This window comes from Ambystoma mexicanum, chromosome 8, assembly GCF_040938575.1.
Source record: "Ambystoma mexicanum isolate Mex_15411 chromosome 8, UKY_AmexF1_1, whole genome shotgun sequence".
NCBI lineage: Eukaryota > Metazoa > Chordata > Amphibia > Caudata > Ambystomatidae > Ambystoma > Ambystoma mexicanum.
The window spans coordinates 1,134,148,958-1,134,725,673 of NC_090929.1; the positions used below are offsets into that span (position 1 = coordinate 1,134,148,958).

The 576,716-nt window shown below is 44.5% G+C and overlaps 1 protein-coding gene across 1 annotated transcript; it reads left to right on the forward strand.

The window, feature by feature from the left end:
- Positions 1-32,353: 32,353 nt before the first annotated feature.
- On the forward strand, positions 32,354-391,885 carry ANTXRL (ANTXR like). The gene is made up of 18 exons (XM_069611191.1): positions 32,354-32,805; positions 174,378-174,449; positions 178,533-178,604; positions 184,060-184,141; positions 184,263-184,296; positions 186,141-186,220; positions 186,303-186,371; positions 189,873-189,953; positions 223,591-223,651; positions 300,306-300,404; positions 301,414-301,483; positions 304,114-304,192; positions 310,517-310,612; positions 326,494-326,532; positions 329,218-329,316; positions 339,799-339,966; positions 343,752-343,832; positions 390,726-391,885. Exons 1-18 carry the CDS (start codon positions 32,471-32,473, stop codon positions 390,951-390,953), a joined length of 1,845 nt encoding a protein of 614 aa, XP_069467292.1. The 5' UTR covers positions 32,354-32,470; the 3' UTR covers positions 390,954-391,885.
- Positions 391,886-576,716: the final 184,831 nt, after the last annotated feature.

Here is a 576,716-nt window from a genome sequence, read left to right on the forward strand (position 1 = left end):
TGATTATTTATGGTTAACGCACACACAATCATTCTAAACTCATCCGACAAATTTTCCATACCTTGGACTTCAGTCCCCCGAGGGCATTCACCTACAGCGCTTTGAGGCCATACCAATGGGAAAAGGCGTAATACAAATGACAACTTACTGTGAGGAGCCAGGAATGAGACTTGGACACAAGGGAGTCATGGTTTGGTGAAAGACTTTTATTAAAATAAAAGGGGGTGGGCAAATGCCTCTGTGTCCCTGCTCTAAGAGGTGTTTCCCTACCTAAAACCAAATCTAAAGTGTCTGTTAATGTCAGAATGTCCAAAGCAAAAACGGTGATGTCCAAAATACTATTGTGGTCCCCACATTATAACAAAATTAACTCTAAGGTAAAAAGGGTTATGTATTTGGCCTTGAGTGGTTTATACATTTTTAAAAAGAGAAATACGTGACTCCAACACAAAAGTTCCAGAAGGATAGAGTTCCTTGTTCCAGGGGGTGGTTCCCTTCCCCTGGATTTCTCTTCACTATGTTGTATATTCAAACATACCAGTCACGTGAGTTTCCCTTGATCAACAACACAACTGGTACACAAAACAATTTGGCTCTTTGCCTTCATCGTGTCAGGATACCTGGTGTACTCTTCTGACAGGCTTTCACTCCTCTTCATTAGTACAGCTGTTTGCTTGGTCTGATATATCCTTCTCAGGGCCTCTTTAGGTGATGTATTTCCTATGAACTTTTCAGCATGGCCTTGCCAAGTGTGTTTCCTTACTAGAGCTTTCTTATATGAACACACTTGCAACTGCCTGGTATACTCTCCTGGCAGGGCTTCCTTACACACACACACTTGCAACAGCCTGGTATCCTCTCCTTCCAGGCCTCTCTTATATACACACACTTGCAACTACCTGGTCTACTCACCTGCCCCTTGAGGTGGGACGAAGCCAGAGTTGCATATGGTCTTTCCGCTTCGGTAATGGCTTGGCAGGTGAAGAACAAAGGTCTGGAGGGCTGTCCAGAGCAATGCCAGTGGTTACGATTCATTCAAAACCTCCCAGCCATCACCTCTTTGTTTTTGCTGGTCTCCTGCCAGAACTTTCTTATATGCACATACTTGAAATTGCCTTTGTATACTCCCCTGCCAGGGCTTTCTTTTATGTGTATTTTACTTCCAGCTTTAATTTGCCTGGTATACTCTCCTGCCAGGGCTTGTCTGACATGGGCTCTGCACACACTTCTAAGCCTGATCAACTCTTCTGTTTGCTTAATCTGATATTTTATCTGCCTGGTATACTATCCTGCCAGGGCTTTTCTTATATGTGTATTGCATAAACTCACAAACTTCAAAATCTCTTCCTTTTGTTCTATTCTCCCTTGTAAAGAAATGCTCAGTTGCTCTTTCTCTTTCATGTGCCTGATTCACAATTATTCAGGTTTGGCATGGCTGCCGATATGCCCTGGTGTCCCTGCTTCCCTTGGGTAGACTCACCAGCTCTTGCTGGCATTTTCTGCTTCCCCTGTGGCAAGCCGGTAGCAGTCGTTCAGCATTTCCTTCCTTCTTTGTGCCTCTGTTCCTTGACTTATCTGCCTCTAGCGGTTCCTTCTGGACTCCTCTGCTTTGTTTCGGGCATCCCAACAGCTGCAAATGCCCAGGAGCGCTCCGTCAGCTTCTGGCATTCCTGCAGCGTGTTCTCTCTTGCAGTAAGCTTCACTTTTCCTTGTCCTCGAGCCAGTCAGATTCACGGAACTCTCTCCAGTCCCATGGTCTCTCGGTCCGTACAGAGAGGAGCAGCTTTCTCCCACCAGCAGCGTGCTTCAGTCAGCTGGTTTGACTGTTTAAATTTCCAAACTGCAGGTATGCAATCACAACAACTAGACCACAACCTGCTTTAAGGGGTCAGCAATGCGAGGTGGACAACTGTTGGATGATTATTCAAAATCTGTCATTTATTAAAGTATAAATTAAATGCCTCGCTATCCCTACTTTGCTGAGTATTTCCCTGCCTAAAGGAAACACTCTAACACAGGATGTTTGGCCCTCACACTAAACATAAAATACTCAAAAGAAAATATATATGGCAATTCAATTCCCATACACAATAAAATTCACAGTCTTTTAATAACCTTCTCAGTGATCTGGGTGAACTCCCTTCCCCAGAATTTAAGGTAATTCAACTCCAGTATTCATCAAAAGCAAAATAAGGAAATCCACATAGATAGCTGTTACGCTCACCTGGTATCCACAGGGACGCCACTCAGCCGGGTTGGTTGCTGGTATCTTCTTCCCAGTGTTTTCCAGATGTGGTCTGCGGCGAAGGTTCTGCCTGAAAATACAGGAGGGCTGTGTTCAAGACTATCCGACTGAGGTAAATATCGTCCCACCACCCCGTGTGACTTATGCCCCTTTGGGCCCTCTCTTCACCTTGTTGTGGAATTAGGCGTGCTCTCCATCCTGCCTTCTTAGCAGGGGCGCGTTGTCTTTGGTGGGCGTGTGCGGCCAAGTTACTTCACCTGCACGGGCCCATTTGGTGTCTCTCGGGTAGGTCTTATTGCAGTTTTTTCATATTGTGTTGTTATTCTTACATGCCTTTCTTTGTTTAATAATGTCTCTTTTCTCCCTTAGGTGTGCGGAGCTTCAGCATGGCGAACTGGCTGAGTTGGGCCTCGCTGGTAAATGATGGCACGTGATGTGCGCTACGATGCGGTAAGTAAGCGCTATGGGCAGCGCTGCATTGTCTTGCCTTTGCTAACCTGTTTTCTTCTTTCCTTGCAGGTCGTGTGTGGAATTCCGGAGCGATGCCGGCCGGGAGGCGACAAGCCAGGTAAACGTTTTGAGCAGTTTGTGGTTTTGCAATGTCTAAAATACCTTCTTTAATGTTGTCTTTTCCCTTCCTCTTTCAGGTCTTCCAGTCCGGGATGCATGCGGATCCAGAGGAAGCTGTTCACTGGAGCTGCGCGTGGATAAAAGATGGAGATTGCAAGTAAGATGCTGCTAACGATGTTCCTTTTTTCTCCTTGCAGGTTTGCTTCTCCGAGGCTCGTGGGTATCGCTGGATACAGTGAGCGTCACGTTACAGACTGCAAGTAACGTGAAGCGTGCTTTCTTGTTCGGGTATGGTTTAAATAGCCTCAACAAAGTAGTCCAGGTAATGTAGTCCCTAGGCCACCACACCCAAAACACTATACCGCATAGCTTGGATCCTAGGAGCCAAGCTATGTGGGTGCATCCATGTTGGCTGAAGGCCCCAAATGAAAAAAGTAGTCCCCTGTACACATGTTCTTCAAGGTGTATGAGCCTGGTGCCATAGGTGCCAGGATGGCCCCAAGAGAGCCTTGAAAGTGGATGCCAGGCCTTCAAGGCCTTAATAGAGACCCGAGCCCTGATCCCACCTGGCAAATGGGCTTGCCAGTGGTGGTCTGGGGTGAGGGTTGTGACAATAGCAAAGTCTTAATTCAGTTCTTGAAGGTCCAATGTTAAGATAAAATTGTGTTAACCAAAGTTCCAACAGCAACAAAGTTCTTCTTTGTGACAAGGTGTTCTACTTCCTCATAATAGCATCAATGTTATTCCTGACATCATGCTGTTTCACCACTCTTAGTTAGCCAAGAAGACTTGACACAGTTCAAAAAGAAATACAACTTCTAGTATATTAGTGAAACTTCAATCTTGGTTAACAGTAATTAAATTTCTGTTCAGATTATGGTCCACAATAGGTACATTTGTCTGGATGACTTCACAATGCTGCTTGTTCTACTTCAACAACTTTATTCTTATAGAAGGTTATCATGAGGGCATTCTCCTTTGCCTCCTGGCATTCTACTTCACTTGTAAGCGAAGAAATGGACAGTTGGAAGTAGTTAGATAGGTTTCTGGGTCCTGAAAGAGATATGATAAGTAAGTAAAAAAATAAGAAGGGAATTTGAGGTGCAGAGGAGAGAGAAGCAACCTTGACATCTAGGTTGCACAAAATGGATAAACAAAAAAGTTCCCAATTTGGGAACTCACATCCTCTGCATACTATTCTACTTCACTTGTACCACTGCAGTATTTCATCCACTGACAATCAGATTTACCACCACAGCTTCAGTATTTGTACCCCTACCACAGCTTCAGTATTTTGTGACTCAAGACATTGTATGACAAGATTCACTTTAATGTACTTCAACCTCTTCAAATAGGCAAGGCACTCTTCCTCTGTCTATCTGTCTTCAAAAGGGGCAGTCTATTTGTCTCTCTTGTCTGTCTGCCACAATAACAACCTAGGTTTGCCGTTATGACCCAGTTATCTGTTTCTCTCACATTATTTGGTAATATAGGTTCTGTCAACTCCAAATAATCTTTGTAGGCCGCAAGTTTCCCTTCCTCAAATTTGTCTTCACCTCTCTACCAACTGTTAGCCAAGGTAATTATCCAGAAGCCTTTGTGCTACTGTCCTGGATTCAGGTAATGCTTGCACACTGGTATCTTAAGCAAGATTGTACTTCTATTGGGCTCACAGCATTGGCTGTCTTGTTTTCTGGCTTTAAGAAAGGCTGCTACGACTCTAAATAGGGGAGGACTCTTGGCTTGGGAAATGCCCACTCTCTCTTAACTTCTTTTGGGTTGAAGAATTGTTCATGTGAATAAAGAGGTATAACTCAGTCTCTCTTGGAAAAGTAAAATTAGACACAAGCGATCACTTCTTAATTAAATTTGAAAGGTTAAATGTTCAACAATGGCCTTTGTAACGTTAAATGTTCAACAGTGCCCTTTGCAACATTTACTCTGTGAAATGAGACACGTGACCACTTCTTCATAGGTTTTCAGGCTTTAAGGGTTTAACAATGGATTTTCACAGCATTTGCTCTTCAAGCGAGTAAATGAGAATTACCCAATATACGTGAGTGCTACTAATCCATTGTCCCCTTCTTAAAGACCCCACAAACAACTTCAGCTCACTTTTGACTATACACGAGTGAATAGTAAGCTGGATACTGTTGTCGGCATTACTTGCACAAGGAATCAGAGTGTCAGGTTTGACTCACCGGCTTTGGTAATCCTTGTTCTGTGGGTTGCACAACTTTCACAACTTCTGCAATAACTTCTACTACTTCTGGCTTCACAGGGACCCACACCCTTCCTTGCTGAAGGTGTCTCCAGTCTGGCCACTCATTTAAGCAGCCTCTCTTGCTCCTGAGACCCACGGCTTGACAATAGCTCCTTGCCTCGGTCTCTGACATGCATCTTTCAAAGCAACCACAGCAGTCAGGCTCACATGCGGAAAGACAGCCTTCCTGTGTGCCTTCCGCTGTGCAGCCTCTGCACTTCAAGTTTGGGGCAACAGGACCCTTTCAGAACAATCAGGTGAAATCAGCTGTATCCACGTTCTGGCAACCCTCTGGTTCTCCCACTTCTGCTTGGTTTGCCAGCAATGTGCCTTCTTCTCTCTGCCTCTACTGCTACTGCATTCACTCCAGTCACAGCACAGTTCCAGCTCCTTCACATTGCCTGCACCAGAAGGGGCCTTTTATGCCTCCCAGGTTCCTTCAGGTGTGGGCTGTTAGGATTAATTGCCTGACTACTGCTACAGCATACCTCTTCAGTCCTCTTCCTCATCCAAGTATCTGTGGGGTTTTGGGACTTGTCGTCTTCAACAACAAAGTTAGTTCTTGTAAATAACTTCAGATTTTTAAGGGTAGATATATTCACCTTAATCTTATTTAAGGACAGATTATTAGAATGTATTGTTACAAAGGAAGACAAACTAGTTAAGGCAATATTTTCCTGTCTGTTATATCTTTGGGGGTAAGTAGGTTGTTTATCCTGAAATACCTTGAAGGGTATTTCTGTGGTTAAGTCTTGCTCAGTTTTTATGGCACTTGTGCCCAAAGCCACAGATCTAATATGTGTTTCAGGGACATTATAATGAAAGTAAGTCATTACCTGTTTTTGTAACCTTGAAAGACTTTCCCTTTCAAAGGACAAATACTGCATCTCATCCCACGGGATCTCCTCACCACCATGGGCCTTGTCTCCTCCCAGGTGATCCTCCTGCATTACACCACCTACAAGGTCAAGATCAGGAAGCATCTGCCTTTCCCTGGCTGCCTGGGAGGAGGCTTTTGGCAGGGTTTCATTGAAGGATCCATAGGATTCTTCACAATGTGCTCTAGGTCTTCTTTGATCTGCATTACTCGGCTCATCTTCCATGTCACAGTATTCTTGTATTCATGGGAATGGAAGTTCATTCTTGACGATTTGCATGTAAAGTGTGGGTAAGTGTTCTCAATGATATTTAAGGGCAAGTCAGCAGTTTGGGCTGGACTGCCCCTTTTGGGGTGGGACAAAACATGATTTGCATATGGTCTTTCCCCTTTTGTAGGGGTTTGGCAGGCGTAGAACAATGGTCTGAAGGGTTACCCAGAGCAATGCCCGAGTTTAAGATTAATTGTACACCTTCCAGTCATCACCTCTTTTGTTTTGCTTTGTTCAGCCATTGCCATTCAAGCCCTTCAATGGTCTTTGTTCTATCATCTCTACTCAAGCCCTTTGATGGGCTTTGCTCCATCATTCTCAGTCACCCCCCTTGATTGGCTTTGTTGTGCCATCTCCGCTTGAGCAATTTGATGGCATTTGTTCTGCCATCTCGACTCAAGCCCTTTGATGGCCTTTCTTTCGCCCTCCGTATTCAACCCCTTTGGCTGTCTTTGTTCAAACATCCCCAAGCAACCTATTTAATGACCTTTGTTCTGCCATATTCACCCGAGCCCTTTGATGGCCTTTGATCTGCTACCTCCACTCAAACCTTTTGATGACCTTTGTTACACCATCTTCACTCAGCTCTTTGATGGCTGTTGTTACGCCATCTTCATGCATGCCCTTTGATGGCTGTTGTTTCACATTTCGACTCACCTCCATTGACGCCTATTGTTATACAGTCTCACTTAATCCTTTGGATGGCCTTTTCTCTGCCATCTCCTATCAATCCTTTTATGATATGATATGATATGATATGGCATTTGTAACGCGCCTATACACAAGTGTTTCAAGGCGCGACGAGGCAGGGGGGGGGGGAAACAAGGGGAAGACAGACAACGATCCTACTAGGCCAGGTGACATTCAGACCGCGCAAGTGCAGGGGAAGGGGGAAGGGGAAAAGTGCAAGGGGAAGGGGGAAGTGCAGTACAAGTAAGTAGAATAAGTAAATAAATAGGGCCAGCTGGTGGCAAGTGCAAGGTAAGTGCAGACAAGTGCTGGGAAAAGGGGGGCTGTAGGGATACAGAGAACAGTCCCTCAGTGCAGGGGTTGCCAGGGAGGCAGTGCAAGAGGAGAGTGGCTGGGACCAGGACCGAGGTCGGTGAGAGTGGCCCAGTTGCAGATTCGGTGCAGATTCATGTCGAGACTTTAGCAGGGGAGAGGGAGAGAGAAAGCAGAAGCAAAGAGGAAGGTTTTGAGGTGCTTCCGGAACCGGAGATGGTTCTCCTCAAGTTTCAGGGAGGCAGGAAGGCTGTTCCAGAGGGAGGACCCTGCCACGGCAAGAGATCGACCCCCGACTCCTTGCTTCGAGAAGCGGCTGACCCTGAGGGAGTTGGAGATGGATGAGAGAAGGGCTCGGGAAGGAAGATATTTAGGAAGAGCGAGTTGAAGGTATTTAGGCCCCAGGCCCCAGAAGGCCTTGTGGACAATGCAGAGGGTTTTGAACTTAATCCTCGCAACCACTGGGAGCCAGTGTAGAGATTTCAGTCCTGGAGAGATACGGTCCCTGGGCTTGAGGCCAAGGACAAGTCTCGCAGTTCTGTTCTGGATGAGTTGCAGGGGGCGGAGAGTGGAGGCAGGCAGATTAAGATAGAGGCTGTTACAGTAGTCCAGCTTCGAGAGAACCAGGGCTCGGGAGACAGTGAGCTTCTGGGGGAAGGAGAGGAAGGGAAGAATACCTCTGAGGAGGTGCAGCTGGTAGTGTGACTTCTTAGAGACGTCAAATATATGAGGGGAGAAGGAGAGTGTGGAGTCGAAGATGACCCCGAGGTTTTTTGCCTTGCAGGTAGGAGCAGGAGGAGGGCCAAGCGAGGATGGCCAGAGAGCTACAGGGAAGGAGGGAGTGGGTGTGCCGATGAGTAGAATCTCAGTCTTACTAGCATTAAGGCAGAGGTCATTGGCGGCACACCATTCCTGGATGGCAGATAGACAGTCAGAGATGAGGGAAGGAAAGGAGGAGGCCGAGGGTAGCCTGAAAATGAGCTGGGTGTCGTCCGCATAGCACTGAAAGTAGGGGCAGAGAGCGGCGATGCGGTGGGCAAGGTGTGCCAGATACTGGTTGAACAGCCAGGGAGAGAGATTAGATCCCTGGGGAACACCACAGGTGGAGAAAAAGATGTCAGAGAGGAAGGACCCAAGTTGGACCTGGGAGGGTCAATTTGAAAGGAAAGAGGTCAGCCACGCCAGAGCCTGACCAGTGATACCCAGGTCATCACGGAGACGGTTGAGCAGGATGGCATGGTTGACAGTGTCAAAGGCAGAAGAGAGATCGAGCAGAATGAGAACACACGGAGTGTTGGAGTCAAGGTTCAAGAGCAGGTCCTCACGGATGTTCAGGAGAGCAGTTTCCGTGCTTCTGGCCGCTCTGAATCCAGATTGATGGTCATGGAGACTACCAACAGTTTCGGCATGGAGGTTAAGCTGGGAGATGGCCAGTTTCTCCAGGAGCTTGCCCAGGAAGGGACTGATGGAGATTGGGCGATAGTTAGCCGGGCAGGAGGGGTCGGAGGAGGGTTTCTTAAGAAGAGGGTGCACAAGGGAGTGCTTGAGGGGGGAAGGGAAGATTCCAGAGGCGAAGGAGTGGTTGCAAAAGTCAGCCAGGGCAGGAGCCAGGGAGTCGATGTGGTCCTTGATAGTTGTGGAGGAACAGGGGTGAACCTGTTTAGACGAGACTTTCATAGATCGGACTTGTCTGGAAACCTCGTCAGCAGAAAAAAGTGGAAAGGCAGAGAAGGAGGGAGGAGGGGTGGCTGCAGAAGGGCCAGAGGAAGAGGCGGGAAGAGAGGGAGGGAGGTGATAGGAGGAGAGTGAGGACAGGATGTCCTGAGTTTTTGAGATGAAGTGCGAGGCCAGTGCAGTGCAGAGGCCCTGGGAGGGGACAGGAGAGGTAGAGACTGCAGCAGGGTTGGCAAGCTCCTTGCAGATTTTAAAGAGTTCAGCCGAGTTGTTGGATGCCGCAGAGATGCGGGCTTGGATAAGGGCTCTCTTTTTGGTGAGAACGGAGAGACGGTATTGCCTTTGGAGCAGGCGGCAGGCCAGTTTATCAGAGGATGAACATGAAGCACGCCATTTCCTCTCAGCCACCCTGCACTTGCGTTTTAGGGTGACGAGATCCGAGTCATACCAGGAGTTACATTTGGCTTTGGGCTTCAGGCGGATTCTCATGACAGGGGCAAGGATATCAAGAGTATCAGATATAGCAGAGTGGAGCATGGAGAGGGCTGTGTCAGGGTGGGAGTCAGCCGAAGGGGGAGGGGGGGCGAGAAGGTGGCAGCGAAAGCCTCAACTGACACGCGCTTCATGGGTCGGATGACCGAGAAGGTGAGTGGCAATGATGAGGGTGGCTTTGCCTGTGGGGTAGGGAGGGTGAGGTGGGAGGATAGGAGAAAGTGATCACTCCAGGAGAGAGGAGTGGAGAGAGGGACAGAGAGGGGAAGGTCAGAAGAAATCAGAGCATCAAGAGTGTGCCCTGCAGAATGAGTAGGCCCAGACGGGAGAATAGAGAGTGAGAGAGAGTCGCAGAGGTCACGAAAGAGTCCAGTGGGGGGACAAGAGGCATCAAGGTGGATGTTGAAGTCTCCAAGAAAGAGGAGTTGAGTGGTTGAGGACAAGAGTGAGGAGGAGAGGTCAGCCCACTCAGAGAGGAAGGAGGAAATTTGACCAGGTGGCCGATAGATAGTAGCCACAGTAAGAGAATGGCTAGGAGAGAGAGAGAGTCGGCAGACAAGACATTCAAAAGAGGAGTAGGTCTGCGTAGGAGTGACAGTGGCAGGAATCCACTCAGGGAAGATAAGGGCAACACCCCCACCTGCACGGTTGGGCCTGGGCACGGAGAAGATCTTGTAACCGTCAGGAAGGAGTGTGTCAAAGCTGGTGACAGAGCTGGCTGTGAACCATGTCTCAGTGAGACCGAGGACGTCAAGGTCCAGTTCCTCAAGAAGGTGACAGATATCAGAGGAATGCTTGATGGCAGAGCGAGAGTTAAGAGTGGCAATGTGGAGAAGGTTGCCAGCCTTGAAGGACTTCCGGGAGGGGGTACAGATCAGAGGTACGCCCTGCGGAGGTGTAGAAGAAGGAGGTGAAGAAGGAGCACTAGAGGGGGCAGGGAGGGAGGGTAGAGGCAAGGTAGCCAAGGATAGAGGAGGGGGGACAGCGGGAGAGGAAAGGAAGTTGATGAGGCGAGGGAAGCGTCTATCAAAGAGGTGAAGGTTGGCCTGAGGACCTTGGACCAAGACGGTCCCATTTGCATAGACATTAATGATGGCCTTAGAGGAGCAGAAGGGGGCCAGGAGGACATCCCAACGGGTGCCACCATTAATGGGAGAAGAGGAGAAAGGAGAGAGCACAGAGACCATATGAAGGGTCCATAGGTCAGGCGAAGGCACAAAAAAGAGGATGTCAGTAAGAGTTTCCTTGGAGCAGGCACTGGTATAGGTGTCAGCGATAGGGAGGCCTGGGTTGGAGACCAGGATGTCCTTTTTAAACTTTTTCCTACCAGATTTAGTGAGGAGAGCAGGATAGTCGATGGAGAAGCAGTTAGAGAAGATAGGCGAGATAGAGAGCACCATGGAGTAGGAGGGAGTGGAGGGGGGGAAGACAGACGATGCGAGAGCCCGCAGACAGGAATAGAGCAACAGGCACAGGTTTACCACAGTTCAGAACAACAACAGTAATGTGTATTAGGTACACAGTGGAGAGCCCACCTAAGTTTGAGAATCCTGCGAGGGCCTTTGTCCTGCCATCTGTACTCCAGCCTTTTGATGGGCTTAGTTCTGCCATCTTTGCTCATCCATTTGAAGGGCTTTGTTGTCCCATCTCTTCCCAATCCCTCAGATGTCCTTTGTTTCACCATGTCCACTCGTATTCTTTGATGGCTATTGTTTTGAAATCTTATTTAAGCCTTGTGATGGTCCTTTTTCTGCCATCTCATTCGAGCCATTTGAAAGCCTTTGTTCTGCCAACTTCCTTAAGCCCTTTGATGACCTTTGTTCCACCATCTCCACTCAAGCCTTTGATCGCCTTTGCTTTGAAATGCCCAATAAACCACTTTGATGGCCAAGCTATGCCCTCTCTTCCCAAGATTTTTCATGGCCTTTGTTCTGCAATCCCACCTCAAGCCCTTTGATGATCTTTCTTCCTCCAGCTTCGCAAGCCCTTTATTTGCCTAAGTTCTGCTATTTCCCCTTAAGCCCTTGTTTGTCTTTTATTCCACCACCACTCAATACTTTTAATGGCCTTCGTTCTGCCATCTCCACTGAAGTCATTTGATGGCCTTTGTACTGCCATCTCCACTAAATCCATTCCATGGTATTTGTTCCACATGTCCACTCAAGAATTTTGATAGCCTTTTTGTTCTGCCATCTCCCATCATGCGCTTTAACCGTCTATGTCCTGCCATCTCCACTCAAGCCCTTTGGTGGCCTCTGTTCTACCATATTCACTCAAGCCTTTCAATGGTCTTTGTTCTGCCATCTTCACTTAAGCCCTCCAGCCACCTTTGTTCCACCATCTCTACTGGATCTCTTGGATGTCCTTTGTTCTGCCAATTCCACTAAAGACCTTTGATGGCCTTTGCTCCTCCACCACCCCCACTCAAGCAGTTTGATGGTCTTTGTTCCATCATCTCCAGTAAAGCAGTTCACCCTTCTTTTATCTGCCATCGCCATTCAAGCCGTTTGATGACCTTTGTTCTACCATCTCCAATCAAATCCTTATATGCCTTTATTCTGCCTTCTCCACTCAAGTATTTTGATGGTCTCTGATCTTCCATATTTAGTCAATCGATTTAATGGCCTTTATTCTACTATCTTTTTTCAAGACCATTGGTGGCCTTTGTTCCACTGTCCCCAATCAAGCCCTTGGATGGCCTTTGTTTCACCATCCCCACTCAAGCCTTTTTCTCTTGCCATCTCCACCTTGGCACCTTGGGGCTGTGTGTCCTGCCTTCCATACTCCATTCCTTTTATGGCCTTTTTTAAAACATCTCCACTGCATCACTTGGATTGCCTTTGTTCTGCGGTCTCCACTCAAGACCTTTGATGTCATTTGTTCTGCTAAATCCATTGAAGCACTTTGATGGCATTTGTTCTGCCGTCACCACTCAAGCCATTTTATGGCCATTGTTCTGCCATCTTCACTCAAGCCTTATGATGGTATTGGTTCCCCCATCCCTACTCAAGTCTTTTGATGGTCTTTGTTCTAACTTCTCCAATCATATCTATTCATGGCTTTTATTCTGCCACCTCCACTCAAGCCCTTCGAAGGCCTTGTTCTGCCATCTCCACTAAAGCCCTCTGATTGATTTTGTTCTGCCATTACTTTCTATGGCCTTTGTTCCATCATCTCCAGACAAGCCCTTTGAAAGCCTTATGTTCCATCATCCCATGCAAACAATGTTATGTCTTTGTTCCGCCATCACACAGGAGGGTGGGCCTTGCTGCAGAAAATAGAAATGAAATGAGTGCCTTTTCCAACTTGAAGGAACTAGGGCTACCAATGTACCACTCTTAGATCCTTTCAGAGGGAGAGTATTTATGTATTCAATGTTGCACTTAGATCTTACGTGAGACTTTGCACTGCTCTTTGTACATAGATGGAACCCAGGGTGTAGACATTGTTGTTTGTACAGCTAACCCATTTTTCCTCTCGCAGTCCACACCTTCGTAATTTACCAGAAGGCACAGGATCATTTCCACACACCCCAGACTCACATATAACACAAACACTGTTGCACAACACATCTGCCATAAGAATAAAGTTACCTTTCACTACAAAAATTGAAACTATAGCTACACACATCATTTTATATCCACTTAAACACAATGCACCCCTGTTTAGCTCATAGTATACCTCCTTTCTGCCCATCCACATGCCATTCATTCATGGCCACTAGCACTCTCCTGGTCACCCCCTCATAACATTAATGTCTGAAATGCACACACGCATAATAGCAGCTCCCATTTCTCCCATATGTTGGACTCAGGCCCCTCCGAGGGCATTCAACTAACAGTGCATTGGGACCATAATTATGGTGAAAGGTGCTTTACAAATGAAAATTGAAAAAATGAATCTCAACTCAAGCACTTTTGATAGCCTTTGTTCTGCAATCTTCACTGAAACCCTTCCATGGCCTTTGCGTCCCCATCTCTACTCCAGTCCTTCAATGGCCTTTGTTCTGCCATCTTCACTCAATCCATTTGATGGCCTTTGTTCTGCCATCTCTTGTGAAGTCTTTTGATGGCCTTCTGTGTTCCATCTCCACTCAACCCCTATGATGGCCTTTGTTCTACCATCTCCACTCTGGCACGTTGATGACGTTTATTCTGCTATCTCAACTCAAGCCTTTTAATTGCCTTTTTACTGGCATCTCTATGCAGGACTTCTGCTGGCCTTTGCTCCTCCATCTCCTGTCAAGGCTTCTGATGGCCTTCATTTCACCATCTTCACTCAAGGCCTTTGATGGTCTTTGTGCTGCAATCTCCTCTCAAATCCTTTGTTGGACTTTGTTTCACCATTTCCACTCAAGCTTCTCAACTGCCTTTGTATTGTTTATTCCACATAAGGCTTTCAATTGCCTTTGTTCCTCTATCTCCACTCAATCCCTTTGACAGACTTTGTTCCACTGTCTCCACTCAAGCTTTTTAATGGTCTTTGTTCTGCCATCTCCATGCAAGTCTTTTGATAGCATTTATTCTGCATCTCTATTAATGATTTTTGATGGCCTTTGCTCTGCCATTAGTAGTCAAGCCCTATGATGGCCTTTGTGCTGCCATCAACCCTCAAACCCTGATGTACTTTATTCCACAAACTCCACACATGTCTACTCACTGCCTTTGGTCCCCCACATCCTCTAAAGCCTTTTGATGGCCTTTGTTCTACCATCTCCACTCAAGACTTTCAACAGATTTTCTTTGCTAGCACCACTCACGCCCTTTGATGGCCTTGGTTTGCCATCTCCAATCAAGCCCTTGGATAGCCTTTTTTCACAATCCCCGCTTTAGCCCTTTGTTCTAAAATCTGCACTCAGTGCTCTTGATTGCCTTTGTTGTTGCATCGCCACTCTAGCTCCTTAAGCCCTTTGACACCCTTTGTTCTATTATCTTTGCTCAAATCCTTTGATGGCATTTGTTCTGCCAAGTTCTGTCAAGCCCTTTGATGCCCTTTGTTCCACCATCTCCACTAAAGCCCATTTATGTCCTTTGTTTTGCTATATCTACTTATGCCCTTTGACTGCATTTGTTCTCCCCTCTCCACTCAAGGCTTTTGATTGCCTTTGTTCTGGTATCACCACTCAAATCCCTTTAATGTCCCTTTTCTGCCATCTCTACTTATGCCCTTTGACACCCGTTGTTCAGTTATCTTCACTCAAGTCCTTTGATGGCATTTGTTCTGCCAAGTTCTCTCAAGCCTTTTGGTGGCCTTTGTTCTGCCATCTCCACTCAAGCCCTCCAATTGATTTTGTTCTGCCATTACCATTCAAGTCCTTCGATGGCCTTTGTTCCACCATCTCCAGTCAAGCCCTTTGAAAGCCTTATGGTACGCCATCCCATGCAAACAATTTGATGTCTTTGTTCCGCCATCTCCACTCAAGCCCTTTGATGGCCTTTGTTCCACAATCTTCATTGAAACACGTCCATGGCCTTTGCTTCACCATCTCCACTCCAGTCATTCAATGGCCTTTGTTCTGCTATCTCCACTCAAGACATTTGATGGTCTTCGCTCTGCCATCTCTTCTAAAGCCCTTGATGGCCTTTTGTTTTCCATTCCCACTCAACGCCTATGATGGACTTTGTTCCACCAACTCCACTCTATCCCTTTAATGACCTTTATTCTGCTATCTCAACTCGTCTTTTAATTACCTTTTCTCTGCCTTCTCTCTGCGAGCCCTGTGTTGGCCTTTGTTCCACCATCTCCTTTTAAAGCCTCTGACTGCCTTCATTCGACAATCTTCGCTCAAATCCTTTGTTGGACTTCTTTCCATCATCTCCACTGAAGCTTTTCAACTGTCTTTGTTTTGTCATCTCCATTTAAGCCCTTCAAAAGCCTTTGTTCTGCTATTTACACTTATAAATCTTCACTCAAGCCATTTGTCAGCCTTTTTCCCACTGTCTACACTCAAACCTTTTAACAGTGTTTTTCCTGCCATCTCCATGCAAGGTTTTTGATGACATTTATTCTGCCATCTCCATTCATGATTTTTGATGGCCTTTGCTCTGCCATCAGTAGTCAAGCTCTATGATGTTCTTTGTTCTGCCTTCTCCTCTCAAGCCCTTTAAAGGCCTTTGTGCTGCGATCTTCACCCAAGCCCTCTGATGGCCTTTGCTCTACCTTCACCACTCAAGCCCTTTGATGGCCTTTATTCCACAAACTCCATGCGTCATCTCACTGCCTTTGTCCCACCACATCCTCTCAAGCCTTTTGATGTCCTTTGTTTTGGCATCTCCACTCAAGACTTTCAATGTATGTTGCTTGCTAGCAACACTCAAGCCCTTTGATGGCCTTTATTCCACAAACTCCATGCGTCATCTCACTGCCTTTGACCCACCACATCCTCTCAAGCCTTTTGATGTCCTCTGTTTTGGCATCTCCACTCAAGACTTTCAATGTATGTTGCTTGCTAGCAACACTCAAGCCCTTTTGACTGCCTTGTTTTGCCATTTCTAATGAAGCCTTTCGACAGCTTTTGTTCCGCCATCTCCGCTTTATCCCTTTGTTCTGGCATCACTACTCAAACCCTTTGGTGGCCATTGCTCTACCATGTCTTTTGAATCCATGTGAGGGATCAAGAAGTTTCGGATAGATCTGCACGCATGCGCGGTTGCAATGCAGTCCCTGTTCATCCCATTTCTTCGCATCCTCTGTGGTAAAATAACGTGCTCAGGCTGGGCCTCCTCTCCTACGGCTCTGATAGGAACGGTAATGTTCTAATTCATCTCTCAACACCCCAGATGAGGTCATGTGCTCAGGCATTTCTCCACAGACCCTAGGAGATTGTGTTCAGCCGTTTCCGTACAGACCCTGTGAAGGGTCCAGGTCTGCTTATTAGACCCACTGAGCTGAGGTAACATGCTAAAGTAGCTCTCCCAAAACACTCTGGCGATGTGCCCATTCCATGGAGCTGACATCAGCCCTCTCCTGTTACTCCCTCTTAACTCTGGCTCAGCCATTGCTCCTAGAATTCCTCGAACTGTCGTGTTGAGCCACCTTTGCTCCCATTCCGTCTGCAACAGTTTGTCCAGTCCCAAATATGTGCACCCACTCACCCAGCGGCTGCCAACAGGCCTTTCTTATTAGCTTGTCTGAGGGGTGCATAGTAGCCAACTCCAAACCCACATATGCGAGGATCTGTTCAGCTACCCCCCCTGCACTATTTAAAAGGTGGGATCAGCCATTTCTCCCCACGCCCTCCAAACTTGAGGCACTCGGCCAACTCTTATAGTGGCTGTGATGAGCTAGCTATCAGGGGGCTTCCTCCTGTGTGAGAGGGGAGTCTGCTGTACCGCCAGAGCTCAAGAAGACTTCGGATCTGCATAACGTGCCCAAATCCTGAAGTGTTGTGAGACATGACAATACTCCATTGCAAATATGCCCACTGCCTGTCCCCCTGGCATGGACAAACATCTTTGTGATGTAACACATAGGTTTTGAAAGAGCCATTATCATCTCCAATTCCTCTATTTGCAATATGTCAGGCTTCTACTATACTATATTAAGGATTGCAAATATACATTGTAACAATACTTGCATACGAGATGTTAAAGTGATACTTTTTTTTTTTTTTTTACCAGATATAATGCCCTGAAAGAATGGGCACTGTAAAAGTTGACATGCGGAACAGCCACACTTCCCAATATGAACTTTCTCAAAAATAATGAGTTATTTATATATCGCTTCCACCAAAGCGCTGCACAGAGAACATATGTTACATACATTTATCCTCCCAACTGAAGTTGATACTCATTTATCGACCGCGGAGGATGAAAGGCTGAGTTGTCTTTGCCAGGATTCGAACCTGCAACCTGCAGATCACACATAGATTATAGCAGCGAGTGCTCAACCCGCTGAGCTATCTTAACGGCTGAGTAAGCTTTTGTTGGCAGCGTTATTTGTATTTGTATTTATTAAGTTTAAATAGCGCTTTACTCTAAAGTGCTGCGCATTTTATCTACTGTTATCTACTCCTCACACATTTTCATCTGTATTGTAATGTTTATTAAAATATGTGATTATAAATGTAGAAAATGTTGGGAAGGGGGCAGCCCCATCCCACCCCCCTGAGTGCTTTAGAGTGAGGCGAGATGAATTTAAAGCACTTTGATGGGCCACGGAGGAAGGGGGATGCTGAAAGGACCACCACCCCAATACAAAGGACGGCATTTCAATATAATCAAATATAATCAACCCACATAGTGTAGCACAGGGCACAAGCAACATTGCTATTTTGTGTAGATATTAGTAATCATAGATAGAAGGTAAGGCCTGTGGGACGAATACAGCATTGAATGCACTAGGCCCAAATTGCGAGACAAGGGAAATCTCCAGCCATGCCCGAGCTCCCATGAGGACAGCCCACAACCACAACTGCCACAACTCCTATTCATTGTTCTAACAGTGTTCCAAAGATGTGTTTTTTACTCAAGAATGTGCCCTACAAGGCTTTGATCACAGACCGGCACCTGGTGTGCATGTTATCTCACACTGGCCAAAGCATGACCCAGGCCATTCCCAGGCGACCACGAGTTATAGCCCATTTAACTAACTAAACCTTAAGAACCCTGAATTCCATGGCACCAGGTGCCCTTTGACCACCAACTCCAAGTAACAAGTCCTGAAATGTTCAAAGTGGAGGGACAGGGCACATCGTTGAGCGACAATCGTATGATTTGTATTGCGTGGTGCTGGGAGGGACACATAGTTCAAAACGGGGGTGGAGATCTTGGAGCCGGATGGCATGGAAGGGAGTTAGTGAAATGTGTGTGTAAAGTTTAGAGTGCCCCAGAACCTCCTTTTTGCCAGTTTAAAAGGCCTGCCAGGTGCACAGTACAGTGATAAAGTAGCATTATGTTAGGAGTGTAGTTAATTTGTTCTTTAACGTTCAACCTTCGATGTGAGAATAAAATGATCACTGCAGCACCCACGTGATGGAAGACAGGCGGACTGGGCTGGAAGCAATGACCTGGCATCTCTTATGGTGCAGGTGGATCATGTATAGGCACACACCAACCAGCTGTGCAGGTTTTTACTCTATGTATTGCATCCTCTATGACAATGTTTTCCATTATAATATTCTGCTTGCACTACTTTTCGGCAAAACATTCTTAGCAGCAGAGTTCTTTGTTGTTGCTCTCATCTGCGTGTGAGATTAAAACTTGTTATCCTTTCAAGATCAACTTGGGCCTTTTTTCCCTAGTGGGTTGTGTTCTCACTGGTGTGAGCGTTAAGGGACTTGCGTTCAATTGGTTACCCCAATGTGATCCCAGCACCCCACCTTCTTGCAGAGGCTTCCAGGCTGCTCCTCCAGAAGGAGCTGCTCCCACCTACAGAGACTGGTCCCGAAGAAACGCGTGTTCAGAGTGGTTTAGTAGGAGCCATTTTAAGAGAAGTGCTCTCTGCGCTTTGAAGGTGGGCAAGGCTCAGAGGAGAGTGAGAGCCGGTGTCGGAACCCTGTGACGGAAGAGTTTGGGTGAGCATGCACATGTGAGTAGACTCTTGTAAGCAATAACAAGTAGGGGACAGATGCATGGGGAAGTGTGAGAGGTGTGAACACGTGGAGAGTGAGATTGTTGATGTGACGTGGGTGTGGTTTGTGCTATTTCATATTGGTGTTTGTGCTGGTAAGATGTTATAAGGTAAGGCAATGGTAAGACAAAGGTAAGGCAGCAAGCCCCTCCTCGCAAGGGGAGGGAAGGTGGTACCATGATAAAATATATTATTTAAAGGAGGAATGCGGAAATAAAAATAATGGTCTCATACAAGGAGATAGGAGGAGGGGGAAGGCCCTGCCCATGGCCAGAGCAGGGCTTGCACAATAAGAGTGTCTTGGAACACATGTCCACATTTTTAGTAGTTAAGCATAAAGCAGCTACAGAAGAGGAAAGAAATCCTAGACCTCTGCCACATGTTTGAAGATACAGAAGACCAGGGGGCGGAGCAGGGGTACAGATACAGAAAGATATAAGGTGCCGGTGGGGAGAAGGAGAGAGTGGGCACCAGTGGAACGCAGGGGATTATATCCCTTGCAGCTTGTCCTGCGGACAGGTACACAAATCCAATCTATGTACCCACTGCGGTAGGGTCCCCTTCAGCACCAGTAACACCACAGGATTCTGCTCCCCCACCTCCATATAAACACCCGCCCGAAGTATCGGCATCTGCGGGTTTCCGGTAAAGGGAGTTCGAAGATAGATTGGCAGGATTACTAACAGAATTGAACAGGATACAGGCATCCTCAAGAGCAGTGAGGGGTGCCGGGAAAATGGAGGTCAGGGGAGGTACTGCTTAGGATGGATAATGAAGGAATACGACATGTATGTGTTGAGAAGGAGGGAAACAGGGGTGAGTAGACAGTTCTTGGACAGGAGAATATAGCACTGGGAAATAATGTGAGGGAGGAGGACAATGATACGTTTGGTGATGGTCAGGGTGATGGAGAAGAAAAGGTGGAAGAAGCAGTTGAGAGTACCCCCCAAGTAGAAGGTTCAAGGGGGGCAGGTTGAGGAATAAGGCGGGCCGGATGGCGTTAGTAAAGAGGACAGGAGTAATGAAGAAGGGTGTTGGAGGTAGGGCAAAGATGCAGATGCCCCTCATACATAAGGGTGCAGGAGGACACAGTATGTGCCCTTGCCCCAGACAGATACAACATTTTAATTAAGGCTCTCCCACAGCTCACAGCAGGGATGAGCAAGTGGATATATGAGTTTGAAAAGCAAACAGCAGAGGTCCCCCTGGCAATAGGGGACATCAAGAGTTTGATGGTTGCTATAATTGGGGACCATGCTGGGGACGTGTGGGTTAGATCTGGATATCCAGGAATAACCCTGGGGATGATCCACATGATGGAGCATAATTTAACGGAATTAGAGCACAGGTATTGGACGCACTACGAATGGCTTTCCCAGATACCGCTGATTTACAGTCCCTGATGCAGTGTACTATGGGCGACGATGAGGACCCAGCTAAATGTATTCTTAAATTGCAAGAGATGTGGAGAGCCGAAATGTGAAGATCGTGGGATCATTCAATACAATTTTTCTATTTTATTGTTAATCGGGGCTTGTCAAAGGAAGTGCAGAAGGCGCTAGATAAGATTGTGGGTATTGAAGCAAAGGAGTGGTCAGGGATGCAGAATATAATAGTGCACACTTGTAAAAGGATCAAGGAGCAGGAGAGGGAAACAGCCCAAAGGCATCAGGCGGAGGAAGAGAAATTGGTAGAAAAGAAATTGGCAAAGACTGTTTGTCAGGTGCCTGTGTCAATGCCAGTACAGGTGGAGGGGACAGAGAGCACCCAACAGGTAGTGAGCACCACTATTGCTGCACTCTGGCTGAAGGAGGACAAGGATAGTGGGGCGGGGCGCACAGTATTCCGGCCCATAGTGGCAACAGGGAGCACTGTAGTGAGAAAGAGGGGGGTTCCAAGGAGCAAGAGGGGGGATTTGGGCCCTGGGGTGGTGGGTTGGACTGTCACAATGTTGAAATTGTTTATGGTGGGGGCATTTTGCAAAGGAATGCAGGAGCAGGTCTGCAATGGGGTATAATTACGGGTCACAGCAGCAGGGCCATGTGCCCCAAGGGCCCCATGGACTAAGGGGTACTGCGGTGATGTGCCAGTGAGCAGGGTACTGAGTTGGGCTACTGCTCTAATTTGGAGGAGCAGCAGTGATGGGGCAACCCCTTCTCGTTCCCTGGAACGAACACATATTCTGATTAGAACAGCCCACAGAGAACACTTGCATGTCTGGTCTTGTCAACGACCATCCACCCTGAAGAGTAACCTTAGGTGGGTTGAGAGAGGAAACAAAGAGCTCATATTTTTGGTGGACTCAGGTGCAACTAAAATCATGTATCATGGAGGGGCATTTTCCCATATCAGGAAAAGATCTTGATACGCAGGGATTCTCTGGGGCTATCTCCAAGGTTACATGCACTGAGGACCTTGATGTAAAGGTGGGAGGGATGGTAGTATGGGCGCCCTTACTATATTACAAAAGTTCCCCTGTTAATTTACTGGGCATGGACCTGCTCAGTAAATTAAACATGACAATATAATTTACAGATCGTGGTATAGCTTGCTCCATTCCTGGAATGTGTGCTATAAGAGCAATGTTGATAATACACACAATGACAAGGGAGGTGGTGGTCCGCAGGACTCCTGTGGACCCTGACATGTTCATTCATGGTATGTGAGAAATCTGAAGGTGTCTCTCCTGCTAGTCCCCAGAGATCTGTCATCCAGGTGGCCAAGACACAGCCATCACTATTGGATCCAGTTCCTGGGGGTGGAACAGTGGGGGAGGATCACCTGGGCGAGGGGTCTTTGGGGAGAGGCAGTGGGACACCGAAGGTTGAGATGCAATACCCCCTTCCTTGTAACACCTTTTCCCCATCCTACCCTGTAGGATATTTAGGCACTCCACCCCCCGCACCCCTTTTCCTACACAAACAATTAATTACACCCTAACAGACAACGGACTAACACCAGAGCCGTTTACTTGACATGTCCCAACCCACGGGTCAAGGCAGAGTCAGGCAATTGACAACAACAATGCACACCTGATGTCCCTTTACCTTCCCCACTGGGATAAAAGGCGGAGCACGAAAGCACAGAACGAGCAAGGCTGAACACACGAAGAAACAGCTACACCGAACCAGCAGTTCAAACGGAGGAGAAAGGCAGCGAGACCTGGAAGGATGACGAAGGGGGAACTGCCCTTTCCCTTTACAACTCAGTCCCACAAAGCCCTCCGAAAGGGAAATCATAAGAGCGGGAGTTACAGATGGTGTGGGGAGGAACAGATGTCAATGGTGCACAGGGGACTCACGCATTGACAGCACAAGTGGGCGGCATGCTGGCTACTGTGGTACCATCCTTGTCTCCAGAGCCAAGACAAACCAATGGGTTCAACACAGTCTGTGAGTTGGAGGAAGCTTATAGGAAACGTAACCGTGTTGAGCCCAAGGTTGCAAGTGGAAACATTATTTGAACGCAAGGAATTTGAGAAGAAATAACTTGTGTGTGTGTGTGTTTGAACTTTGAGAAAGCCCATTCAAGGGCCAGCTGCAAAGTGGTCATGCGCCGCAGGAGTTCTCATTCGAAGGACTCTCGCTTGCCCCTTTGGTTTTGTATTGAAAACTGCAAGTACCAGAAGGCCCTAGGAAAGGGCAGCATGAGATGTCAGAGTGGTCCAACAAAGATAAGGTCAAATCCTTTGTACAATCGAAACTCTCTGACCCATTGCCAGGAGAAAGCTAGGGGAAGAGAACCCCGCTTTCTGATAAGATTGTGTACTGTGAAGTAAGGCAAGTGTGAACCCGATAGAAGGATGCCGAAAGAAAGCTAGGAGAAGGGAACCAACTCTTTCTAATGAAACTGAGCAAATCAGAAACAGTGTTAGAAATTCATGAACTGTGTTAAAGGAGGCCCGACAGGGGGAGGCCCACTTTGCAAGGGGGATCCGAGCCTGGTAGAGGGAGATCCTAGGGGCGAAGAGCAATCGCCCAAGGTGCAAGTCCACTGAAGGAACTTTTGTTTGTTGTTTTAATCCAGCAGGCCTCCTAAGGCAAGAGACTTTGAGGAAAGAGACTTGGCCCTTGAAGGTTCTGGTATTGTTAAATAGACTTATGAGCCTCGTGCTGGAGGGGCCCAAGAGTGTGCTGTGCTCAGAAGTTCCGCCTTGTCCCGTACTTGAAACGTAGGGAAGGGAGGCCCAGCCATACCATCCTGACTTATCATTTTAAGAACACATCTTTCTTTTTTGGTGAACATTATCCCACACTCTTTTTTGTAACTCAGTGGTAAGGATTGGCAATATGTTTTTTAGCATAGGCCCTTTTTATTTGACAAGACGCTACTAGGACTGCCTTATTATTATTTGATGGTCATAGCTTGTTCCCATCTTAGCTTTAGGTTTAGATTAGGCATTTTTCTCATACCTGCATGCAGTTTAATAAACATACTTGAACTGTAATCACTTGTGTCTGTTGTTACTGTTGCCACCATGTGTTCCTTACAGGTATTACCGTGCTTGTGGAGGCCGTGCCTCAGATTGCTAAACAGTGTTGGCGAGTGCCCACTGATTTCAACTTTCGTCCAGCTGTGTCACCTGAGGTGGTGGCGTGATTAATATTGTCACTGAATTTACAGGGATTATTGGTCCCTGACAAGAGGGTTGTCGTGTTAGGAATTGACACGGATGGGTGTGAGTGGGGATCGTTGTGCCATCAATGTCTTTGTGTAACATGGTGATATACCCTGTCAAGAAATCAACAGGGGGCAATTGGAGAATGATCCATTACTTACACCCCCTCAATGATGTGATACAGAAAGAATTTCCAGTCCTCCTTAATCCTGCAACAATTTTATGCAACATCCCCAATGAAGCCACATACTTCACTGTAGTGGATTTGAAAAATACTTTCTTCTCGATTCCACTCCATCCTGACTCAAGATACCTCATAGCATTTACACAGGGCCAGATGCAATTCAAACATACTAGGCTACCTCAGGGGTACTGCGAGAGCTGGATCATATTTAGCAGAATACTGCACACTGATTTAGGGAATATTCAGGTGCCCAGCATGAGTATTCAGTATGTAGATGATCTGTTAGTGTGCAGTGACAGTAAACAGCACTGCCGAAGGGATTCTATTGCACTCTTACAATTGCTGCCCTATAAGGGGTACAAGTTTGACAAGGATAGGTTGAAATACTGCCAACAGGACAGTTCATATCAGCAAATGGTAAAAGGATACTCCCAGATAGGGCACCACCCCCACCTACCATATACCAGGGCTCCTTCCAGATATGTGCCACTCCCAGACCCACCTCAGTTAAATAAATGCAAATGTTTCTGGGTCTGTGCAACTACTGTAGGGCATGGATCTTAGATTACCCGCCATACACAAGACCACTTCTGCAGGCCCCTGGGGAAGCATAAAAAACAAAGGCTCATATGTTACAGTGGACTGCGGATACTATCAAACAGTTTGGCAAACTAAAGGAAGTCATTAGTTCTGTGCCTGTACTAGCCACCCCAGACTATACACAGGAATTTGACTTGTTTTCACATTTAGATGGCCAGCTGATGACCACAGTGTTGGCACAGAAAAGCACTATGGGCCATGAGCCATTGGCCTATTACAGTGGCACACTGGATTCAGTGATTCAGGGGCAGTTCTCGTGCGAACAAGTTTTAGTGGCTACTTCATTTGCAAAAGGAACATGTTCTACCGTTGGGATGGGGTGCTCAGTCATGTTGTATGTGGAACATTCTCTATTTGCCATGCTAAAAAGGTCAAAGTCTACCCTGACTACACAGTAATCTTCAGTGTACGAGATTATTATTTGAAAGCAACATATTCATGTGGTTAGATGTAAAACAGTGAATCAGGCTACCTTTTAAACAGTTATGCCCACTGCCGAAGATCTGACAATGCACGAGTGCGCCACATACGAGGGGGAGGTGGATGATATCCCCAAAGCAAAGGATTATGCATTGGCGGAGGGTGAGGTACTTTTCGTTGACGGGTCATCCACAATTGACCAGGAGGATGGGCAAAGACATAAAGGGGCAGTGGTTGTACGACTTAAGGAAGGGGAGTACGAGACAGTGGTCTTGCAAAGATTGCCCATGCACTATTCTGCACAGGAGGCAGAACTCATAGCGCTTATCGAAGCATTGAGAGCATCTAAAGTATGCCATGTCACAATATATTCAGACTCAGCATACATCACAACAACTGTGCATGCAGGTCCATCCCGCTGGAAGAGGAGGGCGTTTGGGAGGGCGGATGGATCTCCAGTGCAGAAATACTAATAGAAGCATTAACCCAGCCATCGTTGTGGCAGTCGTCAAGTGTGCCGCCCACACCAACGGGCCAGACGGAATATTGATGGAGAATGGAGCCGCTGATGCTGCAGCCAAAATGGCGGCGTATCTGCCAAACAAAATGCCTACTGAGTGAATGCCACACCAGCAAGCGAACATCCAACTCCTTACACAGCATTGCCCATTTCCCAGATTATAGAGTTACAAGGAGGGGCACCTGAAAGGGAGAAAGAGTTGTGGTTATGGAGAGTTTGCAAGCAATTCCCGACAGATCTGTAATGGAGACATGAGAGCTCTGGGAAGACAGTAAAGCAACAGTTACATTACCCATCCCACAGTTCGAAGCACTACATGGCAACATTTCAGTACAGGGATGACACTACGGATGTTACGGGGCAAATTACCCCGCCCAGCTGGCCCATTCCGTGAACTACACATAGATTATGTTGACATGGATGAGCGGTGCAATAGCTCTAGATATCTCATTGTAGTGGTTTGCCCTTTCTCAAGGTGAGTGGAGGCATGGCCATGCACACATCCGGATGGCAAATGTGCTGCTAGATTTTCGGTATGTCACCTCATGAAGTGGTCACTGTCTGAATTATGCACACCCTCACACCCCTTGCAAGAAGTGCTTCAGGTGCACATAAGGCAGCAGCTGTGTTAGGCGATGAGTTCAAAGATTATCTGACCACACTAACTAGAGCAATTAAATGTGTCTCCCGACTGATTGCACCTCCCAGGATTGAGACAACAGAGACACCAGGCATAGCAAACACAACAGCGACAGATCCCGAGCACATGACCATGCAACCACTGCTGCCTGGTGATTTCGTATACGTTTGTAATTTCGTGCACAGGTGGAACAACCCTCGGTTCCACAGGCCCTACGAGGTGATGTTTTGCACTCCCCTCGCTTTGAAACTAAAGGGCTTGTGCTCTTGGGTCCACCTCTCCAACATCCGCAGGGCACCTCCAGATAGTAAGTTGGCACATCAATTATCTTAAAAGTAGGGGTAGCAATACCTGTACCCCATCTACATCACTGGCCTGTCCAGGAGCGATTCATGTGCAGTGGTACACGCCATTGGTGGGCCTAAGCTCAGCTGCTAGCTCCATATCTTTCTTTTTCAGGAGCTGTTTCTTTCTTTCCTTCTCTCTCTCTTTTCCTCTCATTCTCTTTCTCTCTCTTGTTTCCTTTTCCTCTCTTTCTCTCTCCCTCTTTCTCTTTTCTTTTCCTTTGCCTCTCTTCCTCTGTGTGTGTAAAACATATGTCTTGTATGTATCTCCTTTTCGTTGTCTTGTGCGTCTGTGCTTTCCTTTTAGGAGAGAAGATGGATGTGACTAATGTAAATAATTTGTTAAGTACGGACCCGAGGTGTAGCTGCACAAATGAGAAAATATCGACCTCTGTTTATCATTGTGGGTTGATCATTATCTCGGGTCTCTCTCTGTGACATTGATGGTACTATTGGCACTGTATTGGGGTGATGCTGTTATAGGGGGAGATCCTATAAAGGGGGGGAATGGGATTGTATATTATCCAAATAGGACAGTACATATAAATGTTAATAATATTAGCAGAGTTACATATATTAGTAATAGTGTGAATGCTAACAATAATAATGGAAATGAATATAGGAATAGCAATAGTGCTGATACAAGTGTTAGTGATGATTATAACAGGTACAACACGACAATGGGGGAAAACAGTGAAAAGGTTATCAGCAAGTAGGAGATTGTCTAACAATTCAAAACAATATGATGTTATTTTCGATAGCATTGTTAAAGCTGGCATCCCTGAGGGTGTGTATAGAATAATGAAAAGAGAAATACGAAGAAAGTATGATACGTATCAAAGGATGAGTTTGGAGTCAAAGACTCTTCCACACTGCTTGCTGAAATACCAGAAGAATAAAGGCTCTTCAGCTTAGCAGAATCCTTTTTCACATTGTTTACTTTTGCCGGGAGTGCAGGCTGCAGCAAATGCTGAATGGTTGCAGATCGTGAGATGGGAGCTAGTCCAGTTCGCAAACGATACAGAGAATGGGTTCAATGTAATCAAGGTTGAGTTGTGTGCATTGAAACTTATGACTATGCAAAACCGATATGTTTTGGACATGTTAACAGCAGTGAAAGGAGGGGTCTTCAAAAATATATGGTGATTCCAGCTGCACAGGTGTGCCTCTAGAGGATGCGGAGAATTAATCATTATCCCACATCATTGCAGCTGTCCATGGCCTAGGTGTTCGAATGAAGAAGAAGGGGGGGAGTACAGGAGAGTGACTGGTTTACTTTGGTATTCAGTTGGGCCCTGTTGTGGCTCGGAGCGATCATGAAAATGTTGATGCCAATCATTGTGGTCATCCTTGTTATTTTCTGTACCTGTCAATTGGGCCTTCGATGTTGTGCCAATGTGGCACCCAATAGCGCAAGAATGATGGTATCAATTGGTGTTTCAAAAGCACCTTGCGAGACAAAAGATATTGATGTACAGACTGATATCCAAAGTGGCCCTAATTATGAAATACTCCCCAGCCCGCATGGAGATGAAGTTGACCATCTATACCATACTATCATTTCTCCACCTCCTGATATAGAGAATTACACAGAGGTTTGGATGAACCTGACAGGGGACGGGGCATGCATCTATATGACTTACTCACCTGAGCAATATGCACGTAGAGGGGAGAGTTTTCTGTCAGTGTGCAGGGCGTAGGTACTGATAAAGGGAACACAGCTGTATGTGGAAGCAGAAAGAAGACATCGGGAGCAGAGGGGTATTAAAGAGTTTGTTACTGTAGAAGTAACAAAAGAGGGGAATGTTGGGAAGGGGGCAGCCCCGTCCAACCCCTAAAGTGCTTTAAAGTGAGGCAAGATGCATTTGAAGCAGTATGATGGGGTAAGGGGCGGGGCGGTGAAAGAACCACTTCCCAATACAAAGGACCCCCCTTCAATATAATCAAATATATTCAACCCACATAGTGTAGCGCAGGGCGCAAGCAACGTTGCTATTTTTTGTAGATATTAGTAATCATAGGTAGAAGGTAAGGCCTATGCGGCGAATGCGGCATTACATGCACTTGGCCGAAATTGCAAGACAAAGGAAATCTCCAGCCATGCCCGAGCTCCCATGTGGACAGTCCACACCCCCAACTGCCACGCCTATTCATTGTTTTAACAGTGTTGCAAAAGTGTGTTTTTTACTCAAGAGGAATGTGCCCTACAAGGCCGTGACCACAGACCAGCGCCTGGTGTGCTTGTTATCTCACATTGGCCAAAGCATGGCTTGGCCCATCCCCAGGCGACCATGAGTTATAGACCATATAAGTTACTAAACCTTAACATCCCTGAATTCCATGGCACCAGGTGCCCTTTGACCACCAACCTCAAGTAACAAGTCCTGAAATGTTCATAGAGGATGGACCAGGCACATCATTGAGCGACAATCGTACGATTTGTATTGCGAGGTGCTGGAAGGGATAAATTATAGTTCAAAACAAGGTTGGAGAACTTGGAGCCGAATGGTGTGAAAGGGAGGAAGTGAAATGTGTGAGTGATGGTTAGAGTACCCCAGAACCTCCTTTGTGCCCATCTTAAGGCCTGCCGGGTGCACTGTATAGTGATAAAGTAGCATTATGTTAGGAGTGTAGTTAATTTGTTCTTTGACCTTCGACGTGAGAAGAAGATGATCACTGCAGCACCCACATGGTGGAAGACGGACGGACTGGGCTGCAACCAATGACCTGGCATCACTTATGGAGCAGGCGGATCACGTATAGGCGCATACCAACAAGCTGCGTGGGTTTTTACTGTATGTATTGCGTCATCTATGACAATATTTTTCTTTATAAGATCCTGCTTGTACTACTTTTTCGGCAGAACATTCTTAGCAGCAGAGTTCTTTGCTGTTGTTCTCATCTGCATGTCAGATTAAAACGTATTTTCCTGATAAGATTGACTTGGGCCTTTATTTCCTAGCGGGTTGTATTCTCTCTAGTGTGAGCCTTTAGGGACTTGCCTTCACTGTTATCAAACTTTTTTGAAAAGCAAAACTTGTTAAATGTAGAATGTTAGGGGCTACGATTGAGGATGTGCATCAGGTATTCTGGAGGGATTTACACTTCATGACCAACACATGTTCCCATTAAACCCCAAAGTTGCCACTTTGGTTACCCAGGAATTGAGACAACCGATTATTGCTGTCATCAGTCAACTTCCGCAAGAATGGCTAATGCCTGCCCACTTTAGAAAAAAAAAACTCGTGAACGCAGGCCTTAGTGTCACTCACTATTGTTCAGTGTAAGAGAATTGAACCGACACTGTTGGAGTGCTCAGTTCCTCTATACATGCATATCACTCTGTGTCCTAAGGTTGTGGCCAGCCATCACCTGCTCTTGCATTCTGCAAAACAGTGATACGACCCACCAACTCATGCAGTCTGTGATGCAGAACACGGAACATCCATCTCCTCTCAATCCATGCTACAAAACATAGCTGCCACTGGCCTTTCCCCCTCATAGACTACCTCGCACAGGACAGGGATTAGCTATGCACTCTGTGATCCAGGACTTATGTTAGCCACCTCCTCCTCCTCAAACACTTTGGCAGCCAGCGATCTCCTCCTCATACACTTACTGATGCAGGCAGGGGTGAGGTTATTACTTCCTTGTTCACTCATTGACCAAAGATTGGGACGAGCCACTTCCTCCTCATACACTTTGTGAGCCAGGAGGTCTGGGATCAGATATTCACTCTATACAGTAGGAACTCTGGATTAAAGCAAGTATCACATCCGGGTACATTCTCTGAACCATGCTCGGAACAAGATATCACATCCTGGTACATTCTATGAACCATGGGCAAGGCCAGACATCACATCCTCAAACATTCCACAAACCAACACTGCGACTAGGCATCCCCTCCTCACACACTTAGTGCAAAAGGCTGAGATGATCCATCTCCTTGGGGCCCCTCACACAGTATGTGATCCAAGGATGAGACCAAGCATCCCATTCTCTAGCTATTCTATGAACCAGGACTTAAACTGGGCATCACCTCCTTGGACATTCAGTTGACAAGGCTGAAACAAGCCAATTTCTTCTAGCTCCTCGAAGATTATGTAAAGTAGGGCGGAAACCAGGCATCCCCTCCTCATTCACTCTGTCAGTAATGTCTGAGCTGAGTCCAGGTCTATCCTCCTCACACACTCAATATAAAAGGGCTGAGATAATACATCTCCTTCAGGCTACTTACATAGTATTTGTACGGGGTCTGAGACGAGGCATCCCTTCCTCATCGACTCTATCAGTAATGTCTGAGCCCAGTCCAGTCCTCGCCTCCTCACACACTCAGTATGAAAGGGTTGAGATAAGACATCTCCTTCAGGCTCCTCACACAGTATGTGTACCAGGGCTGAGGCCAGTTATTGCATGTTCACAGATTCAATGAACCATGAGAGACCAAGTCTCACAGGGTCGCACACTCTACCAGACAGGGGTAAGTCCAAGCACCTCCTCCTCATAGACTGAGTATGAAAGACTGAGGCAAGCCCTCCCAGCCAGGATCCTCATACAGTCTGGGTATACTACACCCAACAATGAACTCTTTACAACCATGTGGTACAAAGTTCCAGTTCAAGGCCAGTTCTGAAATTCTCTTTCTCGCGTACACTGGGGACTATGGCAGAGATGCTGCTCACATTCCGAGCTCTCATTCCCTTTCAATTGATAAATGTTGAGTTTCTTCTCTTGACTGCTGGCGTCAGGACTGAGACCCCCAGCTCATCATTATGGCCTGAGAGCAAGGGGTGGGTGTTTCCCACACCTCAAGGGTCGGGAGCTGTGATTCTCCTCACACCCATGAAATCGGGAGGGGGCTTCAGGCTAAGACTTTACTCCAGGGGTATGCACCCTTTGGTTCTCCAGATGTTTAGAACTGCAACTCCCATTAAACCTAGCCAGCATACTTAATGGTGAGCGATATTAGTATTTGTAATCATTGCTGTCATTGGGCAGGGTTTTCCCAGATCCAGGATACGCAAAAAATGTCTCACATTATCTCAGGTAGAACAATTTGTCCCCATTAATGTAACCAATCTCCTGAGACCGGGATTCAAACTCAGAGCATCAGGACCAAACTGGAGTGACTTACCCACTAGACTACAGGAACTTCTGGGTACAACCGTTGAACCTAATTCTAAAGTTGTGCACCATTTCTAATTTGCTTCCAATACTTGAGGAAAACCCCCCTTTCTTTAATAATGAATCTCCTGAAATGTAAACTGGTAGGATAGCTCCGCGGGTTCAGCGATCGCTGCTGCGGTCTGTGCGTGATCTGCAAGTCGCAAGTTTGAACCCCGACATGGTATCGTTGGGTGATATAATATGTACATGTGTGCTCTGTAAAGCGCTTTGGATAAAGGTGATATATAAATAACACATCATTATCTTTAAATGTGTTTATTTATGGGGGTGGGAGTGATTCTGAGAAAAGTCTCTTGAGCTCCTCCTCCCCATATCGTACAACCTCTGAGTGCTTCTTACAACCCCCCTCCTCCTGCTGTCCGAGGCTGGTGGGATCCCATAGTTAATCATTTCCATTTCCAGCACTGGTTTGTTGCCCAAAACATCTGGAGAACCACATTTTGCAGACCGTTCCTCTACTAGTCCTTATGACCTGGGGGTGGGAGTAGTGGGCTGAGGCTAGACTCATAGAGTACTAGGGTGGTGATTTGCATCCCATGCACTGGGGGACAGTAGTGCCAGGTCTAGCTTTCTCTATTGATGTCCTCTCAGAGAACCAGTTTGGGATTGCCCCACGCCAGACTACCAGGGACCCTTGGTCCAGAGTTGGGATGCTCCTCTGAATGACCGGAGCAGAACCCCGCACTTCCTTCCCACGCCGACGCTCGGGGATACAGCCTGGCCGGCCAGAGCCACTCTGCCTTATTAGAAGACTGTTAGTTTCGTGCATTTCTCGGGAACGGTCGATACGAGGGCCCCTCCTCCTCCCGACCCCCTTCCTCCCAGTGAAAGCTCTCTCTGCATCTGGGAGCGGTCGGGGATGGTCGGCGCGGTCCTACCCAACAAACCTCCTCTTTCTGTGAAGGGAGGGGTCAACAGGGGAAAGCAGTCGGGACACCCCCAGGGGGGCTGACATCACTACATGTGGACCCTCCCCACACCCCTCCTTTTAGCATGCTTGCACTCCTCCTTTCTCCCCCTGCGTCCTGCCTCGCCTCCTTCTCCCCCGCCTCCTCCTATCCCCCTCATCCCTTTCCGCTGTGCGGGATCCGGTGCTTCTGCTCCGGGTCTGAGTGCCTGTCCCGGCGGAGGATGGCGGGTGCGGGCGGTCGGAGGTTGGCGAGTCTTGGCGCCGCCGCGGGCGCCCTGTGCCTCCTGCTGCTCGTCGCTTCCGTGCCTCTGAGTCGCGGGCAGAGTGCGGAGGACCCCGGGGGCAGACCCGAGGAGGAGGGCGGGGAGCCCGAAACATCCTGCACCGGGGCCTTCGACCTTTACTTTGTCCTGGACAAGTGAGTCTCAATCGGGAGGCTGCGGGATGTGAGAGAAGTGTGAAGACAACGCGATGGAGGAGTGGGGATGGGTGCCAGCAAGCATGAGCACAGATGGGCATGAGGAGGAGGTGGCGGGGGGGGCAGCGAAAAAGGGCCGAAACAGAGAAAGATTCAGTCTAAGGAGGGGGGCTGGGGCAGTTTAAAAGGGAATACAGGAAGGCACAACAAGGGGCAGAGAGAGAGAAGGGTAATTAGCTAAAGGCAAAGCAAAGGGATTGAAAGGGGTACTCCAGTGGCAGAGCAATGGGAGAACTAAAGAAGGTTGAGCTACGAGGCCGAAGAGAGGGGGAACGTTAAAGAGGAATGGCATATTGGAGAGCAAAGAGGAGACCGCAAAGCTACGGAAGCGTAGCAAACGGAGAGACGGGGGAACGAAAAGTGGGGTCAGCTAAACAGAGGTTAAGCTGGCAAAGAGGGGCTACCTAGGGGAGGCGTGGGGTGGGGGTGGGGTTGGTATAGCTAAAGCTCAGGGGGCATACCACATGGAGAGCTGCGGAAGGTGGAGCGGGCTGAGATCAGGTTAGTCAAAGAGGGGAAACACACAGACTAGAGTCTGGGGGCGATAAGGGAGCACAGCAAATGGAACGCTGGGAACATGAGGACTGGGCTAGCCAAACACTGCTTAGAAATGAGGATGAACGTTATGTAAGAGGCACGACTTCGTTTAAGATGTGATACGTTTTAAAATTGCTGGGAAGCGGGATTAGATAAAGAGGGCTGTGCTGTGCAGTTAGCACATGAGGACTAACATGTGGGGTTAACTAAAAAGAGCATTGATATAACACTAGTGAAAGGGATGGGGGTAAAAGGAGCTATCGAAAGAAGGCGGGACATAGGTGAATGCTCCATTATAAAGGGTTATTAGTTTGGGGTAATAGTTGGCGCTTGCTCCACTTATAAGCCAAAACCTTTACATTAGAATACAGATAGGGAAACATTGTATATGTTATGTTATTTGACGTTTGTGTAGCGCCGACTGCCATTGTTATGGCTTCAAAGTGCTGCGTTGCGTATGAGGAGGGACACAAAGCTTGGAGGTGCTGTTTGGTTATTTGCCCACCCATTGACTGCCCATGGCTATGCCAATCCCTATGGCCATTCCCACCCAGGTTCTGTCTCTCCCCGCCCAAAACACTGTCTCATGGGAACTCTTTGAGTTCAGTTTAATCAAGCCTTACCATCAAACTTTGCACGCAAAGTATCTACCAATGTTTTTCCAAAGCAGTCTTCTTAGAGTTAGACTTAATCGGAGTTGTAAACACGGTACTGGTGTAATACAAATTTCTTACCAGGGTCTGCCTTCAGCCGCTCAATTTATAAGCACTATGTGTGTCTTCACTGAAGTCCTGTTCAAAACAAGCAATAGCAAAGGCAACGGTTTTGGCTGGATTATAAGTATTCAGCATTTGCGAGGCAGGCTATTAGATGCCCAGGTACTTGTACCATTTTCTCACCTGCTGCCACCAATGGCCAGTCAATACCACCACGCCAGGGCCCGACAAGTGCTTTTCCCAAACAGTTGGCATTATTTTAGATATGGGGCTGGCTAAAAGCAGATGGTGTTGGGTTTGATGAATGGGTGGCATATGGGATTAGCAATGCTAAACACTGATGCACGCAGTTATGTCACATGATTTGACATTGTGTTAGCGTAGGAAGTTTGACATATACACTTTCGTTTAAAGCAGGTGAGATTTGGGATTAGCTATTGGGACCTCAGACATTGAGCAGGGGCCGGCATGTGGCCAGCTATGAAGGATTCTCTTTGATTTGGTCAATGGGGGAGTTTTTTTGTATGAGGTAATATACGGCTAAAATAAGAAATTACAGATCGGAGGTATGTGCTGTTTAAGTAGCCTGAAATATTTTTTTATTTATAAAGTGCTTAGCCCTAAGTGCTGTACTAGCATTACAAGCAGCGAACACTAATTAATGCATCTGCATGAAAAAATGATCTTATACATGTGAGGAAGCGAGAAACTGGGTTTTAAGAGACGAACAAAAGACGCCCAGAGTGAGGACAGAACGAAAAGCGAAAGGCAGAGCGTTCCAAAGTTTCAGAGCAAGGTATTTTGGGTGTCTCGAGAGGCATGTGGGTTGGGGAGTAGGTGGGTCGAGTCTTATAGCCACTTGCTGAACTTCCAGAACAACCCATTAAACAATTCGCAAACCAACGCCATGTGCAATGTCCCTAGGAAAGCCTACCTCCCTGGATGAGTCCAGGATCTCTGTCGGGTGCAATCGTCACATAATCACAACACAGTACAGTGAAAAATAAAATGATGTGTAAACGGAGGATTTTTAACACAACAGTGTGAATATCTGCCTTGTTACAATTGAAACGTTATGGGTTAAAAATGTGAACAATCGGAATACAGATAAGATTATCTTGTTTTTATCTATATAATGAAATTCAAAAAGGCATCAGAACGATCTAGATGGCCCACACTCCTGTTGCAATAAAACCAGTCAAATTCTAAATGAGCCTGTGCAATGCCAAGAGATGTGGCTTTTATGTAGTCAAGGCATCCACATTTTCCAGCCACTGCCATAATGGAACGACGTGGCCAAGAGACGGCAACAGCTGGTGCCTAGTATCTCAGCTTAATACCACAATGCCTGGCAAATGCCTATACAAGAGACGCGACTATTGTCTTTGCCATTGCCTGTTTTCATTAGGAATTAAATGCAAGGATGTATGCTGAACACATCAAGGGGCTGAAGGTCACTTAGTTAAGACAGTTTTATTACATCAAAAGTTGGTTTATAGGGCTGTTCAGAAAGCAGAGCCAACACAGAGATCCCAGGGGGATGTGCTTGGAGCCAGTAGTGAGTGGGGATGGCCATGGGTGGGCAATAAGTGGGAAAATAACCAAGTCACACCTACAGGCTGTGTGTGCTGCCTCACAGCTCCCTCCTACCTGTTTTTCCCATGTCAATAGCTATGACTTACAGTCAAGGCTTACTGCACCACCCACTAGCCAAATCTAAACACGTCAATTTCATGTGTGATATGTCAAAATGTACACATGGGGGCAACAACAAGCCGCACCCACGGGGAAGAAGGGTGGGAAAGACGCGTGTCGGTAGCAGGTGGACTCTTAATATTCGGGCGATTCGCAACCCCTTGGAACTTTCTTCAGGTATTTTGGGCTGACGAGAGAGCGCTTGGAAACACCATCCAGGCGCTCACGTGGCAGTGGTCGGTTCATTGTGCCCCCCCCCCCCTGTGATTTGTGTGCAGTGCTTTAGTTCTATCTATAAGCTACACAGATATCCAGGAATGTCATTTTGTTCCTGAAGGCGCTCGGGGGGCTGACCTTGCAGCAATGGAAGCCACTATGGTGGGCTAAAGGGGGGGGGGGGGTGGCTTAGAGGAAGGCATGTGGTCTTCAAATACTTTTTGCAGGTATTAGCCGTTGAATTGTTTTCCAAAGTTGTGGAACTACTGTGAGCGGTTGGATTGCTATCTTAACCAACAGGTTATTTCGACTCCAGCGACCTCTCGCCCTGTTCGGTAGAGTGGGCACCAGTAACTCTCAACAGCGTGGCCACATCGCTCTTTGCATCGCAAATCCCGGTTTCCTGTCTCACCAAAAGTGGAACTAAGGGAACCCTCCCTGCAGCGGCCACCCCTCGCCACTCACCACGGCAGCACTGGCCTGGCGACAAGGTCAAATGGTATCTAAAGAGGGGAGTCTTGTGTCTTGTTGGTGGGTGTTACTAGACTTGACCCCCTACCGTTGTTTCCTGCCCTATATTCACGGTGACCTTTTCCTTATTTATTTATTTTTCATTTTTAAAGCAATCACAAAGCCCGCGGGCATGGAGGCGCTGTTACAGAAATAGTTTTTTTTTTTAATTTAGTTGAGTAATTGTTTTTTTTTTGTTGTTGTCTTAGTTGCGTATTCATAACGTGCTTAAATATCCAGAGGTTTCTAAGCGCGGACCCGGGGATCGAACCTGTGTTGCTTCCAAGGCGAGCACATTGCTGCTGAGCTATTTCCTGTCCTGAAAGGGCACGTGGCCATTCTCCTGTGCGTGACAAAATGGAAACCCAGCCCCGATGAGCAACAGGACCTCGGCACTTTCCAGACAGCACACATGCACATTCCACACAGTGGGATGTAATACAGTGGTGCATTTATAATTGGTTAATAGCGTGATTTTTAAATAATGTTTAAAAATAAAAATGCAATCATTATTTTCATTCAAGCCTCAGGTTTGGTACCAATCTGGATTGCTGTCACCATGCTTTAGTTGTCAAGTTTTATGACATTGCATGTGCGTGGAGAGACTTAAGGGTAGGCACAACTCTGCTTCTGTCCTGCTTTTATGTATTGCCTACTGCTATCCTGTGTACTGCACAGCCCCTACCCCCCACACGTTCCCCTTCCCCCCCCCTCACCTGCACTTGCGCAATCTGAATGTCGCCTGGTCTAGTAGGATCGTTGTCTGTCTTCCCTCTTTTTCCCCTCCCTTGCCTCTTCGCGCCTTGAAACACTTGTGTATAGGCGCGTTATGAATGCCATATCATATCATATACTGCAGGCTCAGAGCTTCATTCATCCTTGCATATAAAACATGCTGTTTATCTCTCTCATTATATTGCTGTGCGGTGATGCAGTGCGTCATGGCATTAGAAGTTCCAGTCTGCCTTCTGATATTCCTATACTGCATAGGTCTCAAACCCGTGGCTCTACAGATGTTTTGGACTACAGCCCCCCACCAGCCCAAGACAGCCTAGTCAATGGTGAAGGATTGTGGGAGTCACTGTCCGACATATCTCAGAGCCACAGCTTGCAGACCCCTTTTTTACATCAATCCACTTTAATCATTATTTTAATGCACTCCAGCAGGGAGGGGAGCAGCCATGTCAACAATTAATTATATAAAAGCCTGCTGTACCCATCATTCCATTGGGTGGGAACATCCAGTTTGCTTTTGAAACAAAGAGGCCTATTTTTTAACATATCGTTGTAATTAATGAAACAAGCATTGGCAATGCCATCCGTTTTGGCTTTTGTGTAGGCATGGGGAAATGCATTTACCAAGCACTGAAACCGGCCACAAGTGGTTGCAGCTGCAAAACGGTGCAAGTACCTGGGAATATAATACAAGTGCTTGGCAAATTCTTAATACCTATACACAGGACAAAACCGATGGCTTTTCTAATGCTTGTTTTTAAATGAATTCAGTGAAGGACATGCATAGTGCTAATGCATCGAGTGGCTGAAGGCGCAGCTGGTTAAGACATTTTTATTACACCAGTAGCGTGTATACAACTCCATTTACGTCATTACCTCTCAGAAGACTGTTTTGAAGAAAAAAACAGTTAACTCAACGAGATCCCAGGAAAATGTGTTTTTGGTGGGGACGGGCAGGAATTGGATAGGAATGGCCATAGGATTAGCATGGCCATGGGCAGTCAATAGTTGGGTAAATACCCAAACCACACAGACAAGCTTTGTGTCCATCCCTAAATACATTTCTCCCTAGATGTACTCCAATGCAATAATTTCAGGTTATAGGGAATGATAAAGTTCTGCCTATATCTGGGCCAGGAGGATAGCTTGGGAGCAACGCGTTTATCTTGGATGCAAGACAGCTCAGAGCAACACAGGTTTGAATCCTGGTCCCACACTTAGAGACTGGTCTCTGGTATTAAGGAAGTTATAAAAGATGAATTAATTAATATCCAAAAATAACAATGGGGCCGAAAATGGAATCAGAGGCCCAAACACTTCAGTGCTGGAACCCTTGTGTTGCAAAACGCGGCGCTGCTCTTGGGCTATGTTTGTGCTATAAAAAAATAAATGGCAAAACAAAAATAAATAGGGTGTATCGGCAGAATGCAAAGATGACGACTCCTGATTCATTGGCTAGGGAGATGGGGCATGCCTTGGCTTGGGCTGACTCAAGTGCTCCATGATTTGGCTAAATGTTGGCTGAGGTATGAGACGGATCAACAGCAATGAAATGCAGTATTGAGTGAAGTCAGAAGTATGAAGCTAATTCATTGTGGTTAGGCTGAGAGATTATGTGATGGAATGCTTGGACACTGTTATCCCACTCATTTATTCCCATTCGAACTGTTTTTCTACCTGCTTGCACAACCCACCTGTAACTCAATTGCAAAGATGTGCTGTGTATCTTTCTTAATGTCAAGTCTGCTTATAATGCAATGCTTTTACCCTGTAACCAAACAAGTATGTACTCTGTAACTTATGCCGTGACACCTCCGGGTTTGGGCGTATAACAAATTCTATAAATAAATAAATACATTCTGAAAATCCATTTCTCAGATGAGCAAGTTACATATTCTAGAACATGTTTGGTATTGAGGGCAGGCTTTGTATCCACTTTTCATGATCAGCACTTTGATTGATACATTGTTCCCGATTACACATACCCCTGTCACAATCGGACACTCTCCCTGTCAACTTCCTTTTACCTTTACAATTGTTTATGTGTTTATGTCTACGCCACTCACGCTTTCGCTATCCTCTCGCATCATTTCTCTCTTCAATTCCCCCAAAGACCATGGTCCGGTTTCCCCTGTCGGGACACAATACGACACTCTCCAGACAAGTCTTGTCGATGTATGGCCACTACAGTGATCACGGGGCAGTAAATAACATATATTGGAATTAACAACAGCAGTGAGATATGGTGTTGGGTAAAACATGATGACATCTTGGGTTGTCCACAACGGCAGAGGATGGACTGTTAATGGGGGAAAGCGGGGGCACAGGGTTGGAGAGGATATGATCTAGTGTGAGCCAATGTATAGGGTGTTATTTGACATTAGCTGAGATAGAGGGGCACATTAAGGAGTCCAAGATATGCAATCAGGTCGAAGGGTTTGGATATGTGGTGAGCTAAGGATGTTAACACATTGTTTAGCAAAGAGAAGCTTCTAACAATGAGAAATCATGTTAGCTGGGGCAAAAACAATGTGAGTTTGGAAAAGTGGGATAGCATATTGGCTCAGCTAAGAGTGTTTCAGATACAGGGGTAGCTATATTTGTTTAGCATATTGAGGGAGCCTAATTGAAGTTCAAGTTGGATTTAGACAAATGAGGTAATTGCTCAATCTTCACTTCTGACCATCCCACACATACACTGGATGCAGGGGTAAGGTGTGCTTTGAAGGATGTACTATAGCCACGTTCTGCTTGAATAGTTAGTGGGGGTCACTTGATGAGATGGGAGCTGGGTTTAGTTCTTAGGTTGTAGAGCAAGGTCTAGTGGAGTTGTTACGTAGGGGTTTGCTGGTTGTACTCCTTTTCAGAAGGGGCTTGCTTTTTTTTTCATCATTCATACCCGATGTTATTTTGAATCGAAATGGCACACCCTAAGAGGCAATATAGATGAAGGAGGCTGTCCCTGGGTAGGGTGCCCCTTCTATAGGCGGCGGATGTTGGGAGGAGAGGAAACCCGTTTTTGAGGAGCCAGCACAATGAGATATAAACTGAGAACAGAGACTGGGGTACAGACATAGCAAACATGAATACTATGGGCCTGGTACCTTGAACATGGTAAACATGCATATGTTATATTTGGAACATATGCCTGTGAGCTAACTCGGAGGGTTGAGTTGTGTTCAGTGGGTGGTGGGGGAGGAGGGGGGATTGGGAGATTCCCCTTCACTGGCTAATAAGTGGAGCTTAAGTCTAGTCCTCAACAGGTCTTCTAATGGGCTGGTTTGGTGTCTACGGAAGGTCAGTCCAGCGAAGGGGAGAAACTTTGAGGGAAGAAGTGGAAGTGGGTGCATGGGACCTGGGGCCGATATGATGAGGAGAGAGGAGGGCCACAGAGATCAAGGTGAGCATACGGAGAGATGCAGTCCACAAGCTAGAGGTAGCCCCGACAAAGGATATGTTTGTCGAGGAGGAGTTGGAATTCAGGCAGTCATTTTGCAAGGAGATCTGTCCAGCATGATGATGGTGGGAAGAGGTGCGGGAGGATCTAGGTGGTTTGCCGAAGGTACATGTTGCAAAGATGAGAACTTCAGGGGAGAGAAAGAGTAGAGGGGAAAAGAGAAGCAGGTGCGATCAAGAATCAAGGGGCCTGTGAGGTGGTTGAAGATTTTACTCATCTTGAGATGATTAATCCTGGTGGCAATGCAGTGAACACATGAACTGCTGGATATTGGCTCACTGTCAGTGGATGCTGAGGTTTCAAGTTTTGGGTGATGGAGTACAAGGTTGGGAGAGTGGGCTTAGCTTTTGAGTAAAGGAGGAAGAGGACCTCAGAGGAGTTTAGCATGGGGTAGAGCCGTCCCGTGACGGAGGACCGTGAGGCAGATGGTAATGGTTCAGAGGTTCCTGGTGTCGAAGAGTAAGAGGTAAACGTCTTGTGTTCCAATGGCAAAACAATGGCAGTGAAAGAGAAGGGGCGGGCCGAGTGTTCCCATTGTGGTGCTCGATTGCCCTTCTGTGTGGGACCAGACTGATGGGGTTTGAAAAGAGGGAAAATGATGAGTTCACTAAGGCAGACAAGGTTTCCTATTGGCTATATTGTTGGTGGGAAGGAGTTTCCTCATCAAGGTGTGAGATATTGCGTTAGATGCGGTTTGCCATCGTGTAAGCCGAGTTTGCCTAACGTTTTGACGAGTACAAGGAACCGGAAATGGGAGAATCTGCTAGGGTGATGTGGCATGTTCAGTCAGCTATGGGGGAACTATGGTCAGGGGTGGGCATGTGTTAGTGTTTCTGTGTTTTCTGTGTTTTGTTCTTAGATGAGATATGGCAGCATGCATTTGAGATCTCTGGTACATAGTGCTTTAGGGGAGCTAAAGTGTTAGCTTAGTGAACCGAAAGTGTTGCATGGCGGGTACGGAAATAGGATTGACCTCTGAAATGGCTAAAGTAGGGTTAAGACAAGTCGCTTGGAAAGGGGATGACATCTGGTTCAGGCAGTAAGATAAGAGGCTGGGTAATGGATGCTTCCTTATGCAAATGTATTTTTTTTTTTTGCATCTCCAAAGAAAAACTGTAGATGGATTAGGAAAGAATTGTGCATGCGATTAGTGTCTGGCAGTTGAAAACATGAATCACTATGGAGATATGAAGGAGTTAAGAACCCACGTTGATGAAAGGGAGACACGCATGATGGCCTAGTGGCTTGATACCCCGGTATTACTCAAATGGACCTTTTACAATTGACCTAATTATAGTGGTCCTAATTGACCTTCTGCACAATTGAACTTTATATTATTTTAATTATTTTATATATGTATTTGGTTAGTTTTGCATTCTGAATAATATAAGGGGATTGGGTGGGGGTTGCAGGGGTTTTTGGGGGGTTTCCCCCACATATATGTCCTAATTGACCTTTTTAAATTAGGTCAATTCTCTCAAGGTCAATTGTGAAAAGGTCAATTACTATACATCCCGATACCCAGTATGGAGAGGAAAAGGAACAGGGGGTGGGGAAAAAGGTCAACCACTTGCGAGGTGTCTTGCAGTTGTTGACAGATTTTGAGAGGGAGTGAAGGCAGTGGTCAAAGTCTAGGAAAAGAGGTAGTGGAACTCTGTTCCCTGCTGGCCTGCCCTGCCCCCTCCCACAAACCAATGTGCCTGCTGTTTAAGGGAATGGTTAGTGCAGTGCATTGAAGTAGACATTTGAACTGCTTCCTACACCTTTGTTTGAAAATTAAACCCTTCCAGAACGGTTTATTTTTCAAATAAAAGTATACTTACATTAAACAAAAAGTAGAGGAGGGAATGCGGTTGCTGCCCGTGCTAGGATGCCACTCATCTGATGGCCTCCGAGATCTAGAAGGGTTTGCAAGAGTTGTGGATTAAATGGCACAACAGAGACTAGTACAGGGATTGGATTGATCGAGAGGTAAACTAAGCAAAGGTTGAAATGTAGGCAACCAGCATCGGCTTGCATATGGTGTTCACCAACTAGCTCAAAATACATGATTAAGAGTGGTTTAGCGTGAGATATCAGGTAGGTCAGAGGTGAAAATGTGAGCTCTCTAGCGGAGAACTAATACTATCAGTTTTCTGTGTAGCGCTTTGAGTCAGAGGCCCCCACGCTTCTCAGAGATGAGATGGTAGCCTTTAATATTACCTGATTCATTGATGCTGAGTTCCACAACCTTGGAAGATAGGTGGGGCCGAGAAGCTAATTTACAAAGGGCTGGTTTGCCCATGCCAGACAAGCGTTTAACTCATGCGCCATCCACCCGTACAGATTAAGATATGGGTTTAGCGATCATGTGGTTGACTTCCCAGGGTTTGTTCCAATGTCTTACGGAGCAAGGCCAACTAAATTGCCAGAGCTATGTTAGGTAAGGATATATGAGATATGGATGGGTTGACATGGCCATATGTTTAGAGCTAGAAGGCTAAAGCATGAGACATGTAGCTGGGCTGAAATATGGAGGTGGGTAGCTTGGGTGAGATTTAGATTAAGACTGATTAATTGCGTTTGTGGTTTTGATAAAATAAATATTGAATTTGCTTTTAATGTGTTTTTGTAGTGTGTCATACACATTACCTCGTACCACACTCTCATACATTCTTTCTAAAAATAATGACATAAGAAAATGAAAAAATGGAAAAAAGTATTGCGGGGTGAGTACATGGGGCCAGTCAAGCAGGCAAGGTATTAGATATTCCAAGATGGTTGAGATATAGCTAAATTAGCAGGGCAGGTCTGAGAGCGGGATAATTAAAGCGGAGGGTGGGATGTGCGGGCCTGGAATAGTGGTTTGCTGCTTGCGGATTGAAATATAAGGGTGGGATTTGATATACAGGCAAGTTTAGGATTTAAGGTTGCAGGCTGATAAAGGTGAGGTAATGGTGGGACTTACAATACTGGTGAGCTAAGGGTGGGCGCTGAGATGTAAACTACTCTGATGTAGCACCCTGCCTGATGACATTTTTTTAGGCCTGGCTAAGGGCAGTTCTGTAAGAAAAGAGCAGTGAGGTTTGTTACTGAGGCAGCGGTAGAAGCCATTACAAAAACCTGTGATGTTGATGTCAGCAGGTCAGAAGTACCGGGTCTTGCGTGCCAATATCTTTGCATGAGTTTGGCAGAAACTCTTGGGGTTATGCTATCTGATGAGGAGAGGACAAGTTATTATTATTTAAGAAAGATACATTTTATTAGCACTGGGGCGGTGGGTGCAGCCAATGGGGATACACAACCTATGATCTCAGCCCGCGTTCCACGGAACCCGCCATCTGCTCCCATGCCCGCTGCACCATCTTCCTTCCCCCTCCTTCACTCTTTTTTCACCCCTATTTTCCAACCCCTCTCCCTGCCCACTTCCCCGAGTGTTGCAGTGGGAGCACACCCACCGCCGCCTCGCTGCCTCAACGCCTCTCGCTCTTCCTAGCCACCATGGTAATGGAAGAGGGTCTCCATCTTAGCAAAGGATTGTCATTCATTGAACGGGACGTGCAACGACCCATTCATGGAATGAAAATCCTTTTTTTTTCTTTTAACACCCCAGGTAACCAAAGCGGCTAACGTAGAGTGTTAATGGCATTGTCACCCCATTCCAAGGGCCGGAACATCCCAGTGCCCTCCTTATGCTTCCTCTGGACTATAACTTTGGATGCCAGGCCGTTACCCCCATTTCCAGCCCTTGGAATGGGGTGATGATGCTGTAGTATATTGATATTGCCCATAGGACATACTGTTAAGAGATGTGAGCAAGGAAGCACATTGATTCATGTTTGAAGAATTGGGGGCTGAGATGAAGGTGAGTTAAGGAGATGGACTATAGGTGATTGAACTCTAAGGGAGCTTAGGTAAATGACTATGGATAAAATCTTAGAAATTGGTGAGGAAGAGTGAAGGCAGAAATAGAAGGGAGTTTGAGGTAGAGGGGATCAGGAGTCTAGAACTGGGTGGGCGACACTAAGTGTTGAAGTAAACGATATAGGTAAGTTACCGGAGGTGGACACATGGATGTGAGGATGATCAAGACTGTGATATAGGTGATCAAAGGGTCAGGTAAGAGTGAGGGAAAGGGAAAGAGAGACAGACAGCCTACAGATGAGGCATTCGAACGAAGAGAAGGATTAAATGAGAATGATGATGGACGGAACCCACTCGGGAAAGATCAGGGCCACTGTGCCCCCAGGCCGGGATGCTCTGGGATTGGAAAGGATCTTGTAACCCTCAGGGAGAAAGGTGTCAAAAGTAGTGACAGAGCTGGCCTTGAACCACGTCTCGGTAAGAGCAAGGACATCAAGTTCTTCAAGGAAGAGACAGATGTTAGAGGAGTGTTTGACTGCAGAGTGAGAATTCAGGGTAGCTAAGGGAAGCTGGTTGCCCCCTTTTAATGTTTTTCGAGGGGGGGGTAAAAGGGAAGGGGACCACCACTGGATGGGTAGAAGAAGGGGGAGATGGAAGACAGTGGGGAGGACGAATCTATGGTCCCTGCTTGTTTGTTAATCTATTCTAGTCTTTTTGCTTTCAATAAATAATGTTATGTTGATTAAAGTTAATGATTTGATAAGGCATTTATAACGCACCTGTACACAAGTGTTTCAAGGTGCGACGAGGCAAGGGAGGGGAACACACGAGGATGGACAACGATCCAACTCGACCAGGTGGCATTCAGATCGCTCATGTGCGTGGGAACGGAGGAAAGGAAAGTGCAGTAGATGGGAATAGATAATAACAATAAGTAAAATAATGGCCAGCATGTGGCAAGTGCATGGGTAAGTGCGGACATCAGTTATCGAAGCCTGGTGGGGGGAGTGTAGGGATACACAACAGTCCCCAAGTGCAGGGGTTGCCAGGTGGCAGTGCAGGTGTGTGACGCTGGCGGGGGAGGAGGGACCTGTTTCCGGAATCAGAGGGTGTCCAGGTAGCCAGTGCAGTACCGTTTTTAGCTAGGAGGTCAGCAGAGGAGAGGAGGAGAGAAAGCAGAAGCAAAGAGAAAGGTTTTGAGGTGTTTCCGGAACCAGAGATGGTTCTCCTCAAGTTTAAGGGAGGCAGCGAGGCTGTCCCAGAGGGAGGCACCTGCCGAGAAAAGAGATCTACCACCAACTCGTTGTTTGGAGAAGCGACCTACCCTGAGGGAGTTGGAGGCAGATGAGCGAAGAGCTCGAGAAGGAAGATATTTAGGAAGACCGAGTTGAAGGTATTGAGGCCCCAGACCTCAAAAGGCCTTGTGGACGATATGAGAAACTAAACACAAGAACATATTTAAAACAGTGTTATTTAAAAGTCTGTTTTTCAATTTCCGAACATGTTTAATTCAACTAACTATTCGACTTTGGCTGAACACTAAACATGCTATTCGGTGCACTTCTAGTAAACTTCGAAGGACCCACAACTTGGCACACAGGATGTCACATGTGTTACTCTTAGCAATTGTCGTCAAATGCAACATATTCGACATTTTTACAATGAGGATCTGTTTCTTTTGACAGTACAGATTTATTTTATTAGTGTGTATAGTTTCGTAAGACTGTGTAGCCAGATGTTGCTGGTGTGTGTGTTGGTAGTCTCATTAGAGATGGCAAAAACATAATGACCATGGAAGCTCAACCCCGCTTACTCTTCGGTATCAGTTCGGGTAATACAAAATACAAGGGGAGTATGGGGAGAGGGCTCTGGCGGGATATCCCTACCGCCCCCCGCATATAACTGCAAGGACATGTGTGTGGAGGGAAATCAGTATTTTCGTATTCAGCATTTTTTTTTCAAAATGATCACACCGATCCTACTCTTCTAAGCACTCAAGAAGTATAAGAAGCAACAAGCACTTCACAGCAGAGCTGCTGGAAAAACAGAATACATCTCAACGGAGTTGTTTTTATTTTAAAGGGGCAGCACAAGAACGTTTCAGCAGTGCCTCTTTATAGCAGTAGAGTACTGAAGTCTCAATGAGAAACAGACGACTGGTTCGTCATGTACTCTGCACACTTATTGGCTGGGAAGAGCACTCTTATCGTGTCATATAGCACTCTTACTTCTACCATGATTAACGCTACCTCTGCCCTATGCACCTTTCCAACGTATTCCGTAAGGGGGTGGCCATTTTGGATGCCGACTACTCTTACCCTGAATAAAATGCATTCAGTCATTCATAAGAAACGGTCCCAGACCACTGAGCAAATAGATGTAAGGAAATGCAACACGTTAACATTCCCCGACGGAAGACACACACACTATGTGAGTAGGATTGCAGACAGATAGGAGAGTGCACGCCGAGAGGCCCACTAAAGCAGCACGAGATGACTGGAGGCAGTGCCAGCTTTCCTCGCAAGCAAACGAAGCCCAGTGAAGGCAGCAGCATAGCCCGCGCACAAAATGTAGAAATAAACATGTACCTCCTTTGTTACCCGTCCATAAGAAATGCGTCCAGATGCCTGAGGGCCAGGTGCGCAATACAAATAAAATACAAACAAATGGCAGTAATGGTGCGCAACGTACGCGTACGCGCACACGCGCGTGCAACGCAAGTAACCCCTGAAAATGCAGTGCACACTTGCCTCACAAACCGTGAAAGCTACAACACCGGGCGAAGCACGGGCGAAGCATTGCACACTCTCCTCACATATAGCACAGAGAGGATAGTCTGAAACGGTGCAAGTTTGACACTCAGAGTGGTGGGGCACGGTGCAACCTGCCCAGGCACACCTTGGTGCTGCAGAGCCTGTTGTTCACAGGGCAGCTGTAGTTTTGCTGATTGGCCTCTTCTCTGCTCATGGCTCATTTATAATGGGTACTGTGGCACTCTCCCACCTGCTATTATGAACCAGCGAGCACCCCTTCTGTAAGCTTTCCACAGAGGTACATCACACACAACAACGTGTCCAGGCCAGGCCTCCATCAGGTGGCGTATAATTAGGGTGTAGGCAGCCCTGGTACACGCTTATTTTAAACCACAGTTCTACGCAAGCCAGATTCCACAGGCTACACTCCTGTTGGGGGTGGGTCGGGACCCCTCAGCGCCTTCCGTAAGTCCCCAAACCCCGAAGGACTCAGACAGAGACGTCCTCTCGGTTCGGGCTTCCCGGTCGCTCTGACGCAGTCGGGAACGCCCAGTTTATTTATGTTGCACGCGGTAGCGTGCAACGCCACGCCGCCGCGTGCGCGCCCAGTCATCCGGCAGCGCCACAACGCCTGCACAATTCACTTGCATACAAAACGGGCACAGCACCATCAGAAGCAGCTCAAGCTCCACTCAAACACAAGGTGAAGCACAAGCTGCAGCAGAGTAAGATGTCTCTGCTATGCCGCTCACGTGTTATTAGCAATGCCAAGAAGTTTAGCTACCGTCCTGAAGAGAGCTAACAGTACGCTCTCAATATGAGGTTCCCACCCACCACCTGTAACACTGTTCCCGCTGAATCTTAATGACACACCCTCCCCCTTCCCATATCGCCTGCTCTTACATGGGTCTTATCCTCTCCTCTACTGTACTTACTACCTCTGTTTGTGCTTATTCTTTATACTCCTCTGATCATGTCCTTCTCTCATTCTTCTTCTCACCCTTTCCCCTTCGATTTATATTACAATGTTTGTATTGGCATTTATAAAATAAACATCCAGCAATAATCCACAGTGTAAAAAGTGCAGTGTCATTCCCTGCGCTTCTATTACCTAACAGCAAATAAACAACTTGAAGATGATCAAGCAGCCTCCTCTACTCATGTTACCTTTGTCCTTCTTTCTCACCAGCTCTCCCCCTTTTTTTGCCTTCCTGCAATCCGCTGCAGTCTTTGGCTTTCCTCCTTTCGTCTTTCTCTCAGGGCTTCTCTTCCAAAGGCTGAATGCTGTTGAAAGAAAAGCCACGGCTCCTCTGATCTTGCACATCGTTCTGCCCTTCATTAATTGGACAATTCCTCACTCCTCATTGCTAAAAAGAGCTTTTTTCTCTTTTCACCACTGCCGCATGTTCCAACTCATCAATAGAGTGCTTTTGCCCTGTCCTCTTTAGCCTTCCAATTAGTCCCAGCTTTCCTAAGTGGACTTTGCTCCTCTACTTCACCTCTATGTTCTCTTCTTTCAGTCTTCAATTACTCACTCTACTCATACTCCCATCCCGCGCCCACCTCTATCTTCCTCTCAGTCAACTTCATTGTCACTTTCTTCCTTCGTCCTGACTCTTATACTGCATCCTTTCCATATTGTGTACATCCCATGGCTTCTCCTCTAGATCCCATTCCTTCATCTCTAATTCCATCAACGTATCCTAACAATATTCCTTATCTCGCATCCCTTCTTAATATCATCATGGCTACTTCTTCTTTTCCTTCAACTTAAACATGCTACTATTATTCGTATCCTGGAAAATACTTTTGCTCCCCCTCTCAACCCCTTTCAAATTCTGTCCCATTACCGTCCCCCTTTTTGTTCTAAACTCCTCAAGCGAGTAGTGTACTCTCAAGTTTCAACTTTTCCCAAGTCTCACTCATTAATGAGTCTTGCTTTCTTCCCTTTCATTCGACGGAAACTGCCTAGGTCCATGTCTCTAACTCTTCTATCTGCTTCTCGCGACACGCTTTCCTCTACTCTTAGTCCTCTGGATTTTTCCGCAGCATTTGGCACAGTTGTCCACCCCGCTGCACTTTCCTGCCTGACCTCACTGGGTTTCTCCAGCATTGCACTTATTGGTTCCAATCATATCTCTTGAGTAGGCCCTTCCCCAGTGTTCTGCATTACATCCCTTACTCCTTTCCAGCTATACTACTCCACTCTATACACTCATTTATCCATTCAATCTTTCATCTCACTTCATTGCTGACAATTCAGATTTGTCTTACCTTTTCCTCTCTGGACTCTTTATTCTACTGTTATCACTGTCTATATTGCATCCAACCATTGATGTATTTTTGCTTTCTGCACCATAACCACTCAAAAAAGAAAATGATATTTCCCTCTGCCTCTTTTCACTCCCTTACTCCTCCACTGTAAGGTTTCTTCTTTCCTCTTGCCTTCACTCTTTTCCATCCAGGTCATGTAACTTTGGGATCACCTTTAACCCTTCTCTATCGTTTTCTCACCATATTTCTACAACTGCTCCTTTCTGCTCCTTCCATCTTTCCACAATTCGGTATATTCATCTCTTTGTGTTATTCTAAGCCACCAAACTCCTCGGTTTATTTTTTCCCTCATGTGAGCTATTGTCCTGCCCTTCTATTTGGTCTTTCTTCATCCCAACAACTGACCAACCTTGACTCTGTTTTTAATTCTGCTATTTGCACCCTATTATCTCCTCTGCTCTTCAGTCTCCCATGCTCTTATGTGATTGGCATTCTTCCTTGATCGCGGGTGGATGGCTCAGGGGCAACCTGCTCGCCTTGGAAGCAAGACGACATGGAGCAACACATGTTCGATCCACGGGTCCGCACATAGAAACCTCTGAGTATTCAGCACATTTTAAATTACCAATTACAATTATAATTTAGGTTCCCACCTTTTTTTCCAATGCTATGTTTTAAAGCATCCACGGTTGTGTCCCTCCTTATCTTTCTGCTTAGGTTTCTATCTATATCCCATCACATCCATCCCTTCTCAACATATTGCCCTGCTCTCTGCGCTCCTTCTCGTTTTTAATCCTTTTTCCTTCTAGCATAGAAACACTGGAATTCTTTACCTTACACATTCGTTCCTTCCCATCACGCCGTATTTTCTGCACTTGATTTATAGCCTTCCTTCTATGATCCCACTATGGCTATAATAAGATATGATAAGGCATTTATAACGCGCCCATACACAAGTGTTTAAGGGCGCGCTGAGGCAAAGAGGGGGAACAGGAGGAAGAAAGACAGCGATCCTACTCGGCCAGGTGCTATTCAGCTCGCGCACGTGCATGGGAAGGGAGAAAGTGAGAGGGGATGGGTGAGGGGACAGTGCAGTGCATGGGATAATAGAATAAATAACCAATAAGTGAAGTAGGGCCAGTAGGTGGCAAGTGCAAGTGTAAGTGCAGACATCCAGTGTCAAGTTCTAGTAGTGGTACTGCAGGGATACAGACACAGTCCCCAAGTGCTAGGGTAGACAGGAAGGCAGTGCAGGTGTGTGTGACTGGCGGGGGAGGGACATGGGCCCGAGAACAGAGGGTGGACAGGTAACCAGTGCAGATTCAGTTTCAGCCAGGAAGTCAGCAGGGGAGAGGAGGAGAAAAAGCAGAAGAAAAGAGAAGTGTTTTGAGGTGCTTCCGGAACCAGAGATGGTTCTCCTCAAGTTTCCTGGAGGGAGGGAGGCTGTTCCAGAGCCAACAAAAGAGATCTACCACCAACTCGTTGCTTGGAGAAGCGACTGACCCTGAGGGAGTTTGAGGTGGATGAGCGAAGAGCTCGAGAAGGAAGATATTTAGGAAGAGAGAGTTGAACATATTGATTGGTTGTACATACAAAAGAGCAATTAAAAGAAAATACACAGAAAAAAATAGATGCAAATTGCTACAATGAAGAATGTGGCCCACACTGGTAATTGTACTGCTGATTTGCCAGTGTTTTTCATATTGGTTAAGCAGACTCATGCCACTCGCCCCACTTTTAAGTTGATTGTGAAACCCTAGTTGTCCATGGCTTTATTATGAACAGACCAGTGACAATCAGGGGTTTGTCCATGATTTTGTAACTATTTAAAATTAACCACCACAGATGGTTTCCAGCTTGAGGGGGCACATCACAGACACCATTGTCTGTTGGTGTACATGTTATGATGGACATATATGGCTATCAATGAGCCTTCAGATATTGGATAATAGAGCACATGCAATGACTAACCATGATCCTATGAAGTCTATGGTACCACAGACCTACACGGTGGTCCCCCGTCCTGAAGAATTTGAATAGCCTTGAAAATGTATGTGTGAATGGTCTGGCATGTGTGATTACCCCCTATTAATGTTACCTGTGGAATTTCAATAATTTGTGGCTTACATTTTAAACCATGTATAGCCATGGATGACCATGGTTAGAACTCGTCACCCCCAGAACACCACAGTTCCAAGAAGTATACCTGGTAGAAACAACCACCGCTTGCCTTCTCCCTAATACCAGAGTTTTCCATCCAGACAAACTTCCGCTGGGAAAGCAAACGTCATGAAAAAACATGAACAAGAGATGCAGGTGCACACCTTTTGAAGGACCTTACCAATATATGGATGACTTTATGAATCGCATAATGACATGATTAATAAAGATGTATATGTCCACTCTAAACTATTTTAGACATGTATTTATTTATGTTAGAATGAAACCAACTCTATAATTGCGCAAAGCATTGTGGGTATGCACATAGGCTCAGCTCTAGAGTACAGAACATGCAGTTACCTTCTAGTCGATGTTCTTGACCTGCCCATTGCATAAGCGGTAAAGCACCTTTTTAAACACCATTTTGTAATTATTCAGGGGATTTTAACTGTTGGTGATTTTGGGGCATGGAACAAGATATATTTTCTTACCCTGCATCCATGCTCCACTTTCAAAAATGTCAGATTTTACATTTTCATGTTGGCGTAAAACCAATTGTTTTCTATATTTAGCACCTGCTTAAAGCAGGTTCATTTCATAAGAATCCATTGTAAATGCCTCCCACATTCGTCATTTCTGGGAGGATGTTACACTTGTTTCCAAAAAGAAATGTAAACAAAGTGTAGAGGCGATTATTGCTTCATTAACACCGTGTTTTCCACGACATCTTTGAAACAATAAAACAATGCACATAGGGGAGTCATTTGCATAGAATCACAAACATAGACTATCCCTTCTGTGCAATTTGCACTTTCAATAAAATGAGGTCCTAATCCTGCATGTGTGCGGATTGGAAAAATCAGTTTTCAGAGCACTGCACTGGCACTTATGTATGTGCATTCATAATGTAGTATATATTGACATCTAGCAAGTATGTGAAAATGCAGGCTTTTGGGATTTTTATTAAATTAATACAACAATGCGTTTAATTCCATCTCTGATAGGGAAATCTGCTAATGTGATTCCCCTTTCATAAGCTCAGTGCCAAAAGCATAGTGTGTGCATGTGCCTAGCTGCATCAGTATCCTGATTTGCAGCACCTGCTCTTCCAGGGGCACAGAGCAGGTTCACTGCCCGCTACAGACCTCTCAATTTTCACGTTATCACTTTGTCCCTTTTAAGCCCCTCTTCCCTGCTCTCACCCTCCAAATATGTTCTGCACCATGTAAAGCAATGATCGTGCAACAGCAAGTTTCCACTCATCGCCTTGCACAAAATGCTCTTGATTTGAAGTGGTCGTTTTTGGGTCAGAGTAAGCACTTTGCAGGATATGAACACCACAGGCACTCTTCATCGTTATGATTATTATGGTTGGCAAGCAAAGACCCATTTCAAACCTCACTCGTAAGTTGCTTAGGCGCTGTGTACAATGGCTATGAATAAGAATCGGAGGGCCGGGGGGGGGGGGGGGGAGGGATTGCACTAGTACTGGATGTCTTAAGGCTTTTATGTGCATGCTGCTTGACGCAACATTCAGGCACGCCTTCTCATTATTTCATGGTATTGAAGGTCTGGAAAACGGTCAACTAAATGGCTAGTCCTCCCATCCATTGGTTTTGTTTAGATACCTATCTCTAAAGTCGGAGTGTGGCTGGAGTGTGTTGCCGTGACTGCCAGAATCCTATTGCAGTTTTATTTCTGCTTCCATTGTGTGAGGAAGAGCGAGGACGCCCTTCATAACTAGCTTGCTACACGGAGCGTAGCACGCTGTGCTCCCTTGCACCCTTGCGCTCGGGAGTAGAACGTTCTGCCCCCATCACAGTGCACCCTAGTCAGACCATGGAATTGGAGTCAGTGCTGAACGCCCCTTCTACTGGACTGCAATGTAGTCATAGCCAAGCTCGCTTATTTCCTAGCTCAATCGCGCTGGAGCCAATGTTACAACCAATGGAAGAACTGATGACCCTGGCCCCAGACAAAGACCCATCTACTTCCCAAGGTACGTGAACGCCAAAAGGCATTAGCTCCTCTACACTCAACCCATTGCCCACATCAAGTGCTGCGATTGTCTAACCCAATGAACCACTAGCCAACACAGGTAAATCGCAGTTAAAACCCAAGAGTCAAAACCCTGTGGCATATCAAATTGATTTGCCTGAAAGTAAGGTCTATAGTGAATGTTTAGATACACTTAATGCACCTTCCCCGAAAAACACCTAGCGGGTCATCAGCTCCACCCTTCTGCTGCCCTATGGAAGGCAGAATGTGTTTTGCAACAAGCTCTAAATCATTCAAGTCCCCACGGATGTCTCAAGCAAACACTTGCTATAAACCAAAACAACCAGTCGGCATCCCAAACGGAGGGTGAGATGTCGAATCTAGAGCTTCTGACTGCTGCTACTGGTGTCTCTGAACGCAGCTCTACAGTGGAATTCATTCACAATACATTTTCAATTTAGACTCGGGAAAGCTCCTGCATAATAGCCTGTGAGCAACTACGACCTAACCTTGAACCAACCATCCCTGTAGTGTAAACAAACTCACTGAACAAAGACAAAGTAGTTGGATCAATCTTAGAAACAACAATAACACTTTCAGACAAAGTTCCAGTTGGCAAAGAGCATTAGACATGCTCAACCCTGCCCGAGAAAGATGCCATTACGGAAACTCTAAATGCCATCGTAATTCGACCGCAACATTCACTGCAATCCCTGAGATTAAACCGGCAAAGAGAAGGAGGATGAATGACTTAAGTGTAAATCACACACCATCAAAAAATCAAGTGGAAAAAAACTCTCAATCATCAGACTTAAAACAAGAAAAAGACAATCTGTAATCAGCTTCAATACGAGCCTCTACGACTGATTATTCCATGTCTAACTCCTCCTCTGCTTGCAGTGATGCTAACATTATAAAGCGATGGCAAAAAACAAATAAAACCTTTAGAAGCCAGAGAAGAGTACCAAGCTCTACTCAATCTTTGCTAATTTAAAGTCAACAAGACATCTCTAAATCTCAAGCATTTTTGATGTCCTCGCTTACCATTTTGCATGCCCCATTTTTAAAACTTAATGAGCCATTAATGACAATCTCAAAGATAAGGCAACTCTAATGGCCATGATAAATTCCAAAGTCATCTACATTGAGTCATTGATTCATTTATAAACAACCCTAAGAAGTGTGGACATCAGATAAAGACGCTGAACTCTATATCAGAAATGATCTAATGTCCCTATTGAAAGAGAATAAACTCTTGCTTGGCCTATCTAAAGATTTATTACGAGCTAGCATACAACTACCTGTAGGCAATGCCATAAAGTCAGTAGCGGAAACCCACATTGAGAAAATCACCACTCAAGTTAATGGGAGTGACGATCCAACAAAAATACAAGTATCATGTGATCTAACTCTGGGTGCGCCTTGTACAAGATCTAACCCTTTCGTCGCACCACTTAATCAAGATCTAGAATTAAATGAGTTGGTGCCTTACACCTCTGCCTCTGTAAACTTGCTGTCTACTCAGCAACACGATCTACAATGAAACAGCACCCCACTGGCAACATCGAAGAGAAACGAAGCATTGAAACACCCCACAGTGGAGGAGATAATAGAGGTAGAAGATGAGTCACATCCCTCTAACGTGAGCATGGACGAACAAACACTAGAATTGCAAGACAAAGGGCAGCACTGTTCGATTTTTACATTCAAATCGAAGCAAAAACATAATGGAAAAATAGTTGATGGCCAACTAAAACAAAAAAACCCCACAGTACCTGTGAAAAAAAATTAAATCGAAATGAACCAAGGAATTTAATGAGAAACATCAGATTCGAAACAGCTTCGACTTCGCAATCCTCACTAAATTCAAAGCCTAAACGTGCCAGTCTAGATCGAACTCCTCAGAAGGAAACCGCACAAGCAGGTTCAGAACCAGCTCCATCTAGTGACATTGACCAGGACTTACTAGACCTGTCAGTTTATGATGACAATGACATCCCAACAAACTCTGAAGGTAGCAACAACACTTCAATCTCCTCGAATGCCAACTCTATTGATTAATCACCCCAGTCAGTAAGGAGAGTATTCTGCAGATTGGACCAAGATCGAGATCAAAGCAACTTAACATTCTTAACATTGGCCGGAAAAAAAGACTTACTTGACAGAGCCTGTTTAAAAACCAAAAACAATGCTCATGGACAAAAATCAACAGAAGTAGGACCTTCAAAGGAAAGCCAAAATCACAACTCGCATCTAGGGTCCAATAATCGGCCACAGAAAGAGGAAACAAACATTTTTTAAAATAAATAGTTTGCACTCTCAATCAGAACTACGAGGTGCAATCAAACATCTATGGCAAAAGGACAATACAAAAGTGCAACCAAATTCAAACTGGCTAATACTTGAACGCATATTGAACACTCAAGATGGCTTAACGCTAAATCGAAGAACATTCTTCAATTATTCTGTCATGTTCTTGGACTCACTGCTATTGCAACCCTGGATTTCACAGTCATAGAGTCCTGTGATGAGGAAAGACTTGACTGCGTGTGTCTCCATGTGCCTTCTGATTTAGTTTATAACCATCTATAGGAGGCCTATACAACCTAACCATTGGTTTTGATATCACTCAGAATAAAATGTACACAATGCAACACAAAGGGAAAAAAGATATACCTCAAAAGAATGCAAGATCAAATGCCCGAACAACATCATTAAAAAACATCTTATTAAGATGAATCCAAGGTTTTCTGGAAATATGTCAAGAACAGAAGCCCAATATCAGAACAAAATGATCAGTGACTTACACCCTTTAATAATAGAGCGGAACAAGATAGCCCACACGACAAACTGCAACATTATCAATTAATTTGAACACTGATGAATCTTGGGGATGGCTTGAGAAAGCCCCCTCCACTGATCAAGGAAATTAACAACAAATCAAAGCCGAACTTACTATCCTCTCCTGGAACACAAGGCAATTTAACCACTTGTTCAATAACACCGCGAACAGGTAGGAACCAACTGTGAAATTATATACATGCAAGAATCCTGGACATGAACTGCACCAATATTTGATGGTTGTTCAGTGCATCTAAACTCAGCAAGTAAGGGAGCGAAAGGTTGCACAATGTCAGGGTTGTTGACTATCATAAAAGAAGGAACAGGGTTACCTGTAAAACAAGCGCTCAATCCAAAACTATATATTCAATCTCTACTAATAAATCAAACAACTTCACAGAAAGGTGCTGGTTATCCTTGATCAACACATACTGGAACCCTGTTGACAGCAGGACTTTAGGCTTCGTTGAACAAGTCACAAATATAATCAATAATTTGATTGAAAAATACAAATCTTATGGTCATTATTTGTGGGGATATAAACACAAATTGCCTCACATACAAAGACAAAATTCAAACCGCTGGGCCAAATGACGCAAAAAAAAACCAAGAAAGACAGGCAATCTCCTGGCTAAAAACAATGCATGACATAAATATACATATGCTAAATGGTAACATCCCAAGTGACATTCCGGGAGCAACCACTTGGCAGCGAGGCTTACTGAGGGAAACCTTGGATTACTTCTTCGTGTCTACTAATATCCTCCATGAAATCAAATCCTTCAAATTGGTCAAGACAAAAGCTAGCTTAATTGAAGCAGGACCAGGAAGAAACAGAACACAGATTGCACCAATAGAATTCACAACACTTAGAGGTAAACTGAGAACACTGATTAAATCTGATAAATCTGCAATAGATTATCGACCAATTCTTGTTTACTATACGGAAAAGCAAAGGATGGGAGAAAGGTCCGTCTTTAAGCAAAAACTCATTTATGATCAAGAGATTGATGAAAAGAATGATGTGGAAAGATGTAAAGCAGTAGTGAGACTTACCAAAGACAATAAGAGCAGATAGGTGCAAGAGACGAAGACAACAGTACAGGAACTGGATAATATCCCATAAGTTCATAATGGCCCAAAACGATGGTGAGTTAATGTTCAAGACTTTTCTGGGGAATAACCCTAGAATGGTTTGGGAAGTTATACATAACATAGACGCAACACAAGATGAATTTTTGATAAACCCGATTCCTGAAGAAATCTGGACTCAATATTACTGTGACTTATATGTTGCTCCGCCCACAAAGGGCCCTAAAGTAATGAAGACCAAAGGAACACCATGGGCAATACCATTTCAGAAGTCTGAAATACTGACCTTGATTAACCAGGCAAGCAACTCAAGCGATCCAAACTCTGACAGGCTATCAAACTCCATCTTGAAAATGGACCCGGAAAATTGGCCAGATGTTTGTTACATTCTCTTCTTCCAAATAATGAGAAATGCCCTTCGTAGAAATTTTCAGTATTGGTTCCTATATTCAAGAAAGGGGAATGCACAAATCCGAAAAATTATCGAACAATCGATCTTTTGGACGAGCTAGGAAAAATCTTCACCAACACGATCCTAAAACGACTGAACAAATGGGCACCAGACACCGGAATTTCTAATCCATGACAAACCGGTTTTGTTAAAGGCATAGGGTGCAATGGGAACCTTTTTCTTCTGAAGATACTAAAACAAAGATGTATAAGAACCAAAAGACCTCTGTACCTTGCCTTTTATAGATTGCAACAAGCTTTTGACAGTGTTGACCGAGAAATCAACTTTGGACTAAAATCGCCAAATGGCACCGTCCTTCTGATTTACTGGCTGTAATTATGGCCTTGCACGAACGAACATCTATTCAAATAAGATTAAACACTGCAGGTTTATTGATGAACGAGATCAGAACAGCTAGAGGCCTAAAACAGGGCTGCCGTTAGCATCGGCACTCTTTAGCCTCAACCTCTGATTTGAAAACCACCTTGAATCTGCCATCAGCATGCGCCTCTAAACTTAATGACTCACTCATTGGCTGGATGGCCTACACTGATGACTTAGTATTTCTAGAACAAACCCCAATAGGGTTACAGCAAAATCTTACGTCTGCCAGAATATGTCACTGAAAATGGTCTAACAACAAACATAGAAAAATCAGAAATCCTAATATTAAGAAATCTATGTGTCAGAAACTCCAGAAAGCAGATCTTTAAGTGGAATATGGGGAACGAGCCTGTCGGAGTAATCAGCACAACTAACTACCTTGGATTGTGTGTCAATGCGAGCATGGACGATGCCCCACGAATCAATGAACTCAAGTGGAAAACAAACAACTTAAGAGCTCAAGCTCAATTTCTCCACAAGAAATATGGGAAATTCTCAGTGATACCTGTCATCAAATTGTACAAGCAAAAAGTAACTCCCATTCTGACATATGGTGCAGAGACTACCTTGTAAACACTGTGGCAAACATGGGACTTGTTAGAGGGATCCTTTTGGAAAAGGAACTTGTGTCTTCACAATTTCCTACCAATAGCTCTGATAAGACAGGAAGTAGGCCTACTATCCTTGTACACATGCGTAGTATGGAATTCGTTAGTGTTGTTCAGGAAGACGATCATGAACGAGAGTCCAATACAGTTCAACATTCTAAAGGGGGAACAAGGGACAATCCACAGACCACACCTTGAACTTGTGGACTTTAAGATACACAAATGAACACTCTCTTGTGCACAAACCCGAATGGGACAAAAACGGTCAGGCTGCTGAACACTGTAACGAAATACTTAACAAAGTTCCCAAGTACACACCACAGAAACTTGTTTAGAATCAGAATGAACATTATTTCAACAAGAGAAGTTCTTTTCCGAAGACATGTTGTCAAACAAATGACGCCTGGTGTAGATTCTGTAGAAATCATGAAGAAACCTTACAACATCTGGTGCTATCTTGCCATAAGATCGCAAAGAAATATATGGATGAATTACTAATGGAAAACTACCATTTATCGATAGATGACTGGTGGGAACGTTGTCAGGGAGGATATGATTTTGAAACACATTTTTGTGCAAGCAAACCTTTTAACAGAAATATTGCAAACGTATTAACTTTTAAAGAAACTGTTAGATGTGGTTTTGACCACACGTTGAGCTCTATGAATTGTAAATAATTCATTGAAGAATTAATTAATTCTGTACTTTCTTAGGTAACAGTTTGTAATAAACAGAATACTTTTTTAATTAAAAAAAAAGATACCTATCTCTGCAAGGATGTTATCATGAGTAAATAAAACAAGCTTCAAGGTGTGTGTGAATTTGTATTGTAAGCATTTGATATACCTGATGAAATTAACAAATTGGTCTTAACAAAACGTCATGACCTATTTAATACAACTTAAATTGTTTGATGCTGATTGTTGAATTCACAAGGATCTAACCACATGATGCAGCTTCACTTAAGATTATTTAATACATATTCTATTCAACATTCTGGAGTTTGACCTGAAGTACACCCTATAGAGATGCCTGGGCCACCAAACGTCCAAGACGGCCTGAGCAGGAGCCAGTGTTGTATTGTGTACCAACTCGCAATTCTCCAAATCTGCTTTGGAAACTGTTGCAACAAAACCTAGGCCATATCCTATCCACCTCCTCTCTTTTGTAGAATTATCATCCACTTATTCGATTACAAAACATTCTCCCCCCTGCTGCACTCACCCTCTTCCCCCTTTCGAATCCTCTTCCCCGTGATTACTTTTTTTTCCCTCCAGCAGACTATGGTTTAGATACCCCTGGTGTCGGTGCATTATACCACTGTAGGGCCAATCGTAGGTGCTTTAATACCACTACAGTGGTGATTTGGTGCAGATAAAAGGATATCAAGATAACTTAGCATTTAGAAGTGACACTTATTAAAAAGTATGAAGGATATGAAGGATGACGCATGTTTTGTACTGGGCGAGCTTTATCAAGGCTAATTTTTTTATTTGTATTTCTTGACAACATTCGTTTTTCAAATTAGGGGTTTGCCAGTTAAGCCCATGGCAGAGAGCATACCAGACCTAGCATACAACCGGAACCTCTTGGCTTCAGCTTAATACATTTTGAAATGTTCACTCAATATGTAACCATTGCACAATGACTGTATGACGTGTTTACACTGCAAACCTAATCCCAAAAATGGCGAGTAAATGTGGTAACTAAGGTCATGAAGCATATTCCAGGCTAGGGCAGAGTGGTCCACTAAGCTGATAAAGCTAAACATGCGCTGGCTGGTGTTAAATTTATCAAAATAAAATTATGTAACCAAGTAAGCCTTCTGTAACAGCGCCACAATGCCTCAGGGTTGTTCGGCACTTTATAAATGCAAATAAATAAATACATAAATAATAAATACATAGTTCAGGAGGCACTAATAACATACTTTGCTTGATTATATGGACAGTTTCCCTGATAAATCCTTCAAAAGACCTATAAGGACTTGGATGTCAAATAATAAATGCAGCACCAGGTGGCAGAATTGCTGTGCGAAACCAGCGAGCAAAATCACAGTAGCACACCAGTTAGCGTGCAATACCAAGGGGCACAATTGCAGTGCGACACCAATGAACAAAATTAAAATAAAGCACACATTACAGTGGTACAAATGGGAGCAGAACTGCTCCGGGAAGCTAGGGTGGCAATATTGCAGGATAACTTACAGTGGTTCTTTAGGGTGCAGAGCTCCTGTGGGACAAAAGCGAGTACAATTGCAGTATGGAATAAATCAAGGTGGGACACCATGGAGAGAACACCTGGTATAGAACAAATTATAGTGGGAGACTGCGGGGCAGAATTACTATGGGAAACCAGAGAGTTTACTTACGCTCTATTGCAAACATGAAGGTGGGATGCCAGCAGGCAGAATTGATGTAAGGTGTCTCATTCCTGGTCTTGAAGAAGTCTGGATATGGGTTGGGGAGTGTGGCAGGGGATGGCAGGGGTGACAAAGGGTCACCCTTTGGCCTTGCCCCGCTGCGTGAGCTGCGTGAGCAAGTCTGCCCTGGATGAACTCTTTACATGAGGCTCTGACCAGGTCACATGGCTCTAACAACTAGAACACAGGTATACCCCTGATTAATTCGGCCTAGCTGTTCACATACGAATACGACCCCATGAACACCTCATCAACCTAATGAAATGTAGCTAGCCGGGAACATTCCGGCCTAGTTGCTCACATATGCATCCTTCAGGCCTAACGCAGCCAGAGCCCAGTCTGTGTGTTCACCCACCAGACTGTACACATCCAATTGATATCATCAACACCAAACCCAACGCTAGGATGCAGCTATCATCCAGCAATTTCACCAGCTGCTTCATAACTGGTGCACCCACGCAGCCTACAACACTATCTCTCTCTCTACTGACCTGAACTACGGTTCCCGAGGGCGTTCAACCTACCTGTGCTTTGAGGTCAGACCAATGATATATGGAGCGCTATATAAATGCCAAATAACATAACATAACATAACATAATGGCTAACCGGCCTAAAGACCATTGCGTGATGCTGAGGGAAGTCTGGAAAGGCCTCATGTGGGTAGGAGTTGGAATTGCAAATGTGGACAAAGAGAAGGTTTGGACAATAGTGCAGCCTAGGAACAGGTCACTTCTCACCTCCACGGCTGGCAGCCGAAACACAGATGGCGCTCATATATTAAGGTGCTCTTAATGCCGTTTGAATCATGTGACGGAATTAATCTGTAGTGGAGATAGTGGTATTCATTTAGGCAATTTTGATTTGAATTTCTCATCTTTGGGACGTATACAATCCACGTTTGATTCCAATGCATGCACCTCAAAAGTGCATTAATGGGCATGGAGAGAGCAGCGGCCAGAAATGTCTTGATAACCGAGGCCCTCATTTTAATGACAGTACACAATAAAGGGCAGATAACCTAACAAGAGTGGGTGAAACCTTACCCAGTAGCAAGCCAGGCCGTCCCCTAGAGGGAGCGGGACTTATCATATTCAATGTCTGGACTTCAACAGGATTGTTCAGTGGAAGATTATTCACAAATGTGTCATCCGATCACCAGAAGGAATGTTATCTTATTATGAAAGGTCTAGAAATCAATATTCCGCCAAAACATACAGGATATTATTTTGCACTCATTAAGGATCCTAGCAGTGCAGAGAATTTAATCCATAAAGCGACGTGTTGTTTTGGATTTTCTTGTCCCGACACCTCATTAGCATAACATCAACATTACCAGCCGTTTACATTTTGAACTAGTATCCAAACCTCTCCCAACTCATGTGCATAAGGTTTCCTCCCATGACATGTTTGTGTGCGGCCTTGAGATATCGCTGCACCCAGCGTCCCTCGAATGAAGGCTCATTTGCTGATTCAAAGAGAGACTCGGCCAGAATGAATCCACTCTGGCCGAGTGCTACACAGTCACGTTTCTAGTGCCTACAACGGATGCAAGCTGTGCTCGGAAGGTGATACAAAGTCATACATATGGGTGTGATGTTGCTGTTGTCAATGTTTTTTTGTTGTTGTGTGATTAAGAATGCTGGAATTTTCTGGAGCGTAGAATGTCCCCTCCAGTCAGAAACAACATTTATCCTGGAAAAATGCATAGAATTATATGCATATTGGAGATTGCTTTGTTTTTGAAAGACTGTGTTTACCCGTTAGCACGCTATTCAATGAAGCAATTCATGTGTAAAATGTTCTTCTCGTCCTAGACTCTCGGGCACATGTATTTCTCCGCTCTAGTGCCCATCCACATATACATATCTTATTTATATGTGCCTTTTATTTACGATCATTAAGTATATTTAGTTTCAAAACTGCCCGTGTTCAGGGTCCCAAAATTAATGAGAGCCGTTTCACTGTTGAATGAGTTGTGTGTCTGTTTTTTATTGATCCTACCATCTCAGGCATGCATTCACATCCTGTGTGTGGTTTTTGTTTAATGGTTGAAACGTTGATCTTTCCCACAACAACTTAAAATATACAGAAGTTGCACAACACATTACCCCAGAGAGAATATTCCTCCGCATATGGTTAATTAGGATAACTCTGCCTTCAAGCAACCATTTAAGAACACCGTTTTTGTCTCTAGAATGGGAATGAAGGTTAAGTCTATATATTCGGTATGCATTCTGGGGAGATTATTTGTTTGATGCAGTGATTAGATCTTAAACGAGGGAGTCTTTCAACTAGGAATATGAAAGTAGATTAAGCCATTTCAGCTGAGTCGAGTCAGGCACAGTGCCACCCAGTAGCTAACCCTGGAAGTTCACCTCGAGTTCAGAGTTAGATGGCCAATGCATTGTGGGTATGCAAATGATCTCAAATGAGTAGCCTTTGCTATGGGACAATGCCTTTATTTATTGGGCTGTCCTATTTTAAACATGTCATTTTTTTAACCCGAGACACAGTTCTCAAGGCTGCAGACAATACCTGCTTCCCCCTTCCTACAGTCAGAAATCCCTGTGGTTGGAGCATTGGGTTTTGTGTAGCAAACACTAAAACATATGGTTCATCCAGTGATTAATTTGTGTGGTTGTCTGCTAGAGCTGAGCCCTGAGACTTATTCATGAGCATCAGCATTTATTTGAACGCTGAGACCTTCGGGTTAGTGGCGCTATGTACAAAATATATAGATACATGGATAGTCTCAGAGTAATTTTGAATATATTGTGGTATTATGGCAACTTTATTATTTCCACTGTCAGTCATAGTCACACAATAAGCAAGAACAGGGGCACAGGTTGGCTGAGTGTTTCTCATGAATCTGATGAGCCACAACATCACTGCTGGGCTAATTGTATTTTTCCATGAAAAACAATGAGCTGGAACTTGACACTGCAGGGTGCTAATGCTGGTCATGTCCGCCCGCTCACTGTACTGGTGCCACTTCACTATTGTAACAACTAACAGCAATTCTGCAGAAACCAGGCAGCTATGGTACAGCGGATAGCCAACTTGTCCAGTGGACCTGCTCATGCATACGTGCCATTGTAAGAGGTACACAGCTCTCCCCATTCGATGTGGGATTATATCATAGAGTCCTGATTGTTTATTTTTCTTTTTTTTCTTTGCATTTTGAAACTTTTCCCAATTTTAATTCAGGCCTACAAGTCCCAGAATTCAAAGAAATAAAACTGGACTGGAAAACTTACTGGCACATGGAATGAGGAAACGTAAGAGGTCTCGCGTCATGGTTGGCAGGAGAGGAACCTCAGCAGCAACATTGATGGAAACTTGAACCAATGATGCATGTTATTCTTAAATTATGTTTCAACAGCTCTTTATTTTAATTAACATAATGGCAATAGTTAGTGTTAGATAAACACCTAACAGGTACTAGGGGAAGCTCCACAATGAAAGACTACATTCTAAATAAAACTGTGTCTGGGTGGGTTAAAGTTAGTGCTCCCAGTCTTCCCGTGGTGAACATATGTTGCCAAACCTACTCTAGCAAGTCATCACCCCGCCAGAGACACCCTAATCTACCAAGCAATGGCCAAATCATGTGGTCAGCACAAAAGTCCCAATCTTAAGTGTAATGTGCCTTTAGCCGCATGGCTACCATGTGCGGATAATACAAAAATTCCAAGGACTTGGCTAAAACAAACGTGCATAAGACTCCACTTCAAAGTCCATCCCTATTCTAATGCAAAAACGAACAGGTTCCTTAGGACTTTCCAGATTGACAACAGGCCCCCTCAGGGCGGACGATTACAGAATACATGGCAGGTTCCTCCTGAACCTCCCATCCTCTGTCTCCCCTTCTATCAGGGTTCTTTCTTCCTCCATCACCTTTTGTATCCGGTCCACAGGCTTCCCAATAAGCCTCTTTCGTAGGGATCGGGTTACAGCATTCACAACACACCTCCCTCTTAATAATACAAAGGAGTGTTGGAGCCCCTCTGAGAACGAACCTGGGTCAAATTCCCTGTTCTATGGAATGTCTTCCACTGAGGAGGGTCTACAACCACGTTTAGCTCACTGCACCCTTCACAGACAAGAAATATCAATGTGCATATCAATCCTTGTCCCACCCACAATGCCTCCTTCTTCAGCCTCATGCTACATCACTCACATTAGTCCTCTCTTACAGCCCTTGGATTCAGCATTCACAGCAGGCATCTCTCAAAGGTTTTGACCCCTCTTGCCAGGGCCTGGAACCATTTACTATCTTCCCCAGGGTGGTGAGTGGAAAGCCCTGGCTTTGGCTTTCCCGTTCCCCCAAAAGAATGGAGAGGGGCTGTAGCATCCATGGCATAACCTCCTCTCCTGGAAAAGTAGACAACACACTGAGCACACCCTGTTTTGGATAATCTTATTGCGTATTAGTCATATATTGGAGGTGCGGGGGAGAGGTGCTCAGCCTTGGTACCTAGACTGGAGATAAAGGACAAAAAGAGAATGTTTTCCTAATAGGAAAGCTTCGTCCCCTGCACACTATCTGGAAGGCCAGAGCCTAATGGTGATTAGAAAGTTAGGTGGTATGTAAGGCAGGTTACCACCCTTATTTAGCAGAGATGAGAAGCCTTTTTAGGCATCTTAGATATATTTATATTCGGAAATTTCACCAATGAACTAAATTTGACAACTTAGAAGATAAATTCAAAAACAATACAATTTATTATTCATACAGAATAGTTGGCCCAATGCGTTTCGAGTTGCAAAGACTCTTCATCAGGGGCATGTTTTCTTTATCAATAACATTTCTATAAAGAAAAGAGACATTTTTAATTTAAACAATATATTACATTTTTCTAATCAACAAGCAACTTCAAAAAACAACTCAAATTTGAAGACATCTCAAAATTACATGATGACACCCAGTGCCTAGACTTAAAGTGTGCAATACGTAGTTCTTATGTACATCATAATTTAGAATTTCTCATAAACATGTATAACCTACCATTTGAGTGTATGTGTTTCTATAGATGGTGCTGATTTTGGCGTCCTAATCTATATCAATCCGAAAAAAATCTCAATATCCTAATTATTTAACTCTCTGGTGCTTTTTAACTATTTGCACCACTCAAGGCTGAAGAATTTGGACAACTTAAGCCTTATTAATTTAAAACAAAGAGATAAAGTTCCATTGTCACCTAGGGATCGTCTTATATATATAATAAGCTGTTATAAAATCTTACCCCATTAAAAATAGCCAAATAAGATGGGATGTCTTGTATGGCCATAGATGGTATTTGTCTTGTGGTAATTTCTCAAAGCTTTTCACTTATTCTTGACCAGGGGAGAGTCCTGGTCTGGATCGCTATAGTTAGAAAAAAGAGAGAATCGCTATCTAAATACAATATTTGTTGCTAGTTGTCAAGCCTTAGTGCAAGTGAAAGACACTTACAAGTCATCGGTCTTTTATAGTAGTCCAGTAGTTGGAGTAACCAGTCAGATGTCACTGAATATCCTATCTGGTGTAGAGCCCGTTTGAGAAAACTATTCGTAAACAACAGCATAATATTTTACTTCTATTTTTTTCTTTTGTATAGAAGTGAAATATTATACTCGCCTATTCTCTCCTGGCTACATAGCCTAATTTGCTTTATGGCCAAAAACTTTGCTAGAAAATGTGTAACTACTGAATACATACCTCCTCCACCTTGGCTCCACAGGGTATCCTCCTTGGAAACAGACTGTTTACGAAAAGTTTTCAACTAGGCTTGACAACTAGCAAAAAATTATCTTTGTATTTAGATAGCGATTCTCTCTTTTTTCTAACTATAGCGATCTATTGGCTATTTTTAATGGGGTAAAATTTTATAACAGCTTATTATATATATAAGAAGATCCCTAGGTGACAATGGAACTTTATCTCTTTGTTTTAAATTAATAAGGCTTAAGTCATCCAAATTCTTCAGCCTTGAGTGGTGCAAATAGTTAAAAAGCACCAGAGAGTTAAATAATTAGGATATTGAGATTTTTTTCTGATTGATATAGATTAGGAAGCCAAAATCTGCACTATCTATAGAAACAAATACACTCAAATGGTAGGTTATACCTGTTTATGAGAAATTCTAAATTATGATGTTCATGAGAACTACGTATTGCACACTTTAAGTCTAGGCACTGGGTGTCATCATGTAATTTTGAGATGTCTTCAAATTTGAGTTGTTTTTTTAAGTTGCTTCTTGATTAGAAAAATTTAATATATTGTTTAAATTAAAAATGTCTCTTTTCTTTATAGAAATGTTATTGATAAAGAAAACATGCCCCTGATGAAGAGTCTTTGCAACTCGAAACGCGTTGGGCCAACTATTCTGTATGAATAATAAATTGTATTGTTTTTGAATTCATCTTCTAAGTTGTCAAATTTAATTCATTGGTGAAATTCCGAATATAAATATATCTAAGATGCCTAAAAAGGCTTCTCATCTCTGCTAAATAAAGGTGGTAACCTGCCTTACATACCACCTAACTTTCTAATCACCATTAGGCTCTGGCCTTCCAGATAGTGTGCAGGGGACGAAGCTTTCCTATTAGGAAAACATTCTCTTTATAAGCTCCTCTCCTTCCATCCTCTCCAAGCTAGCACTGGCTTGGTCTGTGCATCAGTCGCCAAGGAGTCCTCTCTAATTTAGCCTCACCCTTTATCCATCAACTGCAACATCTGCTTCTTCCAGGTCTAAGACACAGACCGACGTTTCCCAGCCCCCTTTGTACCCATGGGGCTCTGATGCAATTGACACTGGTTACTTCCTAGGCTTCTTTGTCTCCCTCACTACACCCCCCAATTACCTTGCACTGGTTGTTCTTGGTAATGATCTTACCTCATCTTTGTCTTTAAGGATTGGTCCTTGGTGTTGCAGAATAGTTGTATTGATTTCATCCTCTCTGGCCTACCACTGAGTTGTTTCTAAGGTCTAATGTAGGAATTGGAGTCCCCGGATGTGAGAGTGCACAGGGTTTTTCCTGCAGACCAGCTATTGTGTCTCTCTGGGACTCTGAGTGTGCCTGTGTGTGCATGTGTGAGTGTGTTTGTTTCAGAGAACCTGAGCCCTACATGCAAGATAATCACACCTGCTCTCCCCTGCTAGGGTTATGCTGGGCAATGTAGTCTGCCGCATTGACAGATGCAGAATGCTGTGACGTTAAATTAATCGAGTACCCTTTCTCCAAGTGGGCACAAGGCTCAAGGGAGAGCCTCTCCAATCGCCCTCTGACGCCACTTTCACCCATAAAGCCGTTCTGCCTCCAGAGGTGTTTATGGTTAATCTGGTGAATTTACCAGAACATTTACCTCGTTAATTTTGTCCCTGCCACTTTCACATTTAGTCTGCATCCAGCAATGTCTGCGTTGATACGTAGGCATGTGCAAGGCTGACGACTGGGTCTTAAACATGCTTGTACGTGACTGCAGCCAGTGCCGGACATTTGTCAGTGCCTTTGTGTGGGATGGGGGACCCAGCACAGAAGGAATGGGACAGAAGCCCATCAGCCGACAGCAACACTGTTTACTATAGAATGAAAGCACTTGTGCTGTATTGTTTCTGGGGACATGGCCAAACTGTTCGAATTGCCACCTACGAGCAGTAGAAAAGGATAACGACGATGATGAGCTTAAGAACATTTTGTGTCTCATATGAAGACCCAACTGGCATGTTATGTGTGTTCTATTAATTGTCCTTTGTAAATCAAACATCTGTAACTGGTAGTGCACCAATCACCCTCAGTGAGCCAGTGGGAGTTGCAGCAGCAACTCCAAACATGTTGCCACGGGGGTGGGGGAGTAACAATGGGTGATGGAAGCAGTGTGTCAGGGAGCTGCTGCCCTGCTGTGGGAGAGGGGTGATAGAAATTATTTGGGCCCTTGTACCAATGTTTTTGTTTTTACAAATGAAGCACTTCGGAGCCATATTCTAACCTCGCAGCATCTTCTGATGTTTCATCTTCCAAGGCATGACTAGAGGGAGAGAGTGAAGGTGGAATCATCAACTATTTCTGCTGCAGCCGAACACGCCATCGAGACTCCATTCCAGGCAAGGGGCTGCCCTCCCCCTGCCTGGTATTCCGATCGCTCACGGCAACCTTAATACAGGAATAAATAAGGCGCAGACAGCCGGGGAAACAGTTACACCTGTATTCCTCTCAGGCTGACTCCATACTAAGTCAACTCAACTCCTGCCATGACCCCTTCTCTTTCCCCCCACCCTGCTCCCCGTGCCTTCCAGCTCCCTCCCTGACCATGTGACTTCTCTCAACGTTGCAACCTCCCCCCTTTTTAAACAAAACCTTCACATTCAGTCCATCGCCTCAATTGGACTATATGGTCTGTTGCAGGCTCTCTGAGGCCGGCCAGGGCCTCACCCCTGGCCTCGGTCTGGGCTTACTCTGAACACGGGATCGGCCAGATCATCACTCAACGCCTCACCATCTCCGTTGTACGCGCCATCCCAAGGCTCAGGATCTGTTTCCTCTCCTCCGACTTCTCTTCTTGAAATGTGATGAGTTGCAGGTCACCTTCCTTGTTTTACTCTCTGCGGTGATAAGGGATCCCACCACAGTGCTGCTAAATTCTGACGTGTGCTTGTGGGTCCGGGCTTGTTGAACTATCATGGTATCTCCAGGCAGTAGGTTTATCTTGCAGGCCTGCCTGGCTGCATCGGCCTGCTGCTTCACGTTCTCCTTTGCCAGTGCACCGTGCACCCACAAAGCTCCATCAGCCAGATAGGTCTCCTCCTTGATGGTGACGTTTGGTAGTCGTGTATTGATGTTGCGGCTCAACATGACCTCTGACTGAGCTTTTCCTGTTCTGCTGTGGGGGGTATTTCGGTAGTCACTAAGTAGTTGGTATAACATCTTTTCTATGGGTTCCCCGGTTAAGTGGGCAATTTGGATGTTTCGTTTTATGTTGCTCATGAAGCGTTCCACCGTCCCATTGGCTTGTAGCCTTCTGTCCAATTTGTCCACTCTAGGTACCCCATCGGTGGTGAACATTCTGTCAAGCGCTGGGATTGTGTGGTAGGCGGCTGTCGAACTCACCAATTGGACTTCCTAAAAGTGGGAATAGTCATCCATTGATACTAATATGTACCCCCCGTCCCGCACCGATGGGCCCAAAGAAGTCAATGGCAATCTCATGCCACACTTCTCTCTGGCAGTACAGTCATGCACAAGGGTTCCGGCCTGGTGTGAGGGTTGATTACGGCACAGGTGGCGCAGCTCTTGAGGAGGGCTTCTACCTGTGCATCCAATTGGTGAACCCACACCTTTTGTCTCAATAGTCTCTTGGTAGATACTATCCCCTGTGACCTTTGTGGGCCACGGCTAGTATCCTTCCTTGCAGTGTTCGTGGAATGACGATCCTGTTTCCTTTTAGCAACAGGTCTTCCTCTGATCGGGTTAATTCCTCTTTAACTAGGGTCATGCTTTCGATATCTCTATACACTTCTGGACTGGCACCCTCTCATGCTTGTTTAGCCTGTTTCCAGTGGCCCGATGCAAGGCACCTGAGGATGACCTTAATTGTCTAGTTGGTTTCCATTTCCTGTACATTATTCGGGAGGTCAACCCCCATCAGGGCCGCTGCTTGCTCTATGTAGTGTATTTACTGTTCAGCGATCAATGGATTAGACTCAGCTGAGGCGATCGAATGGTGGGACAGGAAGTCTGATGGGTTTTCCTCCTTCCCCGGCTGGTAGACGATCCAAAAACTATAGTCTTGAAGCTGCAGGCTTCATCTTGTGATCCAGATGCATTTTCACGTGCGGATTCCCATAGATGAATAACAATGCTTGGTGGTCTGTGACCACTGTGAAAGGCTTGCCATATAGAATCAAGTGAACATATTTGCAGGCCCATTCTACAGCCAACCCCTCTTTCCCATCCTATGAGTATGTCTGGTTATTTTTTTGAGAGTCTACTGCTGGCATACGCCACTTTGTGGTGTTTTCCTGCGTTGTCTGGGTCCACTTGTGTCAGAATTGCACCCAGCCCTACAAGAATGCCGTCCACAATGTTCCTCGTCTCCCTCCCGGTGTTGAAGTATGCCATGTTCTCTGTGGATGAGCTGAGCTGGCAGGTGGTCTTGAATGCTTGCTGGCACGCCTCCGACCACACAAACGGAGCTTGTTTCTTTGTGAGGACCCTCAGTGGCTCACTCACTGAAGTAAAGTCTTGAATGTACCGTGTGTAGAAGCTGGCAAGCCCAAAAAAGGATCACAGGCCTGACAGATTGGATGGAGGTTTTGTACCCTGGGGCTCTTCCACTTTTTTCGGGTCGGGTCTCATGCCCTTGCTCGAGAACACATGTCCAAAGAAACAGAGTGCCTTTCCTGAATTTGCATTTCTCCCTGTTGTATGAGGTGGGCAGCATCCAATGCCATGCACAGTCTCATCAGCATGTTGTCCTGTTGATCCTCGTCCTTCCCTAATACCAGGATGTTGTCACTGTAGTTGCAACAGTGGGAGATGTGCTTAATGACATTATGTATTTCTGCCTGAAAGATTTTAGCCACCGAGGACACCCCGAAGTTGAGGCGGGTCCAGTACAGGTCCAGGTGCCTGACAAACGTTGTTATTTACCTGGACTCTTCACTGAGTTCCAGCTGGTAGTAGCCTTTTGTTTAAGTCCAGCTTGGAAAACACAGTGGATCCATTAATCAGGTGGATCATGTCTGTGATCCTCGACAGGGGTGTTGCTGGGTCTGGAAAAGATCTGGGGCTACACTAATGTGGGACTGTCAGAACGCTGGGCTAGCTAGCCTTTTGGTTGTAGCCTCTGAGCTTCTTTCCGGGATTACCAACAAAAAATAGTTCCTCCAGCCCCCCCCCCCAGCAATGCCTCTGATCCTGGGGACTTAATGTCGCTCTCTCATTATGCATTGTTTGTGTGGCACATCCCTACACATTGGGCCTCATTACATGGTAGGCGTGGACCATGGTGCTAATAGCACCTTGGTCCATGCCGGTCAAATACCGGCACCGCCTTGGTGGAAAGGGGAATTACCGCCTTATTCCAAGGTTGGCGGGGCAGTAATTCCCCCTTCCACCATTGCCCTTCCCCATTACCATTTCTGCCCCATAGGGCATAATGGGAATGGGGAAGGTGCTAATTACGGTACCGCAAATATGCGGTGCCGTAATTAGCACCAAGGTCCCTTAGCGGGTTGGTTTTTAACGCCTGCTAAAAGCAGGCGTTAAAGTACCAACCCGCTAAGGGACCTCGTAGTACGGCAGTAAGGGTTAACGGTCACCGGTACCATTACCGGCGACCGTTAACCCTTACCGCCTACCGTGTAATGAGGCCTATTGTCTGATGGTGTCTGAGACCTTCTTGCTGCAGGCTCGATTATGTCCTGCTCAAACAGTTTTTCCAGCTCATCTCCTACCTGCCTCAGGATGTTCACAGGGATTCCTGGATAGTGTTACGCCACGGGGTGCCCCTCTGGGATTATGTGTAGAGTGATCTGTCTGTCCTTTAACTTTCCTAGGTCTTTGAACAGTGTGGAGAATAACTGTTACATTTTTGCAGGTGAGTCAATCTACTTGTGGGCCATGAGTCGGAATAGTACATATATCAGCCCCATGCCAAGTGCTGCTCTAAAACTCAGGATGCATCCACTGTCTGTGGCAGCTTTTAGTATGTGGATGAGTATTGTTTTCGATTGGGTCTTGTATTTGCAGTCCGCCATGAAATACCCTTTGCACGGTAGTGGGGTCTTTGATCCGAGAGTGTAAATGGTCCCCTCTGCTAGTCTGAGTTTTAGGTCCTGTGGAATCTCGCCGTAGACCTCCTCATTGATGACATGACAGTTGCTACCGTGTCAACTAGGAATTTGGCCGATAGACGTATCTCTTGGGACTTGTCTTGATTTGCGACGCCGACGAACGGTGTGACCGTCATTCCGGCATTGCTTTATCCAGTATTATACCTTCTTCCTTCCGCTCCTTGTGTCTCTGTAGAGGTGGCTCGTAGGGTTGGCCAGTCCCTGATTGGGACCCCATGGACTTCTCTCTGGTGCGCATTGCCATTGTGCCATTTCCTTCCCCTTGTGCCTGGCTGCGAGTCATTCGGAAGATGGCTTTGAAGTGGTTGTCTCCCCCACACGCTGAGCACTGTTGTCCCAGAGCATGGCATGTGCCCTCGTGTGGGAATTCATATCCTCACTGATAGCAAAAAGGCTCCCCATTGCCCCTGTGTGACTGAGGTCTTTTCCCTATTGTTGACTACTTCCGACTGCCCCCCACTTACTTTGACATTGCTCATGGCTTCCACCTGTTGTGCCAATGCCACATCCGACCATGGAAATCAAATCATAAAGTTTTGTCCAGCGTGCAAGGCTTCTATAGTAGTCTCTTCCTAAAGTCAGTGTACTCACATCCTGCAATAATTTGGGACCTCAGTGCCACCTCGTTGGAGTAGTTGTTAATATCAGTGTTTCATCCGAATGTGGAGTCACATCATGAAGGCATCCATCAACTCACCCTTTAGTTGTTTTGTCGTGTGGAACACCTGGCACTCATAGTCCATGTTGGTGTGGGGTGTGAAGAACTCAGTGAAGGCAGCTCTTAAACTGGAAAAGGAGTCTGTGGAGCCTTCCGCGAATTCATCTATGATGTCTTGCACATTAGGGCCTATGGCCAGTGTTAGTGGGTGTTTCGTTTTGTCATCCAATGGACCTATGGTCCTGATGTACACACCAAAGTCTCTTGCCCATGGGGTCCATCTGGGCCCCAGGTTGCTGGTCTCCGAGAGGTCAAAATGGTTGGGAAGTTGCATTGTCAGAGAGTTGCTGCAATGTGGAGGGCAGAACCCACAGAGGCATGACGGGTACAGTAAGTTTTTCAGCATCAGACATTACTTAGTGATGACCTGCGTGCTTTGGTCTTTGCCTGATGTAACCCACTTCTGATGATGTAAAGCCATCTCCTGAGGCTGCGTTTCCATCTGTGCACGTGTCCCATGATGGCAGGCTAAAATTGGTGTGGACACGTGCCCTTGCCTGCCTGTGTGTGCAGGCCTCTTCACCAGGTTTGCTGCCTCTTTGTGGTACGTTCCTTATAACGGGACCGGAGATTGTCTGGCGCCCTGCCTGTAGGCGCACTGCAGCCGGGTGCTTTCCAGCTGGTCCTCTCACCTTCAATGTAGTCTTAGTTATGAGCACGGCTCCCCCACACACTCTGGTGCATGATGCGCTGTTCCTCCCCAAAGCTGTGCTTCCCAGTGCGGGCCACACACTTCTGGGAGCGGCTTCCTCTGCGGCTCTCTAGACAGCTGCCTTGTTGCAATGAACGGTTCAGCTCTTGCCTGCCTGTGCTACACCAGACTCCTATGCACCGTGCGGACAGACCTTCTTGCAGCCTCCCCTCGGCCGGGCGACGGCACGAGTGGGTCAACTGCCTCATCGCCAGAGTCAATTCCAGGCAGGCGACTGCCTTGCCTGATATTCTGATCCCTCATGGCAACCTTAATACAGGATTAAATAAGGCGCAGACAGCCAGGGAAACACTTACAACTTTATTCCTCTTAGGTTAACTCCATACTAAATCTGCTTCTCCTCTTCCCTCCCACCCTCTGGCTGTGCCTTCTGGCTCCCTCCCTGGCCATGTGACTTCTCTTCTAGCTTCACAACTTCACATAAAACAGAGTACAATAACTGAATTTGGGCAATGTAGATGCGGGAATGGGGTGCAGGTGGGAGGGGGATGGAGGTTGACCGTGTCGTGTGGCCATTGCACAAGCAAACATACCTTGCACGGAATAACTTTATGCATAGATTTGTTACTTTCTTTATTTTATGAGTTGGCAGTGTTCCTGTTGATCGGTAAGCCTAACCCCCTACTGCCACACAGTCTTTTATAGGTACATCCGGTCTTTGCTGTTGTGCAAGAGTAATCAGTCAATCAATGTTCTAGAAACCCAGGATTAGAATGTCTAGTCCCTTTCGGGGGTACAGGAACAATGCTTTAATATTCTTCAATGCCGTTTGACCTTGATACCCAACCTCATACATTGATGACCACGTGGAACCTACAGCAAAACACCACATTTTAATATAATGCTTATAGCTGGCAGTTAGGCTATTTCACAATGATCAGTCTGTTGGCGCGTACGCCAATTGAGACCATGGGAATTTCCCATAAATTCCCAGAGTGTGTATCCAGTTTCAAATGCCTGCAGACATTCTGGATTAGAGCTCTGGTTTCCTGGTGGCTCAGATATTGCAACAATCACTTTACATAATGTGCATAATTAATTAGGGTTATGTTTCAAGCCTGGTACCAATGAATTTCAAACCATCTTAATTAGTAGGTCTTCACAGCCGTTAATTACACTTATGATTGAGACATTTTCCTTATAATCAAACCTTATTTTCTTAGGCAAACATTGCAGGCCTCAGAGAATGTGATAATGGATATGGCGTTATTGCAATTGAGTTTGACTGTGTACAGGGATTTTCTTGATTTCATTTTTAGGTCTGGCTAGAAAGACATTTAGACTCCTTAATGTGAACTGGTGTGGCAATATAATACTGTAGGAAGAGTGCTTGCACTGTATCCACTGCATCTCAGTCCGTTTTCAGAAGTTGCTGCTTGTAAGAGGTCTACACCACACCACACCTAGAAACACAGTGAATTGTTTACATTGTACTCTTTGGAAGATTAAGTAATATCTAAAAGAGGTAATTCCTCCACCCCACAACTCTGTTTTACAACAGCACTATCAAGACGGGAGAATACACAATGAGAGAAATTGCATTTAAATGACCACCATTAGTTTCAGCCATTGTCCCCCACAGCATGCAGCTGTATGCATCCCCCCTTTCCAATCACCCACAATTCGCGGCTCTTAAGGGACATGCCCAGGAATATAGCCACCCCTCCCCCCCACCCGCCATTACCTCTACCGACAGCTGGGCCTGAAGCAATTAATGCTTAGTTGCAGAAGACAAACACAGATCCTTGCTCCAGTACACGAGGTAGCTCAGTAAGACGCAGTGTTACCAGGAGAGCCCAGGTTCGAATCTCCAATAAGGGACGAAGTTAAAAAAAAGAACATAGGTCCCATTACCAGATGTCCTTGAACAGTGCTCTGGGTGTAAGGAAATGATGGCAGGATTCCCAGGAAATTAGGGGAACATCGTGCCCTTTAATTCCTGCCCACTTAGAGCTCTGTTAGGAAGAGTAGACAATAGCAATTGTATGTATTCTTATTTATAAATCTATACAGGACTGATAGCATACAAGGAGCCATGTAGTATCTGCTGAAAAAACAACAGACTTGCATAGTCGTTGCTCTTTTCTCTTCCCCTTTAAGTGCTTTGGGCCTCATTATAACCCTGGCGTTGGACCATGGTGCTATTAACCTAAATCCGCCATCCACCATGGTCCATGCCGGATTCCGCCATGGTGGATGGCGGATTTAGGTTGGCGGGGCGGTAAATCCCCATTCACCATGGCCCCTTCCCCATTCCCATTTTTGGCCCATAGGGCTCAATGGGAATGGGGAAGGCGCTAATTACGGCACCGTAAATTACGGTGCCGTAATTAGCACCAAGGTCCCTTAGCGGGATGGACTTTAACGCCTGCAAAAAGCAGGCGTTAAAGTGGGAATCTGGCGTTAAGGGTTTAACGGCGCTGCAGCCTTTTACGGCGCGTTAACCCCTTAACGCCAGGGTTGTAATGAGGCCCTTTGACTATCTTTTAAAATCATTGTCATCATTACAATTTAAAATTATTACATACAAAGGCACACCGTCATGTTTTATCCCTGTCTACCAGATGCTCGGTGCTGCAAACACAAAAACACTCCTAGAATTCCTTCTTTTTTGGTGATTAAATAAAGCTGAAACAGAAGCCACCATGGAGGACATTTGACAACCCATTTGCAAGGAGTCATGCAGTTTGCTGCAGTGTTAAAAAGCAATACGCTCTTGTAAATATGTGATTCCCATTGTGGTTTGTGCAAGCTAATCCCAGCAGCACAACTTGTAATTGGTATACACATCAGAATGTTGGCTGTCTCAGCCAATCAGGAACCTCAGAGTGTGGGTCCTAACTGCAGGTAGTTACCTACAATTATCAGGGTCTAGTTGGCTAAGATTCAACCAACATCTATCTCTGCTCCACACTTCCTGGTCCCTTGCAGGGGTGGACTAGGATTCAAAAGTGGCCCTGGAGATGTTTTTCACTGTGGTCCCATTTTACAATATACAAGCAAGCCCAACTTCTCCAAGTGGGATTTGTTTTTCAGGGGTTCTCCAAAGTGAAATATGGAAACAACAGGTCTAAATTGTGAATTAGAAAGTACATTTGTCCCAATGTGTGGATTCAAAGTAGGTAAATGAGGAATAACATACTGGAAGCTGTACAACCAGACTTTTACTTCAAAGGGATGTGAGAGAGGATGAGAAATAGAAGGGGCAGGGTAACTTGGAAAGAGGAAAGGAGGAGCAGAAAACAAGGGTGCCCACTGAAAAGAGGACTACGATGTAGAGGCCCACTGGGAAATCCTCCTCTCCCCCTTATCCCCCTGTAAGCCTGTGCACCTCTGTGTACTTACTGCTCTCATGTGCGATCATGAAAGCTTCTTTTTCAAACTTCTATGCCTGCACTGCGGTCGGTGTTAGTATGATTGGACAAGAGCATTAATCGGGTCTAATTGACCCAGAGCCATCTTACTGGCACACTCTTTCCTTGCAGCAGTTTACTAATAGTGATTTGTAATAAACAGGGCTCAAAGCCTACACATTAATAGTGGCGAGACTGATGTACCCAATAGGAAGTAATGTTATAGGAAGTCAACATACCCTAAAGTGATTTGTGCACATTTTAATGCATTTATAAGCATTTTCCAAAGCAACATATTTTCATATAATATTGCTGGCTAATTATAAAAGCGCACGCTGTTTAAGTTTACGAATCTGTAACAAAACATGTGCTCTATAGCAGAATCTCCAGGCATAACAGCTGGTACGATTCTGATCTAGCCGCTCTGAAGCACAAGTGCAGAGTTGCTGAACGGAAGTGGCAGACCTCGAGTTCATCCTCTGACAAACTGGCGTGTCGCCTACTCTAAAGGCAATACTGTGTCTCTATCCGCTCCAAGAAGAAGGCCCACATTCAGCCAGGCCTGTATCTCTGGAGCCTCTAACAACATAACAACATGGCTGATCTCTTCAAAATCTGTAACTAGCCAATTCATCTGCAGTTTCCTCCTCACCTCTTCCCTCTCAGGCCCTCTGTATTGCACTGGCCACCCATTTCACCTGCAAAACCAGGACATTCTGACCTCTCTCTTCTTCCCCATCCCCACATTCCCCCCCTACCCCCTGCTTCCCTTGGCCTCTCTTCCACCCCCACTCACTCTCTCCTCCTCACCTATCACAACGGATGAGATCTCTAGAGTAGTCCGCTCTATGAAGGTTTCATCCAAACAGGTTTCTCGCTGTCCTTCCAGCACCATTAAGGACATCTCCTCCCTAGCTCAGGCTCTTGCTGACCTTATGCAACCACTCCTTAGCATCTGGCTCTTTCTCTTCTTCTCTTAAGTACTCCCTCCTAAAAAGCCTTCAGCCAACCCCTCGTGTCTGGCCAACTATTGCTCTATCTCTACTAGACCCTTCCTTGGGAAACTCCTGGAGAAGTTGGTCTTCCCCCAACTGACCCAACACACTGAGCTTGTTGGTTGTTTACATGACCATCAATATGGATTCTGTGCACCAAGAGGCGCGGAAACCGCTCTCCTGAACACCTGTGAAGAACTGCTTGCAAATCTTGATTCTAACTCTCCTGCTGTTCTCATTCTCCTTCACCTCTCTTCTGCCTTTGACATGGTCAACCATTCTATCCTCATAAAGCGGCTCCATGATACTCTTGGTATCTCAAACTAGGCACTGGACTGGTTGACCTCCTTCCTCAGTGACCACCCTTCCCATTTGCTCCTAGGCTCCTTCTCCTCCTCCACCACTCTCTCTACATGTGGTGTTCCCCAGGGCTCTATCCTCTCACCTTGGCTCTTCAACATCTACCTTGCACCTCTTGCTCACATGATATCTGCCTTCTCTCCTCATTTCCAGTGTTATGCAGATGACACAACTCTTCTTCAAGCTCCCCCTTCCTCCTCTTCTGCCTCCTCTGTCAAATGAATTGAGAGGCGTTTGCGTAATTATCGCAAGATAAGCTGAACGACCCCAAAAAGGAAGGAAGAGAAGAAAGGCATATTGAATAAGATTGGAGAGAGCAAATATTATTGGAACTACAAATAGGCATCCTCTGGAGGTTGAGACAAATGGTTTGAAATGGCTCCATTTGGAGCATCCACTAAAGAAGGACATGAATCACTACAGTGCTAATTCTTGACTGCTGGAATGTGAAAGATGTGATCTGAGAAATGGAATGATCCACTCGGTCAAAGGAAGCGTGTATATACAACTGTAGAAGGGCCTCTACATTTTTAGTGATTTATGCTAGGTTTCAGATTACCCAAAATGGATTGAAAGACAGATTCTGTGTCGTAACACTTGCCTGGGCAGGATCATGCAACTGGTTCTCTTTGGTGAATTGCTAAACTATGCTGCTTTATGGCGTTAATCCCCCCGTTTCCAATGGCTGGAATGGGGGATAACGGCCCGGCAGTGCAAGATCGGCCCGAGCGAAGCGAGGGCGGATAACGAGGGCTCCGGGAAATGTGACTACATTGCAACTACAGTACTTATCTGCATTTCTTGATAAGTTATTTGTTGATGTCTGTTGGGTGAACCTAATGATGATTGTGTGTATTTGTGTTGTGGAGGGTTGTGTTATGGTAGTGCCTGCTGGTTTAATTTGTTGATGTTGAGGCCTGGGGTAAATAACTGTTTTTATACTGTATTTTTATAACTCACTGTCTAGATTGAATTATTGTGTGCTGGTCTGTGTGGACTCGTTGGGGGTCCCTGGTCCCACTCATGCTCTCCCGGGACTGAGCCTCGACTGCTCATCCACGTACCTTGATTGGGCTTTGGCTAGCCTCTCGGAGCTCCCTGTCCATCTCCCTGTTCATCATAGGCACCAGAGAACTCATTACACCTGCCCTCCGTGTCCTTCACTGGCTTCTGATCCCGATGATCCACATTCAAGGCAATATGCATCACCCACTGTGCCCTGCACAACACAGACCCAGAATATCGGCAACACAAGCTCACACCCTACAGGTCCACCAGAAACCCGAGATCAGGCACTGATCTCCCCCTTGTCACCCTAGTCAGTAAATTGACCAGAATAGGGGGAACTTATTTCTCCGTCCAAGCACCCACCATCTGGAACTCGATCCTGTTTAGCATCCACTGCGTAGAGGATCATCTTGCCTTCCGGAAGGCACTCAAGACCTGGCTCTTCCCTTCTGCATCTTGACTGACCTAATCCACCTCCTGGGTGAACTATCGCCCCCTGACAGGCAGGTGGGGGCACCGATGAGGCCCATGAGGAGACAACACAATGGTTCCTAGCACACACACAAAGGATTGCAGTTGATCTATACGATACGATCTGCATACTCTCCTCACAACTGGATATCAGCCATGACTCTCTGGTACGTATAGCACTCCATCTCAATGGAACATAGCTGTAACCCTTCCTGGGCACAGCCACCCACCTGCATCCATCTGCAATAATTCACTATTTAATGTCATTACGCACATCATCTCTGCTACTAGAATGCAGCTGAGTCCTATTAAAACAATGTGGTCCAACTGGACATGTAATAAGTCTCCTTGACTCACATCCTCTCCCAACAGCCTATCAGAGCATCCATCCACTAGCCAGCTATCCATGAGTCACTAACAGGGACTTAGCCTCCCCTACCTACCTCATACTGGCTAAAATGAACACATTCTAAAATCTTCTCACTTCTCATACCTCTGACTTCTGCCCTTCAAGGGTGTCCAACCACAGTGTTTTGAAGCCATACCAATGGCATTAGGCACTATACGAATTCGATAGAACATAATCTAACAGTTATTGGACTTATCCTATCCCACCTCCCAAATGCCCTTTCTTTCACGATCAGCATTCTTCCCTTCACCCTCTACAGCCACCACCCATCCCCTACCCTAACCTAAGCCAAGGGATGGTTCACCGAGCTTTGGGGCATTTCAAAGAATGCAAATACACCCTTTATCTTTCATGCCCCACACTTCATCATGAAGAATCCCCTGTGGCAATGCAGCATCATTCTGAAACTAAAGTTAAGTAGCATCCTCTGAAATAGGTGAGTAGTCGCTAGTGGGAGTGGGGGGAATGGAATGAGATTTTGGCCTCTGACTGTGTAGACTGTGCAAGGCTTGTGGGAGACACCGAGATAGATCTCTTCGAGAAATGCCCATGGATTCTGGCCTCTCCCCACTTTATGCTCTGATGGGCAAAAGTCCTAGCTCACAACTGAGCACAGCACCTGAGCAAGTTAGGGTGAGGTTTGAGGCAGCCTTCAAGGAAGGTAGGGATGGTGCCTGGGTCCTCATATTTCAAATAGTCCTTTATCTTATCTGAACCAAAGGTTATCACCTCCCATAATCCTTAGCGTATACCTTATGGTAATGTGTAGAGTATTGGTCCTTATCGCTTACCTAATTTTCAAAGTCAGATCTGTGTTGTACATGAGATATAATGTATCAATGAGGGTGAGGTGGAAAGGGAGAGAAAGATTGAAAATGGCAATATGAGAAACTGAAATGGGACCGGTCTTCAAAAAGCAAGTACTAGAAATTCAGGGAGAATACCAGGTTTTCTTGCCTTGTAAGGCCTCTTGCCCCTGCCCCAAGTAGCTAAATCCCCTCTCAGATCTCTTACAACCTTACACTACACACCCAATTCTGCCACTGGTGGCCAGCACAGGCCTAGCCATTTGCACATCAACAGTAATCGCGCTTTGTGTAATCTTGCCTCTGTAGTCTTGTCCCCCTGTCACTCCTAACTCCCCACGAGTGGGTTATCAGATCCAAAGCGATGTAGTCTTAACAGATCTTGGGCTCCAACCTTCAGATAATATACTCCCAATTGCTTCTGCCAAACCCACAGAAAACATATTGGCACTCAGGACCAAAGTGCTTCTGACCTGCAGCTGTCAACACCAAAGATTTTGCACCTGCCTCTCCCACTTTCCCACTAACGACCCCCACCTCCTATTTATTTATTTATGTGTGCATGTATAGTATGCCTTAAACTCGTAGGCATATGGGTGCATAAAACACACACAGAGGGAAAGACATAAAAACAGATAAAAGAATGAATAGTAAGCGATAACAGGCTAAAAAGACACAACAATAAAAACAAGCTAAAAGTCAAAAGATATAACCAGCAAGATAAAAATAGGTAAACCAACAAAATCATATAAAAAAGCCAGCATGCCAAAACACACTAAATCATATAAAAAGCCAGCTAGCCAAAACACACTAAATCATATAAAAAGCCAGCTAGCCAAAACACACTAAATCATATAAAAAATCCAGCTAACCAAAACACACTGAACACCAGGTCAAGTAAAAAAGAACATTTTTAATGCTTTTTTAAAAGACCGAAGAGAGGTATCCATTCTTAAAAATAGAGGCAGTCCATTCCAGAGTTGAGAGGCAATATAGTCAATGGAACGCTTGCCAGTCCTCTACTGCTTTGTCCGAGGTACTGTTAGCAGATTGCTATGATTTGACCAAAGGGCACAACCGCATTGCTTTATTAGCAGCCTCTTTTTGAGATATACAGGAACTTTCCCAAACTGGCATTTGTGAGCAATCGTCCGGATCCTGGAAGGTAAGCGTTTTTTAACTGGGAGCCAGCGTAGCGTCCTACGAGCTATTGTGTCATGCTCTCCCCATTTAAGATGTGCAACTATCCTTGCGGCTTGATTCTGTACCACTTGTAATTTGGATTTGGACATGTTCTTCTGTGCTGTGCCCACAAGCAGGCTTCCCCCAGAGTCAATTTTAGAGCCAATAATTGCCCTGGTGAGAGTTGCACAATTGGCATCTAAGACATGCAGCCTGATTCGTCTTAAAAGCTTAAGATGATATGCATAGGAGGAGGCAATTGCATTCACATGGGCCTCCATTGATATGTGGAATTCAGGTAAATGCCTAACATTCGGCAAGACAACAATATTACAGCCTGCAATTATAAAATTCTTATTTAAGATTGGCAACTTGGCTAGCCTTTGAATGGTCCCCACCAACAAGACTTCAATTTTGGTTTTGTTAACGGCTAGCCCATTATGCCCCATTCCACATTGAATGCTTTCAAAAATATCATTATTTTGAATGTGTTAGTAGCATAATCAACTGTGAGCTGTGTATTTGGGTGTTGTCTGCATAGTTTGTGTATAGTACATTCTTGCCATCCACAAGTGTGGGAGACGAGCAGGAGCCCTGCGGTACACCACACATAAGCTCAACAGAAGAAGCTTTAAAGGACTTGCTAAAACCCTGACCTTTCCTTTGGTTAAAAAAGATAAAATCCAGTCAGCTGCTGGATTTGAAAAGCATGCTTAGGACTGCACTCTACCATTAAGGATAATAAAATCAACCAATTCGAACTCTGCTGATAGGTCCAACAGGTCCATTAAAAGCAACAGTGCAAGCTTACCATTGTTCATAATGCAAGAATGCAAGACATATTGGCTTTGAGGTCCAAGAGTGCTGTCTCTGTGCCACGGGTAACTCTAAAACCTCACTGTGTATGTCCTAAAAGTTTGTATTCTTCAAGATATGCCTGAATCTGCAAATAAACAACCCGGTCTAGGATTTTTTGGAGAGAGAAAAGGGACATTAGTTATTGGATGTTAATTATTTGCGATGTTGGGGTGCAAAGATGCTTTCTTTAACAAGGGCATAATCCATGCCTGCTTAATAGATTCCAGGACTGACGTAGTCGTAAATGTGGGCATTTGTAAAGGATGGAACGGCAGGGACAAGTAAGGGTGCACATGCTTTCTTACAGAGATACTCTGTGAGGCCAACAAAAAAGGCATCAGTTCTCAATGTAAGACCATTTTACACTACACATTCACGCCCATGGACATACCCTGATCCAGACTCAATCCTTCCTGATTCTTAGGTTGGGCTGGGGGAACAAGTAGTTAAAGATACTGCAGATTTGAGGTTAGATTTTTAGTCCGGCCGTTCTGTGGCTAATCCAATTAAATATTGCGGTCTTCAAGGACACAGAATTCGGGATGAGAGGAAAGCACATTGGCTTTGAACTCCCACGCCTAATTTTTCAACTAATATTGCACTTAATAGGTATGGCTCACACAAAGGACTACACTATCTGGGTATGAACCTATTGTTAAAACTTAATGTTGTACTATTGCTATTCCCCCTGCTTGTTCTCTTCTGTTCTTTAGAATGGCCTTTCATATGCAGTGGATATAGATTCATGTGTATAGTCCTACTTAAGCCATGTTTCTGTCTACAGTCACAGATAAGTCATATTCCAGAATTAAATTGCACAAATCAAATATGTGTTGTGCTTGGGCAGGCTATCCATTGGTGTTAGTAGTATTGCCTACAAAGTAAGTGTCAGGGAGCCCCAAGAGGAAGTGGGTGATCAGACAAAAAGAAATAAAAGCAACAAAATTCAGTAAAAGAAATACAATTTTGAATTTGAAAATGTTTACCCTTCAGCTACTGATGATTTATGCTTGCCTAAAATATACCTTGCCACATAATAACATCAGTTGTTTTTGAAACAGCCATATTAATGCCTTCTCGCTTTATCCATCATGCTGATTTGAATGCTTTGTAAAGGTTGGATTCTAAAGCCACTAAAACTGTGATTATATAGTAATAAGCCAAAAAACAAATAAACGTCACATAGAATTTCGTTTGGGACTCTGAACTCTTACCCTACCCTTCTTTACAATCCAAAACCTTGCATTGGAACCTGACCAACCTGTTCAAATATTAACACAAGATTCTGTGTGAACATACAGAGTCTCCTTAATCAGAACAAAGGGAACTAGGTTCCAAAAAAGCTTGTAAGTCTGGACAAATCACTTTGCCTTCTTGTGCGTAAATAGTAAATATGTATAATGTGATCGCATAATGGTCCAGTTCATGCGTTTCTTGACTATAAAAAGCTCAATTGGATACCAATTGTTCTGTTAACTGTAAGCTGTTTGCTAACATATTTTTGTTTATTATTCCTGTGTATCTTGTTACTTCGCAAGATATATCATATGTGTAATTTCCATACATGTCTCTACTTCCCTTGAACATTTAATGAACTGTCAGTTGTTACTGATTTAAAGTAATGAGTGCATCCATGTGTACTGAGTTACAACAGTTATATGAAAAGCAATAACTGCATAGTTGCCGTGATTTAAATGCCCGATTTCAAAAGATGCCAGTACATTCCTTTCTATCCAGGTACATATTTCTGCATAGTTGCTCTAATTTGAACACCAAAGGCTGGGCCAAGAGTTTTGCCCGTAGGACTTTGTCAAGGCAGAACTGTTATGAATGCGGATGCTGTTCCTGAAAAAATACATAACTAGAAAAACAAAGAGGGAGTGAAGATGAAGACACAGAAAAGGGAGATACATAGTGAGACAATATTATTTCCAGAACAACCATCGATGAGTGTCAGTGAGTCATGTCACAACAGCCAAAGAAATGGCCTCTAACCTTATACAGTGTCTACCTAGTGTTCCATATGCGGTTCTTGTCATATTCAAATCCCTTGATGCATGTTGATTAACGCAGTCCTAATATATAATGACCTAACAACGGGAAATAGCAATGATCAATCGAAGCTCATGTCATCATATAAATCATCATTTCTTTGTTCGTATAATCGTCTCAATTCATTTCTGAGTAATTGAACAGTTGAGTGAATCAATTAACATGGATTCAATTGTGTGGATCTATTTCTTGACATAAACCATATAGTAGCCATTCAGAAATAATCCATGTGTTCCATTCCTAGATATTACAAAATAACAATCATGTAGCAGTGTCTGTTGTTATCAGGACTTCTTGTTTCAGAACTGCCCATAGTTACAAGTATTCGTTCCTAGATGTATCTAAATAGCAATCATATAGCAGTGCCTGCTGTTATCGGTACTTCTTGCTTTGAAACTACCCATAACTACAAGTGTCCCATGGCATCCCAATGGTGCCCCCAAATTATGAGTAATTCAGTGCCGTGATCAGCTTCCCGTACAGTTTCCGGTGTACTGCGTCTGTAACGCGGTGCCATATTACATTATTGCTTAAGGCAGCAAAAAATGTCATCACGTATTGACGTGTGATGTTGTATGTAAATATATATGATGTCATGCACGTATAGCGGTCTGTATTAATGCCGGTGCCCTCCTGTACATTAATTATTGAGGCAGTTAAAGCTTCCATTCACGTTGGGTATATATGGAAAATTAAATGACATGTTTTTGTATTCCGTGTGTGGATTAAGATGTATTGTGTTGTAATCACATTGTTAGTCGATAATTATCCAACCAGTCTGATGTATTATTTTTTATTTTTGTAATAACCATCAGTGTGATGATGGTATAAGGAACAGTGCATATATTTAACGCAATGCATCAACAGTTGATTACATGGTGATTACTCTGCTGTGTGCGAGTACACAGAGACTTGTTGAAGTCTCATGCTTTGCTGACATTCACCTATTGTGTTTTAACAGTGCCTAACACTGGAGTACATGAGAAGTATCGTATATCGATGTAGAGCATGACAAAGATAATTGACATTCCGTTGTATTTAACAAAACACTTGTCATATAAAGTATTCATTGTCAAATAAAGTATTCAAAGTAAATGTTTCAATGTACTGGAAGTTGGTTACGGTATTGTATTCAGACATTCACTGACACCTGGCAAGATATCATAATTTTTTCTCTATCTTTGACAATCCCCTATTGCCCTTCATCCCGTCATTAATTTAAAGACCATTCCATTTGTCATATACATTGTTTGAAATTGGACCTTTTTATAAAAATACATCCAACTCATTGGGCCTCATTACGAGTCTGGCGGTCACCGAGCCGGAAAAACCGGCAGGTTACCGCCAGACTCGTATTACCATTCTGCCTCTGTGATTCCCGGAATTACCGGGGCATCACGACCGCGGTTACCCGGGAATTCCGGAGGCAGAATTGTGTAAGTCTCCATTCCCATGGAGTCCCAGAGGACTCCATGGGGATGGGGACAATGGAAACACTGGCTCCGTCTATGACGGAGCCAGTGTTTCCATTTCCACCTGCAGGCGGGTGGTGTTAAACCCGCAAAGTCAGACCTGGTGGGAGTGACACCTCCCACCTGCAGGACTCTTAATCAGACAGTCCGGAAAGAATGGTTGCGGTTTTACCACCACCATTCTTTCCGGACCGGCAGGATCGTAATGAGGGCCATTGTCTGTGTTCAGTCCTGAAATTGTGGTCCTCAGTTTGCATATATACCTGGCTTCCAACTTCCTTGGTTCTAGTTCCTTCTTTCCACCTCTCAGTGATTGCTGCACATGGTTGATGGCAACAAATGTAATATCTTTCTTATTGTCCATTTGGTGAGACCTGCTCTATCGCTGGGCCAATGGTAGCTTTGCATCCGGGTTGCCAATTGTATCAGCAGTTCCTGTACTACCTACATAGAGTTTACCACAAATGCATACAATGATATATACAACATATTTACTATGACAATTCATGAAAAAGTGATCTCAATCTGTTGTTGGTTGGTAGCGGTAAAGGTATGAGTATTATGTAATGCAAGCCAAGCATAGTCTACAGAAAACACATTTATATAATCCTTTAAATTGTCTTGCTGTCTCCAGCCAGTTGCTATCTACCGCCTGTGCTGCCATATAGCTATTGCACAATCTATTCCGTATTGTTGGAACTCTGCAATCTACAATATTCGGTTTGGTACCAATGTAATCAATGAGCATTTTATCCATGGTTATTAGGTGGCAATCTTTGTTAAGAATTCTGAAAAGTGAATTGCTTTCCCTATTGTACTGAGTAATAAACCTAACTTGGTGCTGATGTATTACTCTTTGCTGATTGCTTGGCTTTGGTTGTAGCAAGTTCCTCCCTAGTACTGATTCCAATTTTTACAGCCACTGTTTTTAGGGTCGTATCTGCATAACCTCTGTCTCTAAATCATTTCTGTACTAGGTTACACTCCTCCTCAGATGGAGCTTTCTCACTAAATTTGCGTCTTGATCTGAGTAGTTGACCAATCGGTATATAGCAAAGTAGAATTAACCTCAGTTGGTTTATGGTATGTACATGTCTCAACTTTGTTGTCCTTTATGTAAACAGTAAGGTCTAAGAATGAAATTGATGTTTAATTGATGTATCCCACTAATTCTAAACCAAATGTATTTGTGTTCAGATATGTAGTATATTGTAAAGATTCTTCTGGTGTCCCATCCCAGATAATAGGATATCCTCATTGTATCGATTCCAACTGTAAATATGCTTGTTCATATCATTAGGTGTTAGGGCATGTGTGTGCTCATAATGAACCATGAAATGTTTTGCTAAAGCGGGTGCGTAACATCCTCCCATCACCACACCCTTGATTTGTTGGTAATATTCCTCATTAAATATGAAGATATTATTCTTCCTTGTAAAAGTTAGTAGCTCCCTCAGCATATCAAAGTGTAAAACGTATGTAGCCGGCATTTCCATAAAGTGATAAGTGAAAGATTTGATGGCTAGCTCATGGTCTATAGAGGTATACCATGCTTTCACACCAAATCTAGCTAAATAATATTCCTGTTTCCATTGCTGTAGTTTAAATGTTTGTATTGTGTGAGTTGAGTCCTGTGTGTAGGAGTCCAAACTCACTACTAATGGCTGCAAGCATTGATCTATATATTTAAAAGCGTTTTCTGTAATCTACACAATTCCACTTAGTATGGGGCTTACTCCAGGTAAAGTTTTGAATTGGTTATGGATTTTGAGCAAATAATGCATGGTATGTAAAGTAGGTTCATCATTTAAAGAAATTACCTGCCGTTAGCATGTCACTTGAGGATGATCACCTTAGACTCCTGAGTAATTTCTTTGATAGGGTTACTAGCAGTGGTCAAAGTGTACAAAGAAAAGTAGTGGAACTATGTTCCTTACTGGCCTGCACCGCTTCCCACAAACCCCATCGCCACGCACACTTCCATGCACCATACAAACCCCAAAACACATGCTCCTCCTGTTTAGGGGTACACTCAGTGCAGTGCACTGAAAGTGCAAGTTTTAACTTCCTCCTACACATTTATTTTAAAACAAAACCATTCTGGTACGGTTTCTTTTTAAAATAAAAGTATAGGAACAGTAAAACTTAATTAAAAGAAGTAGATGAGCATGGCTCCCGACCGCATCTGCCCACTTTGACCACTGGTTACTAGTCAATTTATTGTAGCAATCTGGGGTCTTTTTGAGACATAGAGATATAGTCTTGTCAGTCTAGTGGGACTATGTTCCCTCCTTTGTCCGTTTCCTTGATGATTATCATTTGGTCTTCGGTTAAGTTGTCTAGTGCCTTGAATTCTTCTCTCGTCAAGTTCCTGTGTATACACAATGCTCTGGGGTATTTAACCTTGTCCATGTGTATATGAATCTCGAAAATTACAGCTTTGTGAAAGGTTTCTATGTTGCTGTCCTGTGATATCATGGGAATGCCTTTGAACTTAACCTTAAGCTCAGAGTCCATGAAGGTGACTGTTTCTAGCTGTAGGTCCTGTAAAACTTTGGGATCAGATCTGCTGGTTTCCTCATCCAACGACAATAGTAAAGTTGTATCGTCTATGTCACCTATGGTAAATGAGCAAGGTATTATTTTAATGCTAGTTGCTATTGGTTTGACAGGATTGTTGTGAAAGAATTTCTTAAGTTTAAATTTCTTGACAAGTTTGAACAGATCCATCTGTGCCTCTGCATGGTACAGTGACTTGGTAGGTGAAATTGAAAGTCCAGTGCTGAAGAAACTGGTCTCTGCTGCATCAAGTTGATGCCTTGAGAAAATAGTGATAACATTCTCGGATTCCTTTTTGGTCTCATCATTTGTTGGTTTCTCTGGTCCGCTCTGGTTCCTATTCTTATGTGCTCTGTTAGTTCTCCCTCCACTATTACTTCCTTCTCTACATCCTCTGTATTTGGATTTGGTGTTGAGATATCTTAGATGATTGGCTCTGTAAATTGCATATGTTTTGTGGTGGCTTGCCTGTTGCCCCTTTTGAAATGTTTGATTTGACTAAAAAAATTACATTTATTTGTGGGTGGGACTTGTTGTGTTGGTGATACCCTATTGTCTATATCAACTGCAGTGGTAGAGTTCTGTCGCTAATCCTCCCTTGTCTGTATCAGAATTAGCAGATGATGTGTAGGGTGCCCTGTCTTGAGTGTGGCACTGTCTTGAACCGCATATGGAACACTACGTAGACACTGTATAAGGTTGGAGACCATTTCTTTGGCTGTTGTGACATGACTCACTGACACCCATCGATGGCTATTCGTGAAATATTGGCTCACTATTTATCTGCCTTTTCTGTGTCTTTGTCTTCTTGCCCTCTTTGTGTTCTTGTTATCAATTATTTCAGGAATGACATTCACAGTCATAAAGGTTCTGCCTTGACAAGGCCCAATGAGGAGAACTCCTGACCATTGTTAGGGGTCCTAAATGTGAGGCGTACAACTTTGTGAAGGGTTTTCAACAAATGCCATTTCATTAAATTTGAAGGTTTGAAAAATGCCTCACAATCCCTAGCCTGACAAGGTTTTCCATGCCTATGTTAGGTCCCAGACCGGTCGCCACCGTGGCCCGGGGATACCTATCTGGCGATTGTACCCACAGTGGTGGCTCGGCACAAGGAGGGGTCTCCGGCATTAGGCGCCAGGGCCAGGAATCCGGCCTGGCAACCGGCATTTCCCTGGCATTCTAGCACAGTCTGGTTACTTGAGATCTTCTTGCTTTTGCCTTCTCAGTCTTCCTGTGAGCCTGTCTTCTCTCCTTTTCTACTACTCTCTCCTCCCTTCTGCTGGTGTTCTGCCTGTTCCTCCTGGTTCCTGCTGTCCTTGCCTGACACCTCCTGTTCTGCCTGTTCCTGATATCATCTTCTGGAATCGTGTTGGTCCTAGTGCTGTTGCATCTGTCTCCATCAACTCAGTGCTCAGTGGCTTCCCCGGCCAGCATCTCAGCGCTATTCCTGGACCACATAAATCCGGGGAAGCTGTCCCGTGGTGCAGGGAGTTGTTCTCCTTTCTCACCTCTCGAGTATTTGAGAGTTGAGTGAGAGACAGCTTCTCATGCCACACATTATTCCGGCAACATTCTGGACAAGCCACCAAGGGCCGAGGCCGGGGAGACATCATCACAACCTCTTCAGCGACGTGACCAGATACTTGACAGCCTAAAATATACTAAACAAAAGTTTCGAACAAAGGATATCTGTCCCTCACACTTATACAAACAATAAATAAATGAGGAAATACATGGAAGTTCAAAGACAACAAAATAACCTGAGTAAATTCTCCTTTGCCAGATTTAAGCAAGATTCTGTTTCACAGTTCCAAAAGGAAAGTAAGAAAACCCTGATTTACAAAAAAAGTTCTTTCTAACTTCAACTTGTCAACAGAAAGTTCCAACACTTTGAAGGTTCTTTATCTTCTTTGTACAAGTGTAAGATGTATCTTCTTCAGATAAAGGACATTTTCTCAGTTCATCAATAGCAACAATAATTGTCTTGGTCAGAATGATTTGCCACAACTGAGGAGCTCTAAAGAAACCATAAATCCTTTACAGCAGTTTTACAAAGTAATTTCTTCAGTAACACGAGCAACATAAATTGTCTCTGTAAAGATATTTTGCCACAGCTGAGGAATTTTGAAGCTTTATATTTCCTTTAAACAGCTTCACGAAGTTATTTTCTCCAGCATCACAAGCAACATAAATTGTCTTTATCATGACCACTTTATAGCACTTCGTCAACTTCTACCTGTTTTACTTCCATGCCAGGTCTACTCCTTCAAAGGTTTGCCATCCGGGTGTACTCCTTTGCCCGTACAAAGTTTCACAACAAGTGTTTAAAATCAACTGACAAGAAGTTCATCACAGCTTCATAGTATTCATCATTGTGCAGCTTCCAACTTTTAACAACTCTTAAGAGAAAACAAGATTCACATTGAAGCTCTTTAATACTCCTCTGTAAATAATGATCCACTCCTTCTGAATAACCTTTTCCAGTAGGGAAGCTCTTCTGCCACTGCACCAGTAACCAAATACTGACATGTATAGGGTTTTATTCTGCCTCTCCCCTGGCTTTGGCACTGTGAGTTTATACCAGCTTTTGCTTATGCTGTGAAACGTATGGGCAACAAGGTTCACAATTTATGGATATTTTATTAGCCCACTATAGCATTTGACGATATCTGTTGGATTTGAATTGCCTTGATTTTAGTCTCTCTTGGCTTGGGCAATGCGTGTAGGTATTGGCTCCTAATAATATCACCTCATCGGGTTGCTGCATATTCCACAAACTCACCCGCTTAATGTTGGCCATTTGATTGTGTCGTATAAATCTTTAATTGCTTCCTACTTGATGAATGCCTGCCTTGGACATGCAAGCGGATGCACAGTGCTCCGGGGTCACTACCAGCTTGTGAACTCACCAGTTAAGGAGTACTCGTTTGATCCCCTCACAGCTTGCAGGACTTCTGCGGCTCCTCACAAGCCGGAAAACTGCTTCTCCTGGTCTGCCATCGCACATGCCAACTGCAACAGGAGCTCCTATTGCTCCCGAGTCCCGCTGGTGCATGCCAGCCAGCGCAGACAGCCTCTTGAGAAGGAGAACTTCACTCGCTTTTGCTTCCCAGTGTGCAGCCTCTGCAGTGTACAGAGGAGCGGGGTTTCACTGACGGGCCCATAGATCATTGCGCGTCCTCTTGTACCTGTAAGACAAGATAGCTGCACCATGTGAGGATTGGGGGTGCAGGATTCACTTACTCCAACACGACTCAATAATGAGGACTCAGTAATTTGGCAAAGGGAAGTCTGTTTAATCAAACAGAGAAACAAATTGAAATCAGCAGCATTGCGATCACCTGTCTCGCTCCAACCTCCTCGAACTTCAATCAAACAGTCATTGTTATAGGCAAAGCTCATCATCACTGACATCTAATTCTATACAAAATCACCTTGCAATATATTTAGTTAGGAAAGGTAACAAGTATAGGTGTTATATCTGTATATGGTAATAGAGCATGTGGATTGGTTAACTCTTATCGGGTGGGCGTCTATGCCCCTCTCTCTGCATCACACGTGATTGACGTCACTAAAAGTACAACGTCCTATTGGTTCTATTATCTATAGGACCCAGTTAACTTGGTCCCTTGTGATTGGGCGGGTTACACCCCTAGACATAAATCCCCATTTTAATTATCAGCATGCAGAATGGACACCCAGGTGCCTGTTGTCCCAAGTTTCACCCCGCCTCCTTTCCATCAATCAGTATCTTAGGGCTATGTGTCAATTAGTTGGCTGGGTATGGCCTCGGAACTGTAGTCTCTTATCGGGAAAACTTATGGCATTCTTGGTTCTGGATGACATCAGGCGATGGTACCACTTCGTGCCTGGCTGGTCACGTGTCTATTCACCATGAATCTGCTTCAGTTTCCAGCTTTTATTGTATTTAATTCTGCTTCGGCCCTGCTACCTGCCTGGGCCTTCATGGGCAGGCTGGTATGCTCTGAAGTTTGATTCTTGCAAGTTGACGCTCTCCTCCCTTTCTCTGGTTGAACTCGATTTCCCAGGCATGAGCCGCTCTTTGTTAAGTTTCGATTCCGCTCTTCCCATTGACTCTGGCTGGGTGTGAAACTGGCCCTATTAGGCCTCTGGCAGCCTGGGCACATTTCTGCTTTACAATGGCTATGATTCTTTTACGTTTTCTGCATCGTTTCACTTTCCTGTCTCTTGTATCCATTTTAATGACTGCTTGCACTGGCGTGTTACCTTTTCCATGTGCAAGTCTATCTGGGCCCTCGTCTCATTACCATTGGCCTTCCATCAGGGTTTGTTGTCTCTTCATGTACAGTCTGTAAATACTCATCATTTCGTATCAGTGGCTGGTATGGTTGTCTGATGGGGTAACTTGTTGCCCAGGGCTGTCTGGTTATGGGCGCTTCAACAGGTACAGCTCTTCTAATGTACACTGGGCACAGTCCCAGGGCAGCTCTTTGTTGGTTCATTTGCTCTTCATACGTCACGTACCTTGGCGAGTACCTTCATGGTACCTCAAAAGGAAGGGCAGGGGTGCAGGTCATGTCTGGGACCTCCTCTACAGCAGTACAGGTCCACAGAGGGCAAACCAACCTCTTGCATGCTTCACGCTGTGCAACCTCTACACTTCTTGCTTCTGGATGCACAGACCCTCTCAGGAACGGCAGCTGATTTCTGCCGAACAGTGGTCCTAGCATCTTCTCCCTCATCCAGCTTCTGCCTTCGCTGCCTGCATGAATCACATTGCTTCCGCCTCTTGCTATGCCTTTTGCTCTTATTAATGGCCTGCACCTGAGGGGGCCTTTTAAGCTTTTCAGTCTCCTTCAGGTTTTGGTCATTTGATTTAACAATCTGACCACTCCTGCAGCATTGTGCCTTTTTAGTCCTCTTGTTCATCCTAGTACTCCGGGAATTATGGGACTTGGAGTCCTTAATGGCAAAGTTAGTTTTTATTACTGCTTCTGTATTACAATAATCCATTTGAACGGTGGGGCTCTGAGGAAAGTTGAACAGGGGGTGTCAAAATCATCACCAGGGTCATGATCCGAAAGTATCTGCCTTTCCTTGGCTACACGAGAAGGGTCCCACGACAGGTTTTCTGGGGGAATCATTGCTGATTCATCACACCATACAGTCGGCCTTTGGTTTTCAAATGAAAGCAACTATGCAGTAACTGGCTTTTAAGCAATTGTGATGTAACTTGGTAGAAAGGAATGTACTGCTATCATTTTGAATGCAGATTTTGATTTTCCAGTCACTGCAACTATGCAGTTGATGTTTTTCATGTAACTGTATTGAAACCCAGTACAAACGTATGTACTCGTATTACTTTAAATCATTAACAATTGTTAGTTCATTAAATGCTCAAGGGAAGTAGAGACACTTATGGAAATTACGCATAAATATGGCATATCGTTTGAAGTAACACGATACACAGGAATAATAAACAAAAACCTGTGAGCGAACAGGGTACAGGTAACAGACCCATTGGTATCCAATTGAGTCTTTTATAGTCAAGAAGCACATGCACTGGACCATTATGCTATTACCGCTATTAACATAGGGTTGTATGGTAGTACTTCCAGAGCATAGCTGCATCTTACAGTAGCATTTCCCAAGAGCAGTAGGGAGGCGCGGGACACAAATGTCCTATAAGCCACAACTTGCTTATGTATAAAACATACCTATTCCTGACGGGCAAAGATCTAAACTGTACAAGGCTGTAAGTACAGACTCATGTTTGATATATTCTTTCTACTGTGGAATGCCCTCTGTATCAAGCTCTCCTTTTCCTCGCAGCTAAATCTGTGCACGATCATCTATAATGATCGTTAGTTGGCACATTCATTTCCAGGATTTTACCTTGGCACTTCGTAGAAATGTATAACTGCATTAGACATTTCTGAAAATGGGACTATTGTGAGACTTTGGTTAGTATTTATAGGCAATACTGCATGTGACATGCACAGCAGCCTTGTGTCCTCTTCTCACTTTAGCCTCTCCCATCTTTCTTTCCAATCCACTCTTTTCTGGTGTACCCCAGTAGGCTCACAGATGAGCTGTGTTACTGATTGCCTTTCTCCCCCCTACATCTCAGCGCTCTTATTTGAAAAATAAAATAAAAATGTACCTGTATTTAATCGTTGCAATGTCATATATTAGATTGTACTCTAGTAATATATATGCTTAATGCTGACGGGGTTCATTCATGTAACTATTGTTCTCTTTTTTGCATATCAAACCTATTAAGAAATGAACTGTGACATGTATTAGTGATGTTATTTATTTATTCATGTTGTCATTTATAAAGCGCACATTACCCACAGGCATCTCATCAATATGAGCTGCATAAAGGACTCCATTGAACTCGGATCAGTCGTGCACTTAAATGAAGTCTTGGCTTCAACACACACACATATTTTAAACATGTTGCAGTCCCACTATCAAATTAATTGCAATGTCTGAAATCAAGGTAGAGGTAGTGAAGCCAGAAGGTTGAGGCACAGCAAAGCCAGTGCTTCGCAAAGCACTTGGGCCCCAAGTGCTGAAACAGGAGTCGAGCGATTGAAAGCGTCACAGTTTAAAAAATGCAGCTATGAAAGCAACAACAAAAAAAGATAAAAACTATCCATAACCAAACTGTACTTTTGATATACAAAGAGTGTTTTTTTTCTAAGATTTAGTTATCTTATTTGACCTTCGTCAATTGGATCACATTTCGAACTGAAATCTCTATCTTGGCTAAGATGCTCTTACATAACAAAGATCCGATAAAAGCTGAGCCAGGCATTGTGCAAGAGTCTGGTTAGAGCCCTCATCAGTATAGCCAAATCCAGGATTCCATTCCAGTGTTTTCTGAGTCCCAGACCAACCATCACAGGAAATGGATGCTTGCTCTTCAGAGCAAACCACATTCACTTGACAATTGTGGGTAATTTCTGGACTGTTCCCCTGAGCTTCAAAGAGCTTACATTGTTTTCAGAAATTCTACTACCCCATTAAAGAGGTCTCATTTTGCAAGCAATGTGGTCCTTTTTTCCAAATGTACGATGGCTAGAGCCGAATAGATGCTAACGTCAGAGCTTGATACCGCTAAGGTTTTAGTTCCACTCAAAATCTTTTAGGTCTTGGTTGGATCTCTCTGTGTACCGCAACCTAAGGATCCTGGAGTTTTGGTCCAATAACCTCGTCGAAATTTGCACCGAAATTGAGCAAGATTCGCTGGTTTAAGGGGGCAGTGTTGTATTTACGATAAGTGTATGTCTGCAGGACATTCTTTCTACTATATAGCTGATGGTTCTTGCTCTTCGATCACCCTGCAGTAGTTCTTGGAAATGCCTGCTTTTTAAAATACCCACGAAGCACAGGATGGTACTTGGGACAAAATAGCTCCTATCATCACATGTGTAGCAAAGGTATGTGAGCCTCTAGCGGACTATGCAAGAAGAGCTAATGCGGCATGTTGATAAAAGCATGCGTCCCCCTGAGCATCACTTAAACCGCTGTCTGGCCTTCATGACGAGTCTGTGACTCGGGATGAAACCTGAAGTGCTAGGACTTGTAATTAACATAGCCTGTGTTTCAGCGGGGCTTGTATGTTGCACTAGTTTGTGATTGGTGCAACCGCATGATATTGTGTATTTGTTATGTAAAAACAAAAACCTTCTGTTTGTAAGACTCTCTCTGGTCAGGTCATGTGGGCAATTAGTTGGAAGTGTTTGTGCCGTTGTTGTTGTTTGTCTAAGCACTACTGCGTTCTCCAAAGCGAACTGTTCAAGTTCTTGACTCAAACATTTACTTGCATTGTGCTCTGAAAACCAATGTACCTGATATATAATTCTGTGTAAACGCTAAATTGGGCATGTTTGTGAAATAGATGTCTTTTTTTTCTCATAGGCAATTTTAGACATGCGATTTTTGGGGAAGGCTGGGTGAAACTGCTTGCACATGAACCAGAATGGCCAAATGTTGCACATGTTTGATGAAACGAGTTTTTCAGAACATAATTGGTCCCACAATCATCACCTAGCAGATTCATGTTTGTGTAGGTAGATTGTTAGTTTCCCTCAACATACCAAATATGCTATACACCTATGCTTCATCCTTTTCAGGTTTGCGTTAGGAGGCAAACAGACCAACGTGCACCTGTGCCCCTGCATCAAGATCGCAGTTTTTGCTTATGGGCAGCACAGCGCCTTTTGTCTCCTTTCCCAACATTTTCTTTAAATTAATAATGAACACACACAAAGGTTTTCCCTAGCAAAATAAAATGGCTTCCAAAAAGAAACTGGTGCCTCAAATCAAGTGGCTCCAGAAAACAAAATGGCTTCACAAACTAAACCAACCTTGCGACTCATTGTTACAGGAAAACTCAAACCACAAAGGAAGCAGGAAGTTGCATGTACATGTATGAGTGTCCACGCTCACTTTCTGCCTAAGAACTCATCCTAATCCTTGTGTAAATTCCTGAAATGCGTGTGAAATTCACAATCACCCCCAAATCTTTGTGCGAGTACCCAGGTCTAGTAGCTAATAACAAATATTGCAATTCTTTTGAACCAAATGGCATTCAATGTTATAACCTAGTGTGCTTTTAGTGACCATACCAAATAATATTTGTGACAAAAAATCGTATTCCTTTTGGAGATATGAGGAGATTATACTATGGTGCTGAGTGACTGCGCCACTTTTGAGTTGTCAGACACAATATTTGCAGTTTGTGTAGTTGCAAAGAAGAGCTTAGAATTAATTTGATTTGAGGCAAGAGAGTGTATTTAGTGTCCGTAGCCGAGTCCACAACACTCCATCATCTTGTGGTTTTGTACAAGTGAATATTTTAAATCTCAACATGCCCAGAGCATCAAACAAAGTGCCATGAGGCGAGAGAGGCATCCTATGGAGTTGTCTGCCTACTTGCCACGGGCAGAGAGGCATGCTATCGAGTTTCCTGCCTACTGTCTCCAATGTGTTGCCATATCTTCACACTGCTGGACAAAGAGTGAGTGCATCTCACCACATGCACTCGGTGTGGTACAACTGTCTATGCCTCGGAAAGTCTGGGACCAAGTTGTGCGCCACATCCTTGCAGTTCCACATGATGCAGCATCATGCACTTTATCAGGATGAACCTAGAAGACATGCATGAAGTCCGTCACACCCCCCGTAAGTGTCTTTGCCACCACCAGCCCACACTGCCACCTCAACAAATCTTGCAGCTGTTATGCCAAAGCTATTGTGATTGCTTATAGTGGTGCTGACTGACATTAGCATTTTGTTCTTAAGTCCCTTTCCTGCTATTTTACAACCACAGTGTAATGCACAGATATCTACCTTGCTACAAGGCATACAGTACCACCACTTGGACCTTTCCCGGTTTTCCTTGTGAAACGGTGGCTTCAAAAAATAGCCTTTTGTGGCTACTCTTGCGCTTTTATGAATATCTGGGACATCAACCAGAAACCTGTGACGCATTCCAACTACTACATGTTGATTGGATACAGTGTCATCTTCTATAAAAGGTAATCAATCCTTTTATTGTGCTTTGCCAACTTTGAAAACATCTAAACAGTACCTTAAGGAAAAGCATCATGTGCCACAGGTCATCAATGATAACAAGATGGAAAATATGCAGATCTAACAATGATGACGTTCAAGTAGCCTTACTAGCCAATCTAGCTTGTTTGTTGAGTAACATCACCTCACATATGCTTCAGAGCCGTATATTTACAACTTCTGCTTCATACAGCCCAGGAGAAATTGGCAGAAGATAAAATAACCAGAGAATGTCAGGACAATGAAAAGCTTAGAGGGGGTGAATGGACTCAGAAGCCTAAAAACGTGTATGAATGAAGGCAGATCATATGTTAGTTATACCTGCAGTTAGGAACCGATAATTTTTGGGGGAATGCATTTAGAGGTTTTTCTCAAACCACTGGCATTGTGCAATTTCTGAATGATTTTTTTTCCCAATGTAAGGATGGTAGTAAAACCAGCAAAAACCTTCAACTTCAGGAAAAACTGCTTTGCTACAAGATGGAGTTTGTAACAAGCTAGCTCGACAATTAGAAATATGCCTTGCAAGGGTGGCCTGCCTATAAAGGTTGATAGGCCATTAATATGCAACCCATTATGTGGGTGGGGGGCAGACTACAGGCTCGTTGAAGCCTGAGCACTTCTCCACTACAGAAGCATCCTGCAGAGCACTGTGGACTGGCCCACTGTGGTAAGTAATAGAGGACACCGACGATGAAAGATGATGATTAAAGACGCTGATTTATTTATTTATTTATTTATTTATTTTATTGCATTTATTACTCGCCCAAACCCTTGGGTACCACGGCGATGTTACAGACAGCTTGGTTAAAAACATTTCTTAGAAATTGCCAATCGGGCGCAGTGCATGTGAATACAAAATAATCGTACACGAAGACATTTAATGCAGGGCTACAGTACAGTGATATTTCCTGAAACATAGAAGGGGATTTTAGTCTTGGTTAAATAGCCACGTTTTCAGGGATTTCTTGAAGCCTGAGAACGTTTGCTCATTTTTGATGGGGAGGGGAAGAGTGTTCCAATATGTGGGTGCGAGGTATTGGAAACTACTGCCTCCTGCCTTAGTGGTCTTGTAGCGGGGGATGGCTAGGAGTAGTTGACTGTTAGATCTGAGGGGCCTCTTTGATACTTTTTTGGTGATGGCGTGGTTGAGGTAGATGGGGACACAAGAGTGGATGCATTTGAATGTGACGCACAGGGCTTTGAATGTGACCCTGGCTTTGATGGGGAGCCAGTGATGGTTTCTTCTAATATTTGAGATGTGATCTGACTTCCTTAATCCAAGGGCCGCCCGAAGGGCTTTATTTTGGATAAGCTGTAGTTTGTTTAGATTGGCTTTTGAGGTACCCAGGTAGAGTACGTTGCAGTAGTCGAGCCTGGATAAGATTAAAGCTCTTGCCAGCGTGATACAGTTGGTGGGTGTCAAGAATTGGCGACTGAGAGCAATAAGTTTAGCGGTGTAGGAGGTAGAGGAGGAGAGGGCGTTAATGTGCTTGGTCATGGTGAGGTTGGCATCTAGGTAGACACCTAGTGTTTTTACTTGTTTGAGTACTGATATGTTTGTGCCATCGATGTTGATGGATGAGTAATCAGCATGTAATGCTTCTATTTTGGATTGGGAGCCCACAATGAGAACCTCAGTCTTCTCATCATTGAGACAGAGGCTATTTAGTGCCATCCAATTTTGGATTATGGCATGTATTTTGTTGATAGTGTCGGTGTCTTGAGTGTAGTCTCCCGATAAAGGGATGAGGATCTGGGTGTCATCTGCAAAGTTGGTGTAGATGACACCCATGTCGTCTAGCGCTGAGAAGAGGAGTTTAGTGTATGCATTGTATAATGTTGGTGCGAGACAGGAACCTTGGGGGACACCAATGGGTACTATGATGGGGTTGGCGGCTTCTTTACCTATGGCGACCCTGGAGGTGCGGTCAGCAAGAAAAGATTTGATCCAGGTAGTAGCTTCGGTGGAGAAGTTGAAGTCTTTCGCTAGTGTGGCGCACAGTTTATTATGGTCTACTAAATCAAACGCTGCGGAGAGATCGAGTAGGAGGAGGATGCAGAGTTTTCCTGAGTCTCTGATGGTATCCATCTGGATTTTTAAGTCAAGGAGTGCCGTTTCTGTGCTATGGTTGGGGCGGAAGCCTGATTGCCTTGTGCCAAGGAGGTGGTTTTGTTCAAGGTGAGTTTGGACTTGGTTGTATGCTAATTTATCCAATATTTTGAGGAGAAATGGGACAGTTGTTATTGGCCTGTAATTAGTGGGCACAGTAGGGTCTAGGGTAGGTTTTTTCAGGAGAGGGGTGACCCAGGCTTCTTTGATACTAGCTGGTACTAGGTTAGTATTGAAGGATGCGTTCACGAAGTTGGTGATAATGGGGGTGAGGGTGTGGGCGCAGGATTTGACTACTGATGCGGGGACAGAATCTCCTTTGCAGTTGGAGGCTTTAAGTTTGGCGATGGTGTCAAACACTACATTTTGGGATACTGGTGTGAAATGGAATGGGGAGCTGGTGAATTCCTGATGTGGTCGATTTAGATTAAGGAGGGCAGGTTTGTTGGCTAGTGATTGTTTTTTGGATGTGATTTTTATTTGGAGTAGTTCAATTTTGGCTGTTAGTGCGTCTTGAATAGTGGTGCACCATTCCTTGCTGGGGGTGGTTGGGTTTATGGCTGGGGTAGGGTTTTCCAATTCTTTTAGAATGGCAAATAGTTCCTTGGTATCTGAGGTCGCATTGCTGATCCTATTATTATACGCATTAGATTTGTAGGTAATAGTAGCTGTTTTGTAGGTTTTGTTTATTTCTTGGTAGGCTTTTTCTGCCTCTGCAGTAGGATGCTTTCTGTAGGCATGTTCACATGCGCGTTTGGTTCTTCTGAGGGCGATAAGATCATCATTAAACCAGAAGCTAGATCGCTTGTCTGAGCGTTTTGCCTTGGTGGTGAGCGGTGCTATAGCATTAATGGTTGCAGTGAGGCAGTTGTGATATATGTCTGCTAGGAGACAGGGGTTGTCACTAGTGATCGAGGTAGAATCTAGGATTTTTGAAAGAGGAGGCGTAAGGTTTTCTGGCGTGAGTTTGCGGGCGTTTCTAGTTTCATAGGTAATCATGGTTTTAGGTTTCTTTTGTGTGGGTTCGGAGGGATTGATTGTAAATACAATGTTATGGTGATCGGTCCAAGTAAGAGGGGAGATGGCCTCAATGGTTATGGGGGTATTAAGGGAGAGGATCCAGTCAAGAGTCCTACCTTTGATATGTGTGGGTGCATTAACTAGTTGGCTGAAGCCCATGTCCTTCAGGGCGGATTGAAGAGATTCTGCTTTGGCATCTTGGCTGTCATTGAAACTTAGGTTAAGGTCACCCAGGATGATGTATTTTGAGCTAGGTTTTATTAGTGGAGCTAATAGCAACGGAATTTCAGTCTCTGGGTGGTTGTTGGGGCTAGGTGCTCTATAAATTACTATTAAATTAATCGTAGTTTTAGCATTTATGGGAAATTTTACGAGTAATGTTTCATACCCTTCAATACTTTCGATGGGACAAGATCTAAGCTGTAATTTAGTCTTGACTATTATAGCAACACCGCCTCCTTGTGAGTGGGTCCTAACTGTTCTAAATATGGTGTAGTCAGATGGGATTGCCAGAGTTAGTAGTGGGCCTGATGCTTGATGGAGCCAGGACTCTGTGACTACTAGTATGTCGAGCTGTGATTCCATAATGAGGTCGTGAACTTCTATAGCATGCGGCCCTAAGGAGCGGGCATTGATAAGCGCTCCTTTAAAGGTGGATAGTAATTTATTGGGGGTGTCCGTGGCTGGTTTGGAAGTGGTGTTGGGTTTCTGGCTAGGAGTATGGTTTTGAAGAGGGGGAAGTGCTCTGGGCCTAATTTGTTTGGGAGGTGTGTGTTCATATTTGACTGGGTTGGGGTGGTTGAGAGTACGAGACCTTAATCGGAAGTGTCTTGCTGCGCCTGTCACAGGGTTAGAGAATTTTTCAGTATGGCTGTGGTGAGGTGACTCTGCAGTGGGCAAAACGTGTGAGGTTGGATCAGGGCTGATAGCATGATGCTTGATGGTATTCAGATAGGTCCTAGGGGTAAGACTTGCGCTGTTTGGGAATGGGGGAGTAGAGGGAAGGAACGGTGTAGGACATGGGATAGGATGATGCCGGGGGCATGCCGGCTTGCTGAGACCGTTGTTAAGGGGCCAGTAGTAGTGGCCCAAGCAAGGTGTGTGGTTGGGGAGAATGCAGAACGGGAACATGATGAGGGGCAAACAGGTTTGCATATTGGATTAGTGTCAGGGCGAGCTGCGACCATAAGGCACAGCGCTGGCTCCTCAAAGTGGTCTGTAGGCGACCAAAGGGCACAATACAGCAGTCTAATGTGGTCTGTAGGCGACCAAAGGGCACAATACAGCAGTCTAATGTGGTCTGTAGGCGACCAAAGGGCACAATACAGCAGTCTAATGTGGTCTGTAGGCGACCAAAGGGCACAATACAGCAGTCTAATGTGGTCTGTAGGCGACCAAAGGGCACAATACAGCAGTCTAATGTGGTCTGTAGGCGACCAGTATTTGAGACCGGGAGCACATTTCAGTAAAGCGGTTAAGATTACAAACATACAGTAGTGTCTCCAGTGGTGGCATGTACTTACAGTACGTTTTCATTGTCCGAGTGGTAGTCTATCGGTTGGAGAGTAGTGAAATTGTGCAGGGGGGGTGGCCACGCCGCGCTTCCATGCGCGTAACAGGCGCAGGAACAGGCCTTTGTATGGCCTTCGTGTGCGCCGCCGTCGGATCCGCCTGCCGGCGGGAAAGCAGATTCAAATGCGAGGCTCAGCCTCGTTCTCGCGCCGCGAAGCGCCCGGCATGTGGGGGTCAGGCAGGGAAGCGAGACAAGGTCAGGCAGGCCTTGTTGCGTGCATCGGGTGATGCCGCACAGCTTAACAGCTGTTTTCCTGGTTGCTGCAGTGGGGAGGGGGCTCCTGCCCTCTTCCCTTGGCAAAGGGGACGGAGTGAGGGGTCCAGGGCGCAGGAACAGGCCTTTGTATGGCCTTCGTGTGCGCCGCCGTCAGATCCGCCTACCGGCGGGAAAGCAGATTCAAATGCGAGGCTCAGCCTCGTTCTCGCGCCGCGAAGCGCCCGGCATGTGGGGGTCAGGCAGGGAAGCGAGACAAGGTCAGACAGGCCTTGTTGCGTGCATCGGGTGATGCCGCACAGCTTAACAGCTGTTTTCCTGGTTGCTGCAGTGGGGAGGGGGCTCCTGCCCTCTTCCCTTGGCAAAGGGGACGGAGTGAGGGGTCCAGGGCGCAGGAACAGGCCTTTGTATGGCCTTCGTGTGCGCCGCCGTCGGATCCGCCTGCCGGCGGGAAAGCAGATTCAAATGCGAGGCTCAGCCTCGTTCTCGTGCCGCGAAGCGCCCGGCATGTGGGGGTCAGGCAGGGAAGCGAGACAAGGTCAGGCAGGCCTTGTTGCGTGCATCGGGTGATGCCGCACAGCTTAACAGCTGTTTTCCTGGTTGCTGCAGTGGGGAGGGGGCTCCTGCCCTCTTCCCTTGGCAAAGGGGACGGAGTGAGGGGTCCAGGGCGCAGGAACAGGCCTTTGTATGGCCTTTGTGTGCGCCGCCGTCGGATCCGCCTGCCGGCAGGAAAGCAGATTCAAATGCGAGTCTAGGAAAAGTAAATAGGACCCCAGCACTAGTCTGATTTGAGAACTGTGTAAGAGCTGTCATTTTACAATAGCTTCCTGTGATGACATTCCATAATGGAACACTGGGATGTCATTGCGTGACCCATACGAGAATACACCATATGTCATTCCTAATACCAAACACATAGAAATGTACCCACAACTATTGAAATTAAATTATAGCAAACCAAAATACCATCTGACGAATAGGACATTCAAGTTTGTGCACACTGATTGAAGAATAGGAAAGAAATCAAAGCATAAAACTAGACTAGTATATCTATACATGGAACTTAAGCAAAAGATACAGAATAGCAAGATTTGCTTAACAGAAAGAGTTTAGTGCAGAGATAAGAGCGTTGGAAAAATTGATCAATGGATCTACGCTATGTGTCCAGCGTTTATTGTAGGTTGTATGATTAGATTTGCTCAAAATGCATTGAGCATCATTGGTTTCATTGAATACATCATGATTTGTATTGAATGTTTTGGAAATGATTTAATATGATTGAGAACTAAACATTGTTATAATCCAATATGAGTGTAGGTTTACATTTATTTCAAAGACCCTACCCAGGTCCCTTCCCAAGTACCAGAGTAACTGACAACATTATTGGAGCCTTCCTTTTGTGTAGCAGTAATAGCATAAAGAGTACCCAAGGTGCTATTATGACTGCATACCATCATGTGCACTGGCCTATGATGGGGAGCTCAAATCGTTCACAGAGAACTACTCCTACACGACATAATCATCAAATCACGCAGCCCCCCTCCTCCCGCAATCTGCAGTTTCATCTCTACACACCGTTCCACCACCACCACCACACCCAACTACAACAATGCCAGCACACACACTGTTACTTCTTCACACGCCTCTACCTCAGTGCCCTGCACCCCACAAGCATCGTTGTATACAGAAGCCCATCATCTGCACCCCTGGCATCGCTCATCCCACTATCTGCCATCAGCATACACAACATTTTAAACATTGCTGCACCAATCCGACACTCTGACTCCAATACTTTACTAAACATAAAATAATGGAGAATACAGACACCTTTTAGTATCAAATCAATTAAATGCTGAACAAGTGATAATAAAACAGATAAAAAGTTCCTGCAAAGCCAAGCACGATAAATACATTTAGTAGCAAATTACACATCGTTTAAAATGTCATTTGATCGGCATAAAACAACTGCTTCAAGGGTGGTTCTTACATGGTTTTTGCTAAATATTGGGACCAAATACATTCTCCTCAGGTCCTTGTGACATTCGCAAAAAAGAAAAAAGTGTGCAAGAGACTCAGCAGCCTTAACACCTCCTTTACAAACCTCAAAGCTACCATACCTCCATCTTCAAGTAAAGGTTGCAACCGGGAAAGGTACCAACCCTGAATTTGATGTATAGGGCTTGCTCATAAGGGGGGGGGGTAATCGGGGCTAAATATCCTTCCCCACCTTGGGTGGGCTTCGAGGAAAGATAATCCAGCCCTGACTTCAGTTTCGAGCACAAGATCATGAGGCAGAACTGGTTCTCCCATTTTTCAAGCCGCTTAAGTCCACGTATTGCTTTGCACAGCATGCGTTGTGGGTTCTCCCAGAAATCCCCCAGGCCCAACAAGCCCAATTGATGATGTTTTACATGGCTAGGCCATTGCAAACAATGGCCTCCTGGATGGTTCAGTAGGTCAGCGAGAGCCTCCTGGTACTTCCACAAGGCCAAGGAACCCCATAGTCGCACCCAATAAAACACTGTTTTCCAAGAAAGATAATGGTTGATGAGTTCAAGACCACACTTCAACAGGATTGGTACAGATGGAGAACTACATGGCAGCCTAAGGAGTTTACCATTACGTTGGCCCCATATCTCATCACCATGCAATACAGCTCACGATACCGGAGTCGGGTAAAAACTAATGGCAGGTGAGAGAGCTTGCTCACCATGGGAGGAGAAAAACTTCCTGAAACCACCATTATTTTTCTCAAAAATGTGCTTCGATCTACTGGACTGGCATGCCCATGATCCAGTATCATTAAACCTTATCCCAAAGTAATCACAGTACTGGACTTGTTCCAATGTCATCCTCTCAACTCCAAGTCAAAGGGACGAGGCCACAGCCCTTAATGGCCTAAACAACATGACCTTGGTCTCACTACTATTAACCTTCAATCCCAACTGGGAGCACTTACAAGTAAAAAACTCCAAACCTTGTTTGATCCCCATAGGTGAGGTGGATATCAAAACTGAATCATTTGCAAAAATACAGGGCCGGGTAACCATCACTACCGAGTTTTGTACCACTCATCACCTCCACCATCGGCCACAACTCTGTTAGACTCAACTGAGGCACTTTTTCATACTTCAGGGTGCTTCACAATAGCTGCTTGGTCCATACTCCAACGCATATCATCATTAGTCACCACATGTCTCTTTCCCGCTTTCACTACTACAATAGGTGCAAAATACCACAAACGTCTCTTTGGTACGCTTAAAGGTTTCTTCGCCCTTACAGCATCACCCACCTTACCAGATTGATCAACAAACTCACCATCTGTAACTTCCTTGTTTTCAACTTCACACATCGAACATGGGTATAAATCGGAGATCATTCTCCTTTCCCTCATTCTCTCAAACGGCGATACTCCAGTCATAACATGAGGGGTATCTCTGTATGACCTCATCATTTCATGCATGCAACCCTTCCACTACAAGCCATTGACACAAGCTAAACGGATCATCTCCTTTATTATACCATTTGTATGTTCCATAATCCCATTCACCTTGGGTTTAAACAGAGCTGTTGTATGATTCTCAATACCATGGGATTTTAGATATTTCTGAATTTCCTGTGAAACAAGTTGTACTCTGTTGTCCGAGATGATCATCTTCAGGTAACCATCCCTCAAAAATAACTTTTCCAGATATTCAATCACACACCTTGTTGTGATGTTCTCCACAAACTAATCTCAAACCATCAAGAGGCAAAATCTACCACAACAATGTCAAACTTGCTTTACTGCCTCAATACACCCATAGGGCCCATAAAATCAATTGCCACCTTTTCCCATTCCTTGTCAGGAATGTCCACCCTACCCATCTACATGTTCTGCGTCTTTAACCTCTTGTCACTGATACTACAAGAAATGGACAACCCAACTTCCTAATGTACCATTGCATTCATTCACGGCCACCAGAATCTAGCCCTTAATCTCTGCTTTGTAAGGCTTTTTTCCAAATGCCCACTATGACCCTGTCTCATTAGCTCTCCCCGCAGTGGAATCGGAGGAATCAACCTCTCTCTCCCCTCCTGCCATTCCCCACACTGAGCTGGTCAACTCATCTTTCATCTCATAATATGGTGAACTCATCACTTCTCCTATCCTCCACCCATGTTCCATATTATCCATTGCCATTTTCATTTCCTGATCTTTTTTGACACTCTCCAACCAAACCTTTTTCGGAAAAACATTACTCACTGTTTCCTTAACCTGCGCTATCCATTTTTCACTAACATCACACTCCAGCAATTTAGCCGTCATTGGAGCCCTAGGTAAACAATCTGCCACCACATTACACCGTTGTGGTACATATTATACCTCAAAATTAAAATCCTGTAATGCAGCGCACCATCTAGCAATTCTTTGTGTTGCCAAACCCGACCCTCTCATCAAAAACAAATGTGCAAGTGACATGTGATCACTTCTAATTTTTTAGGATATACCCCAAATGTAAGTTTTAACATACCAAGAAGTCCACTAACACACCAAACTCTCATGTCCTAATGTGGAGTTCCTCACTTCAGTTTCAGTCAAAGCCCAAGCTGCAAGGGCAACAGGAAAATCCATTTCCTTCTTTACTTGACTGAGCACTCCCTCCAATCCCTGCATACACGCATTAACAGTTATGATCGTCTCTGCTGCTGGTTTAAACCTGTACAATGTAGACGCTTTAACCACCTCTTCGTTCATGCTTCTAAATGCATTCTCTTCCACACTCCCCCACACAAAATCCTTTCTCCCATTAAACAAGTCACGTAACACTCCACTTATCTCAGCAAAACTTACAAACTTAGCATAGTATTCGATTGGACAACATGACACCTGATGTACCTTAAACTGACACTTGTACTTTCTAACAGTCAACCAAGCCCTGAACACTCTGGCATCATGCTCTGGCTCACTTTTCGCTCCCACCAAGATATCATCTTGGAAATATTTCACTCCTGGCATAATAACCAACAAATCTTCCATTACTTTCTGAAATACGGCTGACTCCAGACCAAATGGCCTACTCTTAAATTGATATGCACAGATGGGGTGATGAAAGCGGTTAACACCTGTGACATAGGATGTAAGTCTACTTGACGATAAGCGACGAGAGATCAAGAGTGTTGTACCATTCCGACCTCCTCCATGGTTGTTAAAAATTTCATTAACTTTGGGAAAAGTGTGCCTTTCACTGAAATGTTCCAATTCAGGTCCCTTAAGTCAAACCATAACCTGATTCTACCATCAGGTCCCTGTGTCACCACAATGGGGGATAACCACTCACTGCTCTTGACTGGCTCTATGATTCCTTGCACATATAACCCATGTATCTCCACTCTCACCTTCTCTCATACACTCAATGGTAGATTACTAACCATATGCACAAACGGCACAGTATTATCAGATAGCTGGGTCTTATGGCAGTATCCCTGTAGCTTCCTTATTCTCTTCTGAAACACACTTCTAAACCATGAGCAAACCTCTTGAGTGAATTTCTCTGATCTGTTCACTCCTACAATCCTTACCTACACTTCTTTCCAAGGATGTAACTCCAAATCCAGTTTGCCTTGATGTTTCCACCCAAGTAGACAATCACCCTTGGAGGCTACATATACCTTCACCCAGGGAATTGCTAGGAGTTGCTGGGGGTATACAGCCCCTAGTATTTTGGTTGTAGCCGCGGATAGAAGCTCAGGGGCTACAACCAGACGGCTAGCCCCCAGCACAGATGAGCAGTTTGAAGGCACACATGCTGTAAGCATGATTGCTTACATGAAAATGTAATTAAAGAGTGCAGAGGTGTTGGAAGTGTTCTGTGGCAGTTTTCCTCACACTCCCGCAGGCAGCGTTTATTTTCCTGGTGACACTCCTTAATTATTGCTATCTCGACCCAGGATCCCTGCGCTGTTACCTGCTTTCTCACTAGAATACATTTTCTCAAGTCTAGGATGCAAGCTGCCCAGGTCCAAGTGCATCTATTGTGACCATTCCCCTTTTTGTTTGTTCATTAATGCTATCCCTCCACCTTGCCTTCAGAATAAGTTGAAAGCACATTTCTTTCGAACTCTTTTGTTGTCATTTCATCTGGCTGTTGGCTAAAAGTGATTCAGATCACTGAGTCGCTTTCAAAGAGTTTAATCTTATCCTCTCTTTTCCTCACTATCTCCCCCCTAGGTCCCTCCCTCATTCTATCACTCACTGCCACACTAACTCACTCGCTCGCTCACCCATTTGCTGTCTCACTAACTGGCTCACTCACTCTTGTGCATGGATTTTCCTGCAACCCTCCCAAACCAACATTAAAATCCAACAGACAGGGACACAGTGGGTTGAAAAATGCACAAGTATCATTCCCTCATAATTTCCAGGAGAGTGAATGGATCGTTTGGAGCAGACACAGAAGAAAAATACATACAAAATTGGCAATTGGGGCCATCCAGTCCTATGAGGAAAAATCACGAGGCATGTGGTATCCTTCAACCTCATTCGGGATCCCACCTTTCTGGACGTGCTTGTCTCCAAGTTTAGAAAATCCAGGTGGCTAAGGAAGACCTTGCTCCTCATTCAAGTTTTTTCCTGATAGTCATGGGGCCTTCCCTTTACACTCAGTGCTCGAGTTTAGTCACTATGACTTGCATTTAGAGACCTGGTAGAATTTACCTAACTGATCATTTAGTACATGGAAAAAGGGCCGAGGGCAAGAATCTGCCTGGCAGATGAGCTTGCACCATCCACATTCACTATGGCACCACCTGGGGCACAAGTTTGTTTACCACTTATTCCCACTTATGTCATCTTTACTTACATCTGATTGTCCCCTTACCTGCTCTCCCTCACTGATCTAGTGGCCTGTATGCGCCTGGTAATGGCCCACCACCCTCGGTAATCCCTAGCCTGTCATCTTTAAGCGTGAGATCGTTACCAGCCAGTGAGGCCCGCTGTGGGAGCCATTATCGCTTACATGTGATACATGCTTTAGTGGTCAGCATTGCTTGGCCCACAGTGTATTTAACTCGATGTGAGCCTCCCTTTTCTCACCAAAACTCAATATTTACTTTAGCCACAGTGCCAAACAGTCTTCCTGATGGGAACACATTAAAAAGAGACACACAAACCATAACTAGCAACTTATGTAGTCAGCCAACATATAACTCCTGCAGCACCTCTGTTCTGGGATACCACAGCAAGTATCAGCAAATCCAACAGATCTGTCTTTGCAAATGTAGCAGTAAACACTCCTCTACCATTTCAAAGACAGCCGTATTGTCTTTGCCAATGCTTGTTCGCTATTGGTCTCAAGGACAGGTACAGGCTAACTAATAACATGTGCTGGTGACTGACCCACAGACCGCAATGCTTAAGGATGACAGCCCTACATTTTCTATAATGGACTGTGCTAAGCACTAAATTCTGCAAGTAGAGTCACTTCTGCTCTGCCCATGAAAGCATCAGCTGTTTACAGAGCCTCTGTGCCAGCTCTGCTGGTGAAACCTTTACTGAGTTGCATCAAAGTTATGTAGTTGGTACTACATGTGATGGCATCTCCTGAGCATCCATGAAATGTGCTGGGTAAGCCACTACACTTTTCATTACTGCAGGCAGTGCTAAACCAAGGCATCAACATTATAATGGTGCTATGCACCGAAGAACAGCATTGACTTCTGACCTTTTTGACGTATCGTATGTGAGGTTTAAAAAGTGGGAATGACTGCACTGTCAAGGGAATTTGGTTGCAGGGGAATGAACTGAATGGAAAGGTACTTGGCCCTAGAGGATAAGAGGACCGTTTTGTCCTTTTGTCTTTTATACAGAATAAAGTGCTGATAACATGTAGAAACTAAACTTGTAAAATATCACCTCAGGATAGAAAGCCTTGCATGAGATGGGAACTCTTGCTGCTCTAATTTGATTTTTTTTTAAATTATTATTATTATAAGGGTTTATATTCAGCTCAGACCTAGCTTCTGGAAGCAACGGAGCACTTTAGGTCATGATCATTTTGCTGGCATGCACTCACAAAGGCAAGCACTTACTTTTACTAGATAAAATGGTAAATGAAGTTATTTGCGATTGTAATATTACACTATTTTGTTAAAATATATTTGACATGGTTTGTTTTAATTGGTTTCTATAGGAACCCAATCCAGTATTTGTGTACATACACAGTTGTTGCAAAGAATCATATTCGTTTTGTATTATGTATCTTTGAATTTAAATGTATTAACAACAATTGGCTAATCTATGTAGGAATTGGGAATGCGTCTTTTATTTTTACAGCAGTATTTTTGTATTTTGTATTTGTTTTATTTGTAACGCGCACCATCCGGCCCGGAGGCATCAGGGCTCAATTTAGACATGGTTACATAAGCATACAATTAAATATATTCAAAGCATTAAACAGTACATAGTATACAAGGCATACAGCAATATACATATTTACAGAAGGTAGATTAGAGCAGGAGTTTCCCAGGGCTGGTCTGGACATCATGGCTGGTTGGAGAGCCAGGATTTGGTTTTAGCTTTGAAGGCACTAAAGTGTTCTTCGGATCGGATGGTGAGAGGGAGGGCATTCCATAGCATAGAGGCTAGGACGGGGAAGCTAGATCCACCCGTCTTTTGTAGTTTGAACCTAGAGATGGTTAGGCAGTGGGTCTGAGCCGTTCTTTGCGGACGGGTGGGCGCGTGTCGGGATAGCCGGCTACAGAGGTATGGTGGGGCTTGGTTAGCTAGGCATTTGTGGGTGAGGCCTAAGGCTTTCAGTGAAATTCTCTGTTTGACCGGTAGCCAGTGTAAGTTAGATATAGATTCCGAGATGTGGTGGTTTCGTGGGATGTTTAGGGCTGCTCTGATAGCGTTATTCTGGGTAATTTGCAGTTTGTTCATATTCTCTTGGCTCGTTCCAGGGTAGAGGGCGCTCGCATAGTCAATTTTGGCCATGATAAGAGTTCTGGCCAGAGTGACTGCGTTGGGGGTGGTCAGGAATGGCCTGCAAGCTGCAATGAGTTTGCAGGTGTATGCTGAAGAGGATCTGACTGCATTTGTTTGTCTGGAAAGGGATAGGGTGGCGTCAAGATAGACACCTACGGTTTTGGTGTCTTTCGAGACTTGGATGGTGTTGCCATCAATGACAAATGATTGGTAGGATGGCTCAAGTTTACTAAAGCGTTGCGTAGTGCCCAAGATGAGGAGCTCAGTATTGTCATCATTGAGGCATAACTGGTGTTGTGCCATCCAAGCTTGGATAACCAAGTAGACCTCGTTCAGGGCCTTGGTGTCAGCCAGGTAGTCACCAGTGATGGGAATGAGTATCTGGGTGTAGTCAGCGTAGTACGTATAGGAGACACCCAGATAGTCAAGTACATCAAAAAGTGGTTTTGTAAAGACGTTATAGAGCGTTGGCGACACACAAGAGCCCTGGGGGACGCCGCAATGAATCGGGGAAGGATCTGCAGCTGCAGATTGAGAGAAGACCCGCATAGATCTATTACTCAAGAATGACTTGATCCAGGCCGTGGCTGATGGTGAGAAATGGGCGGCCGAGTGAAGATGCTTGCATAGGATTTGGTGACTGACCAAGTCAAAGGCCGCAGAGAGGTCGAGTAGGAGTAATAAGGCAAGTTTGCCGTTGTCCTTTAATATTTCGATTTGGGTTTTTAAGTCAAGTAGAGCTGTCTCTGTTCCGTGTTTGGGTCGGAAACCAGATTGTCTAAGGCCTAAAAGATTGTTGGCTTCCAAGTGCTCTTGGATTTGCAGGTATGCTGCACGGTCTAGGATTTTTAGCAGGAACGGGACAGTGGTGATGGGTCGGTAGTTGGTGGGTATGCTAGGGTCGAGGGAAGGTTTTTTGAGCAGGGGGGATCACCCAAGCATCCTTAAGGTTGTCGGGGACAGTTCCTGTTTTGAAGGATGCGTTGATGAAGGATGTGATGAATGGGGCCAGGTCGTGGGCGGATTCCTTAATAATTGGGGAAGGGCAGGGGTCGCCCTGGCAGTTGGACGGTTTGATCGTCGGGATAATGTTTTCTACCTCCGCAATGGTGAGCGGTGAGAAGGCAAATCGTTTGCAGTTGGGGACGTCAGGAGGGAGGGCCCCTGCTGGGATGGGAGGGCGATTGTCCAGTTTCAGGCTAGCATGTTTGGCTGTGATTTTAGATCGAAGCATGATGATTTTATTCAGTAACGCTGCCTGAATGTTGGCACACCATTTGCTGTCTTTAATGCAGGTGTCAGGGGGAGTAACAGGGGTTTCAAGCTCTTTTAAAATCTTAAATAGTTCCTTGGAGTTGGAATCAGCATGCATAATGCGATTATTGAGGGATTCTTTTTTTGCCTCTATAATGGCTGCTTTGTAAGTGAGCGAGGCCAGGAGGAAGCCGTCTTTATGCACGTCAGAAGGGTGGCTTTTCCATCGGTTTTCGGCGCAGCGTTTGGATTTACAGAGTATTCTTAGCTGTGGGGTGAACCAAGAGTTCAGGTGAGCACGTGGTTTGGCCTTCCTCAGTTTGATGGAGGCCAAAGAATCTATAGCTGTCAGCATGCGGCAGTTATAGATGTCAGCTAAGGAAGTCGGGTCGTTACAGGAATCAGTAGCTGCTTTAAGTGAGGGGAGTAGTAGAGGGAGGAGTTTCTTTTTGGTTATGTCCTTTTTGTTTCTGGTCGGGAGAGCCGGCGCTATCGCGGTTGGGATGCGGCGGGCGGCTTCAATATTAAAGGTGATAATGTGGTGGTCTGACCAGAGGCAGGGGGTAATGGCCAGGACATTGATCTTACAATTAGAGCTGGCTAGCCAGTCAAGGGTCCTGCCTTTAGAATGTGTAGACTCTTGGATGTGCAAGGTGAAGCCGGAGTTGGAGAGGGAGTTTTCCAGATCAAGTGCAATAGGATGTTTAGGGTCACCTAGTCCCAAGTTGAGGTCGCCCAGGATGATGATTTGTGAATTGGTTTTAGCGTTGTCAAGGAGGAGGGTGGCTATGTCGCCGACAAAGGAGGGTGCAGGGCCTGGGGGCCGGTAAATTAGGTGGAGGGTGGCTGTTTGGTTGGGTGTTAACGTGAGTTTGACTGACAATAGCTCAGCTGATTCAAGTTTGGTATTGGTCGTTACTCTTAGGTCCAAAGTGATTTTATGGATGATGGCAAGGCCCCCACCTCTAGAGTGGGAGGCAGAGGTATGGTCACATCTCAATATGCTAAAGCCAGGTGGTATAGCAAGGGACAGTGAAGGACCGGAGGCAGCATGTAGCCAGGTTTCAGCTATGGCAATGAAATCAAGATCTGACGATGTTATAAGGTCTTCTATGTCTAAAGCGTGAGCTGGGAGGGATCTAGCGTTGATAAGGGCGCCTTGGATGACAGGCAGTTTCACTTCTGTAGAGGGGGGTTTGCTGTTGTTGAGGGCCGAGGGTGGGCCCGGGAGTGTGTGGCGTGTTTGTTTGGAGAGGTTGCAGCGGGTAGGGCGTATGCGGAATCTGGTGCCTAATCTTTTATTTCTAAGAGATGAAGGGCACGGTTGGTTCGGCGTAGGTTTTCTAGCAAAGTGTTCCAACCAAAGGGCTGGGTCATTGAGGTAGGGATTGAGGTCGGTAGTGAGGGATTGGAGGCCTGAGGTGGGTGTCATAGCGGAGGTCGCCATACGCAGGGTCTGTGGGCCAAGACTGAGGCGAGACATAGTGTCAGGTGGCTGAGGGTGAATCGGCTGTGTCAGGTACGTGCGTGGCTGAGTGAGGATTGTTGTTTCAGATGGCGGAGAGTGGAACAGTAAAAGGAGGAGCGCCCTAAGGAGCATGGTAGATGAACACCAAGGGGGTAAGCTTCTTAGCTATGGGCAAGTGCAATTGCCACTAGGGCGATGCAAAATCAACAATAGGCAGGTTCGATTATAGCTAGGGCAATGCAAAATCAACATTAGGCAGGATTGAATTTAGCTATGGCAATGCAAAATCAACATTAGGCAGGATTGATATTAGCTAAGGCAATGCAAAATCAACAATAGGCAGGATCGATATTAGCTAAGGCAATGCAAAATCAACAATAGGCAGGATCGATATTAGCTAAGGCAATGCAAAATCAACAATAGGCAGGAATGAATTTAGCTACGGCAATGCAAAATCAACAATAGGCAGGATCGATATTAGCTAGGGCAATGCAAAATCAACATTACTAAATTTGACAGTCCCAGCAGCAACTAAAAGTGTGCATAGCAAGAGCACCTAGATTTGACAATCCCAGCAGCGACTAAGATGCATACAGCAGAGTGCACCTAAATTTGACAGTTCCCGCACTCTAAGTGCAGTAGTAAAAAGAGTTGAGCAGAATCAAGAATACTATGAGTGTGGATCACTGCTATGACCAAAATCAAGACAGTTTCAAATCATCTAGATATAGTTACTAGGAAGGCATTCTATGGGCAATTTTAAATGGCACGATGGCGAGCGACCAAAAGGGTCTCAGATAGGTCACAGGGTGCAGTAGCTAGCGACCAAAGGGTCTAAATAGGTCAGGGCAGAGAGCAATGGCACGTTTAAGGCAGGGGTACCAGACAGTAGTGAGGCAATCAATAGGTTATGCTAGTACACTACGTATACATCAGGCGAGGGCAAGTAGGGAGCAGTCTAGAGAACCATTCCAAAGTATGGGACATCAAAGAGGCATGGTGCGTCGAAGTATTATCTGGCAGAAGAGCAGTGTGACAAAACATGTGGAGCAGATCATAATATGTGAGCAACAAGTTTGGACAATGCAGGATATAGGCAGATTAATTCAGGAGGCACACATGTTAGTCAGAGGCAAGTGCAATCAGGGAGCATATGGCACGTGTTAGGAAGGGGTGCTGCAGATGAGCACATTGTTTGCAGGCTGAGGCGGTCACTTCAGATGATAGGCAGAAGGCTGTATCTCAAAGACACTGAAGTACATCAAAGGTAGTGCAAGTAGCGTAGATTACCTTACATTGTAGGTGGTCGGGTTAGCAGGAAGGGTGCTAGAGGCCAGATGAGATATACACATTTTTGGGCATAGGGACAGCGCCTTAGGCCTGGCTGCGCTCGGTCAGGCTCAGTCAGGGGGTAACCTTTGTCTGTTGCCTTCGTCGGGGGCCGGCTTCGCCTGCCAGTGCACCCCGATTGGTTAAGATGTGGCGGACAACCAATCACAGGGCAGCAGGCTACTGGGGCTTCACAACAAGGCAGAGTAGGTGAGAGGAAAAGGCGGTGGCCATTTTTAAAAGGCAAAAACCTAGTGTTTTTGCAATAGCAAATCTAGGTGTTATGAGCTTCGTTTTTGGTATCCATGCTGCATTTCTACTAAATGTAATGGAATAACTTCACAAAGTTCACTGTTTAAAAAGCTATGTTGGAATTGGAAATGATTTTCATTTGTAAGTTATGTTATATTGAGGTGATATTAATTGAGGCAGCGTGGTGCCTGCTGCCCAAGTTAAGGTACGCGTGAAAAGAGGGTCCCTTAATGAAGGCGGCGTGTGCCATTACCAACAGGGTCGGCCTGCTGCCGAGGTTAATATCACCATTTAGACCCATGTAGTTTCGCTGCATGGGTGCTAATGCTTAGTCCATTTTCAATGTTCATAACTATGAAATCATCAACATAGACAATGGACTTTCCAAAGAGCAGCTATGTGCAGTACTGAGTCATTTGTTACATTTCTTTTTTTTTTCTTTTTTTTTTAAATGACGCCCATGTAGGAAACTAAATGGTGAAGGGGGAGTGGGGAAGGAAAGCACTCAACAACAATTAAAATGCATGGAACGCAGGCTTTCCTTAGTGAATACAGCCTGTGTTCCATGCATTCTTATTGGTTTCTAATGGGTATTTGTAGCCCGCCTGCTGGCCACAGCTTATTACCAGTACAGTATGCGGTAGCCCTTTAGATCACTAGGAAACATATGTACGTTTCTGGTTGTTTTGGAAAAATTGTGCTGAAATGCGTGGGATTTTGACAGGGTCCTTTCCTAAGATGTTCGCACACGGACGAATCCCCCCAACCCCACCCATATCTCCTTGGTCAAGTTCAGGCTCGTTCACCCATTACATTGTATAATTAAATTAATTATGTCCCAACAATTTTTAAGCCCGCTAGCTACCCCCTGTCAGTTTGTCAGCCCATCAATCAGATAAAAGTGACTGTATGGCTAATGTGGCAAACAGGTAGCTCGCCAACTGCTGCTTAAATATAATTTCTCAATCCACAGAAAATATATGGCTGCCCTGTCTAAAGGCTTTTCTTTGTCTTATTTAACGTCATCAAGTTTTACATAGCACTATTGGATGAATGTTCACAATTAGGAGTGGCAGTAGCTGCAGGTTAGCAAAGTATTTCCAAATAAGTATGAGCAGTATAGTATGCAATATTAATGCTCACAAACGCGATGCAAAGCGTGCATTCAAATGATATAGTTATGCAACATTTAAACTTAACATGGGCTATAGCACCAATCTTTTTGCAAACCTAACAACGCTCCTGCCTTTGCCTGGATGTGTTCAGTACCATATGCATTTGCAACTCTGCTCCACACAAAACCAAGAATGTCAATCCTACCACCTCCATACACTGTCATCGGTAAATCATGCAGTGTGTGCCTTTTGCCTCCCCTAATATCCTTATTCCTCTCCTCTATAGTATAGGGTGAACCAGAATCTGCAAGTGCCCTCACAGGACACCCTGCCACCATAACCTCTACCTCAGCATGAACATCTTCACTGCCCTCATCGTCCCCTACTTCACCAACAATATGGACAACTTTGTTCGACCATTGCACCATCTCCTCCCCTACATATTTAATGCCCTTGTCACTCTCCAATACTTATCTTTTTTTTGCACACCTGGTAAAATGCCCCATCTTGCCGCACTTTACATTTTACTCTCATTGCAGGACACTCATTAGCATTCAAGGCATGCTTCTCAAAAACAAACCCTGTGCATTGCCATTTGTGAGATTCTTGTGGGGACGCTTGAGCAGCACCCAACACCACCCCAGACCTGTTGTATTTCCTTATTGCACATAGGTTCACCTATTCATAATTGAATTCCTCATTTGACACATTGGTCTTACTGAATACCTCCTGACCCCTGGTTTTCCCTTTTTCATATCTGGTTTCTCTGGCCTTGGCCATGTTTGTTGTCTTTGTTAGCCCCCTTAAGCCTCCGGATCAGTGGCTGTGCTATATAAATTATTATTATTATTATTATTATTATTCACCCCTGACTCTTTATACCTCTGTTTCTTTTACAACCTGCACATTTTCCTTGCCAATTTTTTAATTCACCTCCTTCAAGTACCTGCTTGTTAATTCCATACCTTTAGCAATGGACAGTGCTTCCTGCAATGGGGGATTCTTTGCTTGCCACAAACATTCCTGAATTTTAGGATTGGAAGTATGCATCATCAGCTGATCTTGTCCTCCCTCCCTGTAAATTCACACGATACCAGTAGACCCCTCAATTCAGCCACAAATGAATCCACTGATTCACCCACCACCTGTTTCCTTGAAAAGAATGTGGATCTCTGCAACACCAAAGTAACATGTTTACCATACTATGCCTCCAGTTGTTCCATCGCTTTGCCAAACAGGCCAGCCCCCTCGCCTCTCCGGCCATCCTCTACCTTATCATTCTGCACATCTAGGAATTTGTTTTATTACACTAACGTCTCTGCCCCCAAACAGCACATAAGAGTACAACATGTGCAATCATCATAAAAGCTCTCGCCACCAGATGCTACAAAATAAAATTTGAATAAGTCTTTACAGTCCACTGTGAAAAAACCCAGAGGGTGTTTCACTGCCTAGATCCCGGGGATCCCTTACTCAGTTGGCCAGGGCACGGCCATCGCCTTTGGATCCAACCCCTGGGGGTGGACACTTGTAGGGGGTGACCTGGGTGAGGGGTCCTCAGGGAGTGGGAGAGGAATGCCTGATTGTGAGACATGGTATCCCCCCTTTCCAAATACCCCTGCCCCATCCTATTTTATAGGATATTCCAACTTCTCAGACCCCCCACCCCTTTCCTACACAAACACTGAGCCGAGAAAGGGGAGGTCTGAGACTGAAACCACCCATGCAATACATTGGACATGTCCCACTAATAAGATCAGGCAGGGTCAGGCACTTGATCTTAATTACATACACCTGGTGCCTATTAGCTCTCCCCACATTGTTAAAAGGTGGAACACTGAGACATACTCGAAGCAAGGCGATGCACGAGAAGGAGCAGTTATTCCAGGGTTGACGGTGAAGCAGGCAGAGCAGAGCGACAGGCCGAGGGACAGAACCAAGGTAGGTAGAAACCGCGGGCACCCCGACGAGAGATCGTTACCTGTGAAGGGCCTTGAAGGTTGTGCAAGGAAGCCCCACCAGAGAGAAGAGACAAACCTCTTTTGTGTTTCAAGGATACCAGTCACCCTCATGGGAGAACGGCAGAGTTGGGGAGGTACAGCAGCAGTTGTGGTATCAGCCTTGACTTCAGGATCAAAGCCACGAAAGACGAAGAAGAAATAACAGAGCCAGTGAGTTGATGAAAGCAATGAAAGTCCGGTTTGTGTTAAATTAAACTTGATGGCAACAGTATTCGACGAATGAAGGTTGCACGGGCACCGATAAGATGCAAGAGAAAGCAAAGCATTGTAAAGAACTGTAAATTAAACATACAAAGTTATAGAGTGTTCTGGCGAAAGATGAATGCCCAATCAAAAGTCTCTGGGAAAATGCCTGATGCCGTAGAAGCGGCGGGAAGAGAAAGAAATTGAGATGCAAGATTTGAACTGCTTTTAGGTTAGATACTGACAGAGGGAAACCTGGATGTGAGAGATATCTTTGAACTTTGAAATAAGTACTCTGCCCGGAACTACATTTACCAAGAGGCCTTGCTGTAGGTGAGAAAAAGTGATGTTTGAGGAAAGAAGGTCAAAGTGGTCATGCCGAGGTAAGAGCAAAAGCCTCACAGTTCGGAAAGTCTTCAACAGCAGAAGAAAAGTGAAAGGAGGATTGAGCCTAATGGAGGGAAGCCTATGAAGGTGTGATGGAAGCTTGGGGAAGGGAACCCTACAAATTGTGATTGAAAGGTTTGAGCCCAGCGGAGGGAAACCTGCACTGAATTGTGGTAACCAGAAGGAAACCAACTTTTGTTGAACTGTATTACAAGCTAAAAGGTGAACTGGGCTGGAGTGAGAGAAAACCGAGAGGTCCAGCAGATAAACTAGTGACATTTTGTAGAAGACCATGTGGTCCCTGGTCCAAGGAAACAAACTGCATCCTTGTGTCTTAAGCCAGAGTGTGTCGTAAGGTAAACGTGTGCCACCTTACCCCGTGCTACAAAACATGGAAAAGGGAGTTTACTCAGACATACTTACATTTCTTTTGAAAACTGATTTTCATTTTTGCATTAACCATTCCTTTACATATTTATTGTATTAGAAAGAGGGCAGGCATTACGTTTATTAGTACAGGTGATTCTATTTTGACTATGGACTGACTAGGACTGTATTTTCATTTTTTGTATAGTCGAGAATACGCCCATTTTAGTTATAGGGCAAGATAAGAGTTTTCCAACCCCTTTTAAACCAAAAGAAAATGTTTTGAAACTTGCAGCTCTTGTATCAGTGCCTGCTTGTGATACCATTCCTCCCCCACACATCCCACTGAACTGCTGGCTCTCCAGGGGTAGCCAAAAACATAGGGGGCCAGATCTAAATTTTACATTGCAAAACACTAGATATGTACTTATGCAAGCGATCTAGCTTGACTCCAAATTAATGCATCCAGAACAGTAAATGGAGCTGCAGCCTCAATTTCTTCCTGGGTAGGGGTAATCACCCACTGCCACCTTCAATCCCGCAACCAATGTGCTTCTCTGGAGTGCAGCCACAATTTTTTCCCAGACAGGAGTAATCTTCCACTGCCATGTTTTCTGGCATGCTTCTCTCAACAACAACTTCCTGACAACCCAATTGCACTTCTTAATATCTGTCTGCCACAGTTCCTTCCTCAACACCTGACCTCAAAATGGTTGTGATTATCCAATGGCGCACCTTGATATATATCTGCCACTTATTACCACATAATGCCTGACCTTGAGATTGTTCCCAATGCATATACAGACTCTGTCCGCCAAGTCGATGTATGAACTCAAAATAGCACACAACGTACAGGTATGCGTGCGTACGCCTTAACTCCTTAATAGGTTCTCTTTATCAGCTTCTCTCGGCCCACCTACTCCTGTGTGTGTGCCTAGATAGGGTGCCAACACCTCCCAGTACGATTTGTGCTGCTCACCTCCTTGCACTCAGCAGCGCCAACCACCTGGTTAAAGACTACCTTCACATAGGGGGTGTGCTTAGTGCCACACACTAAAGTTTGCAGTGCTCGCCTCCTTGCACACAGCGCTGCCAATGTTCTAGTCAGGACAACCTTCAGAACTTCACTTGCCAATGCGTCACAATAGACTCTGCACCTTGCAATGGCCAGCAGTGAAGGGGAATGGGCTGGGCAGCCTGTGTGCACCACACACACAAAGTCTGCACCGCCAACCTCTGGACACGCAGCTTTCTCCTCCAGGCAGCAGACCAACTGCCAGAAGTCACTTGTGAATCTGCTGTTGGTGTCCACCTGGTCACCTCATCACCAACAAATGTGGTAAGTAATAGGGGACACTGATGATGAAAGATGCTGATTTATTTAATATAGGAATAGTAAATAGGACCCCTAAATGGGTCTAACTTGAGGACAGAGTAAGAGAGGCCCAATTATCACTTACAATTGCTGTGCATGATGACATTCCATAATGGAACACTGGGATGTCATTGCGTACCCCATACAAGAATGCAACACCCACGTGTTGTGATGGGAAACCTGGCTACCCTTTTTTCAAGCACTGCATGCCCATTGGGCCATAAAAAGGTCAGCAGTATTTTGCTACTAAAGCCTTGTGTGGCCCTTGAACATGATAGCTATTGCAATGTAGGTTATTAAAAAAAGAAGTGGGTGTTCCTGCACAAACACAATGCAATAGCTTGAAAGGGTGTGGTCTCCCCAGCGCTCCGGGAGACAGGTGATTAACACCTCTGAGTGCTTCTTCAATACTGAATGCTGAGTGTGTGCCATCTAGAAGAACAGAAACTGTGAAAGAGCCCATACTGAAGCATCTGTAGTAGTGAAGGTACAAAGAAAGACTGAAAAAGAGTATGTATGCATGTTGTGTGTATCGGTTTTTAGTTTGGTATAAAAGTGCTACCTTTTAATCTGAAACTATTGTCATTAAAATAAGAGCTTTAATATAAACGCCCGATGCCTGCGCGCTCTGGCACAATATAAGTGAATAATAAATAATAATAATATGAGCTTCAAATATGGGCTTTGAATGAGGGTCTGTAATGCTTTTCCAATGGAGATGGCATTTGAGATGGATGCACAGTTGTTTGGTTATTGAATCCCTCCCTTTCCCTGCCCCTAGCCATGCTAATCCGTATGGCTAATCCCACACATTCCTGCCCAACTCGGAACTCTTTGAGCTCTTTGAACTCTTCCATGGAGGCAGCAATCTTGAATGACCGTCTCTAAGGAAGCTGTCTGGAAACAAGCCCAATCTAGCAGCCATCTTCGACTGGGAAAGATACCATGCATTTTATGTGTATAATCTTTTTTTTTATAATAGCTAAAGTAAATACTAATTGATATTATTCCCTTGTATATGTTATTCTGTGTGCTTTTTATTTTACCTTGAATTAATTGTGTGATTTTCTTTTTATTATTAAAATAATCACGTTCACCAATACAAAATCCAGATCTATTGGGTTTGCCCTTGCTTGTTTCATAATGCATTCAGATCAGACATGTTTTCCAATTGTCAATAGTTTCATCTATTTGCCTTGACGGATTACATTAATTGGTTTAGAAAAATGCATTTGGTCTCCCGTGCAAATCCTGTTGGGGGAATACGCCCCTCCCTTTTGGCAGACTGTTGCATTAGCTAAAGTGCTCTGATCGCCAGTCCCGATTGTACAAAAACCTCAGCAAAGCAATCGCTACAAAACTCCAGACGTACTATCGATGGCACTGAACGTGAAAACAGACTAAAAGAGTTTGCAAAAAATGAGCCGAATAGAGAAGCGGTGGTGGCAGAAACAACAGTTGAATGGATGGAGCTCTGTTTACTGAAACCGCAGCTATAAGAGGCACTGGTATGCTGATAACCAAATCATGGATTCTTCCTGATAGTTTAGAAGAAATGTAGTGAATCTGAAAAGTGGGGTGATCTGCGCAGCCATCACGCGTTCCTGTCCGCTCTGTGAAATCCTTCAGACACAAAAAAGAAATGGACAAACTAATGTTCAGTCACTTGTGCAAATATGCAAGTTGCCCCCTTACTTTCACTTGCTACAGTCTGCATGCTATAAAATCAGTGAGAATAAACTAAAACCGCCTGGCTTGCAATGGAGCTAATGTTGATCTGCCATTAGTCATGGAATAGCAACATACTACCATGATTTTGACCCACGGAGAGGAAACAAATAATTGTGAAAGGCACCAGAAATTAAGCATTAGTCATCATGATTATGCTACCCAATCTTTTTTATTTTCTTTCTTCCATACTACGTTTCTAAATTTCATTTGCTGAAGGTAATTTCATGCTGTTCTTCATAGTTTTTTAAAATGTACCGAAAACTGTGCAGTCCTCATTTGACATACTAATCTCACTAATAATGACATATTTGTGGTGTTTGTGTCTTTAGTGACGTAACTCTGCCGCATGTGGATAACAAACGGGGCATATCAAGTGGGTGCGATAGCGCTCCTGGAGCCAGGACGCCTAACAGCATGTTGTGTGTGTGCTCTGTTGGCTGGGGGGGGGGACTCACGGCGAAGCACATGGCCTGAGGCATGCTCAGGCCAAGATAGATTGGCAACGAGGAGGTCGCATCCTGTCATACGGACCCACAGGATCACTGCAGCGGTAAGTTCAGAGCAAGATGTTGGTGTTGAAGCCTTCCTCACGTCACGGGGTCAGCCCCTATGATGCGATCAGCCACTATTTTGTGCAATGTGGAGAGGTAGGTTGCAGCTCCTACCTAAAGTGCTTGTGCACCTCCTACGCACACATTTTTGGAATCCCCACTGTGGCGGGGAAGGAGTTAAGAAGTACCAGAACAGATCCTCACAGAAGCAAGAGGTGAGGAGACAATGGACAGTAGATGAAAGGAGATGAGAGATTGGGATTACCATAACATCCAGGAGAAAGGGAAACAGCTGCCAGCTGGATACTGGTGTCCCTGTGTTAAGTAGCAGATGTTGTGGGTTGCTTGAGGACGTGCTCACATGCCTGTTTGGCATGCTCATTTTTTCTGGTGAGTTGCAGTCTTTGACACAAGAAAAGGTGCTTGTGCACTCACCATCATGTCGGATGACCAGCAGGCAGGAGGGGCACCTGTGGCAGCAGTGCCTATTGCACCGGGAGGGGATCCAGCCCCATGCCAGCAGTATCAGGACCCCCGTTGAGTTTGGGCCTGACGTGGAAGGCATGGATCAACTGCATGGACATATACTTCAAGGACACAGCAGAGACAGATGAGGAGAGCAAGGTAGGCACGCTGCTGTACTCTGCTGGACCAGCGGTCCATCAAATATACCAATCTACTCAACTGGCCGATGGGTCCTACGCAGAAGCAAAAGGGCACTGTGAGAACACTTCATGCCCCTTGCAAATGTAGACTATCAACAGATTATAATGTGCAGCACGAAACAGACAGACGACAAGTCTTTGGACACATTTCATGGTCATCTTTGATGCATGGCAATATCCTGTGCCTGGGACAATGAACAGGCCATGATACGAAACCAGCTCATCCAGGGATGCACATCTGGAAAACTCCGGCATCAAGTGTTGAGGGAGCCAGGTCTGACGCTGCCATGAATCCTGGAGCTGGGGCTGTCACACGAAGTGGCAGAGACGAGGGCATCCAAGATGGACGCTGCCCTTCAGAACAAGAAAGGCTGAGGAAGTATGTGCTGTTGGGCGTGGTCAGAGCAATAGAGAGACATGTCGGCCGACACGCCTGCCAAGGGTAGAGGTAACAGAGCACCTGATTCATGACTGAAATGTCGCTATGGCCTGCCATACCCCGCTGAGTGCCCCGCTGCCGGTGGTGGTACAGAGAGGACCCATTCAGCAGGTTTCTTTAGACAACAGCGACCATCCAAAGTGGCCCTCGTGGACCAAGAAGAGGAAAGAATCACTCATGAACTTGAATAGGAGGAGGATGATGAGAACATTTTCTTCATTTCAAGTGTAAATGTATTTATGTCAAAAGCCTAAGACAGCCGAGTGCACGTGGATGGTTCACCTATGCCAGTATTAGTGGACACTGGTGCCTCTCTCAATGTGATGGCTAAGGTACCCTACGAGGCAATGACCGTGCCCCCAAGCTTGCATCAACCGAGAGCACGTGTTTTCACATCCGGGGGTAAACAACCTATTCTGCTGGTGGAAGCTTTGTAGCAAATGTAGATCATGGTAACAGTTCCATCAAAGCCCGTTTCTAGGATGTAGATGTCAACCATAACACCCTGCTGAGCTGCGCAGCAGCAGAAGCCTTAGTGATTGTCAGCTTCACCTATGGAATTTATGTCGAGGATGTACAGAATGTTCTCCAGAGATTTGAGCAGGTGTTTGAGGGGATCGACCCGATGGTCAGTGAGCCAATAAGACTGCACATCGATGACTCAATTCAACCAGTGGCCCTGAAACACTGAAGGGTTCCATTGCATCTAAGGGACTTGGTAGACAAGGAACTCGAGAACCTAGTAAGGAAGCCATCATTGAGAAAGTGGATGGCCTGACACCCTGGATATCTCCATAGTGGTTGCCCGCAAACTCAAGCAGCCTGACTTGGTCAAGATCTGCTTAGTCATGAGCCTACCTAACACAGCTATTAAAAGGGAAAGGCCCCCCTTACCGACGACAGACAATATCATCATTGAGCTGCAAGGTGCAAAGTTCTTTTCCAAACTTGACCTAAGAGCAGGATAACACCAGGTCATTTTACACCCAGATTCCAGATATATTACAACGTTCACCACACACAGCTGGCTGTATTGATACAAGAGCCTAGGTTTTGAGGTGTCATCGGCAGCGGAAGTGTTTCAAAATCTAATACGTGGAGCCCTGGCAGCCCTAGACGGATTTCTGAACATTAGTGACGATATCCTGGTGTTCGCCAAGTCAGAAATGGAACACATGTCACACCTGGTGAAGACTCTCAAACACATCCAAGCATTGGGCCTGACGCTGCACAAGGAGAAGTGTGAATTCCTGCGTAAGAACATTGAATTCTTTGGATTCGTATTAAAGGAGGGTGGTGTGCCGCCAGACCCCAGGAAGGTCAAAGACATCTGGGAGGCAAAGCCCCCGGGGAACATGATGGAGTTCCGTAATTTTCTGGGCATGGTGACATACTGTGGCCGGTTCATTAGGAACCTGGCCACGTGTTTGGAACCCCTGAGGAGCCTCACCCAGAAGAATTTCACCTGGCAGTGGGGCCCTCTGGAAAATGCAGCATTTGATGATGTGAAGCGAGCGCTCACTACCGATGACACCATTGCGTTCTTTGACCCCTCTCTTCCATCGGAAATGGTGGTGATGCCAGTTCGGACTCGGAGCTGTCCTGATGCAAAAATATCACCCAGGAGAAGGCCGGGCCATTGCGTATGCCAGTCGGGCACTATTTAAAACCGAGCAACGGTACTCCCAAATAGAGCGGGTGGCTCTAGCAGCACTGTGGAGGTACCGGAATGTTCGCCTATATGTGCTTGGCAGGCCAGTGAGGGTAGTGACGGACAACAAACCGTTGCTGCCGATCATGGCAGTATCATCGTCCAAGCCACCAGCTTGGATTGAAAGGTGTATGCTGGCCCTACTGGAGTATGGAGTGTTACTAGTTTACCGGCCAGTAACTAACAACATGGCTGACTACTTGTCCTGACACCCACGAGCGGGGGTGGACAAACGTGAAGAGACAAGTATCGAGGAGGCTGATGAATATGTCCAACTCCTAGTGGAAGCTGCCAACCCAAACTCCATGAACTGGAAAGGGCGTCCGAGGGAGACAAATGTTTTCAGATCCTCAGAGATGTGCTTCGATGAGGAGAGTGGAAGTCAGTGCTGCAAGAAGCTCGAATTACCTTTTCTGGATCATTTCTGGAGAGTGTGGGAGGAACTGACATTCATAGAGTCCAGTCCACTGCTACATGGAGACTGAACGGTCATGCCAGCCGGCAAAATATACAGGTGATCAGGCTAGCGCTCCAAGGACACCAAGGAATGGTCTAGACCAAAGCCAGGCTCTGTCTGAACATGTGGTTCCCTGACCTGGAGTGGCTAGTGGAGGAGTTTGTGGCTTTGTTTGTGTGTGTGGTGTCAGGCGGCCTCCCCAGTGAAAAAAGATCCTCAAATCGAGCGTATGCCTCGCAGCACCCGGCCATGGGAAATGGTGCATGCAGATTTCAGATCAACCGAAAAGGGTGTCCACTTCCTAGTAGTGGTGGATCAATGGTAGAGATACCCTGAAATAGAGGTTCTAGACTCTGTAGCATTTGATGATGTGGCAGTGGCCCTAGAGAAAATAATTGCAATGCATGGAGTATCCCAGAACCTGTGTTCAGACAAGAGGCATGCTCAGGCCAAGATACAACAATATTGAGTGCAAATCCTCAGCAGGACTGGACACAATTTTCAGTGCACAAACTTATTTGATATTGGTCAAATAATGACTACTAACAAACTGGAAGCAACACAGGAAACCATGTTCATTCATGATGAGATCATTGCAACCCTCCAAGTCAGCATCCAAATAAACCTGCAGTGAGTCCACTCGCACAAGCTATACAAACTCAGGGGGATACATTTGTTAGAACGAATTTGACAGCAGGACAAACCTTTTAATATTAACTGGTTCAAAAGGAAGAAAGGCTCGGGGGGTGGAGGAAGGGGCCACATCCCAATCTCAACTGGAAAACACCCAAACAAATGAATATTTTTATAGAACGAAAGAAGAAAACATAAACCATGTCCAATGCCACGGTTTATGGGCAGGCAGTGGGGGAAGAAAAGAATGAAGCTCCGAGGGCAGACGCAAGTGCTGGCTGCAGACTAAAGCAAGGCGCCAACACAGACCCTGTGACACTGCACATGCAGTGCTGAGAGCAGAACGTGCTTTAGACAGCACTGCAGAGTAACGCTGCAGCTCTGACCTTGCTCAGCTTCTGACGGCCGCTCTGTTGGCACCGGAACCCCTCTCCTCACAGTGCAGACCTGTGAAAGCAGCAGGTATGCTACAGCCGGTCATATGCAGCAGCAGAGTTTGGTGTAACATAGCTGAGCACGCACACAGTTTCACCAGACAAGGCAGAAGTCTATTTTCAGCGTCTTTCTTTTAATTGTTTATAGGTGTGTTTTGGTTATTTGCCCACCCACTGACTGCCCACGGCCATCCTAATCCCTTTGGCCATCCCCATCCACTTCCTGCCATTCCCCTCCCAAAACACCTCCTCATGGGACCTCTTTGAGCTGCATTATTCAAGTCTCAAGTGCCTTTCAGTGTTTTTTCAAAGCAGCCTTCTCAGAGTTAATGGCTAAATTGGAGCTGTAAACCTGATACTGGTATACAAAGATGTCTTTAACCAGGTCTGCCTTCAGCCACTCGATTTATAAGCACTATGTGCGTCCTTTACTGTTAAAAACAAGCATTGGAAAAGCCATCAGTTTTGGCTTATGTGTAAGTAGTAGACATTTGCCAGGCACTGCTATTAGATGCCCATGTACTAGCACTATTTTGTAACTGCTACCATCAATGGCAGTTAATACCACTATGGAAGGGCCTGGCAAGTGCCTTTCCCACGCCTACACAAAAGCCCAAAACATTGTCATTGCCAATGCTGGTTGTGTTTGTGTGTAGCTAGGTGTGTGTGTCTGTGGGTTCAATGTGGGTGAGTCATGGAGGTGGGCCAGTGATGGTCGCTGGGACGTTGTTGAGAGAATTGTCCTTTAGGTGTGGCTCAGCAAAGAGATGTCTTTGTTACCAACATTGGAGGTGGCATTATTTGCGTTTCAGCATCGGTACAATTGTTGATTTTCTGAAGCACTTTATGCACGTGTAATCCTCTTCTTTATATTTAAATGTTCACTTTTCTCTTTACTTTGTCATTAGTTTCTGTAGGATCCCTACATCCTCTTCAGCCAGTATTTCAGGACGTGGTGTTATGTCTCTTGTGACATCACTAGCTTCTTTCCTTGCTCTTTTTCATATTCTTCCAGGGAGTTCCTCCCTTACCCTGTCATCACTTCGGGGATGCATTTGATAGTGTTGTATGAACGGGTATCTTCTTTTGAACACACGCTGCGGTATTGGTACAACGGCAGGTGGCAAACATTGCACGGTCTCATTCTTCCAACAAATGGGAGGAAAGAGGCGGGGTCTCCTGCAGAGGTATATAGCTGCTCCTCTACAGTACCTCAAACCTAGGTGATTTACCTTTACCCAAATGTATGCCCATCACATGCCTAATATTGTGGCCACCAACGTGGATTTTCCACCTTTCAGCCCAAATTAAAAAGAGTCCTATGGTAGTTTGCAAACGTTTGTTTGGGTGAAAGAGTAAATGGGTCAAATTGGATTCCTTCTTTGGTATCTGTAATGCTTAGAGGTATTTATGCAGCGCCCTCTAAATTCTTGATAGATTACTTAACTAGAGGCAAGAAATGATCCCAAGGACTGCAGAAAGGCATAGGTCTTTGTTATTTATATTAGTTGGAGAAGAAAGATGCTAAGGGAGAGTAAATCCAATATCAAATGCCTGTGGGCTCTGACGCTCTATAATTAAATAAATACAAAATACATAAATCATCAATAGTGATCTGAATGGAAAGAATTGATACATACCTTAAGCACAATAAGTTATGGGATCCAATGCCAGATCGATTCACAATTGGAAAATCGTGCCAGACGCATGTAGAGGTCTCCTGTTAATGGGTGAGCTGGGTAGAAGCCCGTAGGGATGTGCGGATGTGATAGACCCGAATACAGATGTTTTGGAAACCGATTGGACAGCCTTAAGATTGGAGCCAAACTCTAAACTGAGATATGAACTGGTGCAGTGACAGTATTTGTTATTAAAGCTCTTGCTGAGAGAGACCCACAATGATCGGCCTCCATTTGGAAATCATACATGCATTTGAAATGTTCATCATATGGAGCTGAAAGATGAGATGCACCCATTTGCAGTGCTACAAAAGATCCATGCTACATGCAACATGGGTGGTTAAAAACATGATTTGATGAACTCAAACTTGATGGGTTGTTTCTTGAGTAGCAAAATAGGTGTAATGTAGTCCTTGTTAAGATGTAAGGTGGGGCTTGCTTAATTAGTACAAATAGCAGCAGTGGAGCCATAAAGGTAATCCAGGATGCATTATAATACATAAGTACATTTGTAAAGTTCTGGTTACTTGCATGTATATTACAAGGTAAGTAAACCTGTAGACATCAATGGACAGACCCACCGGCCACCCTCTCACCTCCAGCTCAGGCCCCCAACTGACATTCATGCAACACTCACTCAACATTCTCCAGAGCTGTCTATTATCCATTCACCAACATTCTATCAGCATGCATTCCTGGCCAGTGAGACAGAACAAGACTAACTTACATTACAACAGTCGTGTGCAATGCACCTAGAAGCTGGTGATTCTACAAAGCAGCAGGAAAGGTCGGATTTTAGGCAACACACGTCATAAATGAAGTCAAAGAAACATGATTGTAAAACAGTGGACTCTCTCATAGGGGTCAACGAACATGAAAGGACCATGCAAAGACAACGAGGAATGGCGAAGTGAGTAGGTAGTGGGCCATATTACAATCTGTGTAACCATACCATTATATGGGGGATGCAATGGCCGTAGTGGTGAGGCTGCGTTAGCTGCTCCTTTGTCAGAAAAATAGACCACAGAGCATGCCACAATGTCCACAATTCCACCCGCCAAAATGGAGAATAATGCCCTATCCTATTGCTTTTACTATCTGTGTTTTCGTGATCTGATTGGTAGCTTCTACAAAAGCTGTCACAGACATCTCCAATCGCCATTTGACTCGGCTAGTCTGTCATCTACCCTGGTCTGCCTTTTCCCTTGTTTCCTTACCACTGCCCCCTTTACTTCTCCCACTGCAGTCTTTGGTCTGGAGATCCCTGGCCGGGGCACCACCCTCCCCTCTCCAGACCAGTCTAGGCACTCCGAGACAAAAACATCTCAAAATAACATAGCATAACATATATCATAATATAGTGATGGAGAAGTTGCACTTCACAAATTCCTCTCCAAAAACAGGCCATGCAATGCAGGTAGCCCAAAACCTGCTTGACTGGTTCTTTGACAACACATATTAGAAGAGATTTAAATATGAGCATGGTGTCGGGTATTAGCTGGCTTTCACATAATGACTTACTAGCTATAACCATTCAAAATATACCATTGGAAATTGCAATCCATCCTCCAATCGAAAGTTGCTGCTTGGCCTCTCCTGTGGTCAATACTATATGGAAATGTTGATTTCATGTAAGTTTTGTTGATTGCCAGGAAGACACTCTCCGAGAATGAACAATCGATCCCTCTCGATAGAGGACCTTGAAGTAATAAAAAAAAAAGATGTAATGGACCTAAGTCCCAGCTTGTTGCCCAATATGTGCATCCGGCAGGCGCCCCCGGGGTGCCACTTCCACACAGCACCAAACAGGCCCAGCGCCTGTGGGAGTTTGGGGCCTGCCATGTCCATCCGGCAGGACCCGTGGCGCTATGGGACACCAGCGCCATCGGGGTAGGGGCACAGCCTGCCAGGGTCCTGACCATGCGGACCTCGGCCGCCATCCTGGCACGAGGGTCCCATGGCACCAGGGCCTGCAGGCCTGCACCTCCTACAGCATTAATGAGACACGGACTCAGACCAACCTTCCACGGAGTCTGCAGCCGTTCTGTTTCACGTGCCTGCAGGGGCTCCCTTTATTAACTTGGGCCATGACACCGTCATGGCCCATCTTAAAGGGGCAATACACGGGGGAGGGAGACATCCCCTTAAAGGGGCAACACACATGGGAGGGTGGCCCTCCCCCTGGTCCGGCTTTCGGAGGGCCCTGTGTTTCTTGGTTTCAGTGCCGTCAGGGCAGGGAGCATGCACATTTCCAATTGATCACCGCCTGGCCTGGGATCTCAGTGACACTCGACCGGTGTGGCACTACCGGGGAGAGGTGCTGCTGTTTGGGCACTGACAGGAACCCGATCTGAAACCGGGGCAGCTTGACTCACTCTCCACCGGGCCCCATGGTCACTGAAGGGCACGGGCAGCGGCATACACCCTCCCCTGTGTCGCTGTCCGCAAAGGGGGGCAGAGGGGCCAGTGCGTCCGTTGTTCCGGCAGCCCCAGATCCTGATACAGGCTGTTGGCATTGTTGGAGCCTTTTGGTGTCCCCCCCCATAGCTCGGCCAGGGATCTTAATGGGGCTCTGGTGGATGGTGGTATAGCACCGAGTAGGATGATGCTGTCACCTGCAAGGTCATTCTTCCCCCGCAATGATGTTGCGTCAGCGAGCACATTCGCCTCAGGCGCTCCGTTTCTTCTTTCTTCTTTTTTTTTTTTTTTTTTTTTTTTTTTTTTTTTTTTTGCACGGCAGGCCCATGCTCTTTAGGGGCACTGCCGCATGCTTTCCTTCTGTTGGGGGGGGGGGGCAGACAGCCCACCTCACGGTGCGGCAACGCCGCAGGTTCACCCCACACGGGGCGGGCATCTCCTTTGCGGGCCCAGTTGAAACTGGGCCCGCTGCACAATGATGCAGCGATGTTCGCCGCTCCTCCCCCGCGCGGCTCACAGGCGGGGAAGGGGCAGCGCCTCCACTGTTCCATTTTTTTTTTCTCTCCCACGGGCCCAGCTGATGATGGGCCAGCGTCAGCTGTTGGGCGGCCCCTGCCCCAACTCCGAGCCGTGGCCGATGCCGCTCCTCTGTCGGGCCGCCTCAGCTGTTCGGCGGCCCCTCCTTTCAACCTTCCTCTGCGGCGGACTCCGCCAGCATGCGTCGCAGCCAGGTCGCGGTGGAGAGGCAGCCCACCTCACCACCGTGGCGGATGCCACTCAACTCTTCCTGGAAGGGGGGGTTTGCGGGGGAGCCACCTGGAGTCTCACTGCGGCCCCGGCCACCAGCGTTTCCTTGTGGGGGCCCCATACCCCTCGCGGGGAGGACCCTCCTCCTCTCCGGGCGGCAGAGGCAGTATCCTCCTCCTTGCCGCTGCGGGCCCCATTGGATGTGGGCCCGCATCTTCGTTGTCTTCTTGCGGGCCCGGTTGGATTCAGGCCCGCCACCCTCTGTCCTTTTTATTCTTTTGTTTGCGGCGATGTTTGCCGCTCCTCCCCACCGCGGCTCGCAGGTGGGGGAGGGGTGCAGCCACCCACGCGGCCGACGCCGCAGACCTCTTCCGTCCCCCTCAGGGGATGGGCAGGCAGCTGCCCACCATGTTTCCATCCTCCTGCGGGCCCAGTTGGTGTTGGGCCCGGCACACAAGTTCCTCAACGCGGGCCCAGATGTAGATGGGCCCGCCACACTACGACGTCTTCAGGGCACGCGAGGCCCGTTCCTCGTCGCCATTGTTGGGGGTCGCCTGCCGTGTCCATCCGGCAGGCGCCCCCGGGGTGCCACTTCCACACAGCACCAAACAGGCCCAGCGCCTGTGGGAGTTTGGGGCCTGCCATGTCCATCCGGCAGGACCCGTGGCGCTATGGGACACCAGCGCCATCGGGGTAGGGGCACAGCCTGCCAGGGTCCTGACCATGCGGACCTCGGCCGCCATCCTGGCACGAGGGTCCCATGGCACCAGGGCCTGCAGGCCTGCACCTCCTACAGCATTAATGAGACACGGACTCAGACCAACCTTCCACGGAGTCTGCAGCCGTTCTGTTTCACGTGCCTGCAGGGGCTCCCTTTATTAACTTGGGCCATGACACCGTCATGGCCCATCTTAAAGGGGCAATAGGGGGAGGGAGACATCCCCTTAAAGGGGCAACACACATGGGAGGGTCCCACCTAACAAAGCATGTCTCACAATTTAATGGCAAGGGGGCAGTAAACTATGTCTGATAAACAGCACAGTCTGCTGTTTTATTTGTTATTGTTTTTTTTTATAATGGGCTGGAGTTCGGTGTCTAACCGCGGATCCGGGATTCGAACGTCTGATATTCTGCTTGGTCTTTCACGTTGCCCCTGTGCTATCCTCCGTTTAGCACTCATTTAGCACTAATCACCATTATTCTGAATCACATGCAGGTGCAACACTAATGATTACAAATTTGAGGAATAAAAAGGTGCACTTAATACATTGCCTTCATAAATAACCTAACAAAAACGAATTCACCAATTTTAACCTTGTTCACAGTCGAGGTTCTGACTGTGTTTTTCAAAATGTCTAAAAGGCCATTATACTCTCATTATAAGCAGCATACTAAATTCGATTTCTAGTCTTATTTATACACTCCCCGAACCTACCCAGAAATGTCCATAATGTTGATTTGATTTATTGATTGCAAAGGGCTGCGCATTCACCTACAAAGAAAGAATCCTAGCACCGGGCAGGTGGATAGACAAGGCTCATCCGATTAAAACTGCAAGACGAGAACCAACATCTAGGAGCAGATGGCTAAGAGCTGAAAAGGAATCCAGTGTGATCCTTGAAAGGACATGAATCACTCACAGGGTGGGAGTCTTAAGCATTGAAAGACACAGTCAAAGGCGAGGGATCTGAAGTAGAAATTCCCAAAGAACTGGAAGGTCGGGATGGAGTTTGTCGCTAAGGCCGATGCGGAAAATGATGGGAAGGATGCTTGGGATGGATAAAAGCCCACTATCACACCAGAACCTATGTCTCAAGACACCAGTGACTGGCAAGCTCCTCTCGCCTTGGTCATCATAGTCTTTAGCAGCACAGCCCAGCCTAGCCCAGATCAGTGCTCCCACAAATGCAGCCCTGCAGCTCCAGTCTCCCTCCATCCCAAGTTGTGCTCTCGCTGGAATCTGCCCAGACCTGTTCCTTCCATCCTTGCGGTTGCCAATGTCACTAGCATTTTCTAGCACGGGCTTGGTGCTGCCTGGTTCTGCAAACATTCTCAGCCGGCAGGGTCCCTGGCTAGCACCGTTCCACCTCGCCACAACCCGCAGACATCACTGGAATTGAGCTGGCACTGCCATCATCAAACTCCACTCTTCCACTTCGTTGCTTACGTCTCCACAAGGGCAATGTCCATGACAATGTCAGCATTCCTTTATTATGTTCGCAATACTCCTGTCAACTCCTATTTTGTCATCAATAACCCCATCTTCAGTAATATAGTGTCAAGGCTACATTCGCAGGCCATTGGCCTTACTGCAGGACTCCTGTATACAGTTTTTGGGATGTTCTATTGCTTTAACTTGTAATAATTATCCCATACTGCATGTTTGCCCTTGATTGTGGCATCACTGTGAATCAGTTGCTCAAGTGACAAGCGGCACTATATAAATGTTATTTGTATTTGTATAGCGCCTTTTATCATTGTTATGATTCCAAAGCCCTGTGGGTTGAATGGTTCCATGTAATTTCATCGTGAGATGTTTTTTTGCATATTTTTTACTGCAAATGTTTTATCGAAAAAACCCATCGAATTTTTTGGGGAGTTATTTTTGGGGGGTTCCCCTGACCTTTCAGTTTATATCTATTACAAAAAACCCACATCCCATATATATCATTTTTAAACCCCCCCCAAAAAATTGGATGGGTTTGTTTCGATAAAAAATTTGCGGTAAAAAACCCTGCAAAAAATTGTCCCACGATGAAAGGCTGTTGTACCGGTTGAACGCACTCTGGGACCATAGTCCAGGTCAGTGGAGAGAGTAGTGTAGTAAATAATGCTTGGGTGCACTCGGTATGTGTAAATCCAGGTCGGCTTAAGTGGTGTTTAGCTGCATTCCAGTTGTAGGTGTGGTGCAGTGGTTGTGTAAGAACAGAATGTGTGCAGCATGGCCAAATGGACTTCAGTAGCTGCATTCTCGCTGCAGTGGAGTTTTTTAATGGGACAATGTGTGCAGCCAGGCCGATTTTTGTGGGATATAGCTGTGTTATAAATACTGTTGAGGTGATCATGGAAGTATATGTGCAGCTAGGCCAAATTAATTGATGGGTGTAGCTGCATTCTTCTGTTTGTTGGAGCCGAGGAGAGAGTTAGCATAATGGTGTGTTTGAGTATCTGTGTGGATTCGAGGGGGACTATGTTCCTGATACGCTTCCAGTGCCTGCCGGGGTGATGGTATCTTCCTTTGGGATTCAGGGCTATTAGTCTAAAGTCCTCCCTTATTGAGTCTGCAATTGCTTATTGTCGTCTGTTTGACGAAGACCGTCAGATCAGACCCAAATCATATTGTTTCAATATAGGTGCTAGTGAGGCCGTGGGTCAGTAGTTCTGCTGAATACTTTCCAAGATAGATAGGATTAGGAAAGATAGTAAGTAGGCCCTCTGTATGAAGTTTTGCTCAGAGATTTCCAGAAGAGTAAGAAAAGCAGGATAGTCATCTCGGGGACTGATAGTGTAGTGCATATCTGGAGGGGGCAATGATCAAGCTCAGTCATGGTGTTGGTCCATAAGTGCTATTAATGCTTGGGTTACAAGTCTTGAACAATCGATCCAGATAACTGGTGATGGATATCTCAGGCCTCAGAGTGTGGTGTATACCTGGTGGAGGGAGGCAGTGATTCAACTCCGTCATAGCGTAGGTACATAAGTACTACTACGATTAAGGTTTTGAGTCTAGGGCAAGGGCTCCAGATAGTTGGAGGTAGATATGTCCTGGCCTGAGCCTATTGAAAGGCCCTATTGAAGGGTTACCAAGTCATTTCTTCGACGTGGTGGAAAGTTGAGTGGTCATGGTGGTTCCTTATCTGTTTTAGGGGAAGAGCCAGCTGTTGCAATCACAGGGAATCCTACGGTGAGAACTGCCCCATTAGGTAAGCTTTCTGCCTCTGCCATATTTGCTCCCAGAAAATACCCCTGGGCTGAGGAAGGCTGGACTACACTTGTGCATTGCTGGTGCTAGCACCGTGCAGCAGAAGGTATGGGGATACACAAGATGGCCACCACGTTAAGGCCTTGCCAGTCATCCAACATGGCCGCAAAGTGTTTCTTCACTTCTCCAAGAGTTGTTCTAGGTTATCAGAGCATGGACCCAGGGCTTTTTAAACCACACCCTGGGCCCACACCCTTTGCTTCATGTTGTTCCTGTCATGAATATGCCGGTAAAATAGCTCAGCGGATTGAGCGCTCGCTGCTGTGATCTGAGCGTGATCTGCAGGTCGCAGGTTCAAATCCCGGCAAGGCCAACTCAGCCTTTCCTTCTTCCGAGGTCGATAAATGAATACCAATTTCGGTTGGGTGATATTGTATATAAATATGTGCTCTGTACAGCGCTTTGGATTAAGGCGCTATATAAATAACACATCATTATCATTATGAAGGCAGCAGGACACTTACCGTGTTTCCTCTATCCCAGATTGATGGAGACATATACCTGCACCTGCAAAGACAAAAACATAACAATGAACCAGCTAAACCCACGAAGACAACAGACATAGCTTTAACCGGCTGAACCTGACACAGAAGCACCAGAAAACCACCTACTTGCTGCATTAGCTCCTTCATCGAGGTAGCACTGTGAGCACTGCATCATGCCGCAGAGGCCTCAGTTTCTCTGTAATAAGAAAAGGACATAAGAGGACAACAAGAAACACAGAGGTCAGTCCTGCAGCAAGCTATAACAGCGCTGTAGAAGCAGCATAGAATAAGTTATTAGAGGCAAGGACGGAAAGAAAAAAGCACAATGAGAAAAGAAGGCGACATAAATAGGAAATCAAGAAGAAGAGAGATTAGGACACTAGTCATTACAAGAAACTTTTCGAAAATACAAAGGAAGGCAAAGGGACACCAGAACATAGAAGCCCTCAAGCACCAAATTGCACGCTACAGCAGGCCTGGCGTGTAGCAGCCAGTGAAGCAACTGGTAGCTAGAGTTACTTGAGTGGATTCGGGCCCACCAGCAGAGAGCCTAACGTCCCAAGAAAACATTACACAATCACGGGCGCGACTAGCCCTATAACCCCAACACTGTCTATCGTTAACACATCAGTACCTCATTGTTTATCGCCGCATTTGCTTGGGATGGTGAGAGGTGTGGGATACTCAGCGGGGATTCCAGATGCTCCTGCAAGGCATCAGGTCAATGTTAGACCAGGTTTAAAGTGCCTTCCGGAAAGCCATGTAATCTTGGCTGTGGGACGCAGTTCCTCAAAGTTGGTGCCAGGGTTAAGTAGACAGACCCCCTGATCCTGGCTGAATTAGAAGCGGGGACCACTAGGAGGAGGGCTGTGCTTGACGTTAGGGTTTGGGTTAGGTGGTAAGGCATACTTATTTCTTGTAGGTATTTGAGGCCTGCTTTGTGCATTGCTCGGTGAGTAATACACATGATTTCGAAGGTGGCTATATTTCCATTTGGGAGCCACTTTAGGGTGTAGAGAGCAGGTGAGATGTGGTCCCTTAACCCTAGTGTGAGAAGCAGCCTGGCAGCCGAGTCTTGGACTCTTTGGAGTTTGTTTAGTTGGTAGGCCGGTGCACCCAGCTAGAGGGAGTTTACATAATCAAGTCTGGACATGACAATGCACATAATTGCAGCCAGTCTATTGGGGTAGGTGAGGTAAGGGAAGAAGCGCTTTCGGAGCCTACAGTGGAACTTACTAGATTTTGATGCATTGTTGATGTGGTGAGACAGATTTAGGTCTGAGTCCATTGTGCAGCAGAGGTTTTTGAAAGCAGTGGTTGTGGTCGGGGTGGAGCAAGTGATGGTGGCCATGGAATCGGTTGGGGAGAAAGATTTTGCCACATAACATGATTTCCGTTTTCCCTGGGTTCAGAAGGAGATGGTTATTCGTCATCCAGTCGTCCATGTCAGTGAGCCATGCTGCTAGGTCAGGTCAAGGGTCGGAGGTCAATTTAGGAATTCTCAAGATAATTTTGTGTCATCTGCATAGTTATAGCAGGTGAGGCTGTGTGAGCGAATGATCCTGGGCAGAGGGCTCATGTAAAGGTTGAAGAGAAGGGGTGAGAGGCAGGCGCCTTGGGGTATTCCAGTGTTCACTTGGCGTGGAGGGGAAAGAGGGGAGAAAGGGGATTTGCTGTCTATTAGTGAGGAATGAGGCAATCCAGGTAAGGCCTGAATCTCGCATTCCTAGGCAGTGTAGTCTGCCAAGGAGGATCATGTGGTTAATGGTGTCAAACGCTCCCGAGAGGTCAAGAAGAACAAATACTGCATATCCTTCTAGGATGCACATTTACAATGTAACATGAATTATTAAATGCAGTCTTCATACTGGCAGAATGCCTATCCATTCCATCGACATTAATGGTCTTGCATGTGTTACTTTCTTTACTATTAATTATATTCTCAATTAAGTCAGCATTCAATTTATTATTAACAATGTCGGCATCATTAATCCAGTCAATTAATCAGTGGGAATGGAATGACGAATGACAATGTGAGCAATTTGGAGTGTGTTGCCAATATTCGAAACATTGTCAACTGTACTGTTCATACTACAAGCATTGTTTTCTATGGGTCAATAAATCAGGGTTACAGAGCAGGAGAGGGAACAGCATCCTTTATGGATCTCCATTGAGAGTGATAGAAAAAAAGTTTGATTTCCACAGTCAGTAATTTGTCTGACCCAGCAACCAAAGAACCAGGGGTTGCTGCGTCTCATAGAATATAGGAACACTTTCATACAAAGCTGAGGTTTATAGATCTTTGCATTTCTTTAGGTCCTGGATATGCACTCTTTTGTTCACCAGATGTTTTAGACTACAACTCCCATTCCTTCTAGACATCATATTCAATGGTGAGGGGGATGATGACAGACCTCATCCACAACATCTGGGTGCCGGTTGCAGCCCCCTGCTTTAGACAAAACACAGACATCCATGAGGGTTGTAGTCTAGTCAAAGATATGTTTAGGGCATAATCACGCATGCGTGACACGGGTTCTAGAGAGAGAAATGTTTCACAGTAACCATGCATGTAGGTTTCTATGTATTGCGTGAAGTTAGCTAGAAAGCAGTGGAGCACTGTACAACTGAGGTTGTACATAGAGGGGGTAGATTGTCTTGTCAGTCCATGGTCCTTCTTTGCCAGTGAAGGGTTCTTGAAGAGTAAAACAGCAGATTCAACCTCAAATCCTTTCAGCAACGAAGGGGAATAATGGAGAGAAAGACATGTACTGGTTAACAAAGCAGATCGTATTCAAGGGAGTGTTTAAATTGCCAAATACAGAAGGCCTTCACAGTCTGTCCGTAGGTTCAAAATAAATTATACAGTACTCAGATTCCATGTTTCCTTCATCCCGTAATACACATTTATTTTATTTATGGAAATTACAGGGAAAGCAATGCATTTTTAGCATAAAAGTGCTTACAAAATGTTTAACGTTGATTTGCAGAGCGGAGGACCAGTGTCCTTAACAATGGGTGTGAGGATATTGATATCAGACCGGATGATGCATGGGAAGTGGAAACATGAACCAGGGATGAGGACTGTAGAGCATGATATAGGAACGGGATAGTGGAGGATGTGCTAAGTTTTGAATGATGGGGTGAGGGATGTGTGCTGTGGGGTTGTCGTAGAGAGGTATGGGTAGAGGAGATGTGGTGGCGTAGAATGCTATGAAAGGGGTTCTTCAGAAAGGATGAGAGCTGGGAGGTTGGATTTAAATAGTGATCGAGTCCGTGTAGTGCAGAGAGGAAGAGAAAGACAATGCTTCTGGAAAGGGAATAAAAGTGTTGCAATAGGTGCAGTCTATGTGCCTCAGTGAGGCATATGTTGCCATTGCAAGGGGTTTTCAGGATTGTCTCCAGGTCAAAAAAAGGAAGGTATTGAGAGTCTGAACCTGATCAGAAACCTTAGACAACTTAATGGATGATTCTTTATTATCACTTGAAAATTGAGAAATCATGGACTTCCTCATGAACTCTTACACATGTTGCCCATCTAGCGGCAAAGAGTCATTCGCCATAATGCTGGTGAACTAGTTTGAGGCAAACTCAAACTTCCAAAAATATGGGTGGTTTGAGGTACCTCTGAGTTGTGACATATGTAAAGTGTGTAGTCCACGCATGAAGTGGTCTCTGCCAGGCTTATCATACTACCATCCACGGACAGAGCTATATGCCATGGCCCACAGCCCTCCCCTGGCCTTGTAAGTGCCCCTGTTGCATGGTGGCACATGTTAAACTTTAAACTGAAAAACCTTACATTTATTTTCAGCACAAGCAGGCCTTACTTGGAAAATAGAATCAATGATACTGGTGTGCTTGGCCACCAAAATATGTTCTCTTTATTACTAGTGATGTGCCATCACACCTGCACTAGAAATGTCAAATAAAACCTATTTTTGAACTTGTGAGGCTTCTTCAACCTGCTGCAATTCAGCCATATGGGGTATTAGGAAGCGGATGGAGGGGAAGGGGGGCATTGGCGTGCGTTGGAGAGTAGTGGTGGAGGGTGTTTATACAGAGGATGGCAGTTTGTAGGGTTAGGTGTCCACCTCCAACCCCGCTTCAGATTGACCCATGTATATTTATGGGTCACTGCATTTTTTTTAAAGGGGTGATCAGCCAATATACTTGAGTGGACCGGATTGTTCAGGATTTATTAACCACACCAAGTTTGCCTATGTTTTCTTTGACTAGGAATGGCATGGAACAGTAAATGTTCAGCCTATGACGATTCTGTATCCTGTACAATTGGCAGCCTCCTGCGGGCAGATTAAAATCCGATTTTGATTTACTTCATTTCACAGGCTCAAATTGTCACTTAAATATTATGCAATCTGTACGTTTTGATAAACATTCAAAATTCCATTCTGTTTCCAATCAATCCACTTGAAAATTTGATTTTCTCAAGTTGCACATTTTTCTTAATCTCTTAAACTATTTAGACTGATGGAAAAAGTGTAGATAAAGCCCTTTTTGTGTGCACGAACATTCCCCTTGGACCTCTGATAGACAAGGTGATTATTGGATATACCACCAGATAGCAAATTTTTGCCATTCAATGCATTAAGGATTGACTAAGCTGTCCAACTGGGTAATGGACCTTCATGCATTGGCTTCCTTACATTATCACAGGGTGCCAGAGAAAAGTGAATTCATTGGTTAAGCATGGTGCCTGTCAAGTGTTCCATAGCCTGCACAGAGGACTGAAACTGCGTTTGCTGCTACCTGTTTTGGAGGTGGCGTTTGGAGGATTGCTGGAGCCTGTCAAGTGTTCTACAGTCTTCAGGACTTGGATCTGTTCAAAAGACACGGCATAGCCCAAGCTAGCCTTATCTGTGCAGAATTTGTTTGTGAACCATGAGTAAATTGGGCCACTGTTGCAGAGTTCTCAACTGGTGGTGGATCATTTGCTTTGGCGGTAGTGCGTCACACTGAATAGTTTTTGACCAAGGACAATGTATGCTTAAAATGTAGTGTTATCAGATGATTTGTATGGTAACCAGTTACAAAGACTTGATACATTAGATTCTTAACTAAGCAGTGGCGTTAGTGCAGGAGTTAGAGAGACCAGAGTGTGGGCAGCTTCACAGTCTTGTTAGTGCACTGTGACAGTCTAGTGATTTATACATATTCTATACTTGCACTTGCTATAATTGGCGGCTACGCACAAAACGTATCAGCTAAGAAGTGCTAATGTTATGGGGAGGACATGATAGCAGATATAAGCCGCAATTGTAAAAAGCGACTCTGCAGCAAACTTCGTGCTAATGCGACTGCGCATGGAATCGTTGCAGCAGTAGAAGAAAGTAGAGCTGAATCCATTTTAAGAACTGAGCAAAGTAAAATCACTACTTTCTTGAAACCAATTGCTTCTAAAGAAACAGAAACAAAATCAGAAATAGTAATTGAGGAATCTAGCCCACTCATTATGATGGAAATACCTGACCCAATAGACAATGGGCCTCATTACGACCCTGGCGCTAATGGGTTAACGGCGCCGTAAAAGGCTGCAGCGCCGTTAACCCATTAGCGCCTAATTACGAGGTCCCTTTGCGGGACCCGACATTAACGGCTGGTTTTACCAGCGGTTAAAGTAGGGACCTGCAAAGGGACCTTGGTGCTAAGTACGGTGCAGCAATTTGCGGTACCGTACTTACCTCCTTACCCATTCCCATTGAGCCCTATGGGGCAAAAATGGGAATGGGGAAGGGCCATGGAGGAAGGGGGAATTACCGCCCCGCCAACCTTGTAATGGGGTGGTAATTCCCCCTTTCTCCATGGCGGAGTCGGTAACTTACCGGCATGGACCATGGTGCTAATCGCACCATGGTCTTCTGCCAGGGTCGTAATGAGGCCCAATATGTCTGTTAAATTTAGTTCTCAGCCTAAAACGTGATTCTATTGGAGGCCCGCTTGAGAGAAATAAAGTGGATTAAATCAGTGCAGTGCCGAATCAATGCATCATAATTGGTTTGACTGCCAGTAATGCTTCTAACTTATTCAAGTCACTAGACTTAGTACGGATTACGGAAAGCTTGTATGTTTCTTCTCCAAATAATGATATATCATATAGCTGTTCCGATTCCTCTGTAGAAGAAACTCCACTCGACTCTGAATCTCTAATAATTTTAAAAGCTCTCTTTCCCCCTTGTAATACAATGTATAAGGAGCAGCAATTTCTCAAAACGGGCTTATTGTTTTATTGAAACTTGTTGATGTGGTTCTGTCGACTGATCCTAATGAGTATAATCTGCTGAGTAATATGGAGGACTTTTCGGAAGAAAATAGGGGCAAATCCATACAGGATCATCCTATTTTTCTGATACACATCGATAGAAATCAGAGTAAAGGATCTGTATGTAGATGATAAAAGCACAAAATAATGCTATTCAGGAAGTCACCATCATTTTGCAACAGAATTGTACTTTCACTTCTATTGGGGAAAGCCTAAATTACAAAGCAAAGTTGACAAGGAGACAGAGCAAGAAAAATCAATAGAACAAACGAAGAGCTGAAGCGCAAAGAAATGAAGCCTGTGAAATTTCTAAGCATCCAAATGAAAAGAGGGGAACTAACATTGAGATGGCAGAGATCACGCCAGAAGCGACTTAAAGTGTGGATCAAACCTCACTGTCAAATCATTGTGCTCTAATATTACAAGAAAACTCTAATAATGTTTCCCCTCTGACAATCCAAAGTATACTAGATCATTGGCTGAAACAAATAGATTTAATTTAACATCAAAACAAGATCCCTGTAGCCAGAACTCTTACTTTGAGGAAAACTATCGATTTGTGATGAATAATTCTGAACAGAAGCATCAAGTTATAGAGATGTACAACCTGGCCCCAACGATTCAGCATCTACAAACTGACTGTGCTGACCTGAAGTTACGCAGTGTAAATGCTAAGATTGAAGTCATCATACAATTTGCTACAGCCGATAGTGTATTCTGAAATCGACATTTGGATATTTTTCACAGCATATCGCATTTGCATCTTAAATCCACTACAGACTTGGCTCTGGTGGAAACCCCTAGCTCATTTCATGAGATAAATTGTGGTGAGAATTCAATTTATATCGCCTGTGGTTTCTGAACTGATGTCCAATTATGAGGAATTCTTGAATTTGAGTTTTGAAATCAAATGTGTAAAAGAAATGGTGGTTAACCCTAAAGAAACAAATGCCATATTGGAGAATTTTGACACCAAAGAACTAGAAAGTCTTATTGCTAAACTGTTGTCAGTCTTAGGGGAGATCACTGCACTGGTGAAGAAAACCAGGGCTAGCCAAACAAATAAAATCAGACAGATGGTTTGACCAAGCAAGAGTACATCAGGGCAATTATCCCTATTATCATGGAATACTAGAGGCTACAGCTCATACACAAAAAACCTGTATGATTAATCTTGTTTCCCCCACTCTGACATATTTCTTATTCAGGAAACCTGGTTTGCAGCAGAGTTTAGTCTTGATGGATTTAAAACCATCCAGAGAAAGGCACAGGTAAACACGATTGGTCACCCTTTGGGAGGCCTCATTATAGGAATAAGGAATACTCACTCAATTAAAGAGTTCAGGTCAGACTATAAACTCTAAAAATCATCGCTTATGTTTAATTTATTGTTAATGAATGGCTATTAACCAAACCACATTGCCTTTATATCATTGGAGGGGATTTTAATTTGCAGAGCTATCCTTATTTTTGGGTTTGGCAGGATAAGGATAATGGTTTCATGCTTAATAGAAATTGTATCCCTGGTCTTTGATTTTAAAGATCATGTGGGAAGAAATGTGCATGTTCCATGAGATATCATGATTGAATAATTTAATTGTTAAACAACTATATTTGGGGAATGAGATAGGTGCATTGTCTTTATACACATGGTCTAACAGGATTCACAGATTGTGGATTGATTACATTTTTGTCCAGAGCAACATTTTTGAGGACATTACTTTTTTTGACTTTTAAATAATACTTCAAGACACCATGTCACACTAAACATATGTTTTAATTAGTCAGTAAAAAAAACTGAAGGATTTAATGTCTGGAACATGTGTGTTTAATAAAGCGGCAAACAGGTTAATATGGTCAGAATGAAATATAAAAAAACAGTGATGTAATGGAGATTTTTGTAGATATTAATGACACACAAAATTCTGATTTTCAAGTATATTATGAAAGAATGGGGAATGCAATTGATTCATTGAAATCGATAGTACAGTGGAACTCTTTCGCCGATAGGATTCATGATATGGCAATTGCAAATAGGAAAAAAACATTAAGAAGGAATATTTGCATACTAGTGAAATCTGAATGTTCTAAGTTTAAAAAGTGAGAATCATTAAAGAAGCTTCACACAGGATATCGAAATTGGATAAGATCCAACAAAAGTTTAATGGCCAATGTCCAATGGCAAATTATGCAAAACGCAGTGATTAACTGTAATTTTTGTATATTCTGGCAAATTTTTAAACGCACAATTTGCACAGATGGAAAAATCAAAATGAACCCTGCCTCTGCTGATGTTTGAGTAAACTATGTGCAGGAACTGTATATGAAAAACTCTGTGACAGAACGAAGAACATGATATTATTGTTGGTACAATGGTGATGGTTTTATTATTAGCGTTGAAGATATATATGTGATTATTAATACGTTTAAAGCATTAAGAGCACCAAGCCCAGAACATTGGTTTTAAGCATTATCCACGTGCATGGGCTATCATTATTTAAAAACGTTTTAGACAAGTAATTTTAATCGGTGCAGTCCTGAATAGTTTGAAGAGATCAATACTGGTTCCAACGCACAAAAAGGGTCCGAGATCAAACCCCACAAATTATAGATTGTTGGCTATGATGGACTCCTTGGACAAAATCTTCTGTTATTTTTCATTAAAGTATGTAAACAATTGGTTTTTGATGAAAAAGATTTAAAGACAGCAGACAGGATTTCAAAAAAGAAACTAGCACTCTTGCTTATTTATGGACTTTATTTAATTTGTTCAGCATATTTTTAAAAAAGAACTTTATATTTATGTTTTGTGGACTACACCATGGCTTTCAATAAGGTGAATAGATCTATGTTGTGGGAAAAACTATATCAATGGGGGCTACATGAAACAATATTGTACTTTTATCAGAGCTGTGTACTCCCAAACTACTACATAATAATTGACATGTATGGACAGTTGAGTGACCCAATAAATACAAATTATGTGTGAAACAGGGTTGCACATTGGCCCCGATATTATTTTATATTTATATAGTTGATCTTGAGGCAGCTTGGATAAAGTAAAAAATGATCCTGCTTCGACAGGTCTGCACAATATAGGCTGTTTATCATACGCTGATGATGCTGTCATCATTGATCGAACTCCAATTGAACGTCAGAGTTTAAGAACCTTAAATCAATATTCTAACGTAAATGAGCTTAATCTAAAAAAAAAAATCATTCTCATTAATGGGAAAAATAGTAAATATAAGAACTTTAAATGGAAACTGGAAGATACCCAAATTGACAGTCAACATTATATTTATTTGAGTATCCCATTATTTGATTCATTTGACCATAAACTATTGGCCGAGATAGTAAAAATAATGGTCAATAGGAAGTTTAATGATATACGCTCACTTATCACTAATGGTGACGATTTACTCCCTTGAGGGCCTTATCAAAATATATTGCCCTAGTATACTACTGTGTGCCTTGTATGGCTCTGATACTCTTCTTGATAAAGAATCTCTTTGGAAAAGGTAATGGAAGGTACATTTTGAAGCAATGAACTGGCAATTTCACCTACGACTCCCTTGGATCAGTACTGAATTAAGGTTTTTTACTATGCAGTTTCACATTAAAATATGCCATAGCATACATTTCATGCAAACACTTGAGCAGAGTGACAAGGAAGAATAACCATACTTTGAATGTGACCTAATCTTACAAAATAAATCTCTGGTGGTGATGAGGGAATGATCAGATGATATTCAAATATTTCATCAAAATACAGGTTTCATTCCAAATATGCCTAGCAATACCGGTCTGGATATTAGGGAAATCAAAAGTAAGGCTGAAGAATGGGATAGGATAAGAAATATTGAATACCTTTCAAATAAGTCCACCATTCTGACATACGTAACACAGGGTGCACTGTCAGATCTCTGGTTAACTATATATGTAAGGTTAGGAACGCCAAAGTACGATGACGGTTTATTATGAGGCTGAACCTCAATCAACTACCAATTTTACGAGCATTGAGGAGCGTGGCTGAATATTCCTCATGCCCTCAGACTCTGCCACATTTGTAAGGATCATATTGAGACCACGCAACATTTATTTACCAAATGTTTGAAATTGGAATCCTATCAAGTGAAAGGATATCAAGATTTTGTATTGGATTCCAGTTTTATTAAGAATTATCAATTTTGGTCCTGAATTTTCTCTGGCGAAACTATTAAATTGAACTATGCTATGTACTATATATGACAGTTAATCATAAAATCTTATTTAAAAATTGAAGACTGATATTGGAGTATTTCCTTTTCTTAGGGTTATTGTTATTGAATCTATAGTTGGATAATGAATTGTTTTACCCACACTTGATTTTACTTGAATTTTACTGGATGCCTTCTAAAGGTTTAAATGTAATGATGGAATGCAATAAATCTTTACTAATTCCTGAGCAATATCAATTTTTGCTGTGTATTGTATGTATGTTTTTGTGTTGATAAAATTGTATAGGTTAGTGGTATTTTTACCAATAAACCTAATAAAAATATAAAAATAAACAAAATGTTAAGCACACAAAGGAAGCTTGGAATCCAGGCGTGATCTTCACAGGTTCTGCAAAAATGGTCCCCTGCTATAGGGCCATGCGTGAAGGTTGATCTCAAAAGATAAAATACTTTGGGTAAGAAAGTTTACCTCATGCCAATTGTCCAGAATTGTTTGTGCAATCCTTTGGATTGAGCAGTCAGACGACAAATAGAGTACATTTCCGCATATTACTAATAGTGGACATTTCTGTGGGCAGGTAAATAAATCATATGTAGGCTGCAAGATTTAAAATCCTCAGGTACCTGACATTTCTTACGTCCATCTCCAGAATGTAACAAAGTACCAAGCAGAATGTTCTTTCTGGTATTTGCATTGCAGGTGACAATTCGATCTCCTGGGGTCTCCTCTTGGGGAACTCAGTGATCAACCTTTTGACATCTTTAGTAATCAATTATCTAAATGTATGCTCCTTGAGGTGAGCTCATTTAGTGCACAAGCGAAGGCTGAAAGTCAGTTGTAGATCATGCCTGGACTTGGATGTGTTCCTCCTGCATCCATTTGGGACAATCTTGCATGTCTTCACACCACTTGCAATGGTCCCAAGACTGATTATGCATGTGGGGTGCCTGTTTTAGTCATTCTATTTCTGGCCAGCCCAATAATTGTATTCAACTCTATTCAAGGTTTTGTTATATTATCCATTTCTCATTTCAATGTGACTGAATCTTGTAAGACCTGTCCAGTAACCTGAATTCGATGGTCCCCTGATGCGACATGACTTTGATTGGCTAAGATTTTACAGATCTTGGTCCATTGATGGCTTGTTAGTGCACACCTCCTTGTTTGTTAATGATTCCAGGTCCCAGCTGTACTCTATGGGATGTAGAGCAACAAGGGTCTGGAGAAGGTCTCAAGCATATTAGTTTTAGTCTTGCAGTTTTTATCGAAGAGGTGGATGGGAGTGCTATGATCTACCTAACTGACTCCTCTTGTGCGCCCAATTTCCTGCACAGAAGGCTGGATGGTGGTTAGTGCTCAAGTTGGGCTTGAGATCCAGGTGGTCTTTTATGCGCTGGATGGTTAATGGAAGGGAGTTCCAGATGGTGTGTGCTTCTACTGAGAAGGAGGAGCCTTCCCATATTGGTTAATTGTGTCACTGGCATGACAAGTAGATGCACTGAGCCTGATCTGAGGTTTCTGATAGGCCTGTAGCGTGTACATTTGTGCTGCAGATATTTTGGTCCTTTGTTGTAAAAGGCTTGATGGGTGATGCACCTTGAAGGTGGCTCGCTGCCTGATCGGAAGCCAGTGAAGGACACAGAGGGTGTAGATGTGTTCTGTGGGGCCTACGGCTAGGAGGAGCTTTGGAGAAGTGTTTTGCACTCAGTTTTCTTAGCTGCAATGTGGGGGCCCCTAGGTATAGGGAGTTAGGATTGTCTATACATGAAGATGATGGCAACGATCGTAGAGACTCTGTGTGGGAAAGTCAGATTAGGAAAAAGGCAGCAGAGGATGCGTATGTGTAGGTAACAGCATTTAACCATGGAATTGATGTGATGTGACAGTTATGTTTGCATCCATAATGCACCCGAGATTTCGTACTGTGTTGGAGGTGGTGGAGGTGGACCTAGATAGAGCCACCAGGGCCAGGGTTGCGGGAAGAGTGCAGCCTTCCCACATAGCTTGATCTCAGGTCTGCCTGGATTGAATAGAAGGTGGTTGGCCGTCATTCAGCATTCGTTCTCAGAGAGGCTGGTTGCGAGATCAGGGGAGATAGATGCAGGCTATTTGGGATTTTTATGACGATTTTCGGTTTTGTCTGTGTAATTGTAGCATGATACATGATGGGATCGAATGAGTGTGGGTAGCGGGCTCAGGTAGAGGTTGAAGATGAGTGCGGATAGAGGCGCACCTTGCACTACTCTGCCTGAGACTCGGAGGGGAGCCAAGGAGAACAGAAGCATGTGTACTATTTGAGATCTGTTGGAGAGGAAGTAGGATTTCCAGTTCAGAGCTGTATCCCTGATGCTAAGGTGCATGTAGTCTCTTGGTGAGGATGGAGTGGTTAATGGTGTCAAATGCAGCTGAGAGGTCAAGTAAGATCAAAGTGGAGCAACCTTCTGAGTATGAGTGTCTTTTAATATCATCCCAGATGGAGACTAGGCAGGATTTAGTTCCTCGTAGAGGTCTGAAGCCAGATTGAGCAGAGTCAAGGATATTGTTTGATTCTGAGAAGAGGCATAGTTGTGTGCATTCTGCTTGGCTGTCTAATTTACCTATATGTTGGTTGTTTGAGATGGGTCTGTAGCTGATTGTGACAAGATCGTCAACAGAGGTTTTTTTGAGGAGGGGTTTGATGTAGGAGGTCTTACGTTTCATTGGGAAGATACTGGAAGTGAGTGATAGAGTTGATGATGGATCTTGCAAGGTCTCCAGCACAGGTGGCGTTCAAAATTTCTCTTAGCAGAGTGTGGACAGAGGTTCTATGGGATCCTGATGTCTGGCTGAGTGATAGTAGCTAGGGGAAATCTGGCAGGGAGAGGGAAGATTGTAGAGCAAAGTTGTAGGGAGGGGAGTGTTTGTGATGTTGTGAGGCGGAAAGGAGGAGAGCAGTGAGATGCAGCCTTTTTAATCTACTCAAGGAAGAATCAGAAAGGATAAAACCGAAGGCACAATCTGATGGAACAACAAAAAAATATCAACTCAAATTACCTACGCCATTGTCAAAGAACAAACAAAACCAAGAAAACAAAAAGATAAACTGCAACCTAGTCAATGCCAGATCAATATCAAAACACAAAGCAGAAATATATGAAATGCTAAGCGATTGAGGGACAGGCATTCTATTCCTCACCGAAACCTGGCTAACTCAAAACTTCAAGGCAATAGCACATAACCCTCTACCCAATAACTATAAATTGAAATAAACCAACTGAGAAGGAAAAAGAGGAGGAGGTCTTGCTGTTGCATACAAGGAACAGCTAAAGATGAGAATAGCGCCACCACTTAATATCCCAAACTGCCAATCATTCCTCCTGCACTTAACCTTAGATCACCAGAATCATTCCTACTTATCTATAGGCCACCGACATACAACCCTTCTTTCACAGGCAAACTTGTATAAGCCATCACTAACATCGCCATTAAACGTTATCACCTTATCATACTGGGAAATTTCAACATTTCTTTCTAAGAAGAAAACATCAACGCACCCAAAACTCTTACAAATCAGCTAGCAATGATGCATCTATAACAATTGGTGAAGGGAGTGACACACACGCAGCAGGCCAGACCCTAGATGTAATCTTCTGTACCAAATACGTGATCACAACTGCACATCCATTGCAAATCCTCTGGAGCAACCACCTCATAATACCCTTCGTGATTAACACCCCAACTAACAAACCTCCTAATAAAATCCTCCAATACAGAAACAATGGAAATCCATAAACATTGCTGACCTAAACAGCAGACTGTAAGCCACAAAACCATCAATCACTGTCTTGGACTCAATCAGCATCGAAGAAAGAACAGAAACATTCATAAAATGGATCACGAACACCCTAGATGACATTGCACCAGAAAAACCATTCAAACCCCTCAATAAAGAAAACAATGGTGAGATGATTCATACCCCACCTCAGAGCACTGAAGAAAACTAACAGGAAACTGGAATGAGAATGAAGAAAAAACTATGATCCACAGGAAAAAGTCACATACCAAAGACAAATACAACTATTCAAAGCTGAAATACTCAAAACAAAAATTACATAATACAACAAACGGACCACAAAATCAACCAACACCCAGAAAGATGTTCAACATCATGAACAAGCTAGGAAAACCAACAGAATGCAACAACACATCCACGCCATCACAGAAACTATGTGACAGCCTTGCAGACCACTTTAAAAACAAAATTCCAACCATCCAGCAAGTCATTAAGAGCATGCCAAACAAATACTAACAACCCCACTAACCAGACCATGCCAGAACCATCTACACGACTAAGCAACTACCCACCAATCTCAACAGAGAAATTCAAGAGCCTAGTGAGCAAAAGCAACAGAGCCATCTCCCCAAAAGACCTCTACCCACCAGATGTATACAAGAATAACCTCACCAAGAAAACATCTGCAGAATATTTAGTCAACCTCTTCAACCACTCACTAGCAACAGGAACTGTGCCTGGAGCCTTCAAATTGGCATATATCAAGCCACTCCTTAGAGACACAACAGGAAACATTGAAGACCTAACCAACTGCCGTCCAACCCCAAACATCCCATACCTGACAAAAGTCCTAGAAAGCTAAGTTTATGAACAAGTCCTGGAACATGTAGGAAACAATCGGATACTAGACCAGGCACACGTCGTATTAAGACCAATGAAAGGAACAGAAACAACATTACTATCGACATGGGATGATCTAAAAACCAGCACAGACTACAATGTCAAATCGGCAACAATACTACTTGATCTATCAGAAGCCTTTGACGCAGGTCACCGCAAAACACTCCTCAAGACTTGAAGATATAGGAATCGGCAAAACGGTGTTACTTTGGCTAAACTCCTTCATGGCAGAAAGAACAGAAACATATTGGCTAACCCCTTCACCTCTACTGGCAGAGTCCCACAAAGTGCATCCATCTCACCAATGCTATTCAACATCTAGATGACCACTCATCAACCTCATCAAAAGGCACAGCCTCACCTGCTACAGTTAGGCAGATAACACATAAACTATCTGCAAAATCATCGCTAACAAAGAACAAAACCCAATCCTTACCAACTACCTCACAGAAATAAACCATTGGATGAGTGCCAACAGCCTTAAACTTAGCCGAGACAAAACAGAAATCATGATCACGCCTAATGACCCCTCAAACCAACACCACATAACATGGCCTACTAAAATGGGTAACCATCCAGAAACATCCACGGTGGTCAAATATCTTTGAATATTAATGAACAATGATTTAACACTCAAACCACAAGTTAACGCAGTAGTAAACAAAAGCTTCTCCCCCACACATAAACAAGCAGATAGTTTCCTTTTTCACCTTCCCACATAAAACACTCATAGTCATTTCTTTTGTTATGTCAAGAATAGCATAGACTGTGCCAATAACATCTATCTTAGAATGCCAGACTACCTCATCATAAAACTACAACGAATATAGAACACAGCAGCAAAACTACTCACCAGACTCACTAAGAAAGAACAAATCACACCAGCACTGAGAACTGTGAGGAGCCAGAAATTATATTATGACACACATTTTCCATGTTTTTGGTTAAAGACTTTTATTAACAGGTTGGGAAAATGCCTCTCTGACCCTGCTCCAAGAGGAATTTCCCTACCTAAATCCAAAAACTAAGGATCTGTCTCTGTCAGGATGTCAAAAGTAAAACTGTCTTGTGTCCAAATGTTATATCCTGACCCTCCCACTACAAACCAAATTATGAGGTGAAAAAGGAAATGTCTTTAACCTGGTGATTGCAAAAAGAGTTCATAAAGGAAAAATCAGTATAGCTCTAACATAAAGGTTCTCCAAGGTAAAAGCACCTTGGTTCCATAGGGTGATTCACTTTCCTTGGATTCTTCAACACTATGCCAATGATTCTTGGTCTAACAGTTCTTTGTGTCTTTTCTTGTCACACAACAATCCTGTTGGTTAGAAAACTACTTAGCCTTGTAGTTCCTTCTTTCAAATGTTACTTATTTTATTCAACAAACAGTCTTTTCTTGGGACTTCCCATAGATTTGCAACTGCCTGGTATACTCTCCTGCCAGGACTTCTTGTATTCATATGTAACAGTTCCTCTTTTACTTCCACAATTGCATATATGTTCTTTCTCTCTGGGTTTCCCACATATCTGCATTCCATACACCCATATATGGCTGGGGCTCTTATTTGCAATATGCCTTCTCGGTTTGCAAACAATGTCTCTGTTTCTGTGGCTTTAAAGTTTACACATTGTGTTTGTTGTGGTTGCCGAAATGCCCAGGGTTATCCAGTTTTCTTGGGTTGACTCACCGGCTCTGTGTGGCATCTCGGTCCTGTTCGTAGCCTACACTGGAAAGCTTTGCCACCTGCTTTCCCTCTGCACCGCTTCCATGTCATTCCGGTTTATCTCGTGGCTTTGCTTCAGCGTGCCTGTTTTCCTTCAGGTCCCGATAGTTGAAACGTTGCTTTCTCCAGTTGCCGAATGCCTGGGAGACTTCCCTCGGTTCCTGGCGTGTCTGAGGCATGTCCTGCTTGTGCAACGTTCCTCTTCCTGCTTGCTCGGCACGCCTCGCAGAGTGGTGCGTTGACTGCTCGCAAACAGCAGCCTCCTAGAGTTTGTTTTTGATCTTTAAATTTCTCACACACAGGTGCACTCTGAAAACAGCTAGCTTGGTCATTGAGCTTGAGATTCCTTCTGCTCTGCATCGTTCCCTTCTTCCTCCACATCGCAGTGGTTGGGTGTTTGTGGGAAATGGAGTCCATTGATGTCGACTGATGTTAACTGATGCAAATTACTTGAGAAATCACTTTCAATGGTTCCCTATGATAAGCCAGTTCTATATGGAGGGAAAAAAGAACTGGAAATGGTATTCCTGCCGCTTTTACTTTTTAGGCCATCAATGGAAATTTGGCCTAAAGGGTTTTGGGAAAAGGTTTCTATACTTACCCTAAAGTGGGGTATGGATGCATGGCAGTAGGCCATTAGGGTATTGGGTATCAAAGGGCTTTCTTCATGAGCATATGGGGGAATACCATGTCTCATCCAATGAAGCCATCACTTCTTCCCTGAGTCTGTCTCTTCCCATGTGATCCTCCCTCATATAGCGGCCCCAAGGGTCAGGATCAGCTAGTGGCTGCTGTCCGCTGGCCACAACGGAAGAGGTTACTGCCAAGAAATATGTGGTGACTTCATTGGATTCATCAGAGAACCCTACATTGGCTACCGGTCAAAAAACACATTTTCTTCAAAATGCTCTGCATAACAGACAGATCCAAACCCGACCAAGAAGCAGATTTCATACAGGGGAAAATGTCCATCTACAAACCAAACCGGACCCTAAGATCTAGCAACGACATCTGCTGCAAACTAAATCAATGCTTATAGTGGAAATTTGGGGGAACAATGTTCTCCAGCATCATGTCAAAACTTTGGTACTCGCTCCCAAAGGGAACATGAACAAGAGAAGACCACCTAAAGTTGCTCTCAGTTAACTCACTGAGCTAAACAACAAAAATCAACATATGGAAAGTGCCAACACATCACAATAGAAACGCCAAAACATCCAAAACTAGAGGAACCGAAACGGGACCACCCAACAAAATAAAAATGTTGCCACATAATCTATGAACTTGACAGTTCAACACAATCATGTCACAAAAGAACACAGACCAATCTCCACTAACCCCACTACAACCTCTTCATTATCCTGCATACTCTCCCTCAAACACTGCAGCAAAAACCTAAAACTACCACAAACTTCACACACTCTGCAACCACCAACCGGAAAATAAACAAATTGCAACAAATCACCCATACACATGCATACAAAAACACCACATAGCATCTACCAACTAAAAACATACTAGCACGCAGAGACACTATTTCAGAACGGAAGCTGCCACCAACACATCAACGTTCTCTTGTGCTTTTCCCTCTCAATCCCAATAACAAAGCACTCCCAGCCCTCCTTCCTTTTCATATCCGCCAGAGCACCTGAAAACCATGAGAATGGCAGCAGTGAGCCGTATGCATTCCAATACTAAAACATGACATAAAACGTGATTGATTAGGCAGATGGGTGCCCAGTTCATGCTCTGGAGGCTGCTGGAGTAAACCCTCATGCACAAAAGATCGTTGGGGGAGGGCCGACCCTGGTGGCCTGAGACCATAAAAGTGTGTCCTGGGGGGGGGCAGGAGGAGACATGATGGGAGGGAGGAGGTTTCAGTAGGTTAGGGTTGCTGTGAAGTGGAAATGAGGGCTGTAGAGGATGGACCCGCCAGCAAAAATGTGCTGCCAGAGAGCAACCGTTCAGTTGAGCGGACTCCTCAATGTTATGCTTCTGGCAGCACCATTTAGATATTGATCTGAGTTCAAAGATTCATTCAGCTGGCAGGATGTGGCACTTAAATTACTGTGGATAATTGAAACATTGTTATTGTAAGTAGAAGTGCGCAAAGAGTTTATTTTCCTCCCCCTAATTGTGTGAAGTTGCAAAGTTTCCTGTTTTTTTTTTTTTTACTACGAGGACAACAAACGTTTTTGCCTACACCATTCCTTTAATGGATCACATTTTCCATGAATGTTCATTATGGCCAAAAAACAGTGCAAGCACAGATATTGATGCATGAGGTTCTTGTCCATGAAGTTCACACAAATATTTATTCACAGAAGGATTCCCCTGCTTACGGAGTTTATTCTTAGCTAAATTACCCTGCTGAAGTTTATCACTGCTGTAGTACATTTAGCCGAAAAGAGAACATTCACAAACATATTTGGATTGTTTTTCCATCCCTCCCCAAAAAATTGCAATCAAAGTTCAGCAAAAAATTAAAACAGCTTTAATAAATGTAGTTATTCATTCCTTGTGTTCTAGTAAGAAAAACTGTGATGATCATACAGCAGACTAAAGGATGCGCCCACATTCTCCAGTCACAAGGTTGTAGTGCAGTGTAATTTCCAGGGCCAACACAAGAGGCAACAGGAAACAAAAGTGGTTGCAGGGTTTAAAGGTAGCCCCAAGAAAAAAGGAAACTGCTTTCGACTGACTGGGGCCTAAAAATGCTGAAATACTTTCCTGTAATTGGGAAGCACACTGTGGACTGGCAGAGAAAAGGCCATCAGGTAATTTCAACTACAAAACTATGAAAAAGCTGGTTCATTTTCTAAAATGGAGAGACCATGGAAATGTGTGCATTCAGCAGCTTGAAACCAGGAGCAAATTAAATATGAAAATACACTGAAGAAAGGAACTCAAAGGCACACTGTTGGCTGATGAACAAAAGGGCAGCATTTCACTTGCAACTGCCAAACACCAAACTGCTGTTTTCTGAGAAAGAGAAATACCAACATTAAATGGGACCACTTTAATGAAGGTGGTGACTCGTTAACCTATGGAATATTAGTGACACAGGCTGCATAAGGAAAAATGAAGAGATGTCTTGTATTTACTCTGAGATGTAAATCGGATTTAATGCAGAACAAGGCAGAATGTAAGAGCATCGTGTATCTTGTTGTTCCTATGGAGCTAAAATCGGGACAAAACAATCTTTAACTGGGAGGTACAGCACAGCCGTCCCCTGTCCTTATCAGATTCAGTGAATGTCTGTAAAGCTTACAGAGCCAAGAAAAGGGACAGAGCATGTGTCATACTAAAGTTTTATGAGGTACACAGATGGCCCAGTTAATGGAGGTGAACTCGATGATTCCCCAAAAGTCAAGTACATTTGTGGTCCTTCCCTGACCTGAATGCCAGATGATATGCAACAGAAGACTGCCCAATGACAGGAGGTGGATGTTGCCTCTCTGCTCTAAAAGACAAGGACCCAAATGGGCATTAGCCCTGCGAGAAAGAATGTTAATGGATTAATTGCAGGCACAATAAACAAAGAATCAGATGACCCAGACCACATGTTAGGTTTGAAGAAAACCTATATAATCTGCAATCTAAGTAAACATATGCAAAAATGCCTAGAAATTGCCATTGGTGTACATGGAGGATCATACTTGGTCCATTATCTTTGTAACTGTGACACTTATAAAAATGGGACAGATATAATTGAAAGACACATGAATAGGGCTGTCTAATTAGAACATTCTCTTAAAGATTTGACCTTAGGAACGCAAGCTTCAACCAAAAATGTGTTTCTAGCTCCCCAGAAAATATCAAGAAGCAGAGATTCTGGGAGAAAGTAGCTTGGTGAATTGTGTAACGGTATGTCAACTATTATGACACTGATTTATTTAATTACTAAGTAATTCATGAAAAACCTGCAACCTCATGCCGACACAGGACTCATTTCATTAAGTCCGGCAAGAAAAGACTAATTTAAATATATATATATATATATATATGTATATTGTTGGGCTTATTTAAAAATTTGCCATGTTGTAGTTTTTAAGTGCAAAATTGAAATGTGTGGAAATGTAATTTCAAGTGGGTGGCCTGATCCCTCCCAGAATTTGAGCTTGTTAACAGGAGAGACCAATCAAAGAAATGGTGCTAGGCCTGAGTTAAGGGAATGGAAACTAGATGTCCAATCCCAATTAAGAGCCAATGAGCTGGCATCTCAATACGTGGACATTTTTTGTGGGAGTGTGAAAGATTCGTAAGGAGACGTACAGTGAAAATAAGGGAATTAGAAATAAAGGGAGCTGTCTGATATGATCTGAGTGGGACTATTGAAAAATGTGTTAGAGAACCAAGATTGCCTGGGAGGTGGAAAACCAGTGATAGACAGAATGTGGAACCCATACAAGGAATAGCAAATCAAAGGGGACGGATGCTGGCGGTATTCATGATTGAACCTGGAAAGGCCATCTGACCAGATACCTGTTCTTTCCCCATGTAATGATCCAGGAAGTGCTGTCTTTTCCTGAGAACGAAACCCAGAGGCTCAATGTAAGTAAACCTGTCCAACTAACCAAGTATTGTAGGGATCTGTTTGAATCAATCCCTTGCCCTTGCCCTTATTTGGTGGGTGAGGTACGGACGTACATCCCTAGCATTGTTTTACTACATCATAATTTAATTACCCTATAACCAACTGACATGGGGTGATTTTGTTGAAAATCGAAATCAACAACAATGCTTCTAGTGTGGATAAAAATGTAATCTGCTAAAGTAATTGGTTACTCCTATTTCTGCTTCCCAATCCCAAAATTCCTTAAAGGGAGGGGTGCATAAAAATGAAATTCCCAACTGCGCCTTAATTCCCAGACACTGACTTAAATCGTAACTGAATATCTGGGTTTGTGGCATAGGAAAAGCATCTTGCCAAAGTTAAACAGTGAAGTCACAGATTTAAGAGCACCTCTCTGCAGAAAGTGAGAGAGTGACTCCTGATAGAGTGATTTGTTCACATGTAGGGGTGAAGGGAGGAAGGGTTCTGTATATATAAAAAGTGTTTATTCTTAGAAGTCTGTTGTGCTCCAAAAACTGTAAAGCATTACCAAGTACGCAGGGAGATAAAAAAAAAAACAGATCACTGAAGTTTTGTGTGCAATTAAATTGTTCTGTCAAGTCCAGGGTGCTGCACAATTTTGTGCATTAATAGTATTTTGGGAGTGACCCTGGTATTTTAAGTACCCCATAGACACGTGGTTCTATGTAACCTGGGAAGAAAAGAATCCAAAGAAGGCATACTGTTTATGGATTAATGAGTCTGTTTTATCCTAAACCAACTAGAGTTTTCAATTTGCGTGAAAAGGTGATTGTTAGAAAAACATGCATGCCACGGAGAAGGTGGCATGACTTGTGATTGTGTACACATATTAATTGTCCTGTTCATTAATAAATGTTATTTTTTCTACCCACCAGTCTGATTCTTGGCTTATCTATGATTAAAAGGTGATGGAAGAGAAGTGACATAATATGGGTTGTAGACAATTCTGGAATGAATTCTACAGCAGGTATATTGGTGTAGTGCTTTTGATTGGGGCGGGACAGAATTCCCTGCGTAAATTGTTCCACCATATATATCTCCTACATAAAATCCTATGCATCTAGCTGTGCATGGCTTGCTGGTTGCCATTGTCCATTTTTGTCCTGCAATTAATTTGTTTGTGAGAAATAATTTCAGCAAATAGTGTTCCGTGGGAATATTCCATGTGCCACCATCAAACCAATTTTTGGTTACTCTTTCTTTGCTGATGTAAAAAAAATGTAATGTATTGCGCTAATAATCACATATGCATACTTGAGTGCGTGCAAGGTCTGGTTTGTCAGCATTCACTGGTGCCTGCAAAATCTTTGTGGGTTTTGCAGAAATGTTCACGTGTGCAAAGGCAAAGTCAGGCAAATTTGCACAGTCCCAATTGTGACCTTTCATCCCTTAGTCTCCCCTAACCAAAAAGGCTCAAGAGCTTGTGTTTTAATTTGGACTTTTTTAAATATGCCCCTTCAAATGTCCCTGTTGTGCACAAATGGAGCAATTGTGTGCAATAATGTGCATTATTACTGCTCCCTTCATCATGAGGTATGAACCGGGATAGTTTTGCTGCAAACTTTCTTGTGGGGCATACCACACAGATCGTTGCTTTGGAGCAAAAGACCAAAGCAAGGTGTTTCCTTGCAGATCAAACAGTTTAAAATGGAGCATTCTAATTGTATTGCACTTTTTGAATGTTTAGGATGGGACCGTGTCTTGATGCAAAACCATTTTCTGTGGTTTTTATAGGCAGCAACAAATATTGTAAAATAGTTTCACTCCAACATTACTTTCCTGAAAAATATATGTGTAATTTCGATTGTGAGAAAAACGGTTTGGCTCTAATTCTCTTTACAAAAGGAGCAGAAATGGTGCAAAATGGATTTGATCCATTTGTGCTGCTATTCATGACCTAATAAAATATGGCCAAAAGAAATCTGTTTTGTGCAAGATTTGCTCAGGTGGTTGTGAAAAATGATACAAAGCAAAATGGTGCACTAGAAGTGCCCAGTTGGAAATGCCCCGCCATGATTGTATCAGTTATAGTGACTGCCTTGTAATCCCATCTCCACCTTCTAGCACCGGATATTAAGGAACCCCTCGTTGCACCACTCAATTTCTGGGGCTGGGAGAAATCCCTTTGAGAGCCGTGGGACTTGCAGCCACCCAAAGACGAGGCACAAGCAGCTCTAGAAAGGGGACTGCAAAGATTTCTGCAATGAGATCCACTTTTGATCAATACAAATTAGCCCAAGCTACTGAACAATACAGCCATCCACGTATCCCTTAACCCGGGTTAAGCAGCCAGCGGATGTGTGTTTATTATCTCTTGGCACAACTATTGCATATGTTTAAAAGACTGAAATATGTGGGGTTACCCTACAGCTCGCACCTGCTCATTGTGGTGAATGGAGGCACTGAGTAACACCCCCAAAAATTGAGCACTGGTCAAAAATCACCGTTGGGATAATCGAAGGCATGACAGTCTCTGATCTTTCAAGACTTATTATTAGTATTTCAATCAGTGGAAATGGAAAGGAGAAAAAAAGAAATAAAAATAAACAGAATCAATTGTTTTTTTGAAACTTCTGCTTTCCTAGTGTGTAATCCTTCAATTCTGCTCAAGGCTTAAATTTGTTCCCTTTGGCAACTCAATTGTGAGTGTAACAGGGCGGCTCTGCTTCTGGACCTGCTGAAAAAAGGGATGCCTAGCAATTATCTTCCATTAGTGGGATCCTCTTCTATCAGAATGAAATCCAGTGACATCAAAAGCAAGTCTTTGGAATATGACCAACAACTCCACAACAAAGACGCTTAAGATGTTCTTGGTCACTCTCCAGTGTCAGCCAGTCTTCTGCATTCTTCCTGCTTGATTGTTAGACCAAAGGTCAGTGGCTTCTAGCAGTCATGTGCCTCTGGCACTTGGTGGTCGTTCTGTCCCTGTCTCTGGGCCGAGCATCGATCTAGGACATTCCTGTGGGGGTACTTCCAGATCTTGGAGCACCAGAGTTGGAAATGGCCTTGCTCCACCATCAGCCATCGGGAGCAGGGGAGACTAAAAATCAAAAGTGTCCCCTTTTGCACCAAGTGACAAGTCTGGCAAGTAAGTCGCCCCCACCCTTAGGAATATTTGGTGGGGATTCAGCAGGGGGTCTGGGTGCCAGTAGACCTCTGGCCCTCTAATCAATACTATCGTGCGTATGGTATCGGTGATGAATTTAGGACCAATCAAGATCAAATAAATGTTATCACGGAACAAGAAACATGGGCAGGGCTCTGAAAAGAAAGCTTAGTGAGCTAATCACCCCCCCCCCCACTTCCCAGAGCCCTCCAACATTTGTATTCAAACTGCCAGACAGATGTTCAAATCCCAGCAAAGGCGACTCAGTGACTAAGCCCTTTATCCTTTTAATATTGATAAACTGAGTGACATTAGATTGGGTATCAATACCACCTACAATAGTGCTTAGAAGCTGGAGGAGCGTGGAACGAAGCACAGCATTAAATCATGACACTCATATTGTGATGAAGACAATGGGCACCGGAGGCGTTGGCAGGGACTGGGTATTTGAAAATGAGATGAGACGAGTAGAGAGACTGAAGGAGAGATCACTGGATGTGGGCATGTGAGGGTGACGTTCAGCAGCCACCTTGAGGAAAGCACCAATGCAAATAGCTGATGGGGCACATACCACCAATCAACAAAGGTGAACTCTGGCCACTGTGGAGAAGGGGGCAAAAAGCCTGGGTTAGACGCTAGTTGCCTCTGTTGCCTTTTGCTACACCGTGTGCCTGCTTGCGACTTCTTGCCAGTGCAGCACGTCAGAAGCCCAGACAATCTCACATTCATAAGTGTGTGTGGCAAATACCACTGAGGTGCAATTCCACAGGCCAGAGAATCGCTGCTCCACATCACACAATATTATGTTAGAGCAGAAGTTTAAACACATCAGAGCGCAGTAGTAAGTAACCAGGAATGAAGGAATGAAGATGAAAAATACAGTTGCGTAGAACAGCCTAAAGCCCCTTAAGTGCTAAGGGACGAGAATGTTCACCCTGAATTCCCATAAGGAATCATTTTAGGCTCCGCCCCCTCCTGCAGCTGAGTGGGAGGGAATCTATAGATCCCAAAGGTAGAGAGAACTGCTAAGGAATAGCCAGTTCAGGATTCGTCTGGGTAATTGTTTACTGGGAGTCTCAATGATCATTACCCTGCAACTAAGCACAGTCTGCCCACCTTGGCCTCTGTTTTATGGCAGATTGGAAGGCAGGGAATTAGCGGGTCTGCACGTGTATTGGGCTTTATGGCAGGCCATTACAGGGCACCCCCTCATCGGCCAGCAGTGTTCCTTCATTGTAGCCTCCACTAAACTTGCTGTCTCCTCGAGGACGTGGACAATCACGCTCCTAGGCTGCTGATGGGCGAGGTACAGTATGCACATCTCCTTCTGTTTCTCTCACCCTTCATGTCAAGTCTCTAGGTATCCCTAGTAGGTTTACAATTCACGGTCTTTATTTCTTTTGTGAGCTCCTCTGTAATGTTCACAGCCTGTCTTCATTTTCACATGGGTAGTATTACTGGCACCCGTCTCTGCTTCCCTTTACCTATTTTTCTCCCCTCATTCTCACATTCTTCTCTTTCATTCTGTCACCCTATTTCTCCTCTGATTCCCTGGTGTCTCACTGTTCTCTTTCCCCAGGGATGTTGCTAGGTCTGGAAAAGATCTGGGGCTTTGATAATGTCGCGACTGTCGGGACTCGGGGCTAGCTAGCATTCTGGTTGTAGGCCCTGACATTCTACCCGAGGCAACAACCAAAAGACCCGGGGCTATACCCCATCATCTTTCTCTTCCTTTATTTGTCCATCCCTTTTGTTTCTCTCTCTCGTACACTATCACTCCACCAGACTGTTGCCCCCTTAATGAATGTGTCCTGCTTCGTATGTTGTTTTTATAATACTCTTTTTGACTAGATGTAGTTATCCTGCATATATCGGCAATGGATCAAGACCACATTCCCTTAACATGTATTGTGCTTCCACTTTCTGACCATCACCTTGCCCCAGTTCCTTCTTGTCTGATTCCTAGTCTCTTTTCGGGTTTGGTGTAGTTGTTGTCCAGGAAGAAGCATACTGGCTACTTCTGGAAGGGGAGAGGCAAGCTGGTGGATCAATCAGGGGAATGGGCTCAGTATGTGCATTGGGAGGGCACATACAGTGCCAATGAACAGTGCACACCGTGACTCTGATCCTGCTGTCAGCTGGGCAAAACAGTTCTGTTTTTTTCACATAATGGATCAACCAGTTACATGCCTGAACAAACTGTCTAGTGCACCAGTCCGCGCCTCCATCCAAATGTGGCAAAAGAAACAGACGTGCCATCTCTGTGAGTCGGTTCAGGGGTGGCTGGGAGGCAAGCAGGCTTGGAGGTGTGAAGGACTGCCTCTCCTTACTAGTACAGCACAGCTTGAGCCTTCTAAGAACGAGCTAACAGTTCCAAAGCAGATATCGGGGTTTTCGTTGATTCAAATACAAGTCTCTTGCCTTCGAGGCCTGATGCTCTTAACAAACAAATACAAAGTTCTTGTTCTATGAACACGTTGTGTGATGGCTTCACCCTTGGGTCCCCCTCTTCTGGGCGCTGACCCCTCGCAAGTCTTGTTCAACAACTTACCAAACAGCTATTTCTTAATGAACCTTGGGCAGTGACTTTCCACCCCGGGATCTCCCTCGGCAGGGCTCGGACTTAAATAACAGTCCACCTCTCCTCGTCTTGTATTGCTTCTCATTTTCACAAATCTTCACCAACAATTTTTGATGGGCTTTTTAGACTTCACCCCATTCCATTAGCATCCCTTGGCCGGGTTTACTCTTGCTAATCTTCACGGAACAGAGTTCATGTGCTAATTTTTCACCATGCAGGATTCACTTCCCTTAACTTTCACAATCATCTTTTGGTCAAAGACTTTCGACCGTACAGAGGGTTTGACAAGACCCCTGTATGACCACTTTGACCTATTTTTTCCTCTTTCCAAGGCCTTCTGGTTACGGTAGTCTTTGACCATGGGATAATCACCCACAGATTCTTGAGTGAGCACCCACGTGGTGCTACTGCTGGTTTACCCCCTTCAAAATTATTAACAGTTCTTTGGTAGGTCAAAGTTCAAATAGCCCCTTGCTATTTTTCATTCAACACAGTTCCCTTTCTTTATCGGTTCTCCCCTCGACTCACCAGCTTTGATGAACTGCTTAGCTTTCTTTGTCCTTGGAGTCAAGGTTGGTACCACCGTGACGAGCGTCTCTCCCCGGCTTGTCAATCAGCGGAGGAGGGTCTTGCGTACAGTAGACATCTTCTGCAACCCACGTTGGCTATTGCTCACAGACTTATCATTCGCTCTATGATATAGTAATCAGAGGGACGGGGTTGGTAAGGATTATGATTGGGAATATCCGAGTAGAGGACAGGATATCAGGAATTCTGGGAGTTGTGGTTTTTGACGGTAACAAGGTTCTTAGCTGGTTTACCAGAGTTGTTGGGGTGGTAGCTTCTGGTTAAGGGAGCTTCTTTGAGTGGAATGGAGGTAGAGGTGGGGTAGCTGAAGAAGATCACAGCCACTTTGTCGTCTTCTTCTTCTGTGGTGTAGTACCGCGTCTCACCTGGGGTATTTCCCTGAACATAACCCTGGATTCCTCTACCCAGGTGATCTTCCCCCATTGTCCACAGCCAGGAACTAGATCCAACACCGATGGCCGTGTCCTGGCCACCTGAATAAGGGATTCCCAAGGCTTAGCTGGAGAATACCCTCAGGTTTCTCACACTCTTCACTGATTCCTCCTTTTTGCTTTAATAATAATAATTAATAATAATAATTATTTAGCATTTTTATAGCGCTACGAACCCTCAGGCATCTGAGCACTGTTTATTATTACCCACAGTGTGTGGTGCTCATTTATCGATCTCATCTCGGAAGGGTGAAAGGTGGAGTTTGTTCCTGCCAGGGTTCGAACCAGTGTCAGCAGGCTCTGCTCAGATGTCAAAGCGAGCACTCTACTCACTGTGCTATCAGACCGCCTATAGCTGCATGTGTCACCTCCTTTCACCAACCTTACAAATCCCTGAAGTGTAGAGTGGGTGGTTACCTGCCAATATCTTTTCCCAATCTTCTTCTCACTTCCATCTCCTTAGCTCCCCAAGTCTCCACCTCCTTCCACTTTGTTCTCCCTTCCCACTCCTGCTTCCATGTTCCTTCATTCGCCGTCTCCTCCTTTCATCTTGTTGCTTTCTTTTTCCCACCCATCTGCTCTTCCTTTCATCTTCTTATGAACTGATCTAAATTCCTCCTCCACCTGATTTTAATCACTTCTCTGATCCTTCTTACTACTCCTCCTCCTTTGATCTTAACCTCTCCTTCTCCTCCTCTGTGCCTCCTTGAACGAGCCTACGTTTCTTTCTCACTCACCTCTGGGTTCTCCACCCTCCTCTGCTCCTCCAGCCTCTCATCTCTCCACCCTTCTCCACCATCACACCATCTACTTCTCGAAGCATCCATACACTTACCCTGTTATAGCTTTCTTGTATACAACCTGTTCCTGTAGATCGGGCTCTTTTCACAGACCTGTGTGGTTTGGTTCACGACTATGGCTTGGCTGGATGTAACACAGATGTTTCAAATGGATGAGCACGGCCTTAAATTGTCCTCAGGGCTGTGGCTGTATGAAGCCTATCTGCTAGTTTGATTTTACTGCACCTCTCGCACATACATGCAAGAGTTGTAGGCTTGTCTTGGCCATCTACTGTTCCTTCAGCAGCGGTTTCTCTGGTGAGCGGGGATGTTCTATTCATTTTATTAGCGGCTCTGCCTAATGGGGGATTTGTTGAGCTGAGATGCAGAACTTTTCCACACCACCGGCCTGGGATACAGTGCCCTCTGGAAACATCTCAGCAGCACTTTGTGTGTCTATCTCTTAAAGGGCCAGATGTTCTTTTATTCTGCATATTTGATTTATTTTAAACTGTTTTTATTGGCATTTATATATAACAACAGTTGTACATACAACGGTTACTCCATATTGTGCAGCTTTTTCCATGTACACCTATGTTTATTCTGCATATTTGGTAACACCCCACCCCCTGATCCAGCTGTTGGGGCTTGCCTAGGGGAACCTCCCCACACCACTGCAGGCCTAGCATCACACTGTAGACCCTCTTTGTCATCTCCCCACACACCCCCAGGACATTTCCATTATAGCTACAGATACAGTTTAGTGATCTTCAAGCTTTTGCAAAGCTTAATATTCTACAGTTTTTGCAAAGACCTGCAGAAAAGGGCACTAAATGGTGAACATTGATATTGCTTATTTTTGGTGCATTTTATGAGCAATGAAAGAAGTTGATTTTACCATCGTGTACGAAAAAAGTAGGCAATCATTTAATTGATATGTGACTGCTTTTTAAGTTTCGAAATAATCTTAAGTGGCAGCTATACAGCAATGAAAGGATAACTTAGGTGTGCCTTGTCTTATGGCAAATCAACTTTTTTGATTGCTGATAAAATGCACCAAAAATCATTTCAAAATAATCTTTGCAGGAAAATGCTCTGAGATGAAACCTCTCTGTGAATGTGCGGTGTGGTATTGCGCTTCTTTTATACAGTGTGCACTTTCTATCAACGCTCTCTGGATGCTTTTCTCACCTAACCCAAAAATGGTCTGTTTTTCAATTATAAATGTGCATGCAAATCAGCTCTGGCCTGAAGTCATAATGCCACATTGCCACTTCTTTCAGCCTGGCCCTGCAAGCTGTGTTTTCCCAATACCCAGGCTCGGACTGGCCTCTAGGGCAATAGGCCCATGGCCGAACCAAAAAAGCAAAATGCATGTGTGGGCCAGTTTTTTGGGTCAAAGTGGGGCACTTTTCTGGCCAATGTGGGCCAGTTTGATGAGTTAATTCACTATGCCACTAATCATTTTGACCAGTGTTGCTGAATAAATATGCCTTAAAATGTACAATTTGCATTAAATTTTATTAAAAACCTCCCCTTTGGTTACTATTCAACAGCGTCACAAAAGGAATGAATACCCATTTTCAACTGTGGGCCACTTTTTCGATGGTGCCCGAAACAATTGTATGCCCCAGTCCAACCATGCCAATTTCCCCCTTGTCTTTTCTCCCCCCCCTTACCTGGCATTCAGTCGTGTCAGGTGTACTTCCTTCCTTTACGCCTCCTGCACTTCTTTAGCGCTCTCTTACTCCCTCTGAATGAGTCCATCAGTGATGGAGAAAAACTGACGCTTTCTCTGCTTCTCCAAATGTATAAGCATCAAGCAGTGTGAGGAAAGGGCTGTGGCGGGGATAGATGAGGCCGGGAACCAGGAGCACAGTGACAAGATATCAAAACAAACCCGGAGCACAGTGGCAAGATATCAAAACATGGCTCAAGGGTTGGGGGCAGGTTGCTGTACTGTATCTCCCAGGATCACGGTGTTACAGTTCTGTGAGCGCAAACAGGTTTCCCCAAATAATGTGTATTACTCTGTAGGAGTGTAATCTGCATGTACTATCAAGTCTCGAAAATTGCGGCTTCTAGTTTGAGTAAAGTTTGGTTTTATGGAATTAACATAGATAACCAAATATCTGACTTAAAGCTCTCCCAGATAGACATGATGATTTTAAATACATTATCACCTTAGCAAGAGTATCTTGTAATGATATTCAAATCAATGTGATGTCCATCAGAGGTTTAGGATAACCAGGCTGTTCAATTGTATTTATTTGTTGGCTTACGGCCGATCTGGCATCATCTGAAACTGATCTGCAAACTTGGAACATGTGTGATTATGGTAAATTCATAATTTATGGACTGCGGTGAAAACTGAGATACAATATGCCATTCCTATCTGTTGTGTTTTTTTTTTGTGTTGAATTTCAGTATAATAGTTATTGTTTGAGATTTAAATAGTTATAACTAAAAAAATGAATTGATGGTCCCCCAACTATCATTAAAACAATTCAACATGCTCATGAATGTTGATTAAAGTGGTTACACAGGACATACAAGTGGCGGGATTGGTTAGGTAGATACCACATACATTGTTGATGTACCTGCAGCAAAAAATCAAATCAGGATAATTGGTCTGAAGATGTGTTGTTGCTGTCATTTCTAGACGGTACATGGAGAAATGTGCGTGTGTGGCCACTACAATGAAGGTAAAATGTGAAAACATTTGGTTTAAGACAAGTGGAGTCATTTCATGTTGAAAGTCTGATTACCCACAACATTGTCTGTTTTAAGAAGATGCCAATCATCAGCTTCCCAACCATTGTTGTAGGGACTCGAGTTATATAGACTTTTAACATCCAGGGTACAAAATAAACTCATCCACTATGTCAGGGACAGAACTGATTTGATTGATAAGGTCTGTAGAACCATGAAAGTGGAAGGAAGCAGTTGTAAGTACACATCAATATAAACTGGCAATGGCAGTTAAACAAAAAAAAAGAAATTATGCTTCCTGCCACTATCTGTTTACCAGGTGGATGTTTATGGTCTTTATGAATCTTTAGCAAAATACAAAATACAAGCTTTTAGGGATGTTGGATTACATATTCACTGGTCATCTCTGAAAAACACGTAAAAAAGATTGCCTCTTCCAATAAAAGTGTGCACAGTTAAGGTGGGATCTTTTAGGCGAAATCTTTAATGTGTAAAACTACCAAAATGTGTCAGAAAGGCGAAACAAGGTCACACAGTCTGGAGGATGGGACTAATCTGTGCTGCACATCATATGTAACCTGTGGGTATAATTTGCCACGAGATTGCAAGTGTATAAATGTATGTGTTTTGGCAAAATCAGATTTTAAGTAAAGTAAATGTGGGTGTGTTGGGACATTGTAAACCTCACCTCATAAACCTGACATCATCCTCTTAGAAATCCAACCAACTGAGAGCGAGGCGGAGACTAACTGCCCTGCCCAATACAAGTAGTTTAGGGGTGGGCGTAGTTAACCCTGTCCAGCCTCTACCTTGATGATGTCATTTTGCATGATAAATAAGGGTCCCTGACAAGACACACACAGACACTGATTCCTGATTTCCTACGCCGGCGTCCTGTTCCTGTCTTCATCTTGCATTTATCCACCTAAACTCCAGATCCTAACCACAAAGCCAAGTATTGCTGATACCTGCTTCAGCTAGGCCTCAATTCTAAAATAATCCCAATAACTAAGGAAAACGCTGTGGTGTTTTGGGAAGCATCCTGAATTAACCTGGCTTGCCACTCACTGCAAGCTTCTGCCATCCTGCTCTCCTGATGCCCTGTTTTATGCAGTAACCAGAAGTGCTACCCGGTAACCAGTCCATTCCCAGCTGGTCCTGTCCCGCTGATTGTGTCCGGCTGTCCTTTGTTAGACCAGATCCGTATGGCAACCAGAGTGCTGACTGTCCAAAATCCTAACTAAAGTGACTGTGAGTATATATAGGAACCATAGAAACCATAGTACACTTTGCCTTGCTTTGTTCCATCCCATTCTCTAAGTCATCCTATACTTATCCTGATAACTTGTAATATTGTCAAAAATCCTTCTTGAAACACTGCTTTGATTTCTTGTGCTAGCGCCAACATCTTTAATAATTTTGTCTTGTAAAATCCTGAGCTATTAATCCTGTTTGGAGTGATCAGACTCGGTCCGCCACGTGCGCGCAGGTGCTAGGGTTGAACTCACGAGTCGACCCCGGGGCTTACTGTGTCTCAATCTGGTAGCCTAGCCTGAATGCCCTAGTGTAGAGTAAAACTGTCCTTGTCAAAATTGATTTCTGTTCCTTTTTCGCGCCATTTTCTCAAAAACGCACCTCACTAGATCTTGCATAACTCACTCAATTTAATAGCTAGAGACCTCATTTCACTTTCATATTCTATCTAGGATCCATAGCTACACCCCAACACAAAATATGTCACCTGTTTTTTATTAAAAACCGTTTTACTAAATTCAGGCGGCAATTGCAAAAGTGTGTTAAATTTCCAACATGTCATTTTGATTATAAACTGTTTTAAATCTTCCATTTAATTTCGAATTGTATACTTTTGATCAATCCATTGTTTGTGATTGCTAGTATATTTCCAGTGTTGCTCCAGTAAAGAATTGTTTTGTTTCAAGCATTTTAGTCACATTCATTAATGTATTTATCCATTTCCGTGTGTCATTTTAGCATTGCCAGGGTTTAAAATCCATTTTTCTCTCTTGTTTGGGTAGTGAAAGTCGGATTTTAATTCTGTTTTCCAGTTGTCATTCCTGGTTATCTGCTGATTCTGTTTATCCACTTGGAATTGATTATTTGTGGGTTGCAGGAATCTTACAGGGGGAAATTCTAACGCAAGTGCTATCTTACATAAAATCAAAAAGTTCTCCTATTCCCTGGTGTGTTTTAGTTGTGTCAATAGAAGGTTAAACAAGTGCACTGTTTGCATTCATATTGTTCTTATCACCCCATTGGTGATTGCTTGCCCATATTAAAAATGGTATGATTCTTTTAATGTTCAAATAAATAAATATTATATTTTATCAATCAGCCTGATTCATGGTCCATATTGACCCGGGGTATTTGAGAAGAGGGTGTGATATGAGTGGTGTATCATCTCAATATTGAATCTAATCCTATAAAACATAAGCATTTCAATTGCGATGCTGCATACTGGGCTGAGACTAAGGTGTGCGTCGCCTGATTGTAATCCTTAACATCTCTTAGAGGAACTGACCCGACCTTTCCTCTAAGAGGGTCACAACTGTCGAAAGTCACCCATGTACCACACAAAAATGTATGTATCGGTGACTATCAACGAACGAGGAATATTCCACCACTGTGTTCAGAGTCACATCATAGACTTTAGCTTTTCTCTCATTGTCTGTCAGATGTGGCCCAGAGACACTCAGCAGAATATTCCCCTGTAGTGTGCTAGTTGCCCACTTACTTTGCTATATGGTGGTTCTTGAACAACAGTTGGCATGTCGTGTGTGGCCCCACTATATTAGTGCATAGGCGGATCCTGTGCCACAGCGAGGTTTGACAAAATGTCTGTGTACTGTTCAGTATCGCATGACAATATTTTTTTGTGTTACAAGTGGAGTCTGCCATTGCTCATGTATTTGCTATAGTTCTATGAGTCATTCCCTCTCCCAACATGCATTATATGAGGGTAAAAGGAGTGGAACTTTTACTCTCCACCACATGCTGCGATTTTGTGAGAACATTAAGAAATTGCTTAATTCAGGACGACATAGTGTTGGCAAGTCTTAGCCATCTGAATGGCAAGAGATGTACACTGAGGCATTAATATAGTGTTGTGAGTTTTCTCTTTAAGGGGTACTGTCATGTATAGCCTGCATTCTTTATAATACTTTTTATTAAATCTCTTCCAGGTCTGGAAGTGTCAGAAATCACTGGACTGAAATATTTTCCTTTGTTGAGAGTCTTGCTGAAAAGTTTATAAGGTATCATTTATTCTATTATTTTTTATTTTCTCCGTATTCATTCGTCATGTATTTGCTGTACACACTGTGAGAGGTCAGACATCCGAGACAGACAACTTTGTAGAGAATTTTCAAAATTAGCAATTTTATTTAATAAAAAGGTTGGTTAAATGCATCACTATCCCTACCCTGCGAGGATTTCCCTGTCTTAAATAAACTAAAGGAAACACTCTTTTCAAAATGATATCCGTCCCTCACACTTGTACATTCAGTAAAGCAATAGGGAAATGAAATTCATGGCGGTTCAATTCAACAAATATATATAACATACAATCAAATTCACAATATGACCATGGTCTCTTCTCATGACCTGGGTGAATTCCCCTTACCCACATCTGAGCACGTTTTTGCTCCACAGTTAAAGGAAATCATGAAATCCTTGTTTGCCACAAACTTGCTCTGTATCTTGGGTCGGGAGTGGTTTTCTCCATCAATGGCTCAGCGTTGTTCTGCGGGTGGACTGCCCAGCATTGTTGCTGTGGTTGCACCACCACCAAACTCTTACATTCTCATATGCTGGTCTCCCAGCTGGACTGGTTTACGCAGGCTCTGCATTCTGCAGGAGCTCCTCCTCCATCCTCTCTGCTTCGTACACCGGACTTCCCCTGGTTCTCTCTGTTTTCTGGCTTTTCTTGGCTTCATGACCTCTTTCGCCGTCTCTCACTCTCTCTTGTCATATCATCCCTTTTCAACATCCTCCTCACAGTCCATTGGAGGGACTGATTTAAAGGGATATTCTTACTTTCCTGTTGTGGATAGCAGAAATTCATTTCATCTTTATGGAATTGATAATGTTCCAGTTATGTTGGATGGATCCATGTAGGCCATCACCTTGAGGGCATCAGGGAATTCCTCACGGGAACAGGGCTCCTTGTGCCTAAGAGGTGAGTCTCTCCCGGGGAGGTCCCACCTGCCTTGACCCCTATGTTGGGTTTGTGGAGGGTGGCTCATCCCCCTTGCCACACAGGGGGGCCTTCCCCTTGGGGAGAAGGGATGAATTTTGTTAATTCATCACAATATCCAGTATACGTTCCACTATGAAGAGAGAACAATGTTGCATGATCATGGAACATTGACTTGTGAAACTAGCATGTGACTTTCACATTGGCTACTAAATATAAGAGCATAACTAGCAGGGGATACCTTTATTGGAGGTAATGCAGAGGTCGAAGTGAGCAGGAATTAAAGGGTACAGTTCCACTACTTTGTACAACCAGGTTCCCAGTTATGGAACTGTTGTGTTCCTTTTATTGCAGTTAAGGCATACATTTACATTTTCCTTCATGGACTCTTTTACTAATGAATTCCCTTGTGCGCCTGTTGGGCTAGTAATTAGTAAAACAATGTACAATACCTTGTTAATTGGTGTTTTTAGTTTGTGTGTGGGTGTGGCAGGGATGCGGGAGAGCATGCCCTGTTTATTGCGGCACATGTTGAAAAGTGAGCTGCCCAATTGGAGAAGCACATATGTACAGTGTTCTACATCTATTATGTTCTTTTTAAAGCCCTGACAGAACACATAGCATATTTATTGCACCTATATAGGCTTTTGATAATAATTGCTGCCCTCTTTTGATTTACTGCTGGCGGACAGTCAGTAATCACATAAACACAGCTCCTGCAAAACCTTTGGGGTATTTACGAGGATCTCCCAGATCCTGTAAGGGGGGAAACTGTTGGCAACATCATTGGCATACGTTACCATTTCAGCACATTCTGCCCTCCAATTTAATTTATTTTTTTGGAAAGCATATCACTCTGCCACCATTTGTTTTTAACTTGCACTGTTATACACTGAATTGGTGCGTGTCTGTGGCACAGTTTATATAATGTCGCCGAGGATGACACAGAAAGGTGTAACTCGCCGAACCCCCTACACATGTTTTTGAGATTTCACAAGGCAAAAGCCTCCCAAAGCCCTCATTGTGGTTATTTCTCAATGGGAATCGGAACAGAAGAAACCGTATGAAAAGCAATCCAGGAGAACTCCAAATGTTGGTCCACACTGGGCATTTGCCAGTTTAACCCCCCCACCACCCTCCCACACCCCACCACTCTGACATTTTTAACAAACGTTCAGGGGCGTTGCTAGGGGGGGCTAAGGGGGCTGTAGCCCCTGATCTTTTGGTTGTAGCCCCGGATAGAATCTCAGGATCTACAGCCAAAAGACTAGCTAGCCCCCAGTCCCAACAGTTCCGACATCAGCGTAGCCCCGGGTCTTTTCCAGACCTAGCAACTCCCCTGCAAACGTTACTGCCTGCACCACCCATCCTCCTCCAGCTTCACAACTCCACTGCTTTGTTTCTTACCCTTCTAACTCTCTGATCGTCGCTCATGGAGTTACACTTTTTAGTTTCACCTCTCACCAAACAAATCTGTTTCCGGCATTGCATTCCCGTAAAATGGCCACTCTTGACCCACATTGCAAGTGATTTAAATATTGTGAGCATAGCCTGCAGTTAAACGCTTGCGTGGAGACGGTTGTTGACGCTTTGCTCCAGCCACTAATGCATAATTTAAATGTATTACAGTTCCTTTAAAAGGCCTATTTTGCCATGTGCACCATGATGTTTAGAATAAGATGTCTAGACGAGTTTGATAAATGTTTCATGTTGAGAGAGAAACAAACGGTCCAATTCAATATGTACGTTTTCACGAAAAAAAGGGTTACGTGCATTGATTGCACAATCGCTTCTATGGGCATGTTTGTCTCCTGGCGCAAAATCTTCCAAGAAATTCCTTAAGTTTATCTGAGAATCGCCGCCTTTTAATTAAGCACATCAAAGATAAGCCTTCGTTGCATCACCCATAACAAGCCGCAGTTTAATCAGTTACGTCATGCCCAAATTGTCTTAGGCTGGAAGTTCCCCAATTCTATGAGCAGTGGTGTGCCCCAACTTCAGCCACGAAAAGCCAGAAGTCTAACAGCCAGGAGACAGAGGGGTTAGAGCTGTAGATCCTGAAAGTATTGTAAGTTAAGTTATGTTAATGAGATTGTGTGCTGTGACCACTGCTACTTTACCGCTCTAACAGTGCCAGGACCTGTCTGGATAGTGACATATGGGCTTCCAGCGCCCACATGTTTGCTGGGAGGCATCTCACAGAGACTGGCTGGACCTTTAAGGGGGTTGTGTAGTGTTAGAAAAAGGACAAAAAAACATGTTTGTCCCTTTTAGAATGCTTTTTTGGCGCTTCCTATGCTATGCACTGGCACTTACAGGATTGGACCTGACAGTCTCGTGCTGCATCACCTTCCTATTCTATGTAATGTAACCCACCTGATTTGACCTGGCAGTCATGCGTTGCTCCCCCTGCCAATTATATGCAATATAGCCTACCTGATGCCAAGCACCATGCACTTTCTGTAACTAACACCTAGATGCCTGACGTTTTTGTGCGCTGAAATGAATGCAATAAATAAATAAATAAAAATGCTAACTGGACAGCAGCAGCCCACTGCTGTTCCACTTGAAAACAAATACAGGGAAGAGTCATCAATAAGCCTTTAATACGTAGAACATCCCTCTGCAGCTGTGCCACCAGTCACAGGAGAATGGTTTTGTTTTCTGTGCATTCCAAGGCACTTTTACTTTTCCAGAGATGGGCTTTTAAACTCTGCAGAAATGCGCCCCTCCACTTTCTGCTCCGTGCTTACAAGCGGGGAAAGGGTGGCTCATTAGGCGCATCTGTGATGCTCCTAATCAGAGACACTTTGAATGGGGCTCAAGAGTATGCACAGGGACAACCCATGTCTAGAAAACAATAATGTTTAGTTAATCAGGATCTATGTGTCGAGATTATTGAGGAGATTGTATGCAGTTCAAGCCCAGGCAGCATCGGAAAACTACTCGGAGAGGTTCATAAACGGAGTATGGGAATCTATTCTGTGAGTTTTGAGTAAAAGTAGAAACAAGCTACATAGAGCGCGATACAGACAACTTGACGACGCTTGGAAGGTTTCCTTTAATGTGATTGTTCACTTGTGGTTGTAATTTGCTTTGCTCAGACATGCCTAGTCCTTTAATCTGTTGGTTTCTTCTCCAGCCCAATGCTGCGAATGTCTTTCATTGTCTTCTCCTCCCGAGCCACCACCATCCTGAAGCTGACGGAGAACAGGTGAGGCTCTGTGGTGTTCCATCATAAAGACAGCGGGTACTTCTACTTAGCATTCATGCATGGAGAATGTATTTTATACACCATACCTTACGGAATGCACACATACATTGAACATTGTGCTCTTTTGTCATTCCTACAAATACATTTGCTTGCACTCCAAAAGGATACATTGATGAGAACCCTTGAATGAGTTGGGTCCAGATTGAATAGTTTGGTGTCGCCTAAATGTATGAATGAGCACTGTTACACTATTGTACTCGGCTCTACACAGATCACTATTTACATTGGCTAAAGGAAAATATTTAAGACGTTCTTATTTGTCTAGTTAGTAGGAGTAGGAGCTCCCCCTCTGCTTTGTGGCGGTTTAACGGTTGACTTTGGACTATTAGCGCCAAGATACCCCTGTGTCTTTGCTGCACTTTAATAAATGTATTTAACATAACATTTAGCATAAAAAAAGGAAATCCGACTAAACCTTCTGGCAAAATTTGCCAATCTGAAACACTGAAAAAATATATCTTTGTCCAAAAATGCCATGATCAGAATAATCCTTAATGAAAACTTGCTGACCTAGTTACCATAAATATAGAAGCCTCTGGAACTCATGCGACCTGGCTTCAGAATGTTGCATTGAAATTGAACGAGAAGGGGCCTGATTTTAGAAAGAGTTTTCCAAGTTTTTTTTTTTTTTATTTTCCATTGAAAAGAGTTTATGTAAATTAAGCCCAACGTAATTTATTCCATAGAGTAACTGCTAACAATGTTACAAACCCCTTCTTTTTTTGGAGACCTATGTTTCTTAGGTCCTAAGCAGATGGAAAAATACATTTGTAAATGTAACAATAAAAATGCAAAACTTTGTCCGCTCTTTAAGAAAAACCTTTGAAAACATCTGGATGTTATAGAACATAATTGGGGTTGAAGTAAAGAATTTTAATAATGATTGCACATCTGACCTTACAGCCTAGGGGGAAGAGGGAGGCATTACCGGTCTCAATGCTGTGACTGCAAAGATACCGACCCATATGCATATAATTTAGCAAGCGATAACAAGTCTGTGTCTCAAAGGGAAGCAAACTCACTTCGAATAGTCTTGCCCTAAAATGTAAGTATGTAATTCCTTCAAATAATTGTGTGCCCATGCATGCACGGTTTTCCAATTCTTTTAAAAAAAAAAAAAAATCAATTCACAGTGGCCAATGTTCACTGACTAGAACATTGTATTGTGGTGAAACCTCTTCTCTTGGACTACTTTCCAAGACCGTCTTACCATCAATGGTACACGCCCTCCGTGGAAAACCGCAGCATGGCATTGTGTGCTAATTACGTTTATTGCTGCCCTGTGTTTTAGTGTGACCTAAATGTAACCCCTCACGTTACACCTTGGCTGTTGCCCACTCGGCTATGTTGTATAGGTCTTACATGTATGTCATTTTAATCTGTCCATATCTGTAGCTACTTCTTTGCACAGGTTTGCACCATTGCCAAAGATGACAGCGCTGCCCCTCACACTCCTCTCTTAGTGGTTTTGGGAAGTTTAGGATCATTGCTGAAAGGAGGTGTCCTGAGAGGCTCAATCCCCCAAAACTCAGTCAGAGCTAGTGTGTGGCGGAGATATTGCAGTGTACATTGCCAACTGTGTTTTAATCTAGCTCATGGGTGTACAACCTTTGCCTCTACAAATGTTTAGGACTACGACCCCCATCAGCTCTAGCAGCATAGCCAATGATGAAGGATGATGGAAGTTGTATTCCAACACATTGGCCGCATGGATCCATAAACAAGAGGTCCCAGAACATACTTGCAGAATGATATGATTGAGCAAGTACCCAAAAGGGTATCGGGTAATAATGTCCCCATTCATAATGTCCCCATACATAATCTCACCGGGAAAAGCCATTAGTGACATTATATATGGTGACGTTATGTATGGGGACGGGTTGCAGGGATGGCCCCTGCTCCACTTGTAAAAAAAAAAAAATCATGGATTGCGGGGGTGTCCCCCGCATGTTCAATGTAATAATGTCTCTGCAATAAACGGCGATTTTTTTTGTCAGGAGACATTTTTGCGGGGACATTGCTACATGGAACCAACAAAAGAGGGATTAAAGCCTAAATTAAAGTTGTCCACTTCTGGTTACCCAGTGGGAGTTTGTGGTGGGAGTTTGTGGGGCAGCATTGTAGATGCAGAGTTAATGAAAATGTTGGATTTATCCTGACAAGTCCTCTACTACATCCGAGTACATCTACAAGAATGTGCAAGACACGTTATGCAATGCAAGGTATTTCAAAATCTCACTTTCATTTCTAGGGTCTCCGCCAGGGAAGACCTATGCAGGGCTGCTGGAAGGCTCCTCCTTTCATCAGGTTAAAAATAACTCGCTGCTGCCTTCTGCAAATTATGAAAATGTAGGAAATATTTGCAGCTGAAATACAGATGTTGACTGCTGGGGAAACTGGTTGGACACGATAATTTTCCTTAGCAAGGGGTCAAAGGGCATGAATCCTTGTGAGGTGATAGAACTGGCACTGAGCACTTGACGTCACAGACTGCATTATCATGACTTGGGGCGTTATGCTTTTTATTTAACTTGGAGATGACCGCACCGCCTCCAGAAATATGGATTGTTTCTCTCGATGCATTATGTCAGAAATATCGCTGCGGTGCGATGCTTTTTTTTTAATAATTGAGATTTGTAAAGCGACTGCGTTATTGGAGTTGATGGAGAATAGTTGGGGTGTTGGTCTTAATGGAAAGTCTGCATAGCTGAACAGATGAAAGGGCATTTGTGTAGAAGTGCTCGTAGTACAACATTTGGCAGTTGGGGTTTGTGACGAGATGAATATGAAAAATGTGGCAAAGGTTCATAATGCACAAGCGATGGTAGCAGCGTTTGAAGCATGCTTAAGCACAGGAATTGACGGAAGGATACTTGGAATTGGCGCCGATGGAAGGCCAATTGATTATTGTTGTAAATTGAAGGCTATCCGTAGAAAAAAAACGCATTTTTCAAAAAATGAAGGAGAAATGACCACATTTTTTGGCTCGAATTTTGTAGGGATTTTTGTATATTTTAAATAAATAATATAAGGGTTTTAGTTAAAGTAGGGAGGGTTAGAGGGTGCATTATTTTTTTTAAAAAGTGCTAAAAGTAATGTTTGTTTTTCGAGCAAAAACAAATTGGTAATTTCTCCATTCGTTTTTTTTTCATGGACATTCACGTTGAAGAACAGCTATTTTTGGCTGTGGGATGAGTGGTGCAGGTTTCTCGGGAATGGTTGAGCATGCAGGTAGCTGGAGAATTTATACATTGGAGCTGTGTAAAGAGTGTGTGATTTCGGGGAGGTGGAGGAGCATTTGGTAGTTGGTTCTGAAGGAGGAATTCTTAATTATTGCAGTTAATGGAAGAGAACATTTCATTTATTTTACTGCTGGAAAATAACAATGAAGAAAAGATGGGTTATTTGAGCTAATTGAAGAGCAATTGGGTTTTGGTGTTTGGGAAACTGTTGGGGCATTTTGGTTTGTGGATGGCCATTTAGATTTGTGAGGGCATTTTACATCATTTTACCACTGCATGTTTTATGGGGAATCAGCCCCCTTCATGCAGCCTACCAAGCCTCTCCACTACCACCATCCCCTTTATTCCCTATTTTACCATCTACCTTTTCCCCACCTACTGAGGTAAAATGCCCACATCCAGATTGCTCTGCGAACATGGGGGGCATGAGACAGTGGTCATTGGCCCTTTAGGGCTTGTGAGTTCATCTTTACTGAGAATGACGGAAAATATTTGGTCTTCATGGGAGGATGGAAGTGCAATTGGGCATTGAAGCTGATGGAACAGTTGTGTGGTCTTTGAGGGTTCATGGAGGAAGACAATGTTTGTTGTTTGGGTTGAGGGGGATGAGCAGTCAGCTTTGAGCCCGATTGAAGAATGCCATACTTGATGATTGGGGTTCAAGGAAGAGTAAATGGTATTAGCAGGTGATGGAAGTGGTGTTTGCGTTGAATTAAGGGCCTTGGGGCTTAGGGTAGATGAAAGAATATGGTCCTATGATGAATAATGCATCTGTTAAGATATTCCTGATTGTCCGTAAAATATAATATGATCATTGATTAGATATTGCTTTCCACTAGGGGTGTACCGAACTTCGGCTTCGAGTAAGTATTCGGCCGGATTTCAGCTGAAAAAAAGCTATTCGGCTCCGTCCGAATAGTTTCTTGCTATTCGGCTCTTGCTGAATACTTTGACGTTCTCATTTGAATACAATGCAACATGAACTCATAAAGGCAAATATAGACTTCAGTTTGCAAAACTGAATAGAATTAGACCAGAACCAGAACACAACTTGCTCAGTGGAAAGCGAGCAAGTTGTGTTCTATTTTGCATGATTTTTTGATTGTGAGAGCAGACCTATTTTCAAGAAAGTGACCCTTGCATAGAGCAGTTGGATACAATGGCAGGTTCAGTTTGCATTTTTAATCAAGTTCATTATTTATTCCATGGAAAATAGGAGCAACAGCACCGTGGTAATCAAGTTGCCGTTCTGCCAGAAGAAAAATAAGAACTCCATTTGTTTATTTAAAAAAATGCTGAATCCTCAATAGAAATGGAAACTTGTTTGGCAGTTTTTTGTCAGTTATTGTCTGCAGGCAGAGCCTGTTAAAAGTTCTTTTTCTTCTAAATAGCAGGATAATAGTTTCACGGAAGTTCACATTTGTCAATATCCAAAAGTTAGTCTGATTACAAAAAATGTTTGAATCTGGATCTTGAGGACTGCTTAATTGAATAATAACTTTCTAAGTTGAAGCCAAACATGTGAGCGCAACTGCAACTGATGATTTTTAGTGGTTCATGCTAGACTACCCATGCTTCTAAGCACTTTAAGACAAGGTGCTATTACCCAATTCAGTGGTTCTCAATGTTTCATCCACAGACCTATGAAGGGCTGGTTGTCTGTCAGGATTTAATACCCTGTGATTGCAGTTTGCACACAGGCCGCTGATGCCAGCCCTTTACCTGCTGAGTTACCTTACCGGACGCAGTTGAGCACTTAACATGAGCTTCAGTGAACGGTATACACGCATTTCGTTGAAGTATTTTTCAACGTGGGACATTTCATCGCCAACATTTTTTTTTTAAAACATTTTTTAGGGGGGGGGGGTGTTTGTGCGGATTGGGGTATGATTATTTAAGTAAGGGGTTGGTTTGGGGAGGCGCATCACCCCCATAAATAAAAAAATAATAAAAATAAAATGTTGGCGATGAAAGGGCTGGCGATGAAAAGTCCCACGATGAAAAAGTGGTCGACCAAATAACGTAGAACCCAGTGAACACTGAACATCATCTGGAATGTGAGCTATACTTGCTCACTGCAGCCCAGTGAGCTTCGCTTTTTGGAGCACTTATGTTATTATTGAAATTGGACAATATTTGTTTTCTCTGTGAAGGGACGCCATTAAGCAGGGTCTCGAGAGCCTACGGGAAGAAGTGCCTGGCGGAGACACGTTCATGCACGAAGGCTTTAAAATGGTAAGAAGTAAAGCCAATGCCCCTCCTCTGCATCTTTCACGTTCTGTCACCCTCCCCATGCTCCCCCCCCCCCCACCCAGTGCTCCAGTTCAATAACGCCTTCATGTTTTTTTTCTTTCAGGCAAATGAACAAATATATCATGAAAATTATGAAGGTAAATATGTTTAACATTTTTTTCAATGTCTTTTTTTCTTTTAAATATCTTATATGATTTTCCATTATGCCAGAATTCTGTTTTCGGGTACATTTTAAGGGTGAAGCTTTTAAGAAACCATGGCCCTCATCACAACCCCGGCGTTAACCAATGGCGCTATTAGCGCCATGGTTAACGCCGGTAATTTACCGATTCCGCCATGGTGAAATGGGGAATTACCACCCCATTCCAAGGTTGGCGGGGCGGTAATTCCCCATTTACCATTGGCCCTTCCCCATTCCCATTTTTGCCCCATAGGGCTCAATGGGAAAGGGGAAGGTGGTAATTACAGTACCGCAAATTGCGGTACCGTAATTACCTTCAAGGTCCCTTTGTGGGTCCCTACCTTAACGGCTGGTCCAGACCAGCCGTTAAGGTCGGGAGCCGCAAAGGGACCTCGTAGTAAGGCGTTAAGGGGTTAACGGCTCCGCAACCTTTTACAGCGCCGTTAACCCCTTAACGCCTGGGTCGTAATGACCCCCCATGATTGAAGCATGAACATTTTGCTTAGAAACAGCTTTAAGATAGGGTGAGATTACAGGTCTTCCATTGGCATTTACAGAGCACTGTTGTGGAGATTCTCCCAGGCCAAGCTATAGATCTCCCGATTATCCCCATCAGTGGAACATTGTTGGGGTGAGACTGTACCGTGTGTGGTCGATTGACAATGCCACAGGAAGATGTGTCCCTGAAATGTCCATGGCATACAGATGGGGGGGTGTTGGACAATTGCCACACATTGGCACGAGATATGACTGTGGATGTGAAATCTTACAGTGGGTGGCTGACATTGCTGTGGATGGGTGTGGATTGATGGGTGTGGATTGTGGCTTGGCCATGTGGTGGATTATGCTGTGGATTGTGGCTAGCACACAGTACTGCTATGGGAGGGTGTTCATTTATTTGTGAGTGGGTGCATGACACCGCTATGGGCAACTGTGGGGATTTTACCTTTTGACGCCGCATGGCATTGTTCTGGGGGAAAATACGTGTTGCCACTGATTGGTCGGGATATTGCGGATGGTGAATGTGGGACTTTGCCACACATGCTGTGGGATATCGCAGTGGATGGATTGCAATCTTTTTGCGGATTGGTGCATGATATTGTCAAAGATGGGTGCCATATTTGTGGGTGGGCCCATGACTTTGCAGTGTGTGTGGTCGGGTGTTTGTATGGATGGTGCGGAGTATTGGCGATGATGAGTATTGCACACTGCTTGGCGTGGTGTGAGCATGGTGCAGATCGTGTAGAAGTGTATTGTGTGTGGGTCAGTGGTTGGCATTACTTTGGGAAAGTGGTTGGCATTACTTTGGGCAAGTTTGTAGGTTTTATATTTAGAAGCTGCCTTGCATTGCTCTGGGTGAGTATATCGTTTTGCCATGTATTGCTTGAAATATTACCAATGACGAGTGTGGTACTTTACCACACATGCAAGAGCATAGTGCAGTGGGTTGTTTGTAAACTTTCTGTAGATTGGGGTACGGCCTTGCCATGGACGGGCGCCATATTTACCTCGGCACGCGCACATGACTTTGCAGCGGGTGGGTAGGTTCTTGACATGGATGGTGAATTTTACTGATGGTGAGTATTGCACATTGCCAGACGTGGTGTGTGCGCTTGGGGCAGGTCATGTAGAATCTTGGGTGGGTGCATGGTTTTGCCAAATGGTGGGGGCCTTTCATGGTGGTTCAGAGCATGGCAAAGCTGTTCACGCGAGGGGTCATTGCGATGAATTGTAGTGGATGTTGGAGTGGTTGGGCTTTGCGCATCAGCACGTCACGTGCATTTGATTGTCACCGTGCAGGACTCCGGACCGCCAGCGTGATCATAGCGTTGACCGACGGCGAGCTGCAGGACACTCAGTTCTACTACGCAGAGCAGGAGGTAAGTACCACTCCCTGCACCGTCTGACAAGCTCGCATGTTGAACAGCGATGTCTCTGACTCCTCCCTGCTTGTCCTTTTAGGCTGACCGAGCGAGAAGCTTTGGAGCCATCGTGTACTGTGTTGGCGTGAAAGATTTTAACGAAACTCAGGTAATTAGTCTCGTGTTTCTGCTTTCCACCAGTGCGCCCTTTTGTGTGCCTGAATGGGCGCAGGGCGGCGGCGAAGCCCCGCTCCGCTGCCGGGCTTTAAATAGCCTGCTGCGTGCAGTGGCCATTCTCCAGATCAGAAAGAATAGGACTCAAAAACTGAGCAATCCTGCGCCGCGCGAGCTGTCAGGATGCTTTATGCCGCGCTCAGCTGGACCGTCGGCTCTCATCACTTAGGCCAGGGTGAAGGTTGTTATTTCAATACCCAGCCAATCGTCAATGACTCCAAATAATTGTGGGGAAAAGGCCAGCGTTTATTTATGACAAGTTAGAGGCAGAGAACATCAATCAAATCTCAAAGGCACACTCTGGGGTCATTCTTGTGGCCTTAGACTATGCCTACTGCATGCTGCATCTGCCCACCTCGCCCACTGCCTCCGCCCACCAGGCACGATGCCCCTGCACCTCTCTTCTGTTCATGGCCATCTCTCCTGCTGCCCCAGTATACATATCCAGCAGTCATCGGCCCACTTCTCTTCCGGCACCTACCAACTGAGCTTGCAGCCCAGCACACCACTTTTGCTACTTCCACCGACTAGGGCCATTTCCATGGCAACATAATTCTATGCCCCCATCTAGGGTGACACCAGCAAGTGGGCAAGCAGGAGTGTCAAATTGGCTCATTCTCAGCGAACCTGACATCTTTTCAATGGAGAGATTACCAAAATGGTCCCTTGCCTTTTCCTGCTCACGCCCTAGAGCCATTCTCCAGTAGCCCTTGCCCATCACTCCACCGGTTCCTACCTACATCTCCTGACATTCATGCCCACCACCCGTACAGACCATGTGAACCTCTTCTGTTTCCCCACCCCTCATGTCCGGCTGCTCACCCCATGTCTCCTTGCATTGACTGCCTCCCCTATAGCCACTTGCATCTGTCATGTCAATTCTGCCCACCTGTCCGAAAGCCCCTGACCAAACCCCTGCATACCTCTTCCAGAGGCCCTACCCAACATGGCTTCCTTTTTGCTCTCTCGAGTGTAGCCACTGCACACCATGCATTTCCTCTTGTCCATGTCTCTGGCAACAGTAAGATTGCCTTAATCGTCAGCGACCACTGCCTACATCCTCTGCTGCCTCCTTACTTCCTCTCCATGCAGGCTTCTGCTGATGCCCTTGCTCACCTCCCCTGATACTCTCCTGTTATCCCTGTCCATTTTCCTATAGCCTTGCACCATTCTGTGCTACAGCGGCCCCTGCCTACTCTTTCATCTCTGCATACCTCTTCCTTGGCCCACACCATCTCCTATATTGCCCAACCACACCATTCTTGCTGCCTCGCCTGAGACACCTGCTATCACGTGCATCGCCCAACTGGCCTGATGGACTACCCTTTTATCTTCACCAAGGCTGGTTTTACCTCAAGACAATTCTGGGTAGCTCCCGAGGGGCTATACACACGTGGCCACTGGGGCATCTTATGGGCTCGGGCTGGAGCAAACACGGGGCACAGAGGAGTGCTCCCTCACCAGCCTTTGTCGCCAGGCACGATTCCACCAGAAGAAACTGTGGGATGGCGCTCTGAGTCGCAGCAGAACATTCCCTCCTGCAGAGCAGACTTGCATTGAGAATGTCAGCCCCGAAAGAGTAGGGGCAGCTTTATTTATTTGTCCTCAATGTTGCTGTGGCACGGGATGTCCTTTGTCACAACAGGCAGATGAAATGAGTGGTTTGTGTTCTATAGGAAGGAAGCCTCATCCTTCCTCCCCTCCACGATCCCGCCCGCCTTTCACTATTGTGGACATTTTAGTTGGGTTGTTTCTAAGTTGCCGCATCAATGTTTACCTCCCTTCTATTTCCCCCTTTCCCCCTCACACACGTCTGGAACAATGAGAAGACATTCCATTACTAAAACAATACAAAGAACGGAATTTGCTTTGAAGCTGAAACGGGTCGCCTGAATGGGACCTGAAAACAGTGTCATGGAAAGCAGAAAAATCTCACTGCTAAAAAAGGTTGCGAAGATATTTCGTCATCTTAACTTGTGCCCTTCTCTTTCGTGGCAGCTGCCCCATCAGAATGGGCGCGTTGAAACACACCCTACCTCCCTGTACTAGAGCTCCCCCATCTAGTAATTTGGAAGCACTTAGAAACAAGATGACCACTGTATAACCATGTCCTTTTTCAAGGGGGTGACTCAAATACTTGTATTATTATTTTTGTAACCGGAGCTTAAATATAAGTTGCCCCTGCTATTCTTAATTTTCAAGTAAACCTACCAAGACACTAAAACATACCCAACTGCACTTATTTGACTGTCTGACTATGGACAAGGCAGCACAGCAATGGGTGTGCTGGCAATGCGAAAATGAAAGCGCAGCCTGCGTCCATAAATGTCAGTGCTGAGTGAACCCCAGAATGCGAAGTCCATAAGGTGTGTGACGGAGAACTGAACTAGGTTGGTCATGAGGACAACCTGTGAGCTGGGGGTGGAGGTGCAAGGCTGGGGAGTCCGACCAGGATTCCTTGAAGTACAGAGGGTTATAGGGACGCCATGCATTTGTTGACCTCTTTTGTGCAATCTCCACTTTCCCAGTGGAACTTTCCACACTCACCGCCACTGTTACCATTGCAATGCTGACTGACTCATAAGAGATTACCCAGCTTAATAAGCACCCCTTGACTGTATGATTTCTTTTCAGGCACACTGCCCGTTATGCATCTCCTTGCCTTGGGACCTGTCTCTTAAAATGGTTTCCTTGTTACAAAAATAAGGCCTCCTCCCTTGTATGCATCTTGTTCAACCTCTTCTCTCAGCTTTGTTGATCTTTTTGTTGATGACACTGAAACAATAATGAGGCTGTGCAGAAATGGAGGGCTGCGTCCACCACTAGGGGTGAGATAAATGTTTGCCCGCAAAGCGATTGGTGAGGAATTCGCACTGGATTCCGCTTCTGCCAGATCCACAAAATCAGCATTACTTTTCCGCTGCCACTGACATTTCACACAGTTTCATGCTTGGCATGGGAGTTGTACCCTGCCTTGCTCTTCTCTACTGAAATATGAATTGCTTGTTTGGCTGAAATCCTCTCAAGCGATATGATATGATGGGTTATTTATAACGTGCTTAATACCCAGAGGTTTCTGAGCGCGGAGCCGGGGTTTGAACCTGTGTTGCTCCGTGTCTTGCTTCCAAGGTGAGCACGTTGCCGCTGAGCTATCTTCCTGCGACTCTTTCACCCCCGCTCATAGGGTCTTCTTTTCCACTTATCTGTACTTTGAAGCCAAATAAATACTCATGTACAGAGATAGAGGCCAGCTAGGTTTCCTTTATTCTATATGCAGGTGCCATGGAACACCTCAGGAAATCCTGTGCTGCTTTTGGTGGCTCGGTTCACTTGCTTCCTCATGCCTCCAGTGTGCAACAGTGTTGTTAAAGCAGTGAGTGCCCATTGTCTACATTGTTTGTTATATTATATGTTAATTTATATAATCTTTTTTTAGCTAGCAACAATTGCTGACAGCATTGAACACGTTTTTCCTGTGACGGGTGGATTCCAGGCTTTAAGGGGTGTCATCGATTCGGTAAGTGATTCTGGAATCAAAGACTACAGAGGACTGCACAGCTGGGTAACATGATGTCATGCGTTTGTCTTGATAGAATTGCCCTGCCCTGTGAAAGGGAAATAATAAACAACTGTGTGAGATGAAAGAGCGACTGTCCGGAAAAGGCCAAATATGGCAGATGGAAAAGTTAATGGTGTGGACAGAGAAATGGATGAGGGCTTGAGAAATTGTAGAGGGGTGTCGGCCATGGAAGAAATAAGGGATGTGGTTGGCAGATGAGATGAAGGTTGTGCGCAAAAGAGGATATCATGGTTGTGGCGAGCAGATTAAAAGTTTGAGTAGCAGAAGAGATACAGTTTTTGGACAGAACACAAGTTGGTTTGGGCAATGTGACTATTTAGGCATTTCATTTATCTCTGGCTTAAATCATATAGGCTATATCAACAAAGCAGTGCTATGCATGGTTCAAGCTACTGGTGGTATTTTTACATTTGCAGCCAACTTTAAGGTGTTTAAGGCCAAAGCTGATCAAGTTGTTTTATCAGCCATGGGTATATGAGGCTACCACAATGCAGTAAAGATCCAAGCTCTCCAGAATACCTTCTGGAGATGAGTATTGGGATCTCCCAACTCATCTCCAATGTTCGTGATGCACTCAGAAATAGGACTGGTGGACCTAGACACAGAGATTTCTCCTTCTCTCAAGCAACGATGGAGCAAAACTCCCTAAGCTATACGTTTGCTCATTTTGATAAGTTTGGGACGCCAAACCAGTTGACCGCCAACCCCCTCCCCCCCCCGGATCCCTGGCAACTGGAAATACTGTGAAATCAGTGCTAACACAGACTCTCAAAGCATAGTTTGACATTTCTAGAGAAACTGAAGAAATGACTGAACTCCTGAATCAGGCCATTCGAGCTATAGCCATCATACCGGACCCTATCTGACGTGCAGCCCTTTTCTTAAAGATAGTCTGCTTACCAAGCTTTGATTTAACTGTCTCTTTACGTTTGCTTGTGAAAATGGAGCTGTGAGCTGAGGCACTTTCTGTCAGTTTTTAATTAACATTCTTGAAACCTCATTCCACGTTAATTGTATATGTAGTAGATATAGAGTGCCCAGGGAAACGCATAATATCCCACCACTATAATCGAGTGGCATAAGGCAGTGTAGGCCGGCCATCATTTTTCTGTTATGGGCTGACTCGCCACTGTTTTTGTGGGCAGTGTCAAAGTTCCTTCAAGCAGTAATGATAATAAGGAGGAAACATTTGCAGCAATCTTGATAACACCTAGGGATCCTCCTACTTGGTGCACTTACAATTGGTAACTGATCTTATTCTGTTTGTTGGAATTTGTTTTGTATTGTTTAACTCATTTATATCTAATAAATTGTATCAAAACGATTTTTAGCTCTTTGGACTACATTTGTCGTATTGTAAAAATCGTTAAATAAATTCTTTAAAAAAATATGTGTTACTGTATGTAATTTGTTTATGGAGATCTTATCCGAATAAATATATTTTGACTGAATGATTGGTTTGGGCAGATGAAAAAATGAGGAATGACAGCAGTGGAAGAGATGAGGATTGTAGACAAAGGAAAGGATTAAACGTTTAAATGGTGGCTAGGTGAGATAGAAGTTGTTTCTGGAAAAGAAAAATCAAAGGTTTACAAAGAAAAAGATGGAGATTATGGGCCGACAAAGATATAGGGTGCATGGCCAGAGGATGTGTTATGTTATTGAGCTCATACCGCGCCAAAGCCTTTGGGCATCCAGGCGCCGAGAGATAGAAAGGTGCAGAAGGAGAAGTTCAGGAACATTAATGCTATTTAAAGAGAATTGTTTTCAATTGCTTTCGAAAAGTGAGATGATTCTCCATTTTATGTAGCTGCAAGGGTAGGGCATTCCATGCCTTGGCTCCTCGGACATGGAAGGCCCGACCAAAGCCTCAGGCTCTGTTTACCCGATGTAGTTCCAGTAGGGAGCCTTCAGCTGATCTTAAATTTCTTAGGTTGGTAAAGATTAACCTTATTCTTCAGGTATGCTGGGGCATTACCAAAGATGCACTTGTGGCATATGGATAACAGTTTAAACTGAATTCTAGCTGCCACTGGGAGCCAATGTAACTTTTTCCTTGCTGTGGTCGTTGGCTCTGATCTTTTCATCTGAAAGATGATACGTATGGCTGCATTTTGGATTTTTTGCAGCTGTTGGACCTCGGCCTTACTTGCACCTCCAAGGAGTCGGTTACAATTATCAACACGTGGGAGGATCACTGCTCTCACAAGTTTGGTACGATTGTCTATTGAAATCAATGGTGCTATCTGCCTAAGTACTTTAAAGTGATAGTTGGTGCTGGTAGTATAGCTGATACGTGGGCTTCGCAATCTAAGTTTGCTTCCATGTATGTGCCCACCGTCTTCACCTTCTGTACTACCTTGCTTTGGCGAAAATCAATAATAAAGTTAGCATATGTCTGATCTAAGTTGGTTTGTGTCTGCCGAGGGCCAAAATGCATAAGCTCGGTCTTGGCCACATTCAAACAGAGCCAATTAGTTGACATCCAACATTTTATCATATGGTATATCATGTTCAACATCTGTTGATCCTTCTCATGATCACCGGTAATATCTAGAAACAGCTGGAAATCATCAGCATAATTGCATGACGTGGTTTGTAAATTGGAAATGTGGGAAGAGATGCGGGGTGAAGTTGAGGAAGAGATGCAGGATTTAGGCAGAGTAAGAGATATGGGATTTGGGCAGAGTAAAGGATTACACATATGGGTGAGGCAGACATTAGGGATATGGACTGTGAAGGCATGATAAAGTAAGGCAAAGACATCAGATTGACTTTCTAAAATGAAGATTTTATTTCTCAAATGTCATGATGGCGTAAGGCCTAACTTGCCCTATGCTAAGGTGGGATTGCCCTACCTAAAAAAAATAAGGAAAGTCTGTGTCATAAAGTTCAACTTAAAAATTCCATCTGTGTCCAAAACATATGTTTGCCCTCACAACTAAATCTACTCAATCTGCATGGATGTCGGCAACTAAAGAAACAGGTTTTCAAAATAAAGTTCTCAGCGTCTTCCAGCTCCTGGCTTGCTTTCAGCTCCTTCCTCAACTTCAAAACAATTGCTCAAAAACGACCTGGGGGCTCCCTTTCCCAAGTTCAACACTGTTCCAAACAGCCTTGGGGTTCCTTTCCCCAAGTGCAACACAGTTCACAGTTAACTGAAATTTGACAGCTTCCAATATGATATCAATCCACTTTATAACCGCTCAGGCTTTCCAACCATTCAATTGGCTTTTCCTTCTCTTTAATCACAACACTGCTGAGGCAAAACAACTTCAACCTCTTTATTTTCCTTGGCTCACTCAAAGTAGGGGTTACACGGTCTAGGCGCAGTTGTCGGACCACACAGTCCACCGATCACAGGTCACGGAACCGATGATCCTTGGTACTTTAAAATGTTCACTGATTCTCATTGGACTACTTTGCCACCATAGGTTTCCTCTTTGCACCCGTGACACTAGTCCATCTGTACACCTGTTTCTTCTTAACAGTCTCTTGACTCTGCCATCATGTGCCTTTCACACAATTCACTTTGTGGCGTTTATCCATTGTCGTCAACTTGTTTTCACACTATCTAAAAGTGATTATCATTTGCCTTTCACGTGCTTCACCAAATCTCATTACTGGTTTTCACTCTGCTTTGTAATTTCATATTGTTCATAAATGTTTTTTCATTATTTTCATTCTGTTCGTAAATACCCATCACTTTCTCGCCACTCATGCAGTATTTTCATATATTGTGCATAGCTTTTATTTAGTTCGGTATTCAAAAACTCATACTTTGATGCTTGATAGGTATTTAATAATGTCCATTTGGTCTCCAGACCAATTCATTATATGCGTTTTCTTGTTTGGCATCTTTCTTGGCCCATAGTAAGCCCCTGGAGTGCCCCGGCATGAGTGTTCTCTCACTGTCACTCACTGCTGTACGGCAGCTCCTCTGGTTCCTTGCGCATTCCTCTTCTGCTTTCGCTCACTCCCCTCTCTCATATTATGAGCACCGGCGAGCAGCGCTCACCACTTTAGTACATTCTTGCCTGGTCCTACAGCATAGTGGAGGCGTCTGTGTGCCCTAGCTCCAGCTGGGGACACGTAGCTCAGGGTTCTGCAGGGCTCTTGACTCTCTTGCGGCTCTCTCCAGCCTTGGTGTCCTTCCCGCTCTACTGCAACAGTCAGCGTCCTTTTCACTAGCCCCTCTCCAGCATGCTCTACGTCGTCCTGGTTTCCCAGGCAGTTCTTTCTCCATGTGGGTGCACCTGTAGTCTCTCAAGTGGCTGCATGTGCAAGTCCTTTGCTGGACTACAATTACCTCTGTCAATGGGACATACCTGACTGTTAGGGTGGTGTTCTTCAGTCCTCTTCGTCGTCCCATTACCAATGTGGTGTGCACAGATGGAAGTGTGCATTACTCCTAGTAACTACTTCCTCGTTTCAGCCTTAAAGGGACCTGAATGGGATACAATTGGAGTGTGTGACAGTGAGAAAGATTAGTAACAATCTACTAAGGTCGGGGGAGGGCAAGATGTATTTTGGCAATTTCTTAATTTAACCAGAGTAGATAAATGTGGGTCTAGTCTGCCCATATAAGGAGGTGTCTCCTTCTTGCTTGCTTCCCTATACCTCTACAGGGAGGATTTACCTGAGGGTCATTTTGCAAGGAAGAAAGGGAGGGGTCTTGACAATACCCTATAAAGGCTTCATGGATGGAAGGTTCATTGTGGAATGGACACAGGGGATACAGTGCCTCACCTAAAGACACCCTCCTTCCATTCCCCAAATCTCCTCCACCCAGGTGATCCTCCCTCACATATCTACCCGCAGGGTCAGAATCCAAAAGTGATGGCCTTTCCTTGGCAACCGCAGCAGAGGATTCTGGGGAGAAGAAAGTGAGGATGCATTCATGTTCCTCACATCACATATTAAGAGATGGTGTGTGGGAATAATAAGGTGTGTGTAAGGGTGAAGGGTGTAGTCAGAGGAACACATTAGTGGTGTTGGCATAGTAAAGATATTTGGATGTTGCGAGACAAAGAGGACAGTGTATCAGCAGAGAAAGAAACTAGTATTTGTGTCAGAGTAAGAGATTTGGAGAGTTGCAGCTACGTTAGCCTTGTTAATAGAGAAAGAGATTTCAGTTTGAGGACAGAGAAGATATTTAATATTGTGGATAGAGGAAGATATTTAGTGATGTGGGTAGGAGCAGAGATGTGGGTTGTGGACATGCTAAGAGATGGACAATGTGGCAAAAGAAAAAGCGTTGTACCTGAAGAACTAAGGATGAGGTGTGTGGGTGTGGCTAGATGAGGAGATGTAATGCAGAAAAATAGACTGAGTGGGCTTCCTTTCTTGGTATTTGGATTACCATATTTGCTGGCAAGGTCTCCTATTCCAAGTGGATGCCTCCTTGCTCTTGGTCTCAGAACGCCTGTGTTCTTCACAATCTGGTTGGTTTAAAGGAGATCATTGTTGACTTCCTTGTGCTAAGTAAGGAATACTCTCTGCTTGGTCCTGTAATTTGGCCCCAGGTACAGCCCTCTTTTGAGAGGTTTGTAGCTAACAGTAGCGTTGGACATTTGCCATAGAACAGAGGGTTCCCAGGGTTCTAGTTGGGAGCGAGGGGAGCGAGGAGAGGCCCGAGGACACTGTCATGGCCAGCAGATAATCAGACAAATTTGGCTTAATGAATATAGCTATCACCTCCATGTTCAAGGGTTGACCATAGCCAGTAAAGACCCCTTAGTAAGAGTCAGTGAGAGGCCTGGGTCATTACTGGCCCTGATCACCACCGGACAATAGGATGAATGCTATTTGCACCCAGGGCTTCATGCGAGTTGTGGCTAGATTAAAGATGTGTTTTTTTGACAGTAGATGGGCTGCACACCACTTGCGCATTCCCAATTTCCCATCAAATCAAAAGCTCAACAAGCTGGCCACCTACATAGTAAATAGAAAAGTGATTATCTATTTCTATGCCTATGGCCCAGTGTGGATGGAAAGTAGCACAGCAGCCGCAGCATTGATCCCCGGGCCAGCACGCAAGTAACAGGGCAGGGGGCTTTGTATGACTCGGGGCGGGGGATAGGGTGAGGCTGGCAGAAGGGGATGTGGCACATAGACACCTAAAATGACAAATGGCAGCAGCCAAGGAAGGGTGCAGGTGGCAAGTGGAACACGGGTAGACCCTATCACTGTCCACCCGATTTTCCTGCCGCCTGATTGGATGAGCATCCTTCCCAGATTATGCATATGGTTTAAACAGGTTTATCATAAAACTAAAAAATTCCCAGGGTTTGGGTGACCTGAATAAACAGAGTAGGTGTCGAAACAATCAAAAGAAATGAGAGTGATTGCAGCTTGCTGTCCATCCCTCTCTTTCCTGGATTTCTGCCTCTTGGTGGTCATGCTAAAAGTCACTCAGTCAATGTGTTTTAATTGTTCCCTGCACTTATTGTGTGGTTTGTTTGGTGCTAGCTGCTGCCATCACTGTAGCCAGAATGTTGAAGTCGCCTGAGATAGTCCTCCCCTACCCCCCTTCTTGGACGGACACCTGGGGTCTGGGCTTGCTTCAAATCTTGCCACAGCTTGGTCAGGATTCTCCAGATCACACTGAGCCTAGTGAGATTCAAGACTGCTTTGTTGAAAGCAGAATGTGAACAGTTGCTCCCTTGGCAGGAACTTTCTACTGTCCTGTTTGGTCTCTCCTCGGCTGCATCCTCCTTGCTGGTCTCCTCCCTTTGTCCACTTTCCTTTTCTCCTCAAGGCCCCACAATGATAGGCTCCAATGAACATCCCCTCCTGCCTATTGTCACCCTTCACATTGTTCTTCTGACCCTCCGTTCATCGGGTCCTTCTCCTTCTCTCTTGCCTGCTCCTGAATTTCTTTGCAGGTCTTTCAGGCAGTCTTCCAGTATTCTACTTTCTTTTCTGCTCTCTGCAGTACTCTGTACTCCTTCCACCACTTCCTCTATCACCTGCCCATCCCACTTTGGGATATCTGCTATTACGCTCTACCCGGTACGTGGTTACCCATTATTCTCCCCCCCCCCCCCCTTCCAGGGTTGCTGTGCTGTCTGCTGTCCTTCTCGTGCGTTTCATGCCGTCACACTCCCCCCTTCTTTACTCCTTGCTTTTCTGGTCTAATTGCTTCCCTCCCCTCTCCCAGCCACTGCAGTCCTTCCTCCATCGCCCAGCACCCTGATAAAAATGCCTTCCCCCCGGGTCCCTCCTGCAGACCGGCCCCTCAGACTGTGAATTGGTAATGACAGTCAGCTGTGGTGGGCAGGGATTGGACTTGAGAACGTCTTTTCCTATCACTGGCCATGTGGTTACCCGGGCTGAAGCATCTTGGCCTTTGCAATACTTTGGTGATTGTTGCAATGAGATCAGCAGTTCTGTGGCGCACCATCATTCAAGGTGCCACTGAATCGGCACCACAGACACGTGTCCTGAACTCCAGTACTTCATGTTTGAAAATCTGGATGCTGTTTATTGTGCACTGTTGGGAGATTGTATACAGTGAATTCTCTGGTCCATAAAACCAGTGGTATTAGAATTGAATAAATGTTGTCATGACACAGACCTGTACACTTTAGCACTGCACGTAAGGTTCACTTTGGAAATTCTGCCAATTATCAGAGAACTCTTTAGCCTGAAACCTCCACAGGTCGCGGGTAGGGCTATAGTGGTGGGATAAATGGCATACCCTTGGATCTGGTCCGATCACGATTGAGCAAAAGGTCTTGTTCTTAGATTGAGTTCCCGGAGTCTCGGAATGCCTACATGGTGATAGGGATTCTGGGCTGTGGGCGGGGATGGCTAAGTATTCTGCTTCCCCGGGGATCTTTATCTGTCCCTGCAACCAAAATGGGGTTTCCTTAAATCCACCCTGGTCTCCTTGGTCTTGGGCCTAGTCCTAGACCCTTGATCAGAGGTCTTATATCCCTCCTGCAGAGGATACTATGTTATGGCTTTGAGGTCCCTTAGCCCATCGTTACTCTTGCTGCTAATGGCATGGTGGTCCCTCTCTTCTCCTCCTCTGAGCCCTACATCAAGAAGTGGTTGGTGGCATGGTTACTCCAGCTCTATCAGTCTACCAACAATAGGTGACTTTGCCAGGGGAAATAGAGAGCAGACTACAGGCGAGGAAGACCAAGGATCGGAGCAGTAGTCTGCCAGAGCCAGATAACAACAGGCATGCCACATAGGAGCAGTGCCAGGTGCAAATATCCTGCAGAATGGCCAGGTGGGAGTCAAATAGTGAAGTGCTATGAGTGAAGTAGTGGACAAGCAGGAAAGAGCACACAACCAAGCACGCCAAAGAGAGTAGGTGAAGTTGAGTGTAACCACTAGTTAAGGCCTGCGAGACCGCCAATAGAAAGTGCAGGAAAGGGGGATGTGGGTACTAATTATATTTGCTATCCGAGTGATTTTTTTTTTGGTTCTAGCCCGGAAAGAAGCTCAGGGGCTACAACCAAAAAGCTAGCTAGCCCTGAGGCCCGACAGTCCCGACATTGTTATAGCCCCAGATCTTTTCCAGACCTAGCAACACCCCTGTCTGCCAGTAATCAATTGGGCTATGCAGCCCTCTTTTACTCGCTCATGCCTGTTGCGGATTTACCAGAGAGGAGGAGCAGCTAGAGGCAGCGCAGTTGTAAACAGATAATACTGATCTATCTACGCATTGTCTCGGATAGGAGTTTGCAATCGAGTTGAGGAAAATCGACCAAAATTGTAACCTAAACAGGAATCTAGTTGACAAAGAAGATGCTTGCCTGACTTTTGAAAAGGCAAACACAGAGAATTGTTCATGTGTATTTTTGATGCACCTGGCACCGTTTTTTTTTGGAGTTCTATTTTTTTAAAAAAATATCTTGGGGAAACAAGGCACAAGTGCTACCATGCTATATCTTTTTTACCACACTGTGTTTTTACTGTTTCTGTTTTGATTGTATTTTGCCATTCTGACCACTTATTTTATGATAGACAATCAAGGGGTACCCCAAACAGAATTGGACTCTAGGTATCCGTACATACATGGTATTCTTGCCCCGCTGGAACTTATATTAGCCTTTAGACACAATTTAGGCCTAGACTTGTAGTCTTGGACCATATGCTAGCTTAATACTGGCGCTCTATGGTGATCTCATATGGAATGAAATGCCTATTGGATCTCAGCACTGTACTGTGAATACAGAGTAAAGGCTACATCAAAGTGCAGGATACCAACTGTTGCCAATGGTCTTCAGCTGTTGTGTTTTTTGATGGCGTGTGCGTTTCACCAGAGCATTGGCCAACAAAAATATCAACTTGGTAGCTTCGGGTTGATTTTATTTTTCCATGAAAAGTAATTCAAATTGGTTGGATTTGGCACAAGGAATGAATTTTAGATTTGTGGTGCCAGATCACACCTGTTTTAGAGTTATCTTTTACATGGGATGAAAAGTGATGTTTGGGACACGTGCAAGCTAAAAGGATAACAGAAGGGTGGGAAGTTCCAGTAGCCACTTGTTGGCAGGCAGAATGGAAGGAGGTTTCTGCAAGGGCATAGGAGTGGGAGATAAACAAAAACAGACAAACATATAACAGTACAAGTCTAAAATCAAAATTAGGGGAAAGAATACATCAGTAAACGCCATCAATGACTTGTTATGGTAATAAGCGTTTGGGCTGCACCCATCACTACCATAGTGGTTGACGGCACCAGGCCTTGTCCAGATAATTATAGGTATTGCTTCCCATATAGGGGTAACCAGACCATGATCTGTAGGGGAAAGGAGAGGGCAGAAAGTGGGAGTGCGGCAGGGGTAGGATATAAACAGTCAAACTATTGCAAAGATACAAGGGGGTTAAGGGCGAGTGTTCTAGAATTGTTGTAATAGTTCTGAATGTGTCATCTTTAGCAATGGATAAAAAAACAATGCTTATCATAAAAAGTGAGTATAGAAATACCCTTCATGCCAAGCATTTTCTTTGAAGGTCTGCTCTATTACATGTTGAGGACCCTACAATGAACTGGTGCATAGCTGTATGTTGAGAAGTATTCAAGTTCGACCTTGACGCGTAGAGGCTACTCAAACAGATAGCTATGAACCTCCTTCTTCTCCACTTCAATAGCCATTGTGTACATCTGGAAGTGGCGCGTTCACTGCTAGAAGTGCCAAAACCAAGAGCTGTCCATGCACAGTTGGATGCAGGGAACAAAAAAAGGGAAGGGTAAAGGGGAAGATGAAAAAGCCAGATTATCCAAGAGCCGAAGATCTCTGTTCATTGAAGTGGGGGATTTATAAACATGATTGCAAGAAGGAATTCCTGGTAAGATGCACTTCTCAATATGAGGAAGCTAGACTCCTGACATATCCGGCCTTACTGTGTCTGAAGGCCTAGGGGAATAACAAAGTGCAATATATTGAGCGTTGATATACCAGGGTTAGTTTGTCAACGATAACCTGAATAGAACCTAGCCTAATGGTTGATATTTAGGTTACTAAAGGGACGCCAGGTCGCGTAGACTGAGAGGACATTATTCCTTGATCTTCATTGCGGTAGTGTCCTGAATAATCGCAATATAGCAACTAAAATACCAAAATGAAAAGTGTAACATACAAAATGTAAGTAAGCCATCTATTTCACCAGCCTCATTAATGTACGCAAAATGCACCAGAGCATGCATAAAGCATATCAGTGCACGTCGAGTTAAGCAGTGCAGAGGAATCCCAATGGGGTTTGGGGGGCTGCGACTCTAGGGAAGGGAGGAGTTAGCCAAGAATTCAGTGCATTTGAATTTCAAGGCAGTGAAATGTGTCTAAAGTGGCAGAGGAACTTTGTCACAATCTAATGTACTTACTTGCAACCCCAATGGGGCCCAACCGGGTACTGCAATCATGATGGGAAGCCGAAATACCCTAGGGTTGAAATTAATAATGGGGAGCAGCATACAAGTGCAATCCCAGATGGGGAATAGTTATACGTTGGGTGCAACTGAGGAGTATTTCCGAAATGGGGCATCACCTAGGAGTAGATCGCAGAAGGAAGTAGAATAGAATGGGCAAACCTAGGGATGAGATGAAGGTAGGGCGCTCAGATACAGAATATGACACAATCTGAAATGTAAAACCTAGGAGTAAGGCGAAGGCAAAGCAGAGTGAGGCAAAACATGGAATTGAGGGGCAGAGATACAGAGGTGTTGAAATTCAAAGAACGAAATCATGTGGAGCACACTTGGACCAAACCGTGGGGCATATAATGGGAGTAAAATCACAGGTGAGAAAATATGGCGGGCATTAGCTTGGAATAAAATCTGAATGCGAGAGTAATTCTACAGGACACAGCCTAGCAATTAGTTTTACAGGGGTTTTTAAAGAGGGTGGAGATTACTTGAAGGTCCCTCGATGCATGAGGTTCTTGAGAGACCAGGTTTCGTACTAGAGAATGCCTCCATGAAATTAGCACTGAATGTAACATGATAAATGTTCCTGAGTTCGAAACAACCGAGCGGATGGGATAGCTACTGTGCAAACCTCGCCAATGGGGATGCCAGGAGGAAAGGAAGAAGTGGGTTGGGGAGCTCGGGATCTTGGTGCACAACTAGTGATATAATGGCCAATCAAGAACCAAAGCGAAATAAGTGGAGCAAATAAAATGCAATCACAATGAAATTAGATCATGGGAAATCTGATGCGGGCACATAAATGACTGCAGACCCAAATCAATGATTACTGACACCAGAGATGCAAAGGTTTGGTACAAATGAATTGGCAGAAGCAATGCAAGGTAAATGCAAATAGTATACAGCATGACAATATAACTGCAAATGGTACATAACCAGGGAGATGGCTAGAAGCCTACTCTGACATGGGCGAGATATGATGAAAGCAATATTTACAAAGTTCAATGGGAACACGTGTAAATTAGCGTGAATACCACAATTATAGAATAAAAGCAGACTGTTCAAAGTATGTAAACCGAGGCACCTGCAACTTTAATGGAATGCTGCATACATTAACTGCAAAGACAAGATGATTCTTAGACCGGAACACTGTATTTTTCAAAACTGTCCCTAGGTTTGACTAATAATTATAAACTGCTTTATATATTTCAAAAAAGGAGAAAATGGCTTCAAAATACATGTACCCAATAATAGCTTTGTTTGGGATGTGATTAGCTCCGTACATTTTCAAAATGAACAAGGAACAAGTGAATCCACTACCAACAACCTCTTACTTTTTACCGATGTCAAACATTGACTCTCAGCGTTTAGGACTTATTTGCAATAAATTCACTTATTTACACTGTCTTTTCACGACATATGGGTATTATACAAACAGTGTTTAAGGGTGAAATTCTGGCAGGTCAAGGGCATGATTTCCTCCTGCAAATTCTTCTATGGGTTAACTCGGCAGGGGACGGGGGATCATGTAGGGCAGGCGGAAACTGACTCTAATGCAAATCCCTCCCAAGAACAAGGAAAGAACTTACTGGACCCGCATCAGTCTCTGCTGGTCTTCAACATTGCAGCCAGCAAGGTGTGGCGAACAGGAACCACGGCAACCTTCGTTCTTCTTACAGTTACTTTGCCTGGAGGACTCTGGATCATATGGTGGCCAGCTGTATCAGCAGTGTCACAGAACATCTCCCTGTCTCCACTCTTGTTGTGGGCTTCAGAGATGGAGCAGCTCCCTCGCAGTCGAGGTTGTGTTGCAGCAAGGTCCCAACAACAACCATCAAATCTGGGTTCAGGATAGCACAGGAGACTGGGCCAAAACACGTAGTAGCAATGCCTCAGGGCAAGGTCTAGCTGGGGTCTCAACTGGATGTGGGAGAGGGTCTGGAAAGGCCAGGGTGATGCAGCAACGGGCTCCTACCGGAGGGGCAAGATGGGCATAACAGATCAGGGCATGGCTCAGCTTTTCAAAGATTTGGGAATATCCCAAAGGCAGCAGCGAAGGAAGTAGTATACAATGATACCTTTCCTCATCAAACGAGCCTTGACAGCTTTCCACGCCCCTTTAGGGCGGGATATCCGGTCCCTATGACGTCATATCCTGGGCGTGGCCCCCTGGGGCTTCCCCTGGAAGTTCTGCCTGGGCAAAATCCTGTCCCGGAAGTGATGTAGGTGTGTTTAACAGGCCCTGGGTCCTTAGCGGGGGTGTCCCACCGGATGTGAAATCATGGGGGCTATCGGGAAGGTCCCCCCAAGGGTTGGAGCCCCAAGGGGACTTCCTCCGGATGCCCCCAAAGAACCGGAAGTGTGGAGCGGGGTTTTGAAGGGTGGGGCGTGGCGTGCAGGGTGTATATATACAGATAAGTATTGGGGGATGTACAAGCCGTTCCTGAAGCCTTGGAAAAAAAAAACCGAAAACTCAAAAGACCTCAATACCAGGAATTATGAAGCGCTACAGCTACTACTCTAAGGACAATACAGCTGCTGAGGATTTGAAAACCCTTCAAAAATATTACAGCCCTGAAAGTCCGCCGGCACCAACGCTATCCGTCGATGGGGGTCCTGATGACGCAGCGGCTATGGGTACATTATGTGAGCATTTTGATATGTTGAATCTTGGGAGTGGGAAACAGCCGGGTGTCATCGACTCCGGTGTGGATGACGCCTACACCGATGCAGACTATGTGGATATGGATGAGGCTGTTAAGGCTCTGGAGGAGACCCCGTATGAAGATCTGAATGTTTTAGAGCAACTGTTTCCAGAGGCTGCAATAACCTCGACGGGAGACACAGCATCTGATGAAGACAAGCTGTTTATGGACGTTACTAGCCCCTCTATGCTGGAAGATGTTGGTTCTGAAACATTGGCTATGGTAAGTAATGAAGTATGACGATGTGGGTGTTTGTGTGTGTGAAAAAACCTGTGAAAACACATGCTCAAGAGCTAAACTTCTTTCTTTTTTGAATTGCAGAAAACGCCAGATAACCATAACAGAACTGTGGGCCTGAACAACTCGTTTAACGCCGTCAATTATTATTGCGTGTGCTGTTCAAAAAGGATCGAAAGTTCAGCATTCCCAGTCGTTGTTAAGTGTAAGAAATGCGATACTTTGACACGTTTTGAAAGTTCTGATGAGGAAGAAGATGATAATATAACCCTTTTGGAGACTGTAACGGCTCAAGCGTTTGCGGCGGCTGTTGTGAAAACGTGTTTGAAGCGGGACTATTACCAATGGTGTGAAGGGCATAAATACGGATACCCGCAACAGGATCCTCATGATTGTTTACTCCCGAATTATCAATCTGTAGCAATACGGGCGATATGTCAGATGTTGAAGTCATATAACGTTTATCAGATGCTTAAAAGGGTTTATAAAACCATGGGTATGCGTGTACATGCGAGTGTGGGGGGCCTGCTAACAAAAACAATCTTGGAAATTCAACCGTGTCGCAAGCCTGAGAAAAAAATGAAATCTTTACGCCTGGCAGGCCCCGTGATTTTTAGAAACCATATAACCCGTTTAATAGAGAGAGACTTTTCTAACCTGTACAGGCTGAGGAGTAACCCGCAGAGGTGTCCGGATCCGCAAAAGCTTGTTTTTTAAAAAGATGAAAACACAATAATACTGCTCCTTATATGTGTACCGTTGTTTCTAGGGTAACGTTTCTGGAGGAAAAACCGGACGTGTGGAGAGCTATCTGATGCCTGTTCGGCTGTGTGGGGAAAAACTTTTATACGCTATCCGGAAGGCGAGAATAGCGGTAAACACCCCACCCCGGCTGTGGCGTTTTGATGTACCGAGATTTCAAGATGCACGGATGTGTCAAAGTGTAATTTGTAGCACCATCAAGATGTCGGCGTGTGATGAATACGGTTCTGTATTCCGATACAACTGGGGTTCTTTATACATGGGCCCTAGAACCGTTTTGAGGCACCACGTGGCTGAAATATATGCAAGATTCCTACGCCTTAAAGGTCTTGTTTTACAGGCCTCTGAACTATCTGAACTATTAAATGCTACAAGTGTCTGGTGTCTACAGAGTTACAGGCGGGGTAACCACATTGATGTGTATAGCCTGTTATATGATGCGACCAATAAAATATCAGGGGTGGTAACTGTTCAACACCCCATACATGTATACCAAACAGTATAAAGAAAAATTAAATAAAACGCCATACACAAACCCTGCGTCTGCTTATTTTTTTGTAATGCATCAATGGCTAACAACACACGTTCAAGATTGCATGAATGCTATTATGATAAATCTGGTGTTGGGAGTTATGGGGGTGTTGATGCGCTTTATCGAAAATTACAGCGTAATAAACACCCCATCACGCGTGGAGCTATTAAGACATGGCTATCCGGCCAGGAGACGTATATCCTTCATAAAAATGCTAGAAAACGTTTTAAAAGAAGAATGACCATTGTCACGTCGGCAGGTATGCAGTGGCAGGCAGACCTGGCGGATGTTTCTAACCTTGAAAAGCAGAACAATGGTGCGCGGTACATTCTGACGGTGATAGATGTTTTATCAAAATATGCATTTGCAGAGGCCTTGCGGGATAAGACAGGTTGAAGAGTGGCGGCGGCCTTCAAACATATCTTCAGCAAGGGTCGCGTACCTGTAAAATTACAAACTGATGCCGGTAAGGAATTTCTGAATAGGCCCCTGCAAAACCTTCTAAAGCACCACGGCGTGCATCATTTTATAACCCACACGGAAGTTAAAGCGGCGGTTGTTGAACGTTTTAATAGAACCCTAAAATCTAAACTATGGAGATATTTCACAGCCTATAATACACAACGCTATGTGGATATATTACAGACTTTTATCGATGTGTATAATGACAGCTACCACCGGTCTATTAAAATGCCTCCCCGGGCTGTAACCTCTGAAAACTCATTATCAGCGTGGCGAAACCTGTATGCTGGACGGCTATCGGAGAAGATCAAGAAAGCATCCTTTCGTGTAGGGGACCACGTCCGAGTATCCAAGTTAAAAGGTGTCTTTACAAAAGGCTACCAACAGTCCTTTACTGACGAAATTTTCATAGTGGCAAAAGCATCTGTGAAAGAGGGGGTATACATATATCAGCTGAATGATTATGCTGGTGAAGTTGTAAGCAGTAATTTCTACACAGAGGAGTTACAAAAGGAGATCGACGATCCCCGGCGTCTTTATAGGGTTGAGAAAATTATTCAGAGTAAATGTAAGGGGTCTAAGAAACAGCACCTGGTAAAATGGCACGGATGGCCTGAGAAATTCAACAGTTGGGTCAACGTGGCCTCTCTAGAGGATCTAAAAAGCAGAGACGATCCCTGACAAGAAGAAGAAGATGGAAAACACCGGCTTTTATATCACCTTGCCCAGTAACGCCTCTTTAGATATATTCCTCAAAAACGAAATATCGGATTATTCTGTTAAACTGGCTAAACCCATTAATTTACAAGGTCCGTGGGAAGCGGGGTTGATGGAGATTCATAACCCCCATACCTGGGACACCCTGGACAAAAGAGATTCCTGGTATACCATCAGACGTGGAGAACCTGCTGAATTGATAAATGTGGGTTTTCCTCACGGCTTCTACCCCACAATACAGGCGCTGCTAGATACTATCAACAAATGAATCGCGAGTCTCGAGCGCTATGCAGATATACACCTGTTTCTAAATAACTCACGCCGTAAAGTATTTGTAAGATCACCCGATCTTACAGTGGAGTTTATATGTAGCAGGAAACTCTCGATGGTGTTGGGGAACGTTCAGCATATAAAAAATAATACTAAAAGTACGGACAAAACACGTGCAGATATTGATGGTGGATTTTACAGCCTCATGATCTACAGCGATATAGTAGAATACCAAAGGGTTGGTGACTCATACGCCCCCCTGATGCGGACCGCACAAGTCAAGGGCGAAAATAACGGCATTGTTAACATACAATACATGAAGCTTGATTATATTCCTGTTTCTAAGTGTCATTTTGATACCATTAACATACAGATAAGGGACGATCAGGGAGATCTGGTCTCATTTAAATACGGGAAGGTCCTGGTGAAACTACACCTGTGCCCTAGACGCGAGAGAGACAATTAGAACATGGTAATCATGAAGAATTACGGGGAGCCGCACGCTTATAGGGATTATTACCGCAGACAGGCCGGTTATGGAAATCAGCCCTACTTCCAAGGTGCGCCTGTGATGTATGGTGAGGGGCTAGGAAGTATTTTTAGAAGTCTTTTTCGGCGAGCCATGCCCTTCCTGCGCAAAGGGTTTGAATTAGCCAAGCCGCATATGAAAACAGCTGCTACAAACATTGCTAAGGATGTGGTGTCTACTGCAACAACCTCCATCGCAAATCGTTTCAACCAACCAGCACAAGAGGGCTCTGGTCTGGTTTACGTGGGTAAAAGCCCTGCAAAAAGAAAAAGGCGAGCTTCGCGCCGGCGGGGGCCTCCGAAGCCGCATAAAAAACGAAGAACAACAACCAAAACCGCTCAGTAGAGAAAGCGCACGTCAAAGAACAGACGGGTCAAACGAAATAAAAACAGACCCGGCATCAATATTTTCTAAAATATGGCCTTTATCCACTGTGCCTCGGGGGAATGTGTGAAATCGGAACTAGATCTGTTTGTCGTGCCCCCGACACAGACAAGCATCGAAAACAGTTTTTTCATGGAAGTTGCGCCCCTAGCGGCACTATCACCATTAGCCCCCATCGAGTTTTACATATCGGGCTCAACAGAGACGTACCTGGATTTGAATGACACCTTGCTCTACCTAACCTGCCGAATAACAAAAGAGGATGGGACGGCTATCGGTGCAGCGGCGAAGGTGGCCACGATTGCCTATCCGGTGGCCACCCTTTTCAACCAGGTGGACATCACTCTAGGTGATCGCATGATTACACAAAGCGACAATATGTATGCCTATAGAGCGTATATTGAAAGCATTCTGAACTACAGCAATGACACTTTGGACACCCAGCTGACTGCAGGGCTTTTTTATAAGGACACGGCGGGGCATATGGAGGATTATGCTCTAAATGGAAACAACAAGGGCTTTATAAAGAGATCAGCGTATGCGACAGGTAGCAGAAACTTTGATTTACTAGGGCGTCTACACTCGGATCTGTTTTTCCAGGAGAAGCTGGTGGTGAATGGTGTTCATCTGAAAATTAAACTCTCGCGAAATAAAGATGCTTTCTGTTTGAACAGTGATGATGCCAAAGCCTACAAACTGGTAATAGTATCAGCGAGTTTATTCATTAAAAGGGTCAACGTGTCACCGACGGTCAGACTCGCGCATGCTGATGCTCTACAAGTATCTAACTTGAAATACCCTGTGGAGAGGACCTCCTTGAAAATCTTCAGTGTACCAGCGGGCAGCCGTGTCGCCAGTCAAGATAACTTATTCTTGGGACAGCTACCTAAAATAATCGTTATTGGCTTTGTGGATAACACCGCTTTTTCAGGGGATTACGCAAGCAATCCTTTTAATTTTAAACATTACAACATTAACTACGCCGCCCTTTTTAAGGATGGGGTCGTCATCCCCGCCAAAGCCTACAGCCCTAGTTTTCAACAGAAAAATACAATTAGGGAGTATCTGGGACTAGTCTCCATCAGCAGCAAGCACATGCGCGATAAAGGATTTGTGATACCACGTGACGACTATGATGGTGGCTACACCTTGCTGGCTTTTGATTTGAGACCCGATAATGCATCATCAGGACATTATAATCTGATTAGGAATGGTAATTTACGACTTGAGGTCCGGTTTGCTGCAAATTTACCAAGTACTGTGAATCTCATTATTATGGCCCTATTTGACTCTGTCATAGAACTCAACAACCAGCGACAGGTGCTGTACGATATGTAATGGATACCTACCAGATCATGCGTTTCCTGTGAAAAGACAAACATGCTGTGAAAACATTTCGAGGCGTGTATTTGTGTGATAACATTCCACGGGGTATACCGGGGGAGCTGCCCATCAGCTTTGTTGTGAACACCGACCCCCAGCATCAATAAGGAACACACTGGATAGCTATGTTTATAGACACTGTTGCAATAACTGTTTTTGATAGTCTGGGGTGTTTCCCAAGCCACCCTATATATGACGGCGATCTACTGGACTATGTTAAACATATAGCACCCATAGTACATTATAATAGAGCACAGGTGCAGCATTCTGAAGCCGTGACATGTGGGCAGCATGCTTGCTACTTTGTATCTAAAATGTCTGAGAAACAGGCACTGCGGGCTGTTATGCAAACCTACTCTCTTGATCTCAGGCAGAATGATCAGATGGTGACGGCTTTTGTGAACAAACGTAAATATCGCCGGCCACCTGTAAATGTATATAGTTTTTGCCAGAAATGTAAGTGTGTTAATAATCAGTAGATATGTGTACAGGGCTAAATAAAAACATCTTGTACTTTTAAACAACCATCTCCTTCTTACTTGTGTCATGTTTAATATATATTTTTTTTTAAACAAACAAAATGTTGTACTAGCCATGCTTGAAATAATTAGACGCAAAACGTATGGTTGGTATAAATAATAATGTTCTTTTATTACAAACAGAACCTTTGTTTATACAGGCTGTAGTGGGTATAGATATAAAGACATTTACATAAACACGTATTTTATTACAAACAGCGCATTTGTTTAATCAACAGGTGTGCGTATACTTATAAAAAACAGATACATAAACCATATACATATGACAAAGGTTAAAAACTGTTGTTAAAATTAAGAGAAAACACAGTTACACACTAAACCAGGCCTCGCGTTTGGGTTTATTTTTCTTTCTTCTTCTCTTTACGGAAATATCTAGGGACTCAACATCCTCGGACGTGGTTTTAACACCAGTGTCTTTCAATGTCTCAAGCAGCTCGCGATGCCCCATGTTTCCACTAAAGTGGCAGGAATGTTTAAGTCCACAGAAATTGCATGAACAGATCCCAGCCTATAGGCTTTTTGTGTCTTCCAAAGGCCTGTGGGTTGGTAATGCTGCAAACTAAATCATGGACATTTGAACCTGTGACAGGCGTACCTTTATATACAAACTCCCCCTTTGTGTTCCAGGGTACCAGCCTCTGCTCACCGGTCATCTTGTTCAACAATAATTCCGCATTCTTACGATAACGGGGGTTAATGGTATTCAGGATTTCAGAGACAAGGGGATCAGAAACGGAGTGTCCGGGATTTGTGTTGCCGAGACTCATAGGCTCTTCAGGGGGCATGTACAATGTTAGTTTGTTCTTCTCATTGGCGGCTTGTCTAAAATGTTTTAAGTATTTCTGGAGAATCGCGGAATAGAGGGTAACCTTGTCGTAGTCTGATAAATCATGCCGACGTAGGACATCTTGCATTTCAGAATCGATCCGGAGGGTTGCAGATTTTCGAATATCAGGCTCTTCCATGTTATGGGTGCTCAGGCCATCCAGCTGACGCTTGTCAACCAGATACATCTTCTGACTGTGCTCCATTAACCGCCCCCTAGAAGCCTGGTGATCAGAGGCAATGCAAGGCCTAGGAGTGCTCCTATGAAACCTCCGGATTGTTTTGAAATCTTTCTTTTATCTTTTATGGAGGCCCGCTTGTTACCCAGCTTCTTGAGGATTAGCTTCTTCTTTTTTAAGACACCTAGTTGACGGCCGGATAGCGGTATGTTCCCCCTGACGGTATTGAAGGCAATCTCGGCTATAGCTGATACTAGATCATCAAAAGCCGAGCACAGAATGGCCCTGCGTTGCTGGTGCGGTGCCGTTACAAGCATTTTAAGGAGAGCGTAGTTCCGGCATATAAGTGCCGTCATGATGGTCGGTCGCTGGTACTAATGAGGTCTGTTTTGCACCTCACCGGGTTTTTCTAGAGGGCTTCTGTATGTAGACGACCGGTAAATCCGGATGGAAAATACCCGTGCGCAGTCGGTAGTCCTCTAAGGTGTTTGTCTTTAAATCCACCAATAAGTAGCCATAAGGTTTACGGGTAGCGTCTTCAAAGGCCTCCATGAAAAATCGGCTGTTACCCGGATACATCTGGCGTGCTAGAACCGAGAGTTGTTGTTTATCTCTGGGGTTCTTAAACAGAATGATATAACTGGCGTCTAGAGTTATTGAGCGGTTGCCCTTGCCCTTGTAGAATAAATTCTGTACAATGTAGCAGATACTAAGGCTCCTATGATGTGAGTATTGGGTAAAAGCCTTTTCCAATTCGGGGCTCTGACCGCCCTCCATCATGAGATCATCTACGATAATCATGTTAATAAGGTTTGGTGGTAGCAAGCGATCATCATTCAGAGTTTCTGGTAACCCCTCCACAAACTTCAGATGCGGTATTTTAGAGGCCAGTTCTGCCAGCACGAATAAAACCCGATGACATTATCAGGTGGGGCCGACATGGTGGTGCGGGCATTTTCTAGGAGCTGTTTGATAAAATAACTTTTACAGCAGCTGGAAGGACCCGCTAGCACGCATGAAAAAGGGTGTTGAAGGCGCGTGTCCATCATACACGATGCTTCCTTTTCAGTAACCGTAGGGTAATGTTTTGTAGTCGTTTGTGAGCACCCTTTTATCAAACACCACCCTCAAAGTCTTCTGCAGTGTCTGGGTGCTGATTTCCCAGCGTTTTTTCTCCCGCACTATGGATGGCTGCTGCACCACAATAGATTTGATGGTGTTTTCTAAAGTGTACTCACGCACCAGCTCTTTCAAACTGTCAAAATTGATCTTCAAGCTGTTGCTGACGTTCAAAGTGATGCCTTTTACTTTCATACAGACCGCCCCTGAGGATGTGTGATAGGAATATGTTTTGGGCCCTGCAGAAACAAATTCTATAATGTGCTCACCAGGCGCTAATTCACTTGTTAGATTACCCAGATAATCACCCAGTGGGGGATTCTCCTGGCCGGGGGCGCTAACAAAAATAACCAAATCGGTGTCGTGGTACAGACACCTCTCCTGGAGAGCATCCATGACTGTATAAAGTTCCAGACTGGCATGAGCGGTTGTGAAACAGGCGATGAATATGTTTATATTGTTGGAACACGTAGGGTACTCCTCAGCGTATTTCCAACAGAGGCATGCCGTTTCCTCATCTATAAACTGCAGGCTTGAAATGTCATAACCTGCGTCAAAAAGATAGGCTGTCAACTTATCAGGGTCGGTTATAATAGATGTGTTTGGTAAATTTGTTCTCTGAGCAAATTTACCCCATAAGGAATTTAAGCACAGCTTGGCTAGCTGCCGTCTGGAAGGGTTATTCTCGATGAATTCTGATCTTAAATGGATACCCTGATGTGTGTAATAGTCATCTATGTACTTCTGGCGGGCTGCGGGGTCATCGCAGCCCTCGGGGTATCCTGAAGCTTCTTGTTTGCTCCGCAGGAACATACGAATGTACTCGCAAAAGAGTTCTACCGTAATGTTCTCAAAGTGCCATATTTCATGAATCTTCCCCAGACGGTACCCTTTCTGCAAGGCTACTTCTAACTCGACGGTACACCAGGTACCCGTGATCGAACGCTCCTCATCGCTATGTGTGCATTTTTCAGTCTGTTTTGACTCTGCACAAGCCATGCACAATGGGAACATGAGCTTACCAGAAATCCTCTGAGGGAGGACCGGAAAATAAAGCTTCTTAGGGGGGTACACCTGGCATTTGATCAGTCCAAAATACTGCTTAATATCCCCAAAATTTTCATAGATGATCCATGGGTGTCCTAAAGGATAGGGTTTTGAATGATTGATAAAGGGGTAGAGGCTGGTGAAGTCTAGGTAGTGTATCTTCTCACCAGGGGCTGTTTCGTGGTAGAGCTTGATGGCATTAGTCCTACCTCCAAAAAGAGCGTCACGCCGTTCTAGGGGTTCTGGTAAATTCTTATGCTTGAGAAAAATCTTTAAATCAGAATCTTTTTTCAACATTTCGGTCCACTCATGCTCCCAAAGCGTAATAACGCGCAGACCCCTGGTCTCAAGAAAATTCTTTTTTAAAATAGTTCTCCTGTAAAGATGATCATACGTACACGCCGTCAGGGTGTTATAGTCATCTTTCTTATAACATTGTTGACACCCGTGATAAAAACACCCATTAAACTCATAGGCCATCTGCACACCGTTTAAAGACGCATAGCCGTCTAGAAAATAGGGTCCGATCTTTTTCTCTCCTCTGCGCAGGGCATGTTGTATAGGTGTCTTGATCTGTTCAGTCCTGTACATTAGCCACTGGATGGAGGGTGTGGAAAATCGTTTCTGGCGTCCATGATACATGTCTGGGGGTATGAGGGCTATTGTTTCAGACTTTAGAAACAGTTGCTTGTATATATGCATACACATGCTAGCCAGGGTGATGAATGTAAAGGGATCTACATATGTAACAAAATGTATCTTCATCTCAGGGTTTTCAGGATCATCCATAGTGTGGACCTGTCGGGTCATGTCTATGATGCCGTCTCGAAAACTGTTGCAGGCTGTTCTCAAAATATTGACGTCTTCACGACAATAGGTTTTTAGTTCTCTCTTAAAATCAAAAACCTGTGTTCGGACCTCCGTATACCATTTCAGAAACGCCTCCTTGTCATCAGGCATCATGTATTCCGACCCATAACACTCCATAGGGGGGATGGCTCCCACATAGCTCTGATTCTGTACTGTATTAAAGAAATGGGGGAAATACCCTTTGGACCCAGTGAAGCCAAAAGCCTTAGGCAGTTTGCTTAATTTCATGGGTAGAAAATTCAAACTGTCGATAAAGCGGATTTTAAGGTCTGGCACAGCAAGGAGTTTCAACTTTGCACCCTGAGTTATCAGCTTGACGTCGACTCTCTCTTTAATCAGTTGTTGTATTATGAAGAAGCCATCGTAGCCCTGACTGTTGTGTGCTAAAAAGCTATACCCTTGGAATTTTTTTGTCAGAAATGTTGTAATGAAACGGCTCACGCAGTCAATTCCAGCGAATGACCAACTGTCATCACGAGTCAGATGCCTGGCATAGATATAGTTGGGTATGTGTATGCCGGTCTCCTGCATGCACTCCATATCAAAGATTATGTAATTCTCGGTTTTGGCTATTTCTTTCGGGGGTGTCATATAACACTGGTGTTCATCCACGGAGACCACTTCTACATCACAGCGGGGACATATCCGACCCTTACATTCATGATTGGTCTTTATAAAACGGCCACAGGAACTGCAGTCTGTTTTAAGATGACATACGACTGTACCTTGAGCCGCCTTTTCAACGTGTTGTTGAAGACAGTCTTTGGATCGGGCAAATGTTTTACACCGGGGACATTTAAAGCCTGATTCACTGGTCACCACGCAACCGTCTCTCTGACACATGTTACAGTGTAAGTGGCACCTGTGAGCGGTTTTATTGCTGTATATGTGACAACAATGCGGGCATAAATTGCGAGCCCCTAGGAAACTCTGAAGGTTTAAGATTCCATAATAGTGCTGCTCGTGGTGTAAAATATATATAGTGTTCTTATTCACATTGTCACCTGCCGGGAAGTATTTCCAAACCCTGTCCTCATTATACAGGATTTTGATAGGCACACCAAAGTGATCCTCAAATAAACGCAGATCATTAAAACCAACCATAACATCAGGTGGTATACCCAATACGCTGTGAACCTCCATAGCTCTTGCCTGAATGTATCCATCAGTAACGGTTCTAGGCTCTAGCAGGCCTATAATGCTTGCAGCCATACATATGTTCAGGTCCCCGTAATTAAAATCCAAGAGCCAGCGTTTCTTCTTGGAAACCACCATACTGTAAAGGGTTTTCTTCAGGGGTCTGTACACACCACCCTCTCTAGCCCTGACAACCACCGACACGAGTCGCAAGGGCTCGGTAACGACCAGTTCCGCCTTACTTTGTAGCAGTTTTCCAATGTTTTCTAGAAACTGCAAAACATCAAAGGTCTGCCGAAACGATCGCCTGGTGAAAAGAGGCCTGTTTAAAACAGTGCTGTCTAGGCGTATCTGGACAAAATCGTTAGGCCCAACCGTTTCAAGAATCTGAGAGGTGAGCCTTTCAGTAGTTTCTGTGATCACTAAGAGACCTTGACCGGTTGATCTTAACCTATCCAGATTTATAAAGCGGAACACCTCATAGTGTTCAAGGCTTCGAAACTTTGGTAGATCTCGCTGGTATGTGCCCATACTCTGCAAGAAAACCGTGTCAGTTTCATCTGGAGGGGGTGTGTTTTGGGGTTGAGCCTCTAAATCTTTAAGGGCTCGCTGCATGATTATCATTTTAGCTTTTCTCAGGCGTTTGAGAAACATTTTCCGCTGCCTGAGGGTTTGAAGCCATTTTAAACGGCGTGCCGGTAAATCTTTTAAAGAGATACCTCGTTTTTTAACAGGGTTTAAGGGGGTGTTTGTGTTTTCCAACACTGGCCGCAGTGTTTCGGGCGCAGCATTTAAGCAGGACTCGGATGTACCCATCCCAGGGTCCACCCCTGTGCTTAAAGGCTCTGGGGGTTCTGCAAAACCAGGCCGGGGCGGTATATGCTTTTGTAGCGCCCATTTCTTTTCAAGTTTGTTTTTAAGAGTTGGTGGTGTGTTCTTTTTCATCCTTTTTTTAGCTATGGTGTTCACCCTGTTTTTAGAATCCCTAGCGAAAAGGGCTTGTTTGGCCTTAGACACGCGCTTACGCATGTCTACTAGATGTTTTTTACCAAACAGATGTCTCAAGCGCCAGGCCTGGCATCATAATCTAGAGCTGTTATGCGGGCCTGATAAGTGTTTTTCCTTTCGCAGTTTTTTTAAACCAGGGGCCCGAAATAACTCTTTTACAACGTGTCCCTTTTTAGAAGCACGTATATTTACAAAACTGTTGGCTGTGTTGAGATTCACAGGTGCTGGGATATTTAAGGGTTGTATATTCGAATCTGTACAATAAATGACGGGTATGCGTCTTTGTTGGTTTATACCATTGGGCCCCCTGTAGGACAGATCAAGGGGTTTCGGGGAATATCCTGTTTCACGGATGACAGATGCATATCCGCAGTTTTGAGACCCTATTTTTATGGGGGAATCTGAAATTATTATAATAGGCGTCGCCTCTAGGACGACCCTGGTGTTAGGTTGAACACCCCCACCTTCTAGAGCTTCAGAAGTCCTAATAGATCTCTCGGTGTTAGGGACCGTAGGTGTGTATGCCTGGGGTGGTGTTATATCTCTAGAGCCCGGGGGCCACAAGAGCTGATGACCAGAGCCTATGCGGATGGGGATTGCTGGAGAGTACACAGGAGGCGGGGTGATCTCACCCCAAGCCGGAGACCCCTGTGGCGGACTATCATAGACTATGCGGTTGGGGATCGTTGGGGAGTACAAATGAGGGGGTGGGCTCTCTCCACAGCTGGGGGTCCACGGACGTGGGCTAACCATCCCTCTGTCTAAAAGGTTTTCAGAGCCCACTACCGGGAGCCCCGGGCCCGGTATAAGCGCACCTCCTGTCTGTGTCTCCTGGGGAGATACAGCATTCACATGTGCTACAGGTATGAGTGAATCAATAGGCAGTGGTATATGATTGTTGGGAACAATAATACATTGGGGGTTAATGGGTACTACAACGTTTGCAACCCCTTGAGACACCCGCCCCCTTTTAAGCAATAAGACCCTGTTTTTATTTAAAATGAACTTGTTTGCAGACCCTTGAGACACCCGCCCCCTTTCAAGCGATAAGCACCTGTTTTTATTTAAAATGAACTTGTTTGCAGACCCTTGAGACACCCGCCCCCTTTTAAGCGCTAAGCCCTGCTTTTCATTTAAAAGGAGCTTTACTGCCCCATCTAACACATCATTACAAACAGTGGCTTTATACAACAGCGGTGTAGGCGGCTGACCTGCAATTGGAGGGGTTCGAGCTGTCGGGGTCACAGTGGACGGCTGCGCTATAACTTCTTTCTCAACAGCAGCAGCACACGCCCCTAAAATAATAGAAAAAAAACAGTTTTAGTTTTATATTAAAGACCAAGTAATACATTACGGCTCATTGTTCAGGTAAAACTCAAGGTATACGAACCCCTTTAAAATATTAAAAGAAACTGGTTGATAAAAATTAGGCCTGTGCAGCACTCTGTAAAACCCCATAACGGACCGATCATGTTCTTCTAAAGACACGCTGAAATATTAACGACACCTGCTATGGAAAAAAAAGAGTAGCTCTCAGTGATCCTTTAAGCATACTTACATTCTGTACCCCAGCCAGGGTGCTTCCTTTTTAATGACGGGTTCGCCACAGGTGTTGGGTATCTGGCATGGGTCCTGGGGTTGGCATCAGATGTTGATGGTCCAGCGGTCTGGGGATCTGAGGAGGGTCGTGATGCCGTTGGGCCTACAATGGGTGTATCTGCAATAAAAACCAAAGAAAACAGTTACCACCAGGTTCTACATCAAATAGTCACATGGCAGACCTATGCTTCAAATACATAATCATGTTTTACACTAAAGACTCAATTTGTGGAAAGCATCAGGACTCAACAAGAGCCGATGCCTCTCGCACATCTGCAGAAGCGGCACCCGCATGGATCACCTCTAGAAAATAAGGAAACAACATATGTTATTGTAAATACCCATTATTAAATAACTATAATCATCTTATGCTCATGCCATAAAACTACATTATGTATATTAATAACAGTTACTAATAACATCTGTATTAAAAGTACACACCGGCGGTATCGATACTAGGAATTCCGTATTCTGCCAAGAGGTCGATAAGTGCTTCGGAATTTATACATGCGTCTTCCAAGGAGGCATCCCATGCAGCATAGCCATCTGCTGGAAGCAATAAATAAAATAAATAGATAAATAAATAAGCCTCGGGTCTCCCATACTGCAAATGCCCAAACCTTGGGGGTAACAGACACCCGCACGCACAAGAAGCACAACACCCCCTGCTTGGGGCCCTTATTAACTGTGGACCCTTGGGGATCAACTCGATGGGGACCTGGACGGGGAGGCTAATAGTTCTGCCCAGCCTTGATGCATAACATTCTTTAAAATGTACAATATACCACACATTTTATCAAAAAAAAAAAACTTATCCCTAGTGTGCGGGTCAAACCGTGTCACAAAAGAAATGAATGGCCATTTTGCAAATGTGGAATACTTTTTTTCGTTGGTGCCTGAGACACTTTTAGGGCCCAGGCATAGCCCAGCCAACCCATGGTTCTGGGTTGGGGCTAGTCGCTTTGACCTGGGTTGATGAATAAATATTATTTAAAAACCCAAAGTGCCCCATTGTGGTGTTTCCTTGTGCTAGCTTTATCAAACAATAACATCAAACATAGTGCAAATGCCTTCCAGAGTTATTTCAAAACAGCTTTCTGAAAGTTAATGGGTTAATTGGAGCAGTAAATATGCGACTGTTATAAAATAAAATGCCTAAATCAGGTGTGCCATCATCCCTTTGATTTATAAAGAACAGAGTGTATACTTCAATGAATGCCTGTAACCCGCGGGTGCTTTAACGCTTCTGTAAACCTTTATTTATTTATTTATTTTTGTCTTAAAAGAACATGCATGTCTTTTAAAAATGAATACGGTATTCCTCATGTGTGTTTTATAGAGACTGTAAACCAGGGCTCAAGTCAGGGTAAATGTGAAACATTGACTGGCCACTTTGAATTTATGAGTTAAAGTCGACCTCGTGGATCAAACATCAGGCGGCTTGCCGCCAGACACTTCACCAGTGCACTATACAGCCTGATGAAAAATAACAAACAACTAAAAGTTAAATGTCCCATTTTGGTTCTGCAAGATCCAGGGAAAACATTTGTATTCGGCCTTGGATTTTAAAGCATGCCCACATTTTAACGTTTTCAGAAACACTATCAGAAGAAAATATCCTCTCTTGGTTTTGAGTGTGTTGATTTTATGAAAGGCAAATGCCATTCGTCCTGTGCAATTTGGGTGGTTATGCAAAGCCAGTTTAATGAAATGTGCATAATTCACCTAAATATGCTAATTTCTGATGGCATCATATCCCATACATTTTGTTTATGAGCCCCCCCCCACTTTACATTTTTAGGACTTGACCCCTGCTGTAAACCAGAAACAGAGGGGAGCAGAGCCCGTGCTGCTAACCCCTGCAGGAACCAATGACTTTTTTTTTTCTTTTAATGGCATCAGGGGCGCCTGGTCCACAGAGCTTTAGGGGAGCTGGGCCCCCAGGACCTCATAAGGAGGCCTAGCTCCTGAAAGGGGGCTGTCAAAGCGCTACACTTAAGGAACATTTGGAGGGGAATGATGTTTTGAGAAGTAATACTTAAACCATCATTCCCCTCCAAATGGTCCTTAGGCGTACTGCCTTGACACCCTCTTTCAGGAGCTATGCCAGCTCTTTATGAAAAGCAGGCATAGCTCTTAAAAAGCGGGTGTCTAGGCGCTACACCTAAGGACCATTTGGAGGAGACTGGGGGGTTTAAGTGTTATGGCACAAAGAAACACCCATTATAATTCATTCATCACAGACTAAAATGCTCTTAAATTGTAAAAAAAAAATAAACATTTAGAATGTGCAAGATTGTGCATTCCTGCCAATGCCACCTTACTACAGCAACAAGATAAAACAGGGAACACTGCAGTTTCCAATGGGCGCGTAATCATGGCAAAGGGGAACCAGAGCCCCAAATACAGACAAAGACACCCGCAAAACCGGGGCACCTTAGCACACCCCTCCACGGGGCCCATGGCTATGCATGCACAATACAAAGGGCCACATTATTATTATCATTATTATTATTATTATTTTTTCAAAAGACAGGCCAGACTGGCAATTGTTTTTTAAAAAGCTAATACGGTGCGACTACACATATGTCTTTAAAGCACCACACGCTGACCATTGTTTTAAACATAGCGGCCCCCAGCATTTACCCCAGAGTCTAACAAACAAACATATTTTGTACCTATGCACATGTATATATTTTTAAACACAGTGGCATGTCAATAATTGAATATAAAAGATAGTACCTGGGGCAGGACTAAAATCTAGCACAGCCCCTAGTGAAAGGTCTGGTAAGAGGTCCTGTAGATAAATTAGGAAAAGTTAGCATTTTACATAAAACTAATGGAGGCTGCAGCATGTCAGAGTTTATAGACCCCTTATCTGATAGTTTGTCTGATCCTGCTCCTGCATGGTAGCTGTAACGAGCACGATGACTTCACACACACACTGGGTCTGCAGCTGGTTAATTCTTAACAGGCGTCGCACAAGGGCTGACAACAGTTAAGCCACCCCTCTTTATAATGGTATCACAAAAGCTGCGGGCTTTGCAGATATCTGTGAAATTAACTCCAGATGGTCACCAGCTTCTGCCACTCAAGATAAGGCCCTAGGACTTTGAGACCGGATCTAAGGGTGTTGGGGGAAGGGGAGGGCTGGGGGATGCATGGTCAGCCGGATACCATCCTCCCGGAAATTTCAAGGGCTCCTCCACCGCCTGGGGCTGCATGGGTGTGGCAACATCCCCCGGAAATTCAAAGTGATCCATCAGAGCTGCCCCTCGGGGCTCAGACCACAGCACTTCCACCCCTCCCATCCTGCTGAGGGCTGCAAGAACAGACCATGCAGACACCGAGGCCATTTCTGGCCTCCCCTGGAATTTCAGAGATCAACAGCATGTCCACTGGCCCTGTTCCTGTTGAATTACAGCTGTAACACCACGGGGCTGGGCCCAACATCTTCTTTTGAGCTCTCTCTATATATATAGATGGCTGGCAGGGGTGTGGGGTGAACATGGCTTGCGCAGACCCTTGTGCATGTCATTTTGCAGCCTGAGTGCCTTGAAAAGGACAGAGACCTCCACCGATGGCCCAGTATTCACAAATGGACCCTTGCAGAACCATAGGGTCTTGCTTCACAAGCCTGTTGGACTCAGACCCATCACCCCAACATTTATTATGAATATTATTATTCATAAATTATTATTTTTTTTTAAAAAAAAAATGTTTTCTCCCCAGCACAACCGGCCGGATAATTATGAAATATTAATTTTTCTAATCATAAAAAAAATTAATATTTAATAATTTCCCATTTTTGATATAATTACAAATGTATTTTCGATTTTTTTTTTCTTTTTTCTTTTTCTAATTCTTACCTGTCTTATTATAAGTGTAGACACCCTGCCAACCTATACTCAAGACCCTCTTTAACACAGCCACCCCTGGTCAACGCCCAAAGCTTCAATCTTATGTATACCTTACCGCACCTGCCCGGTCGCGCTGATGCTGTTTGATCCGAATTTCAACCCGGTCCTCAGGATTGGCTTGGACCTACAGCCAAAACACTGCTATATATATATATACACCCTGCACGCCACGCCCCACCCTTCAAAACCCCGCTCCACACTTCCGGTTCTTTGGGGGGCATCCGGAGGAAGTCCCCTTGGGGCCCCAACCCTTGGGGGGACCTTCCCGATAGCCCCCATGATGTCACATCCGGTGGGACACCCCCGCTAAGGACCCAGGGCCTGTTAAACACACCTACATCACTTCCGAGACAGGATTTTGCCCAGGCAGAACTTCCGGGGGAAGCCCCAGGGGCCACGCCCCGGATATGATGTCATAGGGACCGGATATCCCGCCTTAAAGGGGCGTGGAAAGCTGTCAAGGCTCGTTTGATGAGGAAAGGTATCATTGTATACTACTGAAGGAGGGGAGGGGGTTCAGGAAGAATGTACCAAGATCAAACCCCAGGGTAAGGGTGCAATAAAAATACATTTCTGACACAGAGTATATGATGGGAAAACGAGTGTAAAAACAGTGAGACTGGAATTAAAATGATACATATGTAAACATGGATAACTGAGTCACACAATGTTTTCTGAAAAGATAAAGTGGACCGATTAAAACCTTTACGCATATCCTGTGCACCTCCAGCACAGAATCCTGGGGCAGGAAGTCCACAAGCACAATGTTAAGTATAAGAGACCAATTTGTGGCGGGAAGAATGGTTTGTAACATGAGGATTCCATGCGAGTAAACAAACAAACACAGAGCAAAGGTGGGGCCCTGAGACATGTTGGCTTGAAGGGGCTTCATTTTAGCTGACCAACAAGCAAACGCAAAGCAAAGGTGGGGGCTGGGTATACTTGACGGCTCTACAGGGCTTTAGAGTGCTCAGCTGAAGAAAGTTCAGGCCCTGCGGAGTCACTGTACATTAAAAGACAAGGCAGTCAACTCAAAGACCTGGTTTTCAGTATATTTTAATGTACATTTAAAGCACACTGTTTCTCATTCTTTGAATGTAAAAACACAGCTATTGCTGCCCATACAGCCAGTTCCTTTGTCACAAGCTCCTAGGACAGTCCCTGTCTGACTGTACTTTCAGACTGTCAGTACTGGCACACCATTGTATGCCCAGCCTGTTGGGGTATCGGGGCCCATTGGCCGCTTCCTCTGTGTTGCAGACATGTTGTTCGTAACACCTTTATTTTGTAGTTAGTTTAGTAGTAATATGTAGTAAGAAGCATAATACACTTAGCAGACACCTAGTAGCAAAATCATAATGGGGCACTTCCAGGAGAAAGACAAGAAGGGGAGTTGCAATGCTGGGGGCACACAGAGAAAGGAGAAGTAGGACGGGGGTCACGGGTTCTATGAAGGATTAAGGAGGCGTTACTAGTAGTAATACAGAAAAAGTGTACCGCATCAATATGGTGGGCCCATGAGGGCGCAATCAAAATGGTGGATATGGGCAAAGTTGGGCGATGTTCATTACTTGGCAGAGGAGCAGTCTGTTGCCTGGTCTGGAGGGGTGAGGGGAGGAGAGGCTAGGACGGGGCATGGGTGACGAGGTGAACATGCATCACACTTTACCCTGCCCTTCGGCTGCCTAGGCGGCCATCTTGGGAGGTCCTTGGATATCAGGCCATAGAGAGATTGCGTGACATCTGCAGCCGAGCCTGAGCTCTAGGGCCCTGTGTGCCGGCGTGGGTGAGTGGGGGTGCGAGCCGTGAGCCGGGTGCGTAAAGGGAAAACTGGTGGCAAGCCTTGTGAGAATAAAAGTGACAAAGCCCATTGTGATATATATTTTTTTTTATGTGGTAGCAGCAGCGCTTCTTACCTAGTCTTCTGGGCAAGTGTGTGTTTGTGTCTGCGGCTTAATCGATATCTACGTATGTATGGGAACAATGCAGGCCCTGATGTATTGGCTGCCATAGGAAAGGTTGATTAAGAAGCGCAAAGTGCTGGAAAATGCGATCAAGCTTTAAGACAAGGCATTTATACAGTAGGGCCCGATCCATGGAACTTTTCCTGCGGCACAAAGTATCTTTGCACTGCAAAAGTATTATTTTCACTGTGATTTAGGCTTATTCAGCGCGGTGCAAAGAGTACGTTTGCAGTGCAAAGTGACTTTGCTTTGCAAAAATACACTTTGTACTGCTCTGGGAATTAGGGTGTTTGTTGGTAGTGCGAAGCCACCTGCCACTGCAAAGTCACTTTGGACTGCCCTAAGACATTTTATCAGCAACATTATTCCACGGAACCCCCAAAGGTGCCATGAATCGGCCCTTAATATACAAAGAACTCTGAACCAATGGGCTTTGATAAGTAACATAAGCCTCTTGTTTCATTTAAACATTTGTAACTAACGGCTTTTTTTTTTTTTAAGATTCTGAAGAAATCCTGCATTGAAATCTTGGCAGTCGAACCTTCCAGTGTTTGCGCAGGAGGTAAGCGGGTTTACACTTAATGTAAATGCAGAACAGTTGTGCACAGTGCAGCCTTGTCGGTCCAATACTTGCACAACAGTTCATCGCTGAGCCCATAACTGTAACATGCAGCCCAAGGAAGGGAAAGGCTGGTTTAGGAAAGTTGCTGGAAAGCTGATGGTCTGGATCATTGTAGATTGAACCGTTGCCAAGCGCAGCTGCATCCTGCAGCGACGGTCATCAGGGGAGTCGTTCTGGCACATGTTTTTTAGGGATTGCCTCTTGAAATGCTGAGCACTGCCAGAAAATCTGGAGCGTAAAGGGGCTTTTCCAATGGGAGATGTTTGATGGATGAAGTGATGAGACTGCCTCTGTGTTGGCTTGAAAACCAGACCCTTCTGCCTGAGTTGTACTGAACCTCTGTCACTTACTGCGCCACCAGTAGGAGGGCCTGATTTCTCTTAAGCACCATCCAATCATTGTTCATCGAGGGGTTTCACTGTGCAATTGAGGTTCACTTAGTTCTGGCATTGGTCAGAATCTGACAAAAAATATCTCCCCAGATCCGCAGGGATTCAAATCCAGGTCGTTGGCACTGGGGGCGGCGACTGTGAAATCTGTACTCTGCAGGAAGCAGTTAAGCAAGCAACCAATGTAACCAACCTTCTTAAGCAAAAGCACCTAGATGCCTCAGGGTTAGGTGTGCTACACAAATGCCTAAATAAATAAAATAAATACATTTAAATAAACCTTTTAAGGTTTAAAGGGTGTGCAGCTTTTATGTTTGTCCAGCAACATTGTTGGAAATACCCAGTTGGAGTAATTTCCAGGGTTCGCAAATATTTAATGGGGGGGGGTGGGATCAACCCCTCACCACTCCCTCTATCGCTGGTGAGATCCCACAGTAATGAGCTTCCATTTCCAGCACTGGGTACACTTATATTTGAGAATTGAATCTCTGGTATTATCCATGGTTTTGGTGGTTGATAGTGTGTCTCTACGGATGCCCACTGCTATATTCTTTGCCCAGAGTGTACCCAACATAAGGCTTCCCACCACTAGCAACAGGGCGCTTTGCATCTGCTAGAGGAAGGTCTGTTCGAGGTAACCCCATAGCCATGGCATAGCTTTTGGGCACGATTTCATGGGCAAGGGCCCTTTTTCTGATGGTCTCTGTGCAATAATTATTATGGTAGATAATGTTTCTAAAATGGCTAAATGTCCTTGTTAAGATGTTTCCTTACTGCCGTCAAGTTGCCTAACACTTTTCCACTGGTTACATATTTGCCCCCATTTGTCTTGGGAGGATAGCTCAGGGGCAAGACGTCACGGAGCACCACAGGTTCAATCCCCGGGTCCGCACTTAGAAACCTCTGGGTATTAAGCGCATTATAAATAACTTATCATATCATATGGTTTATCCCCATAAGATTATTCCACACCAGGGTCCTCTGTAGTTGGCACAGTTTTGGTGAGCTGTCCCTATGCCTTTGACGGCGGGCCAGGTGCTTTCTTCGGCATGTCTGTAAACAGTGTGCAGAAAATCTTGATAGATTCGCATGTTCTCCTGCACTCTCCAGTCCATCCTCCCACTTGTTCTTTACCTGCCACAAAATTGAAATTATTCCATATACTAACAGGGACCAACGAAGCTCTATCGCTCACATCTCAAGATAATGCGGCACTGTCAGATTGTGTTATAAACTGGTTAGTGGGAAGGAGAGGGTGTTCTCAGTTAATTACATTGTCATCAACTCGCCCCTCTTCCCATTGATGGATGCTTCATTTTCAATAATATATTAAATGCGAGAGATCCGCTGAGGACTTTTTGGTAATTAATGCTGTCCGTGCTTGAAATACTCAAGAGCTCTACAGGAATGCGCTTGGCATTCTGCCGCAGGAGTCGACATGAGGTGAAGGTTGATGGCGGGCTTGCTGTGTGGTTGTACCCCGGGACCATGGGCGGAAGGTGCAACTAACGTGTCATTTTCTGTGTCGTTCTAGTGGGGTTACATCTGATTTTGCAGTAAGGCGTTGTTGCCTCAAATGAAACCACAAGATGGACTTGAGGGATTTGCTGATTTAAGATTGAACATTGGAAATTCATGTGAAAGTTGAATGTGAAAGTTAACCTTTATTTTTTCCCCTCAAAACACGTCCAATGTCTGCTATCAGACTCAGAGCTCCTGTACACAACAGCGGAACGTTTTTGAAAAAAAAAAATAATAACTTGTCCTTGGCTTCTGGGTCCACAATGTTGCATGTTTTATTCTATCGTGTATATATGCCTACATTTTTTTTTCTGTAACCTATAGTTTTAGCGGTTCAGTTCTTTGTCCAGTAAAACATCTTCATTCATTTGTGTCAACAACATGGCCAGTATTACGTAAAGATGGACCCCATTAGCCCAAAAAACTGGCCCACACTAGCATGTTACGTTTTTGATCCGGCCAGAGGCCTATTGCCCTATAGGCCAGCGTGAGCCTGCCAACGCATCGCAAAATGCCAGGTGCTTGCCGGAATATGTGCGCAATTCAATATTGCTGTTGGCATTGCATGAAAAAAGTTCTGATACGCACCTTCCAGTGTATGCCCAAAAACATAAAAGGGGGATAATTGCCATTGCACATGATTGGGACCTTGTGCGCGCACACTTTGAAACGACAGGGGGCCTGATTCTGAGATGGTGATAAAAAGTGTGTGGAAATACGACATTCTCCCCTCCATTTTCCAGCACCATCATTCTGAGTTGGGCCGAAATATTGAACTGGAGATGTTGTGCTTTCCAGCAGCCTAAGCTGCTAAAATCACATGTTGGGTGGGAAAACGTGTTCTAGTGACGCTGCAAGCGTTTCTTAATAGACTGCCACATTTCTAGTTTCAAGAAGGTTTTCTTAAACTTTCATTAAACTAGAAAAGTGGTGCTGAGGTCCAAGAAATGCATGGTTTATAAAGGGAAGACCAAAGGTACTGTATTTGTACTCCTTTTTTTGTCGTGCTGAACCAGTGCTGCTGGGAGGAGTATCCTCTCCATGTGGCCGCCCAGCATTCCTGATGGTTGCTAGGGCTGTTGTCAAGCCATAAATCAGGCAGATGCAAAAGCTGAAGCTTTCCTGTCCCTGCACCACATTGTTTCTTCATCAGAATATGGTGTTTGTAAGTAAAGTGTTGCTCCTTCATGGAGGAACACTTTCTTACATTTAACGCACCTCAGAATCCGCCTCAGGGTTGCTTTGCATATGCGCTTATTCTCAATACAGCTTACGGCTGTCCCTCGCCACTAGCTCCCTCTACCGTTACGCAGACTTCTTTCAAGAAAATGTTGAACATAAAACCGATCCGTGTTCTTTATGTCCTACACATTTAATTATCTGGATCTTAAAGTGTTGCTGTGGGATCGTGATTTCCTTGGCGCTTGTGATGACTGCACTTGAAATGGCTGCACGAGCCAATAGTTAAAACGGATTGATCAACTGGAACGCATGGTAGCCAAATTACAATATTCAGTGCTTGAGTGATGGGCATCCCGCCCAATAGTACACCTTGATTTGGTAAGTGGTTCTCGCAGCCAATGAAACTTATTAATCAATTGCAAGCAGTGAGACACCACTCAGATAGATGCTCGGCAACTATCTGACAGCAAGCAGCGCTCTGATAAAACACTTAGTGTTCATTCCAGGAAAGAAATGCATGCTTATATAAAAAAAATAGGCTTGTCCTTGCCTTTCAACAAAAGTCTGCATTTGTTCCAGAGTGATATTTGCAAAGAATATTGATGACTACCACTTAAAGTAATTTTCTGATAATCCCTGTATGCTCAAATAAATGGGTTGTCTGAAGAGCTTCATAAAGTATCTATTTAGGAAGTTGAACAGAATAAGGAAAATGTGGAAGAAACACAGGGGGCACAAACAGGAGATGGAATAGAGCATGGATTGTCTTGAAGTCAATGTGATGAAATGACTACTGCCCAAATGGAGCACAGGGGAATGGGGTGCAGGAGGGAGTTGGGGTGGTGGAAGGGAGAATATTCTACCGAGCACCACACTACTGCTAAACCCCATCATAAATGTGAAAGAGCCATACCCTGACAGGTACACCCCCTTCATCTCTTTTGGTAGCGTGGGACGGGGGCAGGCTATATTCTTCAGGTGGGCTGCAAGATAGTACAGATACAGAGCAAACAACATTAGTACTGAGCTACCAAAATAAAAGAATGTCCAATCAAAACAAAAATACAAAAAAAAAAACACAATAGCCATCCCCTCCAAAGGAATATGCAGAAAATGCATATGTGGGACTAAAAGGCAGCTCTTTGGGTTTGAGGCGAATGGTGCACATACAATGATTTCAGCAGGCATTGTGAACGTTATTGGAGATGTCTTTAAAAAGGTAGCGAGAGGTATTTTGCAAGCCACTAGGGCCCTTTAAGGTAGGACATGTGGAAAGAACACCTTCAAATACCCTATATTTTGTTTTTTTGGGGCTCGTTAGCATCAAGTTAGGCTCCTAGGTGCTTCAAATGGGTTGTCAGCGTCAAGACCTTTCAAGTGAGTGATACCCACTGGATCACAGGCACCAAGATGGAGGAGTCAGCTCACAAAAGTCCAATGATGCAGTGCAGTCTGGGATCGGGGTTGCCTCAAATTTGGATGAAGAAACCAGGCAGAGATAGGTCCAGTGGGCGTCTTGAGTTAGTTGAGTCAACTTGAAAGGGCCCCATGTTGTAGTGTGGTCCTTCAAAGGCGATTGGCTCAAAATTGCTGGAGCACAGGCATACGATGGGCTAGTCAGCTCAACGGCTTGACAGCAGATTTTTTTTTAAACTGAGATTGTCAAAGACAACTCAGGGTGCTTGCAGAGACTCAAAATGTCTTGAATCATTAGACTCAACTCAAATGGTTTGAAACTGGAAAACAGTATCCAGAGCTAGATCATGACTTCTGTGTGATGGGGGACCCTTTCCAGGGTCTTCAGTGACAGGGAAGTCATTTTCCTCTGCACTTCCCAACCAGGAAGGTCTTAGAGCATGTGCATGGTGTTCTGGCATCGAGTGAGCATGTCCTGAGTACCAGTGATCTCAGCTGAAGTAGGTCTTGCCCAACCATCATGTCACGCTGAATATTCCCTTAGGGGTTCTATGTCATTTCATCAACACCAGTTTTTTTGACTGGTGTTTTTACTAAGAAATGTTGCCAAAAATCCCATAGAAATGTTTTTCACTTTATTTTGGGGGGTTCCGCCCCCAAGACCCACCTCCACTACCTTTTTTTTATTTCTGACCCGCAATCCTTTATATGCCCTTTCCCACTGCCCCAAAAACTTTTCATAAAAACACCTGTCGAAAAAATGGGTGTCGATTAAAGGACGTCGTACCCTCTTGGGATGGTGATAGTAATAACGTGCCTCTTCTTTGGAACTGTGTCTTCACCCATATGGAAGAGTACTTTGGAGCAGGCTGTATTCCCAACAGAGTTCCAGGTAAAGCCTTCTTCTTCCGTTAGTCGAATGATGAATCAACTTAGGGAAGGGTCTATCCCACCTTTACATAGGCAACATGCCACAGTGGATTGGTCCTCTTCTAGCTCCATGTCAGGGGTCCATTTCTGACTGCTGTTTTAGAATCTTCTGTCTTGCGATGTCATACCCGGAGTGCTTTGTCTGGGCGAAATGCGGAGGGGGACAGGAAGGTTGAGAACCGAAGCAAAATCTAAGATGGTGGGATCCCTCTGTGGACTGTCGTGCTCTCCTGGACTATTCTGAACCTCCCCCTATCCTCTGTCTGCCTACATCCAAAGGTCTCTGGTAATCAACACCCTGGTACGAGTTGCCCGTTGCCCTGACAGAGCTGCCTTTGAAGCATGTGTACCTAGTTAACCAACATGGGAGAGTTCCTGTAACATGGAGAAGGCAACACGCCTTCTGAGGGGGAGTCAAATGATTTCATCGATGGGACCCAAATGGTTGCTTTGGATGAAACCAGCCCAGACAAATAAATACACTCCAGGCCATGCCATGAATGAGTCGTCGTTCACAGATCTAACACTACAATTATATCAATTGATTGTGGCTGTGTAATTATGTAATCCCAATTACCACCATGTCAAAACCAGACATTGCTTCTAATTAGATATGAATCAAACTGCCACCTACAAATATATAATTCTGATCAGTGCTACTTAAGGAAAAAAATCACAACTTCTCTTTTTGGACTTTCGGTTAGAGCAGGCTATGCTCGGGAATGCATATGTGAACTTTGAACCTGCCATGTTGCAGTTACAATACAGCTGTTGGGGGGGGGGTGTCAGTAGACCAGTCGCAGCATTGGTAGATTTGTGCTCTATACTTTTTGGCAAGGGGCATTATGACAGTGAGCTTGATTAGTAGAGCGCACTCTGAGGCTGAATTGCCTGAATCATTTTATGGCTAAATGGCAAAAAACTCAGATGGCATTCTGTCACAGACTAGGTGCAGTCTTTCCATTCCAAGATTAGGCAGAAGTGTGCGTATTCTTGACCTGCATTGTAACTGCTTACATTAATTGTCATTGCCAACTGTAAATCTGACACATCCCATCACCTATCAATGTCTCCTTCCTTCCTTGGTGAATTTCTTTTATTTTGTGTAACGGTCTGCATACCATAGGCAGCTTCAGACCATGGGTAAGACTGGATGAACTTCCCAAAAGTGTCCCATGCAAATTAGCAAATTGCAAATTGTATTTACTGTACATTTTCACAGGACGCTTTTGGGATTACAAACAGGACAGCCTGTTCCTTGTAAAAACGCCTGTATGCCTCTTTCCGTCCACCACTGCTCTCAATGGCCTTCCACACCCTCACAACACCCCAAGATTGTTTTTCTATGGCTATCAAGAGAGTGCTGCAAATAGGATAACGTGTAATATTCCCCACTGCCTTGAAGGGGCCTGCCAGGATTCATTATGGCAGAGGTGTAGTTTATGGGGCAATTCGGGGGGATGCCAAAAGCCTGCCCTTGCATGTAGAGCCCGAATGTGTACCCATTGGCGGCCTTGTATTTCCCGAGAGGAATCTCTGGAAAGGTTCTCAGTTTTTCATAGGAACAACCCCCTCACCCCCAACACTTTGGGCTATGCTGCGGATCATAAAACATATATGTCTAGTAGTATCAGCAGAACCTGAACAAAACACTTATATAGTGTCCAGGTTTGGGAGTATTTGAGTTATGAATGGAAGTATCAGGTCTTCAGTTGCTTCCTTTGTTTTTTTGAGATTTCCTGGCAAATGGGAGGCAATAGCGAGGTCAATTTAGCCCCACAAAAGCAATGTGCTCTGACTCCGTTCTATGACTGCTTGATTTTGGGGTGCGGACAGGTCTTGCACGCACTGGACACAGTTGCCATTGAGATGTGAAGATGTGCCTCTGGGTATCAGGAATGTATCACCTAGTCAGGGCTGTTTGAAGGTACAGCATAAAGCAGTGGTGGTAATGGGGTGAGTGACTGTAGATTATCACAAGACTGTTTTGTAGACCTCTGCACGACAGAACAAAGAAAGTTAGTCAGTGGACATCTGGAACACTGAGTGTACACTTAGGAAAAAGTTATTAAGCTCTGTCAGCAAGGAGCTAATATAGTCAAATGTTGAGTATGATGGTAATGAAGTGAAAACCTGCTAGAGAGCTCCATAATTCCCACACTCTTCACAGCACATCACGTATTCCTATGGTTTATAAACATGTCTGTGACGCTGGAAAGGGCTGGAGTTCTGCTATATACCAAACGTGGAAGAAGGAGTAGGACAGAGCCGGGGTCAGAGACGTTTTTAGGGGAGAGCAAAAGGGGCACTTGCTCAGTGCCCCCACCTTGGAGGGGTTGGGGGGGGGGCACAAGGCTGCCTGATCTGAAGAAGTAAGATTCCATTGTTCACCAGTCTAAAATAGGACACGTCAGGATATTTTATGGGGTGCTGCTGAGGCTCTAAACCCATTGCCTTTCTGTTTTGGCAAGTGCATTCTGCCTTGATCAATTACCATGTATTGCTTTCTGTATTCACTGTAGTATACATAGTTTGTTTGTTACTTACGTCACAACTCTGAGCCTTTCCTATGTCTGCCATTTATAAAACTGCCTCAATATGTACTTGGTTTAGCAGAACAACACCTGCTGGTATCAGCAATGTACCTGCACCAGATAGGGAATGCTATAAAAACTAACATATCATCCGTATGGTGAAGGTCTCGACATTGGTTTGTTCAGATGGGGTGTTGTAAAACCTAGCCAATCGCCTCCAATGATGGCATAAACTGTTAGTCCAAAAGGTGAATAAGTATCCAAATTCAAGACTATGGAACAAAAGCGTTCATGCTTGTATCCTGGCTTTGCCAGCAGACGATACAGTGATCCTGGTCAAATCATCTAATATATCTTACATTACTTTGCTGTCTTCTGTGAGGTTTGCCTTCTTGCATGTTTCTGGCATCGTTTAGCCCATTACTTGATCTTTCTTCTTATGTAGGCCATTTGAGTGGAAGGGGTGGTAGACAGAAGAGAGCGGACCAGATGTTGCAGGCCTTACGCAAGCATATTTCAAGGTCTGCTTGTTTGACACAAAAAACGGTTAGCCTTTTGGTAAAAGTCAAAGGTTTTTATTCACGTTTATAAATGAAAATGTCACAAGCCATTGTTTTGGAAGTATTTAAAGCTTTAAAATACAAAAGACAATCCCAGATTACATTCATTAAATCACATCGATTGGTATGCTGGTATACTTCCCTTGATGATGGGGAGAATGGAGCTAGAACCATTCCCATTTTGCATAGCACCCGTCTATAATATTTTCTTTAAAAAATGGTCATGTTTGGTAATGTGATTTGTGTACTTTCCAATTTCGTTTTTATAAAATGAGATTGTTTTAGTTCATGGTAAGAACTTGAAAAGAAAGTGTTCAAATGCAGAAATTACAGAGTTGGCACAAATCCCTGCTTCACCCCGTCAGCCCTTAACCAATGTGTGATCCTGGTCATCTCATTTAATCTTATATTGCCAGTCCCTAAACCTTTCAAAACTGTCAGCCTTTCAGAGTGATTTCCTTCTCATGGTATGATCTTCATAAAAGACTTATTCATGGTTTCACTGGCTATAGGTTGCTTCCACTTTAATAGGGAGCATATTTATATTGCACACCACAGGCATTTGTTCCTTTGATATCTAATGGCAACACTATTTGAAAACCATATCCCACTTCTAATCTCAGTCTGTCTGGATAGAGAAACCTTCCTGGTCGCTCCTAATCTGCATCCACTATCCATGCTATGGTATGTGTAGCCTTCTCCTTTCATTCAGTTGGTCTCCTCTATCCATGCGTGAGCCCTTTTGCATTCTGTGAGGCAGCTAATGTGAGTGCTCTGTCTATTATGGGTTGCATGTACCTTTTACATACGGTCCTGAACTAATACTACAGGCTGCATACCTTCCTGGATGTTATCGATAACAATTATCCTGTATGCACTAGAACAGTAACCTCTTCGTAATCTGCTAATGTTGGTCTTCAAATTCTACTTGTTTATCATTTTGATTAGAGCAAGAATGAAGAAAGTAAGGGCACTTAAAGGGAGTAAAAGTGCTTATTATGCTGCGAGACAGCATATCAACCTACAGGTTGTGAGCGTGACGGGTGAGGGTGAGGGGCGCAACCAGTACTCTTGATCCCTTAATTTCTTTGGTTTGGTGGCGGGGGCCCCAAAGATGTCCCTGCCCAGGGCCCCAAAAGTGCTTAAGATGGCCCTGGCCGGGGTTCTTCCATGTTTGGTGATTGGGAAGGGTGTTACTAACAGTCTGTCTCCGGAGACTTCGCCTCACGTAATAAGGACAGGAAGATGGGCAATGAGGTATTATTATAAATGTGTATCTCATTAACTTTTTCAGTTCTTTTAAAATGTTTGTAATACATGTTTGTAATACATGTAAGAGATCTGAGTGAACACCATGCCGGAAGAAATGTGCCTGCTCTTAGTTTAGTCACATAACATAAACTTCATGTATGCGTCAAAACATCAAATTCTGCCTTTCACTTTTAAAAATGGAAGCCCCATTTTATGTGAGTGAGCCATCTTCATAAGGGCCTGAAATCCAGGGTCAGACTGAAACATTAAATTGGTCCAGACACCACATTACAAAATAGAAAATACTGATGGAGTACTACCCAAGGTTTTTGTTTGGGTAAAATATGTTGCTAAAAATGATTTTTAATGCATATTTGCTTTGCAACGCTGGTTAAATCTAAAGTAGTAACTTATGAATCTGGTCCACTCTGGACAAAAAAAGTGTCTCATTCTGGCCAAAAAACTGTCCCACACTAGAATCACGGGCTATCTCTTCGGCATTGCCTTTTGTCCAATAGGCTAGTCTGAGCCTGCCAAAAACTGGTCTGCCATTCAGGACACTGGCGTGCCCGTCATTATTGTAAGGGCGAACTAGTGCTTTTCAGCAGCTGATGTATTTCTGTAAGCTATTTAGCAGAGGAAGATGGCATTTAGGCAACTTAGTCTACGGAATAAACATGAAGCAAGTGGGTTTTGTGCTTGATTTCCGCTATGGAGTCAGCACTGGTTAAATACGTCTACCCGACCATATTTATTTGCGTTTGATGATGTTTTCTTTCCTTCCCTTTATCATAGTACAGTAAACCAGTGTTGCTTTTACACCAATTCAATGACACCTTATTTATGATTGACCTTCGAAGAGGGTATGCTAAAACAGACTGGCCAGCATACGTATTTGCCGCTTTCCGCAGTGCTAGAATTTGACAAAATTTACTGGGGAAATCCCCTGCCCCACACCATTTTGTGCAGGAGGGCAGAGCGGGTGTGTCCTGAATATAGGATGCTAGCTGCTTTGCATAAAAACAAAGTGTGGGGAGCATAAGCATGACTACCAATTTATCAAATATGCCTACGTTAGTATTTCAAACGTTCATTCCTTCTGAGCATGCAATGCACACTTGCAGGCCGATTCATGTAATTCCTCTCAAAAGTGTCGCACGCGGCTTGCGCACAGCGTGCCCGTGTGAATGTCTGCGCCAGCTGCGTGCAATAAAATCAATTTCCGCGCACAGCGTATTCATGGATTCCCACCTCCAAAAGCAGACGTGGCGCAGAGTGGCGCAGCGACCCTGCAGCAGCGCCAGTTACGCCCCCAAGAACGCCCTCGTGCAAGGAAAAGCCATCAAGATCGCAAAACCATTGCAAAGGGCTGCGCCAACCCTGTACTAGTGCGAGAATTTTCACACGCGACCTGGCCTGGGGGAGCGTGTGCGTGTATTTCAGGGGTGCGCGAGTAGTATTACACGCGATTGGCCTGGGCGCGTGTATTTCAGGGGTGCGCGAGAAGTTCCACACGCGATTGGCCTGGGCACGTGTATTTCAGGGGCTCGCGGGTGGTTTCACACGCGATCGGGCCTGGGGGAGCGTGTGCGTGTAATTCAGGGGTGCGCGAGAAGTTCCACACGCGATTGGCCTGGGCGCGTGTATTTCAGGGGCTCGCGGGTGGTTTCACACGCGATCGGGCCTGGGGGAGCGTGTGCGTGTATTACAGGGGTGCGCGAGAAGTTCCACACGCGATTGGCCTGGGCACGTGTATTTCAGGGGCTCGCGGGTGGTTTCACACGCGATCGGGCCTGGGGGAGCGTGTGCGTGTAATTCAGGGGTGCGCGAGAAGTTCCACATGCGATTGGCCTGGGCGCGTGTATTTCAGGGGCTCGCGGGTGGTTTCACACGCGATCGGGCCTGGGGGAGCGTGTGCGTGTATTTCAGGGGTGCGCAAGAAGTTCCACACGCGATTGGCCTGGGCGCGTGTATTTCAGAGGTGCGCGAGAAGTTCCACACGCGATTGGCCTGGGCGCGTGTATTTCAGGGGCTCGCGGGTGGTTTCACACGCGATCGGGCCTGGGGGAGCGTGTGCGTGTATTTCAGGGGTGCGCGAGAAGTTCCACACGCGATTGCCCTGGGCGCGTGTATTACAGGGGTGCGCGGGAAGTTTTACTTGCGATTGGGCTGCGTGCGTATATTTCAGGGGTGCGCGGGAAGTTTCACACGCGATTGGGCTGCGTGCGTGTATTTCAGGGGTGCGCGGGAAGTTTCACACGCGAATGGGCTGGGTGCGTGTATTTCAGGAGTGCGTGAGAAGTTCCACACGCGATTGGCCTGGACGCGTGTATTTCAGGGGCTCGCGGGTGGTTTCACACGCGATCGGGCCTGGGGGAGCGTGTGCGTGTAATTCAGGGGTGCGCGAGAAGTTCCACACGCGATTGGCCTGGGCGCGTGTATTTCAGGGGCTCGAAGGTGGTTTCACACGCGATCGGGCCTGGGGGAGCGTGTGCGTGTATTTCAGGGGTGCGCAAGACGTTCCACACGCGATTGGGCTGGGCTGCGCGGGAAGTTTTACACGCTCGCCTACAACACGTATTCATGGAAACGAACGTGGCCAATCCGGAAACACGTACGCCAGCAGGAAGTAGGCGTACGTCCACCCGCACAGCATAAAAGTGCACGCAAACAACAAACAAGCTCAGATGCCAGGATGAACATACCGTTCCTAGCAGCAGTGGCCGTGGGATACCGCAGGAGGAGGAGGAGGATAGTCCGGGCCAGAATATTTACACCCAGAACCAGCCTTTTTGGGATGCCTGATGACCATGTGTATGGGAGGTACAGGTTTCCACCTCACATAATACTCGACCTGGTCAGTGAGTGGGAGGATGACCTCACATCAACCACCCTGTGCTCCCAAGCACTCAGCCCCCTGGAGAAGGTCCTCAATGTACTGCACTTCCTGGCCACTGGATCATTCCAGCGGACATGTGCCATAGTGGGGGGGGTGTCACAGGCCACGCAGTCACGCTGCCTACACCAGGTCTTGGCCATCATCACTGCACGCACATCAGTCCGCAGGCACATATACCTGCCCAGAACACCTGCAGAAAGGCAGGCTGTTGCCCAGGACTTCTACAGGGTGCACAATTCCCCAAAGTGCTAGGTGCCATTGATTGCACCCATGTGGCTCTACGTCCCCCCAGGGCAACTGAGCACATCTATAGAAACTGCAAGCACTGGCATTCCATCAACGCCCAGGTAGCATGTGATGCCAAGGGAATCATCACCTCAGTATACGCCAACTATCCAGGCTCCACCCACGACAGTTTCATCTACAGAATGTCTACCCTAAACCGGGACATAGAAGCTGGGCGGCATGGCGATACATGGCTGCTCGGTGAGTATAAATGCAACTGCGCATGCATGCATGTCAGATACTGAGTAATGTCACAACCCCACTGATGATACCCATCACCACCACCCCAGGGGACAGTGCCTACCCTCTCAGCACCCACATGATGACGCCAATTCGGAACCCTACCACGCCACCCCAGGTAAGATACAACACAGCCCACATTGCAACCCGGGGCATCGTGGAGCGCACATTCGGAGTGCCCAAGTCACGCTTCCGCTCCCTTGACCGTTCTGGCGGGCAGCTGTTATACGCTCCCCCAGTAGTGTGCAGGATCATAGTGGCAGCATGTGTCCTGCACAACGTTGCAACACGTCGGGGCCTGGCCGTGGACATGGTGGTGCCCCCACATCCCCAACCACATGCATGCCCACTGCGCATGGGAGGGGAAAGGGCACGGGGTGAGGCAGCCCGAACGCAGCTCTTGGATAATTACTTCACATAAAATCACACCCCTGTGGAGTGCACGCAGCCCTGGTACATACCAGCTGACAATCAATGATGATTGTTACTGACAATTATGATGTGTCAATGGACAGTCAACTGTCACAACCATACCAGCCTGAGATTGTACATCTGGAAGTGTTCCATTGTGTGCTTCCCAGCCTACACAAACAGCACCAATGCCGTGTTCAAAAGACACACTCCTATGCTGCTAAAATCATTACCCCCTTGCAGGACACAACATGACAACAGTGCCATGTCACCCAACCCCTCCCCAGCACCGCCACCCAACACACCATGGCATGATATGCCATGTGAGAGCAAACAAAGTCATCCCCCAAACATGACACGTGTCACAAAGTACAGTGTCCCTAATGGAAACTGGCCACACACAATATGCCCACATGAATGTAGAAACAACAACACACATGACCAAATACTTACCACAATACAATCGACATAGCATAAACATGACAGTACTAAGGCAAAGGATACGTAGTCTTACAACATGAGAATGCCAGCACATCCACCACCTCCAACTGTACAGTGTTGTTGCCACGCACATCTGGAAGTCCACTGCTCACAACATGAGCCCCATCTCCAAAGTGGACGGCCTTGTGAAGACATGAGGAATGAACCTGCAAATCAGGAGGGAGACATGGATGCACAAGCACACATCAATACACCATGCAGTGCACAATACAACAACAATATGCACTAGGAATGTATACACAGTATTGACTGCAGACTGCCCACACAGCTCATGGGAGTCCAACGTCACTGTCACTTGGGCACACCCTTTGCAAGCCCATGGAAACGGGAAGCAGGAGGGGTGTGTGTCTCACTGACCCAAGCATCTAACCCAAACTCAAGACAAGCCTGCATGTGCCCAGCCGGAATACAGTGGATTCCCACGGGAGGCACACAAGGCAACACACTGCAATAAAAACTCAAAAATCAAAAATCAAAAATGGCCATGTGTGGGCCAGGTGGGATGGGGGAGGCCACCCAGGAGGTCCGAGGACAGGGTGCTCACCAATAGCCACCTGCGTGAATGTTGCGAAAAAAAAACACCTCCATGGGCTCATGGCCTGCACGGCTACTAAATAGTGGGAGATTCACTGCTGGATTCGCTCTCCTCAACCTCTGCTGCCACAGGAGGTGGTGGTGCCATGGGAGGCAGCCCACGCAATGCCCTAGTTTGGTCCTCCATGGCAGCAAGCATGCGGGCCTGGAAGGCCTCGTTCTGGAGGGATATGGTGCGGAGATCCCCATGCAACACCCGACGTGTTGCCCGGACCTCCGCCCGAGTTGCCTGCATCTCTGCTGAGAGCGTACGGGTGACGCGCTCCAGCAGCTGTTCCGTCCTGGTGACAGTGGAAGCCTCAAGGTCCACAAGAGTCTGCCTGAGGTGCCGGACCTCTCCCCTCAGGGCTTCCCTCTGTCCCTGGGCATCTATAGGAATTGATTCCCTCAGATTGTCCAGGGCCGCCTGTCTGTCCCTGTTGGACGCCAACATGTCCTCCCTGACTGATTGGCAAATGTAGTCTGTTGCCTGCTGTAGTAGCTCCATCTGCCTTTCTGGGGGGACAATGGAAGTGGCCACCCTCTCCATGGCTTGAGCAATCATTTCGGATGATGCTGCCTGTTGGTTGGCCATACCATAAATGGATTGCTCCCATGCGGTATTGCCTGGTGGCGGACGCCCACCGCGTTGGCGGGCACCACACCTTCTGGGGCAAGGCGAACTGCGCCTTGCTGTGTCGGCACTGCCTGAGGCTGCAGGACTGCATTTCCCCTCTGAACTGCTGGCCCAGGAACGGGATCAGATGTTGCGGAGTGTGGCCCTGCATCCGTAACCACCACAGGCGCACCTACCAACACTGACATCCCCATAGTGGGCTCTACCCCTGGTGCAGGTGGGTCGGACAGAACAGTATCCCTTCCATGAACACATACCTGCGAATCCACATAGGCCTCATCCGAATCAACACCTGAAAGAGTTCTGGGGAGGTGCAGCCAGGGACACCCCGGGACAGTATGGCCTGCAGCAAGAGAGGGTTCTCCCCAACCACCAAACCACGTCCCCCACTGGTGCCTGGTCGTGCTTCAGATCCCTCCTGGGCCTGCACCATCTCCTCTCCCTCAACAGCATCAGGTGCGTCATCCTCTGCAAAAACAAGAAAGACAAAAAATGGAAACAGGCATTAGCACCATGGCACGCTATTAGGCCAGACAAGCTACAGTACCAGTACTTGATTTACACATGTCCCACATGACTATAACCCTCCCATGCATGCACTGTCCATGAGTTGGAAGTGGAGGAAAATGTCAGACACTGATGACACCAAGATGGGAGAGCAACACATCAGCTGCATGCTGGCTAGCAGTGATATCACACATTGGCCTGTGAGTGGAATGTCCAATACACATACATGACACATGCCATCACACAGACGGCATGTACCATGGGCATGTCATATATGTGACAATGGGGCAGAGTGATGTTCAGTAGAACCAGGTGAATTCCTACTATCAGCCTGAATGAACACAGCTAAATACGGAACAATGTGGTAGCAAGATGCCACTTCAAGGGCAACTGGCGCAATGTAGTGCAGAACGCCTACTGTGGCCAGAAGGGAATCTGTAATACCCAAATCCGGGGCGCAGAATGCATTGGATGAAGCACATGGGTGGGACAAAACACTCAGGCACACACACCCTGACCTGGCACTCAACCAGATCCCCTCCCACAAACTACATACACATGGGTCACACACACATGCATGTGCACTCACCAGACAATGCCTCGTAATCTGGCAGTTCTCCCACACCTTGGATCTGCTCCTCTGTGACGTAGGTCCCAGCAACATGCTCATGTAGAGTGAGTTCTATGTCCTCTTGTGGAGACCCACCTCCAGTCACCAGAGTTGCGGCATGACTTGAGGCCAGCTTTTTCTTTGCCCTACGCTTAAGGCCGTTCTAGCGCTTGTAGCACTCAACAGCTGTGCGCCTCATAAACCCAAGGGCACTTATGCTGTCCGCGATGAACTGCCAGTGTGCCTGACGTCGAGCAGGTGTAATCCTACACCCTGAAGTGACCAACATTTCGGCGTCATGTTCGGACACATACTGCACAAGTGCATCCAGTTCGGCATCATTGAAGCTAGGCTTCCTTGGCATGCCAGACCGTGTAGCCGTGTCGGGGTCATCAGTCTGTACTGGACGAGCACTCTTCCTCTTTCTTTTTGTGGGTGGTGGGGATCCGGAGTGCCCTACGCCGCTCTGGACACTAGAGGCAGGAGCACCGGTGGACTGTGTAGTAGTAGTGTGCGATGGCACACTGACCACATGACTTTCTGCAGGCATTAGCTGAAGTGTGATGATGGCAGGGGGAACCTCAGTCTGATGTACCGGGACCAACACTGTCCTTGCTGGGGGAGTCAGAGCTGGGGTGGACGAAGCTGCAGCTGCCCCTGCAGCCTCCCCACCCCGCCTACTCGGGGCAGCAGATGACATGGCTGCCCCTGTACCACGTGGCCTGGTGACACTGGCTTGCGCCACCACCCGTGGCCTAGACTTGGCGACCTGGAAGTCAGCCTGGGAGTCACCCTGTGCTAGGTCAGGTGCCACAACGGGCCGGTCCAACAAGGGCTGAGTAGGGATGGTGTCAGCCACGTTTCCCTCAACCATGGGGGGGGTGTGTGTCCCTGACTGGTCCTCCACACGTGGGGGGCTTGGGGGAGTCTGCAAATCCTGGCCAGGTCCCCTACCGCGCCCACCACGCCCACCTCTTGAGGCTCGGCCACCTTTGCCACCCTTACCACTTGCTCGCCTCCCAGCCATGGCACTGATGGAGTTGTGCGTATGGGAGTTGCAGTGGACAATTGTCCTGGGCAATTGGGGGTCAAGGGGGTAGGGTACTAGATGGAATTCGTACCCAAGTGCTCTAGCAAGGCTGTATGTAACCCCTGGGGAAAGATGACGGGTCACGCAACGCACAGGCACCCCTAAAACAGAAAATGATGTGCACGCGACCCCTCGTAGACCACGTGCGTGGGAAAAGGAACCTGCACTACGCTGTGGCACCCAGAAACACAAAAATGAACGTATGCGTGTCACAGGCAGCCTACAATGACCTCTGAAGGGGTACGCTACACACGGGGCTAGCACAGTTGGTAAATACGTGCGCGACTCACCGTCTGCCTGGGAAAAGAGCGTGAAAAATACGCACGTGTGCGCGTTGGCAACATCCCCGCCAAAAGAAGAATTGTACACTGTCTGAGGAGACAGGACAAAAGGAGAAGTCAACGCTGTTTGAGGAAACAGGTCGAAGAGAAAATCAGAAAAATACTGACAGAGGTAACAGGGAGTACGAACTGGAAACGCTGTGAAGTAAATCGCATATGAACCGACAAGAAGTACAGATTTCACCCACTCGCTCTCCACGGGAAGCACGTACAAGGAAATGACGTACTACACGCACCTTTTAAACCGCACCACACGTCCAACGTCACTTCCGCGTATACGCACTGAGGCACTATCCTCCAATCACGCAGGCTGACACTCGGACATGCAGTTTTTGGTCTTGTAACATTCCCCCGGGTACAGGGACACACCCGCGCGTGTCACGTCACAGACGCGCCTGTGCTGTCAGGGCCTTTGGTCCAATGGAATTGCGTACACAGGCCAAACGCGTGTGGAACTTCTCGCGCACCCCTGGTATATACGCACACGCTCCCCCAGGCCCGATCGCGTGTGGAACTTCTCGCGCACCCCTGGAATACATGCACACGCTCCCCCAGGCCAGATCGCGTGTGGAACTTCTCGCGCACCCCTGAAATACACGCACACGCTCCCCCAGGCCCGATCGCGTGTGGAACTTCTCGCGCACCCCTGAAATACACGCGCCCTGGCCAATTGCGTGTGGGACTTCTCGCGCACTCCTGAAATGCCCGCACGCAGCCCAGTCGCATGTGGAACTTCTCGCGCACCCCTGGAATACACGCACACGCTCCCCCAGGCCTGATCGCGTGTGGAACTTCTCGTGCACCCCTGAAATACACGCACACGCTCCCCCAGGCCCGATCGCGTGTGGAACTTCTCGCGCACCCCTGAAATGCACGCGCCCTGGCCAATCGCGTGTGGGACTTCTCGCGCACCCCTGAAATGCCCGCACGCAGCCCAATCGCCTGTGGAACTTCTCGCGCACCCCTGAAATACACGCGCACAGGCCAATCACGTGTGGAACTTCACGCGCACCCCTGAAATACACGCACATGCTCCCCTAGGCCAGATCGCGTGCAACACTTCGCGCGCACCCCTGAAATACACGCGCCCAGGCCAATCGCGTGTGAGAAACTTCTCGCGCATCCCTGAAATACACGCGCCCAGGTCAATCGCGTGTGGAACTTCACGCGCACCCCTGTAATACACGCACACACTCCCCCAGTCCTGATCGCGTGTGGGCCTTCTCGCGCGTGTAGGACTTTGGTGCACATTTTTTTCCTGCGCAGGGACGCTACCGCCTGCTTTCGTGTGGCGGACATGTATGGGCCTGTGCGCGTCTTTGGCCGTGCGCTGTTTTTCCCTATTCGATTCCATGAATACGTGTTGTAGGCGAGCGTGTGGCCGTTCTGCACACTTGCCTCCTGTACTTCCCCCGTGACGCCCACATTTTCACAAGTTGTTCCCCATTCTGCGTGTGACGCCCCGTATTACGCCTACTTTTGTTATGCCCGCCGCGCTATGTGCGAATTCGCTGTGGCCTTATCGCACGGCGTTCGATGACCTGTGCGCCAGCGTGCACCGCGCACTTTCTCAGCGCACATCCCACATTTCGCGCGTGCACAGACTTCCATGAATTGATGTGCGATGTTTTCTGTGCGATAATCGCACTTGCACTGCGATTTTCGCTGTTTCTCTGCGAATCGCACGTTTTCGCACGCGTGCGCCGTTTTTTCGGCGCACGTTGATTCCATGAATCGGCCTGTTGGTATGGTGCTCATTTCCTCTGTCAGAATAGTCACCCTGACAGTAAAAGGTGTGCAAAGCATGAGACATATATACAGCTTTTGACAGCTTCATTGTTTATGTTTAAGTTTGGGCTGTTAGAGGAAAGGACAACTTTCAGATGCAGTCTGAAAATGTGCGCCACTCACGTTAGGGGCAGAGAGACTCCTCAACTCGCGGAAGTTTTGGCCTTGTGCGTACATGGAACGTTGTACCGGCAAGACAGTTTTTGCTGGAGCGCAGCTCCGTCTTGTTCTGGCCGAATTCCTCCCCTGAACTGGTCTTGTACACATCACAGCAGCCAGTGTTTAACCCACTAAGGCTGTCACATCAGGTTTGGAGCCAGCAGCGAGCATCCTGCTTCCACCTTAATGGTATGGTGTGTGTCAGAGAGTTCACCCCGTCGCCGGGAACGGCTTCTGCAATCTGTTTGAAATGAATACTCTTTAAACTCTGCAAGTGCTCTTCACAAATGAATTCTTGATCAGCAGAATTTCACGCAGAATGTTCCAGGACATGATTTGCGTGTAGCAAGTGCTGAGCACAGTCTTCTTCGGACCCTTGGCTCCACTTACACACACACACACACACTTGCCAGATCGCAATTTAAGCTAAACTTCACATTGTTTGTCTTTTAATCCTTAAATATCTCTTGGAACTTCGTGCTTCGGTTCCGGCGATGTGGTTTGCTATGCTTAGCTGCTCTGTGGTAAACTTCTCCGTGGATTTTGAAATGATCTGGCGAAACAGTGGCCATGGTGGTTAGACTTGACATCTGTTGTTACAGGTTTTCTAATCTGTTGTTTGATATTGCAAGGGGCCTTCATTGTCTGGCCTAGCACCAAGAGGCCACTAAATCTGCTGACGGTGCGCTGTAGAAGACAAATTTACATTTCATTAAAGTAATACAAAGGGAGCAGCAGAGGATGGTCCCCTCCGCCCCCTCCTCCAACAGGAAGAAACGTCGTGTACTCAGTAACGCATCTGCATTTGCTGCTGATCTCAGTTTAACATTGGAAATATTTCTCATCATTACTGATCACAATTGTGCTCATTGATCTGCCCGATTCCCTCAACTTTCTGGGACACTTTATACGGACCGTCTAAGGCAGTATTATATTCTCTTGTGCTAAATGTTTTGTCGCATATCGTCCCTTGAGCCACAAGGTGAGAGGTAACACACTTTGCTCACGTACCGATTTGGTTCTATATTTGTATGTACTTCTGATGTAGCCCCCCGTACCTTGAGGCGAGGCTTTTCCTGATTGTGCAAACGTACTGATTTTGTCCTATGCGTGTATGTACTTCTATTGTAGCTCCTCCCCGTACCATGAGGTGAAGCTTTTCCTGATCGTGCAAACTTACTGATTTTGTCTTATCCTTGTATGTACTTCTATTGTAACCCCCCTGTCATCAGGTGAGGCTTTTCCTGATTGTGCAAACTTCCTGTTGTTGTCCTATGCTTGTATGTACTTCTGATGTAGCCCCCTGTACCATGAGGCACAGCTTTTCCTGATTGTACACATACACTTGCACAGATCCCACATACGTTTTAAGCTCTCATAATATGTGCATGCACTTTCTGAAACTAGCGCCTAGATGCCTCTGTGCTTTGTGCGTTGAAATAAATGCAAAACATAAATAAAATAAGTGACCCTAACTGCAGAGCTCACATGTCATGGGTCTGTAGCTATGCACTGTTACCCAGACTACTCTGCCTGTATGTTTTCCATGTTTAAAACACCTAGACATATTACCACCAACCCCCAAAAAAGGGTTTGAAGTTGGACCAGCAACTAGTACATAGTTTATGTTTGGTGCGTAGCCTTCCGCCCCTATAGAGTTGCCCCAAATGTAACAACATGCAACAAGCAGTTCTAAAAAAAATTTGAGCCAATACATTTTTTTGGGCGGAACTTTTTTGGAAGATTAGTCAATGAGGGCAAAAGTTGAAAGCCTCAAAATATCATGTTTTTGAAAGGTATCCCAAATTAAATAGAACTGCAACTTTTCCACACATTAAGATGTTCTTGCAGGTGGGCCCAGTCGAGCTAGAAATAGAATGTTTTTTTTTCTAGTGTAGGTGGGCCCATTCCCACAAGAAAGAGTTAAAATAAATTTTTCTATGGTGAGCAAGCTTCCTTTTGCTAAAAATAGAAAACATGTTTTTTTTTTTCCCCCACTGCAGGTTTAATGTTTCAAGTAGAAACAATTTGTGTGTTTTTTTTTTTTTTTTTGTAGAACATGCAGTCCCGTTCGCATTAGAAGTAGTTATTCGATTTCGAGCTCTGGCGGGACCGTCTTTGATAGAAACAGATATTTTAAAATGTGTTTGTATTTGTTTCCAACGCGTGGGAAGGGAGCTAGAAAACCTGGACCTCTGCAGAGGAGACCTGCTGCTTTGTTTTGTTGAACATTCTTTTCGCTTATCGAGGAGACCGGTTGTCCCTAGCAGGCCTCCATACTTAGTAAAACTCTTACTCTTGCTTGAAACAGCCTCTACCTAAAGATATCTTCTAAAAGATGTACTTGAATGACCAGCTGCGCTGGCTCCAATCTCCCCTCACTAATAAACAAAGAGGGTGTCTGATCAGAAATACACTACCAGAGATTTGTCCAGGGAAGTTTGACGTCAGCATCAATGGGGTACTGTAAGAGGATTCAATTCAACACTACAGCTAAGTCAACGCCTAGTCTATAATACTGAATGAAAACCCTTATTGATATATCTTTAGGTCCAGTTCATGCGTTCTGGATGACTACCCCTATATAACACCCCTCTCTTGGAATCCCCCTGACCCCACTGAGCCAAGAAGTAGTTCTGTTTTGCAAGTTTAAAAGGTTTATTTGATAATTTAAAATAGATATATCACACTTTATAATAAATTAATACTTGAATATCACCCTTAATCTGATATGTTAAAGATTAACAATGGAGAATCTGGCACTAGCACACTTCTTTATAATCACTAATGAGTTGACATGAAATGGATAAGATAGCACACTGGTAAATAGGAACAAAAGTATAATGTGGTAGAGGATGCTTTATGTAAGCTCAGGTGGATGCAATATTCAATGAATGCAGTACAGAAAATACTCAATATGATTTCAACCAAACAATGTAATCACTTTTCTCTGGCTATTCACTCCCCCCCTCTTTATGCAATGCAAGGAAATGGAAGGAAGCACACAGTTCTCAGAAATGCAATCAATGTAATCAGTTCAATCCAGCAAGCTTAGACAACAGAAAACAGATAGGAGTTTTGAAATCACAGGCCCAAATTGCTTTGATATGTGCTGGCAATGAATGAGAAATATGCTGGAAACGCGTTTAATTCCCTTTCAGAGGTTCAGGGTGAGTGGTATCTAGTTAATATTAGTCCAGGCTCACACTAGCAATGATGCAGGGATAGTTAGCAGGTTAAACGAATTTCTGGCAAATGGAAGGCAAGCAGCAGCAGTTTTTACATGTGAAGAAATTGCAAATCGCGGTAAAATTCGCGGATGCGTGTACCGCGATTGCGGTAAAACTATAAGGGGTAGGAATGCGGCTCTTGGTGCGATTCAAAGCTACGATTCTAAGCTATCAGAGGAAAGTTACTGCAAGTCTCTAGCCCAAACGGTCGCGGAGATATGAGCGATTTAATAAAGGTCGTTTTTGGGTTTGCAAATTTCAAAAGCTCAAAATGACAAGTGCAGCTTGCAACTAGCAAATCACAGGTGACAGCTTTACAAGTGACAGGTGACAGTTAGGAGACAGTTCTACTTAGATTAAAATAGGATTGAATTATATTATTTTAACTAAGAGATTGGTTCTGCACAGTTTTCTAGGTACTCACACTATATTCTTGAGTGAAATGGGCCTCGCCACGGATCTGGTCAGGGTTTTAGACTGGACTCTGGTCTGGTCTGGTCTGGCCTCTGCACTTCACAGTGATCTGGGTCAGCTCTCTCTGCTGGTCTGGGTCTCTCTGGGTACAGCACTGCTTTCTCTCTGGTTCTCTTAGTTCTGGATAGATTGAAGTCTCTAGTTTGGCTTTCTGGAGGTTGATGGAGGTAAGTATGGATTTTTCCGGCAGAGCGTCCCGCTGCAGATGGATTTGGAAAGTGCCTATCTGTCCTGTCTGTCTGCTTTTATGTGTTTAGAATGTGGGTGTGTTCTAGCATCACTGACCCTACCTCTCTCTCAGCTTCTAATTGGTCAAACTTCCATTTATCATTTGATTGGGGAATGAACTGTGAGTCAGAGGGATGTCATTTTACAGCCTGCAGAAAGTCCACTCCTCCTGTCAACTTACACACAAATCTAGATTTGAAAAAAATACATATTTGCAGAGGTACATATTGTTTTAAAATCATATGCACCCATCATGCATTACAGGAGGTATCCCCTGTTCAAACTCTGCTCTTCCTGGGAGCTTGCATTCAGAACTGGCACATATTTCACTTTTTAACTGATTTTGCAATTTCTGACATGGACCCAACTTTACATACATGTGCGCAGGGAGTAGGGACATTAACTGATGAAGTTTCAGATTTTCAACATGCATACATTTAGAGTTATATCCACTTTTCCGCTGACACCCCCCTGAACATGCCACCGGGTCGAAAAACCTCTTAAAATGTGGGCAGAAAAATCACAAGAATTATGGTGTCATTTATAAAATGTTCACATGTCCGCTCTATGAGTTATTCATCTTTTTAAAGTTATGTTCTGGCTCCAAAGGGGTGTGGTTTCCCAGGTCACATGGTATAGAAACCAGTCTTTCCAGTTTCTGCCAAGCCAGCTTGCTCTCACAGGCAGTGCTCCTCCCAGCTCCTGCCAAGAGGAAGCTACAATTTACGACTGCGGTAATAAAAACCTTTGCCTGAGTGAAGAGGGCTTTGTTCACTCTCTTGCAGAGCACAGAAAATTCAATTATCAGATAGATGGCATATCCTTAGTGTGGGCAGCAAAAGGAAGGTTGGCCTGGGAACACAGCTGTGACTCAAGTTTCCTCCTGATGGGGGTAGTTGCCAGGCAGAATTCAAGTTCCTTAAGCCAAGTTTCAGATAAAATGTCACTTTTTGTTCCCCAGTTTCTGCATTCAAATAAAACTAAACATTTTCACATATGCAGCTAGAAGGCTGATTCTAAGTTTAAAACTATGACATTTAAACAGTTACAACCTATGTGACACTCAAAAGTAGGTCACTCAGTCAATTTAAACATTTAGATTTTAGTGTCTTTAAATCCAGTGCAACTTAAACTGCTGAAATCCACAGCGCAGCCAGTCTTGTTATAAACCTTGTCTTATGATCTTCATTTCCCAGATTTTGTAGGCACACAAAACTCCATTCTGCCAAATGTCTGCTGGTGTTCAGTTAATATTTTGCACATATTGCAATGTTTGAAAATAGGCATTTTGACTTGCCTTCAGGGAAACAGAGTGGTTTTAAAACGCCGGCTTTTGGATAGTGGTGAGTACTGGTACTGCACCCATTTTTGGGATTTAAGAAATGAATTCCCCACAATTCTAGGTTGCATTTGGCAATCAGCATTGCCATTCCCAATGGTTTCAGACTACTGTGCGGGTAGTCCAATGGTGGTTTTAAAGCGCTTTGAAGCTAACCGGCGCTACTGTTTTTCCTTTGGCAACCCATTTCCCTCATGGCAACCCAGCCTTTCATTCTCGCACTGGTGGGTGGCAAGTGAGGCAACCATTTTAGTGTGCACACAAACTGCGCAGCTTTCCTGGATTTCAGCGCACATGTGGGTTTTCCGCCATCTTGAATTTTCTAAGCCCACAGCACCAAATGTTGCAGCATGATAGCTTAAACGTGGGTCAGGACACCCAACAGTACTAATTAAGGACCTGCAAAGAGGTCAGTATGCTTCCATCCCTCGAAGCTCCCTACGGCATTGCCCAATGCCCTACTGGGGCCTGGCATGTTAAAAAAGAGTGTCTCTCTCTGCACTTACCTCAGTCTCAACCGACCGGGTACACTTGACCCTCCCCCTCCCTGTGACCCTCTGTGCACTTGCTCCATCCATACCCATGCGCCTGAAGATCGTCTGTCAGTTCTCCCTTACCTTCAGCCCTAATTGCACTGTTAAACTGCAGAATCTCCGTCAGGCCTATTTGCTGTATCCCATATTGTTAAACGTACTTTTTACGCACTTACTGTGCCTGTGCAGACTATTATCGTCTCAGATTCTCAAAGGCCCTGAGCGGCTGCTGTTTTTTTCCCCATGTCCCCACCCTCCTTGAGCGCTTTGAAACACTTGCCTGTGTATAGGCGCTATATAAATAAACAATACAATACAAACACAAATCTTTTCTTGGGCTGCTGTGGGGGTGGTGAAGGGGGCCACAGTTGGCAGTGGGGGGTAGACGGAGAGATGAGTATGATTTTAGGGATGGTTTACAACATTAAATGTTTCCAGCACAAAATGCCAGAAATAAACTTGTGGCTGTGAGTGTGCCGCATACAATCACTGGACATTTTTGGGGAAGTTTATTCAGCCGTAGTAGTGCGTATATGTCTACACGCTGCAGGCACAGCTGAGATAATTTGTGAGGTAAATGCTGACATGGGTGAGTGCTGTGACCAGATGAATGTCAAACTTGTAGGCACTGAAATGTCAAAACGAATCGTTTGTACAAGAATAACAGAACGAGACTGTGTCCAAAGAGGTATGATGTGACATCTGAGGTGTGCTCTTGTCGAAGGCGCAGTTGCGAAATGGCGCCCCTCACACGTCGTCGGTGACGCTGCTCACAGCGTCAGTGCCGTGTCATCGAGACGCGGTTTGGATCCTTTATGCCAAGGGGCGGGTCGAGGATTTCCGAACGGTGACATGCTTTCCACATATAACGCTTTGTGACGCAGCAGTTTATATCTCCCGGTTCGCAGGCGTGCTCTCCAGTTTGATTTGATGTGATGGAGGCTGGGAGCCCGCGCACGGACCGCTGCCCGCCTGGAACTGGGGCAGGCCGTGACAGCATCATTGCTTTGATTAAGCGCGCAGCGCGCGGACGTGATTGAAAGGTCTTGCTGGATGTGGCATCCTACCGGCCATGTCAAGGACAGGTGTGGATGCAAAGCGTCAGCTCCCCACTCGATCCAAGCAAGAAGAGCCGACAGCAGCGCCCCGGCACACCAGCGCTCAGGCGCTGCCCCAATATTTAAATAATTCCAGCTTGACCTTTTACCCTGTGCTGTCTTGTCAAAATCGCCAATGTTTATTCTGACAGTTAGTGAAAACGAAAAGGACGCGCTCGCTGACAGGCCCCGAAATTGAACGCGGTTGCCCATTTTGAAGACGCTGTCGGCAGACGATGCCCGCCTTTGGGTTGCGGCAGCGAAACGACAGCAAACACTGCTTCCTCCGGAGTGCAGGGCTGTCATTATCTACAGGTGAGGCCTCCCTGCTGATAACCGGTTATTACCCACTGATAACAGCCTGCGCTGGCTTTGCTCCATAACATGAGACAGCGAGTGAAGAAGACAGACAGCGACGGCCGCGCGAGACAGAGACGATCACAAAGGATTAGACCCCAGACACTGGGGTCATGACTGAACAGTTTTTCTCGAGGTAATCTCAGCACAACGCAATGTTTTACCTTATGTCCAACGGATGACAGTTCAGTTGAAGTTGTTTTACCTGGGCGTGAGCGTGTTTATTTACGAAGTAAAAGAGCAGGGCCTGATGAAGAAATGTTGTCCTCATGGCAGGCCTTTTCAATATGTTTGGGGGCCCCCTTGCAAAATCCTCTGAAGTGCCCGTGGGGTGCTTAAATAATGATGGATACAAAGAAATGCCGAGGTGTGTTAATCGCCGCAGATTATCACGTGCAGAAAGCCTGCAGGGAGCTGAAACGCTGAATGTCCCCTTAAGAGCTAGCAATTGGCGTTTGTGGGGAAGTTGCTAATGTGGGCCAAACCGTGTAAAAGGCAACCAGGAGACAAGCAATATGCTGCTGGGTGCTGGCAACGACAGCCTAACATATGTTTAAAGTTTTGAATTAAGGCAGTGGTCTTCAAACTTTTTTGTCCAGGGCCCCCCTGAGCAAAATTTGGGCAGGTCGGGACACCCCAGTAATCCCAAATGGACCGTCTATATTGCGCCCCGTCACCTGCTCCCATCACAGTCGCTGGGCTCCCTCATCCCACTCCTACCCAGTCCCTGGTCTCTCCCCACCCCATCACACACCCGGGCTCTCCCCACTCTGCTTCCACCACTATCCCATGGTTTCCGCCCATTGTGCTCCCACCATAGTCCCTGGGTTCCTCCCATCCCGTTCCCAACACAGTCTGAGGGCCAGTGGCGGCTGGTGATTTTTTTAAGTGGAGGGGCATAACTATTTCCCAAAAAAATGCCATAGTGACTTAGCATAGTGAGGGAGCCCGAACCAATGAAAGGGGATTCGGGGGGGGGGGGTTTCCCCCTGTGAATTGTTTTTTAAATAATGGGTTAAAATATTGCAATGTAGAGCATACTTTTAACAAAAAAATGGATGAATAGCCAAACAGTTTGCAATTGGTGCTGGGTGTGCCAGGGGGCAGGCATGACATTTTCTAATGGACATCTATGATAGATGTCCAGTAAAAAGATACCTTCCCTGTCTCCTGGTTTCCACTGGGCCCAACAAAATCAACATTATGTGTGTATGCAAGGCACTGCACATTCATACAGCAATCACTCTATTATTCACACGAGCATCCATCACCATACACTCACTCATAACATAAGCATACACGCATCCATACACATGTTTAGTTAAAAACAATTAACATAAACATGCCTTCTACATTGGCCTGCGTGTGGGTGCTGAAACGCACTGCTCCAGGCTGCTCTGTCTGTATGTACGAGGAGGCGCAGGAGCTCCCCCTCGGACATATAGACATGCAGTGCCCCAGCCAGCATTTCCAATGAGCTATGCAATGCTGGCGAAGCAAAACGCACCAGCACTTGCATGGCTCAGTGAGCATGTGCGGCTGGGGAACTAAACTGAACTGTCAAAGGGAAACGGTGTTTCCCTTTGACAGTTCAGCCAGCCCAGGAGCCCTCCATCAGCTGGAAAAAGCAGCTGAGGGAGTGCTCACTGTTTCACTGTGCTGGCTCCTTAGCTCCTCCATAATGGGTGAGGGGCCACTGGGTGGGCGCCCCCTCTCCATTATGAATGAGCCGCCAGGCTTGGACTGGCCTATAGGGCAATGCCTGTACCAAAAATGTAAAATGCTAGATGTGTGACCAGTTTGATGAGTTACTTAACTATGCAGTTAGTAATTTTGACCATTTTTGCTGAATATATCACAATTTACTTACATTTTAAAACAAAGCACCCCCTTGGGTACTATTGAAACAGTGGGCCTCACTACAACCCTGGCGGTAGCTGTGCCGGTAAAACCAGCATGGCCGCCGCCGGAGTTGCATCCGGGCCTGGCACCCACGAATGGGCAATTATCGGGTCATGCCGAGTTAGGCGGACCTGATAATTGCCCTTTTGCGGTTGTCAGTACCGGTAGATCCCCATAGGGCTGAATGGGACTGTGGAGCTCGGATGCACCGGCACCGTTAATAACGGTGCCGGTGCATCTGACGAGCTGTGCTTGCGGGTGCCGCACGGCCTGCCAGGTCAGACCTGGTAGGCTGTCGGGCACCCGCAAGCACAACTCTTACTATGGCGGTACGGTAGCAATGGTGCCGGTAGCTTACCGGCACCATTGTTACCGTACCACCATAGTTGTAATGAGGCCCAGTGTCTGTGACTAAAGGAATGAATATACATTTACAGCCGTGGGCCACTTTTTCATTGTTACCTGAGACAGTTTCATGCTTCAGTCCGACCATGTGAGCTACCCATGCCCATTTCTGCCAATCTAAAAAAAAAAAAAAAGGTGTATTTTCTTTCTATATTTCATGCTGTCCTCTCAGGGCCCCCCAGGGATTCACCTGTGGACCCCTAGGAGGTCGCGCCCCACAGTTTGAATACCGCTGAATTAAGGTGACCATAATCAGCAAACGCAGCTGCAGGCAGCTGCTACCACGTGCATGCAAAACGCACATTAAATGTCATAAATTTAAACAAGTAACATGGGGTGTAGTAAAACTGCCAACCAGGGACAACGGCTCGAGACCCCCGCTCCCACCCCGATCATTCAACTGAAGTATGTGAAAGGCCCAGACGCCGTCCTTGCCTCAGCTCGATATGTACTAAGTTGTTTCAAACGTCTAGCATTTTGCTTTTCAAAAAACAGCTGTCACAGGAGTTCATGTCATATCTGCAACCTTTAGCCATCACTGCCTGTATAGCCAGCAGCACTTTGAATTCTGGGACTTGAAGTTTCATGTTTCACCATTACCTGCATCCCTCTACAAATCCACGTATGAAAATTGCTTGTGTCTAAAAAGCCAGGATTGGTGATCAGTGTCGGACATGACACCGGGTGCTTGGTTGAAAGAGATCTTGAGAGTAGTTCGGCCCCTGTTGGGAGCAAGAGCATGCGGGGGTGTCAAAACTGTGTTTTCATATGTAAGTTTGTTTCCTACCGCGTTTCTCAGCGCGTCTACTTGCTGGTAATGCCCTGGATAGCTCTACTCTGTTTTTACTAGTCATGAGTGACCGGAAGGATAATATAAGCACGCCATTTTCTTCTCCCGTTTTGTTTTAGTAGCAAGAGAAAACAACCAGAAACTAGGATCATTTCCCCTCATTTTTAAAAACACTTTTGCTGAAGCACAGCTCTAATTGTGGTGCCAGAATACAGTTGTTTGAGTCACTAGGTTTATACTGTGTACTAAAATATGTCTGTATATGATGTACCGCCCAAATGTACGATGCCCAAGGTTTTCTTGTGCACTCTTTTGTGCATGATTCCCCATGTTCACCACCAATGCACCTTTAGGCTTCTAGTGATTGATTTCCTGGGTGCTATTACAAGTACTTTTCATCCATGCAAGTGCAAATGGCGATAGTGAAAAAAGTGCCCCAGTGGAGAAAATATATTCTTTACATGTATTTTTGTACCAAGCCAGTTTGTCCTAGTCTTAGTCCTTTGCCCTGTTGCAAAAATGCATGCAAAGAAGGTTTTTTTTGCACAAGGGCAATTTTAGACAGAGTGCTAATTGCACATGTAGCGGTGCAACATTTCTGTAATACCGCTCCTATGTTTAGAATGTACTTTTCAGTTCGTAATATCTATTAGCATCGCGGAAGTGGGCTGCTGGCTAATCGGGAAGCTCGGATCGTGGGCTGTATTCTCTGATATAAACCTCTGTTCTGAGCAGCTTGAGTGCTGCTGGACAGCAGCCCCTTCCCTGCTCCTCCTCTCCTTCCCTGCTCCCCCCTCACCTCTTAGCACCCATTTAGTTCATACGCAGGGGCTAAGAGTGTTTTAGGTAAAACATAAAAATCAAACTGTGGTGTGCCTTGTTGCAGTGCCATAGTTTCAGAAGGCTGTTTCCTTGTTGATGACTTTACGGTCATCAACATGGAAATCAGACTTCAGAAACTACGGTGCCGCACTGCAAAGGTATGTTTTGTCATGTTTTTGTTTGTTTTTGTTTTAATGAAAGCCCTGGGTGGTAAACTAGCTAGGTGCTAATGGCGATATCCACACCAGCGAAGGGTCGAACATGCTGGTAACAGCCCCGGCACCCGCGTTACTGGGAGGGTGTATATCAGTGTATATCATCTCAATGTATATTTACAAAGTTCATATCCGTGCATTAAAAAAAACATATTTCCGTTGTACAGTTTATTGAATGTTGCCCAGTGTGTAAACATAGTCTAGATGCATTACATGTTGCACTGTGTTTCATTTGGAGTGTGAGACCCTATGCTTGGCGCGTGCATTAATGATTTATGATGCCTAATATGAATAATGTACCTATTAGTATATGATGGCCAGTGCATACAGTGAAACACTTCACTACATATCATCCTGTTAGTGTATAATTGCCTACGTTTGCATTGTAACCCTTAAGTCTATAAGGCTAACCCATGTTTAAAGTGTGTCCCTTTTGTGTACTATCCCATGTGTCCACAAGGTACCTATAGATTCTCTTTGGTGACTGCAACTACATTTTCCAATGCTGCATCATTGCTCCCAGTTACCATATGTTATGTTGCTTGATGTTTGTATTGCCCCTACTGCCATTTGTTATGGCTTCAAAGCGCTGCAGGTTGTGTGAGGGGTCGGCAATGCGATGCAGAAAAAGTTTGTAGGTTTGTTCAACATTTGCCATTTTATTTAATTCTAATCACTAAACGCCTCACTATACTTACTCTATCAAGGATTTACCTACCTAACAAAACTAAGGGGAAGCACTCTAACACAGGATGTCTGGGCCTCACACTTAAACATCACACACAAAGAAAACACAAGTCATTTCAAATAACATCAACAGTTGTTTACACAGTTCCTAGGGACATCGTTTATAACCTGGGTGAACGCCCTTCCCGGGATTCAAAGAAACTTCAGCTCCAATGTTTAATAAAAAGAACCAAGGAAATCCCTGTAGATAAAAGTGTCTCAATTCAGTTCTTGATGTGTGATTGTCCAAGTAGAGTTTTGTTAACCAAAGTTCATACAACAACAAAGCTTCTCTTGGGGATGAAACTTTCCACTTCACCACACAGCATTATGTTTTTCCTGGCCATGATGCTTTTCCACAACCCCACGTTATGCAAGAGGTATTATCACAATTCAAAGGAAATACAGCTTCTGCAAATGTTAGTGCAAAACAGTTCCTGGTCATCAGTTATAATGTCTCTCTTTACAAGATTAGGATTCACAAAACAAAATCTTTGTCAGGATGACTTCACGGTGCTGGTACTTCCGCTTTAACAGCTTTGTTTCTATCACAGTTTACCATGAAGACATTTTCATTTGTCTTATAGCACTTCACTCCACTTGTGCCCCTGAAGACTTGCATCTACTGACAACCAGATATAGTACTACAGCTTTAGCACTTTGTGATACAAACACAGCTTCAGTACTTCGTGACTCAAAATAGGTGTTGATTTTGAAAAGATTTACTTTAAGGCACCTCAACCCCTTCAAATATGCAAGGCATTGTTCATCTGAATATCCGTCTTCAAAAGGGGAAGCCTCTTTGCCTCTCTTGTCTGTCTGCCACAACAACAACCTAGGTTTGCCTTTAGGACCCACATCTCCCTTTCTCTCAGAATCTTTTGGAATATAGGTTGTGTCCACTTCAAATAAAATGTATGAGCTGCAAGTTTCCCTTCCCCAACTTTGACTTCATCTCTCTGTGAACTGTTTGCCAAAATAAACACCCAAAAGCCTTGGTGCCACTCTCTTGACTTTAGGTAATGCTTGCAAACTTATATCTTAGGCAAGGTTATACTTCTATTGTGCTTGCTGTATTTTTTAGATGGTTTTCTGGCTTTAAGAAAGGTTGCTGTCAGTCTTAATAGGGGAATACTCTTGACTTGGGCAATGATTGCTATCTTTCCAACCACAGACTCAACTTTTAAACACTTGACTTCTTTTATGAGCAATTGTTGTTAGCATGTATAAAGATGAAAAGTTCACTCTTTCTTTGAAAAGTGAAATTAGGCGCACTTCTTCATATGGTTTACAGTGTTTAGAGGGTTTATCAATGGCTTTCAGCAGCATTTGCGGTTCACATGAGTGAAAGAGAAATCTCCCAATCATACGCGAGTGCTGCTTTTCCATTATCTCATTGTCAATAACTCAATAAACAACTTCAGCTCACCTCTGCTTCTACGCGAGCAAATCAAACTGGATACTGGATACTGTTGCTGTTGCCGGCAGTGCTTGTGCCAGGAAGTAGAATGCCAGGTGCAAGGTTAGACTCGCCGGCTTCTGTGATCCTTGTTCATTTTGTGCAACTGTTGTGCAACTTCCATTGCTTCTGGTACACTTCTACTGCTTCTGACTTCACTATGGATCTACACCCTTCCTCATTGAAGGTGGCTCAAGTCTGGCCTCTCGATTAGAGAGCCCCTCTCGCTCCTGAGACCCACAGTGTTACAACAGCTTCTCGCCTCTGTCTCTGACACACTTCTTGCATGGCAATCTCTGCAATTAGGTTCACATGGGCAAAGGCAGTCTGCCTGCATGCCTTCTGCTGCACAGCCTCTGCACTTCAGTATTTGGGGGGAACTAGATCCTTGCAGAAACAGCAGGTGAAATCTGGTGCATCAGAGTTCGGGCATTCCTTCGGTTCTCCCACTTTTGCCTTGATTTCCAGCACCTCACCTTCTTTCTGCTACTGCTTCTGCACAAACTCCAGCCTCAGTTCCAGCTCCTTCTTTCTCCTATTGCCTGCACCTGAGGGGGCCTTTTAAGCCTTTCAGGTTCTTTCAGGTGTGGGCTGTTAGGCGTAATTGCCTGACTACTACCACAACATGCCCCTTATCCCTCTTCCTCATCCCAGTACTCATGTAGTCCCCAACAACAAAGTTAGTTCTTTTAAATCATTTCTGGGTTTTAAGGGTAGATTTGTTTCCCTTTCTATTTATTTAAAGATTAGCCATTATAATTTGTTGTTGTAAAGGAAGACACTCTGTTTAAGGCAATATTTCTGATCTACTTTTCATTATACCTTTTGGAGTAGTGAGGATTTTAATCTTAAAATACCTTGCAGGGTTTCCTATTATTAAGATCTGTTTATGTTTAAACACATTTGCATCCAGAGTCACAGATCTTATATGTGGTTCAGATACATCATAAGTACAATAAGCAATTACATGTTCTTGTAACTTTAATAAGGTTCTCCCTTTTAAGGGACAAATACTGTGGCATCCCACGGGATCTCCTCACCACCCTGGGCTTTGTCTCCTCCCAGGTGATCCTCCCGCAGTACACCACCCGCAAGGTCAGGATCTGGTAGTGTCTGCCTTTTGCTGGCAACCTGGGAGGGGACTTTAGGCAGGGTTTCAGTGAGGGATCCATAGGATTCTTCACAAATGACACAAATGACATATTCTAGCGGAAATCAGTATGTCATCCGCAAGTGCAAATTTCTAGAGTTGAGGGTTCTGCTCTACTTTACATGCAGAACATATACACACAGAATACTATGCAATCACATGCAAATTTCAAGCACATTTGTCAGATCTGTCACAGATCCAGGAAGCCATACACTGATAATGGATCCCAATTTAGTTCATGAAGCCATATATGTACAATGTCTGCTACATAAGTATAGGAAGCTTTTTCTGACCTACTCTGCCCCTTCAATATATACGATTTTTGAGGTGTGCAACCTTTAACTCTCCAGGTTTTGGACTACTCCCATCAGCCATATCAGCACAGTTAATGGGGATTGGTGATGGGAGTTATAGTCTGAAACATCTGGAGAGCCACATGTTTCACAATTCTATACCTAGACTGAGAGACTCTGGGTGTTATATTTGACCCCTGTATAGATTGCAATTTACTGGCAGAGTCATTAATTGGATATGATACATGCAATGTTTGTGCAGTTTACCCAGCTGCTCTCTGCATACAATAAACCTTCATCTCAGCTGTAGTATATTTTAATAGGGGCAGCGAAGCAGAAACGCTAATGGTATTCTTCCACCAGACATAATCTATAAGGATTCATGAAAATGTCTCCTTCCATGCACATACATGGAAAGCAGCTTTTACCATTGTTTTTAAGAATTGTTATCAAACCTCACAGAAATCTGGGTCCGCTCATTGTTAGTTGTTGTTCAGGATACACATTCCTAAAATCATTCAATGTGGGACAGAGAAGACTGCTCATACATAAGTGTAGGTGTAAGCAGTCATCCCTGTGCAATGTACAGCTTCTACCTAAATGACCACTTCCACCTCTTTAGTATATTTGAAAGCCTATTCCAACACATTCCACCCCTTTCTTCTATGAATCCCTGAGCATACACCCATACTACCAATTTAGTGTATAAATCCATATGCTGATACGCTTTACCCATCATTATGACACCCTTTGCTGAGGAAGTCTGTGTCTTTAATATATTGCACTCAACGCTGGGAAGTATTTTTCTCATGTACAACACATTTTGTATATCCAGCTCTGACACATTCTATCCCTTATGTATTCAAAACCTTATGCTCACGTTGTACACATTTACTATAGCAAGCCCTACTCCGATACACTTTAAGGGCCTCATTACACGGAAGGCGGTAAGGGTTAACGGTCACCGGTAAGGGTACCGGTGACTGTTAACCCTTACCGCCTTACTACGAGGTCCCTTTGCGGGACCCGACCTTAATGCGTGGTGTAGACCAGCCGTTAAAGTTGGGTCCCGCGAAGGGATCTTGGTGATAATTATGGTACCGCAATTTGCGGTACCGTAATTAGCTCCTTCCCCATTCCCATTATGCCCTATGGGGCAAAAATGGGAATGGGGAAGGGCCATGGAGAAAGGGGGAATTACCGCCCTGCCAACCTTGGAATGGGGTGGTGATTACCCTTTTTTTCATGGTGATACCGGTATGGTACCGGCAGCATTAGCACCATGGTTTACCACCTTCCGTGTAATGAGGGCCTTTGTCTCTAAATTATATGAAGACCTGAGTTGGCATACTGGATACATTTAATATATAACGCCATTTGATGGCAAATTCTACTCCTTTACTATAAGAAGTCCTATGATGACACACTGTACACCTTAGTTGTAAGAAGAACTACACTGATCAATGAACACGCTTTAGTGTATAAAGTCTACTGCTGATACACTCTTGCCCTTTAGTATATGAATCCCTTTCCTGACAGAGTCCCCCTACATGAAGCCCTAGGCCAGATGTGTGCAAAGGTTTTCCCTGGAGCTTTTAGTAGCAAAATGCGACATTTCACCTTTAGTTGTCTGTTATTTTTCATCAGGTTATATGGTGCAGTGGTGACGTGTCTAGCCTGCAAACCTGACAACTGTGGTCTGATGCCCGAGGTCGGCTTTAATTCAAAGAGGACTTTCAATTTTTCTCATTTTAGCTGGGTGCGACTGAGTCCACCTTCTGAAAAAGGTGGGTGGAATCAGTCCACCCGTGTGTACCCTTGACTTGAGCCCTGGCTTGCTGTCCGAAAAGCAAAAGTATTTTGTAGTGACATTTGAAAAGAATAATCCTCTGACGATATCTAGACACTTCTGCTTGGGTTTAGAATTGTCAACTTAAATCACCAAACCAACGTTTGCTCCGGACATAGTGTCTCGTCTAATTCTTCAAATCTTTCCAGTCTGCCCACTTAGGGCACAGTCTTCAATGCAGGCTTTGCCAATGAATAAACCACTCACTTATGGGATTTACCTCATTCAGATCCACCAGAGCTCCTGGAGACCATGCACAGGTGCCGAAGTGTGTTTAAAAAAAAAAAAAACCTTCTTCTCACACCCTCCCCACATAAAAAAGCTAGTGGAGCTATGTTCCCTTTGTGACAAATCAACTTCTGGGGCACCAATGGTCCAGGGACGAAGATCGGTTTCTAAACCATCAATCAGCCCCACACCTCTAGTACACCAGAAGGGAACTGAACAGATTGGAAACACAACTTGATTATAAACCTCCTTGTCAATGTTCTCTTTAAGCTGTGCGCATGGTCTCGGGAGGATAGCTCAGGGGCAACGTGCTCACCTTGGAAGAAAGACGGCACGGAGCACCACAGGTTCGATCCCCGGGTCCACGCTTAGAAACCTCTGGGTATTTAGCACATTAGAAATAACCTATCATATCATGTGAGCTCGCCCAGCTTCATTCTGGGTGCCACTTAGAATATTTTTAGCAGCGCCCACAGACAATGCTCACCTATTCAAAAAGATTCAATAACGCACAAGGCACAGCAGTTACCTGATATTTGCTTCCTCTTAAATTAACAAACTAGTCTTGATATTCTGGTCTAGCTCATTTGTATTACCCTACTATGCAAGCGTGACCTTAAAAAACCTAAAATCCCTAACAGAATATACCCACAAAAAGTTAAAAGCAAATACGAGAAAAGCAGCTATATAAACAGAAGAATCTTACCAAGATATAGTGCCACACATTAACCAAATAATATTCCATCCCCACCCATGACTCCTATGCTTGACTGTCCCTCATTACGAGATCAGCGGTAGCCATGCCGGTAAAACCGTCAGGCTGCCGCCGGACTCGTAGTAAACCGGACTTGCCGGAATTACTGTGGCATTACGGCAATTCAGTAAATCCCCATTCCCGTGGAGTCCACTAGGTTGTAAAGTTGTAATGGTGCCGGTGTTTCTGTGTATCTCTGCGGGTGGGTGCTGTTCCACGCGCCAGGTCAGACCTGGCGGCGGGCCGGCACCCACCCGCAGGACTCGTAGTTGGCCAGTTCGGAAAACGGTGCCAGTACGGTTCTACCGGCACTGTTAATTCTGGACCGGCAAACCTGTAATCATGGCCTCTATCATGATGTACTTATGACTCTAACTTCTGCTCCAGAGCACATATAGCTATTACCAGACAACCTTGACTCTTGGCTCTGCAAAAGGTTACCAGACTTCTACCTACATCCACTTCTTTTATATTCATTGTAGTGTGAAAAACCTTCAAGCACCAGAATTTCTGTTACTCATGGTGCCTTAACAAAAGCGTCACACACACTATGTAACCCAACTATCAGCTCAAAAAACAGATACTGACAGTAAGTAAGCAGGCTACTTGAATGTGTAGCCTCATACCAAGCTACCTCTTCTTAGTACATATGTCAAGCAAGTGCTTTGGAGCGGTCCCCCTGAAAGTTAATGCATTATAAAACCTAAATATGAATTTGTCCTTAGTAGACAAATGTCATGCTCAGTGTCTACTACTTTATTTAGCATTGCTAACATTATCCTATAAGTGGAGAGAAACATTGAAACATCATTTAGTTGGCATACTAGTGATAATGGGTATGGACTAGCCTGGCATTACTCCTGTATAGTATTAGGGCAATAGATATTCAGATAGTAAAATGGTTTCCACACAATCTGCATCCTTTCTAAGTGTTCAGAGTTCCTTTGGGCATAGATCTTAATAAACATTATGGTAACATGCTGCTATAAAAATAGGTTTCACTGAGCACTTGTACAATCCTACACAACGATATAGGGATGGGGGTGTGTTGCAAACAATCTTGTACGCACTGCAAATTAATTGTGAACATGCAGACTCATGACATTTTCTTAAAATGCACACAATATGATGCTGAGGCATTACATGTTTTTTTTGCAAAGTATTGTGGGTCTGCAAATATTGCAGTGAGTGTTTAATGCTACAGTCCCTCACTTAATGTATGGGTGGAAGGGCACACGAGAACACTCCTTGTGGGTCATGAACAAATCTGGAAATTAAAAAAAAAAAATCAGAAATTTCGTCAGTACAGCACAGTGAAGGAAATGTTTGCTAAAGGCTAAGGAACTCTAGTAACAGCATAGACAGATGCTCCTTCTGTTTCTTTCTATGCTCATTTGCTGTGGTATTTTCAATATAATTGTGTGTTCTGTATTTACTGACTCTAGGATCCGCCTGCATGTAACTTAAGTGATAAAAATTAATTACAGAAGAGGGGTGCCTAATTACTGAAGGAGGCACTCAATCTGTTGTACCTCCAAGCATTGCTGCTATTAACTGAAAGGGCATATAAAAGTGATTTTGTTTTTCAACAGAGCTGCATAGGAAACCTCAGTCAGGCTCTTTTTTAATTTTGTCTAGGCTGCAGCGAGGAAGTTTGGGCAAAACTGTTGGCTGTATTATGTTCATTGTCATTTCACTTCCTAAATCCAGAATATATGCAGGGCACTGAAAAATAATTTGACTCCAATTAGGGAGCAAACGCTTTTCATGGAATTAAAAAGTTATTGACACTGCCAATAGGGATACTTTATGCTGATTAAGAGATGCTCTTTCCCCTTAGATTTCCTCTTGAGATTGGGCATTAATATTATTAGAGTTCCTGCCTATGCCAGGGCTCTGATGGTCAAACATCTTTAAGAAATATCAGTGGATCTTTGTGGGTAGAAGCAGGGTGCTGTCTCCTATTTGTTCAGTGTTTTCTGTTTGTGTACGCCACGTTTTCCTGTTCTTATGGCGTATAAACAGATGGTATATACTTCACTTTGCTGTAAGGCTGGTTTTGAATAAGTGTTGTCACAACTCACAGGACAATGTAATGTGGATAATAAGCAGAGTACCAGGAATTTTGGAGAAGGACCGGGGGACAGAACCACAATGTACCTTGTGCTGTAGGAGTTCTTGGTGCTCGATAGGGTTGAGTCGGTTTCAGTTCACTTTGCAGCTTCTGTGAGAGTTCAAGACGGGAGACAGCTGTTGGTATCAGGTGGCAGACAGTTAGGTAAGCAAAGCTGGATGGGGCTGGCCTACACAGCGGCTCAGGGTCAGGAAATGTCTCCATGCTGGTCAGTGGTTCTGAATCCCTGGTTGAGGCATGTCGGTTGGCTTTAGCAACTGCGGTGTAACAAGTCAGCGGTGCAGTTGGTTGCAGCTCGAGCGTCTCAACTGGCTCGAAAATATCCTTGAAGGTAGACATCGGTAGATGCTTGTTGATGCACTTCTCCTAGCTTCTTCACTGGACTTGTGTCATTGAGAATATGGCCCTTTGGGTATCGTGAATGCAATGGATGGGGATGCAGAATAACTTTGACACCAAATAATCAAACCAACTCAGGAAGATGGCAAAGGTGCTGTTTTATTAACAATTATCTAAAATGGGGAGTTACAACGGATATCAACAGACGTTCGCTCGAGCTCTCAGTGCATTTTTATAAAAACATCCTTATATGCAGAAAATACATCAGACATGACATCATACTACATGGCAAATAAGAAAAACCTATGAGGGATTGTGATACGTTCATGGGGAACATCTAAGTATACTTTCTATGAGGGCTGGGATTGTGATTGTCTATCTACTGTCAGGTTGACATCTTATGCCTACCTCCAAAACATGTCATCTTCAACATGTACACAGTATATCATTGGCTCTCAAACTATAAGGCCCTTCATTACACATCCCTCTATAATTGGTTGGCATGCTTGTGCCATGTTAGGAACAGTCGATTCACTTAGCAGTACGTAAGCTCATACCCAGTTGCCAGGAAGTGGACTTCACTTTAACCTCCCCACCCAATTAGCCCATCATCTCTCATCACTCATGCTTTCTGCCATGAAGATTGTCTTTGAACTTGGCCTTGCAAAGTATACTTGTCTCTTGGAATATATGGGAGTGTAGGCTTTCACTATCATTGTTCTAGAACTCCATGCTCAACTCTATTTCCATCCTTGGTTCACGTGAGAGGAGACCACGATTTGGTCCATTTTGCAGCATTTAAATGTCTTAAATGAATAAAACGTGGCACGCTTGGTGTTCTTTCTTTGCACCTTAACAAGGGATGATTCAGCTTTGCACGCTTACTGCCTTCAAGAATAGATAACCAACCTTGACTGCTTCCGCTTTGATACCAGGTCAAACAGCCTAGCCATTAGTTTCCACAATCTCAGCTTATTCTTGCTGCGACACAGTTCTCACCTTTTCTCTCCATGGGTCCTAGCGTACTAAATTCATGACACTGATGTCCAGTTTCTATACAATGGCGACTTTGCCTGCAGCCTATTCACTACAGATAGCCAGTTTCTAAGATTACTTAATCTACTTGAGTTACAGCATCTGTACAGTTATTGAATGGCTTGCATTTTCTGCAGTGCTTTGCACACGTGCAATCTTTTTTTCACATATGAAAGTTTACTCGATTCTTAACTTCGTCATCAGTTTCCATGCATTTTTTTCAGCCACTATTCCCAGGGTGTCACGCTCGTCTTTCGTGACCTGCTCCTATTTTTTGCTCCTTTTCATATTCCTTCAGGAAGGTCCTCCCTCAGATTATCGTCTCTTGGGGGATACATTTGATGGGGTTTTTTCAGTGGGTATCTTCTTTCGAATACTAACAGTGGTGTGGTCACAACTGCTGATGTAAAGCATGGTACAATCTCAGGCTTCCAACATATAGGAGGTAGGGGGCAGGATTTCCTGCAGAGGCATGTAACATCTCCTCTACGTCATCCTTTAAGGTGGATGGCCCAATGCTGAGGAGAGTGTTGCAGGCAGCTGCCTTGTCCTTGATTTGGTGCAGAGACTCTCTGGCACGTCTCACCTAGTAAGCTTGCTGCAGAGCCGACTAGGGAATTCTGTGTGCAGGCTTGGTACCGGTTCTGGCGATGTAGAGGGTCCTCTGGATTCACTATCACCCTCTGTTCCCTGGGAGATGTTTAGGGGAGGGATCTTGCTTTCCTCTTGGAGGTCCTGGCCTTCCTTCACCGGCAGAAGATGTAAGGCAGACTGTATCTTCAGCCAGGGTCCAATCCTGAGTTCTTCTTTTTACTCCTTGCAAAGTCTTCAGATGATTTCCCCAAAAGAGGGGCTCAACCCTGTCTTAAAGCCAAATGGACCCCAGGGATTGGTGTAGGATAAGCCTCCCTTAATGAACCAATCCTGGGTTCCCACCAGCAATCTCCTGTATGCATGAGATCATAACCAGAGAGCTTTGCAACAGAAAAGGTAAAGTGTGAAAACATGTAATAACAATTCCCACCCATCTTCCTTTCTGTTGTGGATCAAAGGATCTCTCTGGTCAAGTGAGCTCTCTGTGGTTCCTGATTAAAGCATCGGGTCTTTCGAAGCTGCAGCGAGACCAAACCTTCTGGCACAATCAATCCACATACTCATACCTTCTGAATGGGCCCACCCCTGTAGGGATGACTACTGTAATACAAGCAGTCACAGATATGACATTTCACTGTCAATCGATAATGAGGGCGAGAGCTGGCATCAGGTTGACACAGTGCACATGAAAGGGTGTTGGGAGTTTCCTTTCTCCTTTGTTAGCCTCTGCGGCCAGGCCCCATGTAGGCCTGTTTGAAATAAACTCTGATTAGTATGCGAAAGCTGATACCAGCTACAGGGCCCAACAAAAGGACAGGTGGATCCATGGAGCCTTTTTTAGTTAATTAGGCTGGCCATGGCAGGGGCAAGTTTTGACCCTCCCCCTTTGGAGATGCATTGTGTACTGCACCTGTCAGATCTCAACTAAATATGACTGGGGGACTGCGCCTGCAGGCTGTGTTCACCCAGAGTACACAGGTCTATGCGTATGTCATGCGGTGAGCATCAGGAAATGTGTGCGGAATAGCCGAGAGGTTGATCTACCATCCTTCAATTTCATTTTTTTAAATTAAAATCAGGCGAGCGCACTCCCACCGTGTGGATGGTCCAATTGCTCAAAACCCTCCCTGTCCCCTTCTCCTCCCCACTAACCCGATAATCACCACACCCCCAATTCAAATCCTGTACCTGGGTGCTTCCTTTCATCCACTCCACCCTGCTGTATTTTTCAATAGTACTATCAAGCCTGACAAAAACACAATGAAAGAAAGCACATTTAAATGACCACCATTATATTGGCATTGTCTCCCACAGCATGGGGCCTTAAGCAGCCTCCCTCTTCCAGTCACCCATCATTCACACCTCTTAAAGGACATGCACAGGACTGAAGACATCCTCCTCCCATTACCTGTACAGAAACTGTGCCTGCAGAAATCCACGCTTAATTGCAGAAGACAAACGGAGATCATTGCTGAGCAGAGCTTTGTTGCGCTTGGCAATGGGCCTTATGTCCCAAGCAGTCTATATAATCAAACACACCACTAGGAGATAGTGCAGTGTGATGTGGCTCTGGCATGGCAGCAGCAGGGTCCAGATTTCCAACCCCAGTAGGGGAGAAGTAAACAAACACAAAAAGATGCCCTAAGTAAGGGAACAATGGATTTCCCTGAAAAGTAAGGGAATGTTCCTGCCCACTTTTCCCTCTGATCATGAACATTTCATCTTAGTGAAGCAGAAAACCCAGCAAGCTAGCAGGGAGGATAACCCAGGGGCAACGTGTTTGCCTTGGAAGTAAGACAACCTAGAGCAACACAGTTTCAAATCCCGATCTTGCGCTTAGAGACTGGTCTCTGGTATTAAATGCGGTACAAAAGATTCATTCTTTTTTATATTAATTTACTCCTGAACCCACCATTCAACCATGAAGAGGGGGGTCCTCTTTTAATGCCATTACTCCTAAAATCACATTTGTACCAATACTAGACAGATCCTTAATGGGGTTTATTGATCAGCCCGCATCCCCCCTCCCTCCCCACGAGCCTGTCTTTGTATGCAATGTTTTCCTGAACCTACACTCCTAAAGGGACAAGATAATTACATGCGACACCCTGTTCAAGTCCAGGGCTATACTTGAGTTTTACTTTAGTCCATTGTATTCAGTTGAACTGTGCCAAGACCAGGGCCATCGAGAACGCGGGTTCTCTGGGGCTCGGGCAACCCCTGGGAACAGCCACCTGTGCTTAAAGTCCCTATACCTTCAATGGGACAACCTAAAAATCTGCCCACTGGCACCCCACCCCCGCTCTGGTGGCGAAATGAAAGCCCAGGGCCAGGGCCCTCTATCCCTCAGGACATGGAGTCATCTTCTGCAGCAGGCAGCCCTTTAATGGGGTTTAGACCCAGATTACCCAAACTTACAACTGGCTCTCTTTCTGCCCCTCCCATCAGATGTCTCACTTGTTGGGTTAACCCTGGGCTCAAACCTGCCCTTCAGCAGACTTTTCCCTTATTATAGGGTTAATTATTGGACGTGTGCACTTCTCTTGGAAGACAACACCTTTATGGAGTTTATTTCTGAAACCAGACTTCTCCTCCTCGCTTCTTTATGCTCTAGTGTGGGAAGCGCTTCCTCCTCACCGCAGTGAGGTTAGTGTTGTGGTGCTGACCTTCCCGACCTCTGCGGTGCCCTGGCATTTCGGCTCCCTTTTATGGGGACAAGTCACTTCCTCGCTGCAGCTGACGGGGCTGTATTTTTCACCAGGTCAGCCGATTTGTCAGATCCTGGCTCTGCAGTTGTGGTGAATTTGGGCTGGCAACGTCCTGTGTAAACAAGACCCGCTCGGTCACGTGGTCGTGTTCCTGTAATGCAAAGCAGGACTGGCCTTGGAGCAGCTGCTGAAGCCACTTCCTGTTACGGGTTTCCACAGATATGAAGTACGTGCTATATCCTTCTTCCCATGTTCACATCTGATAGACTCTCGGTTAACTTTATCGCGCTTTGGAAAAGCAGGACAGTGAACACGAAAAGAACCGTCTGCTTTCTTACCCTAAAACAACAGCGATTGTGTATTAATTAAAATTCACGTGCAAAGAGAATATTTCACATGACCGAAGTCGGCTTGGGCAGAAGTTTGTTATTAATCGATTCACACGCACACTTATCCGGAAGACGAAAAACACTACTACTGGCGAACGCGCCGCCATTTTCAAAACCACTTATAATAAATAATTCGCAATTTCTACAGCGCGATGGAACCTCAGCCACCCGAGCGCTGCTTACATTACATTACTCAAGGTGTGTGGTGCTCATATATCGACATCGGAAAGAGGAATGGCTTAGTTCGGCGTCGCTACGATTGTCAAAGCGAGCGCTCTACTCGCGGTGCTATCTGATCTATATGAGCTGTCATGAAAACTGCAGTGAGTACAACCATAGAAACGGCCGCTTTTCATGCAACACATGGACTTCGAACTGGCATTGAAAATCTTCAGCCTTCACTAACCTCAGACCTGGTTACCACATTTTCTTACGTCGCTTACTTACTGCCCCACCGAAAGAAAACGTAGAACATATATTTTTTATATAACGTTGCCTCATACCTAGTGATGCTAACGTATTGGCATACAGCGTGCATGCAGAGGGGTGCCGTTGCAGAGAAGAAACGCTTAATAGGTATCCTCCTAGGCGACATCGTTTTTACTCCGATGTGGTCCTTGGTGTTGTACCAGACGTTGTGCTTTAGCGCCACCTACTGAACGTTCATGATGTAACCTCCGAGGGGCAGGCTTCAAAAACACCACCCCACTGAGTGTGTAGAACCTTTTAGCTCCTCGGCGCCGTTTTAGCGAGACCGAAACAAGGATGTTGTTACAGTATGGGTTGTTGCATTCTACAGAGACAGTGCACAGATTGGAGGTCGGGGAGTGCAAGGGTGGCGGGTGTTCCTTTAGTTACGCCTGCCATAAACTAACTTTCCCTCCCCGGGATCTGTGAGGCAATATGCACACCCAGTCACCCACAGGTGTTCCCTTTGTAAATCCACAACTGTTTGTTTGGTCAATGCTAGTTTGTAAGGGACAGAATGTGTACCCTTGTCAGTCCAAGAAAGGTATGCATATGTGTCATAACTTGTATTTTGATGTCACATTTATTGGGCGTCTTGCATATGCATATCAAAGCTATATTTCTGTGCACCCATAGAGTGTACAAACGTCACGGAGGTGCTCCTACTCCATTCTAGGCGAGGAATGCAGGAATGTGTTTAAAAAAAACATTTCTTAATTCAGGTTGCCATCACAAAACCACATAGCAACCGCCTTGATCGATAAAGCGAATGCCAACATAATCTAAACATATCAGACGTGGAAACCAAGAACAGACACCTTTTAAATTGTGCGGGACAGCACAGAAAGAAGTACAATTGTTGACAATGCAGAGTAATAGGTACACATTTTTAAAATCGAACCCCAATCGCCTGTGTCCCAATCGTATACATTAGAGGCGCGTGTAGCTATGGTATAGGGTCAGGTAGCAACTCGGCCCTCTCTGCCAAATACCTCTGTGAGAGATACCAAATATCTTTGGGTCTAGCAAGCGAGCGGGCGACGGCCAACTCACAGTATTATTCCTCTTATTCTTTGACCTTGATAAGCTCAGCATCCACTGGTTGTACAGAGGAAGGGACCTTGTCCATCCACTTAATAGCGATCCATTTTGGGGCAAGCAACAGCCCCAACACTACAAACCTGCATATGAGTGGACCGTCAATAACAGCACTGCTGGAAATAGCAGCAAGGCCTCCGGTGACCCTATGCCAAAACTCCATACCCAAGTCATGTGTAGGAAGTCAGCCTCAAGTTGTTTGCCCTTGGGGCAAGCATCAGTCGCTGGTGGGTCAACCGTCCTAATCTTCAGCGGTGTCTGGTATGCCTGGTGAAGGAACTGATATTACAACACACTGTGTTTATCATTGTAGGGGATATATCTTGTTTGTCAGCATAGTTGGCTCCATTTTCTATCATCGATTTGTGTCCCGGAATTGTGTTGTCATCTCGTGTTAGCAGAATTGTCAACATCCAGGGTTTCGATCATGGCAAGCCAATAACGTGGCGAGACGGTGCAAGATGTGGTGTTGGAAGTCGGCAGTGTAACAAGGGGCTGATCGCTGGTTCCTCGGGTATGCATTGGAATGTGGTCTTCAGTTCCCCTTTAAAACGATTGCATACAAGGGTGTTGGTCATAGAGGGAGTGGATGGTTAGCAAAATGTACCTAGTAAAATGAAGATACCGTTGGTTAAGAGATTCTCCCATCGCGTGAACCCCCTTTTATGTGGTTCACGCATTATAAAGAGATTCTCCCATCGCGTGAACCCCCTTTTATGTGGTTCACGCATTATGCACTTTGCCGCTGTAAACAAAATACTCTGTATGATCAAGGTGAGACATCGGAGCTTAAGGGGGGGGGGAGGTCAGAGCGTGCATATGATGTCATTTTTGGGAAGCCCAGCAAGTATTTACTACCGGGTCGATGGATGTGGAGTGGCAGGGAGACAGATCGGTAGGTATTGTGTCAATGGCAGCCGCTCGGGAAATCATTTTCTACAGTTTAACGCATACAGATAAGATCATGCATTCAGACCTCCATGACTATATGGTATCTCCAGTGTTGCCCATTTAATGCAGGCTGTTCTACCCCGCCCACACCAGATCAGTAAGGATTGACGTAATCCTGCTAAAAAACAATGGGCCTCATTCCGAGTACGGCGCTAACCAATGGCGGTAGTAGCGCCTCGTTCGGCACCGGACCCGTACCGGCACCGCCCTGGTGGAATGGGAAATTACCGCCCTATTCCGAGTTGACCAGGGCGGTAATTTCCCATTCCCCAGGGCTCTTCCCCATTCCCAAATGAGCCCCCATAGGACTCAATGGGAATGGGGAAATTGCAAATAACGGTGACCGTACTTTACGGTCACTGTTATTGGCTAAAAAGCCCCTTTGCGCCCTCGTCCCTAACGCCTGCTAAAAGCGTTAAGGACGAGGGCGCAAAGGGAACTCGGAATGTGGCAGTAAGGGATTACCGGCACCGGTCTCGTTAACGGTGACCGGTATCCCTTACCACCATACTCGGAATGAGGCCCAATGAGTGGTAAATTGCATAGGTATATTGGCAAACAAATACAGGCATCTGGGAAGCAATACAAAGGAGGTGATGGCTGGAAGGTTTAGAATTAGACATAACCTCTGGCATTGCCCTGGGCAACGCTCCAGACCAGTTCCTCACCTGCCAAGCCATTACAAAAGGGGAAAAGCGACATGCAAATCAGTCTTGGTCTCACCTCAAAAGGGGCAGTCCAGCCCGAACTGCTTGATCGCATCCCTCCTGCATGAGACCACAAGCATCGCCACACATGTTTCAGCCTTGATGGGACATTTTCACCATAGATACTCTAGCCACAAATGATAATGGTATGATGAACCATATTTGTGCTTTGCTTAGTAGCTTGACCAATAAGGGGCTACAATTCAACGTGTATGATTAAGCATCTGAGCGATCCACATGTATACCCAAGTGCTTAACACTAGACTGAGACCATCTAAAGCACTAGGTCCCGACTTCTCGGGGGAATAGCTCTGTCTTTTCCCAATGTATTCTTAGTCCAGAATGGTTGCAGAAGTTATTTCATCAACTATCTATTGTAGGTTGCACTCTGGCTGCTTAAGGAACGCTGCCAGGTCGCCCGCATATAGGTTTAGCGCCACAGAGTAATTGAAGAAATGGGGGCCCTTCTCTGCATGGTGTTGTAATTGTTTATTTATACAGCGCTTATAAGCAGGCGGAGAGCTTCAAAGTGCTTCAAGGTGGGAAGGGAGCAAGGGAATATAGTAATCTTTCTTAGGCCTTGAAGTTTCTGAATTATCTAACAGAAAAAAAACTATCAAACTAGGCTTGACAGCGTTTCTCCTAGTGCACGTGCATGAGGTGTTAGTGTTACAGTTACGACCAAACTAGGGTGGGGGGAGAAAAAGGGGGAAGGGGGCAGGACAAACAAACTTACTAGTCCTAGTACATTCAAGTCATGCATGCGTACAGACGGAGGCGCGAGGGAGGGGGGGCAACAAGAGGATGACTGCTAATGGTTCAATTGATGGGGCACAAAGTACCGGAGAGAATGAGCAGTCCTGCTGGGTGCCCCTTAGGGGCAAACACCGCTCTGAAGGGACCCCATCAGTATAAACACAAGCTGTGGGGCTAGTGCATAGCAGGGGTACTAGAGATACAAGAGGAGCCCACCCCCATTCTGGTTATCATGTACAGCATGAATGGACATTCCAAAGAATCAGACACCTTCACGGCATCGAGGAAGCCAGCTATTGCCGGAACTTCAGGATCAATCGGAGCAAGAATACGGAATAACTTCCTCAAGTTCTGTGTTGTCGATCAGCCTGGTACAAAGCCACCAATGACCATTTCCAGTTTAAGGGGGAGAATGCGGTGCAATAGTAATTTAGCAAGGATTTTATCAACTAAATTCAACACGGATAACGGCCTATAGGATTTATGATCCTGTGGGTCTTTGTTTGATTTAGGAAGGACCACTACCCTAGCGTTATTAGTCGATGGGTGTAGGTTGCCACACACAAGGGCTGCATTGCATAGAGTCAATAGCTCCAGTGTCAACACGTCAATACATTCCTTATAGAATTCGTCCGTTAGGCCATCAGGGCCCAGGGCTTTCCCAGATTATAACTCTGCAATGGCCACTGCAATCTCCTCTACTGTGAGGGGGGCATTCAGAGGGGCTGAAAGAAAGAAATGAACAACGTCCTCGCACACTGCAGTCTTAAGCACCATATCTGGCAATGCATTTGGTTTAAATCCCCAGGTAGAAGCCCACAGACCACGGCGTGGCGCCTGCACCACAAGCAATACCGAAGCATGATTAGATAACATTCTGGCAAGGATGTCACAGGACACAGTCCTGTTAAGAGTTCCTGCCAATCCCAACCACATGTCTAATCCGGAAAAGAAATTGTGCATAGTAGGATAATATGTGAACCCCTTGCAAGTGAGATCTAATCGTCACCAGATGTCTACTAGGGACAAGTCGGTACACCCTGCCTGAATGATACGGACATATTTGGGTCAGCCCCTGCCTAGAGTGGATGATCTATCCATTCTGCCATTTAGAGTGGTGTTGTAGTCCCCACCCATCACTTTTGCCACGTCCAACATGCACACTTGGAAAGTATTTCTCGGAAAAAGACAGGGCCATCCAAATTTGCTGCATAGATATTCGAAAGAACTTTATCCCCTCCACCCAAGCGGCTGCCACCACAACGTACCAGCCCGGAACATTTGCTTCAAACTTTGTAAGCTTAAAATTTACATTTTTGTGGATTAATGTTAGACTCCTCTAGAATAAGAGGAGTAGCAAGCATGCCAACTTCGATCACACCATTGCCTCACCACAGGCGCATGGGTGTATCTAGTAAGATGTGATGCAATCATTTGACATCAATTTTATGTTGTCGCAAATAGGCGAACACTTTACGAGTTTTAATTCGGTTGTGCATCCATCGCACATTCCAGGTTACGAACCTGAGCATGGATAAGCAATATCTTGTGGATGTAAAGGAGGGAGTACAGCATCACCATGCTTGCCACGCAACCAGAGATAACATAATAAACTATCTGTGTTGCTGATTAATAAAATTGGCAAGATCTGCAAAACAACTTTCTATGGCATTTTTGAATATTAACCCCATATCTCCCACCACCACCCTCACCAGCAACCCCAACGTACTAGCGGAATGCCCATTTCCAAACCATGACAACATAAACAACCAGTCCTCTCTCGCACTTGCCTCAGGGCCCTACACCTACCCACCTTCGAGGCACTCAGAAATAACCCTAGAGAGTGGCTCTCTCTGCACTTACCGCAGTCACCCCTGACTGGGTGCACTTGGACCTTCCCCTCCCTGTTACCATTCTATGCACTTGCACAATCCAAAAGCACATGTCTGAAGATCGTCTGTCTGTTCTCCCTGTCTTCTCCCCTTAATTGCACTGGTAAACTGAAGAATTGCTGTCAGGCCTATTTGCTGTGTCTCAACCGGTAAATATATTTTACACACTCACTCTGCCTGTGCAGACTATTATCGTCTCAAAATTTCAAGGGCTTTGAGCGATTGTTGTCTTTCCCCTTGTTCAAACCCTCCTTGGGTGCTTTGAAACACTTTCCTGTGTATAGGAGCTATATAAATTATCCATAGAATACAATAAGTGTAAAAAGTAACTGCCGCCCATTGGCTATTGGGGGCGGTTGGCTCATGCAACCTGCTTCCTGATGCATATACCTGGGCAAGTCTTCAATAGGATCCATTTGGTGAGACATTCAGAGATTCGGATGTTTCTGCATGATGGAAGAGGTATACACGTATAAACGTCCATTGTATCATTGGGTGTGGTGAAGAAATGAGACCTATTGTAAAAATTATTTTGAGCTTTGCTGGAAACAACATAGCATAAGGGATTTGTAAGGAGTTTGCAGACATAGTTAAAAGTCTTCCTCCCAGATTGTACAATCTGACTGACGTCAGAGAAAATCTTGATTAGGCTGATTGGAATTTTAGGTGGCCCGTCTAACTGGCAGCTTTTAGAATTAGATCTCTGTCTCAGAAATTAAATATCTTAGCAATAACTGGGTGGGGCGGGAGTCGAGGGCCAAGTGATCTGTGAACCCTCTCCACCTGGAAATGCATAAAGAAAAATGGGTTACCAAGGATCGATGACAGATGCTTCTCCAGGAACAGTTCTAGTGGGCACGACGTCCTTGGCTCTGGAAACCCAAGAATGCAGATATTGTTCCGTCTCGACCGATGTTTTAGGCCATTCAGTGACGCCACCACAACCTCAAGAATATGTATGGAGTCTTATATTTATGTATCCTTTGCTCTGTTTCGTACACTCTTGCACACAGGTTTTCAAGTCTGGCATTGGAAGAGTACACCTTCGCAGCAAGTGTGTCTATTTTGTCTCCAATAGCACCAACTCCCTTTTGAAGACTATGCAGCATGATTACAATTGGATCAGTGGTGGCAACCTCCATGCATCAGTTCCTGTGATGTTTTCTCTTGCATCCAGCAGAGATGTGTCAAGTGTAGCTTTCCTGGAAAACCTATCAAGTTCAACCTACTTCTGGGAAGATGTAGATTTTCCAGCCATAGTGAAAGCAGGTACCTGACAGGGTATCTGAGCAAAGTGCCCACTGGTGTTGAAAAGAGTGAACCGACCTAGAGTCCCACTCAATCTGGATCCTCCAACAATGAAACAAGTTCTCAAAGGATCAAGTGTGGCAATTTTAAATCCACCCACCTCTGTGTCACTAGCCATCCGCTGATCTGGTGTGGTCACAGATCCATACGTAGAGGCCATCATCCCACGACCTTACAGCGCTCCAGAAGCCTCATAAAAGTCTAGCCAATATTAGAGCTTCTGCATGCCAAAGATTGAAGGTGGGCACTACAAAGCTAAGCCTTCCCGGTGTTCAGTCCTAGGGGAGTTACTCATCGTTGGATGAGAGCATGTGCCCTCAGTAAAGGCATCTGTGTGTGTCATCTGACATAATTGCCCACACCATTCAACCAAGCTCTCTGCACCACAAGATGGTCCACCAGCGTGCAGGGGAAGGGGTGAAGTCCACCGTTGTTTCTGCCGCAAGTCGCCAGCCAAGTCCTGTGTGAATCCAGCCCTGTTGCGCACCGGCCAGTGAATCTCGGGGCCCTTCTAGCCAATGCTACATCCTGCATAGAGCGTATCTTCAGGTAGGCATAATATAATATCTCAACGGTTATCTCCACAGCTGGCTGCTACAATCTGAGGAGTGTCATTATTGTTCAAGGTGGGGAGCAGCCCTCTTGATTCTGCTCCAGACTGCACCATCCTGGGTGTCCAAGCCGATGCACTCTAGGCCACACGCTCTCCTAATCCACACTGCTGTTGCCAGGCCGCTGCATTCAACGATATCGCAGTTTGGCATGTGGGTAACTCTTCAAATAGTCACCGCCCCCGGAAGAAGTTTTCATGCATCTGCAGCTTGGTTAGACAGTACCCATAAAGGATAAATCCACAGGATATAAACTGCGGGCAACTGAGCTCTACACGAAGGTGGCCATCTTCAAATCCACGCAACATCGCCACCTGGCATGTATTTTTCTAATTGAAAATATATAATTGTATATGATTGGAAATATTCCTCACCTTTTATAGTCTACAAAATAGAATCATTCCATCCATTTACATACATGCACATCACAAGTATGCAAAGATAAGTGCATTTGTCATTTCCGGGATTGATGTGAGTGGGATTTCACTCATCCTTTGAATGGAGAGATGGCATGATGAACAGGTGTTTTTGTGATGATGTAACTACAAAACACACACACACACACACAGACAGACACACAGACACACACACAGACACACACACACGTATGTGAAGATCATGTGCATGAAGTTCACAAAATTAGTTGCTTCAAGAAGCCTATTGTGACTAATCGTGGGATTGCTTCCCTTCCCTCGGGAGGCTTTCCCTGTGAGGCTAGGGAGGTGAACCACTATGCGATACCCTCCCTGCGGTGGAGACAAGTCAGACGTCACTGGGAGGGACATCCATTCCAATGAGGAACTCTCTAACCAACCTACCTATAGCCCACCACTAATAACAAATGGTGGAAGAAAACACGAAGAACAACCTAATATTTGTTATTGCTACACCAAACCTTTGACTTAACCTGAAAATAAGTAAATGTGTGGTACTAAGAGGAAGAAAACCACTGGAGCAATCCAGAGAACATAGAAGAAGGAATATGATGCAATGCTGGAGAAGTTAATGACAGCATCATGCATCTGAGGGTCGGAGGACTGGAGAAGAGAGAAGTGTGGGAGTTTAAAATCAGCTATGGCGAGAAGCTAAAGGAAACTGGGACGCATGGCGTCTGATGATGGGAGAAATGGCGAGAGAAGCCAAAGCACTGGCACAGTACCCATAGAACGACCGAGTAAGAAGTGGTGGCGTGACCGAAGCTCAGTGGACTTGGGAGTCCATAAATGATGCTGGCGCCACTTTCATGAAGGCACCGCACAGCATGCCAAGCAAAAGAGAAATGAAAAGCTAAGAAGCCAACCCAACATTCAACAGAGAGACCTCTGTCCTGACCAAAGTCACAGTGATGTTATCCCCAAGATACAAAGGTAATGGGGAGAGTGGGAGATGCGGTGGCGGACCGAAAGTAACGACTGGGATGTTCATACTCCAAGTAGAAAATACGTGTTGGAAGTGCATAAGAAGAATTAGAATCATTATTGGAACGTTCATACTCAACACAGTAGAGACCAAGTATTTGAAGGAGATAAGGAGTGTGAATCATTACTGGAACATTCATTCTCACACCAGTAGAGACCAAGTGTTGGAAGTGCAACAGAAAAGTGACAATTATTACTGTTATGCTCATACTTGTCCCAGTAGAGATCAGGTCTTGGAAGTGCATCAGAAGAGTGAGAATCATAACTGGAACACTCCTACTTAACCCAGTCAGAGTAAACATATCTAAAATACAAGAAGAAAGGGAGAACAATTGGAACACTCACACTTGTCCCAGGCAAGACAAAGTGACAAAAGTCAATATAGTGAAGAGCCATTATTGAACTCACATTAGTTCCAGTCAAGAGAAGGTTTGGACATTGTGTGAAGAGAAAGTCTTTTTAGCAAGTCAAGTTTAGCTAACCAAGAAGGAACGCAATTATCCCAAGGAAAAAGGGGGATACAAATAAATATGATCACAAGAAAGGAGAACAAAAAGAAAAGAGCAAACTAGTGAGTAAAAGAGACAGTAGAGCAGCCGAAGAACCCAGTATCTGAACAATGTGTCATGCCGCCGTCTTTTGGTGGTCGCTGGCGGTTATGGAAGGCTTCACGTTGGTGCGCCATTAGATTGTTCCGTTTTTTTTTTCCTTTCACTTCCTGGTTTGACGGTCTAGTCTTTTTCTCTTGTTTCTGTATTTAACCACGCCCTCCCCTGGGCTCTGTGCGTTGCAACTTTGTTTCCTTTTCCTGGTTGCCGTGCTACTTTGTTTTCCGTGCCTTTTCCTGTTGCCATTTTCCGCAGAGTCTATCGCGGTATCCTTTCACTCAGCTTCTCCCCCTTCCTTCCCTTTTTCTGCCTTTCCTTCCCCTCGGTCCTCTTTCCTTTCGGGGTTTCTCCTCTCCTTCCTTTCTCCCGGATCTCGTTCCTGGCGGTACTTCCATTCCAGTCCCTCGCGCTGCTCCTAGTTCAGTATCAGCATCTCCGGACTATCCAGCCTACTGCCGCACCGAGAGACTTACCTTGATTCTCCTGCTCCGGTATTTTCCTGCATTTCCGGGCTCTCCAGTCATCTCTTCCTGCACAGCATCCGTACCAACTACATCGTAGAGATGTTTGTTTTAGCGGCTGCTTTTTTCCTCTCGTTTTGGTTTCTGCGGGACGGGGGCCGGTTGCTTCCCTGTTTATCAGGGGATCAGGGTGGCTTCTTCCCGCGGACGGCCGTACCTCTTCACAAAGAAGAAGAAGCCCAAGAACAAGGCCTCCAGACGAGAAACCGTTTCGAAAGAGACAGGTGAGAAGAAAGGGGAGGTGCACGTTGATTTATCAGATTTGGAGGATAATCCGCTGGTTCCCATCATCCGTGACACAATGCAACTTAATTAAAGTAGTTACTTAGAAATACCACAAATACTCTATTGACGTGAACTTAGCGAGAAAACAGCTCACATGAGAAAGAAGTAATTCTCCTGTGCCTTGGTTGTTTTTGTAATGTTAGGGTCACGTTAGATTAATTTTGACAGTGGACTCACTGACATCTTATGACCACCCTAGTTAGTTTTTCCTTGGTAGGGACAACCCGTAGTATAGGCAAAGTTAGGAGTTTTCACTTCTCTTTTAATAAAGAATAACCATAAACTGGAAGATCAGAGTCTGTGTCCTTCTTCTGACCCACTATAATATCCATATTTGCAAACTATATTATTACCTAAAGTACATTAATTTGTGAAATAAAACATGCAGAACCGCATTTGCTGAAGTTTATTACTGCTAAAGTGCATTTGGCTGAAAACACAAAATGCATAACAATTGTTACATTCCATTTGCACGTTTCGATCCCTCCCAATACAAATGTAAAAGATGTTCTCCAAAAACAAACAAATTATTTCTAATAAATGTAGTTCATAATGATCAGGCATTAAATGGTGCTTGTGAAAACTTTGCAACTTCACGAAGTGCAGTAAACTTCACAAAGTATGTGAAGGCAAAGTTCTGCAACTTCTCACAGCCCTATTACAGACCATATCATGATGCAGACATGTGAGTGGGCAAAATATAACATTGCGGGTGGAATAACCAGTCTCACTTATAATGTTTAAAGATGTGAAGGCAGGCGCTCTGTTACCAGTCTTTAGCTTCTCCTCCTAACGCATGTTTTCATGACTTCATCAATCTTCAGGGAGGCTCAGTTTCTTTATTTTTTCAGGCGGGTCTGCATTTCTGTTTCAATTGTGACAAGTTAATTAGCTTTGAGGATTCTGGTACTTGTATTTTTCGCACTTGATTTTGCTGGCAGATGACTGGAAACAACTCCCTCCATAGCACAAATCTTCCCCTTGATGGGGAGAGGGGTAAAGCCATGGTTGTGGCTCTCCAATGTAAGGCATGATGGCCCTGCTGCACTGCCTTGTGAGCCTGGGACTCCTGGAACAATGTTTAAAGATGTGAAGGCAGGCGCTCTGTTACCAGTCTTTAGCTTCTCCTCCTAACGCACGTTTTCATGACTTCATCAATCTTCAGGGTGGCTGAGTTTCTTTGTTTTTTCAGGCGGGTCTGCATTTCTTTTTCAGGTGTGACAAGTTAATTAGCTCTGAGGATTCTGGTACTTGTATTTTTTGCACTTGATTTTGCTGGCAGGTGACTGGAAACAACTCTCTCCATAGCACAAATCTTCCCCTTGATGGGGAGGGGGAAAGCCATGGTTGTGGCTCTCCAATGGAAGGCATGATGGCCCTGCTGCACTGCCTTGTGAGCCTGGGACTCCTGGAACAATGTTTAAAGATGTGAAGGCAGGCGCTCTGTTACCAGTCTTTAGCTTCTCCTCCTAACACACGTTTTCATGACTTCATCAATCTTCAGGGAGGCTGAGTTTCTTTGTTTTTTCAGGCGGGTCTGCATTTCTTTTTCAGGTGTGACAAGTTAATTAGCTCTGAGGATTCTGGTACTTGTATTTTTTGCACTTGATTTTGCTGGCAGGTGACTGGAAACAACTCCCTCCATAGCACACATCTTCCCCTTGATGGGGGGAGAGGGAAAGCCATGGTTGTGGCTCTCCAATGTAAGGCATGATGGCCCTGTTGCACTGCCTTGTTTGCCCGGGACTCCTGGAACAATGTTTAAAGATGTGAAGGCAGGCGCTCGGTTACCGGTCTTTAGCTTCTCCTCCTAACGCACGTTTTCATGACTTCATCAGTCTTCAGGGAGGCTGAATTTCTTTGTTTTTTCAGGCGGGTCTGCATTTCTGTTTCAGGTGTGACAAGTTAATTAGCTCTGAGGATTCTGGTACTTGTATTTTTCGCACTTGATTTTGCTGGCAGGTGACTGGAAACAACTCTCTCCATAGCACAAATCTTCCCCTTGATGGGGAGGGGGAAAGCCATGGTTGTGGCTCTCCAATGTAAGGCATGATGGCCCTGCTGCACTGCCTTGTGAGCCCGGGACTCCTGGAACAATGTTTAAAGATGTGAAGGCAGGCGCTCTGTTACCAGTCTTTAGCTTCTCTTCCTAACGCACGTTTTCATGACTTCATCAATCTTCAGGGAGGCTGAGTTTCTTTGTTTGTTTGTTTATTTATTTATAATGCGCTCCAGACCCATAGGTTACCGGGCGCAGCAGCAAGTATATGCAAGACTTACAATGTTACAATGTTACATGAATAAGTTTACAATGTTACAATATTACATGAATGTACAATTACCGGTTGCAGTATTTACATGAATGTACAGTTGGCAATATACAGAGTTAGCAGTTAAAAACATAGGGTTACACACATCTGAGTACATTAAGTAGGGCTACACTTGAGATGGTTCATTACAGATGTCTAGTCATTGTTAGCATTAATGTGTTTGATGAAGTTCCTTCTGAATTGTGGGAAGGGTTGGTCTACTCCTAGGTTGGGTGGCAAAGCGTTCCACAAGTTGGCATCTCTCACAGGGAAGCTTGCGCCACCGATTTTAGCAAGTCTAAATCTGGGTACTACCAGGCAATTGGAATTGGCGAGTCTCATGGGTCTGATAGATGTTTTTCTTTTTATTTTGCCCGTCAAGTAACTAGGAGCAGCATTATTTAGGGCCTTATGGGTCAAGGAGATCATTTTTAGGTGGATTTTATTGTCCGTGGATAGCCATTTGTGTTGCCGCCTAATAGAGGAGATATGCTCTCTCTTCTTTATGCCTAATGCAGCTCTAAGAGCATTGTTTTGTAGTGTTTGGAGTCTTTGGGTGGTGGCTTTATTGGCACCACTGTATAGGGCATTGCTGTAGTCGAGTCGGGAAAGTCTTAAGGCTCTAGCCAAGATTAGACAGCTGGTATTGGACAGGAAGGTATTGCCTGCTCTTATCAATTTACAGGTGTAGGCAGTAGTGGAAGCTAGGGAGTTGACCTGTTTAGTGAAAGACAGGGTAGAATCGAGGTAAAAACCAAGTGTTTTTACTTCCCTCGAGACTTTGATAACATTTCCATCTATGCTGAAAGCTGAGTAGTCCGGGCCCAATTTGTTAATATTGGCTTGTGTACCCAGGATGATCAACTCTGTCTTATCATCATTCAGGCAGAGCCCATGAGTAGCCATCCATGCCTGAATGATGAGGTACACTCTATTCACCAACTCCCTGTCCCTACCATGATCCCCAGAAAGTGGGAGGAGAATCTGTGTATCATCTGCATAGTTAGTGTAGGTGATACCAAGATTGTCCAGATCATCAAACAGAGGTTTGGTGAATATATTGTATAGAGTCGGGGAGATGCAGGATCCCTGAGGGACTCCACAGGTGATGGATATAGGGTCTGCTGCTGCCAATTTGTTTTTTCAGGCGGGTCTGCATTTCTGTTTCAGGTGTGACAAGTTAATTAGCTCTGAGGATTCTGGTACTTGTATTTTTCGCACTTGATTTTGCTGGCAGGTGACTGGAAACAACTCCCTCCATAACACAAATCTTCCCCTTGATGGGGTTAGGGGGAAAGCAATGGTGCTATGGAGGGAATTGTTTCCAGTCACCTGCAAGAGAAATGAAATGTGAAAAATACAAGTACCAGAATCCTTAGAGACACTAAAGTCAATTAACTTGCTACACCTGAAAAGGAAATGAAGACACGCCTGAAAAGGAAAGAAACACAGCCTCCCTGAAGATTGATGGAGTCATGAAAACATGCGTTTGGAGGAGAAGTCAATGCTGGAAAACTTGACTGGCAACAGAGTGCGTGGCCTGTCACTATTTCTTATCACTTATAATGCTCTGCATCTTGAATTGTTTATGCACATGTTGCCCTTTTTAAATGATTACATTAGTAAAGCCATGACTTCTGTATCACAGCAAGAGGTGGAGCATGGTGAGCCACGGGTCCCTGTACTGGAGCAGGAGTTAATGCAATGATCAGCTTCATCCTTGTGCAAGGCTATATTGATGGTTCCTACATCAGAATGGGTGTTTTACACTTTGACACTAGGTCTTGTATTACCGAACGGGGTGGACAAACCGATCTTTAAGGTACATGAATAACCCCTTGAATGCATCTCCCTCTCTTCGACCCACAGTTCTGCACCAACAAATAATTTTTTGGCACGTGCCCCCAAAGTGTCATTTGTCCTGACCAATCCAAAATGTATCACCCATACACGTTTTTGGGACAAAATGGGACTTCTTTTTCAGAATATACATAAAAGTCACTCACAGGGTTAAAACAATGGATATATTTTACTTCACCATGGTTGAAGATCTGAGTTTTTCCAAGACATCCATTAGTTCCTTGCAGGGAATGATGGATTCCCTAAGCATCCTCTCCTTGCTTCAATCAAATTAGGAATACGCCTGGACAGATTTCAAGAAAACCAACCCAGGTCTGCCTCAAATCGTTTTGGCATGGTTCATCTTTACTATGAGTGTAGGGTGGGGTTTTGGCATGGTCTAATCTCAGGCCATACTTGTGGCATGCTTCTGTTGTCGCGTGCAATGATTCGGCATCTAACCATGATCCTCGGATTTTGGGTTGAATCTTCGGTTTATTCACTGTGTTTGTTCAGTCAATCCTAGCTCTCAAATCTCATGAAGTAACTTTGACTGGCTATATAATGGCCAGCTCACATATTGTTACTTTGTGGGTATTTGCTAGGCTGGGGGTGGATTACAGAGAGCAGGATCACACTTGGACAGAGAGAGGAGGGTTTACGACTGCTGTTAGCAGCGTTTTTTCCATGTTTGTGCCCCTTTGCCTTAGTGTTTGTTCAGTGTGTTAGTTTGCCTCCTATATAAAAGAAAAAAATAACCTTTCCTTCAAACAAAAAAGGCAAAAAATAACATTTTCCTGTCCCAAAAAACACAACATAACAGAATTATTTCCCATTCCCAGTTTCTCCTCGTTTGCCTGTGTTTTGTGTGTGTGTTGCTATCTCGTCTCCCCACTTTGTTGTACTTTTGGTTTTCTTGGCTTGTTGTGTTGTGGTGTTTGTCTAGAAGGGAGTTCAGTTGTTTTCAGTAGGGGTTGGTTGTCAGGGGTTTTCAAAGTATGGCGTTTTGAAGGTGTTATTGGCTCCTCTCTCTCTTCTCCTGGTTTGTTGGCTGGTACTCTCATGGTGAGACCTCTTGTGGGTAACCACACAGGCCGGGCAGGCGTAGGAGCAAGAGGATCCTCATTTGGTACAAAGGGGAATCTACAGCAAGCAGACTGTTGGAGGAGCATGGGATGACTCCTTACTAGTTGGAGGCCATCTAGGAGGAACTGATCTCCACCCAGCTGGGGTTGAGATTTCCAAGGTGCGGGGTTGGGGGAGGTGACGTATCCTATGGAGTCATCACTGATTCCTCGACAAGGATCTCCTCCCATGTAGCCAGGGCACCGCAGCCGGTACCTGATCCTGACCCTGGGAGTGGTATTATGAGGGAGAATCATATGGGAGGAGAAGGCTGTCAGGGAAAGGTGATGACCCCATCAGGAGAGACACAGTGTTCTTCCCTTCCAGGAAATATAGACTTCATCACCCCTAAATTCTTGATGACTTGTTGTCACTATAAAAGTCCTTCCCGTTCTACACCCCCAAAATTCCTTCTTGAAAATCACTCTAGGCAAAACACTGTTCATGCCTCATACACTCATTACACACATTTAGCATCGCTTGTCTCTAATGATTTTCTGAATAGGAATTCTTTACAATATAACATTGGAAATACAAGAAATGCTATGGACTCCAAGTCCCAGAAAACTTTGGGTACTGAGACGAGGATGAGGAGAAAGAAGTTGATGCAGATCAGAGGAAACAAAAAGTCAAGCATGCAGACTCAGTGTTTTGGGTAGGTGTCATGATGCCTACCCCCGGGCATCAGGACCAAGTCCCTCAGCTCCGGGAGCAGGCATCCAGACATTTGTTTAAACCTCAGCAGCCCCGGCTAGGGGCTGTCTGGGTTCAGTCCTGGCGCCTTAGGCGCCAGGCTCATCATAGAAATCAGTCCTGGCGCCATAGGCGCCAGGCTCATAGACTTTACTTACCTGATGCGGACCATGCTGCAAAAGAGTCCAAGCCTACATGAGGCCTGGATGGGACTATTTTGTTACAGGGACTATTGTTTACTCGGGCGTGGCTCTAGGGAACTTCTTACCTGGAACTACTTTGGAGGCTATTTAAACCACACCCGAACAGCAGCACATGCGTCGCGTTATTCTGCATCCAGCAGCATGACACTCACCGTGCCTGCAGCCAGTATCCAGTCTTCTGCCACGCCCGCGTGCCTGCAGCCAGCATCCAGTCTTCTGCCACACCCTCCTCGAATCCGGAGCTCCTAGAATAAAGAAGAAGAAAAGGACAAGGTTAGAAAACAAACTTATTTCAAATTCCTCACCTAATTCCGGAACCATTTCATCTCCGGACCTGGAAAGTACATCAGTCCTGCATGCATCGCTTCACCAGCTCCAGCACGGCGCCATACTCACCAGTTCTCACAGCATCTTTCGATCCGGCACTGTCTCCATAATTTCTTCGCCATAATCTGGCACCTAGGGGACACCAGAAAAAACAAGGTGAGCCAAGGGAATCAACAAATACAACCTCTTACCACCATAAACTTACCTGATTTACCACCGGCGGTATTATTCCATAACTCTCCACATTTTCATATGCCGCATCTGTAAAGAGGGAGAAAAACAACACTTTAACGCATGCAATAGTTACCGGACAGCGTTGGGTAACAGACTCTTACCTGAACGCCAGCAGCAGCTACGAGACCTTCTTCTCACGAACTCAGTTGCAACTTAAGGAAGGAAGGGGACAAGAGTGAACATCGGGCACATTGAACTCTTTGAACTTGATACTTACCAATCCCACCAGGCACTTCAGAGTCAATACTTACCGGAACTCTGCCAACTCCTTCAAACCAGTGAAGTAACTGGTATCTACGCGCCCCTGTAAGACACGCAGGATGGAGAGCTCATCTTTTACGAACATAAGGTGAGGTTACTAAGGGGATATTGGAGGTGATTAGTGGGGGAGAGCGAGAACAGTTGGGAGGCCATCACTAAAACCCACAGGTGGTTAATCCCTGTCTCCACTTGCAGGAAAATACTTCTTCGGGTCCAGCAGACAAGACTAGGCGGGCCAGTCAGACAGTCATCTCTGCACTACGCATCACGTTGAAGGAGACCGCAGCTGTCCGGGTCTGATCGACACCCCTGTGGGGTCCAGGTGAGCGTAACAGTAGGCCCAAGTAAGCTGGACATTTATAGATGATATCTGCTTTCAGATCAGGAGAGCTGGAGAAGAGGGAAGCAGCACCAGAGGCAAGAGAAGCAGAGCAAAATCAACAGTAATACGGGAAAGGAGCATGCTGGAGAAAGCAGGCCCTTCTACTCCGCTGCTCGCAAGCGTGACATACCAGTGTGGTGCAAGGCCATAAGGGACACCGCAGACACCGAGAGAGTACCGCAAAGGAGCTGTCCGCAAAAGGTGAGCTGTCGGGAGCATGGTGGTGCAGAGAAGCAGCTGTCAGGCTTGCAGGAGAATGCAAAGCCATCTAGAGAGCTGGAAAGAGGTCTTCAGTGCGAGACGGACCGTTCCTAATAAGGAGCTTCACCGCAGCAACGTGCCACAGGTCTGGAACACTACAATACACTGGTGAGTCTACCCAGGGTAATTGGGGACTGCGGGCGTACCAACAGGCACGTGAGCAGAAAAGGATATTTGAATACCGAACAAGTGAAATACAAAGACAGAATTTTAACGAAGTCCCTTACAAGTGATATCAATATGGGCAAAGTATGAGCAAATATTATCATAAGCAAATGAATACTAAAGAAATAGGAAAAGGCAAATCTTGAACAAGTCCCCATACAGGAGATGTCAGTCCGGGGAAAGCTAGAACAAGTAATACCTCAAGCCAATGTGGTGGAGCAAAGTGAAGTAATACAACTGTGCTGAATTAAAGGACAGTGAATTCAGGAACCTTGTGAGGCAAGATACCTGCAGGGGAGTATACCAGGAGATCTTTAAGATCCAGAAAGAGTATTCCTGGCAGGGGAGTATACCAGGAGGTCCAGTAAAGTTACATAAAGAAACTTGAGCTTATGGCCCTTGGAACGTGCCTCTGTACTGGATGGGATTACAACAGGATAATTCTGAGTCCAAATAATTGGACAAACTCAAGAAGGTGGCAAGTTGCTGTTTTATTAGCAATTATCTAAAACGGGGAGTTTACAGCGAACATCAACAGATGTACGCTCATTCTCTCTGCAATTTCCGCATGACATACAATTATATACTCTCTTCATGCATCAGAATGACATCATGCTACGTTGCAATAGTGAAAAACCTATCAAGGGTTGGGATTGGTGAAGGTACATATCTAGGTATACAATCCTATAGGAGCTAAGTTTGTTATTGGTTGCCCGATATCAGGTGGACAACTCATGACTACCTCTTCAATCGTGTGATATTACAACAAATCAATTACACCATGTTTCATTGGTTTCTTGTTATATGGACTAATACAATTGGTTGGAACGCTTGTGCCATGTCTGGAACATTTGGTTCAATTAGCAGCACGTAAGCCAAGACTGAGGTGTGAGTAGATAGGACATGAGACTGCCCTACCATCCAATAAGCCCAACACCTCTCATCACCCATGCCTTCTGCCATGAAATTCCCTTTGTAGTTGGCATTGCAAAGTATTCCTGTCCCTGGAACGCAACGGCAGTGAGGGCACTCGCTATCATGTCTGAAACTCCAAGTTCAAGCCCTATTTCCATCCTTGACTCACGTGACAGGAGATCATGATTCTGCTAATTCTGCAAGCTTTTAAATGTTTTCAATTAATTAAGACTTGGAATCCTTTCTGTTCTTACTTGCACCTTAACATGAGAGGATTCACCCTCCCCACACATGTTCCTCCTCTTTGTAGATAGCTAACCTCGACTTCTCAGTTCTTGACTTCAGGCCCTACAACCTCCCAACGCAGCTCCACTAACCTGCTATTCTACTGTGACACAATCTCATGATTCTTTGGCTTATTATTTCATAATACCAATGTCCAGTTTCTCTACAATGGCGGCACCACCTGCATTCTATTCACTACTTGTAGCTAGCCTATATGATGACTTGATCTATCTTGCGTTTCAGCATATGTATATTCTTTATACTTCTGATTTCTACAGCACTTTTTACCATGTAATGTTCTTCTTTTACACCTTAAGGTTCACTTGATTCTTTAACCTCTAGGATCCATACATCGTCTTCGTTCAGTATTTCAGGACGTCATGCACACTTTCTTAAAACGTCATCAGTTTATTTTCTGAGCTCTTTCTCATATTCCTTCAGTGAATTTCTACTGCAAGCTGTCATCAACGCGAAGGTACATTCGATATGGTCGTCTTAATGAATACCGTCTTCCATATACTCGCTGCGGTATTGGTACAATATCGAGTGTTAGACAGGGCACATTCTCATGGCTCCAATACAGGGGAGGTAGGGGGTAGGATCTCCTGCTGATATGTATGTCTGCTCCTCTACAAACTCATTTATTTTTCAACGTGTATGGTAAAGAAGTATACCAGATGCATTTTTGTCATTCTAAATATCAGATACATGTTCTTGCACCCTTAGTTCATTTTTAGTGTGAGGATCAGATTAGTATGGTTTTGGACACAAGGACAGTTTTTATGGTTGACGACGAGACACAAACCGATCTTTAGTTTTGGTTTCCTAGGTAGGGAAACTCTCTTTAGGATAGGGACAGAATGGCCTTCATCCAACCTTTTAATTTCAATAAATATGTTTGATGTAAATATTACAACTTTGTGTCTGCCTCTCATTTCTGACCCTTTACACAGGGAGGTCACATTTGGATGAGCCTCCAAGAGAGGGCCATACTGCCGAGGTTTCACATCCGTTGGCGGGCACCTGCAGAGAGGAGGAGGTTGAAGAAGGGACCAAGGAGATGGTGGGGGAGGAGCCTCACTTTGCATCATCTATTGCGTCGGGAGAATCAGTGGCAATGTGCTCGCCTTGGAAGCAAGACGACACAGAGCAACACAAGTTCGATCCCCGGGTCCATGCTTAGAAACCTCTGGGTATTAAGCGTGTGATACATAACCTATCATATCATATTGTAAAGGGGGCAAGGCAGGCACCAAAGTCATCTCAGGGAGTGAACCCCCCCTCCCTCCCATATACAGCCAACATGGTCCTCAGTGTGGTAGTATTTTTTTAAGCCTTCAGGGAAGACAGTTGTGAGGGAGGTCTTCTGAAGGGTGGATGGCTGCAGAAAAGAGAGGAAGTGGGGTAAGAATGCCTAAGGAGATGCCCTGGGGGCTGACTGCACAACAATACACATTTGGCGGTGGCATAAATCAATGCATTGGGCAAATGATTGCTCTGGCTCTGCTGAGTGTAGTAGCGATCCCACTGCTTCCACCTCTTGCAGTGGTTGTGGGGAAGCAGATCCAAGTAAATGACAGGGCCAAGATGCAACATAACCTCAGTCATCCCATGCCAAAACCCTGTACCTTCCTGGCTGACAAATGGATGTTGGTCACAATGGCAAATGTGGCCAGCAGCAGGCCCTTGTTGCCAACACCTCCCCAACAAGCGGTTGAGGATGGTTTGCTACTGACAGGGCCCAATCTAGGACAGAACATCCTGGATCATATGATGAGGCATGCAGGTTTTGATCTTGTAAACTGGACTACATGGTATTTGTGGCCAAAATGCAGAGACACATGCCGCTGAACAATCCATCCCTGCTTTAGGTACTGATGCAGACATGAAGATGGACTGACCACACATGGAAACGTGCCAAATGTGAGAGTGGCAGCAGTGTAGGAGAGCTAGAGAACTTTAGTGGGAGGCAATGCTCTTTGGGAGATCGTATTTACATTCAGTGGGTGGCACTGATTGTGCTTTCTGGGAGATCCCTGGAACTGCAATGGGTGGCTTCTCCTTGTGACACAGCCCGAGAACATTTGACAAGTGGTGTTTGTGATAAGTGAGCTTATGGCCCATAGGTGCTTGCATATGGAAAGGATGGGATTACACCAGAATAATTCTGAGTCCAAATAACCAAACCAACTCAGGAAGATGGCAAAGTACTGTTTTAATAATTATCTAAAACAGGGAGGTTACAATGAACATCAACGGACGTATGCTCCGTCTCTCAATTATCTCCACAAAAAATACAATTTTTATAGTAATAATGCTTCAGAGTGACATCATGCTACTTGGAAATAGTGAAACACCTATCCATGGTTTGGATTGGTTAAGGGAAACATCTAGGTATATGATCATATAGGAGCTAGGATTATTACTGGCTGTCCGGTATCAGGTGGACAACTTATGCCTACCTCTTAAAACATGTAATTTCAGAAACATTAGATAAACAGTTTCTCATTGGTCTTACAAGCTATAAGGTCCTTTATTATATGGACTGATACAATTGGTTGACACACTTGTGCCATGTCTGGAACATTCGGTTCATTTAGCAGCGCGTAAACCCAGACTAGGTTCAGGGAGATAGGACATGAGGCTACTTCACCACCCAAATAGCCCAGCATCTCTCATCACCCATTCCTTTTGCCATGAAATTGTCTTTGTACTTGCCCATGTAGAATATTCTCGTCTTTGGGAATGCAAGGGAGTGAGGGCACTTGCTATCGTGTCAAGAACTTAAAGTTCAAGCTCTTTTTGCATACTTAGCTCACATGACACGAGACCACAATCCGGTCCATTTTGAAGGTCTTAAATGCCTTAAATGGATTCAAACTTGGCATTCTGTGTGTTCTTTCTTGCACCTTAACGTGAGAAGGTTCATCCTCCACACACTTGCTCTTCTTCAGATTAGATAGCTGACCTCGATTTCTAAGATCTTGACTTCAGGCCAGGCAGCCTCGCCATGCAGCTCCATGAGCCTGCTATTCGGCTGCGACACAACTTTCCATTCTCCCTTCATGAGTTCTGGCTTACCTATTTCATGATACCAATGTCCAGTTTCTGAACAAAGCCGGCTCCACCTGCATTCTATTTACTACTTGTAGCTAGCTTCTATGATGACTTGCGTTTCAGCATCTGTACATTTATTGAACTTCTGTTTTCTGCAACATTTTGCAACAGTGTAATCTTCGTGTCTACGTGTAATAGTTCACTCAATCTTTTACTTCATTGTTCACCCTTTAAGAGCCATACCTTGTCTTTAGTCAATATCTCGGGACGTCGTGCACACCTTCTTATGATGTCATCAGTTCACATGCTCAACTATTTCTCAAATTCCTTCAGGGAGATCCTCCTGCAGTTTGTCATCACTTCGAGGGTACATTTGATAGGGTTGTCTCAATGGGCATCTTCTTTCAAACACTTGCTGCGGTATTGCTATAATAGCCAGTGTTAGGCAAGGCACAATCTCATGTCTCCAATACAGGGGAGGTAGTGTGGCGGCCATCTCCTGCAGATGTACACAGCTGCTCCTCTACATAAGAACAATAGTAGGATTCAAAAGCATTACTAGCACAATAAGCAATGACAAGTGTAAGTCAGGAACTGATCAGAGCCTCTCAGTAACTAAGGTAACTACCATTTTCTCAGCCACACGTGCCATGAAACAACCCTGCTCCACTTCAGTTTTGTCTTGTACTAGGTAAAAAATCATTGCGACTATCTGAGCTTGTTTGTTGGATATTGGTAGACATCCTTCCAAAGTGATTTCAAATTAAGTCGCTGTTCATTTTTATAAATGTCAGTTGTTCTGAATGTGGTGCTGTGTGGTACCTCCTGCAGTTTGTAGCAATAGCCCTGGGTGCACTAAAAGCTCTCTCTACACACTTGTGAGGGAACATGCATGGTCTTGGCAATTTCTGAGGCAGTATGGACATTTGATCCATCGTCAGCCTTATCAAAACCCTAATACACATTATGAAGCACTAGCTAACGTGCCTCCACCTTCTCCTAGATATAAACTAATGTGGATTCAGACATGAACCCTCCGTATGCACAACGTTGCCTGATGCTGAACTGTATACACCCGCTGCCCACTTTAATTACTCCATGACTTATCCTGCACGGTTGATGAAGGACATTTCATCCAGTTTCCTGTGACAGCCTTGTAGTGAATGCCCTGACCACGGTTACACATGTCCAAAGTGAGGTTTGTCTGAGGGAATTCTGTAGTGGCCACCCCCATCTAACCATAACCTCATCCTATAATTGTGGTATGCCAGGCGATAGCAAAGATGGTAGCTGTGAACTTCCCAGCAGAGATAGACCTTTGACATAAGGCACCAACATATAGGGTAATCCCCAAAAGAGTAGGTACAATAGGTCTAGTGACAACATTGTAGCCAGGTGGGCGTCAAGAAAGCATGTGACTTGTAATGTATTTGGCGGTGCCCAAATGCTTCCATAACACTGGTCTGGTACAATGGAGGATCACTGATATGCATCTCTCTGTTATGGGGAGTAAAGCTTGGTATCCCACTCCCAGGCAAGGCGACAGATCAGGGTTGGACTGCTGCATACGAATGCGCCAGGCACCATTCAAAAAAGTGGCCCACAGTTGCAAATGGCAATTCATTCATTTTGTGACAGACTGTTTGTATAGTAACCAATGAGGATGTTTTTGATATAATGCGATGCAAATTGTGCATTTTAAAGAATATTTCTTCAATGACACTGGTCAAAACTACTATCCACACGGTGAAGTAACATATCAAACTGGCCCACATGGGCCAGAAAAGTGGGCCACTTTGACCCAAATAATGGGGCCCACACTGGCATTCAGTGTTTTTAGTTCGGGCTCTTCCTTAGGGCCGTATAGGCCATTCCGAGCCTAACACAGATGCAGTGATTTCAGGAGTCATTTTACATATTGGCAGTTTGATGCTTGTCTGATGGTATGGGGAGGGTGGCACCTCAGAACGTTCAACTTCTTCAGATGCCTCTGCATAGAGCCACACCATATGGCACCACATAGATGTGTTGCCCAAGTTGGTGTCTGCTTTCGCTTGCCACAACATATTCTGGAAGAGTGTGCACGTGCCAGGTTTGCTCGCTGCTGATTCAGTGTGGAGTACTGCCTCACTTTTGACCTTCTTTGTGAACTGACAGCCCACATGCTACACTCATCAGAGCACAACAGTGTCTGTGGTGAAAGAGGCAGTGCGCTGGATGCCACTTAGTGTGCTGCGCTTACTGATTTGTGACACAAATGCTATTTATTGAAGAGACTGTACACAGCAGGGGAGCATGTTTCTATTACTACTACATCTTATGCATCTCTGATGACATTCTCCTCCTGTGTGTTTATAAAAGCAACTCAACATTCCAGTATGTGCACTGATGGACCATAATGCTTGTCTTGATCATCATCCATGTGGTTGTTATCCTCATTATTCTTGTGGATGTGTAGATATTATATGTGTAGATATAGTTGTTATATGACCTAATGCAATTCTGGCATCCCCAATACATACAAACTGCCGGTGCAGAGGTAAAAAGACAACAACTCCCCAACCCCATGCCTCTGGCACCTTTGGGTGATGCTGACATGTTAAACTAAATACGCTTCGACTGTAGTACCATGGTGTCAAAATTGTGCATGACACATTAGCTGACAGTGTCAATTCTTTCTGGTGTGACAACCCAAAACCTGTTAGCCACAAAGAAGTTTGAAATCAATTGTGCCATAAAGGAAAACTATCCGCTTAAAGTGGCATTATCTTAGAGTGCATGCAAGCATGAGGATCTTAAGTTTGGCCGGCGTTCCCTGCGAGCACAGAGAACACCACCCAGAACTGAACACATTTGCAATTCATGAGAGTAGCGCGGTATGTGCTGTCCCTTCAGGTCACAATGCCTGTCAGGAAAGTGGCAGACAGAACTGGAAAGAAGCATTCTCTGTTGAAATGAACAAACGACTATGCTCCTGGACGATATACGGTTCTCTCTGTATACATGTGAATGACCACATGCAACTGCTGAAGGGATAGCGCAGTGTCAGGCGAGAATGCTTGAATCAGACCTGACACAATCACCTGACAGAGGGTCATGATGGCAAGGCCTAGAGCTAGCTGGCTGCTCCACATGAGAGATGCCTCGTCACTCAGCCTCGTGGGTCTTTTGGCCAGTGCAGTGGCAGAGCTGATGCTCCGCTCACTGGGAAGAAACCTACTTTGGGCAAAGGTCTCGGGTAAGGATAACATGCTGGCCATTTCACCAACTGCAATTATTTTTTTGGTCCATGACAATTGCACATAGATTCTTAAAAATGTTCGCTGCCGCAAATCAAGAGGTGCCCTTTAGCATCACAGTTAGGAACCTTCCGCCTTATAAGGGGGGGGGGACACTAATATATTGTTTGGGGCATGCTAGGTGGTGCTGTTATGCTGTCATACATGATTATTTGTCTGGTTTGCTAAGCTGTGGCGGTGCTACGCTACCTACACTATCTTTGCTATGCTTTGCAGTGCTTTGAAGTTCTGTGTTTTCTTTAGTTTGGTATGACACGCCAAGTTATGTCCTGCTACACCATGTCATGTTCATGCTCCCGGGACATTTCGTGTAATGAACTGTTAGGATGTATGCGTTTCGTTGACAAAGGCACGTTTGCTGAACATTATACTTTCGATTGTGCATTTGATGTACATTATTTTGCTTTTAGTTGGGTATTCCTCCCCACCCCACACAAACACCCCTGTTTGGACTTCCACTTCATCTGTGTCTAACCCTGCTCTATCCTTGTGTTTTTCTGTTATCAAATTGTATTTTCTGGTTCCAAGGAAGGTTTGCACTCTTTTCTAATAATCTGTTCATTTATTTATTCCACCCTTCATTTTGTTCATCTGTTCATCTTGTCTTTTTCGGGGACAACTCTTGTTTTGTTATGAGTTTGTTAGGCCTTGTTATGTCAGGTTATGTCCAGTGAAATGTTGGCACGTACAAGGCAGACAGCGCTTTGAAGCAGCCAGAATGGGTCAGTTAGCACTTCACAAAACACCAAATAAATAATACATGTAAGTGGGCTCAGTTCATGAAAAGAGCCATAGAGTCCGAAGTAGTCCTGCACATTTGCTTTTAAGCAGACTCTTCGCCCCGGTTGGATTTGAACGTTTCATGCTGTCCTCTTTTATTAGAATAATGTAACTGCAGCCTAGATTGAGATGGGTTGAAAAGGCTGGATTATGCATATTAACTCCCATAGTTCTCAGCTTCAGAACAGGAGGGATCCTGCCTCCCACACCACTTTCATCAGCCCCATAAAAAATCCTAGTTCACCTCAAGAACCTCTGAGAAGCCTGATCCAGGGCTTTGCTCCCAGAGGAGACACAGTTTGAAACTCACCATCATTTAAAAGGGCCTGTGGTTCCTCCCAGCTTTCCTCTCTATACAACCTGGCCGCTCAGAGCCGAGGGGTTTAAGTAGAAGGGTATTTGCTCTTCTGTTCCCTTATGCATGGTTTCGTCTCTCAGTGATACACTGTTATTGTGGAAGGTTTAAGAGCCTGTGCTGAAGGCATACTTGCAATATTTTAGCATTCCAAATAATAAGGTGCCAGGCTATCACTTTATGCTGGAAGGCAGACCCCTTGCTCCTATCTCTCGCTACCTACCCACTCTGACATGCATCCACATTCACTGTTTTACTCTGTGTATTGAGCACAGCCTAAATATGGAGTGTCAGAAATATTTTTTCACTAAAGTGGGTGGGTTTTTCTATAATTTGATAGCCTACTCCCAATTAAGGCACCACACTAATAATGCACCACACTCTTTGTCACATCACCTAAAATGGATAAATTGCCCTCACAGAAAATTGCTTGGCCTCCTTGTACTTCTTCAACCTCCACAGACCACTTTCTGATTCACCCCAAGTGAAACCACTACCGGGGTGATTGGCACAATTTAAAACCTTTTCAACATACGTGACACATCCCAGTATGTTGTCACTGCTTCCGAAGGGGGATCCCCTTCCCGTGAGGCCAGGGAGATGAGGCCGCTACCCGATAGTCCCCCTGGGAGTTGTACTCAGCATGTGGATCACATGGGAGGGTAAACCCACTTTGCGACCAGTGACAACCATACCGGGAGAACGCGGTATCCCTACGCCACCCCCACCTCTCCTTCACCTCCTCCCTCTCCAGCCCTACCTTCCTATGCTATGTATTTCTGTAGTAAAACAAAAGTAGAGGGTACTGAGATGAAGACAATCTCTAGTGAGTTACAACATCATAATTCACTCAGTACTGGGACAAGGAGGAGGCACGGAGCAGTACAGAGTACTTACCAGAACCACTTTGGCCATTCTAGTGGTTCTCGACACCCAATTGGAAGAAGCTGAGTTAAAAACAAAGGACTTGATGAAGTGTCAAGCCCCCCCTGGAGGAACTGAGACTGTGTATGCTCAGGGAAGGAGAGAATGTTATGTTATGTTACATACACTTGTAAAGCGCACGGTCGCCAAAGGCATCATGGTGCTGGTGTGGAAGCTGCAAACTGAGTGGAGGCAATATAAACAGAGATCTAAAACAGAGTGGTCTTTAAAGCTTTCCTGAAAGCCAAATGATTAGCAGAGGATTTAAGTGATAATGGAAGAGTATTCCAAAGCTTGGCCGCGGGAATGGAAAAGGCTCTGCCACCAAGTCTTTCTCGGTTAAACCTGGGGACCGTAAGAAGGTTGGTTGTAGAGGAGCGGAGATTACGTTCCGGAATATAACGGGAAAATTTAGAGTGAAGAAATTCCGCTCCTAAGCCATGTATTGCCCGGTGGACAATACATAATGACTTAAACTTGACTCGCTGTGCCACCGGAAGCCAATGGAGTCGGTGAAGCACCGGTGAAATATGGGCACCATAAGGGGAGCCAGTGGCCAGTCTGGCTGCCAGATTTTGCATAAGTTGGAGCCGTTGGAGTAGGCCAGTCGGTTGGGATAAGTACAGGGAATTACAATAGTCCAGCCGTGAGAGGACCAATGCCGCTACCACGGGGGGGTGCATGGCTTCTGGAATCATAGGCAGGACCCTTTTTAAAACCCTGATCTGATGATGAGCGGACTGACAAACAGCCGAGACCTGGTTTGACATGGAAAGGGAGGCAGAGAGGATAACCCCCAGGTTCTTTACCTTGTTGACAGGACAAGGCAGTGGACCTAATGAAGTGGACCAGAAGGCGGGGGTCCATAATTAAGGATTAGGGGGGCAGCCCACCAGCATCACTTCCTTTTTATCGCCGTTGAGCTTGGCCAGTTTTGGTCCATCCAGGCACCGACCGCTTTAAGGCAGTCATGAAGACAAGCTGAGACCACAGATTGATCCTGATCAAGCCGTATCAGGATTTGGATGTCATCAGCGTAAGAATAACAATTAAGTCCATAGGAGCGAATAAGGCAGACCAGTGCCCAAATATAAATGTTGAACAAAATCGGGGAAAGAGAGGAACCCTGAGGGACACCACAGGTAAGGACACAAGGGGCAGAAAGAAAGGGAGGCATAGCGAGGGTCTGGATGCGGTCTGAAAGAAAGGAGGTAAACCAGGCAAGAACAGGACCGGAGATTCTAATCTGTGCAAGGCGTGATGAAAGGATAGGAAGATGCTCCTGGCATCCACGAAGGTTGGCACCCATGGAGGAACAGGCTCATGCCGACAAGGAAGAAGCAGGTGCAGCGGAGCAGCCAGCGCACTGAGACGAGAGAAGGAAGCAGGGGAAGCCCCACCGCAGATGGCAGATACTTGGGACATCCCGAGAACATTGCAGACCACGAAATAAGGTACGCTGATGAACAGGAGTTGCTCGGGGCCCTGTAGAGTGGCAGAGGCAATCTGAGGAGGCAAGTAAGCCTAAAAAGCCACATGATTGGTTCTGGGACCCTGTTGAAATTCAAAAGACATTCAGAAAGCCTAATCACATGAATAATACTTGGTAGAACAGTGAAGCAAGTTTAGCGAGGTACTGGCGGAAACCTGCAGTGTGAGTCTGGGACCTGCACCCATAAAAAGAGATCTGTGAGAGTGACCTACAATAAATGCAGTACTTGGCAGGTGAGTAAACCAAGCCTGTATGGGACCCACCACAGCTTGGGTGTGCATCCAGGCTATCCGTTTTCATCGCAGTGCCTGATAGGTGGAAACCAGGTCTACCAACAAGGGTCAGGGACCCGCCACAGCTTGAGACTGCATCCAGGCTATACTTTTTCATCACAGTGTCTGGCAGGAGGAAACCAGGTCTACCAACCAGGGTCAGGGACCCGCTACAGCTTGGAAACGTATCCAAGCTCCTTTTCTTGGCAACTGTGCCTGGTAAAAAGGAACCCAGTCTGCCTATCAGGGTTGGGGACCCAGAGACAGAAGAGAAGCCTGAGAAGGTCCAACTAGGCAACAGAGTCTCCTCAACAATTGCCAAACTGTATTTCAAGCCAGAACAAGGCTGGGGCAGGGAGATATTCCCCAACACTTCAAGATCTGAAGATTCCAGAACAGTCTTTTGTCCAGGGGAAGGGAGTCACCCTCTTTGTGCTAGAAAGAATTCATTTTCATTTAGTTTAAAACTTAAATGTAAGGGATAGAGTTGGGATTCTGACATTGGACATTGGGACTTTTGCTTTGGACATTCTGACACTATTTATTTCAGTTGAGGCAGGGAAACCCCTCTTCGAGTTAGGGCAATATAGGTTTTTTTTCCACTTGGATAAAGATTTCTAATAATCACCATGACCCCTCTGTGTCAGAGTCTTACTTCTGCACCCTTAGACATAACATATGATTTCTACAGCCTCAAACATATGCCAGTCTTTGAGATGCTCACATGCAAATTCCATTCACAGGCATTTGCCCAAAGTCATCTTTGAGACGCTCCAGCCATCCCTACATTTGCACAGGTTTTAGGCTTTGTGATTCTTCCTGTATGAGGCCCATTGGTATTAATTGGTGGCTCCATATTGATCTTTTTCCATATGCTTGAAGCATGAGGCTACATTATGCTGCATTCCTGATGGGTCCCACTGCTGATGTTTTGTGGAGTTGTGTATATCTTGAAGGCATGGTTAACTTCTCATAGTTGAAAATTCAGTTTCAAATCTTTTCCAAAACGGTGGCGCTGTGGAAGGTAACTGTGCCACAATGGAGCTGCAAGTAGTTAATCAGATGGGCCAACCTCCAGCTCAGTCACTCAGACCATACATATGAGTTTTTTTAAAGAGCTCATAACACCAAATTATTCCTGCTTCTAAGTGATGTAGAAATAGCTATTATTAGTAATACCCAATGTAATGGTAGTCATAATATTAACCTTGCAATGATGGACTGAATCGGGTCTGAACTAAATGCCCTGAACTTTGTCCAGTACATGTGTAGTGTTTAGGGACTGGTTGCCAGCAAATGACACATTTTTGATTGTCTGTAGACTGGTGCGGCTTCTCAGGAAGGTTTTGTGACCCATGCAGGCAGGGTTTCCTATTAAGGGAAGGGTAGTCCTCAAATCTAAATCACAACATAAAACAGCAAAGTATCACTTGTATACTAAGGGCCTCATTACACGGACGGCGGTGGACCAAGGTGCTATTAGCACCTTGGTCCATGCCGGTAAAATACCGGCACCGCCTTGGTGGAAAGGGGAATTACCGCCCTATTCCAAGGTTGATGGGGCGGTAATTCCCCCTTCCCCCATTGCCCTTCCCCATTCCCATTTTTGCCCCATAGGGCATAATGGGAATGGGGAAGGTGCTAATTACGGCACCGTAAAAAGCAGGTGTTAAATTCTCCATCCCGCAAAGGGACCTTGTAGTAAGGCGGTAAGGGTTTACCGGTACCGGTAAAATACCGGTACCGGTAAACCCTTACCGCCTACCGTGTAATGAGGCCCTAAGTCTTGGAGTGAAAGAGGGAGCGGGGGGTGTCCTTCTACCACTTGCAAAAATGCTCTCAACCATCATAGTACAAAACAATTTACAATACATTAAAGCCTTCCGTTGTGTAACTGGTTATTCATTCTCTCTGCACAGAATCTTTTCAGGTGGTGGTGAAAGGAAATGGCTTTTATCATGCAAGAAATATCGACCAGGTCCTCTGCAGCTTCAAGATCAATGACTCCATCACGATCAGTGAGTATTTTATTGTTATAGATAATGCATTTAGCTCCACTGGTCCCCCAATAGTCTGCAAATCTGCATTGGTGGAGTGCAAGAATGCTACAAAGTGCACTATCCGTGTTAACGGTAAGTGTACGTGCCACACCATCCCACACGTGTACAGCAGTAAAAAAAGTACACCTCATAATAACTGTAAAAATACGAGTGCACCGGTGTAGGACAGCACTACCTTCGACAGCTCCGTAACTTAGAAAACCAGATCAATGTGAAAAAATACACCATAGCAGAACTAAAACACGACATATACTGCAGAACATCATAATACAACAAGGTCACCACACCATAGCCACTTCATGAGAGTGTCAACGCTACACTGTAACTAAACCCATGGTTCATTCAGAGTACCACAACATAACTGAGCCTAAAACCATCACAGCTTGGTAGGATAGAAAAACAAATCACCCAAATAAATAAATAAATAAATAAATGTAACCACAACCACTGCAGTGAAGATGCATAACACCAAAGCGTGCACATGCTAGAGCAACATGGCTCTCAATGGGGCCTGCTTCACCATGAAGCAACAATGTAATGATGCATACAACACACTGCACAGCGTAGGAAAATGAACACAGAGTGGATCACATGCAACAGTCTCGCACTGTAACAGTAGGGAAAACATGACTAGGAGTGCTCCTGGACCGTCATCGCCATACACAAGTACCCAAGGAAACACGTCTGCACTGGCACTGGGGAATGCGGAGAAGAGCGCATGCAAGTTTGCACGCTGAGTTTAATAAGGTTTGTTCTGCTCCTAAATTCAATTTCTCTGTGGTCACCAAACTTGACTAACCGACTTCTGCCTGGCGTATTCCAGTCATTCTATTTACCGTACATCCATTTTTCATCACGTGACTGAATCCCAACTCTGAAGTCTTCTTGGGGCACAGGTCTTCTAACTTAAAGTACATTTGGAACATTTTAAAACATGCTTTAATTCTCTTGAGGACACTTTTTGTAGATGAGAAACCCTCGGTTGTGCAAGACACCTACATGCTTTGTCCTGCTCCAGTGCTGGAGGAGATTGGTCAGTAAGTACTTCTTCTTAATGTCTTCAGTCTCACATGTTATGCCATCGTTTCCAGATCTCTTTCCTTTCCTGAAACCTGCTCAATGCATATGTTGGTACTCACTTCCCAGCTTATGTTCTCACTCTCCTGGTGTCTGTTATCAAGAACCTTTCTCCCCCACGTCTAACAGTCTATCTATCTGTCTATATCTAGCTATACTCTTTCTATCTCTTCATCTCTTTACCTTTCCACCTTGCTATCTCGTCATCTCCCTCTTTATCTCCTGTCCACTTCTTTTTAGGCCAAGGACCATGTTTCACACACTCCTCACTCTTTGAACATTTATCTTTCTCCCAACATAAGACTATGCTCCCTCATTACTCTATCTCTCCCACTCTTATGTCATGGTGCATACGGTCCTGCATCACATACAACATGCTCACTTGACATAGATCCCTATTACATACAATTCTCCTTCATTGGACATTTCTCTCTGTGCATAATGTTCTGAAAAATAATGTGTTGGCCTTCAACTTCAATCAGCCCTAGCTAGTATGGTAAATGGAGGGGAATCATGGGAGTCGTATACCAAAACATCTGGAGAGCCACAGGGTGCCTGCTTCTCCTCTAAGGACATACAGTTCTGCATTACACACGTGTTCTTCTCTAAACATAAGCTTGTTACTTATTTATGTCCCCTCTCTCTGTACACAGGCTCCTTTCTCACACACACACACACACACACACGCACACACACACTAACACACACACACACACACACTAACACACACACTAACACACACACTAACACACACACTAACACACACACTAACACACACACACACACACACACCCCTCCACTGCTGAATTCACACACATTCCCATCTCTAAGAGGCACAACGCTTCACTTTATCAGTTCCTTCTCGAGATATAAGGCTTGTTGATATCCAAGTCACACCGATCTCAAATCGGGTGAACCCACTGAGGGGTTACCAACCTCCCTACTTGGTGGGAAACTATACACTGCAACAAACCAAAGGGAGGTATAGTAGTGAGTGTCAATTATTGTTGCCACCAATATGGACATCAGGCCTTTGTCAGATCTAATTCTCCTGAGGGTAAAAGTCTGAATTACACAGAAAAACATCTTACTACGACTGCGGTCTGCTCCCACATCTCACTCTCTAGAAATAAGAAACCCGTCCTCGACACTTCCTCCTCCCTCCTCCCCAACTACACCAACTCACTGCAATTCTAAATTGTCTGCAACATGTTCTTCAACACGCCCACCAATATGGAGAGCAAAACTGCATGGTACCAAATCTCCTGCATCAGGTAAATTCAGTTCTACATTCCAAGTGGACTTCCAGACAATCATCTAATGACTAGTCATTTCTCACCCTGCTTACTTGTGTCCCTGACACAAACAACACTTGCCCCCTACACGTCATCCTGTATGCAGCAGCGGGTCTTATTAAAGGACAGCGGAAGAACGGCCATATCACTCTCCCCCTTAGGGAACGACCCTGGCTTCCCATTCAGGCCTGACGTCACCTGGAAGCGACCACTGCCCACTAATGCCCCACTTGCCTCCCTGACAAACATAACATTGCTAGGGGCTAATGCAGCACTAGAAGCCTGGACATCATGGTTACATTTCACATTATGGCATCTCCAAATATTGTGTTGCTTAATATTTCATATCTAATGCCATTTTCCCCATTGCAGTTTCTGTCCCAGTGCCCTCTTTTGTACTCTGTAGTTCCCTGATCCTATCTTAGCCTTCTTTATTCTCACTGTCCCTAAACCCTCACCTGCCTGTCACCCCCACCCAACAATATTGTGCCTAACTGTAGTGCCATTTGATTCACAATGTGTATTTAAACCACCATAATGGACCCTGTGACTGGACATCACAGTTTGCAGAACGAGAACTGCATAAAGGAAAGGCTATGAAGACCGCTTTCTCCAACTAAGGACCAAGAACACTCGATGGCTTAATATGCCTCCTGATATCAAATTGTCCCACTCCTTCCTGCAATTCAGGGGAGGCCTGAACACTCATCTCATCATCTCATGGACCAACAACATTCAGCGCCCTCCCTCCACCCATATTGGTTCCTCCTTTTCTCTCTCTCCTAGCTGTACTTACACCTGGAAACCTCAATGCCCCCTTTCTCCATGTCCTAACTGAGCCCGTAATATTCTATCCTTCCAACTGTAGCCATATGTGTGTATCCTATTACTGGATCTCCTTCTGGTACAGCTCTACATTGCTTCCCAACTAGGTTCACTCCATGTAAAGCTCAGTACATAGAAACACACAAGGTTCTGCCTCACAAAAGTCTTGCTCTCTGGAGATATGGTTCAACACACACATGTTCCCTCTCTCTGGACATGAGGATGTGGTGACACACATCTCGCTCTCCTGACATAGGGCTCTGTCTCACACCTTTCCTTCCCTTCTTCTTCAAGCTTCTCCCTGGCTGTGCTGGTCCACCTTGAGTGCTATGCATGCCTTTGTTTTCTCTCTCTCGATCTACAGCACTGTGTCTTGAAAACATCTGTTTCCTTATCTTCACTGTTTAATTGTTCACCTCATTCCAAAGACAGTGGAGTCCTGGATCTCATCATATTTGTCATCCTTTTAGGGTGGTTTTCTTGCAAGTCAGCATGAACCAAGGGCTTACCTTCATCTCCAGCTCCGTCAGTATCACAAGCACTCACTGTGTAAGTATGCATGTGAGAACAAACTGCAGTGAATCTCGCTTGCTTGGCTTTACAACTGAACCAGTTGTTTTATTGGAGAAGCCAGTTTAGCACACTTCTCAACTGACATTTACCTTCATCTCCAGCTCCGTCAGTATCACAAGCACTCACTGTGTAAGTATGCCTGTGAGAACAAACTGCAGTGAATCTCGCTTGCTTGGCTTTACAACTGAACCAATTGTTTTATTGGAGAAGCCAGTTTAGCACACTTCTCAACTGACATTTAGGTCTGTAACTTCTTAAGCCTTTGGGGAGCGTACAGTAAGAAGACGCATCATATTAATCTACTTAATACACAAGGGCTATCCCCCAGTCTGGGAGGGACTGGGAAAAAATCATCTAGCCAAATAATGAAATTGTCCCTCCAGAAATAATTGATACATGTAAAACAATGTTAAACCTTCATTTGAAGTGGTGACGTATATTTAGTGCAGTGAGCTTTTCAACACTATTGGTGATGTCAGGATCATCACTCGCAGCCAACCTAGAGTTATATTTATCCACACAATAAAACACTAGTCAATTATGTACCAAAAGCATATTGAATGATTTATTAAATCTCACAATATTTCATAAATGAACACACACTTGCAAAACACAACATTAAAATAAAAAAATGACATCATCACAATTTACAATAATAATGAACAATCAAAAAAACAGTTTATGTCTATGGATTACCATGAATTAATCGAATACGAAATGTCACAAAATAGCTCTTTTGGTGTGTGTGTGTGTGTGTGTGTAGTAAGCTAAAAAATGTAAAATAAATGACAGTTTAAAGCATATTTGTGTGACCCACTTTGTCTTGAAAGAAGGCACACATTTGAGTAGTTAATGGGCGCTTTTATGCATACATTGAAAAGCAAATGCGTCCATCAGTTCCGACCACCCAAGAAATAGCGCATATTGCTCTCCGACCACCCAGAAATAGCGCATATTGCTCTCCGACCACCCAAGAAATAGCACATATTGTCCCACGACCGCCCAAGCAATAGCAGATATTTCTCTTGCTGGAGACGAAAGGGCTTTACATTTAAATGTGGTTAAGTGATTGCAGCGCCCTGTTGAACGTGCAGTGCAAGCGACGAAGGTGGCGTGTCATATAATCTGTTTATTACAGGGATGGCCTTAACCCGTAGCAGCACACCACGGCCCCAGCAGAGCCGTAGCAAGGAGTGTCTAACACGTGGGGCCTGAAGCTAATCTAGCTGGGCCCACTGCAGTGAAATTAGCATCTGTTAATGCCCACACAGTGCTGCTGAGTGGGCATTTACAGATTTTGGGTGGGCCTAGCCCTTTAGGCCCTACTGTGTACGCCTCTGGCAGTGCAGTGTGTGGATCCTGGTCCGAATGCTTAAAGAGGGCAGCAGGTATTGCTCTTTTCCAAGCAACATAGTTCCCCATTTGAGGAAGCCAATGTCTTCCATCTCAGCTAGGTCTTCTTTCTAATGAGTATTTGACTTATCTATTGTAGTTTGCGGAATACAAGGACCCCGATGCTGCACACACTGCACCAGCACGTGTTCTTTACCATCGTTTGAAGTTCTGTGAGGGTCAGGTAGAAAGGCACAGAGTGCTCACTATAAGCCATGCTGATGAGATTGGAGTCAGTAGGGTCTTTGGTTTACAAATGTTTTGAGGTGAGGCTCTGCCCGTGTTTTAGACAAGTCCTGGATTAAGATGAGGGTCGAGCTAAAGCCAGCTTTTTGGCACAGTCTGACTCAAGACCCACCTGCTCCTATAGCTCTATTTAGTGGCGATGTGCATCGCAGTAAAGTTCAGGAGAAGAGGAGAGATGGACGGGCCGGATACAACAGAGAAAAGCCTCTAATCAGAGGGATGGGTTGCTGGGCAACCGCATGGGAATCGGAGCAGGAAGGTGGCAGTCCACGAGTTGGGAGGTGTGATGAGTTCTGCTGTACACAATAAAAAAATAAATGCAAAATAATAATAAAAGAATTAAAATAAAAAGTGCTTCACCTAATTATTTCACCAGGCAGAAAGTGAGAGCATCATTTTTAATGAGTATGGCTTTTTGTGGAGTAACTTGGCTCTTATTACTTAGTATACATTCCCGAAAATACTGAGGGAACTGTCTAATATTCTCTGTGTAAGTTACAGGTTGTTTTCATTGAATTTGGCATGATATTTCGTAAATGTTAACTGTCGTCAATTAAATCTGTGATCTTATGACTGAACATCTGTAAAAGGAGCTTGTGTTCTCGGGATGTCCTCCATGCATTCAACTGTTTCCCTATCATTTTACAGACTCCCTCTGTCTACTTTCTCTACACTTCCCTTTCTTTCTGAGAATCTGCCGCCTCCTTGGCTTTCGCTCTCAGCTTATTTCTTTACAGTAAGTTCATTTTTCTTTTCTCTTTTCGGTGTGGCTTCTCGCTGACACATTTGTGCTCTTTCTCTTTCCAGTTATGTTATAGCAATCCTTCTTTAAGGCCTATCATACCTTTCTTATCTTTTTATTTGATGAGCATTGTGTGTCCTCAATTGAAACAGCAGAACTCTTAAGTGCCCCCTTGCCATACGCGAGAAGGCCATGCAACTTGTTTCTTTTCCATTGAATTCTGGAACTTGAAGTTTTTTCATTCCCATTTTAAATTTTGTTATAATACAAGTCTAAAAATAATTCCAAGGGAAAAAAAGCAGGCATGGATGGCAAGAGCTAAACCTGAGAGGTCTAGAAGTGCAGGAAAGCAAAATGGGTTTTCCTGTGGGGGTATGTTTTCATGATTATGGTGTTAATCCACCGTTCCAGTGGCTGGAACGGGGGATGATGGCCAGCAGCCCAAGTTATTGGATGGAGCGAAGTGAGGGCAGATAACGAGAGCTTCGGACCGTTATCCCCCATTCAAGACAATGGAACAGGGGATTAAGGATATTAGCACCCCGGTTACCAATAGGTAACCCGGGGTGCTAACAAAAAGGATTTTTCTTCGTACACCTGGATGCGTGCAGCGTCCTGTTGTACGAAGGACAATCCTTTTCCAAGATGGCCACAATGGAAAGGGAAGCCAGGCTCCATACAGGGGTTGGGGGGTGGGAGGGTGACAACAAAATAAAGTGATGGAGGGTGGTGGAAAGACAGCGGTGGGGCAGCCGGCCATTAGGTGTCATGGAACGTGGGCTTGTACCAGTGGTTAACGCCTGCGTCCCTAGTCATCTGATTGGCTGGGTTCCCCCCTGCCAGGGTGCTAATAGGGGATCATATACCTCCAAACAAATGCTCCACATTTTACCTTGAAAAGGAGAAGGTAAACAACAACGCTCCCCACCGCCAACATGCGTTGGCACATCCCTTCAAGTCAAGGCACAAAAAGACCATGTAAAATTGAGCATTTAGATGAGTATCTTGTCACACCATTTGCAAAGTAATGCACAGAAGGGTCACTAAGGACCTTCCGTGCATTAGTACATAATGGTTTGATCCACTTCTGTACCCAATTCATTTCCATATTCAAAACTAGGCTCAAAATACCTATTTTGTTTAAAAAGACAAGTGAAAAGAAAAACATGCAGACTTTCTTTGGTGGCGTAGTGAAGACCTCATCATGCAGTGCCACTTAGATTTCCGCAGTCATTATTGTTTGCGGAAAGCGGAGAAAATAAAATCCTCCAAACTCATAATGCAAACCCTCTCTCTGGAATAGTAGTGATCATCACAGGAGGGAACCTTTCCTCTAAGCCATGGTATCAAACAGGCACCCCACATGAATGGTCCCACCTGGTTCTTAATGTCATAAAGGCACATGATACAAATGATCCCTTCTTGAAGACCATTAACCATGATCACCACAGAAATGAACCCTTCTAGTGCTTAACATTAGAAAGATACAGGATACCTTGTTACCTCTTCCTGAAGACCATCAGACAGGTACCCTGTGAAAATTGACTTCCCTAAAGCAGAACGCCAGAATGTACAGGGAAGAAATAAACTCTTTCTTTGTCGAATAGATTGAGGCTGGCAACCCATAGATAGAAATGTGTATAACACTAGACTGGAAAACAATTGAAATGAAACCTTAATGTTGGGCTTAACATCAGACTAAGACTCATCCTTTTGGGCCTGACATCAAAAAGCAAAACTATAGTAATGGCCCTAGTCTTTAGAGTGGTATTAGCATAAGTGACCTAAAAACATTTGACCTAAAACATTTGATCGAATTCTTTGACCATTTTTATATATTGGGTAAGGGAATAGATTAGGTTGAGGGGAAGTTGGCAGGGAAGGTTGAGGGGGTCTCCCCCCACATTTTAGACCAAAAAATGGTCAAATTCGATCAAATGTGATTAGGTCCAATGTTTTAGTACAAATAGACCCAAACCTTTGGAGGGGACACCAGAGAGATAGGTTCTTCCAGTAAAGCAGAACATCAGAGTGGGGTTCTTTACATGACATCTTCCTGTATAGAAAATCAACAGAATAGGAGACTGCAGGAATGGGCCCTTCCATTGAGTCAGTCCCGTCAGCTGCTCCAGTAGAGTGTGGCTTATGGGGAACCAGTGTAGGGAGTGACATTACCATACTTGTGGTATCTTTATTAACCTCATTGCAATTCACCAAGATGCCATACAAATGGCCTCTTCGTGGAGGGCTTGACCTCGGACAGTGACAACATAAATACAGACTCTTCCAGTTGGGCACAGCATTCAACGAGGCCATCGTGGCAATGGAATCTCTAGAGGACAAGCTACCTAAATGAGATTCCTTTCCATTGAGGCAAACACTGCTCAAAGGGCCATCTGTTGCTGTTTTAATTGACAGATACTGCTTTGGGGCAATCCCTGCAATAAGAATGCTATGACATGATTACTCGCACACAATACATCATCAGGCCAAGACTGAGGATGCTTCTTTTTAGAGGGTTATGCTGGGGGAATATTGCTGAGTAGAAAGTGAGTTTTCATGCGAGTCATGTTAATGTCTAGTTTCTAAGAAAAAAGGTGGGATCCATGAAGAATGTTTCATTTGCATGTGCCTGAAGCAGATGTAAGCGAAAGGGGCTGCTACATTTAATAAATGGGGGTCAAATCCCCCAAATTAAAATAGCCTGTTCAAAAGTCTTTGCACTGCAGTTTTGCCCACCTACACAATCTGCAGCTTGGAGGTGAGCCACCAAGTGCCAAACACATCCTAGAGGAGTGCGTTAAAGATTCTCAAAGGGACGAACCACTGACCAGTGCACAGAGTCACGCTGCCTCGGGAAATGTGCCATTTTGGCACACTGCTCTCCACCACCATACAATGTGGCAGGCTCGAAACTTTTAGGGCCAACGTTGCACGCCATGATGCCTGCTCGCCCTAGGTGGCTGCCTAGAAGTGCCCTGTGGCATCTGAAATGCTCGTGTGCCTGTGTCAGGTTCCCTTGAGCCTCGTTTCCCTGAGATAAGCCAGGTGCGGGGGGCGGGGAGGGGCGTTGGGGGGGAGCGCAATGTAGGAAGACTTCTCCCGAGACCCTTTACTTGTTTACTCTTTCACAGAGAGAAATGCTAAACAAAACACGAGCGCTTCTATCAATTGTTTACATTACATTGTGTACATCGAAGAAGGGTGGCCTTGGTGCACCACTCACGTAGGTGCGAGGGGCCAATACATATGCGACACTAAGTAAGCCACTTACACATGCAGCCCAGCCCTGGGCCTGCATGCAGCCCAGCCCTCTGCCTCCATGCAGCGCAGCCCTGGGCCTGCATGCAGCCCAGCCCTGGGCCTGCATGCAGACCAGCCCTCGGCCTGCATGCAGGCAGAGAGCACCCACCATTCTGCCTGTATGCAGCCCAGCCCTGGGCCTACATGCAACACAGCCCTGGGCCTGCATGCAGCCCAGCCCTCTGCCTGCATGCAGTCCAGCCCTCGGCCTACATGCAGCCCAGCCCTGGGCTTGCATGCAGCCAGCCCTTTACCTGCATGCAGGCAGAGAGCAGCCCAGCATTCTGCCTGCATGCAGCCCAGCCCTGGGCCTGCATGCAACCCAGCCCTCTGCATGCATGCAGATGTTGCAGCTGCAGGTTCCGGAGAGCACGTAGCCCCTGCCATTCTCCGAGAATCTGGCCACTGAATATGTCTCCCTTGAGTGCCGAGTGTATTCGTTTACCTAGCACCAGTTGCTGCGTTCATGAGGGTTGTTATTGGGTTTCACCAGCCGGAAGTTGTGTGTGCATTCCATGTGGCATCTATGCAGGTAATGGCTGTCCTTGTTAAATCGATGATGGATGCAGGCTGCCTGCCTTTATTGCCCGCTAACCTCTATTTTCTCTCCTTGGCAGAACACGGGCATCATCCTGTTCATCGTGCTCCTCATCCTTTTTCTCTTGCTGGCCTTGGCGCTCCTCTGGTGGTTCTGGCCGCTTTGTTGCACTCTGGTGAGTTATTCATGTGTCAGTTCGTTTATTGCCTTCGACAATTGCGAGTAAATAACGAGGAGTCTGTTTCTAACTGTGCCACACTTGCCATCTGTCCATGAAGGGAGGATACTGGGAGCTGGCATTTCCAAACACCCATCGCAATGTACTTCTCCATGATCACGCGTGTGTGTCAAATAGGAGCGAGCTCCGGTGTGCATACAATGATAACAGTGCCAGCATGTTTTTATATAGCACTGGCTACTGCCTTTTCCCATGTTATGCTGCTGTAATGGATCGGGGCGTCTGTTGCCCATTTGAAATAGTTCCCCATTTATTGACCTTTGGAAGGATATAAGGCTTAGTTGGCCCTGCCTAAATTCAAACCTGTGATCTGGAGGATCTTCACATGTGTCACCTGAGAGCGCTTAACTCTCTGAGCTATCTGCCCGTCTGAGTAGTACTGTCATCTTTGCCCTGGTTATTTCAGAATCATTCACTGATTTTTCCCCTTGAGTATATTCACTTGTTCCTTCTTTGGGTCAGTAGTTCTAATGATTATTACCCTATAGATTGATTTCATAGTTCAGCTAACATTAACAGCCCTCCTTCACCCAGTCCTATATTCTCTGGTTCTGGGTGAACGCATTTGTCTAAATTGAAATAGGTTATTTTATGACTGTAGCTTCTGAAGACCATATTCTATTATCTACACATATTCAGATATACTGCACTATACTGAACAGAATTTAATAAGACATAAATCCATGAATATCTGTCTAAGGTCATTGATCATTCTCTTTTTTCATCAGTAATTATAATGTATATTCATATAGTACATATTAAAGCTAGGTAAACTGGATCGAAAAAATGATTCGAGCCTAGCTAAACATTGGGACTCGACTCGATTCATAAGATGCAAACGACATGCAGGTGAGGCTTCCAATGGTTCGAACTTTTTAAGCAGAATTCAAGCTGCGCTTATAGATACAAGTATTTGATGGGTCAACTCGGCTTGAATACTGCTCTTTGAATATACCGAATTCGTCAGTTCTGAGCCAATGTCCTAGAAGTCTGGATTACTAGTAGCCAAGCAAATGATACAGTTGGAACTGTGCAAATCACCTTAACCACAAAGGCTATTTACGCACAAACTATGTGCTGGCCAACCCTCTTGAACAGCAAATGGAACAGCATCAGCGTATACCACTGCTGCTCCGTTTAAAAGAAAATGCATGTCAGCATTGTGTGCTCCCTTGTACCTGTTCCACATGGGCACTCAGAAATGTGACTATTTTCCTGTGTATTTTAAAGAGTATTCCATTTGGGGATTCGGTTTGCACTTTGCAGTGCACAGAACCACCCCCTTATTTGAGCAACTGCACAAAGGGGGTAACATGATAATGATGTGTTATTTACAAAGCGCCTTAATCCAAAGCACTTTACAGAGCACATATTTACATACAATATCACCCAACCGAAATTGGTACTCATTTATCGACCTCGGAAGGATGAAAGGCTGAGTTGGCCTTGCTGGGATTTGAACCTGCAACCTGCAGATCACAACAGCGAGCGCTCAACCCGCTGAGTTATCTTACCGGCCTAAAAAGATGCTGATATTCAGATAGCCTTTGAGAACATGGAGCACTTTTGTGGGTAAATGTAATGTAATGTGCAAGCGCATCTCATCACTTGTGCCATAATAAGATCACTTTATCTGGAAAAGTGATCTGGGATTTTCAGGGGGCTGTGTGGTACAGCAAATGATGTGCTTGGCAGCCACCTTGTAATGTACGACAGGCTCTCTGCACCCATGTGGGTACTTGGGGTGCATTTCACAGCCACATGCCCTTGAAAGGCCTGTCATTGTGATATGATAAAAAGGGGGACAATATTTGTATCCTTATTTGAGGGATAGAAATGCAAGTGCGTCAGCAGGGGTTCATACCACTGTTCCATTGAAAAGAAAATGCATAACATGAAAATGCTACAAATGATCCAGTCAAGTAATGTGCATCGCTTTACACATATTCTAAAAAGGGTAATATGACAATTTTCTGTGCACTTTAAAGACCATTCCATGTTTGGTTTCGGAGATGTGCTTTGTGTTAGGAAAGATTTATCTTTACAGCACCATCCTTTCCTTTTGTATAGGCCCCCATACTTTTTGCTTTTAAAAAGCTCACCTGAACTTTTCACATTGCAATGAAGCCTCCAACTTCACTACACTGGCTTTTGCTCATTTGTCATGGGGAAACTGAAAGGTCCTTCAGGCTGTTAGAAGTGGGAACCATTGTTTCCCCTAGTCTTGTTACTTTGTTGCCACTTTGGTAACCTATTGTCACTTTTGGTTGTCACTTTTGGTAACATTAAATCATTTGAAATGCATCTTACAATGCAGTACAATGGGGTGCACATTAGGTTTGCCCTAGCCTAACACTCAGGTTTTTGATTACTTTAGGTGTGCCCAAGAGACAAGCTTATGGCAGCAGTTACTTTTTGCTATTGGTTAGTGTATTTTTATTTTGCCTTACCACCTATAACATGTTTGGCTACCTACTGTGGCTAGTGGTCAAACATGGCCATGCCACAAGGTTTTTCGTTTGCCCCCTGGCCATATTATCACTAACCCTTCTTCCTGACATGTGTGGACAGGACAATCCTTATAGAGACTTCCAGTGTCTGGGAAAGCTGAGGCTTTTTGGAGGCCACTGCAGGGCCGTGTGTGTTTTCTGCCAGGAAGTGGGTTGCCACTGTCCGATCTCAATCCACAAACTGGTTTCAGTGTGTGTGAATGGTATGCATGAACTGTGCCACCAGCGGTCCTGATTGGACCACTGCTGGTGTGTGTGTGTGTGTGTGTGTGAGCCAGATCTTAGATTGGCTAGTGGGAGTATCGGCTCTTACCTGCCTTTTGGATAAGAAGAGGACTCCTGCACCCATTCCAGAGAGATCCTGGAAGAAACCTGAAGGAGACAAGTATCCTGTCCAGCTGCAAGACATGTAAGGAGACAGTGGACCCATTTGAAAAAGGCCAGGCGACCATCTTCTGTTGCTGTCCTGAAAGAGCCCTGTCTTGTATGTACAAGACAGGGCTCTTTCAGGACAGCAACAGAAGATGGTTGCCAGGCCTTCTTCAAATCACCTGATCTCCAGAAGTCCTGCGAAGGAGCTTCGACCCTTGGAGTAGAGGGAACATCCATTCTCGACTTCATCTCAAAGTCCTGTGAAGAAGAGCCCTTGGATCACCCATTGACTTCCCAGCTCAGAGTTTGGGCTACCGTGCTACAGACATCACCGTTCCACGTTGAGGCGTGGAACTTTGGCTATTGACAACTTTTGCTACAGGAGCCGTTTCTGCCAAATGTCCTGGTTCAAGCAGCAGAGAGACCTGAGATAGGAGGCAAAGTCTGACCGCAATAAGTGTGCCCCCCTGCGATGCGGTTTATCAGTTGTCATCATCCAAAACAGCTTTCCTGCATCCGGCCCTGTGCTGAGAGGGACCCTGCATCGAGTTCTTCTGTATTCTCCATCCTGAAGAACTTGCACAATCATTTGTCGCCAATGGGAGAAGTGCTCGATCCCGCAACCTCAGGGCATCAAAGATAGGAGCTGATGGCAGTAAAAGCAACCTTGGACGCTCTTCAGAAGACCTGCCAAGTCGAAAGAAGAATCAAAGTACAGGGGGTGAGTTGTAACAGTACTTACCTGAACCCCTAACTCCCTTTTAAAAGTTAGGTAACATTTTGAAACTTTTGTAACATTTTGGCTTTGCCATTGCTTGTTCACACAAATATTCCGAAAGTGGGGGACACTTCTATTAGCCAGGATTACCTGCCCTCTACTCTTTGGAACTCTTCATTGGACCCCAGAATCCCTCTACTAACTTGTTCCCATCTCACAAAACTGTGGAATTTTGGTGAATCTTTGGGCACAAGGCCCCATACTTCTTAGGGATGGACTTTTAAAGTTAGTGTTGTATCTCTGTGGACCTGTAGTGCTGCATACTAATACTCCCCTACCTTTGCAGGGGTGTTTTATATATTTTGCCCTACTCCAGTGTTTGTATATATTTATCTTTTATTTAGACTTGTGTGGTATTCCATGCTAGTAGTCAGTTTTCATATTGTTATATGGGCATTAATAAATATTTGTATAACTGTTAATCTAAGTGTGTTCCTTGATATTTCACTGCATGTACTCATTAAGGACCCCTTAGCAGGCTCACCCATCCTGAGACTTAGCCATGACCTCTCACATTGCTGCCTTAAATTGGTTTGGCTACAGCTACCAGAGTTGAATCTATTACTAAACAAGGTTGGCCCTCTATACATCTGTCCACCAGGCCAGAGGATAGAAAACCATTCCTAACAATTTGAAATGCTCATAAACCGCCTTTATTAGTGCAAATTTGTAGAAGGGGTGAAAAATGACAATTGAACGTGTGCATCAGTGATGCACACATTCAGACGCCCTTTAAGATGCATATGATGAGATGCACAAGCACATGTCATCACTTGTGATGTGATATAATATATGTCATTTATAACATGCCTGTACACAAGTGTTTCTAGGCGCAACAAGACAGGGGGGGGGGGACCGAGGAAGGACAAGACAAACAATCTAACTAGACCTTGTGTCATTCAGATTGTGCAAGTGCAACATCGCAAAAGTGCTGGAGGAAGGGAGCGGGGGAAGTGCAGGGAGATCGAAAGGGTAAGTGCAATCAGGGCAGCATGGCTCTGGGTAAGTGCAAGGAGGCAGGGGGCTGTAAAGGTTACAGCCCCTATGTGCACGTTAGGCCTGAAGGCAGTGCTGATGAGACTGATCATGGAGGAGCCTGGTACCCAGTGAGACTGGGGGTTAAGGGGTGGCGGGGAAAGAGAGAAAGAGAGAGAGAGAGAGAGAGAGAGAGAGAGAGAAAATAAATTCTTGAGCACTTCAGGTGGTCCGGCTCAAGTTTGAGAGGGGCAGGCTATTGCAGAGGGAGGCACCTCCAGAGGAGAGTGATCTAAACCCCACTCTCTGCCTGCAGAAGCGTCTGGCTCCCAGAGAGTTGGAGGTAGCTGAGCAATGGCCTCGAGAAGGAGGGTATTTTGGATGAGAGGGTTGGAGGTAGTGCAGGCCCATTCCCTGAAAGCCTTGTGGACGATGCAGAGCAGTGTTCGAAGTGAGCGGGAGCGGACGGGAGCGGTGCTCCTCTCGTTTTAAAATAATAGTGTAGGAAGAGGTTGAAACTTGCACTTTCAGTGCACTGCACTGGACATTCCCTTAAACAGCAGGCAAATGTGGTTGGGGGTTTGTATTGTGTGTGGGAGGGTACAGGGCGATGGGGTTTGTGAGGACCAGGGCAGGCTAGCAGGGAACATAGTTCCACTACTTCTTTTCTCACACTTCGACCACTGATGCCGAGGGTCTTGTAGTTGATCCTTTCAACCACCACTGGCCAGTGAAGGGATTTCATGGCTGGTCAGAAACCCTCGGGCTGGAGGTCAAGGATAAGTCTTGCAGTCCTGTTATGGATTCATTACAGATTGAGAAAGAGGCTGTTGCAGTAGTACCGACTAGAGAGAACCAGGGCTCTAGAGACAGTGAGTTTCTGTGGGAAAGTAAGAAAAGGAAGAATACCTGTGATGAGGTGCAGCTGGTGGTTTGCCTTCTTGGCAAGATCTGTGATGTGATGAGAGGAGGAGAGAGTGGAATCGAAGATGACACCAAGGCTTTTTGACACCCAGGAAGACGAAGGAACAGGGTCTAAGGAGGGCGGCTGGAGTAAGAGAGGGAAAGCGGGAGCAGGGGTCCCAATGAGAAGAATCTCCATCTTAATGGTATTAAGGCAGAGATCGTTGAAGGTGCACCAATCTTTAATCACAGCTAGACAGTCAGGAATGAACGAGAGAGGAGAGGAGGCTGAGGGGAGCCTGAAAGAGGGCTCAGTGTCATCCGCATAACACTGAAAGTTGGAGGAGAAGGTAGAGATCAGGTGGGCCAAAGGGGCTAAGTAGACATTGATGAGCTAGGGTGAGAGGATAGAGCCCTGTGGAACACCACATGTGGAAAAAGAGGTGGTTGAGAGAGAGGACCGAAGCTGGACCTGGGAGGGTTGGTCCAGTAGGATGGAGGCCACACTCTAGGGCCTGAACCGTGATGCCCAGGTTCTAGCGGAGTCGATTGATCAGGGTGGAATGGTTGACTATGTCAAAAAAAGAGGAAAGGTGACAGAGGATGAGGACAGAAGGAAGGCTGGAATCAAAATTAGAGAGCAGATCTTCGCAGGTGTTCAGGAGAGCAGTTTCTGAGGCTGTGCTGCTCTGAAGCCAGACTGATAGTCATGGAGACAACCAACAGATTCACCAAACAGGAAGGCAACGGAAGAGGGCCCAAGGAGGCCCAAAAAAGGTTTGATACTCTGTTACACTTCACATAACCTATTGCTTCAATTGTATCAAACCGATTTGAGACGATTCAGACATTTATTGGCTTTGCTCGATTCAACTTCTGAGCCATCTTTATGGACGCTCAAATGACTGGAACCAATTAAAACCTTTTCTTCAAGGGTTTGACAAGTCATTCAAGTCAAGCACACCCATGCCTAGATTAAATCTGTTGACATTATATAAATAAGCACAAATTTAATGTGAGAATCAAAAACCGTGAGGTTATTATTATTACAAAACATGCCAATATTAATCTAAGTGTTCAAAAGTAACTCAAGTTACCACTTGAAGCATCATATATAAGTGCCTTGGGAATGGGTAAACTGGCACCCACCTTTCTGATGGCGAGCCCTCCATACCATTGAGCCATGTGCTAAGTCAGAAGTCTGTCTTCCTTGACTGTTGTCAGGTGACACAGACCGCAATTTCACAGCTAGAAGAAAAGAAAAGCAACATGGGCATGAAGGTGCAATCATCGGCTATTGGCACAGTAGTCCCAGCTATGGTATACTGTATGTGTGGGCACAATGATCATGGAGAACCTAGGAGGACATGCCAAGCTGGAGAGCGTCATAAAGATGTTAGACATGAAGCCGCTTCTCAGCAGTGAGGACAAAGCCATAATTCCAGTCAGGCATTGGGATCACAGAATGATGTGAAGACGATGTGATCAGCGGAGATGTGACTCAAATGTCGGGGCCCAGAGGATCCATATGAGCTTGTCCTGATGCGAACATGTAAGAGTCAGATGGGGCAACAGATGGAACCAAGATGGGAATGCAGGCTCAGGGATGGGAACCTGTGATCTGAGTGTGAAATTGGGATCAAGAGCAGGGGATGGAGCAAAAACATTCTGGGCCAAACACCAATAGAAAGGAAGCATTGAAGATGGAAACAGTAGGAGAAACTCTGTTTCATGGAACTTGAGTTCAAAGTTAGTAGAGTACCTTGAAAAAGTGACAATTAATGATGCAGCTTGAAGTCCAAGTTCCTCTGGCACACTGAGAAACTGAAACTAAGGGTAGATGCTTCCTGTTGCATATGGGAGTTAGAGGTCCTAACACATATTGAGAAACAGGGATGTAATTTCACCAAACTGCCAGGGGTGGCAGAAGTAACATCACAATGCCACACCCCACAAGTGACATCACCGGAAATTATGTCATTTGCCCCTGCCCCGTGTGACATCACAGGGAGTGATGTAATTTGGCCCCGCCCACGCGATGGACAGCACATGAAGTGGCATCATAAAGCATTATCCCTCAGCACACTAAGAAAAATATGGTTACGGTATCACTGTATAGTGACATTTCATACAAGAATGGATCATCATATGTAGCAGTGTGTCAAGGTCCATGTTGCCATGCTAAGTGTATGAACCTATATCACCTCTTTATGTGGATGCACCCTGTTATTTCAACAGGACTACAGAGTGAAATCACATTCTGGGGATACAGGGGCAGGAATAGGGATAGGGGAACGCCAGGATAAAAGGGGAGAGGGATAATATTTCACCAGAGAACGTGTATTCTTCTAGTCGATGGCATCCACAGTCTTCAATGATTTTGGCACTCACCCCATTTTCTTCTCATTCTACAAGTTACCTTCAGTGTTGTGTTGTACTGTTTGCAGTTGTTTCATGGACTTCATTACTCCTGCACAAAACAGCCAGACGTCTCCGATTTTCATCTCCTTCACAGCCTAGAGCTAAGTTTAAAATGGGCTTGGTTAGTGCATTGGCAAATACTGCTACCTAACCATCTTTCTGTATCTCTTCAAAGTGCTTACATAACTCAAGAGGAACAAAACATTTCAAGTTCTTGTTTCTATACATTACTAGTATTGCAATTCGCCGAAGACAATAGGCCGAGACCAGAGCCGGTAGACAGAATACTGGGTAGTGACAGTCAATAGCACTGAAGAGATATCCGCTGAGGGCAGAAGTCGTTGTCGCCAGGTAGGCATACTACCCACTGAGGTGGCAAATGGCATTAGAGAAACTCCCTCTACAGAAAGGTCCTGGGCGTGGGCTGGAGTCTCTTTAACTGCCCTCATAACGATAACAATTCCACAAAGGGGAATAGATGCAAGATATCGCACGATCCACGGTCCTCTAGCCCCGTCTTCTGTACGGGATCTCTCGCAGCAATTGTCTACCCTCAGTGTTCAGTACCCACACCCCCACACTGTTCCAAGTACTCTCTTACACAGTCACTATCAATCTGTCTGCACCCACGACTACCTAAATGGCAGGCCCGCACAGCTTACTCCCAAAGTACTGTACTCACAGTTGTCAATCTACAGTTCCCATAGGTTCAACACTCTCCCACACTCTTGCACCCTGTCTATGAACTTACATTGCACCTCATTCTCTCGTACTCACCTTGTGAATGTGCATTTTGGCAAAAGATACGGTTACAATTTGGGGCGGCTTTTAGTTTTCAGAACAGGGTCGGCTCACACACCTTCTATGATGTGTCAGAACAAACAAATAGGTACGAATAGTTGCTGCCTGTACAGGACAGGGCAGTGCATGCAGTGATGACAAGGTCAATCCCTTCAAAGCAGGGCAGGAGCTGTCTCTCCTGGAGCAGGACAGAGGCTTATAGAATGACAGCTCTCCAACAAAGAGAGAGGCAAACATATTAATAATAAATAAGAGGGAGGGTAACTCATTTCATAACTTGGCACAGCACTGCACAAGTTCTCTTCCACTGCTCTTCTGGCTCTGAGCATCGCAGTGGGGTCCGTACTGCACACCTTCTGCTGCACGTGGCAAGCAGAAGCGTAAAGGTAGGTCAGTTACTGAGCGAAATTTAGCATGACTGTCACTTCCGAGCGCTATACAAACCAACAAGCATTGCACTTCCACAGCCACATACTAATCAAAGCAAATGGGCATATATGTATATATATATATATATCAGTTAAAAAAACTTCATTAAAGGGACGTTATGGTTAAGTTGCGCAACTAAAAACCTATTAAATTCACTAAAAAAAACTTTGTTACCGGGACGTTATGGTTTAACGTAAAACCGAAAAACCCTTCAAATTCGCCAGTTATGGTAAACTAAGCAACCATAACTCGCACCACCACCGTGCACTGCTAAGACTAACACCCAGGACATCAAACATGACATCACAAATGTCATTGATGACATCACTGATGACATCACATGTGCATTTACTTTTCATGAAAAGTCTGTACAAGGGATTCTTATTATAATGTGGATAAAAAAGTGTCAAGGGTCATTGGAATAAATATCATAGTAATTAGTACAATAAGCAATGCATTGATACAAAAACCATTCCATTACGAAGTTCTATCCAGTGTACTAAGCTAGTAATGCAGAAACATAGCTCTTCTGTGTAGCATACATGATGAAGGTGCACTAGTCATAATCTTGACTTGTTGAATAATGAAATGATAACTGCTTTCTTATTAGAGTTTTGCGTACAGTGAAACATGTAATAAGTAGGTAAAAAAATCCACTTACTACATAATTGCATTATTACAGACAAAACACAAAGAGACAACAACACATACAAATATGAGTATATACAAGGAAATTGAAGTAAGGAAAAAAGGAGCAGTAGTAGCAGAAAGTGTTCATAACCTAACTGATTACCTTTATGCAGAGAAATGATTGCTCAGTTGCAAAGCTGCTACTTACCCTCTGCATACGTTTCACATGATTTCACTGGACCGTAAGGGAATTACTGTAAGAACATACTTGAAGGATAAGTCTACAAATATAGTACCTTTTCAATTTTAATTCCTGACTGTTACTGAAGTAAACTATGTGGCCTAGATCTGTCAGTAAAGGAAAAAAGGGGGAGCCAAACATGTGATGCCATCAGTGATGTCATCATTGGCATTTGTGATGTCACGTTTGATGTCCTGGGTGTTAGTCTTTGCAGTGCACTCGGTGGTGCGAGTTATGGTTGCTTAGCTTATAATAACTGGCAAATTTGAAGGGTCTTTCGGTTTTACGTTGAACCATAACGGTCCGGTAACAATGTTTTTTTTGGTGAATTTAATAGCTTTTTAGTTGCGCAACTTAACCACAACGTCCCTTTAATAAAGTTTTTTTACTGAATTTGATAGGTTTTAAGTAGCGCAACTTACCTATAACGTCCCTGTACGTTTTTTTTACTAAAGGTCATCGGTTTCTAGTTGTGGCACGTACCCATAATGTAAAGTAACATCTGACTTCATTGCACAACTTGCGGAGAATGCCACATGACCAGAACCGGTCCCTTAGGGGGGGCGAGCCGACCAGCCGGGGCGCCGCGCTCCCCAGAGCGCCATAAGCTCCCCGCCATGCCAGCTCGGGGGACTCTTTCAAGGGCTACATGAAGCTGGCGTAGCGGCAGAAGGCGCAGCATTCAATGTCAATCGGGTGCTTAGCACACGATTGACACCAAATGCGCCCCTCTGCCGCAGACGCCATAACCAAGAAAAGGCACCGTGAGCCCCACGCCAGCTCGGGGGAGTCTTTGAATGGCTCCCCCGAGCCGGCATAGTGGCGGCAGGCTGCTCATTGTTGGTCGATGCGTCCGTGGCAGCAGAGCGCATTTAGGAACAATAGGGTGCTAATGCACCCTATTAATAGAATTACCTCCTTGCCGAAGCGAGGAGATTTAAAAAAAACAAAACACTCCGTAGCCACGGCCCCTGTTGACCAGGGGAGCATGGGGGGGGGCGCCAATTCGCCCAGGGCGCTGCTGCCCCTAAGGCCAGCCCAGCACATGACCATATACTGGCGCAGAGCACGGTGACGTGTCCGAGAATCCGTACACACTTAACAATAAGATCTATTCCGCATGGACAGTGTGGAAGTACATTTTTTACTGATGTAGGAACTGCCACCTTGAACATTTCCCTTGCACAGCTCCAACACCTATTAGTAGTGAGCCATTAACAATGTAGCACACAATACATACTTTTAGCAAAAATACTATTTATCTGAAAACAACATGAGCTAAGGCCATCCCTCCTCCCCAAAAAACACCAGCACTGCTGTAATGATGGAGCATGAGAAACATTGCCCCCACCTTAGAAAGAACACACGCACTACATTTTCCCCCTTCCGCCTAGCTCCCCATATTACTGTTTGGTGTGTCTTTGCTCATTTCCGTCCGCAACCTTCCTTCTTAGCTGTCCTTCCAAAAAAAAAACATCCATAAACAAATTAAATGCTCCTGTAAGAACTACCTTTCACAGTTTAAGAATAGTAAAAAATAAATTGCATACAAAACAAAATCCTTTTCCAACATGGCCACCATAGAAAGGAAAGGTGGTTGTTCCATACATGGCCCCTCTTCGCTTTCCATTGCAGCCTGCAAATAGCACAAAGGAAACGCTGTTAACATATTACCACCAGCACTTTTTTTCTTCCTTTCAAATGTATCATAATGTCGAACAACTTTACCACAAAGCCAGTCCCAGGTGGACATGGCCACTGTAATCCTATCTTTTCTCCCTTCTGGTCATGACCAGTAGCCACATTGTGTGGATCATGACCTTATTCCATGACCCCGACATTCTGCCCAGTCCCCATGGCTGCAGCCTACCCCTCAGTCAATAAACATATACCGCAACGTTTTTTAACTACATTACGAAACTTGTGTAATACGAAAACACTCCCACATCTTTTCACATAACAAACCCTAGTGATATTCAACACCTTTCTGGATGACGTTCCTCTCCAGCGTAGCCAAATGCACCCATAAGCACCTACGTGCCGTGATGCAGAACCTGCAAATGACCACACAGCGACGTAGAACGTAGCACTTAACATTTTGAAATAATAAACTGTTTTTTAAAGGAAAACATTAACAATTTTAGAATTTGTAAAGTACTTTAATTTCACAATAAACTGTCCAAGACCATCGGACTATTCCCATTTGCAATGAAATAGTAACTTTGTTTGTTCCGTCGTCATCGAAAATGTTAATCAGGAGCCACACGTTGATCTTTTTGCATACACAAAGTATTCACTTGCGATAAAGCAACCGCTTCGGTCGCACAGTGATTTCCAAGACGTCGGCATGAACTTTGGACTACACCACCATAAAAGATGTTATGTTACTCCTAATGGCCACTCCAGCGTATGGACAAATGGGGCCGGCCCGGTCGTCCCACAGTACAGTCATGGTTAGGCAGCCGGTAACGAGTACGTGCATTTGGCATCCAAAGAACCCATCACTTGGCATCTGGAATCCATGGCAATCACAGAACGGCAGAATGTAGCTCTTCAGAAAACGTAACAGAAAATACGTATCAATACCCAACCTTTACCAAACAATTGCACAAAAAAACCAAAAAGAACGTGGAAACTGATACACAAATTGATGTGGTCATACATGACATTTTAAATAAATAATAGCGTGGCACATGGGTGAACCTAATGATAGCCTACAAACGGTGAGATTCTGCATTCTCCATAACGTTAAAAAAGAAATTGACAGCTACACAGAAAGATAGTACCTCAGTTATACTGCCAACATTACTGTTCTGGTAATAACTCGTTCCGGTGTAGAGTGGGCAAAAGTAAATTTACACAATATTTACCGCCTCCATTGTCTTCGTTATAACCCAGACAGCGACGTACTTGCAGCAAAGAATCTTCAACTGATATTACATGTGTTTTAACAAACGTTTTGAATACATAACCTTATCAAATGGTATTTTTCCCAAACTTGCACTCCCTGCATTCTTACTGAATTTTTCCCTTTCGCTCACGGTCAAAAAACAATTGACCCTTATGGGTACAGTCGGATGCGTGGGCCTACTGAGCTCGCAACCACAAAAGCAAAGCAAGTGACCTTCGCTCAGAATGCAAATACATTCTGACTTTTCAACAACATGTCTCAATGCATTCATGAGAAGTGGTACTCCCATACACTTGCAAACCCGCTCTTTCTATCAAACATTGCAGGTGGCTGCCTCAGATTTCAAACTCTACAACGCTATTTACCATATGACTTAGATGACAAGAAAACACCACTTTTTGCAAACCCTGCTCCACATCCCATCCCCCCTCATTAACCCTCACCTTCCGATACAATATTTCATAAGTTTAACAAGTGCATTGTTGTGTTGTTTTATATGTGTTACCGGCGATGTCCGCGTACACCAAAACACAAATAAAACATGGCAGGCGCAGCGACATAATCTGACGCACTTCACGATGTTCAACACTCAGCACAGAGATTTGGCTTGTCTTCGTGGTGACGGTGTAGCGCTTCCCTTCCCCTGTATTCAATGAAGGCTTCAGGGAGAGTTTAAAGGAAGAGTGGATAGGTGCATGGCACAGGGCATCATTCCGCAACCTCACGCGTTTGTCGTACATCTTGTGAATACGTAAAGATAAATGTAATCACCAGCATTATGTGTCCATGCAATTCTTGGCTGACATTATTTGTGAAATCAGAAAGTAAACACCAAGGTCCTGATTTACGAAAGTGTTTCACATTGGCACAATCCGGTCCCAAAACTCGTATTTGCTTTTTGGAATAAGAGGCAAGTTAGGTGTAAAACCAATCACTAAAAATCCATGTTCATCTTTCCTTTTCGGTGGCTTTGTGTTTTTAAAACGTGCAATTCATTGTATTATGACTTTCCTAGCCGACTCTCCTGTTACATGGGTTGCAATGCTCCCCGCACTGCCGCGGTCAGTTTGTAAAAACCCCGCCCATACCGGTTCCTTGTTGGTTGGCAAATGCCAATGGCGCTTCTTCCAGCTCTCCCATTGGGTACATCTTCAATCTCTCAATATCTCTTTTGCCAATAGGAGTTAAGCACACGTTGGATTGGCCTGGAGCAGGACTTGTGGCTAGTCACTGAGCCGCTAGAGGAGTCTTATAAAGGCATCATTGCACGGCACCGTGCTTGGTAGCTCTGGCCGCGTCCCCTCAGCCACGCCCCACAGAGGTCGCAAGAGATTGACAGAGGTCGCCAGTCAATCAGCAGAGGTCGCTCTTGCAACCCCCGAATGACGTCCCTATTGAGAAATATGCACGTATAGAGAAATGCTGCATACTAAATCCCGAGGTCAGAGTTCCTAGAGTGCACAGACTACGTGAATTTTAAGAGAACCATTGCATACTGAAACTTGATATAAAAGTTACTTAAGCGCACACACAGAGGGTCGAAACGAAAAGTACCTCTGCATGATGGAACCTATGGAACTAGACTACAATAAGAGCAGGACTATAATATTGCCTTATAGACCAAGGGAGAGGTCAGTATTGTGGGATAATGACCTGCCACCAGGTTATGGCCCAAGGTGAAGCCGAGGGCCATAAGTTGGGGAAGACTCATTATCCCAAGTGATAATTACCCCTCCTGAGGTCTGTAACGTTGTTAGCACATAGTGGTAGTAGCAGTACATCTTTTTGAGTTTGGGTGGTGAAGTAAAAAATTTGACTTTAATACTGTGTAAAGTGAATGGACAACTTAGTAAATTAAATGTGGTTTGTTTTGTACTGTTTGAATAACATAGTTCTTCTCATAAATTAAGCATTTTAATTGCAAACTTGATTGAACTGAAACCGGTTTAACATGAGCACGCTTTTTGTGAAATGTAAAAGTAAACCGTTTTTTATAACAAAGAAAAGGCATTTCCCCTGTTTTTAGCGTTTTCTTTCATGTGTTACGTAGTGTGTTGCAGCCAAAACAAAGGTTCTCTATGAGATGAAGGGCGTGATACACAGAAGTCTTTTATAATTGTGCAATCCCATAGGAAAACGCTCTATGAATCAGGCGCAAAGTGTCTTGTTATAAGAAATCTAGCTGGGAAATTGCATTGCTGTTTACCTGTCTGCTTTTGAAGGCAGAATATTTAGAGCGCAGTCAATGACACTAGTTATTGACTTCACTCTAAACATTCTGATTGGCTCCTAGGAGGTCAATAAATATCTCTTTGTGCTAATATGAGAGACTACATGTTGGGGACTGGATGTCCCAAGTTCCACGAAGTCACTGAGATGCTGTTGTATGGAAGAAAATGGCATGCTGGGATTTGAAATCACAACTCTCAGTGTGCATTGCGGAATGAACTACAAGTAAAAAAAAAAATTTAAAAAACTTTTGCAATCTGGGATCTGAAGTTGAGGATCGCAAAGGAAACTGGAATCCGACAAGGGTTCTCTTTCTCAAAATCAAAAACTAGATTTGCAAACCAGCCGACAATTTACAGCACTTTTCCGGAAATTAATAAAATCCCTGAACTGTATGTTCTGCCGCAGGTTGTAATGTTTTACTTTGCCACACCTTCCAGGTTGTCAAAGTTGGTATTCGTTTCATAGGCCCCATGAGCAGAGGATAAGATATAATGTACCTCTACCTGCCCCGGATCTCGGGAGGCAGCTGCAGGAAAGGCGGCATAATTCCTCTATTTCGCAGCGATTGGGTGGTGATAATATTGATTCTGATCTTCATCTTGTTCCATTTTACAGGTCATCAAGGAGCCTCCACCGCCTCCTCCCCCGGAACCAGTAAGTGGTTATTTTACCCTTCCTTTATTGTAGAAAAATGGACCCTACAGGGTTCCAGAGGTGGCAATATTTGCCGTCCCTCTATGCCACCACGTTGTAATTCGGAAGACGCCAGACACCTGGACATGGGAAGGGTATGGGCGTGTCACCTGGCTGGCATGATCTGCCTTTGATCAGCAGTGGAGCAGATCTGTCACTGAGTCAGGTGGCAAGTTGTGGGAGTCAGTGATTGCGGATCGGTGAAGGGGGAGAAGAATGAAAGACGGGGCAGGGAAGGAGGGGTCGCAGGAACCGGGGTCACTTTTCCAGGGCCTCCGGTTTCTGCAGAACGTGAGCTCGCTCTCTGCTTCCTCTCCTTCTGCTCCTGACCGGTTGCCAGAGGCTCGGCTTCACCAGGTTGTCGCCACCGCTCCTGCGCCATCTTGGGGGGATTTTCTTTGTATCTCCCATTGTAATGCTCGTTTTACATACACCTGGGTCTGATCTCCTGCGGTGCAGGCAGCACGTCCATTCTAACATTCTGAAAGGAGTACGCACTTGTTTCCTTCTATTTCCGGCTCTCCTTTCATGGGATCACCGTCATGAACCCCTTCATTTCTTTTCTCCTGCGGGGTACATCCCCATGGACACTGTTTTTTTTTTTTGTTGTCCTTTTTTCCTACTTTGTTTTTTGCTCCCAAACCTGCTCTCTGTTGAATGCATCTTTCCCGCTCCAACAACACACGCGTGCGGCCCTGTCACATTGTCCATGGAGTGTTCTCTGCGGAAAGATGGCATCAGGTAACAGGTGTGTGGCATTCCAGTGAAGTAGGCAGTGGTGGACATCCTGGAAAGCCGATAGGGGTGCTTGCAACCCATTGAAAGAAGCCCAGAGGGCCTACTGGCGAAGCAGGACTTGCTGGCAGACTTGTGAAGACTAAATGTCTGAATGATGGGAGAATGGGAGATGCGTGAGGGCTGAATGAAGAAGGGATGGATGGATGGATGGATGGATGGATGGATGGATGGATGGATGGATGGATGGATGGATGGATGGATGGATGGATGGATGGATGGATGGATGGATGGATGGATGGATGGATGGATGGATGGATGGATGGATGGATGGATGGATGGATGGATGGAACACAAGGAGAGGTAGATGGAAGAGTAGTGGTAGATACAGGATGGCTGATAGACGTGTAAATGATGGACGGGTAGCAGCCGGGTGGAAAAGTGGTGTGTGCCAGTCAATTGGAAGATGCATTATAGAAAAGCAGCACATCGGACTCTGGTGCTGGAGAGAGAAAGTCGATTTTTGGCAGCAATTACAAATGTTGACGATAATGCTTGAGCCACAGATGTTTTTAGCACTGTGGGGGCTACTTTAATCACGTATGATGGAGAGACAGACAGAAGAAAGTTGCTCCTGGTGCCAATACCCCGAACCTCAGGGGGCGGGGGGGACCTACACAGTGCTATGCTGTCACATTTCCCAATCACTCTGGTGCTTGCCCTTAAGGCAGTGGGAGTTTCACTTTGCTCACACTGACAGCTCGACGTGTTGCAATCACTGAAGAGAAGCAATGCGGTGAGTACACCCAACGCCCAAGTATGGTGACAACACCAGGTGAGATGAAGTGCTGGTAAGAGGGTGAGCCATCTGCTGAGGCAATCGGCAGCATGGACGTCGAGGGGAAAGGAGGCTGGCAGGCTGAAAGTAATTGCAAGGATACTGCTGAATCTAAAACGGCATGTCAAATCTTGAAGCGCTGCCATGTTTCCTTATTCTCTTTGACGTTGATCTACTTTGAGCAGTAGCCGTCGGCAAACCAGCGGGATTGGAACTGCCTTCAAAAGTGAAAGAGGCTTTCTTGGCAGGGAACAGAAGGCTTGGCCTCCACACCTCGAAGGCAGGCAGCGTCGGCACTCGCCTCTGTCAGTTCCTTGTAGAATGAGATGGTCTGAGAAGACCTTGGTGGAGTTGGATCTTACTGGATACACACGGTGCTCATGGCTGCAATAATACTGTGTGCCATCATTGTGATATCGCAGGGCGTGTCTCTCTATCTGCTGTGATTGGTCTTTAAGATACCCTATGAAATGCTCACGCTCAGCTTGAACCTCCTGTGAACTGAGGCAGGGGCGTAGACAAGGTAGGGCCTTAGCAGGCAAGGCCCACCCACAAATCCCTCAATGCCCAGTCAGCAGCAGTTTGTGGGAATTTACAGATGTGCAGCGGGCCCAACGACATTTGCTTCATGCCCCACTTGTTGGACAGTCCTGGCTAGGGAGTCTCTTGGCAGATTTGGAAAAAAAGCAACACACTATATTTCTTCCCCATTTTCCATACATACCACTGAAACTCTTTTTCCCTTATTAACTGTGATTTACTTGGTGTCACCAGACAGTCCTTTCATCACACACTTGTATTCTGTTCTCCAAGCAGCCTCTGTTAGGCAGGGTTTGTGCTCTCAAGGCCAGGCATGAAGACGTTCATTGCAGAGGGGTGACCCCGCGAGAGCAGCCTCTGACTCTCTCATTAGTTGCAGCTGGAGGCACAAGAGGCTTTTATTTCTCCTCGGTGGCATCCGTACCCTCTTCAAGAGCCCAGTCCCATAGAAGCATTCTGCACAGACAGCTGTTGTTCATCTCGTGTCACGACAATTGCAGGGAAAAAGACCATGTTCTAATTTTATTTTCCAGGAGTCTGATGATGAGGATGGGTTTCCCAAGAAGAAATGGCCCACTGTGGATGCATCGTACTATGGAGGAAGAGGGGTTGGCGGTATCAAGCGGATGGAGGTAGGAAGCTTAGTTCCTTTATTCAAAGTGGTAACACTAAAGTGTTTACAAAACGCATTAATATGTCAAAGATCCCCCTGCTATTTGCTTGACTGAAAGGGCTAATGCAGTGATCACGAACAACTAAGTAGAACTTTCTCATATTCTGTTCAGGAAAGATAGTGACTTATGCAGTATTTATCCACGTAATGTAGGTATGCTTTCATTTTCCATGTTGTGATCTTGAAGACAGTTTGTCCCATGAAATTATGGCATTATATAATGCTTCTATGGGAATTATAAACGGGTTTCATTTTTTAAGTTTGACTATGCATTGATGATGATAATAATAATTCGGTAGTTTATACAGTGCTTTATGACAGAGTTTCCCCAGCTGTAATAATCAAATATTCACTCTCCCCTCTTGCTACTCCACTCTTTTGACTGCTAACTCCCTGTTCTCTCCTCCTTTCCCTATCTCCTCCCCTTACTTTCTTCTATGCACTTACTCTATCAGAATTGTCCCTGGACCTAGTATGATAGCAACCTCGTCTGTCTCCTCCCTCCTCTTACTGGTTTTTTCCTCCCCACCCCCCCTCCAGCACTATCTGAAATGTCATCAGGCCTAATATGATAGTCGCTTGTTTTGTTCCTCCCCTTCCTTTCTGCACCCCTCTACCTCACCTCTTGTTTTTTTTCCGGCTCTACCAGAAATGTCGTCAGGCCTAGTACGATAGTCGCATGTCTGTTTCCATTTCCTTCCCACTCTCCCCCTCCCTTCCTTATCTATGTTTTAGTTCTTGCACTATCTGAAATGTCGTCAGGCTGAGTATGATAGTTAATTTCACATCCTTACTGTTCATGGCCTGTAAGAATGTAATTGTTTTTTCCCTTGTTCCCTCCCTTGCCTTGAAGCGCTTTGAAACACATTGTGTATAGGCGCTATATAAATAAACTATCATATCATATCATACCTTATTAGCTGCTCAGGGCACTCACTGCGTTGACTCGGGGCAGTGGGGGCAGTGAAGGGGTGAGCCAGCTCCACCAGAGGAACACGCCTATATTCCACGACATGGCCCTGTTCCCAAGATTAACACGTTCTGCTTGAGCTATCCTGCCAACTACACATGCCAGAGAAAACATGTTGATTGCTACTCTGATTGGAGGGAGGGGCTGCCTGACAAGGACCTGGTGTTCCTGCTGATTCTGTAGGTTGGTACCTGTGCATCCTGACTGAGGGAAATGGAGTCTGCACACATGGAGTTGGCTGAAAGTTAATGAAACGCATTGTAGGTTTATTGGAAATACCCCACCTTTCTAAAGAGTTAAACCTCTAGTACTGAATTGTCATCACTTGTGTCCATGACCTAGGTATTGAGTGGCAGTGGAGGAAATCACCCGGTGTGAGGCAACTATACTTAACTTTCACTAGCATTACTGATTTCAACTCGACCTTCAAGCGGAGAGGATGGCACAACGCCTGCCTTTGGATAGAGGTGATGACACCAATCCTATCCTTTGGTAGTGCTAGTGGAACTGGAGGTGGTAATGAGGAGTGCATGTGCACCTGGAGGGATAGTCTTCATCTGTTCTCCAGTATTCCTAATGGCACAGAGTCTGTCCTCATTTGGAAGTCACAGTGCTCAGCTATTCATTCGATTGGAGATACTCAAAGATGTTGCTCTCCAGTGTAGCATATCATTGTTGTCTTAATTGTGATTAATTTAACTGTATTGGAGTAAACCACATAACGATGAATGGAACGTCTTGAGGTAACTCGTCTTAACCACTGGGAATTTCTCTTTGGGGTGGGGGGGGACAGTACATTCCTTAGTCCTTTAGATTGTGTATGCCATTGCAGAAGGAGACCAGCTGTACAGAAAGCAGTTGTGACCCGATACCCGAGTCCTGATTACATCCACTATTCAGAAAAACACCTGCAACATCTGGCTTGTCAGTGTTTCTTTTAAGACACATAGGTTTAAGTGTAGCTTTGGCTGAGGCAGAAAACATTGCGTTGAAGTCCCCTCATTTCATTGAAAAAAGAGGTCTCCTCTACCGGGTCAATGTGAATCGGAAGGAAAGTAGGATTACCTATTGCCAAAGAGTTGTGTCTCCGAAAGATCCTCCTACAGGGTTTTGCAAGCCTGGCATAACAGGCCATGACACAAACAAGATAAGCAAGTCCTACAGTGTGAAGGTCCACAGAGAAGAGTGGAGATTTCCCTATCCAAAATGATGGGGTAAGACTACGTCCACACACACAGCCGCATATGTCGATCCATTGTTAAACATACTGGAAACTGGGCCATATAACGTGATCTTCCCTAAACAGCGGAAAGATGAGTATATGGAGATAGGGTTCTTAACACCACATTCCCAGAAAGAGTGCCAGTTGGAACCGGAGCCAGAAAATTAACCAGATGTCTCTGTATCACCCAGAGTTGTACCCAGAAGAGCGAGAGAATGCAAAAGGGACATCCTGGACAGTACATTCCATGGAGGAAGCAGATAGGAAATTCCATCTTCCGCTGATGATCTAAGGAAGACAAGTTCTCGCATTGGTATCAAACAGCCATCTACACTGATCTAACTACACAAGATGAATTGACTCCAGGACCTCTATCCCAGATTATCTTTGTACATAGGACATTGACCTCTATCCACCAGGCCAGTGGTATATAGGCACTGTAGGGGAGTGAATAGAGATGTCTGTGGCAGTGAAGCCAGTCCAACTGGAAGAAATACTAATAGGCATAGATTTAATGCTAATGAACCACTGCCTGAAGACACTATAGATGCAATGTGGAAGGGTCAAAAAATGTGCCACAACCGGAAGTATCTATCAATGAGAGGGAGGAGCACTTGGAAAAAGGGGTGGAGGTATGTGACAGGCTCAGGGGCTTGACCCCGTCAAGGGGAACAGGGATCCATCCCGATCTGGGGTAGGTGGCCTACCAGGGTACATGCCAGAGCCAGTCCACCCTCAGCAGCTGGGTGAGGTAGTTTGCAGGGGGCAGTCCCCGCCCGAGTGTGCATTGTATATGACTGCTGGTATGGCACAGAAATCCTCCCCAAACCCTGTTGGAGCAAACTCACCATCACATGAAGAAAACCACCAGGAAAACTAGTGGCCTGAGCACATGGCAGCCACCACACAAATGGAGATTAGAAAAGGGGTGGGGCTAGAAACCTCCCTTTTCCAATTTCTTAAGCTACCATTTCAGAGGTTTTGTAATCTGCTGTGCCAACTTAGTTCTACTGTAAAGGTAAAGTTCCCCAAAGTAATTAGCAAAATAAGGCAAAGGGTAATCAAAAATAAAGTGCACAGTATTGCATGAAAAAATAATTGCTTTTATTTGCAAAATACAGCCAGTAGAAGTGAACTGAGGACCAATTCAATAAGCCCACTTGGGGGGGTATGATATTTAAAGTACGTCATTTTATCTGTACCAACTTTGACTCTGCCTTCTGAGCTTGATCTACCTCATTTATTTCTTTATACTGTTTCACTGTGCAGTGGTGTACTATTTGTACTTGCATCGCTGGCCATCCTTTCATCTCGATGCCTACCACCTTCCACAACTCTGCCTGCATGTCTGTGGGGAGACCCTGTGATACCATGTGATAAAAAAAATGGGGATGTTCCTATCCCATGGTTGTTGTGTCTCTAACCTCCACATCTCCTGTATCTGTCGAATGTACTGTGTGGGGTCCTCATCTGGTCTCATGTTAGGAACTAGGATAGATTGCATTTCTGACTGCATTTCCTTGAGTACCTTCCATATGTGTGCTCTACAGTTATTACATGGCACCTCATCATGGTCATTGCTGCTTAGTGTTACCCCATCATATCCTGCATTTTTCCAAAGTCTGTCTGCTTGTTCACACAATCAAGAGGCGAACAAGCTCTTCATGTCTCCTACAGCTAGGGTAATCCCTGCGATCCCAAGGGCATAATTCCACTTTCCTGCACCTGCGGTGAGGGATGGGAAACTGCTTGTTAAGTTCTCCTTATCCTTATTTTGCCCCCCCCCCCTTTGACCTTTCTCTGTCAGGGAGAAATGTGTCCCCTGCTTCTGAGGTGGTGATATCTCCTCTCCCTTTTTGCTATTTGTTACAGCTATTCTAGTGGACCATCTCATAAGTCGCCTGGATCATGGCATCCTATCTCTGTCCTCCATCAAGAGACTGTCCCTTCCATTACCCACCTGCTATCATTGCTTTCTGTCTGTCGTCGCAACTTTCGGGAACTCTTTTTCTACTGGTTCTAAGGTAGGAAGGTCGCTGGATGATTTACTGTCCTGTTTAAACATCTGTCCCATCATCCATTAGTCGGGTTCTACCACTGCGCACCGATCCTGCTCCCCTAGTGCTCTTACAAACTCCTCCTCTGCTTCTTTCAATCCATACCCTATCTGCTTTCCTGCGCTTTTACCTATCTCTGAAAGTAATGTGTTGCCCCCAGTATCGGTTGATGTATTTCTACTAGCCCCTGTTGATATTGTTTTACTAGCCCCTGTTTGCTTCTTTGTCAGCCTTTTTGTATCCTCAACTACAGCTGTATACCGGGATTGGTATAGCCTGCCACAGGCTTTAGAGATGCGGCCTGTAGAGAAAAGGACCAATAAGGGAGTGGGTTCAAAGCCACCCTAACTTCCTTATTAGTTTTGTCTGTCTCATTGTTGGGGGTGTCTTCCATTTCCTCAAACATTTTCCACAATTTTAATATGCTTTGTCTACTCTTTAGTTTTTTCTCTTTGTGTCTCAACGAGAAATATGTATGCATGTATTCTAAAACATCTTTTGCATGTGTGACCTCTGGCAAACTATTTAAACATTGCCTGCGGTCCCTTTACCCACTATCTGTGGTACCTTAGTATTTTATCCCTATACTGCAGGAGTGCCTCATACATGTGTTGTGACGGAGTGTCCATAATGTCAATAAATCCCACCCCTCCCTACTCAAAATCTATCAAAACTGTCCCATCATTGTCATGTACTCCCAAACCTCTGCATCTCAACAATAAACCAATTTACAAAACATCCAATTTGTCCCAACGATAATTTGTTTCAACAATAAACCAATTTGCAAAAAATCTATTTCTACCCAAAAACCCCAATTTGCAGAAAATCGAATTTTAAAACGGTTTTCTTTTAAAGGCGCCTACACACACACATCCACCTCAACTCTCCTTGCTCACACATTTATCACACCAACACAATCATCCAACAAAAACTCTAAACCCACGCCTAAACACAAAAACGTTTAAATATACTATTCTAACAAAATCGACCAACATTATTTACAATACCTTCCTCTCGCCCCTCCCATAGAGGGACCCCTTCCTACTTCTACACAGTGCTGTTATTCCCCTTGTAAGAGGAGATTCCACATCATTTCACAACTGTGTTCTACTTATAACATCATCTTTCCCTCTAATGAAGGAGTTCCCCTTCAATAGCTCATTAAAACCTCATGCAATACCACAGAGCGCCATCTTTCCCCAAAACAGAGGAGTTCATCTTCAACTTAATGTATTAGTCAATATAATAACAAATTAAACTAACAAAAGAAAACATCCACTAACTGCACTTTCATGAAAGAGTACACTCACGTGATATGGCAACTCTGAGTCCCCTCACTACTGAGTCTTCCCTCTTAACTGCCTGCACCACCTGGATTGACAGCCCGACTAAGGAATCAGGCAGACCTATGGGTAACTCGGCATCTGCACACCTCCTCGATTCATGCGCTCAGGAACTGGTCTCTGCAGGCTGGCACAACAACCCCAAGTTGTGCGGCGGGGAGCGTCCAGCCCTTTGGGGGCACAGGAGATCTTGCTGGGACCTCCAAATGTAAAGGTGAAGTTCCCCAAAATAATACCAAAAATAAGGCAAATCATAATCAAAAATAGAGTGCACAATTTGCATGTAAAACAGCTTTTATTTTTGCAAAAAATTGGCTGGGAGAATCAGACAGCTCCGTAGAACTGAACTAAGGACCACCTCAATGCGTCCACTTGGGGTTATGATATTTAAAGTAAGAAACTCCAAAATGAGCCTGTTCTACAAATGCAACATTCATTGTAATTTTAACATTTCCATTGGCTATCCGTCATTAAACCCTTAATGAACAGTATACATTAGGAAATATGATTGGAAGCTTCCTTTCTCATGACCATCAAAATAGCACCTCTTGAACATAACATAAATTCATAGTCAGCACAAAATACAACTTTTTAATTGGCTGGAACTCTTCATGGTGCAATTGATCAAAAAAGCTATACCCTAATTGGACAACAGCACCTGAGACAGCTCGTATGCAGCATCCCACCAAGACAGACCAATCATGTTGTGAGTGGGAATCAACAAGGTCAAAACAAATTTGCATTTCATGGAGCACCACAAACCCTTCCCCGTAATTGTCCCTCTTGCCTTCCCACCCAGTGCACCTGCTCATTCTGCAACCTCTGGACGCAGCCTTCTAGTTGTCGCTATGGCAATGAATAGTTGCATGAAAAACATATCTGGGGACCTGCTTCTCGAAATTAATGTATTGTATTTATTCATTCTACTAAGGCACTTTCATCACCGCACCAAATACCTTAACTTTCATTGGGAGACTCTGTGTTCACATACTATTTCTTCATTTTGGCAGTGCTGCTGCCTAGCCCTTCTCTCATCTCTCACTGTGTCCTTCACAATCATTATGTATTCATTCTATCGTCTGAGAAGGCACCTGCTGTTTTGTTTCCCATTTCATGCCCTTGGGAACTTGCTCCCTCGTAACAATTAGCTGAACACTATTCTGCATCCTTTTCCATCCTGACCTTGGCTGCTTGGAGCCTTCTGCCCATCAGCAGAAATAAAATTCAACTAAAGGGCCATATGCGTCCCAGCACCCTAAGATGGCAAAATCTGCAGCCTTTAACTATGGCCTATTCTAACATGGCAGACCTCTTTTCCTTTACAACAACTAACAACTTCACTTAAAACATCTCAATCCGCACATCTAAAATAAATCCAAGCTACATAACCGTATCTAATAATATAGGTGTGATAAAAAGAATGACAAGAAATACTTTGCTACATGTGTGTTTTACTATACAACAGACACCCTAAAGCTCCCCAAAATCATGGCAAAACTTCATTTAACCTAAATATCACATCACAAAAACACATAACAGCCACATCACTACCAGGGGTGTAATACCCTGCTGAAAAAGCTTTCTCAATTTATACTTGTGCACACGTTTACGATGTTGGACCTGCATATTTACACTATGCTTTGTCTTGTCAAGGGAGGTCCAGGGGCTGCAGATGCAGAGGTGACTTTCAGTGTAGGTATTGGGTCCAGATAGTCAGCGATTCCAGATTCTAATGAGAAGGTACTAGAGACTGAACAACTGTACACCTGTCGCACAACAGGATGAAGACCTCCACAGAGCAAGAGATGTCAGAGGACTGACAGAATGCGAAGAAAGTGGGTTACAGCAGTTGTCACCATGATCAGGTGGCCAGAACAATGAAACTGACCTTGTACTGCTTTTCTTCAGTCAGGAAAGCAAAAACTGCTGGGAAAGTCATTGTGTCCATATATTGAAGATCCACAGAGTTCCAAGACCGGACTCAGAACGGCGACTGGTACAGCGTGGTTGCCCACGAGAGAGCTGGTCAATCCACTGGGTGGTTCAGGAACACCTCTGAAGGCTCAGCATGCACGGATCCTCTAGAAGAGGTCGGGATAAGTTTTTCCCCCTGGTCTAAGGCTCTAATTAAGAAATAAGCCCCAAGCCGGGGAGCATTACCACGTCTGGTAATGCACCGGGTCCCTACCACATCTGGTAATGCCCCGGGGCCCATAGTTACAGAGGGTTACTAGAAGCTTCTTTCTTCAGTTGCAGGACGCTCTGGCGTTTCGCAACTGAAAAAATAAAAAAATGGCAGCCTTGGAAGGGAAATCGAAGTCTGTTCTCCCTTTCAATTGCGGCCATTAAAAAAGTAAAAGAAAAGTAAACAAATAACATTGCTGCCATGAAACGGGAGAAGGGACTACAGGTAGTCCCTTCTCTCTTGCCATGGCAGAGTGTCGCAGATCGAGAGCGGATGCAGTGGGGAAATATATAAAAATCAAAGAATATATATGCAAGTCTCAGACAGAACACATTACCTTATTGTGTTTGGATTGTCATGGTTTTGCCACTGTCATTTGGCCACAAGAAAACATCGAAATAGGGTATAAACATTGTAAATGGCCCGAGGAAAGGCATTGGGGCAACAAGTTCAGACTGATGTCTGTGAATTAAGAAAATGTAATTTGTTGTTTAATGTAATATTGCTGCTTTGAGCTTTTCTTAGTCACTTTTACTGACCCCATCACTTATTTCTGTGGAGAATTATTCACTGATGGTGGATTTGAGATTGATATTTGGTGCTATTGAGTTGTTTTCATTTTTTTATATAACAAAATCATTTATTTTTGTACAATAAACCATTGAGCACAGAAATGTTCCAGCAGGAAGAAATTATATTGAATGGAGTGTAACTGAGTGAGAATGATGTTGATAGATGATGGGTCAGAGTCACAAGAAACACACGTCTCCCACAGGTGTTCTTTTTTCTAAGTATCCCAAACAAACTTCACAATAAGGTGAATTGTGCAATTTAGAAATAACAAGCATTCCACTATAGGAGATAGGATCTCCCAGCAGTGATATTCATAGGGACTGATAAGTCTCCACATAAAACGTGGCAAAAGCAAGTTAAGTAAGGCTGAGGCCTTTACATCCAAAAAGTCGGGTTAGGACACAGACAATAGCAAAGTGATAGGATGCAACATTGAAGTATATGGGATAAATCTGCAAAAAGGAAATCTTTCCTAAGAGGGAGCATGTGTCCAGGGGAGCCAATAGGAGCTGGAAGGAGTGTTCGAAGGGGGAGTTCAGGACTACAAAACCCCAGCCAGATTCAAAGGTGTTGAGCTGAAGTCAGGTGGAGCAGTGATGGATCATAAGGCGAGGCAGAGGAGGATGGTAGAGAGGGGTGATGAGGAGACTTTGATAGTGTTCTGAGAAAGTGCAGGTAAGGTACTGTGTAGGAGACAGTGGTACCAGTTGAGTCTAGCATGAAGAAGGGAGTGTAAAAGTTGAGTGAAAGAGTTGGGGAATGCAAGGGGATTTAGAGCAGGTGTGTGAGTGAGTGTTAGTGACTGAGAATCAGTGAGTAGTGAAGAATAAGAGAGTAGTGATAAAGTGAAAGGTGGTAACAGGAGTAATATTTGGGAGGGTGGAGCAAATGATGAAAGTATTGGGAAAGACGGGGAGAGTGTTATAAGATCAGTATGCACATGAGTAGACAGGGGGTCATTGAAGGTGAGCGAGGAGCGTAGTGAACATGGAGAGAGAAATAAAGGAGAGCAGGGGCAGGTGAGAGGTGCAGGTAGTGTGAGGGTCACCGAATAGCGGAAAGAGGAGAAGATAGGAGCCAATAGAATGAGAGTGGGATTGGAGAAGGAGAGTGAGATGGGAGAGAAGTGAGAGAATGGAAGAGGTAAAGCTAGAGAGAGAGGGAGACCACGAAGATCACAGGGAGAGAAGATTTACATAGAGGGAGAACAAGAGGCGGGCAGAGAGAGAGAGAAAGAGTAAACAAGGGCGAGAGACTGGTTGAGAAACACTTGTGAAATCAGTCTCCTGACAAAAGGGAAGGGATAATTTAAAAATCCCCTGAGGGAGCAAAGTAAAGAAGGCCATGTCCTTTAGGATTCCTCTCCCAAATTAGAAAAGACCTAGACAGTAGATGTTACTGTGCCTTGGAGCATGTTGGGGACATTCTGGGGGCTATGAACACCCAGACTAGGGTCGGGGGAGGCCATGTGGAGAGACATTTGACTCCTTTAGTTTCAACCATTTCAGCCTCCCCAAATCATTCACATAAAATACTAATAAAGCACCTTAAATCTATCTCACTTGCCCGCGATTTTCTTAGACCATCTATAACATTAGGCACAATAACCTAAAACGCCATTGTTGGAGATTATTACACTAGCACATTTTAAACCATTATCCATCCTTTGTGGTGGCCTTCCATGCTATCAATTGTTTAGTTCATCTCCACCATCACAGAAGGGGGACCTGCTGTATAAAAGTAAGTCTTGACCAGGTCTGAAATGGGAGTCGCAGAGTACCAACTACTAAGCCACATCCCCTACTTATAAGAACACCAACATGCTCAGCCATGTTTCCGCCATATTGTTAGAGGGGGCACCTTCTGTAGATGTGGATAACGGATGGGTGAAGTGACACAATGAACAAACTAGGTTTAAGGTAACAAAGATAAACGAAGCAGTGATTTTCGTTTGAAGCTGGAGACAATATAGTATTTCCTATCATCCACATACATGAATAATAACAATGATAATAATAACAATAATAAAAAACAAAAACACATGTTGCAAGTGTTGTAATTCAATCTTCTTGTACTAATCTGCTCTTACAGGTCCGATGGGGAGATAAAGGTTCAACTGAAGAGGGTGCAAAGTTAGAAAAGCCAAAAAATGCTGTTATCAAGTTACCAGAACAAGAATATGAGCCGTGGGAGCCGAAACCAAAGAAGAATCCTAGGAGCAACAGACCAACAGAAAGGAAGTGGTATAGCCCAATAAAGGTAATGTGTCCCTGGTAATCATTGCATTTCCCCTTGAAAATAAAATGGGCATTGGCAAACAAAAGATTTGCCTTTTGTATAGGCATGGACAGGTCATTTTCACAGTACCATGAATGTGGGACTACCATGCCAAAGAATGGAAATAGCTGGCAGATTGTATTGGCACCGTTGCACATTATGCATATGCAAGAGGCAAAACAAGAGCCAAAATGGTTGGCTTTGCCAACGTTTTTCACCAGGAAAGCAGGTCAAAGTATGTCACACATACTACTTTCAAATCGAGTGACTGAAGACGCACTGGATTAAGGCACTTTTTATCACACCACGAGCAGGAGCAGTGTTTACATTTATCTTTTATTCTTTGGGCATGCTTGTGCATGTGGAGATTGCTTCAGAGCTTGCGATCCCAGAGGATGCCACAGGAGACAGAGGCAGGGGTTTATGAAGGCCTGGGAGAAAAGAAAGGTCTTGAGTAATCATTGGAACTGGTCATGCTTTCTATCATGATGAAGATTAGAGGATGGTGAGTTTCAGAGGAGAGAAAATAGCAAAGCGGAGGACACCCATGCACAGCTTTGGAGAATCTGGCCACATGAGGAAGGTGGAATCAGAAGATCTGATATGTTTGTATAGTTGATAAGGCTTTATGAATTGTTAGAAGTATTCTAGTCCTTGCCCATGGATAAATCGGCGAGTTAGGCAGAGAAGCTTGAGAAGAGAGGTGACGGGGTGCCAATGCAGTTGAATTACGGAAGGGGCTGTGTTGCCAGATTGATGATTAAGCCCATGGATCAGTTCTGGATACATTGAGATTTTGAGAGAGAGGTTTGCGGAAGGCCGGAGTAGAGTGAGTTGCCATTGGCAATTCTAGAAAGAACAATGGCCCTGATTTCAAATGTGTCGGTGGGAGGAAGATTTGTAAGGAGTGATGTTTTAGGAGAGCCCGGGTTGAAGATTGCAAGATTTAGTTAGATAGTTGATTTGGGAGTGATTGGAAAGTTTTTCATCAAGGAATCATACATTCTGAACCGGCTTTGAAGGGGCAATTATTGGGCCTCACTGGAAGGGTCAGGAAATAGTGAACATTGACGGGCAAAGGATTTGGTTCTTGGATTTGTAACTATTCAGGGAGAATTTACTACCCTGCATACTACCAAGTATAGCTTCGGGAAGCTGCGGAGTAACTGTAATGGTTGATTAAAGTGAAGGAGATTGAACTCCTAATGGCATTTGGCTTCCAATACAAGTTCTCTGTGTCATCTGTATAGATTTGAAAATCATGATTAAATGATTTAATGATTTATGTGATTGGCCTCATATAATCTTTGATGAGGAGGGGAGAGAGATGTGTCCCAGGGAATGCTACATTCTAGATTGAAGGGGTTAAAAAGGTGGGTCCAAATCTGGTTTGTCAGGATATGCCTGAGAGGAATGATTTGAGCGAGACAAGTGCCTTGTCTGTGATGTTGAACCAGGCCAGACAAGTGCCTTGTCTGTGATCTTGAACCAGACTTGCAAGTGTGAATGGAATTTTGTTTTGTCGGGATATGCCTGAGAGGAATGATTTGAGCCAGACAAGTGCCTTGTCTGTGATGTTGAACCAGGCCAGACAAGTGCCTTGTCTGTGATGTTGAACCAGACTTGCAAGTGTGAATGGAATTTTGTTTTGTCGGGATATGCCTGAGAGGAATGATTTGAGCCAGACAAGTGCCTTGTCTGTGATGTTGAACCAGACTTGCAACCGTGAATGGAATTTTGTTGTCAACACTGTTGTATACTGCCGAGAGTTCAAGCAGAATGAGGAAGACTAGTTGGTTAGAAACTTATTTCTGGAATGAGATGTTCTCAGATTTCAAGGAGAGCTCTCTGCACCATGAGATGGTCTGAATCCTGATAGGTGGGAGTCTGCAAAGTGACTTCTCTCCAACCAATATTGACATTTGTTAAATTTCCCACCATTTGTCCAGGCCTTGGAAGGTTGGATTTGGGGTGTTACTTAGCTGGAGATGAAGGGACCAATGAGAGCTTCTTTAGCAAAGGACACGCTATTGCATGTTTTAGTCATTGTGGAAAGGAGCCTTCTCAGTAGGATTTGTTCATGATGATAGAAAGGTCACAAGGGAGGTGCTGAGCTAAGAGTTTGGAGATTGAAGATAGGCAGTGGTCCATGGGCAAGCCTGAATAGCCAACATTCTTGATGGCTTTTAAGATGTCTACGTTGTAAAAAGAGCAACCTTGGTCAACCAGCTTGTAGTGGTTTTGGTGCGAGGTAGAGTGGAGAATGTTGAAGTAGGTGACAAAGAGTTTGCTTTTGATCTGGGCCTTTGTTCTGAAAAAAGGCTCCCTTACTGTTGTATGGTCTTTAGATGACAAGATGGGGATCGATGAGTTTATGATGCCTTTGGCGGTGATGGGTTCAGGGGAGTTGAAGTATTTGGATGGCATGATGGGGGTGATAGAAACTCCATCTCATCTTTTTCCCAGCCGATTGTGATGAAGGCACAAAGTATAGTCTGGGCTGAGCACATCTAAGAGGCTGAGGTTATGGTTCGAGATTCAGGATTCCATGATGGCAGTGATGTTGAGGCTGCTGTTGAAGAAAAGGTCTATAATAAGTGCAGTTTTGATGGGGATGGACCTGTCATTTAGTTGAAAATCCTTATATAAATCTGAACTGTCCAGGGAAGGGGATTGATGGGCTAAGGAGTTGAGGGAGAGAGGGAGACGAGATAGGGGGTCAGAGGTTATGCCAGAATATTGGGGGATTGAATTATTATAATAATTGTTCTTTTACAAACGCGCTTAATAACAGAGAGTGGTAACTAAGCGCAGGATCAGGATTCAAAGCTCTGGTGCACTGCATTGTCTTGCTTCCAAGACAAATGCATTGCCCCTGAGCTATCCTTCCACCCTCGATTATATCCATAGTTTGGTTGCTGAGATTTCCTGTATGGGAGAGGAAGGATTTGCGAGAGAGCCATTGCCTTTCAGAAGTGTATCTAAACATGGCATCCCCTTAAACGCAAAGAGCAAGTTAAAAGAGATCCTAGGGGGGGGTTGTTTCAGGTGGGGATGGCTAGATAGTGGATAGGAATGACTGTAGGGTCTTGCATGTTTTATGGGTGGTCATTGTCTGAGAATAAAACCAAACACCTAGAGGCTGTATGTTCCTCCTCATATCCCTTCTCATTACTCTTCACTTCTCAAGCCAATACTTTTGGCTTATGGGCAGTGCTAGCAGTGCAACCTAGTGGCCAAATCTAGAATCTGACGAATCCAAAAAGGGAAGTTTATTCTTGTTAGGAACTGACAATGCTATATTATTGAAGAGCGATGATCAAATTCAAGTAAGAGTCACTTATAATACAATGATTCCTCTGTATACAGCCAAAGACACAGTTCAATAGGTTAAGTTATGACTAGTATTGATTCAAAACAGAAAAGCTTTAAGTGGTTCAATCCTATAAACGGAATCCAGCTCTATAGGCATAGGTCTCTATACACACGGCACCAACCTTTATAGGCTGGGGATGCATGATCTCCAGGCACGTGGCACTGTCACAAATGTGTATGGGCTTCTCATTGGTCACTCGTCTCCATAAACATGGATCATTTCAGAGGAGCCATGTTCCTCCCACCTTAATAGGTGCAATACTCACACAACTGTAGGCGAAGGTGAGAGTTTAGCGTTTGTCAAGTGTGATATATCAAATGCACATGTGTATGGTGTACCATGATTTTACTCTAGTAACTTCATCTTTGATTTTGATATTAATATTTTGCAGGGTAAACTTGATGCTTTGTGGGCGCTTGTTCGGAGAGGTTATGACCAAGTATCACTTATGAGACCAAGGCAAGGGGATGAGGTAAGATATGATAATTCTTTAAATTGTTTTATTTGTGGTAAAGTTTGAGTGTGTGCTTGGCAGGCTGGTATAAACAAGTCAATACAGTGTCAAAGCAGGTGACTTGGAACCATTCCTAACAGGACAGGTTGTTAACTCAGTATGTGACATCCTACATTCATATCTGCCCTAAGAAAGACCTATATGTGTGGCATATCTATGCCTTCCTATGGTTACACCCCTGGTGAATTCTGCGACAACTGTGCCTGGGTCAGGTATGTTAGACATTCACACAATTGAATGTGGTAGTCTCTTCTAAAATGTTTACTTTGGCATTCATTTCACTGGCCTCAAATTCAGAGAAAAAACTTGAAATTGAACATAGCTAGTTCTTTGCCAGTCTCGGAATCATACTGGGCTACTCTCAATTCAGGGGTAATGACATGCATTCAAAGCTCGCTCTCTCTTTCATCTTCTATTGCATAACTGCTGCCTCAGATGTTTAAGTTCTTTTTTAGAGCCTATGTTGCAGGCCATCAGAAAGACCTTTCCATCTGACGCTTTATACATTCAGAATCTTTGAATGGGTGATTATTTTGTGTGTGTGTGCGTGCGTGCGTACGTGTGTGTGTGTTTGTGTGTGTGTATATATCAGTCACTTGGTGCCTACGCCCTGAGATTGTTTTTCCCCACAATTGATAAGAAGTGGAGCAGAAATAAAAACAAAACAATGACATAGCTGAGGGATGGAAAACTATTGGCATCGAACATCAACACATACACAATTTTGAGTTTGAGACTGAACATCAAGCGAAATGCCCCATTATCCAGGGCACTGAGTAAGCTTTTATTAGGAACAGGCTTTATAAAAAGAATGGCTCTATATAATTGCTACAATTCTAGGACTCATTGGGCCTCATTATGAGTGTTGCGGTAAGGCTAACAACGGTGCCGGTAGTGCTACCGGTGCTGTTGTTACCTCGCCGCAACATTCTGAGTTCTGCTCGCGGGTGCCGTTCTGTACGCCTGGTCAGACCAGATGTGCAGTGCGGCACCCGCTAGCAGAACAGGATGGTAGCAACGGTCTCGTTGTTAACGGGACCGTTGTTACCATCCTCCCCATTCCCATTGAGCCCTATGGGGGCTCAGATGGGAATGGGGACGTACCAGGTCCGGGTCCCACGAATGGGAATTACCGGGCCCTGAAAGGTCGGAATGGCCCGGTAATTACCATTTTTCGGGATCCAGACCCGAGTTTGGGGGTAGCCATGCTGGTAAAAGCAGCATGACTATCTCTAAACACATAATGAGGTCCATTATCGGCTGCATATATGATGCACAGACCTTGTTGGTTCTGCCCAAAATGCAACACAAGCTTACTCTGGCTTGATAGTCATTGGGTGTGCAATAACTGTCTGCAAAGAGACTACAAGGAGCCAGCTTGCATTGTTGGGAGACAGATGAATAGGTCATTCATAACATCTGCCCGGCCCAATACTGCACAGGTGAGAAAAGTTACTCACTTTGACAACCATACCGCCCTTATCCCACGCAGGTAGATCTGGATATGGAAACAACCTAAGCTCAAGGTGGCAAAAGTAACCTAACTGTATAACTATTAATAGGCGTGCATTAGACCTGAAGGAGATGTGCACTCAACATGAAGAACATGTGTAATATGTAATACATGCATTTATTCATGAAGAATACTAACATAGCATCCACTAGACATGAAGAACACTAACATAACCAATATATAAGCTGAATGCAACATGAAAGACATGCAAATACTGCTCACTAAAACATAAAAACAAGTATTATGGGTCAGCCATATGATATGATATTTTATTTGTCTCGTACTCATACACACGTGTTTCAGAGCGCAACAAGGCAAGGGAGGGGAACAAGGGAGGACAAAACAATGATCTTACTAGGCCCAGTGACATTGAGAATGCAAGTGCAGGGAGAAGGAAGTGGGAAAGTGCAATGGAGAGCGGAGAGGTGGAAAGTGCTGAGCAAGGGATAAAAACAACAACTTGTAGTGCAGCCAGCAGGATGGCAAGTGCAATGTTTAAAGCGCAGACGAGGGGTGTCTGATAAGTGCAGGTAAGGGGACTATAAGGTTACAGATATAGACCCAAGTGCAACAGTTGCCAGGTGGAAGTGCGGGTGTGTGGCTTGGTGGGCTTAGACCTGGGCCCGAAATCAGAGGGTAGCCAGGTGCACAGAGCCGAAGCAGACAGATCAGCAGGGGAGAGGAAGAGCGAAGGCAGAAGCAAATAGGAAGGTCTTGCAGTGCTTCCGGAACCAGAGATGGTTCTCCTCAAGTGTGTTTGAGTGTCAGGGAGGCTGTTCCAGAGGGAGGCCCCAGCAGAGGAAAGAGATCTACCCCCAACTCGTCACTTGGAGAAGCAATAGCCCTGAGGGAGTTGGAGGTGGAAGAGCGAAGAGCTCGAGTGGGAAGGTATTTATGAAAGGAGAGTTGAATGTATTTTAGACCTAAGCCCCTTAAAGCCTTGTGAACAATGCAGAGGGTCTTGAATTTAACCTTTGCAGCCACTGGGAGCCAATGAAGAGATTTCAGGGCTGGACAGATACAATCCCAGGGCTTGAGGCCAAGGACAAGTCTCGCAGTCCTGTTCTGGATGAGTTGCAGAGGGCAGGGAGTAGAAGCAGGCAGATTTAGAAAGAGGCTGTTGTAGTAGTCTAGCCCTCTGATGAGGTGCAGTTGATAGTTTGACTTCTTAGAGACGTCAGAGATGTGAGGAGAAAAGGAGTGTGGAGTCAAATATGACCCTGAGGTTCTTAGCCTCACACTTCGCAGAATGAAGAGAGCCAAGGGAGGCCGGCCGGTTAGAGAGTGACAGGAAAGGAGGGTGCAGGTGTGCCGATGAGGAAAATCTCCGTCTTACTGCCATTAAGGCAGAGATCATTGGTGGCACACCATTCCTGGATGGCAAACTAACAGTCAGAGATGAGGGAGGGAGAGGGGGTGGTGGAGGGAAGCCTGAAAATGAGCTGAGTGTCATCCGCATAGCACTGAAAGATGGAGCAGAGCGGCAAAATGGAAGCCTCAGCATGCTTTAAAAAAACAAAAGCTAAAAGACTTCTAGAGAATTCAAAATGCTAAATCCACAGAAATGCAGATCCGTGCAGAGCTCAAAGAGTAGCTAACAACCAGATCCAAGGTTACAGTGAAATAAGGGAGGATAGGAACAGCAGAGGGAAGGCACGAGATAGTAATTCCCAAGGCACAAGCAGTATGCTCCCAGATTAATTAAAGTTTATTAAAAGCACAACTGAACTTTGTTAGCCAGGTGCAGTCAAACTATAAGACAATAGACTCCATGAAGAATAACTCAAGACAGTCTACAGTGGCAACAGAAAACATGGCACTTACATTCATATTAGATAAATTCTCAATAAATACAGGTTAAATCTATCCCTAACAATGTCCCATCACACGTGACCAACAACTGGAAAACATTGTATCTTCATTAGAAGTGAACACAGATAGGGCACCTGCTGTGCTCCCTTATTAGGGACACAGGCACGAGACGCTGCACAAGACCAAGTACAAAGAAATCACCCTAGCTCATGACCTGGGAATAAGGGATGGTCACTTTTTTAATAGGAAGAAAGGCAATCTGTATACCTCTCTCCCCCTCCTCCCTGCCTGGCTCATGTCTTGATGTCCAGTAAATTGTCCAAGGCAGGTTAGCAGGAAGCCAACCTATCAGAGTCCCTGGTGTTATGCTGCCCATCAAGTTAAGTGCCAACCAACCCCTTGTCGCAGAGATGACAGAGTTAACCTTTATCAATATGGGGGTGGTCTCAGGAGGAGCCACTAGACAAGTATAACCCAAATAGATGTTTGAACCGTATAGAGTATATATATATATATATATATAGGCACCACCACTAACCAATCCCCATTCACCAGAGATTTTTATAGACTGATAAAATGTGAAGACCTCATTTATGATGAAGTTGTACTACTTAAATCATTGTTTGTAATGTATGCGCTGAGAGCATGGACATTTTAATGCTTGTATGCTGTCCCATCTTTATTTGACTGATAATAAAGCTGAATTTCACCTTGCGCTTGTCTACTTCGCCTTTGAGTCCAGTTTGGATCGACTAGAGGTCCTCTGGGCTATTAGGGACTTTTTTTAGACGTCTTAAAAGCATCTTCTGTAAACAATGTTTGGAATCCCATTAGTACAATGATCACATGCACTGATTGTCAACTGTTCTCCTGCCCTCATAGGACATGGCCACCTTCTAAAGTTCTCAGGCTCTTGCACTGTGCAACCATCTACTATATTTCCTGGGCTCACTTACTGTGTGCAGCTTCCCTTAAAGATTTCGGCCTCTCACATAGTGCATCTACCCTTAATATTCTTGTGCTCGCTCAGAGCACCCAGCCGCTAAAGTTATCTGACTCCCACAACACAGCTTCCCCATAAAGTTGTTGGGATCTCTTAAAGAGAGCAACCACCCACTAGAGTTCTCCAACCCTCTGAACAATAATTTCCTCACACTAAAGTTCTCCATCCCCTGGAAATCATTGGCAGTCTCAAGGGTGGATAGTCTCCTTGTGAAAGCATACCCTAGCCCATGACTGCCTCATTCCTTCCCTCCTCCACAGCAACTGATGATGGAGCTCAATGGTCCTCATTACGAGTTTGGTGGCATTTCAACAGTATTACCGCTGTATTACAAGTGGCAGTAGGCGGTGTTAGTCCCCATTAATTGGAGTCTATAAGACTCCTCACAGGATCTTGGCAGTATTACAACTGGCAGTAGTTCCACTGGTGGTAATAGCAGTGAATTGGCTGATTTTGCATGATTAAGTGGAGGAAAGACCTTCCAGCTTCTTGCTGGATGTTTTTTTTCCCACTGTTTGGTAATGCAGTGGTATACACAATAACTGCTGCATTTTACTGCACCACCCAACTTTTAATGAGGCCCAATGTGCCTCTGCTTGTTGGCTGCCACCACTGAGGGTCCATCTCCCCAATTACAGGCACCATGCAGTGGGAGCAACATGTACCAGCATGCCTCATTACATGGTCATGGGGTTTTGCAACTAAACATGTGCTATTGTTAGCACACCACACCAAACTGCTTGTTGTGGCAATTCCAGCAACATGAGCCTGATAATGGGCCTCTCTGCCAGTCCCACTGGTGCTGATTGTGCAAGCTAAACAGGTGTGGGATTTTGGCAAAGTGTGCTCTATGTTGTCACTGTGTTGCATACTGGCCCTCAGATGTAAAAGGAACTGCTCCCTTTCCCCAACTGCTAGAGAGGGTGTTGGTAGCTGGGTTGCTAGTGGGCTAAGTGAAGGCCGGAGATTTGTTTGCTTGTTAAATATTTCTGTGCCTTTGGAAAATGTGATTCCTCATGGCTGTCATTCCCGGTGTGTGGCCCTTGTCATTTCATTTCTGTTCCAGCTTCACCACCTTTTAACAGCTCCACACCATTCAGAAAACCAATTACTCCTCCACCCTGGTGGCCGCCCACAGCGGCAGGGCAAAACACCTAACAACCAGAAACATGAGTGCTGTATTTGGGGGGAGGGAGTTGAGGTTGCTGATCATTGGGGCACCACCTGTCCCATGAATGTCCCCACCCCAATAACAGGCATAAGGTACGGTGCCTCCTCTGTCATCTTCTCTACTTCCTCTCCCTCCTCTATCTTGTCATTACCTTTGTCACCCTCACCCTGTTGGGTGGAGACTACTTCCTCCTCAATGCCCTCCACCCAACGAGTCTATTATTATTCCGCCAAGGTGCAGCCACTGCTCCTTCTACATGATCGCTGTGCTCTACTCCACCTCCATTAGTCGTACCAGCGTGGGGATTCCACAAGAGACAACGTCCATGTGGGAGCCTCCACTGCCTGCTCTGCTTCCCTTGTTGCTGTGCTGGTTGGGTCCTCCAACGATGGCCCTTTCTCCTCCCCCCACACCTTATCCGGAGGCCTTCTCCATGCCTCAGAAAACTCCCCTCTGACTTGAAGGAAAGGTGCTGCTTCTTGGCCCAGGCCCATGGAATGGCACCAACAAATAGCATCAGATTCCCCCCAAATCTAACATTGGGGTAACCTAGGAGGACCTAGGAGAAATGCAGCTGCTCCTCTTACTCTCCTCCCAATTTCTTCACCATCCCCGCCAGTGTTGCAGATGTGTCATGAGAGAACACAGAGAATCCAAACACACCCCAGGAATGGATCTATGTGATCACTGCGCTGCCCATAACTGCGACGGCCGAAATGCCGACGCCAGTTATGGCGCGGTGCAGGGATCATATAGATCACTGTGCCCGCTTCCCCGACCTGCTTTTCCCTTCCTACCCTCCACCCCCAGACCCCGATTTACCTTTCATTGCGGCACACTTCTGTGTGTGCCGCCTGGCCCCTGCTATCCCTGCGGCATCAGCTCCTCTCACTAACGTGGGTTAGAGCTGGCGCCGCAGGGTGCTTTTCTTTTTTTGTTTCGTTTCCCCCGCTTACCAAAATGGTAAGAGGGGGACACCCTGCAACCCCCGAATCCCGTTACGGCGCCCAAGCAGAGCGGGGGACACCCCCTCAACCCCTGCCCTGCTTGGGCGCAGTAAATGCTGCCCTCATTTTGTGCGCCCCCAAAGTCGCAGTAACCGCGGGGGTGCACAAATGAGGGCGACATTTTTGTATGATTCCCCCAGGAATCAAAGTATGACAACGTCCCCGAGAGCCAAGAGCAGCACCCTGAGAACAAGTAAACAAATCCCATTCCTTATTAAGACATACAATGCTACACAGAAAAACTGACTTGAGCAACAAGTCAGGCTTGACTATTAAGGCTTGACTATTGTAATGTACTATTACTGGGTACATCCATCTCAAACCTAAACAAAATACAATTTATGCAAAACAAAGCCCTTCAAGCTGCCCTAGGAATTAGAAAATCTGAACATATTTCCCAAACTAGAAGAGATCACCACAGTATTACCCAAATTAACCTTTTACAATTGACTTTTTGCACAATTGACCTAATTATAGTGGTCGTAATTGACCTTCTGCACAATTAACCTTTATATTATTTTAGTTATTTTACATATGTATTGGGTTGGTTTTGGATTATAAATAATATAAGGGCAATGGGTGGGGGTTGCGTGGGGTTTTGGATTGGGTGAGGGGTTGCGGGGGGTTTCCCCCCTCATATATGTCCTAATTGACCTTCTAAATAAGGTAAATTCTCCTGAGGTCAATTCTCCCGAGGTCAATTGTGAAAAGGTCAATTAGTATACAACCAGCACCACTGGTCACCCATCAAAGCTAGAGTCATCTTCAAAACTCTATACATCACCTTCAAATGCCTTCATAAAAATGTACCCATATACCTAAACCGTGCCATTGCCAAAAAAAAAATCACCAGATCCCTTAGATCTTATAACCACTCACTATTAGCAATACCCCGTTACAAAAACACCAGAGCAGAGGGCAGTAGCTTCCAATGTCTAGACCTTAAACATTGGTACTCCTTTCCGCTCTCCATCAAAAATGAGGAAACCTTTGCTGGTTTAAAAAAAAACTGTTAAAAACCTGGCTTTTCAACCTATACCAATAATAACCATCTTCATATTACTTGTAAACATTTCTGTACATATGTATACCACCCTGCATTGTAAATAACTGTGTTCTTCATTTGTGTACTATTCGTTGTTAATTTACTATGATCTGTAACTGTGTCATAATGGCCTGTTGAATGTACATTTTTATTAAGCTGTCTGCAACCTCGCCGTGATACCTAAGGGCTTGGGCATGTAACAAATGCAATACATAAATAAATAAATAAATAAATAAATAAATAAATAAATAAACAGAGCAGCAAGTGGGAAGATGAGGTGACGACAACAAACCCACTGGGTTAACTAGGAACAGATACTTTGTCATATTAGAGCAAACGAAAGGAAAAAGGTACAAGGGGAAGAGGCAAAGTTATTTTCTCTTGTTATATAGGGTAAAATAACACACTAATGACAAAATGAGCATACACTAAACCAAAGGGGCACACACATTTTTCATAAACAAACACCAGAGACAAGACAATACATTTTTTTGAAACTACAAAAATCCTGAAATGTCTATTCAAATCAGTGAAAATGTTATCCCCTTTAAGTGGGATCCCTCCCTGTGTGCTGCTTCTCTCACTGCCGAGAATAACCCACATAGGAACAGAAAGAGAGAGCCCTGATTGGCAGAATGGTGCTGACAAATAAACCTGAGATTTAACCCAAGATCCGTGGCTCCTGCTTGGACGACAATCTATTGCGAGAGTCCCGGAAGCCCTCTGCGAGTTGGCCAGTAATTCGACTACCACAAAAACATGCCCTAAACTCACAGTAGACCACGGGGTGGTTTTGCATCCAGACTTGGCTCCCAGCCAAAAGACTGTTCATTCATTGTAAGGCTTTTTCTTTGGCCCACAACTACAACCTTTCTTTCACATCCTTTTTAAGACATTTCATGTAACCAGATGCCAGTGATTATTATTGACAGGTCGGCTTCTGTATCCTGGGTTCAAAAACAAAGCGGTGCAGGTGTTCCGGACTTGTCCTCTTTTGACCCAGTACCATGGAATGATCTCCCATTCTGAATTAGAGCTTCTGAAAACCACCTTCACTTCTACAGGCACCTGAAAGCTCAACTCCTTTAGGCCAGGGGTTTAGCTTGTTACACTTAGCAAACATGAGTGGCAAAAGGCCACTTGTGGCATTTCTATGCTTTAGAAATACATGAAGCATAACATTTAAGCACTGCACACTTTGAGGAGACTTTTTTTTATGCAAGCACTGAGTGCTTTCTCGTCAACTACTTATGAAGGCTAAATCTATGTTGAATACAGATGTAAGAATAACATTGGGCCTCATTACGAGTCACCAGGTATGGAAATAACAATGGCGGTAAACCCGCCGCCACCGTTGTTTCCTTACCAGCTGATCTCGAGTCCTGCAGGCGGAGGTGTCATTCCCGCCAGGTCTCACCTGGCGGGTTTAACCCCACCCGCCTGCAGGCGGACATGGAAACAGTGACACCATCACGAGATGGTGCCGGTGTTTCCACTTCCCCATTCCCATTGAGCCCTATATGACTCAATGGGAATGGGGACTTACAGAATTCCACCTCCGGAATTCCCGGGTCACCGGGGTCGTAATGCCCCGGTAATTCCGGGAATCAAGGAGGCGGAATGGTAATACGAGTCCGGCGGTAACCGGCCGGTTTTTCCGGCTCGGTTACCGCCGGACTCGTAATGAGGCCCTTTGACTTTGATTATTGTTACAATGAAGCAGACAATTTTTGGAGCCTGCTTGTGTGAGCACCTTATCGCTGAGTCAAATGCTCATAGACAGCATTACACAATAATCAATCCTCCATATGGCCGGCATTGTTTATACATGTGGAATTGCCTTCCAAATTTCTGCAACAGAAAGCTGGAAGCAACTGAGTCAATTTCGAGCGCCCTGCTCTTGATCGGAGCGTTTTGTCACCAAAGGCCAGCTAGCCAATCACGCGCAGTGCAATTCATGGCATGTTATTGAAAATACATCAAATTGTTGATGCAGTAAATTCATTCTCATGATTGTTTTGTGAACCTAGATGGCCTTGCATAGAAAGCGAGTTCAATCTATGAAAACAACAAAACACTTTCCTGGTTGTCGTTGACAAAGCCCGCCTTACTCATCTATACGAGCCAGAAATGTCTTCCTTTGCCTCAAGAGTCTGTGATAAATCATTACTAGCTTCCACCATCTGGTGCTTGGATACAGAATAGTTGCAATCAACCCTGTGGTAGCTAGATCGCATTGCTTGTAATGCTGATATCGATGGGAACCCGTCAATGGCTTGAGATTCAACTCGGTCTACAGATTCCTGAGTGTATGTTTGCTTCCTCTCTTTTACCCAGCACTTAACTGCATCTGATGCAGGTTTTCTCACAAATTGAGACATGAAAACTGGATAATGAATGTGGTCTGTTGCAATGCATTCTTTTACAACCTCTCAAGACCCAAATACTATAATATGAGATTGGTCCACTACATTTGGAAGTCTTTTAAGTTTGTGTGCACCTACTTTGGAGGCGAACTGAATACCTGCTTCTTAATTACAATATTTATGAGCTTAGATAAAAATGATAACCTAAGCCCTCAGGGTCCCTTTGTAATTATTATGTCAGCATTGTGGCCAAATCAATCCCCGCTTGAAAGGTGTAGGTCTACAATTGACCTTTTAATGCATAGGTTCCAGCGTATGTATTTGTAGCGACGATACCATGAAAGCTGATGCCCTTGTATTGCTTGTTGATTACTCTAAATTGAAGGACGTGTTTAACACCTGCAAAGAGCTGAACCCCAGTCTGGTGCAGATGAAGTTCTAAAACAAAGTGCTGGTGTAACACACATATTTCAGAGGGGGGGGTTTCACTGTCCCAGCCGGTTTATCTGATCCTTACACTGTCAAACACACCGTGTATCACTAAACTGAGAGTTGGTGGGTGCTGGATCTTTACCCTTTACCTCTCCAGGTTGCAGCATGAAGGTAATGCTTGATGGTGGTCTCTTCTTCATACCCTCTCCGAGGGATAACTGTGGGAAGCACCTGGCTACACTAGGTAGCAGGATGGTAGTTCCTTTGAAGGGCTATTAACACTAGAAATTTGGGCAGAGGAAGTGATATATGCCAGCCCTAACAGAATGTGAGTGCACTTTGAGAGAAAAATAAAACTCCAGGATAGAAGTGCTTCAGTTCCTGCCTCTTTATGGTAGTTTGGATATCCAAGTTGTTAAGCGACTTCAATTCAGCACTCCAACTAAGTCAATGCCGAGTCTGGGATGCCCAAGGGAAGCCCTTATTATTTTTATGACAAGTTCATAGATCTGGATGATAAACCCTTGTATAACGCCCCTCTCTTTGAATCCCCCTGAGCTCACTGAGCCAAGAAGTAGGTTGGTTTTGCAAATTAAAAGATTAAATTAAATTAAACAATATATATATATATATATCACACTTTTATAAATAAATTATGTTACGATACTCTGCAAGAGAGCAAGGACACGATACCTACACTGCTGGTGCGGCTTGACGCGCGGACTGACGTTGGAGCGTTGGACCGGCCATGGGTGCTGGGTCCCTTCCTCGAACGTCGCAGGAGCAGCCGGAAGTGGCGAGCCGCGGTGCTTCGCGAGACGCGAGACGCGGAACGAAGGTCGAGGCTGTGAGGACCGTGGAGGAGTTGAGGAGAGGTCCTGATCTGAACGGGATGAGGCAGAGATCTGAGGGCGAGGTGTGAGGCGTGTGCGGCAAAGGTGAGAAATTGCAAGTGGCGAGTAGAGAGCTGTTTTCCCTCTACCGCCTCGCAATGCCTATCTCCTCCCGCGGCGCCCCCCCCCCTTTCCATCTTAAACCAGCGTGGGCTGTAGTGCCTCTGGGGAAGTAATCATTGGAGGGGTGGAGTGCCTGGGTGCTATCTTACTCACCCCTCCTATTCAAACCCCCTTACACGCTTTTATTCACCTACCGGGCTTGCCACCTCTATCCACTATGTGGCTGTAGAAGTCTTCATTTGTGTTGGAACTGAGTCTAATATCTAACTTAGACTCACCCAAGTAGATCTGTAATCAAGCATACACGTTGTGCCCTCAGATTGTCAACACTGAGAAAGGCCCTCCAACAGCCGTGTTGACTATTGGAGATTTCCACAACAATATCATCAAGATCCTGGTTGTGAGCGCCGTATAGCACCAACTTAAGCTACCATACTGGTTATTTGATCAGCGGAATTCTTTCGGTTGGCCTTTGTTTGATACTGAATGGAACGAAGAGATTTAGTATGTTAACCGTCAAGAAGTGTTCTGCCACAAGGTATAATCTGCGGAACCAGAGAGACAGGCCCTCTACAACAGGAATGAAAAAGGGCAAGGACACGATACCTACACTACAAGAGAAAGGAACCATCACTAACTTTTTTCCACCTCCAAGTACCCTAAACCCCACAAGTCTACTACCTGGTATGGAGAAGGAACTGTGCAGTTGTAGTATGACGAACAATTCAGTGGGGCTAGGTGAGAGCGCAATTGACAATAACTCTGTTAGACCTCTGTTTATCTATGCAGAGAGCCATGACTTTGCTACCTGGAGGTAACATGAGTAATCGATCTAATAATTGCCAACAGCAGTCATTAGTTTCACAACGTGAAGCATCAGACAGATTATCTGCTTCCCCTAATCTTGAAGTACATTTAGACTCTCTGGAACCTGAAAACACCAGCGATCAAGGAGATGGTACTATGAGCCTGCGCGATTTGCAAGCTTCAGTTTCATCGGTACAATTCGCACTAAACATCTTATTAAAAATGTGCGGGAAAACAGGAGATATAGAAAAGAAGAACACGCAGGAGTCTGAGCCAGAGCCTATTAAGGATAACACACATGTTGGCTCTGATGGTGGAACTTCAGACCTAAATATTACCAACAATTCGGAAATCTTCCTATCGCGGAAGCAGCGACGTTTGACTAAAAAAGCGCTTGAAAAAAGAAAACGACAAAGGACAACAACTATACTACCTGACTCAGTTGAGTTAGTGGAGGTAATCCCTAGACCGACTGTAGGCAGTACACCCATAAAGGGACAAAGGAAAGTCAAACGGAGAGCGGCACAAGCTTGTAAGCGCAATGCAGGAAAAGAAGGGAAGCTTACCAGCTGGCTTATTAGCTACAAAGCCAGTATCTCAAAATCGGCAGTGGCATTAGAACCAGAATTATCTCTATATAGAGAAGATCAGGACATAAATTTGTCCCAGAACAACACAAATAATTTATCAATTGTCACAATTCTGCAAACCAATGATCCTCAGATACCACCAGCAGAACTAGCTGAGGACAAGGGTAATCGCATAGCGCTGAGAAACGGGAGAATCTGTCTGATTAAAAATCTCTACCAATCCAGTAACCATGACTGGATTACTCGTTCAGCATTGATGACTCGATTGCATTCCATCCCGCAGTTGAGAGTGCTACGATCCGAGGACTTTGAATATGTTGAACCTTTGAAAGTAACAAACTCGAGTACATCGGCTTTACATTGCAAATTCTTAGCAACTGCGGAGTTACTCCGCAACTACAAAACGACTTTGAGGGAAGTGGATGTGGAAATAGATGTTGATCCCAACATTATGGACCTACAGTGGCCGACTCAGATCCCAAGGCCAACGACGGAAGAAAGGACCTTACCTCAGCTGCCTAAAGGTGATGCTATACAGATGGCAGACATACAAAAGGTCCTTAAGTGGTTAGTTGAGTCCTTGCCAGGAATAACAGTAAGCCAATGAGATCTAACCGTAATATCATGGAACTGCCGGGGGTTCAGTCACTTATTAGCACCTGACGGCTCGATCCCCTTACTAACAGGCCACACCTATATATGCCTCCAGGAGACGTGGCTCACTACCAATGTTCTCCTAAATGGATATACCATTTATCAGGTGTTGGCCAAAAAGGGACAAAGAGGCAGGCCGTATGGAGGTTTACTAATTGGCATCTTACATCCACATAGGTCTGTCTGCATCCATACGAATATGGAGGAGTTCAAATTAGCAGTAGAAATAGATCTCCCTAGTAAGGACAAAGTGGAACAGGTCCTGTTGGTCAATATATATAACCCACCGGAATCCTCGGACACAGAGCATATTCAGGAGGCTTGCCATGAATTATTGATCAACTGGATGATAGAATCAAAGAAAAACATGGTGATCTTCGCCGGGGATTTTAATTGCCACCTGATTGGAGAGGCGAACATAAGCAAAAATCCTCTACTGAAAGAAATTGGCAAGCTGACACAGACAAGGGTAAACACAGAAGGATGGAAATGGTTTAATTTTTTCAAGTCTTGGAACTTTGTAATCTTAAACGGCAGAACCATCAGTTATTACCCGGGAAAATCCACTTGGGGCAACACTAAATCCAGTAGTACTCTGGATTACATCTATGTCAGCCCCACCATGACTACCCGGGTCACCGATATGGTGATTAATGCTAACGATTGGAGTGACCACGCCACTTTGACACTCTTATTCAATTATACGATACAGCAGACACCATGTAGCTCTATGGGAGAGCTGAAGACAAATCATGCTCTCTCCAGGATTCGATGGTCTGATAATAATATTAAACGTGCCACAGAATACACAGTTAACAACCCTAATCCATGTCGCTCTGATCTCTTGGCTATGTCCAGCAGGGAGATTGAAGAGTGGATTACAGCATTCTCAAATTGTCATGCAGCAGTTAAAACTAATATGCTGGCACCAGAGGCTAAGAGTATTAATAAATTTGATATTGAAATTAGAAACGCGAAGCGAACTCTAAGAACTGATCTGCGAAATGTACGCAAAGCTCCAATTACAATGCATAATTTTCTGGCCTTAAGTAAGAAGCTGAAAAGGGACTATAGAATATGTCTCAAGCAGAAACGATATGCAACAAAATTGCTTAGATGGCAAACAACTGTCCAAATACTATGCTCTGGGAACTCCCGATCGATATGGGGACTGCTGAATACGGCTCGTGGAGACACCAATATCCCCTTAACTAATCCAATCGGTATTAGCCAATGGGAGGAATTTCTGAAAACCCGGAATAGTATGAACCATGTAAAACCACAGGAGAGGACCAGCGAGGCTCGACCTACAGCCCCTTTTAAGATATCTGCTGAGTCACTGATTACCAGGATCAAAAAGCTCAAATCATCTCGAGCCCCGCGACCTAATGGACTAGCAAATGCCGTATTAAAAAGTAATCCAAAATATTGGGCAGAGGTCCTCGAAATACTCTTTGAAAAGATCTTGAAGGAGGGACAAATCCCAGAGTCTTGGCAGACAGCAATTCTGATTCCTGTACACAAGAGAGGCGACCGTACAGATCCTGGCAACTACCGACTGCTCTCTATGCTAGACTGCATGGGCAAGCTATTCGCAGCATATTTATTACAAGAATTACAAACATGGGCAGACAAAGAAAAGATTCTTGACCGTTTTCAATGTGGATTTAGGAGCGGATATTCCACAACACATAATCTTGCAGTAATGGACATTCTTTGTAACAAGGCTAGAACACCAGGTAACCCGCCTTTATACGCCCTGTTCATAGACTTTAAGTCAGCTTTTGACCTAGTCCCGAGGGAATTACTGTGGTCCAAGCTTGAAAACCTGGGATGTCCTAAAGGACTATTATACTACCTCAAGTTATTACATTGTAACACCACAGTCGCCCTCAAATTAGATGCAAAAGGGAACATGACTAAGAAGATCGCTCAAGACTGTGGTGTGAAACAAGGATGTGTCATGGCACCTATACTGTATAACTTGTTTGTCCATGACATACCAAAGGCACTATCTCTGGGAAATAATTGTCCCCCCAAGATTGGAACTACTCATTGCGTAGTCTTAGCATATGCAGATGACCTCGTTATTATGGACCATACTATTAGTGGTATACGAAGATCAGCAGAGTTATTATGGTCCTATACCCAAACCAACGGCTTGGTCATTAATCTGAATAAAACTCAGATGGTAAAGTTTAGCTCTAAGAAGTCATCACGAGTCAGCTTAAACATACACGGGACATTAATCAGTTATACCGCGTATTATAGATACTTAGGCGTCGAGGTTGGGCCTAAGGGGCAATATACTATCTGTAAGCAAACCAGAATAACGAGAGCGACACAAGTCACAGCTCTTATCTACCACTTCTCTAAAACTCACAGTGGATATACCATCTGGGCAGCACGCCAACTCTATCTTCAGGTATTAACTCCAATGATAACCTATGGACTAGAGGCACTGCAATCGATGGACTTAGACTGGCTCCAAATCCTTGAGGGAAAATTCTGGAAAAAGATACTCGGCCTACCGGGGTGTATCCCAATGGCTATACTTAGACTCGAACTGGGCCTCATTTCTTGGAAGTCCTTAGTACTGAGGAAAAGAGCAGAATTATATTTAAAAGTGACATCTGATACAGAAAATTTACTGTTAGCCGCAATTCATTTCGAGATCAACAAAGCTTCTACACACTTATTTATGAAAAAGAATATTAATAACTATCTGGAAGCAATTGGATGGACCCAAAAACAACAACAGGTCTCAACTGCCGTGCTTAGAGCACTAGCCAAGAAATCTGAATTACACGACTGGATTAGCAATTTTGCACACATGGAAGTTCTAAAACGCTATAAATTTGTGCAATTCATGAATTACACTTTCAAGAAACCTCTGTATTATTTAAATCTATACCCTTGTCCGCGCTTAAGACGATTCATTCTTTTGCTAAGGATCGACCAGCTACCTGTATTGGCCATAAGTGGGATTAAGAACAATCTCGCCCCAGCCGAACGTGGCTGTAGGCTGTGTAATAACAAGATGGAAGTGGAATCAGGAAAACACGTCCTAACCAGATGCACAGCTATGACAAAAGACTATATAAGTTATTATGCAGATTTGTACACAACCCGGAATATCTTGGTAGCAAAGAATTCTGGCAAAGAGCAATTAATGCTAAAGGAATGAAATTATATATTGCAATGTATAATGCCTGGATGATTGTCGAGAAATTATTGGGCATAAATATATAATTACCTGTGAGTTCAGGGAGGTTTATGCTGGGAATAATATATGCTGGAAACAAAAGATTACCCAAGTATTATTAACATCTGTTTTTGGACCTGTACCTTGTGAAAAGTTAAAAGAATTAGTGTCCAGCAACCAAGGGGCCTAATGACCCTATCTATTTATCTATGTTTTCCTGTTTCTTGTCTCTCTTTCTCCTATGATATGTATGTATTTCTATTTTTAAATATGTGGTTATTATTACTTTTTTCTTTTTTTATTTTGTAATATATTATATTTTATATCATGTGAAAAGCTTACATTAAGCTATAACACATTAATAATAAAATAAATAAATTACTATTTTATAGCACACTTATGAATATGACAGTGATCAACAATGGATAATATTACACTAGCACACTTTTTTAATTACTTAGGAGTTGGTATTGAGAGGATAACGTAGCTGAAAATGCTATTATGGGTTCAAGGAAATGCAATGATGGAAAAGAATGCAGCACAGAAATAACTGAGATGGTTTCCACAAGAGATAATATGATCACTTTTTCTTTTGACAATTCACTCCCCCCCCTCTATGCAATATAAGGAGATGGAAGGAGAGCACACAATTTTCAGGAATACAATCAAATGCAATACCAATTCAGTTCCCCCTAGCAAGCTTAGAGCAACAGGGATGATTTTAAAACACAGGCAAAAATACTTACATGTGATTTGCAAAGAAGTGAAAATATGCTAAACATGATTTTAATTCCCTATAGGAGATTCAGGGTAGGTGATAGCTACTTAAGATTGGTTCAGGTCAACACTATCAGTGATTCATGAGGGATTATCAGGTTGAAAACGGATTTCAGCAGTTGCAAGCAAAAGACAGCGATTTTTGACAGGTGGAGAAATTTGATTCAAATTGCAATTCGCTGCACTTTTTCCGAGTGTGTCGAGCGCGATTACGGAAAAACTGCAAGGAGTAGATGAAAGTTAAATCTCGTTCCTAGTACACGCGGTTCAAAAGATATGGACGATTTTGTGGAGGTAGATTTTCAGAAATAAAGTAAGATTCAAATGGCAAATGACACTTTCACAGGTTTGAAATCACAGAATGGACACACGATTTCTATGCAGTTCTAAATAGGTGGAAATGGTTTGAATTAGATTATTTTAAACTAAGAGATGACTATGCACAGTTCTGTGGGTACTCACACTATAAATTTGAAATAGGCCGACAGGATCTGGTCATGTTTGGGCTTCACTCGCCAAGGACGGTCTCTGGTACCGGTTCTGCTCACAGCGATCTGGTCTGGGTCTCTGGTTTTGGCAAAAGTTCTGGCACTGCACAGCGGTCTGGTCTGGGTCTGGTATTCTATTGGCACTGCATGGCGGTCTGGATACAGCTCTGCTTTCTGGGTTCTGGCACAGGGTTCTAGGCCAGAATCAAATAGCTCACCCGGCTGTTGAATAGTTTGGTTAGGTTGCTGGATTCTGAGGCCTCTGAAGGATTCAGCTTGTGGACTAGGCCTCTCTGCTACAAGTTCTGAAGTCTGGATTCTAAGTTCTGGTTCTGGAGTCTTCTGGATTTGAAGTCTGGATTCTAACTTCTGGTTCTGGAGTCTTCTGGCAAAGTGCTTTGCAGGAAATCAGTTTGAAGTTGGAAGTGAGTGTCCCTTCCTGGGTCTTAGTGGCTCTTTTAATGTCTTTTGAAAATGGGTGTGTGCGTGGGCATAACTAAGCCTACCCCTCACAACTTACCATTGGCCAAGTTCTCCTCTCTCCCTTGATTGGGGGAAGGAAATGGAATGTCATTGTGATGAGGTATGTTTATGGGTCAGAGGATCCTCCCCTTGTCACTTTGCACACAAATCTATTTTTGATCCAAATGCACATTTATCTATATACCATTTTTCTAATATTATATGTCCAATTAACATATTTTCTGTAGCACCAAACCATCCGATCCCTGCCTTTGTAAGATGTTGTGTCCACTTCTGACAGAATTCTGCCCTTTTCATCCAGAACACACCCTCTAAACTTTTCCAGAATTTACACAAATGTGCGCAAGGAATATGGGCATCAGATGATGAAGTGTCAGATTTTTAACTTACATACATTTGGAGTAATACCTTATTTTCAGCTACTACCCCCCAGAACATACCACAGAGTCCTAACACCTCTTAAAATGTGCACAGAAAAATCACAGGAATAATGATGTTATTTACCTAATTTTGACACTTCCGTACTATGAATTATCCATCTTTTTAAAATTATGCTTTGGCCCAGATGGGTATGGTTTAGGTTCCAAAGCACATGGGGGAATTTCTGTCTGTCCCCGCCTCCAACTCAGGTGGCTCCCAGAGGCAGCGCCCCTCCCATTTCCTTCCAGGAGGAAGCAATGTACGACCCCCCTGATTTAGCATTTGCCTGAGCCAAGGAAAGTTCATTGTTCTCTTTTCCTGCTCCCAGGTACCCCTCCCCTAATTCAATCAGAGAGGTGTGATCTCCTTTTGGTGGGAACAGCAGAAGGCAGCCAGGCCTGTGAATGCAGTTGCTGGGCAAGTTTCAACTCCTGTCGGGGGTAGTTGCCGGGCAGAATCCAATCTCTTTAAGCCAGCATTCAGCCAAATGTCACTTTTGTTCCCATTTTCCTTCATTCAAATCAAACGTACAATTTTTACACATGCAGCTAGAACGCTGATTCTAAGTTCAAAACTATGACATTTAAACAGTTGCAACCTATGTGACACTCAAAAGTAGCTCACTCATTTATTTTAAACATTTCGATTTTAGTGGTTTTAAATCCAATTTCACTTAAGCTGCTGACATCCACAGCTCAGCCAGTTTTGTTATAAACATTGTTTTAGGCTCTTCATCTTTCCAGATTTTGTATGCGCACAAGACTACATTCTGCCAAATGTCTGCTGTTGTTCAGTGAGATTTTTGAATATCTTGCAATGTTTGGAATAGGCAGTTTGAGCTTGCATTTCAGAGAAACAAAGGTGATTTCAAAGCGCTTTTTGAGCTAACAGGCACTGCTGTTTTTCCTTTGGCACAACGTTTCACTCATAGCGTTTCTGGCCCATCACGCTCGCACTGATGGGTGGCAGGTCAGGCGACCATTTTGGTGCGCGCAAAACTGCGCGCTTTTCCTGGATTCTGGCGCAAATGTGGGCTTTTTGGCAATCTTGGACTTTCTAAGCCCACAGCACCAAATGCTGGAGCATGATAATTCAAACGTTGGTCGATACACCTGACAAAGTAGGGAAGGGTTCCGAACCAAGACCCCAGACATGAATTCCCCCACCCGCACCCACGTCCTCCAGGCCTCCCTTCATGTTGCATGTGTAGGCGGCCCGACACAGAATCCTGCTCTCTCATTGGACAGCTGGGCTCCCCTGACTGCATGCGAAACACTTCCTGCAGTGTGACTGTTTCTGCAGTAGGGTAATGAAAGCTTTTGCTGGACTGTCACATTTGTGAAGGGTGCTCTCTTGTGATCATTGACTCCACTGGGACAAAGCAGGCAGCTTTCTATTGCCTTTAACCACTGAGGAAGTACTCGGTCTCTCACTGAGTGCCTGATGTTTGTTCAGCTTGCTGTCAACTATTAAAATTCCTGATGGATTATTCTACTGTCATGGATAAATGCTGCTCAATATGGTTTCATTTTTCAATGAAGGATAGAAGAACCTCATCACCTAGTACCTAGATTATCTATCTGGGGTTAGCCCTTTTTAAATTGTGGGTGGGTGGGCGGTATGGGTTCCCAGAGCTTCCATATACATTGTGCCAATATCACCTGCATAACCCTTTAGATGTGTAGGTTGGTGACCAAGTGGGCAGGTGCCACCATCCACTCCATGATGCAGGCACCGAGGTGGTGTGGGGAGGATCAACTGGTCCTCCCTGTCACATATATCGGAGACAAATGACAGTATTACAGGAACCTTTAAGAAGTGTGGGGACAAACATATTATGTCTAAGAGAAGGGTCATGGAGTCCACAGTCTCTTTAAGTCAGGCCTCCAAGGTATGAAACAGAAGAGATACTGAATGGTTGGAGGATGTGGCCTTATTCAGAGGAGGTGGCAAGAGTCTAGCATGGGTAATTATTTGGAGAACAGGGCGATGAGCTAGTGGTGGTGTTTATATCAAAAGGAGGTAGTGGGCATCTGAGGGAGGTGGTAATATTGGTAGAAGGTGGTTAGAGGCAAGAGGAGGCTGTTGTATCTGAAGGAGGTTGGAAGAGTCATGAGGAGGTCATTATATCGGCAGGAATTGACAAACGCATGTGGAGGTGGTAACAGTTTGTAAAGTTGGTAATTAGGAGCAGGAAGGAACAAGGAGGCCGGATTTGCCCAAGGCAGGTGGAATATGCAGGAGGATGCATGAGACTCAGACAGGGAAATAGAGTAGAAGTAGCAAAAAAACTCAGAAGAAAGGTGGGCCAATGGTGCAACCTTGAAAGTGATGAGGGGGGGGCTCAGAAAATGGATGTCAGTAACATATGTTCCTGGCTCCAACAACCACCCCTGGAGAAACTCGATTTGTACATACTGGTGGGTGTTTCATAACAAAATTCCCCACAATTCAATGAGTGGCAACAAAGGCAAATGATCTGGAGGATCTATTGGAACAGTGGGGTTTGGGGATACTTCACTTTGTTGATGGTACACAACTCCATTTGAAGGTGTCATACAATGACTATTCCCACTGCCTGGGGGATTGTTGTGCATGCATCAAAGCATTGACATCCTTTTTGTCTTTTAAATTGACCACTCAGAATATTGTGATTTCATCAGGGAAAGTGAATTTGTATGTGGTGGGATGTGTACTTTATCTCGAAGTTCTTTTGATCCAATACTATCAGCAGTGACTAAATCGTGGCAATTTGTTTTTGGATCTATATTTTAAGATTCATGTGTAGAAAAAGAAACAGTTTATCCACTTTCAACTCCATTTGTTGTGGCAAATACAACCTTTTAGTCAGTTGTGTAGGTATTAGTGTTAAGATGGATTTCTGGAATGTGGTCTGGTGGACAGATTTTAGGAGGCAGCCCTTGTTATAGTGCACAGGGGAACCCTGAGAGGCACGACAAACCCAACCAAGCTAAGCATGGAGAGTGGTCAAGGCTTAGCCTCAGGAGAATGTCGGTGGAGTTAGGGGTCCACACAGCAAAGTACACAATAATTTAATTCATACAGTTAAGTATAAAAATACTCAATTTATTGTAGGCCCAAACACACACTATACAATTAAAAGAGCAGGTAGTAATATCACACAATACTCAATTATCAAACATATGTACAATCATCTTTGGGTTTACAGAAATGCATACAATGATTTGCACAACTAAAAGAAGGTAATTAGTGATGCAATAGAATGAAACCAGTTCACAAGCATGGTGTCCTAACTTTATAAGTACAATCCCTATGATGTATGGGGCCTTGTACCCAAAAGTCAAAATGCTTCTTCTTAGGAGAGGGGACCAATGAAGGAGGAGTTCTTGTGGCAGTGAACATGTTCCAGACGATATTCAACAAGTTGCAGGTATGTAAAGTATTATTCCTATCTTTCAGATGCAAGCTTTTAGATCCAATGATCAAAAAGTGATGCAATGGAATAACCAATGGTTATTATAAGGTTTATTCTAAGGAGAACAGGGGGGGGTAAATGTGTTGCAATTACTTACCCCCTTGTCTTCAATTTCCACAGGTCACAAGTTATGTCGACTGGGGGGGTCGATGGAGGTAGTTTTACTCACTGTTGGATCCAGTAGAAGATGCCCCGAGGTATGGTGGAAAGGATTCTTCTGGTTGGTTCAAGGAGCAGAGTGCAACCGTTTGCAAAGAAGAAATGCAGAGGGCACCAACGCAGGCCTCTTTAGGACACTTCACCAGATGTGGGAAGTCAAGTTACAGTGACCGCTACCGAACAGAGGTAACAGCAGGCATCTTTCTAGTCGTGGTTGAAGACCTTCAAGAGCAGGATCCCTTGATTTTGAGAAGTTGAAACTAGCTAGGAAGGCGACTTGTGGTACGAGCGGGCAACCACAAAAGTTCCAACGATTAATGCAGAATGGCAACGATTCTACCAAGGTAGCCTACTGGAGAGCTGGTCAGTACACCGCGTGGGTAGTGCAGGCAAGCTTCCAAAGGTTCAGGATGGTTGGATCCTCGAGAATGCGTCAAGACTGGTTGGTCCCACCAGTCCAAGGGCTGAAGCACCGCTCAGGGCCCTCTTAGATCAGGTAGTCCAGCGGGGCCTCACCAGGCCAAACACAGGAAGGGATGCCAGGCCTCTTCAGGAGTCATCCATGGATCTTCAGTCAGCTGATCTTCTACACAGGATAATTGTCTCCAACGCTAAACTGAAGAAATGGCTACAGGAGCCCTCTTCCTAGACTAAATCCTGGATGAAAGCAGATCCAAGCCCACCAATGGTAGGGTTCTGCACCATTCATAAAGCCAGCAGTGTTCCAGTCAGGTAACACTGTGGGTTTCACTCATGCCATGCACCCAGAATCTATGGCACAACGGATGTGGAGTGGGACCAGACAGTTCCACAAACTTCCTGGGCCACACACAAACAAAGGCATCACTAGTCCACACACAGTAAATGAGAATGTGCACACAACAAATAATGCAAAAATTTGAAAAAATGGCAAAATCAGCAAAAGGCTAGGGGAGTACTTCCCTGTACAATGTTAGGACAGATTCTAAAACAAATGGAAACAGTTTGGGGTTCCATAGAATATGGAGGGAAAGTTGCCCAAAGAGAAATCTTTCCTAACAATTAGTTATTGCAGATATTGATGGGAGATGGTGGGGGTGTTGTTACAGGCTGTGCCAGTCTTTGCTTGCTTCTCCTGCTTCCAACAGTGTTCCATGCAGCAGCTCAGCTCACAGACTCAAATAGAGCATTTGACAAGGTTTCACATGTCCTGGTTTCCATTTATTGGCTAGGGTCAAAATAGGCCAAAAATGTGGCCTTCTTTTTTGTTAAAGGGGGGCTTTACTCGGAAAGGCAATTAACACAGAGAAAAACAAAGAGATGAGTCAATAGCTACCCCTGTTCACTGTGCAGAAATAGGAGGGCCTAAAGAGCAGTCAGCTATTTAGTGTAAATACCAGCTGTTAATGGTCACAGAATTGAGAATAATTTTAGGAAAAAATTTAATTTATTCATGAGTATAGACACATCTAAAACATGTAGGTTCACAGTTATACAAATGAACCTTAAAAAACATGAGAGCCTTGACGGGCAAACACACACACACAATGTTTTATCTCCACTTAATCTCCACAGTTAAGTGAGGGTTAGTAGCATATCAAATTTTTGTGCAAATTCAAATACTACTAGCATGGTAGTATATTATTATTGTCTTGTTGTCGACACGTCGTGTTTCTGGTTCAGAATGGAGTCAGCCTTCATTGAGATTTAGCTTGAAACAGATGAAGGGTCCGAACTGTCATCAGGACGTATTGGATGTTGACCATAAAGGTATGGATGCCTAGAAGGACAGATGACAAAGGCGTGTGTCAGGAAAGGGGTGACCGCACAGTTACATTAACTGTGAAAAGCTGCGGCACAGAGGGCCTACCTTGGTTGTGTCCGCGGTGAACTTGGGATGAATGTACAGCCTGTTGAAAAGAGGCGTCCGTAGCAGCGTCTACAGGGAAAGGGGACCTATTAGGTTACCTGAATAGTATGTTTATTCATACGGAAAGAGTTTATTTGACAAAAAGGGGGGTACCTCTGGCAATGAATGGAGGTCCAGTTATCGAAAATGGAGGAGGAGTAAGATGGTCAAGGGATCTGGATTCCTGAGGTGAAAATTACCATCTGTAGAAAAAGAGAGATAATACTAATGTTATCTCAGAGGACCATCAGCTAAGGTACTGCTATGTGAGTGATGTATGGGTCGCCGTGTGATGAACTAGGTGACTGCTACATGGTGCCTAAAAGAGTCACGTGGCCGTGGCTGGGACATGCTGAGGCAAAGCTGCTTTGTGAGTGATCCGTTAGCCACCGTATGGTGAACGTGGGACTAATAAATGGAGCCTAAGGAGTCACCACGGCAGGGACGTGCTGAGGCAAGACTGATCAGTGCTATTAGGCACGAAGTGCGTTAAGTCTTGCATAAACTGCTGGTGATGTTATAACTATAGTTTTTCGTGGTAGTGATGACACAACAGAATTGGGTGATAATGATTTGCCCGTGTCATGACGAGGTTAGATTAAGAATGCGGCTAGTGGTTTGCAGGAAGGGACACTGCTGAGTGAGAGTCATGATTAACCAAGGGGCGGTGAAGCGTGACTAGCGCTAAGTGATTCAGTGAGTTAGGTCAAAGAATCTGGTAGCGTGATGGCTGCTGAATCTTACCTGATGGTCGCGTATGAGAGGGTTCCTGGCGAGCAAGTTTCCGCGAGCTGTGCACATATGAATTGTGCTGTGTCACGGCTATATGGAAGCGAAAGTGGATGCTAAGCATGCGCTATCAGTATGTCTACTGAGACACTACCTCTGCAAGTACTCGCGCATGCTCAACAGATGGTGGCGGACGTGTGCTCACGTTGGCACTGTACGCGCATGTGTAAGGATTGGACTCTGTCAAGAAGGGGCCGCAAAACTAAGTGAATCGGACTACAAGACACAAAGAAAGGATCACCATGGAATGGAATCACGTCTGTCACTATTGTTGAAAGCACGTGAATAAGCATAACAGGGCCCAGTGCATCCATATTATTAAGACAGACTATTAGCCTCAGCAAGTTGTGATGGGTTGGAAAGGCATATGTTGAAATGGATAGAAAAAATATATCAGGGTTTGGTAAGAGTACCGGAAGCACTTGTGTAATCATAACTTTTTGCATATGTTTGGTCAATGGCTTTACATGATATAGCAAAAACACATTAGCATTTGTTTGGTGTATAAACAATAAAATGACGGTTAGGAAACAAGAGGCATATGTCACAGTAATTAAACATTGTGGAAAAAAAACATAATTACGTTGTGGTGAAAATGCCATGATCACAACTATTTCATTTTCGAAAAGACATTCTACCAACAGTGCCATGGTACCAGCATGGGGGCGACTTTCGCGCCAGACATAGCAAATCTTTTCATGGACTCTTTTGAAGCCAAATCCATCTTCAACATTAATAACCCTTTCAAAACATAGATATGATCCTGTATCCGTTACATTGACGACGTCCTGATGACATGGAAAGGCAATGAAACTCAACTCCAAGAGTTTTTCATCTGGCTCAATGCCCGAGATCCCTGCATACACCATACAGTCCGATAACTATCCATCCCTTTTTTGGACCTGACCATTTACAAAACCACTTCAAATACTTTGGCTACCACGATATACTGCAAGCTCACCGTGAAGAACACTCAACTTGATTTAAGCAGCTTCCATCCAGTGGCCTTGAAAGAAAATCTACCTTTCGGGCAATTTGTGCGCCTCAGGCGCAACTGTACCACGCGAGAGGACTAAGAAACAACCAGACGAGACCTGTCTATCAGACTTAAAGAAAGAGGAAACCCAAGCCACATCATTTGCAGATCCAACAAAAAGAGCTAAAACAGAAGCAGAGAATCATGCCTCTCTCCCACTCCACGGGAAGTTTGCAAAGAAAAGATCACCTGCGTTACAACCTTTAAGATCAAATCAAGAAAAGCATCCTGCGACACTGGAAAGTCCTGCATACCGAATCTTTCAAACCCACCAAACCTCAGTTTGCTTTTAACAGATGGTGGCGGACGTGTGCTCACATTGGCACTGTACGTGCATGTGTAAGGATTGGACTCTGTCAAGAAGGGGCCACAAAGCTAAGTGAATCGGACTACCAGGCACAAAGAAAGGATCACCATGGAATGGAATCACGTCTGTCACTATTGTTGAAAGCACATGAATAAGCATAACAGGGCCCAGTGCATCCATATTATTAAGACAGACTATTAGCCTCAGCAAGTTGTGATGGGTTTGAAAGGCATATGTTGAAATGGATAGAAAAAATATATCAGGGTTTGGTAAGAGTACCGGGAGCACTTGTGTAATCATAACTTCTTGCATATGTTTGGTCAATGGCTTTACATGATGTAGCAAAAAAACATTAGCATTTGTTTGGTGTATAAAAAATAATATGATGGTTTGGAAACAAGAGGCATATGTCACAGTAATTAAACATTGTGGAAAAACCCCTTAGCCCCCTGATTTGGTCTAACAGCTCTATGTCAGTCCCAGCACCCATGGCAGCCTCCCTGCCTGGGCAGCCCTGGGCTAAGGGCCCAAGGCAAAGTGCAGCTCCAGAAGAAGCAGCTCCAGTCCACAGCCATCAACCAGCAGCAACTGATAAGGGAAATGTGATCTGGGTGGAGAGTGCAACAATTAATGTACTCCATCGGAACCTTGTGTCTCTCATTACCCTATAAATCATAGCACACCAAATGTAGGCATTTTATCCCTCTTACCAGATCTCTCAAATCTGTGTGTTTTGAAAACCTTCTATTGTATCTCAGGTTTGTCTCCCCTCCACCCAACAATAACACTTGCCAGGTCTCCCGAATCTGGGTGATCCATCAATGTGTGCCAGTACTAGAGGGCTCTATACTACCTTTATCTTCAAAATCTAAAAGTACTTCCCTAGCTGCTCTATCACACTTCTAGGGGTCTGTCCAATTGCTGTTTTCCTCTTGTTCTAGGTGTTGCCCCCTCTAGCACTGTTTCAGCTCTGAGTGCCACTTCACTGCAGCAGTGCTCCAGTCCGGGGTGTTTTCCTACCACTTCTGATTCCTCCTATTCAAAGTATTCCTTGCACAGCACAGTGTACCAGTTTTTAGGGGTCCCCATAGTGCTCTAGTGCTTCAAGTCCAAGTGTGCAACCCTAGACTGATTTATCACTGCTTCTTGGTGTTTCTCCAACTGATGTTTCTCCAATTCTAAGTGTTCCCCCTCTAGCACTGAGTTTCAGTTCTGGGTGCTCCCCCTCCACTGCTGTGTTTCGGTTCCAGGCTCTCCCTCGCATTGCACCTGTACTACAAGTCAGACAACTCCAGAACTAAGGCCCCACTAGCATGGGCACCGAATCTCGGGGGCTCCACCATCATTGCTGTGCCTCCAAGCTAGGAGAAATAGGGGTATATAACAGAAAAGTAGTAAACTGCCAGTTGCCTAATAGTCCGAGGAGTGCAGGCTATGCAGACGGCCCAAAGGGTAAGCACACAATTGCACACACTCAGGAACCACCTCACAGCCCTGTGCGGTTAGGGCCTTTCCCCAGCCCACTTTACAACCCAACAGACCCCGAACGAGCCACACTCACCCACCCCCTGCCCCACCGACAATAACAACAGACAGCAGAAACCACCAAGGAAACCGTGACAAAAAAGGACCCCTAAACTAAAAAAAACTAATATAAATAAACAACAACGCAACAAAAACTCTGAAATGTGTTGGAGGTTGGCAAAGGCCGCTATTACCCAAAACACAACACAAACTTTAAAAAACTAGAAAACGTAAAGATAACTGAATATGTCAAGCCACAGTACAGGACGACGTGACAGAAAACGTAAAGAAAGGATAAACATAATGGAACCACATCAAGCCATCACACCATGAAATACCAACACAGGGACAGATCACACACCCATAAGTGCAACAGAAAAAAGAATGCACTCAAAAACAAGACACAAAATCATTATACCTAACACCATAATTCGCTACGTACCACTCGTCAGGTAAACAAATGAACACCAGAAATGTTAGACACACCAGCAGGATACCAGGATCACACAGGAAAAAGGCAGAAACAAGCAGAAGGAGAAAGATGGAAAATGACACCTTTGCCCCATACATCACTAGAACCCAAGGGGACCTACAGCAACAGCAACAGCCACTAGACATAGAAGAGGAGGCAGAAGAAGTCATGGACCCAATTCAAAACATAGCCAATCTACTCCTTGACAAATTAGACTTAACAGAACACATCCCACATCCTGAAAATAATGAGGAAACTCCCCAACCAGGCCACACACAGATGAATGCAAGAACAAAGCATAACTATTAAGAAAAAAATATACTGCATCCTAATCAATGCAAGATCATCCAAACACGCCACAGAGATCTATGATCTACTCAACGACGGTGGAATTGACATCCTATTCATCACAGAAACCTGTCTAGATGAAAGCTACAAAGTCACACTGCACACCTGTCTACCTCTCAACTTCAAATGTATACAGGTAAAAAGAAAAGGGGGAAAAAAGAGGACTTGTAGTAGCCTACAAACTACACCTAAAAATAAAAACAGACCAGCTGAACATCCTGAACTGCGAATCCCTTGTCCTTCACCTGACAATCATACTCCTCTTTAGACCACCAACCTAAGACGCAAACTTCATAGAGACATTCCATAGAAGCAGTCAAAAATCTGCCCATCAAACATGATCACCTGATCATCCTCTGGGACGTCAACATATGGGTTGAAGAAGAAAATTCGAACTTGCAGAAAACACTAACTAAGCAGCTTGAGACAATGAGATTGCGACAGACGGTGAAAGGAGCGACACACTCAGCAGGACACACTCTAGACGCAATCTTCATCTACAAAAAAACTGTTCTCAGCTGCAACACCAATACAAATACTATAGAGCAACCACCCCCTTAAACTGTTCATGATACAAACTCCAAACATCCCATAAAGTACCCCCAATCTTTAAAATAAATAAATTGGAATATTGTCAAAAATAGCAATTTGGAAGAACAACTAGAATCCTCAAACCCATCGATTGCAACCTTGGAAGCAACTCCTTTAGATGAAATCCAGAAATAGAAAGCTGAAACAAATGACATCGCCCTGGAAAAAACATACACCCCATCACAAAAGAAAGCAGTGGGGAGATGGTTCATGCCCCACGTCAACACAAAAAAAGAAAGCTGAAACTAGTACAAGAATGGAGGAAAAACTACGACCAAGCCAAAAGAATAATTTATCTAAAACAAATCCGAGCATACAAAAAGGAAACCCTTAAAGTGAAAAAGAAATACTATGACGACTGGATCACAAAAGCAACCAACACTCAGAAAGAACTATTCAACATCATAAATGTGTTAAGAAAACCCCATGGATGCAATAATGCACTGGTGTCTTCACAAAAACGATGCGACGTTCTTGCTTATCACTTTAAGAATACAATCAATAACATACACTGGATATCACAAAGTAGACCAATCAACCAGACCCTGCACCCTCCCATATCTACACCGGGACCACAAAACAGGCTGAACAGTTTAGCCCAAATGTCAAGAGAATATCTCCTCAAACTGGTGAAAAAAAGAAACAAGCGAGGCTCCCCAAGGGATCCCTTCCCGCTAGACATCTATAAATCAATCCTTTCACAAGGTACACCATCGGAATGCAACCTAAACATCTTCAACCTATCTATCTCAACAGGGAGAATACCGTGGGCATTCAAATCTGCCTACATCAAACCACTGCTCAAGGACACAACAGTGCGAGGTGGAAGACCTCTCAACTACAGACCAATCTCAAACATTACCTATCCAGCAAAACTACTAGAGGCCTATGTCTATGAACAAACAGCGGAAAACATAGAAAGCAACCAATTACTGGACCAGGCACAAATTGGCTTCAGACACATGAGGGAGACAGAGATGGTACTTCTCTCTAGTGGGATGACCCAAAAACCAACGTCGACTCCAACACGACTTTGGCACTGATACTACCCAACCTCTCTGCAGCATTCGACACAGTTTACCATAAAATCCTCATCAAGACACTGGAGGAAATAGGGATCACTGACACGGCGTTGCTTTGTATTCTATCTTTCTTGTATGAAAGAACAGAAACAGTATGGATGAAACCATTCAAATCCACACCACGGAACACAGCCTGTGGAGTACCACAATGATACTCATTATCCCTGCTCCTCTTCAACAACTACATGACACCACTAATCAACCTCATCAAATGATACGGCTTTACCTGCTACAACTATGCAGATGATATCGAAATCATCTAGAAAATCGGCAATGAACAAGAGGAGAACACACCGCTAATAGACTGTCTCAAAGAACTCTGCCAAATGACGAACAATAACAACCTCAAACTCAACCCGCAGAAGACGAAAATCAACCAAGGATGCAACCAGTACATCTCATGGCACACAGACCTGGAAACAACACCCACACCATCCACAATTGGCAAAAACCTTGGAATCCTAATGAACAACGAGCTAACCTTAGAAGCACAAGTAAACACAATAATTAAGAAATGCCTTTTGCATCTACACACGATCAAAACGATTATACCATTCCTCTCCTTCACGCACAAAACACTGGCCATCATATCCAGGATGTACTAAGCCAACAGCGTATACCTAGGAATGTTGCATTGGCTCCCAGTCAAAAAACGAATCACCTTCAAAACTATGTGCATAATACATAGAGGAATCCATGGCATAGCAGCGGAATTCATACAAAAGAAAATCACCATCTACAAGCCAACTACAACACTCAGATCCAGCTACGACATCCGGCTAGAACCTAAACGTACATGAGAAAAAAAACAAGGTGGATTAGCATTCTCCTGCTTGGCTGGAATATGAACTAAGAATGACCACCTAAAATTCAGAAAACGTCTAAAAACCTGGCTCTACAACTCTGAACGGGACGAAAACGTTTGAACAACTTTGACTCATCATGAAATGAACACACAACAGAGAAAGACTGGAGAGTATGCCAAACCAGAATGAAGTGCAGGGAAGAAGAGACTAGTCTGAATGTAAAGGAGACCTAGGTGCACCCTTCCCTATAGAAGATCAAACGGAAACAGGGGAGAGAGATGGGTCTAACTTAATTGGACCACTGATAGAGACCCTTAGATAAAAAGGGGAGTTTGAGGTAACTAGATCAGAACGGATGGACCACTGGGCACGGGGACCACATCCCAACCTCGAGCGGGTGGTAATTGCGGCACAACAAAATATACTAGAGGGGAAGCTTGACCACTATATAGCTGTGGAGGTCTTGGTGTCAAATGTGTTGAGTCGAGTGACTCTGCTCCTTCCCTTCTGGCGTGGCAGAAGCAATTTCCCTATGGGCTAGTGCACCTCTACTGAAAGTCCTGTGTTCTTGGAGTGAACAAACCAGCATTTCCTTCACCCTACGAGACAGCGGGGGCGGGTGCAGCTACACCCCCCTGTTTCATACAGCAGTGCCTATGAAACTAAAAGGTAGTGCAATGAGTGCCTATGAAACTAAAAGGTAGTGCAATGTCCAAAGGAACATCAGGGCAGTTCCCTTAATGTGGCCTATTAGACCAGCCAAATGCAGACATCCTTTGTTTCAACACCAGGGTGAAAACTAATGGTGACAAATAGCTTGCGCGCCCCACTAAGCCCTGCTCAGCGCTGCAGGGTAATCAGCGCGATTCCAGGGCACGCAGTGACAGCTTCTAATGGGCAGTGACATGTTCAGCAGCCAGCCGAGCAGCGCGCGGCTTAGCGCGTGACAAGAAGGGCGCGCGCGATTCCCAGCCTCCCCACCCCACCCTGCGAACAAGACGTGTCCCTCTAGAGCGCCACGCTGCACCTCACAATGTGGGGGTGTTTTCCTTTCTGCATTTTATTATGACCTACCTACAGTATCATACTCTTTCTATGTCCTGTTTGAGTGATTGCCAGGTCAACATTTGAATGCTGAAAATGAGAATGCGACTTCACGAATGTCGGCTTTCTGTTCGCACCTTTACAATGGCTAAACTGTCAACTCCATGCCGACGTTTTTTCACCCTCCCCTGATGGGAAATGTCAAGCATTTAAGAAACGGGCCATCTCAAAATTGCTGCCCACTCCTAATTATTACCGAAATTGGCATGTGCTGCAGGTGTAGTTCATATTTTTATACATGTTTGAATTTTGAAAATGATGGTAAAATATTAACTACTAATGATATTGGTTAAAACAATTGTAAAAACACCCATATATCATCAGACACAGTAAAATACCCATACATGCTGCCTTAAACGAGAAATAAAATGGAAGAGGAAACCCCGAGGTTCACATTATTCTTCCTACTCCTCAACTGAGAAATGTAAACACACTCTTAAAGAGGTTAGGTTTAAAAGGGCTGTTCACAATTGTGGGATGCAGAATGTTTGATGACTTGTCCTTTCCATTCTCATTTAACATGTTTGTTTTAAGAGGCTGGCATTTGTATCGGTGTATTGTTCTAAATAGAACGGTCCAAATTCATGATACAAATCCCTGTGCAAACAGAGCACGCACCTGCACTTTGTGCGTGTGCTGTTTTTGAGCAGTGACTCTATCCTGTGCAAACGCTTGGTGTGGGCAGGGGCACTACTTGTGTGCATCAGCCCGCACGCTGAATATAAATGGGAGGGGGCCTAGGCAAGGGCTGCCACATTCTAAAAAAGCATTAGCGTGTCTATCATTTCCACTCATGAAACACCCGCTGACAGATAAGTGGGTGTAGGTTCCTTGCACCCACAGCCCGTCCCTCTCTGAACACCTAAATCCCTATTGATAATCATGTATTTGCCGGCAGAAAAACATTACTTCAGAATTCAAGGAGCCAAGCGTGCCTTGCATTATGCTGCCAAGTGAAGTTCTGATTCAGGCCCCTGGTATCACCTTGATATCGTGTTTGAAATTGATCAGCTATAAGCACAGCTGCCTATTTCATTTGGTGCTTTATTAAGAATATATCATTTTTTAACGGCCATTTTATTTATTTATTTATCTATTTATTTATTGTTTTATAACACCCCTAATGTGTGTGTGTGTATGTATATATGAGTGACTATAATCTTTCTGATAAAAACAACAGTTCACAGATAATATTTCTATGAAAAGGGTTAAGGGAACAGAAGGGGCAAGTAAGCATGTGTGATTTCCCATGGTATGACTTTCAGGGGCCATTTCAGCTAACCTATAGGAAGGGAGTACATTTTGCAATTCCGGCAGAGGTTTGAAGTGTTGATATCTGTGTCCGCTTAATCAGGGACGTCATTTCACCAAAATGCCAGGGGCTAGCCGAAGTGACATCACATGACCTTTGCCCTCTGATGACATCACAGGAAGTGATGTCATTTGACCCCCCACCTCAAAGTGACATCACGGGAAGCGATGGAACACAACCTTTCACCCCGTGACAAAAAAGGAAGGGACATCACATATTGTTCCTAGGTAGACTACAAAAAATATGGTTGCGATATCACTATAATGTTAAATACATTTCCTACAAGAATGGATCACCATATGTATCATTAATATCAGTGTGTATAGGACCATATTGCCAAATTACTGAGAATGCAAGCAGACCTCCAAGGCCAAATGATAATGATATGTTATTATACAACACTTACGCTAAAGCGATTTACATAGATCAAATGTACATACAATATCAGCCAACCTGTGTTGGTACTCATTTATCGACCTCAGAAGGGTGAAAGGCTGAGTTGAGGTGTTTAAGAACAGGCTAAATCAGAGGCTCACCACCTGAAGTGCCCGGAAATAAACTTTTATGAGTCTAGCAATTAGTTGATAGAATTCCAGAAAGACAAATTATGTGTTATTCCTATTCTTTCTAGTTTAGCGTCACTGCTCACAGTGATACACCTGTGGAACCCCGTTTTATTTTAAGAGGCCTGCACAAAAAAATCAGCCACTCCAAAAATAAAGAGCCACATGACTCTGGCCACAGCCCAGGAGCTTACATTTAAAAAAAAAAAATTTAAAAAAAAAAAGAAAGTAATTTTTCTTTCTTCTAGGGGTAGCAAGGGAGACCACAGGGGTAGCAATTGCGACCCCAAAATGACATCCCTTCGCTTAATGCTGTAGTGAGAGTCCTAATAATAGCGTAGCTGGAGGATGCAGAAAGCTACACTGAATACAAGGCAAGAGCCAATGGAATTCATGTGCATGGCCAAAGCAAACTGCTTCCGTGCTTTTCAAAAGCCAGCCTAGGGTGGAGGGGAGAAGACTCAAACCACAGGCACCCGACGTCCCCAGTCATCCGGAGAGCAGAGGTTCAGAATGAAAACCTGTTAAACATCAGGAGGTGTCAAACATACTTATGAATATTGCTTTTTATTCTAGGATAACACATACAAGAGGTTTGCCACCACCCACCGGCAATGTTGGTGCTTCGAACAATCAGCTTTTGAAGAATGCCAGTGGTGGTTGGAACTGCTGCATTAAATTATGCGATACAATGTGGGTATGTTACTGGTACCAAATTGGGACACATTGAATTAAAATGCAAGATTGACCTCCTGGATCGGAGTGTGTTAGGAATAAGCATTTGGCAAGGAACACAACTTTTTTTTTATTTTTTATTGAAGAGAGTGAATATGTGGGCACGGAACCTGTGCACACCTGTTTCATCTCTGGAAGATGGCAGGCCTTGCAACTTTCTCATGACTAAATGAATCGGGGACACACCCCTCATGAATTCATTAAAGGCGTGTGTGTGTGTGTGTGTGTGTGTATGTGGGTGGATGTACCCTAAAAAGGTGTGCTTAGTGTGCCCTTCAGTGGTAGAAGTGTACAGTGGAACAGTGCTCTCGGCAGGGAGAGGGTAGGGGGACGCATAGTGCAACCTGTGATAAGGCGTGCGTTGCAGCCGGGGCATTAGAATAGTCTTAAGTGACGAGTAACTAAGGCTACTATTACATCTTTACACTTGCACATGGAGATTAATGGACAATTCCACTCTATAGAATGGTGAATATGGTCGTTGAAATTAGAGGAACAGTAAACAAAAAAAATAAAAGTAGTGGAACACCACTCCCAACCGTTCCCCCTCACTTCAATCACTGGCCCTTATATACATGTTCCCTGTTATTGAACATTGCCTTGAATTTTCTTTCAATCAGTTTTTTCAGACAAAAAAAGAGCGCTCTAAAACCTTTGGCAACACAAAGGTACAGAGTGTCCCATGGGGCCACTGAAAGCCGACCCCTTTATCTGACCCCTACAGAATAATGCCTTGGTAGACCGGCGCACCACAAATAGACATAGTTGAGCTACTTCAGACTTATTGCAGAGAAATGATTGAAATAGGCATCGACTGCTCCGTCGATGGTGGTGTCAGTGAATGTCGTGGCAGTATTTAAAAAATCATAATGTTAAATGCTCCTGTTTCTCTTCTTGTTAATGATAATAACAATAATGTTAATTATTAGAAATGGTAGCAGTCAACATGATTAGGGTGTCATTGCCATATTGAAACCAATGTTTTGGTCGATTATTCCACATTATAAAAACATTTTGTTAGCGCATACCACTTAATTAACAAACACAATATTGTTGAAATTATGTGTGTGGATAAAGAGGGCTGAAAGCACTTCTATTTTATAGTGAACCTGTCATCAATGAATAAAATCGGCAAGCATCCCTCGGTGGACTCCTGCATTACAATCAATTCGATTATTACTATTGAATGTTTGACATTTTCTGCAAAATTAAAATAATGACATCAAGTCTGACTATGTAGAACTTGCTCCATGCTCTAGATTATAAGTGCTGTCTGAGGAGCTTTGACCATTTCAGGAACAGAATGCTTAGTGTGTCCACATGTATGTTTGGGTATAGGGTAAAGCAAACATCAAGATCAATGTTCTCAATTCTCCATCCCACATACTTGATCTAAATAAAGAGAGCTAGCCGGATGATCTGAGCCAAACTACTGAGAACAAACAGCATACATAGCGTGTCGTGTGGAGGCTCTACAGTCACGTATTAGGCCACTGTGCCCCACCAGGCAAATAATAATAGGAATTTGCATATGAGTCTACTGCCCACAAAGACAGTCCAGCACCGAAAAACACTAAGCAATTCTGTTTTTAGCAAGAGTACCAAGAAGCAACCCCTGACACAGGCTTCAGGCGTGCCCATTTCTGCTCTCCCCCCATGAAGACCGAGAAGTTTTTGCAACTTCATCGACATGTAGAAGAGAAACTCCAAAGCACTCCACCACAGCTAAGCTCCACACTGGACATGCTGTTCTTCCGAGACCGGTACAGTAGGAGAGGCAAGGATTTGGTGGCTACGTAGAAATCAAGATTGTGGTTTCATATCCAGTCACCATGTCTTGAATGAAGGAAATAAGGGCCGTGACTTTAAGACACCTGACAGTATCTCCTGGGATTTTCATTTCAGAAGATCTCAATGCCACAAGAAAAGCTTATTTAGAAATCTCTTTAAATGTTAGAGTGTGTGGAAAGGCTGCTAAAGAATTAGATAACTGTTGCAGAGGCGCTTTTTGGATACAGTCAGTCCTACAGCGGTGTAGGAGACACTTTTACTCTTTATCTATTCCCGTTAGTGTTTGTCTTCAGAGTGCATGCCGGGATTTGTAATGTGTACCAATATCATTGAGTACATGAGCTGTGGGTATATCAGCAGCTATGAGATTGAATCCGAGATCTCTATTTGGTGCCCTTACCTCTGCTTGGAGTTCTCCCCATTAATCTTTACAAGCAGATTACATCAATACACCAGATTGATTCTTCCCTGATTCAGGGCACGCACAAAAGCGTTCTGAATACCAGTCTTTGGGCCTCATTACACGGATGGCGGTGAACCATGGCGCTATTAGCGCCATGATTCATGCCGGTAAAATACCGGCACCGCCTTGGTGTAAAGGGGAATTACCGCCCTATTCCAAGATTGGCGGGGCGGTAATTCCCCCTTCCACCATTGCCCTTCCTCATTCCCATTTTTGCCCCATAGGGCTCTATGGGAATGGGGAAGGTGCTAATTACGCTACCGCAAATTGCGGTACCGTAATTAGCTCCCTGGTCCCTTTGCGGGTTGGTTTTTAACGCCTGCAAAAAGCAGGCGTTAAATTCCCCAACCCGCAAAGGGACCTCGTAGTAAGGCGGTAAGGATTTACCGGTACTGGTAAAATACCGGTACCGGTAAACCCTTACCGCCATCCGTGTAATGAGGCCCAAAGTGCGATGCATGTACGAGAGCAAGGAACCCAAGACCAAACACGAGTACGAGAGAACTTTGTAAAGTAATGTCTGAGCCAGGCAAAGGATAGCACTCACTTCCGCTCTGTGCCACAGACGATCCGGCACATCAGCAGCCAACTACAGGGTGAACTGGAGGCACCGTCCAGCCCTTTAAGATGAGTAGCAATACCCTGGAGATGGATGGGGATGCAGATTTTATTCATACAACAATAATCAAGACGACACAAATAGTTTGGCAAAGTTCATCTGTTTTAATGTCAAGTATCTAAAAACAGGGAGTACAACGAACATCAGCAATCGGTCGATACTATGACTCTGCTTACTTCATAAAAAAACATGGGCTTTTGTACCCAAAAGTGGTCATCACTGACGTGCTGACCTGCGTCATTACCAACGTCATCCTACGTGGCAAACTACAAAAACCTAACGGGAGTTGGGATTGGTTCTAAGTGAATAACTAAGCATAGGTTCCATATCTGTATAGAGTAACAGAAAGAAATAATTGGATAGTTAACATCAGGTGGGGCAACTAAGCCCTCCCCTTAATCTGGCCACTATGAACGTCACTAAATGTACGATGCCCTATTGGCTACTCAAATTATAGGATCCCCAACTACGTGGTCCCCTACAATTGGTTGGCTTCTAACCCCCATCAGTACTTTTCTACCTATGTTAGCAGCACGCAGACTCAACAACCAGGTGCGGGTGAGCTCGTCTTAGCACCACCTTCCCACAAATTAGCATATCATCCATCACCACCTCAATGGTCCAGTGTCAATTAGTGCTTTGAAGTTGGCCTTGAGTTTGTACTGTTCTCTCCAATTTTGTAAGGAGTATGGGCAACAGCCGGCCTCCATGCATAGGTGTGATCATCTCACTCATCCAACCTTCTTCTATCACATGACTGGACACCATTAATTGATCCTTTTCGTGCATTTGATTTTATTCTCTAATATTCCTATGATGTTTTGTTTTTGCTTGATCTTCCTGAACAGGAGCTTCTGTTCTTTCACGTTAATTGTATCTAATGTCAGCCAATTCCAGTTTGATAAGACCTTGGCTTTCTTGGCTCAGTCAACTTCTTAGCTGAACTTCCATTCTATTTAATTCAATTGCTTTTCTTAACTGCAACACTAAAATGAGGCCTTCTTGTTTGTTCAGTACTGCTTATATGCGTAGTGGAGACATCCATCCTTTACTTGTCCATATGTTTCTAAAGAGGTATACATGTTAATGTTAATATTAAAGGTCATTTGTACCGCGCACTATCACCACCGGAGTGGTCCCCTGGCGCTCTGGCGGCTCTGAAAGAGGGAGGGAGGGGTGGGTTAGTGGGTGGAGGCTGGAAAAGTGCAAGATTGCAGTGATGTGCTGTTGGCAGCCTCAGCCCGGTGGTTCCATCGGCTGGGCCTGGGTTGTATGCGGCCAGTAGTCGTCGTGTGCTGATGTGCGAGTCTATGTGTATTTTTTGTTTTGTTGTTGCAGTGTAGTGAAGTTCGTGCGGTTTGCTGCGCTAGAGGTTTGTGGTTGTGTTTGGTTTGGAGTTTGAGAGGTGTATGCAGAGAAGGAAACTGTTAGTGGTATTGGTTAGTTTGTATCTCTATCCTGGACTGAACCGGTTGGGCTTGTGTAATCTTACACGACGGGATGCTTGTACACCCTGAGCCTCAGGAGGTACGTGCCCGTTTTTGCATTCGAGGTCGTTTGAGGATTTAGCTGTCCCCTCCGCCCGCTCCCTTAATAACCTTGCATGCTCCTCACCCCCTCCACATGACTAGCGCAGCTGCTAGTGTCCATACTTCCGATTGTGTGGTGATTGGTGGTATCTTGTCCGTTCCACAGCCCGTGGTACCTAGTTGTGGCTGTACGGGCGGTGGGGGATGGTAAGGGTTGGCTGGAGTTGTTGCCTCCGTTTCCCTGGGTCTCACGGGTGGACCCCTGTGTCCAGCGTCAGCCCTACTGGTGCTCAGGGTACTTCTGTCGGTTCTAGGGGTTTGTCAATGTCCTTTTTTTTTTGATGAGTCGTTTGCCTTATTGTTGTTTCGGTTTTAGGCTCTGGTGTTGAAGAGGCAGGTTATGTCTTCTAGTCTTTTGGTTAGGGTGTCATGGCTAACTGTGTCAAAGGCTGCAGAGAGGTCGAGCAGGATAAGGGCTAATGTTGTGTTGGAGTCTGCGTTTGTTTTTAGGTCATCCCAGATGGATAGTAGTGCTGTTTCTGTACCTCTTGTGGGTCTGAAGCCGACTTGAGCTTGGTCTAGCAGGTGGTGTTCTTCAACGTATTCTTGGGTTAGTTTGTATACGTAGGTTTCGAGGAGTTTGGCCAGGTAGGGGATGTTGGAGATTGGTCTGTAGATGGAGAGGTCATCTACGTCCCCGCTTGTGTTTTTCAGAAGTGGTTTGATTTAAGCCGATTTGAAGATCCTTGGTACTGTTCCTGTTGCCAGTGATAGATTTAGTATTCTGCTGGTGTTCCTTGTCCGAGGATCGATTTGTAGATGTCCGGGGGGCAGGGATCCATCGGTGAGCCCGCTTTCTTGCTGTGTTTTATCAGCATTGCGAATGCCTCTGCTGATATTTCAGGGTAGTTATTGAGTTTGTGCTGTGGTTCTGATTTAGGTTCGTTTGGTTGTAAGTCGCTGCTGGTTGGTCTCTGTTGGATGGTTTTTCGGATGTCATTGATTTTCTTTTTGAAGTGGTCTGCAAAGTTGTTGCATAGTTTCTCCGAGGGGTTTGGGGTGTTGTCACAGCTTGGTGGGTTTCTCATTTCTTTAATGATACGGAGCATTTCTTTTTGTGTGTTGGTGGCATTTGTGATTCTGTCATCATAATGCCTTCTCTTTGCCTTTTGAATTTCCTTCTTGTATGCGCGAATGTGCTTCTGGAACATTGTTTTTTTGTCTGGATTGTAATCGTTCCTCCATTCCATTTCCATCTTTTTGTTTTCTTTTTTCATGGTGCTTAGTAGTGGGGTAAACCATTTTGCCATTGCTCTCTTTTTTGATGGTGTGAATGTTATTTCTGGGGCCATCTTGTCAATTGTATCTGCAATCCATTTGTGTAGTATCTCAGCTTTCCCGTCTAGGTCAGCTGGTATTACCCAAATTGTTCGAACACAATTGTTCGAATTACCGAATTGACCGAACGTCAAGGGTCCGAATTGACCTTTGCACAATTGACCGCATATATATATATATATCCTGGAGTGTCTTCATCTGTTTCTACAGGAATGAGGCTCCACACCATGCAACTGAAAACGACATCTTCTACAATACACTGCACTAGTCCACTAGAAGGGCTGTATCCCAGATCTAAACTTTTCCAACTGCCTTACCCTAAAGGTATTTGGACGTGTAATGTGGCGGAGGGGCCTCTGTACTGAGATAGGCATAGAGCATTCCGTAACATGCTTGTCTTTATGGCGGGATCCTCAATTTTTATCTTTCAATCCTTTAAACCTTTTTTCACTACAGCTTTTTTTAATTCTGTCACAGTTGCTCAGGCACATTCACTCGGTGTGAAGGAAACACATTCCACCAATGCTGTGCTCACGTACAGACACTCTGTGTAGCACACAGCAACATTGTTCACAACAAACTGGTGCAGATCATTAGGAAATGTGTGAGCTTTTCCATAGAAAGCCAGATCATTTGGAAGGAAAATAGGAGAGATTTGCAGAGAGCCTTGAGGAGGTACGTTAACTCAATGACAGAGAGGAGAAGACCGTGTGTGTGCGCACACACATACATGGGCACATTTTAGGGAACATCAGGGACATTTGAGGGAATGCCAAGGAGATTGGAAGGGTATTTTAGGGAGACTTGGGAAACATGGGCAAAAATATCAGCTCAATATGTAAAGTGTAGAAAAAGGAAGGTGAGGCGCACACTCTAGTTCCCAGTTGTGTATACCTGTGAAAAAATGGTGCTATCACTACAGCTACCAGAATTCTTTGAGACTGAAATCGAAATTAATCAGTAACACCTGAAAAGAAAGACTGCCTCCCTGAAGATTATTAGAGACATGAAAGCGCTTGGAGCAGAAGGTCAACTGATTCCCCGCAGGTATATATGACTGGGAACTAGAGTGCGCGCCTCACCTTCCTTTTTCTACAATATGTAAAGTGATCTTCTCTCCATGGGCTCACCTATTATTTAACATGTAGTGCTGCATGAGATCTTCCATACTGTTAAGCAAAGTGCATCCGAGGAGATTTGCTCCTGTTGGAGGGGGAACCTTCGGAACCTCAACCCAGATTACCTCCTCGATTCCGTTACTCTTTGTGGACTTGCTGGTGAGCAGGGGTCTGACAATGCCATCACCATAGAAACCAACTACCCACTGTGCTTCCCTATTTCTCCAATGCAGCAAGCAACGTCCTCCTACCCACCTAGAAGATAGTTGAGACCCTTATTAGGATTCCTTGATGGATCATGTGATCATTGCATGCAACTTATTCTGGAACATGGGAATGTTCCTTTACCAGTTGGCATGTAAACCGGTGGATGGACAAGTGTATTCATCTGTTAGCCTTTTTGCCAGGCTCTCATGGCACTTGCCCTTCTCTGGGACTGCTGGCACGATGGCAACATGCTGCCTTCTCTGGTAAGTGGCCGAGTCCCTACCATTTGCCTGTCCCGGTTGTCCTTTTCCCTTCACCCTTGGCTGATACTGGCTGCACCCAACCCTCAACCCAGCTCTGTTTCGTCAAGTAGATTAGTCTTGAAAAGTCTCACTTTGCTCACTCTGCTCAAATAACCACCCCCTACTGGTTTGTTGTTTGCTGTCTACTGTGATTCAGGTATGGTATCAAGAGATACACAGACTCAAAAGTATTTGTTTTAAAACCTTTATTTACTAAGGTTAGTGGGAGGTGGAATGCCTGACAGGCCATAACTAAGGTGGTTCCCTTAACTGATGTTTCTAATGGCTGTCATTGTCTAATAGTCCAAAACAAACACCCGTCTGTGTCTAAACCTATGCTTTCCCTCATGCTGTACAAAATGTGATAGGAAGTATTAAGGAAAAATAGTGATTCAACAAAAATGGTGAAAACCAAAGTTGGTTTCAGGCAGTCTTCTCACTAGGTGCAATTTGGTCAATGTCACAAAGAGGAGTTCCCTCACCAGAGCTGTTCGTATGACCTTCCCCCAGTGAATTCAAACACCTCCAATGTCACTGGGTTCCTTGGGGTCCCCTTCTCCCAAGCTTTAACTTGTTCACTTCCAATGCAAAACACATAGTCAGTTTCTTCAATAGGGCTCTCAGGGTTCCCTTCACCAAGAGCAGGCCTCTTCCAGCTTTCAAAACACAATGGGGGTCATTACGAGTTTGGAGGTAGCCATGGTGCTATTAGCGCCATGGCTGCCCCCAAGGTCATGTCCGGGTTCCTTGAATGGGGACTTACCGGGTCATTCCAACCTTGGAGGACCCGGTAAGTCCCCGTCAAAATACCCATCCCCATTCGAGCCCCCATAGGGCTCAATGGGAATGGGGAGGGAGCTAATAACGGGCCCATTATTAGCTCCCTGGTCCCTCAGCGGCTCCCGCTAAGGACGGCTGGTTTTACCAGCCGGCCTTAGTGGGACCCGCTAAGGGACCTCGTAATGTGGCGGTACTGGGGTTAACAGCATCAGCATCCTTACCGGTGCTGTTAACCCCTTACCGCAAGCCTCATAATGAGGCCCAAAGTCAGTTTCTTCAATAGGCCTCTCAGGGTTCCCTTCCCCAATATCAGGCCTCTTCCAGATTTCAAAATATAAAACAGCTGGCCAGGATGTGCCTTTTCTCATGTACAATCTTTCCTGCATATCATCCTCTTGTGGGGTAGAATCAGAGGCTTTAGAAAACACTAGGCTCTTTACTTTTCCTCAGCGTGACCACTCTGACCCTTTGCCCCTCCCTTGGTTTGTACTTTCACTTCCTTTTGCACTTTTTATCTTCAGGTGCTTCCTGCTCTATTTTCCAAAGTTCCTCTGCCTTTTCCGTGCACACTTGCACCAACCTTTCTTCCTTATCTTGTTTGTGCCTCTTACATGCTTCTTTACTGCTTTTGTGCACTGTTGCACTTGCTTCTTTCTTTTCTGGTCTCTCGCGCCCTTTTTATACTGTCCTTTCCCTTCGTAGCTCCTGCACCCTTTTCCACGGCCTTTTGGCCCCCATTCGGGTCGCTTGCACCCTCTTTTATACTGTCCTTTCCTTCGTGCCTCTTGTACCTTCTACCTGGGCTTCTGACCCTCTTTCATTCATATTGTTTCATAGTCCAACAAACGCAAGTGCGTCTCACGCTTACACTGTTACACTGTTACTTATATCTTCGTCATAGATTTCCTGCCCCCTTCAACGAATACTCATTCAAATGCTGTCCTCTTTCTTACACTTTTCTGGCATTACCTTGTATCGTAATCTTCACAACCCGGCTCTGCAAAGTTTTCCGACTCACCGGGCTGACTTCTGCGGTACTGCTTCACTCCGGCTCTTTGTTCCAAGGTCAGGGCCTCACCACCTGCCCCTCAGACACTCCTTGCCTGTCTCACTGGCCCTGGGGAACAAGCACTCACAAAAACAGGTTCTGCGGGGCACCAGCACGCCTCTTGGCTCCCTTCTTATGGAGCCTCTTGGCTCCGTTAATATGGACCCTTCTTGGTTCCTTGGAGACACGGCTCCCTCGCCATGCTTCTGCCCTTTTGCATGGCAGTTTCTCAGCATCTCGGCATCCCCGTCTCTGGCCTCTGGTCCTAGGAAATTCTGGCAGATCTGCTCTGCTCCCAACTCAACCTCCTGCTGGCTCTCCTACTCGCTCATACACTTGGGTCAGGGCACAATTTTTATAGTAAGAAGAACGGTCAAGTGGAGTCAGGTGTGAATGGTGACTACTGAATGCCTGACCCTGCCTGACTCAATAGCAGGACAACGTGAGTTTTTCCTATGGTAGGTTTCCCTTACTATCCCCATGTTATTCCTATGGGTAATCTTTACTGATCTTATTCGCCTCTTCCTCGTCTAAGAATCTAGTGGAAATGGGGAGGGGGAGATGGGGTGAGACTGGAGATACCCTGTAAAGGCTGACGGAGAGTAGTTAAGGGTGATTTTGGGACTGGGGAAATACCATATCTCACCCTTGGGTATCCTCCTCCCAATCCCTCATGACCATCCACTCAAGTGATCCTCCCTCACTTGTCCACCCCCAGGGTGGGGATCCAAAAGCAATGGCCCTTTCCTGGCCACATGAATGGAAGATCCCAAGGGAGTGGGTGGGAGAATACCATCAGGTTTTTCACACTACCTAAACATTGCTTTCGTTTATGAAGTACCCTGAATGGAAATTGCTACCGTCATTGTTTATCCTACACAATTGCTTTTTTGTTAAAAGAACAATTTCTTTCTTCTTTTGCCAAAAACACAAACAAAAATAGAACTATATTTTTGATAGCAAGGTAAATATGTCAACACTTTGCAAGTTCTGGGAGCCTCTGGGCTGATCTATGCTCCTAAATGTTCCCATCTACTGATGATGTTGTTGAGAGAACAGAAGGTTCTCAGCGACAGTCCCCTGCCCTATGGGGCCACTTTGCAACCTTCATTCATTAAGCACCCTGCATTCTGCAATTCCGTAAAATCCTAAAGACCTTGCTGATCCATCAAGATTGATGAAATTGCCTGCTAGACCTTTTTCTCTTCACATGGCTCTTTCCTTTCCCTCACCTCCCCATTTTGACTGGTGATCAGCTCATCATCAACTTTTACGCTAGTAACAATTTGCATTGTGGTGGTCCCTATACAGGTATATCAACCTATATACTATACGTACTATATAGGCTATACGTACTATATGAAGCCATATTTGGCATATGTGCTGCACCTGGGTATATGATGGCTAGACATAGCCCACAAGGCTACACCTGGACAAAGGATAACTGCAGATGAGTGTCTGTTGTTGCACCAGTGCAAATGAAGTTGTGCTTGCCATATGATGGCAGTAACTTGAACATGTAAAGCCATTCATGGTCAAATGATGGCTACAGCTGGGGACAGGCGACTGAAAGTGGCATTACATAAAGCGAGACTAATCAGTTTGGTAAATGTTAATTTCTGTTGCCCATCCTTCATTCACCCAATCTCCTTGCACCCCTTTCCCCTCACGCCATCACAAGTGCCTCTTCATTTATGCATTCTCTTGCCTTCTCCCCTCTTCACATTTCGGTTTTGACCCATACTCTGCATTGAGATTAATAAGGAATAACCTCACACCTAGCCTTCCGCAAAGCTATGAAGACCATGCTTTTCGTATGAAGCAGCCATCACCTTCCATGACCGAGTATTCATTGTCCATACACTGTTTCTATAAATAAATCATGTAACTAAAGATAGCATTGCTTTGTCTGCACCTTACTGCTAATCTTTGTGTAACCATTAGCAACTTCTGTACCATGCAACTAAGTAATTTCATTGGACCAGCGCCTCAATGCCTCTGGGCTGATGGTGTGCTCTATAAATTCAAATAAATAAAAAAAAATGAGATAACAAGCAAATTAGTCTTCCACCGAAACTCGGGTCATGTGGGTGCTTTGGACTACACACCCCTCATAAACGCTGCATTTGCTGCTACACATTACACATATATTGAGGAAAAGTTGTGCGTACAAGGGAACCACACAACCATATGATTGTCATGAGACCACTTGTATCAGGTAAACGGGGCTATTTGCCCATGACTCTGCTCTCATTGTCACAGTAGATTGGGTGCACCTTGTAAGGGACGATACATTATTTTCTAATAAGATACTCACCAATACTATTGCAATCGTACTGCATCAGGCGGGGCCTGTTGTGGCACTTGTTTGTTATGCTATGGTTTGCTCAGAAACTGTGCGACCACTCTCGCAGCTATTGTAGTATATCTGATTTGCTATTTCTGTGCTTCTGATTTACATAGATATACTTTGTTGAATGTGAATATGTTTAGGGTGCGCAATAATGCTACATTACATGACCTTGTATATAAGGCGGATAAACCGACTTTACAAAACTACTTTTTTCCATTTTACCGACTTATTTGTCTGCAGTTGGAAAATGCATTTTTTTTCTTTCTTCTGTAAGGATGCAATCATTCAGAATAAACACGTTTTCCTGCTTGCACATACATGCTACTTGTTGTATTGATGTGGAATTCATCATATGTAATACACATGTTTTAAAATGAATCTGGTTTATCTGTTGTCATCAGGGAAGATGTATGAACTTTACACGGGTGAAAGCAGACGGGACCTCAACCTCGCTCATCACGCCTCCGAGACCGAAACCCGCAGACAGCATCCCCCTCAACAATGCCGCCAAACCTCATCCTGGAGCTCCACCATCCCAGCCTCCCGGGAGACAGCCCCCTCCTGGACCGCCTCCATCAAGGATGCCTCCTGGCCCCCCGCCTTCTCGCCCACCACCCCAGCCTATGTAACTCTTGCGTTGCCAAGGATTGCAAATAGACCTGTTCTGCGGAAGGTGGCATATTTATTGATTCTTGGCTGAAACCTTTATTTTTACAGTTGAAATTTGTTGCTGGTCAGCAAAAACTGTCACTTTTCACTTTGCCACCAATTCATCTCTAAAGCGACATGCCGTAGTTTACTGCCACATTTCTGTCTCAATTAGTCTGTGATCTATGCCTGAGTGCGGCAGAGCTGTCTCTGTTGGACATGCCATGTTTCACCGTGCCATAGCTGACTTATAGGAAGCTCATGTCTCTCTGCTACAGATCTCTGTGTAGGGCAGGCATGCCAATGATCAATGCTGTGGCAGTGTCTCTGTCAGGCGGCCATGTTGTGCTGTCCCAGAGCTGCCTTTTTGGAGCACACCACGTTTCGGGGACACATCTGGTTTCACAGTGTCAAAGAGGTGATATATGGGACACTTGGTTCTTTCTATCGTGCACCTGATTGTGGGACATGTCGTTTTTCACTGTGACGCAGAGCTACTTCTGTGGGACATGTCATGCCTTCAATGTGCCTACATGAAATATGAAAGTCATTTCACGTGGTTGATTGACATGTGTAAGTCTATGCATATAGCAACACAATTGCAATTGTGCTCATTTTTTCCATTTGACTAATGAATATTGTTTAACTCTTTCTGTTTCAAACATCAATTTGTTTTCAATGGAATACAATTTTGCTTTTTGCATGCAAGATCTGGTTCTACGCAGAGAGCAAACAGTTTTGAAACAACAGATTTTCTTTTCATGCTGAAGACGGTGAAATGATTAAACTGAACAGTGCTTCCTAACACCTACAAGAGAAACCGCCTTCCCCCCATTCCTGGGGTCCTCTTGCCCAGCCTCTATAGAAGACCTGCTAGCTGTGGCCTTGCTGCACCGACTCTGCATCAAAGAGCTGATGGTAAAAAAGAGCTGACCTTTCATAGTCCCCAAATGGCTGGCATGCATTTCTAATCCCAGGATATCCACAGCCTGACTATACACAGTCACATTATTTGACTATCTTCAACGGTTTAATGTAATTTAGCTCAATTCTTTGCCTATGAATGTCACAGCATGCAACGAAGCCCTACTCCTTACCCATCTTTTTAAATGTGTGACAATCGTTTCACATTCCATGAGTGAAAAATGTCAGTTTTTAATAAAACAATCCACATGGTGTCAACTCTCAGGCAAGATCAGGCCATGCTTTAGTGTCCTGTTAATCAAGCCGTTTCCCTCGTAGTCAGTCAGTCCATGGGGGTAAGGCATGACTAGGCTTCTGGCCAGGTCACCACCAGCAGCTGAGGGAGGGTCGGAGGGATTGGTGGGGTGCGGCTATATTGCCTTTACAAGAAACACTAGATTCCCCCATGGCAGGTGGAAGGGTTGTAAAATGTCACTCGCTGAAAATGGCAAAACTAGTTGCTGTTGGACCTCGCTTCCTTACCCATGATAGTTGTGCCACAGACAATCACAATATGTGATCTACCACCTCATAGCTGTACTTTTTTCCGTTGACCAGGGCCCTTAGAACCCCTGGTACATGGATCCACCTGGTGCGCGACACTGACAAGGTCAGTATGGTAATGAAAACAAGTGCCCTGAAAATAGATTAATATCAGAACGCACATTTCAGACCAAAATAATTGTTTCTATCCCATAGTAAGACATGGGATAACAATTCCTTAAAATTGTATGGGCCTTCCATTGCAATAAGAAACATCTCATGACTTCTGCAAGCCACCAATGTAACCGACTCATGATGCCCGGGACTTGCATGCAACCTGCACCAGGCACCAATGTTTTTTTGGCTAAACCAACAGCCATTATTTAACTATAAATCTCTTGTGGCTCCAACAGCTCTAAATGACCCTGATGGGCATGCTATATCCCAACAATAGTGACACAACCATCAATACCCTTCAATACTCACTCAGCACTTTCTCTAAAAGTCTTCTACCTTGGATGCTATATATCACTGTATATATTTCATTGAACTTCTACACAACGTTCCTTCTTGAGACACTTCACAAATAATGCATACTTGTCACTTTCCAAAGGGATCTTATATAGTTACTGGAAACTTTCCATTTTTGTACTTTGAAGGTTTACATTGAAATGAAGCTTTTCAGAAATTCTGTGAATCAGTGATTTTGTATCCTCCCAATGTAGAATGTATTTCTCAACTCTACACGCCACCACATCAGTCAGTGCCTCCGAAATATAGGCACGGCTCAATGTGCAAATGTTGCATGATGCATGCCTGTCCCTATCCCCATTATGCCCACGACGAGCGCCGTAGATAGGCCTTACTTTGTGGCTAGTTAACCTGTTCCCAGGTGTGCGAGCTCGCAGGACCAGGCTCTCACACCAACACCGCCCCTTCTTCTGGTTTTGTACATGACATGTGTAATCATGTGTTCCTATAGGACCCCTCTCTCTAAACTAACAATGCTTGAATTCAGAGCTAGAAAGACAAATGTCATAGTTAGAAAAGGTGCTAAAAGGTTGATCTACTTCTTTCTGTGGGGAGGGCGGGACGGAGGGAGGGAGGGTACGAAGTACTAAGGGAATTCATAAGAGGCGATGGCTTTTTGTGTTGAATATTTTATTTCTGATATTTAGAAGCAGGGGATTTGTATTGTTTTAAAGGTACTGCCGTATCCTATATACTGTGCAGCTGTGTATCCGCTTGTCAACTAACTTGCTTTCATGATGCAATTGTATAACCCAGCGGGGCCCCTTTCTGTGACCATTTTGCTACAATGCCTGAAACTGAATGTTGAATATGTATACAAGTTTTCTTTATCAATTGTTAATGTAACCTCTGTTTAAAAAAAAAAACAGCCAATAAAATGTTCTGGAAAAAATATTGATTCTTTGTTTTGATGGCAAATGAGGTCATGGTCTTTGGTAATCGTTAAAAATGTGGTTCCCATATTGTAAATATTATAAGCATAAGGTATCTCCTTGAATGTTCAGGCACTTGTGTAAAGACTGGAGGGGGGGTCTGTACTTCTGCTCTCTATTTGGTAGAGGAGAGGCACAGAGGACCCCAGTCAAGATTCTCTATAACGTAGCAATGGATGAGTAATCAAGGCCTAGCTTCTCAGGAGGCGATGCAGGCTGGTTCTTAAGTACAGTGTAGTCCCTAAGCCCCCACAAAGGAATGTCTGCACACTGTATTAGTTAAAACAGTCTTTATATAATTAATATTCAAGGTTATGTACAATATCACAATAACTCACTTTGTACTCGGTTATCTAAAATGGCAAATATACAGTTCTACGTGGTACCACAATTACTATTCGATCTCTTTAAAGTGCATCAACTGTACGGTTAAATGGCACACAAAACAGTTTGTAAAGGAAACCAACAATAGATATAAGAGTAAAGCAGTTGGTTAGAACAATTGGCAGAATACTGGCCCCTACCGTTAGAGACAGTTCTGTGTGGAGATCTCCCCACCTGGGCAACCTGTAGAATAAAGATATATCACAAGCCCAGTCCATATATTGTTCACAAGAGTCTTTCCTATAGTTCTGCAACCCCCAAAGTACCTGGTGTTGTAGCGTTCCTCGTCGGGGAATTCAACAGCCCTTCTTGAGTGCCCTCCCTTTAAGGCAGGAGTCACGGGTTTTCGAACGTCCGACGGAGAACAGGGTGAACTACGGCGGTGAAGTGGCAGCTTCTTTCCTAGCGGTGCTCGTCGTCGGGGGAAGCGTCCTGCAAGGAAGAGGCATGCGGGGCACCTCGATGTCAATAGTTCTGGACCGCAAAGAGTTTGAAGAACTGTGGCCCAGCAAGGGCGTGAAGTCGTCGGTGTCTCTGTGGTCTTTGGGTGGCGGGAAACCCACTGCGGATACTCCTCGGCGCGTCAACGGCCTGGTCTTCTCCAGCGGGATCAGACGGGCAGTGATGCAGACGAGAGCGTCCTTGGATCAAGAGTTCTTAGGCAACGGGAGCATGGCGGCTCCGGTCGGCGACGGCGGTTGTCGACGGTGTTGAACAACAGTCCGGTGCTTCTCCTTGCGATCCCGTGGCAGTCCCCGTCTCGGGTTGGCAGCCTGTCAAAAGGTCTGTCTACCAGGGAGCTTTGGCAAAGATCAGCTGGTGCACGATGGTCCCTCGTAGCTCGGGAAGAGGGCGCCTTACCAGGTCCTCTCTGGGTCAGTCCTTGGAGACACAGCAGCTTTCAGATTGATAAAGGAGAGCAACAGCAATTCTTATCTTTCAGCAGGGCTTCAAGGTCAAGCTTCAGTTGCAATCCAGTTACTCTTCGTAGTTTGGACTTCAGCTTCCAAACACTTCTGAACACGATTCCTAGCAGTGAGAGGTCCCCAGATATACTGTTGATCTCCCATTCACTACGAAGGGCATTCAGCAGTTTGTCAGCCAATCAGGCGCACAGTGCATTCAGGCCATTCTTCTCCATCCAGACACTCACAATTCAGAATGTGGATTCGGACAAGTATCACGCCATTCAACACTACATACTAGTTTCGGGCAGGGCTGTCTCATTGTGTCAAACACCAGAAACTAGACATCCACAAGAAGAAGTGCATATTCGTCACACACTCGATTCACCCAGGTCCCACCCACAGGCATACCCACAACATACGGTTGTTGGGAAGGCTCCAGCCACTCTGGTCGACACTTCCCCACACTACCATATATGGAACTTCCACCCAACAGCCAGTCAGGGGGAAGGGACAGAGTCATGGCTTCCCGGGACTTCGGGAAGATCAAGGTAACAGGTGATGGAAGGCAAGAGGCCACAGGGGCCATCTTGTCTCCATCAGGAACCTACCGATTCTCCAATGACAGGGGCTGGGCATCCCAAAATGGAGGATACTCAGGGCACCAGTCATTTTCTGCATGGAGCTGCCACCAGCCCGTACCTTGCTCTGTGGGCCACACACAGGTGCCCAAAAACATACACTAGGGGCACAGGGTTGTACCCCCACCCATGGGTGCCATAAGGGTATCCCATGGGTCTGTTCCCCAAAACCAAAAGAGAGAGCTACACCACCTGGAGTCCCACATGAACTCCTGCATGGAAACACAACGGAACACACGATAAAAAGCAGTAAAGGACAAGTATACGGAGGCCCTGTCCCTCCGATGCATTTCCAGCATTACAACTTGGAACTTTCTATTACTTTAGGCGAGTCTGGTTTTCCAACACTAACCATTTCTATATTCATCCGCTGCTCATAAGGCTGAAATCCGCTGGTTGTTCTTCACAACTTAAAATTTTAAACATGCACCTTGCAGGTCATGTCTGATGCAGAAATCCCGGCCATCAATCGTTCCCCTCAATGTCACTCAAATTGGCCCTACTATACTAAGATTTCTTTTTGTGCTACTAGATTAGGTGCAAGAAGGCAAGTGGGGTTTGTCCCGACAGGAGAATCTATGCAGTTTAACAGTGGATTGAGTCACTGTAAAATGTCTCAAGAGGGACTGCGTACACTGTGTCTGTAATTTACACCTTATGTATTGTCCTTATGTTAACTCTCTATTTAGGTAAGAGCTTATAACACACTGCGCTGAATCCTAGCACTTGCGTAGGTTTCACATTTATTCTTTGCAACAAAAATATAAACAATACCTGTCTAAACTAGTCTAAGCACTATTCACAAAAGACCTGAAACAAGAGTCAGGAAGTTAGAGCAACGGAAATACGAAAAGTAAAGACAGTATAAACTAGCATTCAAAGGAAAAATGTTCGAAAAAACATTTAAGGAAGCATAGTCTTCACATTTAATTTTAGCAAAACATTGTGACCGTGACCTTGTCTATAAGCATCATGAGACCTATTGTTGAATCTGTGAAGATTTACAGAGCATTTACTAAGATACTGCCCTATTGGCTTTGATTAGTACAATATGGGGCTGATGTATTATTCCAAACTTGTTGTGTTAATGGAAAGTCTCAACATAGGTTGGGTAAATCTGGGGTCACAGTAGGTGCATGGCACACACACGGCTGTGAGGAATTAACGCCAGGAGGCATTACTGAATAAAAACACAAGATCAACAGCATTGAGAAGACCCATCCTTCCTGGTTAATGGAAGGCATGTATCTGTGATCATATAGGTTAGGTCAGCTCCTTACACTGACCAGGACAAGATGGATGTAACACAGAATCCTCGGAATTTGAACGGAAGATAAACATGAAGGCAAATGTGGTCCTTTCAGATCAGAATTAAGACTGCATTACATTTCTGAATTGTAGACAACTCTGGATGCATGCTACTGTGCAACTATTCATTGTGATGAAGCTCAAGGTTCAGATTCCGGTGTATGGGGGGAAAGGTATGCAGCTGTAGTGAACCTACGTTTCAATTGCAACACCTGCTTCATGATGTAAATTGACAATGAGCTACGGAAGAATTATTGTATGTACAGACCAAAATTAGATTTTGGTGTCACCCAGACACATAAATGCACATTCCAGAATACACAACACTGTTTTTGAGGCAATATCTTTTTATTTTGTAAATAAAACAAAATAAAATCATACATTTTTCAAAGGCTAGTTAGCATGGAACCATCAATTCCAGATTGCGTAGCAATATGGAAATTTCGTTTCATGAAATAAAAAAGAAAGATGTTCCAGGAGATTGCATCGGGTACTATGAATATCATATACCTAAATCATATGATTTCATGGAACTGACATGTTTTACAGTCTCTGGTGGAATTGCATTATAATTTAAGGTTCATATCCATGAGACATGGACATTACCTGTCTAAACACCTGCAATGTATGGACATGTTGGAGAGTATGTTACTTAAAAACCAGGCAACTACAAGAGTCCCTATTGAAGGAGGACAGATCAATGCTTGGGATGTTCGGGAGAAGGCTAAGGAAAAGGAAGAGGATACGTGTTGCTTTAAAGGGAAATCTATAAGTGTAAACACCTCTCTTGAAGTCCCCGAAGCCCATAGCATCATAACAATTTCAGAGATCTTATCGAAAGGCCACTGGAGAATGTTCCACAGTGCCTAGACTTAAGCAATACATTGGATATTGCAGTCAACATTCCACTGACATTCATTTTTGAAGAAATCTGTTATGATGAATGAATCTCCAGTTCAACCAAAGAATCAGACACAGAAATGTATAAACCTTTCTTTGAATCCAAAAGCAAAGCATAAAAGGAAGAAAAAAAACTCCAGGAAATTCTTACGGTCCCTAAATATATTTAAAAAAAATGATGTTATGGTAATACCTGGGTAGTCGGCACAGTTAATATCAGATATGGAGTCATCCTCCAATCCAGCAATGGAAGTCCAAAATACGAAAAGTAAAAAGCAGAGGAAGCAAAAGAAATAATCTTGTGAATCATCAAACTTAACCTCATATAAACAATAGAGCTTACCAACAATAGCGTAACTGAAAATACTTCTCGATAGTGTTGTTTTTACAAAGGATAGTAACAACGGTGGACATTCCAAAAACAGATATGCAACTTCGCCCTCATTGACGGATCTCCTACATCTAACGACTGTATTCAATGGACGAATTGTCTGTTGTAGAACATGAAGCAGATTTATCTAAAATGACAAATTCAGCTTGGGAAAAAGTGCCAACAGGGCCCGTCAAAAAACCTTTTCTTTTAAATCAATTTAACTCTGCAATAGTGACAAACTGTGAGGAAAAGGTAATGGTGAAAAGGTTTCTTTTGATTTTTGCATCTATTAAGCAGCATCCAGTGAATTCAATTTCAAATAGCGCCAATTCCTCATTGAGAGTGGGGTAAGAATGCATCTTTAAAGATTGTGATTGTACAATATTAAATTGTTCTAAGATTGTCAATTTTTTCCTCAATCCCAGCACTTCGGTTACTTGACTCTAGAGACTCTGAAGAAGATGAGTTTACAGATGCAGACAGACTGTACTCTGTAATGTTAATGTTAAAGGATATTTGTACCACACACTATCACCACCGGAGTGGTCCCCTGGCGCTCAGGCGGCTCTGAAAAAGGGAGAGGGGGGGTGAGTTAGTGGGAATAAGATGGAAAAGTGCAAGAGAGCATTGATGTGCTATTGCCAGCCTCAGCCCGGTGGGTCAGTTGGCTGGGCTTGGGGTATTTTACAATCGGTAGTCGTTGTGTGCTGTTGTGCAAGTCTATGTGTGGTTTGTTTTGTTGTTGCGGTGTAGTGAAGTTTGTGCGGATTGCTGTGTTTTAGGCTTGTGGTTGTATTTGGTTCGAGTTTGAGAGGTGTATGCAGAGGGATGAAATTGTTAGTGGATTGGTTAGTTAGCATTGCTGTCCTTGCAATTATGTCTAGTTGTGATGCTTGCTATCATTCACTATGCCATCCGAGCGTGGCACTTGCTAACATTCAACATTCCGTCTAGATGGGAGGCAGGCCAGTGATCACTAGTCCATCCAAGTGTAGCACCCGTCATCCCTCACAGTTTCATCTGAGTGTGGTACATGCTAACACTCACGTTTCTGTCTAGATGCAATGCAGGCTAAAGATAAGAATAGCATCTAAGTGTGGCACATGCTAACATTCACAATCCTGTCTAGCATTCAACAGTATGTAAAGATGATCAGGGCCAACTATAATACACCTTCCATTAGAATAGCCATAAATGGGAAAGTCTCGGGCAGAGTGGAGATAACAAGAGGCACTAAACAAGGATTCCCGTTGTCCCCCCTATTATATGCTATCTTTTTACAAGAACCCCTTCTAATCAGAATCAGAGTCATCCACCGTCACAGGGATAGAAATGGCAGGAAGTCAGCATAAGGTAGTAGCGTACACGGATGATATGCTGGTTGCCCTTGCGGACCCAGCATGCACTCTCCCCAAGGCAATATATGAATTAGATAAATTTGGGGCTAAAATTAATAGACCAATCGGAAATTCTAATTTTGGCAGGGGACAGAGGGGAGATAAAATGGAAAGCGACCTCAATAAATTTAAAGATAGCGGAGAAGGGGATAACATATTTAGGCATAACCCTCACGGACAGGGTGGACCTCCTATTTGGGGAAAACTATCTGGAATTATTGGTCAAAATTAAGCGGGGACCTAGAGCGTTGGAACCCCCCGACGATCTCATGGTGCAGACGTATTACGTCGATAAAGATGACCATTCTACATACGTTAGTATAATTCTTTCAGGATATCCTGATAAGGGTCCCCAAGTCATTTTTCAGAGCACTGACAAAAGTTATTATCATCGACTTAAAGACTGCATTGATCTATAATCTTTTTTTTAATCAAATAGAAGCTTTTCTATCAATAGGCATTGATGTGTTTTTGCTTACAGGTCCGGTTTATATGCAGTAACTACTAGAGTCCACAAAATTTGGACCTATGGACATTAAGGCATTGGACTTGAAATGCCCAGCGATTTAAATGTACAATGAATAGTAGGCACCCACAGATAGTTGAAAAAGGTCCTGTAGTTCCCTCTGAGTCAATTTATAGTGAAGAGACCAATAATTGGTCCTGATTTCCAGGTATAATGTCGACCAAGTGTGGTATGTGGCCAGGGATGAAACATCTTTAACCACATCAACCTGAATGTCCTTTCATGAAACAGCAGAGGTAACACCAGCTTCACTAATGGGCCTAAACTAAATTCTAGTATATCCAAATATGTATTTCTTTTCCAAGAGATGTGGCTAACTGACAAAACCACAAATATACAGATTCTCAGTAATTCTAAAAAAAGCTGTTCAAGGTTTGATGGGTCGTCCATGGGCAGCTTGTTAGTTGGTTTTCATGATGCCTATTGTAGAGTAGTAACATAGTGGCTAACTATGTGTGATGCTGTTGATATATGGAATGGGAGCCAAATGGTATATATAAATATGTATTGGAACACTGTCAAGTTTTCTCAATCCACACCATTCCCTCAGAGTATAGAGATTTTAAATGACTGGTATAGCACTACCAAAATGAATCAAGTGCTTATAGCGGATGACAATAACTGTGATTGTATGCGTTACTCTGCCCTAATAAATCCAATGCCCAGCTCCAAACAATGAGGGCAAGCTTGGGTTGCTATGATTGGCTGCATGGGACCCAACTAGGTCAAATGGCAGTGCAGCTGGTGACAATTCAAGTCAATATACTTGGTTGCGGCTGACAAGCTATGGCACTATACACTATATATAAATGTCACCCACGCTTTTCATCAAAGCTGATTAATTATATATCCATCAAAATGATACCCGGAACCATGCTGAATTGATAACTGGCACCATGCTCAATTGATAACCGGGACCATGCTCAATTAAATCTAACTATCAACTTGCCCTCGACTCTTCCTATCTCTATTGCTACTCTGACCAAACTTGAGACTACAAGCTCTGGAAACTGAATTCGATGGACCCAGAAATAACATAATCTATTGAACATAAAATTGCTTGATCTTTCACTAAAAGGTCATGTGAAACTTAATACTGTAAATGATAAGTTATTGTAAACATAATGCAAGAAATTGACATTAGCCGGAAACCTAATCGATTAGATATACACAAGTCCTCAAAGCGTCCAGCATTTGATCCAATAATACATCATAGGAAAAGAAATTAAGACGGGATCAGCGTAATTTAAGGGAAATCGGGGATCAATTCCATCCTAAATTTGGGAAGGGAAAACATGTGATTTTAATCTATAATAGGAATTGGTTGAAACTCTATAAGAAGGGCTTTATTTAAAAGATGGTGAAACTATGATCAATTGTTACAAAATATACAAATAATACAAACATCTTCTGGTCTACAATTATTAGACTCAGTCAAGGAAAGTTAGCAGTGCAGATACAACCTATTTAATGAAAACATTTACATTTCTTACTACTCGAGGAAATTTAACAATGAACAAAGAGGGAAATCTCCATTTGATAAATCCGTTTTATCCTTTTGGAACAAGAAATGTACCCGGAGGTGATTGAAAATATGATACTAATGGCAACAAACTCCCGATCCACGGGACCACATTGTCTCTGTAATCTGTGTCTGAATTCTAATCCAAGGCTCTGGTCCTTACTCTTGTGTGATCTTTCTTACAGATATCATGGGTAAAATCTCACTTCCAGAAACTTGGAAACAAAGTTACATCTTCCCAATTTATAAAAAAAAGGACTGAGGGAGGATCCAGCAAACTATTGACTGATACCTCGTCTGAACTCCACCAGTAAAATGTTTGCATCAATAGTTTTGAAGGTTCTTGAAGCTTGGGACCAGGAAGCAAACATCATGCCCAAGTACCAAAATGGGTTTAGAATAGGCACTAGGTGTACTTTGAACAGGCTCATTGTTAATTTGCTTCAGCAAAAGGCTCTTATGAAAGACAGTCTACCTCTGTATATGGCCAGCATCAACCTCACATCAGCCTTCAACTTGGTAAATAGAGATGCTCACTGGAGTAAACTACAATACTTTGGCATTCCACAAGGAACTTTAAACATTTTGATTGCATTGCATATGGAAACTACAGTCCAAGTGCACTTAAACATGACGGGCAATGTCACCAAAACAATCCACACCATTTTGGCACCCTGCCTCTTTCCTTTATACGTAGCAGGTATGACCATTTAGTGGTACATGCACTATCCTTTGCTGATGATATAATGATCTTTGTTTTAACATCTATAGGCCTAAAAAGACTGATCTTGACACTGGAGCACTACATGAATATTAATAGGTTGAAGAACAAAGAGATCTAAACATTGGTGATGATCTGCAAGAATAGCAGGAAACCCACCAAGTTTAAATGGTATTTAAATAACAGTCTACTAACCACAACAGACTCATTTACCCAGACTTCCCTTTATACTCAAAGATGAAACCAAAACTCACCTCAAAAGGCTGAAATCGAAATTGATACTCTGAAAGGCTCAAATGCTGAAGATAAATATTGTGCTTTTTCGATTAAACCGTTACTAAAATATTTTATAGGGAAGGTAATTCCCAGCCTCCTGCATGAGAAATTCTCAATATTCCTACAAAGACTTCCCTCCATAAATTAGAGGGCTTTTTATGGAAGAAAATCTTGTGTTCCAAAATCCCTAACTGGAATCAAGGTAGTCCTGCAATCTCTTGATTATATAAGGCTGTACAGGAGGCTGTTAATATTCTACACAATTCCGCCCCTCCAAAATAAATGTATGATATATTAAGATCCCTGTATTGTTTGTCAGGTTGGCAGTGCTCCTGTTCTATCAAAGCTGTATAGAAATTGCCTAACAACATTGGATGTTGCTGGCTCTAATCCAAATTAGCCAACCTTTATCCCAAATAAAAAGACATATGTGAAGTTAAAGTTTCTGTTAAAAGAACTTGCACATTGTCTGCAAAGCATTGTCCCATATCAGAAATATGTGAATTGACTGTTCTGAAAGGTGCTTTTGCAGAATATATTTTATGAACTATAAAATGGTTTGTGGCATCAGTGTGAAATGTATTCAAACAGGTAATTTATGTTTGGTGGTGGACTCCCTTGGTTTATCTCAGTAGTGATGGTGGGCTCACAAAAGACGGCATGCAGGTAATGACCTGATTATCCCCACAAGTGCACATGTGGGTGGCGGTTACACTCCTTCCCATACCTACTAAATCATATGGACAGACCAACCCTAAATGTTTAATTTCTTATTTAAACCCCTGCATCAACCTGCAGGGTACTACCAGGGCACCCCCTCCCAAAGGGAGAGAGCCTGAAACTCCTTTAAATAAATCTTCAGTTCCAGTGTAGAAAAACCTGCCTTTGTTTTCAAGGAAAAACATTTCCATTCACTACACCTTGGTAGCATTTGTTGTAGTATTAAAACCTCATCTTGACCATTAAGGAAGTCATTTCACAACATAAAAGGGACATTCAAGGAATCAGAGAGCCCAATGGATAGAACATTGCAAACCCACAACTTCCATACAAGGGATTGTAGTTAGGGGACAAACAATTCTAAATCATTTCCCTCAGCAGAGAGTTTGTCTGCTGAGAATACAATGTTGCAGGTTTCCCCAAGCGTGCAAAATATTCACTGAACCAAACACTGCAAAAGGCAAAAGGCTTACCTATTGTCTTTGCAGCAGATCATTCATATGCATGGAGAGCAGGGTCCCTCAGTATAGAACCAGCAATACAGTGGAGGACAAAAAGGGAACACTGGATTTAAGATGGAAGACAGGTGAGTTATAGTCTTGGTCCCACCCCTTCAATCCAAACAGGCATCAAGTGTGCTTAAGGATAACAACCAATCCGAGGCCTCCGACAATAAAAAATCTCAGATGCAGACCCTCACTGAAAGATACACCCAGGGCGAGGAGGGAACCTCTTATATAAACCAAGCTGCTAAGTGTAGACATTCTCTCCATTAAGTTTTACCCTACACCAACCTGTACCATCTCCATCCACCTCATCTACTGCCCTCCTGGCCTTACACCAAACCTGGACGAGAATCTCCTCCCCATCTTGGCAGATAATATCTAGGCCTCCTCCAAGATCATACTCATGGGAGACCTCAACTTGGGACTCGGTGACCCCGAAGATCCTCATGCCTCCTCACTTGCTAACGCCTTGGAAACCTTAGGCTTTAGGCACCACATTAACAACCCCACCCACACAAAAGTCTGCATTTAGATTGGATCGATGACCTCAACCACCAGGTCTCAATCTTAGCCAACACCATATGTTCTTGGTCTGACCATCACATCATCAACGTCCCCATCCCTCACCACAGGAAACCCAAGCTTACTGCCCTACTACTAGCACCTGCATTTGAACACAGCTCACGCATGCTCACAAAAGAACATATCCTGCTGTGGTTGGACACACCCATCCGTAAACCTTCATTCTCAAATGACCCCAACATACTAGCCGACATTTGTGCCTCCACTTTATCAATAGCAATTAACACCATTGCCTGCCTAACTCTTTGCAATGCTAAACCAGTCTGACACTCATACTCCTGGTTCACCCCTGACCTTTTAGAACTGTGCAACAAGAAATGACAGGCAGAATCAACATGGCTACAAAAAACATCAGACTCTCTGAGAAGGGAATACACCAATTCAGCCAAAATGTATAAGCTAGCAATTATCTCAGCAAAATCCTCCTCCTTCAACTCTAGAATTTCTAACACCAAATCAGAGATCAGATAAACCTTTACCATTTTAAGGGAACTTGAGAGCCCTGCAACCCCCCTGGCCATCACTTAGGATGATCTCTGGTGCACCAATATCCAAAATTCAATGCTCAACAAAATCGACAAGCTGAACAAAAAAAGGCTTAGTAAACAAGACCACCACTATACAACCCCTCTTGCATCAGCTACTATCACCACTTCAGTATTCCCTAACCTCCTGCCCCCACAGTTGCACTTTAAAGTTCTTACAGAGTCAGAAGTCCTAGCTATCATCAAAAGTTTAAAACCTTCTAGGTGCAAAGGAGATGTATGTCTTGCCTCTCTCATCAAGGTCTGCTCGGAAGCTCTAGCTCCTCTCATCACCACCTTCATAAACACCTCCTTCTCTACAAGCACAGTAACTGCCAGCCTCAAGGGATCCCGGGTACTTCCCCTTCTAAAACACTCCCTAGACCCTACAACCCAAACCAACTATAGACCCATTACAACAGTTCCCTTCCTATTGAGAATACTAGATTGGGCAGCCTATCTGCAAATCCAGCACTTCCTGAAAGGCAACCACATCCCCATGCAACAGTCTGGCTTCCGCCCAAGCCACAGAATGGAATCTGCCCTGCGGGACCTAAAAGAAAACTACTTGATGAGATCTGGGGTAAGGGAAAGCCTGCACTTCTACTCCTCAATCTCTCTACAGCATTCAACTTGGTTGATCATAAAATACTGTGCCATCACCTCACTACCTCTGCCAACTTCTCCCCTTATGCTACCTCCTGGATCACTTCCTTTCTTGAAGGAAGAGTCATGAGAGTATTCACAGAGAACACCAGTGCTTTGCCTTACCCTATCCCTTGTGGGCTACCTCAAGACTCTACACTATACAACATCTTCACCAGGCTCCTCTTTGCCATCTCGGACTCTATCGGCATAGTCTACATCAACTATGCCAATGACACACAAATCAACCTCCTACTCACAAGCAACTATGTGGGTGACTTCAAAACCCTCAATGACACCACCTCCACGATTCAGACATGGATGGCGGCATACCCTACGGAAGTTGGCTTCCCAGCAGTGTTAAAAAATGTTGGTGAACAGTACTCAGACTTAAATATTGACAACATCCCTATCCTGGTCTAGTCATCAGTAAAGACCTTAGGGGTCTACCTTGATGCCACCCTACCCATGAATTGCAGAGTGAGTGCTATCGCCTGAGCAGCCCATGCCACCAAACCACTAAATGCCTTCAGACCATTCATTTACTCAGTCAGCTGCTTAACCATCACCCGAGCAGTCATCGGCTCGAGGTTAGAGTACTGTGATGTCCTCTTCACAGGCACCTCAGGCAGAAACCTAAAGAAACTACAAATCATACAAAGTAATGTCATTCGAGCAGCTCTCAACATCCCTAAAAAAGAACACACCACTGCAGCCAGAAGAGCAGCACACAGCTACGAATCTGAGAACCCCTCATATTCAATACATTGTCCATCACTCATAAGTGCCTTTCAAATATGACCCCCACATCACCCAGAAAATCTCCAAACCCCAATTCACCAGACCCAGCAGGGGACTCTATGCTGACCGCCTACTCCTGCCCAATGTTAGACAAGCTAAAGCCAATGGTTCAAGCTTTCCTTAAATCGCAGTGAAACAGTTGAACTCCCACCCATGCTAAGAGCGGAACAGCCCTCCTGGTTGTTCCGCAGAGCCCTGAAAACCCGCCTGTTTGATTAGACTTCTATGTATTCTTGTCTCCTACTATTTAAGTTTTTACCCCTGCACCTGTATCTGCTCCTTATGCAGAATATACCACCGGAAGGGGTACTAACTGAGTAGTAACTTGTAACCACTCTCCATGCAGAATATACCATTTGAATGTAAATAACCTGTATCTGTAACAGTGCCTCGATGCCCTACGGTTGTTTGCATGCTTCATAAATAAAATAAATAAATATGGTAGTGTGGATTTCTAGAGCCTCACATTTGGAGAAGACTGAAGGGTGATGATGAGAGGAGAGACAAGAGAGATATAGGAACTGGGGAGGTGACCACAGTGCATAGGACACCGTGGTTAGAAATAAAGAGGAGGTGATTATTACAAATAATGTGCATGGGCAGGTGATGATAGCAGGAGGTGGTTGTATCAGATGGGTGGAGGTGGCTACCACAAGTGGTGGTCTTAAAAAAGTAGAGGTACTTAAAACAGGAGGCTGGGACATCAGTAAGAAAACAGGTGTGGTTGTAGGAGGCCGCAAGTTGGGGAAGTGCTTGCAGGAGGTGGTGGTAGTAACAATTCAGAGGATGTGGTTGTAGCAAGAGGTGCTGGTAGAAGCAAGTCCAGTGCTTTTAGTAAGATCAGGTAATAGCATTAAGGCAGATGAGGTGGTTAGAGTTGGAAGTGCTGTTGTCAGAAGAGAAGCAGAAGTGCTTACATCGGAAGGTGGTTGTGGCTGAGAATGTGACAAAGTGATGGTGAAAGTGATGTGGACCAGTTGTTCCACATAGACTGGACCAAAGGCGATGAAGGAAGCTGGGGGAGTTTTATGAAGATAGAAATCAGGTTTATTGTGGTGGAGTAGGGATAAGTTAATAGGAGAAAGGAAATAACCTTAGTTGGAGGTGACAGTGGCATGAAGTGGGAGGTGTTAGGATATAATCAGGCTGGACTAGAGAGAGGAGGTGAAAGGACACATCACCCAGGAAGTTCTAGCAGTAATACACCAGGTTTCGGAGGGTGAATCTGCAACACCCCACATCCAGTCAGTACAGGAAGGTTCCCAGGTCAGCCCAAGGCAGAAGTAGATGGTAGGAGGAGGAACATGAGAGGGTAAACGACGGAATAGAATCAGAGGGGTGATAGCTGGAAAAAGAAGGATTCCAGGGAAGAGAAGACATAAAGGACTAACGCACCACTTATACCAGGCTGTCACCACAGAGACTCCTTTCATTAACACAGTGATGGCACAACTTTGCAATTGATAGCAATGGGGTTCACGTGCTTGGAAAACTCACATGTAGCCAGTCACCACAACAAAGCACAAAATCCATCAGCATGACACCGTTCATTTTACTTGTGAGAGATGTGAGCGAAGCACTTTTTGTTAGCAAATTGAACTTTTATCAAAAAGGTAAACTGTCGTATCAAAAACCGAAGCGACCAGGAGAATCAGAACCAACAAAGTAGTTGACCACTCACACAGGCGCATGGTGGTTTGAAGTGATGGAAAACAATAAATGAAAGGGGTGAATATGGTGAGTGCTCCCTAAAAGATATGTTCCAGTTATACACTAGAAAAGTACAAATAAAAAAAAATCAGTTTCATATTTAATTAGTGGGATTTTGCCAAGTTTTGGATAATGTCTGATGAGTGCTTAGACACATGTTTTAAACTCTAACTGTAGGGACCAATAACACATGTGGCAAAAATATAATTATAGTGTAACAGACGGTTTATTTAGTATTAGATCAGGGAAGGGGTTTGGACAACCACCTTTAGGAACTAGGATATGTCCACAAACTTGGAAGTTCCTATTAACAGTGTCACGGATGGGTCAACTCAATGTGGAATATTTGTCTGGTATTCAACACCTACAATGGAATTCCTTAAAAACAATGTTCAACCCTAATCTTACAAGTCCATGTGTTCTTAAAGTCCATTCGGTCTGATTGTTAGGGTTTTGTCTTTGGACCTTGGGTTATGCTCTTTATTTAGTTTCCCCAACGGTTCTTTACATTTGTAGTAGTGTGTCTCTCTGAATGAGTTAATTATTGGATTTATCTCACATGTGTTGTACACATTCCACTTGAAGGCAGTTTACAATGTCAGCCCCATCTTGGATTATCTTTGCTAGCATCTCTTTCATACATGGCAATCTGCATCCATCAGAGATGGACCCCTGGTCTACTGTGGTGTCCCTGGCTGACTGCTCAACTCGCGGTTGCTCCATTTCCTTTCTCTATATAGTGGACAAGTTTGGAAAGAGTTACTTGGGGAATCCTCGAAATCTGAGTTTGTAACTGAATGCACAGTGTACCGTGATAGTTTACTGACCTAACATGCACTCCGTTTGTGCTAGGATCAAAGTTGTCTGTGCCTGATATGCCCGTTTGGCAGTTGGGGTTTTAGATAACCCTGATTGTGGGGTTTTGGGGACCAATTATGGAATGATACTGTACCTTGGTGGGGTGATGAATCTGTGGGATCCAACACCCTCCACCTTCCGGGAGGCACACTGGGTAGCAACCAGAACATCGCAAACCCTTGCAGCTTGCCCATTCACACAAAAGAATGGAGGACTCTACCAACTCACCACATAACCCAAAGTTAAGCAAAACGAACATTCACACTGGGAACAACTGAAGAGAACAGAAGAAGCCAGGCTGGAAACAGATGAATGCAAATGAGAGTGCCCTGGCATAAGGAATGATCAAAGGTTTGCTATCACTAGTCCTTCCCACAGTTCAGCTGATGCAGGGCCATGCAGATAACTAGGCCTTTTTCTGCAGAGGTAAACAGCCTAGTAGAAATAGAGGATTCTGCCCCAGTACATTTGGCCCGCTTAGTTAAACAATAATGGGCCTTGTTTACTAAGAGATAAGTGGTGAGAGAGTCTTCTAAAAAGTAATGCGTATACACCTCAGTGGCATAAACAGAGTTCATGTGATCGGTTTTCAACCACAGTCAATTACAAACTGTCGGTGGAGTATAAAGGAAACTAAAGAAACTGAAGACAAACTGTTTAGTTTGCGAGAGCTACGATTAATCATACTAGTTGATCTAAACATGTATATAAAGCTGAATCTATATTGATGTAAAATGGAATAATGCGCAGATTGTACTAGATGATTTTAAACTGAAATAGTGAATTGATTTTAATCGGTGTATATGTTATAGATGTACAATGTACTTTTAATTGTTGATTTTATGTAAATGTTTTATGCCTTGATTTGGTTAATAGAGTTATATATCAGGGGCCAATTGTGAAGTTATATTGTGATGAAATGTGATTTTTTGTAAAGGTTTTTTTGTGATAAACTGATAAACCAAACAAAATAAAAAACAAATAGCATAGACTGAATGTTTATTCCCAAGCTAACCCCCGAGCAAATACACATTAATTGTCTGGTTTACAAATGATGATTACTTTGATGAAAAATATAGTTAATTAATACATCTGACAATGTTTAATTCCCAGTGTAGTGGCTAGAGGTTAGAATCATTGTTACGTTCTCATAATTGTAAAAGCAAACAGCAACTTGTTAATAATAATGTAATGCACATGTTCTCCCTTACCTGCTAGACCGTCACTTCATCACGTTGAGTTCTTTGGCCCATTTCTCCTAAGTTCAGCAATGTTACACACAGCAACTCCCAGTGTACACTTACATAAAAGGATGAGAACAACACATAGGTGATATTTTTAAAAGTGGTTTATTTGCCTACATTTATGAACACAATTCTGTCAATTTTCGGACAGGTTTTTAAATGTGAATATATTCGAATGAAGTTCAAGCATTTTATTTGGGATGGTTACACAGTGGGCCAAATATAACAAGTGTCTCGCTGTCGGCCTACTTCTCCTTGGTTGCTATCATAATACAAATACATGAACGTGGTAATGCCACTAACATGCAATGTGGCATGTGGTCTGGTGGAAAAGTAATAAATAAAAAGTACACTATAAAACCCATGTTTTTTACATTTTTGAACTCACATGTGTGCACCCATGACTCTACTACCCGTTCATTCCCATGGATAGTTTGTGCCACTGTATGAAACTTGTTTAGCTTTTTAATTGAATCGGGTAACCTCAAATTAATAATGCTGTGAGAACAATGCCTACTACCAGGGTAGTTATACAATGTAAGCAAAAAGGCAATAGTCTTTTACTGGTGCCTATTCAAACAATATTACACACAATCTTCAAAAAATGCTTTTTAATTGTCGTACAAAAAATACATCCAAGCATATCATAATTTCACAAAACATTCTGCACATTCATATGTATAATTACACATTATCATGAAGTGTCCAAACTTTCAAAACACATATGTCAAACAGTAGATCCTACAATATAAATCCTCAAACTTTCAAGACGTGTGAGGGAAGAGTATCGACAACCACTCCCGAACCATAGAAGCCAAATGAACTCGACCCTCCCACTGTGGTTGGCACGGGTTCCTGATGGCTGATGGTAGAACGTACAGGTGACCACGTGGCAGCCAATGAGCGGATGAGGTATTAGCGAAAGGTTGTGGATGGGAAGGGGGAGTTTAGGAATACAGCAAAAAGGGTTAGGGTAACCAGATTGGATAGGTAGGGGAATTTAGGAACAAAGACACATCTTAGTACACATGAAACATTGTAACTCATCTTTGAATACCTGACCTACCGTGCACCTACTCTGCTCGATACCTCCTATTCCTTCCTATTGTAATAACTTCCACACCTGTCCCATACAACCTCTATCACCCGTACTCTAACACACAGTATGCCTAGGAAGCATATGATGATAGATTAGCAAACATTGGGCATTGCACATGATGATAGATTAGCCAACATTGAGCATGAGACATATGACGATAGCTTGATTAACAACATGAACACAATTAACAAATGGCAGACACATGTGTGAATCATTAATAAAGCACTATGCTCATGGCCTGATAGGCGAGATGAATCATGGGAGACCAGCAACAGATACATGAAGAGAGCTACAATCTAGTCTTTCTGTGTTGGGCGCCTAACGTGTTATAGTCTCACATGTTTACGAAGTAAACCATGTTTCCATTCACACAGTGTTTGCAAATGTTAATAACCCTTGCACGCTCCAACCCATGCTTCCTCCACACAGCATTCACTAATTCATGTTCCCTAAGTGCATAAAACCATGTTTCCTTTCACATCGTGTTTGTAGACGTTCCAATCCCTTAAACGCCTGAAGCGCAGCTGTCGGAGACACTCAACCAACACCGAAAAGGGTTTACTTGCAGAAATCAAACAATGACCAAAGATAGCACCAAGGCACTTAACTGAAGGTCTGGGAGCCCCGCGAGGCAGCCTGTACACTGTTGAGTATGTTGCAGAATTCACCCCAAGCAGCACGGCATCACTGCCACCTGGCCCGGGTCTCCTGTCTCCAGCTTCATGCGCCGCAATTCACCCAATGCAGCATGCCCTCACCTCGACCGGGCCCAGTACTCCTGTCTCTAGCTTCATGTGCCATACCTTGCTGCATCTGCCCATGCCAAAATCCTCTTCAATAAGCCGTACCTGGCACGGGCAGATGACAATCTTTATTCCGGTCGCTACTGCGTGCTGTGCGCACTGTAACACCCTTCCCAGTGAACCTAGGAATTGTAGTCCTACCTTGCTCTGGGCCTCTCCTGCTCCGCCGGGTTGTGCCTCTCTGCCCCATCCTCTATTCCTGACACAAACATTCCACTGATGTTAAGTAGTGCTGTGTAGAGATCACCTCGAGATCAGTAGTACACCTGAGCTTTACAACAAACAACCAACTCCACCAAGACTATATGGTGCATAGGCCCAAAAATGCCTCAGTTTATATTTCGGCTTTAGCACACCACTCGCATCACATGTGATCTTCATGTTCCTATTGTGTCACAGGTCACATGATCCATGATCCTAACTTCAGCCGCTTAAAGGAACACTACATGCTAGTTCCTTCTAGGTTCCTCATCATGGTGAATCGTATCCATAACCCATGTTAACGGCTATCAGGGTCTCCTAAGAACCAAATGGCAGTCCTGTTGCAGCCAATAGAAGTTCCCCATATTACGCAGGTAGTTTTGTGCCTTCCCACCTCTGTGATAGATGTCTATGCACCCCTGTTCATAAACCACTAAATGCACAGCAATTGCGACCGCAAAATGTACAATAATGCTAGGTCGTGCTCATATAACCAAATACCATATATTATCTCACTGTGCCTGCACTTAATACAAAATAACCATTGTGTGCATGTGCAGAGGGAATGAGGCCGACTAGTACACCATGACATCACCATGACGATTAGTATAAATGAAATATGTTATAGGTTACCAAAATCTCGTATACACCCAATCACAGTCATAACACTGCTTAACAACACGGGTGCCAAATACCCAACAGATAATACAGTGCTGGCGAAATTCAGAGATAAATATCTCTAGACACATGTTCTTGTAACACCTAATGTAATGTATTTTTAACTGCAAAGTGTTCATGAGAACCAGCACTATCTCGTGTTCTAATTCAAAACCAATTGTCATATATTGCCTCACTAAGCCTGCATCCGATACCAAATACACATCATACTCCTATGTTAGACGCCTGCTGACAACTAAATCACTGCAATATTCTCATTAAGGCCTCTGAACATTAATATTAGTCATATATACAATTGTTGTTCTGCCTGTTGCAACCTCTTATTTATGATCAATTGATTGGGGCCTCTCCCCTTCAATAACACAATCCACTGACATTCCATGAATGAATGGCCGTTATCCCTAAAATGTTTCTCTAGGGGTGCAGTCTCAATATGGATTTTCAGGCAGCTCCTATGTTCAATGATTTGTGTTCTGCATTTGCGGTTGGTCTTACCCACATACAGCCTCTCACAAGGGCATTTTATCAAATACACCACATTGGCCGTGTTACAATCGGTAAAGTCCTTTAACATCCATGATTTAGATAGGCCTAGATCCACAGAAACTGTCTTACTTGTCAGATCACATACTGAGTAATTCCCACATGTATGGTGTCCCACAACATTCTAAATAAGGAGTGAAACCCCAATTGAACACTCTCACCAAGGCAAGAGTGGAGTGTTCAAAGCACCCTGTCAGTTGGGGAAGGGTAGATACCATATATAAAGGAACAGGGTCAACAAGACACTAACCAACAACAGTCCTTACGTCTCAAAAGTACTCACAAAATATATACATTTTATTCAATCTTCATAAAACATGATAAAATCGCATACAAGTAAAAAAGCAACGTGCTAGTGACAAAAAGCATAATAGACCACCAATGGTCACAGTTTTTCTGAGTGCCAATCAATGGATCAGTTCAGGTTACCCCTATGCTTATTCAATACAGCGAATGGAGGTAAACTCAGTTCTATTACAGATGTTATTTCTCATGTAAACCAAGTCTTTAAACAATCCTGGTCTTTTGCCTCGACATGTTTCAGTTCCTTAACGTTAGTTTTAGAACTTTCTTCAGGAGGATTACGAGATACGTCACTTTAAATTGCAACACAACATCTTGCCTCACGGCATCTAAGTCTGTGTAGATTGTACAGGAAAACTGTTGGTAGATAAACACATAAAAACCAAAATAGAAACTTTAATGTTTATTTGGAAACAGTATTAATCTATGCAAACATCGGTAAATGCTTATGTCATTACCTCTGTTTGTAGTAGTGGGCGTCTGAAAACCAAGGGTGGAGGATGGTATCACTATATTCAACCAGTCTTTAGTTAATTCCACCTCGAAAATGGTCTCACCTATAAGAGATACATATCGAGAAATCAGACAATTGCCTCATACCCCATAGGTCTGTAATACTGCAGGGTTTATTCAGTCTAAAATTGATGTCATTGTGAATCACAAAATTCCTTATATTCATACCTTTCTTAAATGCAACAAGAGGTAGACTCTGTGTCTTAACAAAACATTTCTTCCAATTCTTTTTAATACATGATTTGATCTTGTATGACAAATTTGCATATGTGTTAACAAACACTAATTTGTTAGCACCGTCCTTGTTTTTTGTTCTCCCCTCTAGTAACAATTCACGATTATTATTAGATGATCATTTCATGGACTCTTGTGCCATTTTGTTAGGATACCCTCTTTTATTCAAGGTATTACTCAGATGCAAGCCTCATTTTAAAATGGTGTCTACTGCTGCTATTGTGTCTCAGGCGTAAGAATTGGCCAAATGGAACGTTGTTCTTAATATGTTTAGCATGATGACTTTGATACTGGAGAATGGAGTTCTTATCTGTCACTTTATGGCAGTGTCTCACCAATAAAAATTAACCTCAAACAAACTCATCAAATGGCTAAGCGAACCGTATCTATTCTACTGATTCAGCCAATTCACAAATTCCAATGCCAATTCCTCTGTACTTTATCAAATGATGAAAATGTTGTTCATATAGCAGAGCCACGAGTCTACATTGTTTTTGTAGGGGTTGGTGTCACAATATATACTTAAAATTTCAAAATTGTTAAAATATAAATTGGCTAGGTTTGGTGCCATGGCTGCACCCATGGCTGTACCTTCGTTCTGTTGATAGAATTGTTCTTGGAATTAGATTTTTTGTTTTGGGTTAGAGCTCTTTTAATGCACCACATAATAAATGCATTAGTTATGGGATCTTCATCCACTCTCCCCTCCAGGACCTCACTGATCACTTCCATAGTCTACTGTTGGGGTATACGAGTATGTAATCATTCAACATCCAAACCAATCAAAATCTTACTAGATGGATCAAATAGTCTGCCCTCTATTTTATTGATGTCACTTCTTGTATCAAATACAAATGGGTCAATTTTAATATAAAAGGAAGCAATTAAACATCTGCAAACTTTGACAATAGTTTTAACAATGAAGAGACACATGAAGGTATTGGGTCGACCAGGAGAATTAACTAGACTCTTATGGATCTTAGGTAAAATGTAAAATATCGGAATACCTGCCCCCTTTGTCACTAGATATTCTGCTTCTTGTTTACCTATCCATTCGTGTTCATTGGCCTTCTGAACTTTGTATTCAATCATGAATAACATTTCTGCAGATGGGTCATGTTTGCAATAGCTTACAGTGTCAGTCAGTAACCGTTCACATTCCTCGATATAAAACTCTCGGTCAAGGATTACTATGACTCCCCCCTTATCTGCTTGGCGGATAATCATTTCCTTGTTCCGTCCTAATTTGCTCAATGGATCCACCTCATGCGGCTCAAATTAGTATGTTTGGAAGAGGATTGTATTTCCAATTTGTCTAGATCTGCAAAGACTTTTTTCTCAAATAGAACCAATTCTGGAGAGCCTGTATGAACAGGAGGACAAAAAGTGGAAACTTGTTTAGTACATTCGGCCCTCCAGCTAAATAGGTTTTGCTCCCCAGCCTAAGTGGTCTTTTAAATTATGCTCATTTGTTAGGTTACATGGACAAAGGGTGCCAGGCGTTACCTTGCTTTGAAGGTACGCAGCGTCAGTCCTGGTTACTGCCGGGATGAGAGTTCCAGATACCTTTTGAGTCCCTGACCATGGCCGATTTTTCTCCCTTGATGTCACTGTACCTGTCAAAATATTTTTTTAATTTTTTTAACTTTTTAAAACTTCTTTTCTATAGCCGCAGGTAGGCACTACAGATAACTACAGATAACGTTGGCTTTCCGTAGTCATTTTATATATATGTACTACAGATAGCCACAGTTATCTGTAGATTATTATAGCCGCAAATATTGGGAAAAAAGTCCACTTCCCAGATAGCCTCCTCACCTTCCTGCCCTCTCCAATTCCCCCCACAACACGCGCTGTTGCTGTGACACAGTTTGCTTTGAGATGTTGGCTATTCGAAGTTATAGCTGAGTTTACAGAAAGCTTGGTGTTGCAAACTCAGTCCATAGACCCCCACCTCCCAACTCCCACTTTTCACTTGGAGGACTTCTAGCCACCCCGCCATATCTAGGCTAATGAAATGAGAATTTATTTTGAACTACAAACGGCTTTTCCCTGATTTTCATTTTGGGATATCCTCGGCTATAGCCACGGCTATTTCTTGCATTGAGAGAAAAAAGAAGATGGCAGACGTTTCATTGCTAAAACTCCTCCGTTTTGGTAATTTACTCTAGATATAGCTACCTATTTTTAGAAGGGGCCATCCCCTTGTCTGTCAAAAATTTAATAAAATACTGGACGGAATAACCTAAGACCACAAAAAGGCCTCTTTTAAACACTTCATGCCCAAGTTGTTTTGGACCTGGTCTAAATCCGTCCAGCGGTTTAAGCTGTGTGGTCTGGCAAAACTGACCTTGTCTCTCTATGGGAAAATCAATGGGCAGTAAGCCACAACTTTAGCAAACTTTTTTCTTTTTTAACAAATCTTTACCACACTTTGCAGTCCGGGGAGAGGAGTGGTTGGGCGGAAATCCCTAGTCACTTTCAAACTTTCGGCCAAATCCATAACTCGAATCAACAGTTATTAACAATAGGATTTTACGAGGTTTCTATGGGAATCCGACTCACCTTAACTATAGGGCGGCTATTGCTGCCCTATAATATATGTAGTGCTATATTATAGGGCAGCAGTCGCCGCACTTTAGTTACGTTGATTATCGAGTTCCATAGGAAACCCGAACAATTAATTGCTAATAACGTTTGCACATTTCTGCCAAATCCTTCATACGAGTCAAACAGGCAGTTACAGGCATCCCCAGACTGGCATTTGTGAAAGATCCATTCAAAAATAAAAAGCAATACCAAAATTGTATTTTCAAAGGTTGATATGTGTCCTCAATAATTGACTTGCACCAAGATACATCCTGGCCTATATAACATCTGAATGTGATATTGTTTTTGAATAAATAAAGTTGGTTAAAAAAACAAAAGTTATTAAAAAAGTTATTAAGAAAGTTAAACACACTGTTTCGGCCTAATCCCCATTCATTTTCCTATAGAGAAAAGGTTGCAGCCAAAACCGCTGGACCAGATATGAAACAAATTGGCACCAAGCGTCGACACGATTTTTGGGAGGGATATGAGTTTTTTGCATCCAATAATTTTATAAATATTTGACTGAAAAGATGGTGTCCCCTTCTCCCAAATGTATAGCTATTTCTCCCATGGTGCTTTGCAGCACAAAGGCTGACGGGATTTTCAGAAATTAAAAAGCAGCCATTTTCCAACAAAATTCTATTGGTAATAACCTTTGACTTGCTGAATGGACTTGAATGACATTCTCAAAACAGAAAATTTGTCAAGGGCCCCCCGAACTGCAAATGTTGGGAACAATACATTATAAAATGAAAACATTATTAAGAAAACAAAACACCACGTTTTCACAGTTTTCAACCCATTTATTTTTCCATAGAGAAAAAGTGCAGTTTTTAACAGTCATAGAGTGAAAAACTGGTGGGCAGATTTGGGCGCAAAGCATTGGCTTAATTTCCTTGACTGGTTTGGGGTAAATCCATCCAGTAGTTTTAAACATATTTGACAGAGAATGGGGTGCTCCCTGTACCTTAAAACCTTTAGACCTGTCTTGGTGCTTTGCAGCAGGAGGCTGAGAGGCCTAATAACCTTTGACTTGCTGGATGGATTTGGAGAAAATTTTCTAAACCAAGGGGTTGTCAAGAGCCCCCCCCCCCCACCACCCTAACTGCAAATTGTGGGAGCAATTCATAAAAAAATGAAAACATTAGTAAGAAAGATAAAAACACAGTTTTCAACCTACTCCCATTCTTTTCCCACGGAGAAAAAGTGCTGTTTTTTAACTGCCATAGCGTGAAAACCGCTTGGAAGATTTGGACCAAATAAGAAACAAATTGGGCATAAACATTTGACTTAATTTCCTTGACTAGTTTGGGGTAAATCCATCTATACGTTTTTAAAATAATCGTAAGAGAACACGGTGCCTCTTGCTATTTAAACATTCAATTTGGTGCTTTCCAGCAGAGAGGCTAATAACCTGTCATGATGGGGCCTGTGGTTATTCTGTTCAGTGGTTGTTAAAATATTTGACAGAGAAGGGAGTTCCCCCTTCTCCCAAATGTATAGCTACATATGGGTCTCACAGTGCATCAGCTCAATGCAAGAGATATCACCGGTTATAATGGTATAACAAGGGTTAACCGAAAATGAAAAGTGGAAATAATTCCATTTGGAGGAGGAAAAAGTATGAAATGGCACCAGGCTAGAGGTGGGGAGTAGGAAAGAGGACACCATGTGAAATTGGGGAGTTGAGGGAGAGTGGCTGGGGACCAAATTCAGAGCTCGAATGTTTTTGCATAAGCGGGGTTATCCAGTGAGATAAGTGCAGTTATGTTAGCTAACTAGATTGGGAATTAAAGTGCATGAGAGGAAAGGACAAGTGTTGGGGGAATGGGAGAGGGCTAGAGAGGGAAAAAGAAATTAAGGAGTGTGACATTGATAACCGCGGTTATGGAAAAAAAGGTTTTTGAAAAAAGAGTTAAAAAATGAGATTAAGACAAAAAAAGGGGAATTTTACAGCTACAGTGAGGTGGAGCATAATGGGTGTGGCTGAAGGCTATGGTTACTTGGTTACTTTAAGGAATCGAATGGTGCAATATGGAAAGATGCTACAGCCAAAGGTCATGGCTAGTCTGCCCCAATGAAACCAAGTGGGCAATATGTCAAGGGGCCATGACTAGTGTGCCAAAATAAAACCCAATGGTGTGGCCTTTGCTGAAGGCTATTGCTGCCAGAGACATTAGTCATGAGCGAAGGCCATGGATATTGAGCATGTTTAAGAAACCTATTGGAGCAATATGTAGAATATAGTGGCTAAGGCTGAAGGCCGTGGGCATGGACGAATGTCATGGCTAGTGGGACCAGAAGGAAGCTATTGGGGCAAGATGTAAAGAGGCCACGGCCAGTGGTCCGTTTAGGAAGCCTATTAGAGCAATATGTAGAGTAGCGATGGTCGAAGGCCATTGCTACTGGGACTGGAAGAAATCTATGGGGGCAACATAGATGCCCCCATAGAATGAAAAGAAAGATGATTTACCAACTGTATGTATCCACCCTAGATTCTAACTTTCTAAAATGACAGCAGTTATGCCCCCAAACCCTCTAGATGATTTGTGAGTATTTCATTCATGGTCCTCTCACTTAAAAACATGACATTTTACTGTTAATATGGAAGTGCATCTTTTCTATAGAGTGGAAACTGACATAGCTAAGCAGCCTGTCACCCTCAATCTGTTTTTGAAAATAGCTATGACCTTCACAGGCCACAAATTACCAATCCACTGTTAGGTTATGGAATGTTGGCCACCGGTCCTCAAACCCAGCTATTGATTAAGCCTGTAAAAGTGCATGGATTCTGGGTGATTCTGCTTTGGTTGCAAGGGATTTTGGAGCTACGTGATCCGACCACAAACAAAAGGTTTGTACATTTCCCATGTGAACACATGTTCAAAACCCCTACATACCCACACCCCCCACACCCACGACACACCCCCCACACACCCACACCCCCAACATGCCCAACATGCCCACACCCCACTTACCTGTCATTGCATCACACTGTGTCCCTGTGGCACCAGTTTCCTTTTACTTCCGTGATCGGGAACCGGTGCCGCAGGGTCCTTTTCTTTTTCTTTTTTTTTTCGGGAGCTGCAATTTCCCCCTTGCCCTCTAATGGCAATTATCTCCCCAATCCTCCCACTCCTGGGACTTAGCAGAGAAATGATTCTATAGTGTCTATGTCTAATTATATTGAGGTACTATTCATACTCACTTTTGAATTATTCTTTAAGGCACAGAGGCAGCAGAGACCCTCATTAATTCCCATGGAATCTCCAATCAGCCGTCCACTTCTGATCACTTTCTCTCCTCTATGAAAGAAGTTATGCCCAATGTTAAACTCCTTCAGGCTCCCTCGTAGACAATGCCTTTAATCCCCAGATATTATCCAAGATCAGCCCTCATCCATTTGGAAAAGGTCTTCCCCATGTTTGCAGCATTCAAACCCCTAGCTCTCCGTCATTCCCTCTGTGTTTTTACTTTCATAATTGACATTATTCTCACACTATATCATCATGACCCCACACGTTTTTATTGTTCAAACCTTTTCCAAAACCTTGTGTGGTAGGCATACGCTGCCAGAGAATGCACCCCAACATCTTCACAGGTTCAACATATTTAAAAGCATGGAACATGTGGTGGCTGTAGGCTCATGGCAATTTGAAATTTAGTTTTATTCCATATCTCATTTTAGCAAAATGACAGATGGAGAACATATGGATTTCTGGATTGCCTTCCCATCCAGGGATACATGGCATGAATATTTGTTTTGTTCATGTTATTATTTAAATTAATTTGCATCAATCATTAATACATGGTACCAAGTGGACTATTCTGCAGAGGATATCCTCACATTTTCAACCAGCTTCCCTTTTGATTGTAAGTAATGTGGTCATGGTGTTACATTGAAATGTGTGTATTAGAACTAAATCGTCATTCTGAAATGTCACTTAATACTAAGTGTGCATTTCTTTGTTTTTGGAAGCGGGCAGCAAGGTAGGCTGTTTTATCTGTCCTCGGGCTTGCTGAGTTTTGCTCACATTTGCGTATGCTGCCTATCCTTTCTGTACTTTGCTGAACTTCCTTAGCTGATAGCCAATAGCATCTCGCAACTGATTATTCTACAGTTGCCATCTACCTTTTCTCTGCTGCAACCTTTCCACCTAGCTCTAGCCTCTTTGTCTGCTACTGGCTACCTGCTGACTTAAATTAGATCTAAATGTAATATCATGGCCTGCCCCTGATCTGACCTAAGCTTGGAACTTGGACCCAGACTTTGTGAGATCTCCCTTGCTTATGGTACTTTGTTTTCTGTACCCGGCTTGCCCCTGACATGTTGCCTGCTGGTTACTGCAGTGATGTGCAGCATTTGTGCGAGAAACTATGGGGGAGAAACATGATTGTTCAGAGTAACTCACCAGAGGGGCCCAGGAGGGGCGAAACAGACTCTGTTTCACCCAAAAGCTGTTGTGGCATGCCCTGTTCCCTTTTGTGGTTAGAATTTGGACAGTCAGGGTTACTCTTTAGCCAGCAGAACCACCAATTGCCCTTGGCAGTGAGGTATAGCATAGCATATATTGGCCATTTTTTATAAAGTTCTGGGATTTTTGGGGAGTCTCATGCACATGCCCATGGGATCTGGATTTTTTTTTTGCCATTTTGGATTTATAGTTGACTTTGGTCGAATTTGGCTCCTAGCAATTTTATACTGTTTTTTCACATTTGCACACTTGTCACTCAACACGTTTCCATAGCCTTTGCTACTACATTTGCACATTGCATATTGCATTTTGCACATTGAGTATTGCACTTGAGCATTGAGATTTAGTATTGTTAACTATTGCCTACCATTGGGCAGTACAGTTACCTCTTTTTTTATTAATCTGAGGTTTTATTATTTTTTTTGTTCTCATCTGAAAGATATTCGAAAGACATTTTGTTTTTTAGCATGTTCTAGCATGTTTTAATGTGTTTTAGTGATTTGTTATAACCACCTAATATTTTACATTGTTCGTGTTTATTGTATTTCTGCCTAATTGCTGTGATCACTTTGTGCAACTGTATTGATTATACTCATTGCACTTGCAGAATTATTTTGAACATTTAGGGCATGTTGAGGCTGTTATGGGCTGTTACAGGATCTTTTAGGGTTTGGAGAACTTATGGGGTTCGCTCCCTCGTATAACGGTTAAACAAAAGGCCTAGGAGAACAATATGCCTGCTAGACAGGTGAAGAAACAAAAACATATTCATTAGTATCATGAAGCGAATTCACAAACATTGTTAGATCTCTACCTAAAGGATCTGAATGAAAAAACCAAAATATGGTCTATGGGAACTGAGAAGCCTGTGAGGTTTGTTCCTTCGAGGCTTGAGGAACTTGGTGGCAAAGTTACTAACGGCACTGGTACTAAGGATAGCCCTGAATTAACTGTCTTGAAGAGGCAAAATGGGAGTCTAAGTGAGGAGTGGGAGGAGGTTGAGGAGGGACGACTGGAGAGAATCTTCAAGGAGTCCCAGGCCCTTCACAAAGACAAGATCTGGCTGGAGGCATTACTAGATGAGAAGATGAACCCTATTCCCCAACTCCTCTCAAGGCGGGAAAGCAATATGCCTGAGAGCAACATTAGTTGCAGAGGCTATGAAGTTTGGGACATAGGTCTAAAATACGTCTCGGAAATCATGCAATCCTTTAAGCAGGGGGTCATAAGTACTGTAGCTATCTTAGATGAGTCCATCAGAGAGCCTAGCAGAAGATATCAGGAAATCCCAGCTCGAAACTTCATGGGCCAAGCAAAGAAAAGAACTGTGTTGGTGGAAGGCAACAAGAGCGTATAACATTCAGAGATGGAGGGGGTGTAGGTAAGCGCCCCCAATCCTGCGAGTGTAGCCACTGACGCACATCATCAGACCGATCCCGCAAACCATAGGGGAAGGTCGTTGGTGGGATCCATTAACCATGGCAGGGAATCAGTGTGTCTGGTGAATACGAGGACGAAGGGGGGGGCGTTAAACTTGCCACCAGCTGCCATCCCACTGGTTGGGGTAATAGTGGGTGTGCGAGGCCTCCACAGAGGGAGATCTGAATCTGCTACTTCCCTAATGAATAAAACTAGCCACTGGATTAATTCCAATTTACAGGGACCCAGTATCAATCCGGGTGAAATCCTGATGGCCAGAGGGAGAAGGTGGGTTGGTCAAACAAGAAAACCCATTGAGGGCAACTGTATAGTTTCATTTGCAGACCAATAACTCATCAGTCATTTGACTAATTCCAATCTGTCTAGAGGTATACAACCAAATGGCAGTAAGTTATGTAGTAAAATGGTTTTGCTGGCCTCCTTCTACCGTAACCCTGGCGGGGCGGAGTAACTCCCATGTTGATCAACTTGTGTTTTGTAGGAGGGACCGTGAGACAACAGTGACCTCTGGGAGGCCGTGGACCTATCCTACTAATCACCCTGTTCTAATTTAAAGGACCAGACCCTCTGCTGATCACCCGGCCAGGAAGGCTGGCTGTGTGTCAGACGCAGAAGCTGTGGCTTGAAATCGGTATGCATTATTTTCCATTATTTAGGAAACTGATGAAAAGATGGGCCCCCTGCCAGTGAGTGCCATGGGTCCACAAAGCAGAGGGAATTTCCCTATCCTGGAAGATCAGGAAGACCCATTATTGCAATCGGCTCAGCTCCGCCTTACGATTCCTCTCATGGAATATTGCAGGGGCTAAGGGGAAACCAAGATACATTGAATTCTTTGAAACTGCATGATGTGATCCTTTTGCAGGAAATCTGGGCCATATAAACTCCCCTTCTTGATGGTTTGTATCTTATGGGCTAGCTGCCAATACAAATAACAGGGGCAGATGTTTTGGTGGCCTGGCAGTATTTATTAGGGCCTCGATTGATTGTAGGGTTGAGGACATCAGGACTGATAGGGAATGCCTACAAATGTTGCTGCTGTCTTGGCTGAATGGGGGGGTCAGTGGCAATTCTAAACAATCAATAAAAGACCGCACAAAGCCAAGGCAAGTAGGCTGCAAAATCTTAACATCTTTATTGATGAACGGATGGAACTGAGGTCAGATAATACCACCTTTTTCCTGCTAGGATTAGATTTGAACCTTAAAATGGGTGCAGGTGTGCCGAATGATCCTATAGACCCTTTGGAAGACATGACTCTTAAAAGTCCTAAAGCACAGATGCAGGTCCCAAAGGCCTCCAATTCTTTGTTTGGCTCATAGAATGGGGCATGCAGGCAATTAATGGCCATGTCCTCCCGGACATTGTGGGTCTTCCCACATCTCAAAACCATCAGGGATCTTCCACCATTGATTATTGTTGCATTTCAGTGCAAATGTGGGACAGGATCCAAAAATGGCAGTACTGGTTGATCCCAATAAGTCTTAAATTGCAGGGGATCATGGGGAATTAAAGGAAGATTGTTAATAATAATTTCCCATATCTAGCAGATGTGGAGATGATGCAGAACCGCAGAGTAAATTGGGTCAAAATTGTGGATTGAAACATATATTTTAAGATTTTAGCAGAGTAACTGTTTTATGTTCTGTCTATATTAGACAATCCTGGTAAAACTGATCATGTGGTTACCAATGTTGATGCTTTATTAGGGGCCTTCTCAAAGGTTTTGTGTAAACAAGTAAGAGGAAGTATATGCTGAATAGGAAGGGTTGGTTTAATAAGGCATGTGTTCTTGCTAACAATGTGCTGTTGGCACTCAAAAATTCTCCAGTTGACTCCAAGCGTGACATCATCCAGGCAAGAGCAAGGTATTGCACAGCGTTGGAAAGTGGGAAAATGAAGCTGGATGAGGATGCATGGGTGGATTTTCTGGAGGCTGTCTAAGTATACAAAACCATTCTGGGCCTTTGTGGGGGTCGGTATATATGACCTAAAATAGGATAAAAGAAATGCATGTGGACATACAATCAGGGGTGGAGTATTTCTCCTGCATAGATCATTCCACGATGGGACTAAACTCCAGTAGTTCTTCCCTGCATTTTACTTTGGAGAAGGTACTTATGGCCATCAAAAAGCAGGTCTGTAATTGCACCCCAGGTCCGGATGCTATTAATGCAAAACCTTTTTCAAGACCAGGTCGAAGTCTGGGCACCCTTTTTGACTGTGGCCTACAATGCCTTTTGGAGTCCGGCAACTATCCAACCTCTTGGCTGTCGGACATTATTTTTCCAATTTTTAAAAAGGGGCACCCGGCCAGCCCATTGGCGTATCGATCCATCTTCCTGTTTGTTACTGCCTTGAAAGGTTTTGAGAGAGTGATACTGGAGCAAAGTGAAACATGGCTCTTTGATCACTCCATCCTTTCAGGCTTTCAGCTTGGTTTCAGACCACGGGTTGGCACCATGGAACAGACTCTCAACTTGTACTTATTGGTTCCGAATTTTGTTTTCAGTAGGTGGAGGCTTTACATCTCGCCTTCATCGTACTGAGCACGGATTTTGGAAAATTAGGTCAAGGTTATGGCCCATGCTCAGGTTGCCAGAAATGTCCTCTGTAGATTCACTATGCCCAATTGGTACCCCTTCCTCCTTCTCCTCACCTGATTCTTCCTAAATTGATTTAGGTTTCCTTTCCTTTCTTCTTCGTGAAACCCTCTTCTTTTGGAAGAGATAATGTCTCCCTTGGACGGAAGTCACAATGTCACTGTGCAAGGCACAGTTGATAGAGGACCTCTGCCCGCAAGCACCTGGGAATAGAGGAAAAAGACAAAGGCTAAGAAAAACTCTTCTACGTATCAATTTGCTTGATGGTAGGTGGTGAAGTTGAATGATTTTGGGAGTTGGAGTTTAGTGGAACAGGTGTGGTGATTCCAAAGGAGCCTCAGGTGCGTGGAGACTTCAAGGTACAAAACAATCCTCAAGTTGGTGTTAAGGGGAGGCAAGAGCCTGTAGGGTAAGTACAGGCGGCAGATGCACAAGCAAAGCGTGCGAGCGCACAACAATAAGAGAAAAATGAATATCATCGAAAGCCGGGGTAAGAGAGAGAAAACCAGAACAAAGGAGAAAAGGAAAAGACCAGCGGAATCGTAAAGAGAGGACCGCCGAGAGAAGAAACAGTGTCCGGAAGAACACCGGAGATTGGAAAGGCGAAGGCGAGAAAATCAGAGGAGCCAACAAGCAGAAAGAAAAAGAACTCTGAGGTACAGAGCGGATACTGTGGCGAACACTGGCTGGAAGCTAGGATATGATATGATATGATATGATAGTTTATTTATATAGCGCCTATACAAAATGTGTTTCAAAGCGCTTCAAGGCAAGGAAGGGAACAAGGGAAAATATGACGACATTCTTAGAGGCCATGAACAGTAAGGATGTGAAATTAACTATCGTACTCGGCCTGATGACATTTCAGATAATGCAAGTGCTAAGACATAGATAAGGAAGGGAGGAGGAGAGTGGGAAGGAAATGTAAACAGACAGGCGACTACCATACTAGGCCTGACGACATTTCTTGTAGAGCCGAAGGAAAACAAAAGGGGAGGGAGAGGGGTGCAGAAAGGGAGGGGAGGAACAAAACAAGTGACTATCGTACTAGGCCTGACAACGTTTCAGATAGTGCTGGAGGGAGGGGGAGCAACAGTAAGGGGATAGGAGAGTGACAGACGAGGTTGCAATCATAGTAGGTCCAGGGACAATTCTGATAGAGTAAGTGCACAGAAGAAAGTAAGGGGAGGAGGGGAGGAGATAGGAAAAGGGGCAGGGGAGGGGAGGAGAGAACAGAGAGTAAGCAGTCAAAAAGAGTGGAGAAGCAAGTGAAGAGAGCGAATGCAATTGCAGAAGTCAGTAATAACACATAATGTTGCAAGCCAGGATACAAGATGAAGATGGAACAGCATGATTCAGGGCTTCTATGAGTACAAGATCCAAAGGAAGTCCAGCATGCGAATTGAGAAAGGGTGACGCATCGTGAATCAATGAAGTCCATAAAAGTAAAATCCAGCATTGGCCACAAGACGGTGATGGTGAAACCAGAATGTATCAGGACAGACTCCTGTGTGCAGGAAGGGGGGTGGGGGGGCTGCACAAGGGAACAACACGGGGGGACCAGAGAGGGTGGGTATGGCCTGTTGGGACAGAGGGTGTAAACACATGTTGGTGCATGCTTACTTGCTGTCTTAGCAGGGGGTCGGACCCTGAATCCTCCTGGTCCGAACAGGTCCAAACAGCAATAGCCCTTTCCTTTGACTGCCCTTGACTTTAAACCCCCGGGCGAAAGACGCCCTTCATCCAAGAGTTAAGAGCAGGAAGGAAGAGGCAGGGCAAAGAAGGTGGGCGGGGCTTAGGCCAGGTGACCTAGATCCACTTACACCTGCTCCCCAGCTGCAAAGGAAAAGAGGCTGGAGGGCTCCTTAAGTAGGGAAAAGAGCGGCAAGCAGGAAGGCACCAGGTGGGCGGGGCTTGCTAAGTGGTCAAAAGGAGCGGCAAGCAGGAAGGCACCAGGTGGGCGGGGCTTGCTAAGTGGTGAAAAGGAGCGGCAACCAGGAAGGCATCAGGTGGGCGGGGTTTACGCCAGGTGACCTAGATCCACTTACAACTGGTCCCCAGGAAGGCTGGCTGAGACCGGAGGAAGGGAAAGAAGGATAAGAAAGCACCTACGAGAAAGGAAGACAGGGAAGTAGGCGGCAGTGTCCGCAAGAGGAAAAACACTTGTTAGCGTCGGACCCAAAGCGAAAGCAAAACACAGTGGGGTTTCAATGCAAAGCCCGGAAAGGAAGGCGGGGCTAAGAAGGGAAAGCAGGCACCTGTCCACAGAAGCTAAAACGAGCAAGGCACAAATGTGAGAAACGTAAAGGGACAGTCAATGGCGGCGAAGCCTCCAGGAATGCCACAAGCGCCAGGAAGGAAGGCGCGTAACACAGGTCCAGGAAGTGCCTTGAATAGATTTTGACAGTGTTGCGCAAGCTACATAGCAGAAATCAAGCAAGTGTGTGCATGGGTTGGAGGGGCTATGTACGGCTTGCTTTGAGGTCGGTTTGGGGATCCACCAGGGCTATGTTTTGGCCCCTGTCCTCTTCATCATGTATATAATGGTCTACATGAAGCCCTGGTGAACTCCGTGGAAGATTTTCTGAGGTTGGGTGATAGGGATTTTCCAGATGACACAGTTCTCATAGCCAGAACCCCAGTGGCAGGGGCGTTGCTAGGGGGGGGCTAAGGGGGCTGTAGCCCCGGATCTTTTGGTTGTAGCCCCGGATAGAATCTCAGGAGCTACAGCCAAAAGACTAGCTAGCCCCCAGTCCCAACAGTTCCGACATCAGCTTAGCCCCGGGTCTTTTCCAGACCTAGCAACTCCCCTGCCCAGTGGCTGTTCAGAAATTGATCAATGCCTATGCTGAATTTATGAATAGTTTGTAATTGAAAATTAATACCAAAACATCTGCTTTGATGGCATGTGTTGTTGGGAGGACTCTGAAAATGATCCCTATGGTTTGTAATGGGGCCGTCATCCCAAGAGTTAGGGAATTTGATTATTTTGGGTTCATCTTTCAGTGACAGTGACGGGCAAAGGCCATTGCCAAGCAGCAATTGAAGAGTCCCAACATCTGGGTAGGCTTTCCCATTTTATGGACCGGTGTCATGGACAACCATTACATTTGATATTGAAAGTTTATGGTACCCAGACAAATGCCACTGTCCTCTATGGGTCCCCTCTTCGGGTTGGACAAAAATGCCTGATCTACAGATACAGGAAAACAAATTATTTAAGTGTCTCTTGGGACTTTCGGTGGCCATTCCTAGTTATGCTGTGCACCAGAAGGTGGGAGTGGGCTTCATAGAGGACCAGTGGGCGCTGGTACAAATCTTATTTTGGTTGCGTCTCTGGACAAATGAGAAGCCAAAACTTGTTTATTCCTCCAGTTTTTTTTTTCTGAAGTGGATACTATTTTTTACGAGCCTTAGAAGGAAATGATGGTTCTTTTAATGATGATAAAGACAAATGTAAAATTGCAAAAGTTTGTAATAAACTATATACAAAATAAAAATAAAATAAAAATGAGAAGGCAATCCTTACACATTTTAGTATTCAGTCCTCCTTGGCCATGGATAATTGGCAGAAAAGTCAATGGCTTGAAAATAATACCTCTGCACCTTTCCCCTGAGCACGCTGCTGCCACAAGCTCATCTACAGTAGTATAAACACATGTTTAGAGCTGCAGTTAATGAGAAAAGGGAATGGAAGGAGTTGTCTATTCCAGCGAACAGAGCCATAGCAGCCATCAGCAGGATCGGTTTTATTCAGCCGTATCCTTTTATAAGCTTAAAGAGGGGCGACCGCTGGCTAATCACCTGTGCTCAGTTCAGCAGCCTGCTAGTGAGTGGAAGCACTGCTAGCTGTAAGGGCTTTTCAGATCTAGAGAGTTGTCCAGCGTGTGGAGTGGCTGTCAAAGATATATAGCATTTCATCTTGTTCTACCCTGCCTATATGGACTTTAGAAAGTCTACTATTCTTCCTGTTATCAGACATTATACATTGAGACAACACTGTTAGCCATCCTTTTATGCACTAATTAGCAATATGTTGCCTCGGTATTGCTTTCCTTTTTAAAAAGAGATATGTATCTCAGAAAAGGTCTCATGGCTACTCTGTGAATTGAATTTTTAATATGTTGCTTATGTGCACTGGACTGATATTCTCTGTAATGATGCTTTTGATTTTTTGTGCTGTTTAATGGATATTTTTATCAGGGGTTGGAGGGTGTACAAACATGCCTGGGCTTGCCATCAGTTAATGATTCATCTGGATCAGCTGACAGGGGATTTATTTGTTTGTAAAGCTGTTCATGGCTACATCTGAGAATGCTATTGGAAGGCCCAGTTCGAAGATCACATCTTAAGTTTAGTAGTGGTTCTTTGAAGCTGGGGTATTTGGATAGCAAGGCTCCCACCTTGTGGTCAGACCTTATTCCTATCAGCCGATAACACTATATCGGAGTTTTTGCTTGAATGCATTTGAATGTACTCATTAAAATTATCCTCTGGAATGTTGGTGGCAACATCTCGTTACCCAGGAACTTTTCACAGATGGCTCTTTTATGGAACTGTTAATTGATTTATTTGATGACTTTAATTATATAGGTCTGTTTTCTCATGATTTGAGCTAAACCTTGGGGCCTTAAAACCACCCCCACATCGACTGAGTTGAAGAGGAGTTCAGCTTGTTGTCGGGTTTCGCTGGAGAGCTCCGAAAACAAGCAATGGTCAAGACAAATCAGAAGATCCACATGGATGTGCTGAACTTAACCCAAGAAAATTAACCTATCCTCCTTTACGCAGATGATGCCGTTATCATATCACTGACCCCTGTTAAGACTCAAATTAACACTGTACAAGAGAGCTGTAAAGAACTTGGCCTAGAAATGAATATAGGGAAGATGAAAAGTATGGTCTTCCGCCCAGTCAAACGGAGCAAAAGCCCAAGGTAGGTGGAGCAGGCAAGTTGACATGGCAGATTTAAGACTTGAACAGGCTTCTAATGCAATATTGCAAGTTTTTAGCCCGCTCTGGGAGTTGTGCTTTTTCTCCGGCATAGGATGCCTACAACTTACAAACAATATCTGTGACTCTCTATGGCTCTGAGATATGGGGTTATCAGTGCCACCCAAAGCTGGAAACAATAGAGTAAACATTTGTAAGAGAGGATTACGGCTTCCACTGCACAACCTGAAGTATATGCTGCTGACTGACCTTGGCCAGGAATGTATAGCGATGAAATTTGTTTAAAACCAGTCTTCTCCTGGGTCCACCTCTGGACCCCCCCTTATTTAGAAAAATACAGGGGAGCCTTTGAGGATCTGTTAGCACAGATTGGTGGGTGCGGGGGGTTCAGTACCCTGGTGCACACATATAAAATCAATATTGCTCTCACTGAACTTAATCCACCTGTGGTCTAACACTACGCACATCAACCAAGAAGGTCTCCTTGTCCTCTATGACCTCTTGGCTGCATTCAGTGCTGTTGACCACTGCATCCTTCTCTCTCTCCTGACTGACAGGATGGGCTTCTCTGGCACTATCCTGAATTGGTTTACCTCCTACCTCTCAGGCAGACACCAGGTTGTCCAGATGAACTTGTGGCATTCTAACCATCTCCATGTCTGTGGAGTCCCTCAAGGCTCCATGCTTTCACCAATCCTTTTTACCCTTTACTTGGAACCTCTGGATATATATTCTCATCTAATCTATATTCTATTCAAAGATCCTGGATGCTGACTGCCTACCTCCAACTAAACCCATCCAAGACTGAATTTGTCCTCATCGGTCTAACCACTAAAAAACAACTTGTCCAACAATGGCTCAATGATATGTGCCTAGAAGGATTTCATCCACAGCTCTCAGACTCAGCAAAATCCGTAGGCTTCGCCATTGACAGCAATCTGTCCTTCCAGAAACACATAGCCAAGAAGGCCCAAATAGCCTGCCTCAGAATCTCTACCCCTTGATAAATGATACCCTTCATACTGCAGCATGACTTCCGAACCATAGTGAAGGCCCTTGTGGTCCGAATTCCCCCACAATTCTCCAATTTTGCAAATCTCTCTAAACATGGCTCTTTCAACAACACCTGACCTGACCAAGACTAATTCCAATGGACGCACATACTGATGCACAGACCTCACAGTAATGCACATCTGTTAAAGGATCCTAGCCCAAATTCTGGCTACCCACACTCTGCACAGTGCTCTGCTGCTCTCGAGTTAGGTTTGCGCTTTAAACAATAACATAATAAAAAAGAAAATCTGATCAAAAATGCTTTCCAGGCCATGGTCAGTAGGCTGGCTTTGTTTTACAGGTCCTTGTTGGCAAGAGGAAATTTAGCACACACGTCTGTATTTGAGAGAGAGATATATATTGACCTGAGCACTAATCCACACAGCAGAGCGTTATATATAACATTCAGTTTTGGTATACTCCTTATTGCCAGCGTAACTGCCATATGGAATAATGGTGCTGAAGACCCTTGCCCGGTATGCAGTTTTCCAAAGGAAACTCTGATTTATTTTCTTTTGTTCTGCCCACGGTATAGAAATTTGGGAAACTATTACAAATTACCCATGCTAAGGGAGGGACACCTACGTCTAACCAGAGACGCAACAGCACTGTGTAAATCCACCTCCTTGTATGCCATTATTGTTAAAATCAGTTTGTATTTTTCCAGAGCATGGGCCAAAAGGAAATTCATGGTGAACTTTTAAACTGGTATTTGAAAGCAGTTTGTACACTAATGATGTTACTTGAGCAACTATGTTTATTCTTTGACATTAACTAATAGGATGGACTTGATCTCAGATTATTTTTGCCACAGCATTAATTTTAAACTATTTTCTTTACTTTATAGCTGACAACTAGTTTTTGTAAAGTTTTTAATCTTCAATACTAGTTGCATGTTATTAGCCTTTCATTTATTTTATTCTTATTGTTACATGGGTTGCCTGCTTTTGTAGTTTACATTGTATATTCTGCTGAATAAAGCAATCGAAAATGAAATCAAAAGGCTTTCAGTGTAAAGTTAATCACCCAGTCCTTGTGCCAGTTCAAAGCGCTGTCACTGGTGCATGGCAAAATCTCTGCCATATTTTGCAGATACCCCTTAGGTGAGCAGGTAACTACCTACATTCCACAGGTGCAGATATCACTTTTTTGGTAGCTAATAAAAAAGCACAAGTCATGAATCAAGTGAGGGATTATTCCAGTGGCTCTTCACTTTAGATTCTGGCAGTCTCTGTCTCTAAATTTCTCTTACACATGCAATCATCTCGATCATCAAAGGGACAAGCAGGTGTGGCTCTTGGAGGATCCTGCTTTTCCCTTTTTACCATCCCCTCTTTTCCCTTTTGTGATCCCAGCATTCCCCTGCACATTGTCAACTCTTGGTTATGGCATAGTTCTATGTTGGCTTGGCACTCACAGATCATCCCCTTTGTTATCAGGGGGGGGGGGCATTTTATATTCTTTATCTGGTGAAGTCTGCATACTTCAAGGGGGAACAGGAGCACATGTCGAGTTCATCACACAACCATACCCTGACTAATTCTAGTACAACTCGTCAATTTAATAGAAGCTGCCTTCAAAGAAAATGCCTGGCATTAAGGGCAGGTTTTATTCCCTCTTTTCCCGATCAGCATTCTGCTTGGTTAGAGTGAATTACCAGGGAATACACACGTGCACCTGCTAACACATTCATATACTCCTTCCCTCAACCACATTGCACCTTTCTGTTTCTATTCTACTCCTGCTTCACCTTTCAACTGATTCCTTTCCTTTACAGAGTTACCCTGGGTAGTGACACAATTCACCATTACCCGGCCCAGCCGTGTACTGTAAGAAGCAATATGGGTCATTTTTTAATCCTGTGATGCACAAAACAGGTGTAAAAACCTGACATAAACGTGTTATGCCAGGTTTAGCACCTTTTCTTGCACATAACTGGATCTTCCATGTTTTTACAGAAATACTGGAAGTACTAAATCGGATGTGTTTTCTTCCTGCTTTTTTCCAATCCTACGTCAAACCGCCTAGTTTTATGCCAGCATGATAAAAAGTTGATTGCTACGGAATGTGCCTGTTTTTCGCAATTGTAAAAGGAAAAGTATTCCATAGCAATCCATTGTAAATGCTATCTGCCATGTATAAATGATCGGTGGCATTCACAAAATATAATGTAAAATATGATGTTAGGGGCAATGTTTTTACACTGCAGTAGTCACCATTCTTTCACACTGGATCTTGCAACTGTGCGAAATTGCATAGAGCGGACCCAAGTTCATGCAACTGCAAACATTTACCTTTCCCTCCATACTATTACTACTTCTTCCAAAATGACCCCCATGGTGATGAGGCAGTGTAAATGCTGATTGACATATCCTAAACTGACCAGAGAGGAATAAGGAGTATTCAAGTAAGAGGTCCACGCAGGATAGGAACACCGAAGGAAAAGAAGGCGAGTCGGTGAGCAGATGGAAATGGGTCTAGGTCACCTGGCCTAAGCCCCGCCCACCTGTTAATCACCTTAAACTGTTGCCACCTTCCTCTTTTCCTGCCCTTTTTCCCTACTTAAGGAGCCCTCCAGCCTCTTTCCTTTGCAGTTGGTGAGCAGGTGCAAGTCAATCTAGGTCACCTGGCCTAAGCCCCACCACCTTCTTGGCCATGCCCCTTCCTTTCTGCTCTTAACTATTAGATTAAGGGTATCTCTTGCTCGGGTGTCCGAAGTGAAGGGCAGATGAAGAAAAGGGCAATACCTGTTTGGACCTGTTCGGACCGTCAGGACCAAAGGCCCAAACCCCTGCTCAGACAATAGGTAAGCATGCACCGACATGTGTTTTCTCCCTCTGTCCCCTCAGGGCATCCCCACCATCACCAGGCAATGTCAACATCAACAACATCGCCCCTCCTCTAGGGCATGGACTCCACAATGCAGCAAACTCACACACATCACCCGCAAGCCCATCAGCACCCCCTAACAGTCCACATCAGTTGATGCTCGCCAACGTCTGCTCAGCTATCACCCATGCAGCAGACATCAATGACCTCATCGCTGAGTCCTTGTCCACAACAGCGACAGCATGCAACACAGAGACTGGCTGAACAACACAGCCGGAGGCCTTGCAGTCATACACAAGCCCTGTGGCCATGCACCGGACTTGACATTGACAACATTGGCTCCTTCAAAGTCCTCTCCTGCCACTTCCCGCTCTCCCTGGTGGATAGTGTCACCTGCGATCTCATCTGCAGACCACCCAAACCCAAAAACGCCTTCATCTGAGATTTCACCGAACTGGTCACCACCATATCCCTCACGCACGCCAACAACATCTCTCTAGGTGACTTCAACCTCCCAGGCAACACGGCCACCAAACCGATGAAGGAAGCTCTCCTCACCTTCTTGACAACCTTAGTCTCACACAGCACAAGAAAGGCCAAACACACGACAAAGGTAACATCCTTGACCTAATCATCACTGCACTTTCTTCTCTTCACTACAGCTCTCCTCTACCATTTGACTGGTGTGACCACCTAGCCCTGCCTTTCAACATCCTGCACACCACCCCAGTCAAGCACTCCCAGCAGAAACCCAGCAGACAAACCTTCAGGTCCTTCAAGAACTTCCCAGTGGAAGCCCTCACAGAGGACCTCACCAACCTAACACTTGCATGGATAGAAAACTCCCAACCGAACTGCAACTCAATACTGGAAGCACTCAACGCCATTCTCTCAGCCTCCATCGACCAACACGTCCCTCTGAAACAATGCACTTGCAAACCGAAACCGTCAGCACCCTGTTACACACAGGAACTCAACCTCAGCAAAGGAGTAATCAGGAAACAAGAGAGAACCTGGTGCCACTCCAGGACTGCATCCAACCTGGAGCTCCTCAAAGATGTCAGAGCAACCCACCGAAAACTAATCAACACAGCCAAGGCCTCCTTCTATCAGAATACCATAGCAGGAGCTGAAACCAAAAGCAGAGCCCTCTTCAAAGCAGTCAAACAGTGAGACAACCCCCTACCAAACCTTGTCATACCAAACACCATTGAAAAATACACTTCCATCAATACCTTCTTAATTGACAAAATCAGCAAGATTTACCAGCACATAGACATCAGCTCTGTATCCTTAGATCCACCTTGCGTCCCTCCTCGCAATATTTCCAGACCATGTACAAGATTCAAGACACTCTCGACAGAGGACTTGATAGAAACCCTGACCACCCTCAAAGACACATCATATACAGATGACATCCTCGCAGCATTCATCCTCAAAGCCCTCCCCACAGAAGCACTCCTTCCCTACTTGGAGAACTTCAACAGCTACCACACTCAAGGCACTTCCCATCAACCTTAATAATAGGACAAATCCTCCCTCTACTAAAGAAACCCACTCTGGATCCCGACAACCTAGGTATCTTTCTTCCTGTCAGACATCCTGCCTTTCTAGGTAAGATCATCAAGAAAGTGGTAGCCGCACAACGTGGGGCAACACATCAACACAAACAATCTCCTCCAAACCTACCAATCCGGATTCCGACCCAGATGCAGCATGGAGACAGCATCCATAAAGGGGATCGACGACGACCTCAACATCTTTGACAACGGCCAACCCCTCCTCCTGGTTCTACTCGACCTCTCGGATGCTTTCGACAAAGTAGACCACCAGGCACTTACAGACACTCTACATCAGTTCATGGGGATCAGCAACCTTGTCCTATGCTGGTTCAAGTCCTACCTCCCCAACCACAACCAGTTTGTTCAGATGGACTCCGCTAGATTGCCAATGTTACCCATCACCTGTGGCAGTCCCGCAGGGTTCCATACTCTCCCCGGTGATCTTCAATCTATACATGGATCCTCTGGGACCTCTCCTAACCACACACAACATCAGCATCCAGCAATATGCTGACAACACACAGCTATACCTCAAGATCAACTCCATCAAGGACATCCAAAGGCTCAAAACCTGCCTCTCGCTGATCCAGTCTTGGATATTGAGTGCATACTTGAAGCTCAAACCCTCCAAGACTGAATTTCTGCTCCTCACCAACACCCAGACATACAGACCTCTAAGGGCTTCACACCTGAGATCCCCTCCTGCACCAAGTCTCTTGTGTTCCCCATCAACAAACACTTTTCCTTCAAGACACACATAGCTAAGAAAACTCAGAGAGCTTGCTATCAGCTCTTCCTCCGGCAGAAAAGGAATGCCCTTCTTCCCTATGGACAGCTTTAGATCCGCAATTCAAGCACTGGTCCTACCCCACCTGAATGGGGGCAATGCACTCCTCAAAGGCCTCCCGTCATCCTCTCTTGTGCCCCCGAGAAGTGTCCTACATGAACCTGCACACCTCTTTAAGGGTCTACGCAGATACAACCTCATCAGCCTAGCTCCCATCGACCTTCACTGGCTCCCACTGCATGCACAAATCATCTTCAAGTCTTGCTGCATCATCTATAAGGCAGCAGCCCTCAAGTCACCCAGCTACCTCATGGACAAACTCTGCATCTTCGGCAGGCAGTGCACCACCAGAAGCCAGGACATGTGTGACTTGAAATCCACCACTGCAAAAAGGAAAGTACCAGAAAACAAGCCTTCTCTGCCTGTGCCCAAGATAATGGAACATCCTCCCCATTGGCATCAGCCTCGCCCCCACGCTCCTACATTTCAGAAAATAACTCAAGCCCCACCTCTTTAAGGAGTCTCTCTTTCTCATCACCTAGGACATCACGTTGCACCTCGCACCACCTGACTCGCTAGATGCCGCCCGGCCCTCTCCTCCCTGCCACCCGATACAGTTGCACCCCTCCTCTGTCCCCTTCTTTATGCTACCCCCCGTTGTGTATCTTTTCTGTTGTTACCACCATAAGCACTCTGCTATGCATCTGTAATGTTGTACACCTCTGTAGAGCGCTGCGTTATGCATCTGTATTTATGTATACCTCTGTAAAGTGCTCTGTTGCGTCTCGAAGCTACGTCTGCGCTCAATAAATACCATAATAAGAATAATAACAAACAAAAAAAGGTGCGAGGCAGGCCTAGGGGATGCCCTAAAGAAGGGAGGAAAGACAGGCAGTAGGGAATTCTGGGTCAAATGCATTCTGGGGTCAAACACAGGAGCAGTAAAGTAGTACAGGCTGTAGGCAAATCCTTGTCACAGTTAGGCTTGGGTCAAGTCAAACCAAGCTTTAATTTTTCAACACACGTGTACTTCCATTAAAGCAACATATGAAGAATAGACTGCACAAACGGTTGCATAGCAGCATTTATGCATATATAAAGCACACAGAATACAACATTTGCACACTTAATAAAATATATACATTACATTTTAAAATGCAAAATCAGATCACTTATTCATGTTAGGTGTCTTATTGCGTTAATATCTTGTTTAAGGCTTGAAAGATGGCAGCACAAACCAATGGGTCATATACAAACATAAGGTATAAAAAGCTTCTCTCCACTGTCAAAACCCGTCACTCTTAGCAAAGATGACACCAGTCTTGTTCTTAGTAGTTGGAAGGAAAGGGAAACAAAGAAGAAAGTTCACTGGTGCATGTACAGATGCTTATATTGAGTCCCTCCCGACTGCCCATCAACGCATGACAGGTTAGATATTAAACTGGGGTGGAGGAACTCAAGCAGGGCGGTGGATATTACATTTGCAAAGCACCAGTTGAGTTTGTCGGGTTGCTTAAGTCGTTTCTTTCTTTTGCTAAGTAGGGTGCATTTGTTTGCACTCTAATTCATGGAGGACATCAACATGACCTCTGTTATTATACTGGTAAACCGTATGGCTTCCACCTATAAGTGCTTAATCATTAAAAACATCAGCAAAACGGCATCACACAAAAAATAAAAAATAACTTGCACAAGCACCTAGGTATAGACTTGTCTTTTCTACAAAACTAATCTATAAAAGTGAACGTTTGTCAAAACTGGTTGTCATGGCAGGTTATGTACCTAAAGTATTCCTCACGACCTACCCCAGTGTTAAAGCGTATGTGGATTCTAGCCGAGGTTAATCATAATTTGCTTATTTCCCTACGAGTATCGCCAGATGTCAAGAACATTTTGTGAGGTGTTTTTGTTGTCTGCTTAGGAGGTGGGAATTAGAGTACCATGTTTTCAATTCAAGCTTTCTGAATCCCTTCTTTGCATAATGGAGCCTTTTATCGTATAGGCGTGTTCATATTTAATCAGGCTTGAAAGGAAGATGAGCAGCATATGAGCTTCAGTGTGGATCCAAATGGTGACTCAGAAAGTAAAGGACTTGAGACAAACACAGTCAGAGGGGTATGGTGCTCATGTAACAAAGCCTATGTAGGCTAATATGACCAGATGTCACATGCATCATTGAACACGCGCCCAGAAGCAGAATATGCAGGATCCTCCCTTGGCATTCCAGTAAGAGAAACAGACTTCTGTGAAAACTATCTTCATTGCTATGTTAACGAGACTTTATGCTACGCCCATCCCCATCAACGTGGCCTTACAGAACCAAAGCTTGCCTGGGTAGTGGTGTATTTCACCCCCACGTGGCAGAAACCAGACTGTAGTATGTGAGGGAAAGGAAAGTGTGAAAAGATAAGAGGATGAGAGATGTGGGAGCAGAATAGAGAGGAACAGACAAACACGTGCTATAGATGTCATCAAACCTAACATGAACATAAATCGGAGAGAACATTGAGGAAAATGAAATAATGGTAGATATTGTGATTACAAAGTATCCACACAGGGCTAAATGAAATAATGGGTGGAAGGCACCACCACTCAGAGAATGTTACCAAATGTTTCCATCATGGATTGATTCAGAACATGAAACAGAAGATAACCCATGCATTTTGACCAAACAATATCTCATTAGCCAAGCTGATGCATTAGCAAGGGGACCCTTTGAAACCCATATATTGCACACCTACACACATAAGTGAGTTGAACAATGAGAAAGACATTCAGGATATGCATTGAATAATACATACTTGGAACTCTTCCAACATGGATGATCAAGAGCAGTATCTTTCAACCAAATCTAAGCTCACTCACTGGTATGCCATTCCACAATGACACATAAATAATGCTTTAAAAATGGTGGACCTCACAGGTTGCATGAGAATGCCAAAAGACAAGAACCTACAGCCCACATTAGTACAACAATTCTTAAATGCTGAGAGGTAAGTACCAGTGCCACCCAAGTCCTACAAACATGGATAAAACCTTTTAGACACAATCCAAACCACCACAATATTGGGCATCTTTGGCAAATCAGCAGTTCTGAACAATATCTAATTGGAAAATTGGTTCAGCCTGGACCGTTGAGATGGTTGTCCTAAAATGTATTTGACAAACGCCTCACTATCCTCACTAACCCTACCATGACAACGATTTCCCTGCCTATCAAAATAAACTAAAGTAAACCCTCTAACAAAATTAATCTGTTCCTCACACTTGGACATACAGACAACAAACATAACTAGGTAATGTATGGCAACTCAGATATAACCGAAATAACAGTTATTCAGTCTGAAGCTGATCACTGTTTCTCTTTGTTACCTGGGTGAGATCCCCTCCCCAGATTCAAACAGGATTTTCAATCAACAGTTCAAAATAGTAACAAATTGTCTTGCAACAAAGTTCTAATGATAAAAATGTTCCTGCTCCAAGAATGTTCTCATTTGGACTTTGACCAACTCTTCAAACTATTCAACAACTCTTTATCATTCCACTTGTAGCAGAGTTCAACACCTCTTCTTAGAACATAAGACTATTTCCACAGCGTGTCTGTATCAACAAACATGCTTTGGGCAGGATGGGTCCACAACAGTTCACACAATATTTGCATCAGCAATAATGATTTGCGAAGGGTGATTCCACAACAGTTCACAAAAAAATACTTGCATCAGCAATAATGATTTGTCAGGATGATTCCACAACAGTTCACAATATACTTTACTGGTCTTGTCCCTTCTTCTTCTTCACAGTCATTAACTACAACACAGTAATTCAATTACTTCTTCCAGGTCCACTAACCTACCAGGTCTATTACTACAAAGTCCCTTGACCTGGTATGCTTGCCTGCAATGAAACACTCCTAACACTACTATTAGTACTTCTGTGGTATACTTTACTTCAAACAACTTAGTAAAGTCTTTGGTCTTTCCACAACATTCGTTTTGATGACTACTTCTGGGGAGTGTGAGAAACTGGAGGGTATTCTCACTCCTAGATCCCTTGCATCCTCTGCCCAGGTGGCCAGCGAAGGCCATCACTATTGAATCCCGAACCTGGGGGCGAAGAAGCGAGGGAGGATCCCCTGGGTTGAGGGTACTTGGGGACTGGGAGTGGGGTGCCCTTGGTCGAGTCATGGTATTCCCCTTTCCCTAATAACAACCAACCCAACTCATCCCCAACCTCCATGGGCTGCTATAAGTCAGCTCCCCTAATTTCTCCACAATTGACACTTGACAGTACTAGGATGAAGAAGAGGCAACTAAGAGCAACGGAGCCTTTGCTCTTTTAACACTCTACTACTAGGACGAGGAAGATGCCTGCTAAGAGTAGTGAAGGTCGGGCATGGCCCTTTAATTGTTATCAGGCAAGGCTGATTGGTCATCTACACATGCAACCTGTCAAGGGGCTGCAGGTTTATAAATGGAGTCCAGCCCAGTCGCAGAGGGGGGTGACAGGAGAAGGACCAGGAGGCCAGTGCATGCATCATAGAACCCTACAGAGTGGCCTGGGAGTTGGGGCTTCCTGGAGCAGATTGAAAAAGTTGATGAGAGTCAAACGGGGATGCCTGCCCCTTTCCTTTCTACTCAAAGTGCTTGTTCCCCTGTGATGGAAGACCACCACAGGAGTGTCTGAGGGGAAGGAAGTGGATCCCTCACATGAGAAGCAGAAAGCCACTTGATCCACATTACAGGACAAACTCTTAAAGAGACTGGTGAGTTTCTGGTGAATGAGAAACCTGGTGAGCATGTGTGAGCGTTATTATTTGTTGAGTACTTTATATCAGAGTGGTCACATGCATCAAATTAGCACATTTTTGAAAGTCTCATATCCCTTCATTCACATCAGACGGTAGGTCATCTGGGCCAGCACAAGACTCAAGCACATATAGCGAATAATTTCTATTGGCTGGAAATTCATGCTGACATTAAAACCTTTATTCAAGCATGCACATTCTGCCAGAAAACTAGCACACATATACCACCACCAGCTCCCTTGAATCCATTACCAATAATTGAGATTCCATTTCCCAGTATTGGTATGGATAACACAAACTTTATTATTTGCTGAGTACTTTGTATCGGAGTGGTCATGTGCATCGGATTAGCACATTTTTGAAAGTCTCAGATCCCTTCTTTGTCAAATATCAAACAGATTGGAATACTTTGTTTCAGAGTGGATGAGTGTACCAAGAAACACGCTTTCGAAGGTATCTGACCATTGAGCCATTCAATTAAAGAAAAATGAACAAATATTGAACTACAAATGAAGTGAAAATGAACTATAATCAAGATGTATAATTATTGAATGCTGAATTAAAACCTTGCTAGCAAACAGAATTAAATCTTTTGGAACACAAAAGGGGAAAGATTGTTTTTAATCCGAGCAGATCATTATATGTTGAAGTGCTAAAATGAATATAACTTTAAACAAACCACAGCATGGTGAAATCTAATGTGTCTTTAAAGAACATGCACACCAAAAGATACTGAAGCCTGATTTACAGTGACATTTTCAACCTGTGTGAAAGCTGCAAATTAAATGAACACATATTTGAAAGAAAAAAAAAACACCTTAATTGAACTGTGGAGACAAGGATACTTGTTTGAACTGTGTGATTTGGAACTTGGGGAAGGGAACGCTGAGTTCTGACCACGGGCATTTCATGTCAAGGTTGTTTGAATTGTGTGACTTGGAACTTGGGGACAAGAACCCTGAGTCCTGACTTGGGGAAGGAAACCCAGAGACCTGAATGAGACTATTGCACCCTAAATCCAAAAAGAGAATTTTGAGGCTTTTCTTTGTGGAACTGTTTTATGCTTGCGGTAGGGCACTGAAAGGAAGCTGCAAGTTGGAAGAAGCTCAGAACTGTATGTTAAACACTGGTTTCTTGTGGTTGCTGATGTCAATCCCTACACATTGTACAGATGGTTCTACGTTATTTCGCAGACCTATTTTTCAACGTGGGACTTTTCATCGTCTGAATTTTCATCGCCAAAAACCCTGTTTTTTTTTATTGTGGGGGGGGGGGTTCCCCCCCAGACCTCCATTTACTATTACAACCATACCCCAACCCCTACAAAACATCCCCCAAAATAAAAAATTGAACAAAAATGGGTTTTTGGCGATGAAAATTCTGACAATGAAAAGTCCCACGTTGAAAAATAGGTCGGCGAAATGCGTGTATACTGTACAGATACAGTTGTGAGGAAAAGTATAGGATTTGATAACAGACAGATTCCTAAATTGAACTCTTTGTCTCGGACTTTCCTTAGTTTTATTTAGGTAGGGAAATCCCACCTTAGCATAGGGCAAGTTAGGCCTTTTTCCATCCGACATTTAACTTAATACAATTGGTTGTTTTGAATTTGGAATCTGTTGTCTGTGTCCTTCTTCATGATGCCTTCACAGCAGTCATGAAACACATTGGTGCTGTTTGTTTCACACTTGTGATTGCCACATGCAATGCAGGTTATGCTCCTCTCCTCCTGAATACCTTCTGTCAGGAGAGCAGCTCTCCTGCCACTCTTGTCTTCCCCCTCTTAAATTAACCAAGTGCTGAAAAGGGTTTTCTTTCACACTTGCTCTTCTTTGGTTTAGACAATGCTTGTTTAGGTCAGTTCTAAATATTGCTTCTTTCTCACTCTGGCAATTGGGTTTACAGTCAACATGCTTCTTAATTGCCCGCCCTCGTCTTTGGTAATGTTGGTTCTTATTAACTTTCTTTGATATTGCCCTTTCTTGGCTTTGGTAATAATTACTCTGACCTTTATAAGTATTATAATACCTTTCTTGTCTGTTCCCAAAGTTCTTATTCTGCCAGTTTCGCTTCTTTGTATCAGTTTGGTAGTCAAAGTTATTATTATTCTGCCACTTCAATTTCTTCACATCAATTCGGTATTCAAAACAATTCGACTTGGCCAGCGGGCGATCACAAAGCGTTCCAGGGTCAAACAATGCTAGTGAACTCACCGGGTTTTGCATATACGACCGCTCGCTTCGCTGCCTCCTTGTCTTCTGCTTCGCTCTGCCAGGCAAACTGCTTCTCCTCGCTTCCCGTGGCCCATGCCAGTATGGAAATGAGTATTCCAATCGCTCCAGGGACACGCCGGTGCTTGCCTGCCACCGGAGCCCAACTAACAATGGGGGAAGCTTTTCAACTTAACGCTTCCCATGGCGTGACCTCTCTATTCACGCTCTTCAGGAGGAAAGCTTTCAAAAACAACACTTCCTGCTGTGCAACCTCTGCATACAAGGTCTTTGAAGGTAGAGACCCCATCAGAACTGGCATCCGATCTGCAAATAACATTGGCTCTGGCGTCTCTGCTTTCCTTCAAAATCTGCTGCAACTAAAAACATGGATTTACTGCAATAACTCCAGCTCCCACTACTTCTCCTTCTGACTGGCACCAGAGGGGCTATTTTATACTTCCGAGTCCCACTCAGGTGTGGGTCATTAACAGTGGCAAAATACAAAATGTGTGGCCATACTGAGGCCCCCCAACTCAGCAACAAATCATGGGTCGCGCCAAACTCTGGGCCATCCTAGATTACCACACTTGTGCAATATGCACATATGTGTTGCTGAAGGGGTACGCTGCACACTGCACTAGGAGAACGATATAAATATGTGTTTTAATGCATTATACAGCAAACTTTCTGAGAAAAATTGGGTAAACACCCAGAGTGTTTGCGATTGGTTTGTAGCGTAACACCAATCCAAAAATCCAATGCATGCAAGTCACTAACAGTGCACAGGCACATTAATGCTTTCATTAATATAATGCTTTGCTATTAAAAATGTCATGCCACAATGAAAACATGTCCAACTGGCTGCACAATGTAGACCAGTGAAGACATGTAATAAAATATTACAGTAAAGCAAGCCATGCCACGTTTAGACATACCTAGACTAGTTGCACCAAAATGCCAGTTGAAGCAATCACACTGATTGTGGTTATTTTATCACAAATGACTAGTAAAATATACAATGCTGCAGTAAGAGGTTGCCAGACTAGCAGCACCCAAATTCCAATCTAGCCAGGTAATCACACTTAGCAGCACTGCTTTATCAGAGATGCGCATTTAAAAAAAAGTCAAGCCAAACTAAGAAGTTACTAGACTGGCTGCACCAAAATGCGTCTCTAGCCACTAATGCCACATATGCTTGCTTAGCCTGGACATGGATGACCATTACGATTTAATGCACAATCCCTGTCTGACTCCACTGCCCACACATCCCCTCTCCCTCCCACCCACAATCCCAAAAATCAGCTTCTCCACCCAGAATTACCTCAACATCCCTTTTCCTTGTCCCAGTGCTTACGTATGAGGCTCCTTGCCTCATAGGTAAATACTTGGATGAGGAGGAGTGGGAGTAGGAGCAATGACGATTACAGGTAACTAAGCCAGGCATTACTTCCATGTCCCTCTACCTCATCCCAGTACTCGTGTAAGAGTCAAAGTGCCTCATACACAAGTACTGGGACGATGAAGAATAGGGCTATGAGTAATCAAGATTACCAATAAGTATCCAAGGGATTAAACACAAGTAGTGGCGCAACACCATTGAGCTGACTGGGCTTCAGCCCAACCGCCCCACACCCCCTTGAAATTTAGGGCTATGTTGACTCGACCTGGCTGACCTACAGAACCGTTGCCGGACAGAATAGGACACAGATGTTAAGCAGCACCTGAGTTTCGCTGTTAACAAAGGCCCAGCAATTACCAATGGAAAACATTTCACTGTTAGTACTTACATTCAAATGTATAATTCTTTAGGCAATTGAAATCTTGATGTGGGTTTAGTACTTGCATGCCAGGGAAGTGATTGGAAGGGTAGCGAGAGACAGCAGACTGCTTATTCTCACAGCAATCCATAAGTGGGTGCTTTTAGACTTAAAGGATAGAGTTAACTGCTTGTGACATTGAAGCTGCACTAGAATAGTCTCATTAGAATGCATACAGAAGTTAGATGGCCCACACAAATAAGTTTGCCCCTCCCGCAGCCCCTTGAAGTTAGCACCTCTCCCAACATTTGTAGGGTTAGCAGCCCCACCCCACAAAATGGAGTTTTTGTTGCGCCCCTGAACACACACACCATTCACCATACTCACACATGCACACCCAGCCACCTATACATTTATGGGTGCACCCTTTCAACATACAGGCACACCCATGCAGCTACCCATACATTTAAGTGTACACCCTTACACCATGCAGGCACACCCAGGCAGCCACCTATACATTTAAGTGTGCACCCTTTCACAATACACTCACACAGATAGCGACATATAGATTGAAGTGTGCACCCTTTCACCATACACTTGTGTTGGTTACATTTAAGGCCTATAGCAGAACCCTTCTACAACAGCAGACTGCATTTCAGGAGTCACCAAAAAAATGGCTGTGTTTTTGTCTGCTAAGCACATGTGGGGCGAGAATTGAACACAGCCACTCCGAGAATGGCTGCATTTTGCTTTCCTTCACAGGAATTGAGAGAGAATAACTTAAATTGAGAATGGCTCTGCAGGGCTGTTCTATTGTTTTAAAACTCGAGGCTGCATATGAAAATTACAGGCATTCAAGACGGCATCTCACTGGTGCATCCTTTCAGTCTTAACATCACACAGTATTGCTTTATTGAAACAGAGCCCTTCCTGTGTGTGTCATGTGAATACCAGCAAATCAGGCGATCCCTCACTGAACAGCATTGCTTTCATCAAATAAAATCCATAAAGAGTAGAGAATGTTGTTCAAGTCCGCACGGCTATGATTTACTGGTGAAATAAACACACACACGCAAAACACTTCAACGGAAACCTCCAGCATGACTCTCCTCTGGTTTTGTGTTAATTGCCAAGAAGCCACTTTTCAAATATGTCTTTGTGTTCAGAAACTGACCCGATCTTCACAAAGCCTTGCAGAAAGTTAATGTAAAGGAAATCGTGTGTGACAGAAACCGCATTTTGTAAAACTAACACGAGAGAAAAAGAACGCGTTAGAGGCTGCTTTTGGAAAGCAGGAAAAAATGACATCTGGCTACTTTCGCAAAGCAGAAATAATACTGCGGCTCGCTACAACCACCCAAGTGTATACGTGGGAAGAGGGGCTGGAATGTGTGTATATTATGTTTTGTTTTCCCCCAAAAAAGAAAAATCAGCCTGGCTGTGGGCTACGAAATTCTGTCAAACCGTCTTGGCAGGAAGGCTAATGTAACACCTATTGATGAACTGAGGCTTCAAATGCCTGTGCTCTGTTCCCATGGACCTGAAGTATGATAATTACAGGCTATCCCAGACTTCCAGGCAGAACTGCTCCCAGGACAAAGAAAGAGGGGAAGCCCCATGTTTTGCCTTGGAGGTGTGACTTTCCTAACATTCATTGCCATCACCCACAGGAGAGCCTCAAAGGGGAGCCATGGAAACCCTTTGTTAGGCTGTCATCGGACCAAGACAATTTGGCTGTGAGGATTTGCAGGACCACCCACACAGTGACAAATCCGGCCCATTTGATTTTAAAGAACTTTTCCTTTTAAGATATTTCTTCAAATGCCCTAAATAAGCAAGAAGTCAATAATATGATAGTATTTGATGTGATTTTTGAACAAATACAATGAGACCTTGGGCATCTTTCTTCCATGTGGTGAAATAAAATGGCAGAAAAAATGCAATTCTGGGGGAAGCGCAAATGGCATAGACATGAAACTTGGGGAAACATATGCCAAATACTATTCTGCATATGCATAGTCATTTTCTGAATTTTAGATAAAACGTTGCTCCTGAAAACTGCAAAATTGTGCCCCAGGCCGAGGCACTATCGCACAGAATTGGCATGCAAACCGGCATGTTCCTTGTAAAATATGGGATCTGCCTATTTGGTTTTTATGATGGTGACTATTGTAAATTTGAAGTTTTGTTTCACAACTCATTTTGGTGAAAAATAGGCCTGTGAGACAAAGGGAGTCATAAAAACACAGACACATAAACTGATGTCACTTCCTTGGACCAATCAGCCCGGAGTGAGGAGGCGACCCCAATAGCCTGACTTATCCCATTCAGGGGGTAAGTCAAGGATACTTCAGCCCAAATTGGAAAATTCTCTGATGTCATTCTGGCTATATAAACAGGAGACAGGGAAACACAAGGGGAGACTACTGACTGAACTTACTTACCTGCTTCCTGACTGACTGCCTGCCTGATTTCCTGACCTGCTGACACAGACCCAAAACCAGAAGCAGAGACAAACCACGGATCAAGATCCAGGCAGAACCCTCTATTCAGAACCACATTCATCCCAATAATCCAGGGAGAAAAGAGTAGCGGCAACTGATCCCCTGTAGGAGAATTCAGTAACCAGAACCATTGCCCAGCTGATTCATCCTGCTGTTCGCAGTGACCAGACGTTGCCCAGCTGTTCCCATCCCAGAGAGCCCAGCTGTCCCCATGACCAGATCTCTTGACCCCACTGACCAGTGACCAGATCCTTGGCCCCGCTGTCTAGATGCCTTGCTGGCTGTCAAAATTACCCAACTCAAGTGTACCTTGTAAGTATCACCTCACCCAGTAACAAAAATTGCATACCCAGCTCTTTTACCTTGCATTTTGTCCAAATCCAATTAAAATCCCACAAAAACCCTAATCATATCCCAAAGTGTTAGTATCCTCTTTTTATCCTGTGCTTAGAAGAATCTGTGTTATTCTATATTTGTTAGCGTAATTCTTTTCTAATCATTTCAGTTATCTGTGTAAGTCTTAAGTACCATTTTTGAGATAAATTAATTAATTCCCCTATAAGGAGGTACGCGGCGCAAGCTTGTTAAAATTGAAAATTAACCACCTTGCGTGCAGTGTCTTTCTTTAATAATCTAACCATTAAAATATAGTCTCAGTAGAACCTGTCATTATGCAACCTAAACCGAATTTACCCACGTAGTTACTGTTCTTTAACATCCGATTTTCATTTCCTATAGAGAAACCCATATTGTCACCCCATAAAGAGTCATCGTTTCATTTCATTATCCTATCTGCTATGTGCCTTTCTCCCGCATCAGAAGAACCGATTTCCGATTTGGACTGTTTAGCCCATTTTCTTAGCTGTTTGCTTGTTTAAATTCCGTGTAAAATAAGAAATTGCAATTCGGCCGCGTGTGATTTTTGCTGCATTGTTTCATCCCCAAAATCGATTTTCTCACCTGTGTTGACGTTGATTTAGTTCCCTGCCCAGTAGCTTGTAAGCTTCCTGGCCTCTTTAGTACAGCCACACAAATCACTGTCCTATCTATCGTACTGCAAATATAAACTGACCTCTCAGTCTTCAGTGAAATCCGAGTGTGCCATTTTGCTCCTTTTTAGGGTTTTACATTTTTTTTTTTACCTCCCATTCTGGGGTGGTGGGTCGGCTTTAAAAACAATGTTCCCTTGTATCTCTGACCCCTTGCCACTCCTTTCCATCCACACAGAATTTAGTCAGCAGGTGTTTGGGAAAATGTTGCAGGGGGAGTCATAAAATATGTGCCATCTGATTGTAAAGAAAGGTGATGTTGTTTCCATTTTCTCTTAAAGATGTATGTATATTGTGTTTGATTTGTTTGCTTTTGCATTTGAATTCTAAAAATGAATACATATTTCATTGTTACACAATGGCCAGGGTTTTTGTTAAGGTGGGTGTGAGATGGGTTGGATGCCTTTTCAAAGAAGAATCTGAAATCAATAAGGATAAAAAGTGTTTTTATTGTGTGCCACATTCCTCGCCAGTGGAAAGAGTCCTTGTCTAGGGTGTGCCGTGTCATAAATCTGTTACACAGGACACCCATACATTTAATTGTGCACCCTTTCACCATACACTCACACAGGCAGCCACCTATACATTTAAATGGGAAACCTTTCTCCACACAGGCGCACCTAGGCAGCCACACATACATTTAATTGTGCACCCTTTCACCATACACTCGACACGCACACCTGCCACCCATACATTTAATTGTGCATCCTTCCAACATACACTCAATCTGACTTCATAAAGACATTGGGCCTCATTACAAGTTTGGTGGTAGTCTTGCTGGGAAAACCACCAGGCTGCCGCCAAAGAGTGACTTCAAAAAGAAATGTTTCTTTTTGAAGTCATAGAGCTCCCCCACCCATGTCCTGGAGGCCTCCAGCTTACAGGCCTCCATGTCATGGAGTGGGGCGAGCCCTCCGACTCAAAAAAGAAATAGTTTATTTTTGTAGTAACTCTGCCTTCATAAAGACATTATTTCTGTATGCTGTAATCCAAGCGGGTTCCCCTCCCAGGACATGTGGTGGTGTCTCCCCCCACACTGGAGGGGGTGCAGGAACCCCCTTTCTGCCAGTGGTAATTAGCACTATTAGACTGCAACTTGCATTTCAGTGCCTCTGAATCCAAGTTCTCTTCTTCTTCCCAGTACTTTCGACACTGTGGGACTTGAAGTGCCCAATGTTCAGATCACCCCTTTTACCCTGTGGGCCCGATTCTCAAGTGGGTGTTAAGTACTGAAAAGGTTGTTTAAAGCATTAACGGCCTTTTTGGTATTTAAGACCTATTCTCAAGGGGGTGCATTCTACCGAAGTCTGTATGAATGTGCCACTTTCGGAATATAGTTCAGCCACACAAATTCCTGTTCTATCTATCCTACCACAAATATAAACTGACCTCTCAGCCTTCAATTAAATCCAAGAGTGCCATTTTGCTCCTTTTTGGGGTTTTCAAAATCCAAGTGTGCCATGTGATTGTAGAGAAAGGTGATTTTGTTTCCATTTTCTCTGAAAGGTGTATGTATATTGTGTTAGTAGCTGAATCAACTGTACCCTAAGGTTTAGAAATTGTATTGCCACATCATGGTGGCCGCTCCGCTACCCTACATTTGATTTGTTTAATTTTGTATTTTAATTCTAAAAACTAATAAATATTTCATTGTTACACACCGGCCTGGTTCATGGTATATTGCGACAAGAGGTTTTTGTTAAGGTGTGTGTGACAGGTTGGATGCCTTCTCAAAGTAGAATCAAAAATCAAATAAGGATAAAACACGTTTTTATTGTGCACCACATTCCTCACCAGTGGAAAGAGTCCTTGTCTGGGGTGTGCCGTGTGCCGTGTCGTAAATCTGTTGCACAGGACACCACACCCAGCCACCTTTCACCATACACTTGCATAGGCAGCCACCTATACATTTAAGTGTGCACCCTTTCACTATACACTCACACAGGCAGCCACCAATACATTTAATTGTGCACCCTTTCAGCATACACTCGACACACACACACTGCCACCCATACATTTAATTGTGAACCCTTTCAACATACACTCACACAACCATGCGTCATGGGGGAGAGGGGAGCCCTATTATTTAAAAAAGAAATGGTTTCTTTTTCAAGTCACTCCGACTTCATAAATACATTATTTGCGTTAACGACCAAACCATATGGAAATAAATTTGTTATGAAGGCAGAGTAATTTAAAAAAGAAACTGTTTATTTTTAAAGTCATAGAGCTCCCCCACCCCACCCCCATGACATGGAGGCCTCCAGCCTAGAGGCTTCCATGTTATGGGGTGGGGCAAGCCCTCAGACTCCAAAAAGAAGAAATAGTTTCTTTTTGTAGACACTCTGTAGACACTCTACATTTATAAAAAAATTATTTCTGTTACGCTGTAATCCAAGGGGGTCCCCCTCCCTGGACATGTGGTGGTGCCCCCCCACACTGCCTCTGAATCCAAGTTTAATTCTTCTTCCCATTACTTTGGACATTGTGGGACTTGAAGTATCCAATGTTCAAATCACCCCTTTTACTCTGTGGGCCCGATTCTCAAGTGGGTGTTAAGTGCCGAAAAAGTTGTTTAAAGCGTTAACAGCCTTTTTCGGTACTTTGGACCGATTCTAAATGTGGTGCATTCTACCAAAGTCAATATGAATGTGCCATTTTTTCGGAATATATGTGGCGGTTGCTAGGATGGGTGGGAAACCAACCTAGCAACCGCCACATACGTCAATGGCCACTTAAAACAGGTATTCTTGTGGCATTCCTCCACTTTTAAATGTGCACTAAAGTAGCACACATATACAGTACAATTTTGGTGCCGGTATTGTGGAGGAGGGCCACAGGAAGCCAGTCGCAGTGTGATCCTGTACATTGGTATGCCTTCTTGCTAATTCACACAATTGTGCCTATGTGCCTATGCCCTTCTGCCTTTCCTTGCCATACTATATCCTTTCTCTTTCATTTATTTCCTCGTGTTTTGGTAAATTCGAATCCTGGTGGGTATTTAACAACTCTGCACCCCCACAAGGCAGGTTCAAAATTAATTGAAGGTTCAACAGAAGAAAAAACCAGGTCCAAAATATGCCGAAATTCTTAGAATGCGTTGAAAAAGATATCAGTCAAAAACCAGCATGAAAATCACTAGGGAGGATTAACACGTATCGAAAGGGCCAACAGAATTCATTTAATGAACCCTTCAAAAACATGAAGGGTTCTCGGCAGCACTTTCGTAAAATAAGGATTATGTCATTATTTATTGAAAGTGCTGCCGATATTTCTGCATTGCGCCCGTTATACCAAAAAACAGGTGCAATGAAGGCGGTTCACTGTTGTGCACTTCGTGGATGCCCAGGTCCACTTGAGAATAGTGGTGGAGCCTGGGTGTCCTGATCTGGCACAGTGATTCATGCTCTGCTCCTTAGCACGTTCACTGCGCCCATTTGACGCCAACTTGAGAATCAGAGCCTGAATGAAGATCCAAATTTACCAACTTAATTTCTATCCTCAATGACATCTTTTAAAGGAGTTTTACAAGGACTTAATGAGTGTTTCTGATTTACAGAAGAGTTAAAGTTTTCAGAATCTAAGATTTTCATGTTTTGAGATTCACATTTAACATTCCCCTGTTGATCACAGGAGCTTTCACCATCATAAATGTGGGTGACTTTGGGAGGTGGTGTGGTCTTACTTCCCACAAATGATTGATTATACCAGTTTACACCACCATCAAAATAGCTCTGGGAAACAAAACCTCCCTCTGACAGCAAGCCATTTCATATTCTGGCATCACTGACATTTCTTCCTCTGAGGAAGACAAATACTGCGTCCCTCCCAACAAGCCATCCTGTTCCCCAGTGGCCATTCTCCTCCCAGGCGATCCTCCCATCTAATATCACCCCAAGGGTTAGGATCAGGAATCAACTGCCTTCCTCTGGCCACCTGAAAGGATATATAAGGTAGGGTCTTTGTGAGAACTCTGCAGGATTCATCACAAGTCCCTGCTAGTCACCATTGCACAACAGCTGGAATCATGCTATGCACGTTTAACCAACAATACTTTTCTGTGGTGCAGTTTCATGTTCTACAGAATTAACCACTTGTGTTTTTTCTAAGATTGCATACATGTTAATTATTGGATTAGAAAACTCACCATCTGCCACAGCCATCAATACAAATATGATGACAAATGTGCAGATTTGTGCCCAAATATCAAAGTATCATGTTCAAGAAGGCTTACTAGCATGTCTGTTCTGTAATATTACCTCATAGCCTCTTCAAAGTCTTACATTTGTGGCTTCTACTTTATACAGTCAATCAAAAGTTCCCTTTGAATTCAGTTGTGGCTTACTGCATTTTATTTCACATACATCTCTACTATGTCACAGTCAAATGCACATTGTCCTTTCCTCCATCTTTGACAGACTGAATAATGCACGGGAACTGCTCTGACTTTGCAGATTTGGAATGAGAAATGCAAATGGGGAAAGTAAGAACAGCTGGATGATTATACATTGGATTTCTGGTATCTGAGTATTTAATGGCACCGTTACTACTTAGTTGACAAATTGCAACCGTGTGAACACAAATGTTCACCTCTGCAGAGAAAAGCGCAACTAAGCATCTTCAACTAATTGTGACCATTCAAAATATTTTGGGTCTCTCCCTCTGGCTCTGTGGACAGTCCGACCACGTTCCTACCAACTTGCCCCACGTCCAGTCAGCCAACTACAAGAGGGTAGCACATTCCGCTCTGCGTCAACTCCCACTGCCCTGTGTTGCAGCTGTGCCCATCGGAAGGCCATCTGACCAAGAGGAAGTATGTGCCAGCATGAAGGATCATTCAGTTCATCGGTGCTGCCCAAATGTAGGCATACCGAAAAACAATAAGTTATACTTGTGGTAATGGGGCTGGCAGAAAGAACATGTCCGAGGATGTCACTGGCACTGCAGGCTGAGAGGCTGCCGTGTCTGAAGGCTACTTTTGCTTTTGGGTCCAGGAATAACCAACAGGCAAATGTGTCCTCCTGTGAGGACAGTCCCTCCCTGCCGTGCTCACCAGTGTCTGTGCGCTGAAAGATGCAATGAACAAATTAAGAATGAAAGATGAAATGCACACATTAGGACCAGTCAGACCATGCCTCTTTTTCATGTGCCTACTCATTTTGATGGCCATTGTGGCAAGCCAGAAGAAGGACCCAGACCAGAGGACATGTTATCAAAGAGTTTAATTCAACTCAAAGGAAATTGCCTGTCTAGCCCTATTGCTAAAAGGGGAGTACCCTTCCTAACAAACTATACTAAGGTGCTTGACGATAGTTAAAACAACAGAAAAGGTCTTCTGTTTAAACGTATCCTCTAAACTGGCCCTACAACTTAGAAACATGTCAAAGAACAACTAGGCAGTGTCCTGCCTTCAGAGTTGTTCACCCCAATCTCTCTCTCTCAGAACTTCCAGGAATCCCTCCTGGTTTTGTATCCAATGATTATCCATAGAAAACAATTCTCCCTGGTTTAACAGTACTTGACCATCCATCACAGTTCCAACCATCTCTCAAGTTTACAAATTAAAGTTGTTGTATGTGGAGGGATATCTCCTTAATCCCGCTCCACCACTAGGTTCACATCTTGGTTGCCTCCGTGTTACCCTCTAATTTGTTCTTCACTTTTCTTATTGGGACTCACTGGCTCCCTCTGGTTTCGCTGTCCCAAAGTCTCACAAACAAGGAGACCACAAGTGACTTCTGTAGGGAATATTAGTAGTAGAAGGAGCTCCCTTTTCTCTCATGTTAAATCTTGACAGGTGGTCATGCCCCCTGTTTCCGGTCTTAGTCTCTCCCCCTTTTAATAGGTTATGATATAAACTTAATATGAATTTCATATGAAAATATCAACAATTTTTGATATTGAATTCATATCAAATGTAAATTTCTATAGGAAGTGTGCATAATTTTTATCAGTTTTGATATAAGTGAATATACATTTGATATAAAATCAATATAAAGATAGGAGAAGTGGGCAACAGTGTTGCTTGGTCGAGTGCTGAGAACAAAGTGAGCTCTGAAGCTAGGGACTGTGAATCTAGGGTTTTGCAGAGTGACGTGGTGATAACGTGACAGAGGGGTTACATTGATAAACCCCTCAAAGTTTTTGATAGCAAGTTAACTGAACCACAATATTTTTATATAGATTTTAAATATTTTAAGAATCCCAAGAATGTTTGATATATATATTTTGATTTAAAGGGGCGGCACTAAGGCAATGATGCATAGGGGAGGGGCCTGGATATGTAGCCGTTGTGGTAGCAATGGGAAACAATGGTGCTCTTTCAGCTTCCCAGGGGCTATTCAGGAAATGACGATTATGAACAGCTACAGTTATGACTAGGGGTAAACACCCCCTGGAAGACCCGGGCATTGAAGCATAGTTATACCCCTTATTGTCTAATGGGGGTGATAAGCTGGAAGATGCGCAGGACTTGATGGCAGAATGCAAAGCCGGTGAGCTCTGTGAGAACATGTCTACACACTCTCCTGTCGGCAGCAAGCCGTTGCTCACTGTTATGGTTATGGGGTGGTCTGTTGGAGATTGCCTTCAAAACATTCAGGAGCATGTGCCCATTACAATTGCTAATCTGGAAATGGCGACCTGGAATGGCGATGACGTGGTTTTTGGAGCAGCCGCTGGGTGTGGTACCTGAGGGTGGGGGCATGCGCAGCCTATGTGGGTTCTGAAGACAGTGGATATGAATCTATGGTTCTGCAGGTGGCCATGATGCCGGGGAGTGACTTCGCTCGCACTGGAACAGTGGGAAAAACAGGGGTCCAAGCACCCTTGGCTATCAAACTGCCTGTTACCCAGTTGTTATATTTTTAAAGTGAGTGTTTGTTTTTAGTACGGCGTAAGAATTAACTATAGTTAAAACCATGCATCTCTGTTTTGTTTACAGCCTCAAAACGATACACTGGACGGCGTTGAAGAGAACCAAGCTGTAGCGTAAACGTTCAATATTTATTGTGTTTATTGCTCAAACCAAATATGTAAACCCAGCAGATCATGATAACAGCCTGTGTAAGGCCTGCGTTTTGCTAATGGAAACTGGTAACATTAAAGATAATACGTTCACATCGGCTGTGACCTGGATAAATATTCTGGCCATACAGGGTTTTACAGCCATTGTGCTGAAAACGTGTTTAAAACAACACTTTCACAGATGGTGCTCAGGACATAAAATTGATGTTCCCCGACAGGATACTCATGAGTGTTTGGAAATATCTTATATCGATCGTATGCTATGTAAAATATGTCACATGTTGTGTTCTGAACGCCTTGTAGAAATGATGTGAGTGATACAGTTGCTAACACAGCTAAGGGATGGCATAGGGACTGAACGATGCATATCTAAAACATTGTGACTTATACAAATGGGGCCAAGGTAGGTGGGGCCAGCTTCCCTTTGAATGTGCCAAAACAATGGAATGCCCTCCCAAACACCCTCAGGAAAGAGACCTCTCACATGTCTTTCTGGGAAAGCACTCAAAACCATGCTCTTTAACTAGCTCTGCGCTCTTTAAACATTAAGGGCCCCTAGATGTCTGACCTATTAGTTTTGAGTTCTGTCATCTGGCTCCCCCTGTAACCTCTGAACCAGAGAGTCCCCCATCCATCATGGTACACTGCACATTTTTACTGTTACCTTCCTGATATTTGGCTCACTGTAACCACGAACCACAGACACGCTGTCTTATGTTTCTCCCGCTGCTTCATGTAACTAAGTAAGCCTTGCTTGTAACAGCGCCATGATGCCCGAGTGCTGGTTTGTGCTCTTTATAAATGTAAAAAATACATAAAAAAATAAATACAATCAGTGAATAACCCCCTTCTTGAAGTGAAGCAGTGTAGTTCGGGGTGTCCCATGTATGTTATAAGTATCATTGAGATAACATTTCACACGTGGGGGGATAAGGCATGTCAAAGACAGTACCGTAGAGCAACATGCATGGGGCCCCGTAAACTGACCTACAAGGATTGAGGCTGTAGATGTTTTTGTATCCTCTGCACTTGCCTCTGCTCACCCTCCACTACTGGAGGTTGCACTTACCTTTCCTCATAGCACTTCACCTGCTGCTCTCCATGAGCACCGCAGCACCTATCCCATACCCCTCTCCCCTCTGCACTTGAACATTCTGAACACTCACAAGACATAGTAGGTTTGTCTCCCGCTCCCCATTGTTTCTTCTTATATTGTTGTATTTAACTATTTAACATTGTTGTAATTACATTGTCTATCATCGCCTGTCCCCTCCCTGTTGCCCTGTGGGTGCTTTGAAACAGTATTTGCTTCCTGTACAAGCACCTAACAAGTGAACAATAAATAAATGTATTTGTGCTTATTTGCAGAAAATAAAACATGAACACCTGTTGGAAAGCAATCAATTTAATGTGAAACCAGCCACGGGATGTGCACAACCTTTATTGCTGGATTTACTTGAAGAGCATCTGAGTACTATGTGTCCATGGCTACTGTGTTATCTGGAAACACCAACAGAGATATATAGAAGGGAACATAATCTTTTATAAACCTCAAACATATGCATCAACACCAGCCACCTGCTAACAGACAACTACTGGCAAAAGCACTACAAAGGTTTATTTTGCGACTTAAGGTGGCCAGTGTGTGATTTAAAGTCTCTCGTGGGCCCCCCTTTGCAATTTAAGGCAGCCAACCTGCAACAGATTTTTTGCTGCATTCAAGTTTTCACACAGAACTCAAATGACACTTTGCACAATACTTCCACGATACGAATGTGGCTACCTTTTACAACAGAAATTCGAACTGTAGCTACACACATAATTGACTATCCTCTTGCACAGACCCTTCAATTTATTTCTCTAGTGTACCTCTCTCCACCCATTCACATGCCAAATAGACATGGGTGGCTAACAGGGACTCAGCCACCCCCTCATAACCTTTAATGGCTATAATGAACACACTCATAGTAGCACCTCTTCAATTCCCATACTTTGGACTTTGGTCCCTCTGATGGCGTTCAACCTGCAGCACTTTGGGACCATACCTTTGCTGAAAGGCGCCATATAAATGAAGAAATGAAGAATGAATTAATTAGGTTGAGGACTCCATCTTGAAATAATGAACACTTACCTAAAAGATGTGTTTCTGTTTGGCACACTATGCAAGAATATGCTTTTGCATTACTAAAGCTAAGGAACAGTTTGTGTGTTGTATGCTTTGTTCACTCTTTCCTAATTTACAGCCCAACACTGGCTTATGTGTAGAATGTTCGGGAAGGGTCCACTGAACGTTTTGGATTTATTGTTTATGTTTGAAGTCTCTCTGAAGATAAGTAGTGTTTTGGAATTCCACATTACTCTGACATGTTTCTATGTACCATGAAGTGCTTAAATATCAAGATGCTGAGGGAGTGGACATGCAGATTGGAATGCATCCTATGCAATTTTCTCACTCAAAATACTTTACGGGAGTTTGGCAAAGGTGTTTAAAATACAATAGTTGTGTCAACTACAAACAGAGTTATTTGCTTTTCTATTTTAAAACCATTAGTCATGTGGATGCTTTTCTTTCTTTGAGCATCCCTGATATTGAAGGTTCTGACCCACTCCATTAACTTTAACTTTATACTGACCACTTTTACTCAATGTTTACAGCAACATTTAGGCCACATGATTTTGTCATGAGATTATCCCGAATCTCTTAAAAGTTCAGCCAAACTCGAATGACACGAAAACAGTGAAAATGTTGGTGATTCAGCGTTCAGATGATTTTATAAACCCAGACGTAAATAGTTCTTGATTGCTTATAGAAAATAAAATCTCTCTCATTCTTGCCCTAATTTGATAAGTACATGCTTGCCTTATCAAGCCATCTGTTATTTGTCCCCATGAAATTATTCATATAGCACTACGTTTTTCTCGAGAAACCTCATATTAATTTTGACTACAGAGTTTAGTGATGTCTGGTTTTAAAGAGAGATCTACTTGGATTCCAATTATTCACAAATCAGCCTGCAATTAATTGCACTTGAAGAACCAAAGTTTAATCAGGGGCAGTATATTTGGTGTTGATTAGCATGATGAATGGTGATTGACTTGAGTGTATGGGCCTCATTACACGGTAGGCGGTAAGGGTTAACGGTCACCCTTACCGCCTTACTACGAGGTCCCTTAGCGGCTTGGTACTTTAACGCCTGCTTTTAGCAGGCGTTAAAAACCAACCCGCTAAGGGACCTTGGTGCTAATTACGGCACCGCAAATTTGCGGTACCGTAATTTGCACCTTCCCCATCCCCATTATGCTCTATGGGGCAAAAATGGGAATGGGGAAGGGCAATGGTGGAAGGGGGAATTACCGCCCTGCCAACCTTGGAATAGGGTGGTAATTCCCCTTTCCACCAAGGCGGTGCCGGTATTTTACCGGCATGGACCAAGGTGCTAATAGCACCTTGGTCCACCGCCTACCGTGTAATGAGGCCCTATGTTTTCCTTTTGAATGACGATTTTGTTGTTTGTAACCTGATGAAGTCATTTTCTTTGGCAAAAATAGTTACTATCTATTTCTGACGTAACCGGTTCAACCTAGCAGCTATCTATTGCATAGTTTCTAATTCAGTTCTTTCTGCCATGTTTCATACTGTCCTGCCATCTATTGATGAACGTGTGTTCTCGCAACCATTTCCCACAGACATTCTAATCCTTTTGTTTATATGGTTTTGTATAGATGAAGTTCACCATCAGTATTCCAAAACGGTGTTAATTTTCAATGAATCAATAAAAACTATTTTGGAAGACTAGTGCGGAAAATATATAAAAGGACTTTTGAAAAAAGTTAATTTTAGTGAGCAATGTGGATTTGCTGTTATCTAACGGACTTTACATGTTTAATCACCAATATTTTCAAAAGGATTGCCTCTATGTACACAATTAATGCTATTAAAACAGGTAACCTTTTATCATTAACCCAGGAAGCCAGCAACGTTAAAATGAGGTATTTTTCATGTAACAATGAAACCGAACACCCAGCAAATTAATCATTTTTTAATTGGGGAGACATCGTAAAGTAGCAACAAAGAAGTGGGAACGCATGGGAACCGACAATGCAGGCCCATGAGGAGTGCGCTTTCTGGTTAGAAGAGCGATGTGGGGTTTTAAGGGGCATTTTCATACCAGAGCTCTCTTGACTGTACTTACTGCATGATTCTCAATTATATTTTAATTATGTGTGGATTTCCATGGAGCTGTGATTTAACGCTCTACTGTCTGATTAGGGATGCCTATCAGGCAGCAATGAATAGGAAATGGGTCATTGAGCAAGTTAATCTTCATGTGCAAAATTCGCACTCTGCATGGCATGTGCTAACGTTGGTGCTGTTAATTATGATGAGCCATATGCATTTTAAAGTCAAGTCCACACAAACTTCACACACGAGCTGATCGGTTCATTTGTGAAAGAAAGGAAAGCTATTTACTTTTAGAAACCTACAAAGCAGTTTTCTTTTTTGACAATCAAAACTATATGGACCTCTCTTTTCTATGTGCTAGCAATTTGATGGCAGGGAGCCATTATGTTAGCATTGCAACGTAAACAGCTCCCCACCACCAAATATGTGTCATTTGCACTGCGCAGTGCAAAGGTGCAGGACAAAATATGGTGCACACATGTGTATGCCACTTTTGCACTTCACTGTGTAAAGTGAGTAAACGCTCGCTGGTATGGTCGCATGGCAGGCAACATTTACTTATAATTGTGAGCGCTGCTTGCCATGCATGGAAAGCGGTTCTCTAAATTACAGTTAAATTCTGCTCGACATGCTTGCATGCAGGCAGCATTTCATTTTCATTGTGAACACTACTTACCACTTACAAATAAGCAGTCTGACATGCGAGCAGGTTAGGCAGCATTTAATTGCGGTTATAGACACTGCCTGGCATGCTTGCATGGCAGGCTGCATGCACAATGGATCCAATAGGGATCTTCAACATTTGCGCTGGCATGATAATCCCAGTTGGTTCAAATGCTGGAGCATTTGTATGGCAGAGAAGAAGGGAGAGGGTGGAAACTCAAGTCACAATCCGCTGTGCCACACCACAACACATATCCTGGAAAATTAGCCTTAACATGAATGAATGGCGTAAAAACTTTGTGCAAGGTATGTATGTGATTCCTCTACATATGTGCTCGTTGAACATGAGCTCCTACGTGTTTTTTGTGAGCTGAACAATTTGTTTAGCGAATACAAGAACTACCTGCTGGAAACCTATTTCAATTTTTAATAATCCAACCAAACAACAGAAGACTTCAGACATCTCAAGTTTTCCCAGTGTCACATGTGAATAGGGAATCCAGACCTGCCTTTTGTTTTATACATTTTTTCCCTTACGACTCTACATATGAATAAAACGCAAACGTATGAGAAATACCACATAATGCAACACACACATGGCCTGGACAAAGTTAGATCTATGCTTAAGCTCTCTTGGTGCTCCACCGTTATTTTTCACACATAACAAAAATTAAAAATAAATCAAGAAACCTGCTGTACACATTTATTTGGTATTTTATTATAGGTGCTGCATGTATCCAAAATACTCTGGAGTGCGCAAACATCATTTTATTTTTTCTCTGCACCACGAAATGCAAATACTACAGACAACTCTTGTCCAATATGTCACATGTGAGCTGCCAGCATGTCAGAGTGATTCGGATTTTCTTTTTTCTTTGTATTCTGGAACCTGTAGTTACTTATAGTGTAATAAGCATACAGTATGCGTACAGGAATGCAAAGAAACAAACAAGGCAGGCACCTGGAGAGAAGGAGGCTACATCTCCACTACACGACCACTATATGGAGTAAGGAGAGAGTGACCAGTGGCCAGTCTTTGCATTTGAGCCAAAGTCTATTTTCCTTTGATGATTAGGCACCCGATCATATTGGAAACGCTAAACTACAAGTCCCAGAATGCAAACTGTTGACGCCTGAACATCCAGGGCTAGATGGGAGTTGTAAGACAAGCCATGCATCCACTTTGCAATACTTAAAGCTTTAACAAAATGTAATTCCCTCTCTGTAGATGGGGGTATTTCATGTCAAGTGGGAAATATTCCATCTTAATTGATGTCAGGCCCACAACAACCTGTTATGTTATGTTAACCACATTTGTAAAGCGCGCGTACGCTGAAGCATCTTGGCGCTGAGAGGAAGAATAGTCCAGGAATTAAAGACTGGATCACATAACTGTTCAAACAAATATGTGTTTAGGAAACGACGGAAGGCAAAAAGATTACGTGTTGTGCGGAGAAACAAAGGTAGAGAGTTGCACAACTTAATGGCCGCCACTGAAAAGGAGCGACCTCCTCCCCTCTCAAAATGGCAGCGGGGGATCGGGCGAAGACAGGTATCTTTAGAGCGCTGCGCACGGAATGGCACATAAGGCTCGAATTTATCCTGCAGGTAATCCGCTAGCGAGCCGTGAAAGGCACAATGAACTATTTACCAATGATTTAAATTGGATCCCTTGGAGAATGTGAAGCCAAAGTAGTGAGTGGAGAATTGGTGAGATGTAAGCACCATATGGCGTATCTCTGCAGATACGAGCTGCATAATTCTGGAGAAGCTGCAAACGGTGTGTAGGTACAGGGATTGGGACAAGAAGAGGGAATTACAATAATCTAACAGACTCAGAATCAGAGAAGCTGTTACAACGGGCCTGAGATGTATTGGGAGGAATGGCAAAACTTTACGTAGGACTTTGAGTTGAAAGAACTCAGCCCTACAGATGGCACCCACCTGATCACCGGTAGACAAGGAAGTCGAAAATATAAACCCCAAGTTCTTTACCTCAGGCACTGCCAGGGGTCAAGGACCCAACTCTGTGAGCCAAAAGGCAGGGGACCAGGCCGGAGTGGGAAAGGAAGAAACAGAGTAAGAACCATGAGGAGGGTACACCATCAGGACTTCTGTCTTGTCCCCATTAAGTTTCAGCCAATTGTCACCTATTCATCCCCCCATGGCTAACAGGCAGGTCTGTTACCTGTAGATATGAATTTAAAGCAATAAAATTAAACTTCACTGGGTGTGTACGGTAGCAAGATGGCTATAGTGTGGATGTATGTTGTGCTTAACAAGTACCATTACAAAGGTAAAATGAAGAGACTTCATAACATAACAGTTTCTGCAAAAGGCTAGTTGGATGAAGAAAAGTCAATTACTGGTTAGTGCCCGGCGAGTCAGTAGTGTGTATCATCTGACAAAATGGGCATGATTCTGGATGAAAATATTATTTGGCAAGCCTTTATGACAGGCCTATGCATCTAAACGGTTGGTAGTTATAGGGAAAAGCCAGCATGATGTAAGATGTGCGTAAATTAGCTTTTATTTGCATTTTTCCTATTTATATTTGGGGTTTTACATGGAGCAAACCTAGCTAGGAGGAAGAAGAGTGTTATAAATGGCATTGAGATGGCATATGCGTTAAAGATGTTGGATTACAATATATGGCATGGGATGGGAAGTGGGAACACAACAAGCCTATGTGACACCTAGTGTTTGAATTAACAGGGAAGTTTTGCAAGAGTGTTGGGATGCCATCAGGCTCATTGTCCAGTAGACATGGCATAATACGAAAAGGCCTCTTTCCCATTTGTTTCCACTGCGTGCCAGTTTTGTTTAAACTGCCTTAGTCCTATAAAAGTATGTCAGTTCGCCAATAATGGAAACGTTTATTACACATTGCATCAGACCATTCTGTTACTGTTGTACTCCTTAAATGATATCACCTTTATGGAAAGGTCGACTGGTTTCATCAGATTGAATAATCACTACTCTGCAATAAACATTTCTTGACCAAGGACCATGGACGTCATTCAGGGGTTGCCAGGGGGTGAGGTCTCCCTTGTTACCCCTGTGGTCTCCCTTGCTACCCCTTGTTAGGCAGAATCATATGCAGTACCCTTTGGGAACACCACACACAATTAAGACTACAAGTGTAAGTACAAATTCACCTTTGGTACAAGCCTGTACTACACAGTAAAGTGGTAGCGATGGCTGAGCAGCCAGACTTATCTCAAGAGTAAAGTGAGCAGTATCAGAAGTTACACAAAGGACAACAATTACTAAAGTTCAAACAAACACTGATTCAAGGTTTCTGAGTAAAGAAATATACATTTATTTACACCATCAGTTATAAAACAGTTCACTACTATAAAGCGGCAGAAAATCACAATCTTAATACACTATACACCACCCAATCAATTCTGGACAAGTTAAGCTCAAAATGAAGTGTGAGCAAAATGGCACTCCAGCAATTTAAAAAGGGAGGGAAAGACAAGGTTATTCAAAATCAAGCAGCACCAACAAGTAATAGGCAGGGCAATCTAGAAAAGGCTTACTACAACTAGGATTAAAATCAATAGGCCTGGGCCAATGTTAACGGTTCAGTGTCTTTGCAGAGGATCACACAGTTCAGAGTAGTTTGCGGTTAAGTCTTTGCCAAGAGTTTGTAACGAAGTTGGTTGGAAGAAAGTTATTTAAAAGAGTAGAGAAGGACAAGCCCTTGGATTAGCGAAAGATTTAAAACACTTTCACCATGGTCGGGCGGAACGAACGACTGGATTGAACATTACCTTAGTAGAAGAAGAATGCTATAGCTGAGGCAGAAGTTCCTGGCAGGTCCTGCAGGCTCCCGGTTCCTGAAGCGACTATCAGACTGACAAGAAGGAGGATGACTGGAGGGTCCTGCACTGCCCAGGGAAGAAACCAGCATCAGAACAAAGCGACAAACAAAAGGTGCGCTCCTTAAAACCCAAAGGGGGTCCGGTCCTCCTGGCTATCCAGTTCACTGCAGTAATGCACAGCAAATTTAAACTGGAGAGGGAGACCTTGCTTGGCATTTGGCGAACTGGTTGGTCCTACCAGTTCAAGGGGAGAAGATTCCTTGCTGTTCTTCCCTGCCGTCAACGTTTCAGGCAATTTGGACCCGCAGCAGGGCTTCAAGGGGAGGTTCAGTAGTTGCGGTAGTCCTCTTCCTTCAGCTTCTCTTCGGTTCTGTCGATCCAGTGGCGACTCTGCCTTCCAAGTCCGAGAGACCTGCTTTTTAGCAGTTTTCCCCCATTCACACAGCCTGGCTGTCACTCACACTGGTAGGACACCCACCTAAGCAATCAAACTAGAGTGCGACTCGGGTCCCCAATGAGACCCTCTGCAGGGGGCCTAAAACCCCTGCCTCACATCATGTCCACCCAGACACTCAGGCGCCTAAGGAGGGCTTCTGTGCAGAAGCCCGCCAAAGGATGGCGAACAAAGGAACCAAACCTGGTTTGGCGTGCAGAGTAAAACACGAGAAAGACCTTTACAAAAAGAAATGGCGATTAAACCCAACCTGAACCAAATAAAATTAAAAGTTCGAGGCTACCACCATAGCCTCTAACAGTACCAAGGCTATTTTCATAGTCTGCGGTAGGAAACAAATTGTAGATACCACTGCCACCAGCCAAATCTTAGAGAAAGGGGAACAAAATGATGTTCCATGAGAAACAGACAAAAAGGGATAACTATTAACCCTTTCAGTACTCTATTGGAAGATAGGTTGTACTGGGACTGTGATTTTAAAAATACTAGTAAAGTCAATGGCAACTTTACATGTTCTGGGAGACAGTAGTCAGTCCCAGAAAATGGAGTTTAAAGTGGGAAGTCTAAAAAGACAACCCTGTGTCACTGCACTAAAATTGCTGTGTGACACACAGTAAAAAGATGATGCCTATGGAGTAGGTGAGACTCCACAGTCTATGAACACAAAAATGTAAAAAACACAGCAAAACACATTTAAGAGTCGGAAAAAAGGCTCACACTCGTACCAGGTGAAAAAAATAAATCATAGAAATCCAGCAAAGTGGCTGAGGGACTCAGTAGGTAAGGGAAATTAGCCATTCTGGAGAATTCTCCCTAACACTTGCCCCCCGGAGTAAGGGACAGGATGATTTAATCCTCTCCTGGATGAATCTCTTCACTCTAGTCGGTTATAAACATCCTAAAGAGACCATGAGCATTTTGGTGGTGACATCCTGACCTGTGGTCAATGGTGAAATCAAACCCTTGCAGGCAGATTGACCATCTTAGTAGTTTAGGGTCTCCCCTTTTATTTGCATTAACTATCTCAAGGGTTGGTGGTCTGTCTGAATCACAAAAGTAGATCCATATAAGTATGGTCTAAACTTCTTCAGAGACCACACAATAGCAAAGCATTCCCGCTCTATGGTTTCCCACCTTGTTTCTGGTTCCTTTAGCTTCCTGCTAATGAAGCCGATGGGGTGCTCCCTACCTTTCTTATCCAGTTGACTAAGGACTGCACCTATACCTGTATTTGATGCATCTGTCTGCACAATGAAGGGTTGTGATAATCAGGCGCTCTTAGGACTGGAGCTTGAAAAATGGCTTTCTTCAGGGTTTCAAAGGCTTGAGTGCACTGCTCATTCCATCTAACCTTTTCAGGGAATTTTGGAGAGGAGACTACATTCAAAGGAGAAGCTATGGTCGCATAGTTCTCTATGAAATTCCTGTAGTACCCAGTGAGACCTAGGAGGCTCTCACCAGGGTTTGAGTAGTAGGGGTGGCCTTATTTCACCTCCTCCTACCTCATGACCAAGGTAGACCACTTTGCTCTGAACAATTTGACATTTGCTTGCCTTTATGGTCAGATAGGCCTGCTCAAGAGCCTGCAATACATATCCTAAGTGATCAACATGTTCTTTCCAAGTAGGGCTGAACACTGCAATGTCATCCAAGTATGCCATGCAGAAGTCCTCCTTCCCATTCAGAACTTGGTTGACCATCCTTTGGAATGTAGCAGGTGCATTCTTTAATCCAAAAGGCATAACCTTAAACTGGTAGAGGCCTGCTGGGGTTGAAAATGCAGTTTTCTCCTTGGCATGGTCTGTCAGGGCTATTTGCCAATAGCCTGACGTCAGATCAAATGTACTGAGGTACTTGGCTGCACCAAGTTTATACACCAGTTCATCTGTCCTTGGTAAAGGATGGGCATCAGTCTTTGTGACTGCATTTCGAGCTCCATAGTCCACACAGAATCTCAACTCCTTGGATCCTGCCTTTGGTACTAGAACAACTGGACTAGACCATGGACTTGTAGATGGCTCTATAACCCCGCAATCAAGCATCTTGTTGACCTCTCCCTTTATGTGGGTTCTTACATGTTCTGACATTCTGTAACCTCTGCTTTTCACAGGTAAACAGTCACCAGTTAGAATTTCATGCTGGCCCCAAGGGGTCAAGCCTGGTGAAAGTGAAAACAGGGAGGCAAACTGATTTAACAGAAACATGCACTCCTCCTGTTGTTCAGATGTCAGATTAGAAGAGAGATTAACTCCTTCTATTTTCTCATCCAAAGGTTGGCCTCTGAGTAGGTCAGGAAGACGTTCACTCTCCTCCTCTTCTTGAGCTGAAGCTAGAAGCAAAGCTCCCACTTCTGGTCTCGAGACATGTGCCTTCAAACTGTTGGTGTGAAAGACTCTGGGAGCCTCCTTAGGTCTGCCTAAATCTACCAGATAGTTCACCTCTCTAAGTTTGCCCACAACCTTGAAGGGTCCTATCCATTTGTCCTGCAAGGCTCTCTGCCTTGTTGGCACTATAACTAGCATAAGCTGGTCTTGAGAAACTCAACCATGTTGACCTTCTGGTCATGCCAATGTTTGAGCAGAGCCTGACCTGCTTTCAGGTTATCCCTAGCTTCTGCCATCACGTGTGACATTCTCCTCCGGAGACCTATCACATAGTCAGTCACTCTGACTGGCTTGGGGGAATGAGCACTCTCCAACCCCTCCTTAATCAGGGCCGAAGGACCTTTGACTGGATGGCCATAAAGAAGTTCAAAGGGATTGTATCCAACTCCCTCCTGAGGGACTTCTCTATAAGCAAAGCGAAGGCATGGCAGTAGAAGGTTCTTTTAAGGGGTTCCTCTAAACCACCTATCATGCTCTTCATAGTACGATCGAACCTCTCTACCAGTCCATTTGTCTGTGGATGGTAGGCTGTACAGTACTTGTAAGTGACACCAAGGTTTTTCCACATGGCTTGCATGTAGTGGGACATAAAATTGGATCCCCTGTTGGATATCACTTCCTTAGGAAACCAAATTCTGGTAAAAATACCAAGAGGTGCCTTAGCCACAACCTGAGCTGTAACAGTTCTCATAAGCATCGCCTCAGGATATCTAGTAGCATGGTCTACTACAACCAGGATGAACCTGTTTCCTGAAGATGTGGGAGGGTCAAGGGGACCAACAATGTTGATGCCCACCCTGTCAAAAGGAACTCCCACCAGTGGGAGAGACACCAAGGGTGCCACATTCTTGGCTCCACTCTTGCCAGAGGTTTGGCAAGTGTGACAGCTCCTACAGAATGTGTCAACTTCTGCACCCATTTTAGGCCAGTAAAAGTATAAAGAGTGCCTTTCCTTGATCTTTTTGAAACTCAAGTGACCAGCCAAAGGTACCTCATGGGCCAACTGTAGGAACTGGAGTCTGTTTTCTAGGGGCAGTACAAGTATTTTGCAGTCCCTAGGGATATACTCTGTTGGTTCACTGTAGAAGAGACAATCTTCCCAGTGTAACCTATGCTTCCCAGCTTCTTGCCCATCGAGCTGAGAAGCTGCCTGTTGTCGAAGACCTTCAAGAGTAGGACACTCTCTTTGTCCTCTGCTGAAGTCTGTCCAGTTGGGTCCACCTTCTGCCAGTAAAGACTGCAGCTCAGGATGGTCAACAGGATCCAGATCTCCAACTAGAGTAAGGTCCTCTTCCAGATCTGACTCTTCAGAAGCTGGATAAACCACACAGGGTTGTACCTCACACTCAGCCGCAGCAGGTGGAGGAGTCACATGTGTGACTTTGGACAATCTTGGGGATGTCCTTGTTGGTAGCACAGGTGTGTGATCTGCTTTCTTCTTGGAGGTCTTAGGTTTCCCCTTTGCCTCTTTCTTTCCTGAAATAGCAGTGAGCAAGTCCTGTGGACTGGGGGTGATATTTTCCTCTAAGGTCCTCTCCCTTGCAGGCCTAGTGAGCTCCTGTCTCCTTTTACTGGGAGGCCTGGGGGTACTACAACTCCAAGAGTTCTCAGGTCATTACCCAACAGGACTCTCCCAGGCACTTCACTCTGCACACTAACAGGTATCTTGACAGTGATGTCATTGTACTGGATGAGAGCTGGTAACTGGAGAAGCATTTGCACAGGGCCTCCAGCTAACTTGGTTAGGTGTTGGGTGCCTTAGCAACATCCTCTACCTTGCAAAATGATTCATTAATCACAGTTATGCTGGCTCCAGTGTCTCGGATAGCAGGGGTTTCCTGGCCATTCACAAGAACACTATCTTTATAATACTCTTTAGTATTATCTGGGATGAAATTATAGACATCTAAATTCTGTTGTTCCCACAAACCCTGGGACACTAAATAAACACTAGCTGCAACTCTCATGGGTTCATCAGCCAGTAGGTGAAAGTGACCACTTGCCATAGGTACTTCTTCTTCTGGGGAGAAGGCTTAGGAGACAGTGTGGAACCCTGAAGGTTTACCCTTACATCTGAGATCCCCTTTCACATGGTCAGTTGACCCACAAACATAACATTTCCCAAATGTTTTTATGAATGGGGGCTTGCTCTGACCTCCTTCTGGTTTGGGTCTAGACGATACTCTAGCCTGATTCGGTTTCCCTTGTGGCTTACCATTATTTTGCTGTTTGGGGCCCTCTTTTGGATTGGAGGTATTAGAATTCTCCCTTTTATCTTTCTTTCCCTCATCCTACTTCTGAGTTGCCCCAGAATCCTTGTGAGTAGCCCTGTTGGCAACCCACAAGTCAGCAGCCTTAGCTACCTTCTTTGGATCTGTCTCCTTAGAATGAATCAGCCATGTGCTGTCTGAGCTCAGGAGAGCAGGCATCATAAATTGACTCCAAGATAACAAGATTCCTCATACCTTCATAAGTGTTAACTCTCTAACCCTTGACCCAACCATCTAAGCTTTTCAAACATTCACATACCCAGGTAGCCCAAGGGGCACCATCATGCTTTTTGAGGGTCCTAAACCTTTTAAGGTACTGGGAAGGGGTCTTCCCAAATCTAGCAATTAAAGCTAGCTTCACACACTCAGAATCCATCCTATCCACCTCCCCCAACTCCATCACAACATCAGATGCAACAGTGAGTCGCCTAAAGAAGAGCCAAGGAAACAACTGATTCCCTGTAATGTCTTGAATCCCATGGTTATACTCAAACATTGCAAACCTATCCAAAATATCAAGCTTAGCCTCATACATACCCACAATTTCTTTAGGAATACGTGGTCTCTTAGGACTGGAAGACCTAGAAGACTCTGGGAGAGAAACATTCTCAATAGACAACTTTTCTTATTTCTAAGGCATGGTTCATCTCCATTTCTCTGAGCTTCAGTTCTTGATGCTTTTGTTCAGTTTGAGCAATAATATGTTTGAATTCCAATTCAAGCCTCATCTTTTCTAGAACAGTGAATTCAGGACTGAGTGTAGGACCTGTAGGGGTCCCAGTGGCCAAAGGTTGAGGTTGCTGAGCAAGCAGAGGGGCAATAGGGCCTACATTGTGAGACACATCTGCCTCTTCTAACTCATCCATAATAATTGACACATTATCATCCTCATTATTTTCCACATTTGCTGGAGGTTTAGGTGTTTCAGACCCACTCTCCAGACTTTGTTTCTCTAACAACCTTTCAATTAATTCTGACTTTTTGCCTTAACCGAGAGATTCCTTTCTCTACACAGATTTTTCAGATAATCAACAGTGTAACTAAGGAGGGTCTCCTGGCTGTAGCTTTCCGTATCAGACATGATTAAAATTGCTTTTAGTGGTGTTTAGCCTTGTGGTTAGTTGAGCCAAGCTAATAGCAGCACTCCAAGTGTAATCACTATACTTTATCCTCACCACTGTTGTTACGCAGAATCATATGCAGTACCTTTTGGGAACACCACACACAATTAAGACTACAAGTGTAAGTACAAATTCACCTTTGGTACATGCCTGTACTACACAGTAAAGTGGTAGAGATGGCTGAGCAGCCAGACTTATCTCAAGAGTAAAGTGAGCAATAACAGATGTTACACAAAGGACAACAATAACTAAGGTTCAAATAAACACTGATTCAAGGTTTCTGAGTAAATGAATATGCATTTATTTACTCCATCAGTTATAAAACAGTTCACTAATATAAAGCAGCAGAAAATCACAATCATAATACACTACACACCACCCAATCAATTCTGGACAAATTAAGCTCAAAATGAAGTGTGAGCAAAGTGGCACTCAAGCAATTTAAAAAGGGAGGGAAAGACAAGGTTATTTAAAATCAAGCAGCACCAACAAGTAATAGGAAGGGCAATCTAGAAAAGGCTTACTACAACTAGGATTCATATCAATAGGCCTGGGCCAATGTTAATGGTTCAGAGTCTTTGCAGAGGATCACACAGTTCAGAGTAGTTTGCGGTTAAGTCTTTGCCAAGAGTTCTAAACGAAGTTGGTCAGAAGAAAAGTTATTTGAAAGAGTAGAGAAGGACAAGCCCTCAGATTAGCAAAAGATTTAAAACACTTTCACCGCGGTCAGACGGAACGAACAACCAGATTTGAACAGTACCTTAGCAGAAGAAGAATGCTGTAGCTGAGGCAGAAGTTCCTGGCAGGTTCTGCAGGTTCATGGTTCCTGAAGTGACTGTCAGACTGACAAGAAAGAGGAAGACTGGAGGGTCCTGCATTGCCCAGGGACGAAACCAGCAGCAGAGCAAAGCGACAAATAAAAGGTGCGCTCCTTAAAACCCAAACAGGGTCTGGTCCTCCTGGCTATCCGCTTCACTGCAGCGATGCACAGCAAATTAGACCAGGAGAGGGAGGCCTTGCTTGGCGGTTGGTCTCACCAGTTCAAGGGGAGAAGATTCCTTGGAGATCTTCCCTGTCGTCAAAGTTTCTGGCGATTTGGACCCGCAGCAGGGCTTCACCGTGAGATTCAGTAGTTTCAGTAGTCCTCTTCCTTCAGCTTCTCTTCGGTTCTCTCGATCCAGTAGCGACTCTGCCTTCCAAGTCCGAGAGACTTGCTTAAAGCAGTTTTCCCCCATTCACACAGCCTGGCTGTCAATCACACAGCAGGTTGGCTGTCCTGGGAGGACAGCCACATAGCCAATCAAACTAGAGTGCGACTTGGGTCTCCAAGGAGACCCTCTGCAGGGGGCCTAAAACCCCTCCCTCACATCCTGTCCACCCAGACACTCAGGCGCCTAAAGACGGCTTCTGTGCAGAAGCCCGCCAAAGGACATCGAACAAAGGAACCAAACCTGGTTTACCGCACAGTGTAAAACACGAGAAAGACCTTTACAAAAAGAAATGGCGAATAAACCCAACCGGAACCAAATAAAATTAAAAGGGGTCCAGCGGATTAAGGTTCGATACTACCACCATAGCCCCTAACAGTACCAAGGCTATTTTCATAGGCCGTGGTAGGAAACAAATGGTAGATACCACTGCCACCAGCCACATCTTAGAGAAAGGGGACAAAATGATGTTCCATGAGAAACAGACAAAACGTAATAACTTTCAACCCTTTCAGTACTATATAGGTTGTACTGGGTCTGTGATTTTAAAAAGACTAGTAAAGTCAATGGCAACTTTAGATATCTTGGGAGACAGTAGTCAGTCCTGGAAAATGGAGTTTAAAGTGGGAAGTCTAAAAAGACAACCCTGTGCCACTGCACTAAAGGTGCTGTGTGACACACAGTAAAAAGATGATGCCTATGGAGTAGGTGAGAAGCTTACACTCCTTTACATCTCCCTTTTACATTTGGCCATGAAAAATGAGTAACCGTCGACTGCCATTTCCACATGGCAGGCGGCCTTTACAGTGGATCCCTATAGAATCTGCCTGCTTTTTTCTGGAGTAAAAAGCAGGCGGATTCCATAGGAATCCATAGCATTTACGCCAGCATGTACATGTCATGCTGGCATAAATGCTGGTGTATTTGTATGGTGGAGAGGAAGGAGTGAGGCAGAATCATAAATTATGATTAGTGCCCCATCTCTGCCATACAAAAAGATGAGCATATGGAGTGTAGTAAAATTCAAGTGTAAAATGTTTACGCATACAGTTTACCCTGCTCCATCCTGAACGTGAGTGAGCCCCACATTATGCAACCATTTCCCAAGTTATGATTCTAAAAGTTTAATATATTTTGAGTGTATTTACTATCTATTACACAATATAGTGAAATAAAAAATAAGACCACATAATTATACAATTGTATTTGTTTTGGCCTGATTTTGTAAAATAATCTAAATACCTTGATTGTAATACTGTTACTATCACCCATTTTGTGAATTGCATTGCTGGTAAACAAACAAGGAGACCATGAGTGACTTCTGTTGGGAACGTTAGTAGTAGAAGGGGCTCCCTTTACTCTCAAGTTAAAGTTTGACAGGTGGCCATATCCCCTGTTTCGGGTCTTAGTCCCTACCCCTTTTGATAGGCTATGATATAAACGTAATATACATTTGATATGACAATAATATCAACAATGTTTTATATCGAATTCATATAAAATTGATATTTGTATAGGGAGTGTGCATAATTTATATCAGTTTTGATATAAGTGAATATGCATTTGATATAAAATCAATATAAAGATGGGAGCAGTGGGCAACAGTGTTGCTTGGTCGATCGCTGACAGCAAAGTGAGCTCTGAAGCCAGGGACTGTGAATTTAGGGTTTTGCAGAGTGACGTGATGATAACGTGACATAGGGGTTCCGCTTCGATGTGATAGGAAGCGGATGTACAGTGTATATCAAATTGATAAACCCCTCAAAGTCTTTCATAGCAATTTCATTGAACCCCAATATTTTTATATACATTTTATATATTTTAAAAATCCCAAGAATGTTTGATATCAAATTTGATTTAAAGTGGGAGCCCTAAGGCTATGATGGCATAGAGAGAGGGGCTTACAACCTAGATATATAGCTGTTGTGGTAGGCCTGGGAAACACTTGCCCTCTTTCAGCTTCACAGGGGCTATTTAGGAAATTACGATTATGAACAGCTACAGTTATGATGAGAGGAAAATGCCCCCAGGAAGCCCCGGGGGCTCAGAGGATAGTTATACCCCTTATTGTCTAATGGGGGATGTTGAACTGGAAGATGTGCAGGACTTCATGGCAGAACGCAAGGCTGGTGAGCTCTGTGAGAACATGTCTACACTCTCTCCTGTTGGCAGCAAGTGCCTGCTCACTGTTATGGTTATGGGGTGGTCTGTTGGAGATTGCCTTCAAAACATTCAGGAGTATGTGCCCATAACAATTGCTAATCTGGAAATGACGACCTGGAATGGCGATGACGTGATTCTGGAGCAGCCACAGGGTGTGGTACCGGGGGGCCATCCGCAGGCGATGTAGGTTCTGAAGACAGTGGATTTGAATCTATGGTTCTGCAGGTGGCCATGATGCCTAGGAGTGACTTTGCCCCACTGGCACAGCTGGAAAAAGGGGGATCCAAGCACCCTGGATATCAGACTGCTTGTTACCCGGATATTATATTTTAAAGTGAGAGTTTGTATTTTGTAGGGTTTGAGAATTAACTATAGTTAAAACCATCCGTCTCTGTTTTGTTTACAGCCTCAAACCAAAAAAGTGGACGGCGTTTAAGAGAACCAAGCTGTAGTGTAAACTATCAATATTTATTGTGTTTGCTGCTCAAACCAAATTGAAAACCTGGCGGATCACAATAACAGCCTGTCTAAGGCCTGTGTTTTGCTAATGGAGACCGGTAGCATTAAAGATGCTACGATCGCATTGACTGTGACCTGGATAGATATTCTGAACATTCAGAGTTTTACGGCCATTATGGTGAAAACGTGTTTAAAACACTTTCACAGATGATGTTCAGAACATAAAATTGATGATCCCCGACAGGATGCTCATGAGTGTTTGGAAATATCTTATGTGGATAATTTGCTATGTAAAATATGTCACATTTTGAGCTCTAAACGTCTTGTAGAAATGATGCAATTGATACAGTCGCTAACGCAGCTAAGGGATGGCATAGGGACTGAGAGATACATATCTAAAGCATTGTGGGCTGTACAATCAGTGAATAACCCCCTTCTGGAAATGAAGCAGTTTAGTCTGGGGCGTCCGAGGTGTGTTATAAGTATCGCTGAGATAATACTTTGCAAGTGGGGCGATAAAGTATATCAAAGACAGTACGTATAGCAACATGCATGGGGCCCCATAAACTGACCTACAAGGATTGAGACTGTTGATGTTTTCATACCCTCTGAACTTGCCTCTGCTTACCCTCCACCACTGGAGGTTGTACTTACATTTCATCATAGCACTTCACCTGCTGCTTTCCACGAGCACCACAGCACCTATCCCATACCCCTCTCCTCTCTGCACTTGCACGTTCTGAACACTCACAAGGCATAGGAGGGTTGTCTCCCGCCCCATTGTCTCTTCTTATATTGTTGTATTTGACTATTTATTTTTTTGTAATTACATTGTCTATCGTCCCCTGTCCGCCTTCTGTTGCCCTGTGGGCGCTTTGAAACAGTATTTGCTTCCTGTATAAGCGACTAACAAGTGAACAATAAATAAATACATAAATAAATGTATTAGCGCTTATTTGCAGGTAATAAAAAATTAACACATGTTGGAAAGCAATCAATTTAATGTGAAACCCGCCACTGGATGTGCACAACGATCATTGCTGGATTTACTTAAAGAGCATCTGAGTACTATACGTCCACGGCTGCTGTGTTATCTGGAAACACCAACGGAGTTATACAGAAGGGAATGTAACAATATTTTATGTATATCGCCAACATATGCATTAACACCACGCTAATGGACAACTACTGGCAAAAGCACTACAAAGGGTTTTTTTGCAACTTAATGTTGCTAGTGTGCGATTCAATGTCTCCGGTGGGCCCCTCTTCACAATTTAAGGTGGCCAACCTCAACACAGTTTTTGCTCCATTAAAGGACAGTGGCTGTTTATTGAACTTTATGATTTTTTGTCAACTGTTTATCTATTATATTTATTTACTTATTGACGTGGTGAAAGACAGTCTGTCTATGAAGTTATTGCTGATACAACGGAATTTGTAGCCAATAGGATAGTCGTGCAGCATCTGATAACTCAAACTATTGTGAATAAAATCTGAATATAAATCACTGTTTTAAATGTTAATAACAGTGTGTTGTTTATAATACATAGTTGCGCCTTTATGTTCAATGGTTAGGGGTGGAAGGGTGTCGAGATCATAGAACGAACTGCAAAAATAAAAATGCCAACATTTGACAAAATGACAGAATGCTACCCTGCATTTCAACTTATAAAGTGTGATTACAAACATACAAACTGTTTCTCTAAAAACATTGGACAGCACAGCATTACACTTCTGAATAAAATAAAAGAAAAATTAAATCAACAAGCGATGTGTGTTATTATAGATAATAAATAGGACCACGTAATAAAGACCCAGACCGTTTTAGGAATTGTAAAATTATTTTATTATTAAAAAGATATATTTAATACAGAAAGGAAAACAATTATGCACAATCAGTTCAATGCAGAGAGGAAAAGTTTTAATGCAAAGGAAAAATAAACATGCACATTCAAACACCCAACTCTCAGACACTAGGCTAAGGTAGGTGCATCGCCTGTGTGGCCTAGGTGATTTAGAGGTCATCCATCTTGATCCTTTATGTTACAACACAGATTTTCCGTTACATACGTATTCCCCTTTACACACTTTTTGTATAAGAGATAGGTCAGGCATCCGGTTTTGTTACTATAGGCCATTTTGATTTGACAAAGACTGACTAGGATGTGTTTTCTTTATTATTTGACGGTAGAGATTAATCCCATCATAGCTATATGGCAAAGTAGGAGTTGTCCCAAACCCCAAGTATTTAAAAAGGTTTTGAAACTTGTAACTCTTGCTTTAGTGTAATACTTGTGGTACCATGCCTCCCTTACAAAGCGTTATACCTTTCACCTTCATAATGATGATCCCCAGAGATGTGTGATAGGCGTATGTTTTGGGACCCATGGATACAACTCACAATGTATTCGCCGGGAGCTAGCCCTGAAGTTAGATCCCCTAGATAATCGCGGGTGGGTGGGTTGACATCACCGGGGCAGCTGACAAAAATAACACTATCGGTATCGAGATGCAGAACCCGATCTTGCAATTGATCCACCACTGCCAACAGTTTTAAGAGAGCATGAGCAGTTGCAAATGCGGCTATAAATATGTTCATGTTGGCTGAAGATGTTGGATATTCCATGCGTAGCACCAGCACAGACAAGCCGTTTTATCATCTATGAACACGCCGCTGCTCACATCATAAAAATTATCCAATAGATAGGCAAGAAGCAATTTGGGGTCTGTGATGATGGTTGTGTTTGGCAAATTAACCCTTTGCTCAAACTTACCCCACAACGAATTAAGGCATAGTTTTGCCAACAGCCGTCGAGCAGGGCTGTCCTTGATGTGTTACACAAGTGTATGCCCTGATGTTTGAAATAATCGTCTATGTAGGCCTGTTTAGCAGCAACATCCACACAATCTACAGGAAATCCAGAGGCTTCCTGCTTCTGCTGTAGGAACATTCAAACATACTCAAAAAAGTGATTGAGGGTGATTGTTTTACAATACCATATTTCATGTATGCGACCCAGGTGATATCTCTGTTTCAAAGCCGTCTGTAACTCGATCAAACGACAAGTCGCTGTCAGCCTTCGCTCTTCATCTTTGTGCCCGCAACCAGCCTGTTTTATCTTGAAGCATGTAAGGAAGAGTGGAAACATTAGTTTACTGTCCCATCTATAGGGTAACACAGGTATATAAAGACCTCGGGTGGGGAGAACTTGCACCTGATTAGGCCGGAAAACTGTTCGACATCACCAACATTCCTACAGATAATCTCAGTGTGTCCTACAGGATAGGTTTTGTCATTATTCACAGAGGGGTATAGATTGGTAAAATCTAGGAAGTGTATTTGCTCACCCTCTGAGATTCTATGATGTAACTTTAAAGCATGCGTGCGACTGCCATATACAGCATCTCAGGAGTTTACGGGGTCAGGCAGATCCCTCTCCTTTAGGAAACAGCAAACATCAGGATTGTGCCGCACCATTACATGCCACTCGTGTTCCCTGATAATGACGACGCAAACACCTCGGCTGGCTTGGAGTTTCTGTTTCATCACGGTGCGTCTATACAGCTTTTCATTGGTAGTGCCCATAAAAGTATTGAAATCCCAGAGGGGTATCAATCAGAACATCTGTGTTAAAAGCAGCCATTGAATTCATAGGCTGTTTCCTCCCCCTGAACCACTGCATAGCCATTCAGCCAATATTGCCTGTAGTGTTTCTCACGCGGCCAGTTAGGGCGTGTTGTATAGAGATGTTTTCGGTCCCTGAGATGTATAAGAGCCATTTAATTGATGCACTGGAATAATGTTTCTGTAGCTCATGCTATGAATCCCCGGGAGCAGTGCTATTGTTTCAGGTTTTAGATATAGTTGTTTGTAGAATTGCATACAGGAACTAGCCAACGTAGTGCTTTGAAACGGATTGATGTATGGCACTTCCACTAAAAACTTGAATAGACTCCAGATCCTGCAAAATAATGCACTTAGATGTGCCCTCAACCTCCCACGCAAGGCGCACATATCTACGACTAGAAAAGAAGACCCCTAGCTCCCGATCCGGGACAGAATTAAACTAAGAACACTGGTCATTACCCACAAGTGCCTATCTCACACTGCCCCACGGTATCTTTCTGACAAATTCTCTAGACACTGCCCCACTAGACCCACCCGAACACCTTACCTACACCAACTAAAGATCCCGAATTTCAACCTAAAACAGCAGGGGGTTCCAGTTTTCCAGTCCTTGCAGCACAATGTTGGAACACCCTCCCCACTACAATTAGATCGGAAGTCGCATTCTGGCCATTCAGAGCTATGGTAAAATCTTGGCTATTAGCCTAAACACCCAGATTAACACCATCATGACCTGCTAGCCGCCGCTCTACACCTGTAGCAATGCTTACTCTACCTACAGCATACTCAGGACTAACCTGTAACCTGGTCCGCATTAGCCACTGTAACTATTATTCCGGATCCCATATTCTTTGTACATACCTCTCTTTTCTTGGTATATTCTACTCTTGTATGTAAGCACTCAGAGCTTGGACTAATGTACGCTCTGTCTGTTGTTATACGATGTTTGTGCAACGATATGTAACCTTGCTGTACACATGACTATGCGCCCAGTTACCTGAGGGTTCAGATGCGCTTTATAAATAAACAAACTAAACTAAACTAAACATGTACCCCACCCTTTATAGGTGTTTCACAATGAGTCATTTGAATGATCCCAGCCTTAACCAATTATAAGCTTGACTTAAAATATTGACATCTTCTTGACAGTAGGCCCTTAACTCTTTGCAAAAGTTAAACATGCCATGTTCATTCACCTTGTACCATGCCATGAACTGATCGTTCTCTCTAGGCATCATGTATTAAACGTCATACTGGTCCTGGGATGGAATCGGACCTATGTAGTTCTTCTTAGCTGCCGTGTTGAAAAGATGGCGAAAGAAACACTTTGAACTTGGGAAACTAAAAGCTCTTGGGAGTTTGCTGAGTTTCATAGGTAAAAGGTTCAAGGAGTCTATAAACCATATCTGTAGAGGTCCACAAAGAGAGCCATAAGCTTAGCATCCTGGGTGATACGTTTTACTTCACATTTTCCCCAAACTAATTGCTGCAATACAAAGTAGCCATCATAACCTATGGAATCATGTGCCAAAAAGGAACAACCCATGAATTTCTTTGTTATAAAAGTGCTGACAAAGACCACCAAACATGCGTGACCAGTAAATTTCCAACAGCTGTCCCCGGTTAGATGTCTGGCATAGATATAGTTAGGCCGGTTTGTTACATTCTCTTGTTGGGCCTCCATTTCATACACTATGTAGTCCTCGTTTTTATTTTGAGGTCTACCGGCCCTCATGTGACCTATTTGTTCAGCCATGTTGACAATGACCAAACCCAATGCTGCTTTCGGAATGTGCATGTCAAGACAGGTCCAGACCACACGAACACATGACAACAGAGACATTTTGCAGGTTCTTCCTTAATGGGTTTGACATTCCTCTCTTAAACAAAAGCGACAGTGATACTGACAACTGTGTTTATGTTTGTTTGTGGGAAATGTGGGAAATGTGGTGGCAGTGCTGAAAGAGATTTTCAGCCCCCAGAAAACCTTTTAGATTGATTACACTGTAGAAATGTTCATCTTGGCGCAAAACATACAAAGTGTTTCTGGATGTGTTAGCCGTTAGCGAAAAATACCACCACACCCCATTGTAAAAGTGGAGTATCTTGAAGGGTCTATCAAAATACTTTTCAAAGACATTTAGCTGTCCGAATCCTACAGCCGTGTCCTTCTGGAGCCCCAGCTCTTCGTGTACTTTCAGTGCTTTTGCACGTTTATTGGCCTCTGTTATGGTAAGCGGTTTGAATAAATCTATATGTCAGGCAAAGATTTAAGGGATGCGAATTTAACAACTATCTGCCTTTGGATTTTATAATGTGGCTGTGCAGAATTTAGTTTAAAGGTTTGTAAGCACCGCCGGAACAACATCTGACAACTAGCACCATGATTCTAAGTGGCGCAAAACATAGGCTCTCGGTCTTATTCTTCAGAAGTCTCAACAAATTCTCCATAAATTGCAAAAATGCAGAAACTATTACAAGGAAATCACATTGTAAACAAGGGTCTGTTTAAACTCTCAGCCTCCATTCTTATTTGAACAAAATCATTGGGCCCGACAGTTTCCAAAATCTGTCGAACCAGTGTTTCCACAGTCCCTGTTATGACCATCAGACCATGCCCCAAAGAGCACAACTGGTCCAAGTTTATGAATTTGAACTCCTCATAATGCTCCATAGCTGAGAATGCTTTATAAATTCTTTGATAGGTCCGCACCCTCTCCAAATAAAATGGGGCCTCTGATGTCTTGGTGGTTGGTACATCTGGATATAACCAAACAGACCTTTACATAATTTTAAATAGCCGACACCTCTGAGCTCGAAACCTGCCCCATTTTAAGTTTGGTGCCCTGTATTTAGGGCTCTGCTGACATGGATCCCCGCCCCCATGCTGAACAATCACTTTGTGACAATGTCTGTGACAACGGTTATGTTTTTAGTTTGTCTTGCACCCCCAGAGCACACTGTGTGCCTGTACTTGAGTGTTTCTTTGTTTTCTGATAGGGCTGGTTTGAGGGGGGTTATTAGTTATTATTCATAACTCTTTCTGGTTGCCTGATATGTTTCGTATTTGGGATATTCCCGGGGTGGGTATTGACAGAGGGTTAGCTGAGTTAGAACCCACTATCACTGTACTAGGAAAAGGGGGTAGCTGTGGGTTATCGGTTGTGTTAAGATTTTCAGAATTTGTGCGGTCCTTGGGGGTGGAGGGGGGTTAGTGTGCTGTCTTCAACAACTGACCCGTTAGCTAGCAGGTTATCGAGCAGCATCCCTATAGCGGCCTCATACGTTCCCGCTGCTAGGGCAGTATTATTACCCCTCAAATGTTTTATTAGCACAAAAACCACACCTTGCATGTCTTCCAAAGTGCCCTGAACAACAAATTGTACAATCTCCTTCCTCTTGCTCTATGGCTTTAAATCTTTGACAAGGGCAAGATTTTTCTTGTAGTCTTGTTTTAAAGTGAGGTCCCCGTCTGATTTTTACAACTCTTTCACACTCTGTTGGAGTATTTTATTTTCTTGTTCTTTTGAATAACCGATACACACTTGCATGTAACTGTAGTGATATTTTTGGGGTTGACAGCATTGTGACCCGTCCCTGCAACATGACCACCACCATTCAGAGTGCCTGCATTGACACCCATAAATACACCTGTTTCACGGTCTGTGTTACTCACCCCCGGTTCATGAACATCCAATACAGATACTGTCACGTAACCCTGCTGTCCAGTTGTACCAACAATATTACTAGCCAGAATTGTGAGGGGGCGTTAGGAGGTTATTCACCATCTGTATCACTGCTAGTGTGCGATGTTCATGCAAGCACATGGGAGACATCGACCTGAGGCTCAACACTTATCACATGGTCATTTGCAATATTAATGACACCGGCACTGTATTCCTCCCCATCATTATGCACACTCCCTTCTTGAGTGTCAACAGGAGCAATATTAACAACAACGGGATCTTCAGTGTCAGCAGTATTGATACATATGCATTTTTCAATAGTACTGCCAGTGCTAAGAAGGCCAACATCCTTAAGAAACATATCAAGGACTGTATAACAATTAGTAGACATAGTGTCTGACAACTCCAGGGGCAGTGGTGTGGCACTAGCTTGCACCCCATTTTTCTGCAAAGTGGTCATCAACACATCTAACTTGTTCAATGTGTTAATATGTATAACAGCCTTAACATCCAGTTGTATATATTCTACTCCCCTCACCCAACACTTCCCCCGCGTCTCTTCCTGTAAATATGGTGCAATCTCTCCCTGTTGGATAGATGGAGAATGAACAGATGAGTTGTCAACAGAGTTCAATGGTGCATTAGCTAGGTTATCTAAAATGTTGTCAACAATGGAGCTGTTGGTATTATTCTCGCCTTCAAATCTACCAACAGTTACACTCTCAGAAATAGTTAATTGTGCAATGGCTTCATGGTCGCTAATCACAACCATGCTGCTCATGACACCCCCCAGCTGTACACAGTTTCTTGCAGTGAACACCCCTTCAGCTCAGGTGCAATACCCTAGACCCCTCTTGAGACGATTTTCTTGAGCCACAGTCGGGACTCATAACCCCCGTGGCTGTCTTATGACATTGGGCTCGTTCTCAACATTGTGTCATAACTTTTGCCGCTTGGAGCATCCAGAATTTATATCGGCACACTCCCTCTCCTGTTTTAACGCTTGTATGGCCTGTGGTTGTACACTTTTAAAGAAGGTTTTCACCCAGAAACTAGCATGGGGGTGGGGTGCCTCAAGCTGCCGGTAATACATGGGCTCTGACCCCCACCCTAGCTAAAGAAGTTTGGGGGTTTAAGGATCCAGTAATATCTGCCAGAGACCTCATTCGTGCTGGGGTTGAGGGGCAACTCCATGGACAGGGTTTGAAACCAGCCAGCCCCCTATGCCGCTCCAGGGATGTCAACTTCTTAAATGTGCTACCCCTGTTGCCCGACCATTGGCCCTGATAGAACACATGGGGGTGGCTTGCTCCAGTCGAACACTGGTTAGGCGTCCATTTGTCAGGCCATTTCCAAGATATTGGCTGTTACGGCCCAATGCGGGTACATCACAGACACCATAATACCCCACTTGGGTCTCAGACACTCTTGTGCCACTCATTGGGTCTCCATTCCAGCGTATGAAGAACATCTTTGCTGTGTTGACCCCGCCAATCGGGTGTGCCTTGCAAGATGTTGCAACCCTTCACTCCCTGTTTCTAATCAAATAAAAACATGCACCCCCATCCTGGAATCCCAAGAACATCCAAGAAGTGGTGCATGGACTGGACATATCTCCATGAATCCAATGGGTGACGCTTGTTGGTTGCCAGAGGTCGTTTTTTCAGAATTTGCCGGCTGTGCCATCCAGTTATTGGAATAAATGGTGGTTCTAGATGGAAAGAACATTGAATCAGAATAGAACACCTTTTACAAAAAAAACAGTCCTACAGCAACACATGGCACATTACCAAACATCTCAATCCGGTGTAACCCCTCAGTGCATGTCCCCTTAAAAAGAAAATCTGTAATGCAGGCAGTTTGTACAAAATAAATCTCTGCAGTAACATTTGTGCAGAATGTGTTATCTCTGGCACATACTCAGATACTAACTTCACTTTGCTCACATTGTCAAGATTGCATAAAACACTGCAAATGTTAGAACAATATTTTAGCAGTCCTGGCACACTTCTACCTCACACTTTTGTTTTAAAGCAGACCTTGTAGTTTTCACATGTACAAATGCAGACCAACACTCTGCACTTCCCTTGCAGACAGAGCATAGACACATTTTATTTTATTTTGTGTCACTCTGCATGCAGACTATAATAAAATATAGCACCTACTTGGAAGTACAAAACAAATCTGGTGCAATCTAAAACATGCACTAGCACAGAAGCTAAGTTTTACACATCCCCATACATCACGAGCCCGGTATAACACCCTGGCACTCCCTACCCTTAAAAATGTCATCAACTCTAGTATTTTGTCCAAATAAATCCCGGGTATACCGTCTGGGTTTATTTAATTATTTAATGTAATGTTTGGAACAGCTATAGAGGCGGCTTTAATATTGAAGTGTATGATTGTGTGAGTGTCTGAATGATTGAGTAATGGTGCTATAAACACTAAATACATACAAAACCCTTTGCACATGTTCAACTTCTTCCAAAGTGTTGTAAGTAAAAATCTCAAAATCAACACATACAGAAACACACACACACATGGACGCATGCACCCATGCACACACACACACATAGAAATAGAATCTGGTGCTATCAACATCTATGCGCTTTCATGGCCAACATGCATAACCACAAAGAATTCTAAGTAAATTATACATTTTCAAACACGTCATTAAAAGCACACAGCTGATTAGTTAAAAATGTACAGCCTAGCACCTCCTCACCCCCGGCATGTCTCAGAAAGGGCCTGCCTCATGACATGTTTCAGAAAGGGCATGAACAGCAAAAAATACGACGGAGCAGCATCATTGAGTGCTGCTCCCATCTTTATATAGATTTTATATACATTGTATATTCACTTATATCAAAACTAATATAAATTAGAAAACACTTCCTATAAAAATATTCATTTATATCAAATCGATATCAAACAGTTTTGATATTTTTATATCAAATTTATATTACGTCTATATCAAAGGCATCAAAAGGGCGAGGTACTAAAACAGGAAAAAGAGTGTGTGACGACCTGTCAAAATTTAACATGCGTGAAAAGAGGGCTCCTTCTAATACTAACGTTGGTGTAGCAGAGACAGGTACTTTAAAGTCAGGCAATCATTCTTATCACAGAGGTGGGAGGGGTCCCTGAGAGACATCTCTGGGAAAGTACACGGCATGCCCAGCAAAAGGGCACATAACGGAGTGACTGAATTCAGTACCTACACTCCGATACATAATCTGATTCTGCCGTCAGCACTGATTGTCTGGCAGTGTCATCATAGGCGTCCCTAGTGTGTGGCAAAGGGGAGGCAATTGCCTCCCATTTGCTGCTTTGCCCACCCTAATTGGTGGCCTGCCCCCCCGCCCAATTCCCCACCTCCCTAGCAAGTATCTCTGTCCAGGAGTCATAAAGGTGCTCCTTCACTCAGCGGTCATTTGCACATTTGCAGACCCTTTGTTTGCTTAGCCTGTGTTCTGAAAGGGACACCATGGGAATGAATGGGACATCAATATCACTGAGTGGGAGCCATTACTGTTAAAAGCAGGCTTCCTACATACTGAGCACACGTTTTTTCCACTTTCATAGAAAAAACAAGTTAGATATTTACAAACTGAAACATGCTTTTTAAACTTACATTCGCTAGTTTTCTTTAAGCTTTGTTTACTTTTTTAGTTTGACTATCACACAAATGCCCTGTGATTTTTGTGCCTCTTCCTTTACATTTTATTACAGGATATATTGCTAAAGATATTATACGCTTATCAAATTGCATAATCACAAATAAATGCTTCTATTGTGTTCACAGCAGTTATTAGGAAACTAAACTGTGGGATTATGTGTACCAACTTTTGATTTTTATTATGATGGAAGAATTCTGCTGCCTCCACCCTGAATATAAATAAGCAAGTGACCAACCCATCCCCTGGCCGAACACATTTTATAGCACTTGTTTTTTTATAATTAATTGCAAAACGTCATAATATTGACAGTTTTAAATATATAACATCTCAGCAATAGTTACTCAACCTTCTGAGCTACCCTTGTGGCCTTAATGTTCTCAAAATCACTGCATTATCAACGTTGCAGTTCATGTACATGACTTCAAAGTCAACAGTATTTCATCTTCAGCCACACTGACCCTGTTCATAGATTCATTGAGGATGTACCAGTGGTGGATCATCCATAATGGGTGAGGGGGCACCTACCCACTGGCACCCTTGCCCATTATGGAGGAGCCAAGGAACAAGCCCAGTGTAAACACTGAGCGCTCCCTCCGATGCTGCTTTTTGCAGATGAGGGAGCGCTTCTGGGCTGGCTTGATCTGCCAAAGGGAAACACAGTTTCTGTTTGACAGTTCTGCTCCCCAGCCACGCATGTCCTATGGGCCATGCAAAGCCAGGGGTATTTTGCTTCTGCAGCCTTTCTTGGCTTTTTGCGGATGCTGGCTGCGGAACTGCATGTTTGTGTATGTAATGTTTGTATGTGTAATGGGGTGCTCATGTGCCACCCCACACATACAAACAGAGCCAGGCACCTCATCATCAGCACCCTGGCTCTTACACGAATGTGCAGGAAACACTCTCTGCTTCCTGGTTCTTGCTCGTGTTACGTGGGAGCAGAAGCACTAGGAGGAAACTTCAGGACCGAGGCAGAAGGTACATTAATTTAAATGTGCGTGTATGCTTGTGTTTGTTTGTAACGAGTGAGTGTTTGATGATATGTACGTGTGTAAATGAGCAAGTGCATGATCCGTGTGAATGTTGTGTGAATGTATGTGTGTGTTTGTACTGGGTCCGGGAGCTGATTTTGGCAGGAGGATAAATGGAGCTGTGCAACAATGGCATTTTAAAAATGCTGTTGTTGCACAACGCCCCTCTCCAACGGCCAAATTCAGCTCCCTCTGTGAGGCACTGTGTGGCCCAGGGGGCAGGCATGGTATTTTTTTTACTGGGCATCTATGATAAATGCCTAGTATAAAATACCATGCCTGACCCATGGACCCCGCCAGCACCTTGCATGTACACATAATCACATTGTATGCTGGGGGACCCAGGGCCAGGCACAGCATTTTTCTACGGGGCATCTATGATAGATACCTAGTAAAAGGTACCATGACTGACATTTATTGTGTGCATGTGAGACACTGGGGGGATAGGAGGAAGGCATGGCATTTATTACTGGGCATCTTTGACAAAGCAAGTATGGTAAGTGTTATTATACAGCCAGACTGGCATTTTAATGCACCCAGTTCCCCCAACACCTTTTGATTTGTGATGGGCTCCCTCACTACGCGAGGTCACTCTGGCACATTTAGGAGAAATATGTACACCCCTCCAATTAAAAAACTTCCCCAGCCATAACTGGGATGTATAACTAGAAACTGAAAACTGTAAACAATTCTATAGGCCGTGAGATTCCTGCAACCATTGCTAATGAACCCAGGGATCAGTTGCCTCCTTTCCCCTTGTACTCTGGGCCTGTAGGTGATATTTCATCTGTTAAACAGACTGTCCTTGACGTTTACTTGAAACTAAGGTCTGAATGAAAGCCAGTCAAAAAGAGTCAGTTTAACAGAATAGGCATTATTTAAAGCGGAGCTGGAAGTGATGTCTCTTCTGCTAAATACCACCTCTACCTACACATGATTGGGAGTTATGTCTCTTCTGCACCACCTCTCTAACTACACATGATTTGATGCTCTGCTGGGAGTGATGTCTCTTCTGCACCACCTCTCTAACTACACTAGATTTGAAGCTGTGCTGGGAGTGGTGTCTCTTCTGCACCACCTCACTACCTACACATTATTTGAAGCTGTGCTGGGAGTGGTGTCTCTTCTGCACCACCTCTCTATCTACACATGATTTGATGCTCTGCTGGGAGTGATGTCTCTTCTGCACCACCTCTCTAACTACACATGATTTGAAGCTGTGCTGGGAGTGATGTCTCTTCTCCACCACCTCTCTAACTACACATGATTTGAAGCTGTGCTGGGAGTGATGTCTCTTCTGCACCACCTCTCTAACTACACATGATTTGAAGCTTTGCTGGGAGTGATGTCTCTTCTGCACCACCTCTCTAACTACACATGATTTGAAGCTGTGCTGGGAGTGATGTCTCTTCTGCACCACCTCTCTAACTACACATGATTTGAAGCTGTGCTGGGAGTGATGTCTCTTCTGCACCACCTCGTCGATTTGAAGCTGTGCTGGGAGTGATGTCTCTTCTCCACCACCTCTCTAACTACACATGATTTGAAGCTGTGCTGGGAGTGATGTCTCTTCTCCACCACCTCCCTAACTACACATTATTTGAAGCTGTGCTGGGACTATTGTCTGCTTCGGTGAGAATAATGCAGTCTAATGCTGAGCGTATAGCACATTTTTGTAACTGCTGAACGTGAGTAAAACTTTTAGGATGCCGATTAACTTGATGCAAAATATGTATTGTGTTTATCCTACTCTGGACATGCTTAATGTCAATTTATTTTTAACCAGCTTGGTAAAGTATGGCGTTCACTCTTATTTGATGTGCCACCACGCTGCGTCCCCTTGTTGTATTTACACCCTGGTTTGCCGCCCCCCCCTCCCCTCCCACATACTGATTTCTAGCGACGCCACTGAGTGTCATTAACGCCTCTTCTTCGCAGTGGACACACAGAGGAAGGCGTCGTTGGTTTAGTGCTGTCCCCTCAGCCAAGAGGCATTTTCTGCCACCAGCGATCGGCCCTCTCTCAGACCTCTAATGGAGTTGAAAGTCTACTGTGTGCACACAGAAGCGGATCACTCACTGACCACATAAACCATCTATCACGCTGCTGGCCCGTGGGCAGTTCGTACATTTCCATAGCAGGAGGATGTCTAAATGGAGTCTTTGTGATGCCTTCAATCGTTTCTGGCAGAGAGGCGCACGCTTGATTTAACCGGCTGTCTTTTTTGCGGCTTAATGATGCTTCTGTCCTTTTGGTTGCATTGTGCAACGACCACACGTCCATAAAACGCGTTTGCGGTGTCTTGGGAGGTATTATTGGTACCCGAGGAGGGGTGGAGTAGAAAGGGTATGGGGGTGGGGTTTGCTGGATATTCGACTGAGGTGAGTGCTGTGCAGGGGTGTTGCTAGGTCTGGAAAAGATCAGGGGCTAAGGGATTCGTGGCTAGCTATAGCCTTTTAGTTGTAGTCCCTGAGCTTCTACCTGGGGCTACAATCAAAAGACCCGGGGCTATAGCACCTTCAGCCCCCCCTAGCAACGCATCTGGGGCTGTGGATGAACTCAGCGCAAGACACAGAAGCATAGCACGTGCATGTAACTTGACGAGCCATAGGGCCTCATTACGACCCTGGCGGTACGGAGTGAACGGTGCCGTAAAAGGTGCGGCGCCGTTCACTCCGTACCACCGCATTACGAGTTCCACTCGCGGGACACGGTAAGCATGCCTGGGAAAACCAGGCGTGCTTACCGGGTCCCGCGAGGGGAAGAGGGAGCAAACAACGGGCCATCTCGTAATGGCCCATTGTTTGCTCCCTCTCCCATTCCCATTCAGCCCTATGGGGGCTGAAATGGGAATGGGGAGGGACCATGTCCGGGTGCTTGGAGGGAGGAATTACCGGGCCTTCCGAGCTCGGAATGGTCATTCCGAGGACCCGGACCCCTACGCGATTTCGCCAATAGCGGCATGGGTACCGCCGAACTCGTAATGAGGGCCATAGTGTCCTTTTTTGGAAGGAATAGTGCTTTCCATCAGAATATTAATTCTTGTTGATGCCTGCCTGTCAGTGCCTGACCACTGAAATGACTGAAAAACAACAAAAATACGTGTGGGGATTTGCGTAATGGCCGTCACGCTGGGGAAATGGTGTATACAGAGGGACTGAGTGGCCACTTCCAGATAACGTGTGATAAATATATGCATGGAGGGACCAGCAAGGGCCTCATCACCAGTGTTGCCATGTTAACAGTGTTAATACCGCCAAGGTCGTTTAATGTTGATGATGGCCGTTTTTGTCATAAACCTGCAATATGTATATATATTTTTATGCTGCATTATGCAGCAACATAGACTACATAGGAGATCGGGCCTTTTGCAATTTCAGTAGAGGTAATTGTTTAATTGTTATGGAGGCGATACCTCCAGGCATGTGTCTGAGGTCTTTCTTCCTTACGTGCTCCAAACTTGCAATTTGGCGGCTGGGCCTCATCCCGAGTTTGGTGGTAATTTGGCAATAAATCTGCTGAATTACCGCAAAAATCTGTTACTGTTATCGGCACTCAATCATGTGGACCTATCTTACGATTCTGAGTAATGCTATGGCAGTGTTAGTCCCATTTTTGGAGTCCACTAGACTCCATGGGGATTTTGGCGGATTTAACGCGAGTAGTAATTCCGTTTTAGTAAATCTGCCGATTTTTGGCGTGAAAGTGGAGGATTTACCGTCCTACACTTCCTGGCCAGCCTCGCAATTTAGCAGTAATAAATAATAAATAAATAAACAAGTAATAAAAGTGCTAGAAACGGAATTCGTGCCACTTTTTGTCTGCACCACCAAACTTGCAAGGACACAGAGTGTCCTGTGTGCTCCTTTCAGTGCTCAGAGGAAGACACATGTCGTTTCTGTGCTTTGGTCGCACAATCCCAGGCTTGTGCTGCAGGGCTGGGCTGTTCTGTTTTCTGCGAACAGAACTGGCCTTTTTTTGTAAACAAGGCCCACTTATTTGGCATCCCGATCTTCCTGGCATTTAATGGGGGCCGTATCATCTCACTGGAAAATTCAGGTTCCATAAATACTGCTCTAAATGAGTTACTAAGAAGTGCATGACAACGGTTGCAGCGGTCTGGGAACCAAGTCAATAAATGAAGATCACATTATTAATATGTTACTGTATCTTCTTTTCCAGGAGCAGTTATTTCAGCATTGATATGATATGATGGGTTATTTATAACGCGCTTAATACCCAGAGGTTTTTAAGGGTTGAACCTGTGCTGCTCGTGTCGTCTTGCTTCCAAGGCGAGCACGTTGCCACTGAGCTATCCTCCCGAGATATTCCCATGTTCTTCCGTTCTTACAGCAAATTACTGCTCACTTCCCACTTCACCATGACCTCTTCATGCAGCAATCATGGACACAGCAACAAACACACCACACTCCTACCAATCCACTTACGCATGAAGTTCCCAGCTCATGTCCTCGGACTAAGCATATCCAAAGGCACCCAAAACCTCAATACCGCACTGCACCAGGCCATGAACCCCGCCACGCACAGCCCCAACCACGCAACAAAAAAAAATGGTTTCCCATAACCTGTACCATTGATCCCAGCTCCAAAGCACACTCCTGCAACACGGCGTATGTAGCATTCCACACAGAGCCATAGACATCCATAACTAGGAGGTCAACAGGGATGCACACAGCACCTTGGACACAGAAAGGCAGGGTTCTGCAACCTGTGGCTTTCCAGATGCTTTGGACTGTCTCTCCTATGATCCTCGACAATTGACTATGCTGGCTGGGGGTGATGGGAGTTATAGTCCCACACCAAAGGTTGCTGATCCTTTCACTAAGTAAAACATCCAAACCTCTGTACACAAAGTCAGGCAAGAGGGCTCTAGGCAGACAATTCAAGGCATCTAGTAGATCTTACTCAGACCACCCTCCATTTAGACTCATGTCTCATACACACACTCACTCCTAAACGTAGACTCATGCTCATCAACTGGATATATAACCTGAAAACAACAACCCACCATCAAAGGGGCATCAATGTGCAGAATGTTGAAGGGGTTCCTGCTGCTGCTCTGATACCCACATATGCTGGCATTTACGTAGTTAAAATGCACGATTTCAAAGTTTTTCTGAAGGCCTTTATATTTGTTCACTCACACCACCGAAATTACTCTCCGCACTGTTACACAGATCCAAACAAGATCCAAACAAACCCCCCACTGCTTTCGAAAATGACATAAGGTCGATCAACATCCATCAGTCCACCTCCTTCCTATGCAAGAAACCTTATAGCTTTACCTATATCTACTCATTTGCCATATTGCATCTCACGCTAACCACAATCCCTCTTTGGGATGCAGGATGTGACTGAGGGTCTATGGACACACCCAAGTCAAGAAGAAAACTATGTGGAGACCACACAATGATCCAGACGCTCGCATGCGAATCATTAGAGGATTAATTGCTGTAAATCTGATGCACTTTCAGAATCCTTAAGGCAAAACTTTCAATGTCGGGATTGTGCAAAAAGAGTTTTAGGAGCTTCTCGCAATGAAAAAAAATGAATTTCAATTTTAATGACAGAACAATGGAGGTAGTCATCAGCCTTATCTGTTTGAGCTCATATGCCAATGCATTTCGGAGATTAACCCCTTCATCAGGGCAGAGCCCTGCTTAATATCAACAAAAAATGTATTTGCTAAAATATAGATATTCATATGCATCATTAGTAAGCAATCAGATTAATTCAAAACAGAAATTACAGAAATACATACATAGCATGTCAAATTGGGATGTTAGTATTCACAAAGAAACATAAACAAAAATATAATGTGAACAAAATGCGACACTTTGTACAGTAGCTCAGAGCATAAACATGTAACCCCACATGAAGGTATAATGTTATTGTTAGGCAGAAACCTGTGCAGTTCACTTAGGGACCACTGCAAAAAGTTTAGGACTACAGGAGTTAGCAGTTCACCCAATTGGTAGCAGTCTGCACCACCCAGATTTACCTGGTAGCTGTGGCTGAGCAGTCAGACTTCCCTCAAGAAGAGTTAGGCAGTATACAGAGCATACACAATAGGGCAGGTACACACAGTAGAACAAGCAAACACTGACCAGAGCTTTGGTGTAAAAGATATATAATTATTTATTTAACAACACATCTAAGAAAACACACTGGCACTAATCTCAAGCAAGTTCAAAAACACAGTTACTAAAGTACATACACTCCTTTAAGAGAATATTAGACAAGTCTTAAGTAAAGCCCCACTTATTTTCAGACAGCGTGAGCGCTTAACGCAGATGGCACTCTAATAATTCGGTTTAAAAGGGAGAGAAAGGCAGAGCATAAATTGAAACAGATCTCAACACTTTCAAAAGAACACAGCAAGAGAGGAAGGCAGAATCAAACCGTGAAGTTAGAGTTCAGAAAGCCGGATCCACTTTAAGAGGATCAGAACGAAATGTGTCCAAGGTCACACGGTTGAAAAGTGCACGAAAGTCTCGAAAAGGTTCAGAAAGAAGTTGGACCAAAAGAAAGGGACCAGTTAGATGGTCAAGAGGTTAGCCCAGTTTAGAAGGTTAAGGATTTACTGTCACCTTGTAGCAATCTATAGAAAGGGAGGCCAGGCGGACACAGTACCTTGAAATGGTGAGAACACTCCAGCGGGGGCAGTTGTTCCTGGCAGCGGTTGCGAGTAGGTGCTTCGTCCGGCAGAAGAGAAGATCTCGTCGTGGAGGAAAGCAGGGCGTCATTATACTGCCAGGGAAGAAACCAGCCGCAGAGTTTCTCGATCCAAAGGAGTGGTCCTTTTATTCGCGGTTCAGTGGTAAGTGGCTATCCGGTTGCCGGGGTACTTGGCACAGGCAATTCGACCACTAAACCTCCTGGTAGGTGAAAAGGAAAGCGAACTGGTTGTCCCCACCAGCTCAAGGGGAAGAGACTCTCCGGCAAGAAGATCTCCTCTATCATCGGGAAGTGGTGAGACGGTTCAGCAGGGCTCCACCGGTGGTGTCGTCGTTGCAGGTCGGCTCAGCTTCTCCCTCTTCGGATTCTCAGGTCCTGTGGCGACTTCTGAAGTTCAGTCCCAAAAGCCCTGCTTTTATGCAGGAAACCCCCATTCATTCAGCCTAGCTGTCAATCAAACATGCTAAGTGGTGAGCCGGCCGGCTCACCACTTGGGCCAATCACACAAGAGTGCGACTTGAGTTGCCAAGGCAACTCATTCCAGGGTGCCTAAACCCCCTCCCACACCCTCTGTGGTACCCAGACAGAGTGGCACCACTTTTGGAGGCTTCTGTGGAGATGCCCGCCAAAATGTGGAACAAAGGGCTCAACTTGGGTTGGAGTCACAGAAGAGAACACAAACGCCATTTTTAGAATCGAGTTCTGGCAAAAAATACCAACCGGTGAATTAATATTAAATAAATAACCCGGCGGTATGTTCGAGGCTATAGGAATTAAATAATTAAAGTTGGTAGCCTCGAACAATGGGAAAATCCCATAGAGATATATTCGCGGTCGAATATAAAAAGTAGTATCCACTGCCACCAGCCAAAAGTCGATCAGGGGGGACGGAGACGTGCCCCCTCGAATAAGAGACCCCGGGGCAATCGAATTGCCCCGACCAGTACGCCCACAATATGATGGTTTGTACTGGTTTCTGTTCATAATTTGGGACTAGTGAAGCCAATAGTGACTTTACATGCCTTGGGAGACAGTAGACAGTCCCAGGTTATGGAGTCTATGGTGGGATGTCACTATGACAGCCCTGTGTCACTGCACTGAGGGTGTTGTGTAACACACATAGTAAAAACAGGTGAGACCCTATGGAGTAAAAGACCCCATAGCCCATAAAACACATTAACAGTCAAAGGAACCCCTCAAATCATGTCCAAGAGTGGGAGGAAAAGAGACTCACTCTTGGCAGGAGAAAAAAACAAACTCCAGAAATCCAGCAAAGCTGCTGGGGGACTCACTAGGTTAGGAAATTCAGCCTAAACAGAGAATTCTCCCTAACAGTTATGAAAGTACCTTAATGTATTGACCCGTGGGTCAGAATCTGTAAAACCAATGTATCTAGTTAGTGTGAGTAACCGTAGATCTAATCATGAGTTTATCAGGCTGTTGATGTAAAAAACTGTTAACTCAAATGATCGTGGAACAACCCCAATGTGTTTGGAAAGTTAAAAATCTGCAGTGAAAGAAGGGAATTAACTGATTGTACAGATTGTATTATACGCGTTGAAATAACACAGGGATTGTGAAGGCAGAGGTTACCTTCTGCTCGACTGTGTATTCCTTCGTCAGAGAAAGTGCGCACGTGCACGCAAACTCATTTTGTATACTGGAATCACCAAGGAGACCTCCGGCATCCGCCTAGGAACAAATATGACATTATATAGTGCATAATTTTAATGGAAGGAAAAAAAAACTTCAAGAAAGAAAGGTCCTAATGCTTGATGCACTGTGTCAGAGTACATTACCTATGGGAAGGATACATTGTACTGATGAATATAGGTAAATGGAATCCCTAAGAAAATAAATCAACATATACATAGAGAATACTTCCAATACAGTTTCTCATGTCATCTGCTGTAATGCAGTTGATGTTGAGCCACATTCAGTCACCGGAAATATCATGTGCAAGGCAGTACATTGATAAATACAAAAAATCAATCAATCAACGATAGGCCCCCAAAGGCAAGAGATGTTCAGGATGGACCTAGATCATGCTCAATCGATGCACTCCTCATTCATCCCGTGTGACATGGGTATGCTAGTATAGCAACCAGAAACGCTCATGAGAGCGACAAGTTAACAAGATAGTCCATATTTATAGGTAGCACAAATAATTCAGCTCCTCATTCATTCCGTTTGTCATGAGTGTGCCCAGACGGTCTGTCCAATATGTTTCTCTTCTGTCCAGTCTGCTGTTAATGTTCTCATGTGGTTTAGATTTAGTGACAGTTTCTAAAATCTGAAATCTGATTTGGGAGATATTGGGCCTCATTACGAGTATGGGGGTAGAGGGGTAATGGCACCGGTAAGGATGCCCGTGCCGTTAACCCCCTACCGCCACATTCCGAGGTCCCTTAGCGGGTCCCGCTAAGGGACCATGGAGCTAATAACGGATCTGCTATTTGCGGGCCCGTTATTAGCTCCTTCCCCATTCCCATTGAGCCCTATGGGGGCTCGAATGGGAATCGGGAATGGTATTCAGAATGGGGAGTTACCGGGTCCTCCAAGGTTGAATGACCCGGTAAGTCTCCATTCCGACTACCCGGACCTCGAGACGACTTTGGAGGCAGCCATGGTGCTTATAGCACCATGGCTGCCTCCAAGGTCGTAATGAGGCCCATTGTGTCTTTTCCCTTGCCAGTGTCTTGCTACTGCAGAGTTGGGATTGCTGTTCCTGATGCAGGACCTGTGTTCGTTCCAACTATGTTTCGTTGGTCGTTTGGATTGGCAATGTAATAGAGGCCATATGGACATTTGATGGAGTAAATGATGTGGGTACTGTCACAAGTTGCACAACTCCTTAGCTTCATCTTCTCTCTGGTACGTGGATGGTTAATGGTATTCCCTTTAGTAACAAACCCACAGTTACAACAATGTAAACATGGGTATGTACCAGTGTGTGCCGTGTTCAACGCTTGTCTGGGAGGTTTAGTGGAGACCAGTTCATCTCTCAGATTCCTAATCATCTAATATGCAAACACTGGAACGTCCTTAAATACATGTCCTACTCTGAAGTCACATGTAAGTGTTCTCCAATTCTGTTTAATGATGTTTTTAATACGATTACTCTTTGTCGAGAACTTGGATACGTATAATGGAGCTAGACTATTGGACTTAGTCTGCTGTGTCAGTAGAGTATCTCGTTTAATCTGATCAATCTTGGTGGTAGCTACTTAAATTTCAGCCATCTTGTACCCACGGGGAAGAAACCTCTTTCCCATTTCTGACTGTTCAGAAAATGTATCCTTAGTGTTGAATAAAGTAGTGTTGTAAGTAGGCACAAAACTAAATTCCTTTTGCAGGGGTTCTCTCTCGGATTCAGAGAGGGTCCTGCTGGACAAGTTGATAACTAAGTTCTCTTTTGTTGTCTCATGATACGTCCTTCCTTTAGGTTTCCTTTTTCCCTCCTGATTCTTTTTGTCTTACCTCTAAAAAAACACCATCTGTTGTAGTTGTAGTTCCTTCAGCTCTTAAGTCAGTACCACTTGTGGATGATGATTTGCTGCATTGACTAATCGGTTCACCTGTGGTCTCAGATTCAGAACTGGAAGTGATGCTCAAATTATCTTGTCAAGGTCTCCTTGGTGGTGGTCCGTATTTATCCATCCAAAAATAATATGTAAATGCAGTTTGCATCTACTTTTAGAGGAGATGTTTGGTGAAAAGGATTCTAGGACACAAGGATCAGAAGCAACAGTAAAGAAGAAAATGCAGTTCGCAGTAAGGAAATCAACCACAAATTTCACGCTATCACTTTAGGTAGAGGTTTAAGGAAACAACTTCCATCATCATTATATAAAGAAAGTAGAGACTTTGTACGAAAGTGGGATGCTATTCTGAATAACTGCTCTCAGGACTCGATCTTCCTAACCATTCAGAAAGTATCCATCAATTTCACCAGACTCAATACTGAGACAGAAGAAATTGAGAACTTAAACTGCTTTGTCCCTCTACACTCACTCCTAAAATTACAACACATGCTGCAAAACCCATAACAAATGAGGTGTCAGAATCCAAAGATACCGGCACCTCTGGCTGAAGAAATCTGCTTTTCACCAAACCCCCAAAACCCTGATACCTTTACACATACTGATACCAACAATTAAAAAGATGAGAAACTCCAGGACTTTAGAACGCACAAGCAGATAGCAAGCAGGGTGACATACATGTCAGGGGTTTTGACCCATGTTCGAGTTATTATGCTGCAACATTTGTGGCTGTGGGCTCAGAAAATCCTAGATGGCTGAAAAAGACCACATTGCGCCAATATCCAGGCAAACCGCACAGTTTTTGCGCACACCAAAATGGTCACCTAACCTGCCACCCACCAGTGTGAGCGTGGTGGGCCAGAAGCGCCATGAGTGAAACGTAGTGCCAAAGGAAAAACAGCAGTGCCTGTTAGCTCAAAAACACTTTGAAATCACATTTGTTTCTCTGAATGCAAGCTCAAAATGCCTATTTTAAACATTGCAAGATATTCAAAAATCTCACTGAACACCAGCAGACATTTGGCAAAATGTAGTCTTGTGTGCATACAAAATCTGGGAAAAGAAAGAGCCTAAAATAATGTTCATAATGAAACTGGCTGAGCTGTGGATGTCAGAAGCTTAAGTTAAATTGGACTGAAAGCCACTAAAATCTAATTGTTTAAAATAAATGAGTGACCTACTGTTGAGTGTCATATAGTTTGCAACTGTTAAATGTCATAGTTTTGAACTTAAAATCAGCATTCTAGCTGCATGTGTAAAAATTGTAAGTATGTTTTGAATGAAGAAAAACTGGGAACAAAAGTGACATTTGGCTGAAGCCTGGCTTAAAGAGATTGAATTCTGCCTGACAACTGCCCCCATCGGGAGTTGAAACTTGCTCAACAAATGTTCCCAGGCCTGGCCTGCATTCTCCTGCCCTCACCAAAGGGAGATGACACCTCTCTGATTGGATTAGGGGAGGAGCAGCTGGGGACTGCAGGAAACTGAACAATGAGCCTTCCTTGGCTTCGGCAAATGTTAAATTAGGGGGGGTCGTAAATGGCTTCCCCTTGAGAGAAACTGGGAGGGGCAGTGCCTTTGTGAGCAACTTGAGTTGGAGGAAGTGGACAAACCAGAAATTCCACCATGTGCTTTGGGAAACTACACCCCTCTGGGCCAGAGCATAATTTTAAAAAGATGGATAATTCATAGTATGGACTTGTCAAAATTATATAATTAATATCCTTATTCTTGTGATTTTTCTGTGCACATTTGAAGAGGTGTTAGGACTATGTACCATGTTCTGAGGCAAAACCCCATGAATTATGGAGATTGCAGACACGGGGTTCACGCTAGAAAAATGAAAATTTACTGGAATATGTATAGAAAGGCGGTGTACATCTGTGCAATTTTTGGTAAAAATCCAATATTGGTAAACCAACTAAAAACGAAAATAAGTTGCCATTTTTGAACCCTGGCTCTTAGAAACATCAGAGTTGGAACAGAGACCTACCCAAAGTAATATATGATATGTACATGTAATGTCAACCACTTGTGTATTTGGGAAATATGTTTAGTTATGAAAATGATTTTCTAAGGTAAAAGCAAAGGGGAGTGTTCTTTCTTTGGAGCCATAAACATGACACCTGATGACATAGGATGACTCACTGCTCCCTTCTCAAATCAGGTCAAAGAGAAATCCTTGACCTATCAAATCATGAGTGGGTTGGGCATAGAAAGTTAGCATCCACACCCATTTTCAAAAGACATAAAAAGAGCCACTGGAAGCCGGACAGGACATTCGTTTTCCAACCTTCAACTAAATTCCTGCGCAGCACGCTGACGGAGAACTCCAGAATCCAGAACTCCAGAGATCCAGACTAAATCCAGAACAAAAACTCCAAAGAGCTGAACTCTTCAGCAGGCCTCAAAATCTTTTGCAAACTATTCAACCGCCGGGCTGTGCGGTTTGTTGCTTGCTAAGAGTCCTGTGTATCCAGAACAAAACCAGTACCCAGAAAGCAGTGCGGTATCCAGAATCCACTTGATCCAGACCAGCAGAACCAGAGACCCAGACCAGACCGCTGTGAACAGAACCGGTGCCTGATTGAACCGCCAAGCAGAGAGAACCGCAGCTAAACTTGTTCACCAGATCCGTGACAAGGCCATTCCTTTCAAATTTGTAGTGTGAGTACCCAGCTAGAGCTGTGCAGAACCCATCTCTTAGCTTAAAATAATCTGATTCAAAACATTTGAACCTTTTTAGAACTGCATCATAAGAAATCGGGTGTTCCTCCTGTTGATTCAAACCTCTCAAAGCGCATCTGTCATTCCGAAACTGTAATTTCATTTCTGAAAAACGACCTTTACAAAATCGTCTGTATCTTTGAAACTTTCCATCCTAGGAACGTAATTTAACTTTTATTGAAAAGCCAAGATTCCCAGCTTTCCAACAAGCTCTAAACCGTCTTGCTACTCCTTATAGCGCCTCCGTAATTGCGCTCGACGCACTTGAAAAAAAGTGCTGCGATTTGAGATTTTGCTTCATTTCAACCACGTGTGGAAAGATCTGTCCTTTGCTTCCATTACTGAAATCCGTTTTCAACCTGATCATCCCTCATTAATCATTGTTAGTGTGGACCTGAACTGATTTAAAGTATCTCTCACTCACCCTGAACCTCTAGAGTGAATTAAAATCAATTTTAACATATTTCACTCCCTTGCAAATCACCTGAAAGTCTTTCACCTGTGTTTCAAAATCATCCCTGGTGCTATAAGCTTGCTAGGGGGGAACTGAATTCGTATTGTACTGTGATTGTATTCCTGAAGACTGTGTGTGTTACTTCCATCTCCTTACATTGCATAGGGGTGGGTGAGTGAATTGTCAGAGAAAAAGTGATCATAATATCTTTTGCTGAAATCACATCAAGTTTATTTCTGTACTGCCTTTTATTCATCTTTGCATCTCCTTGAAACCATAAAGCATTCTCAGCTACCTTATCCTCTATACTACTCCTAAGTAATTAAACCAGTGTGCTAGTATAACATCATCCATTGTTGATCACTGTCATACGTCTAAGTGTGACATCAAATATTAATTTATTATAAAAGTGTGATATATATCTATTATTTAATTTTTCAAATAAACCTTTTTAATTTGCAAAACAAACCTACTTCTTGGCTCAGTGCGGTCAGGGGGATTCTAAGAGAGGGGTGTTATACAAGGGTTCATCATCCAGATTATAACTTGTCATAAAAATATATAAAAAAGGGCTTCCACTGAACAATCCCAGACAAGGCACTGATTTAGTGGGAATGCTTGATTGGAGTCATTACATACATAACCACACAGACACCATGCAGGCGTCTAGTAAAAACACAAAGACACAAGTAACTCTGATACCCTGCCAGACCACACATGCTATTAAGATAGACAGACCAATCATTTTCCATAACACTCAATCAAGAGCACATCATTTGTCTCCCAAATGACTAATCTTCATGCTCACCCTTCCAAATTTGACAGGTCCAACCCCCCACTACAGAACTCTCAAAATAGGAAACCCAAAAACGTGCAGACGTTCTGATAATGAGACAGACATCTACATGCCCTCTAGTGTTGGAAGAGTTGACACTACCCATGCCGCATATGCAACTCCCACAATCGAGGAACCGTTGAGAAATAAAGGTAGTGGGTTGTTACAAAAATAAACAGACATGCAAGAACACGCATTCCAGAGACATGGATAGTTCCCGAGTGCTATTTATGTTAGCAATTATCTTAAACATCTTCAAAATACACATAAAAACTGAATATTGTAGCACAATACAGCACAGTATATGGAGTAGAATTCTATTGATCTCAAAAAGGCAAACGTGTTAAAAATGTCAGCTGATTGCAACTGGCTTCCAAAAATACAAGGTAAGCATATGTCCAACCCACAGCATTAATTAACAACATACTAGTTTTTGATTCACATCTTTTACTGCACAGAGAAAAAGTGTGTGGCTGTTCAACTATACAATCACCTTCACAAATACGTGCTCCCGGTCATCCATGAATCAGGATTATCCACATGGGATAGATCTGTAAAGTGGTGCTTCTTTTGATAAGTAATCCAAAGGGGACAAAAAGTAATCCAAAGAATAGTACACACTGCGCACGAACAACACAGTTTTATTGGCCCCCAACAACTGTGAGAATACAATCAGAATGTCCTGTGAACTGAACTGGGTGAAGGGTTCTCAACTCCACCTACTGCAACCATGCTATTTATGGGGACAAACCACAAAATCACAATAAACATATTAGCTATATGTTGGGGCAGATGAAATCAAATAATTGGACAGGCGTCAAAGAGTCCCTGAAGAGTTCCATACATTAATTATCGTTAATTGGGCAAACACATTCTCTGGAGAAAAAAAACACAAAACCCCCTCAAAACATCATGATCCTACCCCAACACCACCCCTCAATTACATCATTAAGCTGACCGGTGACCGGGTGAAAAACTATTAGCTGTAATTGGCTGCCACAGTTCAACATATGCATGGATACATAGCTACAAGCCAATTGGACTCTTTGCATGGAGATAGCATGAGGCATGAACTTCTTCAAGGCCATGAACATTGTTCAAACCCCCAGACACTAACTCCCTTGCTCCGCTCCAACAACATGCTGCCAACTGTTGCTCTAAAAAAACCCTACAAGGGACCTTGAATGGACCGTATTGGAAGCACATTTCATTTATTTGATTAATTCTATCATGGAAATGTTGCCAGGCCCTGTCTGCACATTGCACTTTGGCCTTTTAGTTATGGTCGGAAACTGCGTTACTATGAACACATCTTCCCTTGAAACATTAATTGGCACCGCCTGCCATGTCATTCTGACCTTCTCTACTTTCACTTTGTTGCTCAGCTTGCAAAAATAAAAACATAGAAAAGAATAAAGCTGCAGCCTTTGAAATGGGCTTGCTTATTAATGCATTTTCTACACCTGGGCCTACACAAATATGGAATGGGCTTACACAACATGGCCACCCTACTGTTCTAGTATTGCTTATAAATCTCATGCCTCTCCATCCCACAGAGTCCAAAGCACATCCCCCTTTCATGTGCCCTCTGCCCCTCCACATTCCCCCTTCAAGCGATATTATTGATTGCTATGTAGTTGCTCTTGCTGTCCTTTCCCTCTGTACACCCCATGCATGCTGCTTCTGCCCAACCCAGTGCTTTTTCCAAGGTAGTAGGTGGCATGGAGAGCTCTCCTACAGGACCAACAGCATATCCAAAGACGTGGCGTTCTGCTGTTACTTGTGTATGTTTCTTTCTTGTGAGAGGTGTGGCATCATTGTCCTTTTTTACAGGAAGTGTCATCATATACTTCCCCTTTTTACCCCCCTTACGTAACTGAAACCCCACTTTACATGCACAAAGAGTAATCCATGCCACCACGAGAATCAGGACTCCCTTTTTAATTTAGTAAGACCACCATGTGGGGACCAAGCAAAGAATTGTATGAATCCAAGTCTTGGTAACCACTTTGATAACTTCTGGTATCACAGTCACATCAATCTGGAAGAGTGGTTAGCCCGAAACGAAATGCCTGTTACTCCACCCAAAACATTTAGCCCTCTCTTGGTCCCATTGCCTGGCTGCCTGGATGCTCGGTGCAAAAAGTGAAATAAAACAGGCGGCCACCTTCCTGAAACTTCATTGAAATAGCTGCAAATCAGTCAGCTGACAGCTCATTCTTTTCGGCATCAAGTTCAGGGACCTGTTGTGAAAAGCTGAATCTTGATGAGCAGGATGGTCATCCAAGGGGACAATGTCAGAGTGGGGGACATGAGGGCAGGGGAGTACAGGGGGCACAGTCGGCCCCAGTTCGATGAGGGTTTGGCATATTCTTGGGTCCCACATACTCGATGATACTTTTATTTGGGCCATTGTTCCTGCTTGCAGGATCGGGAGCATGTTCAAATGCTGTGCATTCTATGTTGCTCTCCAGGTTAACAGTCCCCTTCCATCTAAAACATAAAGAAAATCGGATGTGTTGTTCGATGTGTAAGTGTTTCTTTTTATTATCACTCCAGGTGAGGGCCTGGACATGATTACTTTCACAATGTTGGTCATGAGCAGCGCTACCTTCTCAGCAAACCCCACTACCCTATCTGCTTTTCATCTAATGGCCCCTTCCACCCACTCACTCTTATAATCACTGAACCTTCAATCTGCCTCTGTGGCCTCTTTGTGCCCAAGGCAATGCATGCCCTTTCTTCTTTTTGCATAACAACGTGTGCTCTGTGGTAAATAGTTGCTCCCCCCTTCTTGCCGCCTCTTTTACGTATCCTGATCTAACTTCCCCCTTTTTCAACCATTGCACATGGACCTTATGTCTCTAAACAGCCCTCTAACTCTGCAAAATGCCAAATATACCAATCATGTTCCCATCTGCACTGTGCATGGGCATGCCCATGACATGTGGGGTCAGAGAGCACACACAACATGTGTCGTTTTGCCATCTCCCATCTGTAAGGAACAAATGGTGGCAACAGTAAAGACAGACACAAGTGATCACAGTTCAAGGGTGTTTATTGAACTTTATAATGGGTAAGATAAACACTGAATCCAAACCTAAATCTAAGATGGGAGCAAGCTACGAAAATCAAATGAAAATAAGGCAGTCCAAGTGGTGTCTTGTCAAATAAAAAGGGCCTATACTAAAAAAAAAAAAAAAAAAAAAAAGGATCACAAAAAGAGTGTGGGATAATGTTCACCAGAAAAGAAAGAAGTGTTCACAAAATGATAAGTCAGGATGGCATGGCTGTGTCTCCCTTCTCACATTTGAAGCACAGGACAAGGCGGGACTCTGGAGCACAGCACACTCCTTGGCCTCATCAACACAAGGTTCAAAGTCCCAGTCCAACGATATCAAACCTTCAGAGGCTAAGTCTCTTTCCTGCAAAAGACTCTTGCCTTAGAAGGCTGGCTGATTCATAAAAACAAGCAGACAAACAAAAAAGTTCCTTCGGTACTCTTGTGCCTTGGGCGATTGCTCTTCGCCTCTTGGATCTCCGTCCATCGGGCTCGGATCCCTCTTGCAGCTTGGGCCTCCCTCTGTCTGGTTCACTACGACCTCTCAAATATTGCTTGTCATATTCAAATCGCCTCTTCAACAACTTTCAACTGCGGCCAACCCCTGACCGGCTTCACTCATGCCGGCACACTGTTCATGGATGTAATACTCTTGAATCACAAGCGATATAATAAACAAATGTTCTCTCTGGTCTTGCACCTGGGCGATTGCTCTTCGCTCCTGGGATCTCCCTCCGCTGGGCTCAGACCCTCCATACATAAATGGGCTTCCCTCCATTGGGTTTGCTTCAGCCTTTCTTCAACACAATTTGTGCATTCCTAACACAGTTTGTGTATTGCTCAGTTTCGTTAGAAAGCAGGGTTTTCCTTCTCCTAGACTTCTTGCGGTATCCCTCTGTTGGGTTCACACTTACTGTATTTCACAGTTCACAATTTTATTGGAACTGGGGTTACCTTCCCCAAGAATTCCCACTGGCAACGGGTCAGAGACTTTCGATTTTACAGGGAATTTGACCTAACCCTTGTAGGACCACTCTGACGCCTTAGCCCACCACTTCCTAGGGCCTTCTGGTTCTTGTAGTTTCAAAACAGGTCCCAGTCAGAGTCTTTCGAATGAGTGCCAACGTGGCACCAGACCACTCTGCACTTGTACCTCAACTGGGCTTTCTTTAAAGTTCAAACTTAAACACAATTTCTTTTTCTTGCTAATTCCTTGCCTTCAAAATGTTGCTACTTGCAACCTTGGGCTCAACACCAACTCACTGGCTGTGCTGAACCCGTTGGCTTCTTTGATCTCTGGACTCAAGGATAGTACCACGGTAGCTAGCTTGCCTCTCCACCTACGTTATCAAAGCGGGAGGCCCCTGTGTACCATTGTCATCTGCTTCTCTGCACGCCAGCTGTAACTCCTGGTCTTATGATTTCTCTTTCAGAGCCTTCATGGGTCTGAGTTGTAAAGGGCAAGGGCAACTCCCACTTTGTTGTCCTTCCAGGTCTCAACGCATTTCTTCTCCGTTTGATCTGCCGGTTTTGTGTGGCTGTCTCCTCGTGCCTTTGACCTAGCTCGAAGTGTGCTCTTGTGCTCAGCCTTTTGTCCCTGTGGGGAAGGTAAAGGGCGTCAGGTGTGCATGGTTATTGTTAATTGCCTGACTTTGCCTGATCCTTGTGTCGGGACATGTCAGGTAAACAGCTTTGGTTTTAGTCCGCTGTCTGTTACGGTATGAGAAAGTGTTTCTATCAAAAGAGGTGGGTGGTAGACTTTCCAGATGTCCTACGGGGTAGGGTTTGCGAAACAAATGGGAATGACCGGGATTATTATCTTGAAATGAACAAGGGGGATTGTGGGATTGGTAATGTTTCATTAAAGCAGACTGGGAGTTCAGAAAATAAAAATCAGGGGGACGGTGAGAAGAATGACCGGCAGTGCTTGAGTAGACAACAGGGATTCTGGGAGATGCAGTTTCTCACAGCCTCAGGGTTTGGATACCTAATAGGTTTTCCAGATGTGGAGGGAGGGGCTGTTGGATTTAGGGAAGGGAGATTCATTGAAAGAAAGGGTGGCAGATGTGGCACAGCCTATGAAGGTCTCAGGGATCTCGCCCTCCTCTCCTTCTTCCCCATTGTAATACTGTGTCTTGTTAAGGATTTCAATCAGGTGACACACCTTATTCTCAACCTAGGATGTAGCGAACTATTGGAATGCTTTCTCTTTATTTTCTATGAATTCAATTTGAGATGGCACACAAACCGTCTTACGCCCCCTTTTTCAAATACGCGGGTCACAATGGACCATGAACCAGGCCAGTTGGCGAAAATGCAATCTTTATTCATTTTAAAATTCAAAGTAAATCATACAAATTTTAATATTGGGCAGCAATCAGCATTAGGGTGATAATTACAATGAAAACCACTGAAGGACACTTGGTTAACCTTCTACAAGAACTTATACAAAGCACCAATTAATAGGAACACTTTTTCTCTTTGGGTATATGGCACCTGAGTTAATATTTCCCCCTGTAATGCCCTCCCAAACCCCTGTGAATCGAATTTGGAATGGACAGAAAGAAGCAGCAGAGAGTCAGGAATGTTTTTAAAGTCCTTTGCACTGGCATAAAATGACACTCGGAATTGACAAATAAATTATTAATGTGTGGTTAAATCTATGAGGCAAATATGATTTCTCGCAATAGCAGGAATGTATAAACACTTGCAATCACAAGGCAAAATATCGACAAAGGCATATAGTTCAAAACAAGTTGAAAGTAAGAACACGATGCAGCCAGAATCACACGTTGGAAAGTTGCATTTTACACAGATGCAGTTTTAAATGGCACAAACGGTTTTTAAGAAAAACGGGTAAAATACTTGTAATCGGAATGCGGTTTTTGGGCTGGGGGGATAGATGCACTTCACAGGGATAATATAGAAGTGAAAGGATGTTTCTAGCTGAATAACTGGATGAGATTTGCAAGATAAAAGGAGGTTCAGTTTTGGTAAAATGAAGCCGTGAAAGAGAGAAAATCGGATTGGAAAGAAAAAAAACAAAATTTACGTATACTAGTTTAGCAAGAAGATAGCGCTGCCCATGAAACAGGTTAAGTCGGCCGCATTAACCGCTCCATGCTGCGTGTCTCTTTATGTGGAAATTAATTCAATTATTCAAAATATTGCTAAGGAGTTACATGATGGGGTGAAAGAAACAATTGCGCTAACACGAGGAAATCACAGACAAGATGCACAAAGAATTCTGACAGTTGGACAAATTACCAAGGCATGGATAGGGTTGCTTAGAGAGTGGAACAAAGACAAAAGGGTCAAGATGGGGTAGATTATGTGTTCCTATGGGATGGGGAAATACTCACAGTCCACACTTGAACGGTTACTGGATAGCAAGTAACAGCTGGATGGCAGAGGTACAGCGGGCATGCAGCTAGCGGGCAAAAAGCTGGTCTGGTCACAGGATCGCTCCCCAAAAGGGTACCACAGCTTTTCCCCTTGGTTAGTGTTTTTATTTTTTGTGGGATTTCTAGTTCAAGGCCTTGCTGGGATAGAGTCACCTATGCTTTGTTCTTGCAGTGAAATCTGGAATCTGGCAAGATGAATGTAGAAGATCCGAAGGTAGGCGCTGGAAATTCAGGAGAGAGTCTCTAGAGTTATATCAGCCACCCTTATTTATAAGGCCTGGTGAACTCATAGAATTATTGGTGGGCAGAACTGAGCTAGGCCTACCCCGAAGACCCGGATAGGATAACCAAAGTTGCTTGCCTCCTCTAGGAGGTGACTGAGTTTATGGAGTAGGACTTTATGATGTTCAAAGCCTTCCCACAGACCTTTTTGCCAGAAATCTTAACAAAATGTACACATTTGTACAGTTGTGGCACTTTAATAAATCACATGGGCAGATTACATATTTTACGCAGAGCATGCCAGTCCAACTCTACAGTTTGTAAGACTTTTTTTTGTCCCTTTAACAATTTTTCATCACTTTCAGTACAAAATATTCAGCCTAAAATTCTATAACTTTATACATGTGTATAGATTATTATTAGGCATATCAGAATTGAATTTCAAAGTGGCATCATGTACACTTTCCTTAGAATATCCACTTCTCTGCCATTTCTGTTGCCCATATGGCAGTGAAGGCTACAATGTCTTAAATTAAAACCCACAAAATTACATTTACACTGTTAACTTTTTACATTCCTGCGAAGTCCTGTTGCAAAGATACAAGTCTTAAAAGTGTATTAATAAAATAGTCTCTTGAAACAATGGGGCTGGCCTTTGTCCTTCACCTGGCCCATTTTTTCTCAGCTACCACCAACTGTCATTTCAGCTCAGGGTAGCCAGGGTAGCCATGGGGGTTTCCCAGTTTAATTGAATGTTTATGGCTACTTCCCTACTTCACAGGTAGGCGTCCCAGATTCTATTGTCTCACCCTAGAGCACAGACACAAGTCTGATTAGTATGTGATATGCAGCCTTCTGGTCCTACTCAAAGTTTTTCAAGCTAGCAATTATCATTTATGTGTCCCATAAGTTTATGGTGGCTGCTTTTGGGAGAAGGCCTCAGTTTAGCCAGCAGGAAAGAACCGTTCTGGAGCTTGCAAAATCCAGCCAATGCATTTTAATTCCTTTATTTTATTTTATTTTGTTCTAAATCAGAAACAAGCCTATTGAATAAAACATCCCATTTATGTTCCCCAGCTAAACCCCCTTTACATTGCTAGGCAGGGACAAGTTTTTATTCAACATTGTACTTTTAAAACAGGCATTTTCTTTTGGTTTGTAAAAGCCCATTTTGACACATGGTGAAAGCTGCTAGGATTTCTCTTTTAAATTTGATTTTTCTCTTCCATCTGGCTTCCCAATATTGTTTTGAAGCCCTATTCAGTTTCTTTTATCCAGCAGTTTGTTCAAACTACAGGCTCACTGAAATTGGCATATGCCATAGAGCTAGGATTTCATTAAAGCCTTGATTTTTGACATTTTGTAACCCAAAAGTTAAGCATTTTCTTGTACGGCTGAAAGTGACGTTTCATTGGATTTCCCAGATTTGGCTTGACATTAGCCTGTCATTCAGCAATAATGCTTTCTTCTGCTGAAGAACAATGTCAATATGAATGGGCATGGCAAGGCCTTGTTATTGCAATGTGATGTGGAATAGATGAAATAGAGTCAGGGCAGCATCCTTTTTAGTGTAAAATATTCCCTATTCAATGGGAACTTTTTGCAAACAGCAGAGCAGCGCTGTTTTCTTTCTTCAATTCACTTCTTTTGGTGCACACAAGAACACACCATGGCACCTTTCTCTGTGTGCTCCCTGTTCCAACTTGCCCAATAGGTGTTTGTCAAGATGGTGCAGCCATCCTTTTGTCGCTGCAAAATGCAGTTTTGATCCAATGGTGCTCCAAGGAGCCAGCACAGCCATTTTGACTGCAGAAGCGCAGCTTGGTTATGGATGGGAATTCTGCTGAGAGGGTCAATGTAGCCAACAAATTCCCCCCGACTCTTCTAAGATCCTTGTCGAGGGAGAGTAGGGCAAAGTGGGGTTCATCAGTCGAGCAAAGTGGGGTTCATCAGGTGGAGTCCCTCTTCCATCAGGAAGCAGTATGCCACGATCCTCCCGTTGTCTCTAATTGGAGTATGGAGCGGCACACACAGCTTTCTCTTGGGTCATTCTTTGTAGTGTCCCCGGGAAGGTCCTCCTTGGTTTATGACGAGCACAGCCAGTATGAATCTATTAAATAAATACAAAACCGGTTACTACATTTTCCCACTGACTGCCCTCTGGGAATGTTGACAGCAGTGGGGCACACATGCATTCAATCATTATAGTAATCAGAAGGGTAAAGGCAAATGATCATTCACAAAACACAGATATCTACTGATTTGGCTAGAATTTTGGGGAATCCTTTTTGTCCTGAAAATGAGAAAAAAAATGCTCCCTGTTAATTAAATATACTTATGAACCTATCTGTTCCCTTCTGGTTCTTCTTTTTCTTATTCTTAGTCTCCAGATGTCTCCTCTATTTGGTTTTCTCTGGGCTCCTCAATTTGCTGCAAAGTGTGCCTAGGGTGACAACTCTTTAGCTGATTGATATGGACCCATTTCTCTTCTGTCAGTTTTCATTTGGGGATGCAGATTCTATAGGCGACAGGTGAAATGTTATCTACAATTTCAAAAGGTCCGCGCCAGCTGTGGAGAACTTCCTGCTCCTTGGTCTGGTTCCTTTGGAAATTGTACAAGTAGACCCTGTCTCCTACTTGGTATTCCTATTTGGTTGTTTTTAAGTCATATTGAGTCTTCATCCCCTCTGCAGATCTTTCCAGATTCTGCTGAGTGTACGCAAAAGCATGTTGAAGGTGTTTTCTTAAATTCTCAACATACTCATGAGTTGTGGAGGCATTTATCAGTGTCTGCTCTAGTGTTCTGTAGAGCAGATGCTGAAGTTGCACGATCCTTCGTCCAGGCATTAGCTCAAATGGAGACATCTTGGTTGCTGAAGATGATGTAGATCTGAAGGCCATCAGGACAAGCGGTAATCGGATGTCCCAACTTGACCCAGAATCTGCCACAAACTTATTTAGAATGCTCACAATGGTTTTGTTGTACCTCTCAACTCCCCCACTAAAGCACTAGTGGTTTGCAATGTGAAGTTTCCTTTTTACCCCAAGTATCTCCCACATCTTGTTCATCACTTCGCTAGTGAAGTGACTACCTCGGTCTGACGCTATCCTTTGGGGAAGGCCAAAAGGCAAGAAGATGTGGTTAAACATCAGGGCAGCTGCTGCTTCTGCCTTGCAATTTGGGGCCGGGAGACATTCCACCCATTTGGTAAAAAAGCATGTTTTACGGTTAACATGTACTTGTTCCCCTGAGAGGAGCAAATCACGGGCCCGATGAAATCTACTTGTAAATCTGACCAAGGCACTGTCATCCGCCTCTTCTGGAGGGGAGCTTGGTGTGTGAGTGAAATTGGCTGAAATTGTGCACACACAAGACACCCCTTCAAGAATTGGTCGAGGTCCTGCCCCATGTGTGGCCAGTATGCAACCTCCCACAAGATTTCTAAAGTAGTGTGAAACCCCCGATGACCGGCTGTGGCCGCATCATAGGCGTGACTAAGCATCAGGCCTCGGAATGAGGTATCGACCACCCACTGGTCACAGCCAGAGATGGATCTCCTCACCAACAAACCGTCTTGGATTCGGAAGTTTTTTGTACACTTCATCAACACTCTGAAGTCCTCTTTTCCAATGTAATCGGTATCCGTCAGAGGGAAGTTCTCAGGGTCCTCAATGTGTTGATAACATTTACCAATAATTGGATCCCCTTTTTGTGCCATGATTAAACAGCATCTGGGGGATCCTAACTCCACTGGCCATTTGAGAGTTAATTGTGAGCATTTGTCAGGGACCTAGTGATAGCAGTGACTTGGATTCCCCCCAACAGGGACTCGATCTCAAGGAGATCCCCCTGGATGGCTCCGGTTTTGGCTAAATGATCAGCTAGGTCATTGCCAGTTATATCTGGCCCCTCTATTCTGGAATGACCCTTGATCTTCTTCCAATAGATGGCCATCCCACTAGAGGTGACCGGATCATCAATATTTTGGATTAGCTTGCCATGTTTCAGCAGTTTATTATTAGCACATAGCATATTATTATTATTTATTATTTATGCCTCTGGTTTTCCAATTAACCAGGTGTTCAACTAACCCGTTCTGGACATGCGGCCTGATCACGACTTTGGCGGTAATGCCGGCAGTATTACCGCCAGCGGTATTAGCTCTACCGCCGAACTCCCCGGCGCTAATAGCGCCGGATCACGAGTTCAGTGGAAATGTAATTCCCCATTCCCCATTGAGCCCATTCGGGAATGCCCCATTCCCCATTGGGCTCAATGGGGAACATTCACGCTCTTACCGCCGGTGGATTTCCCGCCAGCGGTAATAGTGCAAATTTTCAGCAGATTTCCCCCCAGCCAAGAGCTGGGACGAAATCCACCAAAGTCCTGATTTGGTGGACCCTTAAATCCGGAGGTAATAGCGCGACTGCCGGATTTAAGGATTACCGCCAAAGTCGTGATGAGACCCATAATCTGAATCTTTGATTATGACCAGTTCCAGGAGTTGGATTTGGACGGCAGTGAGGATGGCTTCATGAACTGCCACCAACTCTGCACCTGACTGGTGCGGGGACCAATTTTGTACCCAACGGAGGGTTGCAGGGCATCATTCACCCAGGCATTCCCAGCGCCGGGCACCAGTTCCTTTTCCCTGTTGTTGTCAACATGGTAGGTGCACCCGTCCACATAAACTGTGGGTATTCCCTTGCACTAGTCTTCTTCATAGATGGGGAATTCAGGTAAGCCTCCATGTTGTCCTGGGTTTTAAGACTTTCGTCCTCAAGACAGTTTTCTCTGGCACAATCATGCAAGTCAGCCAGACCTTGCGTGAGGGAACTCTTCTTGTTTTGACAGGAAAGCCTTGCATTGACAGAATCCAGGAAGTAATTCTGGAATTACTCAAATTTCCTGCTCGGATTCTGTCACTTTGGAGGTATTGCAAAGGCTGGTGTGGAGTTTCCCCTACTCCACTATGATGTGTTCCCCCTGGATGAACGGGTGGTAATTTTTCAATGCCTACACCATTGCAAGGAGTGCCTTCTCTCAATCGTTGAGTTTTTCCTCCACAGAGTATAAAGCCTTGCTTGTATAGGAGATTACTTTATCGACCTTGTCATGCTGTTGTTATAATACTGCTGTCAAGCATGTATTCGAGAACCCTGTCTCCAAGAAGTACTCCTTGTTTCTGACAGGGTAATCTAAACAAGGCACTTGTTAGAGGCTTCTTTTGAGTTGTTTTACTGCCTCGGCTTGTTCTGGACCCCACTCCTACTTGACCCCTCCCATAACAGATGGATCAGGGGTCTTGTGACCTCTGCGTAATCCTCAATAAACTTCCTATTGCAATTAGTCAGTCCAAGGAGGCTTCTTAGCTCACGCAGAGTTGTGGGGTCTTCAGTTTTAGGAGTGTTTCCACTTTCTTCTCCTGGGGACAGAGACCCTCAGGAGTTATCACATGCCCCAAGAAGTTGACACAGGTCCTGCACTACTGTGCCTTTTGGATGGACAGTTTTGCTCCGTCAACCCTCAACTGGGTTGGAACATAACGGATTTCCGCTATGTGTTCCTCCATAGTTGAGCCTTTTTCTCAAGACATCATCCACCTAGGCCAGGTTACCCCTTTGATCCAAGTCGGGCATGGCCTTCTGTAGGAAGATGTTGAATTTGTTGTCAGATTTTATGTATGCAAAGGGAGTCTGGGTCCACATGTACTGCTGCCCCCCGAAGGTAAAGGCCAGCTTGCATTGGTCCTCCCTACTGACAGGCACGGTCCAGTACCCATTTGTCAGGTCAACGGCAGTGTAGAACTTTCACCCCTGGATCTGGGCCAGTCCTTGGTCAATGTATGGGAGAGGCCATCAGGACATGTGGACCCATTTATTTAGCTCCCTAAGGTCAGCACAGAGTCTCCACTGGCTGTTTGGTTTTAAAATCACCAGCACCGAATTATTAAAGGTGCTGTGGACTGGAAGAATTATCCCACGGAACTCAAGGTTTTTGATGATTTCCGTCAGGGACTCCAAGGATGCGAGAGGCAAGTGATATTGATTCACAAGCACAGGAGTCATTCCAGGGTCCGTGGGAATTGTTGTAGTATGAATTTCGGTGTGACCACAGTCGTACGAGTCCACCGGAACAAGATCTTGAAAATCTAAGAACACATGTTTCAACTTTTGCCTTTGTTCTGGAGTCTCCCAGGCATCAACTAGGTTGACTCGCTCTTTAACCATTTGCCTGAAGCCTGGAAAGACATCCGGTTTTGCTATCTCAGCAGCCTCCTCCAGCTAGGTGGAGAAGTCTCTGGTTAGAGTATTGACCTGGACAGAGAGTTTCAGGTAGGAGAGGCAGTCTTTGTGGACTTGGAATATCACCTCATCCTGCTTGATGTCACAGGTCACCTCTTCCTCACCGTAAGGGCAGGAAGAGTACATCAGGAAATTCCCCCCTTACCCGGTGAAGATCCTGTCTGGTGGTAAGTTATTGTCAGTGTCTTTGTCAAAACAGTCATTGGGGATTGGTCCTATCAGTTCATTTCCTAGATCCATGGAAACATGTTGGTCATCAACCACCATTCCAATGATGGTGCCTGCGCCCAGAGTGATACTCCTGAGGTGGCTGTTATCTACCACTATTGGAATGGTGTTGCGTTCTACATTGACTAATGGGGTTGGGTGTAACCCCAAACCCTGCTTTTGGAGATGGTCATTGAGGTGTACATAAGCATCAGGATTTTGCAATTTCTGTCCTCTTTTAATTTTTAATTCATGTGGGAATTGTCGGGTCCGTCCTGGGGTGGTGACCTCCTCTCCAATTTGAACTTCAACTGCATACGGCAGCAATTGGGCTGACCAAAATGCTTTTTCAGAATCATCAAAGCCCATGGGATGGCCCCTAAGGACCAGGCTTTGTAATTTATCAGGTCCAAATTAATGGCAAAATGATTGAGAATGTCACCGCCTAAATAGAATGCAGCAGGGACATCTTGCACGACCCAACAATTATGTTCTATGCTTTTGTTACCTATAAACATTTTGATTATACACCTTCTAGGCAGGAGATGTTTGGAATTAGGAGTTTCCAGGCCCATTTCCCACTTATCGATCAATTTAAATGTGGGAATGGCTGGATCTTTTGGGAACTGTCTGAACGTGGCTTCTCTGATGAAGCTCTTTCTGTAGTTCATGCACACTCAGGCGAGAACAAACTCCTTCCCCTCATTTAACTGAATACAAATGAACAACTGTTCTCTAATTTTCTGAATGTCAGCTAAACGTTGAGCTGGTTTCTCATCACTTTTGACTATAGAATTGGGATTTTCAGATTGGAGATCAGTATAAAATTTCAAAGTATTTCCTTCCAGTGTGGACTGCCAATTAAAACTGGAAGAAAGGTTGATTTTCAGGAATGGAGAGGAGTTCTCATCACCAGTATGTTGTCCTTCAGCAATTACTGTCACGTCAGGTATTTGATTTTTCTGGAAATGAAACTCAATATGATCAGATTTTTGCTCAACGATGTGGCATGTGCAATTTAAACTAAAATGTTTGACACTCTGTTTTAATTGTATTGGCCTGTTAGTCTGAGTCCAGGGGACCTTGTTCACTGAGTCTATTAGGAGGGACAACCTGCGCAGGTTGTCATTCCCTAGTAGACAGGGTGTTCCCTAGCGAGTCACGACTATGACCGGGTGTTTCACCTTGTGTCGCCTAATTTTTATTTCCAAATCCGCATTGCCCTCGACAGGAATTTCATTCCTGTTGAAGTCTGGAGTTGTCCCGGAGGAGGAGTGAGAGGGATCTGGTATGTCTCCACACTTCCTGAATTTATCTGATCAACTGCCCTTTTTGACAGAAGTGTGGCTTGGGACCCAGTGTCCACCAGTGCTGAAAATGTACATTGCCCTTGCACTTGGACCGGGGCATAAAATCTCCCCTCCTTCTCCTCATGCGGGCAAAGGTAATGTGCATTTTGGGCAAGCTGAGTGGTCAATTTCTTTGTTTTGGACTCTGACATGGTGGCATTTGGGACTGTTTTCTGTGCTAGAGTCTGGGAATCTGTAATAAAAAGGTGGCATCCTGAAATAGTGGAGATTTTGGAATCTACTGTTTCCCTTAGCTCTGTGCTGCCCCCGCTTCCCGGGTGGCAGTCACTACAACCATTTTGTGGGGAGGATTACTCCATTACAATTTTTTCTCAGGATGACCATTCTTGGGTTCAGGCGTGGGTGACTCTGAATCAGTCCCCATACCCAGGCAGTCTTGGGACCCATTTTATTTTTCTTTGGGAGCAGTTCCCTGTCTCTGAAGGAGAAGATTTTTTCCCCAGAATCCTCTGAGGATTCTTCCCCTTCAAATTGGAGGACACTAACTTCCTCCACAAAATGGGCCTTTTTACTGTCTTTATTTCTCCTAACCACCCTCTGTTCCCTGGGTTGCAGAATTTTTGGGGCAAGAGATTTTTGTTCTGGTTCCTCGGGGTCCCGGGGCTTTTCATGGGTGAGGAAAGAAGCATCCTCTAGGGCCTTACACCCACTTTCCTCCTGTGCCTCTTCCTGTGGAACCAGTGAATTGTCGGGATTCTCTCCCCGTCATTGTTTTGGGGTGCCAGACCCTTGGTTTGTGGGGTTCTGAAGCGCCATGTTCATCTGAGAGTTCTGTTGAGCCCTCAACATGCGCCCAAGATCCTGGGTGAGGTTCTGGACCTGGCGCTCCAGTTGGGACACACATTCCGGCTGCTACGGGGGTCGCTGCTCATACCTCCATTGTTCATGGGAAGGCTAACTATACATTCTCCCGTAGTACCCTGGGTATTGTGGATTTTGGTAGCCCTCCACCCTTGGCCTCCCCTCTCCTGGATTGGGTTGTTTGGGCTCCTGAAAGCGGAGAAAGAAAGGAGGGTTGTCCTGCAGGTTGGGGTTTGGTGGATACCGGGGAAAGAAACTTAACCCAGTATTTGGGGGATTACTGCCCTCCTGGGGAATTTAGGAGGGAAGTTTCCCTGGATGGTACTTACCTGATTGGATCCCCCCCTTGGGCTGGGAGAGTCCTTACATACCCCAAGATAGGCAGGTTGTCCTTGTATCTGAGACTTATATAATCAGGAGAGTTATGGGTCCCATTGGTGGGATTGCCTCCCTGATTGCCACCTGTTTGTGATTGGCCTGAAGGCCTTCTTGGCCTCTGGTTTTGCTGGTTTGGAATTGGTGCATTTTTAGGCTCCCTTATCTCTAGGTCCAAAATGGGGGCAACCTTCACCTCTGCCACCTTAGCAGCAGCAGGGATGTTGGTTGGCTTGGAGTTTTTCACCAGATTTTTATTTTCTGCAGGTATTTGGACTTCATATATCCGGGTAGCATTCTCTACTACCCAGTCCAGAGATCTTTTATCCTGGAAATCCCTCACCAGCTGGGTCATAATGTATTTTGGGAGCGCATGAAAGCAGGTAGTGATAAATTCTCTACTATCCGTGCGCACCCTCCTGGTGGTCTGGGCAAAGGCGCATTTTAATTTCTGCACAAACTCTCGTGGGGCCTGATCTTCTCCACACTGTAGATTGTAGGCCGCTTTGCGAGCCTCTTGGAAGTTTCTATGGGTGGAAAAGTGCTTCAAGATGGCCGCCTTGTAGGTTGACCATCTTGAATGTTTTTGCTCTTCCAGTCCAACAAATAAGCTGGAGTATTCTGTCCATTTTGCATAATCTATATAGTTCTGGCTATCTTTTATGTGAAATGTGTCCATCATTTGTTCATAGAGATCCAAATGCTCCCAGACAGAATATTTTGCATTTTCAGTGTCATGAAATTCCTGATGGCCTTGATCTGCCTAATAGGGTCTTTCACCAGAACTCTTTTTGGTTTATCTGCCTTCTTTCACCGTGTCACCTGAGCTCATTTACCCTCAGACTCAGAGACGCTGCTGTTTGAGATCACCTCATGATTTTCTAGGCGCTACCTGATTCTGTGAGCCTGGGTTGGGCTCGTAGAATGGTGGGGCCTAGTTTCTCCTCCTCTGTGGCACAGAGGAGAGTAGTCTTTTGACTCCTCGCTGCTTCCAGGGTTTGCAGAGTCAGCAACATCAGCCTTTATATTTTTGAATCTGTACAGGGATGGCCGTCCATCAATTTCTGGGGGGCGCTGATCTGTCAGCTCCATCATGCTAGGCCTATTTAATTCTGATGGGCTCATGGTTTCTGACTCATGTGAACCGGTAGCCATGAAGTCAGCAGTGCACAAAGTATTAAATGGGTTTGAGTCCCTTAGTACAGCGGTCATCATACTGTGATCAGGGTTTGCCCTGTCCCTCTCTACCTGTTCGGGGTCCCTCCCATTTGGGTTGGATCTGGTATACTCTTTCTCCAACCTTGCTAGTTTTTCCTTCTCAGCCACGATCGCTTGATAATAGGCAAAGATCTGAGCCTTTTGCTTGGCTATCTGGGATTTACTGGCCTGTATGACCCGCACTTGAGCTGCCACCTGCTTGTGGAGCTCATCATTCTCCTCACAGAGGGCCTCATTATCTCTTTGTGCTGCCTGTATAGTTTGGGTACCCTGAGCCAATTATTGTTGCAGGAGACTCACCTCCTGAGTGTGTGCATTTTTGGTTTGGGTATTCTCTTTCAGAGCCCCTTCTACCCATCTGGCGTGCTCCAGTAACTTCCCATATTCTGTTTTCAGTTTATTTAGTTTCTTGAGGCCTAACTCACTTTCCTGTAAATCAGTTTTTAAATTGCTTACTTCCTGGCATCGTTCTCCTGATTTAGGGTGCCTCTCTGTTCAGCCAGGTCATCCCTTTGTTACTTGATGGCATTTAGTTTTTGGCGTTCTTGATCAAAGTTTGTCTGGAGGTGAAGCTCTCTATCTATTAATTCCTTACTCTCCTCTTCCAATTTTTGTATCTGATTCTGTAAAGTGGCCATTTGCTCTGTGCTGGCATTATGGTAACTCACTTGTTGATCTAATTTCAGTTGCCCCTCTTCTAAGGAGTCAACCTTTCCTTGTAACTCCAATATTAAGGCATTTAATTGGGTCTTTTGGTCTACATTATTCAGCTGTTGGAGAGCCAAGACCTCTTTTAATTTTTTTATGTAATTTCCAGATTTTGCCTCAGAATCTTGGCTCTTTTGCAATTTGTGTTCCTCTCATTTTAGTTCAGTCTGGATTTTAGTTAAGAGTTCAGGTTGATTTTGCGTAAGAGTTTCCTCATGCTTTTCCCACATCACTCCCATATGGAGATAGATCTAGGCCGTGATTCTGACAATTTTAATCTGCTCCTCTTTAATTTTCGGAGTCATGTATAACTCGCTCAAAGCTTGATGTGATAGGCCACCATCCTGCCACATGTCCATGTTCATGGCGGTGACCTGTTGCATCATTACATCTAACCAGACTTTTTCATCTTGCTCATCTTGCTCTGGCCATTTCCCTCGGACAAATACCTCTAATGTGGTCATTTTGGAAGTGTCCTTTCTTTATTAATTTATTTTTGTAAGGATAATCTGTATTCTATTGCATTTTGTCTATTTTGGGGTTGATTTAGTTTTACTTTCATACACAGGGATGGTACTTAGAATATTTGTTTTGGGATGCACTTCTACAGTCTAACCCAGTGTTCCAACCACACAAAGTATAACTACCTTGAAGGTTAGTCTGCTGTGTTAAACTGCCATGGGTGGCAACACAATCCCCATACCCCGGCTATGTGCCCCAAGTTTTGTTAAGGATTTCAATCGGGCAACACACCTTTGTCTCAGCCTAGGATGTAGTGCACTATTGGAATGCTTTCTCATTATTTTCTACGAATTCAATTTGAGATGGCACACAACCCGTCTCACACCCCATTTTTCAAATACCCTGGGTCACAATGGACCATGAACCAGGCGGGTAGATGAAAATGCAAACTGATTTGAATAAAACACCACCTACAGATAAGGTCCCCGAGCCGGAAACGCAGACTTAAAAATTCCCAGTAGTGGTGACGAATGAAGGTCCTCAAGCTTCTGTACATGAACGTGATGAGGAGGACGACATTCGAATGATAGAAGAATTAGCTAATTTATCAATTTACGAATCAAACGAGGAAGACCTGGCTCTGAATCAAGAAGGTGAAAGCGAACAAAATTGGTTGATAGAGTCGCCTGCCAGTAACGAAGAGCAAAGTAAATTACAGGATAAAATTAAATCATCAAGAATCTGTATAATGGAAGTGACACCAGAAAAAGAGAAAAAACGTTTGATTCACTTCCAGATTCCCAAAGACAAAACACAAACAAGAAAGAGGTGTGTGACACTAGATGAAAGATGGGCACCAGAAAACTTACATTGTAATGAGAAGTCAGACTGTGCCCTGACTAAACAACAAAGTGGAAAAAACAATTCACAAGATGTATGTCCTGAAAAGGAAATGAGCATGAAATCGATTTTATCAACAAAAGAAAGGGACCTAACACGTCATGAAAAGGTTCATGATGATTGGAGAGAGGACAAAAGAGCCCCATTCAATAAACAAAAACCGCTGATAAAAAAAAAGCATGACATAACGTCCAATTATTGCTTCCTTTTAAAAGAAAGTTCTCATCGAATGATGGCCTGATTCTAAACAGGTACAATGTGCTCCACTTTTGAATCATCTCCCACGGCTTCGCTCTGTAACAACTAATGACATAAAAACAGTTTAATTCATTCATGATGATATTACCGACCGTGTTCTCTTGCACATCTACTCCCGTTCAATCAGAGACATGATTGTTGAGCACTCATTGGATCTTGATGATCTAGGGCCTAGGCTTTGTGATATCGGAGCCGTGGGGGGAGTTCCCTCATTCAAAATCTAAAATCACTAAACCCGAAATTTCAAAAACATCTGAAAAACAGAAAGAACAAATAACTATGAAACCTCTTCAAACATTGAAAACTAAACTAAACGCAAGGGAACTTGAAGAAAGATTTGATCTGTCCCGGGAAGACGGGGACACTTGTCAATTTAAAAAACAAATTAAAATTGCATTTGACTGTACCGAGAACCAAACTTACTTACAATCCTCGACTGAGAACAAGCATGAGCGTAAAGCTGATGAAACACGCTGGAATTGTGTGGCAAGGTCCCTAAATTCTAAAGATGCTCAATAATGCCAACCGGAAATTACATCTGCGACCTTACAGGTTGGTTCATGGAATACAAGAGGCTTCATGCATCTGTTTAACAACAGTCTGAGAGGCCTCGAACCTCTACACATTATTTGCCTGTAAGAATCATGGATCTTGAATGAACCAGTTGTGTAAGGTTACAAAATAGCCTGGAATCCAGCGATAAGACAGCCTAAAGGAAGACCAATGGCAGGGATTTTAACACTTGTAAAACAAAATCAAGGCCTACGAATAATCAAGAGCGTAAATGCGACCCCATATATCCAATACGTGAACGTCGCTACAAATTGGACTGTGGGGATTAAGGAAACAATCCATATAATAAACTTATATTGGCAACACAAAGCCTCAGACGAATGGGAGTACCTTGATGTGATAGGAGATCTGATAGACTCTACTCTGTTAAATGAAGAGAACGCAAGGATTATACTTTGCGGCGACCTTAATATGGAATGCTTGAAAGGTCCAAAAATGCAAGGACAAACAGCTCCACTTAGGTCAATGTCTCAAAACAAAAAAGTCAGCTTAATCCAAGCATGGGAAGAGGAGATGGAAGTTCGAGGTATGAAAATGTTAAAGGGTTGTACGAACGGAGACATCCCTCCCAAGCCGACATGGAGAAATGCCAACTCGGAATCAATCCATGATTACTTTTATGTTTCAGAAAACATAATTACTGATACTGAATCACTGGAAGTAATTAGCATGCAAAACAGTGATCACGACTTGGTAAGAATAACCCTCCAAGGTACAAAAAAGAATCTACAAGAAACATGGAATCAAGAAGTCTTTAGTACTCCAGGCAGAAATTGGTTAAGATTAAATGAACATCACATTGCTTCAATGACAAATGCATTAACAAGAGAATCATCAATAACAAACACGGATCAAATTGAATATCCAACCTTACTACAGGCCTTTACTGTATCTTCCTGTAACAACAGATTAACCAACTTTAAGAGGTTGCATGTCTATGACAGAGAGGTAATGGCTAAAAAATGCGAACTGAGGCAAAAAATCAGAAGGCTGCAAAAATATCGAGACTCGAATTACTTGCACGACAAAAAAGAGTTGCAAAAAACATATAAAAACTGGTTAAGGACACATAAGAGCATGATGATTCAGAATGATGCCGACATTTTTTTTCAAATACTCGGCAGTAAGAACGGAAGGATGTTCTGGGAAGCCATAAACAATCTGGCTACACCCCAACAAGCTATTTATACCAATATGGTGAATGAAGTGACATGGTTTGAACACTTTGCAAACCTATTCACCAAAAATACGGATAGCTGCTACACAGACCTACAGCCATCTGAAGAATGGGTGATTACTATCGAAAAGGTGGATATTCTTGATAATATTAAATGGCTAAGTTCATCCAGAGCCCACGGCCCCGATGGCCTCACAAATTACTCATTGAAATTACATCCTGAGGCCTGGGCCGAGTTTTGTTTCATCTTATTCAAAAACATCATCGAAGAAAAAAGAATCCCTACTTCGTGGAAAAGTGCCATTATTATTCCCATTTTCAAGAAAGGTGTGAGAACAGATCCAAAAAACTACAGACCTATTGCCCTCATGGACGTTGTTGGAAAGATCTTTGCAACCCAATTTTTAGCACAATTGACACAGTGAATAAAGGTCGCAGACCTGCCCGATCACCACCAAAATGGTTTCTCAAAAGGAGTTGGTTGCGGATTGAACATCATGATCATCAACCTAATGAAAATGGAGGCTATTCGAACAAAATCAAAAGTCTATATGGCCTTTGTGGATCTGGCGCACGCCTTTGATGGTATTGATCGTGAGCTATTATGGTCTAAACTCAATAAATGGGGATGCCCTTGGAGCCTGCTTGCTGCAATAAAACAACTGTGTACCGATACCACTATTAAAGTCAGGCTGGACCAGCAAGGAACACTAACGGACCAATTGGTGACATCTCGAGGTGTCAAGCAGGGTTGTCCCCTTGGAGCCACCTTGTTTAACGCCTTTATCTCAGATATCGGAAGGGCTTTCGAAACAATTAGATCCTTCGCACCAAAATTGAATGGAAACAAAATTGATTATCTCTTATACGCTGATGATATTGTTCTAATGGACCTTACGCCAATTGGGTTACAGAGGAAATTATCAGCCCTCAAAGGGTATACTGATGCAAATGGTCTTGATATTAATCCAGCAAAATCCGAGATACTGATATTGCAAAACCTATTTGGAGCTAACAACAAACGTAAATTCAACTGGAAATTGGAGAAGCAACCTATACTCCTTGTAAAAGAAATCCAATATCTCGGTGTAACAATAAATTCCAGTATACATGACGTAAATATGATCATGAAAATTTGTCGGAAATGTAACTCACTAGCAGCACAAGGAGTCGTACTGAATAAAAAGTACGGGAAGTTCACCTTGAAACCTGTCATTGCATTTTACAATTTAAAGGTCATTCCGGCCTTGATTTTTGGTGTTGAAGCAATGCTTGGATGCCCGGCAGAGACATGGTCCTGGTGCGAGAACACATTTTGGGGAAAAGTACTATCATTGCCCAGGGGGACGCCAACAGCGTGTATTCGCTACGAGCTTGGATTGACTTCAATCAATGCGAAGGTGATGTGGAACATGCTGTCACTCTACAGAAAAGTTGTGGGAGCAGACGATTTACCACAATATAGGATCCTCAGAAGCGATGACGGACCCCTTAAAGTGTCTATACTGCAAATGTGGAAACAATCTTGCAGGAACACCCTTAACCAGCTCCACACTGATCAAGCTACACTTTTTCAGAATCTGAATGCTGTAAAAAGAAAACTGTGGGAGCAAGATTGGTGTGAAAATCAAGACCAAAGAGCAACACACAGATGTATGAAAGAAAATGCGACGGAAGAACAGTCCTATAACACCGTGCCAAAATATCTTCAATTATTTCCATGCTTTAAAAGAAGATCCTATTATTTCAAATTTCGGATGAACCTGTATAAAACTAAAGCTATTCAAGTATACAAAGTAAAGCTAAAGAGGCTTCAGATGATTGTAGATTCTGTAAAAAAAAGAAAGAAACGTTGAAACATCTAGTCCTCTTTTGCGAAAATCTAAGAAGTTTAAGAACGGCCTTCTTGGGTTTTGAAATCTACAAGAGGCTGAACATAGACGGGGAAGACTGGTGGAACTTGTTTTCTGTAGGCTCAGACTTTAAACTAGTTATTGCCTTAACATTCTTTCTCGAGAAATTAGAATTGTTAATGTTACAGACACCCGTTATGTAGCATAACTTGGTGATAAAATCCTTGGAAAGAAAATAGTTTAGCTTTGTAGAAATACTCAAGCAACTGAGTTATTAATTTAGCTGTGTTATGAGTCGTTCAGACTATCTTGTGGTACAAGATCTACTCTCTACGTGTGGCTTTCGTGATATGTTGACATTGTTTGTTTCTTTTGCCTTAAGTCTGTTTTTTCTTTTTCTTTTTTTAATCAACGTTTAAGGTCTGAGTTTGAAATGTATTCTCAAATTCTCTCATTTTTAGAAGTTTGTAATGAACTATATAAAAAATAATAAAAAATATATATATTGGAAATCATAATATTTTTTATAATGGTCAGCAATCACCAATGGGGTGATAATTACAATGAAAACCACTGAAGGACACTTGATTAACCATCTACAAGAACATATCCAAAGCACCAATTAATAGGAAATTGTTTTCTCTTTGAGTAGATAGCACCTGAGTTAATATTTCCCCCTGCAATGCCCTCTCAAACCGATGTGAATCGAATTTGGAATGGACAGAAAGAAGCAGCAGGGAGTCTGGAATATTTGCAACAAACAGAATCAAAATCTGACCTTCCCTCACAAAGTAGGTTTTTAAAGCCCTTTGCACTGGCACAAAATGACACCGGAAATTGACAAATAAATTATTAATGTGTGGTTAAATCTATGAGGCAAAGATGATTTCTCGCAATAGCAGCAATGTATAAACACTGGCAATCACAAGGCAAGGTATCAACAAAGGCATACAGTTCAAAGCAAGTTGACAGTAAGAACACGATGCAGCCAGAATCACACATTAGAAAGTTGCATGTTACACAGATGCAGTTTTAAATGGCACAAACGGTTTTTAAGAAAAACAGGTGAAGTACTTGTAATCGGAATGCGGTTTTTGGGCTGGGGGATAGATGCACTTCAAAGGGACAATATAGAAGTGAAAGGATGTTTATAGCTGAATAACTGGATGAGATTTGCAAGATAGAAGGAGTTTCAATTTTGATAAAATGAAGCTGTGAAAAAGAGAAAATAGGATTGGAAAGAAAAAAGTTTACTTATACTAGTTTAGCAAGACGATAGCGCTGCCCATGAAACAGGTTAAGTCTGCCACATTAACCTGCTCCATGCCGCGTGTCTCTTTTTGTGGAAATTAATTAAATTATTCAAAATATTGCTAAGGAGTTACAAGAAGGGGTGAAAGTAAGAATTGCACTAACACGAGGAAATCACAGACAAGATGCCCAAAGAATTCTGACAATTGGACAAATTACCAAGGCATGGATAGGGTTGCTTAGAGAGTGGAACAAAGACAAAAGGGCGAAGATGGGGTAGACTATGTGTTTCTATGTAATGGGGAAATAATCACAGTCCACACTTGAATTTGGGGTTTTGGGACAGTCACCTGGGTTCTGGTCACTGCACAGCTCGGGTCATCAGGTAGTGTTGCACTCTCTTAGCAGAACAACAGCTGGGCCTGTCTGGTTATTGGATAACAAGTACAGATGGATGGCAGAGATACAGCAGGCATGCAGCTAGTGGGTAAAAAGCCGGTATGGTCACAGGATCGCTCCCCAAAAGGGTACCACAGCTTTTCCCCTTGGTTAGTGTTTTTTTGTGGGATTTCTAGTTCAAGGCCTTGTTGGGATAGAGTCAGCTATGCTTTGGCCTTGGAGTAGAATCTGGAAATTGGCAAGATGAAAGTAGTAGATCCAGAACGCAGGTGCTGGAAATTCAGGATAGAGCCTCTAGAGTTCTGTCAGCCACCCTTATTTTTAAGGCCTGGTGACATCATAGCATTATTGGTGGGCAGAACTGAGCTAGGCCTACCCCCAAGACACAGATAGGATAACCAATGTTGGTTGCCTCCTCTAGGAGGTGACTCAGTTTATGGAGATGGACTTTATGATGTACAAAGCCTTCCCATCTTAACAAAATGTACACTTTGTACAGTTGTGGCACTTTAACAAATCACATGGGCCAATTACATATTTTACGCGGTGCATGCCAGTACTACTCTACAGTTTGTAAGACTTTGTTTTGTCCCTTTAACACATTTTTGTCGTTTTCAGTAAGAAATACTCGGCCTAAAATTCTATAACTTTATACATGTGTATAGATTATTATTAGGCATATCAGAATTGAATTTCAAAGTGTTATCATGTACACTCTCCTTAGAATATCCACTTCTCTGCCATTTCTGTTCCCCATATGGCAGTGAAGGCTACAACATCTTAAATTACAAACCACAAAATTACATTTATACTGTTAACTTTTTACATTCCTATAAAGTCCTGTTGCAAAGATACAAGTCCTAAAAGTTTATTAATAAAATAGTCACTTGAAACAAATGGGGCTGGCCTCTGTCCTTCACTTGGCCCATTTTTTTCTCAGTTGCCACCAAACTGTCATTTCAACTCAGGGTAGCCATGGGGGTTTCCCAGTTTAATTGAATGTTTATGGCCACTTCCCCACTTCACAGGTAGACGTCCCAGATTCTATTGTCTCAGCCTGGAGCACAGACAAAAGTCTGATTAGTATTTTATATGCAGCCTTCTGGTCCTACTCAAAGTTTTCCAAGCCAGCAATTGTCACTTATGTGTCCCGGAAGTTTATGGTGGCTCCTTTTGGGGGAAGGCCTCAGTTTAGCCAGCAGAAAGACCTGTTCTGGAGCTTGCAAAATCCAGCCAATGCATTTAAATTCCTTTATTTTCTATTATTTTGTTCTAAATCAGAAACAAGCCTGTTGAATAAAACATCCCATATATGTTTCCCAGGAAAACCCTGTTACATTGCTAGGCAGGGACAAGTTTTTATTCATCATTGTACTTTTAAAACAGGCATCATTTTTTTTGGTTTGCAAAAGCCCATTTTGACACATGGTGAAAGCTGCTAGGATTTCTCTTTTAAGGTCGATTTTTCTCTTCCATCTGGCTCCCAATATTGTTTGTAGCCCTTTTTAGTTTCTTTTATACGGCAGTTCGTTCAAGCCACAGGTTCACTGAAATTGACATATGCCCATAGAATTGTTTTAAAGCGTTGATTTTTGACATTTTGTGACCCAAAAGTTAGCGTTTTCTCGCACGGCTGAAAGTGAAGTTTCTTTGGATTTCCCAGATTTGGCTTGACATTAGCCTGTCATTCAGGGATAATGCTCTCTTCTGCTGAAGCACAATGTGAATAGGGATGGGCATGGCAAGGCCTTATTGATAAAAGCAATGTGATGTGGAATAGATGAAAATAGCATCAGGGCAGCATCCGTTTTAGTGTAAAATATTCCATTTTCAATGGGAACTTTTTGCAAACAGCAGAGCAGCGCTGTTTTCTTTTTCTTCAATACGCTTCTTTTGGTGCACACAAGAACACACCCTGGCACCTTTCTCAGTGTGCTCCCTGTTCCAACTCGCCCAATAGGTGTTTGGCAAGATGGTGCAGCCATCCTTTTTTCGCTTCAAAACGCAGTTCGGATGCAATGGTGCTCCAAGGAGCCAGCACAGCCATTTTGCTGTTGACTGCAGAAACTCAGCTTGGTTATGGATAGGAATACTGCTGAGAGGGTCAATGTAGCCCACAGCCTCACCTGGGGTGTTTTCCCAAGCACAAACCCGGGTTCCCCTACCCAGGTGATCCTCCCCCACAGGTCCACCCCCAGGAACTGGATCCAACAGTGATGGCTGTGTCCGGGTCACGTGGATAAGGAATTCCTGGGTACTGTATAGGAGAGCACCTTTAGGTTTCTCACACATCCCACCTCCTTCACATATTCACGCTCGCATTGTCTTACTTAGTACTGTGGTGACCTCGATTGCCATCTCCAAACAACTCAAAGAATCATTATCCACTGCTGAATAATTAATACTACTAGGAATAAACTGTCCCTATTCTTGTTTAAACAAAAGGAAAAGGAAGAACAATAAAAATATATTCTGCCTTCTAGAGCACACATGCTATTTCTTTCTGCTACATCCGTGATATTTGCTGGTCTCCTGAAGAGGCAAAATGAGGACATAAAAGTCATGGTAAAATGGCCTATACTTCCCATTAGTCGGCCCTCCTTTCTTCTCTTGCAAGGAGGGCACCGACCTTTTCCTGGCCTACTTCTGTAAGCTTGGGACTTCTAAATCTGTGCTTTGTCCATGACAGGATGGTGGTAATGGTGTAAAGTCCTCTGTCTGTTGGCTGGGCTGAGCTGTCTGTGTCTGCAGAAGGGATGGCAGGTCTGCTTTGGTAAGGTTGTATCTGTTGTGAAATGTTCTCCATCCTGATCTTTTAGCTCTTCTACAGGTAACGTTGGATCATAATCGTTTCTGTTCCTGCTGTGTCCATTCTGGCAAAAATATAAATATATCAAATTCTGTTACATCCCTAAAATATCCCCTAAATGTCTGCCCCTTACACTGGAGCTGTGCCGTGCACATTTGATGTTCTGTATGCATGCTATTGTAAAGAGTGTTTACATGCATCTGCTTATCATTTATTCCTACACTACAATAATTACCTGTCCCTACCTAAAACACAACCAATAGACAATACTTTTTTTCATCTGTCAAACATATATGCATTCAATACTCAACATATAAACAGCATTCAAAATGGTACTCCATCTGTTAGCCATAATTCTCCATTGCGTTCTGTGTGCAGCTGAGAAAATTGCTCTAAATAGCAATTTAGCCAAGTGTAAGGGGTCAGAAATGTTAGGCAGACAACGTTGTGAAGGTTTTTCATAAGATGCCATTTTATTAACTTAAAATGGTTTGATACACGCCTCACTATCCCTACCCTGAAGAGAATTTGTCTGCTTATCAACATGACTAAAAGAAACACTCTAATAAAAGAAATCTGCCCCTCACACTTATGCCTACAGCAAACATATGAAGGGAATACATGGCAATTCAAAATATAACAAAAGCACAGTTATATCAAACATATACCTAATAACTGTTTCTTCTTGTGACCTGGGTGCTGTTCCCTTCCCCAGATTCAAAGCAGGAAATGTGTATCCATAGTTCAAAATAGGCAAGTTTCATTTTTTTAACACAGTTCTAGAAACCAATGCTCTTGTTGCTCCAACACGTCTCTCAAGGGGTCTTCCCCACAGTTCCAACAGAAATAACAATCTGTGTTCTCCACTGATAATAAACGTTAAACAAACTTCTTCTTCTGAACCAACCACATTTTCACAGTTCCTTATAGGTAATAGAAATTGTTTGTCAGGATGATTCCATAATGATTCACAATATATCACTCTAGCCTTGCCACGCCTTCTTCACAGTCTTCAACCGCAATACAGTACTTCAATACGTGGTCTAATTACCTATCAGGTGTAAGACTGCAAGGTCCCTTACCCTAGTGCACTCGACTGCCAGGCCTAAACGATTCTAATTCTACTGCAAGTACTTCTGTGGTACAGTTCATTTACAATATATGGTACTGGCCTTGCCACTCCTTCTTCTTCTTCACAGTCTTCAACCTCAATACAGTATTTCAATACGTGGTCTGCTGGCCTGCCAGGTGTAAGACTACAAGGTCCCTTGCCCTAGTGTACTCGCCTACCAGGCCTAAAAGCTTCTCATTCTAATGCAAGTACTTCTGTGGTGCAGTTCATTTACCAATGTCTTTTGACTTTCCACAACTTCAGTAATATGTGCTTCTTCTAGAAAGACATGAACCACATTGGCTCTGTTTATGCCACATGTATTGCAGACTATGCTCCTCTCATCCTGAATACTGGATATCAGGAGAGGCGCTCATCTACTACAACAAAGTCTTTTAGTTTTCATCAATATCAGTATCAACAACTTCAATATGGACTATTGCTGCTGGGAAAACCAAAAACACATTGATGTTGGTGGTTCCACCATTGGGATTGCCACCTGCCATGCAGATTACGCTCCTCTCCTCCTGAATACTGGATATCAGGAGGACAGCTCTTCTTCCACACTTGCTTCCACACTCTTACTTCACTCAAAGGCTGAACATGGCTGTTTATCACCCTCACTCTTCTTTGGTTTAGACAATGTTTGTTTGGATCTTTTTAAATTATTGTTTCTTCCTCTTTGTGACAATAGGACTTATAATTGGTCTTCTAAATTGCCCTCTATTGGCTTGGGCAATACAGGCTGCTGTAAATGTCTTTTCCTGTTGCCCTCTTTTGGCTTGGGGAATAGTAGTTTTTTTCATCTTTAGAATTACAATTGCCCCCAATGTTCGTATTCTGCCACTTTAGCTGGTAAGCATTATCTTGGTATGCACAGTTATGCCCAATCTGCCACTTCTGCTGTTTAGCATTATTTCAGTAACAGCAAGGTGAAATGCAGTAAATTGAAATGGAGGCCGATGTGCCAAGATATTCGAGGGTTGCGGCTCTCCAAAGAGAATCTGTCAGACAGTATAGAGGTTCCTCCTTTGGAGGATTTCCCAGAATTCACTTAGATGGTAGCAAAGCAAATTCAAGCTGCAGATGCTTGCACAAATAAAGAAGAAAGAGACCAGTTGAGGAAGAAATGCATGGAGTTCAAAGGGTTATTTGTTAGACGCCTATGACTGTGGGCGTACAGATTTGCATATTGCCACACTACCAGAAGGTTATGGTAGGGAGCCTGTATTTTCTCTACTATATAGGTTAACCTTGGCTTTTCTCGAGTCCCTGGCAGAAATAATTTTGGAATCCAGAGGAATCATTAGGCCTATCCTCAGTTCTTCAAATACACCCATATTAGGTGTGCGAAAGCCCAATGGCCAATAGAGCTTGTGAGCACACTTGAGAGAATTAAAGATGAGGGTACCTATTTCAAGGTGGCCACTTCCGTTTGTTGACGAGGGCCTTGCACAGGTTCAAGGGTCTACAGTTTATCACTCTGGACCTTTACAGCAGGGTACTGGTGTGTGCCACTAGCTGAAGATGTACCAGCTGAAGTTGTTCAACATCTACTTGCCTTCTCCTTTAATCGATTGCAATATGCATGGAATAGAACTCCATTTGTGTATATCAATAGTGGGAGTGAGTTTGCGATATTCCTGAACAGAGTACTCCCAGATGCAGCAGAGAGAGGAACTGTGATTTATGTGGATGATGTGCCACTCAAGAATGAAGACTCAAGAAGTCACTTCAATGAAATTAGACCTGTGCTCGGTCAGTTACAAAAGGCTGTGGAAAAAGTATCTTTACAGAAAGCTCAGTGGTGTAGAAAGAGAGTAAACTTTCTATGGCATGAAGTAACAGAGCATGGGTTAAATCCACAGAAGAAAAAGTTAGAGTGTATTCAGAAATAAAAGATCACACTAACCTGAAAGGCCCGAGGAGTTTGTTAGGAATGACAAATTACAACTGGAAATCCATTGAAGATTATGCCAAAATTACACAACCTTTGACTAAATGACTGAAACAGAGAGTAACCTGCAACTGGGGGGGAAAGGAACAAAGTGAAGCTGGGGCCTAAATAAAGGACTGTTTGATGAAAGCACCATGTTTGGCTTATCTAATAAATAACCAGTATTTCTTCATAGAAATAGGCCTCACAGATCAGTGTCAGCAGTTGTATATCACAAACACAATGCAAATAACAAAATCACTGCATATGCCAGTGAAGCATTGTCACAGGTAGAGACCAAATTTAGGGAATTTGAAAAAGCACTTTTGACCACCAGCTGGGCATTACAACATTTCCGCTCTATTATTCAGGGGAGCAGGTAATTGTTTAAACAAGTCATCAGCCTCTATCATTTTCACAGAGTAAAAGAATCCGATCATGGAATTTGGCCCAGTCAAGAATCACATCTTTGACATTAGCATTGCAGGGATTCCCGGTGGAAGTGGGATATGGACAGAATTAAAAGAGCCAATTTGCTCAGGGGTTTGCAACCTACATGATTGTGCAGCTGTCTGTGCCTCTGATAACACAGAGCTCAAAACAAATTTAATTGAATTTGAACAATCGCCACACAAGGCATTCAATTAAGAGATATGCAACTGTGTATGTGTATGTGTATTGATGTGCTTACCACGTGGGAGGTGATACTTAAAAAGAATTGATGGCAGTAATAGGGAATGTGTGGGTCAAGTGTGGCATCCAAAGAGTAAGCATTAGATTAGACCCCCAAAGCAGTCAAGTTGCAGACGTGGCTGCCATTTATAAAGCAATATCCATAGTAGTAGAAAATAAATTCAAAGAAGTAGTTTTAGTCACTGATTCTGATTATGCCTAAAATAGTTTTGTGGAATATTTACCTGGATGGAAATTGAGAGGAATGGTCACTTATAACAAGAAACCACTTAAACATGGTACAATGATTCAATCAATAGATAAACCGGTTTCAGAACATGACATGATCATTCACTGAAGGAAAGTTTGAGGCCACCTGAAAACAGCAGGGGAAGACAGGGAGGGGAATGACAAGACACATGAGTAGCCAAGGTTGGGGCTGTATGGGGGGGAGTTCTTTCCTTTTGAACACCTACTTGGTGAAATATAGGTGGCTGCAAAATCACACAACAAATCTCAGAGAAAAGTTGATCAGCCCATGGCACAGTGGGGCTTTGTTACCCCTGATCAGGACTTAGTCAAGGCTCCAAAAATGACCCAATTTTGAGCATTTGCTTGGTGCAGAACAAAATACTCTGACCAAGGAGGACTGCAAACGGAAAGAAGAAATGAGGGTGTTATTAAATAACAAAAAGGGAACTTGATTACAAGGTGGGCTTATGATTCGGCAGTCAATGCCAGGCCTCTTCAATGGGTGCTGCCTTTGTCGTTTCAGGGACGGGTGCTTCATCATGCATATGATGCCATAACTGCAGCTCACAGAAGGTCCCAGAAAACATTGGAAATCTTAAAGGAATGTGCTTATTGGCCACACATGTCCCAATTATATACAAGAGGATGTTTGGTGTTTGCCCAGTTTCAACCTACTTCACCAACACACAGGACACCATTAGTAAAAAGAGGTCTGGCACTTCCTTGGTCAGATCGATAAATCGATTTTTTTGGTCCTGTGCAAAGATAAGCACAGGGAAAAAGATATATGTTGACAGTCAGTTTTCTAATGTCCAAGTTATTGGAATGCATTCCAACACCTGACTGCAGGGGGGAAACAGGATCCACATTGTTATTCAACCTTATTTTCTTTAGGTTTGCTTTGCCTCAAAGATTAGAATCAGACCGTCAAAGTCATTTTCACCATTGCAGTGATGACAAAGATGTGGACAATTTGGGGAGTGAAAAGGAAACTGCAATTTTCTTGAAACTGCATGGCCCTCATCTTCTGGAGATGTGGAACATTGCAATAGATCAATCATTGATATTTTGAAAATATTTGTAGCTGGAGCAGGATCCATTTGGGATGTGCTACTCCCTCTTTTGTTAATGGCGATTAGGACCACACTGTCCAAATCTCAGTCCACAAGAGATTTTAACAGGCAGGAAAATGGTCTTGCCACAAAATTTGTTATACCGGACCAATAAACAGGTTCTAGTAAATGCAGCCACAATTCACAAATATGTGGAAGAGCTTAGGAAGCACTTGCAGCATGCACTTGCGTTTGCAGTGGAGAATCTGGAAAGAGCCGTGGGCAGTGCCAAATCATACCATGATAAAAAGACATATGTGAGGGAGTATGAAGTAGGTGTTCAGGTGTTTAAGTTTGATTTTGGGTAAGGTTAACACAAGAATGAAAAATGTATACAATCTTGGCACAGCCCATACAATCTTGCGGACAAAGTCTCATCTTTAGTATACAGAATCATGGTAAATGAAGGAGATTCGGCTGTGGAACAATTTGTCCATGTTAACCAAATCAAGCCATTTCACCCAAAGCACAGGGTGAAAAGGCTGGAACAAGTTGAAGAAACCAATAGGGGATGATGGGTGTACTTGTTAAGCCGAAGTCAAAGCAGGTAAATATATGGAATTTACTCTGAAGGGATTTGCAGTAGCAGTTAAGTAGTTGTGAATGTACATATTAAGATAAGAGTGGACAAAGGGGGGATAAAACAGGTGAGTATAGGTGTATGGAAAAATAAGTACAAGGTAGGTGAAGAGGACACACAACAAAGAGTAGATGTGGGATTAGATGGTTAGGTGTTCCAGATTGTTATTTGTTAGATAGGTGTTCCAAATTCATACTAAATTCAGATAGTCATGCTAAATGATTATAAAAGGAAATGTTATGGTTGTATATTTTTTTGTTTGACCCACATGTTTGTTCCCAGCCAGTCATAAAAGAAAATGTGATTGTTATATATTTGTATGCTTAATCCACGTGTTTATTTCCAGGTTGTTATAAAATCTTCATGAATTGTACAAATGCGATTGGGATATATTATATTGCATTATCCACATTTCTCTCTCTGGTAAACTCCAAAAAGAAAGGAAATTAATGGGTTTGGTGTACTTGATAGTTAATCGATTTATTTCTCTTCTGATTTAGATACTAACAGCTTGCCTCACCAGCAATCCTGGAGCTGGATATTGCCGGATCGGATGCCCCTGGATAAACTGGAGTCTCCTGGACTGTAGAGGGGTAGAGGGGGGCGGAGTAGGAGATCCCAGAGGAATTCCACAGGAGGTGACCCACAGTAGAAACAAAGAATGACAAAGAGGTTGTGGTCCATGCAATATGGAAGAAGAGAGTGTCTTTTTGGTTCAAAAACATCTTAGCAACATCTTATGACAATATCATACAACATTGCATTTGAAGGCATTTGAAGGTCAGGTTCTGGTAAAACCAGGACGATTATCTGGGATTATGGTGAAGGAGGCTGCAGGCTTTATACTTGAGGACAGAACTCTTTGATATCAAAATATTTATACTACTTTGAAACCAGAACAAGTGGTTGAAAGGTTTCCCAATGCCTCGGAGATTAAGACTGTTCAAGTGAAAGAATGGGTGCAAACATGCAAAGAAGGAGCTCAAAAGTGATAAAGGAAGTCATGTTGCATTTAGAAAAGTCATTCATGAGTTCATCTAGCATCAAGAAAAGCAGGGGGAAAAGGAGGACCAGATTCTTGATCACAACAATTGTAATTACCATAATTGGAGCTGTGGTGGGTACAACCATCTCTACAGCAAATGCAGTATCTGTGAATGTGCTAGGTGGTAAGGCCCAAGTACTGGGGCAAGACTTGAGAATGATTCAGCAGAATTTAGATGGACTTAACGGTGAGCAGAGCGAGGTGGTTCGATATGTAAACCAGACTATTCTGACTCGTAACGAACATAGCACCACTCTCATAGTAAAACACGATAAATTATTGGAGGATATTCTAAATACTGCAAATCCAATAGAGGGCATCCTGATAAAGTTCTCACAGGAAATTCAAAATGGGGGTGTCTCAAGTGATTCAGGGTAATATACCTCTGTATTGTATGTCATATGACATAATTCGTCAAATTATGGCACAGATCACACAAAGAGAAGAGGAAATGATTCAAGAGAAAATTGTATTTGAAATGGGGAGTGCAATTCCAGTGTACATTGATGTAGAAAGGATGGAGATAGGCTTTCTGTTGTGTATTCCATTTAGTACTCCTGAATTGATTCATCAAACTAAATTAGTACACAATGTAGGCTTATGGCAGGGGGACAAATATGTCAAAATTATGACTCCTGAAATGGTAGCTTTTTAAGCCTGGTAACCTGACTTATATCTGGTCCCAAAGTTGGACCTGCGTGAGATTCAAATAACAAAATTATATGTCCAGGGAAGCCATTTGTTCCTGATGCAGCCAGCGGGATTTGCGGTTTGAGGTCAGATCATGGTGTCTCCGAGGGATGTGAAGTGTCTATAAATAACCGAAAGCATGGGGATTTTACATGAAATGTATCTTCCTAAAACTTTCCCATGCTGCTGCCACCTTTGCAAGTCATACCTTGATAACGCTCATATTAATGCTCTACGTCTTAGAAAAATGGATTATGGAAACAAACAAGCCTATTTACCAGAGCACCTCCTTCAAACTCTTGGAGAAGGTTCTCATGTTTGCCACGTGTGCTGTGTTTAACCATTCCAAATCAAGCAGCACCCCTGCGTTGAACCAGTCAAATGTAAAAAAACATTCATGCCATCTGGTTCTGACTTTTTGCAATTTCCTTTGCTCCTGTTGCTACCCCCTTCTCTGACAACACACAGATGATCTGACCTCCAGTGACAGGCAGAGGGGCACTTGCCTTCCCCCCACTGAAGCTCACCAGTTTCCAAGGTACTTACATGTATGTTCAAAATGTTTGTTGTTGTTCTTTTACATAGCAGATGAATTGAAGGCATCCAAAATGGAATTCCACCATATCATCATTGTTTTTTAAAATACTTTTATTGGTGCTATTTCAATGGATTTGCTCATTTTCCTTAGCTTGTCACCCGGGAAGCTTTGCCCCCTACCCAACAATTCTAGGATATCTCTTGTTTTGTAGCATCATTTGTCCAATGTGGCCCAAACCCCTGTACCATATCTTCAATGTGTGCATCACAAAACACGTTCCCCTTTCATTGAAAACCCTATCTACAAGCAAAAACTCGTCCAGGTTACGCCAAGTCATACCACAGTCAAGCCAGATACACAATGTACTAGAATCTTGCAACATAGCTTTCGAGATGTTTCTAACAATAAACACTTGTGGGTAACAGGAAGAAAAAAGTTTATATGCTGATGTTCATTACCACTTTTCAGTGAAGAAGTGTCATTCCTAGGACCAGATCTTCTGGCTTGTTGTCACTATGTGCATCCAGGGGGCGTATACGGAATCTGTTTTTAATGCAGCTGTTGATGTTCTTCAGCTATTAGTGGATGGTGGTGGTGGTGGTGTCGATGCACTTTTTATGATGGACAGCGGCATAACACATGATCAGATATCATATTCTTCTGGGGTGTCTGCATCCCTTCAGGATCTCAAGAGTTGCTCTGAAATGACTGAGTACATTCATAACTCACATGGACCAGGCCATCTCCTTTTGACCCTCAAATGCTACTGTTTATCCAATGAAGTGTGGTGTTCCAAAGATGTTGCTCTGTGACCTTCATTGTTTCATTTGCATCCCCATCCTTTGGTTGATCTGATGTCATGCTTTGTGTTACAGGAGCACTGTGTGTGTGGAGCCTCCCACAAACAAGACGTGGACACTGTCATGGAGTTACTGGGACTGGCACCAGAGCCTGGGCATGTCCCGTCTTTACTTTACAGCTTGACAGTGGACACACGGGGCGTCACGCATCACAACATCCTTCTCAACCTTTTAGAACAAAACAATGAACAACAACAAATGATGACTACTCAATGTGTACCATTCCAGATAAGGTTCCTTTGTGTTCACTCCATCACATAGTCCTTAAACTGCCCCGGGGGTGCTTCCTTCCTGCTTTCTTGGGGTCACTGAACTCCACTGACTCTTCGTCCTCTTGCTCAGACTCCTACCAGGCCAGTTTCATCATCCCTATTCTCTTCCTGGCTCTTCGGTACCCCAGAGACTCCCCTTTCCTTCGGATCGCCAAGGCTGTCTCTATGACTTCCTTGGAATCAGCGGAACCCACTGCAATTTCTGATGAGTGATTCAGTGACCCTTTCCCCTGTCACCATCAAGCCCTACATCCATGACACCACCAACGGGCTGGACTCATCTGGAAGGCATAGCTTGGGGCGGGGATACCTCATACTGGACACAACTGTTTTTCCCACTTCCAACAGCGTGACAGACAAGTGTTGTCAGATTGACTCTTTAACATTGACCTTTTGTTACATAGCCCTCAGCATATCGACACATGGCAGAGTTAAGTCTTTTGATTCGTTCTCCTGGATCAGTGACCTCCCTTTACTACACAGGAAGGCCTCTGATGGGGCCACCACTGTCGTGGTATGCAGCGTTGTCCTGTATGCCAGGAGGAACGATGTCAGGACTTTCTCCAGCAGCTGTCCTTTGTCCTACGCAATATGCAATGCTTTGTTGATAGTCTGCATGAAACCGTTCACATCCCCACTGGTTCTAGGCCAGCATGGCGTGATGCGACGGTGTTCTACAACACCGTAGAAAGTTTGAAAACACCTTTCCCTGAAACGGCGGGCCATTGTCTGACCTGGCAGACTCAGGGAGACCATGAGCTGCAAATAACTCCTCCCCGACAGGGAGCACCGTCCCCACCTCTGTGGACACCACAAACTGTATCATGGGGTACCGTGAGAACTCATCCAGTACCATAATTAAGTGTTTTGGTTGATGCACTGTCCGAAAATCCAGGCTCAGAACTTTCCATGTCACTGTGGCACTTTCTGGGGATTCAGTGGGTGGTGCCTAGCCACCTGGCACCACATACACCTCTCTAGGGTTTCATCAACCTTGACCTCCAGGTCATGGAACCAAAGCATCTCACTGAGGTATGCCTTGGTTTTACTTGCTCCCCTGTGGCCCACATGAGCCAAGTCCAGCACCCGGGGCTGTAGCTCAGGTGGGAAGATCATCTGTGAGCCCCTCAGTGGTGTATCCTCCAGCCTTATCAACAACTCACTGCACACTCTCCATACACCCTGAACAAATAGCTGTGCCTCTGATGCCGGGGGTAGTGGCAAGGAATGATTGCCATCGACTGGCCCTTAGCTCATCCATGAGCTCCTGTAGGCTGATGTATCATCAGGTGTCTGCTGCAATTTCAGTCACTGACATGGATCTCAGGACCATCGCACGGGTGGCCATCTTCACGAGGCCTTCCATGTCTTGGTGCACATCGTTGCAGCTATCTGCGAGCAGCAGATGATGCCATGAAAGGTATTCGACCGGATTGTCCACCCCTACTTGGAACAACAGGATTACTCCATTCTCCTGTAGTTTCAACAGCCAACGCTCCAACCAGCTGGGCTGATCTGGCACTGACCCAGTCATGATATGATATGATATGATATGCTATGGCATTTATAACGCACCTATACACAAGTGCTTTAAGGCGTGACGAGGCAAGGGAGTGGGAACAGATGGAAGACAGACAATGATCTTACTAGGCCAGATGTCATTCAGATCACGCAAGTGCATGGGAAGGGGAAGGAGAAAAGTGCGGGGGGTAAGGGGAGGGGACAATGCAGTGCATGGGATAATAAAATATTGGGATAATAAAATATGACTCCCAAAACGGAGTCACTTGTGGCAAAACAGCCCTTATGTGCTGTAAAAAGTTGGCAATGGGATGGGAGTCTTTGTGCAACAGCACCTAGTGGTACCCAAAAGCTTGGCCTGTTGGAGATTGGGTAGGATGTTGTCCAGGGTGGGCGAGGAGAGGCGCTCTCTTCTAATTGCTCTATTGGGGAGCATCATCTCCACGCACATCCTGACCTCCTCCAGACTTTTGGGCTTGCCTGCCAAAAAAATGGGCAACACACACGACATAGGGGCTTCAACCAGTTCAAGGATGTTAGCTCTTTCTAGCTTGACCAATTCATCCTCAGCCTGGAAAGGGATTCTTTGGTGATGCAGAGCAGTTGGCTGGCCTGACAAGTCCTTGTGCAACTGTATCTCCTGAGCCTTTAGGCATCCTACTCTATCAAACAACCCCTGGAAGTCTGTCAGGGGTCCATCAATGTCTGTCTGGTACAACTGGTATGCAAAATGCACTAAGCCAAGGTCCTCGGCTGTGGAGCAGCTCAGTAGAGTTCATGATGGGCATTTCATAGAACATCGCCAGAGCTGAGGCCTCTTCATGCAGTACCCTTGTGTGGAACGTTCCATCCAGGGGTAGTGGCGAAGAGCCCCCATAGGTGAACATCCATATGCGAGATGGGCACAACTTCCAAAACTGGGAAGAGGGCATCATGTGTCAATGAGCATTGGCACTTGTTTGGATGGGCTAGACACCGAGCACCTAGGCTGCCGTCATCTCCCTTTGGTTCCTAGGTAGATGGCCAAGGCAAATAATGCATCCTAAATGTCCACAGCCCCTTCCTGGGTGCCAGACGATGGGGTCCACGACCATGATGATGATGATTAAATCTCATCCTCTACATCACCCATTGTGCCGCTTCCCTCTGCCAGAATCATGTGGCAACTTCTTCTTGCCAGCGGCATCAGCATCTTTCCTAGGGCTGCAAGCAGTCCCCACCTGAGCAGCTGCACCCCTCTGTGGGGATACTCCACAAGCCTTCCTCATTTTACTTGGGTCTGGTGAATGCCTGGGTGGAGCAAAGACCCAGCGGCTCTGTGCCGAAAAGGCCACTCCTCTGTGCTCAGGCGTGACATTTCTGGTCCCAGCTGAACTTGCTTTGAACCTCATTGGGGAAAGCCCAGGGTGGCATCTCCAGCTCTTGCAGGGAGCCAACAGGAATCTCGGTGTCCGTGGATCACTGCACCAGATCCAAGGACCGTTGGCGCTCACTTGATGCAGCCACGTCAGGGCCAGCAACAGACTAGCTCCACTCCCCACCCGTGGGGGCCAGCAATGCCTACAGGGCAGGCACTGTGCCACACTTGAAGAAGCGCACCGATCTGTGCACTGACAGGTGTCCGCTGTGTATGGGGTGCTCCCAGACCACTGCCCACCTCAACGCCAGTTGTTATGGGAGCGCTCCATGTTCAAAGCCTCCCAGAAATCAGACACAACACTGTTGTGGAGTTCCTGGGACTGGAGCCCCTGCCTGTCCCATATTTAACTTGTAGCATGACGGTGGCTGCATAGGGTGTGACATATCACAACATCTTGGTTTTATTTTTTTATAACTATGTTGCTAATTAGGATGGATAGTCATTTCAGTATTGCTGAGAATTTCAAGCAATTTTAGAATGTTATTACAAAATGGATGTTGGCACATAGCGTTAAACTTAATGGAGAGACAACTGACCTTCTACTTTTACATGGAGACACTGAGAGTAACTGTACTTCTCCCTCACCCACAGTAAAACATTGTAGGAGTAAGAATTGTCCAGACACCTCTATTTGAAACTTGGATCAAGTAGACTGCTTATTTCAGCTTTTTTCAGGCACGGGTTCTGAAGTAACCTTTCTCTTTTCTTAATTGAATAATAATAATAATAATAAAAATAATAATAATAACAATAATAATTCCTGCACACCTAGTTTCTCACCTGCAGGTTGAGCAGAATGATAGGGCCTGCTTCATCTTTTCTGTTGATGGTCAAACAACATGTGTTTCTTCTTCTGCCTCAACTCCATTGGCGTCCTGTTAAACAATGGATTGTTTCGAAGGTACTTTCCTTGGTATATCAATGTTTCTACAGTCAAGATCCCTCTTTTGTATCTGCATATTTGCTTCCTTGCTCCCATCTAGATCTCTATGTCTGTCAGGTGCTGTGATTGTGTCATTCCCTTGTAATAAGCCGCTCAGCCTGATGTAAGATATTTTTCTTTCTTGGCTCCTGGTCTTTGAGATTCTCTTCCTTTCTCTCTTTTTTCTAGTTCTATCTATTCTTCTTTCTGGTATTATTTATAAACCTGGCTATTATTTCATTCTTAGTTGGCACTTTTCTCAGTGTCCTATCTCTCTTTTTTTCCCATTGCTCATATTGTCCTTAATTCTGAGAAACTCACCTGTGGATATTGTTGTATTGTATTGTGGTTGTCATTTATAAGAGAGCCTTGTCCTATTTGTATGGCCTCAACGCGCTTTGTGGTGGGAACACCCTCAAGGACCGAAGTCCAAGTATCAGAAAATTCTCAGAAAAGAAGTGCGTGTGTGCATTTGGCCAAGATTAGGAATTTGGAGGGCCGGGATAGGCTCCAGTAAGCAACCCAAGAGAGCAGGCATTTGGATGGGTGCTGTGGGAGGTCACGACAGAGCTTCTGCAAGAGCTTCAATATGTACCCAGCTGGATGGAAATTTGTCATATGTTGTCACTGTATTATAATGGCAGAGGTGTTGAGGCCAGTCTGGTATCAGGGCGAAGCGGTTATGTGTCCAGCTAGACAGAATTTGTCGTAGTCGTACTGGCATTCTAAAGTGTGTGGATGGATAGCCGTGCCTGCGGCAGATGTCCACCAAAGTGATGTGTTTATACATACCATAAGCTCAGATGGAGCTTATCTTTGATGTCGCTGTGTCATCCTATAATCAATGGGGAACAAATACCAGCTACCTTCCTGGTCTTTTCTAGGCACTATGGACAGGCTACCCTCTGTAAGAGGATTCAATCCCGCACTACAGCTAAGTCAACACCTAGTCTAGAATACTGAATGAAAACCCTTATTGATATATCTTTATGTCCAGTTCATGCGTTCTGGATGACTACCCCTATATAACACCCCTCTCTTGGAATCCTCCTGACCCCACTGAGCCAAGAAGTAGTTCTGTTTTGCAAGTTTAAAAGGTTTATTTGATAATTTAAAATATATATATATCACACTTTATAATAAATTAATAATTGAATATCACACTTAATCTGATATGATAATGATTAACAACGGATAATCTGGCACTAGCACACTTCTTTATAATCACTAATGAGTTGACATGAAATGGATGAGATAGCACACTGGTAAATAGGAACAAAAGAAGAATAATGTGATAGAGAATGCTTTATAGAGTTCAATTGGATGGAATGTTGAATGAATGAAATGCAGTATAGAAAATACTCAATATGATTTCAACAAAACAATGTAATCACTTTTCTCTGGCAATCCCCTCCCCCCCCTTGATGCAATGCAAGGAAATGGAAGGAAGCACACAGTTCTCAGAAATGCAATCAACTGTAATTCAGTTCACCCCAGCAAGCTTACACTACAGAAAACAGATAGGAGTTTTGAAAACACAGGCCCAAATTGCTTTGATATGTGCTAGCAATGGATGAGAAATATGTTGGAAATGCTTTTAATTCCCTTTCAGAGGTTCAGGGTGAGTGGTATCTACTCTCTATGAATTCAGGATCACCTTAACAATGCTTTAGTAGTAACTAGCAGGTAAACGAAGTTTTTGGCAAGGAAAAGCAAAACTGCTGTCTTTTTACACGTGAAGAAATTTGCAAATCGCGGCAAAATTCGCGGATGCGCCGAGCGCTATTACAGAGGAACCACAAGGACTATCTCTATCGTTTTCAGGTCCTAGGAAAGCCTAGGATCTCAGCTTCCAAATGAAAGTTACTGCAAGTCTCTAGCCCAAACGGTTACAGAGTTATGACCGATTTAATAGAGGTCGTTTTTGGTTTTGCAAATTTTAAAAGCTCAAAATGACAAGTGACAGATTTTACTAGAAATGACAGGTGACAGATTTGGAGCTATCAGGCAGTTCTACTTAGGTTAAATAGATTGAATTAGATGAATTTAAACTAAGAGATTGGTTCTACACAGTTCTGCTGGGTACTCACACTATATTCTTGAATTAAATGGGCCTCATCACGGATCTGGTCAGGGTTTTAGACTGGGCTCTGGTCTCTCTCTGGGCACAGCGTCTGGTCTCTGGAACTGCTCGCTCTCTGGTCTGGTCTCTTAGTTCTGGATAGATTGAAGTCTCTAGTTTGGCTTTCTGGAGGTTGATGAATTAGAAGTCTGGATCTCTGGATGTTGTATGGTCCGGCAGAGCGCGTTGCAGCAAATGGAATTGAATGTCCCTATCTGTCCTGTCTGTCTGCTTTTATGTGTTTTGAGAGTGGGTGGGTATGTTGGTCATAACTAAACTTGCCCCTCTCACTTGTCATTGGTCAAATTTCCATTCCTCACTTGATTGGCGAAGCTAAGTTGTGTCAGAGTGATGTCATTTTATGGCTTGCAGATAGGACACTCCTCTGTCAGATTGCACACATTCTATATTTGATAACAAAAGACATATTTCACAGTTACACAGTTGCTTGAAATTACATATACATGGTGTGGCTGAATTTAGCCATGTCTCTGTCCAAATCTGTTGTTTCTAAGAGCTTGCATTCAGAAATGGCACATAATTGACTTTTTAACTGATTTTTCAATTTCTGACATTGACCCAACTTTACATACATGTGCGCAGGGAGTATGGACATTAACTGATGAAGTTTCAGATTTTTAACATGCATACATTTAGAGTAATATCCACTTTTCCGCTGACACCCCCCTGAACATACCACCGGTTCTAAAAACCTCTTAAACTGTGGGCAGAAAAATCACAAGAATTATGGTATCATTTATAAAATTTTCACATGTCCGCTCTATGAATGATCCATCTTTTTAAAGTTATGTTCTGACTCCAAAGGGGTGTGGTTTCCTCTCAGCACAAGGTAGAAATACTGGTTTATCCAGTTCTGCCAAGCCAGCTTCTGTCTCCAGTTTCTCCCCCTCCCAGTTTCTGCCAAGAGTAAGCCACTTTTACGACCCCTGCAATATAAGATTTGCTTGGGTCCTGAAAGGCTCATTGTTCAAGAGGAAGCCATTTATGATCCTCTCAATAAACCCTCTGCCTGGGTGAAGGGAGTTGCATTGTTCACTCTCCTGCAGAGCACAGGTAATTCAATTATCAGATAGATGGTATATTCTTAGTGTGGCCAGCAAAAAGGCAGATAGTCCTGGGAACACAGCTGTGACTCAAGTTTCACTCCTGATGGGGGTAGTTGTCAAGCAAAATCAAGTTCCTTAAGCCAGACTTTCAGCTAACTGTCATGTTTTTTGTTGCTTTTTAAATTAACTTGCAATTTTACACATGCAGCTAGAATGCTGATTCTAAGTGCAAAACTATGACATTTCAACAGTTACAAAGGCATGTGACACCAAACATAGGTCACTCATTTAATCTAAACATTTTCGATTTTAGTGTCTTTAAATCCAGTGCAACTTAAACTGCTGACTCCATAGCTCAGCCAGTTTTGTTATAAGCATTGTTCTGGGCTCTTCATTTCCCAGATTTTGTAGGCACACAAAACTCCATTCTGCCAAATGTCTGCTGGTGTTCAGTGAATATTTTGCACATATTGTAATGTTTGAAAATAGGCGTTTTGAGCCTGTCTTCAGAGAAACACAGGGTGGTTTTAAAACGCCGGCTTTTGGATAGTGGTGAGTACTGGTACTGCACCCATTTTTGGGATTTAACAAATGAATTCCCCACAATTCTAAGTTGCATTTGGCAATCAGCATTGCCATTCCCAATGGTTTCAGACTACTGTGCGGGTAGTCCAATGGTGGTTTTAAAGCGCTTTGAAGCTAACCGGCGCTACTGTTTTTCCTTTGGCAACCCATTTCCCTCATGGCAACCCGGCCTTTCATTCTCGCACTGGTGGGTGGCAAGTGAGGCAACCATTTTGGTGGGCGCACAAACTGCGCAGCTTTCCTGGATTTCGGCGCACATGTGGGTTTTCCGCCATCTTGAATTTTCTAAGCCCACAGCACCAAATGTTGCAGCATGATTACTTGCACATGGGTCACGACACCCAACAAGCCCCCCCACGCGACTGCACTTTGAATTTGAGTCGATGGGGAGTCGGGTGCACAAGGGTTTTGACCCACGCACCGGTCTGTCCGCATAATCTTCTTCCGGTAGATGGCACAGTTCAGCATCTTCTTCTCCATCCGGTACTGATCGATCAGTCCTCCTCGCCGGTCCTGATGGGAATATTGAGCGGTCCACTGGGCCCATTGGATCTTCGTTCCCGGTCTCCGGATCGCCCTCCTTGGCCCGTCTTCAGGTTTTCTTTCTCCTAGGACGACAAAGGAAGAGCGGCAATACCTACTCATAGACGTTTTTCCACCACTGTTGAGATAGTGGGGCAGCATATGCATTTCATCATAACGAAACATTACATTCTTATTTTGAAAAAAAACAGTATAACTAAGAGACAGTTTCATGCAAATCACAATATTTTAGAGACTAGATGTGGTATGTTTTATGATTGGAACAGAATTAGTCTGAGACAGTACCCGCTAGGATTCCAGAGGATTCCTCCAGTTGTTGCAGAGCGTGCCTGGGATGGCAACACTTCAACTGGTTTATGTGTACCCACTTGTCTTCCCCCTCTGCCGAACCGCCTTTGGGGATGCGGATCTTGTAGGCCACAGGGGAGATCTTGTCGATGATCTCAAAGGGTCCTTTCCATGTAGGCAAAAATTTGCACTGCTTGGCCTGGTTCCTTTGGAAGTTGTATAGATAGACCCGGTCTCCCACATGATATTCCTTCCTGGAAGTTTTCAGGTCATAATGGGTCTTCTTGCTATCAGCTGATCTTTCTAGATTCCGCTGAGCAAAAGCAAAAGCATGTTGGAGGTGTTTCCTTAAATTCTCTACATACTCATGAGTAGTGGAGGCATTTATCAGTGTCTGCTCTTGGGTCCTGTAGAGCAAATGCTGAGGAAGCACCATCTTGCGCCCAGTCATCAACTCAAATGGTGACATTTTGGTTGCAGATGAAGGGGTAGATCTGATAGCCATTAGGACCAGAGGTAATCGGATATCCCAACTTGGCCCAGAATCTGCCACAAACTTCTTTAATATGCTCCCAATGGTTCGGTTATATCTCTCTACTGCCCCAGAAGAAGCTGGTCTATAAGCAATATGCAGCTTTCTCTTGACCCCCAGTATCTCCCACATCTTTGTCATTACTTCACTGGTGAAGTGGCTACCTCTGTCTGACTCAATCCTTTGAGGTAGACCAAAACGGGAAAAGATGTGGTTAATCATCAAGGCAGCTGCTGTTTCTGCCTTGCAGTTTGGGGCTGGGAGACATTCCACCCACTTGGTAAACAAGCATGTCACGGTCAACATGTACTTATTCCCCCTAGCCGAGCGAATCACAGGGCCTACAAAGTCGATTTGTAAATCTGACCATGGCAGTGTCATTCCCCTCTTTTGTAAAGGCGCCCGGTGCGTAAGGGATGATGGCTGAAATTGTGCACACACAAGACACCCCTTCAAGTATTGGTCGAGGTCCTGCCCCATGTGTGGCCAGTATGCAACCTCTCTTAAGATTTCCAATGTTGTGTGAAACCCCCTATGACCGGCGGTGGCCGCATCATGGGCGTGACTTAACATCAGACTTCGGAATGAGGTAGGAACCACCCACTGATCGTGGCCAGCTTTGGATTTCCTTACCAGCAAACCGTCTTGGATTCGGAACATTTTTGGACATTTCATCAACACTCTTAGGTCCTCTTTCCCAATGTAATCGGTATCCGTCAGGGGAAAGTTCTCAGGGTCCTCAAGGTGCTGGTAAAATTTACCAATAATTGGATCCCCCTTCTGAGCGGTAATCAAATCAGCATCAGGGGTCTCCTTGCTCCATTGTGCAATTGAAAGGTCGTTGTGAGCATTTGTCTGGGACCTAGTGATAGCAGTGACCTGGATTTCCCCCAACAGGGACTCAGTCTCAATCAGATTCCCTTGGATGGCCCCAGTTTTGGCCAGCTGATCAGCTAAGTCATTTCCAGTTTTGTCTGGTCCCTCTACTTTGGAATGACCCTTGATCTTTTTCCAATAGATGGTCATCTCATTCGAGGTGACCAGATCATCAATGTTTTGGATCAACTTCCCATGTTTCAAGGGTTTGTTGTTAGCACATAACATGCCTCTGGTTTTCCAATTAACCAGGTGCTCCACGAACCCGTTCCGTACATAATCCGAATCTGTGATTATGACCAGTTCGTGGAGTTGATGCTGGACAGCAGTGAGGATGGCCTGATGCACAGCCATCAATTCTGCCACCTGACTACTTCGGGGACCAATTTTGTATCCAGCGGAGGGTTCTGGGGACTCATTCACCCATGCATTCCCTACGCCAGCCACCAGTTCTTTCTCCCCGTCGTTGTCAACATGGTAAGAGCATCCATCCACATAGACAGTGGGCATTCCCTCACACTTGTCTTCTTCAAAGACTTTGTGTGGGGAATTAAGGTATGCCTCCATGTTGTCCTTTATTTTTAGACCTTCGTCCTCGAGACAGTTTTCTCTGGCACAATCATGCAAGTCAGCCAGACCTTGCGCGAGGGGACTCTTCTTGTTTTGTCCATATCGGACCTCCACAGGAAAGCCTTGCATTGACAGAATCCAGGAAGTAATTCGGGAATTACTCACATTTCTGGCCCGGATTCTGTCACTTTGGAGATATTGCAGAGGCTGGTGTGGAGTCTCCACTATGATGTGTTCCCCCTGGATAAACGGGCGGTAATTCTTCAATGCCCACACCGTTGCCAGGAGTGCCTTCTCACAATCGTTGAATTTTTCCTCCACAGAGGATAAAGTTTTGCTCGCATAGGAGATTACTTTATTGACCTTGTCATGCTTTTGGTATAATACGGCCATCAAGCACGTATTAGAGAACCCTGTCTCCAGGAAGAACTCCTTGTTTCTGACAGGGTAAGCTAGGCAAGGCGCTTGTGAGAGGCTTCTCTTGAGTTGTCTTACTGCCTCGGATTGTTTTGGACCCCATTCCCACTTGACCCCCCCTTTAGGAGATGAATCAGGGGTCTGGTGATCTCTGCGTAGCCCTCAATGAACTTTCTGCTGTAATTAGTCAGTCCAAGGAGGCTCCTTAGTTCCCGCAGAGTTGTGGGGTCTTTCAGTTTCTGAAGTGCTTCCACTTTCTTTTCCTGGGGACAGAGGCCCTGAGGAGTAATCTCATGCCCCAAGAAATTAACACGGGTTCTACACCACTGTGCTTTATGAAAGGAAAGTTTTGCTCCGGCGGCCCTCAACTGTGTCAGAACATAACGGATCTCCGCTATGTGTTCCTCCACAGATGAACTTTTGATGAGGACATCATCTACATAAGCCAGGTTACCCCTCGCACCCAGGTCGGGCATGGCCTTATGTAGGAAAATGTTCAATTCATTACCGGAGTTGAGGTATCCGAAGGGAGTCCGGGTCCATGTGTACTGCTGGCCCCCAAAGGTAAAAGCCAGTTTGTATTGGTCCTCCCTGCTGACAGGCACGGTCCAGTATCCATTGGTCAGGTCTATTGCAGTGAATACCTGTGACCCCTGAATCTGGGCCAGCCCTTGGTCAATGTAGGGCAGAGGCCATCGGGAAGTATGGACCCATTTGTTGAGCTCCCTAAGGTCGGCGCAGAGTCTCCACTGGCCGTTTGGCTTCAATATTCCCAGCACCGGATTATTGAAGGTGCTGTGGACGGGACGGATTATTCCCCGGGACTCAAGGTTCTTAATTATTTCGGTAAGGGACTCCATTGATGCGAGAGGCAAGCGATATTGCTTCACAAACACAGGAGTCATGCCAGGGTCCTTGGGGATTGTTGTTGTGTGGATGTCAGTGCGACCACAGTCATATGAGTCTACCGCAAAGAGATCTTGGAAATCCAAGAAAACTTGTTTCAACTTTTGCTTTTGTTCCAGAGTCACACAGGCATCAGCTAGGTTGACTCTCTCTTCCACCATCTGCCTGAAGCCTGGAAAGACTTCTGGTTTGGCTATCTCCGCGGCCTCCTCCAGCTGGGTGGAGAAGTCCCTGGTCAGAGTGCTGATTTGGACCGGAGGCTTCAGGTGGGCAAGGCAGCCTTCATGAACCTGGAAAATCACCTCATCCCTCCTGAATTCACAAGTCACATCTTCCTTACCATAAGGGCAGGAAGTGTACACCAGGAAGTTCCCCCCATGCCGGGTAAAAATCCTGTCTGGTGTTGTATTGTCCTCACTGTCACTGTCAAAACAGTCCTTGGGGATTGGTCCTAACAGTTCATTTCTAAGATCAATGGAGAAATGTCGGTCATCAACCGCCATTCCAATAATGGTGCGTGCGGCTAGAGTAATACTCTTTAAGTCGCTGTTATCCACCTCTATTGGAATGGTGTCATGTTCTATGTTGACTAATGGTGTTGGGTTTACCCCCAACCCTTGCTGTTGGAGAGAAGCATTTAGATGTATGTAAGCATCAGGGTTTTTCAACTCTTGTCCCCTTTTAACTTTCACTTCCAGGGAGAATTGTCGGGTCCTTTCTGGGATGGTGACTTCCTCTTTAACCTGAATTTCAACTGCATAAGGTAGCAATTGAGCTGACCTAAATGCTTTTTCTGGATCATCAAAGCCCATGGGATTATCCGCTAATCGGGACCAAGCTTTGAAGTTTATTAGGTCCAAACTAATGGCAAAGCGATTGAGAATGTCACTGCCTAAGTGAAAGGCGGCAGGGACGTCTCGCACGACCCAACAATTGTGGACTATGCTCTTGTTGCCAATGGAGATTTTGAGCATACACCTGCTTGGCAGGAGATGTTTGGAATTAGGTGCTTCCAGGTCCATTTCCCATTTGTCTATCAGTTTGAATGTGGGAATGGCTGGATCTTTTGGGAGTTGGCGGAACATGGCTTCGCTGATGAAGCTCTTACCGTTGTTCACACACACTCGAGCGAGAACAGAGTCCTTCCCATCATTTAACTGAACAGGGATGAACAACTGCTCTCCAATTTGCTGAATATCAGCCAGGCTCTGAGCTGATTTCACATCTTTCTGGACTATAGGAGTGGGAGTTTTTGATTGTGGATTAGTAAAGAATTTCAGAGTGTTTCCTTCCAGCGTGGAATACCACCTTAAACTGGAAGGAAGGTTGATTTTCAGAAACAGAGAGGACCCCCCATCACCAGTCTGTTGTCCTACTGCTATTACTGTCACGTCTGGAATTTGGCTATTCTGGAAGTGAAATTCTACTTGGTCAGGTTTTTGTTCAACCATGTGGCAGGTGCCGTTTAAACTAACATGGTTGACACTCTGTTTTAATTTCATTGGTCGGCTAGTCTGGGTCCAGAGGACCTTGTTTACGCAATCTATTAGGGGTGACAACCTTCTCAGGAGGTCATTCCCTAGTAAACAAGGGGTGCCCTCTGGGGTCACAACTATGACCGGGTGTTTCAACTTATGTCGCCCAATTTTAATGTCCAAATCTGCCGTCCCCTCAACGGGAATTTCCTTCCCGTCGAAGTTCTGGAGTTGTCCAGGAAGAGAGGTGAGAGGAATTCGGTAATTCTCTCCCCTTCCTGCATTCAGTTCATCAAAGGCCCTTCTGGACAGAAGGGTAGCTTGAGATCCAGTGTCCACCAGTGCCAAAATTGTACCCTGTCCCTGTACTTGTACCGGGGCATAATATCTTCCCTCCTTCTCCTCAAGGGGGCACAGATAATGTACATTTTTGGACAACTGGTGTTCTAATTTTCTGGTTCTGGACATCGCGAGAGAAGAATTTTGGGCAGAATTCTGTGGAGAGCCTTGGGAATCCGAAAGAAAAATTTGGCAACTGGAGATCAGAGCCATTGTGGGTTCCCCTGGTTCCGGTTCTGGGCCGCCCCCCCTTTTTGGAGGCAGTCACCAGGATGGGTTTGAACCAGGGGATTTTCTTGCTGTTGGTTCTGGGATGAGATAGTGGGCGGCGGTAGCTCAGTCTCCACATCTCCCCAGTCTGGATTTGCATCCCTAGGGACCCATTTTTCTTTGGGAGGAGTTCCCCCCTCTCTGAAGGAGAAGATCCTTTCCTCAGGATCCTCTGAGGATCCCTCTCCCTCAAATTGGAAGATCTGTACCTCCTCCTCAAACTGAGTCTGTTTGGGTCTTTTGTTTCTCCTACCCCCCCTCTGCTCCTTAGGAGGCAGACTTTCAGGGGCAAGAGATTTTGTTTCCGGTTCCTGGGTTTCCAGGGGCTGTTTACAAGTGAGGAAGGAAGCTTCCTCCAAGGCTTTACACCCCCCTTCCCTTTGTGCCTCCTCCCTGGGAACCGGTGAGTTATCGGGGTGCTGCCCCCGTCATTGTTCTGGAGCACCAGGTCCAGAGTTGGGTGCGTTCTGCGCCGGCACGCCCATCTGAGGGTTCTGCTGAGCCCTCAGTATGTGACCCAGATCCCGTGCCATGTTTTGAACCTGGCGCTCTAACTGGGAAACCCGCTCGGGCTGATACGGGGCCCTGTTTTCTCCCCTGGGCTGATCCCGGGAAGGGTAGCTGTCCCTCCTCTGGTAATACCCCGGGTTGGGAAGATTTGGGTACCCCTCCACCCTTGGCCTCTCCTCTCCCGGATTCAGTGGTCTGGGCTCAGGGAATTGGGGAAAGAAGGATGGATGGTTTTGGGGCTGAAAGTCGGGTGGATATCTGGGGAAAAAGTTCTGCCCAGGGTTTAGAGAATTTCTGCCCTCCTGTTTGAAGTTTGGAGGGAAGTTCCCTGGGTTAGGTGCTTGGCTGGATCCCCCCCCTTGGGCTGGAGGAGTCCACACATAACCCAGGATGGGTCGATTTCCCTTGTAACAGGGACTTACATAATCAGGAGAGCGAGGGACCCCATTTGTGGGGCTGCCTCCTTGGCTCCCTGTCTGTGACTGACCCGAGGACCTTCTGGGCCTAGCATTATTAGGTGCAGGTAGGTTTTTAGGCCCCCCCATCTCCAAATCCAAAACGGGGGTAACCTTTACCTCTGCCACCTTGGCAGCAGCAGGGGTGCTGTTGGCTTTGGGGTTTTTCTGGGCATTACTTTTGCTATCTACCGGTTTCTGCACCTCATAGATCCGGGTAGCCTGTTCAATGACCCAGTCTAAAGATCTTTTCTCGTGAAAATCCCTCACGAGCTGGGTCATGATATATTTGGGCAAGGCATGGAAAAACGTATTAATGAACTCTCTACTATCCGTGCGCACCCTTCTTGTGGTCTGTGCAAAAGCCCGCTTTAACTCCTGTACAAATTCTTGTGGGGCCTGATCCTCCCCGCATTGCAAATTGTAGGCTGCCTTGCGAGCCTCTTGAGGATTTCTGTGAACAGAAAAATGTTTCAAGATGGCCGCCTTATAGGTGGACCATCTTAAATGATTTTGGTCCTCCAGCCCCGCAAAGAAACTGGAGTATTCCGGGGAGAAGGTCCACTTTACATATTGAATACAGCTTTGGCTGTCCTTCAAATGGAAAGTCTCCATCATTTGTTCAAACAACTCTAAGTGCTCCCAAACAGAATACTTAGCGTTCTTATGGTAAGGCGTGATGACGCTCCTGATCGCCTTAATCTGCTTTAAGGGGTCCTTCAGCAAGGCCCTTTTTGCCTTATTGGCCTTTTTGGTTCGGGTAACCCTTGTCCATTCGTCCTCGGACTCAGAGGCACTGCTCCCAGAGGTTCCCGTCTGTTCTTCCAGGTTTTCCCGGATTCTGCGAGCCTGGGAATGGCTGGCAGAATGTGGGGACCTGGTCTCCTGTGTCCTGCGCAGTTCAGAGGAGTCTTCAGATTCCTCCTTGCTGCCAGGATTTGATGGGTACCCCCTCCACTGACCTAACTGGGCAGAGGTTTTCAGGATGCCCTTAATGGGCCTACTCTCCTGGGGTTCCCCACTGAACTGTACTGTACTTGGGTGCCCATACCCGGATGCCCACCCCTCCATTCCTGAGTGGTACTGGCCTATGAGCCCCATACTCTTAGCTGGATAGTAATCTGCCATCCCTGTGGCCCTGTGCTCATGTGCGCCAGGGGACATGGCGGTGGTAGAGTCCAGGGACTGGGGGAGATGAAGGCCCCTGGTGTTAGGGCTCCTGCGGTTATGGTCAGGAGTCTCTCTTTCCCAGCGGACCTCATCTCTATCCGCCCCTGCTCCCTGTTGCAATGCAAGAGCCTGCATTTGCGCTTTCAGTTCCTCTGTTAAGGCCTTACTCGACTCTATCAGTTTCTCCTGCATCGCTACCTGTTGCTGGAGCCTCTCATTGTGCTGGCAGAGAGCCTCATTTTCCCTCTGTACTTCCTGGTTGGTCCTGGAGAACGGGGCCAGTCTTTGCTGCAGGAGGGTTACCTCCTGAGCTGTGTCCCTATTGGCCTGCTCCTTTCTTGCTAGAGCATCCTCCACCCTCCTGGTGTGCTCTAGCAAGTTCTGGTGTTCTTTTTGGAGGTCACCCAGTCCCTGGTGGGCCAGGTGATTTTCTTCCATTTTTCTTTTTAAATGGCAGACTTCCTGGCCTAAGGTATCCCTTTCCTGACTAAGAGCCTGCATTTGTGCCGCCAGGTCGTCCCTTTGCCTTTGGAAGGCACCAGCATTCTGGCGCTCCTGATCAAACTCTGCCTGGGTATCCAGGTCTTTCAGAATTAGTTTGTTGCTCTCTGCCTTCACTCTATCTAGGTGGCCTTGCAGGGTGACTACCTGCTCAGCACATACCCTGTTGAAGTCCAGTTGTTGCTCCAGCTTTTTCTGGTTTTGCAGTAGGGAGTCCAAACCTTCTTGGTATTCCTTCTGCAAGGCCAGAAATCTGGTATCCTGTTCTACCTTTTCCTGTTGCAGCACATCCATATCCTTCTTTATTTTAATGATGTGCTGCCTACTATCATCTTCTGACTCCTGGCTCCTCTGCAGCCTCTGCTCAGAAGAGACCAGGTCAGATTGGACCTTCTCTAACGCCATCTGTTGCCTATTTGCCAGATTTTGGCTTTCAGCACATCTATCCTGCATGTCTCCCGTATATAGGTACAGGTATGCCGCTATCCTAACAATCTTGTCGTGTTCATCTTTGGCCTTAGGAGCCATATATAGTTCACTCAGGGCCACATGTAATGGACCCTGATCTCTCCATGAGTCTGACCCTGTTTCAGTGACCTGTCGCGTGATGGCCTGCAACCAGACTGTTTGGTCCTGGTGAGTCCACTCACCTCTCACAAATAACTTATGTAAGAAGTGCTCTCTGGCTATTTTCATGTCTACTAAGGTCGTCATTCTAGAGATTGGTCTCTGTCCTGACTTACAGAAGTTAGTATTTTATTTTTGCAGAACAGAACTTTTCTTGGAGTGTCCCTTTAAGGAGTGCTTTACAGCGTAACACAGCGTGGTGATCCGACCGGATATGTGTATCTGGTCAGCTGGCATGCTGTATTAATCTGCACAAGTGGTATTCTAACCCAGATGTCCGGCCCGAGCCCCCAATTTGTAAGAGGATTCAATCCCGCACTACAGCTAAGTCAACACCTAGTCTAGAATACTGAATGAAAACCCTTATTGATATATCTTTATGTCCAGTTCATGCGTTCTGGATGACTACCCCTATATAACACCCCTCTCTTGGAATCCTCCTGACCCCACTGAGCCAAGAAGTAGTTCTGTTTCGCAAGTTTAAAAGGTTTATTTGATAATTTAAAATATATATATATCACACTTTATAATAAATTAATAATTGAATATCACACTTAATCTGATATGATAATGATTAACAACGGATAATCTGGCACTAGCACACTTCTTTATAATCACTAATGAGTTGACATGAAATGGATGAGATAGCACACTGGTAAATAGGAACAAAAGAAGAATAATGTGATAGAGAATGCTTTATAGAGTTCAATTGGATGGAATGTTGAATGAATGAAATGCAGTATAGAAAATACTCAATATGATTTCAACAAAACAATGTAATCACTTTTCTCTGGCAATCCCCTCCCCCCCCTTGATGCAATGCAAGGAAATGGAAGGAAGCACACAGTTCTCAGAAATGCAATCAACTGTAATTCAGTTCACCCCAGCAAGCTTACACTACAGAAAACAGATAGGAGTTTTGAAAACACAGGCCCAAATTGCTTTGATATGTGTTAGCAATGGATGAGAAATATGTTGGAAATGCTTTTAATTCCCTTTCAGAGGTTCAGGGTGAGTGGTATCTACTCTCTATGAATTCAGGATCACCTTAACAATGCTTTAGTAGTAACTAGCAGGTAAACGAAGTTTTTGGCAAGGAAAAGCAAAACTGCTGTCTTTTTACACGTGAAGAAATTTGCAAATCGCGGCAAAATTCGCGGATGCGCCGAGCGCTATTACAGAGGAACCACAAGGACTATCTCTATCGTTTTGGGGTCCTAGGAAAGCCTAGGATCTCAGCTTCCAAATGAAAGTTACTGCAAGTAACCCAAACGGTTACAGAGTTATGACCAATTTAATAGAGGTCGTTTTTGGTTTTGCAAATTTTAAAAGCTCAAAATGACAAGTGACAGATTTTACTAGAAATGACAGGTGACAGATTTGGAGCTATCCGGCAGTTCTACTTAGGTTAAATAGATTGAATTAGATGAATTTAAACTAAGAGATTGGTTCTACACAGTTCTGCTGGGTACTCACACTATATTCTTGAATTAAATGGGCCTCATCACGGATCTGGTCAGGGTTTTAGACTGGGCTCTGGTCTCTCTCTGGGCACAGCGTCTGGTCTCTGGAACTGCTCGCTCTCTGGTCTGGTCTCTTAGTTCTGGATAGATTGAAGTCTCTAGTTTGGCTTTCTGGAGGTTGATGAATTAGAAGTCTGGATCTCTGGATGTTGTATGGTCCGGCAGAGCGCGTTGCAGCAAATGGAATTGAAGGTCCCTATCTGTCCTGTCTGTCTGCTTTTATGTGTTTTGAGAGTGGGTGGGTATGTTGGTCATAACTAAACTTGCCCCTCTCACTTGTCATTGGTCAAATTTCCATTCCTCACTTGATTGGCGAAGCTAAGTTGTGTCAGAGTGATGTCATTTTATGGCTTGCAGATAGGACACTCCTCTGTCAGATTGCACACATTCTATATTTGATAACAAAAGACATATTTCACAGTTACACAGTTGCTTGAAATTACATATACATGGTGTGGCTGAATTTAGCCATGTCTCTGTCCAAATCTGTTGTTTCTAAGAGCTTGCATTCAGAAATGGCACATAATTGACTTTTTAACTGATTTTTCAATTTCTGACATTGACCCAACTTTACATACATGTGCGCAGGGAGTATGGACATTAACTGATGAAGTTTCAGATTTTTAACATGCATACATTTAGAGTAATATCCACTTTTCCGCTGACACCCCCCTGAACATACCACCGGTTCTAAAAACCTCTTAAACTGTGGGCAGAAAAATCACAAGAATTATGGTATCATTTATAAAATTTTCACATGTCCGCTCTATGAATGATCCATCTTTTTAAAGTTATGTTCTGGCTCCAAAGGGGTGTGGTTTCCTCTCAGCACAAGGTAGAAATACTGGTTTATCCAGTTCTGCCAAGCCAGCTTCTGTCTCCAGTTTCTCCCCCTCCCAGTTTCTGCCAAGAGTAAGCCACTTTTACGACCCCTGCAATATAAGATTTGCTTGGGTCCTGAAAGGCTCATTGTTCAAGAGGAAGCCATTTATGATCCTCTCAATAAACCCTCTGCCTGGGTGAAGGGAGTTGCATTGTTCACTCTCCTGCAGAGCACAGGTAATTCAATTATCAGATAGATGGTATATTCTTAGTGTGGCCAGCAAAAAGGCAGATAGTCCTGGGAACACAGCTGTGACTCAAGTTTCACTCCTGATGGGGGTAGTTGTCAAGCAAAATCAAGTTCCTTAAGCCAGACTTTCAGCTAACTGTCATGTTTTTTGTTGCTTTTTAAATTAACTTGCAATTTTACACATGCAGCTAGAATGCTGATTCTAAGTGCAAAACTATGACATTTCAACAGTTACAAAGGCATGTGACACCAAACATAGGTCACTCATTTAATCTAAACATTTTCGATTTTAGTGTCTTTAAATCCAGTGCAACTTAAACTGCTGACTCCATAGCTCAGCCAGTTTTGTTATAAGCATTGTTCTGGGCTCTTCATTTCCCAGATTTTGTAGGCACACAAAACTCCATTCTGCCAAATGTCTGCTGGTGTTCAGTGAATATTTTGCACATATTGTAATGTTTGAAAATAGGCATTTTGAGCCTGCCTTCAGAGAAACACAGGGTGGTTTTAAAACGCCGGCTTTTGGATAGTGGTGAGTACTGGTACTGCACCCATTTTTGGGATTTAACAAATGAATTCCCCACAATTCTAAGTTGCATTTGGCAATCAGCATTGCCATTCCCAATGGTTTCAGACTACTGTGCGGGTAGTCCAATGGTGGTTTTAAAAAGCTTTGAAGCTAACCGGCGCTACTGTTTTTCCTTTGGCAACCCATTTCCCTCATGGCAACCCGGCCTTTCATTCTCGCACTGGTGGGTGGCAAGTGAGGCAACCATTTTGGTGGGCGCACAAACTGCGCAGCTTTCCTGGATTTCGGCGCACATGTGGGTTTTCCGCCATCTTGAATTTTCTAAGCCCACAGCACCAAATGTTGCAGCATGATTACTTGCACGTGGGTCACGACACCCAACACCTCAAGTCTACTAAGTATGATAGACTGGCTGTCCTAGAACATCTTCTAGATGAGGCAGACAGGCTACCATGGAATCCAGGGTAATCGGATTCTCTAAACGCAATAGACAGGTTGCCTTTATAGTCTTACTAAATATCTTACATGTTCTGTAAACGCTACCAACATGAATCTACTAAGTGTGATATGAAGGATAACTGCATATAACCACCATACAAGTAATCTGAAATCGCTTTACTTGCATGTTGAAGTCCATGTAGGAAATGAAGTTCAGGTGGGATGTGCAGAACAGTGTATGCTGGGATTCTGAATCTCAAAGGCGGAAGGCCCAGGCAGAGGTGGGACACAGAGAGGGAGATGTCAGCCGCCTGTCACCTTGCTGCAGGTTCTACCATGGCAGGCACAAAGGACTCTTTAGATGCAGAGACATGCCAGGGACCAGTCTGGAGAGTATAAAAAAACATGTGTGTGGATGGCTATGAATGTGTGTATGTGTATGTGTGCAGGTGCGCATGTGTGCTCACATCTGTTTATGAATGTGGGAGTGTGAGTGAGGATCTCGGGATGGAGAGATGAGGCAATGGGTTTGTTTTGGGAGAAACACGCATGACTGGCAGCAAGCATGGTTGTAATGGGCCAAGTTTGGGTGGAATGAGAAGGACATGGGATAAATGGGGGCAATTGGGCCATTTGGGTCAATGAGTGACACGGCCAATGCCAGGAGCAATGGGGCAGTTGTAGGGGCAATATGAGTGACATGGTGGAAAATCTGTGGCACGCAAACTTGAGACCTCTAGAAAAGAAATCATATTTTCATTCGTTCCGATCCTACTCAAAATCTGTTGTTTCTGATTCACACATACAAGTGAGAAATAACAGTGCATGTTTGTGGTTTGGATACGTGTTAGGAAAAGCATATTACTGATTAGCTGTTATGGCAGAGACAGTAGGATGGATGGTCTCCTGCATCCCATCATACGTGCACAAAGCGACAATGAGCAAGACTCACCGTCCAGTCAGCAAGCTTGCTTTTTCTTTATTTTATGTGTTTTGCGGCATGTATATTACACAAATAGTGCCCGATTCATGGAATGTTTTGCTGGATTCAACCTGACTTTGTACTGCTTGAATGTGACTTTGCACTGCCAACACAAACCCTGATTCATGGAACTGTGCAAAATGTATTTTTGCAGTGCAGAGTCAGTGCATACCCAATTTTCCAGTACAAAATGATTTGGCACTGATTTTGCATTGAAAAAATACACTTTGCACAGTTCCATGAATTGTCGGCAGTGCAAAGTCACTTTTCAGCAGTGCAAAAAATTCCATGAATCGGGCCCTAGGTTGTCTCACTGAGCAGCGCAAATGCTGTGCAGGATTGTGCTTTTGGAGAATGCCACCACATTTTACTTATGTGTTTCAAAAGGTGGTAGTCTAATATACACACAGGAGCTGCCATTCAAGTCTCCAATAATTTGACGGTGGGGACCTGTTATCTTTACAAGTTAGAGTAGATTGGTGCCCGTCGCCAAATCTTCCTCGTTTGCACAGCGGAGTGCAAAAGCCGAGTTTGGTAGGGCGACGCACACTCTTGTATGCCGCCCTTGTGCACTCTGCTGCGCAAACAGAGTAAACGCTGACTGTCATGTGCTCTTGGAAGGCGGCATTTACAATTGATTCCTGTAGGCTAGCATCCGCTGTCTTTTTGCTGGTGCAAACATTAGGTGGACTCCATAAGATTCCCCAGTATTTGTGCCAACATGAAAATACAAGCTGGCACAAATGCTGGAGTATTTGTATGGCGGAGATGAAAGGGGAGGCGGTTTCCTAAGGTGTGATTCGCACCTCCTCTCCCACTGATGAAATGAATGAAAATTAGCCACAATGGAAATGAAAGGCTTTTACAAATTTAATTTCTATTAGGTTCAACCAAAATGATCCCCTAAGAGTATTTATTTTGCGATGGAATGTAGGACGTTCTTCCATCTAGCAGTGTGATGCAGCACGGTGCAGGTGTTTACCGCTTATGCTTGCTGTAAGTAGGATCCTTTGGAGTAGCTTTGAGGGAGCCACCATTTTTAGAAATGGCCAAAATTAGCAGTTTTTGTACGGGGTAAGTCAGTGAGGACTATTTGGAATATGGGGAGACGCTGAAGTCTGGGAGCCAGCAGAAATGCCTTGCTGCTCAAAGACGCAAATCATATATGAGTGTGTGGGCCTGAAAAATAATAGTACTGACGTTAGGGGCCAAACGTCAAGGGGTTTGTGTTTGAAGCTCTGGAGCCTGCAACCCTCTGTCTAAAGCATCATGACAGGCCTGTGCCTAATCAGTGTGTCCCTATTAGTCTTTCAATTGGGACTTCGCCAGAGTTCCAGTACAAAGCTGCTAAATGTGAGCCCCCTCCCTCTCAGGATATGACCATGATGTATGGACTGTTTATTCAGAATCCTCATGGAACCCTTTTGACTGAAGCTATGCAATGTGTATGTGTCTCCAGCAGTAATGCTCCTTCAGAGACAGCTGCCTGGGACGTTTCTTGGTTGCTATAATGTGTTCCTTATGCCTGAATTGGCTGGTCACCGTTTTGTCTCTTTGACGTATCACTTTTTCTGATAATCTGGCTTTACTCTGTTAATCAGTTGCTGTTATGGAAACGCTCTCTGGTATTTGCGTTTTTGGGTGATTTTTTTCACGTTGTAGAGGAAGCGACTTTTTTTTTTCTGTCAAACCTTGTTTAAGCTGGCTTTTCCAAGTAACCGAAAGGCACGCACGCCTTACGTCAGCTCAGATGTGGACATTATTAAAGGCTGTCTCTGCCAAATTATGACAGTGTCTCAGAACCAATAATATAGTTTAGGTCACATGACACTTTACAGAGGAAAACGAAAAAAAACATGTTCCAATCTTATTATTGACAATGGCCTTTTAAGAACAATACATTTCGCAATACAATGATCTGGCCACATTGAAATCCACTTTCCATATTTGGAGAATATACCAGCAACTGTCATGTCAAAAAAGAATGTGGAAAAAAGTTTATTTTTTCCACATTCTTTTTTGACATCACAGTGGCTGGTACATTTTTGCATTCAGCTTTAAAAATACCAATTTGCTTCCCCAGTCCGCGTGAGTAGAGGCTCACTCCCGCTCCATCTCCCCCTTCTGCCTGCCTCCCTTCCCTCCCACCGACCCTGATTGACTAATAGTGCTGCTCAGGCTGCATCGAGGGCATCCGTGTGCACCGCAAGGCTCACGGCATCATTGTAATCTACTAGTGCAGATGAATGTGCTGCCCCCACTGTAGTGACCATTATGGGCCTTTAAAATTGTCAATTTGCTTCCCCCAGCCCTGCACGAACACCAGCTCACTCCGGGTCCCTATCCCCCTTCTGCCCGCCTCCCGAACCTCCCACCCAGATTGGCTAATAGTGCAGCCCAGCTGCACTGAGGGCATCCGTGTGCACCGCAACCCTCACAGCACCATTGTAATCTTCTGGTGCAGTTGAGTGTGCTGCCCCCACTGTAGTGACCCATTTTGGGCCTTTAAAAATAGCAATCTGCTTCCCCCAGCCCTGCACGAGCTCTGGCTCCCACACGGTCCATCTCCCTCTTCTGCTCACCTCCCGTTCCTCCCACCCACCCTGATTGGCTACTAGTGCAGTCCAGCAGCATGGAGGGCATCTGTGTGCACCGCAATGTTCACGGCACCATTGTAATCTGCTGGTGCAGGTGAGTGTGCTGCTCCCTCTGTAGTGACTCATTTTGGGACTTTAAAAATAGCAATTTGCTTCCCCCAGCCCCACGCTAGCTCTGGCTCACTACTGGTCCGTCGCCTCCCTTCCCGCACTCTGCCTGCTGATTGGTCTTTCTCGCAACCCCCCCCCCCGCATCCCCTCTCAACCCGGTACACCTCTTTAATGAGACTCCCAGGGCAGCCCCCGCCCATGCCGCCCCATTGTCAAAGGACCCCGAGGCAAAGGACAACTCCTAAAGTAGCAGCTCCAGGAAGTGTCAGCAGGTGTCAGCAGAGGAAACAGGCACCCTCCGACCAACAACCCGGAGGACCACCACCCCTCTTCCCCCACCTGCAACCAACCGAGATGCCCCAAACAGTATCTACAAGACTTAGACGAGGGCCACACTGCTGTCAACCAGCATCAACGGACAAGATAGGCACAATTTCAGGAACAAATAGCCACGCTACTACCAGAATTCCCAAATCTAGTTGTGTTTAGATTTACCATTTTGTGTCACATAGACCTCTCTCCCACTATCTTGGAGTCTCAAATGTGATTGTGTTTATATCTCCCATTTTGGGAAACATACGCCTCTTTCCCGCTATCTAGGTGTCTCAAATCTAGGTGCATTTAGATCTGCCATTTTGTGAAACATAGGCCTCTCTCCCACTATTTTGCAGTCTCAAATCTAGGTGTGTTTAGATTTACCATTTTGTGAAACATAGGCCTATTCCCCGCTATCTAAGAGTCTCAAATGTGATGGTGTTTATATCTGCCATTTTGTGAAACATAGGCCTCTCACCCATTATCAAGGAGTCTGTCACAACCTTAACCCCTGGCCTGGGAACTCAGAGCCTCGGGCCCTCGCCACTGTTTTCTTGCAAGGCCCCGAGGGCCCAATCATGCCCCTCTTGGCTGTCTTGGAGCCAGTCTTGACGCCTTTGGTGCGAGGCTCATATGGCAGGTGTTACACTCACCTGGTATCCACAGGGACGCCACCAGCCGGGTTACTCACTGGTATGCTTCTCAGCTTTGCACTGATGTGGTCTGCGGCGAAGGTTCTGCCTTTTGGTAGAATTAGACGTGCTCTCCGTCCTGCCTTCTTTTCAGGGGCGCGTTGTCTTTCATGGGCGAGTGTGGTCCAGTTACTTCACTGACGCCGACCCGTTTGATATTGTTCAGGTAGGTTTTATTGATGTACTTTAGTTTTGTTGCTATCCTGCATGCCTTTCTTTGTTTAAAATGTCTCTATGTCTTAGGTATGCAGAGCTTCAGCGTGGCGAACTGGCTTAGTTGAGCCCCCTGGTAAATGATGGCGCATTAAGAGCGCTATGATGCGGTAAGTAAGCGCTATATGCAGCGCTGCAAAGTCTTGCCTTTGCTAACCTGTGTTTTCCTTCCTTGTAGGTTGCGGTGTTCTTCAGCGCGAGTGGAATGTCCGGAGTGGTGCCAGCTGAGAGGCAAACAGCCAGGTAAGCCTTTTGAGCAGTTCGTAATTTGTAAATGTCTCTACAGCTTTCTTTAATGTTGCCTCTATCTTCCTCTTTCAGGTCGTTCAGTCCAGGAGGCATGCAGATTTGAGGAAGCTGTTCTCAGTAGCTGTGAGTGTTTAAAGATGAAGACTGCAGGTAAGATGCTGCTGCTAATGATGTTCCTTTTGTCTCCTTGCAGGTTCTGCTTCTCCGAGGTTCGAGGGAATAGCTGGACACGGTGAGCGTCACGTTGCAAGCTGCAAAGTAACACGAAGCATGTTCTGCAGTCAGGGTGTGGTTTATATAGCCCAGGTAAAGTAGTACCAGGGAAAGTAGTTCCAGGCCTGCCACACCCAAAACACTAGACCGCATAGCTTGGTTCTTAGGGAACCAAGCTATGTGGATGCCTCCATGTTGGCTGACAATACAATAAAGTAGTTCCCAGGCACAATGTTGTTCATGGTGTATGGGCCTGGCCCCATGAGGGCTTTTGAAGAGGATGCCAGGCTCTAGAGGCCTGAGTCCTGACTCCACCTGGCCAATGGGTTTGCCAGAGGGTGTTTTGGGCGAGGGTCGTTACAGCAGGTGGAGTTTCCATTGGGGAATGGACCAACATGGCTGCCCCCACAAGGATCGACGTGGAACTGCATCATGCAGTCTAGCATCCAGGGCGTGGTCTGCCCTGTAAGCACCTGGGATACCTGCTGGCTATTTAAGCCACGCCCAAGCTGAGGCACGCGCTTCGCGTTGTTCTGCACTTGCAGCGTGACATTCACCGAGACCTGCTCGCAGCATCCTTGGCCTGCATCTGCTGGGAGAAGAAGAACATCGTTATTCCTCCTTACCTGTTCTGCATCCAGCTCCTCACTCACTCTGGAATCTTCCCTAGACTTCGTCTTCATCCGCTAGCAACATCCTAGAGTGGAGAGACCAGAAGAGGACAATTAGTAAGCGCTCGTCTTCCAATTCCATCACCTCCAGAATCCGCTTACTTACCAAAGCTCACCTGGAAATCCAACGGCTGCCCGGACATCTTCCATTCCACGCTCCGCTTCCATCTGGCCGCATATCTTCCAGGAACTCCTCGGCAACCTGCAAGGAAGGACAGCACAGGTTAGCCTTATTCAAAGACGCTCAAGGCGCCACGCTTAGCGCATTCTCTTACCTCCTCGAGCACTGCCCTCTTCATCAGCTCGACGTCTCCATCACCTCTTCTGCATCAATGAGAGAAGGAGTAGGTCAACACGGCAACAACAATTGCAGACTCTCATTCTTTCAAAAACTAAAGACTTACCTCAAGAGGGGAGTCGCAGCCGGCCTGGACTCCCAGGGCCACGCCAGTGGAGTAACTCGGTGGAAAGGTGCCCACCCACGACACGCCCCTGCACAGAACAGCAGGAAAGAGTGCACCTTAACGAAATACAAAGTGAGAGAGGCTCCAAGGGGGTCGCAAGGGGAACACTTGGGAGGCGGGCCCCCAGAGAAGGTGAATGTGGCTAAAAATGAACTCCTGTCTTCCAGGTTAAGCCCACGGCAGCGCGAGTCCCCCGGGTGAGTTGAACCAGTCCCAGAGCACTCTGGACTAGTCGGGTGGCATCCCTTTGAATTCAAGGTGAGCGTTACAGAATGCAAAGCCAAAAACATAATAATCCACCAGGGCGCCTAGTATGGAAACTTCAGAAACCGACCAGTTGGCCCATTTGTTGGGGCAGTTACGTGCGGAAGTACATTCAGCCCAACAAGAAACCAACGCCCTGCGGAGAGAACTAATTGTGGCCAAAGAACGAACTGATGATGTTGGCAGACAACTCCTTCAATCGCAGGCCGGACAAGCCCCATTGCCCGGACTCAGCCCATCAATGGCAACACCCACGAGTAATCCGGTCCAGGTCAATCTACCTTGGACAATACCACTGGCTCCACTGCAGCGTTTCTCGGGGATACGCGATCTTCATGAATCAGTGTCACCTCCACAGACCTGGGGTGTTTCCCAACGACCAATCACGTGTGGCCTTTCTTTTGTCCTACTTGAGTGGTAGTGCAGCAGACTGGTCGGTGCCGTTCATCAGCCGGGATGATCCACTGTTACACGACTTTAGGGGCTTTCAGCAGGAGCTGGAAAAACTCTTCACCCGTCGCTCACATGGACAGGCTTTGGATAACGAACTTTTGTCCCTTCGACAAGGAACCAGGATCTTTTGGCATACATAGCCACCTTTAATAGGCTGGTGGTCAAAGCAGAATGGCCGGAGGACAAACAAACCACCTTGTTCCACTGGGGCTTGCGAGGGGAGTTAAAAGACGTACTGGCCCAAGAAGTGGACCCACCCAAGGACTGTGCCGAATTCATAAATCTGGTGGTGCAACTCGACAACCAGTTGCAAGATCGGACAATAGATCGAAGCAAACCGGATGCACGCCCCATGTTCGTGCGCCCAAAAGAGCATGTCCAGCGGGGATCAGAAAGCACCACTGAACCAATGCAACTAGGAGGGGTTAGGTCTCCTTTAACCAAAGCCAAACGGGATAAGAGGAGAGAACAGCAGTTATGCTTGTACTGTGGAAAAGCAGGCCATTTCCTTAAGGAGTGTCCAGTTAAACCACCACGAAGAACCCTAGGGGGCCACAGACAAGGAGAAACCCATTGAGGAGTCGGAAAACTACTAAGCCCGGCAATTGTAGGGGTCCAATTGTCGAGCGAAGAAATCCAACTACAGACCTCCCATTTTGTTTTACACGTGAACCTAATTACCCATCAACAGCCATCAAAGATGCATACGTTAGAAGCTTACATTGATAGCGGAGCAGTGGGGAATTACATGGACCAGGATCTTGCAGCAAAGATGGGGCTCCCACTCTTTTCTAAGCCCACCCCAGAGACTGTAACCACTGTAGATGGCAACGAAATCGCCTCCGGTCCTGTTTCCGAGTGTACCACAGAACTCATCCTCTTATGTGAAGATGGCCATCTGGAAACTATCACGTTTGACCTCATCAAAGCACTGCAGTTTCGATTGATCCTAGGGATGCCGTGGCTGGTCGCGCACAACCCACGGATCAACTGGCGTGCCCGAGAGTTGGTCTTCTCTCATGACTGCACACACACCTGCTATCCCAGGAGGAAAGGGAAGCATGCCAGTTCACCTGTCCAGGAAGGTACAATAAGTGTCTTAGGTGCAGTTGCTACCTTACCAATTCAATACCAGGACTTTCAAGACGTGTTCCAAAAGAAACAAGCGAATACCTTGCCACCCCACAGGCCCTACGATTGCCAGATCGACCTGATACCTGGAGCCTGAATTTGTGTGGCCGTATCTACGCGCTCACCAAACCTGAGAACCAACATCTGAAAACATATCTGAAGCAATACCTGGCCAACGGTTTCATTCGCCCTTCGAAGTCATCGGCAGCATCTCCCTTATTCTTTGTACCGAAGAAGGAAGGAGAATTGAGGACGTGCATCGACTATCGTGCATTGAACCAAGTCACCGTCAAGAACTGCTACCCCTTACCTCTGATCACGGAACTGCTAGACCAAGTCAAGGAAGCCCAAATCTACACGAAATTGGACCTTAGGGGTGCCTACCATCTTGTGCACATTAAAGAACGGGACGAGTGGAAAACGGCGTTCTGAACCAAATACGGCTTATATGAATATCAAGTGATGCCGTTCGGCCTGTGCAATGCCCCAGCCCCATTTCAGTACTTCATGAACGATGTTCTGAGAGAACTGATTGATGTCTGCGCCTTAGTCTTCCTCGATGATATCCTGGTGTATTCGGCTTCTGAACAAGATCATGTCAGGCATGTACGGGCCATTCTTACCAAGCTCCGTCAACATCATCTCTACGCCAAGCTCGAGAAATGCTCATTCCACGTTACAGAAGTAGAGTTCCTGGGTTTTATCCTCACTCCAAAAGGAATCAGAATGGATGTGCACAAGGTCGATGCTGTCCTCAATTGGCCAGCCCCAAACTCATTCAAAGAAGTCCAGAGCATGCTAGGTTTTGCAAACTTTTACCGCCGTTTCATCCCTGGGTTCTCGCAAAAAGTACCCCCAATCACTTCGCTATTAAGGAAGTGCAACAAAACGTTTGAGGGACAGAGGAGGCCGAAAAGGCCTTTCAGGAACTCAAGGCGAAATTCACCACCGCTCCAATCTTATGACATCCACGCCCGGACCATCCATATATGGTGGAGACTGATGCTTCCATTATGGCGATGGGTGCTGTATTATCGCAAAGGGACCCACACACTGGCCAGCTACATCCTCTGGCTTTCTGGTCACGAAAAATTCTCACCACCCGAGCTCAACTATGCCATCACGGATAAGGAGCTGCTGGCCATAAAGGCCGCCTTCAAGCCCTGGCGACACTATCTGTTGGGAGCCAGACACACAATCACTGTGATAACGGACCACCAAAATCTACAATATCTGAAAAGTGCAAAGGCTCAATCTTCTCGACAATTACGCTGGGCCCTATTCTTCACGGAGTACGATTATGTGATCACGTACCGACCAGGAGTCAAAAATTGTAAGGCTGACGCCCTTTCACGCATGGGCACCGATGAGGTGGTGTACACACCTCCTAACCCTGTGGCCATCCTTCTGTGGGAAAGGCTCTTGGGCATTACAACTACGATGACACAAGACGAGTTGCTGTATGAAGTCCATCAGGTATTAACTCAGGAGCAACTACGAGAGTGGGGTTCAAGAGGAGAACACTATAGTGTTAAGGACGAGCTGCCTTACTACAGAAATCGACTATTTGTGCCTGTAAAAGAACTTCAAGAACAGGTCATTTCAGAATATCACGACTCTCTCATGGAAGGCCACCCGGGAATTGCCAAGACCCTGGCCAAGGTGAAACGAAGTTACTGGTGGCCAACGTGGCGCAAAGATGTAATCCAATTCATCACTTCCTGTGGTATCTGTGCTCAGAATAAATCATCAAAGCAGAGACCCGCTGGACTTCTACAACCATTGGACATTCCGCTGGCTCCTTGGCACATGTTATCACTTGATTTCATCACCGACCTACCCTCCTGCCAAGGTCATAACACTATCCTAGTGATTGTGGACCTGTTCGCCAAGATGGCCCATTTCTTCCCATTCAAAAGGCTACCAAATGCATCAGGTCTCGCTAGAACCATCCTAGAACACGTGGTACGGCTGCACGGGTTCCCATTAATTTTGATTTCAGATCGAGGTACCCAATTTGTGTCCAACTTCTGGAGGAAGTGTTGCTCGATGGCTCAAATAGACATCTGATTATCCACTAGCCATCACCCCCAAACGGATGGTCAAACGGAGAGGACGAACCAAACGCTCAAGCAATATTTGCGCTGCATGCTTCAACAAGTGGAAGGGAGTTAGAAGAATCTATTGTGGATTGCTGAGTATGCCTATAACAACTACCTATCTAGCAGCACCGGGCAAACTCGGTTCTTTACTGTATATGGCAGACACCCACGCATGTCAGAACTGGACATCCCTACGACTTTGGAAATGCCAGCCGTCACAGACCTACACGCGACCATTTCACAGGCCTTCATGAGAGCCAAAGAACATTTGCAGCAAGGCAAAGCCCGCCAGAAGAAGTACGTGGACCAGCATCGCGCAGAGGCCCCCGACTACCAAATTGGGGACATGGTGTGGTTAACCTCCAAGCATGTACCTCTAAAGGGAACTCGGACATTCCGCCCATGGTTTTCAGGGCCGTTTCCCAATCAAATCCATCATAAACCCAGCAGCGGCAAAGCTGACGTTGCCAACCCACATGCAGATACATCCGGTGTTTCATGTATCCCTCCTGAAACCAGTTCAGCCTGGAACCCGAGTAACTACCCCACCAGGGCCTGTGATAATTCATGGAGAACCAGAATTTGAGGTAAAAGACATCCTGGATTCCAAGTATGTTAGAACGAAACTCTACTATCTAGTGGACTGGAAAGGATATGGTCCGCAGGACAGAACATGGGAGCCCAGTGATAACATTCATGCTCCATGCCTGATTCGGCGTTTCCACCAAGAGTACCCCACCAAGCCAGGACCAGACAGAAGGACCACCCTGAGAGGGGCCTTAGGGGGGAGTGCTGTCATGACCTTAACCCCTGGCCTGGGAACTCAGGGCCTCTGGCCCTCACCTCAGTTTTCTTGCAAGGCCCCGAGGGCCCAATCATGCCCCTCTCGGCTGTCCTGGAGCCAGTCCTGGTGCTTTTGGCGCCAGGCTCATATGGCAGGTGGAGTTTCCATTGGGGAATGGACCAACATGGCTGCCCCGACAAGGATCAACGTGGAACTGCATCATGCAGTCTAGCATCCAGTGCGTGGTCCACCCTGGAGGCACCCGGGATACCTGCTGGCTATTTAAGCCACACCCAAGCTGAGGCATGCGCTTCGCGTTGTTCTGCACTTGCAGAGTGACGTTCACAGAGACCTGCTCCCAGCATCCTTGGCCTGCATCTGCTGGGAGAAGAAGAACCCTGTTATTCCTCCTTATCTGTTCTGCATCCAGCTCCTCTCTCACTCCGGAATCTTCCTTAGACCTCGTCTTCATCCGCTAGCAACATCCTAGAGTGGAGAGACCAGAAGAGGACAATTAGTAAGCACTCATCTTCCGATTCCATCACCCCCAGAATCCGCTTACTTACCGAAGCTCTCCTGGAAACCCAATGGCCGCCCGGACATCTTCTATTCTATGCTCCGCTTCCTTCTGGCCGCATATCTTCCAGGAAATCCTCGGCGACCTGCAAGGAAGGACAGCACAGGTTAGCCTTATTCAATGACCCTCACGGCGCCACGCTTAGCGCAGTCTCTTACCACCTCGAGCACTGCCCTCTCCATCAACTCGACGTCTCCATCACCTCTTCTGCATCAACGAGAGAAGGAGAAGGTCAACAGGGCAACAACAATTGCAGACACTCATTCTTTCAAAAACTAAAGACTTACCTCAAGAGGGGAGTCGCAGCCGGCCTGGACTCCCAGGCCCACGCCAGTGAAGTAACTCGGCGTAAAGGTGCCCACCACTGACGCGCCCCTGCACAGAACGGCAGGTCGGAGAGCGCACCTTAACAAAATACAAGGTGAGAGAGGCTCCAAGGGCGTCGCAAGGGGAAAACTTGGGAGGCGGGCCACCAGAGAAGGTGATTGTGGCTAAAACTGAACTCCTGTCTTCCAGGATAAGCCCACGGCAGTGCGAGTCCCCGGGGGAGTTGAACCAGTTCCAGAAGCGCTCCGGACCAGTCGGGTGGCGTCCCTGTGGATTCAAGGTGAGTGTTACAGAGTCTCACATCTAGGTGTATTTAGATCTACCATTTTGTGAAACATAGGCCACTTTCCCACTATCTAGGAGTCACAAATGTGAATATGTTTAGATCGACCATTTTGTGAAACATAGGCCACTCTCCCACTATCTAGACGTCTCAAATGTGAATGTGTTTATATCTGCTATTTGGTGAAACATAGGCCTTGCTCCCACTATCTAGGACTCTCAAATCTAGGTGTGTTTGGATCTGCCATTTTGTGAAACATAGGCCTCTCTCCCAATATCTAGGAGTCTCAAATCTAGGTGCGTTTATATTTGCCATTTCATGAAACACAGTTCTCTCCCGCTGTACAGGAATCTCTAGTTTAGTTGCATTGTTCTCACGTTTGCCATGCTGTGAAGCCTAGGCCTTCGCCAACTGTCTGGAAATCTCGAACCTAGGTGTGGTCTGACTACTGCCTACCAACATGTGGGGCTTAGACCACTAGAAACACCATCTGGGATCCCATAATACTGGAGGCAATATCTCTATACAAATAATTCTGTGAAACCCACCCATCTGCCCTGACCAGACACCATAGACCCTGTAAGTACACATATCTAGCACTATATCCCAGTTGGAGGTGCACCTTTCCTCAAAAACATAATCTGGCATTCCCGTCCTACTAGAAAGACACCATAAAACACACTGGTCAAAACATAGCAACACGCTGGAGCACCAGTAGACCTGACATGACCCACCACAACCAAACTCAACCACCACCAACACACAGCCCACCACCCCATCTCAGCACCTCATTAACCTGCAACCCTTACACCTCACATATCCCCACTCTTTGCCAGACCACCCCCTCACTCTGACTCTCTATACCCCCATGTAGATCCTGCTCCACTCAATTAAGAGCATCTCCATGGCGAGAGGGATCAGAGATTACTGTCCCCCGGAATGTACCGGACCGCACAGGGAGCCATATAAAACACCACCCACAGCACCACCCACTCCCCCACACAAGCTGCTCACACCATTTCCGAACAGCATAGCGCCTCCAACTCGCGCTTCCCCAGTCTCAGCGCAGCAAGAGCAATGCTGGCAAAACCCAGACATCCTTTTCATTACTGAGACCTGGTTTGCTGATGACTACAAGCCCATTGCTCACAAGGCCTTCCTACCTGGCAACAACCTTACTGTCAGGAACAGATCGCAAAGGGGTGGAAGACTCACACTACTACACAAACACCAATTCCCAATTTTTATTAAGGATACTGCAACCAACACAAAGGACTACAAATCCCTCTTGGTAAAACCGCAACTCTCCCCCTCCACCTCGCACAGCTTCCTACTCATCTACAGACCCCCCAGCTACAACAAAAACTTTGCAGACACACTTGGTGAAGTGCTGGCAACCAACCTCCTCCTACATCCAACACTTACCATTTTAGGGGATTTCAAAATATGGTTCAACTCACCCTCAAACCCTATGGCCCGATCACTCACAGACAATCTAGAATCACTCAACCTGACACTATACATCTCCACACCCGCCCACAAATGTGGTCACACCATTGATGCAATCTTCAGCACTACAAACATACCTTCCCAACCCCCACCCCCACCATGAACCGCTCACTCAGCAGTGCAATTCACTTCTCCACACCACTGAGCACAGTGGCTGGCTGCCAAGACCACACACAACGACCATCATCTCTACTATCATTCCACTATGGAATAAAGTCATAATCACCCCAGATCTAGCACACTCCCTTCTCAACTCACTCCCTACACTTTGCCTCCAGGAAGGAACTACAGCGATCGAAACCTTTGACTTCTGGCTTACAAATGCCTGACTTCCCTCATTACAAAAAAACAGACCTCTCAGAGATCAGGACCAACACCCAGGTGGTGCACTGTCAAACTCAAAACACGAAAAACCCTCAAGCACCATCTGGAGCGGACCTAGAGAACCCACCCTAATACCCAGAACAAAGCCACCCTAGCAAGAACAAACAGAGCATACAGACTGGAAATCAGAAAATCCAAGAAAACATTCTATGGGAAGAGAATTCTAAATGCTCAAAACCCGAGCAAGGAAATGCATAGAATCATATCCAAATTCAACTCCCTGGTCTGCTGGAGCCACCCCCTACCTGTCTCCCAAGCCCTATGTGACACCTTATCATTACACTTCCACAATGTTGCTATCGACAGACACTCTGCCATCACCTCTAAATTGTAACACATGCCCCCGCCACCTACCCAGCCACAGGCTGACCCTCGTCAACACCCCCCTCGATACAAATCTTTGACTCCTTCTCCCATTTCACACCAGGAGTTCCAATCACTCGCAGCAGATAGCCACCCTTTACGTTCCCCTAAGGACTCCTGCCCGCCCACACTCCTCAAAAACATCCTAGCCTCAACCTGTGCAGGTAGCATTGCACACTAAATCCTCAACCCCTCACTCACATCAGGATCCTTCCCAGAAGCCCTAAAAACCTCCTACATCAAACCTATCCTCAAACAACCGACACTCGACCCACTCCTCCCCCAGAACTACCGGCCAATCTCATGGACCGAGCAGCATACAAGTAGCTTGGCCTGTTCACCGAAGCCAACAACCTGCTAGACTGTGTAATCGGGTTTCAGGCCGCTCAGGGGGACAGAATCCTCCCTAGACTCCATCTGGGATGACCTAAAAAGGACAGCTGATGCAGAAGGATGCGCTGTACTCATCCTACGTGACCTTTCCGCAGCCTTCAATACCATCAACCACACTATCTTACTAGACAGGCACCACACACTAGGAATCAGAAACACATCCCTCTTATGGATCTCCTCTTTCCACTCAAATTGCTCACAAATCATGCACCTCCACCCGTTCACATACACCTCACGACCAGTAAGAAATGTGTCCCACAAGGAGCATCCCTATCTCCCCTGATCTTCATTTTCTACCTAAAACCCCTGCTCGCAATCATCCGCTCACACAGTCTTACTTGCTACAACTAAGAAGAGGACACCCAGATCATCCCTAAAATCCCCAAATCTCCAGGCCCCAACAATCCGGACCTGTCATCATGCCTCTTGGCTATTGACCACTGGTTGATGACCAACCACCTCATCCTCAAGCATGGGAAAACTGAAATCCTTGTTTGCGGGAAAACTGCCCTTGTTCCTCAACCGATTCTGTGGCCTCAATCCCTAGGACCACCAACAGCAACTTCAAACATGGTAAAAAACCTTGGAAGCACTTTGGACACGGACGTATCTCTCACCCAACACACAGCCTCTGTATCTAAAACCTGTTTCTTCCATCTACGGATTCTCAGGCATATTTTCCCTTACCTCACCTATCCTCAACAATTCTCTGCCATCAACTCCATTATCCTGTCCCGCCTAGACTACGCAAACTGCCTCTACCTAAGCTCTCCAGCGTTTCAACTAAGGAAACTCCAAAGAATCCAAATTGCAGCCGCATGCCTGCTCATTAGCCTACCTCTCAGAGAACACATCAGCCCTACACTAAAAGTCCTCCATTGGCTCCCGATTGGTTGACGCACTACCTTTAAAGCCATGTGCATCACCCACCATGCCATCCAAAACACTGGTCTGGAATTCCATCAGGAAAAAATTCAGCGCTACCAGCGCTCAAGGAGTCTCTGATCTCGCACAGCATATCGCCTAGTGGTCCCACTTTACAACTACTCCAGGCTGGGCGGTTCCTCATTCTCCGTCCAAGCACCGATTATCTGGAACTCCCTACCCCTACACATTCGCAATATGGAAATTTGCCTGAAATTCAGAAAGGCCCTAAAACCAGGCTTTTCCCAACATCCTCTTAAACACCCCGCTCTCTAAACTACATTGCTGAACCCAACGTTCCTATACACCAATTACAGCACAGATGCCGCCAGCACTGGCAGCGGCTCACCTTGACTAGCTATCACATGCACAACAACACTCCAACTCATCCTATTACAGCACGGATAATGGCAGCGTTCACACGGCCCCACGCACAACAACACTGTTGCCCGATAAATACACCAGGGATGCCGGCAGCATTCGCTGAGGGACACTGCAATAAACCTCACTCGCCCTCGCTGCTCAGACCTTCCCTCCAGATAGAACATAAACAATGAGACCATGCCGTCCACTTTGGACAAAGAAAAAAAGAGTGCTGCAGCCAAACTACCTTATAGCATACGGTACGTATACCTTACAACACCTCTGTGGACACAGGCCGCAGACACGGCCAAGCATCCATGCACCATTCAATGCAGTTACGGCTGTGCCATTCAGGTCTAGCAGCGCACATAGCCATCCACACTGAAACTCCTGACGTACCTCAACACCTCTGCCACTAGCATACAGCGACTACCAATGAAAAGAAAATTTGTTATAGCTGGGCAAACATCGAATCTTCAATAATAGCACTCTATACTAAGCCACCAACTGCGCCCACCCACGTGCCTGACCTATGGGTTGCTTAATGGAGCCTAGGCAGCCACCTAACTCCTAAGCCGGCGAAAATGCACACACGCATCTCTTAATCTAAACACTTAGAACCTCCACCACATTGATTGCGGTCACAGAGGGCGTTCCAATCACAAAGCACATTGAGGCCATACAAATGGAGAAAGAGCGCTATATAAATAACCAAATACAATATAATACAATTGTTTAAAATAGTAAATAAATAAAAAAGTGTTCACGTTTTACTGACATTCTCTTTCAAACAAGCCTAACCAGACTAGAATGATCAATTTCAAAATGGCGACCCACAGAAGTCACATCTAGTAACCAGATTAGGAAACTACTTTTGTTTAATATGTTGAACAGCTCTTAAACGTTCAGTTCCTGAATGTACTTAAATAAAAGGTGGAATTAATGCAACTCTCAGAGGCATTTTGAAAATAGGAGTTGATCAAAATGTAACTTTGTTGTAGTGCTCTTTAGACTGCTCTGATATTGATGGACAGGCCCTGGACAAAATGGGGCACCACAGCCCATCTGTCAGGTCACAAAGAATATAGTTGTCACCCTTCGTGACAAGCTGACTGCTACACCACCCCTACCTTGAAACTGCATTTTGACCCAATGTTACTAATTTGTAACCCGGTTTACCTATGATCCTGTTTAACTGCATGTTGATGCTATTAAACATCATTTTGACATTGTGCATTTGCATTTAGACCCTGAACAACTGCATGTGTACCCCTTGAAACTGCATTTTGACCATCTGCAACTGAATTTGGACTATTTGTAACTTGGTTGTGGTCGCTAGCCACCCTAAGTACCACCCTATGTAAATGCACCTTGGCCACAATCCCCACCATATCAAGTGCTTCCGCACTCCCACCCTCTTACTCATTAAACTCTCCCGCCTCTTCACATGGGAATTCCATGTTCGTCCCTAACTGACTCTCACTTTGCTCCTTGCTTCCTCGCCTATCCCCTCAAACCCTATTCCTGTACTTCACGCCTTCCATAAACAACTCCACAATTGTTCCATTTACTGCAATTTAACCAACCAAGCTCCTCTCCCCAGGAACTCCTCCTTTCTACTCCCTCCTCCTTCCCATCTTCTAAGCACTGGAATGCCCACGCTTCTTTATGCAAATAGTTCCTTGCACAATGATAATTTTGATCCCCATTACCCATAACTTGTGTCAATCCTGCCACAGAGACATGGATCATCCTTACAACACAGAAACGTTCACTATTCTTTACAC

Coding starts and splice junctions, on each gene's coding strand:
- ANTXRL (XM_069611191.1), top strand. CDS start 32,471: ATGCTTGCACTCCTCCTTTCTCCCCCTGCGTCCTGCCTCGCCTCCTTC. Junction 174,450..178,532: donor CTTGCTGAAAAGTTTATAAG/GTATCATTTATT, acceptor TTTCTTCTCCAG/CCCAATGCTGCGAATGTCTT. Junction 186,221..186,302: donor TCTACTACGCAGAGCAGGAG/GTAAGTACCACT, acceptor TTGTCCTTTTAG/GCTGACCGAGCGAGAAGCTT.